The sequence below is a fragment of the Talpa europaea genome (genome assembly GCF_964194135.1).
Source record: "Talpa europaea genome assembly, chromosome: 1".
In the NCBI taxonomy this organism is placed as follows: Eukaryota; Metazoa; Chordata; class Mammalia; order Eulipotyphla; family Talpidae; genus Talpa; species Talpa europaea.
In genome coordinates this window covers 33,668,636-34,203,333 of record NC_140073.1, presented here as the reverse complement: position 1 = coordinate 34,203,333, position 534,698 = coordinate 33,668,636, and the positions used below count along the sequence as shown (strand labels likewise).

The 534,698-nt window shown below is 39.0% G+C and overlaps 4 protein-coding genes and 2 pseudogenes across 13 annotated transcripts; 2 read left to right on the top strand and 4 right to left on the bottom strand.

Moving 5' to 3' along the window:
• Nucleotides 1–105,678: 105,678 nt before the first annotated feature.
• On the bottom strand, nucleotides 105,679–106,596 carry ADM (adrenomedullin; the record flags this gene model as incomplete). The annotated part of the gene is made up of 3 exons (XM_084239237.1): nucleotides 105,679–105,997; nucleotides 106,208–106,357; nucleotides 106,499–106,596. The coding sequence occupies 3 exons, from the start codon at nucleotides 106,594–106,596 to the stop codon at nucleotides 105,679–105,681; spliced, it is 567 nt and encodes a 188-aa protein (XP_084095363.1).
• A 15,467-nt stretch (nucleotides 106,597–122,063) lies between these two features.
• Nucleotides 122,064–438,691, top strand: SBF2 (SET binding factor 2; the record flags this gene model as incomplete). Of its 7 annotated transcripts, none has more annotated exons than XM_084251928.1 (42): nucleotides 122,064–122,118; nucleotides 162,248–162,333; nucleotides 243,083–243,220; nucleotides 262,609–262,731; nucleotides 265,461–265,571; nucleotides 267,115–267,220; nucleotides 277,714–277,846; nucleotides 279,225–279,333; nucleotides 281,793–281,906; nucleotides 284,056–284,133; nucleotides 285,102–285,215; nucleotides 286,241–286,369; nucleotides 288,997–289,095; nucleotides 297,378–297,582; nucleotides 298,840–298,949; nucleotides 300,285–300,434; nucleotides 331,445–331,513; nucleotides 369,606–369,776; nucleotides 371,889–372,151; nucleotides 376,939–377,111; nucleotides 377,942–378,015; nucleotides 379,835–380,030; nucleotides 384,019–384,146; nucleotides 385,413–385,588; nucleotides 387,377–387,522; nucleotides 391,596–391,794; nucleotides 393,583–393,779; nucleotides 394,926–395,066; nucleotides 395,899–395,994; nucleotides 399,919–399,993; nucleotides 401,209–401,393; nucleotides 404,250–404,426; nucleotides 406,315–406,416; nucleotides 406,954–407,139; nucleotides 426,707–426,833; nucleotides 429,696–429,823; nucleotides 430,940–431,173; nucleotides 432,135–432,239; nucleotides 433,199–433,392; nucleotides 434,030–434,117; nucleotides 437,478–437,609; nucleotides 438,593–438,691. In XM_084251928.1, 42 exons carry the CDS (start codon nucleotides 122,064–122,066, stop codon nucleotides 438,689–438,691), a joined length of 5,721 nt encoding a protein of 1,906 aa, XP_084108054.1. The 7 variants fall into 7 exon arrangements, with proteins under 7 accessions (XP_084108054.1, XP_084108053.1, XP_084108056.1 ...); XM_084251927.1 differs by having other exon boundaries at nucleotides 369,606–369,877; nucleotides 371,906–372,151; XM_084251930.1 differs by lacking the exon at nucleotides 395,899–395,994 and having other exon boundaries at nucleotides 371,895–372,151.
• LOC311180068 (THAP domain-containing protein 5-like) lies at nucleotides 145,603–148,460 on the bottom strand (annotated as a pseudogene). Its single transcript has 2 exons — nucleotides 148,323–148,460; nucleotides 145,603–146,519 (listed from the first exon to the last, which is right to left on the bottom strand). The product of its transcript is annotated as a THAP domain-containing protein 5-like (transcript).
• LOC311182844 (large ribosomal subunit protein uL6-like) lies at nucleotides 347,803–348,365 on the top strand (annotated as a pseudogene). Its single transcript has one exon. The product of its transcript is annotated as a large ribosomal subunit protein uL6-like (transcript).
• On the bottom strand, nucleotides 373,495–376,914 carry LOC311180057 (iron-sulfur cluster assembly 1 homolog, mitochondrial-like; the record flags this gene model as incomplete). Its single annotated transcript, XM_084247730.1, is given in 4 exon segments — nucleotides 373,495–373,635; nucleotides 373,639–373,663; nucleotides 373,665–373,852; nucleotides 376,837–376,914. Coding segments are annotated over 4 exon segments (396 nt in total). The 3' UTR covers nucleotides 373,495–373,530.
• A 25,498-nt stretch (nucleotides 438,692–464,189) lies between the features above and the next one.
• On the bottom strand, nucleotides 464,190–534,263 carry SWAP70 (switching B cell complex subunit SWAP70; the record flags this gene model as incomplete). Of its 2 annotated transcripts, XM_084236322.1 has the most annotated exons (12): nucleotides 464,190–464,296; nucleotides 464,609–464,705; nucleotides 466,892–467,090; nucleotides 472,662–472,828; nucleotides 474,377–474,484; nucleotides 481,501–481,682; nucleotides 483,865–483,973; nucleotides 485,018–485,164; nucleotides 486,992–487,219; nucleotides 496,499–496,672; nucleotides 510,631–510,771; nucleotides 534,165–534,263. In XM_084236322.1, the coding sequence occupies 12 exons, from the start codon at nucleotides 534,261–534,263 to the stop codon at nucleotides 464,190–464,192; spliced, it is 1,758 nt and encodes a 585-aa protein (XP_084092448.1). The 2 variants fall into 2 exon arrangements, with proteins under 2 accessions (XP_084092448.1, XP_084092449.1); XM_084236323.1 differs by lacking the exon at nucleotides 496,499–496,672.
• Nucleotides 534,264–534,698: the final 435 nt, after the last annotated feature.

The following is a 534,698-nucleotide window of genomic DNA, read 5'->3' as shown; positions in this document are numbered from 1 at the left end:
ACTTATCTTACATTGAAGACCTGTGAATTGAAAAGACTAGTTGTATACCTCACACCCACACCATAGACAAACATACAATGATGGAACCAGGATAAGATAACTCAAAAAGCATTCTCGCTCAAAAAAAGGAAAGACTGAGAGATCCACAGAAATCACTGTTCTAGGGCCTCTCCTGGTGGCGCAGCGGTTGAGTGCTGGGCTGTGAAGCTGCCCGCAGCCTCTGCAGCGCCAATTCGATTCCCGGCCACCGGGCGAGGGTCCCACATGGCGCGACAGACCTCTCCTGCAGCCCGCTGCTCCCCTCAGCAGTGTACTTCGGTCCTTCTGCCTGCTCTGCTCCCCGCTCTGGCTCAGGTGAATTCTCTCACCCTCCCGCGCTTCTGACTGTACCCAGTGCTTGTATAAATAAATAAATAAATCTAAAAAAAAAACAAAAAAATACAGAAATCACTCTTCTACAGTAAATTGGTATTACAATGCTGAAATACCAGTGGGCAATTATTATAAAGGTTGCCTGGCTTGGAACAGGAGCGCTCTCATCTATCTTTCTTTGTGATCCTCACCACCACCCTCTGAGGGGCTTTGTCTTAGACGGTTGTTCTCTTAGGCCACATCTAAAAAGGGAGTTGGGGAAAATGCTCTCCTTAGGGGATGTGCAACTTCCTGCCAGAGGTTGTTTTAAGACTTAACTAACGATCTTTTTTTCCACAGACTTGTGGTTTCTTTGACAATAGTTTCCTCAAAAAAATTGGTAAACTTCTTATCTGCTTGCATCCATATCATTCCATTTACCTATATCTACATTCAATACTCCTTTTACAAAACAAATTTTGCTTTATTATTTTGCCCTCTTGCCCCATGCTCTTTAATGAGATACTGATTTCCTTGAAACTAGCTGGGACAAAGGAACACACTTTTAGTAAGACATTTTCATGATTTACTTTAATCAGCTGAGACATTTTCTTGGCCCTTTGTCATACAAAGTCTTTTAAAATCCCATCTCTTGCTAGTTAGGAACTAGACAGTTACCTTTTCTAATTCTGAAGACCTCAATATTCTGTTTTTGTCTGTTACATTTATTGTAATTTCTGCTGCAATATAGCCAAATCTATTCTTTTTTATTTTAAATTGATATATAATTTGAATACTAGAACATTTGCCCTTTTAAGATACATGTCAGTAGTTTTTAGTATATTCACAAAGTTGTACAATACCACTATCTAATTTCAGAACATTTTCATAAGTCCCCAAAAATCTTTGTAATATTAGCAGCCTCCTAAGTTCCCATTCTTTCTGCCCCCTACTTGTTCCATCCATTATTGAAAGAGGGATATGGAAGTTTTCAATTGTAGTAGAATTGTCTATTTCTCTCTTCTGCTTATTTTTGCTTCATATATTTGGTGCTCTATTATTGGATACATATGTATTTATGATTTCATATCTTCTTCATGGATTCTTTTATAACAGTAAAAAGTTACAAATGCTCCTTGTCTCTAAAATATATTTTTGTCTGATATTAATACAGTCATTCCAGCTTCTTTTGTTACTTTTGCATCATATATCTTTTCCCTACCTTTTACTTTCAACCTATGTCTGTCTTTGAATCTAATATGTGTTTCTTGTAGACAGCATATAGTTGAACTACGAATTTTGTTTTTTACCTATTCTGCCAGTCTCTGGCCAGTTCTATTCTGGACTCATCTTTCCCTTGTAATATCTTGACAAAGCATCCAATAGCCAACATGTATACTACTAATGTCCTGTTTTTCAATCTCTTCTCCTAAAGGTGTCATATGAGTAAACACAGGTTCTGCCTTCCAAGTCAGATCAGCTGATAACATGCCATCACCATGTAACATGTCATCACCATGTAACATGTGGTGAGATAATTCAATCTCTAACATTAGTTTTCCTCTCAACATGTCATTAAGCTATTATAGTAGTGCCCTACATCAAGATACCAGTATCTGCACTATCACAGTGGTTAGAATATAAGCTATATTGCGGTCTAACCCAACAAAGTTTCATTTCTCACTCATGTCATCATCGAATATAAGTCAGATAACTCTCCTGTATGGCTCGCTCCAAACAATAAAAGGCTCCTTACTATGATAATTTGGCCATCTTAGAGTTCTTCACTTCTGGAATCAAAGACAGTAGAGAGATGAAGTGACCAATAATGCAAGAAACTTAGTGCCAGCCTCAAAAATTGCACATATCACTTTTGCCCACACCTAATGGGCCAGACAGTGTCACGTGACCTCAGCTCAATAGCATTGAATATGGAATTTTACCAGAACAATGATATGGCAGTCACCAGTACTCTCCACCATATCCCTTCCCTAAATATATCAATATTTTATCTTTGAAAAGAAAGAATCCAATGTTTTATCAATAAATGCTGTCCAGAATAAGAGAAGGCATAATGATTAAATGGTATGGGTGCTGGAATCAGGCTAAGTTCAAGTCTCAACCTACTATTTAATAATTAGATCATCTAAGGCATGATAATTAATCCCCACAAAGCTTCAGTTTTCTCATATGTACAGTGGGGTTTAGTACCTATCTTTAGATTGATTTTTAAGATGAAATGAGACAGTTCATGTAAGAATAAGGCAATGTCTAAACACATGGTGAGTGTGCAATAATAGATATCACTTATTATTAAAGAGCTGGAAAATAGTGGGGCAATAAAACCATATACTGAATGTTATTGTTGTTAATGATACTTCCCTCTGCTTGCCTGGTTGGGAATGTTTCTGAGTCTCCAAGCAATGACAGGAAAAGGCATGGGCAGACAGATGAGGTGCTAATGGACCAATTTTATGAGATGAACAGGCATCTGATAATGGTACTTGCTCTCACAAGTATGTGAGCCAATCCTAAGAATGCCCCCCTGAGATTAGAGAGGAGAGGCTTAATTGGAATTCAGTTTAAATCTTGATCACAACCCTACCCACAGGAAAGTAGAGCTGCCAACATGGTGGCAAAAAGTTTGGATTCCAGTGTAACTGCCTGATATTCCAAAACAAATGGTTCAGAATATGTACTAGAAAGAAACCAGCAAATGTGAGCAGATCAGCACCACTCTGGAGAACCGGACTACATGCCCTTACTGCTGCTGCAGTTAAGTGATGGTGTTTCAAGGGGACCAGAAAGATAAAGTACTCATCTGAGCTGTGTGTGGTCAACCAGTATGTGAATTCAGGGTCTTCACCTAAGACCTAACAGAGCATAGTGGTTAAAAGTGCAGGTTCTGCTGTCAGAGTGATTGAGTTCAAAAGCCAATTCCGACTGTGAATTACCTGTGTGAATCTAATCCAATCATTAATTCCTCCAAACCTAAAAGCCTCACCTATAAGCCAGGATTATTGTGTTGGCTGCTCTCCACTTGCCTCTCTAAAACCACCCTCCAACCTTCTCTACTTTGACCTGTCTCCTCAGAGACTGACCTGCATGAACCATATCAAGGGATTATGTTGTTCTCTGGCTTCCATTTGTGTCCAAGAAATAGGTAGAGGGGAGTAAAATGAAGTCTTAGTATTTATTTCCCTGGATACCACACTGCTGGGTTGCTGAGGGTTGGTTGTGATCCTCTCCCAAAGACCACAAGTACTTTTTCAGACAGCCTTCTCTTTACAAGTTTCTCCATAGATCCATTACCTCCTCCTTCTTCTTCATCTCGCATATGGTAGCAGCTCCCTGCTATCACTAGCCTTAAGGTACTGTAATATTCCTTGATTCTTTCCCTAAATGCTTCCCACTAAATCTCCTTCTTAAATGCTCTCCAATTGCCTACTTTTTAGTGTACCAGGAGCCTGACTGATACAACCATGTGCTTGCAGTAGTTACCCATTTAGGTGGACACTCAGTTCATGGTGATTCCCTTTTTCTCTGAGAATAACCTATGCATAGTAGGACCCCAGTGGCCATGCCCATACTCTATACCCCTTTAATCTGATTATTTCAGGAATAGATACCTGACCCAAGGTGGATCAATCAGATGCTCCCTCCAAAGAATATATTTGGAACAAATAGGTCATAGGAACTAAGAGCCACTAGAACTGCACCAGGTTTATCCCAAAGTTCACCTTCTGTGGAGTCTACAATAGCAGGCAAGAGAAGAAGGGGTTCCAATCCCTCCAAGTTTTGATAGTTCATCTATTCAGCCTATCCCATGAGATAATCTACTATCTTTCAGAACATTTCTTTCAATACTTGGAAGCACCAAGATATCCTTCAGCAGGTAAATGAATAAATAAACTGTGGTACCTCCAGATAATGGAATATTATCTAGCACTAAAAAAAAATGAGCTTCAAGCCATGAGAAGACATGGAGAAAATGAATGCATGTGTTTTATTCAAAAGTATATTACAAGTTGAAAGATGCCAATCTGAAAAGTTTACATGCTATATGATTCCAACTATGACATTCTGAAAAAAGGCAAAACTATAGACTTTAAAAGATTAGTGGCTGCCAGGCGTTGGAAGGAGGGAGGGGTGAGTAACCAGATAGAGATTTGTAGGGCAGTGAAATTATTCTGCATGCTACTACAATGATGGATACATGTCATTATGCATTTGTCAAAACACCAAGAATATGCACCAAGAGTGAACCCTAATGTAAATTATGGACTTTGGGTCATTATAATCTGTTAATATGAGTTTCATTGTAACAAATGTACTACTGTGGTGTGGGAAGTTGATGGATGGGGGAGGGGTAGTGCATATTAGGGTAGAAATTCTCTGTAATTTCCACTCAATTTGGCTGTGAACCTAAAATTACAACTGTAATAGTCCTACATATTATACAAATCTTCCTTCCAAAAAGTTTAGACATATTCAGAGTTTTCTTTTTTTGTCAATAAAAGCCCTGGAATAAGTAGGTGCTGAAATTTTTTCCCCAGTTTACACAGGAAGTCATTGTTGATGCCAAATTTAAAGCACACATCATGCTATACATTCATTATGATTTTTGTGAGTTCCAGACACTTTTGCCTTCATGAAATCCTTCCTCCATAAAATATTTTAAAATTCATTTTGTGGACTTATTGGTATGAAGACAAATATAATCTAGGCTGCATTCGTTGCTATATATTAATTAGTTTTATTTCATGGGCCATTGGCCTATGAAAGAACCTAGTGGGTAATTTGACACTGAGTTTTGTTTGCAAAAGGAAGTAGAAAGAAGTATGAAAATGAGATGATGTACATTAATATGCTGAAGTGCTCTGTTCACCATAAGTCATCGAACAAATATAAGGACTATTCGTTACTAAAAGGGTGTTCTCAGGAGGCCAATGTAAAGGTGTGGCCTACTTTTGTGGTCATGAAATTGTTAAACACTAAAACCCCAAGTGACTACAGATGGGGGATGCTTAATGGTAGATCAGAGGGTGAGGAGCCAATGACTCTTGGCAGTGAGAAGCCTTTCACGAGTCAGCATCCACCTCTGAGAACCTGAGAACCCACCTGCGCCCATGACCAGGGCATGAGGCTGGGGAGAAACCAACTAGGGCACAAATGAAGGTTAGCAGAGATAGGTGTGTCTCATGGACTTCAACTAGAGAAACTTTTTTCTGTTTTACAATTTTTTTTTTAGAAGAGCTGGGGGTATAGGCCAGAGGTGTGTGGGGGTGAGAAGATTCACCAGAGACAGAGCGGGGAGCAGAACAGAAGGATTTACTGAAATACACTGCTGAGGGGAGCAGTGGGCAAGACAGGAGAGGTCTGCTGCGCCATGCGGGTCACCTCCCTGGGCTGGCCGGGCATCAGACTCAGGCCATAGTGGTGATAGTGCTGAGACTTAACCCCTCGGCCACCAGAGAGGCCCTGGAAAGTGTTGGCAGAAGCCACAGAGGGGCATCTGGGTCAGGGAGGAGCTGGGGAGCGAGGCTGAAAAGAGTGCATCCACCCAAGTGGCCGAGGGCAGAGCAGCACCAGCAGTGTGAAGCAGATGTTTCAGAAGCAAAAGGCAAAGTGCAACCAAACATGAAAGATCTCATTTCAGGAGTAGATGGGAACAGGAATGTCCCAGAATACAGTGTGTGGAGTTGAGAATATTAGGGACCCATTTTAATGTCCTGTTGACTCTGTGGCCTGAGGCAGCCCCTGATATCTCTAGAAGTCCACGCAGAGGCAGGGGTACTTATGAAAATAAACTTGCTCAAAAACATAACCACTGAAGATGTGCACCTTTACTATGAACTTTGAGCAACTGCTGATGGGGAAACTGATATTAAATCCCATTTTAAGAAAGTAAATCATGTCAGCGTAGACCTTGTGGTATACAGACACCTTGAGACATAGAATAAGATTAAGAAATAAAACCAGGCTAAGACAGTAAAAGAGAATGCTTGCTGACAAAATCAGGACAGAAATTATTTCCTCACTGTAGTTATCATAGTCACCTAGTAAAGAGGGATTAGCATCAAGAACTGAATAACACTCCATCTTCTTTGTGGTTACTTGTGTATATACATTTGCTTAAGTCCATTTATGTAGTTCTCATCCCCTAGTGCTTGCTCAGTCATTCTAGACTAATCTTTGTATTGTCATTATCTCTCGAGAGAAAGCCCCTCTCTGGATATGGTAATAAGAGACACTGTTATTATAGAACGATGGCTTAGCCAGGTGGGTTCTAACAGGCATTCATTGACTGCTTACTTAGATCCTGGTGCCCAGATTGAGCAGAGCAGATAACCACACCCCCTCCTCCCACCTCTTTAGAACAAACTAACCTTAGAGACAGAGGCCTGAGCAGGCCACACAACTATGCCACATATTGTGTTACATAAGCATATGGATTAATAATGAAGTAAGGCCTGGACCAAGAACTGGGTCAGACATGAAGGGGCCCAAGAGACAACATGGTCTCAGAGTGCTAAGAACCTGACATGGGTACTTAGCAGCCAGCTGTACTGTTACATCAATAGAATGTGTTGCTGGGAGATGCCCAACTTCTGCAAGATGACTGAGCATGTTTCTCATCCCTGAGTCACTAGAGGACTGGTGATCACAGCTCCAGAATGGCAGCCATATTGGGAGGGAGGTGCTAGGGCCAAGTTCCCCCAGGGCCTGCTGGCTGGCACTGTCCACAGATAGCTGTCATGCATTCAGTTCACCTTTGGCTGGAGCCCTGGGGTATGAACAGTGGAGAAGAAAGTAGAGGTTTCAAAAGCTTAACTTAACCTAGCTTGCTAGCTAGTCTTCCTTCCTTGTAAAAAATTCTGTAGGCGCTATTACCACTATAGAGCCTCAAGCCACTTATAAATGTTATGTGTTCAGGTACCGAGCTTCTCTCTTTGCCCTGGTCAGGAAGATTTCTCTCTCTCTCTCTCTCTCTCTCTCTCTCTCTCTCTTGCTCTCGCTCTCGCTCTCGCTCTCGCTCTCTCTCTCTGTTGGTATTTTTATTTTTGTTTTTCCGCAAAACCAAAAACTTCAATAACCTCAGAAGAAGGAAACTGATAGTTATTTCTCAGGCTACAGCCCAAACACCTGGGAAATATTTGTGTCTTAGCATCTGCTCTCAAGTACACATCACAGGTTTCAGTTTGGAAGCAAAATGGGCTTCTTTTAATAAAAAAACTTCCTGTGTGTCAGGCTCCTGGACAAAGGAGAGTTGGGAGTCAGTACAGGGGGCAAAGTACATACCATGTCCTCTATCTGATGGTTTCAGGGCTCTCCCAGTCATTCTCTGAGTTGCACTCTACCTGGGTGCCCTTGATGGAGCTGACTGACCACATGGAAAATAACCAAAAAAACAAAAACAAAAATAAAAAACTGTGAAAGAAGCTTGCATGGAAAGTTACAGAATGTCACAATGGAAAACTGCTGCTTGAGCAGAGAAACAGAGCAAAAGTTTTGCAGAGCTGTGCCACTAAACTGTCCCCATCTCTGTCCTCACCTTTACCCTTCAATATCTGCACAATGACCCTTCATAAACTTGCAAACTTCATGGAATAGTCTGGCCTAGAGTGAGGAAAAGGAAGCAGAAGTTCAAGAGACATCTTCCAGGGTGCCTACTTAGTCCATACCCCCTTCTCTGGGAACTGTCCCTGCTTCTTATCCCTTTAGCTTAACTGGTCATTCATTCATTCATTGCTCAGGTATTTATTGAGCACCTAATGTTTCTCAAAGACTATAGTAGGTAGAAATACAAAAAAAGAAAAACTAACAAGACAGACAAGAGAGGTAATTTTAATGAGGACAGTTGGATGATATACAAATAAACAAATGAACAAGATAATTTTGGATAATGATACTTAGTCCAGGAAGTATCATAACAGTCCAGGAAAACCTCTCTGAAGAAAAATATAGGAGCTGACACATGAATGACAAAGACTTGTGACTGCAATGAACATTCTGGGCAAAAGGAAGAGCAAGTGTAAATGTCCCAGGATAGAAATGTGAGGCAATGGAAAGGCCAATGTGGCTAAAGGCTGTAAAATTAGGGAGGTGGTAAGAGGAATGTGCAGAAGAGCAAAGGCCTTGGTAGACAGTTGGGTTTTATTTTAAAGGCAACAGGAAATCCTCAGAAAATCTTAAACAAGGGAGTGATATAATCTGAGCTATATAAGGTACATATTAGTACAAACTCATGTTTTATTTGCTAATATAAAACTAATTTCTAAATTAAGAACATTCAGACAAGAAAGATAAGGAAGCCACTCACTCTGATTCATTAGTAAGTCTATTTTTTTTTTAAGATTTATTTCTTTATACAAGCACTGGGTACAGTCAGAAGCGCGGGAGGGTGAGAGGATTCACCAGAGCCAGAGCAGGGAACAGAACAGGCAGACCGATGAAATACACTGCTGAGGGGAACAGCAGGTGGCAGGAGAGGTCTGCGCTCCATGTGGGACCCTCACCTGTGGCCGGGGATCAAACCAGCGCTGCAGAGGCTGTGGACAGCTTTGCAGCCCAGCGCTCTACCACTGCGCCACTAGGGGAGGCCCAGTAAGTCTATTTTTAACTAAACTCAAATAAATTTATAATTAGTTTATCTTAGATTTTAGATTTCATATGAGAAGAATCTGTTTTCTATTTTTGTTTAGAATTGTGGTAGATTTAGCCCAATCAAAATATCCAGAGTTTCTCCCAGTGAGATAAGTACTTTGAAGTATTCTTTAATTCTCACAAGGAAAATACAGGCTGACTATATACTCCCACCACCAAATTTTAAATGACCAAAATATGGATTACATTCATGATTAGGTCATTAAACTTTTTCTGCAAACATTCAAATAGTAAATATTTTGTGACCATCTGATCTTTGTCACATGTCATGAGCCCATTTAGCCTCAGCCATTGTAGAGCAAAAGCAGCCATAGGCAAACAAGTGTAGCTATCTTCCATTATGGCTTAATTTATAAATGCTAAAATTTGAATTTCATATAATTTTTATGCAGCATGAAATATTCTTTTGATTTTTTTCAGGATATAAAAGTTATTCTTGGTTCATAATTAATAGAAAAACAGGTAACAGGGTTAATTTAATTAACTATATGTTGTTTCCTGACTCCTGGTTTAGGTAAGCTAGGGCTTAACAGACATTTTTAATTAATTATTTTGGCTACCTTGTTTCCACAGGAGATAATGCAGGTTAGTCAATGGACCCAGGGAAAGCAGGGAGATCCATCAGAAAGTAATTGATGTAGTCCAAGAAAGGAGGCACATTCTGGAGGCACTGACAGGACTTGCTGACACAGTAAATGAGAGAGAGAAGGAAAGAGCAGAGGAAGAAACAGGTTTGGGGGCAGGGGGTGAAGAGTTATGGTATACCCAAGTTAAGTTTGAGATACCCATTAGGTAACCAAGTAGAGATGTGCAGTAAGCCTTTAGAATTAAAGGAAAATATCAGGGCAGGAGACAAATATGTGGGGGTTGTTGGCATATGAAAGATATTTAAAGTCCCAGAACTAGATCAGATCAACTAGAGAAAGTATGTAGATGGAGAAGAGATGAGGACAAAAAAAGAATCCCAGGAGGGGAAGAACTAGCAAAAAAGAGTGAAGTAACCAGTGGATGATGCAGACAAGTTAGAAAAATGGATGATCATGAAGGTCAAAAGAAGCAGTTTTCAAAAGAAGGGAGTGGTCTCCTTTTAATGTCTTTTGCAAAGGAAAGAACATTTGGTACATTGCTGAAAGACAGTATTGTGAGGACAGTGACATGGTCATTAGATTTGGCAGCATGAAAATAATGTGTTTCCTTGACAAGAAGAATTTCAAAAGACTAATGAAGACAAAAGAATGCATTGACCAGTGACTTCCAGTTAAGTATTATGTACTTAAGTTTAAAGTACACCTTTAAACAGAGGAATATTCCCAGACCCTCTTGATACCCACTAAAGTATGTGATGCAAGAAAAAAGCATAAACCCACAATAACAAAGAGAATGACATAAAGGTGAAAGAGGACAAGGTAAATCCTCGAAAAAGTAAGAGATTGGATAATGGTAACTAACTTAGCAAAGCAGAGAAAGTTGAAGCCAAAATGCCTGCAAAGGGGAAATGCCATTAAGAAGCAAGCAAATTTCTAACCACTAACCCCCAAAAGACTTATGAATTTGAGTCTACATGAGAAGTGGTGCTGGAAACAGGAGGATGGGGCAACAGGAAGCGTTGAAGCCTTCCTGACACTGCACTGCCAGGCAACTATCCTGGTGGGAAGCAGATGACTTAGTCTTTGGAGAAATTTATCCAACTTCTCCAGGATATTGGATAAGAGATACTTGGTTCACAATATAGGTGAGCACTATATTGAAAGCAGGGGTAAAACACTTTACATACTGGGGTATGTAATAGAAAATTTACATTGAATTTACATTGAATTGAATGATGAGATGCCAGTCACCCTCCCCAGCTCAGCAGCCAGTCTAGCTAAAAGCACTTTCTTTGTGCAGCAGGCTGAGGAGCTGTGGGTTACACCCATGCTGGGCTTGTAGCCAGATTGGCTGTGTGCATGCAGAGGAAGCCAGGTGAGGCAAGAAGAAAAAGAAAGCAACAGAGATACCCCTGGGAAATGGGGGTAGCTTTGGGTGCCAGCCGCAGACCAAGACCAGACAGTTCTTCTAAACCCAGTCTGTGAGATTGTCCCTGTGTCCTCACAACAAACATCCTCAGACTTAAGCAGCTTGAGTGACTTTGGCCTTGACCTCTCCAGATGATCCCCAACAAAGGTGCAAAGCATCCTGTAGAATGCTGATTGTCCAGACCCTGCCCGAGTGCCATATGCAGTCTTCCTTGACAACTGTCACACAAAGGTGGCCAGCTGCCCCTTCCTCAGAGACTATCTAGTATGGTCAGGAAGAGCTTGATGCCGGTCTGGTGGTTCTGGAAAAGCAAGTAATGTCTCCTTTGTAGAAAGGCAGATTGTTAGACAGTGTCTTTTTACAGATAAGGAGGTAAGGTCCAGGTGATATAGGCAATTGGCCTAAAGGTGCAGAGTTTTATAACTGAAAGAACTGCTAGGGGATAAAATACAGTGTCTTGACTTGTAATCCCTAATTCTTTCCACTGCCCCACATTCCCTCCATAGTGTTCAGACTAGTTTGGCAGGTGGAGTGTGGTTATTTCCAAGGCACTACTGAAGTCGAAGTACTACAAGATGAAACTAGCTTCACCATGGTATGGTAGATAATATGGTGAATGCAGTTCAGGAATGTGGGTTCTAGTCCCACCCCCACCTCTTATTTTGTGGTATCACTTAGGCAAGTCTTTGACCTGCCTTTCTGGACCTCATTTTCCTCATTTGTAAAGTGTGGAGAGTGACAGTGCCTAGAGCAGAGTAATGAATGCAAATCCTAAGGGGCTGAATATACCTCAGAAGTCCAAGTTTTCTATCAGGGTCCCTATTTACTTAAATATTTATGCGTTCTATTTCAGTGTGTAGGTTTGTTTTAATAAAAAATCAGTGGGGGTAGTGTTCCCCACAAACAATTTACATTAAAATGATGCTCTAGGAAGCTATTCTTTAAGCTACCTTTGCTTATCCTTAGTATAGCATTGCATATCCCAATTTGGTTTTTTTTTTTTTTAAGATTTTATTTATTTATTTATTTATACAAGAACCAGGAGGTTCTTGACCACAGGTCAGATGTGCGGGAGGGTGAGAGGATTCACCAGAGACAAAGCGGGGAACAGAACAGGCAGACTGGTGAATTACACTGCTGAGGGGAGCAGCAGGTGCGACAGGAGAGGTCTGCAGCGCCATGTGGGACCCTCACTGGCCAGCCGGGATCAAACAGGCGCTGCAGAAGCTGTGGACAGCTTCAAAGCGTGGCACTCAACCACCTGCGCCACCAGGGGAGGCCCGCATATCCCAATTTGAAAGAGGCAAGAGAATCATGAGCTCTCAACATCTTTAGAATGTCTCAAACTTCAGCAAGCTCAATCTCCATTCTGCCAAAATGGGAACCAATATCCCCAACCAGTTTGTTCTTGGAATAGGCCAAATCTTGATGCTATTTAGCAACTCCAATATCTAAACTGGGATCAGGAATCACCGGTGTTATAGTGTTGTCTTAGAAACTGTGAGACCAGAATGGACAGGCGTTAGGTGGGAGCCAGTCTGCACATTCCTTCCGGTGGTCCACACCCACCAGACCTTCGGAACCTAACCCCTATGGCAGCCATTACCATGCTGCCACTCCCAAGAGCTTGTTCTGAGCCTCTCTCATACACCAGGGTTTTCTCGAGGGGCTGCAGTTGGGCAGAGGAGAGGTAGAGGTAAGGTGGGCGAGTGTAGAGCCCCGCAGTCTGGTAAGGTCACATGCATACCAAGGGCATGATCTTGATATCTTTTCTCCTTAGTCCCAGCTTCCTAGGACCTGCTTCAGAACCACTTTCCCATGGCCCCCTGCCAGAAGGTGCCTTAAACTTGTGGCAAGTTTTCAGACCTCAGCGACTATGCTTCAGGCCAACCCTATTTGGCTGGACATTCACCTACATGAGAACAGGTAATTTGGGGCCTTTTGTTAGGACACATACCTTTTTTCTCTTCCCTCTCTATGCACACTAATTTTATTAAAGTTCTTTCATACTAAGTGCTTTACCTTTGTGCACACAGCCAGCCAGAATATGCCTTTAGAGTGTGCAAGTTTGGGGGGGTCCCTTGTTACCCCTTATTTGTATGATAACATGACGACCAGCACTCTCCTCTCCTAGAGACTTTAGTGGGAGCTAATAGTATGTTGTCCTTTCAGGCCCCCTTCCCAATGCTGCATACACCACATGGTTGGTCCCTGGGAAGTTCTTAAACAGAGGTGTGTGTGTGTGTGTGTGTGTGTTCTCAAGCCGGTGTCAAAGTTTTCTGACTACCTTAAAGGATGGATGAGAGCGCACTCTCTCCCTCTCTCTCTCACCTCCATGCCTTTGTAAATGCTGTTCCTTCTGCTTGGAATTACTTTCTTCCTGCCTCCCTACCCACCATCTGCAGAAGTGTCATTTGCTCTGGAAAGGTGTCCTCAAAAACCTCAGCCCCAGAAGGAGTCAGCCCTCCTGAACCCCTCTGTATCATTTTTGTATAGTTTTCTATTAAAGAATCTGTCACCTGACAAGTCATCTGCTTTCTCACCCATCTCAGCTCCATGCAGGAGGCCCTGAGCAGCCTACTGGTGCCTGACACAGTGTGATGCTAGGTGTCCTCTCACCACCCTTTGTGTTGAAGATGAAAGCAGCAGAGACAACTCAGGTCAGTGCCACAGAGGACTGATCTGTGTGGTCCCACCCACCAATTTTCTAAGGCGTCAATCCACAAAATACTGGTCCCCAGGGAAATCCCTCCTGCCAGTCAAATTCACCCTTTCCCACAGCAGTTATCCTCTGTTGTCCTCGGAAGAGGAAACCTGACAGTTGAAACTCCCACCCAGGGAAGTGAGAGCCTGGGTCTCCACACCTCCACAACTGGATCTCAAGTTGTAGAAGGAACTCTCACACACCTTCCGTGACACCTAGTTGTCCCTAGGAGACAGCAGCTGGCTTCTGATAAATAAAAGAAAAGAGAAAACGAGCATGGAGCCATCCTGAGTCTGGGTAACAAGTACAGGGAGCCAGGAAGCTGTTGAAAGTCAGGTCCCAGGCACTTCCAGGCACCCAGGCTTCTTGGGAAGTGCACAGAGGAAATGAAAGCAAGAAGCCAAGAAGAAAAGAAATCACACTGCAAGTTAACACCCAGGATTTAAATTCAACAAATCACAGACTTTCTGCCAAATGGAACTGCACTGACTGAAAATCTCATTTGCATAAAGCAGGCCTAGCCCCACCCTTTTTGCCTACAGTAGCATGGTCCCTCATTCAACACAAGGAACTCTTTAGGTTTGTATTTCCCCCGGAACTGCTGTCCTGAAACCCTGAATAAATGTGCTGTAATATGAATGCAGTAGCCCAAGAGACAGTCCTCTCCTTCCTCATTGAGAGGGCAGTGGCCCAGTTGGAAACTTGGACCAGGGTTGGGGCACAGACCTCACTCCCCCTGCACTCTGCTTGCTTCTCTGTGCCTCTCCCCCAAATCAGTGTTCCTGACAAAGCCCCTTTTTGTCACCCTGATCATGTCCCTGTCCTCATCTCTGCCCCTCTCAGCCTTGGTTTGCCTCTGTCCCACCTGCCCCTGGGTGCAGTTCTTGAGGACATGGCAGCAGGGACTGGCCAAAGTTCCCAGACTCTAGTCAGGCCTGGGTAGATCTCACTAATGCACTACTGAGTCAATTCCAGCCAACAAACATAATCAATCAAGGCCCACTCTGAGCCCAGCCCTGTTCTATGTCCTGCTGGAACACCCGTAACCTGGCCAGCCCCTGAGGGGAGGCAGAGCTGAGAACCCACAATAGCAGTCTGTTGATTACACAGAAAAGACACCTAATGAATAGGTAAGGGGTGTGGGGAAGAAGAGAAGAAATCAAGGCAGCCAGCCCTGCTACGCCACACTACATCAGAAGCAGGACTCTGCGAGCAAGTGACAACGGGAGGGGCGGGGGTCTTATCCAGCAAGCTATTCCAGAGTCAAAGCCATTTTCCCTCATTCGATTCACAAGCAAAGAGAATCCGCAAGTGACGGGACAAAGGTCCAAGAGCTGTGCAACAGCGCCACCCTGAGGTACCAAGTCCTGATTTCAGCAAACCCCCCAGAGCAAAACCAAAAAGCCCCTGTACATTGTGACAAGGGAGGAGAAGGGGATATGGAGAAAAGGATTGAGGGGTGCAGAATCAAAGCAAGTTTTCTAGGAAGCAGAACTGACTGTGGATATCTGTGTCTGATATCTAAAGTTGTGCCCAGTAACAGACCCTATTCCGGCCCTTCCCACAGGGGGTGCTACTTACTCAGCCTGCCTGTTCTAAGCACAAGGAGGAATGATAGCAATATAGTCTTGTTCCAGTGTTGAAGTAGCTCCCTACAATGGCACCTGAAGGGACTCAAATCCTGGGCTTTATGCAGGTGCTCACTTCACACTCACCTTTTTATAGACCTCAAAAATATAAAATTTGATTACTTATAACCTTTAGTTCCTAGCACATTTGTCACCTTATGGTTCTTTTGCTATTTTCTTATGTCATGATGTCATGCCAAATGATATCTGAAAACTTATTTGAGAGTCAAATAATGCAATTGTATATTATGAATATACAATTCATAATGAATGGGGATTGTCCTCTGAAAGTTAAAACAGATTGGCTCCTTCAGAGGCTGAGAGAACTTCTGGGTTCCATGCAAAACAATCAGGAACTGAGAATATCCCAGTAAAGCCAGAACTTGTTGCTTCTTTTTTTAAAAAAAATATTTATTTATTTATGCTTACAAAAACTGGGGTACAGGCCAGAGGTGCAGGGGGTGAGAGGATTCACCAGAGAGAGAATGGAGAACAGAACAGGCAGACTGACTGAAATACACTGCTGAGGGGAGCAAAGGACGAGACAGGAGAGGTCTTCTGTGCCATGTGGGATGCTCCCTGGCCAGCCAGGGATCAAACTCATGCTGCAGTGGCTGAGGACAGCTTCATAGTTTGCGTCTTAACCCCTTGCACCATGTGGGAGGTCCCCGCTTATTCCTTCTTTAACTATGTTGAACCCAAAAATCCAAGAGTCATCCCTGTCCAGAAACCCTAGGCCAGTTCAGGAGCAACACACCATCATCAGCTCACTCCTAGGTGGCTCCTGTGACAGGCCTTTAATGCCATGCTGAGGGCATGAGACTTTATCCAGAGGGGATGGAGAGTAGCCATAAGATTTGCTGGATGGATGAATAAACAAGTGAACAAACAAGTAATCTGAGCCCAGAGATGGAAAGTGACTTGCTCTATATCACCTAGCAAGTTAATAGGTGCAATAGGACCAAACTTCAGCCTCCTCTGCCCATCCTCGGGTCCAGAATGCCTTCATCTCAGCAGAACTGCCTGGGAACCCTGGAGATAATCAGCCAACGCTTCATTTCTCAGGGGCTCTAGACCTGGGCTCCTGAGCTCTAAGCAAAGGCAGGGATTTGGGGATTGGAAACTTGGACACAATCAGAGAGAACCAGTGACTGGGAATTTTCAGGAAGGCTCAACCTGGCGCCTCAAGTTGAGGCTGAGGAATTAAAGTGAGACTGAATTATCTGAAAGGATAAGGAGGGAGCCAACCCCAAGCTCAGCTAAACCTGACCTGAATAAGGCCCTTGCCTGACAAAGTACAGAGCTTGCCACTCCTTAGAGAGGTGAAACACTTGAGGAAGGTTAGGGAGAATCAGGAGGGAGGAAACAGTTTGCCTCTGGCCTCCAAAGACCTTGGCATTGTTCCTGCTAAGCCTGGCATTTTACCCTAGGCACAGAGCTCTTCCACAGCTGTCATTATCAAAGGGCAGGGACTGGGAATAAGGGTCGAAAGGAAGAGAGTGGTCCCTGGTTAAGGAGATCATGAAACTAATCTAGGGTAAATTAGGAATTCAGAAGTAAAAAAAAAGTCCAGAATTTCTATGAGAACATGAGCTTTGCTATCTGGCTCACCACTGTACCCTCTGGTACCTGCAACAAAACCAGATACATAATAGGTGTTCAACAAATATTTGTTGAATAAATAATTGACTTTTGATAGGACTAGGAGGGAGTGCCTTCATTCCTTTTTGCTGCCCACAATCTCCTCTCTACCACACTCCCACCATGTCATAAAACATCCAGGCAGAGTCAAGTCACTGGCATTTCCAGCCGTTGTTTGAGAACTTAACTGTGCTCAGAGTGTGGCCCACTCCAACAGGATCTTCTCCCCTTTAGCCATGTCAGATGTGTCTGATAGATGCAAAAAGTTAGACTGGAAATCAGGAAATATAAGTCCTGGAGACTGCCCAGCTTCTATCAGGACTATGTAAAAAAAAAAATCTTTTCATCACAATTTCACATTTAATTATCTTCTTATATTCCCTATCTCATACAAGTGAAAACTAGGATTGCACCTGGCACTTAATCACACAGCCCAGGAGTGGCAGGTCAAGCCCTCAGGTATCTGTTCTGAGTCCCAGGAACTCTCTTTGCGACATCAACACCTTTGCCCTCTCTGGGTCTGTTTCTCCATCTGAGATATTGAGCTCTCTGACCAGTCCTGGATCTCCTGGGGTGGAGGGCTTGAGGCCCATGGTCCACACCTGGGAGACAGTCGCCCCCTGTTGTTCCTCCACTGGCCTCGAGAAGCTCCGCAGCCCGCCACCTGGATGAACCTCAGTCCCACCTGCTGCAGACTAGGGTGAGCTCCAACGTGCTGCTGTGCTGTGCCTCTGAGGTTGCCTGGGCCCTTGCATCTGAGGCCACCATCTCCTGTAGATCTATCATCTTTCCTTAGAACAGAGTGGAAGAGCCTGAAGGGACTTTTCAGTGAAGGTGAAGAGTTAGGAAGGCAGGAAAAAAGGAAGAGGAAAAGCAAGAATGAAGGACAGGAGACCCCCCACCCAACCTCCCACCGCTCGTCCTCCCCTTACTTTTGGGCGGTGCTCCATTTCAGGACATGGTTATTCAATACCTGCAGGGGACTGCAACTAGCTGTGCCAGGCTCAGAGCTTGGCAGATGAGCAAGACACAAACCTGTCTTCCAAGATATCACACGCTCATGGTGGGGGCATGGGGAATGGGAGTAGAATCCCCTTGCCTTCAGTGTAGCCTGAGAAGTGCTACAGGGAGGCAAGCCCAGGCACCCAGGGGCACAGCAGAGGAGGAGGTGAAGCAGAGGGAAGCAGAGCCTTTTAAGCTGCCTCTGAAAGATGTGTGGAGGCAGCGGTGTCCTGGCCCAGGAAAGAGAATAGGCAGAGGCACCACCTGCCACTTCCAAGGGCTCTGGATCCACCCCCAACCACGAGCCCTCCTGCCCCCACCCATGAGAACACAGCCACCAGTCCAACCTCCTATTTCCCTGCTTCTTCTTGGCCTACCTTGAGCCTTTGGGGACCAGTAGGTCTGGACCTCTCTCTCCCCGTCCTCCCAGTGCAGGTTAGCCATGCATGCACCTTTGGCTTTCTTGACTTCCACACCCGTTCTTGCTCATCCCCAATCCCTTTGCCAGTGACAACTGCAGGAGGGTCATTTACAAGCAGTTTTGCCCCATTGCAGAGTCACACTCTCCCATCTACCATCTAGAACTTCCTCCAGACCCTCATCCAGCCCACTCTCTGACCATCTATCCTTGCGTTTTCCTCCAAGCCCCCAAACCTCCTTTGCCCACCTCTGTGTTTTCAAAATAGCCTCTCCATCTGTTCTACTGAGGTGATGATCATGTAGCTTGTTCGCTCAATTTTCATTCCTTCAAATCTGCCCCTCTCTCATCTCCCATTCATACTCCTAACCTACTCGCCCTCTCCAGTCTTGCCCTTCTCCAGTCTACACTCTGCACTCCATCCAGTCTTCTAGTACCTCTCTAAATATGATATAGATAGAGATTTATAGATTCATGAGCACACACGTGTATGGGGAGTGGGGGTGTCCTATCAGTTCTGCTGCTTTGGAGAGCCTTGACTAATCTGCCTCTTCCCTCTTTATCCACAGAGAGGAACGCAACCTTGGGTGTCCTTCCAGGGGAAATCAAGTAAGTGGGTGATCACTGTAGAAGTTCCAGAAATGCCCTAATCCTCTTCTCTGGCATCAGGGACCCAGGGCACTAGCTCGAGTATCACTCTGCTGACCTGGCCTTTTTCTAGCAGTCCTTCCAGGAATAGCCTGACTCGTAGCCCAACATGGAGGAGGGCCCTTGCACTGATGAAAGAAGATGATCAGAAAATGGACTGAATTTAGAGACAGTGTTGATAAACATAACAAATATTCACTCTGTAGAGTACATATCAATGCAAAAGAATCATCAAAACCTCTACTCTCATCAGATTTAGTCATTCATTCACTCACTCCACAAATATTTATTGAATTCGTACATGCGCCAGACACTGTTTTAGGCTTTAGGAATGCAGTAGTGAACAAACTGTTACATTCAACAGGGGAAAGACAAGAAACAAACAGATAATTAGTATGTTATGTGGTGATGAACCGCTGGGAAGAAAACTTGAGCAAAGGAGGGAGGTATCTAATTCATGTAGGATGCTCAGAGAAAGCTTCTTTGTTAAGGGAACATTTGAGCAAAGGCCTGAAGGCAGTGAGTGGGTGAGTGGGTAAGTCTGTTAGAGAAGAGCTTTCCAAGCAGAGGAACAGCAAATGCAAAGACCCTGGGATGTTATGTGCTGGCTTATTCCAGGAACAGCAAAGAGGTCACTGTGCCTGGTATAGAGTGAAAAAGGGCAAGAGTGGTAGAGTGGTAGGAGGCCAACTCATTTAGGATCTTTAGTCTGTGATAAGAACTTTGAAAAAGCTGAGAAGTCATTGGAGTCTTTGTCCAGGGTTGGTTTATAACTCCATAAAACTGATAAGAAGTGGAGAAAAAGGAGGGAAGGGGTGATTTTACTACCCAGAACTTCAGTGTGAGTCTCTCCTGCACCATACCCTGCCTCTCCCCAGGCCCCAGTGACTGTATTTTCAGCAGCTGTTGCATTGTCTCCCAATTACATTGTCATCCCCAGAGATAGCGCAGGTAATAACTTCCTTAGGGGGAAACCCCTGTGGTGAGGGAGAAGGACCACCAGGCGGCCACACTCTGACTACCTTGTCTACAAGTGTAGGCTTGTGCTTCAACATTGCTCACCTAATTTATTTTCACTATAGTCTTTACCATGTCATGTCAACAGACACTGTCTTGAAGGTCACCTTCTAGCAAATGTGCCCGTGGAGATAGCTACTGTTGTTTTTGGAGTCTGTGGGTTTGGAGTGTGGGGTCCTTGGGTTCACTCTGGGAAAGTTTCACCAGAGCTTCCCGTTCAGCGGCACGTGACAAGTTTTTCAGGGGAGTTTCTCCACAAGACAGAGACGTTAGTTATATTTAAAGGGCAGGTTTATTAGGGAAAGGGACAAAAGAGTGAAAGACACTTGCATAGACACAAGCGGGCAGGAAGAGATGCCCCAGAAGGAACAAGTTTGCTGAGAGAGGCTAGCGTGGTCACAGGCAGGCAGGAAGCTGCTGCCCTGCAGAGGGAGAGAGTTGGTGAAAAGAGGCACCTGCATAGTCACAGGTGGGCAGTGGGATTGCTGCCCCTAGCCAGTGCAGAGACTGCACTGATACAGTCCTCTTCTGTTTGGGAGGGGCTCACTCCTTGTGAGTCATCAGTTGGTTGCTAATATTGGTTTTTTGTTAAAAGATTTATTTATTTACGCATATAAGAACTGGGGTACAGGCCAGAGGCATGGGGGGGTGAAAGGATTCACCAGAGACAGAGTGGGGAACAGAACAGGCAGACTGAAAAACACTCCTGAGGGGAGCAGCAGGCAAGACGGGGAGGTCTGCTTCACCATGTGAGTCACTTCCCTGGCCAGGGAATCGAACTGGTTGCTAATTTTATATGACTATGTGGAATTTGAAAGGGATCTGAGATTCTACAATGGGCTCAATCTCCATATGTTTACCCTTGGGCCTGTGCTCTAGACATCAGTCTGATACCTGCTTGGATATTATGCTTTGTAATCTAGGCATACACACCTCAGGATGCTAGTGCCATCAGCGCCTCGGGATACTACTTTCCAGCAACTGTGTTGATGGTTATGCTAATCTCTTCTGCCCCCCACCCCCACCTCCTTGTGTGAGCCAGGTTTCTGGTCTTGTGGCACCTCCTTTTTTAGTTTGTTTTCTATTTTTGTCCTCCATCAGCTACTCTTCTTCTCCTTGCCCACCAGTGTTCATCTCTACCCTCTGCCTCCTCTTGACTACAGAGTTTCTCTGCTTCGTGACCTGAAGAAGTGCCTTCTGGAGTCAGTATGCCAGAAGTGTCTCTGCTCTTTCCTCACTTTCTGAATCCACCCTCCGCATTCTGCTGCTATGGCCAACACTCTCACCCCCTCCCCATTACCTCATTCCATTGTGAAGGGGGAGTCAGGAAATAAAGATATGAGAAAGGACAAGAGGGGGTGGAACAAATCAAAGGAATGAGGAGTAGAAGCAGGAAGGAGGAATTAAGGCATTTCATTCCTGAAGAAGTTGCTCAGGAATGTCTGCATGTGGAGAGCAGGAAAAGGACTCTGCTTCCTCGAATGTGTCCTCCACAGTTAAGAATAGTGACAGCAGCAATGGCTGCTGGAGACTCCCTGGGGTCAGGTCAGTCTTGCAACCCTGAGAGCTCAGCTAGAGACAGTGCAGAGCCCCAGACAGGACATTCCTTCTGGAAACCAGACAAGTGCACATTGTTCTCCTGGCACTCAGAGATGACATTTTCTCCTCCTTTTCCAATTTCTCCCTTCTTTCCTTAAACATCAGATATATCCAAAAGCCCCCCCTCCACATCATCCTCTCTCCACACAACATGAAGTTATACATGGGTTTCTCAGGAGTGAAAGATCGCAATGACTCAGCCCAGCCACCTGCATCCATTTTCCAACTCTTTTGCCTGTGGTGCATCTTCTACAACACAGAGTGAAATGTGCCATCTCTGCCTTTGATGAATCCAAATTCAAGAATTTTTCCATGATTTGTCACTCTTTAAGAGGGTTTACATAAAGAGTAGTTCTTTCCAGGATAAAGCAAGAAATAATCAATGAAATTTAGAACAATCCTAGGAAGGCTGGTCCCAGTGAAGAAGAGAAAGTTCTGCCCCATGTGAATCACTACTTGTGCACAGTCTTGGTCCTGCGGGAACATCAGAACATTCACCCCTATTAGAAAGGTATCCCAGGGTGACCAGCTCTCACCCCTTTCCTCAAGATGAGCAAAAGATCTTAACTTTGGTACAAAGCTCCCAGGAAAGAGATAAGAGGGTATCTCTCCCATCTATCTATTCTCTGTGTGCTGACAGCTCGTATTTCTGTGACTAAAGCCTAAACCTCTTTTTTGTAGTTTTATTTATATATAGTTTTATTTATATATAGTTTTATTTATATATGCATTAATATATCTCCTTCCTACTTCCGTGGTCTCATTTCATGCCACTCACTCATCCCCTGTACTGCAGTAACACTGCTTTTCCACTCCTACAATACAGTTTCTTTCCCACCGTAGGGTCTTGACACTTTTTTTTTAAGATTTATTTATTTATTTTTACAAGCACTGGGTACAGTCAGAAGCGCAGGAGGGTAAGAGAATTCACCAGAGCCAGAGCGGGGAACAGAACAGGCAGACTGACGAAGTACACTGCTGAGTGGAGCAGCGGGTGTAGCAGGAGAGGTCTGCGTGCCATGTGGGACCCTCGCTGGTGGCCAGGGATCAAACCAGCACTGTAGAGGCTGCGGGCAGCTTCGCAGCCCAGCGCTCAACCGCTGCAGGGAGGCCCAGGGTCTTGACACTTTTTATTTCCTGTTCCTTATACATTTTTGTCCCTCCACCATATCCTTCAGATCTTGGCTTAAAGGTCACTTCCTCAGAAAGCCTAGTCTTAACACCCTTCCTAAATAGGTTCCCTCTTTGATACCTTATTATTCTTTGCTGTACATTTATTTCCTATATAACGTTTAGTCAATTAGCAGCGAATTCTTTGTATGTTGTTGTCAGTCTCTTCCTTTTACCTATCACCTTTGTCATTCTCATACAAATGAGTCTAGAGGGGAAGAAATCAGTGAGCCTAGCAGGATGTGCTTAGGAAAAGGCAGAACACAAGTCCTGTCTGAGTTGTTTATTACTGTTCTCGTTGCTCAGTACAGAACTTGGCAAAAGCATTTGTTGAATGACTGGATAGATGATTAATGGATGGGTGAGTGGATGAATGGATGGAGGATGGATGAAGGAATTTCAGCCATGGGCAAAAAGGCAATAGAAACCTTGTCCATGGAAGGGAAGGTGATTAAGTAGAACAGACACTGCACCTTCAGAACCCACATTAAGAGATGCACACAATGCCATTTAGTACCTGAACTGAGAAAGAGATTAGGAAATGTCAGCTTAGAATATGCACATGCCTTTAACATGGAAGGGAGAATTACAATCAAGTAAGTGAGGAATATAGTCTTTTTGCTTTCTTCACCTTGGGCAGAGCTGCTAAGATTCAGAATGAGCTGATGTAGTATAATCACTGACTTTGACTCTAAAATGTCTGCATCCCTCATTGGTACCTAGAAGATTTATTCCCTAAGGAAACAATTGCTTTCCATGGACTCCCACAAAACTTTGCAACCTACAAAACAGAGTCAAATGGAAAGGAAAAAAGCCTCCAGTGCAGCCCATACCAGGTGTCATCAGAATGGGCACACAGGAGAGGTGTGCAGGGCCAGGAGAGGAGCAAGAGAGAATTGAGACAGTCACCTAGTTAACCCTGATCCAGGGTTCCATACAGCTGCAAAATGGGCAGGTGGACTGTTAGGAGGGCATTTCTGGTTGACAATTGTATTAGACAGCCAGGCCAATAGACCAAGATGGAAGGTGTCACAGAATCCGGTGAGTGAAGTGGCGCATGGTCCCCAAGGTTCCCTTCATCAGTGTCTGGAAGAATGTTGAGGGGAGTATTACCAAGGGGCCAACCTGGGAGCTCAGTTGTATAGATAAACCAACACAGCAAGGCGGGAAGAGCCCAACCGGGAGCCCGACTTGTGCTAGCTAATTGTGCTCCTCATGCTAGTTCTCCCAGAACCTGCATGTGACCATTCTCCCAGGGGAAATGATTACAAACCCCATGGCTCCCATTCAGCTGTTGGATCAGCTGAAGCCCTGAAATAGGCTCAGACCTGAAAGTGGGAACATGAGTTGCTGCAGTGGTCAGGTACTAGAGACACAGAAGCAGGAGGGGCAAGGTGTGCACAGAACCGACAGTATCCCGGCAGACATTAGCATCACTTCCCACAGCATGATGATGGAGTGAAAGAAAAATGTCATTGCCAAGAGGTTTGCGGGATGATTAAGAGATGCCAAATTTCCTTCCTAAAAACTAGCTCTTTGACCTGCATTGGGACTCTCCTCTCTAGCCTTGGGGAAATGTCTCTTCACCAAAGGCCATTTTATGAATCTTTTCTCTAGTTTGAGCAGAGACCCCTGGGAGAGGTCACCCTGAGCGGAACTCATGACATGCACCTCTGAGAGCTTCCCAGGATTGTGAGTAGTCTCCCCGCTGGTGTGTGGCTCCAAGCTCTCTCTAAGGCCTGTCAACAAAATTCTCTCTAATCAACACCGCTTGCTCTGCGGCTGCTCCAAGGGGAAGCTGCCTAGGCAGAGGCTATTTCACAATTGTTGGCCTCACATCAGGACCAAAGGAACAGGGTGTAGTGGAAAGAGCACCAGGCTGGGATTTAGGAGCCCTGGGTGCAGCCCTGCTCGGACACTAACAGGCTGCCCTGTTTCTCTCACTGAGTCCGGGTCAAAGGAGATGCTGTCTGTGATTTGTGTTTCACTATTTACATGAACAAGAGCCTCAGAGGAGGGGAGCTCAGCCGCATTTACAAATATCACTCACATGACAAGTCATTGCTGATTTTACCAAGACTGAATTTGTCAACCACCAGGGCCAATTAATACCTTTGCCCAAGGAACTTAGAATTGGGGGAGGAAGAGAGAGCAAGAAAAGAAAAGGGGTTCATGTGAACTGGGAACTGTGGGACAGTTGTGTTTTCTTGCTTGTTCTGCAAGAGCAAGAACCAAGAACCCCTGAAAAAGGGGAAATGCAACAAGACTGACAGACATGAAGGAGCATGCGAGCCTGTGGGCTCTGAGTTCTTGGTTCCAGGTCTCCCTGAAACCCAGCTTTATCATTTTTTAGGTTAGCCTTTAAAAATGGATCCCTCTCTGATCCCAAGTATTCCAACAGCTTCAAAGTGGTGAGCACCGACAGGCTGCCATGGGGTCTACTCAGGACATAGTCCTGCTCAGTTGATGTCTCTGGTCAGACCTCGCCCCAGCTGCTCTGCACTGGGGCAGGCTAAGGCTAGGCAGGCCCTGCTTCACAGCTGTGTCACACCCTAAACCTATACGACCCAGCCCAGAGCTCTGACCACCATAGGTATCCTTATCTATCAGGTGAAGACAGATAGAGTCCAAAGATACCCATTCCTCTGTGAGGCATGGCCCTCAGAGCCAGGCCTTGCAGCTGTTGCTCCCTGTGCAAGTTGTCTGTGGTGCTGGCCTCATGGCCAGTCCACAATGAATCCATGACCTGCCCAAGCCCTTCCGGCCCTACAATCCATGACCCTGCATGAGCCCAGGACTCAACCTCTGGTGCAGCCAGCCCATAACTTCCCAAGTTTTATTTTCATTAACCCAACTGGAAAATTGGACTTCATTCAGGATTGTGCTGGAAACCAGATGCTGGAGCTGGGCTCTGGTTTCCTAGATAAACATATTGCAATAATATGCATCTACCCATGAAATGCTCTCTGTGGCGGCACGTGGCAGTTCTCCAGAAGAAAGAAAAACAGTGTCAAAGCTACATTTGAGGCTTCTCACTCCCCTTCCTGGCCAGAGGCTGGTGAAAATAGCCAAGTTTTCTGTTGGCTTCTCTGCAGGCCAGCTCCCTCTCTGTTGGCTCCCCTAGCCCTCTCCTCATCCCTGGCCAGGAACTTAGCAGCTTCTAGAAAGAACTTCAAACTTTCCCTAATTCCACTGTCTGGATGGAGACCCCTCCTGTGAGACCCCCACCATGCCCTGTGCACCGCAGGTGTAGCAGCGAGAATGTTTGACTTGCCTGGTTCCTCCAGAACAACCCAGAGGATCCTTAAGGTGAGGAGCGGAACCTTGTTCTCTCTGGCCCAGAGCTGGTGAGAACAGTTGTTAATGTCACTGAATGAATGAATAAAGAGGAGCCACACGAGTCACATGTGGAGAAGGCAAGGGATTTCAGAATGTTGTTGAAGTCTGCCTTTCTGTGGCCTGAGTGCTTTTACTTACTGACTTATCCACTGTTCACTGAACTTGTACTTGGCTGCAGACCCCATGCTTGGTGTGGAACAAGGAGGGAGTGTGGTACATCCCAGTCCTTGGTAGAGCAGACACACCCCAGAGCTATGGTAGCAGCGTGACGTTTCCTTTCCCCCTCACCCACTTCCTTCCTACACATAAGCCCACCATCTCTTGTGGGGGAGACTTGTCTCTAGTCATAATAGAATGATAGAAATTATGTACCAAAAGTCCAGGCTATGGAAGGCATCAGTATTAGAAAGAGGATGACGCATCTGATGGATGCTTCTCTCCCAGGGAAAGATACTGTAAAACTCACGATGTGATGCCACCACTCTAAAGTGGAGCTGGGACCCTAGGGGAGGCCAAGGAGTAGAAAAGAGAAACAGGATTATAAGGGAGATGAAGAGAGCAAAGGGTCACATTTGCCTATCAAAAGCTGCTTCTGTATAGACTAATGAATAATTGGATGAGAAAATTGAATAAAAGCTTTGCTGCATCCTCTGGAGTCTATAGGTGGACACAAACCCCTGGTCTTGAGAGGTGTTTCTGGTGGTGTACTGTACCCACCCGCACCCCACTCAGGGTTGCAAGAATGGCCTGAGAGTTACAGAGATATTCTCCATCCTGGCATCATTGGGAACTGTCCAGGGGCCTCTGGGAGCACAGGGTAAGGGAGGGCTTTTCAGGGGAGTCGAGCCTTCATTCAGGAACATGTGCAGTCTGACATTTGGATTCAAGTCCTGCTGTTGTCCTCCTTGCTCATATCTTGGCCTCTCTGGACCTCAACTGCTCAAGTGGGCAGGAAACATCCTACCACATTGCGCATGGGAGAGGAGTGGAGGAGGAGGAGCAGGATTCCCAGAGCTGCTGGGGAATCACAATTACAACCCCAGCTGTTGTTGGCAGAGACATTTCCCTCTTACCAAGTCACATTACTGCAGTTCTCCTCCAGTCCACATGGTGTTTCTGTGACCGGAGGACAGGAAGATTCCAGAGAGCATGCAACTGCTGCCCCTCTCACAGCTCTGGGGTACTGGTGGGCGTGTCAGTCAGGTGGCCAGCCAGGGCCAGCCTCCTTCCAGGAAAATAGGGAGGGCAGAGCAGAGTCTCCGTAGCCTCACACACTGACCAAAAAAGGTTTGATTTAGAACATAGAATGTAAACCATATAAATGCAAATTAGGTCATTCACTTGTCTTATGAGGAAAGAGGAATAAATGTTTAAATTTTAAAAGATGAAGTTACCCTGAAGAAATGGACACACCAACCACTATGGAGAGCTGTGTGGAGATTTCTGGACCTACTAAACATAGAGCTTCCATAGGATCCAGCAATTCCACTCCTAGGTATTTACCCAAAGGACACAGAAACATCAATTCCAAAGAACACCTGCACCCCTATGTTTATAGCAGCACTATTTACAATAGCTAAGCTTTGGAAACAGCCCAAATGCCCAAAAATAGATGACTGGATCAAGAAGATGTGGTACATATATACCATGGAATATTACTCAGCATTCAAAAAAGATAAACACATGCAATTTGCAGCAACATGGATGGCGCTGGAAGGGATCATGCTCAGCGAAATAAGCCAGAAAGAAAAAGAAAAATACCAGATGGTCTCACTCATAGCAGGAATCTAGAAAACTTAAATAAGGGAGGGGGGCGGAGCAACATGGCGGCGAGGAGACGCTGCGAGTAAGATCTCCCATTAAAAAAAGTTAATAGGGAGGAAAAGCGGCAGGTCCCAGTGAGAACTGGGACAGGGAAGATAAACGGACGACTCCAGCAAACTACCCGAAGAAGAAAGTTGCCATAAAAGAGGACTAGAAGGGAGGGAAGCACAGAACCCTGCTCCCCTCCCCCACCCATAGTGGCACTCTCCGACCGGCAGAGAGGAGGAAAACAACAAACCAAAACGGCCAACAAGAACAAACTACGCATCAAGCGGGACTGTGAGTGGAAAGGAACTATTGCAGCCACCACACCCTGTGAACGGGAGCTGTGGAGAACCCTGCAGGATTCGCCGCGGCGGTGAGCGAACGGCTCTGGGCGCCATTAGAGAAGAACAAAGACCCCGGGAGACCCGCACACAGCCCGGGCTGCCGGTAAGCTTGCGCAGAAAAGCGGTGCGCTTGGCGCCTTGAAAAGCAAATGCAGATCGGGATCGCGGCTCCCCAGGTACCCGCGCCTGCGACCTAGGCTTGCGGGGAGACGCGCGGAGGCCCTCCTCACTGAGGTGAAAGTCCCTCACTGAGTAAGCAGGAACCAGGCGCCCAGGCACGTGAGCGGGTGCAAAAGGCGCCATTCCCTCGCCACTGAACTGGGCTACAGCCCGCGTCCTGGAACTGAGGGCTTTGGAACTGAGACCCGGGGCACGAAATTCTGGGCGTGGGTTCTCCACGACGGTGGGGCACAAGGCAGACACAGCACCCCAAAGCCGTTGAGGTTTACCCTACCATTCTCGCTCTGCTCCCTGTCCCACGGGGGGGGGGGGTCGAAAAACAGCCCCCCAAGGACATTAGGAGAGATCTCTGGCGCCACCTAGCGACCAGAAAAAAAAAGTCACTAACACCCCATAGAACAGGGAAACTTCTTAAGAAAAGACTTCTTGAAAAGGGCAGAAGGCTTCTGGAGGACCCAGTGGCCAGCTGGGAAGTTAGCCCACGCCAGGCCCCTTCCGAACAGCAGTCTGAGCCCACAGAGAGAGCAGGCACCCACGTCCGGGGCAGACCGGGTGCGCAGAAGAGTGTGCCTGAAACCAGAGGCGCAGGGACTGCATCCCGCTTTGCCATTTTAGAACAGGGACATTTCTTCAGTAAAGACTGCCTAAAACCAGCAGAAAGCGCCCTCAGAAGCCAGAGATGGCTCCTGGAGGAGCCAGAGGGGAGCGGAGAAGTTCACCCAAGATGCCAGCCAGTCCGAGCAACACAGTGTCCCAATGCATATGACAAATTAGAAAACAGACAGTAGGGAGTAGAAGAACCACACGCAACCTAACAACTCCTCAGGAAAGACGCACACCACAAAAAGAAAACCACTCCCTGTGGAAAGCTGTGTGGAGATTTCTGGACCTACTAAACATAGAGCTTCCATATGACCCAGCAATTCCACTCCTAGGTATTTACCCAAAGGACACAGAAACATCAATTCCAAAGAACACCTGCACCCCTATGTTTATAGCAGCACTGTTCACAATAGCTAAGCTTTGGAAACAACCCAAATGCCCAAAAATAGATGACTGGATCAAGAAGATGTGGTACATATATACCATGGAATATTACTCAGCATTCAAAAAAGATAAACACATGCAATTTGCTGCAACATGGATGGCGCTGGAAGGGATCATGCTCAGCGAAATAAGCCAAAAAGAAAAAGAAAAATACCGGATGGTCTCACTCATAGCAGGAATCTAGAAAACTTAAATAAGGGACCAGGAAAATGAATAACTATAAGAAAGTGAAAATCAAAATCAACAAAAAACTATGAACCAGAGACACTTTTAGGGGGGCGGGGGCGGGAGGGGAGGGATTGGGGTCAGAATGGGGGGCTGCAATTGTATGGGGAATATAACAATAAAATTTATAAAAAAAATAAATAAATAAATAAATAAATCTTTTTAAAAAAAAAAAAAAAAAAAGAAAACCACTCCCCAGATTGCAACGACAGCAACTTGGAAGAACTTCTGAGCCTTCCAGAAAGAGAATTTAAAATTGCCATGATTAAAAAAGTGATAGAAGTCATAAAGGAAAACAATGATCAGAAGAAAGAAATTGAGTCCCTAAAGAGGAAAAACAATGGTCAGAAGAATGAAATTGAGTCCCTAAAGAGGGAAGTAAAAGAAATGCAGGAGATCAAAGAATTAATGGAGGAACTAAAGAATTCTGGGAAAAGCAATGAAAGCAGAATAGATGAAATGGAAGAACGAATAAGTACTCTTGAAGACACAGAAATAAAAAGAACCAAAACAGAAAAGGAAAGAGAAGTATGAAGGAAAAAGAATGAAGAAAGACTTCGGGAACTATCTGACTCCATGAGGAAAGGAAATATGAGTTATAGGAATTCTAGAAGGAGAGGAGAGAGATGTAGGAACAGAGAAAATATTCCAGGAGATAATTGAAGAGAACTTCCCAAATGTGAAGAAGGAGCTGAAAATTGATATACAAGAAGCAAGAAGAACACCAAACTTCCACGACAAAAGGAAAAATACAGCAAGACACATAATAGTAAAGCTCCCAAGAATCCAGGACAAGGAAAAAATAATGAAGCTGACAAGAGGGAAGAAACAGATAACATTCAAAGGAAAACCAATCAGGCTGACATCAGACTTCTCTGAAGAAACACTACGGGCAAGGAGAGAGTGGAGGGACATAGTCAACAGACTCCAAGAAAACAGATGCCAACCAAGAATACTCTATCCCGCAAAGCTCTCCTTCCTCTATGAAGAAAGAATATGGACCTTCCCAGACAAAGAGAAACTCCGGAATTTCATTACGACTAAACCCCCACTCCAAAAAATACTACAAGGAATCCTAAAGCCAGAACCTCAGAGGGACGAATAACAATGAAAGAAGACCAAAAAAAAAAAAAAGTTATTAAAAGAATAAATAAATAAAATCAAAGGAAAGACAAACACAATGGCAAATACAGATGCTAACATATCAATATTAACTCTAAATGTAAATGGACTAAACTCTTCAATTAAAAGACACAGAGTTGCAGCCTGGATTAAAAAACAAAACCCAACCTTTTGCTGTCTCCAGGAAACACATTTAGCTACAAAAGATAAAAATAGGCTCAAAGTTAAAGGATGGAAAACAATCCTACAAGCAAATGGACCAAAAAAGAAAGCAGGAACAGCTATACTTATATCGGATAAAACAGACTTCAAACTCAAAAAAATAAAAAGAGACCCCAATGGTCACTACATTATGATCAAGGGGACAATACTTCAAGAAGAAATAACACTCATTAACATATACTCACCAAACGAAGGAGCACCAAAATATATCAGACAACTGTTGTCCTCTCTGAAAACAGACATCAGAGAAAACACATACGTAGTGGGAGACTTCAACACACCACTATCAACAATGGATAGATCAACAAGACAAAAAATAAGTAAAGAAACTAAAGCTCTAAATAAGGACCTAGAGCATTTGGGCTTAACAGACATCTATAGAACACTAAACCCCAAAAAAACGGAGTACACATTTTTCTCAAGCACACACGGATCATTCTCCAGGATCGATCTCATACTGGGGCACAAGACAAACATCAACAGATACACCAAGATTGAAATCATACCAACCATCTTTTCTGACCATGAAGGCATCAAACTAGAAATAAACCATAAAAAGAAGGCAAGGAACTATCCTACCTCATGGAGATTAAAAACCACACTACTGGAAGACCACTGGACTAACGAGGAGATCAAAGAAGAAATTAAAAAATTCTTTGAATTGAATGACAAGGAGGACACCAATATCCTAAATGTATGGGATGCAGCAAAAGCAGTAATAAGAGGAAAATATATAGCAATAGAAGCTCACATCAAAAAACAAGAAAGAACTCAAAGAAACAACCTAATCTCAAAGCTCAAAGATCTAGAAAAAGAACAACAAAAAAACCCCAAAACCAGTAGAAGAAAAGAAATAATAAAAACCAAAGCAGAAATAAATGAAATTGAAACTAAAAAAACAATCCAAAATATCAATGAAACCAAGAGCTGGTTCTTTGAAAAAATAAATAAAATAGACAAACCCCTAGCCAGGCTCACAAAGGAAAAAAGGGAGCAAGCACAAATAAACAGGATCATAAATGAAAGAGGAGAAATCACACCGGACACAGCAGAAATCAAAAGAATAATCAGTAACTACTATGAACAGTTATATGGAAACAAGTTCAACAATCTAGAGGAGATGGACAAATTCCTACAACTCTACAATCACCCAAAGCTAGATAAAGAAGAAATAGAACACCTAAACAGACCAATTACAAGCAGCGAAATTGAAATGGTAATCAAAAACCTCCCCAAAAACAAAAGCCCCGGACCTGATGGATTTACAAATGAATTCTACCAAACATTCAGAGACGAATTAGTGCCTATCCTTCACAAACTCTTCCAAAAAATTGAGAAGGAAGGGACAATACCAAACACGTTCTATGAAGCCAACATTACACTAATACCAAAACCAAACAAGGACAACACAAAAAAGGAAAAGTACAGGCCAATCTCCCTAATGAACACTGATGCAAAAATCCTCAATAAAATTTTAGCTATCAGAATCCAACAATGTATCCATAAGATAATTCACCACGACCAAGTTGGATTCATTCCAGGGACACAAGGATGGTTTAACATCTGAAAATCAATCAACGTTATCCAACACATCAACAAAAAGAAATATAAAAACCATATGATAATATCAATAGATGCTGAGAAAGCTTTCGACAAAGTGCAACACCCATTCATGATAAAAGCCCTTGAAATTCTTGGGATACAAGGAACATACCTCAACATCATAAAGGCCATCTATGACAAGCCAACAGCCAGTATCATTCTCAATGGTGAAAAGCTGAGAGCAATTCCATTAAGATCTGGAACAAGACAAGGATGTCCACTCTCACCACTGCTTTTCAATATAATACTGGAAGTCCTAGCCAGAGCAATAAGACAAGAGAAAGACATCCAAGGAATCCAAATAGGAAAAGAAGAAGTCAAACTATCACTATTTGCAGATGATATGATAATATACATAGAGAACCCCAAAATCTCCACAGAAAAACTAATTCAACTCATCAATCAATTCAGTAAAGTGGCAGGATACAAAATCAACACGCAAAAGTCAGTAGCCTTCCTATACACAAACAATAAATCTGAAGAAGAAGAAATCAAAAAAAAATCCCTTTTATTATCGAAACAAAAAAAATCAAATATTTGGGAATAAATCTAACAAAAGAGGTAAAGGACCTATACAAAGAAAACTATAAAACACTGTTAAAAGAAATAGAAGATGACACAAAGAAATGGAAAGACATCCCCTGCTCATGGATTGGAAGAATAAACATTATTAAAATGGCCATCCTACCAAAAGCAATATACAGATTCAGTGCTATTCCAATCAAAATTTCAATGTCATTCTTCAAAGAAATAGAACAATTATTGATGAAATTCATATGGAATCACCAAAAACCCCGAATAGCCAAAGCTCTACTGAAAAAAAAAGAAGGAAATGGAGGCATCACACTCCCAGACTTCAAACTATACTACAAAGCCATAATCATCAAAACTGCATGGTATTGGAACAAGAACAGACATACAGATCAATGGAATCGAATAGAAAATCCAGAAATAAACCCACAGATTTATGGTCAACTAATCTTTGACCATTGGAGCAAAGAAAGTTTGTTCAATAAATGGTGCTGGGAAAACTGGGTCGCTACATGCAAAAGAATGAAACTTGACCACTACCTCACACCATACACAAAAATCAACTCAAAATGGATTAAAGAAGTAGACATAAGACCTGAAACCATAAAATACATAGAAGGAAATATAGGCGAAACACTACAGGATTTGCACATCAAAGACATCTTTACAGACACATCACCCAAAGCAGTGATAGTGAAGGCAAAGATAAACAGCTGGGACTACATCAAATTAAAGAGCTTCTGCACAGCAAAAGAGACAATAACAAAAACAAAGAGAAACCCCACCGACTGGGAGAGCACTTTTGCACACAACACTAATGATAAAGGACTGATCACAAAAATCTGCAAAGAGCTGATGAGACTCAACAACAACAAAGAAAATAATCCAGTCAAAAAATGGGCAGAAGAGCTAAAAAGAAACTTCTCTGAAGAGGAAATGTAAATGGCCAACAGACATATGAAAAAATGTTCAACATCACTTCTAATCAGGGAAATGCAAATCAAAACTACCATGAGATACCATCTTACACCAGTGAGAATGGCACATATTAAAAAAAACTAGCAACAACAAATGTTGGCGAGGTTGTGGAGAAAAAGGAACTCTTCTGCACTGTTGGTGGGAGTGCAAACTGGTCCAACCACTGTGGAGAGCTGTGTGGAGATTTCTGGACCTACTAAACATAGAGCTTCCATATGATCCAGCAATTCCACTCCTAGGTATTTACACAAAGGACACAGAAACATCAATTCCAAAGAGCACCTGCACCCCTATGTTTATAGCAGCACTGTTTACAATAGCTAAGCTTTGGAAACAGCCCAAATGCCCAAAAATAGATGACTGGATCAAGAAGATGTGGTACATATACACCATGGAATATTACTCAGCATTCAAAAAAGAGAAACACATGCAATTTGCAGCAACATGGATGACGTTGGAAGGGATCATGCTCAGCTAAATAAGCCAAAAAGAAAAAGAAAAATACCGGATGGTCTCACTCATAGCAGGAATCTAGAAAACTTAAATAAGGGACCAGGAAAATGAATATAAGAAAGTGAAAATCAAAATCAACAAAAAACTATGAACCAGAGACACTTTTTGGGGGATGGGGGGTGGGAGGGGAGGGATTGGGGTCAGAATGGGGCATTTGCAATTGTATGGGGGAAAATAAAAATAAAATTTATTATTTTAAAAAAAAAAACTTAAATAAGGGACCAGGAAAATGAATAACTATAAGAAAGTGAAAATCAAAATCAACAAAAATCTATGAACCAGAGACACTTTTGTGGGGGTGGGTGGAGGGAGGGGAGGGATTGGGGTCAAAATGGAGGGGTTGAAATTGTATGGGGAATATAAAAATAAAATTTATTGTAAAAAAAAAAAGAAATGGACACAATTATTGTGAAGGCAGCCATGAAGACCATTTTTATTTATAAATGACAATGATGCCATTTTCAGTGTATTTCAGACTCGTGTATGACTGCGCTTCTAGGAATGGCAGGCTTTCTTTTTGTTCTAAATAAATGACAGTTCCTGTAAGCCACTGCTCATCGACATCGTAGGATCACCTACGTATGGCTTCCATCCAGGCCGCTAATAGCACTTTTGCCTTTGTTAGATTTAATGATAGATAGATAGATAGATAGATAGATAGATAGATAGATAGATAGATAGATATTATGAATATTGATATTTTGTTATATGTAGGCTGAAAATCCCCACCCCTCCCCCACTCTGCTTTTTTTTTTTTTTTTTCCTTATTGCCTCTTCAGTTTATGTGTTAGTTCACTGTAAGTCTGTCTGGAATCTGTGTGCTTTTCTCAAGAAGACAGACTCTGAAATAAACTCAGAGAGAAGGACAGGGATGCGACGGGAAGGAAAATACCTAAAGAGGAAGAATCTGAGTTTCCAAAAAGGAGAAGCAGAGACTTAGAAGTGAGTCAAGACTCAGAGAGAGAGAGGCAGGGGCTGCAAAGAAAAAAGACATATATAGGGACAGGGACTAAAGAGAGAGAGACAGAGATTCCGAGGGTGTCTTCTGTGTCCATAACTTCTGTAGGGTATCTCCACTTGCACAACAGTTTTTAATATTGTGTAGTCAATCTGCCAGCTTCTTCCCCAGCAAGGTTTGTAAGTGTTTATATTACTTAGAATGGTCTTTCCCATCCCAAATTAAAAAAAAAAATTCTCATAATTGTGTGCTAAGATATTTTAGTTTTCTTCTTTAGTATTACTTCCACATTTGAATTTTATTTTTTTATATGTGTGGGATAGGAATCCAACTTAATTCTTTTCCAAATTGGTATCTAATAACACAACTTTTTGTACAATTTATTATTATCTTCCCTTTATCCTCTAATTTAAAATACCATATTTGTTATGTACTCAACTCTCATATGTAGAAGAGTCTGTTTCTGGACTCTATTTTGTTACATTGAATTATTTATCTATTCCTGTGCCAAAGCCCCAATGTTTTAATCACTATAGTTTTATAGTATATTTTGATATTTGATAGGGCAAATTCTTCACCATTGTTCTTTTTCAAAATGTTCTTGGCTAGGTTTGTGCCTTTTCTCTTCCAGATGAACTCAACAATTAGCGGTCAAGTTTCATAAAAAGTTCGTAGGATATCCAATACTCTGTTTCTGAATGTTCCTCCTTTTCTAGTTACTGCTGTTTCTCCTCTTCCTCACCCCCACTTAGAGCAAGCAGCTACATGTGTACATCAACAAGGCACTCCCAGATTTTTAAGAAATTAAACTATTAAAAGCCCCACCTTCCAAATAAAACTAGAAACATGTAAAAAGCAACAGTCATCAACTATTTCTGGGGTCAGAGCAGAGAGATCAAAATCTAATTGATTAGGTTCAACAAGATTATTTTTTAAATAATTTCTCATTATTTTAAAAAAAATGAACCAATCATAAAAGGTATTGGTCAGTGATACAAGCGCAGTCAAAAAGGATGTGCCTGGACATCACCCAAAGCAGTGATAGTGAAGGCAAAGATAAACAGCTGGGACTACATCAAATTAAAGAGCTTCTGCACAGCAAAAGAGACAATAACAAAAACAAAGAGAAACCCCACCGACTGGGAGAGCACTTTTGCACACAACACTAATGATAAAGGACTGATCACAAAAATCTGCAAAGAGCTGATGAGACTCAACAACAACAAAGAAAATAATCCAGTCAAAAAATGGGCAGAAGAGCTAAAAAGAAACTTCTCTGAAAAGGAAATGCAAATGGCCAACAGGCATATGAAAAAAGGTTCAACATCACTTGTAATCAGGGAAATGCAAATCAAAACTACCATGAGATACCATCTTACACCAGTGAGAATGGCACATATTAAAAAAACTAGCAACAACAAATGTTGGCGAGGTTGTGGAGAAAAAGGAACTCTCCTGCACTGTTGGTAGGAGTGCAAACTAGTCCAACCACTATGGAGAGCTGTGTGGAGATTTCTGGACCTACTAAACATAGAGCTTCCATAGGATCCAGCAATTCCACTCCTAGGTATTTACCCAAAGGACACAGAAACATCAATTCCAAAGAGCACCTGCACCCCTATGTTTATAGCAGCACTGTTTACAATAGCTAAGCTTTGGAAACAACCCAAATGCCCAAAAATAGATGACTGGATCAAGAAGATGTGGTACATATACACCATGGAATATTACTCAGCATTCAAAAAAGATAAACGCATGCAATTTGCAGCAACATGGATGGCACTGGAAGGGATCATGCTCAGCGAAATAAGACAAAAAGAAAAAGAAAAATACCGGGAAAAATTCACTCATAGCAGGAATCTAGAAAACTTAAATAAGGGACCAGGAAAAAGACTAACTATAAGAAAGAAAATATCAAAATCAACAAACAGCTATGAACCAGAGACACACTATGGGGGTTGGGGGGCAGGGAAAGGAGGGATTGGGGTCAAAATAAGGGGGTTGTAATTGTATGGGGAATATAAAAATAAAATTTAAATTAAAAAAATAAAAATAAAATGAAAGATAAAAAAAAAGGATGTGCCTGGAAAGAAGCAGAGATAATACCCATTTCAGACTGCTCACAATATAGGGATAGAGTAACACATGGTACCTATGACCCCACTTATATCTCCTTAGCACTATCCATTTTGGTGGCCACCAGCCTGATTTCTAACTGCCATATTTGTGTCTCTTTCCCTTTTTCTAGTTGCGATATAACATTATATTAGTTTCAGGTGTGCAACATAGTTGTTAGATTTTTGTATATCTCACCTGTGTCTTTTTTTAAATTTTATTTATTCATAGAAGAACTGGGATACAGGCCAGAGGTGTGGGGGTGTGTGTGAGAGGATTCACCAGAGACAGAGTGGGGAACAGAACAGGCAGACTGACCAAAGTACACTGCTGAGGGGAGCAGTGGGCGAGTCAGGAGAGATCTGCTGCCCCAAATGGGTTGCTCCCTGTCCAGCCAGGGGAGCAAACTGGTGCTGCAGTGGCTGCAGATAGCTTTATAGGTTGCGTCTTAACCCATTGCGCCTCCAGGGAGGCCCTCACCTGTGTCTCTTGACCTGAGGACTTTCCTGGTCATCAGAGCTCATGCTGTCCATACATGCAATAAGCTGGATATGTCAGTAAATTAACCTACCCTTCCCCCCGATCAGAAGCATCACTCAATGGATGACTTTAATGAGTTGGTGGATAAAGATCCCAGGTCTCTTGCCCCTACAGTGGGTTAGTACTGAGATGCACAGTGTACACTGTCCCTCAGCATCCCCAGTGACATAAAGCTGCAGTTGCCCGTGGTGTAACCTGTTCATTAACATATTTCTTTCCCTTACATTCCATTTCGCCTCTCTGCTACTTCTGTTTCTTGGTTCTACCTCCCAAATCAACTACTTGAATGCAAACCCTTGTTTTGGGGAGGAAGCCAAACAAAGATGGTCAGTTCCTTGGCCCAAGGCCTTGAATTATTCGCCTTCAGTGGCAGGACTTACCCCTATGTTGAACATGAGGGGAACGGCTAATCATAAGCTGTTGCCATCAACCCCATCATCATAAAACTGTCTCATTTTATTCTGATTCCAGGCTCACCAAGTAACCTTCTGATTACAACCTTGCTTTGCAGATAGTTTTCCTATAGAAAAGGAAGGTACATAGTTTTCCTATAAAAAAAGACGGTCCATTCCCTAAGGAGTTCTATTTTCCCATTGCCAATGAACACCCAGCAAGCAGTTTAAATAACAAGCTCTTACAATCTTGGACAGTGAAGCTGTTCTGAGTAAGATGGAGCCATTCTCAGTATTGAAAAAATTATTTCCAAGCCTGACAGACTGAGAACCACATCCTGGACCAAGAAGACTTTCTGAGATAAAGGCTATTTTATAAGGAACCTGATAGAAGTCAACCAGCCTCTCTTGCCAGCACCTAACCTGGTCACACACCTTACAGACTTCAGTGGCAGTGTTCCACTTCTATTAAGTGAAGCAATGGAGGGAGTCATACTTCTTCAAAGCTTCCTGCTCATTCTTAGTAGAAAAATGCCGGCATCCTCAAATATTTCAGTCCCCACGCTGTTCACCTCCACTTCCAGTTAGGCTCCTCTGTTTACCTGAGTCATTCTAGACTGCTGATTATAGACATGATCATCACAATTCTGGATTTTCTGGAATGATCCATATTTATTCTGAACTTTAGCCTAAAAACATTAAAATAGTCTTGAAATTCTAAGATTTCACTGTCCAACTAACCTCTCCCATATTGCATTAACACTGGGAAGTAATCCAAAACAATTTTTGTAAGATGATGTGTCCTTGATTTTGGTTTGGATCTGGAAATCTGTTATAGATTCCTGAGCTATGACATGCACATCCCTGATTGTTGCTAACTCAATCATTCAGGCTCTTATATTTAGCCAAAGAAGTTCTTTGTTTAGAACAATTTAATATACCTTTTTCTATATTGCCTTGTGTATCTTAGAGAATAAAACCTCTTGAATTGAAACCTCCTTATAACAGTGATTGTAGGAAGGAAAGTAGAAGGAAGAAAGGAAGGAAGGAAGGGAGAGAGGAAGGAAGGAAGGAAGGAAGGACGGAAGGAAGGAATGAAGGAAGGAAGGGCAAATAACAAGAGAAAGCAAACCATCAATCATAGAATATCAGTGGCCCAATGGCCCAGTTGAACTTGGGGAGAAGATTCTGGTGGAGGTTGTGGAGCTGTCCGCCAAGGAGGTGCTGACAATATACTGGAGTTAAACAGGGGCTATCCTCCTAGGAATAGTGAAAGAGCCCCTTCCACACTCCTGTTACCACCTCATCCCCAAAGAAATGTAAAATGCTGTGAAATTCTAGGGAGAGATAGACCATGTCCCTCAGTTGGGGTGGGGAAAACAAGTTGATTGTCAGAGCCTTCTGAATCTTCTCCATGTCACTCAAACCCAGACACAATACCTACCCACGACTCCTTTTCCTAATTCTAAACATTCAGTGCAGTAGATACTATAAATGCCCCCTTACTACTGATCTTAATTCTGATCTTAATTCTGGCAGGTTTAATAGGAAAACGGGACTAGCTGCTGGAAAGGGAGAATTGGTCTTACTATTTTACAGAGTGTGTATCTCTTACATACTCTGATGTTCCCCTTCCATCTTCTTTTCCCACACCAAGAATAAGGGCCCAGAGCCTTAAGCCCTCATAGGACTTAGACAGAAATATAAGTTGCCTTTGAAGGAGTAATTGACGCCCTTAGATCTGTGTGACGAACTGACTAACTCTGACAAGTCACTCTTTTTCTATGGGTGTATTATCCTCATATGTAAGAAGAGGAAATGCCAGGAACTCAGAGTCCTTTTCCTATATCCTTATCTTCTGGCTATCTTCCCTTAGTCACATGCTTCCCTGCCAGGCTATTCAAAGCTGTGAAAAGAGTTCTGCCACTCAAGTTCTCCAGCACTAAGAACCCTTGATGTAAGCTCTGGGAATAGGGACCTGGGACTGCAGCTCCATGGTTACCAGAGCATGAAAACCTTAGTTCTGGTATATATGGGGCATGGGATAGTAACAGGAGCAAGGAAACCCCAAATGTTGTGGGGAGACCACAGAAGCATTGTCTCCCTCTATTTTTTTAAATGATGCTGCTTTATTTTTATAAAAATGATATATGTTTATTATGAAGAATTCAAACAATAATGAAGAGCAGAAAGAAAATATTTTTAAAATCTTCAAAATCCTACCACTTCATAAATAACTATGGTCAACACAAGTGTACATCATGGCAGACATTTCTCCTTATATACACAGACAGCAGGATGGGTAGGCAGGTAACAGGAGAAAGAGTGGGTGGATGAATAGATGGATCGATATTAAATAGTTGATTAAAAGGGGATCCTGAGCCTCCCTGGTGGTGCAAGGGATTAAGTCTCAGCACTGTGAAGCAATCTGCAGCCACTGCAGCATGAGTGTGATCCCCAGGTAGAGACCTAACCCACATGGTACAGGAGACCTCTCCTGTCTGGCCCACTGCTCCCTCTGCCATGTATTTCAGTCAGTCTGCCTGTTCTGCTCCCCACTCTGTCTCTGGTGAATCCTCTCACCTCCCCCCCACTGCACCTCTGGCCTCTTCCCCAGCTCTTGTATGCATAAATAAATAATTTTTTTAAAAGGGGGGGAATCCTACCTTATATATTACTTTTTTCAAATTATAAAATTTAATTTTCCTTGAATTTAACAAAAGACAAAACACCAAAGTAAACCTAATGGGATTGTTCAACTTTATTTTTTCTCCACACTATGTATTATTCCCCAAATATACCTCTAAGGTTAAGAAAATATATTATGAAAAATATTAAGAGACTGGAATAATTTTGTTGGATTTTTTTTTAACATGTTTTAATTTTAGACAGTATGAATTGACTGGCTGCTATGAAAGATAAGGAAATTAGTATCCTTATGCTTCCTCCCATTTTCCCTTACCCACTTCCCGAATATTATGAGTAATACTGTTTTTTTTCTATTTTTGTCTCTTAATGTGAGTCATTGTCAGTGCACATGATCAGAATTAAATGGTGCATGCAGTGGAGAAATGTGATGACATGGATGTCAATTATAGACACCAATGAATAACCAAAAAAGAAAAAACTAAAAATTTCATTTGACTACATCCATGCAATAAGATTTTCAACCATTTATGTCAGCCATGGACCTTAGGTGTCTAATAACTATGCATCATGAGGTAATTACATATGATTATCTTCAAATGTCAGGTTTTTTAAATAGTAAAATTAAATGAATGGACAAACTGAATTATATCTAAGGCTTTTTCAGCACTATGACTCTTGCCTAGAAGGAGCTCCATCTGAGCTCGAGGAGACCTATCTGTCACAGCCCAGAGCCAGATTTGATTATAATAATTTCTAAAGTTACTCAGCACTTGCTGATTGCCAAGCACGTGGTTATATTCCTTACATATAGCGGCTCACTTAATCTCCCAACATTGCAATGAGGAACATGCCACAGTCTTAATTTTAAAGGGAGGAAACCGAGGCAGAGTGGTTAAGTAATGCTCAAGATCCCATAACTGTGAGTAGGTGACACAAGATCCAAAAGATCTGCACAGTAAACAGCAGAGCTGGAACTGGAACACTGTTTCCCTGATCTCAGTAACTCACTAGCTCTATGGCCTCAGGCTAATCACTCATCCTGTCTGGGACAGAGTGTCTTCTATAAAGTAGGAACTAATAAGGACTTCCCTGCATGTCACGCAGGCCTTCACAGGGGATCATGTGAGTGCAGTGCCTGGAAAAGAGTTTTATAAAACAGCATTACCACCTTCTTCCCTCCAGGACTCAGCACGGCATGGAGCCAGTGGCCTTGGTCAGGATTCAGGCAGGAATCAGTCTCTGCTGATGAGAAAAACGTTACCACAAGGCCACAAAAACAAAACAGTTCTCCTGCCAGAAGACAGTTAGATAGGATAGGTGGGGAGTTTCAATGGCTGTGAATACTTCACCAAGTTCATGTTCAGGGTGAATTCCAGCAAGACACTATTGGTTCACTGGGTTCATTGTCAAACTATCTGAAAGTAGAAGTCATTGAAAAGAGAGAATGTCAAGTGGGTCATTGGCTGTTGTCTCCATTCCCTTGGACGGGCTGTTTTCTCTAGGACCCTGAAAACTGTCCTCTCCTGGAGGAGACACTCTTGGCCTGGCCAAGCTATCGACTTACCTCTCCAAACATGATACCTGAAATGTGGGGGCCAGAGAAGGATCTTTTTAAAACCTCAGACAGCATGAAGGAGGCCACCTGGGCAGCATTCTGAGTCCTGAAGGCCTTGGGAGGCAGGAGAGCTCACTCTTGGCCCTGACTCAAAACCATGACCTTGGGCAAGTCCCATCTTCCCTCAGAGGTTTTGTTTTCTCAGCGATAATACAAGAGCTTCCTGGATGTTCTCCCAGGATCCTTCTAATTCTGCCCCTAAAGTGGCTGTTCTGGGAAAAGGTGTAGATATGACTGGCTGTGATTTATCTGCAAGATTTCCAGGGAGAGAGGAACCAAGTAAGAATCTGGATACCACAGACTAAGTTAAAGTCTCTGATGATAGTGTGAAGTTATAAGACCACAGCAATTGGTTTCCAGTGCAAAGAGACCAATAGCAGTGCCAAGAGGAACATCTGGAAACAGGACTGTTAACAAACAGCCATTGGGATCCTCTATTATATATTCTATGCAAGTCGCGTGGAGGGACAGGCCAACAGAAGCTACAGAAACTCCTAAGGTGAATAAAACACAGTTTCTGTCCTCATAGGAATTATAAACTGGGATAAGAAATGGCTGTGGACTAAATCAAGAGAGAAATGGAGGGTGCATGGAGTCACCTTAAAGCCTACGCTAAATGCAGCATAGTCAAGGTCGAGGATACTGCTGGTCTGGGGAGAGGAAAGCTTGGACATTCTTAAATATAGAAAGCTCAAAAGTTCTAGAAATCAGATTTCACTCCAGCTTCACACCTCTCAATCATGACCAGCTTCTCTAAAGACCTTTTCATTTCTCAGTGAACAAAAAACAAAACAAAACAACTTAACTGCCCCACCTTACACCCAAGATTCCTAAGCCCATTCCCAGACTGATCACTTCTCTCATCACCAACAGGGCTTCTCTCTGAGAGCAGGGTCAGGGTCCCCCCTCCCAGGGAACATCTGTGATCGGAGCTCATATTTTTGCAGAAAGATGCCATCTTGACTTTGCCACGGTTGTCTCCAGGTCATTTGCTAAGAACGAGTTCTTCATACTTCAGTGGACTGTCCTGCTCATGAACCAACCAGACACAGACATGAACACCTATGCCTTCTGGAGGCCCAAAGCCCACATAATCAGAGAGGACTGTGCCACGCTGATATTATTGCCTTTCATGTTGGCCACCAGAAAATTGTGTCCTTCCCTATTTTAGGCTCCTTCCTGCTGGGAGCATCCAGATCTCCAAGACCAAGATGTAGAGTTTACCTGAATCATGGCCATTCCATGCAATACTGATGGGCCAGTTCCTAACCTGGGTGAGCGTCAGCACTTTTCCCAGCTTATAGATTTCCACCCCAGCATATTTGACCTGCAGTGGATGCTGCACCCTCTAGTCCATTTCCTTTGACCTCAAGAGCCCAGACCACTTACTAAAGTCCACTGGCATCAAGAGGCTGAGCAGTGTGAACAGCCAAGAAAGCAGAAAGAAGTCTAAGTCCAGGCCAGCAACACCAACTCAGCAGACCACACACTGGTTAGAGGTAGTCTGATTTCAGTTTTCTGCTCCCCTTAATAACCTACACCCTAACTCCATTGAAAGTGTCCCACAGGGATAAAGAATACTGCTCCAGGCCTCTGGGGCTTTGTCTGTCTCTTCCCAGACAACTGCTCATAGACCCTTAAACTGCAAGACTCTAATTTCACACCCAGCACCACCACAGATGTGCTGGACTCCTGCTCTCTCTGTGTGCCTACAAAGGTGTCCTACAGGAATATGGCTGATGCTCCAATGCTTCGCAAAATGACTGCATTTACTTAAAACTCCCTGTTCACAAGACAGACATGTGTGTCCCTTAGAACTGGATCAAGAGACATTTCTAAGGGAGAGATACTGAGCTATGCTCATATTTCCTGTCCCCACCTCCCCTGGGTTGAGTTCTGACCTGAGAAGCACCTCTGCCACCCTGCACAGTGACATCTGGCAGCCAAATGTGCACCAGAGCACAATACAATCTAGGCTAAGCAGAGCTCTGTCATCATGATCATTAACAATCCCCCTAGCACCTGCCGGGTACCAGTTATTTACTGCTGCAATGATGAGTTATTCCAAACTCAGTAGACAAAAATACCAAATATTTATTGTGGGGTCAGGAATGGCAAATTGGCTTGGCAAGGTGGCTCCAGCTCAGAGTCTAATGAAGTTGCAATCATTGGTCAACCAGGGCTGCAGTCATCTGTGACTTGATTGTGTTTGAGGAATCCACCGCCAATCTCCTTCAGGGCTACCAGCAGGTTTTAGTTCCTAGCCACATAGACTTCCATATAGCATCTCATGACAGGACTCCCCCCTCCCCTGCGTGGATTATCAAGAGAGAGAGTAACCACAACAGAAACTAGAGACTTTTTGTTTTGCATAGAATTGGGGTGTAGGCCAGAGGTGTGGGGGCTGAGAGGATTCACCAGAGACAGAGTGGGGAGCAGAACAGGCACATCTACTGAAATCACTGCTGAGGGGAGCAGTGGGTAAGACAGGAGAGGTCTGCTGTGCCATGTGGGTAGCTCCCTGGCCGGGGATCGAACTCAGGCTGCAGTGGCTGGTGATAGCTTGATAACGCTGAGACTTAACCCCTGTGCCACCAGGGAGACCCAGTCTCTACAGTCTTGTCTGAGGGAAGCTCAACTTTCTTCTTGGTCAAAGAGGGGACTTCGAGGGCCCAACGATGGAACTGAGAAGTATGTGTGTGAAGGGTAAATCCATGAAAAGAAAGAATAGGACAGGGGAGGAGAAAAGTACATCAGAAAGTACAGGATCTTGAGGGTGAGGGTGGGGGTGGAAGAGAAGCAGACCTTCCAATATTATGGGGAAGTTAAATATGGGAAGAGACAGAGGAGACCTGCATCCTCAGTGAAGTAAGCCTGACAGAAATAAGTGGTTGAGGGCCTCCCTGGTGGTTCAGGGGTTAAAGACAGTGCTGTCAGGCTGTCACCAGCCACTACAGTGCGGTTTGATCTTGGTGGCCTGGGAGCTACCCACATGACACAGCAGACCTCTTCTGCATTGCCCGCTGCTCCCCTTAGCCGTGTATTTCAGCAGATCTGCCTGTTCTGCTCCCCACTCTCTCTGGTGAATCCTCTCACCCCCTACACCTCTGGCTTTCACCCCAGTTCTTGTATACATGAATAAATAAATCTTTAAAAAAAAACTGTAGTATAAAGCTGTAGCAATCAAAATAGTGTGATATTGGACTAAAAATAAACATGAAGATCAATAGAATAGAACTGAGAGTCCAGAAATAAACCCACATTTACATGGACAGTTAATCTGTGACAAAGAAGATAAGAGTATGTAATGGAGAAAGGGAAGTCTCTTCAACAAATGGTGTAGGGAAATTGCAGTCATATGTGAAAGAATGAAACCTTCCACTATCTCACACCATATACAAAAATTAGCTGAAATGGATTGAAGACTTAAATGTGAGACCTAACCATAAAGTACATAGAAGAAAATATAGGCAAAGCACTCCCTGATGTTGGCTTCAGTAACGTCTTTAGGGACTTGACTACATCAACAAGGAGGAAACAAAAGCAAAAATAATCAAATGGGACTACATCAAACTAAAAAAAAAGCTTCTGCACAACAAAAGAAACAGTCAGTAAAACAAAGACACCCTAGGGGGTGGGACAAGATATTTGGATACCATATAATTGACAAGGGGCTAATATCCAAGATATAAAAAAAAACTCATATAACTCAACAAGAAAATGAATAATCCAATCAAAAAAAATCGTCAGAGGAGCTAAACAGACACTTCTCCAAAGAAAACATACAGATGGCCAACAGGCACAATGAAAAATGTTCATCATAATTTATCATCAGGGAAATACAAATATAAACCACAATGGGATACCACCCAGCAAGAGTGGCCCACATCAAGAAGACCAGAAGTGACAAGTGTTGACGAGGATGTGGAGAAAAAGGAACACTTTGACATTGTTGATTGGAGAGTAGACTTGTCCAGCCCCTATGGAAAACAGTATGGAGGCTTCTAAAACACTAAAAATAGATCTACCATATAATTCAGCAATTCCACTTCTAGGTATATATCCAAGGAATGCAAAAACACTGATTGGAATTACATATGCATTATTACATTCATTGCAGCACTATTTACAATAGCCAAGTTATGGAAACAACCTAAATGCCCAACAACAGATTAGTGGATAAAGAATATGTGACACACACAATGAAACACTAGTTAGCTATTTAAAAGATAAACAGTTGCCTTTTTTTATATATAAACAAATGAACTCTTGCCATTTGTGACAAGAGTTCTTGCCATGGATGGAACAAGAGGAAATTATGTTAAGCCAAATAAATCAGAAGGTACAAGACAATGCCAGATTATTTCCTTCATATGTAGAATATAAAGAAATCAAAGGAACAGACAAAACTAAACCAAAACAAATCCTAGAAATCTGATTGCAGAATTGAGGTTCCCATAGAGGTAAGGTCAGAGGTGGAGAGCAAAAAGGAGAAAGGATGCAATGGACTATGTCTGATGGAAGATTACAGGTACTTTGACAGGGGACATGGTATGGTAATACACACTGAAAAGGTGTGACCCCATACCCATAAATCATATACAGTACTGTAAACCAACATTACCTCAACAAAAAAATAATTTAAAATATTAAAAAGAAGGCCTCCCCTGTTGGCGCAGTGGTTGAGCGCTGGGCTGCGAGGCTGCCTGCAGCCTCTGCAGCACTGGTTCAATCCCCGGCGGCCGGCAGGGTCCCACATGGCATGACAGGCCTCTCCTGTAGTGCCCGCTTCTCCCCTCAGCAGTGTTTTTCAGTCAGTCTGCCTGTTCTGTTCCCCGCTCTGGCTCTGGTGAATTCTCTCACCCTCCCACGCTTCTGACTGTACCCAGTGCTTGTATAAATAAGTGAATGAATCTTTAAAAAAATAAAATAAAATATTGAAAAGAACACCTACCCCCCCCCCGAAATAAAAAGAAAACTGACCATAGAGAAACTTGAATGTCAGCTACAGAGTAACCTTGATTCTCAGCAGAAATTCAATAATAATCAAGGTAAAGAAGAATCTTAACTAACATCTATAGAATATTCATTATGTCAGGAATTAAAACCAAATGCTTTATATGCATTATTACCTCACAACAGCCTAACAAATATATCTATTTTATTTGTCCCTATTGTTTTTGTTCTTTGGTGTTGTTTTGTTTTGTTTTGAATTGTCCTTTTTTTAAAGATGAGGAATGTTGCCTCACTGAAGTCAACTTACTTGTCCAAGGTCACACAGCTAATGACATACCCAGGATTCAAACCCAAATCCGCATGGCTATAGAAGCTATCCTCTTAACCACCAGGTAAGATTAAACAGTGACAAACAACACATTTACAAAAGTGCCTCTCATGGCCTTGGCCTAAGCTGGCCTCAGGGGAGATGGCAAGGAAAGTGTTAGCTTGAGTCAGACAATTCACTGCATAGCTCAGGCCTCACCACCTGGTGTCATTCACAGCTGACAGCTGAGCATGTGATTTACATTTCCCCCAGTAAAGTCAGAGTCCAGACTTCAGGTCTATTCTGGTGCTCCCTTTCTTCAGAGGCAGCCAGAACAATCCATTGGCTCACTGCACCACCCTCTTCAAACAGTTGCTCTGGAGAACTCCCAGGGATATCAAGACATCCATGTACACAGAACCTGTAGAAGTGAGTCACATTCTCTTTGCCTCTTGTTGCAGGAAGCCAGGATAGGGATGGCCGTGGTGACAGAGGGCAGGCGAGGGCAGCAGAGAGCTGGAGGCAGAAGCCAGGAGAGAGCTAATAACTGCAGCTGTGAGAGCTCCTGGAGGAAGTGGGAGGAGTACATGGAGAACCTCCATCTGCCAAGGAAATCCCCTCCCCTGGGTTCACAAAGAGGCTAGCTCAGGTTGAGACTTAGATGCTAGGGGAGCACGATGGGAAGTCAGACCAAAGCAGGAGCATAGAGAAGCCAGAGACAACACCGCTGAGCATGAAGCAGAGAGCCGAGAACGCGCTAGAGGTCACCAGGGATCCTGGAGTAGCTCTGAACATGGGCCAGCCCGGTCCTTCCCAGGCCAGGAGAAACAAGAGGAATTTAGGCAAAAAAGCAAAGAAGAAAAATGGCTCAGTTCACTTTGTGAGGTCATAGTAACCCTGATAGCAAAATCTGTCAGAATAGCACATGCACAGGGAGAAATGACAGTCTCACTTTTGCATGAGGACAGAAAAATTTTGAAAAAAACAAACTGGATTAAATCATGTTAAAAAGTCATCCCTGATTGCCAAGCAGGGTTTATTCTAGTAATGTAAGGATGGTTTGACATTGGAAAATATATTAATATTATATAGCTCATCAGTAAGAAAAATAAATCTACCTAACCTAGCTGCTGAAAAGCATTTACTAAAATTCCACATCCATTTCTGATTTTTTTTTTACTTTTAAATTTCTAAAAAAAGTAGAATAATCTCTTAAAATAATGAAGAGAAGCAATATCTTAAAATTGAAAAACTATAAACTGTTCCTTTAAAATCAGTAACCTAAAAGTATGCTAAGTTTCATTATTATTTATTATTGTTCTAGAAGTTAAAGTCAATGCAGAAAAGGAAGAAGTAGAACAGAAACAAGAGGTGCTAAGTCAAAATAATCACTAGTTGTCAACATTATAATATTAAACCTTAGTTTTCAAAACTACACATTAAAATTCCAAGATAACTTCCAGAATAAAATAATAGTCAGGAAGAACTAAAAAAAAAAGTTTTAATAAAAGAAAAGGGAATTAAAATGATAGGCAATATAATATTTTTTACCCCCTATAATGCTAACACTCAAAATATTTGAAAACATGTCATCAATAAGAACAATTTGGCAATATTTAAAAATTTTAAGTCCACACTCCTTTGGATTCAGAAATTTTTAGGAATATATTCTATAGATGTTCTTGGAACTATATAAAAAAATTCATGTATGATGTTATTCTTTTTAAATTTATTATTATTCTATAAGAAAATGGAAGCTCAAATATGCATCAATATTATTTTTCACTTATCAATTATTATTCAATTATTAAATTAAACTTGTTTTATAAATTGTAGTATCCACTTAATGGTATACTATGCAATTGTAAAATAAAATGAAGGTCTTTATGAGCTGAAATGGAATGAAATATAAGTTAAAATGTTAAATGAAAAACAAAATACATACACACCTTTTTTATTTTTTTAAAGATTTATTTATTTATGCATACAAGAACTGGGGTACAGGCCAGAGGTTTGAGGGGTGAGAGGATTCACCAGAGACAGAGTGGGGAACAGAACAGGTAGATCGACTGAAATACACTGCTGAGGGGAGAAGCGGGCAAGTCAGGAGAGGTCTGCTGAGCCATGTAGCTTTCTGGCCGGGGATCAAACTTAAGCTGTGGCTGCAGATAGCTTCATAGGTTGCGCCACCAGGGAGGCCCCACACATACCTTTTTTATTACATCTTGTTTTATTGCATCTCACAGATATTCACTTTTTCCAAATTGTGGCAACTCTGAGTTGAGCAAGTTTATCAGCATCATTTTTCCAATAGCATGTGTAACATTGTTTACTAAAGTATTTTTTAATTAAGGTATATACATTATTTTTTAGACATAATGCTATTACACACTTAATAGACTACAGTATAGTATAAACATAAGTTTAATATCCACTGGAAAAACAAAATACTCCTGTAACCCACTTTATTGAGATACTCATTTTATTGTGATATTTACTTTATTGTGGTAATCCAGAACCATGCCAGCATTACATCCAAGGTGTGTGTGCACATGACACAGTGTATAGTCTGCCACCATTTATTTTTTTAAAAAAGGAAAAATCATATTTACAGATTTACCAGTTTATACATAAAGTATTTATGGATGAATACACAAGAAATTAGTATTATTCACTGGAAAACGTTGAGATTTGAGTTTTAAGATAGTAAGTATATTGCTTACTAATAAATACACATAATTTTTTAAAAGATTTATTTATGCATACAAGAGCTGGGTACAGGCCAAAGATGCTGGGGGTGAGAGGATTCACCAGAGACAGAGTGGAGAACAGAACAGGCAGATTGACTGAAGTACACTACTGAAGGGAGCAGAGGTTGAGTCAGGAGAGGTCTGCTGCGCCATGTGGGTTTCTCCCTGGCCGGCTGGGGATCGAACTCATGCTGCAGAGGCTGCAGATTGTTTCATAGTGCAGTGCTTAATCCCTTGCACCACCAGGGAGGCCCCAGTACACATAATTTTAAGAAAGAAGGACTGGGGAAATGTTTATATGTAGAGTGTTGAAGATCCTTTGCTTTGTCAGATATAAAATGTACTTATAAATTACTATTATTAAGAATCATAAAATAATAATGCTGCCAAAAAGTACTGCAAACATGAAAATTAGTAACATAAGGCATGATAAAGCAAAGATCAGAAATTAATGGGGAAATGTCAAATTATTCAACAAATGGTTTTGGGAAAAATAACTCCTTACCAAAAGTCATACCTTCACCTGGTACCATACACCCCAATAAATTCCAGGTTATTTAAAATTTTAAATAACACTTTTATTGTATAGATGACAGTCACAAATTCTCTCAGCTTTGATTTATCTGAAAAAAAGTCTTTATTTTTTCCTAAATATAGAATTCTGGGCTGGCAGATTTTTCTTTTAGTACTTTAAAATGTTGTTAGAAATGATGACTTGTTTTTAACAGTCATTCTTGTATTTGTTCCCCTGCATGTAATGTATGTCTTTCTTAGTTTCTCTGGTTGAGCTTAAGGTTTCTTTCCTTATCGTTGACTTTCAACAATGTAATTATGTTTGCTTTTCCTGTCTGGGGTTTATTGTACTTCTTAGATCTATAGATTTATAGTTTTTATTAAATACAAAAACTTTTCCTGCATATTCTCTTGTCTCTCCCCTCCGTTTATGATTATAGTTGTACACAGATTATACTACTTGTCATTGTCCTATCGGTTATAGCACTTCTGGTCATCCTTTTTAGACTTTATTTTTCTCCTCTGTATTACAGTTTGGGTTGTTTCTATTGCTCTGTCTTCAAGTTCACTGATATCCAATCTCCAAAACCCAGTAAATTTTTCATTTTATGTACCATCTTTATCTATTCTGGTATTTCTCTGACATTATGTTCTCTATGTATTGTTTTATTCTGCATTACATCCATGTTATTCTTTTTTTTTAATATTTATTTTATTTATACAAGAACCGGGGTACAGGCCCGATGCACAGGAGGGTGAGAGGATTCACCAGAGACAGACCGGGGAACAGAACAGACAGACTGACGAAATACATTGCTGAGGGGAGCAGCAGGTGAGACAGGAGAGGTCTGCTTGCCATGTGGGTTGCTCCAAGGCCGGCGGGGATCAAACCAGCGCTACAGAGGCTGGGGACAGCTTCACAGCGCTGCGCTCAATCGCCTGCACCACCAGGGAGGCCCACATCCATGTTATTCTTCTTAAATACTTGACCAATTTTGAAAATTCCATTATTTCTTTACTATCTACATAGATCTCTATTAACTGTTTCTCCTACTTATTATCACACTTTCTTGATTCTCATAATTTCTTGCTTCTGATAATTTTGGGATTCTGGACATTGCAAGTATTATAATCTCTATATATTTTTTTCCAAAGTAAGTAAATTCGGATCCTGGAACAGAAAAAAGACATTAGTGGGCCTCCCTGGTGGCGCAAGCGGTTCAGCGCTGCACCATGAAGCTGTCCGCAGCCTCTGTAGCATGGGTTCTATCCCAGCCGGCCTGTGAGAATCCCACATGGCGTGGCAGACCTCTCCTGTCTCACCCACTGCTCACCTCAGCAGTGTATTTCGTCAGTCTGCCTGTTCTGCTCCCTGCTCTGTCTCTGGTGAATCCTCTTACCCTCCCGTGCATCTGGCCTGTACCCTAGATCTTGCATAAATAAAGAAATCTTTTTTTTTAAAAAAAAAAAGACATTAGTGAAAAACCTGGTGAAACCCTAATAAACTCCATAGTTTTGTTCATAATATCATATCAATAGTAGCATCTTAGTTTTGGCAAACATACCATAGTTATGTTAACATTAGAATAAACTGGGCAAAAGTACATACAGGAATTCTCTATTCTATCTTTGCTACTCTCCTATAAATCTAAAATTATTTCCCCAAAAAAATTTGTTTTTAATTCTTCCTTTTCCCTTCCATTTATCAAAAGATAATTTTTGTTTTCCCCTTGCATTTTCTTCTACTTGAGTCTTCATTCCTAAAATAATTTGTGTTTTCTAATTCTTTCTTTCGTCCTGTAATCTTGGTTCTAAGTTTTTCTAATTCTGATTCATGTTGTTCTTTAATCTCTTGTTTTGAAATAGAATGTTATATTTTGATTTCCACTTTAGCCATGTCTCTCGGACATACTTTCATTATCTGTAGGTATGTTATGATGTTGCTTTTTCCTTTTCCTCATAGCAGTTTTGACCTTGTACTTTTCTGTTGGTCATGTTGATGTGTTTAACTTTCCTGAATTTTGTGCAAATAGCTTTTCTAACTTCATAGATCTCCCTCTTCTATTTTGCTCATGTAGTATCAGAAAGTGGTTGTCTGTACTCTAAATGAAATATTTATTTTTTTAAATAATTTATCTTCCTTATATTTCCTGGTTCTTTTCTCTTCCCCAATTTTATCTCAATCTTCCCCTTCTTTAGTTGTGTGTGAATGTGTGTGTGTGTGTGTGTGTGTGTGTGTGTGGGTGGGTGTGTGGGTGTGAGTCTGTCTTATCAATTTTATTCCTCTCCTAAAAGTTTCCCTTAGAGTGAGACCCTGAGCTTAAACAGCACATGTGCTACTTATTTTCAAGAGTTCGTGTTCAAAAAAGATAGAGTACCCCGAGACCTTTTTGGTCTTACCACATAACTTTTGTTCCATTACTCAAGTGGACAAACTCCTTACAGTTTTAGCTGCTACTTTCAAACTGACCTTCTGTGTTTTTCATCATGCCCAATGCTTTCTCATAATTTCTCAAGTGCTTCAGATACTCTGTTGCTTCCTTCTGCTTTCTTCCATAGAGATGCCCATAACACATCATGGTTGTTGGTGCTTTGTCCCCTAGTTCATTTATATATGTTGACCCTGGTTCTTTAATTTTGTTAACTATGTCTATTTCTTATATGGTGATCTAAGATTGAAAACTATGCTGCCCTGGGGCCTCCCTGGTGGCACAAAGGTTTAAGTCACAACACTTTGACACTATCTACAGCCTCTGGAGCTCCATCCTGGCCAGTGGGCCAAGGAGCTGACCCACATGGTGCAGCAGACCTCTCTTGTCTCACCCACTGCTCCCTTCAGCAGTGTATGTCAGTCAATCTGCCTGCTCTACTCCTCACTCTGTCTCTGGTGAATTCTCTCACCCCCCTTACACCTCTGGCCTGCACCCCAGCCCTGGTATGCATAAATAAATTTTTTTTAAAAAAACCTATGCTGCCCTGCTCCTACCATCTTCCCAGAATTCCAATATATATTATTTTTTAAATCGGAGCAAATGTGGGGAACATTAGATAGCCCTTTTGGATACATTCCTTTTGGAATTTAGCCACAGTGATAGGAACTTGGACAAACTTAATTAACTGAGATAAGGAAAAGCACCCAGCACAATAATAAATGAAGATTTTTATATACTCTTTTAATGAAATTATTTGTTATGTGTCTTTTGTGTTTGCTACATAATCTTTGTGGTAATCTTTATAATGGTTTCAGACTATTCCCTTGAGTAGAGGTACCAAAAACTACTCATTCTGTTCCTTATTGTTCCACATCAACTGTTTCCATTTTTCTTCTGCCTCAGATGATGCTGTCATAAATATTTTTGTGCTCTTAGCTTTTGATTTTATTGAATTATTTCCTTATGATAGAATCCCAAGAGTAGGATTACTGGGTCAAGGGTAGGAACAGCTCCATAACTCTGGCAATCTATAATCTGAAAATGTGTTTCAAGATTTATTTTTCTTATTATAGGAGAAAGGTTATGACTCAGTTGTTGATGGTAAGGATCACATGAGAGAAATCGGACTATTTCCCAGGATTACTGCTTTTCTAGCCTTTCTCCAATCCCTCTGCTATTATTTTATTCGGCTTTCGTTTCTCACTCACTTAACCAAGAAATATTGAGGGCCTTTGTATCAGATGCTATAATTTCTCTCCCCCACACTCGAGTGAACCAACAAGTATGTGTGATGTTCTGCTCAAGGACTAATTCAATACACATGATATAAAAAGATTCAATCCAAACGTACTCTGACCTTTACTCTGATAAGCATGAAGGATATTGTGGGTTTCCTCAACTGACCCCTCCTGACATGTCTGGGACTATTCAGGGAGCCCTAGGGTCTTTGGCCTGGAGAGATCTGGTATCAGCAATCCATCCTCCCCCATAAGCAGATTTAGTCTTGTTCTTAAGTACAAAAGGCAAGGCCTATGCAATTTCAACTGTATTAACTGATATAATTGCCCCAAAATAAACTGTTGCTTTTATAAAAAAAAAAATGGTAAGTTAGAAACTCTCACGGTCTCTTTGTCACAACATACCACGACATTGATTCAGTTCATACACCTGACTTTCAGCTTCAACTTCCCTGACCATCTTTCCATTGTCCCCTAAAACTGAGTCTTGCCCTGAACTCAAGTCCTCTTGGCTTGGGTCTGGCTGTGGTTCTAAGTCCCTGCCTATCCTGGTCAATATGTTCCAATAGGGTGCTGGACCCTACTGCACAAACCCAGCCATGCGTTGAGTTGTGTGACCAGTGACCTGAGTATTGAAAACCAAGATTTGATGTCTCTACTTTATGTTCCATGGATGGAGTCCTGCAATTATAAACCCTGCCCCACATGACTAGAATTCACTGCATCTTTATAGCCCCTGTCAGAACCAGTTGACTCCTGGGACCATCCCATCCAGTTCATATTGCTAAGGAACCTGCATAACTCATGTCCAGGCTTGCCAAGTTAATAATCACCTAACCAACCACAATGTTTTACAGGTGAGCAAACAAGAGTCAGAGAGTAAAAGTGACTTTGCAAAAGTCAAATAGCAAATTTATGTCAGATCTAAGCTTTCAGTCCAAAGTTCCTCACTCTTAAGAGGAAATGAGTAGGTAGAATATCAAAAAAAAATTTTTTAGTATATTCCAAAGCATAAGTTTAGTCACAAGTCCCGAGGCTCCTTGGATATGAAAGGAGGAAGATCCAGGGATTTAAGAATAAGATAGACTCCAATTTGCAAGACAGAGGCATGAAGTCAAAAAAATATGACAACAAAGTTGACTGGATCTACATCAAATCTTGGTTTTCAATACTCAGGTCACTGGTCACACAACTCAACACATGGCTGGGTTTGTGCAGTAGGGTCCAGCACCCTATTGGAACATATTGACTAGGATAGGCAGGGACTTAGAACCACAGCCAGACCCAAGCTAAAACTGGATCTACCTAAACATCTCCTATATCTCTAGAATGTTCCAGTGACCTAGAGCAAGACTGGGCTTGTGTATGCAGGTAAAGGAGTCATACATATAGGCCAAGGGAAAATAAAGGGTGGAAAACTGAGTAAGGACACAGGCACCAGGAACCAGACTGGACCTGATACATGCAGATGCTCAGGTAGCCCATATGTATCTGAAACATCTCTGCATCATGAGAGTTTGACAACATTTGCTCAAAATGCACATTGAGATGGCCTATGAAAGCCCAAAGTTTTTTGTAGGAGTTCTTTAAATATCCATAACACAAATATTCTCATGTCCTGATCTCTCATGGATAATATTCTTTGAGTATAGTTTTTGTTCAGCACCATATCAATCCAGGCATAAAATTTAGCCCTTTCATGGAAAATAATTTTTATATATACCATATATGAGTTGACTTTGCTGAAAATGGCAGGGGCCACAGGGTGGGAGTCTCATCACATCTAGGTTATACAGCAAACAACCTAGAAACCCCCACTGTACATTCATGCTCTCCTTGGTTTTGTTACACCCCCTTACAATGAGTTGCTCTGTAGACCTCATACCTTCCAAACCAAATCATACCACACACACTCAAAGAGCCAGTTGCTGAGCCACAAGATTGTTTCTGCAAAGGAAATGTTTTATTAGCAAATGGAGCTATATCAGGACAGCAGATTCAATACTCAGAAAAGATTACCTCCCTGAGTGGCAAGTGAAGAAAGGAAAGAAAGGAATGTAAGAACACATAGAAGTAGGGAGAATTTCTCCACCTCCATGTATGTGGGCACCAGGCAACCTAGGGGTAGTAGATCACAAGACTACAGATAATATTTCAGGAGAAATTGCTCTCTTCTATTATCTGTTAAAACAATCCTCAGTAGTCATCAAGCACTGCTGTTATCAACTTCCTTGGAAGGAACAGAATTATTAAGCACTAAGCACCCATCATCATGGCCCTAAGGATTGTATCAATAGTACAGTGGCTTCTACCACAGGGGTCATACTCCTGATTCAGGACCGATCTCAGACCACATATTACACTTAGTCTCACTGTCGTCGCCTTCACATACTCCCCTGGTTCCTCTATCTTCCTTCTCCTTTCTCTGTCCTCTGTTCTTTCTTCTCCCCATCATCTTTCCGAAGTCAGAAATAAGTTCCTTGTCTCATGTAGAGAGATTAGGGGAAAGGCACATTAGGGGGAAGCTAAAGAAACGGGCCCACTATAAAGAAACAGGCCTACTGTTTCTTTACCAAACTATATTTTTCAAACAAAAACACTTCCTTCCCAGAAATGAATTCTATGATCAGATATTAAGGTAATTCAAAAGTGTTTCCATCTTGTAAACAAAATGTATGCAGAATTATCCAGATGCATAGTTCATGCATGACCAAGCACTATGGTTGTCCCATTCAAATGGACGGATAAGAAAGTTTAAAACATTCTGTCTGATTCAGAAGTGCTTCCTTGGCCATGAAAGCTTAGCTGAATCCCAGAATGGCACCTGGGAAACTCAGTTTATCTATACCCTTGGAGGCATTTTTATAAATTGCTGCTATAGGACAGATCCCCAAAGTGGCATGCTACTTTTATTAAGATGAGCCAAAAATAAACAGTACCTATGGCAACTAGAAAGTTTCTCATTTTTCAAACCTCTGTTGCCTCTTATAGTTACATACTTTGGGTTGAAATGTACAACCATTCTAATTGCAAAGATTGTGCAATGGGTATTTCATTTGGTCAAACCAAAGGCCCAGGTGATCAATGAAGCTTCAAGATATATGATATGTCCTAGCTACTATCTAGTGGGTGAAAAAAAATGCAGTTTATTATTCTCAAGGATTTTAAGGGTCAGGAATTTGGAAAGGGCATAGCTAGGACACTTTGTACCTGCTCCACAATGTCTGGAACCCCAGCTGGGAATTCTGCAAGACTAGGGTTTAGTCAATGGCTGAAAGCGCTTTAACTCATGTATTTGATGCTAGAACATCTACATGTGACCTCTCCATCTGGACTTTCTCATAGCACGATAGATAGGTTCTGTGGAATCTTTCCACAGAAAGGATGGCCGCTAGTGACCCCTACCAGCTGGTATTCACATTCTTGTGTAATCCCACCCCCTTGAGTAACTTGTTCTAACCAGTAACATATGGTAACATTGAGAGGATATTTCTTCCATGACTAGTTTACAAAACATTGTGACTTCTGTCTTGTTAGCAGAAGCTTTCTCTCTTGATGCCTTTGATGAAACTGGCTACCCTATGAAAGGGACCCAACTACAACATTGGTGTGTGTGGAGGCTTTCCCACATTTCTCAGAAACCATGGATATCTAAGAATTCTACTTAATTCAGCTCAATTCTAACACTATCTACCCAGAGGTAGTATCAGATTTCAAAGGAAAAAGGTTCAGTCTTCCCAAGACCACCCTCCTCTTCAGATGTCAGTTGCAAGCCCAGGATGTTACCTGTGCCTCTGACCAATCAGCTATAGAGTGGAGGTTTTATGAGTCCCTCTCCTTAGACTATAGTTACCAGTCACCTATCCAGGTTACTACCTGTGCCTCTAAACATCTGGCTATAAACCAGAGGTTCCCATTACCCCCCACCAGCTTTATCAGTTATCTATAAATGTTCACAGAACTCAAGAAATCCATAAATGCATAAATGATTTATTTAAAAGGATATAATTCAGGAATAACAGAATGAAAGAGATATATAAGGCAAGGTAAGGGAAAAGGGCATAGAGTTTACATGCCCTCTCCTGATGTACCACTCTTCCAGAACCCCCACATATTTATCAACCCAGAAGCTCTTCAAACCCTCTCCTCTTGGAGTTTTATGGAGGCTTCATTACTTAGATATAATTGATTAAATCATTGACCATAGACAATATGACTTGCTCTCCAACCTCTTTCTCCTCACCAAAGATCTAAAGGTGAGACTGAACTTTCCAGCCCTCTAATCACATGGTTGAGCGTCAAGCAACCAGCATCCATCCATAGATGCTTCCAGACATCTACAAAAGACATTTTCATGATTCTCAACACTTAGAATATTCAAAGAGGTTTTGTTGCTGTGAATCAGGAACTGTGGACAAAGATCAAATGTATATGAGAAATACCTTTTCTGTCATCTGAATATCCAAATATATATATATTTTTATTAAACACAATATGACAACCTGCCAGCAACCAGTAAGGGACCAAGGGCTTCAGTTCAACAATCCTCAAAGAATTGAATCCTGCCAACAACAGCATACCTATCTTGGGAAGTGGAAACTCCCATTTGCACTTTCAGCTGAGACCCCAGGTCTGATCAAAAGCTTACCTGTAGCCTTGTGAGAGATACTGCAGCAGAATGGCAAGTCATTGTGATATTCCTCCCTCAAAGAAGTTGTGAGGTAGTTAATAAATGTCTATTTTCTTATACTAATGAGTTTTGGGGTGATTTATTACATAACAATGGATATCGAATACAAGTTCCAAGATCCATGCAGGTATAATAGCACTTTCTATGACCTTGACTCAGTCACATAGCATTACTTCCCCCAGACTTGGAAAGATGGAACATAGATCTCATCTCTCAAATGGAGGAATGTCAAAGTATCATCACAGGAACAGCACATAGGAAAAGAGATGGTGTGGCTGTCTTTGGAAAATACAGTCTGCCACTTGGTTCTTGGTCCTGATTGCTCATCTGTAAATTTTAAGAAATATTTATGCTTTGCTATTTAAAATTTGAGATTTTGTTTGTAATCCTCCTGAATTGTCTGCCTGCATTTTTAAAATGCTCGAACAATTTCTTTGCATGTCACAAGATAAATGGGAGTTGGACTTTCTGCAACATAGGAGACCTCAAAACCATAATTTCCAAGAATGTGACCCTCTATCTAAGTACAAGCTTCTGTCCTCTTAAGAATGACTCCTAGTGAATTGCAACGTTATACTGGGTACATACTCTGAAACATTCCAGAATTGCCCCACACTCCATGCCAGTTAAGTGGAAACAGGAAAGAGAGAAAAGAGGATATGGTGGGGATGCTCAGTGGACACTCAGACCAGGCTGACTCCAGTGGTGCTTCCAGTCCCATAACTCATAGAACTCCTCAGTTGGAGAAGGCATCTCAGAGACAAATCAGATCAAATTACATTAGTAAAGATAAAAGCTACATTTAGAAAAATCTTAACTGTTGTGGCCTACTCTTAACAGCTAAATGAATGGATACTATTGATTGTATCTTGATGTAACTCCAATATGTCCAACTTCACCAGTTTGTAAACTCATGCTTCCACTTAATACCCCAGTCACTGTAGCTTTAGTCCCATCCACTTGTCATCAAGAAATACAAGTTTTAGGGGCCTCTCCGGTGGCATAGGGGTTAAGTCTCAGTGCTATCACCATTACAGCCTGAGTTCAAGCCCCAGCCAGGGAGCTAACCCACATGGCACAGCAGACCTCTCCTGTCATGTTCACTGCTCCCCTTAGCAGTGCATTTCAGTGAATTTGCCTGTTCTGCTCCCCACTGTCTCTGGTGAATCCCCTCACCCATTGCACTTCTGACCCTAGTTCTTCAATGCAAAAAAAAAAAAAAAAATCAGGTTTTTACCAAAGTTTTCCTGGAAAGTACCTACACAGCCCATCTATTTCTTCTGTGTCTGAACATTTGCTTCCCTCAGGGTATGACTTTTCTAAACCCACAGCTCTGCCCAGCATGAGCCAGGCAGACCCCTCCCTCATTTGCCATTGTGATAACCCAGACCTAGGGAGAAGAGAAGAGAATTAAAACAGAGAGAAACTTAAAAACCCAATACTTTTGCTCATATTTTTCAGGCCTCAGGTTTGACTTCTTAACTCTCTCTGTTGCTGCCACGGGACAAGGGCCAGCCTGTCTCTCACCATGGGAATCCTGTCAATTCCTCATAGCCTTGAGGTCCTGATAAAAAAGGTAGCTATGTCTCCCCTCTCCCCACTACAATCCAAGGCCCATCTCTTGTGTCTATTTCCTGCTTTGGGGCTGCTGCTGCTTGAAGAGGCTAAACAAATAAAGTTTCCATTGCAGGGAAAACCCGACTTCTAAATGTTATAGAACAAGCATTCCTATCATAGGACATCATGGGTGTGATACCACCTGCAAAGACTGAGCCCCATAAAGCCCAGTTAAGTTCTTTTTACATTCTCTCCCTGGCATGAGTTTATGACCATGGTGATGCAGTCTTCCAGTCTGCCTCTGCTGCTCCCCTTAGCAATCTTCCAGTCATCTTCAATGTCTCAATTCTTAAGTTTTTATGATTAACTAGTTGAAAAATGGTTCATTCATTTCCTACAAGCATTAATAAACAGACAGTCTAATGACACACTTAGGAAATAAACACTGCTCCAAAAGAAACAATTTGGAGAGATTAACTCTGCCTAATATGACAACATTTTACGCAGTTTCACCTACCAGTTCAGTTTCTTGGAGCCACAGAATACTAGACCCTCCTGTTCCAAAGTAAACTCGTTGCTCTGCATTTGCATAAGGATCATAGGAAGCATTTTTCTAAACATTTCCTCTCAGGAGGCATCATACTACTTGCAAATTTCAAATGACAGTTATTTTTCACTCTTTATTTGCCAAGAAATTAAAAAACCTCTGGGTCTGAAGAGAGGGGTCAACACAGGGCAGGGAAGAGCACAAGGAACTATGGAGATGGTCACAGGTGCCGCAGTGGTGGGAGAACTATGGGGACTATTCTCAAGGGGAGAAATCAAATAGTGTACAAAAAGGAACAACAATGTAAGAAAATATTTTTAAAAAAGAAAAGAGCAGTCTTATTATACTGACAAAAGTGACTGTCAAAATTTTAAAAAAATTTAAAAGCCGAAGAAAAATCTTTGGGTCCAACTTCAGTCAACTTCACTTTGTTGTACCCACTTTATGAGAGGAAACTGAGGTTCCTTGAAATCCAATAACTTGCCTGAATTACAGTTAGGAAATTGGAAAGGTGAAATTTAGAACACTAGCTGCACTAGGTTGCTCTAGTTCTCGCCACTATACCAGGCCACACTTGGCCTGAAGGGAAATGTTACTTATCACAAAAACATGCTGTGTAAAGACCAGCCAAGCATGCAACAAATCAGTCCTGTTCAGTTTGGGATTACAAGCAGGACAAACAATGGAGCAGCCTTCAGAATGAACTTCCGTTTCCAGGATGAGAAGGAAACATAGGGACATAAGCTCTTAGGAGACACCTGCAGTGAGCAGGGATCCATGCCAAAGAAAGGCCCCAAAGAGCTTGAAAAGAGAGGATTCAGAGTGGCACATCATTCTTCCATGCCACAAGTCTTCATCAAATGATCCTTTGTGCCTGACTTTGAACTAAGTCACAAGCTCATGGTGCTGAACAAGTTATAGTTCCTATCCTAGGCATATGTCACAATCTGGTACAAGCATCAAGCAAATAAATATAGAACTTGTATTCCTCTGATTCAAATAAAAAGGACATCCTGGTTAAAATTTCTATGGCAACTCTAAGAGCATTTGTGCCCAAGGACAGTAGCGGGCCTGAACTGGTTGTCTCCCAAGTCTGTTACAGCTAGACTCGCATCTCTGGGACCATCCCTGGCTAGGCACCCTATATGATCCTTCCAGGCTTCCGGAGCAGTTCACCCCCTTCATGATCATTTTACTCTGGAATGTTTTGGCCTCTGAGGTACAATATGTGACTATGACCATTGTCAACAGGCAATGACACAAAGCAACAGTCGTCTTTGGCAAAGGACAGCTGAGCAAATGCTTAAGTCAGAAGCCTGTTATAGTTTTTGTGAAAACAAATGACATCAGTGCTTACCAGGAGTCTCCCAACCAGGTGAAAGAGTGTTTTCTTTTTAGTGTATGTCAGCTGTGCCCCAATTTCACTGGGCACACGGGAACTCTGCGCAGAGTGAAGTGGCACAAAAGTCCCCATAGCTCAGCACTTTGTCGGCTATCAAGCAGAGCTCTGGGAAAAACTGTTTGGCAGGGAGGCAGACTTTCTGAGAAGTCTCTACAAGTCAAGTCAAGTCTCTACAAGTCAAGTCCTGTGCTGTGGTTGGAGAGCTGCAGGATGTCAGCCAAGGTAATGGACTCCTGGGGAAAAAGGCATTTACTGAGCCACTTCCATGGGCCAGGTGGTGGACTAGAAATTTCATCTACTTCATCTCCTGTGATTGTGCCCTGTCTGTGCTCAGCCACATTCCATCTCCCTGAAGCCAGCCACCTCAAAACCAGCACCTGATAAGTCCACCTCTAAAGCAATAGTGAGTAATACAGATTTTACCACAGATTCCATACACAGAAGGGGCATTTGCTTTGCAAACCACTAGTAAATATTAATCCAACACCTCCATTTGTCTTCCTACTGTCCTTTCCCAGTCCCTGTATTCCTGAGGCAAATTTCTTCCTCTCTCTTCTCTCCTCCTCTCTCCTTCTTGGTATTCTCGGGTGAAAATCAGGAATCCCAACTGCTAGGCCATGTGGAAAATGACCCTCCCAGTAGTCTTAAAGATCTCCTCCACATTTCTCCCCATCACTTGCTCAACTCTCACACAAAGCCTAATACTTAGCCGAGAGGCAAGAATATCCTATTATTCCTCAAACCTGACACTTGTGAATCTTACTTTGTCTCATTCATTCATTTAACAAATAGTTGTCATGTTTCCAGTGTAGGATAGTAACAGTGAACAAAATAGACAAAAATATCTGCCCTTGTGTAGGTTCCATAATCTTTATAGTAACCCATAGAGTCGGGTTCACGGAGCTAGGGACAAAATCCAGCCCAGAACAACACAGCTGGCAGAACCAATGCAGGATTTCAAGGGTCCAGCCAGCATCCTGGGGTTTGTGGTGAGACTAAGTGCCTAGAGCTAGGAGAACTGTGTGGGTGTCATGCTCGCAAGACAACCCCTGGAAACAAGTAAGTCCGGGTCCAAGTTCCAGTTCATATACTTAATTTTCCTTCAGTCTCACTTTCTCATTTTTAAAACAAAAATGCATCATGACTTTTCTGACTACCCAATATACATATATATGTATATATTATCTACTTCATAAGAAGTCGATGTTGTGCTATGTATTGTATATAAGCTCTATAAATGTGAGTTGTTTATTTACCTACTTTTATCATTATTATTATTCTTAGGCTAAAAAAAAAATTAGACTACTTAGCAGTAGACTCTCATAACTTGTCAGCCAACATCGTTCTTCTACAAACAGACTTCCTCACATTCACCTTCCCATCCATTTCCAAACTCCTGACCAACCAACTACCTATGAGGTTTATAATAGACACCACCATGTAGTAAAATATGGCCCCTCTTCCAAACATGTAGTAAAATATGGCCCCTCTTCCAAACATAGAACCTAGCTAGACTAATCAGAATTCTTCCCTAGGAAGTTTGTATCTGGAATAGGAAAGAGTAATCAGTATCTTTCTCCAGGTAGTTAAAACTGTCACTACTAGCAGCCATGTTGTCAGCCACACAAACTGAGGAGTAAAGAAGATAGGTCAGCAATAAGAATAAAGAGTGAAATTGATGTGCAGAGAGTAGAAATAGGATCTGGTGAGCTGTGCCATCACTTGAGAGCCTTGTACCTCTTCCTACCTGAGGGCCAAAGGCATTCCTATCCTTGAGTTCCAGGATACCATTCCATAAGTAAGTTCCTTGTTTTTCTCAAGCTTTGATTTGGTATTCTATTCCTCATAATTAATAAGAGTCTTAACTAAATCTGATTCTAATCCAACAGACTTGGTCTGGATATATGGGTCATATAGCCTCTAATGGCTCCTATCTCAGGAAAATCCAATTTCCTCTTAAAGTCATGATCAACTATCTGCAGCCAGGTCAGTAACTCCCTTCTTTTCCTGTTGATTCATTTGGGCATGAGGAGCCCAGTTTACTTCCAGTTTAATAATACCTTCAAGGTATTCCCTAGTGGAAAACTTCCTCCCTTGGGAAATAAGACTTCTAGATGAGCAGATGAGCAGAACTAGATGAGCAGAGCCAAAAAAAAAAAAAAATGGTAGCGATAGGAAGTAAACATCTTGGTAGTGGACCACTGAATATAATAAGAGGAACCACTCCCATTTCTACCACCTGGTTCTTGGACCCATAAAAACTGACTATAGGAGAAACTTCAACCTCCATTGGTCACTAATTTAGAGCATATAATACATCCTGGAAGACATTGTTCTAGCACTACAAGGTGCTTCCACTTATCTGGCACTGTGACTAAGTCTTCAAAAGTCATAGCACCACTTTATCAGGCCAGCTACTTCAAGGTGATGGGCAATATCACAAGACCAGTAAATTCCATGAACATGAGTCCATTACCACACTTCATTTATACTGAGCTCCCCAGTCTGTGAAATTTCATTCTGTAAATCCCTGTTAGTTATTTTAGTAGAAGCATTGTGACTAAGGAAGACAAGTTTGAATCCAGAGTGCTTATTTCATTGAGAAGGGACAAAGTTCTGTCCCTTCCAGGAGAGAAATTATCTTTTGTAATCTACTAGGTAGCTGACTGGTGCTCCCAGAGAATGTTGCTATATTAAACTTTCAGTGTTGGTCTCTGCATTGGCAAGTTAGACATTAAGCACTAGTGACTGAAAGTCCATGTTGCTGAACCCACGAGTAACCTCCATGGACCACTTTGTCTGATTTCCACTGGACTAAGGCAAGGGTGGCAGAGGAAATAGGCTACCAGAAGTGAACAGACACCTCATCTCATGCATTTGCTTATCAACATCCTGTTCTTCACGTGTACATATGGAAGAACAAAAATGTAACCCCCAAAATTAAAAAATAATAATCTGATTTTTAAAACACATGTGAAAGAAAATGATCCTCTTCTGGCAAAATTGCTGTTTGGTAAACATTCACATGGAAAACAACATTTAGCACTCTTCAAATTCAGAGTGTTCTACCCATACCCATCTTTCTCAGATCTTCTTATCACCAATTACCCAATCATGATCCTTTTAAGTCTTGACAAGCCAACCCAATCCAGTCCCTGAATCAATATAGATCCCTGCTTCCGCCCACTGGAAGGATTTTCCTTTCTTCCTTCTTTCAAAACCTCCCATATAGTTTAGCTGCAGCTACAACCATCCACTTTTGAGTAGCTCCAGCATATTGTACAGACCCTTATTTAAACCAGCTGTGAAATTTCTTTTCCTCAACCAATTTATCATAGGAAACACCACAAGAGGCCACAGATTCAGGTTGAGAGGGCAGAGGCAACATAGTTGGAGCATGGGCTGTAGACATCTGTGCCATTTGCTTATGCAACAGCTTATGCAACTTGTCTGTTACTGTTACCACTTGGGCTGAGTAATGCAGCACATCCGGATAGGGACACTGTTACTTTAGGACTTGCTTGAGACTGACTTCATATATACTACTTCCATTTAATGATGGGATATTGATATGAATGCACATTTCTATGGCTTGGAATGTTAGACAATATTCAGCTCTTGATGGACAACTTAGATTCTACAGTGACTTGGTGAATCATTCAGTCTCTACTAAGGCACAGTTACAACCTAGAAACTATTTCTCCAAAGAATAGTTGTCTTCAGGGCACAATAAAATTTTGCCCCCAAATCCCAAGAATCTAGGCCTATAATTCACCCGCTAAAGGCTCCATACAGTATCCCTATCTGGATGTGCTGCATTACACAACCCAAGTGGTAAGGTGGTTTCCATGGCAACCTGACCCTAGTGCAGCAGCTCCCTTGTTTGGCTCTTTTCAGATGCAAAAACCCTTAGTATTTTCAATTTTTTGTATAAATTACAGAGATTTGCATGTTCACATGATTTATGTATTCCCTCCAAAGCCTAAATTGATATTGTGTCCAATAGATGTTGTACTTCTTTGTGGTGGGAGGGGCTAGATGCCACAACTGTTCCTTCACCTTGGAAAAGCTATCTTACAATGCCCCTGGATGACTGCACCTCCAGAAATTTTACCAAAATTGCAAACTCCTGAATTTGGGGGAAAATTGCATGTACTTTCTTTCCATTGTATCTAAAGTAGTTGCTACTCTCTGCTTAGCAGCAAGTGTGATAGTGTCAGTATGACACCATCAACTTAATGAAGCAGGGTGATTCAGAATGTAAAGGAAATCATTTGCAACAAGATCATGACTGAGTTGGTAAGTTAATACACCCTGAGATATGATACTGAAGATACATTGTTGACCCTGCAAAGTGAAAGCAAACTAAAAAGAATGAACAGTAAGTCCTAACTTAACATCATGGGTAGGCTCATGGAAATTATGACTCTGAAGCACGAAAACATATCATGAAACCATTTTTACTCTAAGCTACTGATACAAACAATAGTTAAGCTCCTATCGCATGTTTCTGGTCACAAAAACATCACCAAGCATTTAAATAAAGATTAAAAACACTCTAATATTAAGCAATATTCATTCATTTTCCAACCCCCTTATTCCAGGTCAGGGCCACAAGTGGCCAGAACCTAGCCTGGCAGTTCAGAACACAAAGTAAGAACCAACCCTAGACAGGACAACCCTACACAGTATCACTTGATCAGAAGGTGTGCATGTACATGCACGCGCACACGCACACACACTCAGACTAGGACAATTTAGATACACCAATTAGCCTAGCATGCACGTATGTGGGATACAGCCATCTCTGGGAAACTGGAATACCTAGAGAAAACCCACATAAATATGGGGAGAATAAACTCCACACAGAGAGTTACAATTTATTTTTCTCATTTTTTTTTCTCATCTATGTTTTAATGAGATAACATTGAATGAAACATCATTATTCAAGGACCTGCTGTCTGGCGGGGGGAAAGCATTCAGATGAACAGTTGCATATGTGTGTGTTGAATTGTTCCAATAATGAAAATACATCTGTAATCATCCCCTGACTAGATTTACAGTAACTGTCATTCTTCTGTCATGAGGTAGGTATTATCATACACATTTTCAAATAAAAAGATAAAACCACAAAAATGTTCACAAACTATTAAGAGAGAGAGCTGGAATTTTTTTTAAGATTTATTTATTTATGCATGCAAGAGCTAGGGTGCAGGCCAGAGATGTGGGGGGTAAAAGAATTCACCAGAAACAGAATGGGGAGCAGAACAGGCAGATTCACTGATATACACTGCTGAGGGGAGCAGTGGATAAGACAGAAGAAGTCTGCTGCGCCATATGAGTCAGCTCCCTGGCTGGGGATCAAATTCTTGCTGCAGTGGCTGCAGACAGCTTCACAGTACTGCGTCTTAACCCCTTGCACCACCAGGGAGGCCCAAAGAGCTAGAGTTTGAATCCAGCATCCATTTTGCTTTATCATTAGTCTACCACAGTTTGTAAGCCATAATTGCTTCCATTTGGGTCCACTGTTAATCTAAATCAGGTAAATGCATACCAAACTCTCTAGAAACTACAAGAGAATTAATTATCAGAAAAGGTATTCTGATTAAAATTAAGGAAGTTCCTATTATGGGAGGACTCTGTAACATTGTTTGGCAGGATTGAATAATGATAGCATCGTGCAAGAGGTCTTACAAGTTCTTAGTAGGTTTTTTTTTAAGATTTATTTTATTTATTTATGGATACAAGAGCTTGGGTGTAGGCCAGAGGTGCAGGGGCTGAGAGGATTCACCAGAGACAAAGTTGGGAGCCCAACAGGAAGATCTACTGAATATACTGCTGAGGGGAGCAGTGGGCGAGACAGGAGAGGTCTGCTGTGCCATGTGGGTCAACTCCCTGGCTGGATATCAAACTTATGCCTGTGGATAGCTTCACAGTGCTGATACTTAACCCCTTGCACCATCAAGGAGGCCCCAAGTTCTTTGTGTTAAAGCAGTTTTACTGTCAATTGGGATTAAAAATTAGATTGTGCTGTTTTTCCTCCACTACCTCCTTCACAGTTATCTTCTAAAAGTTAATTCTTCCCACTCACCCTCCTTAAAATTTCTCTCTATAAACTTCTTTATACACTCATTTGTTTCCCAGGATTGATTTATTTATTGCCCTTTTGTAAATGATTCCCAAATATAACTCCTTCTTCCACTAGATCTAGAGTCATAATTTTAAAAAAACTCTACCTCATTATTCAAATTCAATATGTCAGAATACTTGGTAGTTTGTTTTGTTAATGGTCATTATGTTGTAGTTGGAATTTGAAAGTTTACACCCCTTTCTTCTTAATCATAAAATCTATAATTCTGTCTCTGAAACATTCATAGTATCCAACTTCCACTGTATCTTCACGTTTACTACTCTAATTTAGAGTTTTACTCCTCATCTGGATTATAATTATTTATGTCTTAACCTGTAAATAATACCAATTCATATTAAGTTATATTTTAATACAATTTGAATTTTTAAGAAAATAAAAAATACAACTACTTCCATTCCCAAAAAGAAAGGAAAGAGGCATTGGTTGTACACACTTTCCAAAAAGAAAAAAAGGAAAGAAAGGGGGAAAAAATGTATGCTGTTCCCAGAAGGTGTTGAGGAAGTGCTTGATAGAGGAATAGGTGTTGACTATACAAATCTTGTCTTTATCAATTTTATCTCTCTCCCTTAGCAAATTATTCAGATAAATAAATATGTGAATGTAATATAGTGTGGATGAGTGCAATGATAAGAATCAGTCCTGTAGAACATACAGGAGGTGCCCTTACCCATGTGTAGGAGTCAAGGGAACTTCCCTGAGAGGAGTGATACTTAAACCAAGATGTGATGATCAACAGGAGTTATGCAGGCAAAGTGAAACAGGCCAAGGGGTGGGGGCAAGGAAATGAAGCCAGGAGAGGAAACAGCAAATGCAAGGTCCTCGAAGGCAGATAGTACATTGGAGTCATTTGGTACTTCTGGACCTCAGAGTATAAAGCAGGACAAAAGATGAGTCTGGAAGAATAAATATTGATCAGATCGTGAAAGAAATTATCTTGGTTAAGGAGGTTGTATTTTATACTAACGACAGCAGGGAATCTTTGAAGAATTTTAAGTAGAGTATAGCATGACAGTTTTACATTTTAGAAATCTTACTAAAGTGACAGAGTTAAAGGCTAGAGAATGAGAAGCTACTGCATTAGTTGAGAGAAAGGACAACGGCCTAAATTAGGTTTGTAGCAAAGGGAATGAGAGAAATGGATGGACGGAGAGCTGATTGAGATACTGTTGCACAGATGTGAAAGGGAGGAGTCAAGGACTGCACCCAAATATTGGGCGATTGTCTATGAATTAGAATGCCATTCTCTGCAATGTGGAATACCAATTTAGAGGCATAACCGTTATGAAACATCCAAATGGTGATATTTGAAAGGTCATAGGAGTCTGAAACATACACTAAAAAGATTTAGACTGAGTTTCAGATATTTGAACCATCAGCATATAATGATAACTAGAGCTCAGGAAGAGTGAGAAGAGAAAAACAAGAAAATGGTGAAATCCAAGTAAGGAATTGATTGACATTGTGGGGTAGGGGCAGGAATGTCAATTGAAGTTTTGTGGGGGTAGCCACAAAAGGTGAATTCAGGGCCTCCCTGGTGGCACAGGGGTTAAAGTCTCAGCACTATCAGGCCTCCCTGGTGGGCAAGGGGTTGAGCACAGTGCTGTGAAGCTGTCACAGGGCTATCAAGCTGTCACCACTCACAGCAGCATGAGTTTAATTCCCAGCCAGGGAGCTATCCACATGGCACAGCAGACCTCTTCTATCTCACCTGCTGTTCCCCTCAGCAGTGTATTTCAGTCATTCCACCTGTTCTGCTCCCCACTCTGTCTCTGGTGAATCCTTTTATTCTCTGCACATCTGGCCTGTACCCCAGCTCTTGTATAAATAAATAAATCTTTAAAAAAAAAGTGAATTCACTTTGAGCATAAGTATTCAGGATTATGTGTCCAAACTAATATAGATAATCATAACAGCAAGTGTTTATTATACACGTAGCATGTAGTGGGCACATTGCTCAGTGCTTTAACATTATTTCCTCATCACACTACTATCCCTACTTTTAAAATGACAAAAGTAAAGTATAAAGATTTAGTCACATGCTACAAGTCACATAGTCGTTGGGACCAAGCTGGGACTTGAAACTATTCCTTCTCATGCTAGAACTTATGCAATGCTGCCTCCCACAAAAAACAAATTAGAATGTATTTTACAAGTTAAACTGGAAAGTCACAAAATTAATACTTTGTTGCTACAGAGGAATATTTCTATGTACGGTTTTTAGATATAGTATCTAGTATCAGGACTGCTGAAAATATTATCAGGTGCCTGTTTCAATCTCTCTGAGATCTCAAAGTGATATGCAATTTAACATAAAACAAAAACATGAACCAAAAAAGATTATACTTATTCCAAAAAAACTTGGCCTCTCCTCAAACAATTGAAACTTGAGGCGGGAACCCAAAGAAGATCTGACTACACAAAAATTAAGGGTTACCCTGCTTTCAAGCCCAGTACATCATTTCAGCATCTTTTGCTTCTCATAATTAAATATTTCATCATTCACCAAAAAAGTTGTATGCCATTTTTAAGACATGTGATTTAGAAGATTAGACTGCATCAATGAAATTTTATTTTCTGCTATTTCAGAAAGCAAAAGGCAGGCTGGGAGAAGTAGTTTAGATGCTCAAGTATTACATTTCCCAGTCCTCTGATGGTTTCTGGAGATAGACAATATGACCTTAACTTTGTCCTGATTTTTACAGGCTATGTGTCAATGTCACTTCTCAGGCCCCACACAAATAGCCAGTAGAAGGATTTTTCAAGTAGAAAACTAGTGTACATTTGTATATGAGATAAGAAGTTTTGTTTTGTTTTTTAAGATTTTTTTATATATATACAAGAACTGGGGTACAGGCCAGATGCGTGGGAGGGTAAGAGGACACCAGAGACAGAGTGGGGAACACAACAGGCAGACTGAGGAAATACACTACTGAGGGGAGCAGCCAGCGGGCGAGACAGGAGAGTTTTGCTTCACCATGTGGGATTCTCACCCGGCCCGCTGGGATCGAACCTGCGCTGCAGAGGCTGCGGTCAGCTTCACAGTGCACCACCAGGGAGGCCCGAGATAAGAAGTTTTGAAAAAGGCACAGCACTCTGAGAATTATGGTTCTTTTAGGGATGGTAGTAGAGAGAACTGATCGGATATGGGAAGATTTATGTACTTCTATGGTTTAAATATAGTTTCAACACATGGGTTGTAACAATAGTGTCCAGCTGGGAATAATAATGACAAGACAAAACCAAAAAAAGGAAAAGAACGGTGGTTTAAATCACTGGTTCTCAAAAGTGGCCACACATTTAGTATGATCGGGAGAGCTTTAAAAATGACTGAGCTGGGCCTCCCCGGTGGCGGTGGCTCAGCGGTTGGGCACTGGGCTGCAGGGCTGCCTGCAGCCTCTGCAGCTCCGGTTGGATCCCTGGCCGCCCGGCGAGGGTCCCGCGTGGCGCGCAGACCTCTCCTGCCGCCCGCTGCTGCCCCCCTCAGCAGTGTCCTCCGTCTGTCTGCCTGCCCTGCTCCCCTCTCTGACTCTGGTGGGCTCTCTCGCTCTCCCGCGCTTCTGACTGTGCCCAGTGCTTGTATAGATAAATTTTTAAAAAGAAAATAAAAAGACCGAGCGTAGGTCCCATCACCAGAAATTTCTATTCAGCTGGTGGTATACTGGGTGATTTAAACACTGGGAATGGCAAACCTGCACAGGTGATTCTTACAGGCAGTTACTTTCGAGAGCCAGCTCACAGGTGTAAAGAAGCTTAAGTTTTTTCCCACATAACATAAAATCCAGAAGTTAATAGATAAAGGATATCATTAAGGAATCCGGCTCCTTTATACTTCTCAATTCTTGCTTGCAGCTTTCATTTTCTTGGTAACAAGGTGGCCACTGTCTCCAGGCACTGGATCTAAGTTCCACGCTGAATTCCTCACAAACCCTTGCCTTTCTACTTAGAAATGGAAGCCCATCTCAAGGACTTCTGGGAACTACTCATTATCCAAACTAAATGTCACGGTCACCTTAGGTTGTAATAAAGTCTGGGAATTTCTATAGCTTGCTTTCCAGGCTTTACAGAAAATGACAAAGGAGAAGATGGTTGAGAATGATTATTGAGCGAACCCACCTATATACTATTGAAACTTCTAATATAAAAATAGTGATATAAAGATCTAGAAGCAATTTCATCACAACCTGGTCTGTCCACTACTCTATTTTCCACTTATAAAATTCAGTCTAAACTCTAAATCTTTCTGCTGCTTTTTTTCTGAGGCTATATTATGAAATTAATACAGCAGTCTTTGTGAATCCCAAACTTTCTTTCCAGTAGAAAATACGCAATCATTACCTTGAACCTAAAAAGTGGAATGAGCACAAAATGCTCACAAAGTCCTGGTCTCCTTTTGCTTGATAGTCTCCAAAATAAATTTAATTCCTCTGTTGACCTGAAGTTCACATTAAACTCTTTATTGCCAAGGGTTTGAATTACTGCAAATATGTCCCTTGGGTTTATCCCAGTTAAATTAATACTCAGAACTCCTACCAGTCTCTTATTTGGCAGTTACTCTTATTCCACCTCCCCCTTGAACTTAAAACTCATGATTTCCAACTGCCTGCTGGACAAAAACATCTCGATGACCCACAAGCAAATCAAACTTGGTACATTGTCATGATCTCATGATGTTTCCCTCCAAACGGCTGCATTTCCCATCTCAGGGAATGGTCTCAGGGAATGTGATCAAGTTGTTCAAACTACAAATCTCAGAACTATGCTCAACTCCTCTTTATTTCATATATCCAATCAGTCAAGATCATATCATATATACCACATGTGTGGTATCTCACCTGATGCACCTTCTCTAAGTCAGGCCCAATTCATCTTCTACGTGGATTACCCAGTAAAATTCACTCAAATGTCATGAAGATAGCAAACTCACATTTTCAAGAAAAGGAAACAAAAGCCAGTGGGTTTGAAGCAATAAGAGCAAGGAAAGTGTCAGAGATGAGTTCTGAAAGGCAGGCTGGGTCCAGATCCAGCAGGGCTGGATAAGCCATATTAAAGAGTAAGTTTTTTTTATATATAATTGTGACTGTAAGCCAGTGCAGGACTTGCTAATGAAAGGGTACCAATTTGGGCCTCCCTGGTGGTGCAAGGGGTTAAGCACCGCACTATAAAGCAATCCACAGCCTCTGCAGCATGAGTTTGATCCCCAGCTGGCCAGGGAGAAACCCACATGGCGCAGCAGACCTCTCCTGTCTCGCCTGCTGCTCCCCTCAGCAGTGTATTTCAGTCAATCTGCCTGTTCTGTTCCCCATTCTGTCTCTGGTGGATCCTCCCAGCACCCCCCATCTCTGGCCTGTACCCCAGCTCTTGTATGCATAAATAAATAAATCTTAAAAAAAAAGGGTACCAATTTAATATGCTCCATCTCATTCACCTTTCGCACAGGCCCCCAAATCACTTTCATGAAAAAAGATGAAATATCATCCAGAAACCCATAGTATCCACAACCCAAGCAACTCATGAACAAAACAACAGACAAATTCCAGGGAAATGGAAATGAGATTGGGAGTGGCGATGGGAATGTACCTGACCAGTACCCCTCAAAACAGTTGCAGTTATTAAAAAGAGGAGCCTCCCTGGTGACTCAGGGCTTAAAGTCTCAGTGCTATCAAGCTATCAGCAGCCACTGCAGTATGAGTTTGATCCCTGGCCAGGGGGTAGACCTCTCCTGTCTTGACGCTGGCCTACACCCCAGTTCTTATATGCATAAATAAATAAAATAAATCTTTAAATAAATGAATAAAATAAAAAAGGAAAATCTGAGAAACTGTCACAACCAAGGGGAGCCTGAGGAAACATGACAGTGAAATGTAATGTGGCATTGTGAATGGGATCCTGGAACAGAACCCCACCCCTTAGTTAAATAAAAAAAACTAAGGAAATCTGAATAAACTATGAATTTTAGTTTAAAATAATGTATCAGGCCTCCCCGGTGGTGCAGCGGGTTGAACGCCATGCTGTGAAGCTGTCCACAGCCTCTGCAATGTGGGTTCAATTCCTGGCCAGCCAGGGAGATACCTACATGGTGTGGAAGACCTTTCCTGCCTCGCCTGCTGCCCCCCTCAGGAGTGTCTTCGGTCCTTCTGCCTGTTCTGCTTCCTGCTCTGACTCTGGTAAATCCTTTCACCCTCCCGCTCCTCTGGCCTGTACCCCAGCTCTTATACAAAAATAAATAAATCTAAAAAAATAAATAAAATAAAATAACGTGTCAATACAGACCCATTAATTATAACAAAAGTCATGCTAATGTATGAAGTCAGTAATAGGTGAAACTGACTTGGAAGTCTGCCTGTCACCATTGACTTCTATTTTCTTGGATTTTTCCTCTTCCTCCCTCTGCTAGTGCCTGTCGGATAACCACGTATATAGGGAAGGGGCTCTCATCCCCAGCAGGTACCTCTTTTAGCGCCCACTGTTCATGCAGATACCTCTTTTAGCACCCACTTTCCTCTGTCTGAGGACAGAGCCAATCAGTTTTAGTTTCCTAGGTCTAAGAGGGACAGAAGAATGCAGGCTGTGACAAAAGCCTCAGCTGTCTGAATATCTCTTGGTTGCTGCTCCAGGAGCTTCCCAGAAAGAGTTACTATTCTTTGTATTTAAGCAAGGATCCAGAGCACATGGGCCAGAGCTCTGCAGCAGCCCTTACACAGAATAGTTTTATGCTTATTTTATGACCCCAACCAAATTCCAAGTCTCTGAAAGACCAGGACCTTGTCCAACTTTTCATTTTAGCTCCTTACTATTTGAACCAAGATCTGGCAAATCTGGCATAATATGCTTTAGGAATAATGTATTAACTCCACAATTTAAAGACAAGTAACTGTGATGTTAGAACCAAAGGAATTTAAATAATTTGTTAAAAACTTAGAAAAGAACAAGACTCATACAACCAACTTCTACTCAGTATGGAAATGTGGCCAACACAGATTAAATGAAAAATGACATTTCACATATTTAATTTTTTAAAGATTTATTTATTTATGCATACAAGAACTGGGGTGTAAGCCAGAGGTGTGGGGGTAAGAGGATTACCAGAGACAGAATGGGGAGCAGAATAGGTGGATGGACTGAAATGCACTGCTGAGGGGAGCAGCGGGCAAGTCAGTCAGGGTTTGATCCCCTGGCCCCCTGGGGATCAAACTCATGCTACAGAAGCTGTGGATAGCTTCACGGTACTGTGCTTAACCCCTTGGGCCACTAGGAAGGCCCTGAGAATTCAATTTAATTCAACAAATATTTATAGAGCAGGGCCTCCCTGGTGGCACAGGGGTTAAAGTCTCAGGCTATCAAGATATCGCCAGCCACTGTGGCATGAGTTCGATCCCCAGCCAGGGAGCTGACCAATATGGTACAGACCTCTCCTGTCTCACCCGCTGCTCCCCTCAGCAATGTATTTCAGTAGACTTGCTCTGCTTCCCATTCTGTCTCTGATGAACCTCTCACCCCCTGAACCTCTGGCCTACACCCCAGTTCTTGTATGCATAAATTAATAAAAAATGAATCTTTAAGTATTTATAGAGCGCCCACTACTTGCAAGGTATTGAATCAATAACAGGCTGCCAGGGGTCAAAATGCCAAAGGCAGTGTAACTTGTAACTTGACTTTGAGTAAAGCATTAGACAAAGCATCCCATGATCCAGCGATGTATAAGGTAGGTGGATGACATAAAAGAATTGTGACATCATTTTGCAACTGACTGGATAGCCATACACACAGAAGGCTGGTAAATAACTGGGTGTCCATCAGCAGGAAGTTTCCCATGCAGAGCCATGGGCAGTCTCCTATACCCTCCCCTAGACAACATTTTTATATGTGACATGAATGAAGTAGACTAAGCACAAGGTTTAGGGTAATAGCTCCCAGATGAAAGAAGCAAGATGCAAAATAATCTGAACTGCATGAAATTCAGCAAAACTGCTGTTAAGTTCTGTATTTAGTTTCAAAAAATCAACAGTACAGATTCATGGGGATTCCTGACTTGGCAGCAGTTCATGAAAAAAAAAAAAAAAAACTGGGTTTTTTATTGACCGTGGTATTAATGGAATGTGACTGATAAAAACAAAGACTGGGGCAATTCTTGACCATAGTCATAAATCTAGTGTCCAGATAAGAGGCTGGCAGTTCAATCCTGTTCTAGTCAGTTCACACTATTAGAGTTATATATCCACTTCTAGGCATCCATTTCACTGTCAGAAAATGGCACCCTTAACCCACCTTTGTGAAGAAATGTTCTCTTACTCTCCTTCTCCTTCTTGTGTCCTAGCATACTGTCAAAAGCAGTATGTCATTTCTTAGCAAGATTGCAAAGCAGTAATGTTGCATGAAGCAGCTTCCTCACCGAAGTCTGGATGATGGCCAGTTTTGTGTTAACTTACGCTTTTATTGCAGTTGCTTCTCCCTATACTTGGGCTTCAATCTGGGGGTGATAAAATGCCCAGAATCTGACTTATAGCCACTACGTGTTCTCCAAATGACTCCTCCCTCCTACCCCAGTCACAACACAACCCTTTGTTCTTAAGTCAGGCTGACTTAAGACCATTGATTATTATCTTCATGCAGACTCTAAGACACAGCCTTACCAACCTCTTGTAGGAATCTAAATCCACTGTTTAGCCTGAAAACTGAGATCCCCACTACACTTAACAAAACAGTCATCAGAGTTAGTAGAAGTTCTCTTTTCCTCCCTCCAGTAAATACTTTCCTTCCTTTATCAGGGATCCATCCCAACTTTGACTTCCTTTCTTCCCCAGATCTAGTAATGATTGAGAAAGAAGAAATAGGTAAGAAGAGAGCAGGAAAAGGAGGAAAGGAAAAAGAAAGGAGGAGATTAACCTGATCATAAATTAGGTCTTTTTGTTTTTGCACCAACAAATCATGGTTGCCTTTTTTCTTCCCTTCAATATCCTTCCCTTCTCAGGGTCTAGGGGAACCCTAAGGGCTCACAAGGTCCACTCCCTTCAAAGGAGTTGATCCTAAAACTAGAACTAGTCCAACAAGGCCACCTTGAATGTAAGATGCCCCAACCCCAAAACAAGTGAAGGTCTTAGTTGGTGTTCAATGAGCCAGGGAAGACCCACTTCTTCCCTAACCTTCAACAAACACCTGGAAAAATATGAATGCACTGGGCTGGCAGGGGGATGTCATGTATATAAGTCAGGCTCCATGCAAAATATTATGAATGCTTTATCTCAATTAATACCCATGGTAAATCCTGTGCTGTGACATATAAATTAACATGTCTTCCATTGCAAGAACAGAAAGCTCAACTCAAAAATGGCATAAAGTGATGGGGATTATTTGTTCCATACTTGGAACAACGTAACTGGAACAAACTTCAGGATGAGTCAATTTAGGAGTCCAGTAACTTTATCACATCCTCTGTCTTCCAACTCTCACTAGTCTACCACCCACAGTGAGAGCTTCCCCTCGGGCTATCCCTTGTTATAGTCAGAGTGACTTTCCATTGCTGCTGGAACCTTATGTATCCTCCATTCTTATCAAGCAGGAGAGGGACTGTTTTTGTTTTGTTTTGTTTTGTTTTGTTTTGTTTTGTTTTGTTTTGTTTTGTTTTGTTTTGTTTTGTTTGCTGGAAGTAACTAGTAAATTTCTTCAAGCTCATTGCCTGAATTAGGCCAGTACCTACCTCTGGGTCTACAACTATGGTCTGGAAATGGAATTTTACTAGACATGAGGCTCCAAGAATGAAGTGCTCTGATGGTGAAAGATGTGAATACCCTTAAAAAGTTATAGTAATTACCAAGAGAAGAACAGATGTTGGGGAGGTGACCCTAAGTCTCTCTTAGGTATATATTATCCCAATTTTGCTGAGGAGACACTGCAGCTCAGAGAGGCTATGTTACTGTGTAGGCAGTAAAGCAGGATTCTCAGCCAGACACCAGGATACCTAAGGAATCAAACTAAAGAAAAATTGGGATAGTCATCCCTCCATCCTCCGTCTAAAGCGAGTAGGAGGGAAAGGGAAGCAGGAATTTCATGAGACAGGGGAGATCTCAGTCATTTTGTTGGCTCCCAGGAGCCACTAGTTTAACTCACCCCACAAAGTGAAGGTAGCTTTGAATTCCCACATCAACTTGTACCATGGTTATCTCAACAAATGTCTATAAACTAAAGAGAGGAGACTATAAATCTATTGCCCATGATGACAAGTTCTAGAGCACTGCTTTCCAAGTCCATTCTGGATTAAATCAATACCCAGACTACCCTGGACTAACATTGCTCCTCCTAAGGAATATCTTCCAAGTTCCAAAGGACAGATTTGCCAACAGACTTTGGGAGCACAGCCCCATGCCCTGCTGGGAACTGCCTTTGTTTGACTTGCTTATTCATAAAAACTATTCTGGACTTTCACCCATAGGCTGCCTGGAAAGAGGTTACCTGGCTTTGGCCAACAGAGGGTGGGGCCAGCAACAGGGTAAAGCGGAGAGCTACTGCTCAGTGCTAACTGAGCACCAAGCTACGCCCTGGGGAAGGAGAAGGGCAGAGCATTCAGAGGCCATAGTATAGCTGATCTCTGAGAAGGGACTTCCATTGAAGGAGCTCAAGTTTCCCCTTTTTGCCCCACAAGCTTTGCATGCACTCGTATGACTTAAAAGGTTTTTGCAATTTTTGAGGGTCAGTCAGTTTTTCTTTGAGCAGCTGCTGTTTCTCATTCCTGTTGAGGCCTCTCATGAGGCAGTATCCTGTCTGAACATCACAGCCCACCCCAGCCTGCTCTGGCCTAAAGAGTTCTGTGGTCTGTTTTGGCGAATTTGTCCGCTTTCTGACAATATTTAGAGGCTGATGTAAGTGTGAAATAGATAATGACCTTTAAAGCATTGCCATGACATTCTGTTTAAAGCTTTAGTTTCTTCCTGAGAGCAACTGCAATGTCCTCTTTCCCCTTTGTATGGCCTCTTGGAGGTGACCCCAAGTTTCTGTCTGATTTTCGGAGCAGGGGTGGTGAATGATGGGGAGAACCTTCATGTGTCTTGAGCAGTGAAGAACATCTGAATCTGGAGAGACCATTCCTTTTGTTTCTGAAGTTCTTACAGCCTATTTTGAGATACCTAACACTGACAGACTCATCTGAGGCCTGCCCCCGCCCCATCTCTCTCTCTGGACATTTTAGGATCTTCCTCAAAACATATGACAGAGCAATATCACCAGCTTCCCCCAATGCGTAGTTACTAGAACTTGGCTAACATTTCAAGCTTGACATGACTAAAACAATACCATATCTGCAGCTTAACTTTAGGTGACTCACCAGGAGAGTTATTTTAAACAGAATTTGTAGCAACTAAGATTACATTTGTTCTAGGAAAAACAGACTGAAGGGACAAAAGGCTAATGCAATATTTTGAAATGCTCTTTTTAAGCTCATAGATGCTCTGCTGTATTTTCTTGACAGCATCCTAGTTACCAAGCACAACAGGAGGGCCGAGAACTGGTATCTAAAACATTCAAACAACCATGTCCTGACTCCATCCAGCAGGAGAGTGTGATCCTCAGAGGACAGGTTTGCAGAAAAAAATGATAGTCTTATTCATCTAGTCATCAGGGAGCCTCATAAATAAATAACCTTGCAAAATAACATTTGTCTCAATAGCAATCTGATCGCCTCAGCAGGGACAGAGTTTACCAATCATCTGTCCTACTCTATGACCATCTTCAGCTCTTTTGGCAATGTCTACACTCTTGTCCCCACTTCTGAGTGCAGACTCAAACCACGGTCTCTAGCTCTGCTATTTGGAGTGGGACAAATAGTTTCCCTTCCTGGGATCATGCTCAGCGAAATAAGCCAAAAAGAAAAAGAAAAATACCGGATGGTCTCACTCATAGCAGGAATCTAGAAAACTTAAATAAGGGACCAGGAAAATGAATATAAGAAAGTGAAAATCAAAATCAACAAAAAACTATGAACCAGAGACACTTTTTGGGGGGTGGGGGCCGGGAGGGGAAGGATTGGGGTCAGAATGGGGCGTTTGCAATTGTATGGGGGAATATAAAAATAAAATTTAATATTAAAAAAAAAATAGTTTCCCTTCCTGAAAAACATCTAGACCGTTTGAGATTTGAGCACTATCGAGAGAATCTCCAGAAGACAAATATTATATAATATGTGGACTCTAAAATTTTTTTTGAACTCAAAGAAACAAAAATAGAATAGTGGTGGCCAGGGGATGGGCATGGGGAAGGGAATGGAAGGGGTTGGTCAATGGTTATAAGATGATTCTGTTATAAGATGAATCTGTTCTGGGCGTCTAATGTACAGCTTGATGACTATAATTAATAATACCATAATGCATATTGTATACTTGAAATTTGCTAAGAGTAAACCCTAAGCTTTCTCAAAACACACACAAACACTCACATGCACACACACACACACAGGGTTAACTATGTGAGATGTTGGATTGTGTTAATTAACTTAATTGTGGCAATCATTTCACCGTGTAGACAATATCAAATCATCACACCGAACACTTTAAATATACACAACTGTGTCAATTACAATTGTGTCACCGATGGGGTTGGCAGGGAAGAAAACACAAACAACCAGAAGAGAATCTTTAGGAGGGGAGGGGAACAGAAACCTGTGTCCCAACCCAGGTGTCTTGAGTTTTCCTTCCTGCTCAGCGCCTCCCAAGTCACCTCCCATTGCCATCACTACATTAGCCCCAAGAGAAATACTGATATTTCTGTGGTAGTATACACACCCTTTCTCTGGGACTCTGGTGGTGTAGGGGTTAAGTTTCAGCAGTATCACTGTGATGGCCTGAGTTCTAACCCTGGCCAGAGTACTAACCCACATAGCACAGTAGACCTCTCCTGTCTTGCCCACTGCTCCCCTCAGCAGTGTATTTCAGTAGATCTGTCTGTTCTGCTCCCCACTCTGTCTCTGGTGAATCATCTCACCCCCTCGCACCTCTGGCCTACACCCCAGTTCTTCTACACAAAAATAAATAATTTTTTCTTATTTATGCATACAAGAGCTGGGGTACAGGCCAGAGGTGTAGGGGGGATGAGAGGACTCACCAGAGACAGAGTGGGGAACAGAACAGGCAGATTGACTGAAGTACGCTGCTGAGAGGAGGCAGCAGGTGAGTCAGGAGAGGTCTGCTGCACCATGTGGGTTACTCCCTAGCCGGGGATCGAACTCGTGCTGCAGAGGCTGCGGATAGCTTCATAGGTTGCATCTTTACCCCTTGTGCCACCAGGGGGGCCCTAAATAAATATTTTTTAAAAACTTTCTTTGAACTCTTTGTGGCTGAGACAAAGTGGAATTTTTCCAAAGCCTTTACAAATTTCTAAGGGAAAATAACAGGACATAAACAAGAAAATACAGGAACATAAACATTGTCAAACTTGTGCAAGATGCTAACAACAGTGACGTTTAAGGGATGAAACATGGAGTATCTCATTATTTGACTTTTTCCCAAAACTTATAATTATTTATTAACAATACACATATATTTTGAAGCTTACATGGCATTAGTTTTGGTCTTACCATAGCACGCTAGCCTCTATGAGTCAATCCACCCATAAGATTGGCACTTTATTAACTCTTAGGCTCTTCCTGGCTTCAGCTCCTTTCTAACCCTTCACATTCCTCCCCAGCAGGTCTCACAAACTTTCTGGGGAGAACAATGCATGATAAATTTGATCATTCATTCAACAAATAGTTGCCTCCTATGTGCCAACCGTCACGTCAGACACTCACAGGCCAACATACCTTCACTACATATCAGGACCACTCAGATGTATTTATCTTTTTTTTTTTCTAAAGATTTATTTATTTATGCACACAAGAACTGGGGTAGACCAGAGATGTGGGGAGGTGAGAAGATTCACCAAAGACAGAGTGGAGAGAAGAACAGGCCGACCTACTGACATACACCACTATGCCATGTGGGTCACCGCCCTGGCTGGGGATGGAATTCATGTCTCCTGTTGCAGTAGCTGGAGATGTTTGGTGGTATTGTATCTTAACCCCTGTGCCACCAGGGAGGCCCCAGATGCATTTATCTTTAATAGGAGAAAGATCAAGTGTAATTTTCTCAAAATTTCATTCTGTGTCCATGTACACAGTCCCAGATTTTTTTTTTTTTTTAAGATTTATTTATTTATTTATACAAGCACTGGGTACAGTCAGAAGTGTGGGAGGGTGAGAGAATTCACCAGAGCCAGAGCGGGGAATGGAACAGGCAGACTGACGAAGTACACTGCTGAGGGGAGCAGCGGGCAGCAGGAGAGGTCTGCGCACCATGTGGGACCCTCGCAGGCAGCCAGGAATCAAACCGGCGCTGCAGAGGCTGCAGGCAGCTTCGCAGTCCAGCGCTCAACCACTGTGCCACCAGGGCAGGCCCATACAGTCCCAGATTTAAAAAAAGGAAGAATAGATAAAAATTAAAAAAGAGGAAGAATAAAATTAAAATTAAATAAAAATTTTAATGAAATTAAAAAAGAGGACTAATAGATACTCAGGATTACATAAAAACAAACTTCATAGATTTATTAATCGCTGTCAATAAAAAGATTTTGATTGGAAGAATTCTCAAAAGACAATGAACAGGAACTCATTTGCAAACTCATTTGCATACAAATGGATCTTCCTGGAACCAGCACAAAAGAAACTCCCACTTTCTGGCTACTAATATAATCAAGACTTGGAGGGCTCTGTCCTCTGAGTGCCTCCAGTAAGATTACCTAAGGGCCCTAGTAGTCCATCTAAGCTTATGACTCTCCCCAGGCTCTTGCCTGTACTGCGAGGAGATATTATTTCTCTCCTTCTTATCAAGTAACTTGAGCTCAAGTATCTCCACCTAAGAATGATTCAAATTGGCCTGGCCTTCATTTTCCTGGAAACTCCTCTTAATCTGTATTAGTTTCCTCAAAGAAAATAATGTTTTACAGCTCTTCCAAGGAACACTACCCGCTGACACACAGAACAGTTCTGTACTTGAGAAAAGTGTCGCTTTGCCTTACATGACATCACTGGCTCAAGAGGAAATGACATCCAAACCCAAGACTTACTGTCTGTACCTTTGTGTGAAGCTGTTATGGAAGTTTGCTGGGCTCAGGAAGTCTGCTCCTCCCTTCAGTAAGCTTATACCAAGGGACAGAGCAGAAAGGACTAAATGGCCAGAAAGAAGGAAGCCACCCAGTGGCTGGGCAATCCATTCTAGGAAATGACAGGCCAGCTGGTATCCAATTATACAAATATATATGATGAAATCCCTCAAGTTCTTCAAGGCACTTTGCTGAAATAAACGACCATGCTTGAATCATTTCAAGAATTTATTTCTAAGAAAACAGCAGGTGGCAGCAAAGTGTTACATTCTTTACCCTTTGGACTGGAATGAAAACAAAGTGTCATGGAATAATCTCCTCATCTCTGAGTCAACCAGCTAACCCAGAAACCAGCACATTGCCATCTTGTAATGTGGAGAATATAGGGTCTCCTCAAATGGGCAATGTATGTTTTGACAAGAGAACAAAAAAAAAAAAAAAAAGACTCCCCACCCCTAAGGCAGAATTCACTTGGTTCTACAATCAGGCAGTAAAGTGATTACCCAAAGTGATCTCCTCCCCCTTTGGCCTCCCTGGTGGCGGAAGGGATTAAGATGCAACCTATGAAGGCACTGCAGCCACTGCAGTACGAATTCGATCCCTGGCCAGGGAGCTACCCACATGGCACAGCAGACCTCTCCTGTCTCGCCCGCTGCTCCCCTCAGCAGTGTATTTTGGTCAACCTGCCTGTTCTGTTCCCCATTCTGTCTCTGGTGAATCCTCTCATCCCCCCACACCTCTGGCCTGTACCCCGGTTCTTGTATGCATAAATAAATAAATCTTTAATAAAAAAAGGTGACCTCCTCACAGAGGTAGTCTGTGATTCCCTTATGTTCTTCTGGTGAATGTCAGTGAGCTGCTTGTGCAAAATGGGAGGCCCTCAAAGAAACCCAAGGATGATTAGGTGGAAGTGTGCCTAAGAATTGTATCTATGGTCCTCCCTGGTGGCACAGGGGTTAAAGTCTCAGAGCTATCAAGCTATGGCCAGCCACTGTGGCATGTTCAATCCCCAGCCAGGGAGCTAAACACATGGTGCAGCAGACCTCTCCTGTCTTACCTGCTGCTCCCCTCAGCAGTGTATTTCAGTAAATCTGCCTGTTCTGCTCCCCACTCTGTCTCTGGTGTATTCTCTCACCCCATGTACCTCTGGCCTACACCCCACTTCTTTTTTTTTTTCAATAGAAGCATGTTTTATTTATTTATTTATTTGTTTTATTTTTTTGTTTGTGTTTGTTTATACAAGCACTGGGTACAGTCAGAAGCGCGGAAGGGTGAGAGAATTCACCAGAGCCAGAGCGGGGAGCATAGCAGGCAGAAGGACCGAAGTACACTGCTGAGGGGAGCAGCGGGCGGCAGGAGAGGTCTGCGTACCATGTGGGACCCTCCTCTGGTGGCCGGGGAGCAGCCGGGGATCGAACCGACGCCTCAGAGACCGCGGGCAGCTTCGCAACCCAGCGCTCAACCGCTGCACCACCTGGGAGGCCCCACCCCACTTCTTATATGCAAAAATAAATTTTACAAAAATCTAAAAAGAAAAATTGCATCTATACCTCTATCTATAATGATGTAACCATCTATAATGATGTAACTCGTGGGGAAAAATGTGGATGCAGGGAAAGATGGAGGAGAGAAGAGAAATTTTAAAATCTGGTTTCTGGTGCACCTAGAAATTGGAGGCCTGCAAAGGCTACATCACCACCCCACAGCTGCTGTAGCACTGGGCTCAGGAGCAGGCTATGCCAAAACCACTGTCTGGTTTGGCCTGAAATGTCTTCCTTTCCTTAGTATTGTGCTTGGCTCCCAAGTTCAAGCTGTGACTGGAAAGTTTCCATTGCCACAGCACAGCACTGGTGTTTAGAGCCCTAGTTTGTGCTGAGTTGTTTTGCAGAGCAAATCTTGTTTTGCCTTTAAGAAGTTATTGATCAGTTTATTTCAGCCCTAAATGCTGCTTCAGATCCACATTTTTTTTCCCTCAGAGCAACTTGAGATGGAGCTGCTTAATGTCCATTCGGGTGGAAAGTATTAATAAAAATAGGGATGGAGGCAAGTGGAGATAGGGATGGAGGATTTTGCCTAGCTATTATTGTTAAAGATATAAAACTCATTATGGAAGGGGGGAAAAAAGACAAAGTTGAAGAGTTTGTTTCCAAGATCCTGAACAGATTTTACAAACAGATGTATTTCTGGGTTTTCTTTTTGGAAGTGGAGTTGACAGAAAAGTGAGTAGTTTTGGCTTTTTTTACATTATATAACTACATCTGCAGCATTACCAGTTCCTGGTGATCACAGAGAACATTCCTGAAAGGTGCAGTGGAGGTAGGAGTTCATTTATTTACACAAAACAGGGCTTCAATTCAAACACATGATTTTTTTCATTCCTGCAGAAAATGTGATCTTATAAGGACTTAAGGACAAACTTCACAGCTCTCTGCACCAAAAAGCTCCTCTAAAGTTGTCTACTAAGGAAAACATTCTATAATTCCTTTGAATGTAATAAACAGTATCTTTGGGGGCAACTTGCAGAAAGTGTTCCAGAATATGTATCAACATTTAATTCCCTCTCTGCATGTATGTTCTTCTACACTCCCCAAATATGATGTTAAATCATTCAATGCAGAGAATTGACAGCACCAGGAAAATATTTGGATAACTGTCTAGAGTTGCCATTATTGGCTTTAATTATGACCTACTGGCTCTTGGGTCCTGAAGCAGCCAGAAAATGAGATATGTGTGCCAAAATATTCATTAGAATTCCCTTCTCAGTCATTGTTCAGAAATAAAAAGTTTCTTTCTGGCTCCCCTCTTTAGTACTTTAAGTGGAATCATTAATATGCCAGATTTTTAGTCAGAAAACAAGATTATGTGCATACCTTGTATTTTGCATTAAAAAAAATCTTGAAAAGGTCAAATGTCCTTTTGCTTTCATTCTATTACCCTGAAGAGAGAACTGTTTTTACAGCGTTGAAGTTAACTGGTGCTCTCCAGCCAGACCTCCTCCAAGCCCTGCTCTCTTGAAAAGACATAATCCTATAAGCTTTGGAACTGGAAGTACTAGTGAAGCACAGTTTGATTCTCCAGAAAAAATGGCCAGAAAAGATGGTTTAATTTCTTCTTGCTCTTCAATGATCATTTCTTCCTGAACGTAAAATTTTAGGATTTTAAACTAGAGAGGAGGACCCGTAGAGATCATTGATCACATCTCCTCATTTTGAAGACGATAACCTAAAGTGAAATAGATCTCCAACTGTTTTAGCTTTGGGTTCTGGCATGAGGAAAGAGTAAGTGGGGTTCTTTGTTTTGTTCTGTTTTGTTTTAATCAGGAAATCCTTAGATGTTACTATTAAAAAGAGTTACAATTTAATGAGCATTTACTACACTGCCAGACACAGGTTTGATGCTTTCATACATCCGCACAACAAGCTTATAAGGTAAATGTTATTATCTCTATTTTATAGCTCATGAAACTGAAACTCAGGTTAAATGATTTGCCCACAATTACAGGGCTAGGAGGAGGAAGACTCCCTGTGCCAACTCAAGGTTGCTTGACTTCAAAACCTGTGTCTTTCACTATTCCCCATGCTGCCTGCCAAATGAAACAAGGCCAGAGTGCACATCCATTGGGATATCTGGGGGTCTCACATTCATTTAGCTTTTCAAATAATGGGGCAAGGAAAGAGTCCTCCCCAGTGATAAAATAGAGAAGGATGTCTGTGTCCAGGCAGTCCCCAGCTACCAGAATTTGCAAGGAGAGCAACAGGGACCATCCAAATGCAACGATTTCCCATGTTCTACTTATCATGTTTAACAGGACAGTTTACTCTGAAAGCTTTTGAGAGACTTCCCAGTTTTTAATAAGAGCTGGCGAATTCAGTGTTGACAGTTTGTCTTGCATTTAAAAGAAAATTGGTGGGGGAAATTTGGGGTGGATGCTTATTTTGGGAAGAAATCATTTGAAGAATTTTTTTAATGTTCAAGGTCACAGAGGGCTGAGAGAACAGATGTGGTATGAATTAGGGAAGTTTATCTGATGGTTATCTACAGTGGCACAGATGCCTGGAAATACTTGAGTTTTCCGTTTAAACATGGTTTAGGGGAGAAACTTTGACGTTTTAGAAAAACTAACAAAGTTAAGATAAAGTTGGAATGTTACATGTTAGGACATGAGATGGTGACAGTCAGGTGAAACACTCCTCCATGCCAGAGAAAATGTGTATACTGAAACTTTGCTTTCTCCAAAAGAGAAAAATCATAGACTTGGATTGGTTATGAACAACTGGACTGGCCCCTGTTTCTTCTCTGAAAACAAAGTCACAGACTGTCATATTGGGTTGTTTCAGTGCCAAGTCACCTTGTCCACTGCCATCCTCCTTATCCAAGCCAGTCATCTGCACCAGTGCAACAGCACTATAGCCACTGCTTAGGATGGACCCAACAGAGTAGGCGCTTAATAAAATATTGTTGCTGCCTGGTGGCACAAGGGATTAAGTCTCAGCACTATGAAGATATCCGCAGCCACTGAAACACAAATTTGATACCCAGCCAGCGAGCTGACCCACATGGTGCAGCAGTCTCCTGTCTTGCCTGCTTCTCCCCTCAGCAGTGTATTTCAGTGGATCTGCCTGTTCTCCTCCCCACTCTGTCTCTGGTGAATCCTCTCACCCCTCTGCACCTCTGGCCTACACCCCAGCTCTTGTATACATAAATAAATAAATCTTTAAAAAATAAATAAAATAAATAAATAAAATATTGTTGCTTAGCTCTATAAATGAATGAATGAGATCCTGTTTGTCCTGAACCAGTGACTCAGTCCTGGTTTCCTGACCCTTTTTGTGCCCCTGGTGCTGAGGCCAAGCCATGATACCCTACCCTTAGGACTACAGCCCTACTCTGTTCTCACCAATCTCTCTGGCAGCAGTGTATTAGTCAGCAAGGACTGTCAAAATGAAATATCACATTGGGGTGGTTTAAACAACAATTTTTTCCTCAGCGTTCTGGAGGCTACTAGTCCAAGGTCAAGGTGGAGCCAGTTGTTTTTTTTTCCAAGGCCTTTCTCTTTTTTTTAAAGACTTATATATTTATTTATACAAGCACTGGGTACAGTCAGAAGCGCGAGAGGGTGAGAGAATTCACCAGAGCCAGAGCAGAGAGTAGAACAGGCAGACTGACAAAACACACTGCTGAGGGGAGCAGTGGGCGGCAGGAGAGGTCTGCGCGCCATGTGGGACCCTTACCCAGTGGCCGGGGATCGAAGCGGCACTGCAGAGGCTGCGGGCAGCTTTGCAACCCAGCGCTCAACCGCTGTGCCACCGGGGAGGCCCTCCAAGGCCTTTCTCTTGACTAACAGTTGGCCTCCTTCTCTGCTTCCTTCCATGGTTGTTCCTCAGTCCACATCTTGTTTCTGTCTCCTAATATCCTCTTCTTTTTTTTAATATTTATTTTATTTATTTATGCATACAAGAGTTGTGGTGTAGACCAGAAGTGAGTTGGGGGCGGAGGTGTGGTTATAGGATTCACCAGAGACAGAGTGGGGAGCAGAACAGGTGGATCTACTGAAATGCACTACTGAGGGGAGCAGTGGGTGAGACAGGAAAGGTCTGCTGAGCCATATGGGTAACTCCCTGGCCAGGGATTGAACTCATGCTGCAGTGGATACCAATACCTTCATAGTGCTGAGACTTAACCCCTTGCACCACCAGGGAGGCCCTAATCTCCTCTTATGACAACATGTTAGGACCTACACATGATACCTCATTTTACTTCTTTACATCTTTAATTTTTTTAAGATTTATTTATTTATGCATACAAGAGCTGGGGTGTAGGCCAGAGGTGCGGGAGTTAAGAGGATTCACCAGAGACAGAGTAGGGAGCAGAACAGGTGGATCTACTGAAATACACTGCTGAGGGGAACAGTAGGAGAGACAGGAAAGGTCTGCTGCATCATGTGGTAGCTCCCTGGCCAGCCAGGAATTGAACTCATGCTGCAGAGGCTGTGGAGAGCTTCACAGTGCTGTGCTTAATCCCTTGCACCACCAGGGAGACCCTCTTTATGTCTTTAGAGGCCTTACCTCCAAATATAGTCATGTTCTGAGATCCTGGGAGGTAGTACTTCAACATAAAATTGGGAAAAAGAGAAACGAGTTAGCCCATTATAAGTTGCCATAAACAGGATCCTCTCTCTGTTCTTGAGCTGGACTCCCCTGGGACCTGCCTAGGGTTTGCTCCTAGAATGGCCACTGCTGCGCTCTCTGCCACACTTGTTACTCCTACTGGTCCTCCTGGATGCCAGCTCTTTACAGCATAACCACCTGTTGTCTGATATCTCACCCTGGACTGGCCTTCTTCCCATCACCTGCAGCTGGCCTTCGCTCCAAACACCTGCCCCTGTCAGCTGCAGTTAACCCTTCTATTTCTGATTGTGTTACTGGATATAACCCTACGTCTATAAATAAGAAACAAACTCTTGCTCTCAGTCTTTTATGATTGCTGGGGTACATGTTTTTAAACAGCCTAAGAGTAGAAACATCTGGGCTGAACAAAGGTGAGCAGCCTCACAAAAATAATATTTTACCCACAATCAAACCATTACATTGTGCCCCACCCACAGAGAACATAGTTCAAGTTGGGGATGTTTTATTTGTTAAAATCTCCCCCAAGTGATTTTAACAGCAGAAGAAGTTAAGGATCCCTGTTCTGACTGGTGAACACACTCATCAAGTTGAGACAAAAACTAGGCTTAAACAGGGGTCTCCCTGGTAGCACAGGGGTTTAGTCTCAGTGCTATCCCTATAGGGCAGGGGTCTCCTCTCCAGTTCTTCTCCTTCCTGTTCCACCCTCCTTTGGGTGAGCTATCATGCTATCACTGCGTGGCCTGAGTTCGATCCCCAGCCAGGGGAAAGACCCACATGGCACAGCAGACCTCTCCTGTCCCTCCCGCTGCTCCCCTCAGCAATGTATTTCAGTCAGTCTGCCTGTTCTGCTCCCCACTCTGTCTCTGGTGAATCCTCTCACCTCCCATATCTCTGGCCTATACCCCAGTTCTTGTATGCATAAATCTTAAAAAAAAAAAAATACTAGACTTGAACACAGAAGCAAAAGTAGGCTAGGAGATCCTGTCCCAAATGTGACTTCTGAATGTTAGTACAGTGAGGTGCCCCCAGTGTCCGGTCACATCCAAATACAGAGGTGAACGACTTTCCCTTCGGTTTTGCCATCTCTTGGGTCATTGCATCTAAGAAGTGGCCACATGAAGCAGTGACTCAACAATGAATCCTGGTCACAGTCAAGTGTCTCTCTGTTGAGCTATCTATGCATGACCTGCAGACTGCTGAGGCTACAAGACACCCCCAATCGGCCCCCAAAACCCACTCCCACACCATCCTGACAGTGGTAAAATGAACAGCCAACCTGGCTCTTCACCTTAGCCACAGTGGGACTCATTCAAGTGATCGGAGATGAGCTCCAGGCATTTAATCTACCTCCAGAGGTTTCCCAAAGCTGATCTCCATTTCTCTCCTCAACCTCCTGGCTGGATGGAACTCTTTTCCCCAGACCTCCTGCCAACTTCCTAGGTCCCTGCTCGCTACAATCCAGAGGGGGCTGGGGTGAAGGGACTTAGGCTGGCTCTTCCTCTAGTCTCTTTCCAATATGTTCTTAGGGCAAAGCCCAATCCCTCATGTTTCCGGGCCTTCCCTTTTGATTCTCAAGGGCCTTTTCTTCTCCCAACAAAACCTGGTTCTCTGCTAATAAAAGGCTTTGGCTTTCAAAACTATTGTTTTTGATGTGGGCTTCAAGAGGTTATTTTAAAAGTCAGAAAACTGAACATTGACTGTTTTATTCTGTTTTTTTCTTTTTGCATTCCGCTTGTACCAATCCTAATTCTCCTCGAGGCAATGCCGCTGATTTACTAGGGGAAAGGTCAAGTGGAAAAAGTGTAGCAAAGAAAAGCACAAGAATTAACATTTCAAGATACTCTCTCTGTGTAAGAAATATGGCCTCACTGACCACTCCAGTCCCTCTCCTGGCCCCCAAACCCTGACAAGTGAGCAGGCCAGGATGTTCTGGCTGAGTCTATACAGACAGAGTGAAGTGGAGAATCCAGATTAATCTTGATAATAAAAGTTCTAAATCACAATTATTAAAACAGTGTTTTCTTCAAGAAGTCAACAGCATAAAAACAGAAGGGAGGCAGGTTGCTCTAGCTTAAAAGAAACATTAGAGATATTACAGTCTTGTTTGGGGTGTGTTTTGAACAAACCACCTTCAAAAGACATTTTGGAGACAATAAAGAAAGTTTGATTTTGGACTAAATATGAGATGGTACCACAAAATTAGTTTTAACATTAAATGTGACAATGTTAGGAGAGGTGTCGTGTTCCCCACCCCCACTCGCGTGCAGCCACCTTGGACTAGCTCCCGGGAACCAGGAGCAGAGCTGAGCAGCCTGGTGAATCTATATAACAAGGAAGGCAACGGACTAAGAAGGAGCTCCCTTGCTTCTGCAGCCAAACTTGGACCCCAGTATTTCTGGAAGGAGACATGCAGAGACACTTGGAAGAGACACATGCGAGATCTTTTTTTGCCCCATACCTGCCTGGCCCCTTTTGCACCCTTGCTGATGTTTCCCTGATAGACGGTACCTTAGACTTGTAGCAAGATTTTGGGCCTCAGTGGCCCCATTTCAGGCAGACCCTGTTTGGCTAGGCATTTGCCCACAGGGAAGAACAATTTTGGGTATATTTTTGGGAAAAATAGCTTCTCTTCCTTCTCTATGCACAGTAATTCTGTTAAAGATCAATCACACTCAGAGCCTGCTTTGCCTTTGTGTCATCCCTTTATTTATTTATTCATACAATAACTGGGGTACAGGCCAGAAGTGCAGGGAGGTGAGAGGATTTACCAGAGACAGAGTGGGGAGCAGAACAGGCGGATCTACTGAAATACACTATGAGGGGAGCAGTAGGCGAGACAGGAGAGGTCTGCTGCACCATGTGGGCATCTCCCTGGCCGGCTGGGGATAGAACTTGTGCTGCAGAGGCTACAGATATCTTCATAACCCCTTGCACCACCAGGGAGTTGTGAAGTTTGGGGGTCCCTAGATACCCTCTGGTTGTGTGCTAACAATAGCATTTGGTTATAAGAAAACGTTATTTTTTAACATATACATACTGAAATGTGTGAGGGTGAAATGATATGACTTGGGAAAGAAAAAAAGAAGGGAAGGGAGAAGGAAAGAAAAAAGAAATAAAGGAGGGAGGGCAAAAGAAAACCCAGTAGTTTGGCAAGAAACATAATAAATAGAAAAGAAAGGGGTTAGATGAATTAAGTGTGGCAAAAATCTTGGTTAATTGTTGGATTTTAATGACAAGTATGTGGGAGATCATTATGTTGTTATCTCTATCTTTTGTGTATGTTTGGAAAGTTTCGTGATAAATTTTTATTTATTTTTTTTATTTTATAACATTTTTTTTAATAGAGGCATGTTTTATTTATTTGTTTGTTTGTTTGTTTGTTTGGTTTGTTTATACATGCACTGGCTACAGTCAGAAGCGTGGGAGGATGAGAGAATTCACCAGAGCCAGAGCGGGGAGCAGAGCAGGCAGAAGGACCGAAGTACACTGCTGAGGGGAGCAGCGGGCGGCAGGAGAGGTCTGCGTGCCATGTGGGACCCTCCTCCTGTGGCCGGGGAGCAGCCGGGGATCGAACCTGTGCCACAGAGGCCACAGGCAGCTTCGCAACCCAGTGCTCAACCGCTGCGCCACCGGGGAGACCCTCGTGATAAATTTTTAGATTGTTTAACTGGTGCAGACCCTCGTGATAAATTTTTAGATTGTTTAACTGGTGCAGGAACAAACTGAACAATGGGAGACAATATGGGAAGCCAAACAGATTCAAATGTTACTATTTAAGAATTCATTATATTACTGATTTGCAAGCTGATGAACTCTTTCTTCAAATAAAAGTTGACATGGAACCTCAACATTTAAAACCAAAAGAAAAGGCCTCCCTGGTGGCGCAAGAGGTTAAGCACAGCACTGTGAAGCAATCCCCAGCCTCTGCAGCATGAGTTCAATCCCTGGCCTGCCAGGGAGCAAACCACATGGCAAGCAGACCTCTCCTGCCTCACCTGCTGCTCCCCTCAGCATTGTATTTCAGTCAGTCTGCCTGTTCTGTTCCCCACTCTGTCTCTGGTGAATCCTCTCACCCCCTCACACCTCTGGCCTACATCCCAGTTCTTGTATGCATAAATAAAAAAATAAAGAAATCTTAAAAAAAAAAAAAGGAAAAGAAAACCTCTATAGTATATTATGAAAGAATCCTCTCTAAAAATTGTATTACTTAATGTAGGTTTTAGACAACTAGCTAACAACTTGAGAGTATTACATCATACACCAAAATAAATTCCGGGTGCATTAAAATGTTTAAAGTACAAAATGAAAGTATAAAAGAAAAATAGGTGAATATTCTAAAATACTAAGACAGGGGCCTCCCTGGTGGCACAAGGGGTTAAGACACAACCTATGAAGCTATCTGCAGCCACTGCAGCATGAGTTCGATCCCCGGCCAGGGAGCTACCCACATGGCATAGCAGACCTCTCCTGCCTCACCCGCTGTTCCCCTCAGCAGTGTATTTCAGTAGATTTGTCTGTTCTGTTCCCCGCTCTGTCTCTGGTGACTCCTCTCACCCTCATGCCTCTGACCTGTACCCCAGCTCATTCATGCATGAATAAATAAATCTTTAAAAAAAATACTAAGATAAAGAAGGACTTTCTAAGCAAGTAAGCAAAGGTATGAATTATTTTTATAAAGAAATTATAAGGAGAGGGCCTCCCCTGGTGGTGCAGCGGTTGAGCGCTGGTTGCGAGGCTGCCCGCAGCCTCTGCAGCGCCAGTTCCATCCCTGACCGCCAGCAAGGGTCCCACATGATGCGCAGACCTCTCCTGCCCCGCCCACTGCTACCCTCAGCAGTGTACTTCGGTACCTCTGCCTGTTCTGCTTCCCGCTCTGACTCTGGTGAATTATCTCACCCTCCCACACTTCTGACTGTACCCAGTGCTTGTATAAATAAATAAATAAATAAATAAATAAATAAATAAATAAATAAATAAATAAATAAATAAAACTTGAGGGGGGGGAAAGAAATTATAAGGAGAAAGATTGGTATGGTTGACTATATAAATATCTGTTAGTTTTATATGTCTAAAAGTAAATCACACTCAACAAAAAGGGAAAAAAAGAAAAGGTATCTGTATGTCAGAAAACTTTAATATATTCTTTATCAACAAGTAGTATTTCAAATCAATAGGAAAAGGACTAGCCCTTCAACAGAATAAAAGGATCAAGAACTAAAAATAAACACAATATTTAAGAGGAAATTAAATTATTCTAAAGACATGAAAAATAATTAATATCACTAGTGAGCAAAGAAATACTTTAAGTTAAAATACTAATAAGAATAGTTAATGCTGACTCTTTTCTGGTGAAACAGCAGACTAGAAAAGCTGAAAATTCTACCCCTATTAAACATCTAGAAATTCTACATAAAGAAATTTTACAATACTTTTAAATGCATACCTGAACTCTTGTGAAAATACAATAAATGCACAGAAGATGAAATCAAGTTAACTAATGACCAGAATGCTTGATCTGAAAGGTAGTTAGTTGCTGGACATAGGGGAAAAAAGGTTTCTTCTCTTTGACAACAAAGATATTTGCTTAAGGACAGAAGACTAGGAATGGAGATATTTAAGTCCAGAATCCTCAAAAAGCTACACCCCACATCTCTAACTCAGATGAGCATGCACATGGTTAGGTATACCAAATTATGAAATTAATATGAAAAAAATGTTGTCAGCCTCGTAATAACCCTGGGGTAATAAGAAGCAGCAAACATAAGACTCTCTCAAAGGGATTTACCTCAAACCAAGTCATACATAATCACCATAGATAAAGTTTTAATGAATGAGTTCAGAACACAAAATTATAGAAAATAAGAGGAAACAAATCGCTGTGAACAAGAGTCATAAAGGCTGATAAAGATAACAGCCTTATTAGAATGAAACTATAAACTAAATATATTTAAAAATATTAAGCTATAAAATGCAGCCTCAATTACATAGTAAAAGAATAAAGTTTTTAAAAAGTCATCTTTTTTTAAAAGATTTATTTTTTATTTATGCTATAGCTGGGGTACAGGCCAGAGTTGTGGGAGGGTGAGAGGATTCACCAGAGACAGAGTGGGAAGCGGAAAAGGCAGACAGACTGAAAGCACTGCTGAGGGAAGCAGCAGGCGAGACAGGAGAGGTCTGCTGTGCCATGTGGGAATCTCCCTGGCAGGGATAGAACTTCTGCTGCAGTGGCTGTGGATAGCTTCATAGGGCTGAGACTTAACCCCTTGTGCCACTAGGGAGGCCCTGTATCAAATGATTTAACAACAAAAAGTACATACCCACTGATCCACTAATTTCATTTGTAAGGATTTATCCTTAAAACAATTCATAAAATGATCTGAAGATGACTGCACTGAGTTGTTTATTGGGGCATTTTCATGGTAAAAATTTAGGGGAAAACCTTAATGTCCAACAGCAGAGATGTAGTTTAAAAAATTATGATGTTTTGGGGCCTCCCTGGTGGCACAAGGGGTTAAGATGCAACCTGCAAAGCTGTCTGCAGCCACTGCAGCATGAGTTTGATCCCGGTCCATGGAGCTGACTCACATGGTGCAGCAGACATCTCCTGTCTTGCCTGCTGCTTCCCTCAGCAGTTTCAGTAGATCTGCCTGTTCAGTTCCCCACTCTGTCTCTGGTGAATTCTCAAACCCCCACACCTCTGGCCTGTACCCCAGTTCTTGTATGCATAAATAAATAAATCTTTAAAAAATATATGTTTTCATATGATGAAATGTTGTGTAAGTAATAAAAATGATGTTGTGTAGATATATTTATTGACATAAAATTATGCCCCCAATACAGTGATGAGTGGGGGGAAAATCCTAGTTCTAGACCAGTGTGATCCCACTTTTTTTTTTTAACTTTTTTTTAAAGATTCATTTAATTACACATACAAGAGATGGGGTACAGGCCAGAGTTGCGGGGGGTGAGAGGATTCACCAGAGACAAGAGTGGGGAACAGAATAAGCAGATTGACTGAAATACACTGCTGAGGGGAGCGGCGGGCAAGATAGGAAAAGTCTGCCTCATCATGTGTGTTGCTCCCTGGCCATCCGGGGATCTAACTCGTGCTGCAGAGGCTGTGGATTGCTTCATAGTGTGGTGTTTAACCCCTTGCGCCACCAAGGAGGCCCTGTGATCCCACTTTTTAAAAATTGTGTGGTCCAGGGGCCTCCCCATAACACAGCGGGTTGTGCGCTGCGCTGTGAAGCTGTCCGCAGCCTCTGCAGCACAGGTTCGATTCCCAGCCAGCCAGGGAGATGCCCACATGGTGTGGCAGACCTCTCTCGCACACTGCTCCCCTCAGCAGTGCTTTCAGTCCGTCTGCCTGTTCTGCTCCCCACTCTGTCTCTGGTGAATCCTCTTACTCTCTCGTGCCACTGGCCTATACCCCAGATCTTGCATAAATACATTTTAAAAATATATTTTTAAAAAATTGTGTGGTCCATTAGGGGAAGCTCAATGACAAATAAATAACTGAAAATGTGCTAGTTTCCCTATTACTTTATACCCATCAGGATGGCAAACCTAGGAAAGAGATCCACACAGAGGCTGGAATTGGGGATGTGGGAACCCTCATGTAGTGCTGGTGGAGTTAGCTAGCAGGGTGAGGGGCAGCCCAGGACACCTAAACCTGCACGCTCTAAATGGGTTCTGCCCTCAGGTACATAAAGACAAACATTGTCTTAGTGAGTAAGACCTTTAGTAAGAAATAACTTCAATATAATCAGTGTGCAATAGAGAGAAGAGAAGCAAAAGAATACAGTTAAAAGTTTCCCCATGAAACACCCAAAGTAAATGCCCAGTCAAATAGGGTTGGCCCAAAGAAAGGCCACTGAGGCCCAAAAGCTTGCCACATCTTCTGGCGGTGACCCACGGGAAAGGGGCAGAAGGGACCAGGCAAATCTGGAAGGAACTAAGCAACATCAAAATCAAGATAAAGGCTGCCGCCATTGTTAGCCTCCCCATGGGTCTCTCACTTACATCTCTATATCTTTTTTTTTTTAAAGATTTATTTATTTATACAAGAACTGAGGTACAGGTCAGAGGCGCAGGAGGGTGAGAGGATTCACCAGAGACAGAGCGAGGAGCAGAACAGGCAGGCTGACTGAAATACACTGCTGAGGGGAGCAGCGGGTGAGTCAGGAGAGGTCTGCTGCGCCATGTGGGTAGCTCCCTGGCCGGCCAGGCATTGAACCCACGATGCAGAGGCTGAGGACAGCTTCACAGCGCAGCACTCAACCCGCTGCGCCACCGGGGAGGCCCTACATCCCTATTATCTCTCTCCAAGTCCCCCAAGTCCCTCAAACAAGTCCAAGGCTAAGATGCAAGCACAGCTTCTTCCTCACATGTCTCCTGCTCCATGTACCTCCTGCAGGTCTTCTTGATTCTCCTTCCTTCCTTCTCCCAGTCTTTTCTCCATAATTCCCCCTGCCCACCTCCACCCTTTCTTAGGGTGGGGCAGGGAACCTGGAACCTCCCCTTTTCCTGGGAACTACCCTGTTACAGTAGGAATACAAACTGGTACAGGAATTCTGGAAATTAATCTCACATATTTTATCATAGCCTTGATCAAGTGATGTCTTTTCTAGATAAATAACCCCAAGAAATTCTCATTCAGATGGGGTCTCCCTGGTGGCACAAGGGGTTAAGTCAAAGCACTATCAAGCTATGGGCAGCCACTGCAGCTCTTACATCCCCCAAAGGTGCAGCAGAACTCTCCTGTCTTGTCTGCTGCTCCTCTGAACAGTGTATTTCAGTAGATCTGCCTGTTCTGTTCCCCACTCTGTCTCCAGTGAATCCTGTTACCCACCCCCCCACACACACAACTCTTGTATGCATAAATACACCCAGCTCTTGTATGCATAAATAAATAAAATAAATCTTAAAAAAAAGTCTTATTCAGAGCCATAAGAGGACATGAAATAAGAAATGTGTCTATAGATAAATTAGTTGCAGCAGAGGAGACAAGAAAAGTAAAATGTGATAGATGTATATGATGGTGTAATATGCAGTAGTGAAAAGCAATGTACTAGGATAATTTTTTTTAACATTCAATTATTTATGCATACAAAAACTGGGATGTAAGCCAAAGATACAGGGAGCAAAAGGATTCACCAGCAACAGAGTAGGGAGGAGTAAAAGCAGATCGACCTTAATAGACTACTGAGGGGAGCAGTGGGTGAGACAGGAAAGGTCTGCTGTGCCATGTGGGTCACCTCCCTGGCAGGGAATTGAACTCGTGCTGCAGTGGCTGCGGATAGCTTCATAGTGCTGTGTCTTATTCCCTTGTGCCACCAGGGAGACCCCGCTACTGGGATAATTTTTAAGTGAGAAAAGTAGGAAAAATTTTGACACAAGATATTTTTATGATAGGGGCCTCCCTGGTGGCGCAAGGGGTTAAGCACTGCACTATGAAGCAATCTGCAGCCTCTGCAGCACAAGTTTGATCCCCGGCCAGCGAGGGAACAACCCACATGGCGCAGCAGACCTCTCCTGACTTGCCTGCTGCTCCCATCAGCAGTGTATTTCAGTCAATCTGCCTGTTCTGTTCCCCACTCTGCCTCTGGTGAATCCTCTCACCCCCTGCATCTCTGGCCTGTACCCCCGTCTTGTATGCATAAATAAATAAATCTTTAAAAAAAAGATATTTTTATGATAAAAGCACATCAGATGTGATAACACATCAGATTTTATGAGATTATAAACCTATAGTAAATACAGATATCAGACATGTTAAAGGGAATTCCTGTGAAAGAGATGTAAAGGGGTGTGGGAATGAAAGGGTAAAAATAATTAAAGCAAGAGAGGAGACTTGCACAGACTGGTAATGACAATTTGCCTTCAATTGAGAAGTATGTTTCATTCAGGTCTCTACACTGAAGTTCAATTTTTAAGTGTGAATAGGCATAATATACTAAAATGTCCAAGAGGGTGTATTTTTTTATTTTTTTATTTTTTTAAAAAGATTTATTTATTTATTTATTGTTTATTTATACAAGCACTGGGTACAGTCAGAAGCGCGGGAGGGTGAGAGAATTCACCAGAGCCAGAGCAGGGAGCAGAGCAGGCACAAGGACCGAAGTACACTGCTGAGGGGAGCAGCGGGCAGCAGGAGAGGTCTGCGCGCCATGTGGGACCCTCCTCCAGTGGCCGGGGAGCAGCCAGGGATCGAACCAGCGCTGCACAGGCCGCTTGCAGCTTCGCAGCCCAGCGCTCAACCGCTGCGCCACTGGGGAGGCCCGGGTGTATTTTTTTAGTAATACTGAAATGTTAATAGTGGTTATCTCTGGGAGTGGTATGAAAGGTAAATCTTTTTTGCTACACTGAATAAATATTGTTTAATGAGTAAAATAATTTTTTATATCTCAAAAATTCATCTTAATCTCAGAGCTACTTTCTTGCAGCTGGATAAATGTGCAATAACCTAATAAATTCAACTGCTTGTGTGGTCACAGTCATTTTATTTTTTTCCAGAAAGTTCCAAAATAGCTCTGAAACAAGCCTCACCCTTCTTCTCATGCAAATGAAGACCGACCAAGCCTCCAATCAGTCTTTGGCAGAACCTCTGTGGACCCAGGATAACAAGGCCCTCTCCTTCCTGGCCAGGGAAAGAAGAGGCAGCATTCATACCTCTCTCAAAGTCAGCTTACAACACCCTTTGAAAAGCTGCCTTGGGCGGTAGTTGCCAAAGACAAAAGGTTCCACCTCAAGGGTGGAAGCTGTATTTGCAGCTTTGTAGACACAGGTGTTCTTCCAGGCGACTCAAGAACAGTGTGGCACTGTGTTTGGTCAGGAATAGCTCAAAAGGCCTTTCCTTTGGAAGTCAGCTCTTGATGCCTTCAGTGTATATTCTAACTATATTTGACAACACAAACCAATGAGGTCAGTGGCTTAGCTGGGGGTGGAAGTGGAGAGAGACTCTTCCTGAAGTGTAATTTCTGCTTCAAACCATAATTTCAAAACTCACCTCATTTATTTAGTATGTACTCACTGAGCATTCTGCTGAAGGAATTCTCCTTCCTAGTCCTACCAGCCTCATGTAAACGTTTCGGAACCACAGGTGTAAATCACCTACCCTAGCCATTCCTGTAATAGAGGATATTTGAGGACATCTGGCTTGAGAATCCAAAAGTTAAAATTATCCTGCTTTACCCTCTGTGTCTTCATAACATCAAAATAGCCTTTAGCACTTGGGTGCAAATCCAGGCTCCAGCACTTTTTACTCACTGTGTGACCTTGGTTAAGTTAATTTATGTCTCTGAGGTTCAGTTTCTTTATCAACAGAGATAATAACACCTACTTCACAAGGCTGCTGTAAGGAATTAAATGAGATAAGGTGTATAAAGTGGGTAGGAGAATGTCTGATACAAAACAGTTGCTAAAAAAAGAATCTGTTTCCATAACGCTCCATCACTCCCTTCCACCCTTAGCTGTTTAGTGAAGGTGTTAGCTTTTCAAGAAATCGCCTGGTGCCCTGTGTTTGATTACAACAGTAGCTAAAGATAAAAATTGTGACAACTCTTTAGCTGCAAACAGGTCGAATCAGCTCACAAATGACTCATCACTGTTGATAAACGATGTGTTGCAGCCATCAGAAGGCTTATCCTGACAGACTTCAACACCTTGTGAAAAGAATCCAAGAGGTAGATTGAATGGCTCACAGAGAAGGTCCCCAGGGTTTGATAGTGACCTTCAATCAATCCAGACCAGTATTAGGAAGGTCTTGGTCTCCTCAGACATGTCGTCGATCACAGGATTTTCAGCTGGGAAGAACTCCAGCTGAGCAGCTGCCTCTTTCATCTCAGAGTTGATCTGTCTCCTTCACTGGTCTTGGATTCCCTGAGAGGAGTCATAAGTCTCCCCAGGCAGAAAGCTAGAAGGCTGATCCCTGTTCGGAACAACCTTAAGCTAGTGCCCAACCTGCCCTTGGCAGATTTGTCTGCTGGGTAAAGCTCTGCCAGGGTGAGGTTTGGCTGGATATTTCTGTGGCTATGGGACAAACCTTGGCTCAAGGAAAAGGGTAAGTGTTTATTTAATTGCCAACCACTGTCTGCGATGCTGGAGTATTCTCTACCCTCTGCGGTTTCTGTAGCCCCTTCAGACCACCCAGAACCATCACTGGCACAGAAATCCCATTTCATTGGATTTTTAGTTACTCATTCATACATACCCTGTACCTTTTTGCAGTACCTTGCACAGAACTCTCTTTAAGTATATATTTACTAAAAGTTGCTTAAGGACAAGGACCATCTGTTGCTGCATTAGTTACCACCTCAGTTCTGATGAAACTTGGAAAATTAAGATGAAATAGGACAAGAGTCAGGTGCTTAAAACTGAGGTCTTGTCTGGTCTTAAGGAAATCCCATGAACTAGAGCCTATTTTTTTCTCAACCGAAACAGCTTCAGGGCCTCCCTGGTGGCGCAAGGGGTTAAGAGGCAACCGATGAAGCTGTGCGCCATCACTGCAGCACAAGTTCAATCCCCAGCCAGGGAGGTACCCACATGCCACAGCAGACCTCTTCTGACTCACCCGCTGCTCCCCTCAGTGTGTATATCAGTCCATACGCCTGTTCTGATCCCCATTCTGTCTCTGGTGAACCCTCTCACCCCCCACACCTCTGACCTATACCCCAGTTCTTGCATGCATAATAAAATCTTTTTTAAAAATAAAAAATAAACTGAAACAGCTTCAGAAGTAGGTTTTCCCTGGACCCCAGACCTAGGATCAATTTATTTCAGTGTATGCAGTATATGCAGGCATCTTCTGGAAGCGACTAGGCCCTCAGAATTTTTATTAAGCCATTTAGGCAAAAGACCCAGGAGAAGTCAGGTTGCCCTAGAAACATTTCCATTCTCCAAAATCATCCTCAGACTTACTTCACCAAGAAGGTTTCTAAGATCACTTATAACCACTGGCATTTTCAGTGTTTATAAGTGACCTTCGATGAAACAGGATATTGCAGAGAACTCAAAATCAGGGTGTCCCTCGCACCCGCCCCTTTCTGTTCTAATTGTTCCCATGTTCTCTGCCCTTCTTCACCAAATGGGGCTAAGACACAAGCTTCCATCACGGGAACTGGGGTCAACCTCCTAAGGCGATAAAGTATAAAGAAAGCAAGGAGGAAGGAAGGAAGAGAAAGGAAAACTGGAGAGAAGTGGAGAAAATATTTTAAAAGCTTGGGAAGGAGGAAGGAAGAGGAGAGGGGCTAGGGGAGGGGAACAATGAAGGTCTCAGGCCGTCAGAGGCGCACGGTTCCGGCAGCACGTCCGTCCCGCCGCCTCCGGCCAGCAGCTGCGCGCTGCACAGCGTGTGGGCGCTGAGTCACAGCCCCAGAACTGGGAGCCGCCGTGCAGGTCTGGGGTGGGGGGGCGGCCCCGGCTGGCATCTGCAAACTGTTTTTTTCTTTCCTCTTTCATTAAGGCTGTGTGCCGACTCCCACGTAGGAGGACTTATTAAACCGCACGTACTGCCTGACGGCGCTGGGGCGGTCCGAGGTGGCCGGCAGGGGGCGCCGCAGCCTCGCGGATGCGTCCTCGCTTCTCTGTGCCTTCGGGAGAGCCCAGCCCGGGGGTGGGTGCTGGCCCCGCAGGCGGTCTCCCCAAGGGGTCCCAAGGTTTTGCTGGCGTAGCTTCTGACTTGAATAGCGCCGCAGCCCTGGGACACGCTTCAGTTTGAGGACCTTGGAGGCCACCCCAAGGTGCCTCTCCGAGGCGCGTTTTTGCGCAGGGTGCCTTGAGCCAACTCCTGAAGTCTGGGACTCTTGCGCAACCCCGAGAATCCAGGCTCGCTCCCCACTGGGGCTCACCCTACCCCGCCCGACCCGGCTGCCACGCGAGGCCGTGACCTCGGGCGTCTCCGCGAAGCCTTGGCGGGCTCCTAGGACACGCGCCTCGCGCACCCCACAAGGAGAGTAGGGCTCGTGACTGCGCAAGCAGTGCGGAGAGGAATCAGCAAGCACCCTCGCAGCTGTCCCACCTTCCCATGCCTGCCTGCGGCACCCCCAGCTTCCCTGGCGCCCCGACACCGGGGCGCCCCCCCCTTCCAAGACGCGTGAGCCGGAAAATGAATCAGCATTGAGACAGTTTATTGTTTTGCTGTTTCGCAGATCACCCATTTTTATGTAAATAGATTATACAGAGACACGGTGTTTCCTTTTTTCCACAAGAGGTAATCAAGCTCACGCACACTCACACACAACACGCAGCACGACGTTACGCCTCGACGAGACATTCACATATTAAAATAAAGGGGAACAATACAATTTCTTTAAAATGCCCTTAATATAATATAGATAGTACAAAAATATCTCTATATTTGAAGTTACAAAAAAAATCTCGACAGCAACAAACTTAAATATTGATAGTTACCTCTGAATATACAACACGCATTGCACTTTTCCTCTATAGGTTTTGGAAAGTTCAAGTAATAGTGAGGCTTGCACCCCGGGGGGTGACACTCCGTGAAAATTCAGTTTGTGGACGGGCACGGCAGCGGCTCAGACCCCTGTCCTGGGGGTCTCCACATTTAATTCTCAGTTTCTCTTCTCTGTGGGCCTGGCGGACACTCCCTCAGATTCCTCTGCCACCCGGGCGGCATCTGGGCCCGATTAGGACCGAGGGAACGCGGTCTCGAGGAGGAGGGGCCCCGCAAAGCCCAGGCTCGCCGCCGGACGGTGCCTCCGGGTCTCTGCAAGGGCTGTCTCAGCCCGGTCCTTTTGGACTGGGAGCTCGGCTCATGGAATCCCTCGGCCCAGGGAGGCGCCAACTGGATGCTCGCGCGGCTGTTCGCAGCTGGCACGGACGCCTAAATGCTAAAGAAGGTGGAGAGCACTTGATGCGCCCCGGAGGCCCGCGGCCCGCGCGCCGGTGGCTCCCGGGACAGCAGAGTCCGGCCCCGGCCCGCCTCGGGCAGCGAGCGCCGGCGCCGGCGCCCATAGCCCTGGGGGCTGATCTTGCTCCTGGGGGCCACGCCATCCTTGTCCTTGTCTGTGAACTGATATATCTGGTGCGCCAGCTTCTGCACCGTGCACGTCCCGAAGCGACAGCCAAAGCTCCGCAGGCCCTGGAAGTTGTTCATACTCTGGCGGTAGCGCTTGACTCGTATGCGGGCGGCGTCGGGACTGCTGGAGAGGGCAGGAGAGGCAACATGAGACCCCCACCGAGCAGGACTTTGGCCCTCGCCGCCAGGAAAGGGAGCCGTTCGAGGGCCAAAAGGGGCTGGAAACTGCTACCGTCGTCTGAACCGCCATTCAACCCTGACAACACCGAGGGCCGGAGTGCTGGAGAAGGGGCGCGCTCCCCGCCCACCCCGCCGCGACGCCGGCTGTGGTTACCTGTCCTGGGCGCCTCCGGAGGCTCCTTTCACGTCCTGGGGCCGAATGAGAGTCTGGGCAGGCCCGGCTTTCACATCAGGGAGCCCGGCGGGGTAGCTGCTGGGCGCTCGGAGTTCCCGCTTCCCACGACTTAGAGCCCACTTGTTCCATCTGGAAAACACAAACAGAATATTCGCAGGCGTCCAGGCGACGCGCCGGCCCATCCTGCTGGGGTTCACTTCTAACTCTCTTGGCACCAGCGGCTAGTTTCCCTTGTCCTCTAGACCCGGGAAGGCGCAACCCGCCACTCACTTCTTTCGAAACTCCGACGCCACGTCGAGCCGTGCGGCGTCCGCGCCCAGGAAGGCCAGCGAGCCCAGGTACATCAGGGCGAACGGAACCAGCTTCATCTCCGTGGCGATGCGCAGACCCTGAGGAAGGAGAGCACGGTCGAGCGTGAGCACCCTGGCCTGCAGCACCCCGGGAGGGGCCCCGGGGCGGGCGGGCTTACCCCGCGCTCTGCCAGGCGCAGACACGCATCTCCCCCCGGCGCAGAGAGGCGCCAGCCGCATCTGCACCCGCCCAAGGGGGGACAGGCCCCGCTGGGGAGGCCGCTCGCTGCCCAGCGCCAGGCTCAGAGGTTCCCTGATCAACTCCGGGAATTTGGCTGACGGAGCAGAGTGCACTGGGTCTCTGGAATTCCGGTTATATGCACGAGCTGGGCTCAGCATGTGGGGCCCACCCTGCAGGGGACCCGCCGACAAGGTGGGCCGTACCCCTCACCCAGCGTCCCCAGGCTCCGGCCTGGGCCAGGCCCCCCTCTTTAACCCGACCCGCCTGCGACGCCCACCTGCTGGGGGGCTGGCTCTGTCAAGTCTGGGAGGAGAAGGTCCAAGACGTCGCTCTGGCAGTGGTAAAACCCCAACGTCCAAGCTGCGGTGGGGAACCAGAGGTGGCAAGGCTCGAGCTGGTCTGCCTAGTGTCACCAAGAAACCACTGACTGGCCGGCTGTGGCTCCTCCGCTTTTATAGCGCGCAGGGGCGGGGCCTGTGCTGCCCCGGCGCCCCCCCTTTCTTGCCTCGGGCGCGCGCGTTCCTGCGCCCGGGGCGCGTGCTTCTCTGGTCTGTGGGAGGGTGGGGTTTGGGATGGGGGTCCTTCCTGCCGGGTTGGCTCGAGCATGAGTTCTAGGAGATTGCTGCTGGAAATGCCATAGCCCTGACTCTGGGCATTGCTTGCAGACCGTAGACCAGGCGAAGTAGGGCCGGTAGAACCCCTTGGGGTCCTTATCTAGGATCTATGCAGCCCCGGCCTCCTGGCTTGAAACTGCAAGAGCCGGCGCTGGGTAGGAGGTACCACCCCAATGACCTGAACCCCTGACCTCCGGAGTTGCAGCCTTGGGTGGACAGCGCCCCCTGCCGGCTGGGCGCCTGACCTGGCCGCGACCCGGAACCCCAGGCCCCCAGGACCCTCAGGGTACAGGGCACCCCTGAGACCAGGGGGACTCGACAGGCCCCACCCCCATCCCAGAGCGACCGTGACTCCGGAGTTTTGGGATAGGCTAATAAGATTTCGCAATAGGGACAAGACTCGAAACACTGATTTGAGAATTGGGATTTGGAAGGGGGGCTGGGTATCTGAAATTTCAGAATGTTCTCACCTATTTGGAAATAAGGGAATAACCAAAATTAGGTCGAAAGATACTAGTCCTCCACCCCCAACCCCTTGTAATCCAATTATGCCTTATAAGGTTACAACCTGAGAGTTTGCCTGGCAGCCTTTGGAGCCGTCACTCACCCATTGTAAACGTGAGGATTTACTGCCAGGGAGCACACTAATGCTTCGTGTATGTTAATCGCTCTACAATTTACAAAGCACAGCCACATCCTGGTCTCCTTTGATCCTCACACCTACCCTTAAGTTAGGTGGGAAAGGTAACGAAATTCAGAGAAGGCAAGTATTTGCCCAACATGACACCAAAGGCAGAAAGCCATAGAGTCCTAACTAGGCCCCCCACATACAAGAATGTCCAACTCGTACCTGGCAGGGAATTTTCTAGAACGCAGTCATCATCATCTTGTCAAAGGGGTAGAGGAGAGTCCTAGCCCCTGCCCAAGAATTTATGCGTCTTCATGATGACTCACCTCAAGCATGTTTGTCACCCATTGTGCTCTTCCATCACTGTTTCTTATCTTCACTTTCATACCTCCCTTCTGGTGGCCAAACTGGGGAGGGAACTGAGTCTGAGAGATTCCCTACTTCTTCCATGGGGGGGGACAGGGGTATCTGGTGTTCTTATCCCTCACTAGCCCAGTCTCAGATCTTGAAGCCCCGGGTCTAGACTGAGTGGCGAGGGTGTGGGACTCCTGGCGCTGTGTGGTGTAGCTAATAGTCCTCACCCAGTGGTAATTCACTGTGTGCACCTGGACAAGTTGAGTCCCTCCTCTAGTTTCCCAGTCTATAAAGTGCCCTCAGCAGATCTCTAAGCTTCCTGCCTGCGCTGCCATATTGGTCCTGAGACCCAGTACTCAGGGGGCAAGGGGCTGAGTGGGAGACCTTGCCTGATTTGGGCCGCTCGCCACTTGCTCAGATGCCTTTTCCAGCTGTGAGGACTGAACCATGGACATTGCACCTGGGAAAGGAAGGAATGGCCTTGCTGCAGTTATCTATTCTGAGGACACTTCCCCAGAGGAATCACCCCAGCGGACCTGAGTTTCCAGCTGAGGGCAGGGGGTCAGAATCCAGGCTCTGCTCTGGAAAGAGCTCAGGACGCCGGGGGCAGGACGCCGGGGGTCAGAGGAGTGCAGCGCAGCAGACTGCTGGGTTCTGTTCGCTTGACTGACCACAACACACCCGGTCAAGTGGCTAGGGTGTCCGCATTTCAGGAGGCAGATACCTCCCCCAGCCTAACTATTTTGTTTTTCTCTTGTTCATCACCCATTTCCCATCTCTTCCTTTCAATTGATCCCTGCGTGTCAGGCTCTTGGCGTTGACCCTGTCCAATACAGGCTGTCAGTCATTGTCTGAGGATGCGATCTACTTGTTGCCAGCTTCCAGCTGGGTCTGTGCCTAGACAGGTTTTACTTTCATTTCCCAATAGCTGGGGAGACCAAGGACAGCTGGGCGCCGGTCCACAGCCAGGGAATGTCCCGTGGTCTGGACCGGATCCTTCCAGTTGCCACCAGCCCTGGAGGGTTCTTTCTGCAGAGGACTGCGGCTGTACTCTACCTCCTTTCTGTGCCCATTAGGAAAGGCCCTAATTTAGGGGTTGGAAGGGTTGGGGGGTTACTTATGTCTGGTTCTGGCTGCAGGATCCGGAAGTGTGCTCTTGGGGCAAACCTCGCTGTGACCTGCGAGTGGCCTCAACAAGCTAAGCAAACCCAGTAGTGGAGACCTGGGCTCTGCTCCATCCAGCTGCAGTATCTGCGCCAGCGGCATAGCCCGATGCCAGGAATTCCAACCTGAAAACCTTGGCATGTTTCTTACCAACCCAGGTGTGCCTCTAGTTCCCGCACGTAAGAAACTGATCTGACGCTTAAGAACCCTGCCCATACTTTAAGTGCTGGATTGACATCTTGGGATTTTGCTGGAACACGTGTATCTTCGAAAGTGTGAGTGAATAAAGGAGGGGGTGCCTGTTTGCCTGGGCGATGGGGGTCAGAGTGTTCCCCAAATTGTCTTGGAGTATAAATTGAAAAAAGATAAAATTAGCCAAATCTTGGCATCTATTTTTTTCCTCATGGAACCTCGAGTTTGCTTACTTTATCATCGTTAGCTGGAATGCTTCGGATGTAAAAGGAAACGTCACAGCGGGAGTTCTGCTTCTGGCAATTTGCTACCGCGTAGTTTCATCCCTCCAAGTTGCAGTGATTATAGAGTCTCACTGAGTACAAGGAAGGAAGGAAGTGGAGGAAGAAACATCTTAAAAGTCTCAGTAGCAAGAAAAGAGAAAGGAAAAAAAAAAAAAAAACTCCTGGTCAATAAAGAGCCACATTTTTTTGTCCAGGAATTTTTAGAGTCAACTTGTAAATAAACTTTCAATGCACAGTAATAAATATTTGTATCTTAATACCATAAACAGACATACAAATATGGTAAACGCTTGGTATATGATTTTTCAATTTCTTCTTCACATTCCAATTGAATTATTTTTATGTGCTAAATCCAAGTGTTATTCTTAGTAATGTTTGGAATTAAAAAAAAATTATGGTGGTGGGGCCTCCCTGTTGGCGCAAGGGGTTAAGCACAGCCCTGTGAAGATAGCCACAGCCTCTGCAGCACAAGTTCGATCCCCAGCTGGCCAGGAAGCGACCCACATGGCACAGCTGACCTCGCCTGTCTTTTTTTTATGTTTTCCTGTGTTTTTTATTATTAGGAAAAAATTACTTGGTTCGGAATAATTTTTTTTTATTTTTATATTCTCCATACAATTGCACCCCCCTTATTTTGGCCCCAATCCCTCTTTTCCCTGACCCCCCCCCCATAGTGTGTCTCTGGTTTATAGTTGTTTGTTGATTTTGATTTTTTCTTTCTTATAGTTATTCTTTTTCCTGGTACCTTATTTAGGTTTTGTAAATTCCTGCTATGAGTGAGACCATCCGGTATTTTTCTTTTTCTTTCTGGCTTATCTCGCTAAGCATGATCCCTTCCAGCTCCATCCCTGTTGCTGCAAATTGCATGAGTTTGTCTTTGACCTCTCCTGTCTTGCCTTCTGCTCCCCTCAGCAGTGTATTTCAGTCAGTCTGCCTGTTTTGCGCCCCACTCTGTCTCTGGTGAATCCTCTCACCCCCTCATACCTCTGGCCTGTACCTCAGTTCTTGTATGCATAAATAAAGAAATTTTAAAAAATAATAACATTAAAATTAAAAAATTATGGTGGTAATTTTGCAGTTAATATTGTGGACAGTCCCTAAAGACTGTGACCATTCTAAGGTCTTGCCGAAAAGTAATGCAAAACAATACAAAATAGGAATTCTATGAGTAAGAATAAATAAAAGTCAGCAAAGTCAGAACAATAAAAATAAATATTGGATATTCATATATCAGATAATTTAGCAATGTTAAAATACTCAAAAACTAGTGGACATCCATAAACACCCTGAGGGCTCTGAGGTTAAGAGGGAAAGAGACAAGGGAGAACAATGGATGATAGGGGGGCATGGTGGGATAAACAAAGTATAACAGTGAGTAGCTACATGCATTGCATAATTATCTCAGGTGCCTCTTTTTTCTAACAGGAAATTTTATAATGCATTTATTATTTATATGATTCAAAATGCCTCTGCTAAATTGGGGGCTTGTTTACAAAATTCATCTGAAAATAGGTTCAAGAAGCATCCTGGAGTCATGGCAAAATGTGGCTTAGAGAAAGAAGACATCAGCTTGTGGACTTGGTCACTCACAGGGAGAAGCAAAGCAGGATGCAAAGCTCAAGGTTTGATTTTTTTTTCCTTTCTTTTTTGTTTTTTTAGATCTCTGCCTTCTCTGGAAAGCTAATAAAATATAGAAACTTTCCCAAAAACACATCCTTGTACATAATCCAATTCAAGTATAAAAACAGGCATACAATTTCAATAGGTTTGTGAAGTTAACATAGAATAAGACATGTTGTTTCCATAGTGTTAATTTCTGTCTTGGAGTGGTGGAGGTCAGAAGGGCAGTTAATCTCTCTCTTTAGTGCTTAATGTTTTCCAGAGCATCAGCATAAATAAAAGCTGTTTTTCTTTTGCTTCATAAATAGATGGAGAGAAGCAAGCAGTCCCTGATAAAGCCAGAAACTTAATGTAAATTTCTATAGGGCAGAGATGATACCAAACACACAAAAGCTTGTTTTACTAACAACTGTAACAGAGCAAGGTGAAATGACCTCAAGAGAAATTTGGTAGTGATGACATAATGAATGGCATTCCTAAGTTTATTATGAAAGGTTTGATTAGACCATTTGGTGTCAATGAGAACAATCATCATGCAACCTGCTTCCATGTGGAGATCCTGTATTATAGGATTAGAACCAATGGAATGAGGCAATTCTTATTTATTGATCTGCATAATTTGAAAGTTCATTTATTCCTTAAACAAAAATTTACTGAGCATGTATTATGTGCCTAGCACTGTGCTAAGTGCTGGGCATACAGTAATCACTGATGCAAACATGGTTCTTGTACCCAATGAACTTACAGCATGGTGGGTAGCCCAGCATAAACAAATCATCATAGAAATAAATACATGATTACACTGTGGTAAGTGTTCTGAAGGAAAAGCAAGGCGAGGAAGACCTAATGTTCCAAATGCAGGAAAAAGCATGTATAGAGGCTTAGAGATGCGAAAGAACAGAACATTAGAGGAAATGAAAGAAGGCCAGAGTGATTGGAATGTACTTGTGTGAGGGAGAGGAGTGGCATGAAATAGGATTAAAGATGTCCTTAGAGTTAGAGTAACTAGGACTCTTTGGGACACTTAAGATTTTGCAATTTATTCATGGTGATATGGAAGTTGTCGACAGATGTGAAGACGGGAGAGACATGATATAATATACATTTATTTAAAAGATCATCTTGAGGGCCTCCCCGGTGGCGCAGCGGTAGAGCGCTGGGTTGCGAAGCTGCCTGCGGCCTCTGCGGCGCCGGTTCAATCCCCGGCTGCTCCCCGGCCATTGGAGGAGGGTCCCACATGGCGCGCAGACCTCTCCTGCCGCCCGCTGCTCCCCTCAGCAGTGTACTTCGGTCCTTCTGCCTGCTCTGCTCCCCGCTCTGGCTCTGGTGAATTCTCTCACCCTCCTGCGCTTTTGACTGTACCCAGTGCATGTATAAACAAAACAAACAAACAAGCAAACAAATAAAGAAAAACATGCCTCTATTAAAAAAAAAATCAAAAAAAAAAAAGATCATCTTGACATCCTCTTTTTTAAAATTTAATTTTTGCATTGAAGAACTGGGGTGTTGGGAGGGGGGATTCATCAGAGATAGAGTGGGTAGCAGAACAGGAGGATTTTACTGAAGTACACTGCTAAGGGGAACATGGGGCAAGACAGGAGCAGTCTGCTGTGGGTTAGCTCCCTGGCTGGGGATTGAACTAACGCCACAGAGGTAAAATAGTGCTGAGACTTAACCGCTAGGCCACCAGGAAATTCTCCTCATGACATCTTTTTTTTTTTTTTAAAGATTTATTTATTTATGCATACAAGAACTGGGATACAGGCCAGAGGTGTGGGGTGGGTGAGAAGATTCACCAGAGACAGAGTGGGGAACAGAACAGGCAGATTGACTGACATACACTGCTGAGGGGAACATGGGGCAAGACAGGAGAGGTCTGCTGTGCCCTGTGGGTAGCTCCCTGGCTGGGGATCAAACATGGTGCTGCAGAGGCTGCAGATAGCTTCACAGTGCTGTGCTTAACCTCTTGGGCCACAAGGGAGGCCCTTTCGAAATTCTTAATAATTTTTGAACAGAGTCCTACAATTTCATTTTACCTGGGCTGCACAAATTATGTAGCCAGTCCTACTCACCAAGTAAACACAGAGTTCACAGCAAACTCTTATAGTGCTTCTTGATACAGTAGCTGCTAATGTCAGGGGTTCCTTAAATAATCACAAATGTGAAAGCAACTGTAGGACAATTTCCAAGAGCTACCTGAACTCTCCTTCCCACATCCCAAACATATATACCCAAGGTCTACCCAGTGTGTTTGCCATACAGATTCAATTTGAAGGCAGGTTTCATAGTCCACTTCTGTCCTTAAGTTTTCCCTATATGAACAGTCTGGAAGCACCAACAAAGCAAGGAAACCAGTTAGGGAGCCATTGTAGTAGTCAAGTACTAGTGGCTCAGACTCACGGAGTGGTAGTGTAAGTGGAGAGAAGTGGATATATTTGGGAAGTAGAATCAATAGGACTGAGAGGTGAGTGTGAGACTGACAGTGAGACAATTGTCAGGGGTAACTACTAATAACTTTCTTCCTTAGACGACTGAGGGGTTTGAAATGTAGCAATGGACAGGGAATTTTCTACTAGAACCCATAGTCTCCTTTGGCACTTGTTGGTAGAAACATTTTTTTTTAAAGATATATTTATGCATACAAGAACTGGGGTACAGGCCAAAGGTACGAGGAGAGGGTGAGAGGATTCACCAGAGACAGAGTGTGGAGCAGAACAGGCAGATTGACTGAAATACACTGCTGAGGGGAGCAGCAGGCAAGGCAGGAGAGGTCTGCTGCGCCATGTGGGTAGCTCCCTGGCCAGGGATTGAACTCGTGCTGCAGTGGCTGCAGTTAGCTTCATAGGTTGTGTCTTAACCCCTTGTGCCACCAGGGAGGCCCTGGTGGAAACTTTTTGAAGATGCCCAAGCCCTGCGTGTAGAGAGTTGGTCAAGTCTAACTTTTTTTTTTTTTAAGATTTATTTATTTATACAAGAACTGGGGTACAGGCCAGAGGTGCAGGAGGGTGAGAGGATTCACCAGAGACAGAGGACCGAAATACACTGCTGAGGATGTAACAGGGTGGTCCCCAGGAAAGGGGGAGGTTCCAGGTTTCCTGCCCCACCCAAAAGGAGGGTGGAACTGAGCAGGGAAAGAAATAGCTGCAGAGGAGAGAGACGAAGAAAGGAAGCAGGATGGAGAGCCAGAAGGAGCCCTGGAGGAGGCACTTGGCGCCGAGAGACATGTGAAGAAACTGCACTTGCCTTTTGGTCGTGGACTGGGTGACACAGATGTGGGTGAGAGACGCATGGGGAAGTGACAATGGTGGTTTTTGTCTTGATTTTGATTTTGCTCTTTTCCTTCCAGACTTGTCTGGTCGTTTCTGATCCTTTTCTGTGGGTCCCCACTGGCAGATGCTTTAGACTTGTGGCAGGCTTTGGGGCCTTGCTCTGGGCCAATCCCGCTTGGGTGGACTTTTACCCACGAGGGGATGGGTAACTTTGGGTGCTTTATTTAGAAACTATATTCTTTGCCTTTCCTGTGTTGTTTACTAATTGTATTGAAGTTCTTTTTCATGAAAATCTCATATGTTTTGTGTTGATGTGGCGAATGGCAGAACCTATTTAAAGCAGGCAGGTTTGCAGGGTCTAGGGTGCCCTTCTCCCTGCCCTGTAACATGGGGGCAGCGGGCGAGGCGGGAGAGGTCTGCTATGTCATGTTGTTATCTCCCTGACCAGCCGGGAATTGATCCCATGCTGTAAAGTCTGCGGACAGCTTCACAGCGCTGCGCTCAACTTGTTGTGGGGAGGCCCAAATCTAACTTTCAAACTGCTTGTTTGAACTGTAGTGGCTAACCACAGGAAGCACTTGTAATGAAATGACTGTGCAGATTAACCACTCAGTGACAGTCAACTGTAGGAGCAAAAGGCTGATAATTCTTACAATTAATTGGCTCCTTTCTGTCTTCCAAAGCATAAAGAAAAGCATCTGTTGTGTGCATATCATCTTTGCATTGTATAGTGTTCCTCTCTTCCCGCTCCTGCCAGCCTTCAGGAAAACAAATCTGGGTTTGCTTCATTCCCTCACCCTTTGGTGAAAGGTGATGGTGGTTATCTCAGGAGATGGTCTGGACTTCAGCCAACCTTAGTAATCAGGCTGCCTTGTTAGGGTTTATCAGTTTTAGTAGACTGGCAGTTGTTTGGTGAGAAGCAAAACACAGCTCCAATGCATGCTATATATGTTCATGTATATACATAAATACTTTGTGCCTTTATATATAAATCTGAGATATGTCAAAATCCCATTTGTAAATGGATTGGCACCCTACCTATGACCTAACAAGGGAATATGCATAAAAGCACACAGCATTTGGTTTTAGCCTTGAAAACAGCTAAACTTTGATTTAAAACAAGTGAAAATAATTTAAACTAACACTTGTGGATGAAATAAAAACCAAGACATTAAAAAAAAATCTCATGCCCTATACAAAAGCTAAGTGAAAATGGATTAATAACCTAAATACAAGAGCTAAAACAACAAAACTCTTAGAAGAAAACACAGGAGTAAATCTATATGATAGATTACATATCTATATGATAGATTGGCCTTGCATTTGATAATGGATTCTCAGATATTGATGAGATTTTTGGAGTTAGTGCGGGGTCCTTGGGTTCACTCTGGGAAAGGTTTCACCAGAGCTCCCCTTTCAGTGGCACGCAGCGGATTTCCCAGGCGAATTTCTCCACAAGACAGAGGCGTGAGTTATATTTAAAGGGTAGATTTATTAGGTGTAAGGGCAGGACTGGGCACAGTGCAGGTTTTCTGATCCCATGCAGACCGGGTAAAGGAGGAGTCAGAGTCCTCAGTAGTTTTGCAGGTTTTTTATTTGGGGTTCACCAGGCATATGGCAGGCAGGGGTGCTGGCTGGGGGGCTGGGAGGTTGGCAGGCCTCCCAGCCCCCAGCAAGTCTTCACTCTATCTGGACTCTCTGGCGTTCGTTCTGCTGCTTCTCGGCTTCTGCTTCGGCTTCTACTGCTGCTACTGCGGCTGCTGCTACTGGTGCTGCTGGCGTCCCCCCGTGACGCTGCCCTTAAAAGCACAGTCTTAACTCAGCTGAATCCCATCTACCTATGCCCACACCCTATTCCAGGTGCCCGCCATCAGGCATGCATTCAGGACAAGGATCCATCATCTATCCTGATGGTGGAAGGGCAGAAAAGCCTGATATTTTCTTTACCCTACAGTCCACCCCCTCAGGGTTTTCTGCCATACAGTCTATACATATACATATATATATATACAATTTTCTAAGCAAACAAACAATGCAGCCATGGCCCACAAAAGCAAATACATCAAATAACAAAATACAATATAACAAAATACAACAGAACACAAATAAGTCCAGGCAGGGCACCAACCAAGTGCAAAAGACAATTATTGGTACCAGCAGATGAGCCACCAAATCTGCTGCCGAAGGCACTGCTCATACGAGGGAGGGGGAATCACACACGGCATCTGCTATAACACACCAGGAGCCGTCAGGCTTCCTGGCCTTCTCTGGCTGTAGTCTCGGCTACAAGGCACACACAGCATCCACCCCCAGGATGCACTAGCTCTGGGATTGGCAATTTTATTCTGTTGGGGGTAATCGCCAACCCTCAGGGTTTCTGTCTGCAGTCGCTCCAACACTCGGCCTTCATGGCCACCCATGCGACTCACAGACCCCTGCTCTCAAGCCAACCCACTGCACAAGCACATGGGTTGGGGATCCAAACTTTGCATTCGGCTTGGGCTCCACCCCAAGCCACATTCCCCACCCGTCCCCCAAGGACAGGTTCCTCAGTTCCTCACCCTCACTCAAGAATAAGCAGGGCATCACCCACAGGTGATTTTACGAGACTCACAGTTCTTCAGCATACTCAGGCTGCTTAACAGCCACTCAGGGCTTCTCAACTTAGCATCAGTATCAGCTTTTGCCTTCTTAGTTGGCTTTTCTCCTCCACCTGGCTGCTGGGCATGCACAGGCTGCTTTTGGCCATCAAGGCCCACTGGCCACCCCCAGATTCTCAAAAAAAAACATAACCTGCCAAGGTCCTCCGCCTTTTGGCGGGATTGTCAGTCCAAGATCATCAGTTCATCAGTCTATCAGTCCAAGTCCATTGGCCTCTCCCTGCTTCAGCAACGGCCTGCTGCCTCAGGGGTCATTGGCTGGTCCTTTCCAGTGTCGTTGGCTGGTCCTATCCGGTGTCGTTGGCTGGTCCTATCCGGTGTCGTTGGCTGGTCCTTTCGGGCATCTCCTTCACGCCAGGTCTCATCCTGTAGCTCGTGGGCGTTGCCCACCTTCTGTGCCGCCATGGCGCCTCCAGCGTCATCACAGGCAAACAGTCTGTTCTCCTTAGTCCCTCCAGGTCTTCGGAGGGCTCCAATACCCGTCTGCATGGATCCTGCCGACTACGCCAATTGTAAGGGCAGGACCTGGCCACAGTGCAGGTTCTCTGATCCCATGCAGACCGGGTAAAGGAGGAGTCTGAGTCCTCAGTGAATTTGCAGGTCTTTTATTGGGGTTCACCAGGCATATGGCAGGCAGGGGTGCTTGCTGGGGGGCTGGGAGGCCTGCCAGCCTCCCAGCCCCCCAGCAAGTCTTCACTCTATCTGGGCTTTCTAGCGTTCGTTCTGCTGCTTCTCGGCTTCTCTTTCGGCTTCGGCTTCTGCTTCCACTGCTGCTACTGGTGCTGCTGCTGCTGCTTCTGGCGTCCCCCCGTGACGCCGCCCTTAAAAGCACAGTCTTAGCTCAGCTGAATCCCATCTACCTATGCCCACACCCTATTCCAGGTGCCCGCCATCAGGCATGCATTCAGGACAAGGATCCATCATCTATCCTGATGGCAGAAGGGCAGAAAAGCCTGACATTTTCCTTACCCTACATTAGGGAAGGGATAAAACAGTAAAAGACACGTGTATAGACACAAGCAGGCAGGAAGAGCTGCCCCAGAAGGGACAGGTTTTCTGAGAGGCCTGCTTGGTTGCAGGTGGACGGTCTTGACAGGTCATGGGCAGGCAGAAAGGCTGCTGCCCTGCAGAGGGAGAGAGTTGGTGAAAAGAGGCACCTGCATAGTCACAGGTGGGCAGTGGGATTGCTGCCCGAGCCTGTGCAGAAACTGCACTGATATAGTCCTCTTCTGTTGGGAGGGGCTCACTCCTCCGTGGAGTGACCTGTTTGTTGCTGATTTTGGATAACTAGGCAAAACCAGGAAGGGACCAGAGATTTCAGGGTGGACCCAATCTCCATATCTTCACCCTCAGGCCTGTGCTCCACTCCCTATAGCAGTCTGATCCTGCTTGGGTCTTATGCCTTGTGATAAGGCACTGGTGCCTAAGGGTCACGACCTCTACAGCAAGGTTAAGGGTCATGTTATTTCCCTCTACCCCCACCTCCTTGTGAGTCAGGTTCTGGTCTTAAGGCACCTCCTTTCCAGTCTTTCTATTCTTGTCCTCCATCAATATGACACCAAAACAGGAAACAAAAGAAAAATAAATTGTATTTCATATGGTATATGCCTACAAGAGAATATTATTCAGTCACAAAAAAGGGAGTATCAATATGTGCTGCAATGCAGGTGAATCTTGAAAACAGTCAACTAAATGAAAGAACACAAACACAAGAAATCACCTACTATATGATTGCCTTTGTAGCAAATATCCGTAATAGATTAATTGATAGAGACAAAATTTTGGGATATGGGAGTTACTGATTAAAGGATGTGGGGTTTTCTTTTGGATGATAAAAATATTAAATTAGACAGAGATGGTAGTTGTACAACATTATGAATACACTAAATACCACTGAATTGTACATTTTAAAATGGTTAAATTTATATGTGAATTTCACCTTAATCAAAAAAAAAAAAGTAAAATGGAAAAGGAACAATGAATGACAGCCTAAAAATCTGCATGGCTATCAAGGATTTTATTTTTTCTGGGTAGTTTTGTTAGGGAGAAATGATGTCCTGAGCTAATCCCATACAGGCTTTGTGGACTCCACTCCCAGTCCAGACTAAAGCCATCAAGACATTGGGAAAGACAAATCCCATCACCACCAAAGGGAAGGTGGCTGGGACCTGAGGGTGGAGTTAAGCAGCCAGGTTGGGTATAAAAACCAAACACGTGGGCCTTGGGGGGCTGGCTGTCGCTCCCTCCTGGCTTCTCTGCTCCTGGCTTGCAGCCAGCTCTCAGAGCGCCATTTGGGATTCCTGATCGGCGGATCGTGTAGGACTTATTTAAAACTTTGTCTCTCACTTTTCTCCCTGAGCTGTACATTTCCTCATTTCCCCTTCCCTTGTAAATAAACCTTTTTTATTAACCTTTCGCGTGTGCCTGCAGTAGAGCATTGATAAGTCCTTTTAAGCACGCGGGTGAGGACCCACAGTCAGGCACCCCGTTTTGTATCGGGGTTGCTCTACAACAGTTTTAGAAAGCAAAATCAGGGCCTCCCCGGTGGCGCAGCGGTTGAGCGCTGGGTTGCGAAGCTGCCTGTAGCCTCTGCAGCCGGTTCGATCCCCGGCTGCTCCCCGGCCACCGGAGGAGGGTCCCACGTGGCGCGCAGACCTCTCCTGCCGGTTCGATCCCCGGCTGCTCCCCGGCCACCGGAGGAGGGTCCCACGTGGCGCGCAGACCTCTCCTGCCGCCCGCTGCTCCCCTCAGCAGTGTACTTCGGTCCTTCTGCCTGCTCTGCTCCCCGCTCTGGCTCTGGTGAATTCTCTCACCCTCCCGCGCTTCTGACTGTACCCAGTGCATGTATAAAACAAACAAACAAACAAATAATAAATAAGTAAATAAGACATGCCTCTAGAAAATTAAAAAAAAAATAGAAAGCAAAATCAGGGGAAGTTATAAGACAACTCTGACATGGTAAGGAAGATATTTCTAATAACAGGATGTTGAATAATGGAATGCATGTCTCCAAGGTAGTAGGATTACTCTTCACTGAAAGTGATCAAGTTGGATGATACCCTGTCAGGGAAGTTACAGAGAGATTTCTTGCATCAGGTGTGACTGAAACGTTTACATTGTTACACTGTTTTTGTTTAAAGCTGTTTGTTTAATTATTTTCAAGATAATCTGCTTTCCTTCCACTCCTGCAAATACACTGTTTCAGCTCGAGTAAAAGCACTTTGCAAATTACCTTGTAGAGTTTAAGTGCAGCCCAACCTTCTCAATCAGCATATTAAGAAAGTCTGGCAAGTGATGGAGGCGATTAATTAGCGTTAACTTTCAGGGGCTGAGACACCAACTCTCTGAACTTCGACACCAAGTGCCAAGCCATCATAGCTTCCTGCGGTTATTTGGAGGACCTTTAAGAATTTGTTAAGCACCTACTAGACACTTTGCTAAGAATTCTTATAAATAATTTTGCAAAGCACATTTGCTAACCAAAATCAAAGCTGAAAGTCAAATTTTTGTTTTCCTGCTACTAAGACTTCGTGAGATCCTAACAAATGACAAAGCAAGCTGACCTGCGTGTCTCACCAAATTGGAAATGATTGATAAGAGCAGCAAAAAAAAAAAAAAAAAAAAGGATGAGACCCACTACTTCATTTCTTGTGTGCTTGAACAGGGAAGATGGAGCCTTAAGGCCGCAGCAGCGGGAGAAAGCCTAGGTGGGAGGGGCTCCCTGGGGAGAGACAAGCCTCCTTTCTCCAACTCTGTTGGACTTTCAGGAGGATCCCGGGGATGCCGCATTCTTTGGTGGAATTCTGCCCTCCCTGGCGCTCCGGGGGAAACCCACCCAGCTCTGAAGCTGGAGGCGCCTCCGAGCATTGCGCAAAAGCCTCTCCCTCCCCCGCCTGTTTGGTGGCATGTTCTTAAAATTCCCATCCGCACAACATAAACAGGAAACGTGCAGCAAAACCCCTAGCGGTGCAAATTCCATGCTTCCAGCCGAGGGCGGGAGAATCTCCTATGGGTGGTTGGGGGGGGGGGAAGGGCAGGGGAAGCAGCAAACTTTGCAAGCGACCCCTCCACCGACCACCCATTTCTTCTTCCCAGACCCACCAAGGCCAGAGGCGGAGGGACCCCCCTACATTAGCAAAAACAGGGCAGGGGACGGTGCAGGTGGGCCAAGAAGCGCGAGCCGGGCCTCGAACCCCAGCCCCGCGAGCGCGGGCGGCGGCAGCGCGCGGACGGCAGCGGCGGGTCGCCCACCCGCGCGCACGGCCGGCCCGGCCCCCGCGGAGGGCGGGGTGGGCTCGACGCGCGGCTCCGCGGCCGGAGGGCGCGGGTGGGGGCGGGGGAGGAGCGGCGCTCGCCGCCGCGCAGGCGCAGAGCGCGCCTCGGTTGTCAAACATGGCTGAAGCGCCGCTGCCGCCGCGACTGCCGCTGCGGGGAAAATGCTGAGCCCGCCTGGGCCCGGCGGGCGGCGGCGGCGAGGGCGGCGAGGGGCACCCGCTTCCCGGGCGCGGCGGCGGCGGCCATGGCCCGGCTCGCCGACTACTTCATCGTGGTCGGCTACGACCACGAGAAGCCAGGTAAGGGCGTGGGGCGGGCGCCGCCCCCAGGCCCGCCGCCCCCGCCCCCCGGCCGCCGTCCAGTGGGCTCCGCGGGGCTGGGCGTCCCGGCGGGAGGCGGGGAAGGCCGCGGCGGGGCGGCCGGTCGGCGTCCGGCCTCCGCGGGCCCGGCCGAGCCTCGCGGTGGGCGTGGGGCGCCGGCGGGGGGAGGGGCGGAGGCCGCGTCCGCCGGGGCCGCCCCGCGGGGCCAGCTGGGGGCGGTCGGGGCGCCGCGACCCGGGCGCTGGCCGGGCCCGGGCGCGCCCCGACGGCGGGTTGGGAGCGCGGGAGCCGACTGTGCTGCGCTCCTGGGGATACGCTTGTGCCCGGCGTCCTGAGGGAGTAACGAGTGACGCAGGGGGCTGGCCTCTCCCGGAGGAAGTGCTGGGAGGCCCGGGCTGCCTCCCCCTGCGGGGCTGGTGGCCTTTCTGGTCATCACCCCGTGGGACTCGAGGGGAGGGGAGGGGAGGGGAGGGGAGGGCAGGGCTGGGCTGCTCCCTTTACTCGCTCCTGGGAAGTGCTGTCTGTTCTGCTCGGGGTAATTGTGACCATTTCTGAGCACGTCTGAATGCTCATCTCCTGGGGAAGGACGTCAGGCAGACCCGTGGAAGTGATCCCGTCTCACTTTAATAGGCACATTGTTACATTCTTGACCACACTTTCTTCGTAAGGAGCTATTTGGAAAATGCATTGCGTTTTCATGTAATGGAGGGACTCGCGCAGTTTGAGAGCATTCAGGGTACAGGAACTTTTGATTCTGTAGTTGTATTCCTTTGTGTTGCTGCAGGGCTAAGCGTGAGCTGTGAAGCACGTCTATTTCGGGGTAATTCTGGTGGTCCATTTGCAAGGAATTTGAGGTATCCGCTAGACAGCCCCTTCACTTTGCAGAGAGATGCTGAGATTGTGTTTTGCTGATGTGACAGCCATTCGTAGCGTGAGAATACCGTTATTGTTCTACCCACTCTTAGTTGACTTCTCCTTTCACTATTCCTCTTCCAGTAACTTCTTTTAGCGGGAACCTTTTATTGTCTAATCTACTAATGGTTTTTTGAGGTCAAGTATTAGCGAAGGAGTTGGGCTGTGTTTAAAATATCTTCTGGCTCCTAAATTTTATTTATTTTTCCTAGTAATTTTCGCAGTCTGTTGTGTCTTTCCAACCAAGATTAATGGTATGAAAAATCCAGTTTTTTTTTTTTAACATTTTAAAAGGACAGGTTTATTAGGAAAAGGAGTAAAAGAGAGGCACCTGTTTAGTCGGGTGGGCGGGAGAGCTGTCCCTGCTGCTTTGCAAAGGGGAAAGGGTTGTGAAAAGAAACACTTGCATAGTCACAGGCACACAGGACAGCTGCCTGAAAAAAGCCAGGTTTTAACATTTCATTTTCTGCCACGTTGATTTTCCCACTTAAATTTTTTTTTGAAGCAATGACAAGCTTGCAGAAAACTTGTAAGTATGGTACAAAGAGGGCCTCCCTGGTGGCGCAGCCCTTGAGCGCTGGGTTGCGAAGCTGCCTGCAGCCTCTGCAGCACCTGTTCGATCCCTGACCACCAGGTGAGGGTCCCACATGGCGCGCAGACCTCTCCCGCCGCCCGCTGCTGCCCTCAGCAGTGTACTTCGGTCCTTCTGCCTGCTCTGCTCCCCGCTCTGGTGAATTCTCTCACCCTCCCACGCTTCTGACTGTACCCAGTACTTGTATAAATAAATAAATAAATAAATAAATCTTTAAAAAAAAAAAAGTATGGTACAAAGAACTATTCCACCTCAGCCCTCACCATGAGAAAGCGGCTTACCTGATGCCGTGTTACTGGGAAGTATTTTGGTGTGCAATTCCTTTTTTTTTTTTTTTTTTAAAGACTTATTTATTTCATGCATGCAAGAACTGGGGAATAGATCAGAGGTGAGAGGACTCACCAGAGAGAGTGGGGAGCAGAACAGGCAGATCTACTGAAATACACTGCTGAGGGGAGCAGCGGGTGAGACAGGAGAGGTCTGCTGTGCTATGTGGGTTGCTCCCTGGCTGGCTGGGATGGAACTTAGTGCCACAGTGGCTGACCATAGCTTGCTAGCACTGTGTCTTTAACCCCTGTGCCACCAGGGTGGTCCCTTAGTGTGGGTTTTCTGCAAAGATATTCACCTACATATAATCTCTCAAAATTATAATCATCAAAATCAGGAAATTATCACTGACACATATTCCATCTAGATGTCAGATTGGTTTAGTTATTTTGTGGTATGCCCCTTACTGTGGTATTGTCTGTTTTTTAAGGTTAGATATGTATAGATTAGGGTAGGAATATCATAGATATGATGCTTGTTGCATCTTATCAGGTGGTGCACAATTTCAATTTGTCCCATTATAGGTCTTCACTTTGGTTACTTGATGAGTAATGTCTATGAGGTTCTTTACATAAAGTTAATATTTAATAGTAATAGTTTTGTCAGTACTTTGAAACTATGTAAATATCTTGTTCTTCACCAAACTTTTAATGTATTCCATTTTCTAGCTATATGGATTCATGGTTTTTTGTTTTTTTAAGTGGATTATATTCTGTTACTGTTTATTTCGTTGTTCAAATTGTTCCTCATTTGGCAAGTGAGAACCTGTTCAGGCTGGTTTCTGTGCTAGCATCGTTTTTGAACATGCCTTTACATTTTGGTGCTAAAAGATGTTCTGGGCTTGTACTTTCCTTTAGTCCTGGGATCCAATCTCTAGGGATCCTTGGATTCTTTTAGTGGGGAATAGCATTTAGAAGCTAATATCTCAGAGCCAGTGCTATTGTGTTTATTGCTATTGTGTTTGCAGTATTGTGATTTATGAGAAATACATATTTTGGTAATTAATACATATTTTGGTTAGGTGACATTATTTGGTCTTCATCCAGTTTCTGGTTCACACTTCCCCAAAAACTTTGCAGGCAATTTCCTAGTTTTTGAGAGTAGTAGAGGTGTTTCTTGTTATGTTAATGAAGATAACTTTTGAAGAGCACCTGTGGATGGGGGCTAGTGGTGGTAGTGGGGAAACTACTGCAGGAATGGAGGATTAGAACTTCCATTTCTACCCGCAGACCTCTGGGAGGGGTGAGAGGCTCTGGAGCATGAATCAGTAACCAGTGGTCAATGAGTTAATTATGCTTATGTAGTAAAGCCTCCATAAAGACCAAAGAGGGGGGCCTCCCCTAGTGGCGCAGCCGCCAGTGAGGGTCCCACCAAAAAATAAATAAATAAATACCGAAGAGGGGCGCAGTGGGTTGAGCACAATGCTGTGAAACTGTCTGCAGCCTCTGCAGCGCGGGTTTGATTCCTGGCCTGCCAGGGAGAATTCCACATGGCGCGGGAGACCTCTCCTGCCTCACCCGCTGCTCCTCTCAGCAGTGTGTAGGGTCAGGAATGGCCATGGAGCAGGTTTTCTATGATCCAGCAGACCGGGTAAAGGAGGAGTCAGAGCCCTCAGTGGCTTTTTGCAGGCTTTTATTGGGGTTTACCAGTACACAGCAGGCAAGGGTGCCTCCCAGCCCCCAGCAAGTCTTCACTCTATCTGGGCTCTACAGCCTTCTCTCTCTCCCTCCCTTGGCTTCTGCTGCTGCTTCTCTTGGCTTCTCTTTCGGCTTCTCCTGGCGTCCCCGTGACGCTGCCCTTAAAAGCACAGTCTTAGCCCAGGTGAATCCCATCTACCTATGCCCACACCCTACCTATGCCCACACCTATGCCCACTACCTATGCCCACACCTATGCCATCAGGCATGCATTCAGGACCGCAAGGATCCGTCATCTATCCTGATGACCGGAGAGCAGAAAAGCCTGATACTTTTTACCTTACCCTACAAGTGTCTTAAGTCCGTCTGCCTGTTCTGCTCCCGTCTGTCTCTGGTGAATTCTCTCACCCTCCCGCGCCTCTGACTGTACCCCAGTTCTTGTATAAATAAATCTTAAAAAAAAAAAGACTAAGGAGGGAGCTTCAGAGGACTTTAGGTTTGGTGAGCATATGGAGATTTGGGTAGAGTGATGAACTGGAGAGGGTATGGAAGCTCTTAGCCTTTTCCCCATACCTTATCCTGTGCATCTCTTCCATCTGGCTTCCTGAGTTCTATATCCTTTTAATAAATCAGTGACGTAATTGAGTAAATGGGTTTCCTGAGTTCTGTGCCATTCTAGCAAATTAATTGAACCCGACGACGGTGTCCTGGGTACTTCTGATTTGTAGATAGTTGGTCAGAAGCACGTGTAATAATCCAGGCTTGTGCACACTTGAAGTGTGAATGAATGGGAACCTCTAGTCTGTAGCCAGGTGACACTACAGGTGGCAGCATGGACTTCTGGCTGGCTTCTGAAGTAGAGGAGACTAAGCCCTTAACCTGTGGAAACTGATGCTGTGTGTCGATAGTGTCAGAATTGAGTTGAATTCTTGGATATTAGAAGGATATCCTTCTGGTGTCTTAAGAATTGCTTGTTTGTGTGGGGAAGTGTAGTGCAAGCAGGCACAGGGCAGGTTCTCTATCGATTAGGGCAGAGGGGCCAAGGAGAGTCCTGGAATCCTCAGTGGCTTTTTCAGGCCTTAATGATATTTCTACACCAGTTGTTGTGGGGCAAGCCCTCAGGCTGGCAAGGCAGGAAGGCTGGGGTGTCAGGAGACTGGCAGGCCTCCCAGTTCCCAGCGAATCTTTACTCTTTCTCTTTGGGTTCTCTGGCATTATCTAGTGGTCTCTTCCTCTCGTAGATGTGGCTGGTCTTCTTGTAGATGTTTTTGTAGTCTGGCGCTTCCCTTATAGCCTCAGTCTCAGGTGTGCCCACTTATGCATCATGCCCACACCATACTCCAGGTGTCCACCATCAGGCACGCATGCAAGACTACAGGTGCCAATCATAGATGCTAATGGCAGGAGGGAGGAAAAAGCCTGATAACTTCCATTTACCTGGCAGGAAGCTTTCATACACCCTTGTTGCAGTTGAGCCTCAGGATACCAAACATGGGTTTGTACCTTTTCTAAGTTCTCTTGGAACTGGGGAATATATATATATATGTACACGCCTCACCACCTACCCCTTTATTGTTTATATATTGAAAACGGAATCCACCCTAATTAACCTCTGTATTTAGTCCAACACTCCAGAGTTCATTTTAGTTTTTTTCACTTTTCATAGTTTGTATTTCTTCTTTGACACTGAGAAATCTTGCTTCCGTTATCCTTAATGTATTTACTTATTTGTTCGTTCTCCTTGTATTTAACCAATCTCTCATGCTCTTCCTTCACTCCTGGATGACTTTGCTGGATAGAATTCTTAAATTCTTCATTCTGGTTCTGTCCTGTATCGCCATTCCCCCCTCCCCCACCCTTCTGCACCCTGTCAGGAGTTACATACCAGGATGCCCCAATTTAGGGGCACCCTCTTGGACCTGATCTGGCTGACACTCCCTGGCAGCTTTTGCACTCTTTATGGATATTCTTCTCACCACACTTATGCTCTCACACCCTTCATTGGCCTGCTTCCATCCAAAGATGTCCTTCTAACTCTGTACTTCATGTCATGTTGCCCCTTTGTGTTGACAACCTCCTTGTAGTATTTGGGTTCTGACTGAATACATTTGGTTATTCCTCCCACTTCAGCTCCTTTTGTGGTTTACTTGGGCTCTGACAAATGCTACCTCACTTCAGAGCTATAATGGACTACTCCCCCATCCCACAGCAGGGAAACCGAAAGATTATTTTTAAAGATTTATTTTTATTTATGCACAGAATAACTGGGGTGTAGGCCAGAGGTGTGGGAGGTGAGAGGATTCACCAGAGACAGTGGGGAGTCATTTTAATTTTACTTCTTACAGAGAAGTTCATAGTACCTGTTCATTTATACAGTTTGTGTTTTTAAACTTAACTGTGTGTTTTTGGCATCTTTCCATATTCTAAATATATATGTAGCACTAATTTTTATTGGCTAAAGTGTTTTATCATTTTAATATATAATTTGACATACATATAATTCTGCCAATTAATCCCTTAAGATTAGACATTTTGGGACTTCCCCTGGTGGCACAGGTGGTTGAGCGCAGCGCTGTGAAGCTGTCTGCAGCCTCTGCGGCGCTGGTTTGATCCTGGCCGCCCGGCAAGGGTCCCACATGGTGAAGCAGACCTCTCCTGTTGCGCCTGATGCTCCCCTCAGCAGTGTATTTTGTCAGTCTGCCTGTTCTCCCTGCTCTGTCTCTGGTGAATCCTCTCACCCTCCCACAAATCTGGCCTGTTTCCTGGTTCTTGTATGAATAAATAAATTAAAAAAAAAATAGACATTTTGGGGGCCTCCCTGGTGGCGCAAGGGGTTAAGCACAGCACTATGAAGCTATTGATAGCCTTAGCAGCATGAGTTCGATCCCTGTCCTCTGATCCCTGGCTGGCCAGAGAGCTACCCCCATGGCTCAGCAAACCTCTCTTGTCTCCCCTGTTCTGTTCCCCACTCTGTCTCTGGTGAATCCTTTCACCCACCCCACACCTCTGGCCTGTACCCCAGTTCTTGTATGCATAGATAAATCTTTAAAAAAAAAAAAAGGCATCCTTGGGTATTTTCTTTTGGAAGGAACAAGAAAGTGTTTTTCTAGTAGAATGACTAGGTGGGGTCCCTTTGACTATGTTGGGGCTGCCAATATATACTTTCCTATTGTGTTTAGAGAGACCGAATATTGAACAGAGGAAAGGATACCAAAAAAATGGAGAGAAAAATCTTTTTTTTTTTTAAGATTTATTTATTTATGCATATAAGACTGGGGTATAGGCCAGAGGTGTGGGGGGTGAGAGTATTCACCAGACACAGAGTGAGCAACAGAACAGGCAGATCTACTGAAATGCACTGTTGAGGGGAGCAGCGGGTGAGTCAGGAGAGGTCTGCTGTGCCATGTGGGTATCTCCCTGGCCAGGGATCGAACTTGTGATAGCTTCATAGTTGCATCTTAACTCCTTGAGCCATCAGAGAGGCCCAGGAGAGACAAATCTTTGACAACATCATTTAAATGTCTGTTCTTGCCATCCCTGAAAGCCAAAAGAACATTTAAAATAGTTTTGAGATATATTGCTTTATTGCCTTCCAGAAAGATTGTGTGAGTTTATATTCAACTCACATTTCCTTTAGGGATATTTTAAATTGGGGAAAAAAAAATCACTTAACCAATTATTGCTCAAGCAACAACAGAGGAAAGTGCATACCTTCATGAAGGTGAGAATGCTAAGGGACTAGATCAGAGAGATCAGACCTTACACCCAATTCAAATTATGTCACAGAAACATTACCAGCAACTTGTTTTTTGGCCTTTATTGTGTCCAAGAATTTGAATTCAGAAAATGTTAAGGTTTTCCTTTTTGTGTTTAATTTATTAGACTTGAAAGAATTCCTTGAGGGCATGGTCCAAGTAAATCCCAGAGTAGAGAATCTTTGAAACTGGAAAAACAAATCCTTTCAACAGAGATACTACTATTATTTTAGTAGATAAGTTTACATAATGGATAGTGAGCTGTACTTAGTACATGTCTGCTGGACAGATTTGTAGAGCTTTTCAGTGAATTCTGTGATTGACTGAGGTAAGAGAAAGCATTTGTATATTTTGTGGAAAGGCCCACCTTCACTGATGAAACCGTTCTGTAGTTGTCTTTTCCCTTGATCCATTATTATTTTTTGTACTTTATGAATTTACGAGTATCATGAATTGAAGAAAGCAATAACTTATTTGAAAACTTGATATCTCAAGTTATTTTCTCCTTCAAGCAAGTGTTCTATTTTACTTAAAACTTAAGTTTTAACACTGGAAATAGACAGTTCTTGTTTAAAGAAAATAACTAGTTTGTTGGTAAGTTTTTAAGTGAAAGAAATCTGTTTATAGTTAATGATATCTGCTTATAGGTGAAAATATGGCCTTTGTTTTTCCCAGCTTTAGCTAAGTCTAGCTATACTTAGAAAAATCAATTGTCAGAACAAACTTGGAAAATAATAGTATGAAAATTAGTTCCAATGGAAAATAGCAATTTGGACTGGAGGGAATTTTACAAATGCTTTATGTGATTGTCCTACGCAGTCCTATGGAATTCAAAAAGAATGTTACTTGGTTTTCTCTTGAGACAGATGTTTTACCAAATAACTTCAGTCTGAGTAAACTAAAATCCACACAGGCTTAGATTAATAAAACTATTTATTTAAAAAAAAGATTTATGCATACAAGAACTGGGGTACAGGAAGAGATGTGGGGGGTTGGTAAGAGGATTCACCAGAGACAGAGTGGGGAACAGAACAGGCGGATTGACTGAAATACACTGCTGCTGAGGGGAGCAGCAGGTGAGACAGGAAAGGTCTGCTGCCATCCTGTGTGGGTAGCTACCTGGCTGGGGATGGAACTCGTGCTGCATTGGCTGCAGATAGCTTCATAGTGCTGCATAGTGCTGTGTCTTAACCCCTTGTACCACCTGGAAGGCCCTCCCTCAATGATACTTTTACCTATAGACCTTAAGTGTCATAGAGTCGATTATTTTTGCATAAATGCATTCAGTAGTTGAATTTGGTAGGCATAGGATATTTCATTAATAATCAAGGATTCAAAAAAACCAAAAGGTACTTTGTTAAAAATTATGGTTTTTATTTTAATTTTCAGTATGTGTGTGTGTATTGTGTATTCACATACATTTATTTAGTTGCCTGACAGGTTCTTTTGGAAATTATGGGTTATAAAAAATTTGTATGTATTAGAAAGCAGGATCCTTGCAGTTTTTCTATCTCCACTATCAGGAAGTGGCCTCCAAGAAGTTTATTGCCTATTTTATAAATACAAGACAGTGTGTGAAAATATAGTTAAAAATTGCCAGATGAGTTCTGTAGTCAGTAAGATTAGTGTTTGGGAGGCTGAAGGTGATGGAAAATGCTCATGAAAGTAGTTATTTTCAGTTCAACCTGAAGGATTGGCTATCTTTTTTTCTTACAACTTTTTTTTTTTAAAGATTTATTTATGCATATAAGAGCTGGAGTTTAGGCCAGAGATGCAGGGGGCTGAGAGGATTCACCAGAGACAGAGTGGGGAGCAGAGCAAGCAGGTCTACTTAAATACACTGCTGTGGGGAGCAGCAGGTGAGGCAGAAGAGGTCTGCTGAGCCATGTGGGTAGCTCCCTGCCTGGTTGGGGATTGAACTTGTGCTACAGTGACAGTGGATAGCTTCATAGTGCTGAGACTTAACACCTTGCGGCACCTGGGATGCCCCTCGTTACAACTTTTGATTATGAAAATTTCCAAAGCTTCAGTAAAGTTGAAAGAATTTTATAGTGGCTACCATGTGCCTACTAGCTACGTGGTACAATTGACATTTTACTCTATTTTACCAAATTTTAATCTGTTCATTAGTCTATAATTCATTAATTCCTTTTTTTTCTTGATGCATTTCAAAGTAAATTGTTATTAGCATACTCCCCCCTAAGGTTTGACATGCATGTAATGAAAACTTTTTTACCTTTTCTTTTTTGATGCAAAATTAATTTTTTTAAAAAAGGCTTACTTATGCACGCAAAAGCTGGGGTGCAGGCCAGAGGTTCCTGGGGTGAGAAGATTTACCAGAGACAGGGAACAGAACAGGCAGATTGACTGAACTGCACTGCTGAGGGGAGCAGCGGGCGAGACAGGAGAGGTCTGCTGTGCCATGTGGGTCACCTCCCTGGCCAGAGATCAAACTTGTGCTGCAGTTGCTACAGATAGCTTCATAGTGCTGACTCTTAACCAGGGGAGCCCCTTTAGATATAAAATTTTAATATGATGAGATATAAAAACCTCAAGTTTATATTCCTGGAAATTTTTCAATAATACAGTCTCATTATCCCAATATTTTGCCTTAAGCCTGTTGCCAGTCAGTTCCTGCTCCTACCCTCCCAGAAGCAATTACTATTACTATTTTAATTTTTTTTCACCATAGGTTAATTTTGACAGTTCTAGAACTTTAAAAAAATGAAATCACAGAGCATATATGCCTTTATATAAGGCTTATTCAATCATCATTTTTTTGAGATGCATCACATTGGACTGTCTATCAGAAAGAAATTTTTTTTTTTGGCTGGGTAATCCGTTGTGTGAATATTTGACATATTATTCATTTTATTGATAGATAGCTGGACTGTTTCCAGTTTTGGCTATAGTGAATAAAACTTCTGTGAATATTCCTATCAGTCTTGTGCAAGTATATTTTGATTTCTCTTGAATAATTAGTTGAATTTTTGAAGTATAGGTGGATATATGCTTAACAAGAAAGTCCCACATTTTTTCTTTAAAAAATCTTTTTTTAAAGATTTATTTTATTTGTGCATATAAGAACTGGAGTGCAAGCCAGAGGTGTGGGAGATGAGAGGATTCACCAGAGAGAGAGGGGAGCAGGACAGGCAGGTCTACTGAAATACACTGCTGAGGGGAGCAGCAGATGAGACAGGAGAGGTCTACTGAGACATGTGGGTACCTCCCTGCCTGGTGGGGGATTGAACTTGTGCAGCTGTGGCTGGTGATAGCTTGATAGCTCTGAGACTTAACCCTTGCGCCACCACCGGTTTTTCTAAGTAGTTACACTGTTTCATATTCCCATCAACAGGGGAGGTGAGTTGCAGTTACTCTATAATCTCATAAAGTTTTAATGGCACTGTTTTAAATTGTAGTCATTCTTGGATGTAGTAGAATCTCATTGTGGTCTTAATTTCTAGATTTCTCTGATGATTGATGATGCTAATCGTTTTTCTTGCGCTTATTGGTGAAGTATCTGTTCAAATAATTTGTGGATGTTAAAATTGGATTTTTGTCGTTTTAATATTCAGTTGTTGCTGTATATGTAGTAGTGCTCAAATATTAGATCTTTTCTCTTATACTGAATTGCACCTGCATTGGACACAAATTCAGTTATTTGTGAAAGATAATTTTAATTTTATTGAAATAAAATAATGTAGATTTGACTTTATTAACAAATTGTGGGTGTTAAGTTAATAAAATATTGCGGACTTAAAATTTTTTATATAATTTCTAAAGTTTATTGAATTCCTTTGTTATCAAACAACCCAAACTGTCTGAATCAGAGGAGAATGCTGTAGGTAATTACTAAAATAATTAGGAATTATTCCTAGGAAATAAATAATTATATGAATATGTGAAGTGAATCATATGATCCAGGCATTAGTAGGGTTAAAAAAAAGTAATGAGATCACCGTCTTTGAGTTTGAAATTGTTTGTTATTCAAAGGCCTAATATAAACTACTATGTATTTTGTTCCCTTTGTGTTTCTTATTGTGATAGCTGGTCTGCATATTGATTCTGATGTGATAATCAGAATAAAAGAAATAATTTGTTATTTTATAAAATAGGTTTGTTATGTTCTTTAAAAGTTATGTTTTGGAACCTTTAAAAATGTTGATGCTTTAGATAAGGTATATCTGGTATTGATGTAACATCTTTATCCTACTGTGGAAAAAACATTTCATTGAGATCAAAGATATTTTCAGAGTTTGATTTTAGTTCTGCAAAATGCATGAAAGGCAAGATTGCCTAGTATCTTCATACCGTGGTTATAGTGGACTAATAAATTAAAAAAAATTAACTTTGCTATATATTTTTACATCTAGAAATAAGATTTTTTTTTCTCTTATGGTCTAAGGACAATTTTACATTGAGTGAGAGAAAAGGCGTGCATACAATTTATGTAGTATTAGCTGACGTTTATTCAGCGCTTTCTATGTACAAAGCACCTTACAAACATCTCATTTATGTCTTTATAACCTTACTGAGGTGGAGATTCTCTCATTATTTCAGAGATGGGTATTGGAGGCTCTAGGTAATTTTCCCAAACTTTTGCATCTTGAGTAAAATAAAGGATCTGGAATTCAGTCACAAACATTCTAACACCTAAGCTGTACTGCTTCACTTTAGTGAAATGAAATAAACTTTGCTTTTTTGAATTTAAATAAAATTGGTTGCAAGTGAACAAGAACTACCCAAGTTAGCTCAGCCAAGCATACAACAGAGACTTTCTCATAGAAATTCAAGAACGTCTTTCATAGGACTTACAACTAGCCACAATGTGCACAGTCTCTCTTATTTCAGGAAGCCTTCTCTGATCTGTTCTCCATTTTTCCCATTCCTCAATTCCATTCCTCCCTAGTAGTTGACTGTAGCAGTTCCTTTGTAATTTCCGCTAACTGTCCTACTGCTGATGTGTGACTTCCCTGCCCCCTCTGCTTTGTTATTTCCCATTTTGGGGGATAAATTTTATTGGCTCAGATCACCTTTTTTGAGGTGGACTGCATTAAGAGAATGGCGTTACTGATTCTGACTTGCGGCAGTGAGCATTTTGTGATTTTATAGCAGTGATACTTTCAGAGTAATAAATAGAAGAAACAAAATCAGAGGTCATTTCATTTGCTTTTTATTTTCTTCAGTATGTAATCACAGATTTACTGATTATTTTTTTCCCACATTATAAGTACTAGTAACTTTCATTTAGAGCTGTTTTTTTTTGTTTGCATTTTAATTTTTTTTTCCTTTTTTTTGTGTAGAAGAACTGGGATGAGGTGCAAGGCCTGGGGGTGAGAGACAGAGTTGGGAGCATAACAGGCGGATCTACTGAAATACACTGCTAAGGGGAGCAGCAGGCAAGGCAGGAGAGTTCTGCTGCGCCATGTGGGTTAGCTCCTTGGCCAGTGATCTAACTCCGACCACAGTGGTGAGAGCATGTGCTGAGACTTAGCCCATAGGCCGCCAGGGAGGCCCATTGGTTTATATTTTAGCTAAAGTAATAAGTTCCCTTACCTGCCTACCCTCAGTCCTATTTCTGTAAAGTAAGACATTTTTTCAGTTTGTTTTGTTGGTGAATATTTAATAAAGGAGTGAATATATTGAACAAATTTAGATAAGCTCCATTGACTTGCCTGTATGAATATATGGGGAATTTAGTAAACCTGTCTTCTTTCCACTACTTCCTGATATTGTTTGCAATGGTAATATTGACAGTCTAGGGAATTCCTTTTTTTTTTTTTTTTTTTTTTAAGGATTTATTTATGCATACAAGAACTGGGGTGTAGGCCAGAGGGTGGGGGGTGGGGGTTGAGCGGATTCACCAAATACAGAGTAGGGAGCAAAACAGGTAGATCTACTGAAATACACTGCTGAGGGGAGCGATGGCGAGTCTGGAGAGGTCTGCTGCGCCGTGTGGGTTAGCTCTCTGGCCGGGGATGGAGCTCAGGCTGCAGTGGCTGTGGACAGCTTCACAGTGCAGACACTTTACTCCTTGTGCCACTAGGGAGGCCCCTAGGGAATTCTTTATTACTTTAAATAATATTTTTAAACTTATGTTTCCTGAATTACTTAAATGCATATAACTTATTATGAAAGACAAGCAAATTAGTATACTTTTTACCTATAGTTAGCTCCTGTATTACCTGTTGTGACTTGGCAGACAAGCCATTTAGACATAAATTAACACCTTTAAATGTTTACATTTTCCTGAGATAAATTGTATCTTTTTAAAATACCTTAGTTTTCTGCTTTTTTACCTTTTCAGTTCTTACTTTGAGCTAATTCTTCCCCATTCCTTATTTTGTTTAATTCTAATTGGACACTATACAATAAAGATTAGAGCAGTATTATGGGAAAATTTTTCAGTTCTCTTAGAGGAAATAGGAGAGGAGGATGGGAGAATCATGATTATAGTCTTCAAATAGCTGAAAATCTGTCATGTTAAAGAGGGAATAGGCAAGTTCTTTGTTATTCCAGCTGTTGACCTAAAAAAAAAAAAAAACCAGCCAAATTATGTTACTCGAAAACTGGGCTTATTTGGGGATAGCAGAGGAATTGCAATTTAGAACAAATAAGTTGTAGCAAAAGCTGTAGACTAGTTTAGCAAATAGAGAAGAATGTTATTTTATAGAGAAAAAGTAGGAAATTGGGACGGGTTGTTTTGAACAAAAGCACTTTGGTGGTAAACAGTGGAAAGCTGGAGTTCAGGGTGGTGAAGACCTCTTCTTATTGGCTGAGTTGATGGGAAAGAAGAAATCTTCCTGTTCTAGTTTCAAATTTCTCTTTCTGTGGGGTCTGTAAAGATCCTTCCTAACTGATGGAGTGGGTAATGCATAAGCACTCCTTCTTTTGGCCTCGTATTTTATTTTTTCAAGAATTACTACTTTATTGTAGGATTTCTATTTTATTTATTTTGTGTAGAAGAACTGGGGTGAAGGCCAGAGGTACAGGGGTGAAAGGATTCACCAGAGAGCGTGGGAAGCAGAACAGGCGGATCTACTGAAATACCCTGCTGAGGGGGGACAGGAGATGTCTGCTGTACCATGTGGGTTTCTCTTTGGGGATCAGACTCAGTCTCTTTGGGGATCAGATTCAGTCGATCCATTGTGGTGGGCCCTATTGGTGCGAGCACTGAGATTTAACTCTTAGGTCTCTAGGGAGGCCGTCCTGACTATTTATTTTAAAGATTTTTTTTTTTTAAATTTATGCATACAAGAGCCGGGGTGCAGGCCAGGAGCTTGGTGGTGGTGCAGATAGCTTCATAGTGCGACTTAGCCCCTTGCGCCACCAGGGAGGCCCCTATTTTATTTTTATTTTTAAGATTTATCTATTTAGGCCTCCCTGGTGGCACAAGGTGTTAAGCACTGCACTATGAAGCAGTCCACAGCTTCTGCAGCATGAGTTCGATCCCTGGCCAGCCAGGGAGAAACCCACATGGTGAGGCAGACCTCTCCTGTCTCGCCCGCTGCTCCCCTCTGTAGTGTATTTCAGTCAGTCTACCTGTTCTGTTCCCCACTCTGTCTCTGGGGGGTAGGACAGATGGATCTACTGAAATAGACTGCTGAGGAGAACAGTGGGCAAGACAGGAGAGGTCTGCTGTGCCATGTGGATATCTCCCTGGCTGGGTGGGGATAGTTCATAGTGCTGTGATCAACCCCTTGTGCCACCAGGGAGGCCCTATTTTATTTTTTTTAAAGATTTATTTATGCATACAAGAGCTGGGGTGCAGGCCAGAAATGCAGGGGTGAGAGGATTCACCAGAGACAGAGTGAGTAGCAGAACAGGCAGATCCACTGAAATACACTGCTGAGGGGAGCAGTGGGTGAGACAGGAGAGGTCTGCTGTGCCATGTGGGTCACCTCCCTAGCCTGGGATCGAACTTGTGCTGCAGTTGCTGCAGATAGCTTCATAGTGCTGCTAGCTTCATAGTGCTGTGTCTTAACCCATTGAGCCACCAGGGAGCCCCCCCTCCCACTACTATTTTATTATTTTTTTTAAAGATTTATTTATTTATAAAAACACTGGGTACAGTCAGAAGCACGGGAGGGTGAGAGAATTCTCCAGAGCCAGAGCAGGGAGCAGAGCAGGCAGAAGGACCGAAGTACACTGCTGAGGGGAGCAGCGGGTGGCAGGAGAGGTCCGCGCGCCATGTGGGACCCTCGCCCGGCGGCTGGGGATCGAACCGATGCTGCAGAGGCTGCGGGCAGCTTCGCAACCCAGCGCTCAACCGCAGCACCACTAGGGAGGCCCTCACTCGCTGCTATTTCCTTTATTCTGTTACCGTCATTGATTGGTGAGACTACTTTAAAGATTTTAACCCACTGTAAAAATCAAAGTTTTAAAACAATTTAGATTTTTAAAAAACAGAATGAAACAATCTCTTAGTCCCTCATAGCATCTCTGCCCTCCCCCCGCCCATTTCTCTAGTTAGAATCCCATAGCTATTCACTTCAATTGTAGTCTAATTTACCTTCAGCTTTTTTGTCCTCTTGATTGTCTCAGTCACTTAATCCCAGAATTGGATGAGCCTGACAATTCATTTTTTCTTTCATATTTTAGAGCTACTGAGACCTACTGGAGAAAATTATATAAAGTTTTGAATTCCCCCCTCCTAAAGATTTGGAATAAGATATTGCAGAAGCATAGGAAAGAAACACTTTAAGACTTAGGACTGTAGATGTCAGGAAACATTTCTAAAAGAAAGATGACATTTGAACTTAATCTTACAAAATGTGTAAGATTTAACCTGGTGATGGGAGAAAAGAGGATGGGATTAAAGAGGAGAGTTTCTGGCAGAAGGGACATTTTACTCAATTGATGAGTTTGAATCGGCTTGACTTGTTGGGGGAGCTATAAACAGATTGTTGGAACTATAATACTCATAAAGATATGGATGAGAGTAAGGTAAGGTTCACATGTAGTTTCTGCTCCTATAGAATACAAAAGTGGTAGTGTAACAGGGTGGTCCCCAGGAAAGGGGGAGGTTCCAGGTTTCCTGCCCCACCCAAGGGAGGGTGGAGCTGAGCAGGGAGCGAAGAAGCTGCAGAGGATACTGAGGAAGGAAGCAGGATGGAGCCAGAAGGAGCCCTGGAGGAGGCACATGGAGCCTAGAGACACGTGAAGAAACTGCGTTTGTCTTTTGGAGGTGGACGGGGTGACACAGATGTGGGTGAGACCCGTGGGGAGGTGACAGTGGCAGCTTTTATCTTGATGTTGATTTTGCTCTTTTCCTTCCGGGCTTGTCTGGTTGTTTCTGACCCTTTTCTGTGGGTCCCCACTGGAAGATGTTTTAGACTTGTGGCAGGCTTTGGGGCCTTACTCTGGGCCAATCCCACTTGGATGGACTTTTACCCACGAGGGGACGGGTAACTTTGAGTGCTTCATTTAGAAACTAGATTCTTTGCCTTTCCTGTATTGTTTCCTAATTGTATTAAAGTTCCTTCCCATTAAAGTCTCATGTTTTGTGTTAATGCGGGGGATGGCAGAACCCTATATAGACATAGGCAGGTTTGCAGGGTTTGGGCTTCCCCTCTTGTATCAAAAGTGTCACAGGCAAGACAGATCTATAAGGAATATGGTAATCCATCTGTGGCATCTAGTAGTGGAAGTTAGTTTAAATTTTCACCTGTGGCCACTTGTTGAAGGCAGAGTTTTGGTGGACTGAGTGGTGATGTAATTTAGGAGACAAGGAATATAAAGATTATGGGAGAATTGATTTTTTGTACACCAATGCATAGTTTAGACCAGTGTTTCTCAACTTGGGGTGATTTTGCCCTCCAGAGGCTATCTGATAATGTGTGCACACATTTTTGGTTTTCCTAACTGGGGGAAGATGATGTTACTTTTATCTAGTGGGTAGGAACCAGGATTCTGTTGTATAGGATTGCCTATGCCTTAACATAACAACAAAATTATGTGGCTCAATACCATTGAGTATGAGAAACCCTGATTTATTTATTTTTAAAAGATTTATTTATTCATGCATACAAGAGCTGGGGTGTAGGCCAGAGGTGCGGGGTGGGTGGGGTGTGAAGATTTACCAGAGACAGAGTGGGGAGCAGAACAGGCACATCTACTGAAATACACTGCTGAGGGGAGCAGCTGGTGAGACAGGAGAGGTCTGCTGTGCCATGTGGTTCACCTCCCTAGCCAGCAGGGGAATCAAACTCATGCTGCAGTGTCTGGTGACAGTGTGATAGCACTGTCTATAACCCCGTTCCACCAGGAAGGCCCCAGAAATCCTGATTTAAAGAAAACGACAGGGTTCATGTTTTAAAGTCTTGGCTGAAGTTTTGGTTGAAGAGCTAAGGGCTTTTGTGGTTGACTTAAAATGATCTTTTATGTCCTATAACTTCAGAGCCAAAATCAGGTGCAGAGTTTGAGCAAAGAAGTGGTTAAGCTACAAGATAAGTTGAACCCATAGCTTAATAAGGTCTCTTAGGTGTGAGTGGGGACACTGACTGGGAAACAGTGAGATTTGAAGAGTTCGATGTGTGACACAGTATTTGGATGATTTCAGGTATTTTTTTTTTATTTAAAGATTTATTTATGCAGTGGCTGTTGATAGCTTGATAGTGCTGAGACTTAACCCCTTGTGCCAGCAAGGAGGCCCCCATTAGCTATAAAAGCAAGCCAGTAGTCTTTTTCAAAATTAGAATGTTTGCTCACCAAAGAGGATGAAGCTTAGCTCCAAAGTCAAAGGGACCTCACTGTGACTTTCCAGTAAAGGCCTGTAACAAGCTCCATATGGCAACTTGAAAGATTACTCAGTGAAGAGATTGAAAGAGTATACTGAAATGTAGTATATTCTAATCCAAACCCAAAGAACTGCACCAGTTATTGCACTTCCTTTTGGTAGCAGAGGATGTAAGATGCAATAGCACATCTTCTACTTCAGAAGAGACATCTCAAACATCCAAAACACTAAACCTCAGAAACTTCAATAATCACTTATCAGATCTTTAAAATTTTTATGGCCTTCATGTATTATCTCAGCTGGGTCTTTACAAAGGATCCAGGTCTGTGCTAGTTCTCTAGTACAAAGTCTTGTCAGCATGATGTCATCACTGTAGGAGACAGAGTAGTGTGAGATAGTTTGGGACGGTAAGATAAACAAAATTTCTATAGGCTAAATTATGGCATAGAGCTAAAAGGGTGCCCTAAGCATGAAGACAACAACATGGTGATAGTGTACTATATTGCTGTCTATTTCTGAAATTTTCTGTTAAATAAACATATTTTAATAAGCATTTGATAGCTCAAGTTTATCACCAGGTGTCAGAGTATGTTTTTAGTGAAACAACTACATAGGAATAACAGATACAACTAAAAAGAGTGGTTGGAAAGCTTATAATAACACACCATCATTCTTTCAGCTGTCAAACACATTTACTGCAAATGCACTAAGAAACGAGATAGAGCCACAACATGAATTCAAATACCCCTACCCCTACCAGGTCCAGTGTGAAATAGCTTCGAACCAAAGCTCCATTCCAGATGTGATTTCCATAAGTTACCATTCTGTCTGGTGGGACACAGTGGTATCCTGAGTCAGTAGCATAAATACGAAGTTGGATTTTGAAGGTGCTAGACCATAAAAGGAGAAATTTAAATTTAGTTTAGGCTGCATTTATTAATCTAGGCTCATTTCAGATTGCAATAATCTCTACAAGATTTGAGTATTTTTCCCTTTCCTGATGCACAATTACACTTTTTTTTTCCAAAGGATTTCTTTATGCATACAAGAACTGGGGTATAGGCCAGAGGTGTGGGGTGTGAGAGGATTCACCAGAGACAGAGCAGGGAACAGAACAGGCAGACTGACTGAAATACACTGCTGAGGGTAGAGGCTGGTGAGGCAGGAGAGGTCTGCTGTGCCATGTGGGTAGCTCCCTTGCCAGCCCAGGATCGCAATTGAACTCCTGCTGCAGAGGCTGCAGATAGCGTCACAGTGTTGTGCTTAACGCCTTGCGCCACCAGCGAGGCCCCCATAGTTACATTTACAAATGACCGAAGCTTCCTTTCTTTGGGAAGGTTATGAAGAAAACTGTACCTATTTATGATGTTATCACAAAGGTCAAGCCTCACAGCAAAGTACCTTGCTTCCTTTTTATTCAAGGAGTTTTAGATTTGTGAAATGATAAAGGTGTAGGGATTAGGTGATTCCATTATAGTGACCTGTGTCATCATAGCCCTTCACAATCCCGTGTTAATCAAACCTCAAGTGTTTTGTTCGGTTTAGTTGTTTTGGTCTTTTTTTTTTTTTTTTTAAATGTTTGAGTACCCAAATCAACTAAGAGCTTTGTGAACCAACCCTCCATGTCAGTCAAGAACCCCTTAATTCGGGTTGCCCTCGTGGCACAAGGGGTTAAGATGCAACCTGTGAAACTTTCTGCAGCCTCTGCAGTACGAGTTCGAAACCCGGCCTGGCACAGAGCTGACCCACGCAATGCAGCAGACCTCTCCTGTCTCGCCTGCTGCTCTCCTTAGCACTGTATTTCAGTAGATGTACCTGTTCTGCTCCCCACTCTGTCTCTTGGTGTATCCTCTCACCCCCTCCACCTCTGGCCTGAACCCCAGTTCTTGTATGTATAAATAAATATTCATTTTTAAAGATTTATTTATGCACACAAGAACTGGGGCACAGGCCAGAGGTGTGGGGGGTGAGAAGACCCACCAGAGACAGAGTGGGGAACAGAACAGGCAGACCAGCTGAAACTCACTGCTGAGGGGAGCAGCGGGCGAGCCAGGAGAGGTCTGCCTTGCCATGTGGGTTACTCCCTGGCCAGCTGGGGATCGAACTTGTGCTGCAGAGGCTGTGGATAGCTTCACAGGATTGTGCTTAACCCCTTGTGCCACTATGGAGGCCCAATAAATAAATCTTTTTTTTTTTTTTTAAAGGTAACCAGTTCACAAAGAGGCCTACATCATGTAAAATTAATAGTGTTCAGGCAGTTGCTTAGAGTTCTTTTCCAGCAGGTAAGTTATTGAGACTGAGCCTAAATTCATAATTTGAATGGGTATAGTTTTCCTAACAAGTTAATCAATCAGCTATCTGGATAATAATTTTGCCTGAGCATAGGTTTTTTTGCCCTCTAGTGGTAGATGCATGCATTTTACATTTTTTGGTGTTAATATACCATAAGGTCACTTTGTAGGTGAGGGACTGAGAAACTTAGAGAAGGTAGAGGATTTGCTTAGTTTCTAGTTGGAGAAAGAACTAAGACAATCTTGAGGTCTCCTGGTCATCAATATGGTGTTATTTTCAAAACAAGACTCGGGTATATATGTATATCTCTGAGTATTTTCTTAGATTGCTTTGAAGATACTGTGCGAGTTATATTTTGGGCTACTCATAATTACTGTTGATATCTTTGATATAGTGGTCCTCTGAGAAATAAAGAGGTCCTTGAACTTGGAAGAGAGGCCAAGATAGGAAGGGAAATGGAAATCATATTTGAGAATATGCAGTAGTTGTCTTTAAATAGTTGAAGGATGACTTGTAGGAGAGGGGTAAACTTATTTTCAGATTGTTGCTTTGAGAACAGCAAATACTAATTATTTGTGAACTTGTCCTGGGATGGTCTAGTTTCTTTTAGTAGGATAGGAAGAATAAGAAAGAGGCCCCTAAAACTGGACTTACTAAAGTCATCCCCAGATTGTTTGTTGAAAAATGAGTTAATTCTGGTAATTCCTACCCATCTGACAATAGAACACCAGCCTCTGGTGTTCTCATGCAGTCCCATGCATCCCAAACACTCTGCTCTTTATATTTTACTTTATTTTCTTTCTTTCTTTTTAAAAAAATTTATTTATACAAGCACTGGGTATAGTCAGAAGTGTGGGAGGGTGAGAGAATTCACCAGAGCGGGGAACAGAACAGGCAGACCGATGAAGTACACTGCTGAGGGGAGCAGCGGGTGGCAGAAGAGGTCTGTGTGCCAAGTGGGACCCTTGCCTGGCGGCCTGGGGTCCAACCGGCACTGCAGAGGCTGTGGGCAGCTTCGCAACCCAGTGCTCAACTGCTGCGCCACTGGGGAGGCCCACTTTATTTTCTTTTAACTGTTCAGATTGGACAAGTTTAGTGGTCTGCCCTAAATTTCCCTAACTCTGTCCTATTCCTTTCTGTTCTACTGTTGAACCCATCAAGTGAAATTTTTATTTTGGTCATTTTTTAGTTGTATCATTTGAATTTGATATATAATTATTTCTTTGTTGATATTCTTTTTTATTTGTTCCAAAGGAGTTTATGATTGTTAGTGAATTTTATGAAAAATGTTTTAAAATCCCTGTTAGATAATCTAACTACTGATTCATGCCAGCTGATTGTCTTTTCTCATTCAGGTTTTAATTTTTCTGACCACCTGGCATGATTGGGTGACTTTCTGAAAATTTATATGATGGGCATTTTGTCTGTTAAGATAGCTATTCTGTTTAGACTTAGCATATAAACCATGGTCTGATTTTTGTGAGCTGCAATTCAGTGGTATTTTAATTTTCAGGGCCTTTGTTTTTCTAATTTTATTTGGTGGGCCTATGGCAGCATTTAGTTTAGGGCTATTTATTTTCTCACTACTGAGACAGTACCCATCTGAATTCTCTGCCTGAAGCCAATAGAATTATGGAAGTTTGTTTTTTTTTTCCTCCTCTTTTCCGTTGGGAACAAAAAGTATTCATGGCCTTTTATGAGCCCTGGGAATCGTTTTCTCTGTTTCTTTCATGTGGTTTCTTCCCTGATCTCAGTTGGTTTTCTCACACTCAAGTACTAATCAGTACTCAGCTGAAGATTGAAGGAGACCTTCTGCTGATTTCTGGTCTTCTTTTTTCTTTTGACTCTTTCTTCTCTTTGGTATTCTGCCTCATAAACTCTAACCTCATTGGCTTTTCTGGACTCTTAACTATATTGCTTCAGCTCAGGGAGACTGTTGGACTCCACTTGGATTCCCCCTTCCTGTCCTGCACTCTGGAAACTCACCAGGGAGTAATCTGGGGCAATTGTATGTCTCACTTGATTTGCTTATTTACTCAGAGTTCACTGTCCTTTACTGGCTGATGTCAGTGTTTGAAAGTGATTGTTTCATGTATTATTTATTTATTTAATTTTTAGTTGCAGGTTGGAGGGTAAATTCAATCCTCCTTACTCCCATCTTTGATGAGGGGGAATCCCCAAAGCAATTTTGGACTGTTTTATTATATTAGGTAGCCAGTGGAGAACCTTTGAATGATTTTGATCTGGAGTGTTAACATGATGAACTTTGACTTTGCAGAGCTTATTTCTTAATTGTCAGAAGCTTGAAAATGGAGTGAAGAGAAACAGGAAGTAGGGAGATGATGTGGCTGCTGCTGTCATTCATGTGAAAGATGATAAGAGTTAGAGCTATTAGAATGATTGTAGATGATCCTGGGGTGTGGGTGGGGTGTGCATTCAGTAGATAATTTGGAAATACTGACTTGATAAAAGTTTTCACAGCACTGTATACTGCTAACAGTTCTTTCTTCATTGCTATTAGACATTTTTGTTCAGTAAAAAGATGCAACCTATAGTACTTTATCAAATGCTAAATAATATATTTAATTTTAATTTTCATTCTTTTCTACTTGTCTTAATTTTGACATTCTCTAAATCACTGAATTTATGCATTATCAATGCATTATAGGTTTAATAGAAATTGTATAGATGTTGATTATTTTTGCAGTCAAACTAATATAACTAGAATAATATTTTCTTAAGGGCTGGGTTATTTCAATTATTTTAGTTCAATTAGAATAAAATCATAAAAGGTATTTTCCTTTATATTACAGATAACTATAGCTAAAAGGTCAAGCAACATAGAATTCAGTAAATATTGAGGACAATCCAATAGTTAATAGTATCAAAATCTAGGCAACACTCTAGTATTGTATAAGTATAGATTATCTTACAGAAAAATCATTTTATTGAAAGTATTTTACTACAAAGAGAAGGAACTATAAAGAAACAAACTACATTAGAGATATAGTAAACTCAATTTTTCACATGGCCCTAGAGAGCCCAACTTCTATTCTGGGCTCTTTTTAATCTGTGTACTCCAATTTTATGACTTAATCATATTATTCGTTATATTTTAATTTAAGTTTGGAAAAATTTCGAGTAATGAAATGTTTTCTCTACATCCCAACAAAAAACTTACATAATGTCATAGCTGTAAAACACTTGATATCAAGTAAACCTAATATGTTGTGAAAATTTTTTTTTAATTTTGACATTTTCTTCAGTACTAGATTTCCTGTTTTAGCTGCCTTAGAAGAGCTTCTAAAAGACTTGTCTTCTAAGAGTTTGTTACTTTTGTAGCTCAAGAAGAGTTATCTTTCATGTACTTTTCAGACTTCTGCTAAAGATGTTCCTTATTTATGTCATCTGCAGTAAGAAAGTTTAATTTGTAAAAATTCCATCACATAGTCTACATCCTTATAGAAGGAGTGTTCATTGTCTGTGTCTTCCATTTCTGCAGTTACTTTTTAAGCAGGAAGAAAATAACTGTGTTCTGGAACTTTCTATAGGTGCAAAAATGGCAATAACAGATTCTATATTTGTGTTTATTTTTTCAACTGTTTGAGCAGTTTGCTGAATAAGAATGAATTTTCCTGGGCCTGATTAATTTCCATGGAATTTTTTGTAAAGTTTGGATTAGCAAAATGATTGGTAGTGTTTTCAAGTACTCTTGGGTTTCCAAAGAGTGTTGCATACCTTCTGAATCTGAAGTTGTCAAAGTGATAGCTGTAGAATTTGAAATCTCAAGAGAAGTGTGAAAACTGCCTTTACATGTTTTGGTTAACTGATGTTTCCAAGGTAGATTCTGGTTTTCTAGTAATCTTGTTTAGCTAGGTTAAGAGTTAATGTTATTTTTCATACTTCCTTTTTTTGGAGCTGATGGCTTCACCAAGGAAGATGAATCAAGTAATTCTGCATGCTCAGGGAGGACATCTGTGATAATTGTATTTTTCCTTGACTCATTTGATACAAATAATTCTTCTGACTTGGCATTTAAGCACACTTGTTTTTCCATTTTCTAATTTCTTCCTTGGAGATTTTTTTTTTTGGAAGGATCTTCTTCCTGAAAATACTATTTTCAAATTCTGAAAAAGATGTCCTTACTGGGCTTATTTTCTTACTAGTTAGTGATGACTATTTAGTTACAACTTTGAGCAGTATATTGGACAAGTAAACTTATTAAGTTAAAAAAAAGTTGTAAGTATATAACTCATATAAAGTATTTTTCAAAAAGCATCATCTTATTCCTTATATAATGGAAACATTTCACATCATTCAAAGACCAGCAAAAAGTCCTAAATCATTAATTTATGTTAATAACCTAATCATTTATGTATGTGTTATCTTTTGCTCTCATAAGCTGTGCTTACAATGTTGAAATCTTTAAAATGATCACACTTTTAAAAGTACAAATTAGCCTCACTTTTCCTGGTATGTCAGTTTTCCCAGCAAAAAAAACTGGCGTTGCAGTTTGGTTCAGATGTCAAATACCCACTCTGATGTCAAGAGAAACAGAAGTAAAATGGTCACTACATAGGAACTGGTATTTACTGGGAACCCATGAATCTCATTTCATGTTCTTTAACCATTTTTTAGGTCTTTTTTTGTCATGTAGAGGAAAGGAGTAAAAACTCAGCTCTGGGGCCTCCCGGGTGGCGCAGCGGTTGAGCGCTGGGTTGCGAAGCTCCCCGCGGCCTCTGCAGCGCCGGTTCGATCCCCGGCTGCTCCCCGACCACCGGAGGAGGGTCCCACATGGCACGCAGACCTCTCCTGCCGCCCGCTCCTCCCCTCAGCAGTGTACTTCGGTCCTTCTGCCTATTCTGCTCCCCGCTCTGGCTCTGGTGAATTCTCTCACCCTCCGCGCTTCTGACTGTACCCAGTGCATGTATAAACAAACAAACAAATAAAAATAAACAAATAAATAAAAATACATGCCTCTTTAAAAACAAAAACAAAAACAAAAACTCAGCTCTGGTCCTTATTGTTTTCTCCCTGGTGTTCTTATAGCAAATTGGTGTGCAGTGGTGGAGCATCTCTCCAGTACAGCCCCTGGAGATCCCAGTGGGCTAGGGGCACTGATGAATTATTTTCATTAGTGTACCTTCTCTATCTTTTCTGTTAATTTTAAAATACATTCTTTTTCATTTCTATAAAAACTTGTGGGCACTTTGCTAAGTTAAACTTCAGAACAAAATAGTTTGTGTGTCCCAAGTAAACCTTTTAAATAGTGGGACATTATATTGGAAAATCGGATAATCACATTGCATTCCTACCAGAATTTTTAAATAACCACAAAAAAGACTTGCTTCAGTTGAAATAAACAGATTTCTTTCATTAAATGCTAAATAAACATGAAAGCTTTCTATGTGAACAAGAAAACAACAATTAAAAAAGTTATCATTTGCTAAAAAACTTTTTTAAAAAAAGATTATTTATGCATACAAGCTGGGGTACAGGCCAGAGTTGTGGGGGGTGAGAAGATTCACCAGAGACAGAATGGAGAAAAGAACAGGCAGACTGACCCAAGTACACTGCTGAGGGGATCAGTGGGCAAGACAGGAGATGTCTGCCTTGCCATGTGGGAATCTCCCTCACTGACGGGGGATGGAACTCCTGCAGCAGAGGCCGAGGATTGCTTCATAGGACAGTGGTAAACCCCTTGCCCCACGAGATAGGCCCTAAAAAACATTTTGTAAAACAGAAATCTACCTAAAGATACAAATGTTACGGGTGGAGTCTGTGAGATCATGGCTCTAGGGTGGCTGTAACAGCAGACTAGAAGATGAAAATCAAAGTATTGGCAAGGTTGGTTCTTTCTGGCAGATTCTGAGGACCAGTCTGTTCCTGGTCCTTCTCCTGCCTTTTTGTGGTTGCTTATAATCCTTTACATTCTTTGATGTTCGTTGATTTGCAGCTGCAACACTCCAGTCTTGATCTTCACATGGTGTTTTTCTTGTGTGTCTGTATATCTGTTTTTCTCTTGTTATCAGAATACCAGTCACTGGATAGGGCCCATCCTCATCCATTATGACCTCATCTTAACTGTATGTTCTAAGACTATTTTCCTAAATGAAGTTTCATTGAGAGGTTCCAGGTAGATTGAATCTTTGGGGTATACCTAGTGTACCTTGTAACTAAATACATTTTGTATCTTCTGGGCCTTCAGAAGAGTTTAAAATTATTCGTAGTCATCCAAAGATATGTAACTATTTAATGATTAAAATTTATTTATTTATTTATTTATTTTTAAATAATAAATTTTATTTTTATATTCCCCATACAATTGCAACCCCCCCATTCTGACCCCAATTTTTAAATTAATTTATTCTAGTGACTTTAAAAAAAAATTCTTAGAATTTCTTGCAGAATGTTTACAAGTGAAGATAATATATGTGGTTAGGACTTCCAGTATGATGTTGAATAGAAATCATGACTGTGGACATCCTTTTTCTGAGTCTTGGAAAGCATTCAGTCTTTTGTCATTAACTATGTTGTTAAGCAGACTTTTTATAATTGCTTTTTACCATATTGAGGAGGTACTTTATGTTTGTAATTTGCCCAGCGTTTAATCATAAGTAGGTATTAAATTTTGTAAAATGCTTTTTCTGTGTTAAGATATTCTTATTTTTTAAATTGTCAGTTAATATGATTCCATTTATTGATCCTAATGGCATTTTATCATTGTCTTGATCTCTAGCTATATCTGAAATCTTTAGGTTAGGTAGTATAAATTCTTTTCTGTTAAATTTTGCATCTACTCCCTGTAGTTTCTCTAGTATGGGAGATTTGAGTACTCCATTTTAGTTCTTGTCCTTCCTGTTTCAGCTGCTGCTTGCAAATTGACCATTCTGTTTTCCAGTGAATGTTCATTGGCTCTTTTGTCCTTCTCCTGCTCTCATGTCTCCTGTTTTCAGTCTATCGTGTTGCTTCCATCTTACTTCTGTCTAGATGTTGACACTTCACAGGTCTTATGGATCCAACAGTCTTTTGAGGATACCTTTTAACCTAGCTTTGTTGCGTATTTAGTTGTGCTATCTTTTATTTGTATATATGTCTGCAGAGTTCATCCATTTGTAATATATGACAAGATTTCCTTTTTAAAGGCTGAATAATATTCCATTGTGCATATCTATATATCTATATATCTCTATCTCTATCTCTATATATCTCTATCTTTATCTATCTCTATCTCTATCTATCTATCTATGAAGGCATGGTGCCAGAGGACAGGATTCAATGCTACAGTTCATCACACACATGTATATAAAGAAAATGTTGTGTGTGTGTGTGTGTGTGTATATATATATATATATATACACACACACACACACACACACACACCCATTTGTCCATTAATAGATGTTTTGATTACATCTGAAGCAGGGCCCCCAAATTGTTAAACCCAGTCCTGAGACAGGGCATCAGGTGCAGTTTGCCTCCTGCCCCATTGAGACTGGCTCCAGTTGTGGTTCCTTGGCGCCCTCCAGCCCAAGATCCTACCCTGAATATTGGAAAATAGGCTTAAGAATAGACCAACTAGTGTTGTTATGCAAATATAGGATTGTAAATGGACCAGTCCTATTGGAACTCAATGCCAGTCAATCCCCCCTTTGGTTCCTAGTGTTCAGTTATAAAGTACAAATGGTGCAGCCCTCCCCCAACCCCCCCCACACCCACACACCCCTTTTGACAGTTATGCAAATGTAGGATTGTAAACCTCCCAATGTGATTGGAACTCTCATGGGTGCCAGTCTACTAAAAAGACCAATCAGGTTTGAAAGACAGGCCTTTGGAGAATAAGCTAGGCTCCAACCAGTTTAATATGTGTGTGTGTGTGTGTGTGTGTGTGTGTGTGTGTGGGTGGGAGAGTCCTTGGGAGAGGACTTAAAGAGGCAGTTGGACAGGCAGTCAGATTCATCCAGAAGACCTTCAATGAACTGTAGCGCTGAACCCTGTCCTCTGGCACCATGCCTTCACAGATCTGACCTCCAGCTTTGCTTGCTGAATGACAACATTGGCCCTATGCTAGGTGTCTCTTAAAGAGCTGATTGCTATTGGTTTTATGCTTAGCATAGCTATAACACTGGTCCTTACCCGTGTTACATCTGGCACCAACCCCTGGTGCTTTTGCCTTTAGTACCATCCAGTCCAGTGTTCAGTGCTGCCTGGCCCAGTGTTGGAATTGCTGTTGCTGACTGCTATGGTGCTACCTCTGATGAGATCTTTGAGACCTTCATGACTTGAGAACTTCGAGATCTTTGACTTTGCTATTGTTTCTGGCCCTGCCTCTAACACTTTCCTTTCTCCTAACTTCTCTATCTCTCTTTCCCCTTTGTAAATAAACCTTATTATTGTTGAATCCTGAAGCTGAGTTGTGTCCCGACAACTGCAGTTGTAGATGCATGGGTGAGACCCACCAACCAGTAGACTTAAGTGTGCAAATATCTCTATGAGAGCCTTTGTTCAGTTCTTTTGAATATATACCCAGAAGTAGAATTGCTACATTATATTAAAATCTGTTTTTACTTTTTTGAGAAGGCTTCATACTTTTTCCATAGTGTCTATCCCATTTTACATTCCAGCTAACAAGGGTTGCATTTATACTGCATCTTCACTAACACCTGTTATTTTCTGGGCTTTCAATAGTGACCATCTTGTGTGAAGTGAGATCTCATTGTGGGTTATTTATTTATTTATTTATTTTTTTATTATACAGGTTTTTTTTTTTTAAGATTTATTTATTTATTTAAACAAGCACTGGGTACAGTCAGAAGCGTGAGAGGGTGAGAGAATTCACCAGAGCCAGAGCAGGGAGCAGAGCAGGCAGAAGGACCGAAGTACACTCCTGAGGGAGCAGTGGGCGGCAGGAGAGGTCTGCGCGCCATGTGGTACCTTCCTCTGGTGGCTGGGGAGCAGCTGGGGATCGAACCAGCGTGGCCAGGGAGAAGCTGGGGATCGAACCGGTGCTGCAGAGGCTGCGGGCACCTTCGCAACCCAGTGCTCAACCGCTGCGCCACCGGGGAGGCCCTGTGGTTTTTTTTTTTTTTTTTAAAGATTTATTTATGCATACAAGAACTGGGGTATAGGCCAGAGGTGGGGGGTGAGAGGACTCACCAGAGACAGAGTGGGGAACAGAACAGGCAGATTGACTGAAATACACTGCTGAAGGGAGCAGTGGGAGAGACAGGAGAGGTCTGCTGTGCCATGTGGGTAGCTCCCTGGATGGGGATTGAACTTGTGCTGCAGTGGCTGCGGATAGCTTCATAGGCTGCATCTTAACCCCTTGCACCACCAGGGAGGCCCCCATTGTGGTTTTGATTTACATTTCCCTATTGATAGTAATATTGAGCATCTTTTGATGTGTTTGTGTATTTTTATAAAAATGTCTTTAAATCCTTTTCTTATGTTTTCTTTCTTTGTAGGACAGAGGTCTCTTGTTTTTTTTTTTTCTACCTCTATTATGCAATCAATTCATAGGAATTGGGTTTCAGTGGCTCAGGCTCCTTTCCATTGGTTCTCAGAAAGTGTGCTGCTCTGGATGGAGCAGACTGGTGCTTCGTTGAACCCAGCTGACTTTTTTTTCCTGATCATTTCTTTCACACATCTCAGGAAGATACCTCAACTCTTACAGTGCTTAATTAATATGCTCAATATGGACATTATTTTATTTTGTAAGAATCTTGCCCTTATTTGTTTACAAGCCACCTGCATGCTAAGTAGGTAGATTCTTCCAGTTTTGCCATGGTAACATTTGTGGGGCATTCCTTTTTAAACAGTGCCCATCCCCTTGTCTCCGTTATCATCTTTCTTGTAGGTTTGGCTGTATGGCCAAAGGAACAACTCCATGTTTTCTAAAAGGTGTGAGGAACATATAGAAGGCGCTGCTTCTGTTTCCCTTTGTGTTGGTCATTTTGGTGACTTAATGGAAGATGGTGATTCTGGCTGAAAGGACCTTTGCTTATGTTTTAATTGGCTTATTTGTTGAATTGTAGTTCTTTATGTATTTCGGGTATATGGTTTGCAAATATTTTTTTCTCATTCCACAGGTTGCCTTTCAACTGTCTTGATAGTTTCCTTTGCTGTGCAGAAGTTTTTGAAGTTGGACCAGTCTTGTTTTTGCTTTTATTGCTTGTGCTTTTGGTGTCATATCTGAGAAATCATTGCTAAATCCTATGCCATGAAGATTTTCCTCTTTGTTTTCATTTGGGAGTTTTATAGTGTGAGAGTTAAAGTTTGTAAATGGTAAAATGTAAGGGTCCAGATTTATTCTTTTGTCTGTGAATATGCACTTTTTCTAGCACCATTTGTTGAAAAGACTATCATTTCCCCACTGTTTAGACTTAGCACTCTTGTTAAAATGAAGATAATTTGATCATATATTTGAAGGTTTATTTCTGGGTTCTCTACTCTGTTCTAGTGTTCTTATGTTTGTCTGTAAGCCAGTTGTGTTGTCTTGATGCTCAATTTTTTTATATGAGAATTCAGAAAGATTGGCAAGCTGTGTTCTAACACCACTATCTCTATCTTCTCGCAAATTTTTACTCTTTTACAGATTTGTAAAGAATGTCTTTTGTTTGCAAGCATGTAATTTAAGAAAGTATTGGTCAGGATAGAATAAAAAGAGATCACTAAAACTACCTCAGACTCATCTTGATTTCTTAATACATTTTGGGTAATTCACTTACTTAAAGAAGATGATGTTAATAGTGGGAGCATCTTTAAATTATATTCTTTATTTTGTTTTATTTTTTAAAAGATTGATTGTTTTATGCATACAAGAACTGGTGTGTAAGCCAGAGATGCAGGGGGCGAGAGGATTCAGCAGAGAGAGTGGGAAGCAACACATCCAATCTACTGAAATACACTGCTGAGGGGAGCAGGGGTGAGACAGGAGAGGTCTGCTGTGCCATGTGGGTAGCTCCCTGGCCGGTCCAGGGATTGAATTAATGTTGCAGTGGCTGGTTATAGCTTGATAGCGCTGTCTTTAACCCCTGCACCACCAGGGAGGCCCTAAACTGTATTCTTTAAATAAAAAAGTCTTAAGTTGATCTGGTTTTTCCTCATCTCTGGCTTATTTTTTGTGACACTGTGCTGTTAGGGATGGGATCTTAACCTTATAACCTGTGTGGTGGGAATTACAGTAACTATATTTTGAGATTGAGAAAACTGAGATTCAGAGAGATTAAATGAATTTTCCAAACTCACAAGACTATGAAATAGCAGACTCTGTATTTGAACCCAACTTTGACTAATCTCCAAATATGGCTTCTTTCCATAAAGTTAAGCAGAGGTCATATACACAGTAGCTACTTGTTTCTTTATCAGGACTCTTCCCCTTCCTTCCTAAGGACAAATCTATGTCCATTCAGTTCTTATGCTTCTTGGGAGAGAAGAGAATGGGATAGGAACCAAAGGATAGGCAAAGAGAGTTTGGAAATCTTTAAAAATAGGAAGACACGGTCTCCCTGGTGGCGCAAGGGGTTAAGCACTGCACTATGAAGCAATCTGCAGCCTCTGCAGCATGAGTTTGATCCCTGGCTGGCCAGGGAGAAACCCACATGGCGCAGCAGACCTCTCCTGTCTCACCTGCTGCTCCCCTCAGCAGTGTAGTCTAGTCAGTCTGCCTGTTCTGTTCCCCACTCTGTCTCTGGTGAATAGTGGGAGCATCTTTAAATTATATTCTTTAAATTATTTTCTCTGTCTCACCCCCCTCACCTCTGGCCTGTACCCCAGCTCTTGTATGCATGAATAAATAAATCTTTGAAAAACAAACAAATAAACAAACAAACAAAAAATCTGCAGGATGCCGTAAAACGACAAATGGATGAAAAAGTTCTTAGCATGACAGGCATACTTATGTTCAAGTACTGTCAGTTTCTCCCATATTATTGGAGAGGAGGAAAACAGAAAGAGGTAAAAAGGTAGAAACATTCGAAGATAAGAGGAATAAAGTCAGGCCCTCCCAGGTGGCATAAGGGTTTAAGTCTCAGCACTGTGAAACTCTCGACAGCCACTGCAACAAGAGTTTGATCCCCAGCCAAGGAGCTAACCCACATGGCACAGCAGACCTCTCCTGTCTCACCTGCTACTCCCCTCAGCAGTGTATTTCAGTACATCTGCTGCTTCTGCTCTCTACTCTGTCCCTGGTGAGTCCTCTCACCCCCCCCCCCCACCTCTGGCCTACACCTCAGTTCTTGTATGCATAAATAAACAAACCAAAAAAAGAGATGAATGAGTCTGAGGATCTCATGTGAAAATGGTGATGGTAGTTGATAATGTAAGTGACCAGACTGAGTCTTTTGCAGAACGCCAAACTCTGGACCACAAAAATGTCTTTGCACAGAGTAGTTTATTAAATGAAATGGGCACCAAGGGAATCAGCAGTCAGGTTAGCACACTAATGAAGCTGGTCCCAGAATGGCAGGAGGGCTGTGATTCTATAAGGGGGGAAGGAATGCAAGGAGGTGTGGGTTGTGAAGGGAGTCCATGGGAGGGGTTGATGCTGGGCAGTCTAGGTGACAAGAGTCAGATGCTTGACTTTCCCAGTACCTTTGGTTTTTTTAAATTTATTTTTTTCCCTTACATCATTGTAGTCCCCATAGTTCTCCCGCCACCATATCACCCATGAACCATCCCCATATTCCTTTGTGTTCGTTCCTTCCTTGTTTTGTCTCAGCCCTCTCCTTTGCTGTATGCCTCAGTTCTATGGTCAGCTGCTAGTTTGGACTTTGTCTTAACCTTTTGTTTCATTTCTCTGTATTCCCTATATAAGTGAGACCATCTGGAGCTATCTTTTTCCTTCTGACTAATTTCAGCTAGCCTAATTCCTTCCAGCTCCATCCATGTTGCCAATGAAATACATGGGTGAGACAGGAGAGGTCTGTTGAGCCATGTGGATCACCTCCCTGGCCAGGGATCAAACTCGTGCTGCAGTGGCTGTGGATAGCTTCATTGTGCTAGTTTTCAGCCCCTTGCGCCACCAGGGAGATCCCTGAATTTTTTTTAAATCATGAGAGAATATCTACTTTTATTCTCTTTTTTGGATGTTCTATTGTTTATTTGGAGTCTCACAACATACTTCTTCTCACTGGATCTAAATGATACTATTATTATTATTATTTTTTAAAGATATATTTATTTATTTATACAAGCACTGGGTACAATCAGAAGTGCGGGAGGGTGAGAGAATTTACCAGAGCCAGAGCAGGGAGCAGAGCAGGCAGAAGGACCGAAGTACACTGCTGAGGGGAGCAGCGGACGGCAGGAGAGGTCTGCGCGCCATGTGGGACCCTCCTCCAGTGGCCGGGGAGCAGCTGGGAATCGAACTGGCACTGCAGAGGCTGTGGGCAGCTTCGCAACCCAGCGCTCAAACGCTGCGCCACCGGGGAGGCCCTGATACTACTATTATTTCAAAATAGAAATAAGAAATTTTTTTTTAAAGATTTATTTATTTATTTATACAAGCACTGGGTACAGTCAGAAGCATGGGAGGGTGAGAGAATTCACCAGAGCCAGAGTGGGGAACAGAACAGGCAGATGGATGAAATACACTGCTGAGGGGAGCAGCAGGCACAGCAGGAGAGGTCTGCGCGCCATGTGGGACCCTCTCATACGGCCGGGGATCGAACTGGCGCTGCAGAGGCTGCGGGCAGCTTCGCAGCCCAGTGCTCAACCGCTGCGCCACCAGGGGAGGCCCAAAATAAGAAATATTTCTGTTCCAATTTTGGAATTTAATTTTTTTTCTATTTCTGATTTCATTACTCAGTATGACCTGGTTTCTAAAGAATATAGTTTGCTTCCCTAATACTTTGTTGTTATACTGTGCCTGCATCTGCCCTTTTATTTGCATTTCAGAAACCTCAAATCAAGTCCTAACTATTCTTATAGCAAGTTTTATCCTTTTCTCCTTAGCATCTTTTTTTTTTCCAATCCTCTTTTTTTTTTTGTGGGACCCTCACGGGTAGCCGGGGATGGAACTGGTGCTGCAGAGACTGCAGGCAGCCTCGCAACCCAGCGCTCAACCGCTTGCGCCACCAGGGGAGACCCCTCCTTAGCATCTTAACACAGAGCTGGCACAGTGTGATTTTAAAAAATATATTACTTGTAGTCGTCTATTTGTCAGATTATTTGGATTCATTTTCAGTACTTGTTTCCTTGGTTTTTCATTCTGTGAAAACTGGTAGCTTGTACTAAAACTCCGGTTATGATCATTGCTTTCTGTGACAATTTATCTTGTTTCTTTATAGTTGTCATTCTTAGATGGTTCTTCTTTATATTGACTCAAAAATATCTCCTCTGAATTTTATCTTTTGACTGTAGTCTTCTCCACTGTTACTCCATCTAATAGCTCTTCAGATATTTGGAGAAACTTTTCATGATTTTACTTTTCAAGTTTTCTGACTAAATCTAATATCATTGTTTTCAGAACCATTTTAAATTTTTTTTTAAGATTGATTTATTTATGCATAGAAGAACTGGGTTGTAGGTCAGAGGTGTGTGGGGGGTGAGAAGATTCACCAGAGACAGAGTGGGGAGCAGAACAGGTGGATCTACTGAAATACACTGCTTAGGGAGGCAGTGGGCAAGACAGGAGAGATCTGCTGTGTCATATGGGGGTAAGCTCCCTGCCTGGGGATCGAACTTAGACCTTAGTTGGTGATAGCACTGAAACATAATCCCTATGCCACCAGGGAGGCCTCCCATTTCCAGTTTGAAAGAACTTAATTTATCCGGTGCCTCTTACTGTGTTTTCTAGTTTGGACTCTTCATTGTCAAGAAATACAGACCTAATCTAGCTTAAGAGGGAGGAATATCATAATAGCTCATAAATTTGATGACAGATGCTACAATGCTGCTAGTTTAGTGGAAGTAGAACTTAGCTACACGACCTTTGTCTTGTGGCATTTCTGCTTCTTTTTTACATGTTTGTGTTGGCAAGTTTCTGCTGTTTATAACTTTGGTTTTACATATCATCCACTATGTTTGCCTGAGCTTTCTCTACATCATAACAAGTCTTGATACCTCTTTTTGATTGCTTTATTCTCTCATTTTTTCTATAAAATTGCCTAGCAGAGGAATCTGTCACTCTGGTCAAAAGTTGCTTGCAAGTCTATAGATGCCCTTGTCTACTCTGTTCATTTTTTCAACAAATATTTTCATCAAGTACCTAATGTATGCCAAGAACTGGTCTTAATGCCGGGAGTACATCAATAAATAAAGCAGGCCAAAATGATTGTTTTCAATCTAGTGAGGTAAGACAGACAAGTGACAATAAATGTAATAGCTAAATAAATGACTTAGTGATTTCTTTTTGGCTGGTGAAAGGACCTGTAGATTGGTATGCTCCTGAATTTGACTGCTACCCTTGATTGAACTGTGGGTGGTACTACTTTTGATAAAAGAGGAAGTGAATAAACACTATTAAACAAGTCTATTGTAGTTAACCATTAAAACAGTTGTTTAGGTGAACATGAAATAGAAAAAGATTATGGAATTAGTTTTTGGAGTAGCATTTTTCAAAGTTCAGTCTATGTTAAATCAAGCAGTATATATTTTGTGCATCATCTCTTTGTTTATACTAAATACATGAAAGGCACTCAAATACTTTTTGTCAATTGGTATAGTCAAGAAATATCAAGCATCCCGCCTTCTGTAGATCAGAGTATTTACACTTCTCCAGCTGGTTAACTCCTGCTCATTCTTCAGTCCTTTTATAGATGTATTTCCTCATAGCTACTGACAACTCCACACCTTTTGCATTAGTTAGCAACTCTGGAGAATATTGTTTGATTCCCCTGGGATCGTTTGCCAAGACTAGAACAGTGACTTTGCCAGGGAGTGATGGATGATTGGTTCATTCTTGGTCACTTCCTACTTCATCTGGCTGGGTTGAGTAGCCAGCCAACAACTCTACGAGGACCCAAGGGAAGTGGGTTACCAAACGTTAGAAGGGATAAGTATGCCTGACCATGCCAATATTTCCTCACCCTTCTTATTTGCCTTGGGCAGTTTGTCTAGCATATATACTTTTTTCAAAGGAAGCAATTTCCAGATGTGCTGATGGCCTGCCAAGGGTCCCCGTTTTTATATGTAAACTCCATTTAGTTTTATTTTAAAATTTTATGGTGGAGTGGGAGAGTAGGAACTGGAAAGAAAAACACGAAGGCCCTGATTGACAAGTCCCACCCCCTTTCCAGTTAAGCTGCATACAATTGGACCATCACAATTTTGTTTGCTTAGTACTTCTCCTTTCTTGGAAATAGTCCTCTTTCTTTTGAGAAATTTCCCTCTCTCCTTTTCCACTCACCTAGCCCATTTAATATTTAGTGCAGATATAAGCTGCTTACCACTCTGATTGACATGACCTCTCTTCATAAGGCCAGCCCAAATGAGATATCTGACTCTAGAAAAGTCTTTCCTCAGGGTGACTTGCTCTTCAATGTAAATATCATTTTCTTGGCATTCATAAATATAACCAGTACTCCCTATAAGAATAGTTATCAATAAAATATATAAACTTGGGAAATACATTTATTTAAACATTCAGACCAACATTTAAAAATAAGCAAGAATCAGAAAATATTTTAGTTTTTTTTTTAAAAAAAGATTTATTTATACAAGAACCGGGTATAGGCCAGATGTGCGGGAGGGTGAGCGGATTCACCGGAGACAGAGCAGGTTGCAGAACAGGCAGACTGATGAAATACACTGCTGAGGGGAGCAGTGGGTGAGGCAGGAGAGGTCTGCTGTGCCATGTGGGATTCTCGCCGGCCGAGGGATCAAACCCGCGCTGCAGAGACTGTGGACAGCTTCACAGTGTGGTGCTCAACCTCCTGCACCACCAGGGAGGCCCACATTTTAGTTTTTATAAAGTACTTTAAGTTTCTCAAAAGTTGCTAGCTGCAGCAGTTTACATATTTGATATTTGTAAACCAAGTTATCACCTTTCCCACATTTCATTTGTAGTGAAGTAGTTTACCATTTTTATTCTTGCCTTTTTCTAACCTAATTACCATTTTCACATAACATCATCATATAACTGAAAGTCTTATGAATAATTTTTTGTGTGCATTTATTAATCTTATGTCAGCATTTTCAAGTAAATCTAACACTACATATCACAATGAAATCAATTTCTACCTCAATAAAAACAATACAGTTAAATTAAAATATATGAATAAAAATATATATTTTTTCTAGAGAACTTTCGAAAGTTATGCTCCTGCAAAGAAAGAGGAAACATTTCATTTCTGAAATTGGCAGTAAGCAAAATTTTAAAATAAGTTATTGGTAAAGATGTAATAAAAATGTCATTCTTATACACAGTATATAAAATTCTTATATGTAGTTAATCTCTACTGGGTCCTTTGGCTTTGTGAATCTTTAAAATATTCATAATCTTTGAGACTATAGTTGTATATCTGAGGATTTTTCTGAGGAAAAGTGAGATGAAGATAAAGTTTTATAAAGAATGATGCTTTTTCTTGTATTATTATAGTGAGAAACTAGAAAATATACAATAGCATCAAAAGCTCATTTAATATATTAAGTAATCAATATGTAAAGCTAAGTTTAATATGATTTCAATTATGTAGAAAAAATACATGTGTGTGATTAGTAGTGATCGCCTCCTGGTGTGGGATTATTGGTGGTTTTGTAAGTCTTTGGCTTCAGCCCCCGTTATAATTTCTTATATTTTTAGGTATTTAAAAAATATATAGTTAACATTTATTGTTTTTATAATTAGTAAAAAATGATAAAATATCTGACTGTAAATTACATTAAATACAATTTTTAGAATGGAATAAATGGTATAGGGTATCTAGTTAAATATGACATAATAATATGCATTTATGTGTTTTAAAAGAGGTAGATGTAAGCTTAAAACAATTTGTCATTATTAGTGAGTTTATTAAAACAAACATTTAACTCAGTATGAACTAGTTGTCAGGTGTTCAGTATTCAATGCTGGGGTCTTCTCTGCTATGCTGGGTTATTTCTCCTTTTATCATTGTACTATACATGTTGAATGATCAGTTCATTTGTCTGTTTCTCCTCACAGATCATGAGTTCCCTACGGAGCTAATGTCTTTTTTTGTTTGTATTTGTCCAGAACTAGCAGTTTGTTGAATTAGGTCTGCTTGGGATGTCAGAAGTTGTGATGCTTTTGGTAGATTTTGAAAAATGATTGCCTGTGATACTAGTTAGTTTTCTCTTTATGAAATCCTTCCCTCCCCAATATTGATGGATAGACGAAGAGTTACTGTACTATAGTAGTTATTAATTTGGAATGTTTTTACTTAAAAAAAGATTTAAGTTGGGCCTCCCTGGTGGCACAGGCAGTTGAGCGCAGCACCGTGAGGCAGTCCGCAGCATCTGCAGTGCTGGTTCGATCTGTGCCGTTTCAGTCTCTGCCGGCTGTGGAGATGCCCACATGGCGAGGCAGACCTCTCCTGTCTCACCCGCTGCTCCCCTCAGCAGTGTATTTTGTCAGTCTGCCTGTTCTGTTCCCCACTCTGTCTCTGGTGAATCCTCTCACCCTCCTGCACATCTGGCCTGTATCCCGGCTCTTGTATAAATAAATAAATCTTTGGAAAAAAAAAAAAGACTTAAGTTTTAGAACACAGGTCCGAGTTGATTAGTAAAGTGAATTTAACTTAATATTTATGTTTTAAAAGTAAACATTTAGGCATAAAGTGATTGAACTTTATGTGAGGGACAAGGAGGAATTTAAATTTAGAGGGAAGAGGGTGAGAAAATGATAGTGGGTGATTAAAAACATATACCTCTCTCTCTCTCTCTTTATATATATATATATAATTTGTGTATCTGTATCTCTCTATATATGTAAAAATTAAATGTTAAGGCTTCCTGAGTTAAATGTAGAAATAATCAGAATGTTGTTGTTTTCACTTCAAAGTGAGCTGGAACAACATGTAGAATACACAAACGCATGGAACTCTTCAACAAGTAAAATAAAAATCCATTTAGATTTAATATGTACTTTTTAGCCCCAAGTTACTCACAAACTATATCCTTATAGTTTAGCTATGAGTTGATCTATTTTTTATTGTCACAGGATATTTTTGTAGCAATGCTATAGACCAGTGTTTTTCAAACAAGGGCAGTTTTAACCCTAGAGGATATTTGGCAATGTCTCGAGACATTAGTTGCATTAGATAATTGGTGGAGTTGGGAAGGTGCTATTAGCATCTAGAAGGTTCATGCTGGGGGAGTTGCTAAGCCACTAAAGTGTGTAGGACAGCCAACTGCCCCTCCCTGCTAAAACATAGCAGAGTTATCCACCCTCAGATGTCAGTAGTGGTAATGTTGAGAAATCCTGCCTAGAGATTGATAAGTTCCTAGGTTACTCTAAAAATCTTTATTTTGCCCATAACTGTTTATAACCCATTATTGAAGCTTAGTTCTAATAGTACTATCTCACTTATCACTTAAAATTGCTTTGTCTCCATAGAAAAACTTTTAAGTTTCAACTTGAGACACTGAAAAGATTGATTTCCTTACTGGGAGCAAAGGGCAGTTACTCCATAGTGTAGAAATTTTAGGTTTCAGTACCTCTGTTTTTTTTAGTTTTTCATCTATGTCACTTTTCTGAGATTCAGTAGCATAAAGATTATCATTTTAGTATTACGTTTAGAAGGTAAATAATTTTATGCCCTTTAAAACTTGAAAATGTTTTAAGCAGTGCATCAATTTATTCAACAAATATTCATGTATAACTAAATATTAATATAATGACTGTTCAGACTTTGTAAAGAACCCTATAACTAATTCACTTTGATTTTATTAATAGGATCAGGAGCAGGTCTGGGAAAAATAATCCAGAGATTTCCACAGAAGGACTGGGATGATACACCTTTTCCACAGGGAATTGAATTGGTAAGTTGATGTTGTATTATTGTACTTTTATAATGATACTTAATATGTTACATTTTTAGATTACATTTAATGTTACATTTACTGATAATGTGATTAACTGTAACATATTGCTAGAATAATTTACCCTAGTTTCCAAGTACAGTATTGATTCTGTAATGTTTGTTTGCCATTTAAACTTCTCTTGAATATTAAAGATAAAAATGATGATGTTTTTGTATTAGGAAGCAGCAAAGTTCCTGTTAAAAATCCCATTAGTTAAAAAGCTTATTTTCTAGGTAGCTTCAGTGATAGTGTGTTACTAAGCAATTAATTATTACATTTTTAATGAGAAATTTTCAGTTATTTATGTGAAAATTAAACAAAACATGGAAAAATAAGAAACCAGAGGTTGGTTTAGTGGTGGATCAGTCATGGTGTAAGTTTGGCTTGAAATCCAAATTCTTTCTAGCTACAGGATCTTTAGTTGCTTTATAATAATGCAATTCTACTAGTTTATTTTTGTCAGCCATTTTAAAGGGATTTAAAGGTTGGGCATAACTTGTGATTACCAGCATATTTTATCTGACTGTGGATCCATGGTGGTATAATGAGGGATTGGAAAGATGATCACTAAAGTATTTTGCAATATGACTATAAAGTACAGCTCTCAAACATACAGGTATATGTGTACATGTGTGTATTTATTATATTGTGTCTTTTACACACACACACACACACACACGAACACACAGTGTTCTTCAAAATAGTTCTTGTTGAGACAGCATTGGTATATTATAATAGTGAAGAGTGTGAGCTCTGGAGGAGACTGGGTTGAAATCCCAGCTGCGTGGTATGACTTAACAACAGATCATTTAACTACTTTGTGTGGCAGAGTCCTCATTTATAATGCAAGGTAATGACAATGTTAATCTCATATGGATGTTATGAAGATTTAAAAAATTGGGAAATATGTACAAAAATGCTTATAGCATTGTCTTCCATAAAATGCTTAATAAATGAGGTCACTGGTTGATATTTATTATTGTCATTGCTGTTGGCGGTATTGCTCTTTTTTTTAAAAAAAAAAGATTATTTATTTATTTATGCAAGCACTGGGTACAGTCAGAAGCATGGGAGGGTGAGAGAATTCACCAGAGCCAGATTGGGGAATAGAACAGGCAGAAGGACCAAAGTACACTGCTGAGGGGAGCAGTGGGCGCGGCAGGAGAGGTCTGCGCACCATGTGGGAGGTGGCCAGGGATCAAATCCGCGCTGCAGAGGCTGTGGGCAGCTCAACCGCTGCGCCACCAGGGGAGACCCGGTATTGCTCTTTGTTGATATCTCAGATCACCTCCTCAGAGGAAGAATTTTTCATTTTGTTGTTAGCATGGATTAGAAATATCTCTCTTGGAAAATTGTAAATTTTCTCACCCTAGCTAATGAATAGCCTCTTCTGCTTTACTAAGGATAACAGATACATTGTTGAATGCTTAATTTTGATTGTTATAACTGATGTGTGTAAAGAAAACTGTGGGTTCTATAGCCCCACAGAGAGAGTAAATCTTGAATTTTGGTAGTGAAAGTAGGGGGGGAGCGATGTGAGGATCTGTGAGATAATAGAAAGTATTATATGTTTTGGTTTTAATGATTTCATTATGTTTAAAATAGGCTTTGATAGATGTTAAAGTTATTTTGTACTTAACAAAGCACAAAACACCAGTTCCTGGTTTCAGAGCTTGTGAAACCCTTATCATTTGTTAAGTATTGTTAAGAGCACTAGGAAAATCTTGTTTTCAAATTTGATCTATCTGGGTTTTTCACAGTAGGATTCCTGAAACTCTGTAGTTTCTTGGGCGATAGGGTTGTCAAATTTTGTTCTAATGAGGTTACTTTAGATCGCCTCCTAGATGGCTTCTTAGTTGAAGACTGATTATCAGAAAGACCACCCCATTATTAAAAACTTGGGATTTTTAGCCCCAATCCCCATTCTCTTGAGAAAGGAGAAGCAGTGAAAATGGAGTTAATTCTTGATCATGTCTATGAGATAAAGCCTCCATAAAAATCTCCAAAGCATGTATTGAAAGAGTGATGTACCCCAGCTCCACAGGGACAGAAGTTCCTGCAACCTTGCACTATGTATCTCTTTTTTTTTTGGGCTATTATTCTGTATCTGTTATTATATCCTTTAATATACTGGTATAGGTTAAGTAAATATTTCCCTGAGTTCTATGCTAATTGATTTCAGTGGGGAGGAGATCACAGGAATCTCTGATTTTTATTCAAGTTGGATGACTTACAGGGGAAACAATCTTATCCTTTCCAAGGTAGTGAAACAACTTAGCATATAATATTAATGCTAACAGTTGTATGGAATTAATAGACTATGGCAAACTGACGTAAATTAGATTATTGGTGGTACTCTATCTAATTTATAGAACAGTAAATGAAATTAGGAAGTTTAAACAACATCAGCAAGGTTTAACAGCTATACGCAGCAGAATTAGGATTCAAACCCAGGTCTTTTAACTCCTAGCCAAGATCTGAAATATTCTTAGAATTGACACTTTAATGCAGGATCTAAAAAAAATGGTCTATCCTTTGGAAGAACTATTAAAAGAATGCTGCTTTTAATGGCTGGAAGGCAATTTTAGATATTTATTTTATCTGAAGAAAAATCAGAGCATAATATATTGAAATTATTTTCTGTTGCCACCCCTCCCCAAATGGCGTATTTTGATGTATTTAAATTCTTAACAAAAGAGAATTGTTTTCAGCATAATGATTAAACTTTGACTTGTGGGAAGGGATTTTAGGCTTCATTCAGATTACAGTTTACTTCAGAGGGTGCTGAATTTAGTCTTTATATGTAAAGAAGTTGACTTTTTCTTCTGTTGAGAAATGGCAAACTTTAATTTGGATGGATTGTAAAAATAAAAATATGAAAATAAGCTAAACCAAACATAATGACTGCTTTTCCAATTCTGGGATATTTTTATCTTTTTCTTGTGCTTTTAAGGCATACGTGGAAACCACAAACAGTCATATAAATAAAGTTTCAGTTAATTTTAGTTATATTTTACTTAATATGAGTATTTCAAAGAAAATTAAAGAATTGTTTTGTAGACACATTCTGTGACTAACAATCTATTTCTGATTATGGAACAAATGTTTTTATTGGCTGGATTTTGAATATCAACAACAAAGTATTGTTTTGACACTAGCTCTTTTTAAAGATTCCTGTCTCAATGCCTGAACTGAGGCATTTATAGGTAGAACTGTTGTTTTTAGAAGACTAAAGTGAGGTGATAAAAAACCCAAAATACAACTTTTTGGTTTGAGTAAAAAAGGAGTAAACATTCAGTTAGAAAATATGAATTTGTGATTCTTAGTAAATTATATCAGCTATTATAGACTATGATTTGATTATATTCAATATGAATTCAGTTTTCTGTAATTGTAAGTATAGTTTGGGGAGGAGTGGGGGGAAATCTTGTATTAAGCATTCTGCACTTGTAACATAGAAGTGCTTCAGTAGGGGATGCTGTTTGAGGACAGAGAAATAAGTATAACCATCTTACAATGCTTTTTAGGATGTGTTGAGCACAATAGGGGATAACCATTGTCCATCTGACCTAGATATAAACTGAGCATAGAAATATGGAAGAGAATTTTCTCTTTTTGTGGAGGAATAAGCCTGAAAGAAGAATGAGAATGTTAGTGAACACATTGGATGATAGAATCGATGTTCACAAAAAATTAAAAGGACTGGCATTATGGGCCCTTTGTCTAAGAAGAGGATATGTCTATGAGATAGAAATATAATAGGTAAAAATGTAAGTTCCCTGAATGTGAGTATAAAATGCCACCTGTAAAAGTAATTGTTTAAAATAAAGATAGGCAGAATAATTTGCTAGCCAGAGTTTTAAGGGAAAAAAAGGCAGCTAAGCATGATCAATATATAATAATAAAAGATACCTATGAAAGATATGATAGGTAGCATCTAAAGCCTCTTGCTGATGATGATGTGTGATGAATTCTGTTTTAAATTTAGATGGTCCACAGTTTGGTTGACTTTGGTTTGTGGGAGCTATGCTGGGTAGCTACCACAGAGTTGAATTAAATAATCAGACACTCAGTATTAGGGAAAACCATCATTTTATGTGAGAGAAAATATAGTATCAATCATGCTATTTTTCTCTTACTTTTAGCTTTAGTTACTTCTCTTGTTTGCTGTTTTTATTTGTACACTCCTTATTATAGATTTTCTGGTCTCTCTCTCTCTCTGTCTCTCTCTCTCTCTTTTGGTTTGTACCTGATTCTTAGTCTGACTTTGATTATCCCTTTCTGTAATTCCTGCAACTTAATTGTAATGCCTGCACATCTTAGGCAAGCTAATCCATTTTTGAGTATCCTTTTTTGAAAAACAGGTTTCCAATGTGGGGTGAATTCTTGTATAAACATCTTAGAAGGTTTAACCAAAGGTAGTTCTTGCCTAATTTACTTCTAGCAATTTGTGCTATAGCAAAACTGATAATGGGATACATGGAGGAAGCCAGTGTGTATCCTCACTCTGCTGCTGTCCTACCTTAGAATCTTTTAATGTTTTTTTTTTTTAAAGATTTATTTATGCATACAAGAACTGGGTACAGACCAGAAATGGGGGGGGGGTAATAGGGTTCACCAGAGACAGAGTGGGGAACAGAACAGGCAGACTGACTGAAATACACTGCTGAGGGAGTAGCAGGTGAGCCAGGAGAGGTCTGCTGCGCCATGTGGGCTGCTCCCTGGCTGTCTGGGGGATTGAACTTTTGCAGCAGAGGTTGCAGATCACCTCAGAGTGCTGTGCTCAACCCCTTGTGCCACCAGGGAAGCCCAGAATCTGTCAAAGTTTTGAAAGAAAGTTTGAGAACATCTTTGTGACCTTTCAACAAGGATTTTTTAATACAGCACATCAGAAGCATGACTGAGTAAAATGTCTCTGGAGTCTTTTGAAAAATAGTATATCATCACACAAAAAAGCTGGCTAGTCAGTCAGCAAAAATTCCCGTTGTGTTTCATAGATTTTGTTTGGATCTACAAGAATCTCTGGATGCTACTTTGGTTTATATTTTGCTATTTATTTTTAGTGAGGAGAAAGACACTGGAAGAAATGAAGTAATATGGAAACAAGACTCTAGTTGCATTTCACTTAGGGTCTTACAACAGAATTTTCTTGGGTGTTCTCTGTTCTGCTGAGCCAAGTTTTCTTCGTACCAGAATTTTGTGTATATTCAAATCTGTGGGGCAACTTTGACAACAGAACTTCTTTTCTAAGAATTTTAATTATTGTATGTGGTGGCAAACTTTAGAAATGAAACATTATTTGTGAAAGACTTGGTAATATGGAGGAAAGAACATGGAACTTTGGGGTTTTATTTATCCATATCAGTATATACCTTTGTATAGTCATATAATTTGATTATAAAAGGCAATAGCTGTTTAGAGAGAGCATCAGTTCTAGGTTCATATAATTACTTTCAAAGCTATGTCGGGAATGCTATTTTGATACTATATTCAGCCCCCTTACCCCCTGATTTTTTTCTGGGGTAGTTCAAACATCCTTTTTACTGTTTGAATATTTTCGGATCTTTTTACTTGAGTTTGTGTTGTACTTTGAGGATTATGTGGAACTCCCAATTATGGATATTACTCTGTGTTGTCATCTCCTTATAACTTACAAATGTGTCAGTTTTTAAAAGTGAGGTATTTTGGTGGCCTCTAGTGGTATTTATGTGTCCATAAAAAGTTACTGGTATTACCAATATGCAAACTTTTAGGGGGAGACAGAACTAAGGTGATAAGTCACAAATATGTTTATATATTGAAAAAGGTTTTTTAATCTTTGAGAACTAGAAGTTTACTAATCAAGTATAAATCTATCAGTAATGTGGCTGTGTATACAATTATAGCAAATTTTATCATAATTGGACTTTTAGAAATGCCTTTAATTATAAACATATAAACAAAAATCTTAATTGGAGGTATTTCTAAGTAGCTTGTACTTAAATTCAGCAATACTTGACTGTTGTTTTGAAATGTGCCCATGAAGGAGCAGTGATTAGAATTTCTGATATCTCAAACGTAATAAAAGCTAAAAATAGGGTCATTGTTTCCTGAGCTACTCATAATTAATATTTAGTAAAGTTTATTTCCTTATATATGTCTGGCTAGTTTAAAGTTATTTTAAATTAGTTCAGAGTTATTCAGAATCTGAAATATATATGACAGCTTTTACTTCTTTAAAGATAGACCATATTTACAAGAAACATCTATTATATATAAATTCAGAAATACCTGACAGTCACAGTGTTCTAATGGAAGCATTAGATTCTACTATTGGATTCATAACTGACTGAAAGATTTTATTAAGGGCAGTAAGAACTTTGGTAATTTTCTCCAATTTAGTATTATATACTTACTTTGGAAAGACAAAAAATAAAATTTATGTGAGCGGTGTTGTTTGTGAATTAACTTGGTTTCCAGTGTTTGCGGTTCATTAGGCTCTTTGCCTAGGCAGTGACTGTTTCGTTGAGATTTGAGTACTGAAAAATAAGATGAGATAGGACTCTGGATTCTGCTTCTAAATTTTAGTTTTACTTTCTAACAGGCCAGAGAAGTAAAGGAAGAGACATGTTATTTGAAAGAGGCACAGAAACCCCTCACTCTCCCCCCCCCCCTTGGTCAGCTAGAGATTATGTGGTCTCTCTAAAATTTCTGGAAGGAAATTTTAAATTAATTAAATTTTAAATTAAATATCTCATGGATATTTACTTGTATTATTATTGTTCTACTTAGGTAATGTCTAGAATTTTATCTCACAGAATAATAGCCTGTTGCCTATTGGTGACCGTGACAACTTAAGTAGAGTAATGTGATGTGCATATTACTAAAAGTGAAGAATTGTTTGCTAAACATGAACTAGGGGGAGGACTGGAGTTGAGAAATTAATAACTTATAGATGACTGGTGATTTTTTTTTAAATATCATTAAAGAACTGGCTTGTGAGTACTTAGGAAAAATATAATTTTGGGGTATAAGTTTGCTCATTTGTTCAGAATCCAAATTGCTTTAAAATTTATAGCCATTTGAAAATTTATCTATGCTTTAATGACAGTTCATTCATTTGACAAATAATTTATTGCATGTTTACTATGTGCTAAGCCTTGAGAAGTATGTGAAGATATGGTAGTGAACCAGACACAATCCTTATTGTCTTAGAACTTAGGTTTCTGATGGAGAGAAACTGGAGCTAACCAGTTAATGAATAAGGCAATTATACAGTACATGAGGAGTGTTAAGTCTTATTAAAAAATAATAAAGCAGTGACAGAAACAGTGGTAGCCCATTACTTTGTAATTGCCTTGTAACCAAGGCAATCAGTTGCTTGTTGGTACTTGCCAAATAATCTAAGGAAAACAAATGAGCTAGGCTAAATGGTTTTTAGAATTTTGCATATTTTTTATATTATCTAGCAAATTATAACTATATAATTTCAACTTTATCAAATTACTAAAGTAATATGAAGTAGTGATGGACTTAGTTTCTTGCATTAAATTAGCCAATAATTATTCAGACATGAGTTGTATATGACCATGATATAATTTCCTGTAGTCAGACAGCTTTCACATTTAATGTAAAACCTATTTGTATATGATATAATATTTTCACAAATATTTGTGGTCAATGTAAGGACAAATGGATAGACTTTGAGTCATATATTTGTAGTTTATCATTAAAGCAAGCTAAGTACAAGTATAAAATTCATCTCTGTATTTCTAAATTAACTCATACTAAGCAGTTGTTTAACTGATACAGAACTTTTCAGTTTGGGGCTTCTAAAGGAAAAGATGATTCTATGTACCCTTTTTTTTTTTTTTTTTGGTGGGACCCTTGCTGGTGGCCGGGGATTGAACTGGCGCTGCAGAGGCTGCAGGCAGCCTCGCAACCCAGCGCTCAACTGCTGTGCCACCAGGGGAGGCCCTCTATGTACTTTTGATATAGTGGATTTTTTTCCCTAAATATTTGATGGTATACCCAATACAGCATTTTAGGATTTGTTCTTTTAATACAATTTATAGACTTGATCATCTTTTAAGATTAAAATAACTGCTTAGTTCCTAAATGTGGAAATATGTAAATAAGATCAATTTGTCATTTAAATTCCCTTATGTTTAATGATTCTCTTTAATTCTTTTTTCCTTTCTTTTTTTATACTTGACAAATATTGATAAAAAGACTGGCTCTGGTATGTTATGATACAGACTCTACTTATTGCTAGATATTTCTTTGAATGTCCTTCTTATAATAAATTGTGACCCTAATTTAAAATCTTCATTGGGGTAATGATGAAAATGTTATAGATTCTTAGTGTTTGGAGGGGGTCATAAAAGTTTCCTGCTCAAATTCCAACTCTCCTTTGATGTTTGTATACAATACTCTTGCCAAGTGGTCTTGTAGCTTTTATTCTATATGAAATACTTCTAGTGACTAATCTTCTTGTATTTTGTTAATGCCTGTTGTGGCTAGGACAGTGTGTTAGATTCTGGGAATACAATGATAGACAGATGTGACCTGTGCCTGCATATTCAATGGAGTAGCATTTTTATCATGGTGGTGAACTTCCTCTTGGATATGTGTTCACATTCAAATGTTATACATACCATCTTCAAGGGTCTTCTTTTCCACAAATTTATGAGAACATTAACTAGATCTATTTAGTTTAATATTTCAGTAGTTGCTACTGTACTTGGAAATACTACGTTTTTTTCCCTTTTCAAAAACTTGTTTGCTAAATGTGTGTGTGTATAATTATTTTTTTCTTCTCCAAATTCCCTTTACCAAAATTTGGAGATGTTAAAATGTTTGGATGTGTCACTAAATTACAAACATAGAAAAAAAAATAAATTACAAACATAGGACCTTTAACCTAATAAAATTGGATTCTCTAGAACATATTCAGGGCAGAATGTTGAATTATGTTATAATAAGAAAGATTTCAGACTCTTATATAATCTAATTGAAGTGACTAAGTTGAGGATCTGGTTCCATGTAACACTGGATGTTATGTCATAATATATTTAGAATCTTAATTAAGTTGCCTTCTGCTTTTCAAAAAGAAATTGCAATTCTGGCAACTCTTTGGATATTATTTTTTGGCTAACATTGCAGGAGCTCATATTGGAGACTGACTAGTGCCAGCTATTGCTAGTGTAGCATGGGTTCTTTTTTTTTTAAGATTTATTTATTTATGCATACAAGAACTGGGGTTCATGCCAGAGGTGTGGGGGGAGAGAGGATTCACCAGAGACAGAGCGGGGAGCAGAATAGGCAGATTGACTGAAAAACTGCTGAGGGGAGTAGCGGGTGAGACAGGAGAGGTCTGCTGCACAATGTGTTGCTCCCTGGCTGGAGGTCAAATTCATGCTGCTGTGGTTGCGGATAGCTTCATAGGTTGCGTCTTAACCGCTTGTGCCATCATGGGTTCTTACTACTGCTCTTGCAGTCATTTTCAGAGGTGGTAGTTGCAGTGTTGCAAGGGTGTGAAAACATTACAAGGCAGGGATAATGTGAAGGTAATCTAATCCATGTCACACTGGATTATATCTGAGACAAGTTTCAAATACTCATAATGATACATTTTGTAATCACAGATCACCATAGCCTTTTGGTTCAGATAACTTCTTATATGTGTGAAAAATGAGAACTCACTGAGACTGTCATTCTTATTGTCACTTACCAAGCAGCTTGAAGAGGCATTTCTTTGAGATTTAAACAAAAATAAAATGGGAGGGTCCAAGATATAGGTCAGGATTAGCTATTATTTCTGCCTCTCAAGAGGAAGAGTAGAAAATAGCGCTTTCCACATCTTTGCACAAAGGAACTTCTAAGAAGCAAGGAATCTATGTGAGGGGTCTTCAGAGTTGCTCTAGGGCTTTGGATAACTCTCTGGTTTGAAATAGATTAGACTTGCTAGAATGCTAAGAACAAACTGTGATAGCTGATTCTAGAACTTGCCAGATGATGCCCTGTATCATCTGGCTAGGTCATTAGCATGCTGAGGTATCAAGACCATCGGTTATGAGCAGTCTTGTGATTTACCGTTGTGTGCTGTTTAAAGAACATCTCTGTTGCAGAAAGTGAAAAAGGTTGGAAAATACTGTAATATATTGTATGTTGCAGACTGTTTTTAAGCTTCTTTGTCTCTCTATTTGGTTCTCCCTGTTTGAAGACTTTCTGTTCAGACTGATTCATTGGAACCAAAATGCATTAAAAGAAGTAACTGTGCTTCCTTGAGGATCATAAAAGTTATGGTTATGGTAATTGAATTGGGAGCACTATCCCCAGGTATAATTTATTGGTTAAAATGTCACTTGATCCAGCTAACCTCCTCCTCATGGATTTTATTTCCAGTATTAAAACTTTAAAGACTGTTTCATTTGAATGGGGACTGTGATTGATATATTATTAGTTTAAAGTTTTGCTTATCCAGTTTGTGTTTGGCATATATTTAGAAAGGAAAGTTAATACATAGACTAGAAAGATGGATGACTATACTTAATAAGGAGAACTTTTATGGGGGAAAGCAGAATATTTTATTGTAATTATGTCTATAAGACTGATAGAGACCTGACATTCATGTGAAAAAAAATTTTATTAGGTTGGCATAAGCTATTGATTTCTTGAAAAACTGATTAAGTTTAGGCATATGGAATCACCAGGATGATTACTGAAGCAGAAAAAATGGAGTATTTGGTGACAATGTTTGGTTGGGTGACTGACTATGGAACACACTGAGGAACCAAAAGTTATCACACTTATTCAAATTTGGGTGCTTGGGATAGTGAGAAAGTTGAAATAATTCTAGTTGAAATAATTCTGTGTTCAGTTTGACTCTCCAAATGAATTTAAGGTGTAACATCTAGAAAGACATTTTATAAAGTGGTTAAGAACGTAGACCCTAATCCAGACTACTAGAGTTTTAATTCTGGCTTCTGCATTTAGTATCTCTGTGACTTTGGACAAATTATGCAAACACTCTGTGCCTATGTTCTTCCATCTAATAAAAATAAAAATATTAACTACTTAGTAGGGTCATTATGAGGATCAAATGAATTAATATATAAAGTGCTTAGAATAGTGCTTTCAATGTAGTAATCATGTGTTAACTGTTGTTATTATTGTCATTATTAGGCTATGTTTTCAAAAACATAACTGATTTTAGAATGAAACTTTGTGAATCAAAAAGTATTTCTTTCACTTAGAGCAGATCAGAAAACTTCATTCCCTTTTCTTTACTGCCCTCTTACATACCCTCATTTTGTATAGTCAAAGTGTGGGAAATTAGTTGTGTGGTTTTAATCCTTAAATGATGTGAGCCCTATTGTGTTTTTTAGAGAAGCTGAAGATTAAAGAAGTCTTTGAAAGTTTCTTTTTGATTTTTAAAAAAATGCCATGTTTAATGTTTCTTTCTCTTTTGTCCTCATTTGGATACTGTGTTTTAATTCAAATGCTAAACTCTGATTTCAGATTTCATTTTTTTTATTAGCTCTCACTCCATGACATTAGCTTTGGATTTTAGTGAATTGAGCTGGTCCTACGGGCTATCCTCACAGGTTTTGTTCACCCCTACTTCAGTGTTATCATGAACCCTATAAGATACAGTTTGCTTTGTCAGAGGAACTGAAACTAGCCTAAAGATTCATCTGGAAATGTTGTTTAGAAATTAGATTAAACGGACAGTATGAAGAAAGGTATCAGACTGGAGGAAGCCCCACACATAAACAGAATTGACCTTAATTATTTTTTCTCTGTGAAAATCATATAGTCTTGGATACACCTTCTCTGTGATTTCTCTCTGCCATTTCTGTTTAAGCAATGCATAGTCATTTCTGTCCATTCTTGTACACGTTTAATGAATCCATTTTCTGTATCATTGATTTCCAGTCTCCATTATTTTCCTGCTTCTGCTTGCTGTGGATTTAATTTGCTATACTTTTTTGATTTCTTGTGGTAGAATCTGAAGTCTTTTGAGATGTACTGTTTTCTTTTTAAAAGATTTATTATACATACAAGAACTGGGGTACAGGCCAGAGTTGTGGGGTGGTGGTGAGAGGATTCACCAGAGACAGAGTGGGAAACAGAACAGGCAGCTTGCTGAGGGGAGCAGCGGGTGAGTCAGGAGAGGTCTGCTGTGCCATGTGGGTAGCTCCCTTGCTAGGGATAGAACTTGTGCTGCAGTGGCTGTGAACAGCTTCATAGGTTGCATCTTAACCCCTTGCGCCACCAGGGAGGCCCTAATCCAAGGGCAAGGTGAGCAAAGAAATGCCAAGGGACTTTGTGGTCAGGGTTCTAGAATCTCTTTAGCAATGGATTACCAGGATTATAATAGGGGCATTTTTAGAAGTACACAAGGTATATGTATACATTGCTGTTGTAGACATTTTCAAATGTCATTTAATCTTTGAAGATTAGCGATCATGTATATATCAGAGTATCAGTTTTGATGATAACAATGTGTTCTCCAAGTGAGGTGAGTCAACCTTTAACATAGAAAGTTGGAAGGAAACATAGTTACTTTTCTAGAAGTCCTATGAGAAATGCTGACTGATAGTTCTGTAATGGTTTCACCCCAATTCCAGAAGGTTTAAGTCATGTGTGACTGTGAATTTAATACATTAGGTAATTGCTCTAGTGCTGCCTTTTATCTTTACTGGGTATTTATCCTCCCATTTCATGTCTGTTCCTGTTTTTACTTAGCAGTTGACCTTTTTATACAGACTTGAGAAAAAAATTCAACAGCTATATGCCTTTATTTCATACCTGCCATATTTATAAATGTTTTTCATCAAAGTGTTTGTTAAATTTGAACTGTTTTATCCAGTTGCAAAATAAGGGATATTTGTTTTAATATATAGATTTAAAACAGATGATCAGTTATTTCCAAGGTGAAGCGTTCCAGTTGATCTGCTTTAAAAACAGCTTTTCAGACCATAGGTCTGAGACACTCAGGAGGGAAGGGAGAAGGAGAGAGTAGAGAAGGGCAAAGAGGAGAACCTGGTGGAGGGTGGTGGAGGACTATGGCAACCATACCTGAGGAGAGAAATCTTATACTGTGAAAAAATAAGCAAGGATGTTTAAAAAATTTTTTTAAAATAGCTTTTTTTTTTAGTTTGGATAGTTTCGTTCAACAAAATATTTAATTATTTAAATTATTTAAACGAGACGGTTAAAACCTTGTTGAAACTGATTTTAAACCATTTTGATTAACTTATATTTACATGTTAAATTATTAGATTTCAATTAAATACCCCCCCTTTCAGTCAGTAATCCTATTCTTGAAATAACTAATCTTAATCTGTTATTTTATTTTTAAAAAAGATTTATTTATTTATGCATACAGGAGCTGGGATATAGGCCACAAATGTGGGGGGTGAGAGGATTCACCAGAGACAGAGTGGGGAACAGAACAGGCAGATTGACCAAAGTACACTGCTGAAGGGAGCAGTGGGCGAGACAGGAGAGGTCTGCTGCGCCAAGTGGGTTGCTCCCTGGCCAGCCGGGAAATGATCTTGTGCTGCAGAGGCTGCGGATTGCTTCATAGTGTGGTGCTTAATCCCTTAACACCACCAGGGAGGCTGAAAGTATTTTTAAGGTAACAGTAAACCTAGACATTATTACAGGAAAAAATGGTATTTGAAAAGTATTATTTGCTATATCATAAAACAAGTCTGGTGGTATTAGTAATTTTTCATAACAAGGGTAATAGCTAGTGTTACTTGCTTTCATTGCATATTGTTTCACATGGAATTCTGTGATGGGGTAAGCAGATTTATTTCTTCTGCTATGCCTTTTTTACTTTCTTTTTATTTTTTATTTTATTTTTTTATATATAGAGGCATGCTTTATTTATTTATTTTATTTATTTTGTTTTGTTTGTTTTGTTTATACATGCACTGGGTACAGTCAGAAGCGCGGGAGGGTGAGAGAATTCACCAGAGCCAGAGCGGGGAGCAGAGCAGGCAGAAGGACTGAAGTACACTGCTGAGGGGAGCAGCGGGCGGCAGGAGAGGTCTGCGCGCCATGTGGGACCCTCCTCCGGAGGCCGGGGAGCAGCCGGGGATCGAACCGGCACCGCAGAGGTTGCGGGCAGCTTCGCAACCGAGCGCTCAACCGCTGCGCCACCGGGGAGGCCCTTACTTTCTTTTTAAATGTAAAAATTCATGTAATTGTTGAAAGACTATAATGCCTAATTAATAGGTAGAGTAAGGATTGGGGCTTAATCAACATTTAATGAAGTAACCAAAGATTGTGTGGTATTTAAGAAGAGGTTTTTTTCTGAGAGACTGTTGGCTTTGTACCAAACAGAATATTTCAAGTCTTGATAGATATTTGTGGTCTACTTTATAGTATCTACCCTTATCCATTAAATCTGAGTTTTACGGAATGACACAAAAGTCATTTATCATTTCATTGCAAAGGTGATACTTCAGACCACTTCTTTCTTTGGAGATATCTCAACTTATGAACAGTTCTTCATCAAAATAAATTTTGAATACAAATAACTTCCTCAACTCTGGCTAGTGAATTAGTTGTATTCATTGATTAAAGCCAGTCTACAAGTTTAATGTGGTTGGTAGAAGTGCTAGGTAGTCATTGGCTTTATAGAATTCTGGTTGATTACATTCACGTATCAGAAGAGGTCATTTTTATGGTGACCTTATGCTCTTTTGTTTTAGAAATAGCATATAATAACTTTGAAATTTGGCCAGGTTGATGAAAAATGTTTTGATCCACTGTAACTAGTCTTGAGAAGAAAGGTTGTTATTCTTAGAAATTGCCACTTTGTATGATGTACAAAGCTTTCTATTATAATCCTAATTTTAAAAATAGATGTGAGTCATACCTTGTAATAACTTCATATTACAGAAGAACTTGACTACATGGTACCCTAAATACTAAAAAATACAAATTCAAATTGCATCCCTAGGACTCTAGCATGATGAGAAGCTAGAGAAACCTTTGTTCAGTATTTCAGGTCATAGACTATCCTAATATTCATTGCTAAGAGAAAAGGAGAAATGTTTAAAATGTTCGGAAATGTGATTCATACCTGTGACACATTTAACTTCTTTGCTAATGACGATGACTTCAATATGTGTTTTTCTTTTTTTCAAGATTTATTTATTTATGCATACAAGAACTGGGGTACACGCCAGAGGTGCAGGGGTTGAGAGGATTCACCAGAGACAGAGTGAACAAAACAGGCGGAAATACACTGCTGAGGGGAGCAGCGGGGGAGTCAGGAGAGGTCTGCTGTGCTATGTGGGTCACCTCCCTGGCTGGGGATTGAACTCGTGCTGCAGTAGCTACAGACAGCTTCACAGTGCTGTCTTTTTTTCCCTTTTTTTAAAGGTTTTTATTTATGCATACAAGAACTGGGGTACAGGCCAGAGGTTATGAGGGGTGAGTGTATTCACCAGAGACAAAGTGGGGAACAGAACAGATAGATTGACTGAAATACACTGCTGAGGGGAGCAGTGGGCAAGTCAGGAGAGGTCTGCTGCGCCATGTGGGTCACTTCCCTCTCGGGGGGATTGAACTTATGCTGCAGTGGCTGTGAATAGCTTCATAGTGCTGTCTCTTAATGTCTTGAGTAGCTTCATAGTGCTGTGTCTTAATGTCTTACAGGTAGCACCAGCAGGGAGGCCCCAACAGTGCTCTGTCTTAACCCCTTGCGCCACCAGCAGAGGCCCCCTCGATGTGTTTCCTTCTCAGATTTTCAGTATTAGCAATGAGAGAAATTTGGGCAGAATTTTTCGGGGGGGGGGGTGATTTTTATATGTAATGATGTTTCCTAAGGAAAGTGCAGAATTGGAAGGCTTAAGAGTTAACGAGGATGGATAACTTTTGCTTCTGTTTTTATAAACCTAAACGTCACTGCAAATCCTGCAAGTCAGATTTGAGTACTTTTTAGGCCTGGGAACTTTATAGCATAGATTCTTGGTAAGTACAAGTCTTGTATGAGGTTCATGGTGACCTTTAAGGTTATTTTTGAGCGGATAAAGCCACGAGTCTTGTTGGAGAAATGGATAGTTGCATTTCTATAATTTGTATTATGATGGAATTTCTAGTCCTATACTTAATTGATATTTGTGATGAGAGTTATGAAAATATGATACTTTATCTCAGGACAAAAGTATGTCTGGTATTTTATTAAACAGTAGTTCCTCATTAAAACTTTGAGGTAAGTTACACTTTTGATGATTTGGTTTTATGGATACCAACAGAATTTTAATGTTTTGAAAGAGATAATTTCTAGAGTTATTCCATATTAGCGTACTTGTTGATTTAGCTAAGATAACCAAACTTCTTGTTCTAAAATCATTAGATAATTGTCATGCTTCCAAATAGAGGAGTGTGTAGTAGAGAGGAGAGAAGGAGGACAAACCCAGTAAGCAGAAGAAAAACATTGTTTGAAACTGAAAAGGATGGTATATTGCCACCTCATTTAAGCTGATTTAAAAACAACAACAACAAATCTATTTAGAACAGAGTTAAAAACAATAGTATACTGTGTGACTTATAATAACCTCACTTTCTATTCTTTCCTGGGTACCAGGAAACATTAGAGTAAGTCTTTCTTGACCACACATATTTTTTTTTTCTAAGTCCATATTTTTTTTTCTTATAAGATTTATTTATACAAGAGCCGGGGGTACAGTTCAGATGTATGGGAGGGTGAGAGGATTCACCAGAGACAGAGCAGGGAACAGAACAGGCAGACTGGCGAAATACACTGCTGAGGGGAGCAGCGGGAGAGACAGGAGAGGTCTGCTCGCCATGTAGGTTACTCTGAGGCCAGTGGGGATAGAACGGCACTGCAGAGGCTGCGGACAGCTTCACAGCACTGCGCTTAACCTCCTGTGCCACCAGGGAGGCCCTAAGTCCATATTTGTTTAAAGGAAAATAAATGTTTATGTTTACACATCACCAAATTGATTTTTAAAAAACGTATCATAAAATTTTATGAAATACAAGTTTAACATCCTGTACTTATGTGTTAAAAGGCAATTGTGCGAGAGGAGCCACAACTAAGAATTTTCCTTCTGAATCTCCTGGGTAACATACACTTTGTAGTTGACTTGTACTTCTGCTAATCTAGACCCTTGAGGTAGGAACCATGTCATCTACCCAATAGATAGTAAATAGGGTAGGTGGATGGAAGCCATGTAGAATGCTGATATTTTCTGTTGATTCTTCCTTGATAGAGAATGCAGTGATACATCAGTTTTCCTGAATAAAATTAGTAATATTTTTGGAGTCAAAGCAGAAAGAATATAAAATATATATACTTGTTTCACTTATATATATTTTATAACTGCCCTTTTTATTAAACAAAATTAAATGATGCAAATAACAAAGACCAGAGAGGTGCCTATGAATAATAGCAATTTTTAACCATATGATAGAAAATATAAAAGTACAATCTGAAGCATTATGTAATCTATCTTAAGCAGGTACATATTTTAAAGATTACATACTTACTTAGTTTGCCTGATCTGACACTCTAATATAGTAGCCACCAGCCATGATTATATAAATCAAAATTATTAAAAACAAATAGTTAACTCAGTCCCTCTATTGCAATAGCCACATTTCAAGCACTCATGTATCTAGTGGCTACCATCATTGACAATAGAGATGTAGAATAGTTTCATAATCACAGAAAGTACTATCAGATGGCAGTGTTACAATTCAAGAGAAAAACTGCTGGAGGGTCTTCACTATGTTTGCTGTATTATAGTTTTATTTATTTATTTTTATTAAATTGAGGAAATACTGTTTTTTTTTCAGTGTTAATTCTTTTTTTCCTCTGATTTATTTATTTATTATTCTAATTTTATTTTTATATTCCCTTTACAACCCCTTATTTTGACCCCAAACCCTCCTTTCCCCGTCCTCCACCACCCATAGAGTGTCTCTGGTTCATAGTTGTTTGTTGATTTTGATATTTTCTTTCTTATAGTTATTCTTTTTCCTGGTCCCTTATTTAAGTTTTCTAGATTCCTGCTATGAGTGAGACCATCCGGTATTTTTCTTTTTCTTTTTGGCTTATTTCGCTGAGCATGATCCCTTCCAGCGCCATCCATGTTGCTGCAAATTGCATGTGTTTATCTTTTTTGAATGCTGAGTAATATTCCATGGTGTATATGTACCACATCTTCTTGATCCAGTCATCTATTTTTGGGCATTTGGGTTGTTTCCAAAGCTTAGCTATTGTAAACAGTGCTGCTATAAACATAGGGGTGCAGGTGTTCTTTGGAATTGATGTTTCTGTGTCCTTTGGGTAAATACCTAGGAGTGGAATTGCTGGATCCTATGGAAGCTCTATGTTTAGTAGGTCAAGAAATCTCCACACAGCTCTCCATAGTGGTTGGACTAGTTTGCACTCCCACCAACAGTGCAGGAGAGCTCCTTTTTCTCCACAACCTCGCCAACATTTGTTGTTGCTAGTTTTTTTAATATGTGCCATTCTCACTGGTGTAAGATGGTATCTCATGGTAGTTTTGATTTGCATTTCCCTGATTACAAGTGATGTTGAACATTTTTTCATATGCCTGTTGGCCATTTGCATTTCCTCTTCAGAGAAGTTTCTTTTTAGCTCTTCTGCCCATTTTTGACTGGATTATTTTCTTTGTTTTTGTTGAGTCTCATCAGCTCTTTGTAGATTTTTGTGATCAGTCCTTTATCATTAGTGTTGTGTGCAAAAATGTTCTCCCAGTCGGTGGGGTTTCTTTGTTTTTGTTATTGTCTCTTTTGCTGTGCAGAAGCTCTTTAATTTGATGTAGTCCCAGCTGTTTATCTTTGCCTTCACTATCACTGCTTTGGGTGATGTCCAGGCACATCCTTTTTGACTGCGCTTGTATCACTGACCAATACCTTTTATGCATTGGTTCATTTTTTTAAAATAATGAGTAATTATTTAAAAAATAATCTTGTTGAACCTAATCAATTAGATTTTGATCTCTCTGCTCTGACCCCAGAAATAGTTGATGGCTGTTGCTTTTTACATGTTTCTAGTTTTATTTGGAAGGTGGGGCTTTTAATAGTTTAATTTCTTAAAAATCTGGGAGTGCCTTGTTGATGTACACATGTAGCTGCTTGCTCTAAGTAGGGGTGAGGAAGAGGAGAAACAGCAGTAACTAGAAAAGGAGGAACATTCAGAAACAGAGTATTGGATATCCTACGAACTTTTTATGAAACTTGACCGCTAATTGTTGAGTTCATCTGGAAGAGAAAAGGCACAAACCTAGCCAAGAACATTTTGAAAAAGAACAATGGTGAAGAATTTGCCCTATCAAATATCAAAATATACTATAAAACTATAGTGATTAAAACATTGGGGCTTTGGCACAGGAATAGATAAATAATTCAATGTAACAAAATAGAGTCCAGAAACAGACTCTTCTACATATGAGAGTTGAGTACATAACAAATATGGTATTTTAAATTAGAGGATAAAGGGAAGATAATAAAATAAATTGTACAAAAAGTTGTGTTATTAGATACCAATTTGGAAAAGAATTAAGTTGGATTCCTATCCCACACATATAAAAAAATAAAATTCAAATGTGGAAGTAATACTAAAGAAGAAAACTAAAATATCTTAGCACACAATTATGAGACTTTTTTTTTTTAATTTGGGATGGGAAAGACCATTCTAAGTAATATAAACACTTACAAACCTTGCTGGGGAAGAAGCTGGCAGATTGACTACACAATATTAAAAACTGTTGTGCAAGTGGAGATACCCTACAGAAGTTATGGACACAGAAGACACCCTCGGAATCTCTGTCCCTCTCTCTTTAGTCCCTGTCCCTATATATGTCTTTTTTCTTTGCAGCCCCTGCCTCTCTCTCTCTGAGTCTTGACTCACTTCTAAGTCTCTGCTTCTCCTTTTTGGAAACTCAGATTCTTCCTCTTTAGGTATTTTCCCTCCCATCGCATCCCTGTCCTTCTCTCTGAGTTTATTTCAGAGTCTGTCTTCTTGAGAAAAGCACACAGATTCCAGACAGACTTACAGTGAACTAACACATAAACTGAAGAGGCAATAAGGGGAAAAAAAAAAAAAAAAAAAAAAGCAGAGTGGGGGAGGGGTGGGGATTTTCAGCCTACATATAACAAAATATCAATATTCATAATATCTATCTATCTATCTATCTATCTATCTATCTATCTATCTATCTATCTATCATTAAATCTAACAAAGGCAAAAGTGCTATTAGCGGCCTGGATGGAAGCCATACGTAGGTGATCCTACGATGTCGATGAGCAGTGGCTTACAGGAACTGTCATTTATTTAGAACAAAAAGAAAGCCTGCCATTCCTAGAAGCGCAGTCATACACGAGTCTGAAATACACTGAAAATGGCATCATTGTCATTTATAAATAAAAATGGTCTTCATGGCTGCCTTCACAATAATTGTGTCCATTTCTTTTTTTTTATACAATAAATTTTATTTTTATATTCCCCATACAATTTCAACCCCCCCATTTTGACCCCAGTCCCTACCCTCCCTCCACCCACCCCCCCCAAAAGTGTCTCTGGTTCATAGATTTTTGTTGATTTTGATTTTCACTTTCTTATAGTTATTCATTTTCCTGGTCCCTTATTTAAGTTTTCTAGATTCCTGCTATGAGTGAGACCATCCGGTATTTTTCTTTTTCTTTCTGGCTTATTTCTCTGAGCATGATCCCTTCCAGCGCCATCCATGTTGCTGCAAATTGCATGTGTTTATCTTTTTTGAATGCTGAGTAATATTCCATGGTATATATGTACCACACCTTCTTGATCCAGTCATCTATTTTTGGGCATTTGGGCTGTTTCCAAAGCTTAGCTATTGTAAACAGTGCTGCTATAAACATAGGGGTGCAGGTGTTCTTTGGAATTGATGTTTCTGTGTCCTTTGGGTAAATACCTAGTAGTGGAATTGCTGGATCATATGGAAGATCTATGTTTAGTAAGTCAGGAAACCTTCACACAGCTCTCCATAGTGGTTGGACCAGTTTGCACTCCCACCAACAGTGAGGAAGAGTTCCTTTTTCTCCACAACCTCGCCAACATTTGTTGTTGCTTGTTTTTTTAATATGTGCCATTCTCACTGGTGTACGATGGTCTCTCATTGTAATTTTGATTTGCATTTCCTTGATTACAAGTGATGTTGAACATTTTTTCATATGCCTGTTGGCCATTTGCAGAGGAAATACTGGTTTTAACACTGTATGTGATTCACAGGCATAGGATCACTCCTCTCAGATGCATGTTACCATACCCACACACTTACCACCAGGGCACCCTAATCCTCCCATTGTCCCCTGGGGTCCCTCCTCACTTTATTCTCCCCCCCACCCTCATGCAGCCTCAATTTCACATTCAGATTATTGTTATTGGTTTGCTTTGTTTCTCTTTATTTCACATATATATGTCATTTTCCTTTAGACTTGTTTCACTTAGTATTATCACCTCCTGTTCCATCCACATTGCAAATGGCAAGAGTTCATAATTTTTATAGCTGAGTAGTATTCCATTGGATGTGTATACCATATCTTACAATCCACTCACCTCTCCTTGGGTTGTTTCCATAATTGACTATTGTAAATGGTGCTACAATGAACACAGAAGTGCTTGTATCCCATGAAATTAATGTTTTTTCTTTTTTTAAAAAAAGATTTATTTATACATGTAAGTACTGGGGTATAGGCCAGAGGTGTGGAGTGTGAGAGGACTCACCAGAGACAGAGTGGGGATCAGAACAAGCAGATTGACTGAAATACACTGCTGAGGGGAGCAGTGGGCCAGTCAGCAAAGGTCTGCTGCACCATGTGGGTAGCTTCCTGGCTGGGGATCGAACTCGTGCTGCAGTGGCTGCTGATAGCTTCATAGGTTGTGTCTTAACCCCTTGCACCACCAGGGAGGCCTGAAATTAGTGTTTTTTTTTATTCTTTGACTGGATACTTAGGAATGGAGTTGGTAGATCACGTGACAAATCTATTTTTAATATTTTGAGAATTCTTCATACTGTTTTCCATAGGGACTAGACCGGTCTACATTCCTTTTTTCCTACATTCTTGCCAACTCTTGTTTCTTGACTTTTGAGTATAGACCATTCTCACAGGTGTGAGATGGTATCTCATTGTGATTTTGATTGGCATTTCCCTGATGATAAATAATGATGAGCATATTTTCATGTGCCTGTTTGGCCATATGTATGTCTTTTTTGGAGAAGTGTCAATTTAGATCTTTTGCCCAACTTTTGTTTGGGTTATTTGTTTTATTTTTGTTGGGTTGTATGAGTTCTTTATATATCTTGGATATCAGCCCTTTGTCAGATGTATGATGCAAATATTTTCAGTGGTGTGTCTTTTTGTTTGACTCTTGTTCAATGTTTATTTCACTATACAAAAGCTTTTTAGTTTAATGTACTCCCATTTGTTTATATTCACTTTTCTTTCTCATCATTGGAGACAGACTCACAAACACACCCCTGAAGCCAGTATTGTGGAGTGTTTTGCCTATGTTTTCTTCAATGTGTTTTATGGTTTTGAGTCTTAAATCCCTGTCTCCAGTTCTTTTTGAGTTAATATTTATGTTAGATGTGAGATGCTGATCTAGTTTTATTCTTTTGCATGTGGCTTTTTTCAGTTTCCCAGCTGTTAGTAGTTTTAGATTCCCTAGAGGGTCTGGTTCTATCACAGTGCTCTGTATATGATAGGGTGCTTAGTAAATATTTGTTAACAGGATGAATACATGGACATTTTATCATTTTTTCAAATGTAATTAGTTTTTAATACTCATATTTAAAAAACTGTAATTATTGGATATATTACATGTCATTGAACAGTAACAGTATAGTCTCCTCCATCAACACTGTTTTATTATATGGGTTAATTAAATTAGTTCCTCACATGATTTTCCAGGGTCTCAACGTAAGTCTAGTTCAGGGATAAATTAGCAGTCTTATACTGGAGTACCTGAAGATTTTACAAAAAGCAACTCAGACATGGGTACTTTTACAGGAATCAATTTTTAGTTTATCAACTTTGGTTTTTCTCCTAAATCCATCATCCTAAGATCACATGTAGCCAGCAGTCCGATTCCCTTTTCCACCTCCCATTTCTCAATAATCCTTTTTCTTCCTTTACAAAAGACAAAAATTTTTTTTTTATTTATCCTGATATGTACTAAGATGTGTTGCCTTAGGGTCCCAAATACAAATTCTTTTAAAACTTTAATCTTTTCTGTCCCTGGACTGTTGTTAAAGAATGCATCTTTCTGGGCCACCCCTGTGGCACAGCGGTTGAGCACTGGGTTGCAAAGCTCCCCACAGCCTCTGCAGTGTGGATTTCGATCCCCGGCCACTGGGCGAGGGTCACACATGGCATGCAGACCTCTCCTGCCGCCCGCTGCTCCCCTCAGCAGTGTATTTCATCGGTCTGCCTGTTCTGTTCCCCGCTCTGGCTCTGGTGAATTCTCTCACCCTCCCGCGCTTCTGACTGTACCCAGTGCTTGTATAAATAAACAAACAAACAAACAAATAAATCTTAAAAAAAAAGTGTTCTATCTTTAAAAAAATAAAAAGAATGCATCTTTCCAAAGATTTCTGTAAGAACAAAATAGAGCTTGGTGAAGAAATAAGTGAAGGTGGAGATACCCACATTCCAGGCAACAAATTTCCTTAGCACTCTGTTGTTTCTGTTATTCTGGTCTTTTTCCATCCTGTTCTCCTCAGCCTTTCCTCAGAATTATTGAAGAGGTGATTTTCATGGAGACAAATGTTAACTCGACCTTTTCTGTTAGGGAATAAATTTATTTTATTTTAAAAATATATTTATTGCATCATCCTTCATTTTTGTACAATGTATGATTTCCCCATGAAATTCCCACCACCAGTTCACCCATGCACCATCACCGTAGTCCCTTGTGCTCTTTCCAACCCTGTCCTGATCCCTCTCACTCCTCCTCCCTACGGAATGTCTCTGGTCTGTGGTTGCCTGTTGATTTTGATTTTTAATTTATGATAGTTATTTTTTTTTCCTGATCCCTTATTTGGTTCCTCTACATTCCTCCTATAAGTGAAACTATCCAATATTTTTGTTTTTCTTTCTGGCTTATTTTGCTAAGCATAATCCCTTCCTGCTCCATCCATGCTGCTGCGAATGGTATGAGTTTATCTTTTTTGATTGCTGAGTAATATTCCATTGTGTATATGTATCACATCTTCTTGATCCAGTCATCTGTTTTGGGGCATTTGGATTGTTTCCATATCTTATCTATTGTAAATAGTGCTGTAATAAACATAGGGTTGCAGGTATCCTTTTGAATTAATGTTTTTGTGTCCTTTGAGTAGATTGCTATGAGTGGAATTGCTGGAATTGCTCCATTTTTAGTAGTTTGAGGAACCTTCACACAGCTTTCCGTAGTGGTTGGACCAGTTTGCATTCCCACCAGCATTGTGGGAGAGTTACTTTTTCTCCACAGCCTCGCCAACATTTGTTGCTGCTAGTTTTTTTGATATGGGCCATTCTTATTGGTGTAAGATGGTATCTAATTGTGGTTCTTATTTACATTTCTGTTAGGGAGTAAATTTAATTGAAAATTATATGGTACTTGTTTTTCATAAATGAGCTGAATTTATAGCTTGAAGTTTTTTTTTTTTTAAAGAGTTATTTATTTGTTTGTTTTTTAAAGATTTATTATGTTTATACAAGAACTGGGGTACAGGCCAGATGCATGGGAGGGTGAGAGGATTCACCAGAGACAGAGTGGGGAACAGAACAGGCAGATTGACTGAAGTACACTGCTGAGGGGAGCAGTGGGCGAGGCAGGAGAGGTCTGCTGCACCCTGTGGGTTGCTCTGCGGCCGGCAGGGATTGAACTGGCGCTGCAGTGGCTGCGGATAGCTTCACAGCGCTGCGCTCACCGCCTGTGCCACCAGGGAGGTAAAGTGTGGTTGTATATTTAATAGCTATTGAGGAGAGAAATTGCAAGTAACAACAAAACCATTTTCTCACGTCTTTTTGCCACCAAGGAAATAATAGCAAAGAAGCAAGAAATATTATTCCAATGGAGGCATGACTCTTTGAGCCTTTGGTAACTTGTTTGAATACTATCTACATTTGTCCTGGTGAGGAGGAATTCCTGTTTTGATAGCTGAATTAAACTAGATAAGAAAACAAGTAGAAAAACAAACATTCATACAAAATGATTAGAAAATATACTTTGAAAGAAAATACAGCTATTTCCTCTGTCTGTTTTCAGCTGGTGAAAGGTTTATAACTACAAATTCACTACTTTTATTTGTTGAGCATATTTTTTTTCCTTTTAGCTAGAATAATTAAGAAAGGAAGAAAGAAGACTCAAATAAATGTAAGAAATGCAAGTGGGGACATTACTACTGACTACAGAAATAGGAAGAATTATACCTCATTTTACTGTGCTTTGCAGATGTTGCATTTTTTATATATTGCAGATATGTGTGAAAGATTATCACTTTGCTAAAGGCTCAGATGATGGTTAGCATGTTTTAGCAATAAAGTATTTTTAAATTAAGGTATGTACATTGTGTTTTACAGACATACTGCTATTGTACATTTAGTAGACTACTGTATAGTTTTATTTATTTATTTTTTAATTTTTTTTTTGAGGCATGTTTTATTTGTTTGTTTGTTTGTTTTGTTTATACATGCACTGGGTACAGTCAGAAGCACGGGAGGGTGAGAGAATTCACCAGAGCAGGGAGCAGAGCAGGCAGAAGGACCGAAGTACACTGCTGAGGGGAGCAGCGGGCGGCAGGAGAGGTCTGCGCGCCATGTGGGACCCTCCTCCGGTGGCCGGGGAGCAGCCGGGGATCGAACCGGCACTGCAGAGGCCGCGGACAGCTTCGCAACCCAGCGCTCAACCGCTGCGCCACCGGGGAGGCCCTGTTTAGTTTTAACATAACTATGCACTGGGACCAAAAAAATTTGTGGCTTATTGCTTTATTGCAACATTAGCTTTATTCTGTTGTTCTAGAACCAAACCTGCAGTTTATGGAAGCTATGCCTATATAAGAGAGTACTGTGAACAATGTATGCAAGTAACCTAGATGACATGGACAAATTTCTAGAAACAAAACTTACTCAAATGAAATAACAAAGAAATAGAAAATTTGAATTAGAATGATGATTGGCAAGGAGATGAATCCGTAGTAACACATCTCAACCAAAAGAAAAACCTAGAATCGGATGGCTTCCCTGTTAAGTTATACTAAACATTTAGAAAAGAACTAAAACCAGTTTTTCCCAAACTTTTACAAAATTGAAGAGGAGGGAGCTCTTCCTAACTCTTAAACAAGTCTAGCATTACCCTAATACCAAAGGTAGACAAAAACACTGCAAGAAAACTATAAACTAATATTCCTTGTGAACAGTGAAGTAAAAACCCTCAAAATAGTAGCATATCTTATTCAGTGGCATATTAAAAAGATAAGGCACCATGACCAGGTAGTGTTTACTCCTGAAATACAAGGGTAGTTCAGCATATAAAAATCAATGTTACACACATTATTTTAACAGAATAAAGTAAGAAAAAAAAGATCATCTCAACTGATGGAGAAAAACCCTTTGACAAAATCTTACAGCTTTTTATGATAAAAGCACTCAAGAAATTGGGAATAGAAAACCATTTATGAAAACCTAAAGCAAACATCATGCTCATATAGTATTGATAGAAGACTGAAATCTTTTCCTTTAATATCAGTAAGAAGGCAAAGATGCCTGCTGAGGTTGCCACTTATGTTGGTACTAGGCAGAGCAATTAGAAAAGAAAAAGAAATACAAGCATCCAAATTGGGAAGCAAGAAGTAAAATTATCTGTATTTGAAGATGATATGATCTTTTATGTACAAAACCCTAAAGTTCCATGAAAACTTTGTTAGGACTAACAAATGATTTCACCCAAGTAGCAGAATACGCAATTAGGTGTCAAAAATCAGTTGCATTTCTATATATTAAAGATGAACGATCTGCCAAAGACATTATGAAGACATTTCTGTTTACAATGGCATCAAAAAGCATATAATGCTTAGGAATTAATTTAACCAAGAAAGTGAAAAATTTATACAATAAAGACTATAAAACACTGATGAAATAAATTAAAGAAGACATAAAACACATTCTGTATTCATGAATTGGTTTCTTAATATTTTTAGATGTCTGTATTACCCAAAGTAGTGTACAGATTCACTACAGTATTTACCATAATTCTAATGACCTTTTTTGCATAAAATGAAATACCATTCTTAATTTCATAGGTAATTTCAAGGGACCCCATGTGCCCAAAATCTTAGAAGAACAAAATTAGAGGACTTACACTTCCTTATTTCAAAATTTAATGCACAGCAAAATAATCAAAACAGCGTAGTAATGGCATAAAGACAGATACAGACCAATGAGGAGAATATAGAACTCAGAAATAATCCTTGAATATCTGGTGGACAATCTTTTTAACAAATGGAACTGGAAAAGACATCTCATATACCAAGAATGAAGTTACTTTTCCTAATCATATGCAAAAATTAGCTCGCAATGGCTCAAGACCTAAATATAAGACACAAAGCTATAAAATTCTTAGGGGAAAGCTTTACATCACTAGATTTGGCAATGATTTCTTGCGTATCACTCCAAAGGAACAGGTAAAATAGAAAGAATAGACAAATAGGATTTAATGGGGAAAAATTTTTTTAAAAGATTTATTTATGCATAGACAAATGGTATAGGTTAGATGTGAGGAGGGTGGTGGTAAGAGGATTCATCAGAGACAGAGTGGGGAGCAGAACAGGTGGATTTCACGGAAACAGTGCCAAGGAGAGCAACAGGCAAGATGGGAGAGGTCTGCTGAGCCATATGTGGGTTAGCTCTCTGGTGGGAGGTCGAACTCAGGCATGATGCTGATAGCACAGACAGTGCTAAGAATTAACACCTGGGCAACCAGGGAGGCCCAATTTAATGAAAAATTAGAAAATTTATACACCAAAAGACAATATCGGGCCTCCCCGGTGGTGCAGCGGTTGAGCGCTGGGTTGCGAAGCTGCCCGCAGCCTCTGCAGAGCCGGTTCGATCCCCGGCTGCTCCCCGGCCACCGGAGGAGGGTCCCGCATGGCGCGCAGACCTCTCCTGCCTCCCGCTGCTCCCCTCAGCAGTGTACCTCGGTCTTCTGCCTGCTCTGCTCCCCGCTCTGGCTCTGGTAAATTCTCTCACCCTCCCGCGCTTCTGACTGTACCCAGTGCTTGTATAAAAATAAATAAATAAATAAACAAACAAAAAAAAAAGATCATATTCATGCAACATCATTTAAAAAAAAAAAAAAGACATTATCAACAGAGTAAAAACCAGCAATCCACAGGGTGAGAGAAAAATATTTGCAAATCATATATCTGCTATGGAATTGCTGTCCAGAATATACAGAGAATGTATAAGCTACTACAAAAAAAATCAGCCAACATGATTCAAAAATGGGTAGACTTGAATAGACATTTCTTTAAAGATATACAAATGGTTTATAAGCACACGAAAGTATGCTCAACATCACTAATCATTTGGAAAATGTAAGCCAAAAGTGTAATGAAATACTACCTCATACCCATAAGGGTTCTACTATAAAAAACAAACAAAACAACAATAGAAAATAAATGTGGACAGAATGTGAATAAATTGGAACCTTCATGCATTATTGATCAGAATGTAAAGTGGTATATCCATGGAAAATAGTATGGTGATTCTTAAACAATTGGAGATGGAATTACTATCCTGGGTATATACCCAAAAGAATAAAAAACACATCTTGAAATGATTTTGTACGCCAGTATTTATGGCATCATTATTCACATAGGTAGGAAACTTGACACGTTACAACAGGGTGAACCTTACAAAAAATGCAAATATTGGGCCTCCTCGGTGGCGCAGCGGTTGAGCCTGGGTTGCGAAGCTGCCCACAGCCTCTGCGGTGCCGGTTCGATCCCTGGCTGCTCCCTGGCCACAGGAGGAGGGTCCCACATGGCGTGCAGACCTCTCCTGCCGCCCGCTGCTCCTCTCAGCAGTGTAGTTCGGTCCTTCTGCCTGCTCTGCTCCCCACTCTGACTCTGGTGAATTCTCTCACCCTCCCGCGCTTCTGACCTTACCCAGTGCTTATATGTATGTAAGTATGTATGTATGTATAAATCAATAAATCAATCAATAAATAAATCTTAAAAAAAAACATATGCTATGATTCCACTGATATGAGATACATAAAGTAGATACATAAAGTAGAACGTTGTTTGCCAGGAAATTGGGGAGGAGAGAATGGGGCATTATCATTTAATGATGGGGGAGTGTTCAATTTTGTAGAATGAAAAGGATTATGTAGATAAATGGTGGTGATTATACAACATTATCAATGTTTTTAATACCACTGAATGAGACATTTAAAAATGACTAAGATTATAAAATGCTAGATAGGGCCTCACTGGTGGTGCAGCAGTTAAAGGCAGCACTATGAAGCTATCACCAGCCACTGCAGTACGAGTTCGATCCCCAGTCAGGGAGCAACCCACATGGTGCAGCAGACCTCTCCTATCTCGGCAGCTGCTCCCCTCAGCAGTGTATTTCAGTAGCTCTGCCTGTTCTGCTTCCCACTCTCTGGGTGAATCCTCTCACCCCTGTACCTCTGGCTTACACCCCAGTTCTTGTATGCATAAATAAATCTTAAAAAAAAAATGCCTGATATATTTTCCCCCGATTTTTTATGGCGGCAAAATACACATAACATAAATTTACCATGTTACTATTTTTTAAGTGTATCAGTATCATTCAGTGGAACAAAGTGTATGCATATTGTGGTGTGATGATCACTATTGTTTATCTCCAGAACTTTCTTTAAAAAAAAAAATTTATTTATGCATACCAGAGCTGGGGTACAGGCCAAAGATGGGGGGGTGTGGCGGTGAGAGGATTCACCATAGACAGAGTGGGGAGCAGAACAGGCAGATTGACTGAAATACACTGCTGAGGGGAGCGGCGGGGAGACAGAAGAGGTCTGCTGTGCCATGTGGGTCAGCTCCCTGCCCTGGCATGGAACTCATGCTGCAGTGGCTGTATATAGCTTCATAGTGCTGAGAGGAGCACTATGTGCCACCAAGGAGGCCCTCCGTAACTTTATCATCCCCCTTAAACATTAACTTCCCATTACCATTTCCCCTCAGTCCCTGATAACTTCTATTCTCCTTTCTGTTTCTGTAAGCTTGCTTATTTTAGGTATTTCATATAGCTGAAATCATACAATAGTTGACATTTTATATCTGGCCTATTTCACTTAGCATAATAACTTTAGGGTTTATGCACTGTGTAACAAGTAAAGAATTTGCTTTTTTCAAATGTATATACCGTGTTTTGTTTATCCATTCACCCAACAGTGCATATTTGGATTGTTTCCACCATTGGTTATTGTGAATAATATGGCGATATATATGTGTGTGCAAATATCTCTTAGGATCTTGCTTTCAGTTCTTTTGGAAAAATACCCAGAAGTGAGATTGCTGGGTCATAGGAAATTTTATGTTTATTTTTTTGAGATCTATTTATTAAGTATAATATTCTATTCTAAACTATTCAATATTTGCTTACATCTTTGAGCTAGGTTAGATTAAAGCCCCATATTTTCCTGTCCTCTTTTGCTTTTATTCTCTTTGTCTTCCCTTTACTTTTGATCTGTCATTACCCTATTTGTCAAGATGTAAATACTGCTTCTTTGAACAAATTATTGAATTAAAAGGTAAGCTGGAAAAACAAAAATGTAATTGATAATAAAACTCAAAAGATGTTCACAATAGGCAACCCCCAAAAAATCTAAAAAAAAAAAAAAAGAATACAATGATATACAGCATTGGAATTAAGAAAGGCAATACAACTGCAGAATTAGAGGACAAGGGCAATAGCGTATAAGGGATTTTCTGCAGTTTTAAACACACATTTTAAAAATTCTAGAGGAATTTTTTTTTAAGTAAAATATAAATTGTCGGAATGAAACTCAAGAAGTAGAAAACCTAAACTGATAAAGTGGATGAAGTAAAAAGAAACAAGAAACCTGTTAACCAAGTGATCAATATTACCATCACCAGTAACAAATCAAGTTGATAGAGTGAATCACCTGAATGATGCAATGAGAAGAGTACTTAACTTTTGTGACATTCTTCTCCCCACCCATAGTGACAATCTAAGCATGAGAACACATCAGGTATTACCAAATTGTATGACATTTGTAACCAGTACTTTACAAAGTACTTATAAAAAATTAAAAAGATTAAGAAACCATCATAAAGAAGAGGGAACTGTCAGATATTGACACTAAACACAGACAATGTGGTGTCCTGGAATAGAAAAAGGACATTAGTGGAAAAATGGGAATCTAAGTTTATTTTTAGTTTTTAGTATTATACTACTGTTTGTTTGTAAATTTGGACAAATATACCATGGTTATGTAAGATGTTAACATTAGAGGAGCCTGGGTGAAGTATATCAGGAGTTCTGTATTTACCACTTAGTGGTATATCTAAAATTATTCTAAGATATGAAGTTCATTTAAATAAGAAAAGAGTTGTTAAAGATCCATCATTAAAAAGAACAGCAGGTGGATGTAGTTTTTTGGCCTACTACTCTTTCTAATATAGTTCATAAATGAGCAACTAATAATTCTTACATTATTAATACAATTCTAAAACATTGAAAATGTAGAAAATATTCCTCTTGATTATATGAAACATCATTACATTAACACAGAAAACCTAATGTAGATATCAAAAGGGAACAATATAGATTAAGAAAAATCCTAAACAAAGTATTAGATAATTGAGTCACTTAGCATTTTTTGAGAGTAATATATTATGTGGTATTTGTTTGGAAATATGGCATGTGATTTAATATAATGAAATGTATCAATATATAATTTATTACATATCAAAAAAGCAAAACTACATGATTATAGTATGATAAATTCTAAGTAAATTTTTAAAAAATCTATGGAAGTATTTTTTTAATTTGGAAAATATAACAAATGTACATTTTTGTTTTTATAATGCAAAGCTGGAAGTAGCCTTCTTCAGTGTAAGAGTAAACCCAGAACTTTACTGGAAAAAAATATTCATTTATTTACAAATAATGTTTTTGTCGAATTTTCAAACTTTAGAAGCATACTCTCATATAGAGTGAACTTGTGTCAAAACTCATTTAACCTTTCGTAAAACAATAGTAAGAACATTTGAAGAACAGACTTACACATAGTTCTTATTTTTGAAAGACAGTTTCCAATAGATGCCATAAGAATAAGACTGATAAGATAAAAAAAAAACCCTAGTTAATTTCTATAGGCATATAAAACCATAACCTTTGGATTTATGTTTACAGAAATGTACAACTTACACAGAACTTCACAGTGTCTGGACTCCAAGCAGATAGTAAATTACAATATTCACCATAGGTATGTTTTCCTCAAAAACAGTAAATAATCCTTTGGTGACTTGTTAAAATAGTATCTTAATTTGACATTAAAAAAATGTGCGGGCCTCCCTGGTGGTGCAGCAGGTGAGTATAGCGCTGTGAAGCTGTCCGCAGCCTCTGCAGCGCGGGTTTGATCCCGGCCAGCCAGTGAGAATCCCACATGGCACAGCAGACCTCTCCTGTCTCGCCCACTGCTCCCCTCAGCAGTGAATTTCAGTCTGTCTGCCCAAAAGTGTCATGAGGCCTCCCTGGTAGCACAGTGGTTAAAGTCTCAGCACTGTCAAGTTATAGGCAAACACTGTGGCATGAGTTTGATCCCGGCGCCAGGCCAGTGAGCTAACCCCCATGGTACACCAGACCTCTCCTGCCTCGCCCGCTACTCCCCTCAGCAGTGTCTTTCAATTAGATCTGCCTGTTCTGCTCCCCACTCTGGTGAATCCTTGCATCTCCCACACCTCTGGCCTACACCCTAGTTCTTGTATGCATAAATAAAGTAAATCTTAAAAAAAGATTTATATCATACTTTCTCTTCCTTCTAAGTTTTTGATACTTTTCCTGTTACTTACTAGATTACTGGTTTATTACTGGTTTATTACTGATGATAAAGGAATAACCAGATGAATACATGAATAGGACAAGATGTGGAGAGGTCCAGAACAGAGGACTTTCTGTCCCAGTGGAGTTTAGTATGGGTGATTTTTTTTTGACAACCTGATGCATTTTCTTAATTCTTTGTATTTTCAAAAAAGATTTATTTATTTATACATACAAGAACTGGAATATAGGCCATAGGTGTGGGGGTGTGGGTGGGAGGGTGAGAGGATTCACCAGAGACAGAGTAGGGAACAGAACAGGCAGACTGACTGAAATATACTGCTGAGGAGAGCAGCTCGCGAGACAGGAGAAGTCTGCTGCGCCATGTGGGTTAGCTCACTGGCTGGACATTGAACCCATGCCTCAGTGGCTGGCCATAGCTTGATAGCACTGAGATTTTAACCCTTGTGCCACCAGGGAGGCCCAACACTTTGTATTGTGATATATCATGAAGAATACAAAGTCAGTTCCATGTACAAGAAATTCACATTATCAGTAACAATGAGCATCCAATAGGCATATTTTTAAAAGGCGAATTAAAACAACAGTGAATGAAGACTGGTAATTAGATTGGCCAAACTATAAAAGGTCTATAGATAAGTTTTGGCATATTCACATATTAATGATGCAATTTCTATTTGTACGACAAGAATATTATTTTGCATTTCTTGTGATAGCGAAAACACTGAAAACTTCCAACAGCTTTGTAAGAAAAGAAGTAGAATATCTGGAACGCTCTGTGATACTGTTGAGTATCATTGCTTTTTGGAAAAGGGGTGACTATCTGGAAAGCTCTCATTGATACTGTTAAGTGAGGAAAGGAGGAGGTGGGCAGATACTTTTTTTAATTTAAGCTATTGCATTTTTACAACTAGTCTGAAAAATATAGGAAAATATGTTTACTATAATGGCATTTGGAAGGGTTGTACCTTTTTTTCCAAGTAGGGATAGATGATTTAAATTACATATTTTTAAAGATTATTTTCTCCATGTAAATACTAAAACTTGGATATCACCTTCTTTGGGAGATTGCCTATTGTGGAGTTTTATAAAACTGCCCAGAAAAAAGAGCAACTCTTCAGTTTTTCCTATTGATGTTAGAGAGGGAGAAGGCACAACAAATAACAATAGTATGTAATGTCCTCAAGTATGTCATAAGTAAACTAGTAAGAGAGCAGATAATTTTACTTAAGAAAATGACAATTATTTGGTCCCTCTGTCTCACTTCATACTCCCATTTTTTTTTTTCCTCAAGACTCCTCCTTCCTGCTTTTCTCTTTTTTTTTAATTAAAAAATTTTTTTAAGATTTATTTATTTATGTATACAAGAGCTGGGGTACAGGTCAGAGGAGGGGAGGGTGAGAGGCTTCACCAGAGACAGAGTGGGGAACAGAGCAGGCAGACTGACTGAAATCCACTGCTGAGGGGAGCAGCAGGGAGACAGGTCTGCTGCACCATGTGGTAGCTCCCTGGCCGGGGATTGAACTTGTGCTGCAGTGGCTGCGGATAGCTTCATAGGTTGCGTCTTAACCCCTTGTGCCACCAGGGAGGCCCTGCTTTTCTCTTTTAAAGGTGAGCATTCATGGATTCAGTTTTGTATTTTGTGATTCTCTGCTCCTGATGGTCTTCACTTTCTGTAGGGAAAATGGGGAGGGTTGAGTTAGGTGGTTGGGGTGGTGAGACTAAGTAGGGAGTGGTGAGACCAGGTAGGGAGTGGTGAAAACAAAGCATTGAGCTTATTATGTGGGATTCACAATATAGTTAAAATTTGAGTAGCTACTGTAATCAAACAGAAGCACATGCATTTGTACACTTGCAAGTGCATTATAGCTGTGAAGATACACATACCTGACAAGTGACATACTTTCTAATAGTGCATACTGATATAATTTAACTTTTGTTTAATGAGTAAGGCTACTCAATATGGGTATTAATTTTCATTAATTTTCATATGTAATAATTGATGCTTGCAAGTAAAATACAGTGTTACTGTAGAGGGGCCAACCCAGATAACTATGCTTGTTGAGACTTCTGTGTCTCCATCTTCATCTCCAATGTAAATGCATTTGTTATAAATTGGAAAAATCATATAATTAAATTTGCTAAAATTGTATGTAAACATAATATTTAATGATAGCCAAGTTCTCCTAGGAGGAAAATCCAGGACTCTTTAACATGTAGTTTTTATATATAATTTTGGTCCTTAACTATTTGGTTATTTTACCTACTTTTTGGATCTTGGCTGATTTTTGCATAAATGAGGATGGAAAATTCTTATTACTCAAATATAAAGCAGATTTTTCAGGACCTGCTATGAGTTCAAAGTATTCTAAAATACATAAAAAGTAATAGTTTATTGTATAGGCCTCCATATAAATGTATGGTGTGTATATTCTTTTGTCAACATTGATTCGTTTTGTTTTTGAAAATGGTCTGCTTAATTAATTAGCTAGTTAACTGATTTACCATGAGCATCAAATAAGAAAGTGGATTAGCATGAGGTGAAATGTGTGACCAGCTACCAGTCATCTTTAAAATGGCTTGTGAGAGTACCAGCCATGAGTAACTCTGTCTTGTAGCAGAGTTAAAGCTTCTTTTTACCATGTGAAAAAAATCTTTCCTTTTCTAATAAACAGTGTTAAACCTTTATGTGGGAATGTCCAGGGAGAGTCAAATCTGAGACAGCCCCAAATTCACATTAAATCTTTTTTTTTAAAGATTTATTTATGCATGTAAGATCTGGGGTACAGGCCAGAGGTATGGGGGAGGAGAGTGAGAGGATTCACCAGAGGCAGAATGGGGAGCAGAACAGGTGGATCTACTGAAATACACTGCTGAGGGGTGCATCGGGTGAGTCATGAGAGGTCTGCTGTGCCATGTGGGTAGCTCCCTGCCCAGAGATCGAACTCAGGCTGCAGTGGCTGTGGATAGCTTCATAGGTTGTGTTTTTAACCTCTTGTGCCACCAGGGAGGCCCGAAATCTTTTCTTAAAAAACACAATTGGATTGATAAAATACACTATAGAAAAACGAGAAACCAGGGAAGTTCAAGAAAGGAAGCAGTCTGAGTGGGATAGGAGAAGCAAATCAGTCTTACGTGAAAGGTTTTATTTACTCTTATGTAAGTGTATTTCAACCATTATCTCTCTGTGTATGATTATTTTCTCTTCTCTATGTCACTTTCATATTTCTGGCTGGAGATTGTTCCTTTAGTGTTGCTATGTGTCACTAGTTAGAGAAATGTAGTCAAAACTACAATGAGAAACCACTTTACACCCATTGGGGTGACTGCTGTCACAAATGTTAACTAGGATGGGGAGAAAAGGGAACCTTTGTGCTCTGTTGGTATGAATGTAAAATGGTGTAGCTGTTGTGGAAAGCAGTATGAAGTTTACTTAAGAATTTAAAAATAAAATTACCATGTGATCCAGCAATTCTGCTTCTGTATTTTCAAGAGAATTAAAAGCAAGATCTTAAAGAGATACTTGCACACACATATTTTTGTAGCATCATTTACAATAGCTAAGAGCTGGTAGCAACCCAGATACCTAGTAACTGATGAATGGATAAAGAAAACATATACATACAACAAACACTATTTGGCCTTAAAGGAAATCCACTTAAAATATACAACATGGGAGAACCTTGTGTTCACTGTATGATTTCACTTATGTGAGTTATCTAAAGTAGTCAAACTCTTAGAAAGTAGAATGGTGTTTGCCAGGAGCTGAGAACAGGGGAAATACAGATTTAAATTTATTTTATTTTATTTTTTAATTTATATATATTTTATATCATTATTCATTTTTAAACAGTATTTGCTCTTCTCCCCACCCTCACCCAGATGTAGGTCCCCAGAGAATTTCCTTCACCAGTTCACCCATGCACCATTAGTCCCCTGTGCTCCTTCCTCCCTCCCTCTGATCCCTTTCCTCCTCCTCCCCTGCAGAATGTCTCCGGTTTATAATACAGACTTAAAAATTTTTTGACTTTACAGTGGTATGAGAAAGATGTATTCAGTAGAAACCATAGTTAGAATTTTGAAAATTTTGAATTTTTACCTAGGCTACAATGTGGTGTATAGTACCTTTTGTGATGCTGGCTAGGTAGAGGCAGCAAGTGACAGCTCCCATCAACCACACCATCATGAGTGTAAACAACAAATAGTCTACAGTGTCATTTGTTGCCTTCATTTTTGACTTAACACTATTCAATACAGATGGGTCTATCAGGTTACCCTATTGTATGTAAGCTGAGGAAGATCAGCAATGAGGTGTTCAGTGGGTATAGAATTTCAGTGATGCAAGATGATACATTTCCAGAGATTTGTTGCACAACATGAATATAGTTAACACTATTGAGTTGTGCATTCAATAGTTAAGATACTACGTTTTACATTTTGTGTTTTTACCACAATTAAAAATTGAAAAATATTGATAGTGAAGCCTAACTGCCATGATAACTGATTTATATGATTTGATGTTGTTTCCTGGCATTGAACATGTTCATATACTGTTAAACTGTAATTTGCTAACCAAATATTTATTAATTGAGCCATTAGAATTGAAATCAGAGAACTCTTTTGGCAGTAAATTGAAGAAATTTGTGAAAGCAAATGTATCAGCATCTCTTGTGAATGGTTTTTACTAATGTCCACAAAATAATAGTTTCATTTGGTTAAGAATTTTAACAATCTATATTTAGTTTTGTGGTGGTATACATAAAGTTAAATAGTATTAATTTGACCTAAGTATTTGCTTTATTTGAAAAAAAAAAAAAGATAAAAGTACAGTTCAACTAGAATTGTGCATATTGTTTCTAGCCATTCAACATTTTTATATTATATCCACATTCTCACTTTCTGGATTTTTCTGAGTGAAATTTCTCTCATACTAATACTTATAACACATGAGAATCATAAATGGTAAACATATTTGACTCAAAAGACAAGGGAAAGGGGGAGTACTAGGCCAGTTTTTGTTACAAGGTTTTCGAAAATATGGTGCAAATTGGAGTCTCAGACAGAGTTGGCAGACTTATTCAGTAAGGTATATTAAATAATAATACAACTACCATTTTAATTTTATGAGTTTTGAATTTTTGCCTTAATTATATGAGAATATGAAACCATTCCTTTAAAAACATTCTCAGCCCTGACTATTGCAAAATATCTACTGGCAGAATATTAACTTGGAACAGTGGTCTGTTCTTTTTTTAGTAACCTTTTTCCTGCAGATGTGTCTTTAACAGAGGAAGATGCGTTTTGTTTTTTTCGTTCTTTAGAAGGTAGTCAGCAGTAGAAGGAAAGATAGTAGTCATTTGTCAAATGAACTCAGATCAATTTTGATACAGAATGTATATACTTTAAATGTTTTTGGTTTCTCTTGTCATAAAATTATTCTAATTTTAGAAATAATTTCTGGCTACTTCAATCATATCTCTGATTTTGATAGGGAGAAGACATATTTAGTAATGTTCTAAAGTGGAAATGAAAAATTGATGGTAATGTTTCTTATATTTGATTATCATGTGGTTTTAGAAAAACAGGATGTATGGTATAGTAAAATACCATTTATTACAGTATTTAAAAAATGTTTATAAATACTTTCCCCATACAGATGTTTATACTTTCTGATCACATTTAAAACTTGAAACTAAGGGAGAATTAAGTTTCTTTAGGTTAAATAAGTAATAGTTCTAGAAAATATTTTCTAAAGATTAATATCTTATCAAACAGGAACTTGAGCCAGACTTACCTACATTTATATTTATGTGTCTAATTATTGTGTGACACTTGACTTTTTGAATTTTTCCTTTGTTGTACTTTTGCAATCTGGAATGCAAAATGGAACTTCCGGGACGGACATAGTATTATTTTAAAAAATGAACAAATAGGAATAGTCATCAGTCAGTGACTAAGGATAACTGAATTCAATTTTGCTGATGTTTAAATTGTTTAATGTCCTGTCTTTCAGTGACACCAACATTTGGCATTCAATGTCTGGGACTGTGGGTGAGGTGAAAGGAAAGGTGAATTCTAATAATGAATCAAGGCAGGAACTGAGGGAGGATTTGTTTGTTTCTCTAACTTGTTTTGTAATAAGATCAGTTGTTTCATCGAATAACCAAGTTGTAGTGACATGAAGAATTGCACGTTGCTTGTGAGATGCAGAATGACATAGGAACTGCCAAAATTCTTTTCATTTATCATGAATTCCAGAAAGAGAACTTTTGACCAGAAGTATCACATTCCTTTTTTTTTTTTCTTAACTAAACATTATTTATTCTTTAGGGAATACAACATTCCAGTTTTACTCGAAATCCCAAATGGAATCATATTGCATGTCGTAATAAAAAAATAGATGTGTAAATAGCACCCAGGAGAGACTTTTAAAGGCAGTTTTACAAAAATTAAATATAACTTTGTATCTCCAAGTAAGTCCATAAGGCATCCTCTTCTTTGCCTCCTTTCCTCTCCAAATAATCATACCTAATTTATGTTGGAACTTAATTCAAAGTTCATAAACTTCCAGTCTAATTGGAAAAGAGAAATATCAGTAGATTAATATGCAAGAAAGAGAAGTATATAGTGGGCCCTGTTTGTGATTTTATTTTTAGTGTTAAGCTAAAAGGCAAAATAGACCCTGGGTTTGATATATCTATCACCTTTTTTGTTTAAACTCCTTATTTCATATGTCAATACTATGTTGAAGGATAGATCACTAAGCTGAGTTTCTGACTAGGTTGAATTATTTAACTCTTTGATCTGGGCATTTAATTTAATTTCTTGTCTTGAAAACTTCCTTCCTAATAGAACTTCTTTCCTCTAGTGAGGAAGAGAAAAAATTGTTGGTATTTTCATATTCCAGGTTTCTTAAGATCTAAATTGGGAGGAAAATAGTGATGAAATAAATAAATAAATAAACAAATACCATCATCAGGTTACATAATAGTACCTAACTACAACATGTGCTCAGTATAGAGTAGATTAAGATTTGAATTGCCATGGATAGATTGGTAGGGTTTTATTTTCTTTAAGAAGAGGCTGTGGGGGAATGAAGCAATCAAGGCAGGATTGTAAGAAAGATGGAAACTTCCTATAAGACACTAACCTGACTGAAGTAGAGACTCAGGAGATAAAAATGGAAGAAAAGTAGAATTAAAATTCCATAAATTCATATGAAGCCAGGTAATGGGATGGCCTTGAAAGTTGTGTAGAAGCACGTAGCTAAATTAGGAGGCAATAAGAAGTCATTACAGATTCCTGAACTGGAAGAGTAACTGGACAAAAGTGATATTTTAGAAAATTAATCTGTCAATGCTTAACTGGAAAGTTTGGAAGATAATACCTGAATTTCCCTTATATATAAATTCTGTCCTGGCACTGGGATTCAGCAGTTTTTAAAGATTTCACAATTCCCACTGTATTTAATTATTTTTCCTGGTGTGTGACAAGTTAACTTTATATGTGTAATGTTATTTTCTGTTTCAGAGCATTCTCACAATGTAATCTTTAAAAATTAACATAGCTAGAGGTTCAAGTTTGAAATAAAACTTAATCCCATTTGGTGCTACAAATACAAGTACTTTAACCAAAGTGATAATCAGATGAACACATAGATGTTTTATGTGCACAATTGTGTTTGTAGTATTGTGCATAATCACCAGTAGCTATAAATTACGTTTTGACATTAGTTTGAAGACCCATCCTGATTGTGGAAACACTGAAGTTTGAAAGATGTCTTAGAATTGAGGTTATATATCTTCAGAGTTTCTTTCTTTCTTTCTTTTAAAATTTATTTATTTATACAAGCACTGGGTACAGTCAGAAGCGCAGGAGAGTGAGAGAATTCACCAGAGCCAGAGCGGGGAGCAGAGCAGGCAGACTGACGAAGTACACTGCTGAGGGGAGCAGCCGGTGGCAGGAAAGGTCTGCGTACCATGTGGGACCCTCACCCAATGGCCGGGGATTGAACCTGCGCTGTGGGCAGCCTCGCAACCCAGCGCTCAACCGCTGCGCCACCGGGGAGGCCCTATATATCTTCATAATGCCTATAGTGGTGTTTCTTTTTAGTAGATTAGGACTCTCAATTAGAAATATATACTAATAATTAAAGCAGCAAATTAGGTGGGGAGAGTTTCAGGATTTAATATCCAGAACAAGCAGGAAGCAAAAGAGAATAATTACCAGCCAGAGAAAATCAAATATGTGCTACTAATGAATAGTGAAATACAATCTTTATGTATGTGCATGCAAGACAGTAGTTTTGGATCACAGATCTTTATGTCCAAAATGGATAGTATATCCGTCCCTATCTTCTTCAGAGTGGCTGGGAGGAACAAATGAAAGACACTGTGTTTTAAATTTACTTTAAGGATTATGTAAACTCAAACATACTATCCAAATTCATTTATCATCATCATTAGTACCATTACTTCCAAAAATTCACAGCAGTGTATTGCAATTTTTTGTTTAGCTGATTTATAGAAAAGATTAGAACTGCCAGTACTTGGGATAGGAATGTATATTTCTGGTAAGATTTGAATATATTATCCCTGCAGGGAAAATATCTAAAAGAATGTTATATATATTTGTTCACTGCAGCCAGGAATGCCTATGGTAATGGTCAAGTCATTCATATTTTAATTAAAAGAATAATATAACTTCTTTCCATCACCTTGAAAAAATATGGCTGTTCTTTAGGTATATTTTTATAGCATAGGACATACCAGGCTCTCATAGAATAAAGCAGTTTCTGTTGATGGTTATAGAAATGATCAACCATAGACAGAAGCAAGCTACAATGAAGAGAATGAGTAGGCAGAACAAGTAAGAAAAAAAATACAATTAAGAACAGGAGATAATAGAAAACTTATAGCAGATTATAAAACAAGTGTGTCTAAAATGATTAGAGATTAAAAATGGAATAAGAACCATATTAGAAAATTTGTTCACAATGAAAAAGAAACAGGAAGATATGAAATATACCAAACAAATGTGTAGAATTGAAAACATTTAGTAGCTGAAAGCAGTGGTTTACATTCAACAAACTTTTGTGTTCTTTATGTGCTATAACATCTTACTATAGTATTTTTTTTGTTTTTTTAAATATTTTATATAATTCTTACATCATTTTACATTTTTGCACAATGTATGCATTTTCATTTTGGCTATATTCCCCATATAATTGCACCCCCCCTTATTTTGACCCTAATCCTTCTCCCCGCCGTAGTGTGTCTCTAGTTTATAGTTGCTTGTTCATTTTGATTTTTTTTTTTTTTATAGAGGCATGCTTTATTTATTTGTTTGCTGGTTTGTTTGTTTGTTTTGTTTATACATGCACTGGGTACAGTCAGAAGCGCGGGAGGGTGAGAGAATTCACCAGAGCCAGAGCGGGGAGCAGAGCAGGCAGAAGGACTGAAGTACACTGCTGAGGGGAGCAGCGGGCGGCAGGAGAGGTCTGCGCGCCATGTGGGACCCTCCTCTGGTGGCCGGGAGCAGCCGGGGATCGAACCGGCGCCGCAGAGGCCACGCGCAGCTTCGCAACCCAGCGCTCAACCGCTGCGCCACCGGGAGGCCCTCATTTTGATTTTTACTTTGTATTAATTAGTCTTTTTCCTGGTCCCTTATTTAGGTTTTCTATAAGTGAGACCATCCGGTATTTTTCTTTTTCTTTCTGACTTATTTTGCTGAGCATGATCCCTTCTAGCTCCATCCATGTTGCTGCAAACTGCATGTGTTTATCTTTTTTGATTGCTGAGTAATATTCCATTGTGTATATGTACCACATCTTCTTGATCCAGTCATCTATTTTTGGGCATTTGGGTTGTTTCCATAGCTTAGCTATTGTAAATAGTGCTGCTATAAACATAGGGGTAATTCCCTTTGGAATTGATGTTTCTGTGTCATTTGGGTAAATACCTAGTAGTGGAATTGCTGGATCATATGGAAGCTCTATCTTTAGTAGGTTGAGGAATCTCCACACAGCTCTCCACAGTGGTTGGACCAGTTTGCACTCCCACCAGCAGTGCAGGAGAGTTCCTTTTTCTCTACAACCTCGCCAACATTTGTTGTTGCTAGTTTTTTTAATATGTGCCATTCTCTTCTCACTGGTGTAAGATGGTCTCTCATTGTAGTTTTGATTTGCATTTCCTTGATTACAAGTGATGTTGAACATTTTTTCATATGCCTGTTGGCCATTTGCATTTCCTCTTTGGAGAAGTTTCTTTTTAGCTCTTCTGCCCATTTTTTGATTGTATTATTTACTTTGTTTTTGTTGAGTTTCATCAGCTCTTTGTAGATTTTTGTGATCACTCCTTTATCATTAGTGTTGTGTGCAAAAATTTTCTCCTAGTTAGCGGGGTGTCTCTTTGTTTTGGTTACTGTCTCTTTTGCTGTGCAGAAGCTCTTTAATTTGATATAGTCCCAGCTGTTTATCTTTGCCTTTACTGTCACTGCTTTGGGTGATGTGTCTTTAAAGATGTTACTGAGGTGTATATCATGGTAGGATGGCCTTTTTTAAAAAGATTTATTTATTATACAATAAATTATTATTTATTTAAATAAATAATAAATTAAAATTCAAACAAATTATTTATTAATTATATATTTATTATATAAGATTTATTTATTATGCAAGAACCGGGGTATAGGCCAGATGTGCGGGAGGGTGAGAGGATTCACCAGAGACAGAGCAGGGAGCAGAACAGGCAGACTGACGAAATACACTGCTGAGGGGAGCAGTGGGCGCGACAGGAGAGGTATGCGGCGCCATGTGGGACCCTCGCTGGCCAGCCAGGAATCGAACCCGGTGCTGCAGAGGCTGCGGACAGCTTCACAGCGCTGCGCTCAACCGCCTGCGCCACCAGAGGAGGCCCTGGCCATTTTTGATAATGTTAATTCTTCCAACCCATGAACAGGGGATGGCTTTCCATTTCTTGGTGTTATTTTTCAAATCTTAAAAAATTTTAGAAATCTTTTATATGTAATTTTCCTTATTTAATGTATCATAATTTATGTAGAGAAATACTAGATGAAACAACTTGTTTATATATAATATTTTGATTTATTTCCTACAAATATTTTATTAGATTTTAATAAAAATGCATACAATTTCTAAAATATGCCATTTTAGATGTGTTTATTACCTGGGAGTATAGGGGAGTCCTATCACTTAAGTATATGTATATCAAATCATCACATTGTACACTTTAAATATCTTATAATTTTGTCAAATATACCTCAGTAAATCTAGGGGCAAGGCAGCACATCATTTTAAACATGTATACAAATATTAGAGAATGATCTATGTCAGGTGTAATAGTTTTTTGATACTTAAAAAGTAATTAAACCCTATACCATGGCATAGTCTATGTGGTTACATGATTACTCCCAGGTGCTGACTGTAGCAAGGTTCTCCAGTACTTCCCAAGTGAGGTCAAATTCTATGGTTAGGGAGCTGCCATACCACAAATCCAGCTGGCCACAAGTTGGGGTGACCTTGGGCACTTCAGCCTCTGTGATTCTGTCTCATCAAACAACAAAATGAAGATGTTGCTGGTGAGGATGTGGTCAAAAAGGAATCCTTTTACACTGCTAGTGAGAATGCAAACTTGTCCAGCCAGTATGGAAAGCTGTGTGGAGGTTCCCCAAAACATTAAAAATGGACCTACCATATGACCCAGTGATTGCAGTCCTAGGAATCTAGCCAGAGGACACAAAAACATCATTTCAAAGGAAACCTGCATGCCTGTGTTTAATCAGCACTATTTACAATTACCAAAATATGGAAACAAATACCCCCAAACAGATGACTGGATCAAGAAGATGTGATATATATATACACAATGGAATATTACTTAGGGATCAAAAAAGATAAACTCATGTCATTTATGGCAACATGGATGGCACTAGAAGGGATTATGCTAACTGAAATTAAGCTAGAAGGGAAAAGGTAAATATTGGATGTTTTTACTTACAAGTGGACTATAGAGAAACTGAACAAAGAATCAGGGGAAAAACAAAACAAAACTTGTAAACAGAGCATAGATCTGAGGCAGACAGCAGGGGAGGGGATGGGAGAGGAGTGAACACAGGAGAGGGAAGAGCATAAGGGACTCTGGTGATGGGTGCTATGGTTGTGGGAGAACAACAGGAACTATACTTGAGGGGAGAAATCAAATGCTGTCCAAAAATTTACATGATATAAGAAAATACATTTTTAAAAATATGAAAATGTTTCTTTTTTTTTGGGGGGGTGGCATATTGTAGGCTTTCTTTCTTGGTCTTATTTTGATGAGAATTTTTTGCCTGCTTTTTGAAAATTTTATTTTTTTAGATTAAGTACCATTGATTTACATCCTTGTTAATTTTTTAATGGCATGGGATTTCTCCCCTCAGGAATGGTCTCCTTAGCTCTCCCACCACCAAAGCACCCAGAGTCTTCCACCATAATCCATTAGGCTCTCTTTCCATCCTTCCCTCACTTTCCCCACTTTCTCCCTCTTCTCCTGGATGATGGTGTTTTAGAGTATAAAAGAAAGAATGGATTGGAATAAACTTTTAGAATGCTAATATGGTATGTTTCATAGGAGAGCAGTTCCTCTGGATTCCCCAATCTGTTTAGGATTGTCAGTGTGAGAGAATAGATTATATGACGTGAATATATGTCAAGCATTTGTGTTTTACATCATTACATGAGAAAATAAAATACTCCTATGTTCTTCAGGCAAAAATAATTGGGTGGAAGAAAAGATTACAAAAATTTTACCTGTTCTCCATCATAAGTAGACAAATACTCTTTTCCCTATTCTTCATGTTGTCAACATACTTAGTCTTTGTTTAGTTGGAACAGTCTCATATTTTTTCCTCTCATGAATTTCATTATTTAAAGAGCTATGCTTTTCCTTATTTTCTCTCTTTCGGTTATTCCTTTTGCTTGTGTTCTGTTTTTTTGCACCCCACAAATTTTATTTTCTTCAAAGATGTGTTTGTTAACTGACTTTTGAAAGGTTGCAGTTATCTTTATCTTATGCTAAGTGCCAAATTGACTCTCAGGTTTTTTTCTTTCTTTCTGAGTTTAAATAAGAAAAGCCAGATGTATTTTAGTAATCAAGGGTTCAGTTTTACCATGTATGGAATGTGACATTTTAGTTCATGGCAAGTGTCATTCATATTTTGTTCCTTAAAGTGAGAGACTTTTCATCTTTCTGCAATTCATAGTAACCTTTATTCAAATTCAAATATGTAGTTTAAATGAAACTTATTTATAAACCAGTTTGTTCTTAAATGAATAGGAGTTTTACCCCTTGGTAGATTTTTTTTTTTGTATTAAAGAAAAAATTTATAACAGAGTACTTAAGTTAGATTTTTGTACTTAGTTTGTATTTAAAATCCAACCACAGTTACTTACAGAGAGGAATTCTTAAGAAGCTAAAGGTTACTGACACAATCCTAAAATTGTGTATTAAATATGTGTGAGTGTAAAATGATCGATTTCTGGTACTTTATAGTATTGGGAAGAAAAACTCTTTCTCTTGAGTTGTTGCTCAGTTTTACCAAAGCCCCTAGCATGTATTCTTATATATTACTTCACATGTATTTCTGATGCATATATAACAAATCATGCCAATTCTTAGTTAAAAAGTGTTTATATAATACTTTCTAATTGGAAGAGTTTCAGTTTAGAATTTAAGTTCTTGGAATAACTGTATGCTATTTCTGTGAAACCACCTAAAATTATATTTTTATTTAAGTTGAAGCGGACTACTAAATCTAAAGTATCCATTTTATGCCAGGATATCATAATTTTAATATTTTCATGTCATTGAAAACAGGAGGACAAAAATTAAGTCAGTAATGTGCTTGTGTGTTTATGTATTTATGCTTCTGTAGTTTGTGTTAATGCATGGTTGACTGCATTAGTGTATTAAGCAATTTTCATATAATTATTAAGTTATACCTGCTTACATCTGCCATAACTAATTAGTATGTGTGCACATACTTTTGTTGATTAAAGTTAAACATTTCAACAAGATCACCCATTTTCTGAATTTGATTTAAAAAAAATTGTAATAGGAGATTTTAAGTATTTAAAGGGTTGCTGGTAGAGGGTAAAGGAAATGTGTGTGCCAGGGGAATCCTTTGTTTTTTATGATACCGAATTTCTTAATTTTTGAACTTGTGTCATTGGTATAATAAAATGATTTAAAACTCTGAGTCTGTGCAGTTAAATTCAAATGTATCAATTTTGTTTATTTTGCTACTATTTGTTTATTTCTATGTAGACATTTTCTTAGATGTTGAAGTTACGACATTTTAATTATAAAGTTGTAAGTGTATTTTACCCTTTAATTTCCAGAAACTGTCAAAACCAAAATTGTTTGTTATACTTAATATGACTTCTAAACACTGAGAAAAATGATGTTATTGTAAATAGTAAATTGACTCTGAATTACCAGTTATTTTAATGTTCATTAATAATGAGGGATTTTAAATGTAGTTTGGTTAGTTTATTAATAATTCAAAATAATTTAATAAATGACCACTTTAGAGTAGTGGAAGACTCAAAATTTTTAGGATTTCATTTTTGCTTCTATCTTAGTGTATTTTAAGGTGGTTTCAAATAAAGGCATTTTTATGAAGAAATGAAGAAATCTTTGTTTTTCCTCATACTTAAGAGATACATCTGGAAGAATAAATTCACATCTGGTTCATGGATTTCCTCCATGGATATGATCCAAATTCAGTGTCAAGATTAGAGTTTGTACTCATGGGTTTGCAGAGTCTTGTGTGGAATTTGAAATATTTTGTTTGGAAGAAGTTGGGGAAACAATTGATTCAGATGTTTGTGTTAAGTTCTAATTTTGGATATTTCTCTCATTAAAAATAATGGTTTTTGCTTCATAATATAATCAAAGTACATGTAAACATTGTTTACATTTAACAAGATGATTTGTGGAAACACTGTTTCATGGAAGAGAGATCAGTTATGTCCAATTTATCAGATCATGATCATTGGTTACTCTAACCATTAGTAGAAATGTACTTCTCATACATACTATTACATAATCTGATTTTTACTATCATACTTCATTGACTCTATTTAGAAGTAACAGCAGTCATTTTAAAATTGTTTCATTCTAAATGTCTACTCAATGGGATTTATTAAGTTTAGATTCTTAGAATAGAATGGTGTAATGTACTAAGTTTCTCTTTTAGCCTCATAATGACTAACAAAATTATTTATGTCTGAATGGAGTCCCTAGAGTAGCATAAAGTAGAAGCATTTATGGGCTCAATCCAAAAGGCATGTGAACTAAAAATAATGTCAAACTTTTATGAATTATTTGTTTTATGCCTTAAAACTGCCAAACCAATCTCCTATTCATGTGAATTAAACTTGATACACTGAAACAAATGGGTGTTGCTTAGTAAGTATCTCTCACTAGAGAGGATGTTTGATTTCTTTCATGGATTGTTTTTTTGGATCCTTAACATATATTTTCCATAAAATAATAAATTTTATTTATAGCTATATCTAGAGCTATTTGCTTTTTTATGTTTTTTAACTTTGAACTTTCCATGGAATAGGAAAAAATGTATTTTGCATATGTGTCTGATTTAGTGGTTTCTAAACAATATGGCAAGAATTTTTGTGTTTCAGCAGTTTCCAATAGATCATTAAATTGTAGGTAGTAGAAGTCTTTGAAGATGGTTGCTACTTCTTTCTTTTTTTAATTCTTGCTTTTTCCCTTTCAGTAATTAGCATACAAAATTGTGTTCTTAATAAGTGAGAATTAAGATGGTCATATCTGTACTAGCTAGAAAATCTGGTTTGTTGTACTGTACATCCAGACAGCATAAATAATGACCTATTACCTTTGTAGCATTCTTTGTTCTGTTGCTCTCAACCTTTTGTTCCATGTGCCTATAAATACCACCTTAAAGTTACTACAGGGAACTCTAAATGAATGCTACATTGGTACATTTATTCTTTTTCTATGTCTGTATGCACATTTAACTTTTAAAAGTATTTCTTGAGGACCTATGTAGCAGACATTGCTCAGTATACTAATTTTTAGTGCTTGATTGACCTTTCTTCCCATTCAGTAGTGGAACTTACTTCATTAGCCTCTGTTATTCATTAAATTTATAGTTCAGTTCTGTTCTTTCTCAATTCCATGTCTTTCCCTAACATTTTCCCCTTCATCTTGCCTTGATTCTGTGAACACTTTTCTTTAGTTAGTACCAATTGATGGTTGTATTTTGCAATTCAGACATGAGAAATGGTTTACTAATTGCAAATGCTATGCTCAGTAAGGTTTAATTTACGTATATATTCACAAAGCCATAACCACAAGATAAAGCACGTGTCCTTTGAATTCTTTTTTTCTCATCTCTTTCCACCCCCCATCAACCACTTTCTGTCATTGTACATTTGTAGTGGGTTATATGGTGACCTCCCAAGAGATAATATCTCCTTGGAACCTGTAATTGTGACCTTATTTAAAAGATGTAGGTTTGTTAAGGAGCTAAAGAAAAGATCATCCTGTACTAGGTTGGCCTCCAAACTCAATGACAAGTCTCCTTCTAAGAGAAGGAGAGAAGACAAAGAGAGAAGAAGGGGATGTAGTAGATGTAAAATTCAGAGAGATACATCTATAAGCCAAGGATTGCCAAGTGTTGCTAGTAGCTACCAGACGCTGGGCTAATGGCATAGAGTAGATTCTTCTTAGAGCCTTCTGAAGGAACTAACCCTAAACCCATCTTTCAGAACTGTGGTAGAATAAATTTTTATTGTTTTAAATCACCAAGTTTGTGGTAATTTGTTACAACAGCCCAATGAAACAGATACATGATTGGTTTTCATTTTAGAATTTTATGAGTCATCACTGTGTGTGTATGTGTGTGTGTGTGTGTTTTGGTATGGATTCATTCACTCAGCATACTTATTTTGAGATCCATCATTATTGTTGCATGTACCAATAATTCAGTTTATTGTTACATAGTGTTCCATTGTATGTATACGCCACAGTTTGTTTATCCATTGCATGTATATGCCATAGTTTGTTTATCCATTCACTTGTTGATGAGCTTTTGGTTTCTAATATTTGTATGGACATGTGATTTCATTTCTCCTGGATAAATCCCTCAAACTGAATGACTAGGTTATTTAAATAACTTTTTAAAGAAACCATCGAAGTGTTTTTAAAAATGTACTAATTTTATCCTTAAGTAGTATATGAAAGTTCATTGCCTGCACATCTTAACCAACTTTTGGTAAGGTTAGGATTTTTAATTTTAGCCATTGGACGGGTATATAGTGACATTAGTTTTCATTTCCTTAATGGCTTACAATATTAAGAAATTTTTCATGTGTTCATTTGCTGTATCTTATTTGGTAAAGTCTGTGTTCAGAACTTCAACCTTTTAAAAAATGGGTCTTATTTGTGAATTCAGAGATTTAAAAAAGTTATCTGAATAAATCTTTCATCAAGGATATGATTTGTAAATATTTTCTCTCAGTCCGTGGCTTGTCTTTTCATTACTTTAAAAGTAGCTTAAAGATCAGCAATTTTTAATTTTAATGAAGTCCAATTTTATTAATTTTTAATTAGCTTTTCCTTTTTTTAATGTATCTCAGATCATTGAACCCATATGAAAGGTTTTATCCTATATTTTTCTTTGATTTTTTATGTTACTATTGTGGTATAATTTACATATAATAAACTACACATATTTGAAAGTTTTGACATGCATATACCCATGAGATTACTATAGTAGAGGTAATGGACAGATTTATCACCCCTAATAATTTCCTATTGCTCTTTTGTAATCGCTCCCTTCCCATCTACCTCCCTCTGCTAAGCATTCACTTACTTGTTTTCTGTCAGTATGGATTAGATTGCTGTTTCTAGAGTATTATATAAATTGGAACCATATACTGTGTACACTTTTGTCTGACTTATTTCAGTTTGCATAAGTATTTTGAGATTTATCCATATTGTACCATATATCAGTAGTTCATTTTTTCCTCCTGAGTAGTGTTACATTATATAGATATGCTATAATGTATATATTCATTTAGCTATTAGTGGATCTTTGAATTGTTTCCAGCTTTCCACTGTTACAAATAAGTAAGTATGTACATTTCTATATTCTTTAAAGTCAGGCTTTCTTTTCTCTTGGGTAGAAATCCTGTAGTAGATTGGCTTGTATAGACAATTGGTATATACTTAACTTTCTAAAGAAATGTTTTAAACCATTTTTTTTTACATGTTCACTTCTGTTTATGTGACCTATAATTCCTTCATATCTTCACCAATTGTTGTTGTGGTCAGTCTTTTAAATTTTAGCCATCTTAATAAATCCTGTGATTTTAATATGCATTTCCTTAATGACTAATGATGTTAAACATTTTTCATGTTGTTATTTGCCAGCTGGATATCTGTTTTGGTGAAGTGTCTATTCAAACCTTCCCCTAAAATTTTTAATTGGATTATTTTTCTCTTTTTGAGTTTTGAGTAGTCTTTAGATATGGGTACAAGTGATTTATTAGATACATGCTTTGCAAAGGTTTTTCAAGGCTGTGATTTATTTCATTATCATAACAGTATTTTTAAAAGAGTTTTATATTTTAGTAATGTCCATTTTATGAATTTTTTTTTCCTTTTACAGATTGTGATTTTGTTGTCACTGCTAATCCAAAGTGGTCATCAATATTTTTTCTCATGTTTTCTTCTATATTTTATTTTCAGATTTTTTTTGTTGTTGAGATTTTATTTTCACTTGATTTTTACCCGATGGTTGTAACGTATGAATCAAAGTTCAGTTTTTGCCTATGGAAATATAGTTCAAAATGTTTGTTAAAAAGAGTCTCCTTGGGCTTCCTCTGGTGGCGCAGGTGATTGAACACAGCGCTGTGAAGCTGTCCGCAGCCTTTGCAGCTCTGGTTCGATTCCTGGCCGGCGAAGGTCCCACATGGCGTGGCAGACCGCTCTTGTCTCGCCCGCTGCTACTCTCAGAAGTGTATTTTGTCAGTCTGCTTGTTCTTTTCCCCACTCTGTCACTGGTAAATCCTCTCACCCTCCCTTATATCTGGCCTGTACCCCAGTTCTTGTATAAATAAATGAATATCTCTAAAAAAAAAAGTCTCCTTGCACCAGTGAATTTTCTTTTGCACTTTTGTCAAAAATTAGATTTTTTTTATGTGCTTTTAGTTATTTCTTCATCCTGCTATCCTAAAACTATCTCTCTTAGGTCAAGCGCAAATCCTGGCACCCATATTAATTCTGACACAATGTTTTCTTTCTTTCTTTTTTTTTTTTGAATGTCTACAACTTTTCCTTATTTCTAATCATTCATAGAGTCTTTCAGTAAAATAGAAGAAGAAGAAGTTACTATCAATTTATTACTGAGGCCAGCATTTTCATCATCTTAAAACCAGGTCAAGATGTTAAAGGAAAAGAAATAGTCTACTCTAATGAAGATAGCTAGAAGTATCCTTAACAAAGTATTAACAGTTTTAAAATTTATCATGTACTATAAACAAGTTAGCTTTATCCCAGGAATACAAGGATTGTTTTAACATCTAATAGTGATAGAAAATATATATAGTTGGAAATGACATCGAAATACTGCCATGAGATTCTTCTCATTAAAACTATTATAACTGGTGAAAATCAAAATAGTGTCTATGTAAGTAAATGTTTGAAAAAATATACAGAATGTTTCATGAAAACCCCCTTTATTGTTGAATCATTGTGATATTATTTCTTTGTGCTTGCTAGATGTTTGTACATTCTGTTACTCGTGACTCATTATACTTTTGAAATTGTTCACTTATGTAGCATGGACTTTTGGATTTTGGTCTGGCATATAAAAAACTTGAAAGTTGCTAGTAATTCTAACACCATAAAAAGTTGAACACACTGAAAAAAAAAATCCACTACTTTTCTTAGATCCATAAGAGAAGTCCCAAGTCGAATCACTGCTCCCATATTAGAGATACTGAAAAGTAAATACAGAAAATCACAGTTTACCAGAGCAGTAACCTCCGGAGGAACCAGTGCCAGGGCAGGGAAATATCAACTGTAATAGATGAGTGGCTGGAGGGTCAGTGTGCACAAAGTAGAGAGCTGAAACTCTAGGGGACTTAGTCATCAGGACAACCTCCCTCCACCCCCCACAGACTTCTCTGAATTTTACCTACTGGATTGTTAATGCTTTCTTATCTTACAGTGAATATCAGAGAAAAACTCCCTGTATTCTGATAGAGGCAGGGGGAAAGGAACGATTTTGAAGTATACTAGAGCATTATTTTCTTCTTAACAACGTCTGTCCAGGGAGAATTTATTTATTTATTTATTTGATTTATTTATACAAGAACCGGGATACAGGCCAGATGTGTGGGAGGGTGAGAGGATTCACCAGAGACAGAGTAGGGAACAGAATAGGCAAATTGACTGAAATACACTGCTGAGGAGAGCAGTGGGTGAATCAGGAGAGGTCTACCGTACCATGTGGGTATCTCCCTGGCTGGCCGGGATTGAACTGGCACTGCAGAGGCTGTGGACAGCTTCACAGCGCTGTGCTTAACCGCCTGCACCACCAGGGAAGTCTGAGAAATTATTTAAATAGCATTTAAACTGCTGGGGTTTTAGGATAACCTAACTATTCTGGGGGAAGGGAAATACCCAATTGCAGCCATCTTGTCCCTTAATGTAAGGATTAGGGGAAGACAGAAATACTTGTGAAGTTCAGTCTGGAGACACAGACTCATTAATAGACCAAGACCTAATCATAGGACTGTGGAATGCTTCTCCTCCCCTACAACTTACCACCACGTTGCTAAAGGTCTATTTACAGAAATTCCTTTTGCCTGGTACATTGTGCCTGCCTATCAAAAAAAAAAAAAAAGCAAACATAATGAGAGGTAAAAAGCACAGTTGAAAGAGACATAGCAAGTCAGAGTTAAACTGAGATATGGCAAGAATATTGGAATTGTCAGACTGGGAAATTAAAATAACATTTTAAAGGCTCTATTGGATAAAGTAGACAACATGCAAGAACAGAAGGGCTATGTAAACAGAGAAATGAAATATTTAAGAAAATAAAGCTAGAGATAAACATTGTAACTGGAATGAAGAATTCCTTTGATGGGTTTACTGGCAGACTTAACATGGCTGAGGATATCTCTGAGCTTGCCAGTATCTCAATAGACACCTTTGCAAGTGAAAAGCAAAGAGGGGGGAAAAAAAAAAAACTAGATCAAAAAGTCCAAAGACGTGAGACAACTACAAAAGATGACTAGAATAATAGAGATGATAGAAGAAATATTTGGAACAATATTTGCCTAAAATTAATGTTGGACATAAAACTACATATCCAGGAAGTTCTGAGAACACCAAGCTAAATAAATGATCTAAACCCCAAAATTGTACCTAGTCATCCTATTTTCACACTTAAAAATCCTGAAAGATTCCAGAGGGAAAAAAATTACCATACCTACACAGGAGCGAAAATAAGAATTACGTCTGGCTTCTCAGATAATCATGCAGAGTTGAGTGAAACCATCAAGAGTGTTTAATGAAATGTTGTAGACTGTTGAAAGAGGAAAGACCCACCAGTGTAGAATTTTATAGCCTGCATACTTATTCTTCAAATGTGAACTAGAAATAAACACTTTCAGACAACAAAAAATTGAAGGAATTTTTTACACGTAGACCAGCCTCCAAGAAATGTTAAAAGAAGTTCTTTAGAAAGAAGGAAAATGATGTAGGTCAGAAATTCATATCTAAATAAAATAGAGCAGTGGAGAGGGAATAAGTAAAAGCAAAATAAAAACATTTTTCATATTTTTAATTGATCTAACATATACTACTTTGCTCAAAATAATAACAGCATTGTATTTGACTATGTATGAGTATATGTACATACATACAAGCTTATGTGTACTTATATAAAAGCAAAATGAATAACAGCAATGACAAAAGTGACAGAAGGGAAGAATTATACTTGTACTACTTTTGAAACAATGTAGTGTCATTTGAAAGTGGACTTGGATTTGTTGTAAATGTCTACTACGAAGTCTAGGACAACCACTAAAAAACCCAAAAGAAATATAATTGATATGCTAAGAAAGAGAAAATAAAATAATTCAATATGCTCAATTAAAACCACAGAATGGCAGAAAAAAGTAGAAGACAAAAATAGAAAATACAAAAAGGACAACACATAGAAAACAGTAACAAATATGGTGGATAATAAACTAATCTTTATCAACAGTTGCTTTGAACAGCAGTGGTCCAAGTAAGAGCGATTGTCAGAATGGAACAAAAAGCAATACCCAATGATATGTTGTCTGTAAGAACCCCCCTTTAATTTTAGAGACATATACAGATTAAAAGTAAATGGCTGGAGAAAGATCATGCTACTACCAGTCAATAGAAGGCAGGAGTAGGTGTGTTAATTTTAAACAGGTAAGACACCAGAGTAAGGAAACTTACTAGGAATAAAGAGAGGTATTACATTATGATAAAGGGATCAGTTCTTCAAAAAAGTTATGCATTTTAAAGACAGAATATAAACATGTAGGCACTTTAAAGATAATACAAAAATACGAGGCAAAAAAGAGTTATAGAACTACAAAGAGAAATAGGTGTATTGACCATTATAGTTAAAGACTTCACCACTCCTTTATCAGAAATGAACTGAACCAGTAGACAGAAAAGCACTAAGGACATAGTTGAATTCAGTGACATCCCACCCTGGATATAATGGACATGTTATAGACTACCTCAGCCAGCATCAGAAGAATATATGTATCAAATTCACATGCAGCATTCACAAATATAGATCACATTCTGGGCCATAAAACACACCTTAAAACATTTAAAGGAATGGAAATTATAACATGTCTGTTCTCAAGCCATAATAGAATTAAAGTAGAAATCAGTAATAGGAAGATTGTTGGAAAAATTCCAGTACACTTACAGATTAAACAACACATTTCTAAGGAGGATGTGTCAAAGAAGAAATTTATCCTGTAAATTATGCCTTAAATACTTGAATTATACACAGTACAAGGATTTTTCCCCCCAAAAAGTCATTCCTGAATTGAGGCTAACTATGTAGAAAACAGGTTTTCCTTTCTTATCTTATTCTAGAGTATGATTACACTGAGTGTTATATTAGGTAGAATTGCCCACACTTCGTTCATGGGGCATTTTTTTCTGCCTGTCTTTTTCTCACCCCACCTCCACTCGTATTCTTTGGTGTTGACCAAACTCATTTAATTTAATTCCTGACTTTAAGTGTTTATGTATGTGCCACTCTCTTATTCTTATCTTTAATGGTTGTTACTTGCTTCTAATTCATACCCTCTTTCTTTTTTTTTTTTTAAAGATTTATTTATGCATACAAGAGCTGGGGTACAGGCCAGAGATGCTGGGGTGGGGGATGAGAGGGCTCCCCAGGGACAGAGTGGGGAACAGAACAGACAGACTGACCAAAATACACTGCTGAGGGGAGCAACAGGCGAGACAGGAGAGGTCTGCCTCACCATGTGGGAATCTCCCTGGCCTGCTGGGGATTAAACTCGTGCTACAGAGGCTGCAGATTGCTTCATATTGCAGTGCTCAACCCCTTGCGCCACCAGGGAAGCCCCATAATTTTTACCCTCTTTCATCCCTGTCACAGAAATAGTGGTTTCAAGGAGGATAGCAAGTTGACTTAAGTTGTCAGAATTAGTTTTCTTGTTCCAGGGCATTTGGAGAAAGTGAATCTGTGCCAAATAATCATAATAATAATTGTATTAGTAGTATGAGTTGTATTTCATGGTAGCACTGGAAATAACTTATACCTCTCTCATGTTTGTGTAAGTTAGGTTCTAATTTAGGGTAGGTTCAGACCTTTCATTTATAACTTCATATTTCAGCTGATTGCAAAAATGGCAACTCACAGATCTCTATGTTTTAAAGTAAGGTGTTTTAAAATGGGCCTCCCCGCGGGCGCGGTCGTTGAGCGCTGGGTTGCGAAGCTGCCTGCAGCCTCTGCAGTGCCGGTTTGATCACTGGCTGCTCCCGGAGGAGTGTCCCACATGGCGCGCAGACCTCTCCTGCCACCCGCTGCTCCCCTCAGCAGTGTACTTCGGTCCTTCTGCCTGCTCTGCTCCCTGCTCTGGCTCTGGTAAATTCTCTCATCCTCCCGCGCTTCTGACTGTACCCAGTGCTTGTATGTATGTATGTATGTATGTATGCATGTATAAATAAATAAATAAATAAATAAATCTATCTTTTAAAAAAAGATGTTTTAAAACTAAAAATAAATGTTTAAAAACTAAAAAAAGATTACCATTTTCTGGGAAGAAATAAAATCACTTAGAATGTATTATTGCTAAGAGGAAAAATGAGGAATTAAAATCTGGGTGCCAGATTATGGGTTTTTTAGGATCCTAGACCGTCACTGTTCTCTTGGGATTTATTATTTTAATTTCTGTTTTTCACAGTAACTTTGCTTTTATATATAATTTGAAAAGTTATTTTCTTTAAATATTTCCTTCAGCTCATGCTTGACCTAACTTTTCCTTTTACAGTAGACTTTCATTGTGTTTGGTAGTCTTGATGTTTTTCTTTTTAAATTTCTTGCAAATTAGCTCAAGGTGGTTAAATATTCCATACAAATAAATGGATTTAAACTTTATTTAAAGTATTTCAAATTGGGCTAATACCCTCTGGACCTCTTCCAAGTGAGAGATATGTGGAAGCAAAATCCAAAAACTCCCTAAAAATCTACCGGGAATTTAAACTTCATCATAATCAACAATTTCCTTGGCTTTAGATCTTTTTATGCTTCATTAAATATATCTCCTTCTGCAGCAAACCACAAAAATGTACACTGGTTCACCTGGAAAATATAAAATTATCTTGAGATAAAAGCAATTGCTGAATGTCTCCTATGTCCATAGAGCTAGTACTTTTTGAAAGGAGAAAAAATATGAGCTATAGGCCCTCCTCTTTCTTCCCTTTCCATTTGTAGTATTATCTGTCTTGGGACATAAAATATTTGTTTATATTATGTACACTGGGCATTATTCCTGAATGCTTAATTTGTTTGGAAATATTCATTTCAGCTCATTGAGTATTTTTTTTTTTAAGATTTATTCATTTATGCATACAAGAACTGTGGTACAGGCCAGAGGTGTGGATGGTGAGAGGATTCGCCAGAGACAGAGTGGGGAATAGAACAGGCAGGTTGACTGAAATATGCTGTTGAGGGGAGCAGCAGGCAAGTCAGGAGAGGTCTGTTGTGCCAGGTGGGCTGCTCCCTGGCTGGCCCGGGGATTGAACTTGTGCTGTAGTGACTGCGGATTGCTTCATAGGTTGTGTCTTAACCTCTTGTGCCACCAGGGAGGCCCCTCATTGAGTATTTTATGGATCACTTTATTACATAATTATGTTAAGCAATTTAGATATATTCTGTTAATGCATAGTTGGTAATAACTCTGATTATAAGAAATTGAACATAGAATATGGCACAATGATGTGTAGATGTTAGAATAACTAGGGCAACTCATATGGAGGAGAATAGTTACTATGTAAAGGATAAACACTGCTTGAAAACTTTTGACAACTTTATAAGAAAGTTTGTGTTATATCTCATCTGGAGATTTCTTCCTTCTCTTAGCTTGTTTAGAATTTTTGTAAGTTACTTTGGATTGTGTTTACCCTTTAGTGCTTACCTCGTCATAAACTGATTGTATTCCTACAAGGTGAAGATAGTGTTAGACTTCATTATACTTAAGTTGTAGCATAATATCTTGCATATAGAGGTAGTGGGTGATGCATCATAGATATATTGTCTCTAGGAAATATGTTGATGAATTTCCGAAAATTATTTCTCAATTAATTTCCTTGAAGTTTTCCTAGTTGAGAAATTAATTAGTAGAATCTCCTTTTTCATAACTTCTTTAGCTGGAAATTCAAGAGGGGTGGGGGGAAAATGTGTATTACATTTAGTGTACCTTCCTGACCCTGTGGACTTTGGAGTCTTTAGATTGCTTAGATTACTAGGTTCTGATAGCTTAATGTGTTCATTTTTCATAATGAACTTGTAGTTATTAGATGGAAATGTCCCTTCTAATTGGGTCATTGTTTGAGCGAGACCTGCCAATTTTTCTTTTACTGTATATTATATATCTAATTGTGATAAAATGTATATAACATAAAATTTGTCATTTTAATCATTTTAAGTATAGTGTAGTATTTCCTACATTAAAATTTTCCCCAAAACAAAGAACAGAAAAACCAAAACAAAGCCTAGAAATATGACAGTAGAATTGAGGCTATCAGAGGTGGAGGATGGGCATTGAGAAGTAGAGGGGGAGATGGCCCAGTGGACTATGATAGAGCTTTATGGGTGTAGTAGTGGGGCCTGTGATGTGATAACATACACCTGAAGAAGTCTGAGCCTATAATCCTCAAATCATTTACAGTGTTATAGATCATTGTTACCACAGTAAAAATAATATAGTGAAAAAAGAAAAAGACCCTTTTCCTCTTTCTTGGTTCAAAGTACATTAACATCATTTACTTTTCAATTGTTTATCTTGTCTTTTCTAAACGGTAAACTCTTAAAAAGATCTTTTTTGAACCCTTTATAGTATGTAGCACAGGCCTTATACTCAGTGCTTATTATGAATTTGACTTGTTACTTGGGTTTGCTTGAAATTGATGGAAGAGGCATATAATGGAGAAGAACAAAACCACCATCTGACTGTACTTCCCTTGCTCAGCAAGTGAGTTTTCTCTGGAGCTCTAGAATTCTGTATGCACTCCCCTCTGATAGCTATAGCCCTTACAACTGGATTGCAAGAAGTATGCCTCTGTCAGCTGACCTACTAGTCCATTTAGCTTTAGGTTTTATAAGAATTTGTAATTTGATAGCCTGGTAGTATGTTGAGATGAGCAGATATCTGTGGGCAATCTGCAGATTTAGAAACAATCTAAAAACTCATGATGTATAATGTTCTGTTTCACTATTAATTGAAGATTAATTTTTTTCATTTGTTCTCAAAACTTTTCAGCAACTGTTATCTCTTGGCTGCTTCTTTCAGTTATTTTTTTTTTGTTAATATATTACATGAATATTGAAGTCTCTCAATTTGTATTTTTTTGAAGTATACTATTAGTTTCAGTTGTACAAAGATTTAATCTTTATCTATATTACTAAATGATCTCCACAATACATCTAGTTGAAGTATATCACATACATAGTTAAAAACTTTTTTCTTGTAATAAAGATTTTTAAGATGTACCATTGAAGCACATCTCAAATATGCATTACAATATTGATTGTAGTCACCATGCTGTACATTAAATTCTCATGACTGACTTGTTTCCTAACTAGATATTTGTGTTGTTTGACCCTCAACCTATTTTCTTTCCTCTCACTCTTCTACTTCTGGCAACCATTAATCTGTTCTCTGTGACTATGATCTTGGTTTTTATTTTATTTTGGCTTTGGGTGGGTTCCACATGTAAGTGATATCACATAGTCTGACTTATATTCATGTTGTTACAAACAGCAAAATTTCATTTTTAAAAATCAGTTTACCTTATATTTCTTTTAATTGTGATTTCAATTTTTTTTTCTAACTGCTAAGATTTTGGTGAATGTATAAGTGCTGTCTTATAATTAAAAATTCCATCTATGCGAATAATACTTTGTTTCATCTTCTGATTTTTTTATTTCGATGACTATATTTTTTTCAGTTTCAAATCTAGCTCTCTTCATACCTGCTTTTCTCTTCCTGCCTTTGTTTTTATCTTTATTTTCACTAGTTTTGTCTTCATTTATTTCTTTGAGCATTATATATAATTAGAAAGTTTTTATTTTTATAAAATTAATTTTATATTAAGTAAATTAATACTTTGATAGTGATTTTTCTGGCTGTAATTTTTAGCATTATTTTTCTATATGATTTTTGAAAATTGTTTTGTAGCTCATTTTGAATAGGAGTTATATTTTTGCATATTGTTTTTTTTCTTGCCTTCCTCCTATTCCATTCCAGTCTGTCTCTGGCTATTCAGCAAACTTTTTCTTTAATCCTCTTATCTCCAGTTCAGAACCAAGTCTTATTCCACAATTTTCAGTGATTTTTATCACAAGTTATATGAGACATGACAGAGACATTCCGTACTTTGGTTTAGTTTCTTGTAATAGGTTATGCAGGCATTTTTTCTAAAAACCGTTGGTGAATTTGACTGCTACATGTGTGTGTTCTGTCCTCTTTTTTTTTTTCTTTTTTTAAGATTTATTTATTTGTGCAAGCACTGGATACAGTCAGAAGCATGGGAGGGTGAAAGATTTCACCAGAGCGGGGAGCAGAGCAGCGGGCGGCAGGAGAGGTCTGCGCGCCATGTGGGACCCTCCTCCGGTGGCCGGGGAGCAGCCGGGGATCGAACCAGTGCTGCAGAGGGTGCCGGCAGCTTTGCAACCCAGCACTCAACCGCTGCGCCACCGGGGAGGCCCTGTCCTCTTTTCTTGAACCATAATTTCCTGGAGACAAGGGCTACTGAATTCTGTTATTCCTGTTTAAGATCTTTGATCAACAGGCCTGTGTTTTTAGCCAAGTTTACCTTTAAAAAAAAAATAATTTCTGTTTTATTACTCACCATTGGAGATATTTATCTTGTTTTTAAACCTGGCTATGTCCATTTTGTTGTCCTTTCGTATATTTTATCTGTCCTAGCCATATTTTTGTGTATAGTTAGTGATTGAAGATTCCTCATTATGCTCTCCTGATTTGAAGACACATTCCTAAGTTTAGTAGATTTCAGAATGAATATACCTGTCTTAACACCTCCTTATTCTAAGTAGATAAGGAAAGGCAAGGCAATCTCAGGTTTATAAATCAAATGCTATTCTTTTACTGGTCCTCTACAATAAATAGATAAGTGGGTTTTTATTAGAGTATTGCTAACTTTAAAAAAGTTATTGAAGTTTCATTGGTTTATAACATTTTTTAGGTTTTAGGTATACAGCATCATACTTCAATGTCTATTCATACTACATTATTATCACCACCCAGACTAATTTCCATCCTCTACCATACAGTTGACCCTTTTGCTTGATTTACTCACCTCCATTACCCCTTCCATTTTGATAAACCACCATTTTGTTCTTATAGTCTATGAGTTTTTGTTTTGTTCATTTATCTTCAACATCTGCTTGAAATCATATGGTCTTTTTCTTTCTTTTCTTTTTTTTTAGAACTACAACTGTATCTTTTAAGCCAGGTTCTTTTTTTTAATTTTTTTAATTTTTATTTATTTATTTATACAAGCACTGGGTACAGTCAGAAGCACGGAAGGGTGAGAGAATTCACCAGAGCCAGAGCGGGGAGCAGAGCAGGCAGAAGGACCGAAGTACACTGCTGAGGGGAGCAGCGGGCGGCAGGAGAGGTCCACGAGCCATGTGGGACCCTCCTCCGGTGGCTGGGGAGCAGCCGGGGATCGAACCGGCACTGCAGAGGCTGCGGGCAGCTTTGCAACCCAGCGCTCAACCACTGTGCCACTGGGGAGGCCCGTGGTGTTTTTCTTTTTATGGTATTGATAGCTTGTAATTGCTAAGTTTCATTCTAAATTCTACAAGTTAAAACTACATTCTGTATCAATTTCTGCTTCCCGAGTCTTCTAAAGCTTTGCTGAACAAAGGGACATTATTAGCTTAGGAGTCTGAGGTCCTGAAACCTAGGTGGGTGAATCTGGGCTCATTATTTAATTTTACGTATTTCAGTTTCTTCCTTTATAAGACAGGTATAATATCTGCTTTTATTATCTCATGATAGAGTTGTGAACATTGTAGAAGATGATGGAGTCAAATTCAACAACGTTTTACTTAGTACCTCTTTGGAGAGATGGATATTGCGAAGTTCTAGGGAAAACGATTGGGTAAAGCAGAGCTCTTTGGTTCTTCATAGAACCAGGCAGCAGAACAGTTTAATGACCAGTTATGATACAGGTAGTATGTGAAGCAGGCATGGGAAAATGTTAGGCATAGAAAGAACATATATTTAGCACTATTAAAGCATTGGGGCTTGGAACAGGCAGCAGAACAGTTTAATGACCAGTTATGATACAAGTAGTATGTGATAAATATTCGAATGCAGATACTAAGCGACTAATTTAGAGGACCCCCCCCCCAAAAAAAAAGAGGAATGTAGACCTGAAGAACTGAGCAAAAACTTCACTGAGGTGCCAGTCTTTGATCTAAAGCCCCAATGCTTTAATAGTGCTAAATACAATATGTGTTCTTTATATGCCTGACATTTTCCCATGAACTAAAACTAAAATGACTGGACTTCCCCCCCCCCCCCCATGTTGTTGTATAGGTCTGAGCTTGCTACTAAATCTTCATTCTTATTGGTTGATCCTCTAAACTAGTACACACTTTCACTGCTCTGTGAATGACTATTTGAGATGTTGCCTGGGAAGGGAAAAGTTTCTCTTTGTATGTTTTGTTTTTTTATAATGTAATTATTGAAAAGACTTTCCCCTTCAGGCTCTTTTTGGAGGCGATGGTTACCTCTGAAGTTCCAAGGAAACACCCATTTTGCTATTATCCAGATACATTTGAACTGAGCTTTTGCTGTAGAACATTTTGTTCTATTTGCTGCAATTTTTTTTCCGAGGGACAAAGATAAACAGCTTAAGCAGATAACCATCTCTGGTTGCTGCTTTTAACAATAATATTTAGCAGCCAGTGAATAGTCTGCAAGTGCCTTTCTCAGAAAGGCTGTATTAAGTAAACAAGCAGTAAATATTCTGGGTGATGGGTAGATGTGAATTTCAACTTAGCCAACTGCCCATATCAGAGTAAAACATTATTTTTCTGTTTTGGTAAATAATACTCATCTTGTTTAGACAGGTCTTATCAAAAACAGTGTTAGTGTTTCATACCAAACATTTTTATAAAGCCCATGAGAGATAAAACTAACAAATTTTGAACTGTTTGAGTCATATTTCATTAGTTTCTTTAGATGTATATTTTGATTTATGTCTAAAACATGTTATACTGTATCCTGTGTTTTCAAGAGTGATAGCTTTTGTGCAGTGTTTTAATCAGTCACAATTTACAGTGATAATTGCATTGTTTTGTCACTGAAACCTCAGTCATGAATTGAACCCTGTACTAGGAAACACACTTTAATTTGATGCTTGGTTGCCAAAAGATTTCATTATAGGTGTTTTATGAGGTTTATGTACTTAATACTTGGTGATTTCTGTATCAGGTACCATTGTAATTTGCAATGTCACTCTTTTTGAAACTTTATGGTACCAGTTGTCTAAGGGATGTAGCAATTTTCAGCACCCTTGCCTGGTCAGGTTGAGCTCTTTTCTTGAATTACTTTGTATTTAAATAACTACAGTGCATAATCAGAATCACCAGAAATGCTGCAAGTAAACCCCCACAAGGCAGAGATTTTATCATATAATATTTTCAGTGCTTGACCCATAGTAGTAGTTGTAAATAGTTGAATTCATTACCATGAGCCCCACGGTCACCATCATTGCTCCCATTGATTATGGAAATTCTGACATGTAGGATCTGTATCCTGTCCTCAACAAGACCAACTCTTCCCTTCACTGTGCCACCATTTACATCTCAAGCCAAGAGGTTTCCGCTGTTCCATTCATCAACTGCCTACTATTACCTTATCAATAACAGTAATAGAAGTAGCAATGAGGGTGATAGTTGATTGCTTGTATAGCTGAGTTACCAGTCTTGTGACAGACTAAAGTCTCTAAAATAGTGTGTGTTAGTCACTTACCACACCCAAGTACTATGCTAAACAATTTGCATGCATTATATCATTTAATCTTTTTGGCAAAATATGAAGCATTTCATTTTCAAGAAAAACTGAAGTTTAGAGAAATTAGACAACTTCACCAAAAGCATAAGTTAAATTACGATCAGATTCAAGACTTAATTCTTCTCTGCTGACAGTGACCATGAAGATTATCAGGTTCAGCCTTCTTTGTGGATCTCTTTTTCAGTATATCTGATAATATGTTGAGTAAGGGGTTCATATTTTCTAGGAGATAGTTATTTCTGTTGTTTGACAGCTATAATTATTAAAAGTTCTTCACATTATTAAGGAAATGTTGATATATTTTTCTGTAATTTTTAAATGTTATTTCTTTTTTTAAAAAAAAAAAGAGTTATGCATACAAGAACTGAGGTACAGGCCAAAGGTGCAGGGGGTGAGAGATTCACCAGAGACAGAGTGTGAACAGAACAGGTAGACTGACTGAAATACACTGCTGAGGAGAGACAGAAGAGGTCTGCTGTGCCAGGTGGGTAGTTCCCTGGCCAGCTGGGGATGGAACTTGTGCTGCAGAGGCTGTGGACAGCTTCACAGTGCTGTGCTCAACTCCTTGCGCCACCAGGAAGGCCCCTAAACTGTTATTTCTTAATAATCTCTTCCCAGAAATATCTAAGAATGAATATATCCTTACTAACATTGGCTATCTTTAGCAAATTTTATTAAATAATATTATATGTATAACATTTGCCTGATTATATGCAAGAAATATCTTTTAAATGGGGTTAAGATTATGTGTGTGGTGTTTAAAAAAAGACTAGAATGCTTAATGTCCTTTAAAAAATTTTCTGTGCTCTTTCATCTGTACATCTATCTATATCTAGAAAACAGAATTTGGAACAAATATTTTTTAATCAATCTAAGTGTAATTTAAAGTATTGATTAAAGGGTGTGAAAGATTGTAGTGCAAGGAATATACAGCTATCATAAACTTTTTGAGAGAAATCTGCAGAATGAAGTCAGTCATATGAAGTCATGTGAGCGTCATAAAATTTAAATGACTTTTTTTTTCTCTTCCTTTTTTAGTCTAACTCATTTCTTTTGATTTGAGTTCTCCTCTAGTCCATATGGTTAGTTGTGTTTTTGTTGATCCATCATTTCTCATAAGTGGGCTTTCCTAAGAATAATAATGACTTTAGATATCATTTCAATATATAAACTTCAGTTATTTTCTACATATCATACAGAGCCAATAAGCATGGGTGAGCACAGTTACATAAGGTAGGATTCTCTCCTCCATTCTATTCAGTAAAAAAATAAAAATTAAAACATCAAAGTAGAGTACAGTGGACTCTCATGCACTCATTATCCAACTACAACAATCATTAGCTCTGAGTTTTTATTTTTATCAGTACCTTCCATTTCTATGTACTTGTGCTAATGCCTGACTGCTAGTACTTATGATTTCTATCAGGAGGGCTTTCTTTTTTCCTATCCACTCACTAGCACTACACCTCCCAGACGGATTATTTTGAAATGAATCTCAGGTATTTTAATTGGACCATATGAAATTGTTTATATTCATCTATTTTGATTTATAAAATGATAATTCCATATGTTTCAACTTAATATTTATGTCATTCATAAATATTTCAGTATGTATGTCTAAAAGATAAGGCCTCTTTGTTTTTGAAACTAATCAGAACGTCATTATCATACTTAAATTAAAATAATGGCTTGATAACACCAACTAGTCAACAGTCTTAATATTTCTTCATTTGTGTGTGTGTGTGTCTGTATTGTATTACTCTTTCACTATGTTTTCCCAGTTGATGCTCGAATCAGCATGCTAACAAGGTTCACATGCTACTTTTAGTTGCTCTCTTAATTCTTTTTTTTTTTTTTAAAGATTTATTTATTTATTTATACAAGCATTGGGTACAGTCAGAAGCGCGGGAGGGTGAGAGAATAAACCAGAGCCAGAGCGGGGAGCAGAGCAGGCAGAAGGACCGAGGTATACTGCTGAGGGGAGCAGCGGGCTGCAGGAGAGGTCTGCACACCATGTGGGACCCTCCTCCAGTGGCCCGGGAGTAGCCGGGGATCGAACCAGCGCTGCAGAGGCTGCGGGCAGCTTCGCAACCCAGCGCTCAACCGCTGTGCCACCGAGGAGGCCCTGCTCTCTTAATTCTTTTCCTGATTTTCATTGTTAAAGAATTTGGTGTTTCTTAAGCTCAATTTAGTAAGAAGTTGAGTAATTTGAAAATTAACTATAATTATTTAGATTTCATGAGGAATATAGGAGATACATTCAGTATAATTCAGCATTATAAAAACCTACTTTTTTATATTGTCTTTATCAAGTATTTTTTATACATGCTAGGCATTGTTCTAAGCACTTCCATATTTACAACAACCCTATGAAGAGAGTGCTATTATTGATCCCATTTTATAGTACTCAAAGTTGATAAGATCTCAGAAAACTAAATCTCATTATGAGTTCTCCTCTTTCTCTCCCATACCCACTAATATCACCTTCAAAGTAATGAATTTTGTCCATTCAGACACTATTAGCATAGTCCCAGCTGCTATCATTTTCTTTGCTGGATGGTTGCAGTAGCTTTAAAAATATAATATTTGCTTGTGGTAAAAAAATAAATTTAAAAAGAATAAAAAGTAAAATGTTCTATTATAATTTTTCAGAAACAGTTTTTTGGGTTTTGTTTCCTGTCTACCTGCTCTTTAACCTATCCAGAGCAAATACTACCAATGCCCTGTTCATTTTTCCTCATGCCCTGCAAATTAAAAAAAAAAAAAATCCAATTTTACATTTCTTGTCCCTGCGAGCACCTATGATTTTTCGCTTGAGATCTTTCTTTGTCCTGTGGAACTTGCTCTTCCCCTCTGCTCATTGACAGGCCAGAAGTAGACTAGTAGTTTTATGCCTGTCTGTGCTATGATTCTGTGCTTCACTTGCTGTCTTAGAGAAACTGGGAAAATCTTGCACTCTCATGCCCCTGGAGTGGGATGTCTAATGCATGACCTACACTCTCTTTATAATTTTTCAGTGTGGTTGAACTCCAGTTGCCAACAGCTTTAGCCTGCTCATTAATGTTCACCATAGCTGCCTTCTGTTCCCTGCTCCTTTACCACAGTTGCCTGAGATTATCTCCCAAAATAAATTACTTGTACTGAAACCCTGACTTCAGAGTCTGCTTCCAGGGAAACCATAACATAAACTGTGACGCCACACCATCTTCCGTTTGTTCTCTAAGTAATCTTTATGAGACCCTTGGAAAAAAGTCCTATTTATTTGGCTTTAAATACTTCAGTTTGACTATGTTTATTTTATTTTACTCTCAAAAGATGGTAATGAGATTAAAAGAATTTTCTTGATTATTCTTTAAAACATTTTTATTGTTTAAATTATTATACAGTGAAATTGATCTTTTTGTTTCACACACAGCTCTGTGAATTTCAAAGTATTTATATCTGTGTTACTGCTACTATCATTAAGACACAGAACAATACATCACTCCAATAAACACATTCACACTATCCCTTTATTGTTACATCTTCTACTCCTCAACCCTGGGAACCATTTGTTCATTATTGTAGTTTTTATCTTTTATGAAAAGGTTGTATAAAATGGAATCATGTATCAAATAATCTCTAGGTCTTGCTTTCTTCGGTTAGAATGTATTTGATATTCATCCAAGTTGTTGCATGCATCAACTCTCTGTTCCTTATTACTTAGTATTCCATTGTGTGAATGTGACAAACTTTGTTTATTCATTCACTTATTGGCGGGCATTTGGGTGGTGTAAATTTCTGGCATATGAAGTGTGTACTATGAAATTCATTCACAAGTTTTGTTTGGACATGTTATTATTTCTCTTGGGCATTTACTTAGGGTTGGAATTACTGGGTTATATGATAACTAACTTGTGCTGAACTGCTGTACTGTCATTTTCTACAACAGTGTATGAGGGTTCCTTTTTCCTATACCCTTACCAACACTTTTATCAGTCTTTTTGATTATATATTAAATACACATAATATATAGCTATATAAGATATATATCTCCTATATATGTAGGATGTTAAATGCTATCTTATAATGTATTTTATTTGCATTAATGACTAATGACGTTGAGCGTCTTTTCATGTATTTTAGCCATTTGTATATCTTCTTGGGAGAAACTCCTATCTCAGTCTTTACCCATTTTCTAATGCTCCCCACCTTTTACTGTTTGAGATTTCTTTATATATATCCTGAAAATTTGGCTTTTCATTTTCTTAACTGTCTTTCTTAGAGACAGAAAATTTCAGTTTGATGAAATCCAATTATAAATTTTTACTGGATCCTGGTTTTGGTGTTATTCCTCAAGAATGCTTTGTCTGACACCTGGTCATAAAGATTTATTTCAAAAAATTTATGGCTTTATGTTTTATATTTCAATCTGTGATCCATTTGGAGTTAACATAATTGAAGTTAATAAGATATAAGCTTTAACTGAGATTGTTTTTCTTTTTTGCATCCATTTATATGACCTGTTTTTCCAGCACTGTTTGTTATAAAAAAGAGTCTTCTTTCTCAATTTAACTGCTTTTGAAATTTTGTCAGAGATCAGCTGTGTCTATGTGTTATATGTGTCTATTTTTAGACTGTTCTGTTCTTTTCTTTCTTTTTTTTTTAAAGATTTATTTATTTATTTATACGAGCACTGGGTACAGTCAGAAGCGCGGGAGGGTGAGAGAATTCACCAGAGCCAGAACAGGGAGCAGAGCAGGCAGAAGGACCGAAGTACACTGCTGAGGGGAGCAGCAGGCGGCAGGAGAGGTCTGCGCGCCATGTGGGACCCTCCTCCAGTAGCCGGGGATCGAACCAGCGCTGCAGAGGCTGCGGGCAGCTTTGCAACCCAGCACTCAACTGCCGCGCCACCGGGGAGGCCCTGTTCTGTTCTTTTCAACTCTATTTCTTGATCAATATAAAATTCTATTACTGTAGCTTTATATTATGTCATAAAAAATAGTAGTATGAGTCCTTCAACTTAATTTTCCTACGTGAAATTCTTTCAACTATTCTAGTACTTTTGTCTTACCATATAATGTTTAAGAATCAGCTCATCAGTATCTTTTTAAAAAATACCCTGCTTGACCTCTCTTGACTCACCTGCTGCTCCTCTCAGCAGTGTATTTCAGTCAATCTGACTGTTCTGTTTCCTGCTCTGTCTCTGGTGAATCTTCTCAGCCCTCCTCCCCCACCACACCTCTGGCCTGTACTCCAGTTCTTGTATGCATAAATAAATCTTAAAAAAAAATACCCTGTTGTCAAACTATAAATCAGAGACATTCAGCAGGAGAGGGAGAGGGATCAAAATGGGAGGGAAGAGCACAAGAATCTACGGTGATGGTTCACAGGTGTCTTGGTTGTGGTAATTTTATGGGGACTACACCTGAGAGGAGAAATCAAACATTGTACAAAAATGAACAATAATGTAAAAATATATAAATAAAAAAATGCCCTGCGTGGATTTTGATTGGTATTGCTTTTTTTTTTTAAAAAAAAGATTTATTTATTTATGCATACAAAAACTGGGGTACAGGCCAGAGGTGTGGGGAGTGAGAGAATTCACCAGAAACAGAGTGGGGAGCAGAACAGGCTGATGGATTGAAATACATTGCTGAGGGGAGCAGCGGGCGAGACAGGAGAGATCTGCTGTGTCATGTGGGTCAGCTCCCTGGCCAGGATCGAACTCTTGCTGCAGTGGCTGCAGATAGCTTCATAGTTCTTCGTCTTAACCCCTTGTGCCACCAGGGAGGCCCCTGGTATTGCTTTAAATCGAAGAGTTATTTTGGTGAAAATTGACAACTTTAATATGTTGAGTCTTCTAACACACTTTTTTTTCTTACATGGGGGAACTGGAGAGTATAATGCTAATCAAAATTATCAGAAGTCAAATACTGGATGGTCTCACTTATAAGTGGAATTTAGAGAAACATAATAAAGCATCTGTCAAAATTGAGCCAGTAATAAACTTTTATTATCTGACTTTAAAACAGGCACCCAGAGAGGGAGGGTGATGGGGTGGAAGTAAGAAAGGGAAGGGAACTAAAGGTAGATGGTGGAGGATTATAGGGGCACTAGAGGTGGGCAGGATGTGAAAATATATATTTGTAGAGATTTGAACTTAAAACTCTAAAGCAGATACAAAGATGTAAGCCTACTTTACTTCAATAAACATAACTTAGGGAAAAAGGATATTTTGGTGTTCTTTATGCTTTGAATAATCATATTTACTCCTTTCCTTAGGTTTGAGAAGTTCAGCTGTTATTTTTTGAACAGGGTCTCTGGTCCTTTCTTGTCTCTCTCCACCTCCTGGTATATACATTATCCTTGTATTTCCTCTTCTAATGGAATCTGGTATTTCTTGCAGAGTTTCTTCATTTTTCCTAAATCTTATTTCTCCTCTTCACTTGGGTAATTTGTACAGTTATTTTTTCTATTTCTGCAATTCTCTCTTCTGCCACCTTAAATCTATTTAATAAGCTTTCCATATTTGTTCTCATTTCATTCAGCATCTCTTTTTCTGTTCTCCTAATATCTTCAGTCTGTTTAGTGAGGAACTTTGTGTTCCTGGATCTCTTTTCTGAGAACCTGCATCTGCCCTAGAGTGTTTAACTGTCCTTCCAGTATATCAGTTATTATTTAAAAAATTATTATTCTGAAGTATTTGTTAGGTTCTTTAATTCTGTGTACTGTATGTCTGTGGGCTTCTTTATTTTTTCCATCTTATATTCAGATATTCTTTGTTTCCTAGCATTTATGTTGCCCTATTGCTTTTTTGCTGGTTAGGACACTGTGGCTTTAGTTTTATTGCTTTTCTTTGTTTAACTTGGTGGCAAGTATAGAAGAAAGAGGGTGCTGGGCCTAGAGACTTGGTGTCAGTCCTGTTTGGGAGTGAGGGTTGCTACACATAGCAAAGTCAGCTCTGCCCCCTTTTCTCTTTTCTCAGAGCATTCCCCATTCACTGCTTTAGGGATCAAAACTTCCCAGATCCACTTACTTGCTCTCTTCGAACTGTGGGGGTACATTCTTTGGGGCTTAGGCCCTCAGCAGAGGATGCTGGTTTAGTGCTCCAGGCAATGGCCACCCTGCAAGGAACATAGACTGCTGTGCTCTTCTCTATGAGCTCCCTGCTGGGAAGGGTTAGGGGACCTGTGCTGTCAGCTATCAGACTCTCAGGGACCATCCCACAGGCCCCTGCCTGTGTGTGCAATTGACTGCACTACCCTTTCAAGTCTCACTGGAAAGATTTCACTATGCCCTGTGTGTACTCTGTGCTTTCCATGGCATGCCCCTAGCCTATTTCACTGACTTGAATGGTGCCCCTGACCTTGATATAACTCCCCTTAATTGCCTGCACTCATTCCCTAGAGCAAAATGCTGACTTTAAAGTAAAATTTCCATGGGAATGTTCCCCGTTTTTGGAAATGAACTTTTGAAATTTCCCGGGAGCAGATTTTAGTTTTTTGTTTGTTTCTTTTTGTTTTTGCTTAGGGGAGAGGATCATCTAAATATCTCTATCCCACCATGTTGTGGCTAGAGTCCAGACAAGTTTGAGTTCTTTTTGTTTGTTTTGTTTCTTCGTTATTTGTTCACATCCATATTTACCTGTTACTTCTCATTCCTTATCTCTTCCAGAAATTTGTAGTGTAAACCAGTTTTCCAGTGTCAAAATCTTGTTAACATTTTAAACCTGTTGTTAACTCCTTTCACCTTACTTTAATAATTGTAGTTTTTGTTGTTGGAATTTTAAAGAGCATGCAGGAGGTCTTGGAAATATACACATTTGTTATATTTGAATACTTAACTGGAGACCATTGATAACTTTGTTTTTGTGCTCTATCTTGGAATTGCTTAAATTTTTTTGTCTTAACCTCTTGCGCCGCCAGAGAGGCCCCTGTTTTATTTTATTTTATTTTTTTTTTTAGGCCCTCTTTTTCTTTTTTTCTTTTTTTGTATTTTATCTTTCAGCTTTTATTTTTTTTTTTTATAAATTTTATTGTTATATTCCCCATACAATTGCAGCCCCCCATTCTGACCCCAATCCCTCCCCTCCCGCCCCCGCCCCCCTAAAAGTGTCTCTGGTTCATAGTTTTTTGTTGATTTTGATTTTCACTTTCTTATAGTTATTCATTTTCCTGGTCCCTTATTTAAGTTTTCTAGATTCCTGCTATGAGTGAGACCATCCGGTATTTTTCTTTTTCTTTTTGGCTTATTTCGCTGAGCATGATCCCTTCCAGCGCCATCCATGTTGCAGCAAATTGCATGTGTTTATATTTTTTGAATGCTGAGTAATATTCCATGGTATATATGTACCACATCTTCTTGATCCAGTCATCTATTTTTGGGCATTTGGGTTGTTTCCAAAGCTTAGCTATTGTAAACAGTGCTGCTATAAACATAGGGGTGCAGGTGTTCTGTGGAATTGATCTTCTGCACTGTTGGTGGGAGTGCAAACTGGTCCAACCACTGTGGAAAGCTGTGTGGAGATTTCTGGACCTACTAAACATAGAGCTTCCATATGATCCAGCAATTCCACTCCGAGGCCCCTGTTTTAAATTTTTAAATCATGTGAACTTGTATTTTTTAAAACTAGAATGTTCAAAAGCTATTCCAAATGTTCGTATTTCTCTTTGGTGTTTGCTTCTTGAACATTTTAAAGCTTTATATGTAGGGCTGTTCATGAGATTGATATGCCAAAATTTTTAAAACTTAAGAGACTCAGTTAACTCATTCTGTGTATTTTGAGAACATGTTAACATTATGAATAGGGGGACCTCCCTGATGGCTCAGGGTATTGAGACGCAACCTATGAAGCTGTCCACAGCCACTGCAGCATGAGTTCGATGCCCAGTTGGCCAGGGAGCAACCCACATGGCACAGCAGACCTCTCCTGTCTCGCCTCCTGCTCCCCTCAGCAGTGTATTTCAGTCATTCTGTCTGTTCTGTTCCCCACTCTGTCCCTGTGAATCCTCTCATCCCCATGCCTCTGGCCTGTACCCCAGTTCTTGTATGCATAAATAAATAAATCCTTTAAAAAATTTTAAAAAAAAGGTTACGAATAGGACCTTTAAAAAATTTTACTGCTGGTATCAGAGAAAACTGCTGATTTTTACACATTCTTATGTTTGCTTACATAACTAAACTTTAAGCAGTGTTCAGCCAATTTGCTTAGATTCTCTGGGCAGACTCGTATATTAACTTACACGTTATAGCAGTTTTATTGTACTAAAAAGGACAATGAATTGTGTAAAAATAATAAAGTATTTGAATGTAAAAGCAGTATTGGTGAACTACTTAGGTTTCATTTAAGGCACATTGCTTTGGATAACCTTTCTAAAGTATACTCCATCAAGAGTCACCCACTAGAATTAGGTACATAATTGTGAATCACATTATTTAATGATAATGAAACTTTTGAGAATTTTTCTAAATCTTCTCTTACAAAGTCCTATGACTATATTGTGTTTTATCTGAAATTTAAAAAAATCTCTCTGAAATATAGTGACATACCTAACATTGTTAGGCCTGACTTGGCAACAGAATTTAGTCTCCTAAATTTTGTTATTTTTCATTTCACAAATCAGTTCTTCTTTGTTCTGTATAGTGTTTGTAACAGTTCTTTGTTAGCACTCCTGTTCTTTTTGGAATAGAAATCCAAATAATTTTTGGTTTGCCTAACCTTTAAAAAGGAATTCAAGAGTAATTAAACATTTTTTTGCTTATTTTAGTGGTACTCTACAAAACTAGTTCTTCCCTAAGAAAATAATGAGACATGCCTGGAAAGATGTATATAATACCACTCATCCCAGCACTGGTTATTTTAAAAAGTTGTAAAAACTGTAAACAATCAACAATAAGGGATTCATGAAGTTGTAGTATTTATGTATACCTATATGATGCTATAATGTTCAGTTATTTAAAATAATTTAAAAAATTATGTAACTACATAGGTAAATATACATATGGAGAAAATAGCACTTGTGACTGTATACATAATATGTCCTTTTTACATAAGAAATACCTGTATCAGAAATAAATGATTACAAGGAAAAGTTGAATCTTAAGGAATTTTTTTATTTTCAGTCTTTTCTAATTTTTCTACTGTGAATATATATTAACAAAATGATGTCCCTAGGTGATATGTGAAGACATTCATAAGTGAAAGGACATAGTTCCTAGAGATACAAAGACTTTAAGTCCTACCTTTGTCACATACTATTAATAGCTGCATGACATTAACATCTCATAACCTTGGTTTCACCATTTGTGAAATGAGTCTTGTGAGCTACATTGTGTTTAAAATGTTTCACAAATGTGAGAGATTATTGGCACTTACCTTTTGTTTGCAAATGGCTAGCCTAATGTAAATGATCTCCTTCATACATTGAGGCAATCAAAGAAACAAGCAAGTAAAGTTGGTATTTGTAATGCATGAATGTGTGTAGTCTTGCACTGTCAGTTTTAATTTTGCAACCTGTATCATTCCTCTCTAAGTTATGCCAAGGCCTCAAAGAAAAGTGGAGGTGAACAAAGACAGATATGATCCTGAGAAGGATTCCCCATATTTACTTTTCTACATTTTCATGAGCATGGTCTGTGTGAAATAGCAAGGGTCAGGTGGAAAGGAGTATTAAAAAACATAAGTTGTTGATATCCACTGATGTATAGCTTACGTGGCATGATCATTGATAATAGCACTCCAGATAGGCATGTTTGCTGGGCAACTTGAAAAAGACCTGCAAAATGTAGCCAATCAGTTATGACAGTCAATAAAATAGTTTAGGGTTTACACCTGTGATAGCATTTTTTTTTCCTGTTTGCCAATAATGACAGTGGGGAGAGCAAAATCTTGATTTTTATCCTGTTTGTTTAATGGTTATTCTGCTTACTATCTCTCAGAGACTACTCTTGTTTCCAGCTGTCTAAACATTCCTTCACATTCCTTTCAGAAATGTGACATGAGCTCAGGTTCAGGAATTGTATTGTTCACTCACTCATTGTTTATTATTTCCTCAACAAAGATTTGAAATGATTGAATCAGATGGCATTGTTATATTTTACATCTAAATTCTTTGAGGAGTACTTTTTATAAAACAGTGAAATCATCTCCTGATATCCCAAAATCTTTTACTACTTAATCTTATGATACACTGATCTTGAAAACTAGACATTTAATTGGAAGTTAGGGTAATTTCTTTTCATCCTTTCAAAAATTTTTTTTGAAATTTCATTATGTATTTATGAATATATTAGTATATTTCATTTGAGAATATAACATCAAAATGTAGTCACATTAAATTTAAATTTGAAGAAGTACTTAATAAATCCAAAAAATAATTCTTGGAATTTCCCAAAAGTTTTACTGTGAATACTTTATTAAAATTAAAATATAATAGAATTCCTATTATAATAGAAATTTAGGGGAATGAGGTCATTTCAGGGAAAAGGAGGTCTTACTACTTAAACTCAAATGTTCTCCTTATGGATATTATATATTCATTACTTTCTGTTAGAAGAAGTAATTTTCTTATAGGCTTTTTAAAAAAGGGAAACCTTTATTTTTAAGTTCAGTAAAATGTATGTCAGTGAGCTGTTTATGTATAAATATGGCTGGAGATCTTTGAAAATATTGAGAGTGACTTAGTCAAAGAAATTTGTATAATACTCAACTCTGAGAAATAATTCAAAAGATTCATAATACTGAATCAGGGTTTTTGAGGGGCAGGCTCTGAGTCCAAGCCCAGGCGGGCTCTTCCTTGATTCTTGTCTTTCACGAGGAAAGAATTCAACGTGGAGACCAGAGTTACTGAAAAGCAAGAGATTTATTGATACATAGGAAGGACAGAAAATTCTCCCAGTGGAAAGGGGTCCTGAGAGGGTAGCCATTGAAGCAGTGAGAACCAGGTGCTTATATGGGTGCAGTGGGCTCGAAGTGGGGGTTTGACTGTTGGGTGTCTCCTTATTGTGTCTCTTGCTGATTGGCTGGGCCTGAGGGTGGCTCCTAGGCTACTGAGACTCACTGAGTTTTCCCACTTTACTTTTCCAAAAACAGCTTCAGTTGGTGTTCCACTAAATTTAATTTAGTGGGGGGTGGGGTAGGGAACAGCCTCCTGGTCTGCAATTGCTTTTCAATCAGGGTAATAAATGGACTTATTACTTGGGGCACCCTGTTCCCAACTGACTGCCTATACCCATTTCCTGACTTCCTCCTGTACATTTTTGTTGTTCTCTTATAATTTTATAGCGTGTATATGCATTATATCTGTGTGCATAAAACCTTTGAGATTGTAGGCACATGTTCTTTTTTTGAGTTTTAAGCAGCAAAATATCTACTTGCTCATTTAAGTAATCTACTTGATTATAAAAGTTATTTTGTTGAAGGATACCTTTCATTTCAGAAGTTAGTATATTGGGTTTTTCTTAAATTTTTATTTTTTAATGATGTAATATACATCTTCTCATATATGTTACCATACTATGCTTATCACCAAAGCACCCATAATCTTCTACCATAACCATAATCTACCTCCACCCATTGCTCCCTCAGTTCTAAAGTTAGATTTTTCTTTCTTTCTTTTTTTTTTTTTTTGTAATTGAGGTAGCATTGGTTTACATCACTCTCTGTGATTCAGAGGTATAGGATTACATCTCTTCAGAGAGGTATGTTACCACACCACACCCACCACTGAGGCCTTTCTAAACCGTTATTCTTATGTTACCTTTCCTGAGGTTGTCAAACAGTTCTCAAGTGTTTTTGCATTTATTTTTCTTTGTATTTATCTTTTTTCTACCCCCTGGATCCTTTGTGCATTATTATCTTTGGGGTCACTGATTCCATTCTCCATTTAGTCTCTTCTGCTTCCATAGCTTTCTCCAGAATTTTTAATCTCTCCTGATTTTATTTTTACATCCTGTAATTATCATTTTCTTATTTAAAGCTTTAATATCTGCTCTTTAATTTTATTTCTCATATCATTCACTTATTTTTCTGAATTTTGTTATATCTCTTTAATTAGCTTTTCAGAATTCTGTTACCACTTTGACTTTTCTCAGTTTTTCATTTCTTTGAGTTTTTGTTATGGAAAATATGTTTATTGTATGCAGGATAGTAGATGACCTCACTGTGACTTTATGATTGAATTCTGGGTAGTTGTTCTCTCCTTGTGTTACATTTCCTTAAGGACCCAGGGTCCCATGTAGTGTATATTTTTGGTCTGCCCATTTTACTGCTTTATTTATATTTGTCAGTTGTTTATATGTCTGTATAAGAACAATTCTTCATTGTTGGGACATAGGATAGCAGTTGATTTTTGTATATTAACCTCATACCCTTGAATCTTGCTATAATTACATATTATCCAGAAGCTTATTGTTAATCCTTTCATCTTTTCTACAAAGATAGCCGTGTCACCCATGAACAAGAGAATTGTATTTCTGCCTTCCCAATCGCTGTACATTTTTTTTCTCATTTTTTTTCCATCTAATTGCATGGTAGAAATTCCAGCACAGTTTTGAAAAGTTGTGGTGAGATATTCTTGTCTTATTCCTGATCTTAGCAAGGGAACTTCTAGTCAGTTTTACTATTAAGCATGAGCTTAGTTACAGGGGTTTTTGATAAATGTTCTCTATCAAGTTAAAGAACTTGCCCTATTCTTAATTTACTATTGTATTATCTCATATGCTTTTTTATTCCATCTGTTGATGTGATCACATAATTTTTCTTGTTTAGCTTCTTAGTGTAATTAATTGCTTTCTCAGGGTTGAGCCCTCTTTAAAACATACCTGAAATATGTTCATGAAAGATATTGGTCTGTAATTTTCTTGGGATTTCTTTTTTGGTGTTAAGACAATGCTGGCTTTATATAATGAATCAAGGAAATATTTCCTATGCTTCCTTCTTTTGGTAGGGATTGTATGTATGGAATGGTAATGTTTCTTACTTAAATGCTTAGTAGAATTCACCAGTGAGCTCATTTTAGCCTGATGCTTTCTGTTTTGAAAGGTTATTAATTTTTGACCTAATTTATTTTCAAAGATATATTTCCAGATTATCTCTTTTTTTTTTTTTTAAGATTTATGCATTTAAGAACTGGGGTGTAAGCCAAAGTTGTGGGGGCTGAGAGGAGTCACCAGAGACAAGAGTGGGGAGCAGAACAGGCAGATCTACTGACATGCACTGCTGAGGGGCGCCGCCAGCAAGACAGGAGAGGTCTGCTGAGAGAATTCACCAGAGACAGAGTGGGGGACAGAGCAGACAGATCTACTGAAATACACTGCTGAGGGGAGCAACAGGCGAGTTAGGAGAGGTCTTCTGTGCCATGTGGGTAGCTCCCTGGCAGGGGATCAAACTCGTGCTCAGTGGGTGCTGATAGCTTCATAGGTTGCGTCTTAACCCTTTGTGCCACCAGGGAGGCCCTGATTTGTATTCTTTTTTTTTTTTTTAAAGATTTATTTTTATTTATTTATACAAGCACTGGGTACAGTCAGAAGCGCGGGAGGGTGAGAGAATTTACCAGAGCCAGAGCGGGGAGCAGAGCAGGCAGAAGGACCGAAGTACACTGCTGAGGGGAGCAGCGGGCAGCATGAGAGGTCTGCAAGCCATGTGGGACCCTCCTCTGGTGGCCGGGGAGCAGCTAGGGATCGAACCAGCGCTGCAGAGGCTGCGGGCAGCTTCACAACCCAGCGCTCAACCGCTATGCCACCAGGGAGGACCTGATTTGTATTCTTTTTAAAGAATGTCTAATAGCTCAAAATGTGGTCAATCTTGATGAATAAGGTATCTTTTTCATTGGACTGAACTGGAGATTTTAGGTTAATGAAGAAACTTTAACAATTTCTATTTTTCATTAGTGATATGTACGTATTTAATTATTTGTTCTAATGTTAAGACCCTTTATTTTTGTGCTATGTACCTGCATATGCATGTGTCTCAAAATGACTGACATTTGTGGAAAACCTTGTTTTTTCTCATAAAATATGCATGCACATTAGTGAACATGTTCTTCATTATGAGTCTGTACCTGATATTTTTTTTTATTTTAATTTTATTTTTATATTCCCCATACAATTGCAACCCCCTTATTTTGACCCCAATCCTCCTTTCCCCGCCCCCCACCCCCTATAGAGTGTCTCTGGTTCATAGTTGTTTGTTGATTTTGATTTTTACTTTCTTATAGTTATTCTTTTTCCTGGTCCCTTATTTAAGTTTTCTAGATTCCTGCTGTGAGTGAGACCATCCGGTATTTTTCTTTTTCATTCTGGCTTATTTTGCTGAGCATGATCCCTTCCAGCGCCATCCATGTTGCTGCAAATTGCATGTATTTATCTTTTTTGAATGCTGAGTAATATTCCATGGTGTTTATGTACCACATCTTCTTGATCCAGTCATCTATTTTTGGGCATTTGGGTTGTTTCCAAAGCCTAGCTATTGTAAATAGTGCTGCTATCAACATAGGGGTGCAGGTGCTCTTTGGAATTGATGTTTCTGTGTCCTTTGGATAAATACCTAGGAGTGGAATTGTACCTGATATTTTTAAAAAAAACAGTACCGAGGTTACATATCAACTAAAGTTTTTTAAAAGTAGGAAATATTTAATATTTTTCATAGACTTGTGAGTGGTAACTTTTCATTGTATATTTAAAATGTGACAGATTTTTTTCTTTCTCATTTAGTTTTGTCAGCCTGGTGGGTGGCAACTGTCCAGAGAGAGGAAGCAGCCAACATTTTTTGTGGTGGTCCTGACAGATATTGACTCCGATCGGCATTACTGCTCATGCCTAACTTTCTATGAGGCAGAGATCAATCTTCAGGTACAGCAATTTTTTGAACTAATGTGCAGTCACAATGACAACATTTATGAATTTTCTTCTATGTCATATTTGTTTTTGTTAAACTAGGTTTGAATAGTATGTATTAATTTCAATAGACAGATGTACTATATATTGGGGAAGAGAACAAGAAGGTAAAGTTACTGTCCCAATTAAATTATTCTTTAAAAAAATTTGATTATAATCTGAATGTTTCTAAGAATACCATATCCATAAATTGGTTTACTAAAAATGTTTGTATCCTGTAATAGTGAACCTGTGATTTTTCTTGCCATTTTTTTCTTCTGAAAGGTCTTTCATAGATTGTAGATCATTTAATGTTTGGTAAATAACTTAAAACAATGCTTAATATTTTTCAGGCACTCACATAATGTTAACTCATTTTTTTAGTGGTGGTAGCATCAACATGATTGAACTTAAATTCACAGAACTACAGAAGTTAACATGGCTGTTAAGTATTAGTAGGTTCTTAATTTTAGACAACTAGAAATACCTTTTCTGATTTATGTAGAAAAGGATTTATGACACCATATTCTGGACTACTTATGTAATTTCTTAAGTGAGAGAAGAGTAGGAGGCCAGTTGCAGATAATATGAAATGTTATCACAAAGGAGCTTTTTTTTGCTTTGGTTACTTTAACTCTTAAGATCTAAATTTTCTGTACATAGACATTTGCTTTTTCTGCATGAGGAGACAAGTCGCTCTTTTTTTTTTTAAGATTTATTTATTTATTTATTTATTTATTTATTTATTTATTTATTTATTTGTACATACAAGCACTGGGTACAGTCAGAAGTAAGAGAATTCACCAGAGCCAGAGCTGGGAACAGAACAGGCAGACTGACGAAATACACTGCTGAGGGGAGCAGCATGTGCAGCAGGAGAGGTCTGCGCGCCATGTGGGACACTAGCCGGTGGCCGGGGATCAAACTGGCGCTGCAGAGGCTGCGGGCAGCTTTGCAGCCCAGTGCTCAACTACTGTGCCACTGGGGAGGCCCGAGACAAGTCACTTTTTAAGGCACATTCTGATTATCCAAATTTATTAGACTGCTGTATTAAAACTAGCATGCTAATATTTTTAGTGATTTTAAAAGGTTACATAGAATAAAATATGCATTATCTGTGTTATCAACACATTCTTTTCTCTTGTCAAATCTTTGTGGGAAACTGTATCAAAAGTCAGAAGACTTTCGGTTATGGAATCAAACTAAAGAATGTTTGATGTCAAATATTTAACACCTGCCAGACTATTATAACCCATTGTTTCTATTTGAAAGTGGGGATTATGTTGTAAATGGGGATAGAAAACTTAGCTTAAGAAACTAATGGAAATTCAAGCAGACCAGTATTCATTTGGGATCTCAGACAGAGATCCCAAAATAGAAGGGAGAAAGAGAAAGGGGCAGAAACCTATTTGAAGAAATAAGGAATAAAAAATGAAGAAATCAGGAATAAAAATTTTTCTGTCCTTGGGAAAAGAAACAGACATCCAGATTAAGGAAGCCTAGTGAACAGCAATTAATATCAATCTATGGAGAACTATGCTGAATCACATTATTGTCAAGATTATCTTAAAAGCAGCAAGAGAAAAACTTTTTGGACAGGGTAACCCCTATACAACTATGAGTAGATTTTTCAGTAATGTTGTAGATAAGAAAGAGTGACATGATATATTCAATCTGATAAAAGTAAAAAACCTGCCAATCAAGAATACCCCCACCTGTTAAAGTTGTCCTTTAGAATTGAATAAAAGATAGCATTTTCTAGAGAAGTAAAGTGTACTGGAGTTCTTCACCATGTATGAACCAGCATTATAAGAACTTTTTTTTTTTCTGCATAGATGAACTGGGGTATAGGTCAGAGGTGCAGGGGTGAGAGTGAGAGGATTCACTAGAGACAGAGTGGGGAGCAAGACAGGCAGATGTACTGAAATACACTGTTAAGGGGAGCTATGGGTGATACAGGAGAGGCCTGCTGTGCCATATGTGGGTCAGCTACCTGGCTGGGGATCAAACTCAACAGTGATAGTGCTGAAACAACTCCTCAGCCACCAGGGAGCCCCAAGAAAGGTTAACTGAACTTCTTTAAGCTGAAATGAAAGGGTGCTTATTTGTAACAGAAAAATATGACAGCATAAATCTCATTAGTACAGGTAAATATAAGACAAAGCTCAGAATAATTTAATCTAAAAGTGGTGATTTAATTGCATAAAGTTGGTATGAATATGAAAAGACAAATTTCATGAAAATAACTATGATAGTAATTTGTTAATAGATACACAGATCAAAGGGATGTGAATTGCTACATCAGTTGTTTCAGGTAATGAAAGCGGGGGAGGGGGATAAAAAAGCTTTAGAATGTGTTCAAACTTAAGTTGTTATCAACTCAAATAGACTGTTATATATATAAATTATTTTATGTAAGCCTCACAGTAGCCTGAAAACAAAAGATGAGAAGATTGGAATCAAAGCATAACACTACAGAAAATTAGCAAATCACAAAGGAAATGAGCAAGAGAGAACAAAAGAACAAAGGAAGTACAAAATAGCCAGAAGACAAATAATAAAATGGTAATAGTAAGTCAATATCAATCCATTTCTTTAATTACATATAAGTGGTCTATAAATTCTACCATTAAAAGAAATGGAATAGCTGAAGGGATTAAATAAATAACAAGACCCAACTCTATGCTACCTGCAAGACAATAACTTGAGATTTAGGAGCACATATACACTAAAAGTGATGAGCTAGAAATAGATAGTCCTTGCAAATGGAAATCAGTGAAGCAAGAATAGCTGTATTATATCAGACAAAATAGTTCTTAAGCCAAATGTGTAAGAGGCAAAGATCATACAATAATAATGAGGTCAGTTAGAAGGCTATAACAACTATTTTTACACAAATGTCAGAACATCTAAAGTACAAGGCAAATGTTAATAGATCTGAAGGGAAAAGTAGCAACAAAATGGCAGAGGACTTTAGTACCCTACTAAATAAATTCAATAATGAATAGATCATCCATACAGAGAATCAATAAAGAAAATCAATATTGGACTTAAGTATTATGTTAGATATGGACCTGAAAGACATGTATAGAATGTTCTGTCCAAGTGGAACAGAATTCTTTACAAGCAGTCTTGGTACATTTGTCATCATAGTTCATGTGTTAGGTCACACAAGTCTTTTTTTTTTTTTATAATTTATTTTTTTTTAATTTATTTTATTATTATTTTTTTTAATAGAGGCATGCTTTGTTTATTTGTTTGCTGGTTTGTTTGTTTGTTTTGTTTATACATGCACCGGGTACAGTCAGAAGCACGGAGGGTGAGAGAATTCACCAGAGCCAGAACAGGGAGCAGAGCAGGCAGAAGGACCAAAGTACACTGCTGAGGGGAGCAGCGGGCGGCAGGAGAGGTCTGCGCGCCATGTGGGACCCTCCTCCGGGGGCCGGGGAGCAGCCGGGGATCGAACCGGACTCGCAGAGGCCGCGGGCAGTTTCGCAACCCAGCGCTCAACCGCTGCGCCACCGGGGAGGCCCCGGTCACACAAGTCTTAAGAAGACTGAAATCATATCAGGCATCCTTCCTGACCACAGTGGTATAAAACTATAATCAGTCACGAGAAGGAAACTGGAAAATTCACAAGTATGTGGGGACTAAACAACATGCTACTGAATAAGCATAATGTCAAACAAGAAACCAAAGGAAGAATTGAAAAATCTTGAAATAAATGAAAACAAATATACAACATACCAGAATTAATGGGATGAAGCATAAGCATGTCTCAGCAGGAAGTTTATAGAGAGAAATACCTACATTATGAAATAAAAATCTCAAGTAAACAATCTAAGTTTACCCTTTGATAATTACAAAGAGAATAAACTAAACCCAGTGTTAGTATAGGAAGGAAATAACATGGTTAGAATGGAAATAACTGAAATAGAGAATAAAAGACAATAGAAAATATAAATGAAACTAAGTAGTTTTTTTAAGATAAGGGAACTGACATTTAGTCAGCTTTGCCACAAAAGCAGAGGGGACTCAAATAAATAAAAGTGGAAATGAAAAAGAAGATATTAGAACTGGTACTACACAAATAGAAAGAATCATAAAAGATTGCTGTGAAAAATTACACACCACTAACTGGAAAACCTAGAAGAAATGGATACATTTCTAGAAATACAGCCTATGAAGATTGAATAGAGAAGAAATGAAGACTAAGAGTATCCATTTTCTAGTAAAGATATTGAGTAGTTAATAATCTCTTACAAAAGATGAGTTCAGGACAAGATGACTCCGTGGAGAATTCTGCCAAATGCTTAAAGAAGAATTGACATCAGTGGTTTTTAAACTATCACAAAATACAAGGTAACACTTCCAGACTCAAGATCATTACTCTGGTAACAAATCAAATAATGAAACCAGGAGAAAAGAAAATTATGTCAATATGCCTGATGAATATAGATGTGAGAATCCTCAAAAAGTATTAGCAAACTGAATTTAATAGTGCATTAAAAGATTAAAAGATCGGGCCTCCCCGGTGGCGCAGCAGTTGGGCGCTGGGTTGCGAAGCTGCCCGCAGCCTCTGCAGCGCCGGTTCGATCCCCGGCTGCTCCCCGGCCATCGGAGGAGGGTCCCACATGGCGCGCAAACCTCTCCTGCTGCCCGCTGCTCCCCTCAGCAGTGTACTTCGGGCCTTCTGCCTGGTCTGCTCCCTGCTCTGGCTCTGGTGAATTCTCTCACCCTCCCGCGCTTCTGACTGTACCCAGTGCATGTATAAACAAACAAAGAAACAAATAAATAATTAATTAAAAAAAAGATTAAAAGATCATGGCATTATATGCCATGATCGAGTGGAATTTATTCCAAGGATGCAAACATTATTCATTATCCAAAAATCATTATGACGTGCCAAAATAGCAAAATGCAGGGTAAAAATCATACGATGTTACTAGAGACAGAAAAAAGCATGTCACAAAATTCAACATCCATTTACAATAAAAGTCTCAAAAAGTGTGTCTAGAGTAAATATAGCTCAACACGATGACCATATATGAGAAGCCCATGACTAACATAATCAATGGTGAAAAAATGAAAACTTAATCTCTAAGCTCCAGTAAAAATGAAAGATGCGGGCCTCCCCGGTGGCGCAGCGGTTGAGCTCTGGGTTGTGAAGCTGCCCGCAGCCTCTGTAGCGCCGGTTCAATCCCCGGCTGCTCCCCGGCCACAGGAGGAGGGTCCCACATGGCACGCAGACCTCTCTGCCACCTGCTGCTCCCCTCAGCAGTGTACTTCGGTCCTTCTGCCTGCTCTGCTCCCTGCTCTGGCTCTGGTGAATTCTCTCACCCTCCCGCGCTTCTGACTGTACCCAGTGCTTGTATAAATAAATAAATAAATAAATAAATATTAAAAAAAAAATAAAATCTTTAAAAAAAATGAAAGATGCTCACTTTTCCTACATTTATGCAAAGTAGGACTGGAATTCCTACCTGAAGAGAATTTAGAAATTCAAGGTATCTAAATAAGAAAAGAAGTAAAACTCTGTTTGAAAGAATTCAACTCTACAAAAAAGCTGTTAGAATGATTAAACAAATATAAAGTTGTAGGATCGAGAAGAAACAAAATCAGTTGTGATTCTACACTAATAATACACTGTTAGAAAGCAATGTAGATATTATTCCATTTATAATTGCACAAAAAGAATAAAATTCCTAGAAATAAGTTTGCCAAAAAGGTAAAGGATTTCTATTCTGAAAAATATGGCACTGATGAAAAACATTGACGAAGAAGCAAATGAATGGAAAGACATCCCATGTTCATGAATTAGAAAGATTAATATTGATTCCCTCAAAAGGAGTTTTGTTGAATGATAATCTACCTCACTAAAGTAGAAATTTATGAATAGAGAAGTATGGGAACTGTGCATGTTGCTAATGTAATCAACATTGTACTTGATAGTTTTTGAGATACTAATTCTTAAATCTTATTTAGCAAAGAGAGAGTAGTGAAAGATAAAAATTCAAACAGATAAAAAATTGGGAGACTTCTATATCCTGAGTTTGTTCGATCATTGTATTCTCCTTACTGTATGAATGATGGTTATGCTTTTTATTAAAGGGTTCTGTCTCTGCCCTTGCCCCTCTTTAAAAATGAGAATTGTCTAACAGATGGAATGTGAATTTTAAAAGTCCCCTTGACGTTCCTCACATGTATTTTTTTATAGGGAAAATTTTCATTTGATTAGCTGTTGATTAATATTATTTCTTTGCTATGGAATATTCAAACAATAGGAGAAAATTTGAGAACAAGTTCCCGATATTCTTTAACGTTAAATACCTTTTCATAAATTTTGATGTCTCACTAAAAAGGGAGTCAGTGAGAACTATGTATTGTCATATACTTCAAGACCAAAAGAAAGACTGAACATCTTTTCAGACTTACAATTTGTCTTTTCATATGTCATCACTTCGAAAAGATTTCTTTGAACTAATACCTATTTCTTGTAAAGATTATATATGAGTTTAGAAGGTAGAAAGAGAAGTAGCTTGAAGTTAGATTTGACTTGTTAGTCCCCATTACACCTTTAATAAGCTGTATGACATTGGCAAGTCCATTTATCTCTCTGGGCATGAGATTGCTAGTTTGTAAAATGAAATATGTGCCTTCTGGTATTATATTTTATTATTCTGTCATATTAGTATCTGATTTTATGGCTATATTTTAATTTTGCTGAGTATATTTTGAGTTTCCACCCAAATTATAATCCATAGACTTATTCCTAGTCATGGGAATAAGGCATACTTTTTTAAAAAAAGATTTATTTATGCATGGGGTACAGGACAGAGGTGGGGGTGGTGAGAGGATTCACAAGAGACAGAGTGGGAAACAGAACAGGCAGATTTGACTGAAATACACTGCTGAGAGGAGTAGTGGGCAAGTCAGGAGAGATCTGCTGTGCCATGTGGATAGCTCCCTGGCAGGCTGGGGATTGAACTCATGCTGCAGCAGCTGCAGATAACTTCATAGGTTGCGTCTTAACCCCTTGCACCACCAGGGGTTAAGATTTTAGATGACTATGCATTGCTAGAATTTATTGCTTGCTATTTGTTTATAACTAAATATTTCTTTATGGAATGTTGAGTATGCCATGTTATGTGATCATTAAACAGGATTTTGACATTTATTCTTTGAGAAAATAAAGTTAAAATCTTGATCTTTGTGTCTAATATATAAATTCCTCCATTAGGAATTTCAGGGAACCATATTTACTTAAATTATGAATTGGTAAATTTAACGTCTATGTTCTTATAATTAACCAAATAATATTAATGGACTTGTTTAGTCTAAAAATGATTTGTGTTATCCTTTATATATATAAAACATAAATATTATGTAAGTATATATATATTTTACCAATATTAAACAGCAAATGGAAAGGAATATTCAAAAGAGAGTTCATTGACTATATGGCTTACAGAATAATGTTCTTAAACTTATGTGAACCTAATTTTTAGTATTTTGAGATATGCTCCAAAAATCATTGTCCAGTTTCTCACCATGATGATGAAGCATGGTTACTTTGACAAATTTGAAATCATTAATGATCACAGAGATGATGAGAGAATTGTTGTGAACCCCATAGGCAGATTAAGCAAATGTGGAGTGTAAATAAAATGTCTCCATCGATCCCATCCCCACAATATTAGTCCAGAGCAGTGATTCTAAGAGCATGGTTTCTGGACCAGTAATATTAGTATCACTTAGGAACTTGTTAGAAGTGTATGTTTTTGTGAAACTGTTTTACACCTAGAGACTTTGGAGGTGAGACACAGATCTGTTTTTACAAGACCTGCATGAATTTAATGCACACTTGAGTTTGAGATTCATGGGTCAAGAGTAGAAATTCCTAACTTGTGAGAATAAACCATAGGTATACTGAATATTTTCTAAGGGCTATGTAGCACCGCTGGCTTCTAGCAGCCTTGTCCATTTCTAATCTTTATGAAATATGAACATGAATGAATTAGTTGGTTATCAACTAGAATAAACCATTTATGAAATAAGAGTTATATTTACCTTACCTTTAAGGATATACTATATTTGAACATACATATATCAAATTCACATTTTGAGCCCTAAAATAGATTACCACAGCCTTTCCCATAGAACACTAGGTCTTCTAGAAATTCTGTAATAAACAGGACTCATTAGTCTAATATGTTTGAGAATCACTTTATAATGTCTCCCATTCACTTGGCATTGAACAAGCAATATTTGCTCATCAAAGTCTGAGAAATTCTGCAGTAAGTAAACCTTTTAAACTTGGCTTTAAATTATTGCTTCCAAAATTATTTGATTGGGACTTTTTTTCCCCTGAATCTTATCTGCTATCTTCCAGCAGGAAATACTTTGGAAGATGTTGCCTTAAGAGTATATTTTTTAAAAAAAAATTACGAACTATGTGACACTTAAAAATAAGAAACTTTCTGGGTGAATATATAGCAACGCTAAAATGGAATTTGTCCTACTTTTGGAATATTGTAGCGTCCAGTAGATATTGAATGAGAAAATAGGTGGGATTTTTTTTTTTTTTTTTTTTTGGTTAAAGGTAAACTCAATTCCATACTGAAAACTAGTGGCCTGATTTGTCTGAAGTATTGTTATCCTAAGATACATACTTCTCATATAGTTTTTTTTTTTTTTAAAGATTGATTTATTTATTTATACAAGCACTGGGTACAGTCAGAAGCACGGGAGGGTGAGAGAATTCATCAGAGCCAGAGCAGGGAGCAGAGCAGGCAGAAGGACCAAAGTACACTGCTGAGGGGAGCAGCGGGTGGCAGGAGAGGTCTGCGGGACCCTCCTCCTGTGGCCAGGGAGCAGCTGGGAATCGAACTGGCGCTGCAGAGGCTGCGGGCAGCTTCGCAACCCAGCATTCAACTGCTGTGCCACCGGGGAGGCCCTCATTCAGTTTTTCCAGACCAATGCAAGGATAAACTAGGTTTTATTATGTGGCTATGTCAATATGATTAATAGATTACTTGACAAGAAATGGTTCTTTTTAGGGAGAATTGTAGACCTTACAGAATTCTGCAACTACTTTATTTCCAATATTGGGAAATTTTAAAGTCCTTAAATTACTTAACTGAGAGAACTCTAAATAATGATACCCTGTATGAAAGAACTTAAATTTCAAAAAAGGAAATGTAGAACTGGAATTTTTTTACTTGCATAATTCCTTTTTTAACTGAGAGTTTAAAAGAAATTTTGTAAGAAAAGTTTGAGTGTGAAACAATTTCTTTTTTAACTGAGAGTTTAAAAGAAATTTTGTAAGAAAAGTTTGAGTGTGAAACAATTTTATTGGAAATGAACTGAGCACAGTATTTGCTGTATCAAGTTTTTTTCAGGGTAGAAGGTACTAGACTCAAGCATCAGGAGTACAACAAAGATGAGATAAAAGTGTTCAACATAAGTGTTAGAATAAACTTCCTAAAAGTTATGCCTGTCTGCTACATGGTGTTATTGCATAAAATTAATAATTTAGTAATTTTTAGCATTTGTGTCTCAGGATATGTTTGAAGGGCAATATATTCTGGGGCAGAATGATTTTGTGAGTACTAATTTATCCCATATTTTTCAGGCACAGAGATTATAAGCTACACTGACAGTAGGCTACATAGATGCTGATTATCCCACTAAAAGATGTAGTCCATAATAGTCCATAGTAATAATAGAAAAAAATCAATAAATCAGTAAGTTGGGGCATGTGTTTATGACGTGCATGAGAGTTAAGGTGACCTTGCAAGTCAATTTGCGACAATTAAGTAAACAACATTTATGGGAAATTTGTATCATTAGTGGGACCTTTTAGAACCATGGAATAGTCTTATGTTAGAGGGCTTGCACATGTTGTTTAGTGAGATAAAAATATGTGAAAATGTATTATAAAATATTAAATTTCAAAGAATTACTATGGTATAACATCTTGCATCATAACTGATATTTTTAATTTTCTGCTTATTTTTTAATCTCACACTTTTTCAATATGTGAGACTGTCATAAAACACAAACCAAATAAAGCTAATATCATTACATAACTATTGCACAAAAGATATTCTGCAGCTACAGAGAAGAGAGTCCCTTACATGACAAATTATTTATAGAAAATTCTGATCAAAAACATGATTTACTGCCATTTGGAAAGAAACCCTATTTTACCTAACAGCTTGGGAATTTAAAAGTCTTCTTTATCATAGTAGCACATTTTGCTTTGAGTAAAGTAATATGAATTTTCTTAAACTTGGTACATGGTATTCTTATGGGAGAACTTTTGGAAGTAAGAACATCTTATGATTTATAGCACATTTTCAAAATAAAAGTCACTTTTCTGTAATAAAAAGTGATTTAAAATGATTTTTACTTAAAACTGATTTATATTATAATGGATCTTTTTCTTATTAATAACTTTAATTTGATGAATGTTTAATTAAAGAATAGCTCACAAATGAACAAATGCATTCTGTTTTGTGTTTTTGTTAAAATAGGTTAATGGCCATTTATTTGAAATGATTATTTACTCAAGCTGACTTCTAATAGTACTCTAGGGCATTTATCACAATCTCATAAGAATGTGGATAACTTTGTCTCTTTCAGGAATTTTAGTCATTCTTTTGTCATTTCAAATTTGTTAGTAATCCATGAAGAACATAATTCATTAAGTGTGGAAATCTTTGGTAAATTCATATTCATCACATTTTTATTATTTCTAAGGATTCCAGAAACCACCCAATCTAATTTTAGCTTTTGCTTTGTAACATAATGAAAAATTTTCAAGAGCATATGGACTTTATCACACATATAAAAAATAGATAGTTCCCTTTAGATATGTACATTCCATGGACACCTAACACTTGGTTATTATTTCACTGTACTGAAAGCTAAACAGCCGCCAAAGGACATAGAAAATACAATTCTTTGCCTCTGTGAATAAGGGAAAAAGACTTCCCTTGGTAAAATACTCAGAAAACTGTTCCAAGAATATTTATTTCTGCATGCATGCACTAAACAAATACTTAAGTATCAACTATGTGCCAAACTCTTGTTTTAGGGACTGAGAAATTACCAGTGAATAAAACAGATAGAAGTCCTGTTCTTCGTGTATAAGTAAAATGAGTATGTTGCATGGTAACAGATACCACAGAGAGAAAATTAAAGCAAGGAAAGTTGATAGGGAGTGTTAGGGCATTGCAATTTTAAGTAGTATGTTAGAAAAGATTTAACAGAGAAGTTACTGTTACGGAGACCTAATGGATATGAGGGTATTAGTCATTAAGATATCTGTAGGAAGACTATGCAGGCCAAGAAATGACAAATGTTTAAAATCTTTACCTGGGAAGGTGCCCAACATTTTTATGGATCAGCAAACAAGCAAAGTGGGGCAAAAGAAAAGAGGAGACTTGGAGGGAGGCCTTTGAAATATCCAGATAAGCAATGCTGGGTGCTGATAGTATTATGGTAGCAGTGGAGGTGGTGAGAAATCAGCATTTGCTGATCGTTTGGATATGGGCTACGGAATAGAGGAGTCAGGATTTTTGACTTGCAAAGTGTAAAGACAGAATTTCCATTAACTGAGATAGGATGTGGTGTGGAGTTTGGGGAGAAAGATTAGACTTACTTTTTGGATATTTTTAAGATACTTGTTATTCATTAAATGGAGATGTCAAGCAGGATATTGGATATGACATTTCATGGAGAGGTTTGGCAGAGAGATAGTGAAGCATGGTAACCTAAGTAGCCTGGCAGTCTTAGTAGCAGCCTTTTGCTCAGTTCCTGGTATGCAACTTAGTCCCTGGTATGAATCTTGCTTCATGTTAGACCATGTACCACCATGAGGCAGAATGGACGGGGGGGGGGGGGGGCTCATGACTACTGACCTTTTACTCATTCCTTGGTATGCAACTGTACGACTCACCTCTTGGTATGTAGCCACGTCATATCTGACCACGTGCAGCTGCCAGTTCAAACCCGGATCCTTGTAGAAACTGAAAGTGTATATATAAGCCCCGACTTCCTGCAGACTGGGTTCAGCCTTTGGATAAGAATCCGTTGAGTCAGCACTGGTGCAATAAACCTGCTTCTTGTTAGCCATGGTGTCTAAATTTCCTTTGTGCCAAATAACATTTCTGTAAGCAATTGTGATATATTTGTGAATCATTCTTGGAGTTAAGAATAAGAGAAAAATCAGTAAAGGAAAGACTTTAGAGAGAAAGATCAATTTTAAGCTGGATCTTTGATTAACAGAAAAGAAACAATAGGGGATTCTAGTTAGGGAAGATATCCCAGAAATTTAGAATATCATCTGGAAATAAATCTGAATGCTTTACTATTTTTGTCCTTTTTTAAAATTTTTATTTTTTTTAAAGATTTATTTATGTGTATAAGAACTGGGGTACAGGCCAGAGGTGTGGAGGGTGAGAGGATTCACCAGAGAAAGAGAGGGGGACAGAACAGGCAGATTGACTGAAGTACACTGCTGAGGGGAGCAGCAGGTGAGTCAGGAGAAGTCTGCTGCGCCATGTGGGTAGCTCCCTGGCTGGGGATCGAACTCTTGTGACTGCAGAGAGCTTCATAGGTTACGTCTTAACCCCTTGTGCCACCAGGGAGGCGCTGCCCTTTTTTTAAATTGAAAACTTCTGTAGTGCATCATATATAGTGTTTTGAAAAAGGTGTACAGGAAATATTTATTGACTTCTATTGTATGAATATGTTTTTCAAAGTTTACTTCATTAATCAATATTAGTCACTGAAATTTACAAGTTTCTTAATTCTAGATTTTTTATTTTGCTAAAATATACATGACTTGTGATTTGCCATTTTAACCAAGTGTGCAGTTCGTGGCATAAAGTACATTTTGAAACTTAGTTTTGTGTGTGTAAAATACTGTCTCCAAAATGTCAACATTGCTGCTTATGAACAAAAGGAATTTAGAGTAGGTTGGATTTTTATTCTTTTTTTTTAAAGATTTATTTATTTATACAAGAACCAGGGTACAGGCCAGATTCACAGGAGAGTGAGAGGATTCACCAGAGACAGAGCAGGGAACAGGACAGGCAGACTGACGAAATACACTGCTGAGGGGAGCAGCAGGCACGACAGGAGAGATCTGCCTCGCCATGTGGGACCCTCGCCAGCTGGCCGGGATTGAACTGGCATTGCAGAGACTGCGGACAGCTTTATAGCACGGCGCTCAACCACCTGCACCACCAGGGGAGACCTGGATTTTTATTCTAAGAACATTTTAGAATCATAAAGAATTTTCACTTTTGTTTGAAAGATTAGGGCAAGCAGTAAACAAAAATGATAATTAGTGCCTTCTAAAACAGAATTTTTTCTTCTCTTGAAAATTGAGTTTCCATTTGAGATATCATTTTTAATTATTTAGGTAATTATTTAAAATAGCTGTTTACCTTTGGTTTACTTTTGATTATCTTTAATTGCCATACACAGAAACTAAATATTCAAATCAGGTTGTGGTACATGTAGCTTAAGGAAGGAGTTTTTATTTTATTTTTAATTTTTTATTTATTTATTTTTTAATTAAGAATTTTATTTTTTTATATTTTTTTAATTAATAAATTTTATTTTTATATTCCCCATACAATTGCAATCCCCCCATTCTGACCCCAATCCCTCCCCTCCCGCCCCCCACCCCCCCAAAAGTGTCTCTGGTTCATAGTTTTTGTTGATTTTGATTTTCACTTTCTTATAGTTATTCATTTTCCTGGTCCCTTATTTAAGTATTCTAGATTCCTGCTATGAGTGAGACCATCCGGTATTTTTCTTTTTCTTTTTGGCTTATTTCACTGAGCATGATCCCTTCCAGCGCCATCCATGTTGCTGCAAATTGCATGTGTTTATCTTTTTTGAATGCTGAGTAATATTCCATGGTATATATGTACCACATCTTCTTGATCCAGTCATCTATTTTTGGGCATTTGGGCTGTTTCCAAAGCTTAGCTATTGTAAATAGTGCTGCTATAAACATAGGGGTGCAGGTGTTCTTTGGAATTGATGTTTCTGTGTCCTTTGGGTAAATACCTAGGAGTGGAATTGCTGGATCCTGTGGAAGCTCTATGTTTAGTAGGTCCAGAAATCTCCACACAGCTCTCCATAGTGGTTGGACCAGTTTGCACTCCCACCAACAGTGCAGAAGAGTTCCTTTTTCTCCAGAACCTCGCCAACATTTGTTGTTGCTAGTTTTTTTAATATGTGCCATTCTCACTGGTGTAAGATGGTATCTCATGGTAGTTTTGATTTGCATTTCCCTGATTGCAAGTGATGTTGAACATTTTTTCATATGCCTGTTGGCCATTCGCATTTCCTCTTCAGAGAAGTTTCTTTATAGCTCTTCTGCCCATTTTTTGACTGGATTATTTTCTTTGTTGTTGTTGAGTCTCATCAGCTCTTTGCAGATTTTTGTGATCAGTCCTTTGTCACTAGTGTTGTGTGCAAAAATGTTCTCCCAGTTGGTGGGGCTTCTCTTTGTTTTTGTTATTGTCTCTTTTGCTGTGCAGAAGCTCTTTAATTTGATGTAGTCCCAGCTGTTGATCTTTGCCTTCACTATCACTGCTTTGGGTGATGTGTCTGTAAAGATGTCTTTGATATGCAAATCACGTAGTGTTTCGCCTATATTTCCTTCTATGTATTTTATGGTTTCAGGTCTTATGTCTAGTTCTTTAATCCATTTTGAGTTGATTTTTGTATATGGTGTGAGGTAGTGGTCAAGCTTCATTCTTTTGCATGTAGCGACCCAGTTTTCCCAGCACTATTTATTGAACAAACTTTCTTTGCTCCAATGCATAGTCTTTGCTCCTTTGTCAAATATTAGTTGACCATAAATCTGTGGGTTTATTTCTGGATTTTCTATTCGATTCCATTGGTCTGTATGTCTGTTCTTGTTCCAATACCATGCAGTTTTGATGATTATGGCTTTGTAGTAGAGTTTGAAGTCTGGGAGTGTGATGCCTCCATTCCCTTCTTTTTTTTTCAGGAGAGCTTTGGCTATTCGGGGTTTTTTGTGATTCCATATGAATTTCATCAATAATTGTTCTATTTCTTTGAAGAATGACATTGAAATTTTGATTGGAATAGCATTGAATCTGTATATTGCTTTTGGTAGGATGGCCATTTTAATAATGTTTATTCTCCCAATCCATGAGCAGGGGATGTTTTTCCATTTCTTTGTGTCTTCTTCTATTTCTTTTAACAGTGTTTTATAGTTTTCTTTGTATAGGTCCTTTACCTCTTTTGTTAGATTTATTCCCAAATATTTGATTTTTTTTTGTTTCGATAATAAAAGGGATGGTTTTTTGATTTCTTCTTCTTCAGATTTATTGTTTGTATATAGGAAGGCTACTGACTTTTGCGTGTTGATTTTGTATCCTGCCACTTTACTGAACTGATTGATGTGTTGAATTAGTTTTTCTGTGGAGTTTTTGGGGTTCTCTATGTATATTATCATATCATCTGCAAATAGTGATAGTTTGACTTCTTCTTTTCCTATTTGGATTCCTTGGATGTCTTTCTCTTGTCTTATTGCTCTGGCTAGGACTTCCAGTATTATATTGAAAAGCAGTGGTGAAAGTGGACATCCTTGTCTTGTTCCAGATCTTAATGGAATTGCTTTCAGCTTTTCACCATTGAGAATGATACTGGTTGTTGGCTTGTCATATATGGCCTTTATGATGTTGAGGTTCGTTCCTTGTATCCCAAGAATTTCAAGGGCTTTTATCATGAATGGGTGTTGCACTTTGTCGAAAGCTTTTTCAGCATCTATTGATATTATCATATGGTTTTTATATTTCTTTTTGTTGATGTGTTGGATAACGTTGATTGATTTTCGGATGTTAAACCATCCTTGTGTCCCTGGAATGAATCCTACTTGGTCGTGGTGAATTACCTTATGGATACACTGTTGGATTCTGATAGCTAAAATTTTATTGAGGATTTTTGCATCAGTGTTCATTAGGGAGATTGGCCCATAGTTTTCTTTTTTTATGTTGTCCTTGTTCGGTTTTGGTATTAGTGTAATGTTGGCTTCATAGAACGTGTTAGGTATTATACCTTCCTTCTCAATTTTTTGGAAGAGTTTGTGAAGGATAGGCACCAGTTTGTCTCTGAGTGTTTGGTAGAATTCATTTGTAAATCCATCAGGTCCTGGGCTTTTGTTTTTGGGGAGGTTTTTGATTACCATTTCAATTTCGCTAATTGTAATTGGTCTGTTTAGGTGTTCTATTTCTTCTTTATCTAGCTTTGGGTGATTGTAGAGTTGTAGGAATTTGTCCATCTCCTCTAGATTGTTGAACTTGTTTCCATATAACTGTTCATAGTAGTTATTAATTATTCTTTTGATTTCTGCTGTGTCCGTTGTGATTTCTCCTCTTTCATTTATTATCCTATTTATTTGTGCTTTCTCCCTTTTTGCCCTTGTGAGCCTGGGTAGGGGTTTATCTATTTTATATATTTTTTCGAAGAACCAGCTCTTGGTTTCATTGATCTTTTGGATTGTTTTTTTAGTTTCGATTTCATTTATTTCTGCTTTGGTTTTTATGATTTCTTTTCTTCTACTGGTTTTGGGGTTTTTTTGTTGTTCTTTTTCTAGATCTTTGAGCTTCGAGATTAGGTTGTTTCTTTGAGTTCTTTCTTGTTTCTTGATGTGAGCATCTATTGCTATATATTTTCCTCTTATTACTGCTTTTGCTGCATCCCATACATTTAGGAAATTGGTGTCCTCCTTGTCATTCAATTCAAAGAATTTTTTAATTTCTTCTTTTATCTCCTCGTTAGTCCAGTGGACTTCCAGTCATGTGGGTTTCAATCTCCACGAGGTAGCAGAGTACCTTGCCTTCTTTTTATGGTTTATTTCTAGTTTGATGCCTTCATGGTCAGAAAAGATGGTTGGTATGATTTCAATCTTGGTGTATCTGTTGATGTTTGTCTTGTGCCCCAGTATATGATTGATCCTAGAGAATGATCCGTGTGTGCTTGAGAAAAATGTATACTCAGATTTTTTTGGGTTTAGTGTTCTATATATGTCTGTTAAGCCCAAGCACTCTAGATCCTTATTTAGAGCTTTAGTGTCTTTACTTATTTTTTGTCTCGTTGATCTATCCATTGTTGATAGTGGTGTGTTGAAGTCTCCCACTACGTATGTGTTTTCTCTGATGTCTGTTTTCAGAGATGCCAATAGTTGTCTGATATATTTTGGTGCTCCTTCGTTTGGTGAATATATGTTAATGAGGGTTATTTCTTCTTGAAGTATTGTCCCCTTGATCATAATGTAATGACCACTGGGGTCTCTTTTTATCTTTTTAAGTTTGAAATCTGTTTTATCTGATATGAGTATAGCTGTTCCTGCCTTCTTTTTTGGTCCATTTGCTTGTAGAATTGTTTTCCATCCTTTAACTTTGAGTCTATTTTTATCTTTTGCAGCTAAATGTGTTTCCTGGAGACAGCAAAAGGTTGGGTTTTGTTTCTTAATCCAGCCTGCAACTCTGTGTCTTTTTATTGGAGAGTTTAGTCCATTTACATTTAGAGTTAGTATTGATATGTTAGCATCTGTATTTGCCATTGTGTTTGTCTTTCCTTTGATTTTATTTATTTATTCTTTTAATAACTTTCTTTGGCCTTCTTTTGTTGTTATTCGTCCCTCTGAGGTTCTGGCTTTAGGACTCCTTGTAGTATTTTTTGGAGTGGGGGTTTAGTTGTAATGAAATTCCGGAGTTTCTGTTTGTCTGGGAAGGTCCATATTCTTTCTTCAAAGAGGAAGGAGAGCTTTGCGGGATAGAGTATTCTTGGTTGGCATCTGTTTTCTTGGAGTCTGTTGACTATGTCCCTCCACTCTCTCCTTGCCCGTAGTGTTTCTTCAGAGAAGTCTGATGTCAGTCTGATTGGTTTCCCTTTGAATGTTATCTGTTTCTTCCCTCTTGTTAGTTTCATTATTTTTTCCTTGTCTTGGATTCTTGGGAGCTTTACTATTATGTGTCTTGCTGTATTTTTCCTTTTGTCATGGAAGTTTGGTGTTCTTCTTGCTTCTTGTATATCAATTTTCAGATCCTTCTTCGCATTTGGGAAGTTCTCTTCAATTATATCCATGAATATTTTCTCTGTTCCTACATCTCTCTCCTCTCCTTCTGGGATTCCTATAACTCTTATATTTCCTTTCCTCATGGAGTCAGATAGTTCCCGAAGTCTTTCTTCGGTCTTTTTCCTTCGTACTTCTCCTTCCTTTTCTGTTTTAGTTCTTTTTATTTCTGTGTCTTCAAGAGTACTTATTCGTTCTTCCATTTCATCTATTCTGCTTTCATTGCTTTTCCCAGAATTCTTTAGTTCCTCCATTAATTCTTTGATCTCCTGCATTTCTTTTACTTCCCTCTTTAGGGACTCAATTTCATTCTTCTGGTCATTATTTTCCCCTTATCATTGTTTTCCTTTATGACTTCTGTCAGTTTTTTAATCACAGCAATTTTAAATTCTCTATCTGGAAGGCTCAGAAGTTCTTCCAAGTTACTGTCGTTGCAATCTGGTAGATGGTTTTCTTTTTGCGGTGTGCTTTTTTGCTGAGGAGTTGCTGGTTGCATGTGGGTTTTCTACTCCCTACTGCCTGTTTTCTAATTTGCCGTATTCCTTGTGACACTGTGTTGCTGGTACTGGCCGGCATCTTGGGCGACCTTCCCAGTTCACCACTGGCTCCTCTGGGGAACTTCTGCTGGGTTCACAAGTCTCCAGCAAAGAAAGGTCCCTGCTCTGTCTCCTCGGTGAGTCTTCTGCTGGGTTCACACAGTCTCCAGCAAGAAAGGTCCCTGCTGCAAAATGCCGGTGCCGGGGACGCGCTTCCCTGCACGCCCGGTCTGCCCCAGAGGAGGGTGCTGCTCCCCTCTGGGCTGGAACTGCAGGCTAGAAGGTGCCCAGCATGGGCAAGCCTCCCAGCTTACCTCTGTCTCCTCGGTGAGCCTTCTGCTGGGTTCACACATTCTCCAGCAAGAAAGGTCCCTGCTGCAAAATGGCGATGTGGGAACGCGCTCCCCTGCACCAAGGAAGGAGTTTTTAAAAAATGAAATAAGTATGCTGTGATTCATAATTTCTTTGTTTATTTACTTCTTAGACTCCTCTGAAAGTATGTTCCTTTATTTTTTAATTATAAATTATATTTAAAATTATATTATCTAATTAATTTTGGATGCCAAATTATATGAACAAATATATTCATATATATGTGTGTAAAAATTTCATGATATTTTCTTCATGTTTGTCTCTTGTGAGTTATAAACGTAGAAAATTCAGTCTGTTGATTATACTTTCTCTTTTTCTAGGGCACAAAGAAGGAAGAGTTTGAAAGTGAAGTGGAAGTGTCTGGTTTAATTCAGCCCGCAGAAGTGTTTGCTCCCAAAAGCCTGGTTTTGGTATCCAGATTAGATTATCCAGAAATTTTTAGGGTAAAGAACTCATTGTTGATTATTATTGATTTGAATTATTATTTAAATCTCTTGGGTGAACCATGGTTCACTGTATTTAAAATATCTTTAAGTGGATTTAGGAATTCACCAATGAAATTAAATTACTGGAAACAGAAGAAATGTATTGATGTTGGATGATATAAGTTCCTTGTTATGTGACTATTTTGTTTGCAGAGTCAAAACTTTTATATTTGAGTTTATTCTGTAATGTTAAAAGAATAAACTCTGAAAGCTGAATATTAAAACAAAAAAAATTACAGGTTGTGAGCATATTGTTTATAGTCTTCACTCATTCACTACTGCATATAAAATGCCAGAAATGAGTGTTATTCACTTGCCTTATTTAGAGGTCTGACACTCAACAACCCTCTCACGAAGATGTATCATCCTCCTTTCAATTTTTTCATTGTAATGGTGTTGTATTGCCTTTCCTGACTTGGGTCAAAGTCCACCAGTTCCCATCAGTCTCTTCTGATTTCTTCCTCTCAGGTAGGAGTTTTTCTAGCAAAGAGAGCTTTTCAGAAAAGAGAAAGGCATTTTCAGAAAAGTTTACCTTAAATTCAGTGGTCAGACAACCATTTTCAAGCAGTCTACAATAAATTGGCATCACTTCATTTAGCACAAGCTTCACATCTCCATGCTTGACAGTCAGTCCTGAATGAGAGGTGATTGCTGTGATTTGGTTGTCATGAATACTGACCATACAGTGCTTTAGCCAGTTGTATGTCTATGTACATGAAGGTCTTCTTCCTGCCTAGTAAAAAAAGCATAGTCCTGATCTAAAACAATGATAATATGGCTCAAATCCTGGCTCTTGGTCTTCTTCATCATGGAATGTAATTTTCTGGCCATCTTTTCATGCCTATGTCCATTGTAGCTTTTACATCTATCTGTAGAATTGATCTGCTTCCCTTGGCCCCAGAATTCCTATACACATACAGAATTTACTGAACCTTTCCAGGTTCTCTCTAATGAATACTTGCTTGCATTTCAGTACCTCAGCAATTGGGATAGCATTCTGCTGCTCTTTTCCTACCATATCAACCTTTACTTTGCCATAAATCACATTTTTTCAGAACTAGCTTTCTTGTTGCACCATTAAAGAAATCTTCTAGTGTTCCTGAGTTGATGCACAATGTTTTTACCTCTTTGTTTTTCCTGCATCCTTCCTTCTCCTCTAAAAACCATATCAGAGATGTCCAAATAGGGAGCCAGAATTGCCACCTGCCTCATCTTCCATAATTACCTGTTATCCTTTGTCATATAATTCCTTTTTCTTTGCCCAAGAGACTACTTCATAAGCTTGAGAAATCTGTTTAGATTTCTCTCCTTCATTTGGAATCTTATAAGGGTAGTACTTGAAGCCAGTTTCTTTAAGTCGTCATCAAATCTTCCTGGGTGGTATTGGGTTTGATCAGCCTCTAAAATATCATAGTAAATGGTTTTGTGCACTGTGATCTACAACTTGACAAACAACTGGTAAATGGACTTGAGCTGGTGTCAGGGAACTGGAAGATGCTGGTTGCTGTGTACAGGTCTGGCAGCTGGCACTCCTCCATCTCTACTGAGCATTCTGGAGAGTTCTCTAATATGACTGTTTAACTTCAAAGGATGTATTGTTTTAAAATAGGTTTTATGTTTACTGATTCTAAAATTTATGAATCCTAAAGAAAACATTTGGTTACTTACAGAAAAATTTAAATACATTAGTAATGTAGTGACTTTGTCCATGTTTATTCACCTTAATTTGAGGAGTCCAGTTAAAGTAAATAGGGTGGATATTTGAGATTTTAAGTAATTCTGACAACATAGCTTTAACATATTGACTTCATGATATTTTCTTTTTTTTTAGATATTCAGTATTTTCAAATGTAAAGGAAAAATTTAATTTTGTTATAAATATATTTCGGCATTGAAAGAATAGGGCTTATTTTTCTTATTCCAGTTGTTAACTTTAGTAATAGTGATGTGCCCCACCATCCAAAATCATGGTTCTTCTTTGGGAAGAATAAACTATACCTTAAAATTTCTCAAATATATGGGAATTTAATACATAATTTATGGGGAAAATTTCCATATGCTATTCTAGAAAAATGAGATAATAAATATTCTAGAAAAATTGATTCAATGTCAAGATTTTTAATGAATGAATAACTTCTAGCATACTAGTTTTTCATTGTCACAAATTTCAGTAAACTGACTCATAAAGATTGTATTTTGTACTCCATTTTACCACCTACCTTCTTCTGAACTTAAATGTTAGTTGTATCTATCTTTTGCTATTCTTTGTAATTCATGTTAAATTTTTCCTTAGAATAAAAGCCTAAGTTTATAAGAACCTCTAAACAAGGTAAAATAGCTAACTTTTCATCTTAAAATTCGTAGTTTTCTAAAGTAAATTGAGACAAAAATAATTTTAAGCCCTACAGATTTTCTAGTGCGGTTATATAAGTGCAAACACCTGTTTCACAAATTACAGATTTATGCTTTTTATAAATTCATCTCAAAAGCTCATTTGGAGCTTCTGGTTCCAGAGGAAAATTTAATAAACTTAATAACATTTGCTGCTTAAAATTTATTCCATGGTCACTGTAGAATATACTTTACTTGGTTCAAAGAGAAATTTTCCTAGCAGCAGATGTCATAGCAATTTATTTATAGTGCTTACTTTTTCCATAAAATAACTACATGCATCTTTCTCTTTGCAGGCTTGCCTTGGTTTGATCTATACTGTATATGTGGATAGTCTGAATGTTTCCTTAGAAAGTCTCATTGCAAACTTGTGTGCATGCCTAGTCCCAGCCGCTGGAGGATCTCAGGTAAACAGAACAAAAAAGGAACTAGAGAGGTTCTGTTCCTCTTCTCTTTTCCAGTTAATTTAGAAAAGGGAAAAAAGAATTCTTTAAATATTTTCATTTTAAAATGGAACTAGCTTGCTTAAGCATTGTCCCTATGGTCTGCTTTCCAGAGACTCAAAATTCCATTCTTTGTTTAGGTCATGAGGTTAATTTTAACATAGGGTTCACCTTTCACATAGCATGATTAGAAGTCATATTTTGTGTAACTTGAACTCCAGTTTACATTTTTAAGTTGAACTTTTAAGATGTGTACTTTCTATGTTTCTTGCTTCTCTATAGAGTTACAGTTCATTTTATTAAATTAAATCAAAAAGTTTTTGAATGATAAAAATTAGGAGATAACATTAAGAAAACTCAGCACAATTCTTTGTAACATTATAACTACTTATTAATAGATTCATTTATTTATTCATTTCCCTGGATAATAGCTCATATAATGTCCCTAAAGCCATTTTATGTAGTTTGTTAAACTTCAGTAGAATAGGAGACTTTAAACTTTGAAAAAAGGCTTATTTTCCTTATTTCAGTTTGCTATTTTTAGTAATAATAATGTTGACTATTGTCTTCTTTGCAAAGTATAAACTTTCCCAAAGATTTGTCATAGTTTGAGCCTCAGATGAAGACATTAAATGCCTTCACTGAAATAAAACTTACTCAGAGTGATCACACATTTGTTTATCTTACATATGCCATGAGATTTTCACATTTGTTTCTGAATTAGAAAATAAAAATCTGTGACCTAATATTTCTAGGGTACCATACTGTGAAGGGAAAAAAAAGATTCTTTATGCCCTAAAATAGATCACTTATTTTGCTTTATTCTTAAATAATATTGGGGAAAATGCCAGCCCTATTTGCATTTCTTATCTTCAGTTTGACAAAAATGTTACTTACAGTGGAGTTGGCATTCTTATTCCTTGCCCTTGGCCACCTTTTTTTTTTTTTTTTTTTTTTAGTTACTCGTTAAATCTGACTTGTTTTCATCATGTTGGCTCCACTCCTTTTGCCCTATACTCCAAGAGCAGAATAGAAAATGCAAGCTAGGTCACAGTTAGATCTAAACTTTAAAGCAGTGGTTTTATGGAGCCTTTGTTATAATGGAATTTTTGTTGACTTTATCTTATTTATTGACTTACTATATTTTAAACTTTTTTATTGTGACTCCTAGAAATTTTAAAATTACGCGTGTGGCTCAAATTACATTTTATCCCATATTTTAGTGATGTATAATTGGCATAGAAATACTGATTTTATTGTTTTTTAGTTAAGTATCTTGTCAGTGATTTTTGTATCATTACTAAATTTTCTCAATTACTGAATTTTCTTTTGTCATATTTAGTTGGACACAAGTTACCTGAATATTTGGACTACTTTGCATTTGTTCATTTGCTCTTAGGTGGTCATCATCTGCTCTAAATTTGAAGTTCAAAGGGATTTTTTTTTTTAATCAAAAGAAAATGTCTGAGAAGAAATCATTTGTGTGTTTGTTTTTCCCTATCTGCAGAAACTGTTTTCCTTGGGTGCGGGAGATAGACAGCTTATCCAGACTCCTTTGCATGACAGTCTTCCTGTCACAGGCACTAGTGTGGCTCTCCTGTTCCAGCAGTTGGGTATGTTCTTTATCATTTTCAAAGTCCTTTTGTGGAAGCCTACCAAAAATATTATTTTAAGCCCACTTCATTTGACACGAATCACGAAAATATAAAGCAAACCATTAAATATCTGACCTGTAGAATATGTAGTTATGTGTGTCCCAGTCTTAATAACTAACGTTCATTTCTTTCTTTCTTTTTTTTTTTTTTTAACTTTTAACCTAGACCTTGGACTTATTTAGGCCTTTAGAAAGTAGGCATATTTTCTTTATGGTTTAAAAGATGAATAAATAGTATATTTTTCCTTTTCCTTAGATGTATTGCTTTTGTAGAAATTTTATCTGATGGAAGCTCAAATTCCTTTTCTTCTCATTCTGCTCTCTGTCAGGACTTTATCACCAATTTTCTAGCAGTGACTAGAATGAATTAAGGGAGTATACTTGAAAGTGCCTTTTGCACTTTAACTTGTACTTCATTTAAGGAGTAATATAACTAAAAGTGAGGATGTTGCAGTACATGGTTGATTTCCTATTTATTTTGTGTCTTATTAATGCAAGCCTGCTTCTAAGTGTCCCACTCTCCTTGATTCAGTCTTTGTCATTGTTCTCCATTGTGTTTGTCTTTATCTTTTTTCTGGTTCCATGGAGGCTTTTCTTTCCCTTCTTTGGGGTTTATATTCTGCATCTCTATGAAATTCTTTGTTCCTTGCACAAAATTCTACCTTCTATCCCTCCTATCTCATGCTGAATTTTGCACTTTGCTCAGCTCTGTAATTTATCACCCTTTTTTAATTAGTGGCCATCCTTATCTTTCTGCTATGACTTCAATCAGTTAAATATAGAGAACCTTAAAAGAGATTAAAGTAAATATTAGTAGAATTTTCTAGTATCCTAATAAAGATTAATGGTGATACCAAAACCACAGTAGTAGTTCTGCCCCATTAGATCTGTCTCCTCTTGGGAGTTAAAACTAAATATTTACATGTTACTTCTTCTCTTTCCTCTTGAAAGTTTGTGCTTACTGTGTCATCTCACAATTAAATCCTAATTTAATTAAGATTATTTTCTTTAATGTGTAGAAATCTCTCCCTGGTGGCACTTCTCCAAAGGACATCTTGTTAATTAAATTCTCCCTTCACAGAAGTTTAAAAATAATTTTAGGGGGTTCATGTACTACCTGGAGCCTGTTCATGATCCCTATTAACCATGATTTAATTTATTTTAGCCAAGCACAACCTGACTTTTTTACTTTTAGAATGTTTTGTATACCTCTAAAGGGTCAATTGAACCACAGGTTTACCATGAAGAAGAAGAATACAAGGATATGATACAAATAAATTATTTTGCATACCCAAATGCTATCATTTATCTTACAGTATGAGTGCTCTATAAACCTATCATGCTGTTGAGTTTTCACAACAAGTGGAGGAGGAGGAGGGAAGAAATTGTTACTACAGCTAGTGTTCTAGACTAGGAATATTAAACATCTTAAATGCATGACTTATATGCTTCAGAGTAACTTTTTCCTCAAATACCAGTAGCACTTCCACTGAGAAAAACTGCTATAAATAAGGTTTAAGCTTATAAAACCTGAACCTCTTTAGTGATGGTGCATCATGTAGTTCAGATTGACCTTCCTAACCAAGACAAAGGCTCTATAAATGTCCATATAAGCAACATCTGCTTGAGAGCAATAGAGGCAGTAAAGAATTATCAAGCCATAGTCCAAAAGAATAAGAAAAGTGAAACAGACATTTAGGACCAGTTTTTCCCAGAGGATATGTTGATTTTGGAAAAAGTAACAGAACAAAAATGATGTATCATGCTCCTTTTCTTTATACAACAAAGCAGTAGGAATCAAAGCAGTATGGTACTAGACTAAAAATAGACACAGATACCAGTGAAACAGAATTAACAGCTCAGAAACAAAACCACACACATATGGCTAACTAATTTATAGCAAAGGAGTCGAGAGCATACAATAAAGCAAGCAAACGTTCTTCAATAAATGGTGTTGGAAAAACTGAACAACCACATGCAAAAGAATGATACTACATTGCTATTTAACACTATACACAAAATTAATTAAAAGTGGATTAAACTTGAATGTAAAACCTGAAACCAGAAAATACACAGAAGAAAACATAGGTGATATGGTCCTTGACATTGATCTTAGAGATGTCTTGGGAGACTTGACTCCAACAGCAAAAAAACAGTAAAAATAAACAAATGGGGCTACATCAAACTAAAAAGTTCTGCAGAGTGAAAGAAATTATCAAAATTGAGAGACATGCTATTGAATGGGAGAAGTTATTTTATAAATCATGCATCTGATGAGCAATTAGTATACAAAATACACAAAAACATAACATTCAGTTACAACAAACTCAGTTAAAATGGAATATTTGATTAGAAAAATACATAGAGATAGCCAACAGCCACATGAAAATATGTTCATCATCTGTTTTGTTAAGGAAATGCAAATCATTACCACAGTGAGACATCACCTCATACATGTGAACTATGGATAGTAATCATTATCCAAATGAGAAGAAACAAAAAGTGCTGAAGAGAATGTAGAGAGAAGAGAATCCTTGTACACTGTTGGAGGAAATATAAATTGGTATAGTCATCGTGAAAAACAATATGGAGATTCCTCAAGAACTTTTAAAAATTTTCATATAATCAAGTTACCCCACTTCTGGGATTAGCAGATGTACCCATTAGCAGATGATTGGATGAAGAAGATGTAGTATAATACACACAGTAGACTGCTATTCAGTTATTTACACACACACACACACACACACATTTATGAAGAGCCCGCCTTTACAACTTTGATGGATGTGCAAGGTATAATGCTTAATGGAGTAAGTCAGCTCGAGAAAGTCCAAATACCATATGATTTCATGCATATGTAGTGCATAAAGAAACAAAACAAATGATGTACTAAATAAAATTGTACACCGTAAGACTAAGTAAATTTTTACCAGTTGGGAAGTGAGTATAGTGGATGAAAGGTGTCAACTGTATGGTGAAGGAAAGAAGTAGACTTTTTTTTTAAGATTTATTTTTATTTATTCAAGAACTGGGGCACAGATCAGAGGCACGGGAGGGAGAGAGAATTCACCAGAGACAGAGTGGGGAGCAGAATAGGCAGATGGACCGAGGATACCACTGAGGGGAGCAGGCCCACACCATGTGGGCCTCTCCCTGGCCAGCCGGGAATCGAACTGGTGCTGCAGAGGCTGCGGACAGCCCCACAGCACGGCCCTCAACCTGCTGCGCCACCGGGGAGGCCCAGAAGTAGACTTTTAGTAGGGATTTTAATGAAATATATACAGATGTTGATTTATAATGATATATACCTGAAACCTATATAATGTTATAAAGCAATGCTACTTCAATTTTAAAAATCTTTAAATCATGAAAAAATCATTGGTTGAAACTCAGTAAAATTTTTTAAATCCATAAAAAATAATATTGAAATTGTAACCTTAGAAATGATAGGAAATCATTTTGTTAACTTAAAAACATCAATAAAAGGAATCAGGCATTGATTCTGCCTTACCTATCTGAATTTACAGTACTGGGATTTGTCTCTTTAAATGTATTCTATCAATAAATGAAGAAGAAATATAGAAAGGGAACATTATTTTTATAATCTTCTATGAATGAAGAGGTAAGCATATACAACTGTTTTCACAGGAAGAAAAACAAGCAGGTATTATGTGCCTAACCTTTCCAAATACTACCTGTAGTTTTGCCAGAGGGATTAAATCTTAATCTGATTGCAGGAAATACAGAAGTTATGGGAACTGATTGAACTGCTCCAAGAAAGTACAAATGTCAAAATCTAGACTCTAAGAAGCTCTATTGAGCAAACATTCCAGAATTTATTCTTTAACAAATAAATTATAAGGAAAGGAAAAGAATGGAAGAACCTCTAGATTAAAAGAGATTTAAAAGACTTCTCATTCTAATAGGGTGATAATAAACTGTTGTATCTTGGAAGTGGATATTTGGGTGGTAAAATTGCCAATAGAAGAAATCAGGAAAATGGTTAATAGAAAAGTCAAAATAATGGTTACTTGAAGCAGTAGAGAGTTGGTTGTGATTGGGGTCACATAGAAGGGACTTCTAAGAATAGCAGCAAGATTCTCTTTCTTGTCTAGGCGGCGTTTTTAAGGTAATTCATTCAGTTGTGCATTTGATTTGTGTGATTTTCTGTATTTGTGTCTTATCTTACAATTAAAGTAGTTCTCAAAACTTGTAAAACTATTTAACTCTATGCATGCATTATTATTATTTTTTAATACAGAACTGGAAAAAGTTAGACTTTATCCTTCTCATATAACAAAAAAATGTAGAGTTAGGCAACTCAAGATTGATACATTGATTTCTCAGATGTCTTCAGGGATGGTATGGTAATTCTGCCCTCTTGCTTTTTCTGTGTTTTTTTTTTGTTTTTTTTGTTTGTTTTTTTAATAATAGGGAGTGTTCCCTTACTAGACGGAGGTTCAAGAACTGCCTTGTCTTAATTCTCTGTCCTCTGCATCTGGCACTGTGCCTTCAGCACAAAAGGTGTCAGGGTTTGTTGACTAAATCAAAGAATGTACTAGCCATGAAGAAAATGCCAGTCATATCTCATTAGATCTTCTGTGTGTAGATGAAGTATGCCAGAACACCTGATGACTACTCATTTGAAGATCAGATTTCATTATTTTATTCTGTAGTATTCTGAGCTTTAATTACTTCATGGTTATATATTAAAATTTGCTTTTCCAGGGAAAGAATAAGGAAAAGAAAGGAAAGAGAAAGAAAGATGCTTCTAAAACATTGCTGGATTGTGGGTGATTTAGTGGTGGGTACCCTACAGCGGTGATTTCTGATGGAGAGAATCCTAATGTTACCACAATTTTAAATAAATAAACAAGTAATCTACCCTGCCTATAAAATAAATGAAAGAACTAAGTGGAAAACCAGGAGAACATAATTTAATGTAAACAAACATACAATTGTAGTTGGAATCCTAATGAAAAATAATAATAAAATAAATTACACAGTGCTGGGTGCATAATTGGTTTTTCCAGACAGTAGAGTGCTGATAATTCTATCTAAAAGCCTGTTCTTTCAACCAGTCATTTGGGTCGGACTGTTGTTAAAGGCCAATATTAAACCATTATCTATAATCAGAGTTCGCTAACTGGGTTGGGGGTAGGGTAGTGCTATTGAATTTTAAATGCATGGACAGGAAGCAGGTAAGACTACAAGGTTCTTTTGTAGCATTGACTAGTTTTCCTGTGAGAGGTCAAAATGTAATGATAGTATTTCCTTGGTTCTTCTCTCCAAGGATTTTTATGATAATGAGTTTGTTTTTCAGTTTGAGAGTTATCTGTTTGCCTGAAATAATTAGTGGACTTCTGCTAACTCCCACTTCATTTCCCGTAATTTCTTGTTAATCATCTGTATCTCTTGCATCTTTTTTGTTTATTTCTTTTTGCAGCTATTTTGAAACATCTTTTTTTGCCTGAAGATTTCTATTTTAAGTGCATAAAACTGTATTCTTATTTTTTATGTTAATAAGATTGTATTCACAGGAACTGGTTTTTATAGTCCCTGTGATATTTTCCTCTAACTCAGTGCTTTTTGATTTGGGTGCCCCACCTTCATCAACTAATTTTGTGAAATTCTCAGGGAATCTTTTGTCATATTTGTTTACCTATAATTTGGAATATAACTGTAAACATACTAGTTCTAGAGTACTTATTCCCCAGGTTGTACAATGTACTCTATTATGTATTTTAAAAGTCATAGACTAAAATGATCTTGGACCTTCGGCTATCATTACTCCATTTCCCTAGTTAACTTTACTGTTGTCTCATCTGTTTTTATACTCTCCTTCCCCAGTTTTATGGGATGTTATTTAGATGTCACATATATAAGTTTAATATTTACACCACAATTTGCTGCATATATATTGTAAAATGACTATAAACTTAGTTAAACCCTCCAACCTGTCATACTGGAATAGACAGAGACACACAGACCAATGAATTGAGATCCCAGAAATAACCCACACATACATGGACAGCTAACCTATGACAAAGGAGCAAAGAATATACACTAGAACAGGAAAGCCTCTTCAATAAATGGTGTTGAGAAAATTGGGCTGCTGCATGAGAAGAATGAAATTAGGCAACTACCTCATAACACACATGAAAGTCAACTCAAAATGAGTAAAAGACTTGTAGGTAACACTTGAAACCATAAATACATAGAAGAAAGCATAGACTAAATATTCCATGACATAAGCTGTAGAGAGATCTTTGTGGATTCATCCCCAACAGCAAGGGAAGCAGAATATAAACACTTGGGACTACATCAAACTACAAAGCTTCTGCACAGTGAAAGAAACCATAACTAATATCAAGAGACACCCTACTGAATGGGAAAAAATATTTGCACACCATATACCTGACAAGGGACTGATATAAAAGAGCTACAAAGAACTCATACAACTCAGCAAACAGAAAACAACTCAATCCAAAAAATGGTCAGAGGAGCTAAATAGACACTTCTTCAAAGGCATAAAGGTGGCCAACAGGCATGTGAAAAAACAGTTAACACTTATCAATTCTGATCATAGAATGAATCCTTTCTGTAGGGAAAATTCTCTAATGAATATCATTGGATCAACTGACAGAATTGGAATACATGTGTAAGGTTAGACTTGAAATAGTGTAACAATGTTAAATTTGCTTATGATCCTAACTATACTGAGGTATGTAACAAATTATTCTTAAAAAACATACTGAAGTATTTAGTGGTAAATGCCATAAGGTGCAGTGTACATAAGTACACTTTGTCACTCAGAAAAAGTTAAGTGAGTATGCACTAACACATGAGTACAAATGTTAAAGCAGATGGAGTAAAATTTTAACAATAGGTAAATCATGGTAAAGACTGTATGGGTGCCCTATTCACTATTATTCATATAACTTTTCTGTGAGTTTTAAATTATTTCCAAGGGAATATTTAAAAATCCATGTAACCACAATCCAACTTAATAAATACAATAATGTTGAAATTTCTTACATATGTCTACTCGTCCCAGAAGTAAAGTCTTCTGAATTTTATTAGTTCCAAACATGTCTTCATACCTTTGACTGTATGTTCATAAATTTATAAATATAATACATATTTATATATATTCTGTAGTGGTGTTTTATATGATTTTACACAATACATGCTATCATTCTACATAATCATTATGTAGAATTATATTTGTATTTGTTATATAGTAGTATATTTCGAGCACTATTAATCTATATTAAATTCATAAGTATAAATACTATAGATTAACCCCCAATCCATGCCACTTGAAAATTGTATTTCAATTTCTTTAATAATCATTTAGTTATATAAATTTTGAAAAATTTTTACTTTTAATTTTTTAGTGTGATTTTATCACAACTTCTTCATTCTTTTTCATATTTAGGATGTCTCCACTTTTTTGGTTAAGTACTGTTACAATGTACTACTTGGGTACAAAAGAGAGAGTGTCCAGCTATAACGAGAAGAAATCTTGCCATTTTTGACAACTGGAGGGGATTGTGTTAAGTCAGAAGTAGAAAGGCAATACCAGATGATTTCACTCACATGTGGAGTAAAAACCATGGCAAAGGAATAGACAATAATAAGTCCAAACAAACCATAGGAATTTGATTACAGAATTGAGTCTACTAGAAGGGATGGATGTGGGTAGGATCTTATGGCCTTATAGTATTCTGATGATGGACATGGTACGGTAACATACATCTGAGAGTTGTGAACCTTTACTCCTAAACCATATTCAGTGCTGTAAACCAACTTTCCCGGAATAAAAAATTTAATTTTTAAAGTGTCTATGATAAATAACTTAGAATTGCTGTAATAATTAGGACATAAGTATGTGAATCTTTATTTGTATTCACAGCAGCAGGTCTGATAGCTCCTTTTCATACTTCTTATAAAAACTTAGAACTCTCAAGTTTTAAGTTTTAGCTATTGTGATGGGTTTTAAATCATATTTCATAATCATATTCATAATCACAATCATAATCATATTTCATAAATATATTAGGTTGACTTTTCTTGTTCTAGATGTTGGAGCATCTTCAAATTAGTGTTCTGGATTCAACTGTAGGTTATAAATTCATAGTCTCTTAAGTTGCTTTCTTCCTATTGATTTTAGTGGGGGATCATTAGTGGGAACCATTAAAAATATGTTTTAGACTCTTATCCTTTTACATTTATATTGCTTTCTTGATAATTTCTCTAGTGTGAGACTTGTCTTATTTAATATTTTTTGATGGAGACATTTTCAACTTAAGTACCTGAATTTATTTTTTTCATTTATAATTTGTGTATTTTAAACTTTTACTGCTGAATTTATAAAGATATTCTTCAACATCTTTTAATGAAAGTTTTAACATCTTTTAGTAGTGACTCATGTCACCATTCAGAGAGCTTCTCACTTCAGTTAAACATTCTTAATGAGTACGTGCTGTGTAGAGGTGCTGGGCTAGGCAGGATGGATATTGTGGTGTATAAGTCCTACTGTTAGCTTTGAGGAACTCACATTTTAGTGAAGGGAACATCAGGCAGGAAGAACATAGGAAAAGAAACTAGGATATCAAGCTCAAAGAAGTGTTCTGAGAGCTTTATTTGTTCAATATTGATCACACAGGTATGGAAGGTGGCAGCTGGGTTGGAAGGATGGGAGTGTGCCTGTGAAGGCATTTTGGCATGGAGTTGTGACTATAGGTGTTTTCAAACATTTTTAGCCTCAGAATCCTAACTTCAAAGGAAATTAATGATGACAACTATTACAATAATACTATAATATCTTGATTATTTACAATGGTACTGTGCTAAGAATTCTTTGCATTCTTTATCTCATTTTTTAATTACAACTCCTAAGATATGTTTTAATATTATCCTTACTTTACAGCTAAGACTCAGCGAGATTAAGAAAATGTTGAATTAAAGTTTGACTTACTGAATTGCTGCTTTTGAGCAGAAAAATCACTGAAAAAGGATGAGATCCTACAATGTTTGATACATAATAGTGACTTTTAGATTTGTGTTTTATGTCTATCATGCTCGAAACTCTCTGGAAGATAGATTTGAAGTCAGTAAAGGACTGGATTAGGGGAGCCAGTTATGAAACTCTTACCTTAGTCCAAATGAGAAAAGATTAAAAATTTAAACTGTATATTCAGGTGTATCTTATGGAATAAATTTGCATATATCATGTGAAGGGTAAGGAGAGATATAAAAAAAAGTGCCTTCATAAAGCTGAAGGGAACTCTTGATTTAGTGTGCTCATGTAATAAATTTGAACTGATACATAGAAAGATGATTCAGTAAAGAAAATGTGTATATATATATATATATATATACACAACGGAATACCTTTAAGCGATGACAAAAAATGAATTGTTGCCATTTACAGCAATATAGAAGGAATTCAAGGGGATTTTTGCAAAGCAAAATTGGCTAGAAAGATAGTGACAAATATTGAATGATTTTACCTATATGTGCAATATAAAGAAGCGATATAAATGGACAAATAAAATAAGCTAGACGACATTGATAATCCAAATGGGTTACCATAGGTAAAGAGGGTGATGGGTAAGAGTAAGGGTGAGGGGCATATAATAGATGGGTGGGCGGGTGTTTTTTTTTTTTTTTTTAAAAAGGATTCAGTAATAAAAAGGAGGAAGTAGGATATCATGTCTTATTTAGCTTCAATTTGAGAGATATATATGCTGAACTTCCAGAGTTTCCAATAAAAAAAATTGAAACAAAATACAAATTCCATATTAGAGGGCATAAAAGATATGACAGGGTAATTAGAAATCATAAAAGGGAAGAATGAGACAACAGAAAGTATAAAATAATCTTTATAAATGTATGTAGGAATTATTAACAGTAAGTATAAGTTGATGAAGTGATCTAGTTAAAAGATAAAGGTTGTCAGACTAGATTTTTTAAAATGTCAACTATATGCAATTTAAAAGAAATAGAGAAAGGTCCAAGTAAAAAAGATGGAAAAAAGTACACCAGAAAAATTTCAACAACAAAGCTGATACAGTTATATTAACATCTGATTAATATCAGATCCACTGATGTGATTTGAATGATTTTAAAGGGGAAAAAAGTAATTAAAACAGTGCTAGCATTTAAAATATGAACTTAAGTATAGATCTGGGGGGTGAAGTTGAGAAGGTAATAGTGTGTTATATATTTTTTTTTTCAATGCATGTTATATTGAGTGAAGAAAGACAAAAAGTTGGGAAAGACAAATACCCATAGATTATATGGAATTTATAGTTTAACTGAATTGTTTTCTTCAGGGATTTAAAAAATAATTGACTCTTTTATTCCATATCATTCTGAGTCTGTTTGTTAGCAATACATATAAAATTAAATTTATTTTGTAAGCATTTGTTCTTGTGTTTTCAGGAATTCAAAATGTCCTCAGCCTCTTTTGTGCAGTTCTTACAGAAAATAAGGTTCTCTTCCATTCTGCAAGTTTTCAGCGACTTAGTGATGCTTGTAGAGCCCTGGAATCTTTAATGTTTCCTCTTAAATATAGGTGAGATATTTTTACATAATGCTCTTATTTCTAATTTATGCATTACTTAAAATTAGTCAAAACATTGTAGGACACTAATTTTGAATCCCAAGGGCATATTTTACAAAGTTATGCTGTTATAAGAGTCATGATCTGATAGAAATCTAGCCTAGAATTTGGAACTTCTCCAAGTTATCCATTACTGACTGTTGATTAATTTCCTAAAAAATAGTGTTGTCAGCAACACTTAATTCTCTTTGGATACAGTTGGTAATAGAAGTCTTCAGTTAGTGCTGTTTGATTATTAGATATTTAGAAATTGTTGGTCCTGGGAGTTATAATGGTATTATGGTTCTATTTATCAAAAGGGACCCTTTTTTAGATGCCTACTATATATATGTGATATGATGTCTGGGATTTGCTTCATACAGTATAAGGAAGAGTATAAAAATGGATAGAAATATGTATGTAATCATGCATTGATCATTGTCAGAGATGAATACATGGGACTTCATTCTCTTTTTTTTTTTTTCCCCCCGTTCTGATTTTTTTGGGGAGGTGGGGAGAGTTTGAATCATCCTAAATAGCAATGCCTGCAAGTGTTCTAACTCTAGTATATTCTAATATGTTTATTACCAATTTGATAATCAGCATTTAGGAAATTTAAGTTCATGCAAACTAGAAAGTAATTTAGACTGTCTCTAGGTTTTCTTTAAAAAAACATTTTATAGGCAACTATAATTTAGAGACATTCTGCAGGGAAGGATGAGGGAGTAGAATCAAAATGGGTGGGAAGAGCAAAAGGGACGATAGTGATGGTGCATGGGTGACTGAGTGATGGGAATTTCATGGGGACTACAGCTGAGAGGAGAAAGCATACTTTGTACAAAAATGAGGAATGATCTAAAAAATATATAAAATAATAAAAAAATGCTGTTTTATATATGCGATTTCTTAACCCCTATTTAAGGTAGGACATTTTAGGCATTAATTTTTATACTTTGCCATACTTAATGCAAAAATCAAATATAAAAAATGGTATTTGAGTGATTGTTTCATATAGGCAAATCACCAAATATTGAAGGGTAGGGTCCATCAAGGAGTCGGTGTCACCATCTGATGGTCTCATTTCTACATAAGAAAAAAACCCATAAGGGACTGCTTGCCAAGGTGGGATAGGGATAAAGACACTGTCCCCGGTACCATTTACTTATATGTTGTTATATCTGACCATGAAGTTTTTTTTAATCTTTTAATAATTTAATATTGACAATCAAGAAATTATTAATGATAATTTTTAAACACAGGTCATCTAAAATTTATACAACATAAAAATGAAAGAAAAATATTATATTATGGAAAAACAAATATATCTGACATATATTTTTATTTTTCCCAGTTACCCCTACATTCCCATTCTGCCAGCTCAGCTACTGGAAGTTCTAAGTTCCCCAACACCTTTCATTATTGGAGTACATTCTATTTTTAAAACTGATATCCACGAACTTGTAAGTATTTATCTTTAAATTGTCAATTATTGAGGCCAGAGGTCTCAATGGAGTCCTGTAACATTTCAGCTAGTTACTATTTTTAAATCTGTTGCATTCCCAATAGAAAAGATTGACTGGAAGAAAAGCATCATTGAAAAAAATCTAAACATTAATTTTACTCTATAGCAAGTCTGGGAAGATAGACAAAATTAATTCATTAATATTTTAAAATAAGTTACTTTTTACATGCTAAGTTATCTTTCTGAGTCTTCATTTTATAGATAAGAAAGGAGGATAGTATGTTAATTAGTATTCTATTTATATTTTGTTATTAGTGCTTTAATTCATAGTTTGAAATGAGACTTATGTTAATACTGAATGATGACTAAAAAGAATGTGGGGTTTTAGTGGGAGACAGCTTTAGTGTGAGCCTCACTAAATTATTGTATTCTTAATGCCACATAACTAGAAATACCAGAGGAAAAGTAATACTCAACATTCAAGCCAGTTCTGAAATAATACGTTTATTTCTCCGTACTATACTTTAAGAGGGACTATGGCTAAATAAAGTGCTCCAGAGTTTAGAAATTATGTCCTAGGAGCCTCTAAGGAAATTTTCTAAGTTAATAACCTGATATTATTTTATAACTAAAGGTAACTATTTAAATGGTGGTTGTAGGAAAGAAGGGTAAGATTCTTTTTCCCCCCTTTCGTAGCTCTCAAAGGCAGCAATAGAACAGTGAATATGGAAACAAATTTCTACTCAGCATGAGTTTTCAACTATTGATGTTAGAAATGCCCAAAGATGATGAATGGGTTTCCTTACGTGAGGCCTCTATTCTCACTTACTTTAAGTAGAAGACAAGGAATAAATTGCATGATACTTTACAGGGTGGAAGGTGGAAGTTGGGTAGGACAGTGCATGCAAACCAAGTGACTCAGTGAAGGGAGTGCTTAGAGATGGAGGCCTTTCTGCTTGTGTTTGCATGCGGATGGACTCAGATATCATGCAGCGGGAGCAGAGAAAGGCAAATAATAAGGAAAGAGGAACCCAAGTAGCTCTGTGTGATGTATGCTCCTGTCTCCTGTAGTGCGCACAGGTCCCAGCACTTAATGGCATTCTCTTTACCCTGCCTGAATCTGCAAAGGGATGCTTTTTGTGCTTCCTTCCTTCAGGTAGTTTCTCTTTCCTTGGGCCATTCCTAGTGGTAAGGGGATTACCCCCTTCCCAGTATTTTTCACTCCTGTGGGGTTCATCTCAAAATGTTTAAAAGTAGTTCTGTTATTCAAAAGAAAAAAGTTCTATATTAAAAGGTTAGGTTAAGAAGTTAGGCTGTATAATATTTGTGATCCACAGATCATTAAGATTTTGTATGTCTACCTTTGTCTTAGTTTTAAATGACAGCAAAGAAGTAAGCTCTGTTGGTACTTACAATGTAACTGCAATTGTGATCAAACCATAGGTGTCATTTAAATTGACAAATAACTACTCAATTGTAATTATCAACAGGATCTTCATTCATATATTAATCATTCTTCCTAACCTTATCTGTTGATATCTAGTTCTTATTTAACTTTGATATCACAATAAGCCCATGTAAATCAATAAATGTATTCAACAAGATGTAGTTTGCATTAATTAGAAGCATAGCTGTCTGATTTGTAGGTAACTTTTTCCCACTAAATATAAATCATCTCTAGAGGTAGGACAAGCCAAGGTTTGCCAAAAGTAAATTTTTATTGACTAAATTAGAATGAATTTTAGTCATTATCAACATAAAAACCTCAACGATCTTGGCTAGGTTCTTTGTTACATTTTTATCTAAGTTATTTTAAAATAGATTTATAAAAAAACATTAAAAATCACTTTCTTAAGCACCTAAACAGTACCATTTTGATATCTATTAATTACTTTGCTTATTGTAATGATTGTAATTACTTTGCTTATTGTAATGATTGCAATGTAATTTAGGATGTGACTAAACTTCTGTAATAAAGTATCCAAATGCAATGACTCAAGCAAAATGGAATTTTATTTAATACTAATTCAGCAGTCCATAGAGGTATTCCAATATGGCAGACCAGAACCTATGAGAGCAATCTTATTTCCTTTTTTGTCTCTGCCAGAATCCCCTCATCAGATGAATGTCATCATCAGTGTTCAAGGTTGGGTTGCTGCCCACCCTTACATGAGAAGGAGAAAGAGAATATAGGAGAATTTTACCTCCCCTCTATTTTGAAAGCCTGGATCATACATATTATTCATACATTCCATTGGCAGAAGCTGAGTCACAAGCCACATTTAATTTTTCAAGGGAAACTGGGAAATAGAAGCTATGTACCCAGCAATTTGTTATTGTGTGTGCAGATAAGAGTTTCTTCCATACTGCCTCTTCTCATTGTGATTTAGTAAAGCCCAAACTAATTTACCTACAGATACTTTTTTTAATATAGATTAACTCTTTTGTCTCTTTTAGTTAGATGTTATCATAGCAGATTTGGATGGTGGCACTATTAAAATTCCTGAATGCATTCATCTCTCTTCCCTCCCGGAACCACTCCTACATCAGACTCAAGCAGCTCTTTCTTTGGTATGACATTTTTTAAAAGTAATTTTCTCAATTTAAATATAAAGTAGTTGCAGTTAGATATCATTTATAATTATTTAAAAAGGTATATGTTCTTAAAACATGAATATATATATTCTCATGGCTTTATTTCAATAGAAGTAACATTGGTTTATAATAATATATAGATTTTGGATATACTGACTTATATATCATCCTTTTTATTTACTATATTTTGCTAGTCACCAAAAGTCTAAGAGTTGGAAACAACCTAAGTGCCTATCAATGGATGGGTGGATAAAAAAGATGTAATATATATACACAATGGAATAACTATTATGTATTTAGAGTAAAATTCTTTTGATATACCCTAAAGACTATAGTTTGAATTCTAACCAAATATTTGTCATACTTTCATTTAGTGTATTTATTTAGAATTTACTATGTACTGAATACTGAAGTACCTAAAATATCAGTGAAATAAAATGTTTTTTTCTTTTTAAAACTTATTATTGTGCTACCTAATGTATGATAAGACATAAAAGCATAGTATATTGTCAAATGAGGATCAAAAAGAATCACATTTGATGGACTGCAGGGGAGTTTTGACACATGAGTACCTGAGCTTCATTTGATTAGAAAATAATTTTTTTTAAAGATTTATTTATTTGTGCATACAAGAACTGGAGTACAGGCCAGAGGTGTGGGGGGTGAGAGGACTCACCAGAGACAGAGTGGGGAACAGAACAGGCAGACCAACTGAAATACACTACAGAGGGGAGCAGCGGGCAAGACAGGAGAGGTCTGCTGCACCATGTGGGTTTCTTCCTCGCTGGCTGGAGATTGAACATGTGCTGCAGAGGCTGCAGATTGCTTCATAGTGTGGTGCTTAACCCTTTGTGCCACCAGGGAGGCCCTGATTAGAAAATAATTATAAGCAAATGGCAACATAGTACTTTAATATATAATCACCACAGATGATTTTATAGTCATGAAGACATTATTATGTGGTAATAATGATTGAATGATTGGGTTATAAGAATGAATGATCTTCTATGGTTATTTTACAGTACTATTTTGTGTCATTGGGTCTATTTTAAGTATGTTACCAAAATCTGAGGATTTGAAAATGAATCTGCAAAGATAAAACTTTATTGAATACTGATGCAATTCCATCTTTTCTCTGTGTAAGTCCTGCATGGACCTTTCTTTCCTATTTCTTCTCTATTTTTAAGCTTTCCTTGGGTTGAATTAATTCCATTTTTTATTTCATATATTACTCTCTATATATTTATACTACTTGTCCTATTGGATTTTATTCTTCCTGGATTGTGAAGTTCATACATTTATTTCCTCTTTGGTATTTCAGTTAATTAATTAGCTAATTAATTTTTGTTACACTAAGAAACATAAAAACAAGTGCTTCTTTAAATATTTCAGCTATGGGCCTCCCTGGTGGCACAGGTTTTTAAGTCTCAGTGCTATCAAGCTGTTGCCAGCCACTGTGGCATGAGTTCGATGAGTTTGATCCCTAGCCCGGGAGCTGATCCACATGGCACAGCAGACCTCCCCTGTCTTACCCGCTGCTCCTTTCTGCAATGTATTTCAGTAGATCTGCCTGTTCTGCTCACTACTCTGCCTCTGGTGAATTCTCTCACTCCCTACACCTCTGGCTTGTACCCCAGTTCTTGTATGCATAAATGAATGAATGAATGAATAAAAAAATTTATAATTTCAGCTATGTAGACAAATAATTCTGCCCTAGACATTCCCTTTTCAGAGGTAACTATTTTATAGTTATCTTGTATATCCTTTCAAAGTTTATATTTTCAATTTTTTTTATATATATATATATACACACACACACACACACCTACCTATCAGTGCATGTACATATGCAAATTTAAGGTTTAATTAGTTTTATTTTCAAATAAATGAGACCATATTGTGTGTGTTCATCTAGAACATTTTTTCATTAGAAAATTTTTCTTGGAGATCTTTTCATAATACTGTATATACAGGACTGCCTCATCTAAATGCATTATATTTCATGGAGGGAATATATCATAATTTATGTACTGATACTTTTTAATCTATTAATAATCCCGATAGATTAAATAATAGGTTTTATTGACATTAAGCTCTTTCACATAACAAAACTTCTTCACTTTAGATTCTGCACCCAGATTTGGAAGTAGCAGATCATGCTTTCCCCCCTCCACGAACAGCTTTATCCCATTCAAAAATGCTGGTAAGAAGTTTAATATTTAAATTTCAAAACTTTTAAAAAGAGTTGTCCTTTCATTTGTATGATTGTTAAAGAAGCTGAGCATAATTAAGGTTATATGGACAACTTAGTAAAAAAATGTACCAAGGTAGAACTTAAGAGAATTGCCACTGATTGAGCGATCTTGTAACCTGCTAAGGGAGGAGCCACAGAACAGCACACTAACCAGGAGTGTAACAGGTCTAAGACTGGTCCTTGAGGAGTAATGAGTAAATATAGGACAAAAATCAAAATACAGGTCATAGCCTAGAAAACTGTGCCAAACTTTGAATTAAGCAAAGTTAAAATAAAGAAGCTTACAAAAAATGGAAACAGATTGTTGACAACAGGAGAGAATCAGTGTGACAACGGGAGAGAATCAGTAAGGGATTTACTGAAGCTTTAAATTTCCTTACAATTCAAAATTCTTTAATTTTATATAGCTTAAAATCCTTTTTTTTTTTAACCTGTAACTTAGTAATTTAAGAATAGATTTTTATAAATCATATATACTTTGGAAGAATTATATAAGCTTTTGGAATCTTGAGGGTTTTTTTTTCCTCTCTTGTATTTGTTTTTGTTTTTGTTTTTTTTTTCTCTCTTGTATTTGTGACTAATCATTTTGATGAATGTAAAAATCAAATGACTTGACAAATATGTTCTAACATGGTGTAAGTGCAGACTCAGTGAATTATTCTATGATGAAAATTGCATAAACAGAGGCAAGATTCATTTGTTTTAAATGTAAGAAGTAACTATTTAATAGCCTAGATTGTCCCAACAGTGGAATAGACTAGGTACCCATTTTCAGGGCTACTACAAATGAGACTTTGTGTGTAGGAAACACAGATTTACTAAATAATCTCTCAGGTTATTTCCAACTTTTTGACTTTGTGATATTTCATTTGTTTTTAAAGAAATTCACTTTCTTAAGATATTTCTTATATTTTCAGGATAAAGAAGTGCGTGCCATTTTTCTTAGGTTATTTGCACAACTTTTCCAAGGATATAGATCATGTCTACAGCTGATAAGGATTCACTCTGAACCAGTAATACATTTTCACAAGGTAAAATACAATACTGTATTGTATATGTACAAAATATAAATTCTAATTTAATGAAGCAACTTGGTCATCTTTTCCTAGCCATGTATTTTTTACCTTAATTTATCGACAGTGTTTAAAATCTCTGCTTTGTGTGGTTAGATGATAATTTAAAATAATTCTTTGGAATTGGAATGTTTTCCTTTAGAATATATTAAATGTAAATCAGGTTTTTTTTTTTTTTAAAGATTTTTCTTTTTCTTTTTTTTTTAAACATTTATTTATTTATTTATACAAGCACTGGGTACAGTCAGAAGCACGGGAGGGTGAGAGAATTCACCAGAGCCAGAGCGGGGAGCATAGCAGGCAGAAGGACCGAAGTACACTGCTGAGGGGAGCAGCGGGCGGCAGGAGAGGTCTGCGCACCATGTGGGACCCTCCTCAGGTGGCCAGGGAGCAGCCGGGGATTGAACCGGCACTGCAGAGGCTGCAGGCAGCTTCGCAACCCAGCGCCCAACCACTGCGCCACTGGGGAGGCCAAATCAGGTTTTTTTTTAAAGATTGAGTGTTACACATTTTTCCTCCTGCTTTATAGAAAATTCATTTTTATTCTTCCCAATACATGTAATCATTCAAGCCTTCAAAACTTTTTTTTTTTTAAATGTATTTCATGGGCCTGCCCTGGTGGCGCAGCGGTTGAGCGCTGGTCTGTGAAGCTGCAGCACCGGTTTGATCCCTGGCCGCTGGCGAGGGTCCCACATGGCGCGCAGACCTCTCATGCTGCACCCGCTACCCCCCTCAGTAGTATATTTTGTCAGTCTGCCTGCCTGTTCTGTTCCCAGCTCTGGCTCTGGTGAATTATCTCACCCTCCCGTGCTTCTGACTGTACCCAGTGCTTATATAAATGAAGAAATAAATCTTTAAAAATAAATAAAACTACATTTCATAATAACACATTTATTCAGGCTTTGGTCTTTCTGTATTTCTGTTTTGACCATTCACATACCACTAAATGATAAATTATTCATCTCAAATTTTCTTTATTACAGACAGCTTTCTTAGGACAGCGTGGTTTGGTTGAGAATGATTTTCTCACTAAAGTTCTCAATGGAATGGCATTTGCAGGTTTTGTTTCAGAAAGAGGCCCTCCCTATAGATCCTGTGATCTCTTCGATGAGGTATAGTTCTTATCAAATAAATGCACTATTTATAGAAAAAGCTAGTTAAAAGTAGAGTAATATTTAAAAAACTAAAAGTTATAAATACATTATAAATTATGTATCAAATAATCCAAATATTTATTTACTATCATGCTTACCAGATCTTGGTATTTAAAGTGTAGTTTAGAAAATTAGGGGAAAAAGTAAATTATATGATGTCTCAGAAGTGTATAAAAAATCTCAAGCAACTGAATTTTAAATAGTTGATTAAAATCTTTTTGAAAAATTGGGAGCAAATATATATAGAACTCTAATTTTTGAAAACAATAATACCTTGGTTCCTTTATCAGTTTCATGGAAAGGTTCAGTTTAATGTTATTTCAAACTACAGTTACATTTAGTCTTATCTGTGTCCTGGAAAGATGATTTAACCTGTGGTATTTTGACTGACCAATAATCAACATTTGTTTAGCCTCTTTGGGAGATATTAAATATATACACAACAGATTTTACTCTCTAAGGAATTGTCCTTTAAAGAGAGAATTAGGGCCAATGTGACTGAAAGTAAAGGTGCTGACTTGTGTTAGTTGTGATTTATTTTAAACCATGTTCCCCTTTATCATTTAACTATGTTCCAATAGCACACTTTAGTGGATTGATCAATGATTGTTATTTACATTTTAATTTCTGAAGGATCATCATATTGACACCAATAAATCTAACAGTTTCTTTAAGTCTATTAAAGAAAAAACATGCCTAGCACTCAAGATAGTGGAGAATAGTAACAGTGATCATCTCTTTTTATATAGAGATGATAGGAATCATGGTCTTAACGAATCTTGGTTCAGTGAAGGATGTTTTTTTCTCTGTAAAGATAGTTAGGTATTCACAGATAAGAATGAAAGAAGAGTGCATGTTTTAGTTCTGAGCATGGAGACCTGCACCAAATGCTTTAATGAATAACAACACAAAATATATAAAGAGATTAATCTCAGGAGAGATTATCTTGAGGTATACAACCTTTTTCTGAATAGTAATTGATCACTGATTCTCCCATATCAGCATTTAATGTGATTGATCATTTGTCATCTAGTACTAATATATATCAATCTTTAGATCCTGACCTAAATAACTGTTAATATGTTTTATATGATTAAATTAGGTTCTCTCAAAGTCCTTTTCAGTTCCTACATTTTATTAGACTGAAGTATTTTGAAGTAACGTTGGTTTATGTATCTATTTTTTTTCTATCTGAATTTTCTTAGTGACTTCCTCTGTCAGCTTCATTACAACTAATAAGTCAGAAAAATTTTAAGTCCTTCTCCTGCCTGGAGTGCCCTCCCTTTACCTTTCAGTCTAACCATGATTTTCCATTCTTTATACTCTGCTCTTACCTTGCCATCTTCTAGTATACTAGAGAGCAACTAATTTTCATTAAGTTTTATTTTACACTTCTGACTTTATATCACATTATATATGTGTGCATGTGTGTGTATGTACACATGGACACACATACACTATTTAGATTGGAAACAATTATAAAGAAAGAACTTTATCCAAAGTTGCTGTTGAGTCTCCCTTTAGAGTTCATCCAGTTCTGTATTCTGCCTATAGTGATGATTTTTGGTGTTTTATTGTTACTTGAAAGCTACTTTTTGTATTTATGTTTCAACCAAGGACCTAAAAGGAATGAGACACCAGACCTAAGTAATTTCTCCTTCTACCTGATTTGGTCATTTTATTGATTTCCATAAGAATGTTCTTTTGTAGGAAAATAATGTTTGCTTCTGGAGAAAAAAGATCTTCCTTTTCATTTAGCCTGTGGCAGCTTACCACACATACAGATGTCTGAGAAACAGCTTGCATTATGTGTTGTCTTATCTCCATGCTCCTACCAAATAAGCCTCTTGTCTTTGTTGATAGTCTTTCTTAATCCTGACCTAAAATAAGTGAGGCCATAGTTTCAAATTCTATCTGCTTCAGTGAATCTGTTTGTTCCTAGAAGGAAGAATCTTTATAATACCCTTCTTTAAAAATCTTTTCTTACTCTGCTCCTTCCCCCCACTCAGTTTTTTTGTCTATACTTTTTTCTCTACTCCAAGTGTATATACTCAAACAGTTCTTCCAGTAAATTAATTTTTAAGGAAATGAACTAGAGTTTATATAATTTGAGGACTAGATAGAATCTAAAGGTTATTTTATTCTTCCATCTTACTTTGACAATAAAAAAACTGAAGCTTAGTAGTGACTCCAGATCACATTGTCAACAGAGGTAGGACTAGAGCCTGAGCAAACTGACTTGAACATTTGGTTCATGTTTTTTGAGTTAGGGAAATGTATGGAGAATTTCTGACCTTCTGGACTCTGAGTGAGGCCTGGAGAATAAGAGGAGGTATCTCTGAGTTCCAGAAATGACTTTTCCCAAGAAGAAATAGGGCCCCAAATCATCAGGGAGAGACCAGGAGATCATGTAAGGACTCAGTTGACTTTGTAACTCTAGAGGTGAAACCCAGTAAAAAATCTATTTTGTTTTAAATAATGATATATTTTCAATGCTTTTTAGATTATAACTTGTGTGAAATTATCAGTTTTCTAATTCAGCATATTTTGGAGTTAACATTTTGCCATTTGATTCTTTTTCCAAGTTGGTAGCTTTTGAAGTAGAGCGAATTAAAGTTGAAGAAAATAACCCACTGAAGATGATAAAACATGTTAGAGAACTCGCCGAGCAACTATTCAAAAATGTAAGCTAAGTATATTTATTTTGCTAATACTCTAAAAAGTAGTAATAAAATATTTTGGTTGAAACACTAAAAAACTTCCTCTTTTGTGTGATCATCTTTTTTTATCTGACTTAAAACCAATTGGACTGTGTTACAAAATATTGCAAGTCATACTTTGCATCAAAATAGACCTCATTTTTCAATGTGATTTTCTGGTTAATCACCATAGTATGAGAACATCTTAGTCACAATTTTCCATTTTGTCGTTGTAGTTTTCATTTAGGCTTCCATCTTCCTAAGAACATTTTGAGCATTTTAAGACATAAAGATTTAACTCATTAAAGACAAGTACTACCTTGGACAGAAATGAGCAATGCTTTTAACTTAGCACCATAATTGTGAATTTAGTCAGTAAAATTGATTTAGTTGTATTTTTTTGAATAGGCAAGCAGTGGAAAGATGAAAGCCAATTGGCAAGTGACCATACAAACTGAAAGGTGAAAATATTACTTGTATAAAGGAAATGCATTAAGTTTGAGATTTGGTAATATGTAAAATAATCATTCAGACACCAGGAAAGAAGAGGACTTAAGATGAGTGGGACATCACTCTATGTAGAAAAATGGGTTGTAGCTAGTGACTACTAGTTATTTCTCCTGCTTTTGAAGCTTTTCAGTTAAATTATTTTACTAAGATAAGGAAAGTAAGTGGAAAGTATGGTCTTCTAGGGGAAAGTTGAGGGTACATGTAATTTTAAGGAAATATAGTTTAGGATTTGGGCTCAGTATCCTGGTATTGTTTGGCTCAATTATTTGAATAGGTGAACCTTTTTGGGCATTAGGGTATTAGTCACTGCTTCACTGCTTTGACACATGTATTTGAAATCTAAGAACCAAAGGCAGAAATACTGAAATGTATTTATTTTATATTCGGTTATTTTAAAATTTGATTTCTGAAGTTATTTTAAATTTTATCTTGAACTGATACACTACACTCCACATATTACTATGTTTAATATAACAAGTCTATTTCTTGAATAGTAAATGAAAATTTGAAAAAAAAAAGGAGATCTATCCAAAGGAAAATTTGTGTTCTATGTTGATGTCATTTATAATGGCTGTGTAAAACTAATGTAAAGCATAACCACATGAAATATTTCTGTTGGTCTATTTTGATAATAATAAATATTGAGTTTGTTTAGCAGGACATACCAGGCATGGAATTAAGCATTTATATATAATTTCTAATCCTTATAACAACAGCATAAGATGGGTATCAGCCCCCCATTTTGCTGGGGATACTTGGCTTAGGATTGTATAGCTATTAAGTGATTGAATCCAGAACTTTAAGAGTCAGGCATTCTCATCTACCCAATTCTACAGTGTTGTTCTTTCACTCTGTTAGGTTGATGACCAATCACAAATATAGTGATGTTTCCAATGACTGAGTTTACTCTCTTCTTTGTAAAGAGAGTATTTGATCTTGAAATAACCCTATGAGATAGACAGAATAGAGGAATGTTGAGATAGAGGGAAAAAAGGATTTTTTTCCTTGCCCACTATGATTAAGTGAGGGGTGTCAATGTAGAGTAAAATATCAAATGGAAATTAGTTTGAGATTCTGTACTGATCCCTTTAATAGATGAGTGATTATTTCTTCGGTCTTCACAAGACTATTCCAGAACTGCAAAATTTTATAGCCAGTAAGTGACCAGAAATAGGGTTCTGAAACAGGTTTACATGACTGAGTACCAATTTATGTAGGGAATGTGCCAAGTCACTTCAGTGGAAAACAAAGTAAATTTCTTTGTCATTCTAGAACTTAAATTTTATGGTATGTAGGGCCTCCCCGGTGGCGCAGCGGTTGAGCGCTGGGTTGGGAAGCTGCCCACAGCCTCTGCAGCGCCGGTTCAATCCCCGGCTGCTCCCCGGCCACCGGAGGAGGGTCCCACATGGCGCGCAGACCTCTCCTGCCGCCCGCTGCTCCCCTCAGCAGTGTACCTCGGTCCTTCTGCCTGCTCTGCTCCCCGCTCTGGCTCTGGTGAATTCTCTCACCCTCTCGCGCTTCTGTCTGTACCCAGTGCTTGTATAAATAAATAAATAAAAATAAATCTTAAAAAAAAAAAAAAAAATATAAAAAAAATAAAAAAAAAATTTTATGGTATGTAACTTAACACTAACCCAAAGTGAAACTAAAAGCTGCAATAAAAAATCTAGAATTATGTATTCTTTTTTTGTTTTGTTCTTTTTTTATTAATTTTTAAAATTTTTTTTACATCATTGTTCATTTTTAAACAATGTTTGCTTCCCCCAGCCCCCTCAGGTAGGTGTAGTCCCCATAGAATTTAAATTATGTATTCTTAAAGTTAATATAAAATAAACACAGCTCTTATTCCTCATAAACACCACTTTTCTTGTAAAAAGAAAAAATGAGTACCAGGAGGGATTGTATTACACAGTAAGAGAGAAATCACCTTTCAGATGTATTCTAAATTTTTTGAGACTTTTTCAACATTTTCCTTCCACAATATCATTCTATCCTGTTTTATTAATTCTATTCATTTATTATGTATTTGTTAGACACCTACTAGTGCCAGGCATTTTCTAGGCATGTTAGTTCCCTTGTATCCTTGAGAAGAGGATGCACTTAGACGTTGAATGGGAGTATTTGAGAATCCCCAGTGAATTGTCATCAGACTTTCTGGGATTCTAAGATTTCTCTAGTTCTAAGATTTTAAAGTTCATTATGGTCCTAACATTCCTGATGTGAATGCTTTACAAAGTTAAAAGTGGGGAATGATGGCAGAGTTACTTTCTTGGGTCATGCAGGAAGTTGAGGGGAGGGGAAAGGATGGTCTCAATGCAAGGGAAATAATCCAGATGGTTCTATTTTTAACTAGTCTTTTTTTTTTTTAATCACATTTCTAAAATTCCCTTTTGGTAAGCAAGAACCAACCATATAATTTGACTGTTTCCTTATTATTGGGTTAGAATTGAGATCTGGTTATTCTATTCAGATGTTTGTAAAGACTTTATTGCACTGAGGTCTGGTATGTGTATCTAGTCTCTCCTTCACTTCCTTTTGAAGTCCTTCAAAGACAAACCTAAATTTTCCAGTTTCTTCAAACCACTCCTTTAGGTTGCTTTTTAGTGAGTAAAGATGAATTGTAGGAATATGACTAGATGAAAGTACAACGAACTATAATTGAGGTTAGCTGCTCTTTTAACTTTCTGGAGTTTCCTGAATAATTAGGACAAGTATTTGGTGACTTTGGTGGAGGAGGGGTGTGGGAAACTGGAGTGAAATAGAAGGAAAATAATAAACCATTAGAGACGAATTAAGTGTTGGCTAGATTTATATACCATGAAGATTATTGGCTAGGCAGCTATTCTTACCATGCCCAGTCACTATTACTATTTCTCCTTATTTTGACTTTTAGAATCTTCACTGTCTATGTGAATCAGACAGTAATTTAATTGAGTGGTCATTGAAAAGCCTATAAATATGAAAATTTGAGAATGTTTTATTCCATTACTCTTATGTTCACGGTCAGACAACTTGAAAAAGTTCAGATTCATTTTGTCATTATTTAACAATTTCTGTTAAGCAGTGTTTCGGTTTGGCTGTATTTGAAAGTATTCATGTAGCTTGCTATCGCACATCGCTCAAAGTATAATTGGTACATATTAAGTAATTATTAAATTCCTGAATTAATATAGGAAGCTTGGTAACCTCTAACAAGTTCACACTGATTTGTCATTGCTGCAACCAGTGTGTAGGAAGAAAAATTTTTTCCCCAATGTGCCTGTTGCCTACGTTGAATTTAAGTAGGGTTGGGTTTTTTGTTTTATTTTGTTTTGCTGTACTTTGCTTTGCTTTTACTTGAAGTGTATCCTCAGTCTTGTTTTCTTTAAGCATTAGTATATATTGTCATTTAGCCTGCCAAAAAAATAAAGAAGACAGAGAAATCTATATTTTCAACACAGATGGTGTATGCCATTTTTTCAAGTCTGAGAAAATGCCTATGCTCCCACAAATATAGTATATTCTTAAAACAGGATTGCTTTCTTGGAAATCATTATCCAGTAGTGCATTTTGCCAGCTTTCTTGGACGGTTCATCTTGGTTGCCTTGGACAAACTTGTTACCATGTTGAATGTGTTAAGTTTTCTAAGTACTTGATAATTACATTTATATTTTCTTAATCAAAGATGAATATTTGATTGCTTCTTTGTTCCATTGCAAAATTATGAATTTCCTACTTTAAGAAAATTTAACAACAAAATTGGGCTGCAGTTTTTAATTAACTCAGTGATCTTTAAAGGATTGATCAAGATGCATTTGGAGTTGTAAAACCAGATGTTCTAAGAATTTGTGGCGTTCCTCTCATTTCTGCTCTCTTCTCAAGTGTGACCAAGTTGGGTGGTAAGGTGGTGAATGTGTCCTTTATATTTACCTTGCTGCCGTTAGAGGGCAGCAGTATACAGACATAGCAGCCAGAAAACCAAATACTGGATTTTTTGGATTTGAACTTAACTTGAATCTTCTAAGCACAATTGAATTTAAGTTAGTCATTTCACCCATAGCCTGATGGATTCAATCTTCAGTGTTGAATATTTCTACAGCTACAGGATAGCCTTAACTTTGAACTCCTTTAAAATGATTTTTAAAAAGCTTATTATTTTAAATTATATATGGATTTGGTTTATAATCTTCCAAATTGTTTACAAGAGTAAAACACTCAATGACAAATAGCTGTAACTTTAAAAGTGATTTGCATGTAAACCCTTATTGAGTACTATTATTGTGTTTGTTATTATCATTAAAATAAAAGTAACTGATGATATGTTGGGAATCTTGGGAGAAAGATGGTCTTAGTTTCATAGGCATGGTGTCATGCCATTGAATATGCTATGAATAACAATTTTTCATATGAATCTACCCTAGACTTTTGGGAAACAACTTTCAGATTTTTTCTGGGGAATTGTGTGTGTGTCTGTGTGTTCCAGAAACTCCTAAAATAACTCATCCTCACAAGAACCTTATGAAGTAGGTACTATATTATTATCTTTATAGCAGATCAGGAACTAAAACACAAGTGGTAAGTGTATTGTTATTGTACCAGGTCACACCACTAGTAAGTGACTAAACTGGGTTTTGACCCAGGTGGTCTAACATCAGAGACCATCAACTAAAAATGCTCCATTATACTATTTTTCTCATTGAAGTTTCTAACCTTTCCTCCTAAATGAATTGTCACTTCACCTGTCTCTTGTCACATTTTCACAGATAGTTCTGTTTCTGAGTTCTCTATTCCATTAACCCTTTTAACCTTTCACTGATACCAGTTGCCATTCTTTATTATTAAGTTTATGTAAGTTTTGATATTCAGAAACTTGACTTCCCCACTTATTCTTGTTCAGGATTACCTGGACTGTTTTGAGATGTTTGATCTTCCTAATAAAGCTTAGAATAAACTTGTCACATTATAGAATTCTGATTAGAAGCAACATGTATGTCCTTATTTTTCAAACAACCTTAAGTCATTTTTGGAACAATATAGAAAAATATATAATAACAGAGATAGATAAAATATAGCTAGAAAAGATATGGGCATCACTGAGGTTTCTAATTTTCTGTGTTTATATAATGAAAAATATATTTAAAGTTTTCATTTTTATTGTAAAGAAAATAAGTAAAAACCTAAGTTGGGCCTCCCCAGTGGCGCAGCAGTTGAGCCCTGGGTTGCGAAGCTGCCTGCAGCCTCTGCAGCACCGGTTCGATCCCTGGCCACCGGGCAAGGGTCCCACATGGCGCGCAGACCTCTCCTGCGGCCTGCTGCTTCCCTCAGCAGTGTACTTCGTCAGTCTGCCTGCTCTGTTCTCCCCTCTGGCTCTGGTGAATTCTCTCACCCTCCCGTGCTTCTGACTGTCCCCAGTGCTTGTATAAATAAATAAATCTTAAAAAATAAAACCAAAAACCTAGTAGACTATACCTTAAATGATTTTGATTTAGACCTAAAAATCCATATGAATTACCAGTCCAGCCTGAAGAAAATATTAATGAGCTTTAGAAAATTGATATTTATAATTTTTGAATTGACAAGGCATTGTACTTGAAGAGTAAACTTAGTACTTTTAGAAAATTACAGTTTCAGCATCTGCAGACCAGTGACATTTGTCTGTTGTTAATCTAGTCATAATTTTAGAACATGGAAAGTGGTGATCATGAAGACTTGACATAGAAGTTTACTTATTTTTCCCTCCTTTTACTAATGATATGAGGAAAAACTACATAGTGTGAATGAGGGGTACTTTGGCAAAAACACATTTTATATCAGATTTCACCTTCTCTGGAACTTTGTAAGAGAAGCTTAACTATACACTTTCTTAGCATATACAATGGGAAAACTTATTTATCCAGCACCATATAACAAATATAGCCAAAACTAGAGCCTACTTTTTTTGATACTCAAAGGAGTTTAATTTTCATCGTGTTGTTGAGGTATACAGATGGTTAGGACCCAGTTTCTTCTTTATCTAGATCTGGTCCAAATAAACTAAAAAGAATTGTGAGGAGTAGCTCTAGTAGATGATAGCTGGCCATTTAATGTAGAGAATGTATGGAATAGTTTTGGGTTTAATCTACAATATGAATAACATAGGTTTGAGGGGTAAGTGGAGGATAGAATTTTCTGGTTGCAAAGGATAAATGCTAGAATTATTCTGAGAATGTTGATAAAGCAGCCTTCTATAGAGAACTTTATAAAATGGGTATATTTCACTCTGTAGTATTTGAAATATAATCCTACTTAATCAACTGACTGGATAAAAGTCATTCATCCCTAAATGTCTATGAAGATATTAGCTGACAAGTTAATAATTGCAGTCCTAACATGTGTTGGATATTATTTCCAACTCATTTGGTAACAGTAAGAAGTAATTTAGGGTACCTGCTATTTTCCAGACAGTTTCTAGGTGCAGTAGGTACATAGAGTAGAAAAAATATTTTTTGACTGCCTGAAGTGTCTGTCATTGTGGAGCTTCATTTTAGTAAGAAAAGACAGATAGTTAGCAAGTTAAACAAAATTTATGGTATGTGAGAGGATGATAGTGCTAAAAAAAAAAGAAAATATACTAATAAGGGTAAGGAGTATGCTTGGCGTAATTTTAGATAGAGTAGTAAATAAAGATGGTATTTAAGCAAACAAGACAGCAAGGATGGGGAGGGGCATTCTATACAGGGAACAATTAAATGCAAAGCCTTTGAGGTAGAAACAAGAAGGCCTGTGTGGCTAGAGCAGAATGAATAATGAAAAAAGCTGTATGACATGGTCTTATAGAAAGGCTAGATCTCATGAAGTCTTCTAAATTATTTTAGAACTTTGGACTTTACTCTGAATGAGATGGAAAGCTATTTGAATGAACAGAGTATTTAGATTATAATCTTACGTTTTTAACTTGACTATGCAATGTTAAGTATAGGGTGAGGGTGAGGGAAGGGGCAAGAGTAGAAAAAGCAGGGACCAGTTAGGAGATGACAGTACTGTAAAGTGAGAGATGCTGACTTGAACTTGAGTAATGTGAGAGATGCTGACTTGAACCACAAGGGAATGTTGAAAAGTGCTCAAGTGATAACCATTTTAAAGGTAAACGCTAAAAAGTTTTCAGGGGAATGGATAATTGGGTATTAGAGAAAGGCAGTAAAGATGACTCTAAACTTTTCATAGGAGTGATTGGAAAAATAATATGCCATTTACTGAAGTAGGGAACACAGTAGAAAACAGATTTGGAAGAGGTAAAGATTACTCCATTTTTGAATATATGTAAGATGTTATTTTAAATCCAAGTAGAAATACTATGTCTACACATTGTAGAAACCTCAATTTGAGATAAAAATTTGTGAATCATTGGTGTTTTATTTTTTAAAGAGATGAGATAGGAAGTGATCACCAAGGAAGTGGGTAAAAATAGATAAGAGGCCCAAATAGTTATGGATCCCTGGGGTGTCCTTATAATTAAGAGATTAGAGAGATGAAAATAGACAAAAGATGTAATAATAGAAACCAAGTGAAGAAAGTGCTCTTGGAAGAGTAAGAATAGTGATCAGCTATATTAGATGCTGCTGATCATGTAAGAAACAAGATTCTGGTACTTTATATTTCATGGCATATTTTTGAATTTATGTGCAGTCTCCCATCTGTCTGATTTTAGTTTGTCTCCCTCTTAGCTCCTACTCCCTTCCTGACAATTTGCCATTGTTACTTTAACTTTGGAATAATTTCACCTATATTTGATGTTGCAGGAGAATCCAAATCCTCATATGGCATTCCAGAAAGTTCCACGTCCAACAGAAGGATCCCACTTGCGTGTTCATATTCTTCCTTTCCCAAAGATTAATGAAACCCGGGTACAGGAATTAATACAGGAAAACCTTGCTAAGAACCAAAATGCACCTCCTGCTTCTCGAGTGGAAAAGAGATGTGTTGTGCCAGCAGGTCCACCTGTTGGTATGTATTTGTCTATTTGTTCAGAATTGTGCAACCATTTTCACTATCTGATTTCAGAACATTTCATTTCCCCAAATAGAAATACCCATTAGCAGTCATTCCCCAAAACTACTCCTTTCCTAGCTTTAGGCATTAATCTATTTTCTGTTTTTATAGATTTACCATTTCTGGATTTTTAAAATAAAGATATAATACATGATCCTTTGCTTCTTTCTTTAACAAAGTATTTTCAGTGTTCATTCATGTAGCATGTATCAGTACTTCATTGTTTTTTATAGCTGAATAATATCCCATTGTATGGATATATACCACATTTTATTATCCATTATTCATTTAGTGGATATTTGGGTTGTTTCTCCTTTGGAGCTACTATGAAAAATGCTGCTGTGAGTATTCATGTGTGTGTTTTTATGTGGACATGTTTTTAGATCTCTCAGGTATATACCGAGGTATAAAATTGCTAGGTCATATGATAAATCTCTGATGTTTAGAGAAGTGTCAGGTTGCAAACAGCTGTACCATATGGATGTTCTGATTTCTCCACATCCACTAAAGATGTAGAACTTCTCCTCCTCTGCCCCACCACTTACTCCTTTGACCCTTTTCCCATTCATTCCCACTTCATCTCAAAAACCTCACTTTGATTATTGTTTGATTTATTACTTGATCTGCTTTGAATCCTTATTTTACTCATATATGTAAAATTGTCTAATATTTGTCTTTATCTTTCTGACTTTATTACACATAATTCCCTCAAGCTCCTTATAGCGTCTTACATTGTGTCCTTATATTTTGTTGCAAATGGTAATATTTCATCTTTCCTTGCACCCGATCTTAGAGAAAAGGCTTTTGCTTTTTCACCATTGTATGATATTTACTGTGGGTTTGTCATGTATGGTATTATGAGTCTCTTGATTTAAGAATTAAAGTTAAAAATAGATGTTTACCTTTGCTTAATATAATTTTACTTTGCAATATGAATTACATGAGTAAAGAGTAGCAATGGCATTTATGCTGTGAATTATCCTCAATATACTATAGATTAACGTGACACTTCAAAACCGAAAATGTCATCAAGTAATGAAATGGAATATCTTCAATGCCATGCAACAAAGGGGGGGAGGAGGGGGAAATGAATTTGAAGTGTTGGTCGTAGAAATAGTTATAATCATGTAAACTATAAGCAGTAATCTTCCTTTGCTTTTGTAAATGCCAAAAGTTACATTTATTTGTGTTTTCTTTGTATTCCTTTATTAGTTTCGATAATGGATAAGGTGACAACAGTTTTCAATAGTGCACAGAGATTGGAAGTTGTTAGAAACTGCATCTCATTCATATTTGAAAATAAAACATTGGAGACTGAAAAGGTAATAAAATGCCATCTTTCCCAAGCAAACATTCATCATTACCCTTTCAGATGTAGATGTTTAGTTGGTCAGCTGCCTTCTAATTCACCAATTCCTTTCCTTCAGTGCCCTTGCCTTGTTTTGATCATGTTCAGTGAACAGTGTCTAAGATCTAAAATCTTAGCCAAATCATTTATGACTACCAGAGAAATATTAATAGTCACTCTTTTTTTCTTCAAACTTTGGAACATTGTTTATTAAATCCTATTTGGGCCTACTTTTTTTTAGAAGCTTAGCATTTTAAATGTAATTTTATTTATTACTAAGAATCTAGTTAGTATCAGCTACAAATAATAGAAACTTTAGCATTGATGTAAACGTGCCTCATTAATGTACATTTTCCTACCTTCTTTAATATAACATGTTTCCAACACAATGTAACCTTTCTCAGAGGTTTACCACAGTTGAATGTCTACTACCCCAGACTAGTAAAGAATGTAAAGAGTCAAGTTTTTACCGTTACACTAAATGAGCGCTAGCCTCTTTATGTTTTGAGGTTTTTTTTGGTTTCCATTTTTTCTTATGTCTTATTTTTTTCTTATGTTTATGAAGTTTTACACTTTCTTTTGTTTCTCTTACTTTCCTCTTTCACATCCTATTTGTTGTTATACCTGCCTGTAAAAACATTATACCTCCTACTCTCAGCTTTTGAACAAAGAGCAAATTTGGTTTTCAAAGTTAAGTAAACCTGTTACTTTATGTAAAGTCGATTGACTAGACATTCAATAATGAACTGAAACAGGCATTTATATGGGAATGAAGTTAAATAGTTTTAATATGTGAACCCAGATATTTCTTGTTTTGAATCCTTTTATTTCTTTTGCTTTTAAACTGAGGAGAAGAGATTGTAGAATTTTCCAGTTATATATTAAACCTGACAATGATTAAATAGCTGACCAGTTTAAAAGTATTGAATCACTTGTTTTTCTTTGTCATTTTAAATTTTCCTTTTATTCTAGCCATGGAAACATGGCCATTTATTGAAAGAAGGTTGTCCGTGGTCTTAACAATTACTTTGGTGACCATAGTTTTGATGAGTTGTTTTTTTTTGTCTTTTTTTTTTTGTGAAGGTTAATGGTTTTAAATGTATTCCATTACTTATTTTTTACTGTGACTTATAAGTAAAAAGAATTATAAATCCATCTAGTTTATATTTTTATTAACAGTCAACTCTGTTCTGGGAGCTTAATTCTACTTACAACTGTTAAATGGTTTATATACTCAGTTTTTAATGTGATTGAAAATTATTTTTTCCAGCTGTACCCTCTCATTTACTTCTGTCTCACTTGTCTTCAGACCCTTCCTGCTGCACTGAGAGCCCTTAAAGGAAAGGCAGCAAGACAGTGTCTCACTGATGAATTGGGTTTGCATGTCCAGCAAAACCGGGCAATATTAGACCATCAGCAGTTTGATTACATAATAAGGATGATGAACTGTACGCTACAGGTAATTTTTTTGTTTTGTTTTTTATTAATGAAGTACCACTGGTTTACATCTTCATTAATATTTTGACAATATGGGATATCTCCCCTTAGTTGTGGTCATCATAGCTTTTCTACCAAAGCACCCATACTCCTCCACAATAGTCCATTGTGTTCTTCCCCCCACCCTCTGCCCCTGTTCTCATCCTCCCTCTTGCCTCCTCCCCCTTGGATGCCTCAGATCTATGGTCACTTTTTTAAGGATTGGTTTTACAGTCTGTCTTTGTTTGACCCTTTGTTTGGTTTCTCTAGATTCCATGTATAAGTGACACCATCCACTATTTATCTTTCTCTTCTTTGTTTATATTTCACTTAGCATAATCTCTTCCAGCTCCATCCATTATTGTTGAAAATGGCATGAGTTTATCTTTTTTGATCACTGAGCAGTATTCCATTGTGTATATATACCACGTCCTCTTAGTCCACTCATCTGTTTTTGGGCATTTAGGTTTTTTTCCATATCTTGGCTATTGTAAATAGGGCTGTAATAAACATAAGAGTGCAGTTCAAATTAGTTTTCTTTGTGTGTTCTTTGGGTAGATGCTTAGAAATGGAATTTTTTGATCCTATGGCAGATCCATTTTCAGTCTTTCGAGGAACCTCCACATTGCCTTTTATAGGGCCTGGACCAGTCTACATTCCCAACAACGGTGTGGAAGGTTCCTTTTTCTCCACAGCCTCACCAGCACTTGTTGTTTCTGTGTTGTTGTTGTTTTTTTTGTTGTTGTTTTTAATGTGGGCCATTTTCACAAGTGTAAGTTGGTAACTCATTGTAGTTTTGATTTGCGTTTTCTTGATGATAAGTGATAAACACTTTTTCATGTACCTGTGGACCATCTCTACAGGTAATTTTTAATTCTTTCACATTATCCCTTTTATTTGAGAATCTTATTTTTCCAGGAGATTAAATAATTACTGGTATGTCACCAGTTCTTAAATCATCTAGAGCTAATAGGATAGACAGTCAATAACCATACCATTTCTGTCAGAAACATGTATCACTTGGCATAAATATTAAGAGTTTTCACTCATAAAATATTAGATTATCTTACTAGTTTTTTAAGTTACCTTTCTGAGAATAAGTCATTGTTAAAAATTAAGTTATATATTACTGTCTGTATTCATGCTAGTGCTTTTCAGCCAGTTTTCAGTTATACTTTTAAGACAGGACAATAAATGATAGATAATCCACTTGATAAATGAATTTGCTCTGTTCAGTATTTACTAATCACTTTTTGTATCTGTAAAATACAAAAAAAAAAAAAACCTTTCTATTTGGCTTCAAAATATTTATATCATCTTATAAGATAAATTTTTCTCACAAAATAATGAAGACAAATTAGGTGATTTCCCGATTCCTTGTAATTGGTATAACTATAAAAACTGTTTTAGGAGTTTTGTTTTTCAAGAACTAAAGGCTTTCTCTACAGTTAATTTTAGCATATACTAATTAGTAAATCGCAGCGTACTAGTGAGCATTTCCCATGTTCATTCGAATAATATTTCTGGGGGAAAAAGGAGTATGCATAGTTTTTTTGCTGCTTTCAGATATACCTGGACTGATAAGCACTCAATATTTTATAATTCATTTTTTTATAAATACATAGATTCTGTTTTCATTCCAGCACATGCTGTTCCTTAACATTAGAGATTCTTCTCACTTATCACTAGTGTTATTTTATTAAGTCAGTATTCTTATTTTAATGAGTTATTTATTACCGACATGGGGTTTATATGTATTTATATTCTTCTTATAACACCATCACTTGTGGATTTAACATGACATTCTTAATTTTTACAAAAGCATAGAGTTTCAAGGCATAGAAGCCAAACATCTGTGTTGGTGTTTTAAGAAAGAAATATTAATTAAATGAACTAATTTTTAGGTAGTGATTCAAAAACTTTAGTCATTTGGTTTTCATAGTCTTGAAGTTATTTTGTCTTTCCTTCCTCAAGGGAAAATTAAATGGAACATGAGTACTGCCAAGGGGCTATTTTGTTTGTCAGGTTCTTTCAGCCAGGATGAGTTTTCAAAGGACTGATTTATAAAGCTTATAGACTATTCCTATATACCACCTCATTTTAAGTAACATCATATTTCAGTATTTATTATGAGATGCTATAAATCCCAAAATATCATGGCCTTAAGTTTTTCTATTTTTAGTAGGTTTATGATTAAAACTTTTTCAGTGTCAAGATCTTAGCTGAGATCTTTTAACAATAAATTATAATTTATTTTTTTTTAATTTTTTTTAATAGAGGCATGTTTTATTTATTTATTTGTTTGTTTGTTTTGTTTATACATGCACTGGGTACAGTCAGAAGCACGGGAGGGTAAGAGAATTCACCAGAGCCAGAGCGGGGAGCAGAGCAGGCAGAAGGACCGAGGTACACTGCTGAGGGGAGCAGCGGGCAGCAGGAGAGGTCTGCGCGCTATATGGGACCCTCCTCCGGTGGCCGGGGAGCAGCCGGGGATCGAACCGCCGGGGATCGAACCGCCGGGGATCGAACCGGCGTCGCAGAGGCCGCGGGCAGCTTCGCAACCCAGCGCTCAACCGCTGCGCCACCGGGGAGGCCCACAATAAATTATAATTTAAAAGCCTACTGTAGTCATCCATTTGCAGCATTACAATTAACTGTATGCTATAAAGGCCCCTTTCACTGAAACAGAAATGATCTCAGAAAATTGTAACAAAGAAAAAAATTCATAATTTTGATAGACTTTTTCCAAAAAGAAAATGAAATCTCTAAATAGGTCTATCCCTCTACAAACTGAGCAATCAGCAGTTGGAAAACCAGATTTGTAAGCTCAATTAAGCCTTGGTTTCTATAAAGAGAGGCTGTTAAAACCTGGCAGTTTTGCATCAAGCTAGGACACTGACACTGGAAGAGGAATACAATTATCCCTATTCAGTAGCATGCCCCCTTACTCTTGCCTCCAGAAGAAGCTATTATAAATATATTCCAGAATAAGAAAGCCCAAGGTAGACAGTCAGGATTTCCACATGTTAAATTCAATGAAATATGAACTCAGAATTTAAAGGGAATGAACTGGTATGAATTAATGTCAACAGAAACAAACAACAGATTTACATGTCCAAAGACTTTGCATATTGGGATTTTCCAATTTGAATATGTTATTTGAATATGACAAGTAAATGAAATGTTGAGTTAAAAAAAAAAAAGACAATAAGGAATTAAGGAAAATAACCAGATACATTTAAATCATTAAAAGTATGTGGAAGACTGGGCTTCCCCTGTGGCGTAGCGGTTGAGCGCTGGGCTGCAAAGCTGCCCGCATCCTCTGCAGCAATGGTTCAATTCCCGGCCACCAGCGAGGGTCCCACATGGCACGCAGACCTCTCCTGCCGCCCGCTGCTCCCCCAAGCAGTGTATTTCATCAGTCTGCCTGTTCTGTTCCCTCTTCTGGCTCTGGTGAATTCTCTCACCCTCCCGTGCTTCTGACTGTACCCAGTGCTTGTATAAATAAATTAATTAATTAAAAAAACAAAACAAAACAAAACAAAACCCTAAACTCAGCTCATTCCACATTTAAAAAAAAAAAAAGTATGTGGAAGACTTTATAGATAACCATTTCTCTGCAAATTGACTTATAGATTGAATGCAATCTCAATAAAAATTTCAATAGACTTTTTTTCTAGAAATTGACAGGCTGATTTTGAAATTCTATAGAAATGCAGAGGATTTTGAATGGCCAACATGATCTTGAAAAAGAACAATATTGGAGAATTCAGGTTACCTGTTTTCAAGATTTACTATACACAATTATCGAGATAGTGTATTACTAACATCACAATAAATTAGTGGAAAAAATCAGACAAAGGGTGCCAAAATAATACAATACATAGAATAATTTTTTTTTTGGTCACAGATAGTGTTGGAATAATTGAATATACACATGGAAAAAAAAGTAAACTTTGACCCTTATCTCATATCAAACACAAGAGTTAATTTAAGAAAGACCACCTATGTTTATCGCAGCACTATTTACAATAGGTAAAACCTGGAAACAACCCAAATGCCCAAAAATAGATGACTGGATCAGGAAGATGTGGTACATATACACCATGGAATATTACTCCACAATCGAAAAAGATAAACTCATGCCATTCACAGCAACGTGGATGGAGCTAGAAGGAATTATGCTCAGTGAAATAAGCCAGAAGAAAAAAGAAAAATATCAGATGGTTTCACTTATAGCAGGAATATAGGGGAACCAAACAAGACATCAGTGTAAAGAAATTGTAACAGTACAAAACACAACAAAGCAAAAACGGACAATTATAAATCAGATATCCTGCAGGGAAGGCGGAGGGAGAGGGATCAGAGGGAGAGAGGGAGGAGTACAAGGGACTGAGGTGATGGTGCACGGGTGAAGGAAACTCTATGGGGACTACACCTGGGGTATTGGGGGGAAGCAAATATTGTTTAAAACTGAGCAATGATGTAAAAAAATTTGAAAATAAAATTTAAGCTAGAGCACAGACCTAAACTTAAAATATAAAACCATGAAGCTTTTTGGGGGGAAAACATGGAATTTTCTTGACTTAGGAATGGGCACCTACGTCTTAGGTCACAGAAAGCAGTAACCAAGAAAGAAAAAATGATCATTATACTTCATCAGCATTAGAATTTATGCTCGTCAACCACCTGAGAAGAGAAAGCATGCATTGTACGAAAAGGAAGAATGATGTAAAGTATATATAAAATAAAATAATTTATGCTTATTAAAAGACACCATTAAAAAAATGAGTAGGGGGCCAGAGCGGGGAGCAGAGCAGGCAGAAGGACCGAAGTACACTGCTGAGGGGAGCAGCGGGTGGCAGGAGAGGTCTGCTTGCCATGTGGGACCCTCCTCCAGTGGCCGGGGAGCAGCCAGGGATCGAAGCGGCGCTGCAGAGGCTGCGGGCAGCTTCGCAACCCAGCGCTCAACCGCTGCGCCACCGGGGAGGCCCAACTCTACACTTTTTGAATTAGTCTGGCAAAAATTAGAAAGTAAAGTAATACAAACTGTAGGTAAGGATGTGGCACTGTTGGTGAAAGTGTTATAGGGCAGCCCCGATACAAAATGGGGTGCCTGACTGTGGGTCCTCACCCGGGCGCTTAAAAGGACTTAATCAATACTCTACTGCAGGCACACGCAAAAGGTTAATAAAAGGTTAATTTACAAGGGAAGGGGAAATGAGGAAATGTACAGCTTAGGGAGAAAAGTGGGAGACAAAGTTTTAAATGCGTCCTACCCGATCCGCCAAACAGGAATCCCAAATTGCACTCTGAGAGCTGGCTGCAAGCCAGGAGGCGAGCGACAGAGCGAGAGACTCCAAGGCCCAAGTGTTTGGTTTTTATACCCAACCTGGCTGCTTAACTCCACCCTCAGGTCCCAGCCACCTTCCCTTTGGTAGTGACGGGATTTGTCTTTCCAATGTCTTGATGACTTTGGTCTGGAGTGGGGGTGGGGTCCACATAGCCTGTTTGGGATTAGCTCAGAACATCCTTTCCCCCTAACAAAAGCAGTGATAGGTGCAGTCATTTTGGAGAGCAATCAGATGGTATTTAATCAAAAGCAGAGTGTACATACCCTAAGGCCCAGTAGTTCTGGGTAGATTATAAAGAGGAAGAGAAGAGTGGGAAATCAATTCTAGAGCTGTATATTACAGGGTACTATTCAGCAGTTTTTAAATATGTGCTAGATGTATATGTAGCAGCATGTATGGATATTAAAAGAATTACTTGTAATCCCATATAATGAAGTACAATATTCAAGTTTACCCTTTAGTAAATGAATTAAAATATAGGATTTATTTATACATCTGTAATTAGTGATGTTTGTAGATGGTCCATTTATTTTCTTGTTTTTAGGAAGGGGGGGTACGGGGGACAGCAAGGAGAAATTGCAGCCTCTGTGTATCTCTAATTGCCTTTAAGCCTTCAACTTTAATGATGCAAGTGGGTTGCAGAAAAAGTTAATTCCCTTTCACCACAGAGCTGCATTTACTCTAGCTCAGATTTCCAAGAAGCTGAAAGAGGAAATTCTGCAGGAACTAGAGGAACTGCAGGCCTGACTTGATGAGATAAGCCAGCAAATCAGTGAAAGTATGTGCATGCATGCAGCACCTAACCTTGTACTGACCTCTGAACATAAGCATGCTGATGCTTCACTCCTACCTTATATATCTAAGACTTCTCTAACTCTGAATACACAGAAAGGAATTCTGGGGGATGTAGTTCCACTTAGCTAAATTGACTCAGTACAAAGTAAAAATCTCTTCTTCCCTGCGATTATGCTAATTTAATGTGAGATCTTGCGAGATTGTAAACTCAGTTTGTATTGTGATTTAGTCATCCACAGGATTTGACTTTGCTGTGGTATTTATACACTTCAACCATGCATCAGCAGGATCTCACATGATTTATCTTTTAGAGAAGTCAGAGCAACTTTCAAGTTAATGGCACTGAGTTTATAATCTTAGAAATTCTCTAGCAAACTTCAAAACAATGGAATAACCTCATAATTCCTCATATTTGAACTTAAATATATATGGCAACAATTAACTTGGTTATCTATAGGCACTTTATTATTGTCTATAGTAATAATCTAAGTCATTGTTTTGCCATTGAGTGCCATAGACTACCAGTTTCTCATAAAATATTCACAAAATATGTATTAATGCCTTTTGTTCTTAATAATTATTTTTATTAATCTGTTCATTTTTAGAACAGTTTTAAGTTCACAGCAAAACTGAAGGGAAGGTACAGAGATTTCCTTTATATCCTTGCCCCCACATATGGATAGCCTCCCAGATAACCAACATTCCTCATCAGAGTGTGGTACATTTGTTGCAGTGAACCTCTATTGACACATCATACTGCCTTAAAGTTCACAGTTTATATTATAGTTCACTCTTGGTATTGTACCGTCGCTGTGTTTGAACAAATGAATAATGAGATTTATCCATCATTATGGTATTACATAGAATTTTTTACTATCATAAAAATCCTCTGTGCTTTCCCTCTTCATCCTCCACCCCCCCAAAAAAATAATATTTATGCTTTTGAATCTAGTCAGATCAAGGAAACAATTCCAGACTTACATCTTTAATTTCCTTTTTTCCTGAAACAACTTCTGATTCAGGTCAGAAAACTCCTTAAGTAGTACTCTTCATTTTATGCAAGTTTGTTGTATTATCTCACTTATGTCTATTTAAATGTTTGGAAAAGCCCAACAATATTTTTTAAATATTCTGGGCAATGAAATAATTACTATTGCAAGTGGAATTTAAAATATCTTACCTAGTTCACTATCTACTCTTTCTCTCCCTGAGAACCACCAAATTTGATGTTAATCATTCTCTGGCTTCTTCTTATGGTTTTTACCTCATAGGTTTGTATTCTTAAAATATAATTCAGTTTACTTTTCCCAGTTTTAACCTTTTTGTTATTGGAACCATCCTGTTTATTCCGTTGATTAAATAAGTATTTATTGAGCAACTTCTCATAGTGCTCATCTATGTTGATGCATGGATCAACAACTATGGCTTATTTATAACCACTGCCTGTATAAGTTTATTCTACTGTTGAAGGATATTTGGACTGTTGCAACAAAAACCAGTGTTGTAATGACCATTCTTAAAAACTGAAGCACTTGTGCTAGGATTTCTCTTAAATAAACACATAGAAATAGAATTTCTTTGCAACTGCATTAGGTTATCAAAAATTATTTTCTATAATAGTTTCACAAATTATACTCATGCAACAATGTATGAAAGTTTCTGTTCACATCCTTACCAATTTTTAACAAGTTTATTGATTGTAAGTGGATGTATCATTATAGTTATAATTTGCATTTCCCTCATAATTAAATGGAATATTCTGCATGTTTATTGACTCTGCATGTTTTTTATCTGCTTGTGGTAGGATCACTTGTCGAAAACACTATTATTTCCCTATTGAATCAGTTTTTTTTCACTTTTGGAAAAAGACAGTTGCTCATATACGTTTGGGTCTATTTCTAAAGTCTATACTGTTTAATGTTTTTCTCTTGTATTTATGTCAGTATTACACCGGTTTTAATTACTGTAGCTTTATAAAATATCTTGATATGTTATTATTGCTCTCCCAACTTTGTTATTTTTTCAGAGTTGTTTTGGGCTTCTAAACTATTTGCATCTCCACATGAATTTTAAAATGAGTTTTTCATTTGTACAAAGAAAGCCTGCTGAGATTCTGACTTGAAATTGTATTGAGTAGTTACACCAATTTAAGGAGAATTGACATTTTAACATAAATTATTATATCCTTTATTAGTTCCATTATCACATGTATGACATAAACAAGGACAATATTGAATTGTCCCATGAATTCAGCATACCTGTCTATTTAATGAGATCTTCTTCATTATCTTTCAACACTATTTTGTACTTTCTTTCACTTCTCTTATCAGATTTATCCCTGGGTATTTCATATTATTCTTATAAATGGTATTTTTAATTTTATTTGCTAGTTATTTGTTGATATTTCTAAAACTATATTCTCTAAATTTACTTTTGACACATTCAGAATTTCATGACCATAATAATCAGTTGCCATTAAATTCCTGTACACTAAGAACTATGTTTGGATTGAAGTATTCTAACCATGTTTTCAGAGAGTTTCATCTCCCCTGAAAGTCTATTTCTACCAAAAATTTTTCTACTTGATTTAAATCTTTTTGGGTCTGCATTGTAGCATTCAATTTTGGCTTTACCTTTGTCTTTGTTGTTATTTTAAATTATGTTTTAGAGCACGTTTTGCTTTTTCAGGAGTGACTTTTTTGTCAATAATGCATGAGAAGGTTGTTTAGCCAAAGTTTCGACTACTACCATGGTCTCGTGAGACACATCTCTTTAGAAATGAAGTAATGTAATTTTAAGACACTCTTTCCTAATGTGGCCTGTCATGAGCACATTTCCAGCCTAACATTGTGTTCTGTAAACTTCATACGACTAGCTTCTGGCATTTATTCTTGTAGCCAAAATTTGCCAAGGTTATTTGCCTATAAATTCATAAAAAGAGGCATTCTCTTTCCTTTTTTTCTTTTCTCTTTATTTTAATTTTCTTATTTTTTACATCATTGTTCATTTTTATTTTTTTTGCTTTTTTTATTTTTTAATTTTATTTTTATATTCCCCATACAATTGCAATCCCCTTATTTTGACCCCATCCCTCCTTTCCCCGCCTCCCACTCCCCATAGAGTGTCTCTGGTTCATAGTTGTTTGTTGATTTTGATATTTTCTTTCTTATAGTTATTCTTTTTCCTGGTCCCTTATTTAAGTTTTCTAGATTTCTGCTATGAGTGAGACCATCCGGTATTTTTCTTTTTCTTTTTCTTTCTGGCTTATTTCGCTGAGCATGATCCCTTCCAGCGCCATCCATGTTGCTGCAAATTGCATGTGTTTATCTTTTTTGAATGCTGAGTAATATTCCATGGTGTATATGTACCACATCTTCTTGATCTAGTCATCTATTTTTTGAGCATTTGGGTTGTTTCCAAAGCTTAGCTATTGTAAACAGTGCTGCTATAAACATAGGGGTGCAGGTGCTCTTTGGAATTGATGTTTCTGTGTCCTTTGGGTAAATACCTAGGAGTTGAATTGCTGGATCATATGGAAGCTCTATGTTTAGTAGGTCAAGAAATCTCCACACAGCTCTCCATAGTGGTTGGACCAGTTTGCATTCCCACCAGCAGTGCAGGAGCGTTCCTTTTTCTCCACAACCTTGCCAACATTTGTTGTTGCTAGTTTTTTTTAATATGTGCCATTCTCACTGGTATAAGATGGTATCTCATTGTAGTTTTGATTTGCATTTCCCTGATTGCAAGTGATGTTAAACATTTTTTTATATGCCTGTTGGCCATTCGCATTTCCTCTTCGGAGAAGTTTCTTTTTAGCTCCTCTGCCCATTTTTTGACTGGATTATTTTCTTTGGTTTTGTTGAGTCTCATCAGCTCTTTGTAGATTTTTATGATCAGTCCTTTATCATTAATGTTGTGTGCAAAAATGTTCTCCCAGTCGGTGAGGTTTCTCTTTGTTTTTGTTATTGTCTCTTTTGCTATGCAGAAGCTCTTTAATTTGATGTAGTCCCAGCTGTTTATCTTTGCCTTCACTATCACTGCTTTGGGTGATGTGTCTGTAAAGATGTCTTTGATATGCAAATCATGTAGTGTTTCGCCTATATTTCCTTCTATGTATTTTATGGTTTCAGGTCTTATGTCTAGTTCTTTAATCCATTTTGAGTTGGTTTTTGTGCATGGTGTTAGGTAGTAGTCAAGCTTCATTCTTTTGCATGTAGTGACCCAGTTTTCCCAGCACCATTTATTGAATAAACTTTCTTTGCTCCGATGCATATTTTTTGCTCCTTTGTCAAATATTAGTTGACCATAAATCTGTGGGTTTATTTCTGGATTTTCTGTTCGATTCCATTGGTCTGTGTGTCTGTTCTTGTTCCAATACCATGCAGTTTCGATGATTATGGCTTTGTAGTATAGTTTGAAGTCTGGGAGTGTGATGCCTCCATTCCCTTCTTTTTTTTTCAGGGGAGCTTTGGCTATTCGGAGTTTTTGGTGATTCCATATGAATTTCATCAATAATTGTTCTATTTCTTTGAGGAATGACATTGAAATTTTTATTGGAATAGAATTGAATCTGTATATTGCTTTTGGTAGGATGGCCATTTTAATAATGTTTATTCTTCTAATTCATGAGCAGGGGATGTCTTTCCATTTCTTTGTGTCTTCTTCTATTTCTTTTAACAGTGTTTTATAGTTTTCTTTGTATAGGTCCTTTACCTCTTTTGTTAGCTTTATTACCAAGTATTTGATTTTTTTTGTTTCAATAATAAAAGGGATGGTTTTTTTGATTTCTTGTTCTTCAGATTTATTGTTTGTGTATAGGAAGGCTACTGACTTTTGCATGTTGATTTTGTATCTTGCCATTTTACTGAACTGATTGATGAGTTTAATTAGTTTTTCTGTGGAGTTTTTAGGGTTCTCTATGTATATTATCATATCATCTGCAAATAGTGATAGTTTGACTTCTTCTTTTCCTATTTGGATTCCTTATATGTCTTTCTCTTGTCTTATTGCTCTGGCTAGGACTTCCAGTATCATATTGAAAAGCAGTGGTGAGAGTGGACATCCTTGTCTTCTTCCAGATCTTTTTTTTTTTTTAAGAATTATTTATTTATTTATACAAGCGGTGGGTACATTCAGAAGCGCGGGAGGGTGAGAGAATTCACCAGAGCCAGAGTGGGGAGCAGAGCAGGCAGAAGGACCAAAGTACACTGCTGAGGGGAGCAGCGGGCGGCAGGAGAGGTTTGCACGCCATGTGGGACCCTCCTCCGGTGGCCGGGGAGCAGCCAGGGATCGAACCGGCGTTGCAGAGGCTGCGGGCAGCTTTGCAACCCAGCGCTCAACCACTGCGCCACTGGGGAGGCCCATTGTTCCAGATCTTAATGGAAATGCTTTCAGCTTTTCACCTTTGAGAATGATACTGGCTATTGGCTTGTCATATATGGCCTTTATGATGTTAAGGTATGTTCCTTGTATCCCAAGAATTTCAAGGGCTTTTATCATGAATGGGTGTTGCACTTTGTCGAAAGCTTTCTCGGCATCTACTGATATTATCATATGGTTTTTGTATTTCTTTTTGTTGATGTGTTGGATAACGTTGATTGATATTTTGGATGTTGAACCATCCTTGTGTCCCTGGAATGAATCCTACTTGGTCGTGGTGAATTATCTTATGGATACATTGTTGGATTCTGATAGCTAAAATTTTATTGAGGATTTTTGCATCAGTGTTCATTAGCGAGATTGGCCTGTAGTTTTCTTTTTTTGGGTTGTCCTTGTTAGGTTTTGGTATTAGTGTAATGTTGGCTTTATAGAACGTGTTTGGTATTATCCCTTCCTTCTCAATTTTTTGGAAGAGTTTGTGAAGGATAGGCACTAATTCATTTCTGAACGTTTGGTGGAATTCATTTGTAAATCCATTAGGTCCTGGGCTTTTGTTTTTTGGGGGGGGGGGTTTGATTACCATTTCTATTTCGCTGCTTGTAATTGGTCTGTTTAGGTGTTCTATTTCTTCTTTATCTAGCTTTGGGTGATTGTAGAGTTGTAGGAATTTTTCCATCTCCTCTAGATTGTTGAACTTGTTTCCATATAACTGTTCAAAGTAGTTTCTGATTATTCTTTTGATTTCTGCTGTGTCCATTGTGATTTCTCCTCTTTCATTTATGATCCTGTTTATTTGTGCTTTCTCCCTTTTTTCCTTTGTGAGTCTGGCTAGGGGTTTGTCTATTTTATTGATTTTTTTTTTTTTTTTTTTTTTGAAGAACCAGCTCTTGGTTTTATTGATCTTTTGGATTGTATTTTTAGTTTCGATTTCGTTTATTTCTGCTTTGGTTTTTATTATTTGTTTTCTTCTACTGGTTGTGGGGTTTTTTTGTTGTTCTTTTTCTAGTTCTTTGAGCTTTGAGATTAGGTTGTTTCTTTGAGTTCTTTCTTGTTTCTTGATGTGAGCCTCTATTGCTATATATTTTCCTCTTATTACTGCTTTTGCTGCATCCCATACATTTAGGAAATTGGTGTCCTCCTTGTCATTCAATTCAAAGAATTTTTTAATTTCTTCTTTGATCTCCTCATTAGTCCAGTGGTCTTCCAGTAGAGTGAGTTTCAATCTCCATGAGGTAGGAGAGTTCCTTGCCTTCTTTTTATGGTTTATTTCTAGTTTGATGCCTTCATGGTCAGAAAAGATGGTTGGTATGATTTCAATCTTGGTGTATCTGTTGATGTTTGTCTTTTGTCCCAGTATGTGATCATTGTTCATTTTTAAACAATATTTGCTTCCCCCCACCCCCTCAGGTGTAGTCCCCATAGAGTTTCCTTCACCAGTGCACCATCACCTAAGTCCCCTGTGCTCCTCCTACCCTCCCTCCAGTCCCTCTCCCTCCTCCTCCCCTGCAGCATGTCTCTGATTTATAATTGTCTATTTTTGCTTTGTCATGATCAGTAATCAACCAACTGAAATCGTAAATGGAATTCAGAAGGGCTTAGACCAAAAAAAAAAAAAAAAAACCTGAAAATAAAGGTCATTGGAGATCAGTTAATCCAAACTCTTTTTAAGTGAAGAAACTATGGTCCAGAGAGGTGAAATGATGCAAAATAATGGCCATTATCTAATGGCATATAAGAGTAAAAATTTAGAGACGTGAATTCATATTACCTATTCATCTTCTAGTCCAACTCTAATGCCACTCATTCATAATACCTTTTCTGATTGCTGTGCTGAAATTAATCCCTCTTCTATGCTCCCATAACATCCTTTTTTGCTTCTAGTGTAGTTGTTAAATACATTGATTTGCATTAACTCTGCTCTGGCTAGGCCTGCCAGTCTGTTAGTTCTACTTGATATCCCTTTGAAAACAGAGTAACCCCAATAACAGAAACATATGCAAGTTTTCAATTTTTAGGCCCATATTTATTGCTTGAGGGAAAAAAATATGAAAACATAAAAGTATAAATATGGTAAAAAAAATTTTTTTAAACACTTAGAATTCACTCTAAAGAATTTGGTGCCATATAAGGTAATTTGAATAACTAAAATATTTCACAGTTTCACCTGAATCTAACATCATATCGGAGATAATTCTGTTTTCTAGATTGGTTCAAGGTTATATCAGAAAGGATAATATTGGTCAGTGTAGACCAAAGAGTCTCAAGTTTATCATGTGTTAGAACAATTGAAGACCTGTTAAGACATGAATTGCTTGTCTCCATACCCAAATTTCTGATTCAGTAAGTCTGGAGTGGATCCTGATAATTTGCATATTTTATAAATTCTTAGCTCATTATCATGCTGCTGGTCCAGTGACCACATGTTACTATTGTAGGCAAATAGACCAAGAGGAGAAAGGAGGTAGAGAAAGGAGGAAGTAAAAGCAATGAGCATATTGAGTGGGAATATTAAGGGTAGAAGCAATTGCAGAGCACTAAAATCATTAGAATAACATCGCCTCTCTACACTTATTTCCATGCTTAGGGTGTCACTGTCTTGATCCCAGACATTCAGTAATAAAGGTACTGCACCAAACCCAGATTTACTTTACCGGCTAATCACTTTTATTTCAAAAATGGATCTCTTCCACCTAGTCTTTTAAAAACCAGTGCCTTGTCTTTCTATGTAGCACTAGTCTTATGGAGAAAAATTTAAATCTGTAAGAACTCTTAGATAATATCTCTTTACATGTGAAATAAAACTATCATTAGAGTAAGGAAGAGTCTAATCACCTGCAGCCTGATTATAAAATTCCTTTACTTGTATGCTGTGAAATATAGACTTAAAGGTTTTAGGACTTTTTAAAAGATATAATATACATATACAACATTATATTTGTTTCAATGATCAGTTTGTTTCAATTCATTTGTTTGATCACCACACTAAATCGGAGTAACATCTATCACCACACAGTTTTCTTTTCTTGTGATGAGAACTTTTAATATATTCAACAACTTTCAAGTATATGATACTATATTATCAGCTACAGTTAACATGCTGTGTATCACATCCCATGATATATTTATTTTATAGCTGGAAGTTTGTACCTTTTCACTTCCTTCACCCATTTCATTCAACATCCCACCCCTACTCCCACCATCCCTTATGGAAACCGCCAATCTGTTCTCTCTATCTATTAGTTTGGGGGTAAGGAGGTATTTTAGATTCCACATATGATATTTGTGGATATGATTTCATGTAGTATTTTTTTTTCTCTGCCTAACTTACTTCACTTTGTGTAGTACTGGTCCATCTGTGTTGTGACAAGCAGTAAGATTTCCTTTTTTGTGGCTGAATACTATTCCATTGTACATAGATGGTATATTTTCATTATCCACATTCATCCTTCATAGCACTTACTTTGCTTCTATGTCTTGGCTGTTGAATAATGCTGCAATAAATATGGGAGTACAGGTACTCAGTCTGGATTGTGTCCTCTGGGTATATACTGATCATATAGTAGTTCTAATTTAATTTTTGAGGAATCTCCATGCTTTTTTCCTTACTAGTTTTCAATCCCACCAAGCTGTATAAAGTTTCCCTTTGCTCCATGTTCTTATAAGCACTTGTTATTTTTTTGTCATTCATTCTAACCACCTCATTGTGGTTTTGATTTGCATTTTCCTCATGATTAATGATGTTGAACATGTTTTCATGTATCTCTTTACCATTGGTACGTCTGTTTGGGAAAATGTATATTAATATCCTCTGTCCATGAAGTGTGTGTGTGTATAGAATATTGAATTGTACACATTCTTCAAATATTTTGAAATTAATGACTTAATGGAATTATGATTTGCAAATATTTTTTCTCCCACTTGGTAGGATGCTATTTTATTTTGTTGATGGGTTTTTGTTTTTGTTTTTTTGCTATATGGAAGCTTTTTCATTTGATGTAATCCCACTTGTTCATTTTAGCTTTTGTTGCTGTTGCTTTTGGTGTCAAATCTAAAAATCATCTCCAAGACCAATATCAAGTACTTTGCCATTTATATTTTCTTCAAGGAGTTTTATGGTTTCAGGTCCTACATTCCTTTATCTATTTCGAGTTAAATTTTGTGAATGGCAGAAGATAGTGTGGTCCATTTTTATTCTTTTATATAGGTTCTCTCCCATTTTCCAAGCACCACTTGTTAAAAAGACATACTGCCAGACATGTGTGGTTTATTTCTGGGCGTCCAATTCTGTTCCATCAATCGGTGTTATCTTTTTTTATTTTAATGTTATACTTTTTTGATTACTACAGCTTTGTGGTATAGTTTGAATTTGGGGAGCATGTTGCCTTCATTTTTGTTCTTTTTATTGCCCCATTGCTTTGTCTATTCAGGGTCTTTCCATACACATTTTAATAGTTGTATTTCTGAGAAAAATCCCATCAGAATTTTGAGAAAGATTGCATTGAATCTGTAGATTGCTTTAAGTAAGGTGGGCATTTTAATAATGTTAATTCTTCAAATCCATGTCTGTGGAATATCTTTCCATTTATTTATGTCTTCTTTAATTTCTTGCATCAGTGTATTATAGCTTTCGGTGTATAATCTTTTACCTTCTTGGCTAAATTTGTTTCTAAGTATTTTATTCTTTTTGATGCAATTGTAAATGTAATATAAATGAATGTAAGCTCATTATTAGTTCAGAAATGCAACAATTTTTTTGTATCAATTTTGTGTCCTGGAACTAAACTGAATTCATTTATTCTAATTTTGGTGGAATCTTTAAGATTTTTCTATGTATTGTTACATATATCTGCAAATAGTGACACTTTTATTTATTTCTAATTTGGATGCCTTTTATTTTGTTGTTTTTGTTGTTACCTAATTGCTCTGGGTAGGACTTCCTTTGCTGCATTGAATAAAAGTGTAAGAGTGGGAATCATTGTCTTATTGTTTTTAGAGAAAAAGCTTTCAACTTCTCACCACTGAATATGATGTTAGCTGTGGACTGTCATATATAGCCATTATTATGTTGATATATGTTCCTTCTTACCTACATTGCTGAAAGTTTTTATCATGAATGGGTATTGGAAGTTATCGAATGCTTATTCTTCATCTATCGAGATGATCATATGATTTTATCCTTAATTTTGTTGATGTGATGCATCATATCTGTTGATTTGCCAGTGTTGAATCATCTGTGCATCCCTGGAATAAATCCTACTTGATCATGGTGTGTGATACTTTTAAGGTATTATTGAGGTCAGATTGATAGTATTTTGTAGAAAATTTTTGTATCCGTGTTCACCAGGGATATTGCCTTGTAATTTTCTTGTAGTATCATCAGGTATTGATTTCCTATTCCCTTAGTTCTTTCTATTTTATACACTTGTGTTATTTAGGAAAGTTACACTCAGAAAGGGAAAAATTCCAATTTTGAAAGAATTCTACTGAAGTGTGATTTGTTTTTTCCTAAAATGTGACTTTTTATAAATGTGACTTTTATAAATGTGACTTTATAAATGAGTTTGAAAGTGTCCTCTCCTATTTTTGGAGTGAATTTGAGAAGGGTTGGTATTAATTCTTTAAACATTTGGTAGAATTTATCAGAATTTACTATTGCTAGTCCTGGAATTTTATTTATTAGAAGATTTTTAATTACTGAGTCGATCTGCTAACTGGTAAATCCATTCAGATTTTCTCTTTGTTCATGATTCAGTTTTGGTATGTTGACATTTCTAGAAATTTATTTCTTAGGTTGTGAAAGACAGTTTATATTTCATAAAAATATATACTAGGGCATATATATATTTATATTTAATATTTATATTTATATTCTGTTCATACTGGTGCCCAGAGTATCCATATTAGATCTTATAGGCTACTCTCAAAACTGATAGCTTCTTTTTATTATGAGATTAGCCTAGCTCTTGACTTCCTCTCCTATACCTTCCTCCCTGTTGAAAGCTTAGTCACCCAACTTAGAATAAACCATTCCTCCATACCAGTCCTACTTGTCTTTTCTTTCTTTTTTCCCCCTACTTGTCTTATCATGCAAAAAAAAAAAAAAAATCCAATCCTTCTTCTTCAACAGGAATTTCTTTTTTGCAATAACATTGCCATTTCTTCTTGTGTCCAGTACCTTCACAGTCCCTATTGCTCTTAGTGCCCTTTCTTTAACAGTCAAAGCAATTTAAATTTTTCTTTTAAAATTGATTTGGTGCTAGTCTGTAACTTCACAGTTCCATATATGCCTCACTCTCCCTCCATCAACTCTCCAATGCCACAGTCCTATCACTTTGCCTTCCCTATTTCCTTAGTTCTTTCTGTTTTATACACCTGTGTTATTTAGGAAAGTTACACTCAGAAAGGGAAAAATTCTAATTTTGAAAGAATTCTACTGAATAGTGTGATTTGTTTTTTCCTAAGAATACAGTATGAATTAAATATCTCAATGATTATTCATTTTCTAGCTAAGCTTTCATATCCTTTCCAAAATACCATGACTCTGTGTGTGTTTATTTCAAAAGTTTTGTGCAAGAACCATACCAAGTTCTTTAAAATGTTTAATTAAGAGCAGAAGAGAATCTGAAAATCTAACCCAGTTTCCACCTAAGATATATGGTCCAAGGTGTATGTCATTAATATTTGAACAATATTGAGCATTGTAATTATTAACCATTAATCATAATTATTATTAATCATATACACAATTGCTACACTCTCCTAATATGCCTACATAATTATTGAATATTCTATTTCCTCAGTTACTGCATGGCCTTATAATACACTAATAAGGTTTTTTTTCTTCCTATATTTTCCTTTTTTTAAAATTAACATTGATTTATAACTTTTTGATTCAGAGGCATAGGATAAATCACATCTCATATATACATTGATATGTCACCATACCAAATCTACCACCAAGACACCCTCAGCCCTCCACCATATGCCCTCTCCTCTCTGCCTTTTCTTCCACTCCCTACTTGTCTATAGCTTCAATTCCACAGACAGATTTCCAGGGTTTGGTTTTATCTGAGTCTTTGTTTTGTTTCTCTATATTCCACGTACAAATGAAACAATCCAGTATTTGTCTTTTTCCTTCTGACTTTGTTTAGCATTGTCCCCTCCAATTCTATTCATGTTGTTGCAAATGGCAAGATTTCATCATTTTTTATAACTGAATATTCAATTGTGTATATATACTACATTTTTCTAATTCACTTCTCTGTCCTTGGGCACTTAGGTTGTTTTCCATAACTTGACTTTTGTAAATAGGGCTGCAATAAACATAAGTATACATATATCCCTTTGAACTAGAAAACATTAATAAAATCTTTTTAAAGGAACAAAGGAGAGATCTTCAACTTTTATTGGAAAATCATGTAGCTACAAATGTGAGGAAAAGATATTAAAGTATTAAAAAATGGTGGCATAGAAAAACTAGAAATGATAAACCCTTGGGAGTTTGTCCTGATTAACTAACTGACATTCATATAATGCTAGTTACATGAAAATCTCGTGCAAAAAAATTACTTACTGGTAAAGCTTTGCTCAGTCTTTATGAGACACGAAGAAGATACTGTAGACATTAATTACACCAGGGTACTTCTTCCACTGCAATTTTTTAAATGCATTTATATGTTTATAAAGCCTTGGAAAAAAATTGATGGTGTTGGTTTCTTTATAAAAGCTGGACTGAGAAAAAAGAAAAGAAAAATGATAAACTTTTGAATTACTTAGTTCTGGGCTCCTAATCATTAATCTCCACATATTTATTTCGTTTCCTCCAAAAAGTCAGCTAAAAATGGTATTAGAGGAATTTTTTTTAAGAAGATAAACATAAATCCACAAGGACCAAAAAAAATGAATAAATAAGTAAAACAAATCCCAGCTAAAGAACTGTTAGCAACAGAAATTTAAAAGCCAAAAAGTAAATGAACAAGTAGTAACTGACTTAGCAGACATGAGAAAGCTGAAATTAGGATAATGGGGGAAAACAGAGAAACAATCTGACTTACACTGCAAAATTTCCCAAGGAAATGGTATAGAGAAGTTATCGCCATGTTGAAAATTCAAAGCAAAAGTAGTAGGTAAGAAGCGGTGATAGAAAACTGGCAGAATTAGCAGAATTGCTTAAGCTTCAAGAGGGCAATGATATACAGCTATTTAATTTGCAATCCCCAGTACAATGCACTTAGTTCAATTAAAGATATTTATTGGATGGATAGATAAAAAAAGAGTGTCGCACTGGGAGAATCACCTTGTTGTGTTACTGAATGTGAGGGTATGATGTGATAGGAAGGTTTCTGACTAGGTGACTAAATAGATTGTGGTCCTTTTTTCCAAGATAGTATGGGAAAATGTCAGGCTTGAAGGTGGTAGAGGGTTGTGGATAAGTCAGTTTAAGATATATTGAGTTTGGTGTCTTTATAAAATATATCACATTGGAGATGTTCAATCAGCTGGAGATGAGTATGGACTAGGTTGGAAATACAGATGTAGATTCCCGTGACACTTTATACCATGGAAATGGTTGAATCAGCCTAAAGAAAGTGGGTACTATGAAAGAGAAGATGTTAGAATGGAGAAAAAAAATACTAAGAAATACTGAAATTTTAGGGGCAAGAATAATAATAAAAACCTATAAAGAATTTTGAGACAAAAAGGGCATAGAGGTAAGAAGATATCTAGGAGAAAGTGGGGCCCGTGGAGTACAAGAAAAGATACCCGTTTAAGAATAAAGTTAACTATATAAAAAATGAAGTATATGAATAAATACATAATTTGTGATTAGGAAGAATATAAAGACAGCAAAATGTTATTACATTGATTCTTTAAAGGTCATGGGATTTATCACAAGATGATTTTTTTTCTTACCTGTAACTCCTAGATATTTTATAATAAAATGGAAGGTTGTGAGTTTCTTGAAGAAAAGTAGTTTTCAAAAGAAAAAGCAGGATGTGTTTAATCCTAACAAGTGGTACAGAGGTTAAATAAATGTTTAAATATAATCCATTTGGTTGGCAAGTAAGAAGTCATTGATGATGATCCCTGTCAGAGAAAACAGGGGGTTGGGGTGTACAAAAGCTAAAACCAGTATACTGGAGGTTTGTTTTTCTGGCCACTGTCTAGTTTCATGTTGTTGTGAAGAGGTAAGTTCAGAATTTGCATATTGTTTTTTTAGGATTCCCAAGGCTGCTTTCATGTAACTGTTGTGATCTTAGATAGCACTTCACATTTTACTGAATGTCTTATCTAATACAGGATTGATAATTCCTTGTCTTTTTATCTTTAAGCAAATGTGGTTAATTGAGTCTCACGTCTATATATTTCATTCATTGCATGGAACCTGATTTTGACTTTCAAAACGATGTTCATAAATAGTGCTGCTGAGCAGTTATAGTCTTAGAATTTAAATTTTTTCAGTCAATATCTTTTTTTTTTTTTACCATTTACAACATTTCATAATATTGTTCCTGAAATTTAGAGCTAGTTAAGTTTTTCTCTGGTCTTATGTTATCATTATCTTTACAGTATAACTCATGAAGAAATTGTATCTAGTTATTTGTGATGATTGGTTCTATTTGATTATATTTATATTTTGTTATAAAGGCAGCATAATGATTTTAAAATGCTAATCTCCCTTATATACACAAATACTTTTCTAGTGCAGAATGCTTTTCTTTGGGTTATTTATTAGCCCTTCTAAATATAGCAGATTAAAAATTTGCTTTCTTTTTTCTTGATAGGAACTTACAGTATAGTCTTTCTTTGGGGGTAAGTGGTTCAAAACAAAGTAAATAAAAAATACCATATAAATGGAAAGCTGTGAGTTATCCTTGACACCTTATTTATCCCCCAATCCCCACATCCAGAGCTGGAATTGTCCCACATTATGCCAAAATGACTGAGTATTTATACCACACTTTGATTAGTCGTTGATTATTGACTGCTCTGGAAAGGGGTATATGATAAGACTCCCATCCATTAGGGCAGCAAATCCTTCCTTGAAGGAATATTCTGGATAAGGCAGAACGATAGTCTGGATAAGGCAGTTAGCTTGGTTGCCATGTTAACCCTTGTGCTGCTTGGCTCTACTTCATTTGTATTCAGGAGCCATTCCTCTAGAATTCTAGTGTGCTTCTTGCTGGGGGAATCTTAGAAGAGGGTATCTGGAGTAAATTTTAGCCCTTACTGCTATAGTTAATTGAAGGTTTGCAGATGACACTTACCTCCCTTTTCTAATTTCATCATTACATGATGGCTTGCTTTATGTTTGGCTTTTACAGCACTATCCTAAAAATTTAATTTTTATATATATTTATTACATCATCCTTCATTTTTGTACAGTGTATGATTTCCCGTGAAATTCCCACCACCAGTTCACCTGTGCACCATCACCATAGTCACTTGTGCTCTTCCCACCCCTTTCCTGATCCTTCTCCCTCCTCCTTACCTACACAATGTCTCTGGTCTATGGTTGCCTGTTGATTTTACTTTATTGTAGCTTTTTTTCCCCCGATCCCTTATTTGGTTCCTCTACATTCCTCCTATAAGTGAAGTCATCCAATATTTTTTGTATTCTTTCTGGCTTATTTCACTGAACATAATCCCTTCCAGCTCCATCCATGTTGCTGCGAATGGCATGCACTTATCCTTTTTGATTGGTGAGTAATATTCCATACACACACACAAAGGGATATATATATACACACACACACCACATCTTCCTGATTATCTATTTTTGGGCAATTGGGTTGTTTCCATAGCTTACCTATTGTAAATAGTGCTGCAGTAAACATAGGGGTGCAGGTGTATTTTGAATTAATGTTTTTGTGTCCTTTGGGTAGATACCCAGGAATGAAATTGCTGGATCATATGGAAGCTTCATTTTTAGTAGTTTGAGGAACCTCCACACAGCTTTCCATAGTGGTTGGACCAGTTTGCATTCCCACCAGCAGTAGGAGAGTTCCTTTTACTTCACATCCTTGCCAACATTTGTTGTTGCTAGTATTTTTGATATGTGCCATTCTCACTGGTGTAAGATGGTTTCTCATTGTGGTTTTGATTTGCATTTCCCTGATTATAAGGGATGTTAAACATTTTTTCATATGCCTTTTGGCCACTTGCATGTTCTCTTTGGAAAAATGTCTTTTTTGCTCTTCTCCCCATTTTTTGACTGTGTTGTTTACTCTGTTTTTGTTGACTTTCATCAGTTCTTTGTAGATCTTTGTGATCAGTCCCTTATGATTAGTATTATGTGCAAAAATTTTCTCCTTATCAGTGGTCTCTCTCTCTGTTTTGGTTAAGGTCTCTTTTGCTGTACAGAAGCTCTTTAATTTGATGTAGTCCTAGTTGTTTATCCTTTACTTCACTATCTTTGCTTTGGATGATGTATTTTTAAAGATGATATTGAGGTGTATGAGATGTATGTCATGTAGTGTTTCACCTATTTTTTCTTCTATATATTTTATGGTTTCAGGTCTTATGTCTAATTCTTTAAACCATTTTGAGTTGTTTTTTGTGCATAGTGTGAGGTAGTAGTCTAGCTTCATTCTTTTGCATGTAGCGGTCCAGTTTTCCCATACCATTTATTGAACAAACTGTCTTTGTTCTGTTGCATATTCTTTGCTCCTTTGTCAAAGATTAGCTGTCCATAAGACTGTGGGTTTCTTTCTGGGTTTTCTATTCAATTCCATTGGTCTGTTTGTCTGGGTTTTTTTGTTTGTTTGTTTGTTTGTTTGTTTGTTTTTAATAGAGGCATGCTTTATTTATTTATTTGTTTGTTTGTTTGTTTATACATGCACTGGGTACAGTCAGAAGTGGGGGAGGGTGAGAGAATTCACCAGAGCCAGAAGCAGAGCAGGCAGAAGGACCGAAGTACACTGCTGAGGGGAGCAGCGGGCGGCAGGAGAGGTCTGCGAGCCATGTGGGACCCTCCTCAGGTGGCCGGGGAGCAGCCGGGGATCGAACTGGCGCAGCGGAGGCTGCAGGCAGCTTCGCAACCCAGCGCTCAACCGCTGCACTACCGGGGAGGCTCTGTGTGTCTGTTTTTGTTCCAGTACCATGTGGTTTTAATTATTGTGGCTTTGTAGTATAGTTTGAAGTCTGGGAGTGTGAAACCTCCATTCCCCTTCTTTTTAGCCAGGAGAATTTAGGCTATTCAAGGTTTTTTTGGGCTCCATATAAATTTCATCAATACTTGTTATATTTCTTTGAAAAATGTCAATGACATTTTTGGAATAGCATTGAATCTGTAATTGTTTTTGGTAGGGTGGCCATTTTGATAATGTTAATTCTTCCAGTCCATGAGCAGGGGATGTCTTTCCATTTTATTGTGTCTTCTTCTATTTCTTTTAACAATGTTTTATAATTTTCTTGGTATAGGTCCTTCACCTCTTTCGTTAGGTTTATTCCCAAGTATTTGATTTTCTTTTTTGTTTCAGTTATAAAAGAGATGGTTTTCTTGATTTCCTCTTCTTTTTTTTTTAAAGTTTTTTTTTTTTTTAAGATTATTTATTTATTTATTTGTTTATATAAGCACTGGGTACAGTCAGAAGCGCGGGAGGGTGAGAGAATTCACCAGAGCCAGAGCGGGGAACAGAACAGGCAGACTGACGAAGTACACTGCTGAGGGGAGCAGTAGGCGCGGCAGGAGAGGTCTGCGCGCCATGTGAGACCCTCGCCTGTGGCAGGGCATCGAACTGGCACTGCAGAGGCTGTGGACAGCTTCGCAGCCCAGCGCTCAACTGCAGTACCACCCAGGAGGCCCTCTTGATTTCTTCTTCAGATTGATTGTTTGCATATAGGAAGGCTACTGATTTTTGTGTATTGATTTTGTATCCTGCTACTTTTCTAAACCAGTTGATTATTTTGATTAGTTTTTCTGTGGAGTTTTTGGGGTTCTCTATGTGTATTATCATATCATCTCATATAGCTTTACTTACATTACTTACTTTACATCATATCATATAGCTTTACCTCTTCTTTCCTTATTTGGAGTCCTTGTATGTCTTTCTCTTGTCTTATTGCTCTGGCTAGGACTTCCAGAATTTTGTTGAAAAGCAGTGGTGAGAGTGGACATCCTTGTCTTGTTCCAGATCTTAAAGGAAAGGCTTTCAGCTTTTCACCATTGAGAATGATGTTGGCGATGGGCTTGTAATATATGACCTTTATTATGTTAAGGTATGTTCCTTCTATCCCAAGAATTTAAAGGGCCTTTATCATAAATAGATGTTGTACTTTGTTGAATGCTTTCTCCACATCTATTGATATGATCATATGGTTTTTATTTTTCTTTTTGTTGATGTGCTGGAGTACATTGATTGATTTTCAGATGCTGAACCATCCTTGTGTCCCTGGAATAAATCCTCCTTGGTCATGGTGTATTATCTTTTTCAATGCCTTGTTGAATTCTGTTGGCTAGGACTTAATTGAGGATTTTTACATCAGTGTTCATTAGAGATATTGATCTGTAGTTTTCTTTTTTTGTGTTGTCCTTGTTCAATTTTAGTATTAAAGTAATGTTGGCTTCATAAAACCTATTTGGTTGTATCCCTTCCTTCTCAATTTTTTGAAAGAGTTTGTGTAGGATAGGCACTAGTTTGTTTCTGAATGTTTGGTAGAATTCATTTGTGAATTGGTCTTGTCCTGGACTTTTGTTTTTGGGCAGGGTGTTGTTACTGTTTCAATTTTGCTGCTTGTAATTGGTCTGTTTAAGTGTTCCATCTCTTCTTTATCGAGCTTTGGATGGTTGGAAAGTTGTAGAAATTTTTCCATCTCTTCTAGATTGTTGAACTTGCTAAACATCATTTTTGCAAAAATATTTAAAGCCTTCATTATTTTTCCTAAGGACTCCCTTAATCCTTTGAGATTGAGTCATTTTCTGTTAAAACACTTGCAGTATTATCCTACTGATATCTCTGTTTTACTTGATCTAACTTTGTTGGATTCTCCTTTGTCAGAATGTTTGATTTAAGCAGTACTTTGACATCACTATGGTAGACATCATGAAATATTGTATTGTACTGACTCATGTTTACCTTGATGTCATCTGATGGGATAAAGAAAGATAGAGGCCAATGTTAATCAGGAAGGCATTTTTACTAATTTGATGATGAAGATATCAGTGGTGTATTCTTTTTTTCTTGATTCTTTGGATCAAAATTGTGTTTGAAAGGTTTGTTCATAATGTTGGAAGTAACTATACTTTATTTTCACTTTATTTAGTATTCCTCTGCATCAGTATACCACATTTTATTCATTCTAACAACTATATTTTTAATTCATCCTACTTGACACTCACTGAACTCTTTACATCTAAAGACTACATTTATTTTTTCTTTCACTTTCTCCTACCTACTTTCTCTGTTCTCTGTTTCCGGAACTCCTGTTAGGCATGTTTTAGAAGCTTTGACTCTATATTTCTTAATTTTTCTAAATTCCTGGGTATAAAGACAAAATAAAAGGATACTATAAAAAAATTACAGCCTTTTCCCTTGCATTTTAATTTTAGCAATCACATTTTAAAATTTCAATTGCGGGCCTCCCCGGTGGCGCAGCGGTTGAGCGCTGGGTTGCGAAGCTGCCCGCGCCGGTTCGATCCCCAGCTGCTCCCCGGCCACCGGAGGAGGGTCCCACATGGCGCGCAGACCTCTCCTGCCGCCCACTGCTCCCCTCAGCAGTGTACTTTGGTCCTTCTGCCTGCTCTGCTCCCCGCTCTGGCTCTAGTGAATTCTCTCACCCTCCCGTGCTTCTGACTGTACCCAGTGCATGTATAAACAAAAACAAACAAACAAATACATAAATAAAAAAAAAACATGCCTCTATTTAAAAAAAAAAAAAATAAAATAAAATTTCAATTGCTTTTTCATAGATATGGCATACTTCCTTGAGGATATTATTGTAAATACTGGAAGAATCTTTTGCCTGACTTATGTGTTTCCACAGATTGCTTTTTAAGATCTGTTCCATAACTTTCTGCAATTGAGAGATAAGAGAACATAGAAATTTAAAGCACAAATTTAAAATTGAGACTATCTGGCTTTTATTTCTGACTCTACTGTTTGTGATCACGTATTCTCAGGCAGTTATTTAACCTTTGAGAGATTCAGTTCCTTATTAACAAAATAAACTTGTTCTCTACCTCATAAAGATGCTGTAAAGATTCAGTGGAATTATTTGTGTAAATTCATACTTAAAACATGTCTAATACTTAGTAATCACACAGTAAATGTTAGTGATTATAACTATATGTAAAGTGCAGTGTTCTAGATTCCAGGCACATAAGATTGATGCTGATTTGGGGGCCATTCACTAAAAAACTTAAAACAAAGCTTGATATTATTTATTAAGCCCAGCATTCACTTTCTATCTCAGTGGAAGTTATGGTACATATTAAAATACCACAGTGTTCAAAATTGTGGTTATATAAATTGATTTAATATTAAAATATAACCTGAAACTGAAGTCCTAGTAAGAATTCTTTTGCTTATTTTGTGCTTGGCTTTGCTTTTTTTTTGTACTTGAAAGGGGTGGGGAAATATGAGGCCATGCCTGTGGAGGTGCCAAGGTGGGAGCAAGTGTAAATGAAAAAGTCAGGCATGGACAGTGTTCGACAATATTCATAGGGATGTTAGATGTGTTAGGAATAACTATATTGTGGAATAAAAGATGATAAATAGAGCAGATCAACTGGAACTGCAATTTGTAGCAGAAGAGCCAAGTGGGTGTAGAAATGGATCCACAGCATGGGGGCTTACAAGCAGGGCAGAAGAGTTTGGTTATTATCCTGTTATGTCAGAACAGATCCGAGATTTTTGAGCAAGAGGGTAATATGATATAAATAGATATATTTTTTTTTGCTAGTTTTAATTTTTGTTCCAATGTAGAGGATGCAAATATTCTCAATGTTTTGGATAATTTTTAGAGAAAAATTTTCTGAGCTATGTCTAAACTTTAAAGTTAGTTCTGTAAGACATTGTGCCTTTTGATCTAGTTTTTTTTTTTTATATATATGTTGAAATACCACTTTTGAGAGATTCTGAAGTTTTATGAAATGGGAATGCTGACCGTAACATTTCAAAGGTACATAGATTAAAAGTATTAAGTAAGGATAATGGGAAATTAAGGTTGCAGGTCTCACTCTTCAGTTATAGTAGGAAAATTAAAGACATACTACATAGCAAAGTTCAGAATAAAACATGTACATATTCAGGGTATGCAAGTTTATAAATTGCCTGGTTTATCTGTGACTACATTGCTATTGTATGGCCAAAGCATGGGAGAACTTTAGGATGTATATTTATAGACTGATTCTACAAGAGATAACTGCACTATTTCGGAATGCTATTGCTCTGTCATTTGTTGTGACTTATTGTTTTTAAATTTTTCCATTTTTCAACCTAATTGACTTAGAATGTCTCTAACGTGATTTGCAAAGAATTTTATATTTATATTTTGCAATAACCATTTGACTGACGCTCAGGTTTGAGACATGGCACTAAAAAGTATAAACATTTTGTAAGATAATAACTAACTCCTAAATATTTTATGATTGCCTGTTCCCTGCTAATTGGTCATGGACTGAAATTCCCCATTGTTTAATTTTTTTTAATTTGTGGGAAATTTTTATAAATGAGTATGTGGGACTTCATATCACAGCTGTTGTTATTTAAAGTTTGGACAGCATCATTACAAATGAAGCCCTGCTGTGAAATCAAAGTCAAAAGGCATCTTGGCATTCCAACCATTTCCTTAGGAGAAGATTACAGCTCAGTCTGTTGAACTTTATTGCCTTGGGCCTCATGACACTCTTCAGAAACATGCAAGGCATTTCTGTTAAAGAAACTCAGATGTGCTAGGACACAGGGACAATACATTCTTTTGCATAGCAGTGTCCTAAGCAAGGGAGTGAGGAATAAGTCAGGAAGAAAAAGGAAATTCATATTTTTTGCTGTTTTGGAATTATTTTCTAAATCCATAGAGATGATAGAGAACATACAGTGATATATAAGAAAAATGTGTGGTTTTCCCTAATGATTAATGATGTTGAACACATTTTCATGTACCTATCGGTCATTTGTATGTCTTTGGAAAGATGTCTGTTCAGGCCCTTTACCTTTTTAATTGTTTTTTTTTTTCCTATTGTATGAGTTTTTTGAATATTTTGGATATTAACCCCTTATTGGATATGTGGTTTTTAATTTTTTTTTTTTTTTGGCCATTCAGTAGGTTGCCTTTCATGGTACTGATGGTTCCCTTTGCTGTTCCCTTTTAGTTTGGTTTAATAGACTCACTTGTTTGTTTTTGCTTTTGTTATCAAATCCAGAAAAATCACTGCCAAGACCGATTCAAGGAGCATATCACCTATATTTTCTTCTAGGAGTTTAGCAGTTTCAGGCCTTACCTTAAGATCTTTAGTCCAGTTTGGGTTGATTTTTTTGTATATGATATATGGGGGTTCAGTTTTAGTTTTTGAGGAAATACGAAACTGTTCTCCTAGAAGCTACATCATTTCACACTCCACTGATATTATCTGACTATTCTGTTCCCCAACATTACATCCAGTGAGTTTTGGCATCAATATTTCTTGCCTGATCAATAGCAAACTACCCTTGATAAGTACCATGAAGAGAGAAAATAATATTCTATTCAATTATAAGATGTAGCCTAGTCTCAGAGAAATTACTTTTTTTAAAATGTATATCCACTAAAACCCTCTCCAAATATTTTTTTATAAATGACACACTTTTAACAATTGTTTTAAAGCAGGAAAGCAAGAGTAACTACTCACAACAGTGTATGAAAAAATACCTTTCTCAGTAAAGGAAAAGATAAACAGCTGGGATTACATCAAATTAAAAAGCTTCTATACAGCAAAAGGAACATTAACCAAAACGAAGAGATACCCTACTGATCAAGAGAAAATTTTTTACTCCATACAACTGATAAGAGACAGATCACAAAGATCTACAAAGAACTCACATGACTCAGCATAAACAAAGTAAATAATATAGTTTCAAAAAAATGGGTAGAAGGGCCTCCCCAGTGGCGCAGCGGTTGAGCGCTGGGTTGTGAAGCTGCCTGCAGCCTCTGCAGCGCTGGTTCGATCCCCGGCTGCTCTCCAGCCACCGGAGGAGGGTCCCACATGGCGCACAGACCTCTCCTGCCACCCGCTGCTCCCCTCAGCAGTGTACTTCCGTCCTTCTGCCTGCTCTGCTCCCTGCTCTGGCTCTGGTGAATTCTCTTACCCTCCCGTGCTTCTGACTGTACCCAGTGCTTGTATGAATGAATGAATGAATGAATGAGTGAATGAATGAATGAATGAATAAATCTTTAAAAAAAAATGGGCAGAAGAGCTAAAAAGACACATAAGAGGAAATTCAAATGGCCAACAGTTATACGAAAAAATATTCAACATCACTTACAGTCAAGGAAATGCAAATCAAAACCATAATGAGATACTACCTTATTATGCCAGTGAGAATGGCACATATTAAAAAAACTAGCAACAACAAATGTTGGTGAGGATGTGGAGAAAAAAGAACTCTCCTACACTGCTGGTGAGGATGCAGACTGGTCCAACCACTATGGAAAGCTATGTGGAGGTTCCTCAAACTACTAATAATGGAGCTTCCATATGACCCAGCAATTCTACTCCTAGGATTCAACCCAAAGAATACAAAAACATGAATTCAAAAGGATACTTGCACCCCTGTGTTTATTGCAGCACTATTTATAATAGGTAAGATATGTAAACAACTCTAATGCCCCAAAATAGATGACTGGATCAAGAAGATGTGGTATACACAATGGAATATTATTCAGCAATCAAAAAGATAAACTCATGCCATTCGCAGCAACGTGGATGGAGCTAGAAGGAATTATGCTCAGTGAAATAAGCTGGATGGTTTCACTTATAGCAGGAATTTAGGGGAACCAAATAAGGGATCAGGGGGAAAAAAAGCAATAAATAAAAAAAACAAAATTAACAAGGAACTGTAAGTCAGAGGTATTTTGCAGGAGAGGGTGAGAGAGAGGAATTAAAACAGGGGAGGGAAGAACACAAGGGTTCTTGGTAATAGTGCATGGGTCAATTGGTGGTGGGAATTTCATGGGGACTACACCCAAGAGGAGAAAGCAAACTTACAAAAATGAACAATGATGTAAAATATACATAAATAAATTATATTAAAACCCCTTTATAAAAAGGAGAAGAAAATCTTTCTCAAATGTATTTTTATTTCATTTCTGAAAGAATGTGCTTCAGGGATAGCTTTTTTTTTTTTTTTTTTTTCCCCTCAAACTTACCTATGAATGTGTTACTAACAGTTTGGAAAAAAAAAATGAAAAACCACAGTAAAGTAAACAATGTGTCCTAGATTTGTGATTTCTGTTAAATATCATATTTCTCTTTGTTTTGTTTAAGGATTGTTCAAGTTTAGAAGAATATAACATTGCTGCAGCATTACTCCCTTTGACCAGTGCTTTCTATAGGGTAAGTTTCACTGGTCTTTATATAAGCTTATTATGATTTATATAAATGTATTCAGTTTGATTTATCATGGACTGCATGAATTCTGTGCCCTTACTATATCTAAGAGATATCTGTGGCTATATTTATTTACAACATTTATTGCATACTATGTGTAGAAAATTTAATAGATACTGTGCAATCATTCCCTAAGATAGAACCATATCCATTCCATCAGTTTTTTTTAAAATCACTTTATAATATCTAAAATTGTATTATGTATTGATTTGTTTACATTTGACTGTTTCTAACACCATAGAAAGTAAATTACATAAGACTGGGACACTATCAGTCTTATTTGCTACTATACCCAAATGTCATTCAGTAATTATTTGTCGAATGAATAAACAGATGAGCAAACTAAATAAATCAATAGGGAAAGAAAATAGAGTTTGATTTCACTGGTAATTTCTGTGAGCCTTTTGAGAATTTTTTTGCAATTTTCAGTGATTTTCTTCATTCTGTCATTTATAACAGTCCTCCTATACATACCTTTTAGGGCAAACAAATCGAGCAAATTCATTTTCTTTCCCTCTAGGGGCTTGTAAGGAATTAAGATGACCACATTCTGAACAGCACATTTAGTATATGTTTTAGGAATCAGTAAACCTGTGGCAACCAGGCTGCCTCAATATTTAACCACAGACAGTTTAGGGGACCAAGGAATTTAGGAAGGCAAATTGGAAGCACTTCTACCATAGGCAACTATTTGTTTCATGGGCACTAAGAAGAGAACTTATTAAATATCCACAGATCGGTTTTAGTAGAGAAATACCAAATGCTGTGCCTCCAGTAGAGTCCCAGCCTTGTAATAATCATTCCCATAGATGCTGGCGTATTCTCTTAGTCTTTGTTCTGACCATATGTAAATATATATTATATTTATATATATGATATATATATATCTGTGTAATAAATAATATATAACATTACTATATATTACATATAATATATAACAAATATATATATAATAGATATATATGTGATATATATATAGATATAGATAATAATAGATTTATCTATATTTTGACTATTCTTATAAGAGCAAAATAATTCAATAACCCAGATAAATGTGATGTTTATCTTTTTGAGCTTTCCTTACTGTAAAGTATACAGAATTTTCCACTTGTAACATTATCTATCTTAGATCCTTGGAAATTTGTTAGGACAGGGCCACCAGAAATTTAGGTGTTTTTTTTCCTGTATGGTTCCTTTGCACTTGTCTCTAATTTTAGTAGTTGTATGTAAGTCATGCTTCTTTTTCTTTTTTTTTTTTTAAGATTTTTTTTTTTTTTTAATACAAGAGTGGGGGCACAGGCCAGAGGCTCGAGAGGGTGAGAGGATTCACCAGAGACAGAGTAGGGAGCAGAACAGGCAGAAGGATAGAAATACACTGCTAAGGGGAGCAGCTGGTGTGACAGGAGAGGTCTGCCGCGTCGTGTGGGAATCTCCCTGGCCAGCCGGGAATTGAACCTGCACTGCAGAGGCTGCAGACAGTTTCATAGTGCATCGCTCAACCTGCTGCGCCACAGGGGAGGCCCTTCTTTTTCTTTTTTAATTGAATTGGCTTATAACTTTTTGTATGATTGAGAGGTATACAGGATCACCCCCATCAAGTATTGTTATCATACCACATCCACCACCAAGATATCCATAGTCTTCCAACATAGTTCATTGCATGGCCTCCCAACCTTGGTCCCACCACCAACCCCTCTGATAATCTCAAGTATTCGTAGGGTTTGTTACTAGTTTGGCTTTACTGACCCTTTGTTTTGTTTCTCTGTATTCCACATATAAGTGACACTATCTGGTATTAGTCTTTCTCTTTCTGACCTGTTTTACTTAGTATAATCCCTTCCAGTTCCATCCATGTTGCCACAAATAGTGAAAGGTTCACCTTTTTTTCAAAGCTGAGTAGTATTCCATTGAGTTTATATATCACGTCTTTCTAATCCACTCATCTGTTCTTAGGCACTTAGGTTGTTTCCAAACTTGGCTATTGTAAATAGTGCTGCAGTGAGCATTGGAGTGTGTATATCCCTGTGTTTCTGCATTCTTTAGGTAGATATATAGGAGTGGAATTGCTGGTTCATCAGGGGGTCCATTTTTAATATTCTAATAGACCTCCATACTCTTTTCCATAAGGGCTAGATCATTTACATTCCCACCAACAGTGTAAGAGGTTTCCTTTTTCTTCTCATCCTCTACAATACTTACTGTTTCTGGTCTTTTTGAGAGGGGCCATTCTCACAGGTGTGAGGTAGTATCTTATTGTGGTTTTGATTTGTATTTCAACAAGTGACAATGAGCATACTTTCATGTGCTGTTGACCATTGTGTTGTATTTGTATGTATTCTTTGAAGAAGTACATATTTAGCACTCTGCCCACTTTTTGATTGGTTTAATTCCTCTCTCTTTTTCTTTCCTTTCAATTTTTTTTAAAGTTTTATTTATTTATGCATATAAGACTGGGATACCAGCCAGAGGTGTGGGGTAAGAGGATTCACCAGAAACAGAGTGGGGAGCAGAACAGGCAGACTGACTGAAATACACTGCTGAGGGGAGCAGCGGCGAGACAGGAGACGTCTGCTATGCCATGTGGGTAGCTCCCTGGCTGGCCAGGGATCGAACTCATGCTGCAGAGGCAGTGGATACTTCATAATGCTGTTCTTAACCCCTTGCATCACCATGGAGGCCCTATTTCCTCTCTTTTGGTTGAGTTCTCTGAGTTCTTTTTGTAGATCTTGGATATCAGTCCCTTGTCAAATGTATGGTGTGCAGATATTTTCTCCCATCCAGTAGGATGTCTTTTTGTTTCAGAGATAGTTTAATATAGTCCCAATTGTTACATTATCTTTTGTTTTTTCTTGCTATTAGAGTTAAATTCACAAAGACATCACACAAACCTATGTCTTGTAGTGTTTTGCCTATGTTTTCTACTATGTATTTTATTTTTTTTAAAGATTCATTAATTTATGTGTACAAGAACTGGGGTACAGGCCAGAGGTACAGGGGGTGAGAGGATTCACCAGAGACAGTGGGGAACAGAACAGGCAGATTGACTAAAATACACTGTTGAGGGCAGTAGCGGGCAAGACAGGAGAGGTCTGCTGCACCATATGGGTAGCTCCCTGGCTGGTCAGGGATTGAACTCGTGATGCAGATGGTGCGAATAGCTTCACAGTGCTGTGCTCAACCCCTTGTGCCACCAGGGAGGCCCTTCTTCTATGTGTTTTATGTTCCCGGGTTTACATTCAAGTCTTTTATCCATTTTGAGTTAATTTTTGTTATGATGTGAGATAGTGGTCTAGTTTTATTTTTTTGCATATGGTTGTCCAGTTTTCCCAACCGTTTATTGAAGAGGCTCTCCTTTCTCCAATGTAAATTCTTGGCTCCTTTGTCTTCAACTAACTTTATATAGGTGTGGGTTTATTTCTGGCCTCACAATTCTATTAAATTGGCCTATGTTTCTTTTTTCTACCAGTACCATATTGTTTTGATTGTTATCACTTTGTAGTATCGTTTGAAGTCTGGGAATGTGTTATCACCATTATTCCTCTTTTTTGTAAAGATTGCTTTGGCTATTTGGGGTCTTTTATTGTTCCATATGAATTTCAGTAATGTCCTTTCTGTTTTAAGAATGCCATTGAGACTTTGACAGGGATCACATTGAATCTGTATATTGCTTTGGGCAAGATGGTTGTTTTAACAATGTTAGTCCTTCTGGTGCATGAGCAGGGCTTATCTTTCCATTTCTTTGTGTCTTCTAGTTTAAAAATGCATTGTAGTTTTCTTTGTATAAGCCCTTTACTTCCTTTGATAAGTTTACTCCAAGGTATTTAATTATTTTTGATGTAATTATAGTAGGAATATTTTCTTGATTAATTCCTCTCTATCTCAGTTTGCTTAAAATCAGGCAACTGATTTTAGTGTATTGATTTTGTAGGCTACCACTTAGCTGAACTGATTTATTGTTCCAATTAGTTTTTTTAGTGAAATCTTTAGGGTTTTCTACATATATTATCATGTCATCTACACATAATGAGTTGTAATTCTTTCCTTCTCTTGCCTAATTGTTTTAGCTTGGACTTCCAATACTATGTTGAATAGTACTAGTGAAAGTATACATCCTTGTGTTATACCAGATCTTAGTGGATAAACTTTCAGATTTTCACCATTGAGGATGATGTTAGCTGTGTGTTTGCCTTTTATGGACTTTATTATGTTGAGGTATATGCTATCCCAATTTTTTGAGGGTTTTTTAAATCTAAATGGATATTGAATCTTATCAAATGCTTTCTTGGCATCTACTGATATGATTATATGATTTTTATCTTTCATTTTGTTCATGTGGTGCATTACATTGATTGATTTTCTCATCTTGAACCATCCTTGTGTCCCTGGTATATTTCCACTGGTTATGTTATATAATCCTTTTAAAACATTGTTGAATTCAGTTTGCTAATATTTTGTTGAGGATTTTTGCATCTATTTCTTCAAGGAAATTGATCTGTAGTTTTCCTTTTTTGTGGTGTCTTTGGTTTTGATATCAAGGTAGTGTTGGTCTTGTAAAATGTGCTCAGAAATATTTAATCTTTCTCAATTTTTTTGAAGAATTTGAGGATAGGTATTTGTTCCTCATTGAAGGTTTGTTAGAACTTAGTGAAACCATCTGGTCCTGGACTTTTCTTTTTTGGGGGGACTGTTGATTCCTATTTCACTTTCTTTTCTAGTAATTGGTCTGTTCAGTTTTGCTGTTTCTTCCTGTCAGTCTCATACAGTTGTATATTTCTAAGAATTTGCCCATCTCTTCTAGGTTATTCAGCTTACTGGCATGTAAATGTTCATAGTATTCTCCTATGGTCCTCTGAATTTCTGAGGTGCCATAACTTCTCTTTTGGTCTGTGTTTATTTATTTGAGTTTTCTCTCTTTTTGTCTTTGTGAGTATAGCTAGAGGCTTGTCTTTTGATGTTGTTGTTCCCAAAGAACCAGCTTTTGATCTTTTTATTTCTATTTCATTTATTTCTTCTCTAATTTTTATTACTTTCTTATTTCTACTGGCTTTTGGTATTGTTTTATTCTTCTTTTTCTATTTCCTTAAAGTGTAAGGTTAGATTTTTTTTTTACTAGCTGCTTGATGTGGACCCATATTGCTATAGGCTGCCCACTTAGTACTGCTTTTACTGTGTCCCAGAGGTTCTGGTAGGGTGTGGTGTCATTTTCATTTGTCTCAGTATTTTTTAACTGCTTCAATTTCCTCATTAACCCAATAGTCATTCAATGTGTTATTCAGTCTCTACATACTAAATATATTTCCTGCTTTCTTTTTGTGTTTAAGATCTTTCTAATCAGAGAATATATTTGGTATGATTTCAATCTTCATGAATTTATTGATACTTGTCTTGTGACCCATTATGTAATCTATCCTAGAGAAGGTCCATGTACTCTTGAGAAGAATATATATCCACCTTTTTGGGGATGTAGTGCCATATACATATCTACTAAGCCCATGTGATCTAAATTCTTTTAAGATAATTGTTTCCTTGTTTATTTTCTGTCTGGTTGTTCTGTCCACTGGTGAAAGTGTGTGATAAAGTCCCCAGCCACTAGTATGTTGCTCCTAATGTCTATTCAGATTTAGTAATCACATTATATATTTTGATGCTCTTTGGTTTGGCAAATGTATATTATATATATTGATGAGTGTTATGTTTTCCTGATATATTGTTACCTTAATCATTATACCTTAAACAGATATTATCAGTATCTGTTCTTATCTCTTTTTACCATTTTTTCAGCTGGATGTTTATTTTATCTGGCATAAGTATGGGTGTCCCTGCCTTCCTTGTAGGATTGTTTTCCATCTCTTTAGTGTATGCCTATATTTATCTTTGCAGCTCAGGTGCCTTTTGTGGAGACAGCAGAAAGTTGTATTCTATACTTCTTTAACTTATAAAGCCTTTCTTGAAGATAGGGCCTTAACATCCAGATTTAAATTGTTAAGATTACTTTTATAGTAAAAAATAATGTAATCTTAATTAAAAATAATGTAATCTTTTACAAATTTATTGTTTTACAAGTTTATTGTTTATGCAGTGCTTTCATTCTCAATTCAGCTAACGTTTATTAGATCTATCATATCCTGTGCTTATGTTTGTTGCAGAGTTGCAGAGGAATGACATATGGTCCTTACCCTCCAATAACATACTGTCTAATGGCCTTTCATATTCATTACTTAGCTATCAACAGTAGAGCAATCATTTCATAGTTAATGGATTACATAGTTCTATTTTGTTTACTTAGGTCATGTTTGTTAAGTAAACCAAAATATATACACAAAAGTTTAAAGCAAAAGTTCTTATCTAAATATTACTTTTTGGGAAGAAAAATAATTAAAGTATAATAAAAAACCAACAGAGCAGAAATAGAACCAAAATAGGATATCACTGTAATATTCTTCTCAGCGGACAACAATGAAAAAACCTTGGACACTTCAACATGAGTCGTTATTCAGTGCTTTTCCTTTCATGACCCATGTTCCTTAGTGTCACTTTGTCATAGTTCTTAATAACCTAGTAATCTAAAGAATGTCTTGGAATCCATCAAAATGTGGCAAATCCATTACTTCTTTAAGGCATATCTTTTGGCTAATGATACTCAAATAACTTCCAAGAGTACTGACACTTCCTCCTTTGCTAGCCATTCTAGTTCATGTTTACTGGGAAGAAAACTACCCTACTTATTCAAATTTAAGTACCCTGAAGTGACACCTTCCCAAATTCCCAAAGATCTCCCATATAGAAATGGTATTTTATTGGTCAAGATAAGCCTTAATTCAACAAAAGAGCATTCAACAAAAGAGCATTCAAAAGGAAAAAGATTTCCTTTTGAACATTCTCATTTCATTCAGTATATAAAAATGTCTTTTCTAGTATCCAGATACTTAGAAGATTTGTTTTTATTAATGGGCTTATTGATTTTTATATTATAATATATACATAAAATTTATGTAGTCACTCATTTGTAGTGTACAGTTCAGAGGATTTTTAGTAAATGGACTCATATAACTATCACTATAGTCTAATTTTAGAACATTTGCATCACCCAAAAAGAAATTTCATGCTTATTTACAGTCAATCCCCATTCCTAAGTAATCACTAATACACTTTTTATCTCTATACGTTTGCCTTTTCTGGGCTCTTCACATAAATGGAATCATATAACGTATGTTCTTTTATGTCAGACTTCATGAACTGAACATAATGTAATTGAAGTTCATCCAGGTTGTTAGAAGATTTCTTTAGTGTTATTAATTATCAATTAAGAATTTTACCTTACCCAGAGTGCCTGGGGTCACCTTCTGTACTGTTTCAAATGGTAGCTAATTAAAATGCAACATATAACTAATTCTCTTTTAATAAACACTTTAGGAAAAATGTGAGGTATAAAGCATAGTTCTCAGTTTGAAATACAAATTTTCCTTTTCTGGTTACATGATTTTACAGTTCTTTGATTTTTCTGTTGCTAAATTTTAATCTTTGCATATTCATTCTAAATGAATGTTCACTAACTTACATGATTATAAGTGAAATTTGCGAACTAGATGTTATTTCTTTTTCAAATTTTAAAATTTCAAGGCAAATATATTCATATTGGAATTAAGAAAATCTCTTGCTACTTGTGTAAACTTTGCCTACCTAGTCAGAGAAGCAGAAAACGAACATTAATAACATGAAGAATTTCCTGAGCATAGCTTTCCTGCCACCAGATCCTCACCTTCATTCTACCCAGTCCTACCTTACAAAATAAGTAAACTAAAATCTACTATTTGTAGTCTTTCATCTTGATATTTCTTGTGAAAGCCTATATACCTTGGTGGTAAAGACTAGAAGTCCAGAGGAAGGTGATAGAAATAAATATGATAGCTAATATTTATTGAATTCTTATATGGACTAGAGAGTACATTTCAATTGCAGTACCTAATCCAACTCAATGAAATATTATTCCCCTTTTTAGGTGAAGGAAATATGGCTTTGGGAGAATCTATATTACATAGCTAGTGGTAGAGCCATGACTCAAACTCAGTTCAGTTTGACTTCAAAGTTCATATTCTTTAATTATAATATGATTCCCCAAGTGAGTCCCAATTTATATAGCATACTTCTGGGAGCACTTTTATGTTTTTGCTTAGAGATACTTATCCTCTAATTTTTCCAAACACAGTCATCCATATTTTCAGCAAGGATACTTCAATAAAGTTTAGCTTAGAGGGGACGAAAAAGAAAATACTAATAATAGTCATGTATCATTATTTATAATCCTCTAAATTCCACATATTTCAAATAGGAAACATGCTGAATAGTCAGAACCATACTAGGTGCACTTTAGTATTTCTCAAATGATTTAAAAGTTACTTAACTAACTGGCTTTGCCTCTTAGTCATTAATATGGACCCTACATGTCCTACTACACATCTGACAGTTGATGGAAACCAAATGAAGTCACTTTTATGATATTAATGTTGCAGCTAGAAGAAAAATCATATAATAATATAAAAATTAGTTCATACATCCATTGCATTCCTAAAGGTAAATGACAAGAAAATTACTTTAAAAACTATAGAATATGAAATAATTCTGTTGTTCTTAACCTTTATGATCTGAATACATCACATTTCCTACAACAGGCCTCAAAAGATGACATTTTGGCAAAAAAAAAAAAATGGAAAGCATGGTGAAGAGTCTCTGTAAATCATTTTTTCTGCTGTAAAATCAAATATTAATCTTAAAAATAAGTTTAGTCAACATGAAGGCACTTGATGGTAAAGGCAGACTTCAGTCAACACTGGGTTGGATCCAAATTTGGCCCAGAAGATATGAATGTGTTTACTATAGCAGGTGCCTCCAGGACAGCAAAGTTTTAGAATGAACAGAAAAATAGTGTCTTACTTTCATTTCTTCTCTTCATTTTCTTGTTCTTTACACAATCTAGCATTCCTTCCGCCTCCTCTCTTTCAATACAATCTTTTCTTCTCTCACTTTCTCTTCCCAATTTTAAATGGCTGCTCCTTTTCTCTAGTCATCCTAGAATGTTTCTTCTGCCTCTAAGAAACTGTGAATTATAATTAATTTGGAATTACTGTTCTTTATTAACATTAGTATATATTCATGATTTAAACTAGTGATATATGACAACTATAGAGTAATTTACTCAGAAGCTCTACAACAGATAGTAATCATTATTATCTTTTCCAGTGAATAATTAACAAGTATTTGTGAAGTATTTTCTGGACTTTTCAACTTTGTTCATGTTATAATCACAGATTTGGGACCCATTTGTTCATTCTTCAGAAAATATGGCAACTTACTAGGACTCTGGTTCTTTGGTTCTTTCTTTTTTCTGAAGGAAATTTATTGCAATTCAGTTCAATAATCATTGAACTACTACTGTGTCCAAAGTATTAGGAATTCAGAAGTGAACAAGTCAAGTTTATCTTTACTTTTAAAGATTTACAAATTTATCGTTAGATAAAAGATATGTTAAAATAGCATAATTATTCCAAAACAGATATAATCTAAGTACTCTAAGTATATTAAATCCTGACAACAAAGAACACTACAAGGAAATTTTCACATTTGTGCTTTGAAAGATAAATGGGCATTTTTCTTACAGATGGGATTGAGGTAAGGAATGGATGGGCAGGGAAGACTTGAATATTACAGGCAGAGAAAATGGCATGAATACTTACTGAGAATTGTGATTGGACATGGAAGCAGAATTGTGATTGGACATAGAAGCAGGCCTTGTGTATCACTTTAAGGAATTTGAATGTTGTTACTTAAATAATTTTTTTGTTTTTAATTCTCCTAACTTAAAAAAATAAAGGTTTAAGTAAACTAATAGCAAAAACAGAGTTTGAAGGAGCATGGTTCCTTTGTAAATGTAAAGTTAATTTAACCACATTGGTTAAAAAAAAATTTAAGATTTATTTTTATTTATGTATGCATGCAAGAACTACAATGTAGGTCAGAGGTATTGAGGGGGCTGCGGTGAGAGGATGCACTAGAGACAGAGTGGGGGGCAGAACAGGGAGATGTACTGAAATATACTGCTGAGGGGAGGAGTGGCCAGACAGGAGAGGTGCACCTCGCCATGTGGGTTAGCTTCCTGGCCAGGGATCGAACTCATGCTGCAGTGCCTAGTTATAGCTTGATAGTGCTGAGATTTAACCCCTTGCAACACCAGGGAGGCACTGGTAGAAAATTTTATTTCAACAAAATGTCTAAGTGTCTCCTTTGTGTAAAATTCTATACTTGGAATGAATGAATGAATGAATGAATGAATGAATGAATGAATGAATAAATAAATAACTCTTTAAAAAAAGAAAGAAACAACATTATATGGTATGCAATTACTTATTGTAACCAACTTAGTTTCTCACTAATTGTGGTTGATTTATTTTTTCCATTTTGGTTCACATTAGAATGAAGGTTGCATATAATCTTTGTATGTGATTTGGACTGATTACAGAAATAATTTTCTGTGTATTTTCCTGAAGTCATTAGACCCAAGTAAATATTAGGAACAAATTAGTAATGATGACACCAATAATATCTGATCTACAAACTTTCATGCTTATATGACAATCACTAATGCATAAATGTTATTTTAACATAAATATTATGGCTGTTACCTATAGAAATAAATGAAAGACTAAAATAATAATCAAAGTTACTTTTGTTGAATGCTTCTCACATACCAGGAACTATGCTAAATACTTTATATGCATGGGATAGTAACTTGTTATTTCCATTTTATATACTCATGTACATATAATTATATAGATATAATCATATTTTTTTATCCCCTCTAAAGATACGATCTGACTTCTTGTCATTTAATTTTAGACTATCTAAAACTCAGGTATCTGGGTTTTAGAAAGCAAGGCACAAACTCATGGGAAAAATTTTTCCCTCATGGGTTTTCTAATAGTTGGGAGTTATGATCTCTATACTGAATTCTCTATGAAATATTAAAAAATTACCCACACTGGTAACAGAGTGAAAAAAGAAAGTCATATTTAAAGTCATTTTAACTTGTTAAATATCAGAAAACACTTTTAATAATATCTTAATATTATTTATTATATAATACATGTGATATATAATATGCTGATGTTATATTATTAGCATGTGCTAGACTGATCTCTTTAGCCAATATGCAGCTACCATATATTCAACAAGGACTGTGACCTGATTTCAAGAGAGGAATTGAGTTAGCTATTGAGTTAACTGAGTAATCCATTGTTTTATGCCAGTTTCCCCTTATGATTAGTGCAGGTTGTAAAATAAAATTTTCATATGGAAAGCATACCTCTCTTAATGAAATTAAATCCTCAGGTTCTTCTCTACAACTACTTGCATTGCCATTCTTGACTGTATGATTTACAATTTAAGAAACACTAATTTATACATTGTGTGGGAAAGTTTTAACTATATTCACTCTAAAATGGAAGTCAGTCTCATTTTTCTTTGATACTATCTTCTTTCTGTGGCTGACAAGTCTAATAGTTTCATGTAAAGGAAGCCCTTTGCTTCCTCTGGCGACTCTAGCAAGCATCCACCCACTGCCACCATGTCAACAGAAGACCTCCTGAGGAAACACTGCTGGGAAGAAGGAAAAAAAGCTAGTGTTTTAGTGGGACTCACAGGTTACAGAGGCGAGATCATCTGCATTCACGGACTGTTCTTGGGCATGAAATTATCAGGTCTGACATTTGGTTAGTTACCTCCCCCTTCTGGTCATGGGGTAGTGGGAGGTGGCAATAAATACAGCCTGATTGTTTAACTAAAGACATTTAATGAATCACAGCTAATTAAGTACAGCCTCTATTCATTTTTTTAAAGGGAGTGGGTTACAAGAGTTCTCCTTGTTAACATTTTTATGTAATTGGCTCTGGTCATGATAATACACTCAGAGACAAGCAAGCTACACATTTTCCTCTGAGCACACTGCCATTTGCAACTCATTTTTTATAGATCACTTCAGCAATCTTTTGTTGAATATCTATTATTTATAAGATGCTGCAAGATCATGATGATGATTGAGATAGTTAACATGTCTTAAACATTTCCTATGTGTCAAGCATTGTGACTAAGCTCTTCATGTACTTAGATCATAATCTTCACAGCAACCCTATGATCTAGTATTATTGTCTTCATTTTACATTCAAGGAAACTGAGTTTAGATCATTTGACATAACTTGCCAAGGGTCATACAACTAATAAATAGAAAAAGGTGAAATTCAAACCTAGGGACTTCATTCTGTCAGTTATAGCATACTAGGTAATCTGAAATAACTTCCCCTCCAAATGCCATCACCAATAGCAATAAAACACTAAAAGTGTAGATAAAATGAAAATATGTTATTTAATATATAACTAAGACCAAGAAAGTAAGGGAAATGTTCAAGGGTGAAAAATGAAAAAAAGGCAGAAATATAAGGTGATATTCTGTTGCTAGCTAAAGTAGCAGCTAACCTGAAAACATCTAGCAATCCCTGGAACTGACTTTACTGTCAAGTTGGGAGACTGATATTTGTAAGTATACCTGTACTTGTACTTACAAATTGGAGATATAATTTCTAAGGCATGGTAATCTCTTATCTAGATTATTACCTTATTATTGGATCCCTTCTTTCACTTTTGCCCAGCATTCTATTGTCAGTACAGTTACTCTTTTAAAACATAAATTATGTACTACTCTGTGCAAAACCGTCCAATTGATTCTTGCCTTACTCAGAGGCACTTTTAAAATAAACTCCATGACTCTGTCCTCTTGTTCACTTATGTCTTTTAAGTCATGTTCTCAATCAAACCTGTTTTATTAGCTGTATTTGAAATTTTACCCATCCGTCTCCAGCACTCCTGTTGCCCCTTCCCTGTCTTTTGTGTGTATGAGTGCATCACACATAATTTATTATATTTGTTTATTGTCTTTTGCCACTGGAATGTAGACCCCATACAGGCTGAAGTTTTGTGTGTTCACTGGTATATCCTGATCTCTTAGATTGTCCTTGGTACATAATCTGTGCTAATAATAATGAATGGAGTAGATTAATGAAGTGAGGAAACAGATAAATCACAGAAGATCACTAAAATTGTTTTTGTACGGTTAACAACTGCATACTCCAATTTTGTCTGATTTCAGAACTCATTCCTTTATTTCAAAGAAAAGTGCCGCTTCCTTCAGCCTTCACAAAGCTTAGAATAGTAAGTGGACACTGGAGTCAGGCTTATTGGGATTTAATAGCTCTGTGACCTTGGCATCTTCTCTGGCCCATGGGGTGTTGTTAAGTATAAATAAGGATTATAGTATCTACATTATAGGACTATTTAAGAATTAAATGCAATAGCACATGTGATATGCCTACTGTGCAACCTGTAGATGTTAAGTTCAATCGATGATATTGAATGCAGCCAGGTTTTTTATTATGGTTTTTACACTTTGTCCTCTTTTCCCTTGTGAAGTTTATACCTCAGTTCGCCCAAGAGGTGTGCTATTAATGTGGTGGAAGTCAGTAACAAAATCTATGGGTAGAAATACTGGTTATCTAACAGAAGAATCAACACTCAACCAGTGTCCAATTAACTCTTACTGGTACTGTGCTGAGTGAAGTTCAAGGACAAAAACAGATCAATAATCTGGGGGAGAAGGGAGTTGTAGAAGAATGGAGCATATGGTTTGTGTATTTCTTTCAGGTTAAGAGAACTTTAAGATAACCCTTCCAGGGCTTTATAAGAATAATTGCCCCCTACACATACACACACTACTTATCAGGTATACATTCCATAATAAAAGATCATATACTAATTACTTGAACTAAAATGAAATATCTAATTCCTCAATAGTATCATAGTGTATATATATATATATATATATATATATGTTTAGAACTAAACTAGTCACTAAACAGTTGACACTTTGGGGTAGAAAGAATCTAAAAGATCTAATCAGTCCTTCTGTCTAGCCTTTCTATCCTCTTTGACAAGATTGCAAACTCAAATGCTTTAAATAAACCTGATAATTAATGTAAATTATTGAAGTAGAAATGTACAGAACTGGAAAGTGTCTGCTCCATGTTAAAGGAGCATCTATGTAGTTCCAGTCATTTGTTGTCAGGCAAAAATGTCAGCAGTAATGCCAGCTTCAAGTTTGAAATCCACACTTCAGTGTTGTTCTGGGTAGAAAATAATGAGAATTGCAAAACTTTAACTTGAAAGATAGGTTGACTACAGACATCAATTTGAGAAGCTTATAAAAAGAGATGATTACTAAGCCCTATTGGAATGAAAAAGAAGAAAAGCCAAACAATGAGGTAGCACAAAGAGAATCACATGTAGGAGATCAAGAGAAGTTGCAAAATTCCTACTTTAGAAGAAAGTTACTAATCTGAGCAGTCTTTGTAGGTTATGTAGTTCCATTAACAATCAACTAAACATTTTTTTGCAGGAAAACAATGAGAAAAGAAATATAATTATGAACTGAAGCCAGACTCTTAATTTATTCTACAGTAGCATGGAATTTGATGTATTCTTTTGTCCTCTCCAAATACATTTTCCTTAAAAACAAAAATGCACTGAAGAGAGGAGGCATCCCATCTGCTGATACGTCATGCAGGCAGATAAGGGCAAAGGTGCTCCTTTATTGAGTCTCATTGTGATTCTCAGTCAACCCTAATATGCCTGCATGCTGGATCCTATTACAGAATACCAAGGCAAATCATTCTTGATATACAGATGTAAAAATTAAATTTTTATGACAGAATAAGCTTATTTTTTACTTTTTATTTTAATATTTTTTATTTTATGTATTTTTATATCATACTTCATTTTTGTACAATGCATGCTTTCTCATCTCAGTATAACAGAATAAGTTTAAATGTGAAATCTGTTTGAATGTTTTCATCCTCTAGAGAAAATGAACTCCCAAAAGTCTTTTCTTAACTTTACTATACATGTGCAGAATATAGTAAAAAATGCTTATGTCCCTCAAACTGAAAAAGAAACTAGCCAGCCTAGAGTCCACCGTAGTTTACTTAGAACCGGTAAGATAACTGCCATTTCTCCCATTGTCCCACCTGTTGTAAAACTTGGGAGAAGTGGGGAGGGCAGGCAGGTAAGATGATTGTGAATTATATAGGCCTATACACACAGGGCAACAAGGATTGGAAGAAAATATTAGACCACAGATTTTAAAGTATTCAATGAATATTTCAAAAAATTTTAATAATGCAGTTAAAGTAGGTGAACTACTTGGGAGTATTGACATTATGTGTAATAATGGGAAGTAATGACACCATTTATATATCTAGGTCCTAAAAAGCTTTGGTTTATTGATTTACTGCCTTAGTGTGTCTATAAAACATTTGGAATGTATGTACATGATTAAATACATAATTTATTTTGTTGAGTTTTCTTTTAATATTCCTGTGTATAATTGCCAGAAGATGGCTAATTCTTGATGCAGCTCAAAAGACACATGGGAGAGTCTGAGGGGAGGGGAGTCAGAAAGTTAGCACAGATTGCAGTACCCCCCAAAGGGTTTGAACAGATAGGGACCCTCCTGTGTCAGGTACTTGTGAGTACAAGTATTTTGTGCACCCACAGCTCTGCCACAGACACTTGTCTTCATTTCAGTTGTGTTCCACAAAAAGTGAACTCACATCCTTGATATAAGGAGCAAATATGCCACCAAAAACTTTAGAGAAGGAAAATGCAGGATCTGAGTCAACTTTCTATTGGGGTCAGTAGGGAGACTAATGCAGTATAACAGAAATCCTAACTGCAACCCATTTCCCTTTTGTTTCTTTTATATATGTTGAACTTACCAATAAGATTTCATTTAAAGAAAGTCTAAAACTACATTTTAAGAAAAACCTGCTAGTTTGAAGTCTCTGCTGCAAGACTTTTTTTTGTGGTTCTGTGTAGAAAGCAATGAGAATTGCAGAATTTAAATGGTCCAGAGCATGTCCCAAATATGTTTATTGAACTGATTATCCAGTTTTCAATACAAGAGACCAAGTCCCCTGATCCCAGCTCATTAATTGCTCTATACAATCTCTAATTAATTGGTCTGAATCCATGATACTCAACCCTGTTGCACATTTGAATCACCTAGAATGCTTTTAAAGACACTGGGTGTCTTTAAATACAAGGCCATTTTTAGTCAAAATAATAAGTAATCTCTTTTTGCCGCATCTACTGCGAGAATGAAGACCATTCTCAGCAATCAGACTGTCGACATTCCAGAAAATGTTGACATATCAGAGGCACCCTGCGGAGGGACTTCAATCACATCAATGTCGAACTCAGTTTGCTTGGGAAGAAAAAGAAGAGGCTCCCGGTTGACAAATGGTGGGGAAATAGAAAGGAACTGGCTACTGTTCACACTATCTGTAGTCATGTACAGAACATGATCAAGGGTGTTACACTGGGCTTCCGTTATAAGATGAGGTCTGTGTATGCTCACTTCCCTATCAACGTTGTTATTCAGGAGAATGGGTCTCTTGTTGAAATTCGAAATTTCTTGGGTGAAAAATACATTCGCAGGGTTCGGATGAGACAAGGTGTTGCTTGTTCAGTATCTCAAGCGCAGAAAGATGAGTTGATTCTTGAAGGAAACGACATTGAACTTTTATCAAATTCAGCTGCTTTGATTCAGCAAGCCACGACAGTTAAAAACAAGGATATCAGGAAATTTTTGGATGGTATCTATGTTTCTGAAAAGGGAACAGTTCAACAAGCTGATGAGTAAGATTTAAGTTGTCCAGCTACAGAGCAGCAAAATAATGGATGATTTCTTAGACCTATTTGTGATACATCTTTAAGATGCAATAATAAAAGTCGTCATTGAAAAAAAAATAATAAGTAATGTCATTATTTACAGGGTTAGTTAACATTGCTGTTATCGTTATGTGGATGTTTGATGCCAAGTTCTGACATCCAGATAAGGATTATTATAAAAGGAATTATTATAAGTGCTTGCGTGAGGGCATCAACATAAACAGTATTATATTAACTTTGCAGTGCAGTGTGGTTTAAAAGAAACATTGGCCATTGCAAAAGAAGATATCTTCAAGACTGCTAAAAGTTTCACAATATAAATCGATGGTCCATGCTAAATTACTTATATTACAAACATTTGCTGAAGCTTTGTGGTTATATGTCTTCTGTGGTTCAGGATTTTGTGTCACCATTAACAATTCTTATTATTCCTCATAGTTACAATAAAAATTTTACTGACTTCATCCTGATACCTATGAATTTTGTAGGACATTTTCTATAAAATGAAAGTATGAATTCATAATTCTCAGATGTTCATAAATAATGGTGAGGTTTGTTTTTGCTCCAGCAAGCCCTAGAATTCTCTTTGTGAAATGCTCTCTGGCTGCCATTTGTATTTTTGCTGTCTCTCAAATTAGGGAGAAATTTGTATTAGACTGAGATTTTTGTTAACTAAGTAATACATTTCCCAATTGCATGTTTTATGTCTTGACTCATTAGGTTATAAAGATCTATGGTGTTAACAAAGAAAGCTATGGAAAAACACATTTCACTTTCCTGTTTTTTTACAAAACAGTTTCATTTGTTTAATTGGGAGGGAGGGTACAGTGACTTATACTTGGCCAAAGCTAAAATCTGTTATCTTTTCCATCCAAGAAAGTTAACTAAAGCTGACATGACTTCTGGGAAGTGCATTGCAGCTGACATCTGGGTATGCCCCATGCCAAAGTGTTAGGTTGAGAAATTGGTCCACTAGGAATGGAATTTGATTTCTCTAGAAGGATTGAATAAAAAATATTTTTAAAAAGTCTAAACTATAACATCTTTTTTAAAATTAACCACTTTTAAATGCTTATGGTATAATTCTGCTATGGAATGCTGTGTCACAAATGACAGTTACGTATGCTTCCTAATACAACTATATGCTATTTCAGTAGCTCCATCCCTGCATTTTTTTTTTTATCCCAGATCTTACTGGCATCAAATAGCCTTCATTTTTTTAGAATTAATTTATTTTATTATATCACTGTTAGTTTTGGACAGTATTTAATTTCTCCCTTCAGGTGTGGTCCCTGTAGTTCTCCCACCACCACAATACCTGTGGTCTGTCTCCCCATCCTTTATGTTCTTTCCTCCCCTGTTTTGTGGTAACATTGTTACCACATTATTGTCTTAATTTTTTTTTAAATCCCCTTCCCTGCTGTATGTCTATGATCTACGGTCAGCTTGTAAATTTTCTCTTTTTCTTAATCCTTTGTTTGGTTTTTCTATGTTCCACATGTAAGTGAAAGAAATCATTCAATATTTATCTTTTTCCTTCTGACTTATTTTGCTTAGAATAAGCTCTTCCAGTTTCATTCATGTTGCTGAAAATGGCATGAGTTTATCTTTTTTGATTGCTGAGCAGTATTCCATCATGTACATATACCATATCTTCTTGATCCATTCATCTGTTATGGGGCATTTAGTTTGTTTCCATATCTTAGCTATTGTAAATAGTGCTGCAATCAAGGTAGGAGTGTAGGGTTCCTTTCGAATTAGTGTTTTTGTGCTCTTCAGGTAGATTACTAGGAGAGGAATCACTGGATCATATAGTAGAGCCATTTTCAGTGTTTGAGGACCCTCCACACTTCCTTCCCCAGGGGCTGGACCAGTTTACATTTCTGCTAGCACCAACAGGATAAGAAGTTTCTTTTTCACCACATCCCCATCAGCATTTGTTGTTTCTGGGGTTTTTTGGGGTTTTTTTTGTTTGTTTGTTTTGTTTTTTTAATATGGGCCATTCTCATGTGTGTGAGGTGGTATCTCATTATGGTTTTGATTTGTGTTTCCGTGATAATAAGTGATATGGAGTATTTTTTCATATGCCTGTTGTCCATTTGCATTTCTTCTTTGGAGAAGTGTCTTTTTAGCTTTTCCGTCCCATTTTTTGAGTGGATTTGTTTGCTTTGTTTTTGTTAAGTTGTGTAAACTTTTTTAGATCTTTGATATTAGTTGTATAGTGTGCAAATATTTTCTTCCTTTCAGTAGGGTGTCTCTTCGTTTTGTTTGCTATTTCTTTTGCTGTACAGAAACCTTACAGGTTGATGTGTCCCATATGTTTTCTTCTGCTTTGTTTTCCTTGCGTCTGGGAATTCATCCCAGTGTTTTAAACTTTGTGACAATACATTGAGATTACTTTTTTTAGAAAGATTTATTTATTTATGCATACAAGAGCTAGGGTGCAGGTCAGAGGTGCCGGGTGGGGGGCAGGGGGAGAGGATCCACCAGAGACAGAGTGGGGAGCAGAATGGGCAGATCTACTGAAATACACTGCTGAGGGGAGCAGCAGGTGAGACAGGAGAAGTCTGCTGCGCCATGTGGGTCACCTCCCTGGCTGGGGATCGGACTCATGCTGTAGTGGCTGCTAATAGCTTCATAGTGCTGACCCTTAACCACTTTTGCCACCATGGAGGCCTCTACATTTAGAATTACTATTCCAACCACCAGCACATCTTTGGTACTCTGAAAAATGTTAATGGTTATAGTATAATTTATCCCTAGGTGCCAGTGCTATACATTCTCCTATCCAAATGCAAATCTTACTTTATTTAATCATTGCTTCAGTTCATGTATAGCTTTAATCTATCAGCCTGTTTTTCTTCTTTGCCTTGAAAATTTGTTTCCTTTTTTTTAAAGATTTATTTATGCATACAAGAACTAGGGTACAGGCCAGATGTGCAGGGGGTGAGAGGATTCACCAGAGGCAGAGTGGGGAACAGAACAGGCAGACTGACTGAAATACACTGCTGAGGGGAGCAGTGGGCGAGTCAGGAGAGGTCTGCTGCGCCATGTGGATAGCTCCCTGGCTGGCCGGGATCGAACTCATGCTGCAGAGGCTGCGGATAGCTTCATAGTGCTGTGCTTAACCACTGGCACCACTAGGGAGGCCCAAAAATTTTAGTTTCTATATTCGAAAATGCTTTAAGAATTTTTCCTGTGCTAGGAAAGGTAAAGGAGTATTAGTACCCTTAAGTTTATGATTGACATTTGTATAATCTTTTTTTTTAAAACATTTTTTTTAATTTTTATTTTTTATAGAGGCATGTTTTTATTTATTTATTTGTTTGTTTGTTTTGTTTATACATGCACTGGGTACAGTCAGAAGCACAGGAGGGTGAGAGAATTCACCAGAGCCAGAGCAGGGAGCAGAGCAGGCAGAAGGACCGAAGCACACTGCTGAGGAGAGCAGCGGGCGGCAGGAGAGGTCTGCGCGCCATGTGGGACCCTCCTCTGGTGGCCGGGGAGCAGCCGGGGATTGAACCGGCGGTGCAGAGGCCGCGGGCAGCTTCACAACCCAGCGCTCAACCGCTGCACCACCGGGGAGGCCCGACATTTGTATAATCTTAAAACACCATTGACCCCACATCATTTTTTTTTATGTAGAGCACTTGCCAAAGTCAGTTAAAAGATTAACACATCTAAAAAAAAGATTAACATATCTGAGATGAAAGTAAATAAATCATAACTATTTCCTATTACTTTATCTAAATTTGAAAATCATACTTATTGTTATCTAAGTCATTGATAATCGTGTTAGAAAGGGCAGCCCATTTCACACTTCCTTTTAGAATAGTATCTTCTTAGCCTTTAAGTATGGAAAATATGATGGAAAAGGTAATTTGGAATCAAATCACAAAATACCTGAAGGTCATTAAAGAGCTTACACTAATATTATTCTCTAGTCACTGAGAAGGATGCAATCGCATGCTCTTAAGCAGGATAATGATATGATTGTGCTTCAGAAATGTACAGCAGTGTATTTAGGAAGGTTGAGTATTTGTAGAAACAAAAGCCACTTAGTAGACTAGTATAGCTAGCTAGGTAAGTGTTTGACTAGAGTCCTTAGGGGAGGGATCCACATGAAAGTTATCTATAGCATGGTTTGCTTTTAGCAAGGGTTACAAGCCGAATACCTCCAAATAATGCAAATGAGTTAAGCAGACCAAAGTAAGAGTCCATCGAAGGAGGGGAGCTCCTTAGATGTGCAGGAGTACAGGAACGTTGTTAACACATCTCAATTTTTCTTTTTTTTTTTTTTTTTTTTTTTTTTTTTTTTTTTTACTGTGTAGAACTGGGTGTAGGCCAGAGGTGCCGGCTGGTGAGAGGTTTCACCAGAGATAGAGTGGGGAGCAGAACAGGCAGATGTACTGAAACACACTGCTAAGGGGAGTCTCTGGCAAAATGGGAGAGGTCTGCTGTGCCATATGTGGGTTAGCTCCTCGGCTGGGGACTGAACTGAGGCCATAGTGGTGATAGTGCTGAGACTTAATTCCTAGGCCACCAGGGAGGACCCACATCTCAATTTTCAGAAGAAGTTGGAAATTAGGTTCTATGTAGAATCTCTTCATTTTAAAGTATCGGCTTAATTTTTTTTCAATCCCTAGACAACCAAAACGAAACACATCTACAACCAGATGCAACTGATAGTGAGCTCTTATTGTGTGTGTCATAGGGAAATGGCCTAAGGATGGGAATTGGAAACCATTTGGTAAGGTATATAGCCTAATAACATAACTGAGAAAAGAATGGGGAATGTATGACTCCCTGTGGGTAGCAAAAGCAAAAGATTTTGGGCCTCCCTGGTGGCGCAGCGGTTGAGCGCCAGGTTGCGAAGCTGCCCGCAGCCTCTGCAGCGCCGGTTCGATTCCCAGCTGCTCCCCGGCCACCGGAGGAGGGTCCCACATGGCGCGCAGACCTCTCCTGCCGCCCGCCGCTCCCCTCAACAGTGTACTTCGGTCCTTCTGCCTGCTCTGCTCCCCGCTCTGGCTCTGGTGAATTCTCTCACCCTCCCGCGCTTCTGACTGTACCCAGTGCTTGTATAAATAAATAAATAAATCTTTAAAAAAAAAAGGGCAAAAGATTTTATTAACATCTTTTCCTAAAGAGCAATTTATAAATAGATTTCTCTTCCAGTTCAGTTTTGCTTAGGTTGCACTACTTCCTTCTTATTAGTCAGCATTGTTAGCATTTTTGAGAAATTGTAGATTCAGTGGAGACTTGTAGAGGAGCTGCTGAATTACAAAAGTTATTACAGCAGAAAATAAATTATGTGGTGCTATAAATACTTGACTCAGTGACTCAGCAAATTCTTTTTATGTCCAAAGGGAAACATTTTGTACCTAACTCATAAAGTCTGTTTTTAATTTCTGCAACTTTGCAGTTGTCCCTGTTTGTCACTGATGAATTTTTACATGATGTAAGAGACATAAGGTGAAGAAAGACCACTTGCAGAGGGATGTTTATTCACCAGAGTGAACAAGCATTGATGGATTCAATATTGATGGCAGGAGATTACCAGCTAAAAGTCAAAGAACCATCTGGAATGACTGAGAAATTAGATAGCTTTCTTATACTCTTGGGTGACATATATAGCTAAAAAAATAGAATAAAAATTGTAATTTTAAAAGAAAAACCCTGGAAAATAGGTAACTAACCTTTGTAGTATTTTACATTCAGCCTATCCCCAGTACCGATATTTAAGATATTTTAAACAGACATTTGAACTGATGCCAAGCTATGCCAGAGATGGTGGCTGCTTTCAAAGGCTATTAGGAAAGAGTTTTTGTATACAGAATTCTTAAATTATGTTTAATTGATTAAATTTACAGTTATTAAATTTAGTGCTTAATTTTTTTACCTAAGTTTTGACCTTTTAGTAAATATTTGCTGTAATCACTTGATGAGTGTACAAAAACAAGAACAATATAGGAACTGATTTTATTCATTTTCTTATTAAGCAGTAGGATATTACTGCTTTCTTTAAACCCTCTGTGCTTGAAAGATTTCTGTTGTACATAATAATACAAATATTTATTGTACATTTCACCACATTTGCAGCTAAAATCTGTCAGACTGTTCTACTTAATTGTGAGAGATTATAACATGACATTATAGCACATTATTGAGCAAAAATAGTTATAAATGTTAAAATAGAACTAAATAATTGTTAGAGAAGTATAAACAAAGTTCTGTATAAGGTAGTGTCTTAGTCTGCACAGGCTGCTGTAAAAAAATATCATGAACTGAGTGACTTAAATAAAAGAAATTTGTTTTCTTACAGATCTGGTGGCTAGAAATCCAGTTTGGTTTCTCTGGCTTGCAGCCACCTGTTTTAATAAGTCCTCACTTGGCTTTTCCTTGTATATACATGAGGGGCTGAGTTAGGGGAGAGGTGCTCTGGTATCTCTTATTTTAAGGACACTATTCCTTTTTGATTTGGGCCCCACACTTATGACTTCATTTAACCTTAATTACTTTCTTAAATTACTCTGAGGTTAGGGTTTCAACAAATGAATGGGGTGGAGGTGGGAGAGGCAAGGCATTTCGGAAGATGTAGAATTTGAATAAGCCCGTGTGAGTATGAGCACGATTGGAGCCATTATATGTTGGAAGGAGGAATTCATCATTTTCTGATTTCAGCTCTGGACTACCTAGCTGTGTGGTCTTGGTGATGTCACTTTACTTCTGTCTTATCATCTTTATCTGTCAGTGGAAGAAATTAAAGTGTTTCTGAGGTTTCTCCTAAAATTAACACCACTATACCTTAAAACTAGTGATATAAGTTTAGCATGTGTTACGTGTTTGTGTATGCCTGTATACTTTCACAGCTGTGCTTTTATGCTAATAGATGTGCACACTTCTGCAAGTGTTGGGTGATAGGCAGTAAAGTCCACTTATGTAGATTGACTTGAACACTTCCTACTGCTTTGTGAATTGGGAACCTTTTTCAATGTATTCCAAAGACCCACAGTGGACCTCCCATGTGGTGGAGTTGACCAGGCAAAATGGGGAAAATGCCTGGTTTCCCCAACTTTGTTCATGTCCTTTTCCAATTTCATTTACCCTCTTCTTTTCTCCTGTTTCAGACTTCTAATTTCTCATTGACTACTTTTTCTGCTCCGTGATAGAAACTTAATTTCAAAACTGCCTTTCATATTCAGTGTTAGACCCCTGGATTAAAAGATATTTCCAATCCTGCAGAATTGTTGGCTTTTTACATATACTTGGCTATTGGACCACTGCAAGTTGGGGGTTAGAAAGTGAATTTTGTAATCTCCTAAAAATCTTAAAAGTAGGAAATGAGCCCCTGGCGCTCGAAAATGATCTCCAGCACTAGAATAGTTTAATGGCTTTGCATATATTTATTCTTATCCCAGAACCTGTCTTAGCATTTTTCCCCCTTGTTTTTGTGTCTTGGTAATTTTTAGTCAGATACTTACTGCTAAAACTTACTTATTTTCTAGAGCTCTAGGTATAGTTGTGGCCTTACCCATGCAAACACTTGTATAACTTTGGCCCAGTCTATTTAATTCAATAAATAGTTCTTTCTGGGAAATTACTATTAGGTCAACAGTTTGTTCCTCATTCTGAAGACTCCGTTTTAATGAATTTTTTTCAAAATAAATAAGGAGCAGCAGAACTGAAGTTGAAGAAGAACTATTTTCATCAGAAACAGGGACATATTTCTTCTCAAGAAGTACTTTTTTCTTCCTCCATTATATATAGTCAGCTAATATACTGAGTTTTTCTTCTCAAAAATAGGTTAGTCTGCCATTTTCAGGTACATATCCAAGTCAAGAAGGTATTATTTTCATAGTGAATTTAATCTAGGAACTTAGGTAACTCACCTGAGAATATCCTATTCTGTCAAGAACTTTTCAAGATGCAACCCAAGAATTTACTGCTCTGTGGCCTCACTTTGCACAGATACCACCTTAGTGAATCACAGTTGCTGTTCATCCCTCATTCTCTGAAGACCACAGTTTCAAAATAAAACTCTTAGAAAATGTAGTCTCTGAAGTAACAGTTGCACTTATTTCTCCCACGGATTACTGTACCATGAATGCAACCTACAATTTGAGTCTTTGTTTGATCATTGCCAGAGTCTTAAGTTGTTAGGTGAAAACATCAGTGAAATTTAGAAATTTAGTCCCCAAGATGTTGATTTTGTTGTATATAGGAAATGCTTTCAGGGTTTATTTGCTTTTCATAATCCTAATGCTTTTTTTTCGTCTTTGGAAAGTTGAATGAAAAGCAATAACCAAAAAAAGGAAAAATGATCATTATACTTCATCAACATTAGAATTTATGCTCATCAAAAGATACCATTAAGAAAATGAATAGGGTCCTTCCTGGTGGCGCAAGGGGTTTAGCACTGTGAAGCTATTCGCAGCCACTGCAGCATGATTTCAATCCCCATGGTGCAGCAGACCTCTCCTGACTCGCCCACTGCTCCCCTCAGCAGTGTATTTCAGTCAGTCTGCCTGTTCTGTTCCTCACTCTATTTGTGGTGAATCCTCTCACCCCCTGCAACTCTGGCCTGTACTCCAATTCTTGTATGCATAAGTAAATAAATCTTTTTTTTTTTTAATAGAGGCATGGTTATTTATTTATTTGTTTGTTTGTTTTTGTTTATACATGCACTGGGTACAGTCAGAAGCGCGGGAGGGTGAGAGAATTCACCAGAGTCAGAGCGGGGAGCAGAGCAGGCAGAAGGACCAAAGTACACTGCTGAGGGGAGCAGCGGGCAGCAGGAGAGGTCTGCGCGCCATGTGGGACCCTCCTCCGGTGGCCGGGGAGCAGCCAGGGATCGAACCGGTGCCCCAGAGGCCACGGGCAGCTTCGCAACCCAGCGCTCAACCGCTGCGCCACCGGGGAGGCCCGCATAAGTAAATAAATCTTAAGGAAAAAGAAAATGAATAGGGAACGTCCCTGGTGGCCTAGGGGTTAATTCTCAGTGCTATCATGCTATCAGCACTGTGGCCTGTTCGATCCTCGGCCAGGGAGCTAACCCACACATAGCCCAGCAGACCTCTCCTGTGTTGCCCGCTACTACCGTTAGCAGTGTATTTCAGTAGATCCGCCTGTTCTGCTCCCTATTTTGTCTCTGGTGAACACACACACACACGTACACACTCCCTCTCTCTCTCTCTCTCTCTCTCTCTCTCTCTCTCTCTCTCTCTCTCTCTCTCTCTCTCTCTCTCTCTCTATGTTCTACACAAAAATAAATACATGATTTTTTTTAAAAAAGTATACCATAATCTTAGCATTGCTTTCATAATGTACCTTCTGCACTATCAGACTGTGGTGAATGACTTCAACTACCATTCATAACTGAGTTAATTTTTATTCTTTTTCTTTCCCCTTTTGAAAATTGTGCTAAAATACACATAACATCAAAGTTACCATTTTAACCATTTTTAAGTGTACAGTTCAGTTTACATTCACATTGTTTGCAGCCATCACTGCTACCCATCTCCATAACTCTTTTCATCTTGTAAAACTAAGACTCTATACCTATTAAACAATAATTTCCTATTTTCCTCTCCCCACAGTCCCTGACAGTCTTCATTATACTTCTATCTTTATAAATTAAGACCCTCAGATAAGTGGAATCCTATTGTATTTGTCTTTCTGTGACTGGCTTCACTTAGCATAATGTCCTCAGTATTCATCCATGTTGTAACATGTCAATTTTCTAAGACTCAATATAACTCCACTAGATGTATATACCACATTTTATTTATCCATTCATCAGCCAGTGGACACTTGAATTGCTATTTTGAATAATGCTGCTATGAATATGGATGTCCAAATATCTGTTTTAGAGTCTGCTTTTAATTCTTTTGAAGTAGCATTTCTGGATCATTTGGTAGTTCTACTTTTAATTTTTTGAGGAACCACCATAAGCTTTTCTACAGCAGCTACACATTTTACATTCCCACTAACAGTACACATCTTTTCCTCCACATCCTTGTCAATGCATCTTTTTTCCTGGGTTTTGTTTTTATACTTGTCATCCTAATCAGTATGCTGTTGTATCTCATTGTAGTTCCAATTTGTGTTACCCATAGTTTGATAATGAGCATCTTTTCATGTGCTCATTGGTTGTTGGTATACCTTCTTTGAAGAAATGTTTATTCAAGTCCTTTGCCCATTTTTTAAGCAGGTGGTTTCCCGTTGTTGTTGAGTTTTCGAAGTTCTCTATATAGTATGGATATTAATCCCTTATGATTAGCAAATATTTTCATCCATTCCGTTGCTTATCATTTTACTCTGAATAGTCTTTAGATATACAAAATTTTTAAATTTTCATGAAATCTTATATGTCTATTTTTTCTTTTTTTTTTAAAAGATTTATTTATTTCTACAAGAACTGAGGTACAGGGCCTCCCCGATGGCGCAGCGGTTGAGTGGTGGGCTGTGAAGCTGCCCGCAGCCTCTGCAGCGCCGGTTCGATCCCCAGCTGCTCCCTGGCCTCCGGAGGAGGGTCCCACATGGCGTGCAAGACCTCTCCTGCCGCCCGCTGCTCCCCTCAGCAGTGTACTTCGGTCCTTCTGCCTGTTCTGCTCCCTGCTCTGGCTCTGGTGAATTCTCTCACCCTCCCACGCTTCTGACTGTACCCAGTGCTCGTATAAATAAATAAATAAATCTTTAAAAAAAAGAAAAAAGAACTGGGGTACAGGTCAGAGGTGTGGGAGGGCGAGAGAATTCACTAGAGAGAGCGGGAAGCAAAACAGGCAGACGGACCAAAGACACTGCTGAGGGGAGTAGCAGGCGAGGCAGGAGAGGTCTGCCATGCCATGTGGGTTTCTCCCTGGCTGGCCGAGAATCGAACCTGCACTGCAGAGGCTGTGGACAGCTTCACAGCGTAGCGCTCAACCCACTGTGCCACCGGGGAGGCCCTATTTTTTTCTTTTGTTAACTCTGCCTTTTATGTCATATCCAAGAAATCATTGCCAAATCCAGTGTTGTAGTATTTTTATGTTTTACTAATTCATATTTCTCTGTATCTTTATGGCACACTGCAAAAATCACTTTTTATTACCTCTTCAGCTCACTGAACAGACTCCTCAAGTTCGGAAAGGCAAATTTCCCTTCATAGCTGATAAAATGGAATCCAAGAGTTATTACTATCACCTAAGTCATTTTTAGAGTGACCTATTTTTTTCCTAGGAAAATACTAATTCCATCACCTCATGCTCCATTGTAATTTTCCATCCCATCTGACCTCCACCCCAACCCTCAGGAAATTACTGATTTACTTTATGTCATTACAGAGTCTGCATATAGTTTGCATATGCTGTAGTTACATATAAATAAAGTTGTAGATTATGTGAGCTTTTTAGTCTGACTTTATCATTCTTTATCATTATTTTGAGATTTATCTATGCTGTTGCATGTACAAATAGTGTATGCCTTTTTATTGCTAAGTAATATTCCATTGTGTAGTATTAGTCCTATATCATTTAGTGGAGGGCATATGTTCTAAGAAATATATATTAATAGTTAAGCAATTTCACCCTTGAATAAACATTATAGAGTATAACTACATAGACCTAGGTAGCATAGCCTACTACACAACTATGTGATGTAGCCTATTGGAAACCTCATTAAGCAAAATATCTGCATAATTGTAGCAGAATTTGTCAGCCCATTAATCTGTTAGTGGACATTTGAGTTGTTTTGAGATTTGCTCCATTACAAATAAAACTACTATGAATAGTCGTGTACAAGTCCTTGTATGGATACATTCATTTTTTTTTTTCCTGAGTACATAGGAATGGAGTCACTGGATCATGTAGGTATATGTTTAATCTTTCAAGAAATGACAAGGCTTCTTCTAAAATGCTACCATGTTAAATGCCTTCCAATAATGTCTGAGTGCTAGATCCTTCAATATAATAATTACAGTGTTTTTAGTCATTCTAAAAAATATGTGGTGGTAACACATGACTTTACTTTGCATTTCCCTTATGACTAATAATGTTGAGCATTTTATGGGCTTATTTCTACGTCTATATCATCTTTGGCAAAATATTTGTTCAGATATTTTGCCCATCTTTTTAAATCTTGGTTGTTTTGTTTTTGTTGGGTTTTTAGTGTTCGTTACATGTTCTGTATTTAAGCCCTTAAGTAGATATGGGATGTGCAAAGACTTGACTTGTCTTTTTATTCTCTTAACAGTGGCTTTTAAAAACCAAAAATTTTTATTCTGAAAAAGTCTTATCCATCAGTTTCTTTTTTTATGGGTATACTTTTGGTGTCCAATCTAAGAAATCTTAGCCTAACCAAAGGTCACAATGATTTTTTTTTTTTCTTGGCTATCAACTAGAAGTTTTATAGTACTAGGTTTTACATCTAGGTCTGTGTTTCCTTTTTAGTTAATATTTTAATATGCTATTCTGTATGATCAAAAGTCCAATTGTTCTGTTACTGTTTATTGCAAAAAAATTTATTATTTCTCTACTTAATTGCCTTTGCACTGTTGTCAAAAAACAGTTGTCCATATACCTGGAGAGCTATTTCTGGATTCTATTTTGGTTCAATTAATCTACATATCTTAGTATCAGTCTTAAGTATTATATCATAATTAACCCTAAAATGACTTGAAGAACTTGAAATCCTAATTCTTTAGTTTTTTTCTTCTTTTTCAGAATTGTTTTGACTATTCTAGGACTTTTGAACTTCCACAGGAATTTTGGTGGTTCCATATGAATTTCAGTAATCTTTGTTCTGTCTGTGTGAAGTGTGCAGTTGGGATTAGGGTTAGGGAGTTTTTATTTGGGAGTGCATTGAATATACATTTCTTTGGGTAGGATGACCATTGAATGCTGTTTTGCATTTAATTGAGATAGTCATTTGGTTTTTCTTCCTTAATTTGTTAATGATGACTTTGAATGTTAAGTCTAGGCCTGCACTCTAGGATGACCCTCACTTGATTATAATACAGTATCCTTTATATATATATTAGAATTTATTTGCTAAAGATTTATCAATTTTACTTCTATATTCATGAAACATTTTCTAATTTTTATATTATCTTCTGGTTTTGTTATGTGTAACAGTAGCCTCATAGAATTAGTTAAGCATGTCCTCATCTTTGATTATTTGAAGAGTTTGTGTTGAATTGGTATTAGTTGTCTTTTAAATGTTTGGAAAAATTCCTAGTGAAACCACTGTGTCAGTAGTTTTCTTTATGTGAAGAAATATATATATTATGAGAATTCAGTTTCTCTAATAAATTTTCTCTAATAAATATGAGCTTATTTGTTTCCTCTTGAATGAAGTTTGGTAGTTTGTATATTTCTTTATGATCATTTTAATATCTATAAAATCTTTAATATTATTACCTTTCATTCCTGCTATTGGTAATTTTGGGGTTTTTTTTCCTACTCAGTCTGACTAGAGCTATATCAACTTTATAAATTTTCTTAAAGAATTAGCTTTTGTTTTCTCTGATATTTCTCTATTTTTTTCATTGTTTTCTATGTCATTGATGACTATTTTAATCTTTTTAAATTCCTCCTTCTTGCTTTGACTTTAATTTCTTTACTTTTCCTAAAAGTCATTGACTTAAGACTATTGTTTTTTAATACAGGCATCTACTGTGATAAATCTTCCCAAAGTATTGCTTTAGTGGCATCTTATAAATTTTGTTTTCATTTTCACTTAGTACAAAGTACCTTCAATTTCCCCCTTTATTTCGTCTTTGTTCCATGAGTTACTGGATTTTTCCAGATAACTTTCTATTGTTGATTCCTAGTTTAATCCCATTTTGGTCAGAGAATATATACTTTTTACAATTTTAATCCATATAAATATATTGACTTATTTTATCACCTATAATGAAACACCCGTTATTTCAGTTGATGAAAAGTTTTGTTTGTATGCACTTGGAAGTCTGGATATTTTGCTGTTGTGCTATCAGTGTCAATCAGGTTAAGTTACTCAAGTGTTGTTGATGTCTGTTACATCTTTGCTGATTTTCTGCTTCTGTTACATCTATTAATTACGTAGAAATTGAAATTGCCAACAACAGTATGTTCTTATTTCTCCTTTCATTTCTACCAGATTTCATTCTTGTATTTTGAAGTTCTCTTATTTGGTATATAAACACTTTGAGTTTTATCTCTTCTTGATTAATTGACCCTTTACCATTGTGAAATGACCTTCTTTATCTGTGGTAATATTCTTAGTTTTGAAATCTAAATCATCATCTGTTATAGCCACTTCAATTTTCTTTTGATTAAACTAAACTTTTATTTAGAGTATTTGACATTTACCAAAAGTTACAAAAAATAGTACAGATAGTTTCCACATGTCCTCACACAGTTTTTCCCATCAGTATTAAATTTTATTGACATATAATTCAGATGCCATGCAGTTCACCCTTTTAAAGCATACAATTCAGTGGTTTTTAGTATATTTTCTCCCACCACAATTTTAAAACACTTATTACCCCAAATGAAACACACTGCATTAGCTGTCACTGCACATTTTCCCATATCTCCCTCCTAGACCACTGCTAATTTTTTTTATAATAAATTTTATTTTTATATTCCCCATACAATTGCAACCCCCCATTCTGACCCCAATCCCTCCCCTCCCGCCCCCCACCCCCCAAAAAGTGTCTCTGGTTCATAGTTTTTTGTTGATTTTGATTTTCACTTTCTTATAGTTATTCATTTTCCTGGTCCCTTATTTAAGTTTTCTAGATTCCTGCTATGAGTGAGACCATCCGGTATTTTTCTTTTTCTTTTTGGCTTATTTCACTGAGCATGATCCCTTCCAGTGCCATCCATGTTGCTGCAAATTGCATGTGTTTATCTTTTTTGAATGCTGAGTAATATTCCATGGTATATATGTACCACATCTTCTTGATCCAGTCATCTATTTTTGGGCATTTGGGCTGTTTCCAAAGCTTAGCAATTGTAAACAGTGCTGCTATAAACATAGGTGTGCAGGTGCTCTTTGGAATTGATGTTTCTGTGTCCTTTGGGTAAATACCTAGGAGTGGAATTGCTGGATCATATGGAAGCTCTATGTTTAGTATAGACCACAGCTAATTTACTTTCTATCAGTATGTTCTTGCCTATTCTGGACATTTTGTATAAATGGGATTAAGCAATATGTGGTCCTTTGTGACAAACTTATTTCACTTAGCATAATGTTTTCACTGTTCATCCATAATATAGCATGTATCAGTACCTCATTTTTTAAATTGCCACATAATATTACATTGTACATTTATACTACATTTTGTTCTTCAGTTGATGAACATGTGGGTTATGTCCACTTTTTTTAATTGAGATACAAATTCATACACATAAATGTTACTCTTTTAAAGTATGAGAAGGGATTTTCCCTTTCTAAATATTAATAGTTTGAATGTTCAGCTCTATCGAAACTCAAAATTTGTTACAACTTACAAAATGCGTTTGTTAAGACTGATACAATTTTATTAACATTGCTGATCTAGTGTTGTCTCCTCATTCTCTTTCTTGTATGTCTTTGACATTTTTTTCCTTTCATATCATTCTACTAAGGTTCAGGGAACAAAACAATATTCATATTTATTAAAACATACCTTCAATTATTTTTGAAGAAGGAAAAGAAATTGTCCAAAATTCTATTATATCCTCACTTCATTTCCATTTTGCCTTTTTTCTCTCAGTCTTCATATGCATGTGGATATAATCATAGCATTTTTGACTTGTTTTGTGAAATGTAGCATCAGCTCTTCATTCAAAAGCACATAATCAGGTTAACAATATTAGTGGCAACATAACATTTTTCATTTTTCATTTTCATAACCATTTTCTTCTCTACAGTTAAACATTAAAATTGTTAATTTTGGACTATGAACCAGAGACACTTTTAGGGGGGCGGGGGTGGGAGGGGAGGGATTGGGGTCAGAATGGGGGGGCTGCAATTGTATGGGGACTATAACAATAAAATTTATAAAAAAATAAAAAAAATTGTTAATTTTGGAGAGATTATAGTTACTAAAGATAATGCCACAAGAAATACTTTTGATGAACTTTTGGGCCATTTGCAGGTATTTATCATCAGAGTTAAGCCTCACTAAATTCCTTCATTTCCTGTGCCAGGATCCACTGATAACTTTCTTTTATTTCTCCTTTTACACTTATTCCTCAGAGAGACCACCTTGTTATGTATCAACTACTCTTTTTGCTGATTATGTTCTCCTAATCATTCTCTTTATCCTCTCAGTTCATAGTGCTATTATTAAGAACATTTTTAACTTCATCAATCATCACATGTGGTGATCATCTCTCCCCATATAGATTATACATATTTTGTAGACAGGAATCCCATGGTACTTTTTACTGAGTTAATGAAAAACACAAGATTCCAGTAAACACATTGTTTTAATAGCTTTTAAGCAGTCTTAAGAATAACTAAATCAAATATGATTAAAAATCCGTAAGTTCATAAAAATATGAATAAAAAAGAAAAATTGTTCATCTGTGATGGATGTAGAAAAGAATTCATTGTTTTTATAACCAATAATGAAGGGGTAAAATCATGTGTTTATGCTGCTTGTTAATACAAGCTATGTTTATAGGTCACCAAACAGTTGATATGGGAAAGCATCTCTTTATGAAATATTCCAGTTAATATGAGGAAGTATATTAGAATAAGTATATCACTGTTTTATCACTTCTCATGATTAATGAATCGAGGCATTGGACCACAACCTATAACCTCACATAAGGAGAGTAATAGCCATGAAAAATTCTTGCCAAACAAACAAGCCTATATTTGACCAAGCCACTAGATCCAACTCTACCTGCAGGAAATACAGAGGACAAAAGAATATATCACGCGGTGCTACTGAGATGCAGTTGGCAACCATCAGACTGGCAGTAACTCTGTTGTATCAATGATCTAGTTTTTTCCACAAGTAGATTGCCAATGGGGATGAAGAAGTGGGGGTGGGTAGAAGAGCAGGAGAGGAGAGGAACATAGAGATTTAAACTGAATTCAGATAGATAATCTAGCAGTTACATGTAGACTTCATTTAGATCCTTCCTATGTCTAAACTGGTTATAAAAGTAAGCCAAAAACAAGAGAGGAAAAAAAGTGTTTTAATCATGAGATAATTAAAATTTTAAACACAGATTAGATAATTTATATTAAAAACGTATTGCTAACTTAAAAAAAATTACTGGTACAGATAACAGTGGGAATTATCTTATTTCTTAGGCCCCTCTCAAGTACTTCTAGATACTGCTAATGGGCAGTTAAACAGTAATCAAAGCTGAGAGTTGACATATGTGATAATATTCATACACATTGTTTATAGTAGGAAAAATTTGGAAACCACACAAATGCCCATTAAGAGGAACAAGGAAATGCTATATACAGTGGAATTTCATACAGTAGTTCAATTGTACAGTGATTAAGAAACTAGATTCTTTAGTTAAACTACCAACTCTGGTTCCATCACTTTCTGGCAGTATTCTCTTGGGCAAGTTACTTAAATTCTCTGTGCCACAATTTCTTGCTCTTTAAAACATGGATAATAGGGTCTCCCTGGTGGCGCAGGGGTTAAGGACCATCTATCAAACTACTGCCAGTGACTGAAGCACGAATTCAATCCCCAGCTGGCCAGGGAGCAGCCCACATGGTGCAGCAGACTTCACCTGCCTCGCCCGCTGCTCCCCTCAGCGGTGTATTTCAGTCAGTATGCCTGTTCTGTTCCCCACTCTGTGGTGAATGCTCTCACCCCCTGCACCTCTGGCCTGTACCCCAGTCCTTTTATGCATAAATAATCTTTCCAAAAAAAATAGGGACAATAATAGTATTTATCTCAGTGGTTCATAAGGTTTCTCTGAGAACTAAGTTGACAAGTTTACTTAGAGCTCAGTACCAGATATGATTTATTCTTATTGACTGATTAAGTCTAGAAACATAAATAAAATAAGACATAATAAAGTAACATTTATATAAAGTTTTAAAACTTGCCAAAAAAAGAAAAGTGCCAAATCCAGAAAAAGGATGTGACAAGCTTTAATTTCTACTAATTTTTGAAATACAAAGAAATTGATTTATTCTCTGATCTCTCAATATTTACTAAACAGCTTGATATAGAGAATCATTAAAAAGATAAGTGGTTTAAGTATTAAACCCTGTCATCCCAACTATTAAAATTGCACATCAAATGAATACTGGACAGTACTGTTGAATAAATATAATTCTCTTGCAGAATTGATGTACCTGAATCTTCTGAGCAATCCAGAAGAGATTTAGACCATTATGAATTTGAGGTATAATGCACTGTTCAATCAGAGCATCAGATAGTAGAATAGGAAAAACTATAGTCTCTCACAGTCACTTCCATTTAGCTAATTGGGTTGCTCACCATTCTGTAAATCCCACCAACTAATGAATATAGTATCCTAAATATTCATTGCTTATAGCCCCCTTTCTTACTGCCCATTCTGAGTCATATGTTGTGTTCAGTCCCAATTAACTAATTTAGTTAAATATTACATAAATCAATGAAATATAAGCTGTATACTTTGAAAAAATCTTAAAAGATAAATCTACAGTGTAAGCCTGTACATTCTTTATAGTTATATACAGGTATGAAAATATTTACTTCAGGATCATTGTTACTTCCAGGGTTGGGGGAAAGTGAGATCAAGAGAGGTACACAGTGAGCTTCAACCAAATCTATAATATTTTGTGCTCTTTGTTTTTAAAAAAATGTACAAAACAAATTTAAGATTTGGTTGAGATTAAGACAGGTTTTAAATACATATTTTCTCTATTCCTGTCTTCCCTTTGTTTCTCTCTCAAGACTAAACATTTCCAAAGTTCGTTAGGAAACCATCTAAAATTAATTCTTAAAGTGACTCTATACCTAGACTTGATCAGGCCAATGTAGAATCATAAAAGACTAGCTGGCACCATCCCTGAGACTGCAATAAAGTATACTTGTATTGCAGAGTCCAGAACTGCATAGAAATACTCAGCAATTTAAACAGTGAATCTTTGTATTCTGCATTATTCTTTAAGGCCAGTACATATTTATGGAATCAGTCCTGCCAACTCATTTTCTTTCCTGAAGTCTGGTTTCCCTCTAAGGTCCCTAATTGGAGCCTTGGGCCTGGAGAGCAAACATGTCTAGACAAACAGGCCTTAGACAAGCTCTTCATACTGACATCTTAACCTTTCATTTGACCAACTCACCTCTGAGATGATTTGTGTCCATTTATTTGGATTTAAATTTGGCCTGCTGGTTGGTGAGCCCTGTAAGTTTATTTTCCATATCCTGTTCCATATTGGGTTTCTTTTGAGTTCTTTGTTGAAAATGAATGACATTGCTTAATCTAGTACCTTCAGGGCTATTTTTTCTAGATAAGGAAGGAAGTCAACATTTTCTCAAAAATCTCATAAAATTGCATGGCAAAATATCACTTGTTTCTTTAGGACAGAGTCATAAGAATTATTGTGAAATGTAAATATCATTGCCAGAATTGAAAGTCAGAAAAGATGTCATTTAGCAATAGCATTCCGTACCACCATCATCATCCTCACGGTCTCATCTTTGTGCAAAATAAAACATGAAACTAGCATACATAGACCAGTTTGAGAAATCCTATTGAGAAAGCTTTTTCTTTCAAACCAAAGTAGGATTTAGAATCAAGAGATGGTGTTATCCACAAGTACTTATTTTCTTTATTTACTAAAACTACTGCTACTGTCACAGGATGTACTGAACCTGAAACCCTAAACATCCCTTTACATCTTTCTCTGCATAATTATAGTTTTGTTTTGTGGGATATCTTAAATTTTATATCTTACAGAAACAAAGTAGAACATTGGAAAACCTTATTTCTTTTATCTTCTTTTCTACCATTCTTACCATGTGACCTTGGTCAAATCTGTTTTCTTTATATGGTCTCTCAAATGTACAGCAAGGACCACAGTATTCACCTCACCGCCACCTTCTAGCTCTGCCATATTGCAAATCTCCATTTTTGCTGTTCCTACCTCAAACTTTGATAGAATTAGGGCGCATAAGATGCTACTGCCCTCTACTGGTCCTGAACACACCTGCCCATCAGTGCAGTAGCCCTGCCCATCCTAACCAAAGGACACTGCTCCTTGCTTGCAGCTGAGAAGACAGAGCAGAAAAACACAAAGAAAGGAGGCAAATTTTGTGTTTGGAAAGTTAATGATATTTGAAGTATTTGAGAATGAAAGATTTCTTATGCATTTGTCATATGCCATGGCCACTTGTGACTGTGTTGGTACCAAAAAGTGTTTATTCTATCATTCTTCAATTAATTCTATCATTCTTCAGTTATGAACTGGTATAATTTTCAGTTCATAAACAAGTTATGGGATCTGACCCTCTATCACTCTGTTTTACATGATTTTTCTGCTTTGGAATGTTACATAGTTCACTTTCATTCAAAAGATTTAAGGAGTTTTTGCATAGTCACTTTTAGTTTGTCATCCCTCAGGAAGATAATTATTGATAGGAAAGTGAATAAGCTGCATCAGTTAAGAAAACACTAACACAGAAAGCCAGAACTTCATTATACTCTCAGATTCCTATACAGCTCTGTGAAGTTGTAATAAGCCTTGGTGGGGAGAGGGGAGAGGGCTAGAGGTAATCAGTAGGGAGGGTACAAGTCCTACTGAGTTTCAAACACATAATATGCCCTAATTTGTGTATAAGACCAAGCTCTAGACTCACACACATTTTAATTAATGGTCCTCAAAATGTACTGTAAAGCCAAGAAAAAGAAACTTTAAATTATCTGGAGTTTATGTGTAGATTGTGATGGATTTTATCATATGTTGCAATTAGAGCTACTGACTGTATAATAATCTGTGTACATGGTGCAGTGCTAGGTACTTTCCATACATTCTCTAATTTAGGTAATTACTTTGATTTCTAGCTAATGCTAAAATGCCAGTTTTAATACACAAAGTGACAAGGATTTGATAGCAAGCCCAAAGTTGTCAGTCAAAAGTGTTTAAATAAAAATCCTTTGACTTTGTAAGCTCACATGCACACTCACACACACACACACAAATAGTTGGTTACTACAACCTCTCTAACTTTCTGAACTTGTGTAACTGTGTCAACCACTATGGTGATATATCTTGTGTGCTCCCACAGAAACTGGCTCCTGGAGTCAGCCAGTTTGCTTACACCTGTGTCCAGGACCACCCCATTTGGACGAATCAGCAATTTTGGGAGACAACCTTTTACAATGCAGTGCAGGAACAGGTTCGCTCCTTGTATCTCTCAGCCAAGGAAGACAATCATGCCCTATACATGAAACAGAAGGTAAGAGAAAAATGTTACTTATGTGGATCTGGGATCCTGGCCTCAAAGAAAGCTTATATAGGTATTCCCAGGGAAAGAAGAAGTCTAGCCACTTCCTATCAGTATATTTGGGGTATACTTTAGGGGTCCAATTGTCAACATCTTTCTTGTGTTGACTTCTGACATTTTTTCACAGTAACTTCTTGATAATAATTTTTCGCACAAGAATTGTATCATATTTTAATAAATAAGAATTTCTTGGAAACAATTGCTGGAAGTTGAACAGAAAGAACAAACCTAAAATTCCTAGGCAGTAAAGTGCATTGAAGAGTGCCTTATATACAGTACATAATAAGTGTTAGAAATAATCATCCTTATTAATTGAACTTAAAGCAACATTAAAGACTAATTATCATTGTTAATTCACTTTAAGAGTAATTTTTAATTCTACCTGGTATGTATTGCTGTTTTGATCTTTTCCATTGTTGTCCATTTTATTATTTATTTTTTAAATAAGATTGCTAATTTTTTTAAGATTGATTTACTTATTTATGCATACAAGAACTGGGGTATAGGCCAGAGGTATGGGGGTGAGAGGATTCACCAGAGACAGATTAGGGAACAGAACAGGCAGATTGACTGAAATACATTGCTTAGGTGAGCAACGGGCGAGTCAGGAGAGGTCTACTGCACCATGTGGGTCATCTCCCTGGCCAGGGATCAAAATCTGTTGCAGTGACTACCTATAGCTTCATAGTGCTGCATCTTAACCCCTTGCACCACCAGGGAGGCCCTATCCTCCATTTTAAATTGTCCATATGTTACATGAAATAAATGAAACTATGTATCTAACAAGCTGCACAGTAGTATTCAAATATTTCTATGCATCATGTAATTTTAAACATATTATGGGCTATTGTTGAATATGATAATAACAGAAATTTCACTAACAAATATGGCTATCTGACATCTACCTGTTATTCTAAATTATTATCTTGTATTGTTAGTGTGAATTTTTATTTAATTTACTTTAAAACTCTTATTTTTCTTTCTAAATAACAAATGCACTTGGCTAAAGGATAACTTGTAGTAGATGCAAAGATCATTACTTTGAAATCATGTTCCAGAAATAATTGCATTGGTGGATGCTTTTGATAGTTTGTGGTTTTTTGTGTTTGTTTTTGGTTGGCTTTTTTTTTTTTTTTTTTTGCATGGAAGAACTGGGATGTAGGCCAGAGGTGCGGTGCAGGGTGTGTCTATTCACTATAGACAGAGTGGGGAGCAGAACAGGCAGATCTACTAAAATACACTATTGAGGGCAGCAGTGGGCAAGACAGGAGAAGTCTGCTGCGCCATATGTGGGTTAGCTCCCTGGCCGTAGCTGGATAGTGTTGAGACTTAACCCCTAGGTCACCAGGGAGACCCAGGTGCTTTTGATCATTTTTCAAAGCAATTACAATGCTAACATTGGTATATCTCAAAAGTATTTGTAGAGCAATATATATCATTGCTTCTGTCTTCTGTTATAAAAAAGTATATTTGATCTGTAGCTACTATGGATATATTAGCTCTTCATAAGCCATAAAGTGCTTTGCAGATGTGAGTTATTGTCCCTTCTTAAAAATTCCATGTTCACCTACATGCTCACATGGATGATGTTTGATTCCCACATTTACAGAGAAATCTATTTTGGGTGACTTTCGTCATTCCATCTTCTGCCAAAGAGTAGAAGTAAAGAAACGTATCAGACTACTAGCAAATGCTACTGGAGCATTCATACCTGAGAATTTATAGGAACTTCAGGTCAATAATTTTTTTATAATTTTTTTATAATGAGAAAGGAATGGAAATAGAAATAAATCAGGTTAGTGAAATGTTAGCAATGAGAGATATATGCATCTCTGCTTTACTGCTGCTTCCTTCCATTTGTCACATGGTTCCATGCAAGACTTGCTGGATCTGGGGAACAAAGATGAGGAGGTTTTTATTTTCTTGTTGTTCTTATGTTTGTTTATATGTGCTCATGATTGCTGATAGGAATTTAGTAGCAAAGTTATTAAAACATTTTTTGAACATAAGAAAAAATGTTTTGAATCTTATATGAAGCTTTGGATTGAGTTGTTTTGTTTTTAGGCTAAGCTTCCTGATAGTCAATATCAGGAGAAAACAGCAATGGACCTTGCAGCTGAGCAGCTACGCCTTTGGCCTACTCTGAGCAAATCAACTCAGCAGGAGCTGGTGCAACGTGAGGAAAGCACTGTCTTCAGTCAGGCCATTCATTTTGCTAACCTCATGGTCAACCTGCTAGTTCCACTTGACACAAGTAAAAACAAGCTTCTACGAACAGTAGCTCCAGGAGACTGGGAGAGTGGGAGCAACAGCATTGTCACAAACAGGTACAGAAATGTGGACATACAAAGACCCTCCTATTCTTGGGGCAAGTTGGGCTTACCAGAGCATATAAAGTATTTTGTGTAAAAAAATGCTACAGTAGTCAAAAATTTAACCAAATTTTCCACCTCAGACTTAGTCAACTTTTCTCTATAAAAAGAACCTTCACTTCATCCTACTGTTCTTAATCTCATATACTCTCTTCTCTTTTCTACCTAGTTTTTCAAATGTTTCAGCCACTACTAATCTATCCTTCAGTTACTTTCTGCCATAGTGATTTATAGAAGGTGCTCTCTGGAAAATTAACTGTTGAATTCTTTCTTTCCAAAGTTGCCTTCCTTTAATCCAACTTATCTGTTGCATTTGTGTTCTCAGCCATGCTTGCCTCTACATCCTCCAATGATTTCCCTTGCTACTGAGAATAAATTCATGGATTAAAAGGCCTAACATCTCTGCCTCCTGCACTGAATTTATTTCCTTCTACTCTTCTGTGAACCAAACTGGTCTTCTTGCTAATACTCATCTTCAAACACTCAAAGCATAATATTGCCTCTAGGCCTACATGTCACCCACAAGGAAGGGGAGATACCGTTGGTCTGAGCTCTGCCCCTACCCAAGCCTGCAGTGCGAGGGTGGATAAAAACCCTTCAGCTTTCCTGGGGTTTTGGTTCCGCAGGTATAAAATTAAGGGGGTGGGCTAGATGGCTTTAACAGACCTTCCAATGAAAAGCATCCAAGTCAGTTTAAGATCTCATCTCTGAGTGGACTTGTAGGATAGCAAAAGAAATGGATTAAGTAACAGGTAGGTGAAGTATTTACCTTTTGATCCCTTCACTCAGCACTATTATACACTATATTTCAAAGAAATTTTTGTACTGTACTGTCATCTAATGGTTGTACTCCTAAAGGCTAAGCAAATGAGGCACCTGACAATGAAATTTTGGATAAAAAACATGGCATGGCCTTTCTATGTCTGGGTAAAAAGACCATGTGCCACCTTGTTGCACGAGCAGTCTTCCAGCCTCGGAATTCTATTAATTTGGTTGAGAGGTGCACATTCAAGCCATTCAGAGCCATTAAGTGTATACCTAATAAGAACACATTTCCTAAAATTCATCCAGGAAAGCAACTTTCACAAAACTGGCTCTCACAGGAAGAAAGTCAGAGAGTTAAGGGTAGAATAAGAAAAATGACCCCTAAGAGCAATGGTATCTCATTTTCTGTCCTTCAGAACAAGTGCAAATACCACTTTTTCTGGAATCTAACACACTGGCTTCATTTTCAAAATGCATCACTTTATTTTCCTCAGAAGGCAGCCATACATTATAAACTTTAAGCATGTGACACCACATGAATTCTTCATTACACGTAGAACAGTCAGGGGTCAAATATTAAAGCTTTCTCCACAGCCACATGTTCCTTTGATGTTTGGGTTATTGAACCCAAACTCACTGGATAATTTGTCTTCAACATAGTTCATTTCTGTTCCTTAAAGTGTTAGCTGTGCTTTCTTCTCATTGTATTCCAGAACAGCCCCTGGTTCGTACACCAACATTTACACCTACGTTTTCAGGCTTATCTTTAAGAAGTTGTTTTATCTTGTTTACTGCTGAAGGTGTCTGAGTGAGGGCAGCCCGGGTGGGCTGCAGCTTCCTCTTACTCACTGCCCAGACAGTGGCCCGAAGGAAGCCAACATCCTCGCTGTCCTAGAGCCCCAGGGCCTCAGGCCAGAGCTTGGCCTCTTGAGCCCCTCTCCATGGACACGGCAAGTGCTTTGACGCCACAAGCTCCGGCGCACAGTGCCCATTTGTGGTGGTTGTTCCCTCAATCTATAAGACTCTCCATGAAATAGTCACAAGAATCACCTCCCTGTTTCATTTAAGTCTTTACTCAGATGTACCTACCCAGAGAGAGATGCCTTCCTGGCTCCCTATCTTAAGTAATACATGTATCACTTTTTCTACTAGCATTATTTTTCTTTCATGACATTTTCGACAACCAAATTTATTTTCATGTTTCCTTTGCTTATTGTCTCATTCATTGTTATATCCCTAGATCTTTGTACATAGTAGATGCTCAGTAAATATTTGGTTGACCAAATGATTAAATGAATAAACTGTTCATTTCAACAGTAGTGAAAATCAGGCCTCCCCTGGCGGTGCAGGCGGTTGAGTGCCACACTGTGAAGCTGTCTGCAGCCTCTGCAGCACTGGTTCGATCCCAGCCGGCTGGCGAGGGTCCCACATGGCGCTGCAGACCTCTCCTGTCGCATCTGCTGCTCCTCTCAGCAGTGTATTTCGTCAGTCTGCCTGTTCTGCTCCCCACTCTGTCTCTGGTGAATCCTCTCACCCTCCCGCGCATCTGGCCTGTACCCCAGCTCTTGTATGTATGTATGTATGTATGTATAAATAAATAAATAAATAAATAAATAAATAAATAAATAAATAAGTAAATAAATAAATAAGTAAATAAATAAATAAGTAAATAAATAAATCTTTAAAAAGAGAGAGAGAAAATTTTGGGGAAAAAAAAAAAACAGCGAAAGTCTATCCTTTAGTCTTCATTGTTCCTACAGTGTTCTGATAATTTTTCAATCTCTAATAAATTCTTCTCAGGCTCTTTCAGGCAGTTCCTTTTTTTCCCGTTTTCATTCCCTCTGCAAGGCTCTTCATATTTTCTTGGAACGCTGATACACAAGCCTACATCTCTTGCCACAGTCTTTCAATTCCCCTATCCCAGATATTTAGTTATTGTTGAAAACTTCTGGTCTTCTAGCCAGACCACTTGAAGTTAGATTTTGCACTGTACAGTCAACTGTGCAGATCCCCTATTTCTTTCTATAGTTATTTTATGTGAACAACATAGTCTAGACCTTCATCACTTCACACTGTAACTATTATAATAATAATCTAGTTGTTTTGTTTTCATTCCTCTCTCTCTAGTTTCATTTTGTGTCCCACTGCCAAAAGAATGTTCCTGAATTGATATTTAATCACATTCCTTTAATGCTTGTAATCCCTTTCAGCAATTCTAGACTCACTTGCTTGATTTTTAAGATCTTCCTTAATCCATCCCCTCATTTATCTCCTGTTGTCAATCAAGCTGCTCTTTGTTTTTGTTTTTTTTTTCTTTTATGTATTTTTTACATCATTTTTCATTTTTGCACAATGTATGCATTTTCATCTTGGTTATAGTCCCCATACAATTCATTTTCTGTCCTTCAAAACAAGTGCAAATAACACTTTTTCTGGAATCTAACACACTGGCTTCATTTTCAAAATGCATCACTTTATTTTCCTCAAAAGGCAGCCATACATTATAAACTTTAAGCATGTGACACCACATGAATTCTTCATTACATGTGGAACAGTCAGGGAGTCAAATATTAAAGCTTTCTCCACAGCCCCCCCCCCCCCACCATAGTGTCTCTCCGGTTTATAGTTGCTTGTTGATTTTGAATTTTACTTTATTATAATTAGTCTTTTTCCTGGTCCCTTATTTTGGTTTTCTAAATTCCTGCTATAAATGAGACCATCCGGTATTTTTCTTTTTCTTTCTGCCTTATTTCGCTGAGCATGATCCCTTCCAAGCTGCTCTTTGTTAATCATCACCAGGGACTGTATCTTTCTTTTATAGCGTAATTATCAATGACTATGCTTTTTCAGAATCTACATAGTGAGCTTCTAAGGCACCATGCCGTTTTACTGTTCTGGGATGATGTGATGGCTATATTGACTGCTTAGTTTTACTTTAATTCTAATTCAGTTCATGTGGTTGGATTTGAAGGAAAGAGAATTGAGTAGATTAGAATAGAAAAATGGGTCTTTTCTATTATCAGCTGTCAAAAATAAAGCTCACAAGACAGGAGAATTTGTTGAATATTGGGAACTGAATAAGCAATAAGGGCAGGTTTTTGGCTTTTACATCTCCTCCAGTCCAAATTTATTTCCTTCTATTATGTGATTTTTGTAACCTACAGAAGAATGATGACTTTAAAGTAGCCAAAAGGGTTAAGGTTCACTCAAAGAGAAATATTGGTAAAAGAAGGAGGTTTATTCTTAGGAAACTTTGTTTCTCCATTCAGAAGAATATGCTTTTCACTGAAAAATTTTTTTCCTTACCAGATAATATGTCCCCCAGTTGCCAAAGGCCAAAGGTAACCATGTTACTTTGTCAGATTCCGGTATTTTACTTGGTAGGATAAGATTTTTTTTAAAAAAAGATTTATTTATACAAGAACCAGGGTACAGGCCAGATGTGCGGAAGGGCGAGAGGATTCACCAGATACAGAGCAGGGAGCAGAACAGGCAGATGGGCTGAAATACACTGCTGAGGGAAGCAGCGGGCAGGACAGGAGAGGTCTGCCTCGCCATGTGGGATTCTCGCAGGCCGGCTGGGATCGAACCCGCACTGCAGAGGCTGCAGACAGCTTCACAGTGTGGCGCTCAACCATCTGCACCACCAGGGAGGCACAGGATAAGATTTTTTGAGAGGGACTCTTGCTTTATTTTCTGTAGTTCCTGAGTTGCTTTTGGGAGACTAGCACAAGATATTCGTATGAAAACAAATATGTGTGCAAGGGACAGGGACTGACAGTACCTTACAAATGTAGGCAAATAGAATATAATGTCTCACCAAAATCACTTATAAAGGAATCATACAGTTAAATGAGCTTCCTACTTAAGTATACACCTTTGAGCAGATTTAAATTGCTAGGGACATTGATCACGTCATAGCAGTCATTTGTTACATTTGAATACAAACCCATGATTTTTTTCCTTGACATTTTTAGTATTGCAGGAAGTGTAGCTGAGAGCTATGATACAGAAAGTGGATTTGAAGATTCGGAAAATAACGATATTGCCAATTCTGTAGTGCGTTTCATTACCAGATTTATTGACAAGGTTTGTACAGAGAGTGGAGTTACTCAGGATCACATCAAGAGCCTTCACTGCATGATACCAGGTAATCAGATAATAGAGAATCAGAATATGGAAAATAATCGAGTAAAAACTGTTCTTATAGCTGTAGTTTTTGTAGCATAAGATCTGTAATACTTGTCTTTATGTACCTTAGCCATGTTACTTGTTTCTGTTCTAATTAATTTTTTTCCAATAAAATTTTATTACCTTTGGTTATGATAATAGGTTTTAAGAGTACAACTTAATGCTTTGGTGTGTCTGTGTGCTGCTCTAGTCATTTTTAATTCAGTGGAATTAATTACATTCACAGTATTGTACAGTCATCACCACTGTCTATTACCAAAAAGTTTTATTACCCAAACAGACACTCCGTATTCATTAATATGCCCCCATTTTCTGCCTCTTAGCCTGTGGTAATTTCTCTCTCTCTGAATTTACCTATTCCAGATATTGCATGCAAGTGAAATCATGTAATATTTATTCTCTTGTATCTGACTTATTTTAGTATAACGTTTTCAGGGTTCATTCATGTTGTAGCAGGTATCAGAACTTCACTCCTTTTTATGACTGTATCATATTTCTCTATGTGGCTATACTATGTTTTGTTGTTCTTTATTCATCTGTTGATAGACACGTGGGTTGTTCATTCTTCTGGCCATTGTGAATAGTATTACTATGAATGTTCACATACAAGTATCAATGTTTGAATCCTTATTTTCAGTTATTTTGGATATGTACCTAGGAGTGGAATTCATATGGTAATTCTAGTTTAACTTTTTGAGAAACTGCCAAACTATGATTAGTTTATAATTTTAAAATATTCATAACTTGGTTTTTTTGTACTTTCATTTTGAATACTCTAACTCATTCCAGGAATTGTAGCTATGCACATTGAGACCCTAGAAGCAGTGCACCGAGAGAGTAGAAGACTTCCACCTATACAGAAGGTAATTATCTTGGACTACATGCCTTAGGATATAACATCTCTACTAAAAACAGCAACGGCAGACTGTTGTACCCCAGAAAATACCTTCTTCTACCTTTTTATAAAGACTAGCTGCAGTTTTAATGGTACATTAAACTTTCAGAGGAGTTTATCATATAGCTCCTTGTAAAAAGAATATTAAAGTAGGGATAGTGGATAGATCCCTGGCGGTGCAAGGAGTTAAATCTCAGCACTATGAAGCTATCGGCAGCCACTGCAGCACGAGTTTGATCCCCAGACAGGGAGCTAACTAACTCCTGTCTCACCCGCTGCTCCCCTCAGCAGTGTATTTCAGTCAGTCTGCCTGTTCTCCCCACTCTGTCCTTGGTGAGCCCTTTCACCCCTCCCCACCCCTACACACACACCTCTGGCCTATACCCCAGCTCTTGTATGCATAAAATTAAAAAAATTAAACAAAAAACAAAAGTAGGGATAGTGGATTCAACAAAGGAGCAGTAGTAAATAAATTCTGAGCATTGTAACTTTTAAGCCCAAATCAAGATTTAATTAAATCAAGATTTAATGCCCTGTTTGCTTCCAAAAAAAGGACTTAGGACAATTATCATAAAATCAACAGGCTCCTAAATCTGTATACATTTCAAGTATATACAATAAGAATCTGGGATGTCTATTAAAAATTCAGAGTCTCAATCCTATACTAGCCTCCTGAACTGTAGTACCCTAGGACTTGGCCTGGGAGTTTGTATTTTAACAAGGCTCCTGGGTGATTATTTTGCATCTTGTCTGCAGACTAGGATTCAGAATCCTCTTACTTTTATAACAGAACTATTAAAAGTAAATTCAAAGGAGAAAACAGAACTATTAAAAGTAAATTCAAAGAACTATTAAAAGTAAATTCAAAGTAAATTCCTGTCCATTGGATAGGAAAGGCAATTCTATTAGGCTTCTGAAACACAGTAATCACACTTAGGCTTTTCATTTAGCTCTGAGCTTTCTAGGGTCATAAAAAAGGATAGTGCTGATTTATATAGTATTTATGCCTTGATTAAAAAAATAAGCGAGTTAGATTTTCGGGAGTGTTGGATTTCTTTTTCTAGCACTGAACCACTGCACTGAACTCTGCAGTGGAGTGTATCATGTGGTTCCTTATTTCCCAAGATGTATAGATATTTGTTATTTAGCCATTTATTGTGTTAATCTTCAATAATGGCCAGGATGGTCTTTTTAAATACATATCTTTTTTTTTAAGTACAATATTTTTCAATATTCAAAAGTAACAGCGTTCTTTACATAAAATTGAAACATTAAAGAAATAACATTTTGCAAAGGGAAAATTCCCCGTGGTTCTCTCTGCTCCCACCCCTACCTTTACTCTTAACTATGATAGTTCCACCTTTAATTTTAATGCCTGGTTCAAATTCTTACAATTCTTTTATTTTTCCAAAAATTGGGTCATAATATATCTACTGGTTTGCAATTTGCTTTTCTACTTAGCAGGGTATTGTGGCTATCTTTCTATGTTAATGCCTATAGATACAATGGCATATTTTTATTGGTTGCAAACTGTTTCACTGAATAAATATTTCAAACATAATTTCCAATGATTTTACTGTTAACATGCAATGCTACAAAGAATCTTTCACATTTGGACACAGAAACTTCATTTCTGTGAAGTTCACATATCAATTTTCACTTATCAATTTTCTCATTTTGGCTACCTGGGAAGTCTGGCTCAAGTTAGGTCTGCAACTGAAAAGATAATCTTGATCTAAATGTTGGAAACCCCACAATAATGTTTATAATACTTTTTCTATTTTTAGCCCAAGATTCTTAGGCCTACTCTCCTGCCAGGAGAAGAAATTGTTTGTGAAGGTCTTCGAGTCCTGCTGGATCCTGATGGAAGAGAAGAAGCCACTGGAGGCCTTCTTGGAGGCCCTCAGCTCTTGCCAGCAGAAGGAGCTTTATTCCTCACTACGTACAGAATTCTGTTCAGAGGGACTCCCCATGATCAGCTAGGTATGGTCCATCGTGTGCTCAGAACATGAACATCTGTGTGCTTCATGGGATTTTTGAGTCCCTCTGTGCACAATATTTGCAGATCATTTCAAATTCAAAGTAAACCTATTGCCACATAGGTATTTTTAGAATATGCTTGTCTGTCAAAGTTAGTGATAATTTGGATCATAGATTCTTACTTGAAAAACTAAGAGTGCTTCTAAGTACTAAATCAAGAGTTCATTCACTGAAACAATCATATTATGAGGCACAGTTGTGACTTCTACGTATTCACAGCATCAAGCTACTAACAATGTCCCCTGCTGATTTGCCCAACCTTTCTGAATCCTAGAGTTAACTCTAAGGTGTAGGTCTTCCAGACACATGATGCCTTTCTTAGGAAGATTTGCTCAGCATCACAGGTTGTACAGCACTAACTAGCCCTACTTCCTTACTTTCCGTTTTTTTTTAATTGTGTTATTTTTTATTGAGGTAACAACACTATAAGATTTGGAGGTATAGTTTCACACCTCTTCAGATGTATGTTACCATGCCACACCCACCACCAAGCACCTATAGTCCTCCACTATAGTTCATTGAGCCCTCTCCCCCATCTTTTACTCCCTACCCTCATCTTTCCTTTCTGGTAGCCTCAATTTTGCAGTCAGATTTCTAGGGTTTGTTTTGGTTTCGTTTTGTCTGCTCCTTTGTTTCTTTATATTCCACATGAGTGAAATCATCCAGTATTGTCTTTCATCCCATTTCTGTTAACCCCATTTCTCTCTTAGCAGATAGCTTCTTGTCTACTTACCAAATTCCCTCAACTTCTATTTTTACTTTCTACAACTTAATTTTCTATATTAGAAAGGAATAGCATTCCCTATCAAGAACTAATCTGATTATCTTTCTTTAAAAAATCATTCTAATCTCTATATAAAATACTGTGGTAGGTGGGAAAAGTATTTAAGACCTCAGGTAAAGCTGTTGGACTCTAAATTAGAAAGCTCAGATAAAGATTAGTGTTGACCAATCTTGGTATCTTAAGTAAGTGTCCTAACTTCTCTGGGCTTCAGTTTCCCCTTTTATAATATTAGAAAATTGGAATTGGTGGTTTTCAAACTTGACTCATATTTGGAAGTTTTTTTAAAAAATGCCAATTTCTGTGCTCAACCCTCAAACAATTAAATAAGAATCTGGAACAGGATTCTGGTCATGGACAGACCCAGGCATCTGCATTTTTAAGCCTCAGAAGTGATTGTTGGATATACTAAGGATTGAGAATCGTTGAGATAAATGGTCATTAAAATTCCTTCCTTGCCTGATACTATTAATTGAGTAGTATTTGATGAATATATACTATGTGCAGTGCTTTTTTTTTTAGACAGTGGATTCAGATGTATAAATTACCTTTCACATCTCACAGTTGTATAAGTCATCGGTTGGATACAATCAAGATGGTTTTTTTATCTTTGTCAGAAAAGATGGTTTACCACATACTAGAAAAAAAGCTCAAAATTCAATAAGCAAAATAAACCTGTGGAAGTAGTTATACTCAGTGAAAAGGGGAGACAGAATGCAGAGCAGAATGGGTGGATCTACTGAAATACACTGCTGAGGGAAGCAGTAGGTGAGACAGGAGAGGTCTGCTGCACCATGTGAGTTAGCTCCCTGGCTGGGGATCGAAGTTGTCATAGTACTGAGACTTAACTCCTTGCATCACCAAGGAGGCCCATATAAGCATACTCTTAGACGAAACCATACAGTGCTTGTAATTGTTTTGTGCTATGACTTTGTGAGGTCATTTGTCATAAACATACATTTGGGACATATAGATAGGAGATACATGGTTATTTAAATTGCTCTAATTTATTTCTTTTAAAGAAATCAAAGCTATAGTTCATATGAAATCATATATTGTTTTGTTAATTTGGGGGTTAATTTCACATTTTACGAGAGTTACAGAGAAAATCTTTTTGCTTTCTTTTTCTTTTAAATTTTTTTTTTAAAGATTTATTTATTTTTATACAAGAGCTGGGGTACAGGCCAGAGGCATGGGAGGGTGAGAGGATTCACCAGAGAGCCAGGAACAGAACAGGCAGATGACCGAAATACACTGTTGAGGGGAGCAGCGGGCACGACAGGAAGGGTCTGCCACAATGTGTGGGATTCTCCCTGGCCGGCCAGCATTGATCCCACACTGCAGAGGCTATAGACAGCTTCACAATGCTGCACTCAACCTGCTGCGCCACCAGGGAGGCCCTCTTTTAAATTTTTAATTTAAAATTTCTCCTTTAGAATTCTTCTACACTGTTGGTGGGAGTGCAAACTGGTCCAACCACTATGGAGAGCTGTGTGGAGATTTCTGGACCTACTAAACATAGAGCTTCCATATGATCCAGCAATTCCACTCCTAGGTATTTACCCAAAGGACACAGAAACATCAATTCCAAAGAGCACCTGCACCCCTATGTTTATAGCAGCACTATTTACAATAGCTAAGCTTTATACTCTGGTTTCTCTTCAGATCGTATAAATCTTTCGCCTTTTTACAATAGCTAAGCTTTGGAAACAGCCCAAATGCCCAAAAATAGATGACTGGATCAAGAAGATGTGGTACATATATACCGTGGAATATTACTCAGCATTCAAAAAAGATAAACACATGCAATTTGCAGCACCATGGATGGCGCTGGAAGGGATCATGCTCAGCGAAATAAGCCAGAAAGAAAAAGGAAAATACCGGATGGTCTCACTCATAGCAGGAATCTAGAAAACTTAAATAAGGGACCAGGAAAATGAATAACTATAAGAAAGTGAAAATCAAAATCAACAAAAAACTATGAACCAGAGACACTTTTTGGGGGGTGGGGGGCGGGAGGGGAGGGATTGGGGTCAGAATGGGGGGTTTGCAATTGTATGGGGGAATATAAAAATAAAATTTATTATTTAAAAAAAAATAAAATTTCTCCTTTAGTGGTATATCAAAATTTGATAATTTTACAGTGTTATACAGGCATTGGTTGTTTTAAACATCCTAGTTTTGTGTAGCTTCTGGGTATGAACTTGAGATAAAAAGATAGAATTTTCTGGGTTAAATACAGATCCAGGGAATAAGAATTTCTGATGATAACAAGTAGATAAATATGTGAGTTCTTAAATCAGATAATGCTAGTCCACATCTTACCCCTTTAGTTCCTAACTCTTAGGCCTTGCCATTGTTGTTCCTGTTCTGGTCCTCATACTAGTGCCTGGAATGCCTTCCCTCTTCCTTGCTGCAAATCCTATACTCCCTTCAAAGCTCATCTTCCTTCTCACTTCTTCCAGGAATTATTTTCTAGTTATCTATAAAGAAATCTCCCTTTCTGAAATATTCAAAGCCTTGTTCCTTCAAACTAAGGAGCTAATTACATGTTGTTTTATTTTCATATGACTCCTGTCTCATGGTAAACTGTAAGCTCTTCAAGGGAGGCTGCCACTTTTGTTTGCTGCTACTTTTCTAGACTCATCTTTGTAATCTCAGCTATAAGCAGTATTATATTTTTCTTTTCTTCCTTTAATATTTAAACTTCTAAAAATCTTGGCAAAAATCTGTATCTTTCAAACATGCATATACATAATAATGGCCCTTTTTTACTACAAGTGGAAACATACTTTAAAAGCCTTTACTCTTTGTCTTTACTCTTGTATCATGGATATCTTGTCAATATTGGAAGATACTACTTTTTCTGTATAAAACCTACCCTTCCTATGAGATTACTTTATACCAGTTGAGCTTGTTTTGGCACACAATACATTGGGGAAATAGAACAAAGGCAGACATACTGTGACAGTTTCTTCACTCTGAGAGAGGATTGAGTCTCGGAAGTGAATTGCCGTGAAATAAAATTAATAAATGCTATTCTAGAATCATGTCACTTTTGCTCCAGTCAAGGCTGATGAAATGAGCAGCAGCGACTCTGACAATGAGCTATAAAGTACCGTTGCTGAGTCTCTGTCCTGTCTTCTTTAGTTGGTGAGCAAACAGTTGTGCGGAGTTTTCCAATTGCCTCCATCACCAAAGAGAAGAAGATCACAATACAGAACCAGCTACAGCAGAACATGCAGGAAGGACTGCAGATCACATCAGCATCTTTTCAGGTATTCAGAAAGGAAGTCATTCTTTTACTGATAAAGAGGTTCCTGCAAATGATTTTGTGTTCCCTCAAACTTTGGAGGTAGTTACATGGTGTTATATTTTGCATTTATCTCCTCTTCTGTGACCATGTTCTGTGGTCATTTGATCAAAAGTTAGTGGATGGGGATGAGGAGAATCAGAGGTTCTGAGAGGGTAATCTCCAACTAAGTGGACTCATGAAAGTGTTGGATTATAGCTCTCATTTCCTGAGTACTTTGGCCAACTCGAGTACCAACAGATTATGTGTCAATATTTAATAATCTCAGAAATTCAGACACATACAATTGGCTCCTGTTCTCTGCCAAGTTATACCTCAATTTGTGTTTGAGAAAGGCTTTAAGTAGAGAGCCGTTCTCTTGGCTTCTGTTTGAGTAGGAGATGCTCTATGGCTCTTCTGTGAAAGAAGGAAAACTGAGAACTTATAGCTAGGGCTAAAGTACTATTGTTAATAACTAAATAACCACTGATAAAGCAAAAGTTTTTCCAAGGGCTCTGAGCATAACAGAATTTGTGTAATTACTGTTGGGAACCAGACACTAAAATAGTGACCTTTTCTTAGTTTTTCCTTTTTACAGCTCTCACTCTATGTTTTGCTCTTTCTATTCGTAATACCTTGTCTCTGACTTCTTAGGTTTCTAAGAGTTCCAATTGCTGCCCCATAATTTCTAAGTAAGAAGCCCTCCCTAGTAACTTCATATGTTAATTGTGTGAAGTTGGAGACTGCTGATATTCTCCCATTGTCTAAGAGCAGAGACCTCCTAGGGATTTCTTCACTGTTCCAATTGCCAAAAAAATAAAATAAAATATTGCCTGGCTATTATAGTCAAACTGAATTTTTTCTTCCTAGGTTTATAGCATTCAAGGTAGGAGGAGACTTTATTAGGCCAAATTTCCTAGGTAAAACCAACATTTGAGAAATGAAAAGGACAGTGATTTATATGTCAGCCACTATAATTTCCCTGTACCATTATAGAAAAGATAGTCTTAAAGAATCCCAAATTCAAGATTCTTGATTTTTCTTGACAAATAACCAGTCATGGCAGGTAAACTTTTCTGATCCTCAGTTTTTTATTCTTAAAATGAAGAAATTGTATTGCATGGTATTCAAGGTTCCCTCAACCTCCAAATTCTCGTCATTTAGTATTGTTATTTTCTGTTATTTCAGTAATTTAGGGAGATGTTAACTGGAAATGCTTGTTTCTGATGTCTTGAATCTCTTTTGTCTTTAGCTGATTAAAGTAGCATTTGATGAAGAAGTGAGTCCAGAAATAGTAGAGATCTTTAAGAAGCAGCTGACGAAGTTTCGTTATCCTCAGTCTATTTTCACCACCTTTGCTTTTGCTGCTGGACAAACTACCCCACAAATAATTTTACCCAAGCAGAAGGAAAAAAACACTTCTTTTCGGTAAGAAAAAAAAGTCCGGTTTCTTAAGTTTAGCCCTCCAGTATTGTCAGGGGATATGACCTATTCTTTGGTTCAGTGTATAAGTGATTGCTCTTTTAATCTGCCATTCTGTCAAGTCCATTCCACCAGGTTCAGAAGCTATGGAAAACAATATTGATATTTGTAACAAATATCCAAAACTAAAAATTATGCAAGAGACTTTAACTATCATGTTCACTGTTCACAGTGCATTTTTAAAATGGGAAATTCTATTTTCCCTCCCCCATATTGATTACTTTCTTGCAGCCTTTGATCAATCCCTTCAGCTTTCATTAATATCCCAGCCTTTATTTTTTTTTCTTTTTTGTATCATTTTTATTTTGATAATATTTCAAACTTAGAGAAAAGTTACAATAGCACAAAGAACTATTATATATCCTTCACTCAGATTTACCAGTGTTTTACTCCATTTTCTTTATAATTCTCCCTTGGTTTTGTTTTTTTCCTGAACCATTTATGATAGACACATAACACCCCTTTATCCTTAAATACATCAATCAGTATATATTACCTAAGAACAAAGACATTATATAACCACAGTATGGTAATATAATCTAGGAAATTTAATTGATACAAAACTTTTGTCTAACCTAGTTCATATTCAAATTTTGCTGATGATTTTTTAATAGCTGCTTTTTTCCCTGTAGTACGATCTGATCCAGGATCACACATTGCATTTTATTGTCATATTTCTTTAATAGGAACCCTTATTTTCTGACAGTAGTTTTTAGTAATTTATATTGAAACTTTTAAATTTCACTTTCTACAAAATAATAGTTTTAAAATTCTCATTCAACTAGTGATAAACATAGGGGCTTAAATTTCAGTTTATGTATCATTAATCACCTGGAATTTGGGCATTTGTGAGCACAAATTACATATTAGGGAGTATTTTGGAGTGAAGGACATGGGTAGGTTGGAGATATGGAATATTCGAGCTTCCCTAGTTTATCATTTCTCAATTGCGTAGCTAGCCACCTGCACCACTGTTACCAAGTAAGTAACGGAGGCTATGCATACCATTCATTTGCTGAAGTATGAACAGCCTCCCAGGTATTTACAATCATGAACCAAGCATCTTATCTTAGTACTGTGGGTCACAGCAGAGTCTGTGTTACTCATTATTGGAGCCCTTAATGGAAGAAACAAATCTTTGTATGGTTCTTATATTTAAAAAATGCCAGAGAGGAAAAGAAATGTATTTTTTAATGTATTATATACCCAGGCTCATTATACCTATCTATAATGAGTGTATTCTATCCAACTGCAACGGAGACAGACATAACAATTTAAAATTTAAAACAGAGTTTGAATCAGAGAAGGGGATAGGCTAATTTTCCATGCAGGAGGATTTCCACAAGCATAGTTTGTGAAAACTGTGAGGCAGTGGCATGGATAACCAGAGTGGGTTAGGGGTATATATTAAACCAAAAAGCAAGAGGAGTATAGATTTGGAATTTAGATTTGGGATAGTAAGTAGTTTGTATCTTACTGTAGGTTTTTGTACTTTTAGCCTAAAGCAGGGTCCTGATAACAAGTATTTTATAGGAAATTGCCATATAAAAAGTGATCTAAAGGAGAGGCTTAATGAAGGTCTGGCTGTGATATTGAAGAAGTAACAAGTTGAACTATGTAGGTATCAAAAATATTTAAGCAAGGAGAATATAAAAATAAAATTTATTATTTAAAAAAAATTTAAGCAATATCTTCTTATTAAGTTGCCATTCTCTTTGATTTTATGACTCGTAGCACCTTTTCAAAGACAATTGTGAAAGGTGCCAAAAGGGCAGGAAAAATGACAATTGGGCGGCAGTATTTATTGAAGAGGAGGACAGGTACGATTGTGGAAGAGAGAGTGAATCGTCCTGGATGGAATGAAGAAGATGACATATCTGGTATGTCCAAATCATTTTTTCCTTCATGAACCATTTTTATACTTCTTATTTAAGTAAGAGACTAAGGTATATTTGTGCTTAATCCTTGACTCACAAAAACCAAGATTTCATAAGATTGGAAGCACTTATCAGCTTCTCAGAACTGGGAAAAAAAATTACTTCCCCAATATTCCATTTTCAGATAAGATCTTGTTAAAGCATACTTCTCTTTTACTAAACCCAAGACCTGTCTTACTATTTTTTATGTCAGTCTCATTTAAAGGTGAAAGAAAGAAATCCCACTACTAGGAAATTTAAATATAAAGTAGTCCTCTGTACCTTGCTATGGAATAAGAGTAAGGAAATAAGAACATTGTTCAGCAATCAACAAAGATAAACTCATGCCATTTACAGCACCCTGGCTGGAGCTAGAAGGGTTTAAGCTCAGTGAAATAAGTCAGAAGGAAAAAGAAAAATATCAGATGGTTTCACTTATAGGAGGAATATAGGGAAACCAAATAAGGGGCCAGGGGAAAAATAATAACAATTAAAAAAACAAAATTAACAGGCAACTATAAATCAGAGACATTCTGCAGGTGAGGAGGAGGGAGAGGGATCAAAAGAGGGGAGGGAAGAGCACAAGTGATTATGGTGATGGTGCACAGGTGAATTGGTGGTGGGAATTCTGTGGAGACTACACCTGAGAGGAAAAAGCATACATTGTACAAAAATGAACAATGGGGCCTCCCTGGCGGTGCAGCGGGTTGAGCGCCGTGCTGTGAAGCTGTCCGCAGCCTCTGCAGCATTGGTTCGATTCCCAGCCAGCTAGGCAGAAACCCACATGGCGCGGCAGACCTCTCCTGTCTTGCCTGCTGCTCCCCTCAGCAGTGTCTTTGGTCCATCTGCCTCTTCTGTTCCCCGCGGGGTTCATGGTGAATTCTCTCACCCTCCCGCACCTCTGACCTGTACCCTTATATTAATGAATAAATAATTATTATAAGTTCTTGTATAAATAAATAAATCTTTTTTAAAAATGAACAATCAGGTCTCTCCTGATGGCGCAGCTGTTGAGCGCTGGGCCGCGAACCTGGCCACAGGCGAGGGTCCCACATGGCGCGCAGACCTCTCCTGCCGCCCACTGCTCCCCTCAGCAGTGTACTTCGGTCTTTCTGCCTGTTCTGTTCCCCGCTCTGGCTGTGGTGAATTCTCTCACCCTCCCGCACTTCTGACTACCCAGTGCTTGTATAAATAAATAAATCTTTAAAAAAAAAAAAAAGATGTAAAATATATATTAAAAAAAAACATTGAATATTCTTCAAAGTTGAAGATTTGGGTTTTGGTAGGAACATGTGCATGCTGGTTTTTTTTTTTTTCCACAGTTGTATACACTTTATTTTTTTTAATTTTTAAAATGTTTTATGAATTATTTTATATAATTCTTACATCATTTTGCATAATATATGCCTTTTCATTTTGGTTATATTCCCCATACAATTTCCACCCCCTTTTTCTGACCCTAATCCTTCTTCTCCTCCCCCCGCCCCCCACTGTAGTGTGTCTCTGGTCTATAGTTGCTTGTTGATTTTGATTTTTACTTTATTGCAATTAGTCTTTTTCCTGGTCCCTTATTTAGGTTTTCTAAATTCCTGCTATGAGTGAGACCATCCGGTATTTTTCTTTCTGGCTTATTTCGCTGAGCATGATCCCTTCCAACTCCATCCATGTTGCTGCAAATTGCATGGATTTATCTTTTTTGATTGCTGAGTAATATTCCATTGTGTATATATACCCATGAGCGTGCTGTTAATCAAAATGGGGGACCTTAGATGAAGGGGTCCTTAGATGATAAGAAAGAAAACACCTGCAAAATATTTAAAAGAACAGAATTTGGAAAGCAGATACACCACCCAGTAGGGGGAAAGTCAATAGCAAAATGTCTTATTAATTGTCCTATTCTTAACCCAATATCAAGTGTGCTTATGGAATTAACACTAGCGAGAATCTAATGGAAGACAGGGTGCCATTACACCCATTTCCTTTTCAGGATTTTAGATTCTCTCACCAGTATTATTAAGATTTATACTACCAGTAGTAGTAATAATGTTTTAAAGAATGAAAGCTCTTTTTTTTTTTTTTTTAAGATTTACTTTATTTATGCATACAAGAGCTGGGATGTAGGCCAGAGGTGTGGGGGAGTGGGGTGGTGGTGGTGAGAGGATTCACCAGAATCAGAGTGGGGAGCAGAACAGGCAGATCTGTTGAAATACACTGCTAAGGGGAGCAGCAGGTGAGACAGGAGAGGTCTGCTGGGCCATATGTGGATTAGCTCCCTGGCCAGCTGGCAATAGCTTTATAGTGCTGAAACTTTAACCCTTGCGCCACCAGGGAAGCCCCAAAAAAGCTCATCTTTAAAGCGGTCACTAGCTACTCCATTTTAGTATGTATACATAAAAACTTGCCTCTGGGCATGCATTACATTACTGAAATGATCATTTGTTGGAACCCTAGCCTGGTCACAGTCATATGGAAAACCAAAAAAAATTACCAGTACCCCTCACTATTAGCTCTTCTGATTGCTTCATAGAACAAAAATTGTTAGTCTATGATAGTTATTCCACCAAAAGATTACATAATGCTCTTTGCTCCTCTGAAAATAAAAGGCTAACACAAGCCTGATATCTCATAATAGATGTGCAATGTGAGGTTCACAAACTAAGACAGTGTTATTCATAGGAATGAGCTGGTTTTTTCTTTTTTTTTTCTTTTTTTTTTTATTTATGCATACAAGAACTAGGGTGTAGGCCAGAGATGCAAGAGGTGAGGGGATTCACCAGAGAGAGAGTGGAGAGTAGAACAGGTGCATCCACTGAGATACAATGCTGAGGGAAGCAGGTGGCAAGACAGGAGAGTTCTGCTGCACCATATGTGGGTTAGCTCTCTGACGAGGGATCAAACTCAGGCCGTGGGGGTGATAGCACTGAGATTTAACCCATGGGCCACGAGGGAAACCCCTCTGGTTTTCTCTTTCAATGGAAGAGAGCCATATTGCACTTCCAAAAACTTTGAAAACTTAATTTGACTTCTCTCACTGTAATAATAACTAAGTAAATTAGGATAGTTTTTACCATGGAATTTTAAGTTAAAACATGCTGTGCCAATTAGGAATGTTGAGGTTTCTTTAGTCCTCCCTAAAATACTTGATTATTTGGTAAATTCATCCATATTTAAAAACTTTAAAGAATTCTTTAAGATTTGATTGCAAACTGTGAGGGAGTTTCCTATGTATACCACATGCACAAAAAGTGTAACTTCATTTTCTAAGAAATGAAAAGGTCTTTTCCCACTAGTGAACTTAATATAGAAATTTCTCCCGGAAGTTTATGCTCTAAAAAATTACCTGATACCTAGGTAAGTATGTGTGATGATCAAGGTAAAGATAAATTTTACTAACAGGTTAGCCTCTAACAAAGTTTTAGTGTTTATTTTATAGAGTCGTAAATGGAAGCCATTATAATTTGATATTAATAATTATTCCAATATTATATTGTTGTTAGATATTTAAAATGGAGTAATTCCCCTGACATCTTGAATTAATTGGGCGCCTGATATTTTATTTCCTATCTATCACTGTTTTGTTTAATCGTCACTGTAATGATTCATCATAGAAGTTACATGTTGGTGATATACATAGTACCTATAACCCCATTATAAACCTCCCTTGGTTTAAGAATCCTCTTCAGGGGCCTCCCTGGTGGTGTAAGGCTTAAGTCTCAGCCCTCTCATGCTATCACCCACCACTGAGATCACTGAGGCCTGAGTTCAATCTCTGGCCAGGGAGCTACCAACATGATGCAGCAGACCTCTCCTGTTCCCTCCGCTGCTCCCCTCAGCAGGATATTTCGGTTTCGGCAGAACCCCTGTTCTGCTCCCTACTCTGTCTCTGGTGAATCCTCTCTCCCCCACCCCTGGCCTACACCCCAGTTCTTGTATGCATAAATAAAAAAAATTTTAAAGAAAAAAATCCTCTTAAGAAGGGATGTTTTTCCCTTTATTTTGAGCTATATCATTCTTCAAAATCTTTTTCACCTTCACAGTTTCAGATGATAGCGAGCTCCCGGCAAATACCACCCTCAAGGCCTCAGAGAAGTCTACAATGGAACAGTTAGTAGAAAAAGCTTGTTTCAGAGACTACCAACGTTTAGGTTTGGGAACCATAAGTGGCAGCTCTTCTCGCCCAAGGCCAGAGTATTTTCGAATCACTGCCTCCAACAGGATGTATTCACTCTGTCGGAGGTAAGTCTGTTAGTGGGCCCCAAAAAGAGACCGTCTTTCCATTTGAGTCTTGAATGGGCTATCTGTGTCCAGAAAATAGGAACAATGTCCCCAGGGGTATGTGTATGTAAGGTACAGCTTTCATGCAGCATGAGGAACCATCTCACGGGCATTCTCCAAGGTATAATTACATCACTGAATAGTATCTTTATTAAATCAGAAGGTGATATTTATTTTTATAAGGGATGATACTTAGCACATTTTCTCTTCTATATTCTTGTTATCTCTCACTGTTTTTCATATGTATTAAAACCTATTTCATATACTTTATTATATGTATTTTTTTAAACTACGCTTGCACAAATTTAAGCATTTTCATCTCCAGTAAGTTGTTTTCTTTGTTTTTATATATTTTGGTTTAATTAAATAGAATAATGAGAGCACTTTGTAAATATTAAGACTTGCAATGTTTTAGAAAGTTGTCTTAATGTTGCTATTACTTTCAACCCCACTGTCTTGAAGAACGATAGTTTTTTTTTAAATGACAGTTTAAATTTACAAATACCAATGTGAAACTTGAGAAGCAAATTGGGAATACAGTTTGAGATTTGGGCCGAATAAAAATGTTTTATTAAGTACTGAAAAATTGAGATTTTACTGAATATGTACTAGTTTTTGTGGGATTCTCTGTCCAAAATTCTCTTTGTAGATAAATATGTGTGTGTGAATACCACATATTCTTTATCCATTTATCTGCTTCTGGGTATTTAGGCTGTTTCCATATCTTGGCTATTATAAACAGGGCTGCAGTGAAGATGAGCATGCAAGTTTCCTTCTGAATTAGTGTTTTTGTGTTATTTGGATAGACACCTAGGAGTGGAATTGCTAGGTCATATGGCAGAGCCATTTGTAGACTTTTGAGCTCTATCCTGTTTTGATATTGCACAATATTATGAAAGAACTTAATGTCATTGATTTGTATACTTAAAAATGGTTAACATGATAAGTTTTACATTAGGTATCTTACCACCACCAAAAAAAATCACACACACACAAAAATAATGGGATTAAAGGTTGGTAGGTTATAAATATGAAATCTCTTTCATGTCATAGTTCTAAATAAACAAAAGAAATGACTGAAACCTGCCTATCTATTAAAAACAAGGTACGCTTGTCTATTTTTATTTTTCCAACATCATATCCTGTAACTCTATGAGTTAGTATTTTTAAATATCAACATGTAATATTAAAATATTTACACTCATTTTGACATACTGTTCTCATAACAGAAATTATTTGGTTTTGATTTTCAATCCTTTTACCTTTTTAGTCAATCTAATTATTAGTGTACTTTGTCTCTGTTGTCATTTTAGCGATGTAATGATTTGACAATTTGACCTGTCATTCTTTATTTCAAGTTGATGAAAAGTAATATAGAAGGCAAGGGAAAACACCAGTTTAATGGAGCCCTTTTTAAAAATTCTATATAACATTTTATTTTCTAAGCTTAGTTTATTCAGCAAAAGTCTTCAGTATTACTGAAGGTTTATTTCAAAAAAGGCTACACAGATTAGTGGGTGAGTTAGCTGTTTTCACCGTGATGACTTTTTCTACTCAACCCCTGGAGAACTGAGCTAAACCTATGTTTGAAAAGATGTCTTACCCCTCAACCAATATGTTTTAAGTCTTAGAAAATTATGATATTAATATTCTTCTCTCATTCTCTCCCCATTTATTTTCCTGTCTTTTTGGTCTACCCTTTCTGTCCCCTCCCAAATCATACTCTTTCTCTTTTCCATGTCCCTGAAGCTACCCTGGCCTTTTAGTTGTACCTCAATCTGTACAGGACAGTAGTTTACCAAGAGTAGCCCGCTGCTATCGACACAATCGCCTACCTGTTGTTTGTTGGAAGAACTCAAGAAGCAGTACCCTGCTCCTCCGATCTGGAGGTTTCCATGGGAAGGGAGTAGTTGGTCTTTTCAAATCTCAGAACTCCCCTCAGTCAGGTAAGCATCTCTCTATAGCAAGGTTATGATTCTTTCACTTCAGAGTATTCCTAAAAATAAAGGAAGTAATTGGGCCCTTTTATCAAGCCGTCTCTTGAAACACAGACTTTTTCCATTGTGCTGTGTACAACATGCATAACTTAAAATATGCTTGAAAATATGGGAACCCACCTTGAATTTGACATTTTACTTACCATGCCTGTTTATATATGGATTTTGATAAAAATTAACATATTAAATTTTGTGGTTCAGCTGATTTCATTTCAGCAAACCAGAGTATTCAGAGAGTGAAAGTAGATCATACTAGTCCTATTCTTTTCTTCTGGAAAGAATCCAAATATATTTAACAGCATTTTTTCATTCTTAGTACATAAAATAATGGTACATCTTCTATTGATGACATCTTAGACTTTATAAAACTATAAGAATGGCATCTTAAAGTTGCTAAAATAATACAATAATGCTCATTACCTGTCTACTGTTCACATGGTAAGAAAATCTGTTACTATTTGATGTCCTTCTAGTGAGTCCCTCTTGCTGCCTCTGTAAAGAGTCTGGGCTAGTTGCAGTGAGTCTCTGTCATGCCACACAAAGTAGTCTCACATTATCTCCAACCCAGAATTACTCTCACAGTTGTTTCAATCTAAGCATACTGTTTGACCCCCTTTTAGAGGGACCAACAGCAACTGCTCATATCTTCCCCCACTCTACTTGGAGTAACCCCTACAAGTTCATGTACCCTGTGTAGGCCTATGTGACAGAATTGGAATACAACATGTATTGGGAAAAATCTTACTTCTGCCCATTCTTGAATGTCAAAAGAACTCTCTCTACCCTCTACTCCCCAAAATTAGCATGGGAAGATCATCAAGGAAATGTATTTTATAAATCTTCATTTTGAATTACTTGGTTAATGAGAAGCACCTGTCATGGAAGGACAGCCCTATATTGCTTTTGCAGACCTGCACTCTTTCTGGGAGTATGATGTAGTAATTGGTGTGGTGAAATCAATCAGAAAGGAGGATTAGCCACTTAACAGATTAGAGCTTTAAATGGGACTGGTTTCTATATTTGGGTAACTCGAAGATTACATACTGAAAGCATAAATACATACCTGTTTTACTCAATATTTTTTTCCTTTTATAGCTCCTACCTCCTCTCTAGAATCCTCCAGTAGCATAGAACAAGAAAAGTACTTGCAAGCCTTGCTGAGTGCAGTTTCTGTCCATCAAAAACTCAATGGCAATAACACCCTTACTGTCAGGCCAGCATTTGCTCTGTCTCCAGGTAAGATTCGACAATAGTTTCCTTCTTGACAACAATGAAAGGTCAGATTTGTTCTTAGGGTTAGTTACTTGCTCTGTTCCTTTCAAGATGATGCTCCTTTTATTTAAAACTCAGAGCACCACTATTACTTTCTAATAAATAGTAACAAATTAGAAATATAATTACTTTCTTTTGAAAAGAGCAGGAGAGGAGGTGGGAACATAAAGCCATCTGGTTTTGTTTTTTTCTCCTAGAATTTGTTTTACAATAACTTTAAAATATTATAAAATATTATAAAGTTGAATGTTTATTAAATGTACATTTGTTAAGATTGTAAGTTTGAAATTCCCAAAATTTCCACAGCATTTTATAATTTGCAGTACAGTTTGTTTTCACTAGATTTGGATAAAGCAATTAAGACTTGTACTAATATTCTGTTTCAGTTATCATGTGATGGAACCCCAAAGGGTTCATGTAGAGGTAACCCTAATGTGTCAGACACAGGAGCATGTGACTTGAAAAGTTGGTCTCCTTGGCTTAATCAGCTATTTGAATTATCTCAACATAAGCAGAAAGTGGCTTTTCTTGGAAAGTAACACCATGCATGCCTTGCTTCATTTACCATTAAATTCTCTGATTGCACTTGCCAAACCTAACTCTATAATCTTGCAAACGTGTGTATCTCTGAGGAAATAGTAACAGTGCTTTGTTATTTCTGTTAAAGCTTCGGGTACTTAAAAAGTACAATGTTTGGCAGCAATTAGACATGCTACACATGAAGATAACTTTTTGTCATTTGAGTAATGTTAACCCAAACGACATGGTTTTTGTTCTTCTTTTTGGCTGACTTTAGGGACTGAAAGGAGGACTTCAAGAATGTCCACTGTGCTTAAGCAGGTAGTGCCAGGACATTTGGATGTAAACCCATCCAATAGCTTTGCTCGAGGAGGTTAGTAAGACTGATTTTATAACTGAGCACTGATTCAACTTTAAAAACAGATAACTTTTTCTAGATAGTAATATCTTAAATCAACTATTTATGGTTCAAATTGTTCGTGATTATCCTTTTCTAAATGAATGATCAAATTTATTGCTAGTATGGTAACATACATTTGGCCTCATTGTACAAGAGGTATATAATCATTGCTGAAATCATACATACTAATGAGACTGGGAGGTGGAAGGGAGCATGTTTAAATGGTGAGTCAGCCCCGGGAGTACTCCATGATGCTCCAGGTTTGTAGTGCAGAAAGATTGATCACAGAAGCATAAACAGTTAGCGAGAAGTGATCCTAGACTCATGGGCTATGCTTCCAATACCTGTCAAAACTGTTCTCTGAAATGGTAGTATGAAAAAACAATAGAGAATTATATCCACATTACTTTTTTTCTCTTCTGGAGTAGCTGCTGGTACAAGGAAATACAGGCTTCGTGTTGGCTCTTTTTGCTCCCAAGAATGATCTGCTTTGATCACTGGAGATTTATATATGATTCCTTTACTTTTCAAAATGAAATTCCAGACGAGGTATCTTGATTGTAAAGTTCTAGTGCTTCACAGTGAAGTCAGAGAATCTTAGACTCTCCTCGCACTCCCATGCACTACTGAATCCCCTTGAAAACACACCAAGTGAATGATTGTGATTCTGTTTGAACATCATCAGTAATAGGAAACTCCTTTCTTCCCAAAAGTAGTCTCTTGTATTTACAGCAACTTTGTTAGAAAACCTTTTTTCTAGGGAAGGGACCATTTCTGTTCTTTATTCTGCATTCCACACTTATACCTAAAGTTCATGAAAAAAGAAAAACCTAGTAAATAGTTACCTGGTTTAAAAGAAAATTCTTTCTTATATTGATCTAAAAATATACTACCATATAAATTTTATTTATTGGCCCTAGCTTAGCCCTCTAAAGTTAAAAAATAATTCTAATCTCCATACTACTACAACCCTTTAAATTTAAAAATTGTACTATATAATAGCTAAGAGTTAACTCTTAATTTTTCATCCTTCACATTTCCATAGTGTTTAGAGTTCATCTACATTTGTTATTTTATCCTTGAAATAACCTCCAGAACAGGTATCTTAACGGCTTTTAAGAGATGAAGTGACATGGCCAAGGTCACTTAGCAAATAGAAGCATAACTGATACTAGGATTAGTCACTGAACCTAACTTGTACCTCATGCACTATGCTAAACAAAGTCACATGGATAAAATAGTTACCCCATCTCTACATGCAACCCATGCATCTCTACCTTCTCTTCTTTCTTTGATCTGAACAATGTGGAGTGAATACTACCAGCGCTTAGGAAACACTCATGCTCTCAACTACAATGCGTTCCCCTGGTGAGAATTTACTTCATTACTTCTTCCCTGAGGCAGTCCCCTTAGCCAGTTTCTGCTGGATGGACCATTGGTTGCTTGGGTGACAAAACACTGAGAATTTGGTTCCATTACATTCAAATTCAAACCACAACCCTACCCCTTAGTGTGTGATAGTAAGCAAGTTAGGAAACCTTTTATTTCTCAGGGTCTTTATTTATAAAATTGAGACAAGTAAATGAAATAATAAACTGGCTCATAATAGGAGTTTTATAAGTCTTAGTTCCATTTTGTTATTGTGATAAACAATTCTGATGCCTAATACTCTGCTAAAATAAAGAATTCTACATTTGAAGTTGCCGGAAACTAGTTTGCCCCTCCCTGGCCAAAGACAAGAAGCTAGAGGACATATGCTCTAGGCCAGTAACTTTCCAAATTTTTTGATCATGGCTCAGAGTAAGAAATTTATCTGTATGTATACATACATACTCACATTACCACTCAGGAGCGTTATAATACTCATCTATACCACATGCAGTGCATGTAGTATTTTTAATTCTAATCTGCTTTACCTTATTTTAATAATGATGTAACCTACTAAAATGATTTCACAGACCACTAAGAAGGACCCTGCAGTTTGGAAAACACAACTCCAGATCAATGTTAACACGCTCAGAGCTAATATTCAACACCTAAGAATCATTCAGGAAGATTAGTAGACATCGCTGCCACTGATGCAGTAAAGCATTTAGTTAACATGACTGCCACATAGGATTACAGCTCTCAAAGCCCTCTGCTGGTCCCATATCAGTACAGGCCATTTTCTCATTGCTGATTTTCTGCTACCTGATACTTGGCATTTTCTCACTGCTGAGCCTCTGTTTGAAGAAGTACTTAATTTTTTTTTAATTTAATATCCTCCTTTTTATCCTTTCTGAGAAAATAATTGAAGATGCAGTAGAGGACCACAACAACTCACAATCTATTTTCAAAAAGAAAACAATCAGCAAATGTTTTGAGTACCTATACCTCAGACTTTACACGGACACAAGAATAAATATAATTAGGGCCCTGCCCTTTAGAGCACACAATCTGGTAAAAAAAAAAAATGTGGAAATAATCACAGTGCAGTGTGATCAGAGTTCAAATAGAGATCTCTACCACTCTGGGGACAGTCAGGAATGCTTTTCAGAGGAGTTCACATTGTTCTGGAATCTTAAGGAATAAATAGGAGTTTGTTGGGTGAAGAAAGATAGGAGAAATCATTCCAGGAAGAAGGACTAGCATAAAAATGTGTGATATATTTAGGAAACAGTATCTCAGAATTAGGAACCAACCCTCTTAAGCTTAACTGTAACTATTTTAGTGTGCCATATTCCAATAGGAAAATTCAAAACCTTGGCAGGAAGAGGAGCAGTCAGCTAGCACAGAAGAGGCCTTGTGTCTTTGCCATGTCTTTCTTTCCAGGTCTTTGTTCTGTCTTGCTAGTTTTTGCATTCTTTGTGCATTCAGCCAGTGCTGTGCAACCCCTTGCTTTCTGGCTTACCTTGATCTCTAAAGTCATCAATGTCCTTCATTTCCTGCTTCCAAAGGAGTAAGGCAAATCATGTCATATTTTATGTAATTTTGGAATGTATAGCTTACTAATACCACCTTCAAAGTTTTAATCCTGATATGGAATCATTTTCCTTAATTGACAAGAGCAATTCCTTTGCTCAGAAAATAAGCTGACTAACTTTCTGCTCACCATTTTGTTATTACCAGGTAAATTTGCCATATTCATGAAGCAATTTCTTTCTGTTGGGGAAAAAAATCAATATTACTCAAATTACAAAAATATCATCTCTAATACTGCCGATCATTTTGGTGCAAGTAGGAATTTTAGAAGAAATCATCACTTCAATCATCACAAGCTATATTTTTAATGGCATTGGGTATTGTCACAGGGTCATGAATTTTTGCTGCTTGTTACTATGTAATTATATATAATAAATGTAATTTTTAAGGAAAAAGGAAAATAGTGTGGCAATGCTTAATGCTCTACTGCAAAAACTGCCCTTAGTTATTCCAAATGGTTGCTAGAGCTTCATTGTTTCCTGGTGTGATGGCTGAACAAGTGTGTTGTATAATACGTAGCATTTACCAACCAATCTGCCTCCTTAACTACTAGGGCCAGTGTATTCCTAACATTAACCCTCCCCAATTTCTTAATTTTATTATATAAATTTGCTTCTCATCAAATGATAATCTATAAAAGCTTAGTCCATTTGGTATAATTTTTTAGTGGCACTCTGCTGTGCTGTCCATTTCATTGTGCTTGTAATATTTATAAACTGGTGCTGAAATTTCATTTAACAGGCACTCAGTTCATCTTTTTGTGTGTGACTGTGTAGCATTTTTGTTAAATTGTTTACTTTTATTACATTTACATTTTCCCCTATGCTAACTTAATTTACAAAATGATATAACCTATTCTTCTGTTCCACAATTTACTCTGATGTTTGCTGCTATATACATTTCATCCCTCCTTCTGTCTTTAATCTTACCAACCAGTGCATGGGTACAGAGATAAATGTTTTACTCAGTCAAATTCCAAATCTTCAACTAAGGGAAGAGTCCATAATGAAGGTACTGTATTATCTGTCCTGATATGTCACTCTTTTTAACCATTTTCATATGTGATACAGGTGACTTTTTTCACATTTGTCAAATTCTTTTATTTTCATCTACATTCTGAATTTTCTGATTCCATTTACAAAAAATAAAACACCATAATATTTAAGAAAAGTTCATGTGTTATATAGAAAGATTCATCCATGTTAAGCAGATATCACCTACAAACCTTTTCTAGGGAACTGGTCTCTTGACCCTATAAGTGCTTATAGAGAGAGAGAAGCAAATGTGACATTATGGTGATTTCTAGTCACCTAGAAACATGGCTTCATTTAACATTTAGCAAACATTAAAATTTTTCAAAGACCCTTTCCAAATGTGGAGAAGAAAACCCTCTTTAGGGAAGCAGTTGGCAAAGTGTGAACCCTGTTCACTGGGATGAGCACTACAACCTACAGGCTCTTTATAAGAGGCTCTGTTTTGAGTGTGCTGTGGGACTTGTCAAATTCAAGACTTATTAAATATCCAGACATAAAGATATATACTATTTAAGTTTCATTTACATATAAAAATCTATTTTTCTAATTAATATAATTAAGGTAAATTTATAACATGAGATTCTTATTTTGGCCTTTCCCTTAGAAAACATTTGCTTTTGACTATAAATTTTAAATAAAACTTCCTAAGATGCAATGAAATATGCATTGTTAACATAATTTCTCTCTATTTTTCATGGATATGGGGGGGGAAACTATAATAGACTCGAGTTCAAAATTACATCATTTTGGCCTACACTTTAATTCTTAATCCAACCTCAGATTTTAGTAGGTTTAGTACATTTCTAGTTTATTTCTTGGGAAATTATTGAATTAAGTGAATAAAGCCCTGAGAAATTGAGTTACTGCTGCTATTCCCCTCTCTACCACTGTCAGTGAACTCTATAGGATTTCTTATTTACTAATAAAAACTGAATTTACATCAATACAAAAATAGAAGTGACATGGGTGACTTCTTAGGTACCTCTGAGCCTAACATGATGTGATTTTGAAATTCATTATTGAAAAATGCTTTTAATATTGCAAAAGTAAATATCAAGTGAGCGGTATGATCAATTACTTTAACTAACTTGCTAGTACCTCTAAAACTATCTAAGGAGCATGCATCTTTTTCCCTACTCACTGGTCTTTCCAAATCAGATTATCTCACTCAGTTATTTTGACTTTTGTAAAGGTGTCTGGGCAAGTCTACGCTCCAGCACTCGCTTAATCAGCTCTCCAACATCCTTCATTGATGTTGGTGCCCGGCTGGCAGGCAAGGATCACTCAGCCTCCATTAGTAACAACGCCTATCTGCAAAACCAGCTCTTGAAACGCCAAGCCACCCTTTATATATTTGGTGAAAAGTCACAAATTAGGGTAAGATTTCTTTTTCTTACTTAGAAACTTTGTGGATACACAGAGGCAATTTATAAAACTTGTCTCATAAACTAGTTTTCCTAGAAATATTTTTTTGCAGCCTGGATTCCTAACCTTGAGTTAATAATCCAAAAAAAATTTTAACTTATATGTATATGTTTGCTGCATATATTTATATGTACATATACATATATGCATATTAGCCATGAATATAAGAACTTAATCATAATGGTTAAAAAAATCAGCATAAACATCACGAGTATTAAGACTTGTACATACAAAAAAGAAATAAAGTTTATTCAGGCTATGTTTTCCACTGTTCTAGTTCAGCTTCTCTATGAATCTGTGCTCTTGACAACAGATGGTTCTGTTACTATAAATCTACTGTGGTACTACATGTAAAGGCAAGGGAAGGCCAAGGCTATGTTTTCTAAGTTACATTTTTTAAAACTTTGTTAAGACTGTATATGAATGTGGTAATACCTGTCAGAAAATTCAAAATATTAGATGCTGATCAACTTTATCCTTAATTATAAGTAATTATGCCAAAGAACTTCACTATGCTGAAATCCCATAGTCTCTTTGTCCAAAATCATCATTGTTTTTGCAACTCGCACATTCCAAAATACCAATGTTTCATTACTACTGATAGGTGTGTAAGAAATAAAAGTATTTAACTCAGAAAGCTCCACAAGGTTTAGTCCATTGATCCAGTCAGCACTGGACAATCTAGACCTTCAGCTGAACTGTGGAGTTCAAGGCCGTGAACAGGATCCCACATGCTTGGCCCTGAAGAGGCCAGTGAATGAGCCAACTCTCTATGGCATACTGGTTTTGCTAGCTCTGCATAGCAAACACTGCCGCAGTCACTTAGTCACCAACATTTAGGGCAAAGGGCATGAAACTGCTAGGCAGTGCTTATTTCTTTAATATGCACACTTGTCTTCTGATAGAGCAAATAATTTTATATAAAGAAAATAGGAACACTTTGCAATAGCAACCCAGGGATGCCTACACAGCTGCCTTAGCACCAGTGTCTTTTCCAGAACACAGACTTTCCACATTTCAGCATACCACTTATTTGTGATCTGAATCACTCCCTGAGATTTATCGCCTGAATATTCATCTTGCCATTCCTTTCACACCTAAGCCTTCAGATTAGCTCTTTGATCATGTATAGAGGAGTAAGAAAGACAGACCACTTTGGGACACACCCCTCCCTTTCTTTCATCCAATAAAGTATTAGCTACATTATAAAAGTGTGCTATATTATAGCTAGCACAGTATTCTTTAATTGCAACTCTACTGCTTTTATCCCAGTAGGAATGCAAGTAATTAACTTATTCTAAGTAATCTTGAATTAGCCTTTTTTTAATCTATACTCTTGAATACTTATACTGAATAACAAATTCCTATGACCTAACATTGTGTCTCAACACTGATTGCTGACTGCTGACTCCTGGTTTTATAAGATAGTCACACCAGCTCATGTATAGCTGGGAAATGGAAGGGAACCTAGTTTTCCTGAAACACACATCTTTTATGTGTTATGAGTTTAAAAAAAAGAAAGAACTTATATATTCTCCTAAGTTCTTTGTCTCATAACCACATTTTTCCATGTGTAGAATAGTCTTCATAATTACTTTAATACATAATGATTACCTTTTATCAGTATTATACAGAAGATAAAACTACAGTCACATTTTCAAGCATATAGTTTTATTATTTTTTTATTGAGATACAACTCTCTAGGTTTTTTCCCCCTACATTTTAGATTACTACTTTAGGTTAGCTTCCTACAAGTAGAATTACTAAGAAAAACTTCTTTTCTTGATACTTATAATTTTTTTTAAAAACTTGAGTTTTCACACATTCTTTTGAAACTTTAGTAGACCTTTTTTAAAAATACTCTAAAATAACCACTATAAAACATGAAACAGACCTGACATATAAGTCCAGTCCTTGGTAGGTTGGTTTTATTGTGCTAAAACAAATCTCATAACATCTTAACATGTACAGGTCAGTAGTGTTACGTGCATTCACATTATTTTGCAAATAATCTCCAGGAAACAGTTTTATTAGAAAAGTGTACGATGCAATAATTTGGGAAGAGTGAGAAGAAAGTGGTAAGAAGATGAGAAAATTCATTTTTTGGCAGGAGAAGTTACAGAACTTCAGGCATCCAGATTTTCAAAATGCATTGTTTAATTACAAATGTAACCTCAATATAGAAAAAAATGCATATGGATTAAAGATATAATGCTAAAAGTATTAAGTATACGTGTCATATTGCATGAAAAAAATACTGTCTCAAAGCTAGAATTTACTTAAAAGAGTTACTATAGTGTTAGTACTGTGAAATATTGATTTTTATTTCCTTCCCAGTGGTTATCTCTTTTTCTTCATTTTTATAACGAATGATTTACTTAAATAATAAATATTTGTGTATCAAAAAATTTTACTTAAAATGTGCATCTTAGGGAGACTTTAGTCTAGAAAGCATGATTAATACATGATATATTATGTATCAGTGTATTTTATTATATTTTAATCATGCTTTCTAGACTTCCAGGTTTATGGCCTATCATTATATAAATCCCATCAGTTCCCAGCCTACCTGTACTCCCTTAAAGTTTTATCAGAGTAGCAGCTAGCCAAGTCAAACTACTACACCTATTGCCTGACTTTTTCCAGCAATACTGACACATTTACCACACAAGATTGACCTTCATATCCACTGGGAGCCTCTACAATTATTTGGTTTCAAATAATTATATATCACTAAATATATTGCCCTGTTGAAAATAATGTTCTGTAGCTCTTCATCTACCTGATTCTCTGCATTTTCACCCATAGAACTTCAAGTTAGAGTTTGCTTTAAATTGTGAATTTGTTCCTGTTGAATTTCATGACATCCGACAAGTGAAAGCCAGTTTTAAAAAGCTAATGAGGGCTTGTGTCCCAAGTACCATCCCTACTGATTCAGAAGTGACCTTCCTGAAAGCCCTGGGAGACTCTGAGTGGTTCCCACAGGTAATGTCTGGAGGAATTTGTCTTATAATTCAAGGAAAGAGAAGCCCAACTGGATACACAGAATTGATATTTGAGATAAAAATGTGTTTCCCCTATTACCTGGTTCTTCCCTTTATTGTGTGCCCTCTTTGAAGGCCTTTCAGTTCCAAGAAATTGTACGATACAAGAGATGAGATGGTAGAATTTCTAATCCCTGGATTTTTATCTTTCTGTAATTGAAAGGTTGGTCTTTACAGGATGCTACAGAGGAGATATTTTTAGATGGAACCTTTTAGAAATATATGGTCTCTGCTCTGTTGTCAGCAAAGTAAGGATCTAGAACAGAATGTGATTTTTAGATGACCCCAAGTCTTTCCCTTACTTTCTCACGTATTTGTTTTGCCTAGAATGTCTGAATATCTTAAAAGTTATCCAAATTCAGGAAAAACCATAGTCATCATCTTTCAGCTAAGTCAAGCTTGGGATGTTTTTAATTGGACTTCTAATGAAAAATTAAGGGGAAATGGATATGCCAGCAACACACACATTTCTTACAAACCACAGAAAGAAAAATATGATATGCATGTTTCAGAATTTGACGAAGAACACTTTGGTAGTATATCCCCGTCTTTAGGCCACTCATGCTATATCCATTATTCCTTCTCCCCCTGTAGAACCTCCCACCTCCTTTAGCCCCTGCCCCTATGTACCTCCAAGTCTTCGGCCTCTCTTGAGGAAAAGGGGTTGTTTTCCACAAGAGTAAAAGGCGCTAAAACAAACAGAAAATTATATGACTACCCAGGGCAATGACTTGTCTCAAGGTACTTAAACTATGGAAAAACACAGCCACATATACAATTAACTGTAAGTCTGTATCAGGGTAAGTTAATTACCACTAAAAGGAATTTAGGACACTTTACTCATGGAAGGAGCTGATCAATACCTTCTTCTGTCCCTAAGTTGTGGATGAGCTCCAACCCCAGACTATCCCCACCACCCATCCTATGTGTTTTTCGTATATTCTGTGCTCTACTCTTTCTCCAAAGTAGTAGACCCATATCACAAGTTAGGGACCAAAAATAGTTGAAAATATTGCTCCACTTGGGCTATTGGCATTTTAAAAGTTAATTCTTAGAGCAAATGCTGAGCCCAGGGGAATTAAGATCTGAAAATACTGTGCTATAGAAACAACAGGAGATCCCCATTGCTGGAGAGGACCTCTGCTTTGTTCCTGTGTGTAAAATAGCCTAGCTCTGCTTAAAATATGAGAGGGAGGAATAGTTTTCAGTTCAGAAATAAATCTGTTCTACAGATTATGTCATATGATACTTAATACTAGAACAATACACACTTAGTTTGTAAGTTTATATGCTTTGCTTACACCCTAATTGTTCAATGGGGACTTGAGTTCATTTACTTGACTTTAAAAGTTCAGCACAAATACAAGTTTTCTTCCTATTTAATAAAATCTCTAAAATTTTTTCTTTTTAAAAAGTGTAATTCAGTGGTTTCTAGTATATTCACAAAGTTGTGCAACCAGCCATACTATCTAATTCCAGATAATATATCTGAAATAGAACTTAATACATTATAGAAAAACAATTTTTAAGCCAAATAACCATGTTTGGAGACCACTTAGAATCTGTCTTTTCCATTCTATGGAGTTACAACTCTTCTACTTTGGGGACAGTTATATAAGGTCTATTTCATTGTGTCACATGAACACTTAAAATGGGCATTGGTCTAATTTTGACAAAGAACTTCTAAGTACTTTAAAACATTATGTGGTCATTTTTGCCAGAATACTCTATTCCTAACTTGTTTAATTCTCTAAGGTTGATAGCAAGTCTCTGTTCTTGATGCTCAGAGAGCACTTGGCCTAATTGTGACCTCCTTTCATTTTTCTTAGCTTCACAGGATAATGCAGCTGGCTTTGGTTGTGTCAGAAGTGCTTGAAAATGGTTCCTCAGCTTTGGTCTGTTTGGAAGAAGGCTGGGACATCACTGCACAAGTAAACTGTTACACATATTTTCACATTTAGCTTTATATTTGTATTTCAATTTAGTTAAGATTTGCAGGTACAATTTTTTATATAACAATAAATGTATTGACAGACAGTCCTATGTTAAACATAGGACTTCTTTTGTCCTTTGTCACTTCTTTCCCTGGCTCTATATAAGCCCCTCTTTTATTCCAGTGTGAAAAGAAAAATGTGTGTATAAAGTACAGTAAGGCCTACTGAAGAAAAGACGTAGGTTTGAACTGATCCTCTCGGCCTCATTAATTAGACTAGAAGGCCACAGTCATCAAACTGGCAAGGTAAAGATTAAAATCTTAATTCCCTGAAAGAAACACATGTTTTTGTGGCCGAAATGAATTTGAGATTAAATTTTACTGGATAGTGTGAAGAATTTGATTGGCTGAGCAAATTTGCTGCTCTGGTAACTTGCTTGTAAATTAGCTATTATCAAAAGGAAGTGTTTTGTCTTAGCAATGGGATTTTTTTCAGGACAAAAAGTAAGAAGATTCCATTCTGTTTGTGCCCTAGGTGACATCCCTGGTTCAGTTACTTAGTGATCCCTTTTATAGGACCATTGAAGGCTTCCAGATGTTGGTTGAAAAAGAGTGGCTCTCTTTTGGTCATAAATTCAGTCAGCGGAGCAGTTTGACCCTCAGCTGTCAGGGTAGCGGTTTTGCTCCAGTTTTCCTACAATTCTTAGACTGTGTACACCAGGTAAGTAGAGCAACTTAAACTGACTTGATAAGAATTTAAATTGACTTGATATGAATGAATGAAACTAGCTTTATTGTCATATTGTATCTTCCTGTCATAATTCTGATGGACTCATCTGAAAGACTTGCTGAAATCATAGCAGTAGATTGCTAGGAATAGAGAAGAAAAAGATCTTGTTGGCTTCAGAAACTAGGACAGATGAACTGCTACTGGACTGGCCCCCATGTGAAGTGCCAACTCTCTAAATTGCCAACAAGAAGTATTGACCTAGGATAGAGAAAATCCCTACATATTAGGAGTGCCTGAAATCCAGCACATGATCTTCCCAGTTTGAGAGAACCCTAGCTTGTGCTTAGGAATACAGGAGGTAGAGTTTAACCCCTGGAGAAAGAATAAGGGTCTAACCAGGCAAGTTAATGTGGTTGAAAACACTGACTTAGTTCAACTGGATGACCTAGTCAGGGCTAATCAAGAGACCAAACAGAAACCTAGTATAAATCTAGTCAAACCTAATAGGGGATAGGGTGTGGAGATGTGAGTACTCTAGACTTATTCCTACCTTCATCTCAGGCATCAAACATTTACTTCCTCGTAGGGCCTTGGGCTTGAGAATTGGATGGCCTGGGTATGCAAATTGAAGGTATTGGTTCCAGTGACTAAATTGGCCTAGGAAAAGGAGGATTGATAATTCCATCTGTTTCATCTGTACCACAACAATGAATGGGTTCTGATGGGGGCTGATGTAACAAACATATTTGTGGGAACAGTGAGCCTCTGAAATACATGGCCCCCCCGATAACTGTTGGAAGAAAAGATGGAAAATGTTTTCAAGAGCTAGAATTGGAACTAGGTCTGCTGGCAAGTTGGTATATGGTTATATTGTTTGTTAATCACTTGATCTCTGTGTTTAAAGTATGTGATTCAATAGTTTTTATTATATTTAGCTGTGCAGTTACCACTATCAATTTAAAACATTTTATCACTCAAAAAAACCACTCCATACCTATTAGCAAAGACTACACATACATCCCAATAGTTATGTTTTTGATTGCACCAAATAGCTTCTTAAAGAAAAGACCCATTGATTAACCTCAGTTGATCCTCTCTGAGCAGCATGTGGAGAAGATAGGCACAAGGTTGATCTTACACTTTTAAACTCTTGGCAGCAAGTAATCTTATTTGTTTCCTCTTAGAATATTAAGGGAGAAGCTTAGAGACCATGGTCTCAGAAAAAGAAAGCTTAACTGAGAACAAAAAAGGGAAACAAGCATCTTTTCTCACTTCTAGATAGGTGAAAGCATAAGTTCTTCATGAAAGCACTTACTGTCTGGCTTACTGTTGTTGTATTATGCTGACCAACTGCACTAGGCCATTTCCTGCCTCCATGCTTATATATATATATATACACCACAACAGAACAATCATTACCAATATTTATTGTCTCCGTATGGACCAGGAACTATTCTTAGAATTATTAAATAGAATATACTGTGCTAAGTAACCTTTTTCTGACCCTGTTACTTATATTTATAATGAGAAACAAACTAAATGATCAAATTTTGGTATAGCCATACAATTGAATACTAAACAAGCAAAAGGAATGATTAAGGGCCTCCCCGGTGGCGCAGCGGTTGAGCGCTGGGTTGCGAAGCTGCCCGCGGCCTCTGCGGCGCCGGTTCGATCCCCGGCTGCTTCCCGGCCACCAGAAGAGGATCCCACATGGCGCGCAGACCTCTCCTGCCGCCCGCTGCTCCCCTCAGCAGTGTACTTCGGTCCTTCTGCCTGCTCTGCTCCCCGCTCTGGCTCTGGTGAATTCTCTCACCCTCCCGTGCTTCTGACTGTACCCAGTGCATGTATAAACAAAACAAACAAACAAATAAAATAAAAAACATGCCTCTATAAAAAATAAAAAAAAAATGATTAATATACACAACACCGCAGATGAATCTTATGATCATTGTGATCAGTGAAGAAAATAGATAAAAAGACTACATACTATATAATTTCATTTACATGTATTTTACAAAAAGCAAAACTACAGTGACAAAACAAATTAGTGGTTGCCTAGAATGAGTGGTCAGGGAAAGGACATGAGCAAATGTTTTAGGGTGAGAGAACTGTTCTGAATCCTGACTGTGGTGGTGGCTACACAACTATATACAATGACCAAATCTAGTCAATTTATATGCTTAAAATACTAAGGCTCAGTAAATTGGAGTTTCAGAAAAAAGAGAACAGCAGCTATCTCATTTTCCAGAGAAGAATTTGTTAGTCAGGTGCCCAGAAAGTACTTAATAGCCTGGCTCCCTACTTTCTGGAAGAAGGACAAGCAATGGTTCCAGGGAATAGTTAAAAATGTGGAGATTATCTTTTTCTATTGCTGTTTTCAGTCTCGAGCCTCATAAGTCACACAGTTGTGTTGATGTTAGAAGAATAGCTAGCTAATAAGTAATCACTAGCTTCAAAAAGTTACTGAATTTTCTTGGCTTGCTACTGTTTCCCCTTCTATTCCCCCGACCTCCTTTTGTGTTTTCTTTTGTTGTTGTTTCTTACCTTTTAAACGTTTCTTTAATTGGGGCAGAGTAGCAAGGACTGAGTCTAGTTGGATAAATTTAGCTTCAGTGAAATGCTCTGTTAAATATGTTAAGTACCTGTGTTCATCATACAGATTTATATACAACAAAAGAATCCACTCACAATCAGCAAGGGTAGAAGATTCTCATATAAATCATACTGTCCTTACCAATGGGAATATAGTATATACGTTCAGCAGTGTGTCCCAAGTACAAATAATAATTACTTGGAATGTAATACTTTTATTTTATTGGGTGGGTGGGATGAGGTGTGTGGGAGAGTGAGTAGTTTAAAATGTTGGAAAGTAACCTGTATTCTGTGAGTACCTCTTAAGTGGTATGAACAAAGAAGCAGTTAAATGTAAATGAAGTATAAATTACATTCCTGTTATCTTTAGAATACATTATCATAGATGGTAAAACAATGTAAAATATATATATGAAAAGCAATTTTGAGTTTCTTTAATTTCTTGTTTATCTCCTTATTTAAAATAAATTTCAAATGTTCTGTGTAAACAGTTCTGAAATTGAAAGCTTACCCTTTAATGAAAGATCAGTTATTTGAGATGAATACCTCACAAACTCTAGAAAATATTTTTCAGTGTCTAAAGATCTGTTTGTGGTTTCAAATCTAGTTGTACCACATCAACATTTTTTAATTAAAATATAAAATTTTAATATTTACTATATATTATGTTAACCTTCTTTGACTTAGCACCTCATCTATAATAACCTGAGTGCAGGCAAGCCAGGGCAAAACAAGCTGATGATAACCTTAATTGAAATATTTAAGGATACTTGACTATGTATGATAGGTATCAGCTTTGGTGAAGCAAATTATTTCGTGCTAAAGAGTGATGATTGTTCATTCAAAAACAAGACCACAGTTGAATCGTGTTTCTCACTCTTATGACTTAATTATAAAAGGTAGAGTTTCCTCATCTCCTGCATACTGGTTTTAGGCATCAGAAAATCCCTTCCTTGAATACTTTAAGTTGAACAGTGGTGCTTTTGTGAAGCAATTCGAATTAGTGCTATCCTCAGTCTCTCAGGAGCACAGAAGACAGCCAGACCCAACAACGTTAAAAATAAGAAAAGTGCTAAATTGCACAGCAGCAATCAAAATTTTCTTTGGTGGACTGTGTTCACTCCTTATTAACTGTTTCAAACATGCTGAACGCCGAAAAGCAGTCCATGAACTATGCCTAGACTTGTCTAGTAGTACTAATAGAGTTACAAAGAAAACAGATGAAGCACTGAACTTAAATTAGAACTGCCTCATGATATAAAAAGTCATTGTTTATGCCAGTGTATCCAGGTGTCAGATGAATTATAAATGCTAGCTCAGTTTCATAATAGCAACATCTGGCAGATTTTTTTGTTGCTTCTAAAAGAAATTGGCTTAGCTCAAATGATATCATTAGAGGATATTTCCTTTTCTTAAAATAGTTGAACCAAATTCAAAAGGATAATCCATCCAAAATGCAAAGATGAAACCTTTACCTAAAATTTCTTTTGGGGGAAAAATGCATGCAATATGACTGAAAACATGAAGTATACGAAAGCACCTCCTTTATTTCAGCATTAGAGCGAATTTTTTTAGGACATTCTAGAACTTTTTCATTATTCCCTACTTTGAGATAAATATTATTTTACCTTTAAAGTTTACTCATATTGTATATTGACACTCAGTCTGATCTAGCTTTGTCATGAGTCTCCTCACAGTTGCCATAGGCCAGCATTATGCTTGGTCCTGTTCCAAAGGAAAAAACAGCCATCTACCTTTTGAAGATATGAGCACATGTAAGGAGCTAAGCTACCCACATACAACTTGGTTTCTCTAAAATTTATCCATGAATATTGGCAAAACAGTTGCAGTTAATGGAATCACAGTATAGCCAGGAGTTTATGGTCTCTGCCTGCTTTCCGTTTAGCTGAAAACTGACAAAATATGACATAATCGCAGCTCTTTTATAACAAATATGTGTTGCATTAAAGCTTTTAATATTTAAGCCCATAAAATAAATCTCAATTTGCATAGCAGTCTTATTTTTGATCTTTAACAAAGTGCTTCTGTGTGGGTCCACTTATGTGTGGATTGTTTTCAATCCACATTAACGACAGTTGACCCTCCATACCCGCAGGTTCACATACATGAATTCTACCAGCCACAGCTATTGGTCTTAAACCCATTCCCCAACAGATTCCAAGGGATAACTGTAGTTAATTTCTGGGGAGGAAATCAGAAGTTATACACATATTTCCAAATGCATGGGAGGGCACCAGTGGTGTTCAAGGGTCACTGTATATGTGTAATCTCAGAGAAATTTATTTTGTCTAAAGTGACTAGCACAGTACAAGGTGCACAATTGTTTATTAAATCAGTCTGTAAAATAATAAAAACTAAGCTGCTTATTTTTCAAGGATGTGTTTATAACCTATGATTGTAATTCCTGAAAACAAAATCCAATTTTAATTTGTTACATTTTATTCCCAAAATGTTGCTCTTCCCTGAGATTTGAGTCATAGCTTACTTTTATAGGCCTTTAAATTTTACAAAGTACTTAATGGCATATGGGCAAAAAATAAGATCCTATAAATTCATGTTTCTCTAAATTCCATTTCAGATTGTCTTCTTGTAAATAAATGAAATTGGCAAGTTTCACTCCATAAAGGAAAATAAAACTAAAATGCCTCATACAACTTAGTTTTTTAAAATCTGTATACTCTTGGTCTTCATCAGAGAAATACAGAACAGAATCCAGATGATGTGTGAGAGCTCTAAAACTCTAGTCATCAGCCAATTTCAGGAAATTCTCATAGACTTAATTTATTGCCTGAGATGCCTGTCACTCTGAGACTTTGCCTTATTATGTAAAACTATTTGAAGCAGACTTGCCTTTAGACTCCCAAATTCTTGTGGCCATCAGCAACAAAAATAATGACCCCAAAAGCTGTACTTTGAGAAGACCAGTAAGATTAATAAACCTGCAACCAAACTGATTAACAAAAGAAGGCACAAATTATCAATACTAAAAATGAGAAAGGGTGACATCAGCATTATGGCAGCATGAGATGCTCCCTTTGTCGCTCCAATTCAACCTACAAATACACATCTCTAGCTCATCTAAGGTTCCTCTGCTCAACATACAAGGATGACCGAGAGCTCCACACACTTGTACATCTGAAGGTAGGTGGATTGAAACATACAGAGGCAGCAGAAACCAGGGAACAGTGAGGGTAGTGTTCATGACCCCAACCTCCCAGCCTCAGCCATCCTGCAGCTCCAGTGAGCCCACTAACAGAAACAGTAGGACTTGCAACTGCAGACTGTGGCCCCAGAGGAAAAAAAATACAGCATTGGCACCCAGAACTACCTCTCTGCCACCTGACCTGTCACAGAGCCCTTGGCCCTAATAAAGTAACCAGCAGTGGCAGTAGGACTTGTAATTCCAAAACCCTCACCATAGCTGCAGTGGTGCGTGTGCTCCAGCTGTGGCAGAAGGGTGCTTGATCATAGCCCACATCCTCAACATAAAAGGCAGCAGCAGAGACAGTGCCTATAACTCCAACCACCCCCCTCACCTTACCACAGCAACTATAGCAGCAGCAGCAAGTCACCAGCAACCCTGGAGGTAGGTCAGAAACAGTGCCAATGAGCTCACTGATGACACCTCTGGCAGAGGCATTAAACAGTGAAAAGTCCAAGTCATATACCCAGAAGCAGCTCAGATAAAACAAAATTTGCATTATACTGTCATTTACTAAAAAAAGAAAGGCCTCTAATTATCAACCTATTGAACAGTTAGAGTCAAAGGAAATAAAGCTTTACCTTAGTAAGAATGGTTCTTGCTACTTCATATGTACCTGCAGAGGAACCACCCATCAAACAACATGAAAAATCATGGTTAACCGGAGAGCACAAAAAGAAACTAACACACAGAGAAATCAATCTATAAATTCAGAAATCAGTATATAAAGTCAGAAAAGATGTAAATAATAGAGAATTCAAAATAGCTGTTAGGAAGAAATTCAGTATGCTACAAAAAAACTCAAAAACAATTCAAGCAACTCAGGGATAAAATTAGCGAACAGAAATACTATACTGAAGAGATTAAACTGTAAAAACAACCAGTTGTGGAGCTAAAGCATTCAATAAGAAAGATGCATAATGTATTAGAAACCACTGAAAATAGAGTGGACCATATGAAACAGAAAATTAGTGAGATTGAAGAAAAAAAAACTAAGATTTATTCATGTAGGAGAGAAGTTTTTTTTTTTTTAAATAAACCCTATTAAGAACCCATTAGGAGGGCCTCCCCGGTGGCGCAGCGGTTGAGCGCTGGGTTGCGAAGCTGCCCGCGGCCTCTGCAGCGCCGGTTCGATCCCCGGCTGCTCCCCGGCCACCGGAGGAGGGTCCCACATGGCGCGCAGACCTCTCCTGCCGCCCGCTGCTCCCCTCAGCAGTGTACTTCGGTCCTTCTGCCTGCTCTGCTCCCTGCTCTGGCTCTGGTGAATTCTCTCACTCCCCGCGCTTCTGACTGTACCCACTGCTTGTATGAATAAATAAATCTTTAAAAAAAAAAAAATAGCTAAGCTGCACTCAAGTCAAATGTTAAAAAAAAAAAAAAAAGAACTCATTAGGAAAGACATAAGGATAATGGACATCCGAACGGGAGAATGGAGCATCGAACTTATAGAAATAATAGCTCTCAGGTGTTCCCAAACTTGAGTAAGAAAGTTTATATGCAAATTCATAAATCTAATATAACATCTAAATTATCTAATTGCAAAAATACCTTCTCCAAAACATTGTATCAAAACTGTCAAGAGTCAATGATAAAGACTATAAAAGGTAAGGGGTGGAGGGAGGAGGAAGATAGTAACCTACAAAAGTCCCCTCATTGCTGTTAGCAAATGTCTCAGCTAAAACTCTACAGTCCAAGAAAGAATGCAATGATATATTCAAAATAGCGAAAGAGAAAAACTGTCTGCTAACCGTACTCTATCCAGTAAAGTTATCTTTGAGATATGGATGAGAAATGAAGGCAAAAAAGTACATAAAACTTTGAGTGAGGTGATTGATAGGCAAACAGAATTAGTGAATTGCAACTATTTCAGAATAGAGCACTAAGCAGTTATACCATAAAAGTTAAATAAACATTAAAAACAGTAGCTACTGGGCCTCCCTGGTGGTGCAGGTGGTTGAGCGCCACACTGTGAAGCTGTCCGCAGTCTCTGCAGTGTGGGTTCGATCCCAGTGGGCCGGCGAGGGTCCCACGTGGCGCAGCAGACCTTTCCTGTCTCTTCCACTGCTCCCCTCAGCAGTGTGTTTCTGCCTCTTCTGTTCCCCGCTCTGTCTCTGGTGAATCCTCTCACCCTCCCGCGCATCTGGCCTGTACCCCAGTTTTTGCATAAATAAATCTTAAAAAAAAAATAGCTACTTCAATTTGTAACAGACTCACAGCATTAAAAGGGATAATTTGCATGACAACAAAACATAAAAGGGGAGGAGGAGAAGGGCAGAAGATAGATAAATGAAAAGATGTCATCAACAGAAAAAGGACTGTTTTCTATGAGATAGTTTTAATAAATCTCATGGTAACCATGAAACAAAAATCTAGAGAGGACATGAAATAAAAAAGGGGATACTGAGAAAAGCATAGAAAATCATCAATGTAAAATATCAGAGACATGAGGAAAAAGGAGCAATGGTGATATAGAGCAACCAGAAAACTAAAGAAAATGGCAGTATTTAAGTCCTCCTATATCAGTAATCACCGTAAGTGTAAATGAAAGAGTGGCTGAATGAATCAAAAAATAACACCCAACTATATGTTGCCTTCAGGAGACTCATTTTCAAGCCAAACGTAGGCTCAAAGTGAAAAGGTACAATATGATACTTAAAGCAAGTGGTAGCCAAAAGAAATCAGGTATAGCTATACTTATATCAAACAAAATAGACTTCCAGTCAACCTAGATAATGAGACAAAGGTGAACATTATATAGTGATCAAAGGAAAATCCATCAAGCACGCTTACCTCTTAACTATTATATATATGTACCCAACATAGAAACACGAAAATATATAAAGCAGATATCAACAGACCTAAAGGGGAAAATTGATAATAGAGGAATTTGATGTTCTGCTTGTATCAATGAATAAATAATCCAGACACGTCAACAAGGAAACACTGGCTTTAAATGACACATTAGATCAGATAGACTTAATAGACGCATGTACAGAACATTCATTCTTAAGTGCACATGGAATGTTCTCCAGGATCAGTTATATATGGGGACACAAACTAATTCTCAACAATTTAAAGATTAAATGTCAAGCATTTTTATCCAACCACAAAGGCATGAAACTAGAAGTTAACTATAAGAACAAAGCTAGAAATTTAACAAATAAGATTAAACATGCTGCTGAACAGCTGTTGGATCAAAGAAATCAACAGAGAAAATAAAAAATACTTGAAGATATGAAAACACAACATACATAAGTCTATGGGATGCCAGAAAGATAGTACGCAGAGGGAAGTTTCTAGCAATACAGGCCTACTTCAAAACAAGATAAATTTCAAACTAATCCAACACCTAAAGGAACTAAAAAAAGAACAAATTAAACCTAAAATGAGTAGAAAGAAGGAAATAGTGGAAATGAATGTATTTCAGAATTAAAACCTCTTAGATCAATGAAACTAAAAGCAAATTCATTGAACCAGTAAATATTTAGCTAGACTTAGCAAGAAAAAGAGAAGGCTCAAGTATATAAATTAAGAAACCAAAGAGGAGAATTTACAGTGAATGCCATAGAAATACAAAGGATTGTGAGAAAGTAGCCTGAATATCTATATAGAGCAAAGTGGACAACCTAGAAGAATTGTATAAATTTATAGACGTATACAACCTTCCAAGACTGAATCAGGAAGAAATAGAAAATCTGAATAGACTGATTATTAAGAAGATCGAAACAGCAATCAAAAACCTCACAAAAAAATCAAATATCCAGGATCAGATGACTTCACTGGTATATTTGTTCAAAACCAAACATGTCACTACCAAACATTTGCTGATTTAACATCTATTCTAAACAATTCACAAAACATGAAGAGGAACGATTGCTTTCTAACTCATTTTACAAGGCCAACATTATCCTGATATCTAATTACAAAAGGACATCAGAAGGAGTAAAAGTTATAGGCCAATATCCCTGAGGAACTTAGCTGCAAAAAAATTCTCAGAAATATTAGCAAATTTAATTCAATATATTAAAAGAATGGAATTTCTTCTTGCAGGTGGTTCAGCATCTGAAAGTCAGTGTAATAAACAGCATTAACAAAATAAAGGATAGGGCCTCCCTAGTGTTGCAGGGGTTAAAGTGTCAGCACTATCAAGCTATAGCCAGTCACTGTAGCATGGGTTAAATCCCCTTTTACGGAGCTGGCCCACATGGTGCAGCACACCTCTACTGTCTCACCTGCTGCTCCACTCAACAGTGTATTTCAGTAGATCTGCCTGTTCTGCTCCCCACTCTGTCTCTGGTATATCCTTTCACCCCCCACACCTCAGGCTTATACCCCAGTTCTTGTGTGCATAAATAATAAATCTTAAAAAAAAAAAAAGGCTAAATGTCATTTCACTAGATACAGAAAAAAAAATTGACAAAATACAAACAATAAAATGAGCCTATCATATAAACACAATAAAATCTTCTAAAAGAGGAACAAGTATGGCAAGACAAGGAAGACAGATTTTATTCTAGAACGTATTGGAAGTCCTGGCCAGAGCAATTAGGAAAGAAAAAGATAAAAGGGATCCTGTTGGAAAGTAACTAAAATTGTTAACTACTTGTGGATGACACGATTTTATATATATATAAAGCCTAAAGAATACACATATACACACACACAAACACCTATGCAAAACAATAAATGAATACAGTAAATTTCTGTACCTATAGAAAAGGTTCAAAATCATTATACAAAAACCAGTTGCTCTCCTATACGTTAACAATAAATGTGCAGAAAGAAAGAAACAGTGCCATTTACAATTGCATCAATATGAATGAAATATCAATATGAATTAGAATAAGTATAACCAAGGAGGTAAGAGAGCTATACATTGAAAACTACAGGCACTGTTGAAAGAAATTGAAAAAGACAAATGGAAAGATAGTCCGTGCTCATGAATTGGAAGAATTAATAGTTTGTTTCATTTACCAGTAGCATTCCTTCCCACCTATGTCTATGCAGGCATCTCTTTCTTACACCTAACTTCCAAACACAGCTCTCCTGGCCGTATGTGACTATGCAGGTGCTTCCATTCACCAGTCTTCTGCCTTTGCAAAGCAGCAGAGGCAGCTCTCCTCCCAATCCTGCCTGCCTATGACTATACGCAGGCCTCTCTTCACAAACCTGGCCCCTTAAGAGATAGCTCTTTTGCCTGCTTGTGTGTCTTTCTTTTCCTTTGCCTAGTCTTATTTTTTATATCCAAAAGGGCAGGTTTATTATAAAAGTAAATTTTATTTACTTAAAACATTCTTCTTTTTTTTTTTTTTGTGGGACTCTTGCCAGCTGCCGGGGATCAAACCAGTGCTGTAGAGGCTGCGGGCAGCCTTGCAACCCAGCGCTCAACCACTGAGCCACCAGGGGAGGCCCTTATTTACTTAAAACATTCTACAGATTTAATGTAATCCCTACCAAACTTCCTTTTTTTTCACAGAAGTAGAACAAAAAAACCCAATATTTATGTAGACCCCAAAGAATCAAACAATCCTGAGAAAAAAAGAACCAAAAAAAAAAAATCAAAACAACCTGATTTCAAACTATATTGTAAATCTATAGCTTACTGTAATCAAAACAGAATGGTACTGACAGAAAAACAGAATCGGGAGTCCAGAAACTAAACCCATACATATATAGAAAATTAATTTACAAAAAGAAGCCAACAACATACAAGGGAAAAGGAAAATCTCTTCAGTAAATCATGTTGGAAAAGGAAAGTCCCTTCAGTAAATTATGTTGGGAAAACACATACACAAGAAACTAGACCACTGCCTTATAGGATGTACAAAAACTCAAAATGGATTTAAAGGTATGAATATAAGGCCTGAAACCATAAAATAGAAGAAAACATAAGTGGTAACTTCCTTTCCATTGGTGTTGGTGATGTTTTGTAAATTTGACTCTACCAGTAAAGGAAACAAAACCAAAAATAAACAAATGTGACTAAAAAAGCTTCTGCACACTGAAGGAAACACATCAAAATGAAAAGACAACCTACTAAATGGGAACAGATATTTGTAAATCCTACATCTGATAAGGGATTAGTATCCAAAATATGTAAGTATTCCTACAACTCAAAAAAAATTTATTCAATTTTAAAAATTGACCAAGGATCTATATAGACATTTCTGCAAGGAATATCTAGCCAACAGGCACATGAAAGATGTTCAACATCACTTATTATTAGGGAAATGAACCTCTTTAAGTGGCTATTTAAAAGAAAAAAGACAAGAAATAAGTGTTGGAGAGGATATAGAGAAAAGGGCACCCTCATATACTCTTGATGGAATATAAATTGGTGCAGCTACCATGGAAAATGGTATAGAGATTCCTTTAAATTTTTGAGAATAGAATTGTCCTATCATCTGGCTATTCAGCTCCGGAATATTTATCCAGAGAATAAAAAACATCCTATAAGTTCCCAATAGTTGTTGCAGCATTATTTATATGGTCAAGATACAGAAACAATCTAAATGTCTATTTATGGATAAATGGACAAAAATGTGGCATAAACCCTTTTTTACAAAGATCGTGCCAAAAGCAAAGAAAACTCCTACCCCTACCAAAACCAAATCAAAAGCTTTGATTGCCAAGAAAACAATGCTAAAAGGTGCCCACAGCCACAAAAGAATGTCTACATGTCACCCACCCTCCAACAGCCCAAAACACTGCTGCTCCAAAGGCACCCCAAATATCTCATAGTGCGCCCCCGGGAGAAACAAGCTTGACCTATACAATCCCATCATTGGTTTCCCCCAACCACTGAGTCAGCCATGAAAAAGATAGAATAACTTACTTATTTTCATTGTGGATGTCAAGACCAATAAACACTGTGAAAAAGTTCTATGACATTGATGTGGTCAAAGTCAGCACCCTGATCAGACCTGATGGCTAGAAGGCTTATGTTCAACTGACGTCTAACTATGATGCTTTGGATGTTGCCACCAAAATTGGCATTGTCTGAGCTGAGTTTTGCTGGTTAATTTTAAATATAAATTTTTCCCATGAAAAATGATGATACATATTGTGTGTACAGGCACAGAGGAATACAACTCAGTCATAAAAAAATATATTTTGCCATTTGCAACATAGATGGTCCTAGAAGATATTAAGTCAGATAAAGATAAATATCATATGCTTTCACTTGTGGAATTCTTTAAGTGAACAAATACAACAAAGCAAAAGCAAAGCAACCTTATAGATACAGAGGACAGATTGTTGGTTACCACAGGGAAGGGAGAATGGGGCGTAAGTGAAATGGGTAAATGTTGCCAATTGTATGGTAATGGATAGAAACTAGACTTTTGGTGGTGATCATGTAGTTTAGCCAGATGTCAAGATTACAGTGTTGTATACTTGAAACTCAAAATGTTATAAATCAGTGTTACTTCAACTTTTTTAAAAAGTTAATGTACCATGGTCAAGTGGGGTTCAGCCCAGTAATGCACTATTCAAAATCAACCAGCGTAATTGCCATATTAACAAACTAAAAAAGAACCATATAGTCATCTCAATAGATGCAGTATTTGACAAAATATAACATCCATTCCTTATAATCATGAAACAAGGAATGGAAGAAAACTTCCTCAAACTATGCATCTATAGCTAACATCATACTTATTGAAAGACTGAATGGAATGATTCCTCCCTTAGGTCAGGAATAAATGTGAATGTCTGATTCACAATTTCTAGTCAACTGAAGGCTCCAGCCATGCAACAAGGCAAGAAAATAATAAGGACCCCCCACATTAGAAAAATAGTAAAACTATCTTCATTCACAGACAACATGATTATCAATGGAATCTACCCAAAAAATTAGAATGAGTTTAACAAGCTGAAGATTACATATCAGTAATCTATAGAAATTAATTGTACTTCCACATAATAGCAATGAATATGTGAAAAACTGAAGTTTAAAATATTTATTTACAATAGTATCAAAAGACATGAAGGAAATCTAAAATTATGTTGAAGACCTTGACACTGAAACTTTCATTCTTCAAAAATCACTGTTAAGAAAATGAAAAGGTAAATCAAAAGTGGGAGAAAATATTTGCAAATCATATCTGCTGAAGGACTTGTAGCCAGAATGTGTAAAGAATTCTCAGAACTCAGAAGAACTTAAAAGACATTTCTCCAAAGAGGAAATGCAAATGGCCAACAGGCATATGAAAAAATGTTCAAAATCCCTTATAATCAGGGAAATGCAAGTCAAAACCACATGGAGATACCACCTTACACCAGTAAGAATGGCACATATCAAAGAAACTAGCAACAACAAATGTTGGTGAGGATGTGGTGAAAAAGGAACTCTCCTACATTGCTGGTGGGAGTGCAAATTGGTCCAACCACTATGGAAAGCTGTCTGGAGGTCCCTCAGTCTACTAAAAATGGAGCTACCATATGACCTGGCAATTCCACTCCTAGGGAGCTACCCAAGGGACACAAAAACATTGATTCAAAAGAGCACCTGTACCCCTATGGTTATTGCAGCACTAGTTACAATAGGTAAAACCTGGAAACAACCCAAATGCCCAGAAATAGATGACTGTATCAAGAAGATGTGGTATATATACACCATGGAATAATTATTCAGCAATCAAAAAAGATAAACTCATGCCATTCGCAGCAACGTGAATAGAGCTAGAAGGAATTATGCTCAGTGAAATAAGTCAGACAGAAAAAAAAAAATCAAATGGTTTCACTTATAGGAGGAATATAGGGGAACCAAATAAGACATCAGTGTAAAGAAAAATGGTAACAATACAAAACACAACAAAGCAAAAACAGAAAATTATAAATCAGAGACATCCTGCAGAGGAAGAGGGGAGAGAGGAATGGGAGGGAGGAGCACAGGGGACTGAGGTGATGGTGCACGGGTGCATTGGTGAAGGAAATTCTGTGTGGACTACACCTGGGTGGGGGTGGGGGGAGGAGCAAATATTGTTTAAAAATGAACAATGATGTAAAAAAAATTTTTTTAATTTTAAAAGAAAAACAGAACTCAGTTATAAGAAAACAGCCAACTTTTTGGAGACCTCTCTGGTGTGGTATGACAGAGAATCTAGGGGTCCCATTAAAAGGGGGGCCAATGAATTGGACAAACTGAGTCCCTGGGATGTTGTGCTAAATGGAGACAATGTAATTATTCTTTCTTCCTAGAAATCTTTGCACCAGATTTTGTCTTGTGAACGCAAGTATTCATTTCTCATTAAAATAGACATTTCAGAAAACTCCTTGTGTTTCTTAATGTCAGATTCCAAGCATGGTATCTAGGTTGTTTGGGTCAATCTGATTTGTTTTTCCATTGAAGAAATTTTCACATGTTCTTTGCTTAAACTGTTCTTGAAATGTGAAAAACAAATTGCTCAGTATCTTCTCTTATACTTCCAACAGAATTACTAATTAACCCCAGTTTAGGAGCAGATTGTTCTTTAACCCCAAGCAGTGGGCAACTGCAGGTGCCATTGTGTTACCCAGATGCAAACACACACTTGTACCCCCCCCAAGCCCTCATACCCTGATGCTCTCTAAGCATCAATTCCAGTTCAAGCAGGTAAGTGCCAGACACCTTGAGAAGAGCCTGACCTTTCTAACATAATTGTATAGTGCAAGGTTTGTGGTGAGGCTCGTCACTCAGTACAGTGGACTACGAAAGCATTTTTCCACTTGTAAAGGAATTTTGCTTCTCGTCCTAGCATATGATTGCCCTGAAATGCCTGTAAGTTCAACTTAAGGTCACAATATCATTTTTACTCAGAAGTGGGTCTTCAAAACTGTATTCCTAAGAATATTAAGTAACAGAATCATCAAGGAAAGATACAAATATATATGAGGCAGGTGGTTTTTATGGAGAATAGTCATTGAGAGAAATGTATTATTCTGGTTATTTGTTTAAAGTTTTCATTTTATTTTTTTTAATTCCCTATTTTTTTTTTAAGATTTATTTATTTTATTTATACAAGCACTGGGTACAGTCAGGAGCGCGGGAGGGTGAGAGAATTCACCAGAGCCAGAGTGGGGAACAGAACAGGCAGACTGACGAAATACACTGCTGAGGGGAGCAGCAGGTGTGGCAGGAGAGGTCTGCGCGCCATGTGGGACCCTCACCAGAGGTCAGGGATCGAACCAGCGCTGCAGAGGCTGCGGGCAGCTTCACAACCCAGCGCTCAATCGCTGCGCCACCAGGGGAGGCCCTAATTAAAGTTTTTATACTTTATTTTTAATAGAGGCATGTTATTTATTTGTTTGTTTTTGTTTATACAAGCACTGGGTACAGTCAGAAGCGCGGGAGGGTGAGAGAATTCACCAGAGCCAGAGCGGGGAGCAGAGCAGGCAGAAGGACCGAAGTACACTACCGAGGGGAGCAGCGGGCGGCAGGAGAGGTCTGCTCGCCATGCGGGACCCTCCTCCGGTGGCCGGGGAGCAGCCGGGGATCGAACCGGGGCCACAGAGGCACGGGCAGCTTCGCAACCCAGCGCTCAACTGCTGCGCCACCAGGGAGGCCCCCTAATTAAAGTTTTTAAAAGAGTTTTTAGAACCTAATGAGGACTGGATCAGTGGAAATAGCCCAGAACACTTCTACGCCTTTTCCCTAGAACAGTGAGCCAGGGGGGCATAGGGGGCACTGACCTCTGACTACTGAGGTTTATTCCAAGGACTCCTACAGCATGGCTGTTGTTGGAGTTTACCCTGCCCGAGCACACTTGCAGACTCTCCTCCCCGAGACTCACAGATGGTAGGGAGCCAAGTTCCATCCTCATGGGCTTGTCTCCTCTGCCCTATCACCCACGATCTGAGTCCCCTCAACCCCCATCATATACACAATTCCCCTGGGGTAGTATTGATCCCAAACCAGCAACTCAAACTGGAGAGCTTTGTGGCCTAAAAGGATAAGTCGTGAGGGAAAACACAGGAAACATTAGGTATGAACAATGCTAAAGAAAGGAACCAGGAACACCAGAAAATCAGGTCTAATAGAGTCAAACCCAGTGCCTATGTCCTCTGGTGTGTTTATGTATCAATAGGGGCAAGTTCTTGAAAAGATTGCTAAGCTGGCAGACATAGTTGATGAATGAGACAAAGACAGGGCTAACAAAACAAGGAAAGAAAAACTAATTATAATAACCACTTCCATCAACTTATGCTCATGCCTGGTTATAATGCCACAAAATAATAACTGCTGATCATTAAGTGTGTGTCAGATTGACTTAAGTTTTATTTAATTATAACTGTAAACCCTTCAGGTATGCTGTGTAATTAGTTGCTCATGTAGAGTAATCACAGGAAATCCATATTGTGTAATCCCTTCATTTTCACTGATAAGAAAATTCACAATATATATGGTTATAGGTCTAAAAACCTGGAACATGGCACATGCCCTAGTTATCCAGAGCCATGTCACAGTTCACCCGTGGAAAGCCTCCTGTCCTGTGGAGCCCAACACAAGGACAGTGGCCTGGGCCAGGGAAGCAGCTCTATTGCACGAGTAAAACGCTTTTAAAATGTCTTCCTAAAATTATTCTTATTTTGTATTACTTACAAGCTAAAAAAATTAGTCCACTTAAAAAGCCAGAAAGATGCTGCATATAGAAAAACCTTTCGTAGTCACAGAAAACTAGGTTCTAATCACATGATAAATTGATAAATTAGTGGTATCCAGGTCATGACTTTAAATTCCCATGTATCTATCGGACAGTCAGCATATTACACACATGGCTCTTCACGTTGGCTGACCAAGTGTAAGTCCATATGAACAAAACACAGAAAAACTGATTTTTAGACAACCTGCCTGCGGTATTCACTTGAAGCGACTTTTTAAAGCGAGGAGTTATGTGTGGAACTTGCCTCAACCAAACGAATCTCCCTAGTTGGTTATGAGAGATTAATTGAGCAATTTGGGGGTGTGTGCTAGGTGAATTGGCAAGTGTTCCAAGTCATCAGCCCAACTTCTACCAATGTAAGATTACTCCGCACAGCCTGCATTCAGCTTGCGAAAGTATTGCTGCCGCTCAGTTACCATTCAGTCTCTGCCTTGCTCCCTCCTTCCCAAATCATTTCCTCATCCATATTCATTTGTTCAGTGGCCTTGTTGTTTATTTTACTAATGAAAAATTAAGGTTAATGGTAAACTTCCCCTTGGCACTTGAACTTATCTTTTTAACCTGCTCTTCTATCCCTTCTCATTTTCCAAGGCTGTTCCCAGTCTCTGCACCCTTTTACCCTCATTCATGCGTGCTTTCTTGGGCCTTACTTAGTTATCAGTTTTCCACAATTTGTTCCCTCTGTATTGGCTCCTTCTGCATTGCCTTCAGACAGGCACACATTTCTTTTGTCCAGAAAACATGTTTTATTATCCCCCTAAACAACCACCTTCTCAGTACTGCCAGATTTCTTTAAGTACAATTAGAGCATTACATATTATTACACCACAAGTGCCTGGAATGCAAGAACAATAACTTATGCTAATTTATATTTGTCAGGTACCTGGAACAGTGTAAGATAGTGAAAGGGGCACAGAGACCTAGGAGCCTAATCTCGCTCATCCTGTTTGTAAAATGGGGATAGTAACGCCTGTCTTGAGGATGTGAATAGATATTTTTTCCCAAAAAACACACGGGTTCCCACTAAGTATATAAAAATGTGCCCAATGTCACTAATTCCCAGGGGACATAAATCAAAGCCACAATGAGATATCATCTTAGTGTTAAAGTGGTTATTATAAAAGTGTTGGCAAGGATGTGTACACTGATAGTGGGAATGATAAATTGGTATAATTACGGAAAATAGCATTAAAGTTCCTCAAAAAAAAAAAAAAACCAAAAACAGAATTGCCTCATCATTCAGCAATCCCTCTTCCGGATATCTATTCAAGGGAATGAAATCATTATCTCAAAGAGCTATCCAAATTCCCATATTCAATGCAACATTATTCACAATAACCAAGACATGGAAACAACTGTATGTGCCCTACCATTTAATAGATTGTTTTAATGTTTAAATATATATAATACCAACTGAATATTATTCAGTCATTTAAAAAAAAAAACATGCCATCTGCAACATCATAGATGGACGTTAAGGGCTTTATACCAAGCGAAATAAATCAAAGGAAGATAAATACTGTTTAGTCTCACTTAAACAGAGAATCTAAAAAAGTCAAACTCAGATTATTTTGGCTGGTGGTAGAAGGAATGAGGATATTGGTCAGGAGGGACAGTCTTCCTGTTATAAGAGGAATAAATCCTGGGATCCAATGTAGAGCATGGTGTGGATAACAACATTATGTAATATACTTGAAATTTGCTGAGAGTAGATCTTAAATGTTCTTACCACACACACACAAAGCAATTAGTGAGGTGATACAGGTGTTAACCTTTTTGTGGCAATCTTTTTGTAATGGGATGTTTTTCAAAGCATCACGTTGTTCATCTTAAACTTTAACAATGTACTATGTCAGTTACATCTCAAAAAACTGGGGAAAATATGCCTGTGCTATGTTATTGTTGTGGAAATTAAATAAGATTATGTTTAGAAAAACTAGTGTGGCTCATCAAGACTCCTTCCCTTCCCTCCTCCACTCAGCAATAGGGATTCAATTGAATGAGCTACCCATAATCTCCTGCATATTTCAAGTCAACATTTTGTGCCTTCTGCTTTTTGTTCACTTGATTCTTACTCTTTTCTTTGCCTTGTGTATTTCAGGTTCACAACCAGTACCCAACTGAGTTTGAATTCAATCTCTATTACTTAAAGTTTTTGGCTTTCCACTATGTATCTAATCGATTTAAAACGTTTCTCTTGGATTCAGACTATGAAAGACTAGAGCATGGTATGTATTTGCCTGTCCTTGTACCATCTTTTTATTTAGTTTTGCATGGACATACATACTGGAATATTACTCAGCAATCAAAAAAGATAAACTCATGCCATTCACAGCAACATGGATGGAGCTGGAAGGGATCATGCTTAGCAAAATAAGCGAGAAAGAAAAAGAAAAATACCGAATTATCTCACTCATAGCAGGAATTCAGGAAAAAGACTAATTATAATAAAGTAAAAATCACAATCAACAGGCAACTATAAACCAGAGACACACAGAGGGGGGAGGGAGTAGGATCAAAACAAGGGTGGGGTGGGGATTTTACAGGGACGATAACCAAGATGAAAATGCATACATTGTACAAAAATGAAAAATGATGTAAAAAAATATATTTTAAAATATTAAAAAAAAAACTCCAGTAGCATAGATATCCCCAAGTGTGGCCAGGACACTTTAGGGTTTGACTTTGCACTACAAAAGTAGAATGGAGATGAATGAGTACCCAGATTCTGAGATTATATGCTATGTTAATTCTTAGGGACCAAAAGTGGTCACCCCTTTCGCACCTTTGAGCAGTTAGATCAGCTACTGTTTTAATGCCTCAAAGTGAGGAGAAATGTCTGACTCAGAATTTTTCCATCCCTGCTACACTATAGTAGGAAAGGTGCCTGCCCTTGTAGGCAATTTGAATAGCAGTAAAGGTCATGGATTTTGGAGCAAATAGCCCGGTATTAAATGCTAACACTTCCCAGTTACCCACATAAGTACACTGTGCCAGTTAGATACCTCTCAATCTCAGTAGTCTCTTCTTTACACTGAGGACAATAGCAGCATCCACCCTCTGGGGCCATGATTAGAAATATTAGCACAGTTGCTGACACATAGTAAGTACTCAATAAGTTTTAGACATCACCATCATTGTTTTAATTTTTAAATAGCAGTAATAATTGTAAGGGGTAGCCTGCCCATGTGAAAACCTCTTCCAAGGAGATTTACATTCTTTTGTTGTTAAAGAGAAAGGGGAGGGGAAGTTATATATGGTTGTTAGATATTTTTTTAATTGGCTATTTTCAGTATATATACCTAAATATTTAAAGAGAACTCTTTCAGTAGCAAGAAAATATTGACTGATGTTCCCAGTTTAAAATACAAAATCCGAAAAATAACTGTTTTCCGTGCTTGCTATTAAAATTGTCTAGTATGATATTTTATACTTTTGATAAGGGAGTTGGCTCTGATGAGACCATTTCCCATCCTGTTTACACTTCTAGACCTTTGTTGATTCTTAGAATTGTCATTCCACACATCATAATCAGGAACCTTAATTTCTTTTTTTTTTTTAAGATTTATTTATTTATGCATACAAGAACTGGGGTATAGGCCAGAGGTGTGGGGGGGTTGAGAGGACCCACTAGTGACAGAGTGGGGAACAGAACAGGCAGACTGACAGAAATGCACTGCTCAAGGGTGCAGCGGTGAGACAGGAGAGGTCTGCCGCTGTGCCATATGGGCAGCTGCCTGGCCGGGGATCGAACTCATGCTGCAGTGGCTGTAAACAGCTTCCTAGGTTGTGTCTCAACCCAGGAAGGTTGAGGCCCAGGAACCTTAATTTCCTAAGCACTTATGTGTTGGGAAGCCATTAAGTAGAATTAGTTACATTTGAGTCACTTGGAAGACTTTTACATTTACTGCCTGGGGCCCTGCCTCAGAGATTCTGATTTAAATTATTCTGGGTGAGGCCTCAGCATCAGGATCTTTTTTGAACTTTGGTTTTTCTATTGTATGGCCAAGGTTGAGAACTGTTGTACTGCATTCTTGCAGTTAAAAGATAGAGAAAACATATTGTTGTGTTTTTGTGCAGTACTGGACTTGAGACGTTTCGTTTCTGATAAATGCTTGTTGACTTTCACTGAATCATTTCATTCAAGGCAAGTTATAGACACACTGTATTAAAGAAATACCTTCTACCTCAACCCAGCACATCTTCCTATTAAAAAAAAACGGACTCATGTGATGGATTGACTATTTGAAAGGTACAAAGATAGTATTAAAAAATCCCTGAATTCTCTAAGTACTACTTTAAAGTCACCCAAGGGGGCCTCCCTGGTGGCGCAAGGGGTTAAGACGCAACCTATGAAGCTATCCGCAGCCACTGCAGCACGAGTTCAACCCGCAGGCCCGCCAGGGAGCAACCCATATGGCACAGCAGACCTCTCCTGACTCGCCCTCACCCACTGCTCCCCTCAGCAGTGTATTTCGGTCAGTCTGCCTATTCTGTTTCCCACTCTGTCTCTGGTGAATCCTCTCACCCCCGACACCTCTAGCCTATACCCCAGCTCTTGTATGCATAAATAAATAAATCTAAAAAATAAAAAATTAAAGTCACCCAAGAACACAGAGCTCACCCCCTGTCTTCCAAAGGCTCCCCAAGCATAATTTGTGGTGTATGTAAACTACTTAACAAGAAAACATTTTAAATGGCTTCATAATAGCCAGTGACTAAAAAAGAAATATAAAATTATGTTTGTAACTGAGTTCCATCAAATCAGCACTAAATTCTTCTACTTTCTCTTGAAAAATGTGTGGAATGTCTAATGACATGGACCTATGTGAATCTAATTACAAATGTAGAATGTAGATTGGAAGAGAGTCATGATATACTACTGCTAAATGCTTGGGAGAAACCTTACCTGATGTTTTCTATATAGCTGTGAAGTTCATTCCTGTCTTTAGCTTTGCGGTTATTATCTAAAGTTTCTGCACATACAGTGCTATTTCTAAAGCCCTAAGAAATTTTCCACTTTCTGTTCACTACATGCATATTGGTTTACTTGACTTTGGTTTTACTGGATTTTTTTTTTTTATTTACAGGAACTTTATTTGAGGATAAAGGAGACAAACATGCCAAAAAAGGAATTTGTATTTGGGAGTGTATTGATAGAATGCACAAAAGGAGTCCTATTTTCTTTAATTATTTATATTCTCCAGTGGAAATAGAGGTACAATAAGAAAGCATTTTCTGAACAATTTGTGTTAAATTTTCTTTACTTCTAGTGTTTATAAGCTTGTTGAAGCTTTTTATAAATATTTGCTAGGTATACTGTTGATTTATGTCATGATGGAATAAACTGTTCTCCAAAATCGTGACACAAAAATTAGGAGCTTACAAGGGATAACCTCATGAAAATAAAAGCAGGCAGTTTTGCCCAGGGAGAAAGAACTAACAAAACTTGAAACTTCAACACAACATCTAAGCTAAAAAAATCAAAAATACTGTAGGTTTCCATAAGTCCATTTGTAACCAAAGCCGTGAAAGTAAGGCTTTGGTTACAAGAAGGAGTGTTTGGAACCCAGCCAAAGAATGACATCTCAGGAGCAGCCAGGCTCCGCCATGCACATCTGTATGAAATAGGCACTGGGATAGGAGAAACGGGGTTTGATAGTGTCCACCTTAATCAGGAGCCAGAAGGCCTGTCTGCCCTGGGGCACCGTGCGCTAGTACCCTATTCTTGCCTTTCCCCACTGCACCATCTTCCTGAGGTAAGGATTTAGAGAAAGCAAGGGTACATGCCTAGATCCCCATCTTTCATCTAAATCATCCTCTAATACCTCCAAATTCCTTGCCCAAATTCAAGTTAATCACCAGGACACTTCTCCATGTGTATCTCTGATGCAAGTGCCCAAAGGATGGCTAAGTAGTAGTAGTTTGATAGGGAGTAGATAGAATACCTGTGAGGGCTGTGGTATACACACACATTCACAAAGGCCCCAGGATATAGGACAGAGCCAGATTGGGTGGAGATGGGGATGCAGGGTTAGGCCAAGTAGCCTCCCTGGTGCTACTGCTTTCTGGTGTAGAATTCCAAGGAGTCCAAGAGTTTTCTATTTGAGTTTAGACTTGTAGGTCATTAGGAAGTTATATTTGTCAAGGTAGGAAGATAGAACATATTTTTATTTACTAGTTTATCTTATAACATTTAGATAGCATTATGGTATACAAACCTCTGTTCATACTCCTGCCCTGAACCCTGTAAATGTTAGGGGCTGGGCTGCCATTAAGTTTGCGTTACTTTGGGGTTAAGATTAAACTATATTTCAGAATTTTCTTTAAACAGGCCTTGAAGCCCAATGTTAATGTCTCCAACCTCAAGAAGTGGGATTACTACACAGAGGAGACACTGTCTACAGGGCCTTCATATGATTGGATGATGCTGACCCCCAAGCACCTACCCTCTGAGGACTCTGAACTAGCCGGAGGAGCTGGGCCCCAAAGTGGGAGGAAGACAGTGTGGCCTTGCTATGATGATGTCAGCTGTACTCAGCCTGATGCACTCACCAACCTTTTCCGTGTAAGTCAGCCACAACCTAGGGCACCACGGGCCCTGGAGGCATAGCCTAAAGAACTAAGCTAAGACTCATTCACAAATGCCCAAATATGTTTCTCCTCACTCAACAGTACACTAGGTAGCACTCTAAAGAGTACAAGGAAACCAAATTTGCCCTCCAGCATCAGTGGGGAACCAGACTCAGCTCCTGGAAAAGTCTCAATAAAGTGAGTTTTGTGGCATTATGAGGAAGCAGTCAAGCAAATGGAGCAATTTGCAACTTCTCAGCTATTTCAGCTGCCCGGGCAGCCTGAGTGAGGCGTAGGTTATGGCTTTTGTGGGTCAGTAGTATGGGTAGCTAATGGCCTGATGGGAGTACTACCAGCCATTTACTGCAAGGAATATACTGAAGTGAAAGCATCCTGATAAGAACAGCAGCCCTGAGCCAGACAGTTCCTGAAGTTTTCTTCATCCAGTTTTATAGCCCGAAGGAACATGCGTCAGTGAGAGCACTGTCAGGGGCAACGTTCTGATCTCTGGCTTCCCTATCAGAAGGAACCTCCATTCCTTGGACTTCCCTTGGTTCAGTCTTTCCACGTCTGGTTTGAATTATCAGAGTTTATGGGTTCCTCCGCAAGAACAGACTTCTCATCTATCTCAGCTGTTAGTGCTCAGCCCAGTGCTCGACCTTTTACTGGGGCCATCAGATTCCTGCAGGTTAAGGGTGAAGGTGTTTGAGATACGTATTTCATCTCTTACAACTTCCATACAAAATGGCCAGGTTACAGTTGCTAATAACCATCTTTGCCACAGTGCATTATATACTAGGGTTCCCAGCACTATTCCTACTTTAGGAATTTATCACTTTCTCCAGCTGCCCTCTGGCCATGCTATTTATCTGGCCCAGTACAAAGGAGATGTGGCTTTGGACACATCGTGATTTCTATGAAACACTGATTTGTGGAAAACTCCTTTTAATTTACAGGAAATTGAAAGATTGGAGCATAAATTAAACCAAACCCCTGAGAAGTGGCACCAACTATGGGAAAGGGTAACTATGGACATTAAAGAAGAATCCAGAGCAGATCAGGTGAGTTTATAAGACCTTCGAGGAACTACTTCTGAGCTGTTTGAGGTTGCTAAGTCAAATCGGGCACAAAGTCGCAGGTAACCCAAGCGGAATTACGGGCAAAAGGAAGAGTGAACAAGAAGGGTCATGTTCTGGGGCTCCAGGGCAAAAAGTTCCCAGTGACTGAATACTTCCTGAGTGTCTCACTTTACCACAGTGACATAATACTTATGTTTCGGGGCCCATATCCAGGGAAATTACTGGGTTCTTTTCTATCTCTGTGTCTCTGTGGTTTCAGCTGATCTCCACATGCGGGGGGAGGGGAACTCCAAGACCATGCTTGCTCTAGAGAACTAATCAGAGGGAAAAAAAAAAATATTTTAAAACAACAAACTATGCTACTTTTTGTTGCTCACTCCTTTTTCTGGGTTAACATTTATCAAGCACGCTTATTAACACACTAGCATCCTTTTTAGCACACGGTTAGGGGGTGTCTCATTTCCTATGTGAAATCACACAACTAGTTGTTGGTGCAGCCACCAGTCAAACCCACATCAGTTTGCCTCCAATTGCACCAGAAGAGAAGTTATAACAGATGAGTGTTCTGAAGAGCATTTCAGGAAGGAGAAGTCAGTAGGGTCAGATGTCACAAGAGGGTTGAGGACAATGGGATGAAGAAGCCTCTCGTCCTAAGAAGGATGATCCTTCAGGCACTGTCTCTTGCCATGAAATAACAATTCAGGAGCTGTTATCACACCAGCCACAGGTGGAGATTTATTCTTTTTAGCCAGTGCCCTATTGATATTTAGGTTGTTTCCATTTTTTTACTGTTCTAAACAACTCCAGGATAAACATGTTTGTAACATATTTTATTTATTGGCCAGGTTTTTTCCTTGGGAGAAATTTTTTAAATGAAATTTTCAGATCAGTTGCCTAAAATCCTTATAAAACTTTCCTAGCTCCAGTTCTATCTTTTTCAGCCCCAGAGACACCCTGCAGGCTCTCCAGGAATTGTGTCTACCAACCTGCCTTCCTATCAGAAGAGGCCTCTGCTGCATCTCCCAGATAGCAGCGTGGGGGAGGAGCAGAATGCCAGCACCTCCCCATCCAATGGCGTGGACCGAAGAGCAGCCACCCTGTACAGCCAGTACACATCCAAGAACGAGGAAAACAGGTGGACCTGCTGAGCCCCTGGGAGTGCAGGAAAGGCTTTCCCACTCTGCCTAAGGCCGCACCACAGGCCTGTGTAGTACAGCCTTCTGTAAACTTGAAATGGGTCTGCTGTAATTCTTGATTTTTGTTTTAAATGCATTAGGTAGTTCTTTAAAGAGGAAGGATCAAAAATACTGCCAAGAGGTTGTAGTTATTTGTGGTTGAGTCCTGACTGTTATTATCTCATGTCTGCCAGATATTTTGAGGGAATGTGTGTTCGTCAACACTTATTCAGTGACAGACAACACAGATCCAGCTCATGCTCGGTCAAGCAAAAAAGGGTTTTACTCAAACTGTGCCAGTTTCTCACACGGTATCTCTGGGTTGCTGCTTTCGCCTTTGGGTTGCATTTGTCTCAGCAGGTCACAGACATGGCTCTTCATGAGGTTTGAGAGTGCCAAACCTCACAAGCTTGATATCCCAGCACAAAGAGGCAGTCTTTCCCTGAAAGTCTAGTAGAAAATTTCCTGGGAGAATTCTGATTGGCCTGGCATTACCTGAGGTGAAGAGGGACTTGACAAAAGCAGCATACATCCCCTTTACAGCACTTTTTAAGTAGAAATTCAAAATTAACGACCACATTAATTAATTTCCTCTAGGTCCTTTGAAGGAACGTTGTACAAAAGAGGAGCTTTACTGAAAGGTTGGAAGCCTCGTTGGTTCGTTTTGGATGTAACAAAACATCAGGTAATACTCTAAAGCCTTTAAAAATGCTCTATTTACAATAGCCAATTTATAGAAACAACCGAAGTACCCAAGGACAAATGAGTGGATCAGAAAGATGTGGTATATATACATAATGGAATGCTACTCAGCTTTTTTTTTTAAAAAAAAAAAAGCATGTACTTTTGCCATTTATGGCAACATGAATAGAACTGGAAGGAATTATGCTAAGCGAAGTAACTCAGAAGGAGAGAGACATATACCAGATTCACTTATATATGGAATATAGAGAAAGAGTCCAATAAAGCCAAACCAGTTAACAAACCCTACAGATCTGATTACAGAATTGAGGCTACCAAAGAAGAATGGGAGTGGGGAGAGCTGGGTGTGGCGGGGGCCCAGTGGACTATGTAGAGGACTATGGGTGACTTGGTGGTGTGTGTGGTGTGGTAACATACATCTGAAGAGGTGTGATGATCATATACCTCTGAATGATACAGAGTTGTAAACCACTGTTAACACAATAAAAAGAGAGAGAAAGAAATCATTTCTTTCTATGCTTGTCTCAGTCCCTAACAGTTGTGTAACTGTTGGCAAAAAGATACCTTTCACATACAGACTGCTTTCCTAAGGCCTCTCAGATATTGCCTGGGGGCTCCTCTGGGGACCTGTGTGTCCCTGAGTGAGGTCAGAAGCTTTCTGAGGAAAGTTCTAAAGTAGCTCTGCCTGCTGTATACAGGCATAGGCAGTGACCCCTGAGTCCAGACCGTTAAGAGCAGTAGAGGGCCCTCCTGGTAGCCTAGGGGTTAAGTCTCAGTGCTATCACTGCCATCGCCTGAGTTTGATCCCCAGCCAGGGAGCTAACCCACATGGCACAGCACACCTCTCCTTTCTCGCCTGCTGCTCCCCTTAGCAAATCTGCCTGTTCTGCTCGCCACTCTGTATCTGGTTAATCCTATCCCCACCTCGCACCTCTGGCCTACACCCCTGTTCTTGCATACATAAATAAAAATAAATCTTTAAAAAAGAGCAATAGAACTCTGCTTTTTAATGTTCATATATCTCCTCCTGCCTGCTCTTAAAACCCAGGCCAGGAGAGGACCATTTTAAACGGCCTTTTTGCCTACCACACAATACATAAAGCCTGTGCTTGTGAACACGCCCCAGAGTACAGATCACCTTCATCCTTACAGCATAAGGATTCAAAACAGAGTATTCATTTATTTGACATTTATTGGACATCTTCTCTGTCCCCACCACTTAACTGGTTACCGAAAGTGATATTATTATCCCTCAAAGATGGCAGCAACAGAGGGAAGGGGCCCCGAAACAGGCAAAGGGGATGTTCTCATCTAAGCCTGGAACTCAGGTTGTGCATGCACGAGACTAAACCTTGCTGAGCATGTCCGGAAGTCTTTTGCCCATTATTTAGGTCCTTAGCTTTTGCTGTGACCCCTGCAATCCTTAGTGTGATAATCCTTGCTCCAGGGACCCCAAGGGAGAAGGACCTGACCCAAACCTGGCTCCTTTCAACCCTTCGCTTGTGAGACTTGCCGGCCCTCCTGTGTTCTCACTACAGGCCTCGCTAACCATGGGACTGACCGGCCAGCATTGAGGCTGAGGGGTATACATTTTGATTCTCAGTGAGTTCATCTCTGAAATGCAGTACTGGTCTGTTAGCCCTACACAAAGCTCTGGTTGAACCTGCATCTAGAAAACTTCCAAATGAAGACTCATATGGGGAGCACCTTTTCCTCTGTTCAGGGGGTTTCAAAAGTTTACAAAGTCTTTGTGAAAGGATAGAGATTTTCAAATATGCAATAGAAGGTCTGTCTTGGGGCTATACTTTAAAATAACAGTGTCTCTAAAATCATAGCTACTGCAGTATATAGCAGTGTCTCATCAAACCACTGTAACATACGAAATGTCATAATTTTTCTGTAATATATAGTTACATCAAATTATGCTTGCATGCTTAGCATTCTTTTGGATGTCTTCAACATGAAAGAAATAGTTTTTCTCTTTGCCCTATCTATACCATGCTTAAAGGTAGAGACAGAGAAAAGTCTGAGGCCAGAACTACAATACAGAAGCCCCAGACACATTCCTGCCACATTAGTGAAACCCAGACTACAGATCACTAAGGCTTTTTTACCAGCAGTCTCTTTTATCTTTAGAATATTGTCCTTTCTTCCTATTTTTCAAAAGAAATATACCAATTCAAACATCTCATGAAGGTGGAAAAGTTCCCTGTGCCCCCAGCTCCCAGAGATAACTAGAAGTTGCATTTCTCTAAATTTTCCTATTTTTTATGTATATATTATTACATGTGCTATATAATATATATAGTTTGAGTTGTCAGGAGGGTTCAATGAGTTATGTAAAACAATCAGAATAGTACTGACACATAGTAACCACTCAAATGTTGAGCAGTTTATTATGTTTTTCAAAAATCATTTTATATCTACATGCTATTTGGCAATGTGCTTTTTTAATATACTGTATCTTGATCATATTTTTCTACCAGTTTCTGTAGCTATTTATCATTTTTGAAAATCTCTATGGTATTCCATATTATTGATATACTGTCATTTAGTTAGGAATACCCTATTGAAAGACAAATACAGCTTTTCAAATTTTAGATGCTAGAAGTGATGCTGAAGGAAACTTCTTGATACATGTTTCTTTGAATGTTCGTGGGAGTGTTCCTGCAGTACAGATGTCTAGGGGTGGAGAAGGTATATGTGTAGACATAAACATCTTAAATTTTAGTTGATCTTGCCGAATTGTTCTACAAAAAGTTTCTAACAAATTATATTCCCACTAACAGTGTTTAAGAATACCAAGTGCCTAACCTGGGCATTATCAGCCATTTTTAGTATTTTTTAAATCTAAGTGAAAAGTGAAATCTCACTGATTTTTCTTTCTGCTCATCCTTTCAAATGTTTAAAGGTCACTGTGTTTCTTCTGCAACATGCCTACTGACATCTTTTTCTATTTTTTTTGATTATCTTTTTCTTTTTTTAATTTTATTTATATATATTTATATCATTGTTCATTTTTAAACAATGTTGACTTTTTCTTAACCAACTTCTAAAATTCTGTATATATTCTAAACCCATTTCTTATATTACATAGATTGTTAGTTGACATTATTTTTAATATTGCATATTTGTAATATGTAATATATTTGTTCAAATTTCTAAAAATACCTTTCTCGTTTCTCCCAGCCACAGTTCTCCTTCCTAAGGCAACCAGTGTGTTTAATTTCTCATCTGTACTTCCAGGCATAGTTTAGAAAGAGAAAATATTCACATACAGTGTGAAAAGTCATTTTTCCTTTCTGTGTCTCTCATGTCCCCATCTGTTTCCTTTCTGTTCCAGTTGCGATACTATGACTCAGGAGAGGACACAAGCTGTAAAGGCCACATTGATCTGGCTGAAGTAGAAATGGTCATTCCTGCTGGCCCCAGTATGGGAGCCCCAAAACACACAAGTGACAAGGCCTTCTTTGATGTAAGTTGCTCTTGCTTGGCTTTTCCTGGCTCTGTCTTTACTTGATTTGCCTCCAAGAATTGTGAGACCTCAGACAATTACTGGTGACTACAGATAGGTCACAGACTGCCTGGCTTTGGGAATTGCTCCACCACTTGAACTCAGCACTCTAGATGTCCAAACCTGACATCTCCCAGCTGTCCATTCACCTCAAAAAGGCTATACATTGTTTTGCAAAAAGGACTCCTTCAAACGGTGTCCAACCACATTTGGAAGCAGATAACCGCCTTGTTAAATATTGTTAGTTATTTCAGTCACCACCTGTTGCCAAGAATAGATGCTGCTTCCCTTCCTATCCAGTGGATGTCATGCTTGACCATCCACAAAGGGCTGTTTTCAGTGACATATGATGACTTCTGCCCTTACATCTTCAGAAGCCCTTAGTTTTCTTAGGGAGCTTTTTGGATCGTAATAGGGATTTTATCTATTCCCTGGAGCCAAGGCTTCATAACAAGCAGGGGTCATACTCAAGAGCCCTGCTCAGGCCCTAGGCTATTTCCCTGACTTTGGACTAGAGGAGGGTATGGGAAAAAGGCCAACTTCATCATGGCATGGATGAATTGCAGGCTTCTCTTAGAAGCACAAATAGCGTCCTCAGCATCTTCACTGTATTGGTGTAGTGTGTGCAAGAAGCCAAAACCTTTAGCCATTCTTGACTCTCTTTAGCCAAGGAAGTCTCCAGAAAGATACAAAGTAGGCTATCGTGGTGTCTCTCCTTTTTCTGCTAGTACCCTTCTATTAACATTCTCTATTGCTTTGACTAGAAAAGTAAAGTGACTATCAAAGCAATGACATATGATAGTGGAAAGAAGAGGACATACAGAGTTTCGAGGGCAGTACAGAAAGGGAAGTACGCAGGGATTGATTCGCATACTTGCCCAAAGCCATAAAACAGCCCTTCCCTTCTTCCCTTCATTTCTCATTCTCTTCATTTGGTTTTATAGCTCAAGACCAGCAAACGTGTGTATAATTTCTGCGCACAGGATGGGCAGAGTGCCCAGCAGTGGATGGACAGGATCCAGAGCTGTATCTCTGATGCCTGAGCCCATGGTCAACCCAAGCGGAAGAGAGACTCATGCTGCCAGATAGAAAAGTGCATGAAACCTTGAGGAGCTGATAATGTCCCAGAGCCTGAGGTTCTGCTGCTCAGTCCTACTCAGTCTGCTCATTCAGCAGTTCGTATGTCTGCCTAGCTTGAGTGGATGTGTTACCCAAGCTTGGTCAAGAGTTCCAGGCACCCCCCTCTGCATCTTACAAATTGTTATAACAGAGTCTTAGTGGTTAGGGATCAGAAGAATGCTACTGAGCCAACTGTCCTCCATCCCCTTGACAAATGGCTACCATCTACTGGGGCTCTTCAAGAAAACTAGGTTCTTCCTGTTCTGCAAGGTCATAATTTCCTTGGAGAGTTTCCTGATAAGCCGAAATCAAAACCCTCCAAGAATGTCTCATTTTCTTCTAGAATGGGTTCCTATCACAGGAACTCTCACTCCCTGACCTCAGAGATGTTTAGTTTTCTGGTGCTCCAAAAGGTGCTTCCACAGTCCCTGCTTGGTCATTAGGGTCCAGAGCAAAAACATCAGTGCTTAGTGGTGAGCACAGAGGAGCACACAGGATTATCCTGATGGACAAAAAGGTTGTCCAAGAAGTGATGAAACAATGACCAGGCCAATGCAGGAAAATAACTGCTTCCCAAATACTGAATTCTCTAGGACAGAGGTCCTCTGAGGATCCAAGACCCTGTTTTCCTATGTATTCTTCCGCTCCCTGGCAGCTTACATAAAATAACATGCAAAAAGCTGAATGCACTAACACTTGGAACAAACACTTGCACTGAACTCCTAATGAAGAGAAGGTGTTGGAAAGACAGGCGCCAGGTGTTCGTGACACAAACCTGTGGCGAAAAGCCGTGTCGACAGTGCTTGGTGCCCAGACAACACTTTTGCACGTAAGAACTACTTTTTAGATTTGCTTTTCTTTTGATAACCTCGTGTTTGTTCAGCTTAAGATCCAGGGATGCTCGCTAGTCACGGTAAACAGAACAGCATCTCTGCTACAGCCACTGCAGCCAATCAAGTCCTAGGTAACCAATCATCGCATTTGTTTTGAAATGTTAATATGTTAAATACCAAACTAATATTTCAAAATATGTATATATGATTTCTATATCCTTGTTTTTCAAGAAGTCTGCTTATAATTTAATATAAAATTAACTGACTCAGTCATGAGTTTCAATAATGAAGTGATTCCCTTTTTAAAAAATAAGAAACCACTTTGTAGATTAAAAATCAGATTTTCAAATTTAAAATTACACAGTAGGAAATAGAACTGTTAATATATAAGAAATTGGGGCAGAAGAAGAAGAATGAAGGATTTTATATCATTTTCATTTTATAAATTGACACCTGTGAAAAATGGTTTTTGCACATTGTTTGTATTTTTTTCTTTGTATATGAAATAATTTTTGTACTTTGTAAAATATGGAGCCCATTGTACGTTCAGCTATTTGAGACTGTACACAGTGCTTCTTTTGTAACTGGATTCTTTTAACTTTCATGAAGGCATCACATGCCTTACATTCACTAACCACCTTGAATTAAATTTATTTCTTAAGAAAATGCACCCCTTGTTTACTGTGAAATAAAGTTCATTCTGCAGAGCACAGCACTCAGGAGGCAACATTCAGGACTCACAGGGAACTAATAGTTCAAGGCTAAAAACACAGCACTACCCATTTTATGTCTTGATTCTGTTACTGTCCTCACTGTTCAAGAAGTAGCCAGAGAGACTCGACATGCTGGCTTAAGACTGTAGATGAAACGGGGTAAGCCTTTTATCTATTCTGGGTCACATTTTCACCATCAGTGGTGAGGGTATTCTGTGAGAGTTTTAGGCAGAAAAAATTGAACTCTAGTTAGACGCTTTTTTGTTTCAAGAAATTGTTCAACAGCACAAATGAAAGATCAATGAATTCTGTTCTGAACATTTCCTCTAGTTAACTGGGGTTTACTGTGGGGACCTTGGCCACATCTGGACATGTAGCCATTTGAATTCAGATTCTCATCTGAGGGCCGAATCGCTAAGTCTTTCGATACCAGACGCTCTCAGCCAGGTGTAAAGGGCCACAAGGCTGAAGGTGAGGCGGTGACCACCCCTCAGTCTCAAGGGCTCCTGTGATCCAGGCAAGAACCCTCGACCTCGTTGGTCCCAGCCATCTTTAATAATTGGCCCTGGAAACTGCCATTCTATCCCTGCTGTGCCCCTAAAATTCAATTAGGAAGGCAGCAACTAGAATTGGGGTTTGAGTACAAGAATATCTGAATGTTCTTTTTTCCTCGTGGCTTAGCTGTGGTGGGGCAAAAACACTGGGTTCCGAGGAAGAAAGACTAGGATAAGAAACTCAACAGCCCCTCCCCTGTGGCTCTGTGACTAGGCCTTTCTATGGGTGGGCTCTCGAAAGAGCCAGACCCAACAGCTACCAAGCCCCACCCCCTTCAGCCCAAGCCCTTAGCCCTCCATGCTCCAGTCGCTACTCCAGACCTAGAGCTGAAACTTAAGAGTGGCTTTGCTTCTCAATGCAAATTGACGTTTCTAGATATTTCACAGTTCTTTTAGGACTTAACCCAACCATCCCACAAAGAATTTCTGAAAGATCTCAAGCCGATAACCGGGAATTGCCGTCAGCAGCCAGGTGAGGTAAGCAGAGTATTAAGAAAGCAGTGTTGCAGGGACAGGGCTCAGAGCGACAGTGCCAAATACATCAGTGGCTCCCATTCTTTTTTTTTAAACGGTAAAAAGAAACGAGCTAATTTTAGTAATAGTTTATCTTATTTGTAATATATTTTAGTTAACCCAGTATGTCAGACTATTGTTTCAACATGTGATACTAAATATTCTTAATGCTGCATTTTATATTCCTTGTTCATACTGTCCTCAAAACCCAGTGTGTATTTTACAGTATTCAGTTTAGAGCACCATGTTAGCTTTTTTTCTGTCACCACTTTTCATGGCAAATACATGTCATTTTTCCACAAACCAAGAGGGTGTCCAACGATTCCATTCAAGTCTAACACTAACTCCCAGAGTTAGCACAGACTCCACACACGGTTAAGGACTCAGTCCCACAACACTGCCCTCGTTTTATTTATTTATTTTAAAAAAGATTTATTTTTATACAAGAGCTGGGGTACAGGCCAAAGGTGCAGGAGGGTGAGAGGATTCACCAGAGACAGAGCAGGGAGAAAAACAGGCAGACCGACCAAAATACACTGCTGAGGGGAGCAGCGGGCATGACAGGAGAGGTCTGCCTCGCCATGTGGGAATCTCCCTGGCTGGCTGGGAATCGAACCCGCGCTGCAGAGGCTGCGGACAGCTTCACAGCACTGCGCTTAACCCACTGTGCCACTGGAGAGGCCCTGCCCTGTATTTAAGATGCCAGTTCTAAGTCCTAGGGGCACCCATACTTCTGATAGACTGGCTATAAATTTGGATTTTCCCATAACCCCTTCCTCGGGTTCAAGAATTTTCTAAAACAACTCACAGAACTCAGGACAACACTTTTATTTACCAATTTACCATGAAGATAGAACTCAACGACAACCAACTGGAAGAGACACATGAAGACGGGTGTGGCACAGCACTCCTTGCCCACCCTGGGCGTGCCACCACCCCACCCTACCCCCTCAGCACCTCAGTGTGGTCACCAGCGTGAAAGCTCCCCTTTGTGTTTGAATGGCTGGATCTAGTCTTTGAATAGTTTTTATAACCCATTCTCCATCCTCCTTCCACTTAAAGTTCCCACCCTCTATTCACAAATTTGGACTTTCGGGAGACCAGCCCTCATTCTAAAGTAATCCAGGGACCCCACCCCATTACTTAATTTGAATAAACACAGGTGTAGTCAATGGCGCTCATTATGAATAATAGAAGGCACTCCCATCAGGAATTTTTAAAGGTTACAGAAATACTAGGCCAAGAACCCAGGATAAAGCCCCAATTTTTTAAAATTATACTGCAAAACGCAACTAACCAGATTCCCAGTTCTACCACATACTAGGCAGTACAGATTAAGAGCAAGTAGCCAGTTCACAGCAGAGCCTGCAGTGGGAAGAGCTGGGAGCCTGGAGACCTAGGGTGTGGCTCCTATTCTAATTCACTGTATGACCTTGACCATTCCCTTCACTTTACTGGGCTTTTACCTACAAGATGCAGGACCCAAATAATCTGTGATTTTGTGGCTGCAACTGGTTACTTTTTCAAGGACAATTACCAGAATTAAAGGGTTTGCTGAAAAAGACCCAAATCATCTAACACCAGTGCTCACATTGACAGGCACATGTGAATCACCTTGTTAAAATGATTCTGAGGGCCTCCCCGGTGGCGCAGCGGTTGAGCGCTGGGTTGCGAAGCTGCCTGCGGCCTCTGCGGAGCCGGTTCGATCCCCGGCTGCTCCCCGGCCACCGGAGGAGGATCCCACATGGTGCGCAGACCTCTCCTGCCACCCGCTGCTCCCCTCAGCAGTGTACTTCAGTCCCTCTGCCTGCTCTGCTCCCCACTCTGGCTCTGGTGAATTCTCTCACCCTCCCGCGCTTCTGACTGTACCCAGCGCATGTATAAACAAAACAAACAAACAAATATAATAAATAAATAAAAACATGCCTCTATAAAAAAAAAAAAAAAGTTTTAAAAAAAAAAAAAATAAAAAAAAAAAAAATAAAATGATTCTGATTCAGCAGGTCTGGGGTGGGGCTTGACATTCTGTGTCTAATGAGCTCCCAGGTTGTGCTGAGACGGCTGGTCCAAGGACCACACTTGGGAGAACAAAGATGGGTTCGTCCCAGTCCTCTGAGAAGCAGACACCAAATGGGAAGAAAAGCAGAGAGTGGGGAAGGCAGCGGAGACTGGAAGTGCCAAGAACCCGCGATGCAGGTGTGACCGTCGTGAAGGGGAACAGGAAGGAAAGTTGGCTGGGGAGAAGAGGCTTAGACCTCAGTGCAAATCCTCAAGCCATCGAGAATCATCAGAGGAATCCCATAGCTCCCCAGAACGGGCCTGCCCAGGATCCCCGTCACGCTTGGTCATTGGCCAACAGCTGCCCTTGGGGAAGCATGACCCTAGACAAGCACAGTCACAGATTCCAGAATACAGCAGCTGAGCCGAGCCATCACCCCTGCAGTCAGAGACGTGACAGAAGCATTCATGGTTCTCATGATCCACCCCTTGCCACACAAATCTGCTTCTCCAGGCTCAGAGAGCAGCACCTCAGTTTCCCCTGGGCCTCTCTTCCTGAGGGAAACTCTGAAGTGGGGGCAGGGAGGACATCAGATTAACTGCAGCCCCTGTCAATGCAGTTAAATTTTATCCTCTGCCTCCTCCACGCTCCTTCCTGAATTCCCCTTACCTTCAACAACCTCGGCCCATGCTGATGGCTTGCCTGTTGGTTTGACCCAAACTTTCATTCCAGGGAGGAAAGCAGAATCTAAATCCTTGGAAATCAACCCATCTCCGGTGGGGATACTGCACCTGTCCGTTCACAATTGCAGTGGATCCCCCGAGTTCCGCACACATGGTTCTCGTCGGGGAGAAGCACCTCTGCATTCTCCTGCTGTCAGGATCAAGTGGCCCTGCAGGCTCCTGGACCAAGGGATCCAGAGTGCCCTGGTGACAGCCATAGACTGGAGTTCAGTGGGACCCAGTCAAAAGCTATGCTTGTGGGATTCCAGGTCTTTCTCTCAGTCCCTCGGCAGGAGTGCTGACTGAGGTGCTATAGTCAATAATTGCTTGGTTCCTACTGATGCCGTGTGGAGGACTGAAGAGGGACAGTGGGCCACTGACAAGCAGTCACCGGGTTAGTGTGGAGACCTTCTGAGGGGTTGTACCAGAAAACTTTTGAAACTACTGTTCCTCCATGTTTTTCAAATGCTTGAATTATCACACCTGCCACAGCATTCCTCTCCTCAAGGGCATTTTCCCGGTCATCACCAGTGAAATATTCCGCATTTGAGCTGCTTTCTTACTCCAGGGGCGACCTGTGCCCCCCTGTGAACCACGATGGCATCCTCGTCCTCAGCCTCTGGGGTTGGGTCACAAATCCCCTTCCCACCTCTGGCTCCTCAGACCTCTGTGTTTCTTCTGAACCTTAAAGATATACACAGACAAGCTTCCATGTACAAGATGTTTGCAGGGGAAATTCCTGTGAGGGAAGATGAGCAGGAAGTGGGGGCGGGATCTGGGCACAACAGCAGACTGTGGAGCAGGTCAGACCCCTGGAAGGAGAGCAGGAAGGGTGGCACGTGAGTGGAATACTTCCGGGCTCTGGGTCAGAGAGTGGCAGGGCCAGTGGGGTGTTCTTGTGCCAGAATAGCGGGTCAGGGGACTCCTGCATCTGCCAAGAAGGGTGTTGCCTGACCGTGGCTGGAGCAGCCAGAGGCCTCAACACAAAGCAGGGGAGTTGGGAGCACAGCAGGGGGCAAGTCTGGGACCCAGTGGTGCATTTTTATGGCCACCACCAAAGGTCCAGAAGCTGCTCTCTTTCGGAGTCCTAGACCCAAAATAATGAATGCGTCAGCATTTTCTATCTGGGGGTCTGTGGGCACCAAAGCTCTCTAGCCTTAGATGGGTCCTGACCTTTCTGGGCCTCATTTTTTTCACCTATAAAAAGGGAATAAGGGACTCTCTGGTGGCACAGGGGTTAAAGACAGCACTATCAAGCTATCACCAGCCACTGAGGCATGAGTTCGATCCCCGACCAAGGAGCTGACCCACATGGCACAGCAGACCTCTCCTGTCTTACCTGCTGCTCCCCTCAGCAGTGTATTTTAGGCAATCTGCCTGTTTTGCTCCCCACTCTGCCTTTGGTGAATCCTCTCACCCCCTCACCTCTGGCCTACACTCCAGTTCTTACATGCACAAGTAAATCTTTAAAAAACAACAACAATAAACCTGTTATAAAGTACCCAGCAAAAAATGAATTCCCAATAAATTGCTGGTTATATCAGATTTATACAACAAATATGGAATAAACACCTATTTCAGGCTGAGGGATGCTCTGCTGTGGGGAATCCCTGGCTAAGACTGAGCACAGACCCAGAGAGCTCACCCCCAAAAGGAGGGGCTGCCTGTCTGTGGGGCCCAGGATGAGGCTCCCAGAGATGCCCACATTCTAATTCCCAGAACTGGTGAACATGCCACCTGCTGTGGCGATGCAGAATGGAGGCTGCAGATGGTGTGAAGGCTTCAAATCCACTGGCCGGGAGATGACCCCAGGTGGGCCAGTGTTGTGACGAGGGGTCCTACCAGTGAGAGGGGGGCAACGTGAGCATCAGAGTGATGAGCTCCGAGAAAGACTCAATCACTGCTGGCTTTGAAGACAGGAGGTGCAGAGGGGCCCCTGCAGAGGGCGCAGCCACTGGAAGCTGGGAAAGGCAAGAAAACAGATTCTGCCCTGCAGCCTCCTGCTAACACCTTGCTGCAAGCCTAGGGAATCCATTTGGGATTTCTTATAATTTCGTTTCACAATTGTAAGACATTAAATCTGCATTGCCTCTAAGTTTGTAATGAGGCCAGTAGCAGCAGTTTCTTACAGCAGCAACAGGAACTGGTGCAGCAACGCACAGATGGACTACAGTGATGCCTGTAAAGGGAGGTGTGCAGGGCCGCAGAGCCCAGGATGGGACACTGGGTAGGGGATGGCCTAGGAGAGGAGGGAGGCAGAGGGTAGAGGTTCTATGAAGAGTGTAGGCTTGGGAGTCTGGGCTGGGCCATCTTGAAAGGCCCCAAGAGGGGGCGCTCGCACATGCCCACTGACAATGTCAAGGGCATAGGGCATGCATGTTTGCACACGTATACACCCGAGGGACAGAAGCACGTATACGTGCAGACACTGCTGGTCACAGGCCCACCCATTGCCTGGTTCTGCCTGTTTGGGGTGGCCTCTTTCAACATCTACCTTTCCTGGGGGCACCTGGATTTAGCAGGTGGAGCTGGGCATGCCTGCTATGGCCCCATCGGTTGAACCCAACAAGCAGGAGGCCCCTGCAAGTCATTTCTCTGCCCAAGGCCTGCATGTGAGATGCCAGGTAGACTAAGCCGCCTACCCCTCAGCCTCTTCTCCATTTACTGATGCTGCTGAGGCCTGTTCTGACTACTTGGGACCTCAAGTAAAACAAGCCATTTTCCATACCTGCAAGATATGAAATCTCATGTAACCAGAGCTGTGACAGGCCCAGGACCGCTAGGGGCCTACAGACAGGAAGAGATCCTAGACCGACCGCCCTGGAGCTCAGTCTTCCCTAAGTCAATGATATTTATGCTGAGTCATGACAAGGCACCAAATGGGCCAAGGTAAAGTGGAGGAGGGCAAGGAAAAGAGTTACGCCAGGTAGTGAGTAATTAGAAAGGTGTCCCTGGTGAAGGATGCACAGGAGAGACAGGAGGGAGGGTGGCGCAGGACTATTGCATTTGTTCAGACTTGAGAAGGGCGCAGGGCTGGACAGACCCAGGGTATAACAGATATGCGTCAGGCAGCACCTGGAAGTGGGGTGGGGTGAGGACTGTCAGGTGGATGCTGGGACACCCGAAGCACCCCAGCCCCAGAGTCAAGTGTGGGGCATGGAGATGGGGGATGGCCAGGCAGAGATCAGAGGCCCTGGCCCTGACTCCACAAGGAAGCCACAGGCATCTTCATCCTTGGGGTGCTGGTGGGGAGAGGCGGGCAGCACTTCCAGGCTCGGGGCGGATTGTATACCCCGGCAACAGGCAGAGCCCTGCCCAAGTCAGACCCATGCACAACTTGATGACACGAAAGAAATGGAGTGGCCCTTCCCCTCTTGAGTTCATGGTTTAGAGGTTAAATGCCCGGTCCAGGGTCACACAGTCGTGGCCAGTGGAGCTGGGTGTGAACCCAGGTTTGAGTGACTCGCAGGCCTCAGTCATCACACTTCAACCAGGCCAGTCTTGGCAGCAGAGAATCAAAAGCACAAGGGAAGCCTTGATGTCAGCCTCTCACCCAGTCTCGCCAAGAGCCTACCTACCTCATGGCCTCAGTCTCCTGGGTCTGCACCAGACCAAAGTTTTCTCTGTGGGTGAATGAATGTGGACCCTCTAGAGAGAAAACACAGGCCCAGCCCGACTTGGAGCCCATACACCTGCCCACGGGCTGCCCACGTGAGAGGTGAGGCTTCCTGCCTCCCTTGCCCGCCTGGCCTGTCCCCCAGTTCAGCAAGGCCAGGCCTTCCAGGAAATGCAGGCTGACCAGAGGAAAGAGCATGCAGGGCCCGGAGTCAGGTGCACGGTTACCCCGTGAGAGCCCATGCTGCCGGGGCCTCTGCTTCCTCATCAGTGAAACACGAGGTTGGACTCACTGCTCCCAAAGCCCCAGCAGCTGCGAGGGTCTCGCTGCATCTGCTCTACATCCCTGGCCCCATCCCAGCCTAAGAGCTGGACAGCAGATGCCTGGTCCCTGCAGAGAATCCCCAATTCTGGCCTCAGCAGATCCACCTCCTCACTCCCCACAGGTCCCCCGAGGCTCAGTACAGCCCCAGCCAGAGGAATGTGAGCCATTCCCGGCATCTCCTCCCCTGTGGCCAACCCGGAGAGGAGCTGGAGCCCCTGGGCCATTCTGACAGGAAATTAGCTGGGCCTGGCCTTCCCCACTACCAGCTGCTCTGCTGACCCTGACCCTGTGTTTTCCGAAATCTGATACTGCAAATTTCAGAGCATCTTCTCCAATCCCGAGGAGGCCTGGCTGAGTCTGTGTCTACTGGGCCTCCAGCCTACACACAGGGCTGCCTCCCGCCCCGGAACGGGGACGCCTGAATTCCAGCCCCCGACTGACCCCAAGCAGGCCCAACCTCTGGGCGAGCAATCTCCCCTTCTCTGAGCCTTGGGGAAAAACCTGTGTGGAGAAGTGGCTATAGCATGAAAAATGGGTTGGAGGGACACACGAGTGACACAGACCATGTATGAGGCCATTGAGATGGGCCAGAGAAGAATGGTTGGGCTTAAGAAGGCACAGTGACCATGTGAAGAGCTGTGCGGAGATCAAAGCTAGCAAGGAACCAAGATGAGAGACACTGGTGTGGTTGGGCCATGGAAGCTGGGGGAGAAGGGCCCCTGGGTTTCTAAGCTGCCCAGCTGGGTAATGGCAGTACCTGTCACCGTGATGGTGCAGACAAGGCAGACCAGGGCCGGTGGGGCTGGGACAGGCTCCTGATGTTGGCCTTAGACACAGGCTGAGGAGCCTTTCAGAAACCCTAGAGAAGAGTCCGGATGGCAGATATTCAGAGGAAGGAACGGGAAATGCACACCAGGGAGGCAGAAAGGCAGACGCGGGAATCCCAGCGGAGACGAGGACAGAGATGCCAAGGCAAGAGCTCGGAATGAGAACAGGAAGCCATCTGTGCCCTGAGGACACCAGCGCTTACAGGCCGTCAGACCTGGTGGGAGGGAGGGAGGAGCAGCAGCCAGAGATGTAGAAAGAGCTAGAATGCTGTGGCCTGTGAGGAATGGAGAAGAGCTTTTCAAGGAGGCAGGAATTCAGAGAGCTGGACAAGCAAGAGAGGACTGAAGAGCGGACTGAGGATCTAAAGGTCGCAAGTGACGTAGGGGTGCCCTGGGGGTTGGGGAGTGGGTGGGGAGTAGGGGGTTGTGAGGAAACAGATGTGGATAAGCAACTTTGTGGAGGAATTTACTGAGAACGAGAGGGAGCTGGGCCAGCAGCTGGAGAGGGAGGTGGAGCCAAGGAGAGGATTTTTATTTTTTTCGCCCCAATGCAAGTGAGACTTGAGCATGTCTAACTGAGGAAGATCCTGTTGAGACTAGATGTTGACAACATCTGAGGAAGAAGGGATGAGGACGGAATATATTGTGAGGGCCGCTGCGCAGGCTGAGGACTGAGCTAGAGGGAGCAGGCACTCCATGGTCCCCCCACCCAATGGCAGCTGCATCTCCTGCTCTGCCACACGGCCTCCCAGGAGCGCAGGGAGAGCCTGAGAGTCACCCCGCCTGGCCTGGCCTGAGAGGAAACTCTCTGGCTGCTGCAGAGAGAGCGGCTTCCAGGAGTCCAGAGGGCAGTTTCTGAGGTACGGCAGGCACTAGGGGCTCAGAGGAAAGGTCTTTGACCTGGAGCACTGGGCTGGCCCGGGCACTGCCCAGGACTACTCCATGTGCCCCACAGGAAGGTCAAGCACCCTGGGGGGCCAACCACACACACTTATGGACCTGACTTACACCTAGTTCTGAAAGGTAGGGATTGGTGAGACAGAAGTGGGTCATGATGTCCTAAATAAGGGTGCTCCATCTCCAGGAGACGAGCTATGGGCTTCAAGGCCTATGGAGGACATAGACCCCATGGCCAGTGGCCAGAGGCCTGGAGACCTGTGGAGGGCATCTGTGGTCCCTCCACCCAGCCGTGCATTACCACTTGGACTCTGCTGGGGTCAGACAGTCCCAAGCCAAGCATAGGGCAGTGGTTCTCAGAGGGTGGTCCCTGAACAAGGAGCATCATCTGAAAACTTCAGAAATGTATATTCCAGGCCCACCAGAGAGGAGTGAATCCAAAACTCTGCAGTCTGGCTGTTCCCAGCAGTGAGTGTTTAATAACATTTCCTGATGACTCTGAGGCACCATTGCCTTAAGGGAACAAACCATCTCTCCCTCCTTTCGCTGTCCATCCATTAATGTAAAATTCACACAGGCATCCATCTAGAGAGTCATCCAACTGACCAGTGCACCAATTTAACCTTCCAGCTACCGTACCAACTGCCCATTTGAACGTTCTGTCCAGCCATATGACCTGAAGCGCATCAGTTTAAATATTCTTCTCTTCACATGGCATATGTACCTAGTACTCTACTCTTCTCTCAACCTGTTTATACCAGAAAAGAGCAATTCAATCTCCAGTGCTCATCACACCCATTTTCCCTCTCTGAGGAGAATGGACCTAAGTATTTCTTTCTGTAGAAAGTCTCAGGCTTATATGTATTCCCTGAAACCAGGTCTACTTCCCTGGATAACTCTCACTCAACCACAGCCTGATACTCAACTTGTTTCTGCATGTTACATATACCTGTGTGGGTTATACTTGCGTAAACACAGACACACACATAGCACAGACACACACACACACACACACACACAACTAGCTTGGCAGAAGCCTCTGCCCACAGAGATTGTCTATATAAGAGCAACAGACTTAGCAAATCGCACACATCCTGTTCCTCAGAAGTATGAATATTGGGTACTAGTGAGTTGTCAAGTCACTTCAAACTCCACATTCCATCCTGAGTGGCGGTAAGCTATTGTTCCATTAAGCTTCTCATCTGTTTTGAAAAGATTGGGATCCAGAGTGGCTCAGGAGACTGGGACACAGTGGGGACCCCCGTGTCCTTATGTTAAGCCACCTCTGCTGACAGGTGGAGCTGCATGGCCACCTTGAACCCCAGGGCCTCCCTGCCCACCGTTCTGAGCAGGGTTTCCTTATCACAGGGAGCACTGTGAGGGAGAGCTAATGAACTCTAGAATGTCTTCTAGAAACCATTCACTTTCCCCTACTAGAGTATCAACAGATTTGACAGCTTTCATGCCCTCTGCCTTCATTTTCTTCGTTCCACTGTCTCTCGGTTTCCTCCAGCCTCCCTGGCCACAGCTCTGTCATGGCAATCCTCCCAAGCCTCTGCCTCTCAGGCCTACTCCCTCTCTGTCCACACTTACTCCTGCATGAGCTCATCTGGCAGGGCTGGAAATGCCATCTTGCCGGAGATGAGTCCCCCATCAGGACTCCTGCTTCGATCCTTTTCCTGAACCCCAAACTACATTTTTAAAAAAATTATATAGATTTTATGTCATTGTTCATTTTTAAACAACCGAAACTACCTCTTAACATCTCCACTTGAGTGTCAACCAGCAGGTATCACAACCTGAACACGATGAAACTGAAATCCTTCTCCCTGTACCCCCACCCCTGTACCCCCATCCCGCCATAAAAGAAAACTTGCTTCTCTTCTTCAGAAGCAGGCCTCCGTCTTTACCGCTGCCCTACCAAAAATCTAAGTCATCCTTTCATTCAATTTCCTCTCTCCTCTTACCCATAACCATCCATCAGCAAACCCTGAGACCTCTCGACCTTCAAAATATGCCCTAAACTACAACACCTCCACCACTGTCCCCCCAGCCACCCTGGATTTCTGCAGGAGCCTTAACTGGTGACCATCCCCACCTGTCCCCTTCAGCCTGTTCTCAACTCAGCAGCCAGAGCAGCCTTTGTGAAACGAAGATCACATCACTTCTCTGCTGAGCGCCCTCCAGTACCCGGCCTCCCGGTCATCAAGACAGTCCCCTGGGCCTGCTACAAATCTAGCAGTCCCCTGGGCCCTTCACCCCTAGAAGTTTTCCTCCAGCGAGGGCCTGCCCAGCAGCACGGGAGCACTGCCCCTCCAGACAGCAGCCTCTCAAAACATACGGCATGGCGAGTCACATGATGAGGGGCCTCAAGCACCAGGCCAACTTTACTGCTACACGCAGGGAGGCGCGGAAGGAGTCTGAGGAGAAAAGTGACATCCTTAGATCTGTAGTTTGGAAAAACCATGCTGGCAGCGGTGAGCAAGAGGAACTAGTGAGGGAGGTCGAAGGCAGGAAGGCCAGGGGGGCAACACTGCGGGAGTCCAGGCGGGGTGTAGGCCAGAGGCACGTGGTAGAGAAAGGAAGTTCCCAGGGGCAGCCCTGGGCATGGCCATAGCCAGACTGGGGAGGGCGAGATGGGGGCCTCCGCGGGCAGCCCCCGCCCCCCAGGCCCAGGCGGTGTTCGCACCAGTGCTCAAGCGGGGCTGTGCCTCCTGCATGTTCAGCCCTCGACATCCAGGACAAGGAGTTCCCAGGAGGCCCAACCCAGAACCAGTCTTACCACTCAAGTCCCTGACCTGTGCTATTTCCAGAGCACACAGCTACCCCCCGATTCCAGTCTCACAGCACAGCCTGGGCTGCGGACAACTGGGGCCTCTTCTGTTTCTCCAGCTCCTCAGAGCCTGGGCCCTGGGCCCAGTGAAGTCACAGTCTGGGAGGCAACCCTGGCTCCCGCCCACAGAGGCTATATTTGGAGCAAGACGACTCCCTTCTCCCTCCAGACACAGACCTGGGACCCACCCTGCAGCGCCGCCCCACCCGGCTTCACCAAGTCCCCTGGCAGTGTGCTGTCACTCACACTTCGTTTGTTTACTCATTCATTTCTTCACGCATTTGTTGGTTGCACAAATATTTATGGATCCCCTAGTACAGAGTGACGGGCACCGGGAAGCCCGGTGGACATCTGGGCAGATGGGAACCTACGCAGGTGTCTGTGTCTAAACACGGTGCCCTCCCTCAGGGCTCGGTGACTGCAGGTGACTCAGAATCAGGTGTCTCGGGCATCTGTGGCACCGGGGTGCATGTGCATGCAGACACGTGCTCTGAAGATGAGGCTGTGACTCAGATGTGCACGCATCTGTATGTGCCTGTGTGGCTGTGCCTGTGTGTGCAGGCTCCTGCCCCCAGGGCATGGGGCAAGTGGCTGGGACTGACTGAGTGGCATGTGGTGACTTCATAGCTTTGCACACTTGCCAAGTTAAACAGGCAGTGTTGGTGCAAATATTTTATCACAGAGTATGCAGAGAAGTCCTAAAACAGGGGCCTCCCTGGAGGCACATGGGGTTAAGACACAACCTATAAAGCTGTCCGCAGCCTCTACAGCACGAGTTCGATCCCCGGCCAGGGAGCCTCCCACATGGCACAGCAGACCTCTCCTGACTTGCCCGCTGCTCCCCTTGTCAGTCTGCCTGTTCCGTTCCCCACTCTGTCTCTGGTGAATCCTCTTACCCTCTCCCCACACCTCTAGCCTGTACCCCAGTTCTTGTATGCATAAATAAATCTTTAAAAAAAAAACAGTCCTAAAACAGGGCCTCTGGTAAGCAGGAGAAACTTAGCAGGCAGGACCCAGTTGCTTTGTCCCTGGGCACCCCTGCAGGTCTAGGGCTTCCCCGTCTCAACCTCTCTGGCCTGGCCTACTCTCTGGCCTGGAGGCCCTAAGGTCATGCTCCACCTACCAGTTCCCAGGTTGACAAACATCAGAAACCAAGAATAGAGAAGCAAATTTCCAGCCCAATCCATTTTCCTACCACACACACAGAAAAAAAAAAACTTCCATTTCAACCCTTAGGATGGCATCTTTGGCCCACATCTGCGCCTAGGTGTAGCCTTAGCAGGCACCATTCAGGGGCCATTTCTGGTCTCTGGGACCAGGATCACTGCCCTGGCCCTCCCCATCTTGTCCCCCTGGTCCTGGCCCCACTGCCCCTGGCTGGCTCTGTGCTTATCTGTGCTGGAGACGACCCTGTCTCTTCCCCAGGCAGGCTGTCTGCAGCGCAGGCTTCACAAGAGTCGAGGTGCCGACAGGGTGGGGGTGTGAGGAGGACACTGTGTGTCCCTTCTTGAGTCTTATCGGGAAAACTTGAAGTTACTGCTCAGGGCTCAGGCTGGAATTTCCCCCTGGATGACCTTGTTCTGTTTGCTGGGGCCTCCACGGGGACAGCCAGGGTCAGACCAGTCAGGAAACAGGCCCCTGCTTGTTGGCTGCTCCTCGTCCACCTCACCCAGTCTCATTCCCACAGGCCTGCCGCCAGACAAGCCCTCCACACGCAGGCAGGGCTGCACTTTTCTGGGCACTCACAGAAGCAGGCCCAGGCTGCGTCGGTGCTGGGGGCAGCGGGCTGTGGTGCCTCATGACCCACATGTCTCAGGGTGCGAAACAGGGCCCTCCTCACTCAGGCCTCCAAGAAGAGTCTCTGGGGCCGAGGAAGAGGCTCCTCGCACTTTGACCTCTCACTGCCCCCAGGCAGGCTGGCACTTGCTGGCATCTGGTCCAATGCATGGCTGGAGAGGCCCTGGAGTCAGATCCCTGGGCTCTGTCCCAGACCCCTCATTGCCTGCGTGCCTGGGGCAGCTTGTCCACCTCAGCCTCACTGTCCCCATCCGTAGAATAGGAAGACAGCGCAGCTTGCAGGCTTGCTGAGATGACAGCAGCGCAGCTCCTGGTAAGCCTGGGCGCCTGTGGGTTTCCTCGCTCCTAGGCAGGACTGCAGCTCGACCCACTGCTCCCTCGGGGGCCCCGGAGAGGCGGGCTCCCGCCCGTGGGCCCCCAGGACCTCGCCCTGGCAGAGCCGCGCCCCCGAGCCGGGTCGTCGGTGGGACCGCGGCGCGCGCCTGCCACCTAGTGGCCCCCGCGGGCCTCGCCGCCTCCCGCGCAGCGCCGGCCGGGCGGGCCCAGGGCACGAGGCCACTTCCCTGCCCGCTGGGCTATTTCAGGACCTGCCCCCGAGGCTCTGGGCGGTGGGATTGGCCCTTCTGGGGGCGGCGCAGGTCAGGAGCTCAGAGAGGACTGCGTGTTCCACATTAAACCCAAATGTAGGCCTGGAGCGCTGCGCAGGAAATCCCAGATTATCTCTGGAGGGTAGGATTATAGTGAAGTATTTTGTTTTTGCCTGCCTGTTTTTTGTTTCCCCCCACACACACAATTTCCACACTGGGTATGAGTTATGTTGTAGTAAGATAAGTAATTACCCACATAACTTTTTTTAATGACAAGAGCAGGAGAGAAGGGGCCTAAGGCCTCTCCATCAAGGAAATGCCAGTTTTTGAACGTCTGTGTCTACCTCTGCAGTGTTGTGTCTGTGGAACTAACGTCTCCAGTGGTTCCCTGGGGGAAATGAAGACCAGAACTTGAGGATTCAGGGTTGATAGTGCATCCTTCACATGTTCTGGGATTGACTCTCTTTAAGAAGAAATGAAATATTACTCAGCAATCAAAAAAGATAAACACATGCAATTTGCAGCAACATGGATGGAGCTAGAAGGGATCATGCTCAGTGAAATAAGCCAGAAAGAAAAAGAAAAATACCGGATGGTCTCACTCATAGCAGGAATCTAGAAAACCTAAATAAATGACCAGGAAAAAGAATAACTATAAGAAAGAAAAAATCAAAATCAACAAACAGCTATGAACCACAGACACACTATGGGGGGGGGGGCGGCGAGGGGAGGGATTGGGGTCAAAATAAGGGGGTTGCAATTGTATGGGGAATATAAAAATAAAATTAAAAAAATAATAAAAGAAATTAATTTGTCCCCAACCTTAGGGATGGGGCAAGGTAGGTGCTGCAAAAGACCTGGAAACTCTCGAGAGGGGAGATGCCTGACAGTCATTGTTGTCCCCTGCAAGCGCTGATCAGGCTCAGGGGGGCTGCACCTGGGATGTATTTGAGGACAAGTATTTATTTCAAAAAGGGGCCATAAAAAAGCTGGCATATCCCAAAGACCTTGCTGCCATGTGCTGGCAACACAGTCGTGAGGAGGCTCCCTCCCTCCCCTTGGAAAATTTCATCAGAGCTTGACTGCTGGGGGCCGCGGGGGTCACCCAAATAGTGTTGAAGCAGAATCAGCATGAACATCAAAAGTGGCTGTGGGGGCAGCAGCTGCCAGTGGGTAAACAGCTCTGCTCACCACAGAAAAGCCTTAATGGCCACCAAAGAAGGCACAGGAGCCCGAAGGGGGAAGCAAGATCAGGGTCCTCAAGGATCTCGTAGGAAGCAGTAGTCACAGGCCCTTCCAAGAAGTTACACCTGTTACAAATATGCAAAGAGAAACCCGTGGCTACTCGGCCTTGCATGACTGACCTTCAGTTACCCTTGAGATTTTCTCAGAACTTGCCAGAGCATCAGCAAGAACAGGTTACATGATCTGGCCCAACCAAGATGGAAAGTCCCCTTGCCACATGACTTCCTAAAGAAAATGCACCAAGAAACACTTTGGGGAAGAAAGTATATTCTGCAATACGGAGAAACCTGAGCTGGTTGTGTGTTCCCTCGCCAGTGAGGTACAGATGGACAGTGTCTCTGGATGTGACACCCTGAGCACACATTATCTGTGTAGTGTTCCCTCCAAGTACACTGACCCTGACTGTCAAGGTGATGCAGTAAGGTAGAACCCAGGTCTGTGTCCCTCAGTCAGCCTTCTTGCCACCGCAGAGCTTTTGAAGGTCAACCATTGATTATTTAGAAGCTCAGCCGCTCCAGAGAGAAGTCACTCTCTTTTTATTCACAACTGTGCTATGAGTAGAAGGCCTTGGGAACTTCTACCTTTGGATAACCTGTTTGTTCCTTGTAAATAAATATTTTGAGCTCAAATTCCCTCAGAGCAGGAACAGAGGCCCACTTGGGCTGCGTTGGACTGCTCTCTCTTCCCTCACGGAGGCGAGGGTTGGGATCTCACAGACCCATCGTGAGCTGCCTGTCAGAGCAGCCAGTGTGGTGGAATGAGGAGGGTGAAAGAGACAGGAAATGAGCCTTCAGATGAGGGGGGGGCAGGCTGCTGGGCCTTAAACCAAACGGGGGTTGCTAGACAGCTATCCTGCCCGGACTCCTCACGACCTACTGGCCCTGGTCTGGGCATGGGACTGCTGCTGAGGAGTGGACGGAACAGGGAGGACGGTCCGCATTCCTGCGGATGCACAGCCCTAAGCAGCAGCAGGCTTCCTCTGAGCAGCAGGGACAGGAAAGGAATCTGAGGTTAGGCCTGGGTGGAACTGACCTACTAGCCAGGGCCAGAGTCAGCAACCTCAGAAAGCAACCTCGGCCTCCACGGAGGCTGAGCAGAGGATGGGAAGGGGTCGGCCCACGCGCGCCCTCCCCCATGGACTGCAACTAGCCGGGTGATGGGGGATAGACCCACTGAGATGAAATGTTTAGCACCGAAATGTCTTGAAAGGACCCAAGAGGAAGCAGGTGGGGTAATGAGCCACATCCTAGACAAGGGTCGGGGGGCTCCAGTGTGGGTTTCGTGTATTTCCTTCCTGGTCCTTTTCTGCAAAGTAAGGGGTTGGAGCAGCTGACCTCCAGCTGCCAGTCAGTGCTCACATTCTAGAGGCGGGACAGTCACGGACAATAAGCCGCACACATCTTGGGTGTAAAAGTGATACATTCACACTTAAGTAACCACTGCCCGTTTCCAGAATCCCAGAAGGCTCTCTTTTCCAGTCAGCCGCCACCCTTCCCACAGGTTACCACAATTCTGACTTGCCAGTTAGGTTTGCCGGTGCTAGAAATTAATGTAAATGGAATGAGGAAGTTCTGCGCGCAGCATCCTCTCTGTGAAGTTCACGCAGCTGCTGCCTCTCAGTGACACATGGTACCTTTTGTCTGAATAAACCACTTCTCTACACGGGCTGTTTCTGGTTTGGGCCCATCCGAAACATAGAGAGTCTTTTGGGGGACACATACCTTATTTCTCCTGGGAATGGAATTGCAGGCCTCTAGGGCAGGTGGTATCTTTAGCTTTAGTAGATATTAGCAAATAATCTCCCAAAGTTCAGGGGTGATTTCTACAGGTCTCAAAATGAATATAAAGTGGAGAAGGGAGAGGAAAGGAGTAAACAAATATTCCTTAAACTATTCCCAAGACAATTTTTTTTTTTAAATAAACCTTGACCTCCTACTATGAATTGGTGACACCAGCACTTTTAGGAGCTCCTCCAGGAGGCTGTGTCCTGCCCGAAGGAGCCAGGAAGATTTTGCAGAGTCCCACAGTCCCAGTCTCCCTGTCAGGCACATCACCTGTGGTCAGAATCTCTGAATGGTCCTGACAGACCCTCCCCTCCCATGTTTAGTCCTTTCTGGAAGATACCAAGGCCACAGCAGCTTTTACACTTCACACCTCAGCAACCTGCATCACAGAAAGAACTTTCAGACACATCCAAAGCAGCTCCCTTTGGGTGCATGTTGAAAAGGTGCCCACAGAGCATTCTGAAGCTCAAGGCCCACAAGGTTCATGGAAGCGTGCACCTTTTTCTCTCTGCCAGCTGGCACCTCATTGACACCAAAGAGGTCAATTCCTGGGACTGTTTAAAGGGAAACCATGACTTCAGAGTCTTCTGTGTGCGCGACGATAGGACTCACCTGCTCTGTAAAACAGGTTTGCTCAATCTCGGCATTATCTGCATCTTCGGTCAGCTCAGTCTTTGTTACAGGCACCGTCCTGGAACTGCAGGCTGTTTGGCAGCAACTCTAGCATCTACTCACCAGATGCCAGTAATACTCCCAGTTGAGACACCAAAAATGTCTCCAGACCTTACCAAATGTCCCCTGGGGAATAAAATTGTCCCTGATTGAGAACCACTGCAGTAAAGAACAGTTTTCAAAACACCAACCAGTGTGTTGTCTCCCTCTAGAAAGGAAAGATCAGCTTTTCAAGACACACAACCTGGACAGAGTAGGCCTGCCTAGTCCACAATAGACATTTTAATTTTGGCAACCATGTAAAACCCAACAAAAAATAACCCACACTGTTTACTCTGGCAAAACGGAAAAAAAAACTGAGAGGCATGAACAGAAAATTCGGGAAAGCAGAGGTAAGAGGACTTGGAGGTAACAATAACAGAGAAATCATCTTTGTAAGTTCCCGTTCGTGAGCTGACACATCGGCCACACCAGTGACTCAAACATAAGACCATGGCTAGCTGCGTGGCAGCGTTGGTTTTGAGGGTCCAAACTTCAACCCACTGTTTTTAGAAGTGCCCCTAAAACCCAAGTCCATCTCTTATGAAAATATGCACATATACACACAACCACAACCTACTGCTAAGTCACTTTAAAATATACACCGTTCGGGCCTCCCCAGTGGCGCAAGGGGTGAAGCACCGCACTGTGAAGCAATCCGCAGCCTCTGCAACATGAGTTCAATACCCGGCCGGCCAAGGATCACCCCATATGGCACAGCAGACCTCTCCTGTCTCACCCTCTGCTCCCCTCAGCAGTGTATTTCAGTCAGTCTGCCTGTTCTGGTCCCAGCTCTGTCTCACGCCCCATCTCTGGCCTGCACCCCAGCTCTTGTATGCATAAATAAATCAATCTTTAAAAATAAATATACACTGTTCTTCTGAAAGACCCTGAACACATCTTCTCCCAAGGACACCGAGTCCACAGCTCCCCATGGAACACTTTCCTCAGAAAACCCCAAAGGCTGGCGGAGGGTCAGTCACACATTAGGCAAATGAGGAGAAAACACATGGAAGTAAGTAGCAGAGGCCAGGACGCAACCCCCAAGCGCCATTCCAGGCCCCAGTCCCACAACCCGGATGTACTCAAAACTTCTCCCCGAGGCGCAAAGGGTTGGAACCCCACATCAGGCATCTTAGTTTTTAAGACATACCACCTGAGAGATGAAAATCTAATGGGGTTCACTTCCCGAGACCCACTATTCTAGCATTCTGGAAACCCCAATTTCAGTCTTACCCGCCAAAGGCGCAACTCAGAGGCAGCCCACCACGTCCAAACTCGAAGAGGCGGCGGCTCACCAGCTTTTATGGAAGCGGCAGCCCGAGGGCCGGGCCTCTAATTGAACGCACCTGGGCAGCCCCCGCGCTGGAGCGGCGCGCGCCGGTCTCGCTCTCCCTCTACCACACTGCAGACCACCCATGTCTCCTGGAAGGGAGCTTTTATGTGTGTCTGGTGCCCCATTTTTGCCCATCTCTTTGTGTGGCGCTCTGAATTTCTGCCATTGCTGCCGGGGTACACGTCTCCAGGCCTGGCTTTGGTGGTCAGAGGGGCTTACGCTCTGCTAGAGGACCCGAGTTGGTCAGTTTTTCACCGTTAAGCCATAGCACCCAGGTGCTCCCTCTTTCTGCAAACAAGGCCTATTAGTGAACCAGCAGGACTAAGTCTGAGGGGCTGGATTCTAATTAAACATACCTCTACACTGACTGCATACACTCCCAGAGGCCTCAGGGACTAATGCCATCTTTCGTCATTAGCTCTCAGCCAGTGTCTTTTGAAGGGGTGCCCTACACGTGTGGTACCCTGTTTTTTATGCGTGGTGGCACAGTTCTTGTGGCTATTGCCCTGGAGACGTCTCTTAATTGCCTGACTCTGATGCAAGGTGGGGAAGATCTGTGTTTCTGGATCCTATGAGTATGTGGCAATGAGAGACATTTCTCTGGCACTGGACAGTGGACTGAAGCATACTCCCTGAGCTTTCTGTGAAGGGATACTTTAAATATTCATCGTCCCATGCTTAATCATTAACCGTGATGGATGGAATTTATTCAGGGGGTGTGGGGAAGGTTCAATGTTGGCAATTCAGTGAATGTGATACAAAATTAACAAAGGATAAAAATCATATGATCATCTCAATATATGCAGAAAAAGCATCTGACAAAATTCAGTGTCTATTTATAATAAAAACTCGGGCCTCCCCTGGTGGCACAGTGGTTGAGCGCTGGGCTGTGAGGCTGCCAGCAGCCTCTGCAGCGCCGGTTCATTCCCCGGCAGCCATTGAGGGTCCCACAAAAAAAAAAAAAAAAAAAAAAAAAACCAACAACAAAAACTCTCTCAACAAAGCAGGTATAGAGGGAACAGAGGGAACATACCTCCACATTATAAAGGCCATCTACGACAAATCCACAACTAGTAACATACTCAACAGAGAAAAGCTTTTCCTTTAAGATCAGTAACAAGACAAGAATGCCCACACTCATGATTTTTATTCAACAACACAGTACCGGAAGACCTCGTATGAGCAATTAGGCAAAAAAAGAGATAAATGGTGTACAAATCAGAAAGGAAGGAGTAAAACTATCGGCATTTGCAGGTGACATGTTGTATGCAGAAAATCCGAAAGCCTCCATCAAAAAACTTGGAATAAATGAATTAAGCAAGATATAGAATCCAAATACAGAACCTGATGTGTTTCTATACACTAATAATGAATTATCTGAAAGAGAAATTAAGAAAACAATTATATTTACAATTGCATCAAAAAAAGAATGAAAAACCTAGGAATAAATTTAACAAAGGCAGTAAAAGATCTGTATCTTAAAAATTATAACATTAATGAAAGAAACTGAAGACACAAATAAATGGAAAGAGATTTGGAGTACAGAATCTCTTTATATAATGTTATATGTGCATCCTATTCAAAGCAACCTGTTGATTCAATATGATCCCTATAGATTTCTTGCAAAAATAGAACATCCTAAAATTTTATGGAACCATGAAAGACCCTGAATAGTCAAAGAAATTTTGAGAAAGAAGAGCAAAGTTGGAATATCACACATAAAACTATATTATAAAGCACAGTACTGACATAAAAACACATAGATCAATGGGACATACTAGAAAGTCCTGAAATAAACACACACTCGTATGTCAATTAACTTATGACAATGGAGCCAAAAAGATACAATGGGAAAAAAAAATCTCTTCAATAAATGGTGTTGGGAAAATTGGACAGACATATGCAAAAGAATGAAGCTGGACCCTTCTCTTATACTATACACAAAAGTTAACATGGATTAAGATTTGAGTATGAGACCTGAAATTATAAAACAACTAAAAGAAAACATAGGCAATAAGCTCCTTAACTTAGTGATGATTTTTAAAGAACAAAAAGTAAAAGCAACAAAAGCAAAATTAAATAGTGGAACTATCAATACATCCAATAAAAACTTCTACACAGCAAGGGAGACCACGAAATGTCAACGTAGTGAATGGGAGAAAATCTTTGCAAATTATAGATTTGAGAAGAGGCTATTTATCCAAATTATATGAGCTCATACAACTCAATAACAACAACAAAAAATCCCATTTTTTAATGGGCAGAAGATGTGACTATACATTTTTCCAAAGAAGGCACACAGATATAGATGGCCAACAGAACATGTAAAGATGTTCTACATCATAAATCATTATGGAAATGCAAATCAAAACCATAGTGAAATATTACTTCATACCTGTTAGAATGGTTATTATTCAAAAAACAGAAAAAACAAGTGATGAGGATGCAGAGAAAAGGGAATCTTTGTGCACTGCTGGTAGGAATGTAAAATGGTGCAGCCACTAAGCAAAGCAGTATGAAGATTCCTAAAAAAATTAAAATAGAACTACCACATGATCCAGAAATTCCATGTCTGAGTATCCTGGGCTAGGAAAACACTAATTCAAAGAGATAAATACACCACTGTGTTCAAAGCAGCATCATGTATACTAGCCAAGATATGGAAACCACCTAAGTGTTGATTAATGAATGAATGGATAAACACACACACACACACACAAAGACTATTATTCAGCCATTAAAAATGAAACCTTGCCACTTGCTAAATGTAGATAAATGTTGAGATGTTTCCTTGAGCTCCATCCATTTGGTAGATATGCTAAGTGAAGTAAGTCAGACAGAGAGAGAAAAATACCATATAATCTCTCTTATTTGTGGGATCTAAAAATATATACACATGAAAAAAAGTTCAGAACAGATTGGTTGCCAGAGGTGGTGGGGTGGGAACTGGGAGAAATGAATGAACTGTTTCTGTTCCTCTCTCTCTTTTTTTTTTTTTTAGTGTAAGTAAATTGGGAAAAAATATCAATTAAGTTAAAAATAAACAAAATACAAGTTCTTGGTATTTTTTACTTTCTTACTGAATCCGTTTTACTAAAAAAAGAAACATACAAAACACTTTAATGTATCTTAGAAAATCAGAAAAAAATTAAGTTGAGCATATTACATTGTAAAATATTTAGATAAGGATGTTTGAAAATTATAAATATTTTGTTCCCTCTGAATACAGCACATCACAAAAATACATTTTAAAACTTTTTTCATGAGTGATTGCTATAAATGATCATATCCCTATCTTGAGGAAAAGGCCTGATTATGATAAGCATTCATACATTCCTGAAATTTTCTGTACAGTAACTACAAAAGGAAAACCAAGAGGTCCATGAGCACTTTGACAGTTGAAACCATTTTAAATATTAGAAGTTCAGTTAGTATCAAAATATCATTCCAAATGGGATTTACTAAATTTACTTCTGTGTTCTGATTCACAAGTATATTAGCTAAAACAATTTATTGAAAGGATTTTTGTCTCCTACACAGTGCCACTGAAGCAAGCACGCAAATCAGTAATGCTGTGTGTTAAACAGAAATCTTCTGCACAACCAACCACATGAACTGGAACCATTCAGAGTGGAGGTAAGGTCCATCCGCTGCTAGGAACTTCTCTATCAGAGCATCAAAGGTCAAAGGTGTGCCAGGTCAACCGGCATGGAATGGCAAGTAGGCTGACCAATCTGGTCTAGAAACATGGTCTTGGGGAAAGAAGCAGAGGCTCTGATTATCTCATGATCGGGAGCACCTCTTGCTCCCTTCCAAACACTGCAGATGATGGCACAGACGGCACGTGTGTACCCTGCCTCATCCCACAGGAATCTGAGAAAGCTAAAAAGGAATTTTCAGTAGCTGAAGTTTTCAAAGAAAGCGTACATAAAGAGCTTGATAATGTCACTTTTTTTCTTTTCAGGTAAACGCTGATTTGCAAGAAGATAAATAAGAAGGTTTCCTCAGAATATTGACCCGATGGCAGGCACTGAAGAAAGAGAAGCAGCAAAGCCAGTTTGTTTTGTCTTTAGCATAAAGCTCTCTGGCTACACGTGGAATCTACAACTGATGCTGCTCCTGCTGGCTCTGTTACTCTGTCGTCTTTTTTCCTTTCCAGTTCTTCTCTCTCTCTTCAAGTTCTGCTTCTGTGAAAGCTGCAGGGCCCCAGTTAGTGATCAGGTGAGGATTTTTTGAACCTAAAAGACAAACATATTTTAAACATAGGAATTATTATTATATTCTTCAATTTATATGATTTCTTTTTCACAGACAACACAGTAATTTTTCTACTTAATTTCCTCGCTGTGAGCATCCACAAACTACCAGAAGATGGGGGAGATTAAGTGGGCCTTCTTATCTATTTGAGGCAATTTATTTAAGAGAAATTTACCCTGAACAGTTTTGTTTCTGTATACATGGATTTTAAAAGTTTTTATTAAATTCAAACATACAAATAAAACCAGAAAAATAATTTGAATAAAAATACGATTGCTCAAAGAGTACGTTACCTGGTTCTATCAATCGAATTAATCCTTCATGCTGGGCCACTTTATCCTTCCAGCTCTTGGTCTTATTAGTTGCCATCTCCAACTTCTTTTTAACTCCCTGGAACAAAAGTAGATTTTATACTGTGCAAACATACCAGTAGGTTAAGAGCTAAGTAACAGTAACTGGGCACTTACTATCTACTTGCAGTTTATCTCACTAGAACTTCAATAGCTCTAAGAAGCAGGAAGCACTATTACTTCCATTTTACTAATGTGGAAACGAGGATTCAGGGATGTAAAGTAACCTATCGGAGATATCACACAGACAACCTGATGCACACTGATGATCGCTAAATGGACAAGGTATCTTTGTGTGCAGTAAGCCTCCAGGCTCCAAATCTACTCTTCACTGGCCTGCTCATGACACTAGGATAATTTTCCCTCCCTAGCTGGCACCACTTAAGCATCCTCAGTTGAGGGGGCTGAAGGGACACTGGAGGAAGAAAGAGCTTTGCCTCGAGGGTCCACTCTGCTCTTCTTAGTGGTTCCTGCGGCACACAGAATAGCCATGGTGCTCACCCAATGAGTTTTAGGGCACCTAACTTGTGGGCAACTTCCACCAGCCCCAGAAGGCAGCATTCCAGTGAGTTCAGTTGGCACAGCAACTTGCTGAGCTTTTCTGCAGTGCCTTCAGCCACAGTCATGCCCTCTCCAAGGAGAGGATCATGGCACTAGGGTTATAGGCAAGGGACACTAGGATCCTCTTGTATCTGTGTTCCTTCCCTGGGTGCCCTGCCTTAGTACGGGGGGGCAGTGGCTACTTCCTGTATCTGCCATTCCTTGTTCTTAGTTATTTTTACCACTTAGTAGGTAATCCCCTGTTACAGTTAATAATTGTTTAAACTTTCCCCACTCAAATTACTGTGTGATATTTGTCTTCTGCTTGACCCCTGACTGATATGCTTGATCACTTATAAAATCCTTCTTTCTTCTTACTCTTACTTCTTACTCTTACTTCTTAGCTCTTAGAGCTAAGTGAATTCTTACTATAGCTTCTTATAACAAAGCAAATATTCTATTATTTAAAACTATTTGTTTTTAAAATTTTAAATGCACATTTGCAGGGATAAGTTTACCTCATATGGGAAGAATGATGGCATCACACTTCCAGACTTCAAATTATGCTATAAAGTTATAATAATTAAAACAGCATTTTCTAGGCCAAAAACAGACACGGACTGATGGAACCCAACCAGAAATAAACCTAAACTTATATGGACAGTAAATATATGATAAAGAAGCCAAGAATATACACCAGAGCAAGGATATCTTCAATAAATGGTATTGTGTTGTGAGGACTGGAGAGCTGCATGCAAAAAAAATGAATCTAGACCATTGTCTCACATCACACACCAAAATCAACTCAAAATGGATAAAATGCTTTGATGTAAGACCTGAAATTATAAAACACCTAAAAAAAACCCACTTCACGACATAAGCTTCAGTGATGTTTTTGCAGATTCATCTCTAACAGCAAGGAAAACAAAAAAGAATATAAACAATTGGGACTATATCAAACTGAAAATCTTCTGCACAGTGAAAGAAATTGTAACTAAAATGAAGACACCCTACTGAATGGGAGAAAATATTGACACACAATACATTTGACAAGATCTACAAATAACTCACACTACTCAATAAAAAGAAAAAAAAATTTAAAAATGGGGGGGAAGAGCTAAATAGGCACATCTCCAAATAAGACATACAGATGGCCAAATGGCACACAAAAAAATGTTCACCACTTATCATCAAGGAGATACCACTTCAGGTGCTGTGGTGGTGGGTGCACTATGGCAACAACACCTGAAGGAGGCTCCTAGACTTCCAAAATACAAACAACAATGTAAATCAATGTTACTGCAATGAAAAAAAAAAACCCAAAATTTTTTTTTTAAAGAATAGTATTTAATTGACAAAGGAAATATTAGGGAAGGCAATCAAAAGAACATGACCATTGAATCAATCTTCAAACTGGACAATCTGCGGTTTCACATCCCTCTTCCTAAGGGACATGTATTCCCAGAAATTATTCTAAGGGTATGGCTTTCAGAGGGAGTGTTATGGTGTATGGTGTGTTGTTGAGGAGATCTAGATTGCAACTGTGACTGACTAGTTAAAGACTTTATAAAACTCTAACATTTGGTGAAGGATGGTGCAGAAAACCACTTGTCTTACGGACACCTAAGACAAAGTCTTGCAAGTTTCCCTGTTCATTAAAACTATCACCTATCAAAAAATAATTACCTCATACTGCTCAAGCGCTTGTTTCCGTTCTAACTCGAGCTGCTCCAGCTGTCGCATGGCCTCCTGAAGGGCCTGCTCTTTCATTACACGCTGATTCTCCAGCTCCTGCTTTTCTGCCTCTGTTGTCTGAATGGCCTGCTGCTGCTCCAAATGCCACTTTTCCAGTTCAGCCCTCTTGCAAGACTCTTCTTCTAATAGCCTGCAAAAGTAGAAAGCTCAGGATCACATCTGTCTGGGTCACTACATCTGCCTCAGCAGATGACAGAGCACTTTTCAGACAGGAGGGTGTGTGAGGTCATCCCCATACTCCTCTCTTTCTCTACACCAGGAGGAAACCAGGAACCAGAGAGGCCCATATTCACAGGGCTGCCAAGGGGACCCACATATCCTGCTCCAAGCTTTGCTTTATCTTTTTCTGGGGGAAAAAAAAATAACATTTACAGAGCTTACTGTGCTGTGAAGTAAGTTAAGAATATTTTCTCAATAAATCCTCAAAGTAAACTCAGATACTATTATTATACATATTTTAGGGAAGTGAAGCACAAAGGTGAAGTGACCTGTAGGGGGTCATTTACTCGCAGCTGGAGGACCAAGTCTTGAAATTTCCTGGTTGCTATACCATTAAACATGCTTTCATTTAGTAAGAATCTATACTAAGGAAAAAGCTAATAATTAGACTAATGGAGAGAAGGAGCTAACAAAAGGTAGAATGATTATAGCTACCATTTACTAAACAATTCTAACATGCCATTTACTAAACATTTACTAAACATTTACATTTACTAAACAATTTACTAAACAATTCTAAACAATTCTAACAATAACTTTAGTATTAACAATTCTTCAAAGCATTACTATCCCTACATTACCGACAAAACAACAGAAAACCAAAGGACTTCAAGGCATGTTGCATAGGTAGCAGTGAATTTCCACCCAGGTCTGTGTGACTCCAAATGTAATTTTTTTAATAATAAGCTATTTATCTGAGAATATCCAGCTATGTGGGTATTTAAATAAATAAACTAACATACAGCCCCAAGTATGAACAATGTGGTTAGATGTCAGCTCAGAATAGGACACACTGCATCCTGGGGCTGGCTTATCAATATTACAGTAAAAAGTCACTACCTAGTAGGATTTGCTCTTCCAGAACCAACAACAAAGGAAGTAACAGACTGTACAGTCCTTGTAGGATGAACCCCGTATCTCAAGCCCTCTGTCCCCAAACCCCACCTGCACCACTGGTAGGGTTCCTGCTACAACATCCTGCACAGTGTCAATCCAACTCCGTTCAAATACTGTGTCATTCACCACTTCAGAGATCAGGCCATTATATTTATGGGCAACCTCAATCCTTAGAAAGTTCTTCTTCATGTTAAGATGAACTCTCCCATCTACTATGCCTAGTTCCTTAGATGTCTCTTGGAGTGTGATGTCCCCAACTAAACACAATCCTACAAATGTGGTCTAATCAATATAGAGTTTATCCATTCACTTAACTTGTATATATTATGTGCCTTCTATGTGATTTTCGAGGCCTTGGGTATGTAACAGTGAAAAAGACCAGAAGTGCACCTGTTTCTTTCATCCTAGAAAATTACAGAGGGGAGGAACGGACATTTTCAAGTGTTTTCTGTTCTTTCATGTGTCTAGGGAATCAGCCACAGGAGGCGTCTTGATGGAGAATAGGGCCCATCGCCCACTACAGAAGTCACAGGTCCTCCCTGCCCCTGACAGCCAGGGCATGGTGGAAGTCTGAGCTGGGCTTGGCTAAGCAGCTGGAACTCTATGAAGCATGTGACACAAAGGCAAAGGAATTTACCTTGCTGGTGGCAACAATACCCAGTGTCATGTGACAGAAGGGCAATGGTTGAACTACTTACAAACTTGGCAAGAAATTCTTTTTTTGCTATAGCTAACAGAAGTTGAATTCTGTGGTTTAAAAACAAGACCCTTGACCAAAGACTAACCACTCTGAACCTCTGTATTCCCACCTATAAAAAAAAAAAAAGGAACAGAAACTGCACCTAACACACAAGATTTGCTGATGCATTAGATGCAATAATGCATGTGAGGTACTTAGAACAATGCCTATCACATACTAAGTACTGAATAAAATTATTACTTTGAGACTATGACCTCATTTGCTCTGGATACTTCACATCCATTAAGCTGCCTGAGAGCATATGAGGGTTCTGGATATCATTTCGGAGAGAAGTAAAACTGAATCTTTTCAAAGGAATTGCTATTAAGCCAAATCTTCTAGATCCTGTACTTACTCTATTGCTATATTAAATTGTCTTCTTGGTCTGTCATTCCAGCCTACCAATATTGTTTATGAATGCTTATTTTGACATTCTACATATCACATGTCTTTCTTATCTGCAAGTAAGATAGAGGAACAGAAACCAAGTGACTGAGTGACTACCCAAAGTCAGACATTACACTAAGCCATTTGCATGCATAAATCTCATTTAATCCCCACAGCAACCCTCAAAGGTTAACAAGCATCCTTATCTTATTGGTAAGGAACTGAAGGCTCAAAGTAGTAAATTGTCTAAAATTACACAGTTAGAAAGTAGCAGAGATGTCTCAGATGTCCTCACAGTTCAGTTCCTTACTGCCTTCAAACACATCAAAAAGTATTATGGGAAAGAAATTGCTATTCCACAGTGGCTCCAATAAGTAGAGCCTGGATCCATGCATTCATTCAAAAAATACCCTTTGGAGGTTAACGGTGTCAGGCACTGCATGAGTTGTTGGGCATACAGGCATGTATGCCCCCAGATATTACAGATCCAAAAAATTAGCAGGTGGAAGTTTATTTTTTTTAATATTTATTTATTTATGCATAGAAGAAATTAAGTGTAGACCAGAAGTGCAGGGCATAAGAGGATCCACCAAAGACAGAGTGGGGATCAGAACAAGCGGGTTCACTCACATACACTGCTAAGGGGAACAGTGGGAGAGACAGGAGGGGTCTGTTGCGCCTTATGTGGGTTAGTTCCCCGGCAAGGGATTGAACTCAGGCCTTATAGTGGCACTTATAGTAGTGAGACTAATCCCTATGCCACCAAGGTGGCCCCTAGCAGGTGGAAGTTAAAATGGGATCTAGTATGGCTCAGCTTCAAAAGCTTCAATAATTGAGCTGTCTAACTGATAAGTGAACAGTTTTTTTTTGTGATTCCCAATCAGGAAAGGCTAGATAACTTTCAGAACTACATATCAAAAAAAAAAAAAAAAAAAAAAACAGAACAGAACAAAAACAACTTCAGTTTTAATTAAGGAAAAAAAAAAAAAAAGACAAGCTCCAGGTGGTGGCTCAGGTCAAAGTTCTTGTATTTAAACAATTTGCTATAAAAAGTACCTCTAGAAAACCTTAAGGTACTGACAGAGAGAGGACCATCACTGGAAGGACATGACATGCCAAATATTCCATGGATGACTTGCTATCACTTATACAAAGAACAGGGAAATTAAAAAGTCCTCTGCACACTCCCTGGGCTACAGACTATGTTTGATTTCATTAGTGCCAGACTTAAATGTTTTACCCTAACCTAATGACATCTTTTCTTGATTTTATACCCAGAAAGGCCTACTGTGAGGAGTGAAAGCTAATTGAACGTCGCCTTAGTCAATCTGACAAAATCATTATTTTGGAAGGGATGAACTCCCCTTACCTCAAAATGACCACTAGAGGGGGCAAATAGGTCCATTTCTAGTTCTAAAAACTAAACTGAAAGAAAAATAATTAAGACTAGTAAAACAGAGATGGGGAAGGGAGAGGCCCAGTGGTGGAGATTGTTGGGGCACTAACTGGTGGTGGGCAGGGTGTGACAGCAAACATTTTCATAGTTCTGAAGCTATAAACCCCAAAGCAGATATAAAAATATAAACCTACTTTACCACAATAAACAAAAATTGGAAAAAATAATAATAGTAAAATAATATCCATAAAGGGTCTTTGCACACCAAGAAAAAGTTAAACTTAGCAGCAATTTTTAAGCTTACTGGAACAGAGCCCGAGGTAATATATTTGCATCAAAAGGCTGAAACCTACTTACTTAAATCAGTGTACAAAATAATTAGCCAGTGCTTTTTAAATAACATTACTTATGCCTGGCTCCTATCCATAGATATTCTGATTTAGTATATGTGAGACAGGCTCTATATGTTCATTTTTATAAAGCTTTAGAGGTGATTCTGATGTATACCTCTAATTAAAAATTTTAAGTTTCATTGTCCAAAATTGTCTCTTATTCAAAACACCTCTCCTTCTTAAGTACAAAATAAATAATACTTTAACAAATTGCTGGTTAGTTGAATCCCTATGACCTAATCTCTGCTGTGTTATAATCAACCTCCTTAAAACCACAGGAAAGTAATACATAGAGCAAGCTCATCTGTGAATTCTCTGTACAATCTATAAACTCACAACATATGACAGATGATAAAAAAAACTCAACAACCATCCAGTGTATCTTAGAATGCCTCTCTCTAGAAGATACCTGATTCTGTATTAACATCACTGCCCAGAGATGGCTGTCCCGAGAACTTAGCTAACATCACAGCTCAGTGATATACTGTGGGATCTATAGATGCCGGGAATATGCTAAGCATTTCATTTTCTATTTAGAAGATTTTTTTTTAACAGAATTAAAGTTTTGAAAACCTAATTAACTTGTTTTTGAGGTCATTTTGGTAAAGTACACAACAAAGAAACCTTTGGTATTTCTTCCTAAATAAAGGTTAAACAAACACCTTTTGCTGTTCCACATGTGGAAAGGCAAGCACTGCACAGAAAGCACTGCAAGCTCACCTCACAAATGGGTCCATAAACTAGGTCAGACCTTAAGGTATGCCTGCACTGACCCACTGCTGCTACACGGCAAATACCACTTAGTGTTGTGGCCCCTGACAAGTCATCTTAAAGAAAGTAAGTGGAGAAGCAAGTTAGAAATGGAAGAAAATAGCTCAAATTTTCCTTTGGGCTCTTGAGTCTACTTTGTTCTCCCTATTACAACAAAAGTCAAAAATGGAGAGTTCTCATCTGAGAACAAGACTACCATAGACAGTACACCTGACTTTAAAAGTTCTAAGGGAAAAAAAATCGAGAACTTTTAAAAACTAAGATTTTCAGTAAGGATTTTTTAAGTAGGCAGCTCTCCTGCCTGCTTGTGAGTATATATAGGTGTTTTGTTTTGTTTTTTTCAGACCTTTCCCTTTGCAAAGCAGCAGTGGCAACTCTCCTGCCCACCTGTGACTGAGCAGGTACCTCTCTTTTTCTTTCTCCTTTTCCTAATAAACCTGTCCTTTTAAAATGTTTAAAAAAAAAAAAAAGGATTATTTAAGTAGTGTCACCAATCCCTGAATCACCAGATGGAAACTGCTTATTTCCTCCTTATCCTCAGAGCAGTTGCAACTATGGCCTAAAGGAGACCTCTTCTTCCACATAAGAGCCCTTTCTGGTCTGGAACATGTTGAAGAAACCAGATCTGATCCTGGGTCCACAGACATTCTAGAACATGACTAAGGGTACCACATCAAACACACCCACCAGATTGTCCTAAAATAGATATATGGCCAGTCCCCAGCCCCAGAAACTAGGGTCTTCACTGCCCCAGACTGACAATAAGTAACCAGCCATCCAAGCCTCCCTCCAATCTGACAGGGACATAGCTCCCTTTCCACCAGAGTGTTGATCGTTCACAGGAAGTATTTTAGCCCAAGCGAAGAACATAAAGACACAGTGTACAAACTGATTGGGCACCTGGCCTGAAGCTTCCGCACCGTCTCTTCATCTTGCCGGGCCTGTCTCTCATCCTCAAGTGCTTCCTGCAGCTTTAGGTACATGTCTTCCAGCTCTCGTACTCGCTGCAAATACTGTTCCAGTTCAGAGGACTTCTGGGCAACCTGTTCTTCCATCTGCTGTCTGATCTGGTGGTATAAAAGGGTCATGTTTAAAGACAGGTTGACTTTGCCCTCAGGAAAAGCCTCCCGCTCTACCACCATCCTGAGGGATTGCTCAGCCCACAGAGGCAGCCCTTCAGGATCACAGGTCTTGTCCCTCACACTTTGAATCTGGGATGGAGGAAGCAAGAGCACCACACCCAATACCAATTAAGACCACACCCAAGCACTGCAGGAACCAAACTATAACCCAAATGCTGTTTCCCTGCCCTGGTATATTTCCATCCCTTCCACTTCATACTTTCAGGCTCAGGTCAAGAAAAAAAAAGTTTCCCTGCATAATTTCTCTTTAAATTTCTTTCTGTCTTAAAATTATAACCTTTTTACCAACTAAGTCTTCTCTAAAAGTAATAAACCAGTCACATAGGAACAGACAAAGGTTAGAATTAAAGCAGAAAGGAATGATTGCTCTGCAGTGACTCTTTCTGCATGCATCTGGCTGCCTTACCTTCCTTATCCCCTCCCTAGGGCACTTCCCATCCTGGGGGAACTCAAACGGTTTAGTGTCCTAATAAGTCCTATGATTTCTCCCTTCTGGATTAAAAAGTTTTGAATCTCTGACTTAAAAAGTAAAAGACATGGACATCTTAAATGCACTGTCATACACACTAGCATAAGTCTCTGCAGTTTACAAAATCTTTTCATTTGTATTAGCTCACTTCATCCTCCCAAGAATCACAAGAAATCACATGATAGCCGTCCTAATTTAATTAAGAGAAAACTAATGCCCATCAGAAAGAGCTAAGAAGAAACATACTCGGATCTCTTGGATGAGTACAGAACTCCTTCAATTACAACTGCCTTCATCTATGTGCTTTTCTCTCATACCACAACCACATTCATTTCATCTCTAAGAAAAAAAAGTTGCTGAAGGAAATGCCACGAGTATCTATTTAACAGGTACTGGACTCAGCACTCTCCCACACATGACAACTCAATGTGAGAAGACCTGTATTCCAATTAACCAGCAAACTCCCTAAAGCAGCCTGCCCTCTAGGTCTCTTGAAGATGGGAATCTCTGAGATGAATCAGAGCTTCCAGGAGCAGCAGACTAGAATTCATATGTTCTCATGATTTCAGAAAACCCAACTTTGCTCATTACTGAGGAGCAATGTCATGGAAACTGTGCTTACTTTTTCCATAGCTATTTATTTTCCGAGACAGCGCTCTGAGAAGGAAAAGGGATACTATTAATAATTATACCAGATTGGCAGAGACTAAGCCAGACAAACCAGGACAAACAGGCGCCCTAATCACAGAACTTATCACCGCATCTCACAAATTTCTACTTTGGGATCTTGAAAGCAAAGTCTATGGCTTTTACCTTTACATCCCTGGTCTTGTTCCTGGCATACAGAATGTGCTCAATAAACTGATAATGGATGCATAAACACATAACTTCCCCAACAGCCCAGCAGCAGAACCAAGCTTACAAAAGGTAGCTTCACTTTAGTCCCCCAAGTCTTCACACCTCCACAGACCCAAGCAGGAGTTCCTCAGTCACATGGTACTCACAAGTTTCTCTCGTTCCAACTCTGTGCTGAACCTGGCCTGTAGTTCCACTTGAGTCTGAAGGCGTTTCTTTTCTTCTTCTGCTGCGCGAGATGCTGCTTCTTCCAGTTTCTAACCAACCAAGAACACATTCACAGAAAAGCACGAATTACTACAGTGGATATACACTTACAGCGAAATGACAAGAGATCTGTTTTTGAGTTCTTTCTGTTCAATTCTGCCATCTTACAGAACTGAACAGAAAGCCTTGATAGAGCCTGACTTCAGTCAGGATGGCACAGGAGCTCCAAGGACCGTTTCACCAGCAAAACCACTGTAATTGGTGAAAATTATTTTAAAACAACCTGGGAGTTATCCTAAGGGCATATAACAAATGGGGAACATTTATCCAAGAAAATCACTAACTCTCTGTAAGAACAGTGCCACAGCAAGCCACAGCAAGCCCCCTTCCACCAGAAGAACTAAGGAGAGATAGCAAAGAAGAACCCTCCAGTAGTAAGAATAAGTCTCAAACTTTGGTGTCAAAGACATTATGGGGTCTGAATTTAAGTATCAGACTGGGGGAATTTAGGTCCCAGGGCATCGTGGAAAACAACAGATCAGCTGGAAAATTAGTGAGATCTAGCAGCTGGGTAAGACACCAATAGAGGAAGACAGTTTAATGGAGATCAGAGATAGACACTGAGAGCCGAGCTAATCACCTAGTTATCCTGGATACAGTGGACTTGCCCAGGGCTGTGTGTCTGAGGAGCCTGCGAGAAGCTTTACACCATAAGAAGAGCAGACACTACAATAGCCCAGCCAACTCACTAAGTAAACAGACAACAAGAAGCCACTGGGTAAGAGGAGGAAGTCCTATCCAGAGTTACTACATGTAAATGTTCAATTTCCAACAAAAATTATGAAACATGAAAGAAAAAAGAAAGTGTGATTCATACACAGGGGGAAAACAGGCAACAGAAATTGCCTCTGAAGGAGCCCAGGTGGTGGATTTAGCACTGACTTAGAAAAAAGTTATTAAATGTCCAAATAACTAAAAGACAGCATGCCTAAGGAAGTAACAGAAGACATGATGCTATCCATAAGACAGACTAGCAATAAAAAAAAATTATAAAAAGAATCAAATGGAAATTATGGATTTGAAAATGATGATAACTGAAATGAAACATTCACTGGAGGGCCTCACAGGTGTATTTGGGCTGCAAGAAGAATGTACCAAAGGTAGAGTAATAGAAATTATGCAATGTATGACACCTTTAAGTGCACCAGCATTCACATAATGGGGGCATTAGAAGGAGTAGAAAGTGAAAAAGGAGTACAAAAAATATTTGAAGAAAAAATGGTTGATGACATACCTTGTTTGAAGGAAAACATTACAAAGTTATGCAGCACATACTGGTACATACTGACATTTTGGTCAGTGATGGACCACTTATTTGATGTAGTCCCCAGATTCCTACTGCCTCCTGACACTACAGGAGCAATACGAGGTCAGGGATGACCCAGCTCCTCTTCCAAAATGGAGCAATGTTTAGAGAATAACATATATTCTATGATGTTTGCACAACTGTGAAATCACCTAATGGGGTATTTCTCAAATTATCAACAAGAAGAAATTATAAATTATCAGATTTATAATTTATAATTTATAATTATCAAATTACAAATTATCAGATTATCAACAAGAAGAAATTATAAAAAGTACTATAACCAAGGCTAAATAGTTAAATTGCTTTCAGGTCTTAGAGAACAAAAGAAAAAAAAATTACTTAACTTTCTCTTTGAGGATTGTATTTAGAGTAGTTTATCTACGCCTGAGTAAGCAGAAGTGACTAACTTGAAGTGAGTTCCAAGCCTGGCTAGAGCCAGAGCCAGAAGACCACAAATGCAGGAGGGTGGGGGGAGGAAGAGGACTACCCAGAGGCCGAGGGCACACCAACAGAAACTCAAAACCCCGCTTATTGGAAGAAAAACCTCTTCATCCTTATCCATGCATGAACTGCCTTATAACTAGTCAATGGATTTCAGTCAAGTACACACTTCTTTGTCTCTAACCTGATTTTCAGCCAATATAATTTAACTCCTTTGTTTTCAACCCTAGCCTCCAATATCTGTATTACCTCACTCCCTTTCTTAACCGGAGAGGTAGATTTGAATTTGTGTTTTCTGTCTCCTTGTCAATCAATTCATAACAAAACTTCTTTCTTTTCTCAGAACCCTGGTGTCATAATAATCTGGTTTCTATGCACAACAGGTACCCAGCCCAATGCTGGGTAACAGAACTATCCCTGTTGTTAATCAATGCATGATTGCAATCTATATATCCAACAAGTTCAATGAACTCTAGGAGAAACGGAGACCCATTCCCACACATCACAGTAAAATGTGAAACACAAAGACAAAAAGAAAATCTTGAAAGCAACAAGAGAAAATGTATTCATCACACACAAGGAAACTGCAGTTTGACAGCTGACTTCTTATGAGAAACATGTGACTAGTTAGAGCCAAAAAAGTGAAGTGTGAGACTTTCCGGCTGGGGTACTTAATTGTCAAACCCTAGAACACCTTTCCTCAACACAGTGAATACCAAAACCTAAAAGGGTGGCTGACCTATGAGCCTGGATTTCATAATTATAGATGTAAACTCCAATCCAGCAATCCCACCTGTGAGAATTTAAAAATACGTACATATGCATTTGTATAAAATTACCAGGTACAAGGTAATTCTGTGTACCATTATCTATTAAAACACCCAAGTGTTCATCTATAGGAGATGTGGTTAAAGAAGTAAAGATACAACCATCTAATACAGTATTATATAGCTATTATAAATGAGGATTAATAAAGAAAATTTTCAAAAAATATATAAATTTAGTGGAATAAACTAGACACAGAACAGTGAGGATGAATATGTATTTTTGGCGTTTTATAAATGGGAAAACAAGAATAGATTCTTATTTTCATATATATGTATATTTAAAAACTCTAGAAGGATACACAGAAATGAAATATAATGGTATTCTTTCTAGGTAAGACTGGAAACTATGATTGTATTATCTATTCAAATTATTACATTTTTTAAAAGAAACAAAAGTATAAATAAAAATTATTTGGTGGGGGGGTTAAAGAGGTCAAGCACAGAGGATTTTTAGGTCAGTGAATATACTCTAGATGATATTGCAATGGTTGATACATGTTATTACACATTTGTTTGAACCCATAAAATACAGAATACCAATACTGAACCCTAAAGTACATTATAAACTTTGGCTGATTATGAGTGTCAGTGTAGCATCATCAACTGTACTAAACGTCCTGCTCTAGGTGGGGATGATGGAGAAGGAAAGATGTCCCCCAAAGTGGAGAGGCTGACACCGGGACAGGCAATGCATCTGCAGGGATAGGGAGAATATGGGAAATCTCTGTACTTTAATTTTATTATTAGAACCTAAAATTGCTCTAAAAAAGTAAAGCCTTTTTAAAAATTATTTGGGGGCCTCCCTGGTGGCACAAGGGGTTGAGATGCAACCCATGAAGTTCTCGGCAGCCACTGCAGCACAAGTTCAATCCCCGGCCAGGGAGCAACCCACATGGCACAGCAGACCTCTCCTGACTCACCTGCTGCTCCCCTCAGCAGTGTATTTCAGTCTGCCTGTTCTGTTCCCCACTCTGTCTCTGGTGAATCCTCTCACCCCCCCACACCTCTAGCCTGTACCCCAGTTCTTATATGCATAAATAAATAAATCTTAAACAAAATAAAAAATGAAACTATTTGGGTAAACCCTTTAAAGCAATCTGTTAATTTATAAAAAGGATATGATTTCTTATTCATTCTGAATTAAAAGAGGTCTATTAAATGTTACAAATTCCACTATTATGTAGCCTAATTTTAGGTGATTAAAATACTTATTTTTTTTTAAATTTTTTTTTAATAGAGGCATGTTTTATTTATTTATTTATTTGTTTGTTTGTTTGTTTGTTTATACATGCACTGGGTACAGTCAGAAGCACGGGAGGGTGAGAGAATTCACCAGAGCCAGAGCGGGGAGCAGAGCAGGCAGAAGGACCGAAGTACACTGCTGAGGGGAGCAGCGGGCGGCAGGAGAGGTCTGCGCGCCATGTGGGACCCTCCTCCGGTGGCCGGGGAGCAGCCGGGGATCGAACTGGCGCTGCAGAGGCCGCGGGCAGCTTCGCAACCCAGCGCTCAACCGCTGCGCCACCGGGGAAGCCCCTAAAATACTTATTGAAGCAGTTTTTTAGAAACATACTTCAATGAAAAACTGAATAATTCTATCTCTTGACAGAAAAGTAAATTAAATATTATTAAAGGATCTATAATAGTTTTCTAACATTTATCCATCAAACCTGAAATCAACTGCTTAAATAATTCTGTAAAGCTAGGTAGTGGGAAAGCTAGGTAAGACTAGGCCTTCTTAACTCCAGGGCATACATTCACATAACAGCGCAGGCCACCTACATTCTCCTGGGAGGCAAAGTTTAAAAGACTCTAAGAGGTTAAAAGGATGCCAGGTGGATGAGTCTCAAATGCATGATACTAAGTGAAAAAAAATCTTGAAAACATACATACTGTATGATTCCATTTATATGACATTTTGGAAAAAAACAAAAACAAATAAAACCAAATCAGAGAACAGATCAGAGGTTTCCAAGGGTGAAGGGTGAGGGGTGGGTCTCAATGCAAGCAGCTACAGGAAAAGACCTCTTTGAGTGTTTGTAGGGTAGGTAAAAGGTATCAGGCTTTTCTGACCTGCCGCCATTAGATAGATGAGGGAACCCTGTGGTCCTGAATGCATGCCTGATGGCGGGCACCTGAAGTGGGTACACCAGGGCTGAGAGACAGGGCTTTTAAAGGCGGCGTCACGGGGACACCAACAGAAGCCAAGAACAAATAGAAGCCGGAGAGGAGCAGAGAAGCCGAGAGAAGAAGAGAGAACACGAGAGAAGGCCGGAGAGCCCAGATAGAGTGAAGACTTGCTGGGGTCTGGGAGGCCTGCCAGCCTTCTGGCCCCCCAGCACCCTTGCCTGCTCTGTACCAGGTAAATCCCAATAAAATCCTGCAAAAGCCACTGAGGACTCTGACTCCTTCTTTACCCGGTCTGCTGGATCATAGAAAACCTGCACTGTGTCCATTCCTGACCCTACAGTGTTGAAATTGTCCTGTATTCCGTATGTGGTAGTTACAAAAATCTAGGCATGTGTAAAGACTCATGAAACTATATCTAAAACTGGGCTTCCTTGGTGGCACAGGAGTTAAAGTCTCAGCGCTATCAAGCTATCACCAGCCACTGTGGCATGAGCTTGATCCCTGGCCAGGGAGCTACTCAAAAGGCTCAGCAGGCCTCTCCTGTCTCACCTGCTGCTCCCTTCAGCAGTGTATTTCAGTAGATCCACCTGTTTTGCTCCCCATTCTGTCTGTGGTCAATCATTGCACCTCTGACCTATACCCCAGTTCTTCTATGCATAAATAAATAAAAAATAAATCTTTAAAGAAAAAAGCCATATATAAACCACAAATCTTACCTATATATCTTGTCAATAATTTTTTAATTAAAAAGGAAGGAAAAAAGAACAACAAACTTTTAAATAACAAGCAATATTCCACCTTAACTCAGGTAATCATTTCATGAGTATTCACTTTATGATGATTTGTATACACATATTTCATGCTCTCTTCTGTATGTGTGACCTATTTCATAACTTAAAAGATTATTAAAAAGAACACTAAGCCCCAGACCCCTGCCCCACTCTTATGAACTCCATTTCTGCTGTGTACACAGAGGATGGAGGAAACAATGATCACATCAAAAGCAGGCGCCCACCCTAGCCTATGAAGGGAGTGCTAAAAGAAATTGTATTAAGCAGAAAGAGGCAAAATGCAAGAATGATTCAGGGGGAAGAGCAGCAAGACCTGAGGAGCTGCTTTTAGAAAATAGGTGTGCTGGATAAGAAGAACTATATCTAAGATTGTATGCCCACTTGGTTCCTAAAATTATAAAAGTGTTTAAAAAATACTTTGTTAGTCTACTCAGAGAAATTCAGCAGAGTGTGGCATTTCCATGGGCTGCTAAGAGAGAACCCCATGTGGGATCTTATACTATGAGCAACTTCCCATATCCCAGGACAAAGGTGCTGCACAGGACACAGAAGGGTCTTTGTTGCTAGAGGGTACTCATTGACTCAAGGAAGACAGACTCAACCCACAAATGCCCCCAAATAAGGCCATGGCCACACACTGGTAGGATTCACCACCGCCACCAGAATTGTGTTATAACAAAGGAAAAAGTTCTCCCAGTGAACCTCTGCTATCCTTGCACAGCCTCTGGTACTTGAACTTTTGGCTCTGAAATGAAGTTCTCCTTCTGATCCAGAAAGTATCTTTTACTCCAAATAGTAAGAAAAACCCACAGTGCTATGCTAAGGGTCTTACAAGGCATTCATGAGAGAAAGTGGGGACCAAGAGGGAAAAATTTCAAAAGCAACATGTCCTATCCAGGTCACCAAAAATTCCCCTGGGCCTCCCTGGTGGCGCAAGGGGTTAAGACACAACCTACGAAGCTGTCTGCAGCCACTTCAGCACAAGTTTGATTCCCTGGCCAGCCAGGGAGCAACCCACATGGTGCAGCAGACCCCTCCTAACTCACCCACTGCTCCCCTCAGCAGTGTACTTCAGTCAATCTGCCTGTTCTGTTCCCCACTCTTTCTCTGGTGAATCCTCTCACCCCCCATACCTTTGGCCTGTACCCCAGCTCTTGTATGCATAAATAAATAAATCTTAAAAAAAAAATTCCCTTAGCATCCTCAGAGGAATTAAAATTTCTCATCTTTCTCTGATAAAATTTAATTGTGCTCATTGTTCTAATAAATATGCTTAGTTCTGGTCAATAAACATCCTTAATATGCTGAGACCCTCATACTTTCAGAGCTGAGAAAAACAGGGTGTCTCACTCAACAGTCTAGCTACACTTCCTAAGAACACAGTTCACTAAAAAACCTCCCCCAGTTTCATGAACCTGATCTTTGTACAACCAAAGCTTATTAGTAAAGACATTGGTTTCTGCAATGAAGGAGAGTGCCATGCCCGCCCCCAGCCCAGAGTCCACTCCCACCTTCCTGACGGTCTCCAGCTCCTGTTGTTTGTTTTCATTGGCAGCCTGCAGCTCCTTCATCTGTCGCTCCAGTTCCTCCTGCTCAGCCAGCAGCTTCTTCCGGAGTTCTTTCCGACGCTGGCGGGCTTCTTTGTGTGGTGGGGGGCTGCCCAGCTTCAACAGATGAATGGTAGTATGAATGGCTGTAAAAAAGATGTAGGAGGGAAAAAAAGGGAAATGCCCTTTATTCATTGTAAGCCTGACAGGTAAATGACACAGTGGGAAGACAATGGACGGAGACCCAGTGTAGATTGTGATTGAGTAGAGGTGTGACTCAGACAAGCCACATAACCTTTTAGAGCATCAGTTTCCTCATCTCTAAAACAGATGCTTTCTAAAATCCCATCCAGCTCAAAATTCCACAACTGTATTATCTGTTTTCAAATAGATACCAGACTCAGGATTATTGTATATATTTGAAAATTTTATATTTTCAACTCCCTTCTCCATACTTTTCAAAGGGCTAAATAAGAATAAGACAAAGGAAGGGCTAAGATCAAAATTCCTGATATGATTTGCTACCTGCCTTGTTTAATCTGCCCTTCATTTATGTCTTATCTCCCTAAACACTCCCTTCCTGATATATCAGAGACCACCAATTACTGAATATTTGCTATTATGCACATTATCTAATTTTAATATGAAATCTGATTTCTTTGCGTATTACTTTAATCATTTAAATTTAATTTTCCCAATGTTTAATACGTTTATACTGGTCAAATTCAATAGCATGAAAGTCTCCCTCCCACTCCTATCCCCAAATACTAGCTTCTCCTCATCAGCAAATAATGCTAATAGTAACTTGTGCATTTTTCCTGAACTATTTTAAAGCCTATAGAAAAAAAAATGTCTATTTGATCTCTATCTTCTTTTGAGAAAATGGTGGTGTAACATGTACTTCTGAATGCTGGTTTGTTCACTTAAGCTTTCTTGGAGTGCTTCCCATCCATAAAACACAGCACAGCACTCCACTCTGTGGCTGCGCAGCAACTTAATCAGCCATTTCCCCATTAACAGCCTGTTAGCAATCCATCACAAACATTTCTGCAATGATGTGCCATTTTAAAATATGTGCAAGAATATCTTCATTATCTAAGTATGAACTCTCAGAAAAACACTGAGCTAGGTGCCACTACTACTTTTCCACAGAAAAGAAAAGCAGCTACTCAATATGCAAGTGACCCAGGAAAGATAATTCAAACCAGGTGCAATTTCCTCTAACTTTTTTTTTTCTTTTTTCTTTTTTCTCAGCATTAGTTCCTATTGAACCTTCTACCCAACTTGTCAGTATGAGCAACTATCAGAAATAATGTATCAATAGAAATACCAGGTTTTACATGCACAAAGCCAAGAAAACAAAGGATGCCAGATACTGACTTGCTATTGCACTGGCCTTTGAACCCCCAGCAGGAAGGCACTGCTGAGTGCAGATACCAAGCAGTGCAGTCCTCAAACTCTTAACATAAAAAATGACCACAATTTTACCTATGTCCAAGAACATAACATTCTAAATTTTCTTCAGTGATTTTTTAAAAATCTCATATATTGTGTTTTCATTTTTTACTGATTTTAGAATAATTAGCATAAAAGAATAATTAGTATAAAAATTATTAACTCAAAAGTTCATGTTTCTTGAGATAATTATTCTCGTGAAAGTAAAAGATCCTGAAAATTAGTTTAAGTATTCAAAATCTATTGCATAATTCCTCTTCTGTTTTTCATGCTACTAAAAACTCAAGATATCCACTTAAAAATTTTTCATAGTCCTTTCTAAAAGGGAAATTTCAGAGTCTTTAAATAGTAAGAGAAGGGGCCTCCCTGGTGGTGCCAAGGGGTTAAATTGCAGCACTGTGGAGCTATCAGCAGCCACTGCAGCACTCCCTCGCCAGGGAGCTGACCCACATGGCACAGCAGACCTCTCCTGTCTCACACACTGCTCCCCTCAGCAGTGTATTTCAGTCAATCTACCTGTTCTGTTCCCCATTCTGCCTCTGGTGAATCTTCTCATACCCACCCCCACACCTGTGGCCTGCACCCCAGTTCTTGTATGTATAAATAAATCTTAAAATAAATGAATCAATTAAAAGTAAGAGTAAATAAAACTTGTCTGTCCAGTTTACAATTTTACCCAAGTTCATGAGGCAAATGAAATTGATAAAATACTTGAAAAGTCCTCTTAATTTCTTCCCTTTCAGCTACTATATCACAGGCAGAAATAACTATAGAGAATGAGGAAACACTGCCTTAGTCTCGTCAATGAAACTCAAGAATAGAAAGTCAGAGCTCTCAAGTTATATTCTGACAAATAATAAAAATTACCCTTACCCTGAATCCACTCCTGCTTCTTCTTCTTATCTGAAGCACTGATTTCAAAGGTCTTATCAAAACATTTTATGAGAAATAGACATTTCTTTCCATCTTTGTCAGGCAAGGACTAAAACAGTAAGCAAAATAAGTATTCAATCTTAATTATTTAGGCAAATCTAGGTAAGACTCAAGGTCAATGAAAAATATCTATAAATGCAATTACTGATTTATTAAACCTGTTTCCTAGGCAACATTAATTATGGTAACAGTGACCCCTGAACAGTATACTATATCTGAACCAGAAGAATCAACATTTGATGGGGTGCCATGCTTTTCCTGAGCAGGCATTCATTACTGGAACCCTGGAAGGTATTATCCAGAAACTGTTATAACTAGATATAGACTCCTATGGGCTAGAGGCCTCTAAGCCAGGTTAATTCCCAGAACCATTTTATGTAGCATTCCTCTCCATGCACCAAATATGGTGTTGACAAGTTGTGGTTCCTGCGTTATATCCTTGCAAGGAGACAGGTACGGCCTAATCTTCTGAGTCTCCACGTTCAGTTGATTCTAAGAAGACCCCTTGGTGGGTGTTGCACAACCTAAGGAATTAATACATACCCATTTCATCCATCATAATATAAATGAGATCTTGGGTATTTTATATGTGCTTCAACAATATAGATAAAAGTTCAGATATAAATTAAAAATTCAAAACTTTATGTTCTTGAGGACTTCTTTAAAGAATTAAAAGGCATGAATAAAGTGTCCTGAAAGGTACCCAAAGTATTCAAAAGGTAACACTCATATCTTCTTTTGTCTTATCTATTGTTTTCAAAATGGCCCAGGTTTTCCGATATATTCATGATGTTAAACACTGCCTTAATGAACATTGGTTTTATTTTCTTTTTATGACTCCGTTTTATTCCAAAGTTATTACTTCAATGTATAAGCGAGATTTTATCCCTACATTTTGTTTACAAGCATAAAACATAAAAGAAATTTACTTAGAAAAAAATGTCAGTTATCTTAACTTTTGGTACAGAAAGTATGGCAAAGAAATTCAGGGCTTGTTTAAAGGCTCTAGAGTCTAGAGGAAGATGAGAAACTGCTTGAGCAGCAGGGGGCAGCACCAGGTAAACCATGCAAAGAGGTAACAAAAGACTCCTACCTCCACACAGCAGTTTTCATCCAAGAGAATGTCTCCTTTCTTATCTTTCAGATCCTCACTCACATAATAAGAAATTATACTGGGTTTTAGTACAAACCAGCGTTCTGTCCAGTTTTTCCGTTTATGGCCTTTTTTCATCATGTAACCCTATGAGAAATTAAATTTGGTATAAATGCCTATCCTTTCATTTTAGAAGAGCTGATGTCTCTTCCTTAATATTTTTGCCTACTCCATTGCCTGATATAATATCCTGAATACAAGAATAGCAGTGATTCTACCCCTTTGTGGACCATGAACCCTTTCAGGATCTATGAAGGCCAGGCTCATGATACCCAGTCAAGTTCATACAAGCACATGCAGAAAAAGTTTGCATAGAATTTTAGACAGAGAGATAACTTCCCCCCAACAGTTATATACAGATAACAGACTTAGAACACCACAATGTTAACAGCGTGGTGGTTTTTATAGATAAAATGTAATAGTTGAGGTTTGTTTCAAGATAATACCAGAGAGTCAAAAATAGGATTAACTATGTATTGATGGTTACTGGGATAGGTACTGGGTATATTGAAGTTCAGTATACTATTCTATTATGTTAAACACACACACACACAAGTGATTCTTAGTAAATTAAAACCTCAATCAATAAAAATGCTAAAAGGTATCAACTTAACCAAGTATATCTTCTCAACCAGTCACTTTCTGCATTTTCACCTAACCTGTTACTACTCTGGAAAATGAACTCTACTACAATGAGCAGAAAAAGAACTGGCCCAGTTGTTAAGATACTGGTTTCTACAAGTGTCTTCCATGCTCACAATCACAATCACTGTGCTTCTTTACCATATGTCAGCCTCAAAGATGTACAGTTCAAATTTTTACTTCAGCAAAACTACACATTATTTTAGGCCAAAGTGCTGCAGGTTCAGGTTTAAGAATTTTAAATGTTAACTCTATTAGGTACTGAGAGACTATAGTAGATTATATATATATCATTAAATATTCTAGCTCTGCTGTAAAAATCATTTGATTATTCTATTTCTAATTCATGGACATTTAAGAAAAAGCTTAAATACTGAAATTCATCTGTAGTACTATATCCATCCTATTGAATCTAGAAGTTCTCTTTGGATAGGAATCATGTCCCACACTTCCTGATAGCACCAAAATGCTATACCTATACAACTAACCCTCAATTAAAATTTACTGGTAAAGGAACAAAACAAACCACTTAATAAGCAAACAAAGAGAAATTTGAAATTGAAATTATTCAATATAATAATGTAAGAAGTTTGAAAGATTACTAAAAATATATAAACATAATATATAAACATACATATAAGTATATATAAATTCTTTTTAATAGTCATTAAGCTTGCTATATGTATAGCAGATGTATGCAGGTGCTAAGAAAATAATCTAATAAGAGAAATGTCATTTTGCTATATTAAAGGTTTCTTTTTTCTAAAATTAAGAGTACTTTTCTGATTTTATTAAAATAATACAGAATAATACAGAATCAAAGTTAATAAGTCCAATAATATGAAAGGAGTAATGAAAATTTACAAAAAACCCAGAATACAGAAACAATTACTTTTTAACATTTTGGTGAGCATCCTTCAGACAACTCTACATCTACATACACATCACATTCCATGAACAGGATTACAAGATATCTGCTGGGCAACAACCTGGTCTTTTCACTGAGCAATCTGCCATGGGGGTCTTCTTGGTTAGATGTGAGTGTGAATGTACATAGGACATGAAAACATTTTTAAGACGGTTTAAATAATTTTAGTAACAATTCTTTCAAACGGTAACTTCTGAATGCTCAACTGTACTTCAAAATTGTGCCAGTAAATCTTTAAAATGAAGCTTTAAAACAGTAAAAACGAAAAAAGTATATGTTCAGTGTATTTCATTTCAAAAATCAAATTAAAGAGGGAAGGAGAAACACAGTAATACAGGACTCACCTGTTTCAACACATCTAATATAAGTTCATTAAAGACTTCATTAATTGCCATGGAGACTGTCTGCCGATCCATGCCTTTGCTAAACTGTCCATTTCCAATAAGCTCAATAAGTTCCCATGCAGAAAGGCCATCCTTATTGTCATCAAAGTTGATTTTATAATGTTCAAATTGTTCTTGCTGCCAACCTCCTCCCATCGCTTCTGTAAGTTTCTTAAGCAGGTATTCAATCTATACGAAAATTTAAAAATTATTATTTTTTAGTTAAAAAACTTTTTAATGTATATATGTATCCATGTTACATTGATGCAGTCAATTTAGAAAATATTCTTTTATAGTTCAAGTTTAAAAAGTACAAGTTTAGGGCCTCCCTGGTGGTGCAAGGGGCTAAGACACAACCTATGAAGCTATCTGTAGCCACTGCAGCATGAGTTTGATCCCTGGCCAGGGAGGTGACCCAAGTGGCACAGCAGACCTCTCCTGACTCGCCTACTGGCTCCTCAGCAGTTCACTCAATCTGCCTGTTCTGTTCCCACTCAGTCTCTGGTGAATCCTCTCACCACCCCACCCCCAACACACCTCTGGCCTATACCCCAGTTCTTATATGCATAAATAAATAAATCTTTTTTCTAAAAAAAAAAAAAAGTACAGGGGCCTCCCCGGTGGTGCAACGGGTTGAACGCCGCGCTATGAAGCTGTGTGCAGCCTCCGCTGCGCATGTTCGATTCCTGGCCTGCCAGGGAGAAACCCACATGGCACGGCAAACCTCTCCTGCCTCGCCCGCTGCTCCCCTCAGCAGTGTCTTCGGTCCATCTGCCTGTTCTGCTCCCCACTCTGTCTCTGGTAAATTCTCTCACACTCCCATGCCTCTGACTGTGCCCCAGTTCTTGTATAAATAAATAAATCTTTAAAAAAAAAAAAAAAGCACAAGTTTAAAAAAATCACAATACTATCAGGGAGAAGGTATTTCCAATATGCACATTAAAGTTTGAGAAGCACTATTCTAGCGAACCTATGACCAATCCTGACCCAGGTCAGGTTTTCCTCTTCTATGTCATTACATTTAGCACACTGTTTGAAATTGTCTGTTTAGTCATTTACTTCCCCACCGTTTTCTGAATTCCTTATAACAGGAGTTAATATGTTTCACTCATCTTTGAATTTTTAGAACTCACCATGGTACCTAGAATTTAGTAGGATCAGTTGATGTTTGCTAAGTTTAAACAGACTAAGTGCCAATTTTCTCATGTATGAAGGGGCATAATAACACTCATCATATATTATGTCATCTACCTTCGGTACTGAGTGAACTATCATTCAATACTTAAAATTATACTGAAAAAGTATTCATGAAACAAAAAGCAAAGAAGAAACTGAAACTAAATTTATCTAAGAGTTCTACTGCATAAAGATCATGTAAATATTTCGACAAATGCTAAAGAAAAACAGAAATAGTAAGTATAATTTGTTAGTACTGTGAATTGATTTTTTCCTTTCTCTTCCTTTTACTTCCATCAACTTGACTATTGTTTGTGAAAAAGAAAGCCAGGAAAAACATGTTTGCAAAGAAATGTACATTCACACATTATCACCAAGTCAAAAAATATCAAGTACTTTTGATTTAATTTGATGGTACTATAACTGCTCTACTATGGAGATTATCTTTTTTTTTTTTTTTTTTAAGAATAGTTACTTTATTTATTTATTTTTAATTTTTTTTATAGAGGCATGTTTTTATTTGTTTGTTTGTTTGTTTGTTTGCTTGTTTGTTTATACATGCACTGGGTACAGTCAGAAGCGCGGGAGGGTGAGAGAATTCACCAGAGCCAGAGTGGGGAGCAGAGCAGGCAGAAGGACCGAAGTAACACTGCTGAGGGGAGCAGTGGGCGGCAGGAGAGGTCTGCGCGCCATGTGGGACCCTCCTCAGGTGGCCGGGGAGCAGCCGGGGATCGAACCGGCCCCGCAGAGGCTGCGGGCAGCTTCGCAACCCAGCGCTCAAACGCTGCGCCACCGGGGAGGCCCTATGGAGATTATCTTATCCCCTATATCTAGCATGTGGAAGGTGTTCAACAAATGTTTACTTGCTGGAGAAAAATACATTTAGATCTTTCCTTTCTCTTGTTGAAGATATATCATCTATTGTTAAGTTTATCAATTATTATTATCATCTTGCCCCTTACCAAGTATGGAAGGATAGTCGGTGAAAGAGAAAAAAAGGAAATGACTAAGGAAAGAAAGGCAAGAGGAAACTAGAGAATGGATAGAAAAGCAAGGAGGGGGACAATGTCAAGAAGAGACTAAAGAAAGATGAGAAAGGGAAAAAAATTTAAAAGGGTGTAAAGATAAAATATTGCCCAAGCTATAATATTGTAGAGCCATTAATATGTACAGAAGTTCAATAGCCAGAAGGCAGCAGAAAGAACCCAGGCTAATGATAATTTGGGGTAATAATAGTATAGGCCCAATGAGCAGTTTTCATAGTCAGGCCAATGGAGGCATATGCACAAGGCATGTGCAGGATGATGAAAAGTGGGCATGAAAAGACAGTGCAGTGCTTGACCACTCCACTACAAGTTAGGAAACAGCCATAATTCTTCCTCACCACTATGAACAAACCCAAGCTCTCACACTCTGAGCTTCAGAGCCTTTTGTATATGGGATGGTCTTTCGTGTTTCTAACTCATGGTAGCAAGCTATTGGTTAGCTTGCTGGAGGCAGCTGCTCATCCTGAATTTTCCTAAAGGTGCTCTTCCAAATCCTTCTGAGTTTATCTGCAGTACCTAGCATCTGCTCAGCATTCCCAGTGATTGTGCCAACAAACTAATCTAGATTCATTTCCTGTTAACTTTCAACACAATTATATACTTATCATAATAAAATAAGGACAACTTAATTCATTATATTGGACCAAAGAGAGTCAAACATTGCCATTCTCTTCTATTCAATTGTACTAAATAATAAATCACGTGCTGCCCTGTTAGTCTCAAGTGGCCTGCCTCAATTCTAAGAGCTCATTCAGTTTCAGGAAGCAGCTTACTTCCTCCTTCCAACTAAGTTTCACCAAAAATAACAAAGAATAAACTTTCAAGTTGCATGTGATTTTTGAGGCCTTTGGCTCCACAATTTATTTTGTTAAAAGTTTCTTTCCCTGTCATCATTTAAAGGGGCCTTTATTGGTTTAATAACAATTCAGGTTTTATTTCATTGAGTCTTCTTAAAACTATTTCAGGTTTGATATTTAATTGCATAAAAGCAGTTCTACCAAATAAGCCCACAACAGACACATCCTGTTTTGTTCTTGACTCTGTGGAAAATGAATACTAATGTGAAAACTATAATTTACAGACACATATTTCCAGGAATATCATTTGAAAAGTTATAAAACCATCCCAAAGGGGAACATAATATTTTTTAACTTTTGTGTAGAAAACAGAATCAAAAGCAGACTTATTTATACCACTTATGCTATTCAGATAACTACCACTGATATATTTCTTATATTGTATTAATTGAAGCTAGAGAATAAAAATCTTACTTTAAAAACACCCTGGATTTAAACAAAATGTAAGTGATCATTATCGTAGATGGAATAATGAAAACATAAATTTAAGCAATTACTTCAAATTTATTAAGCCTAAAAGCCATTGGTAAGATTATAAATTAAACTTATGTATACACTCATGAAAAATTAGAAATAACTTCAAATGCATGTTTTCACATTTAACTTTGTTAGATCCATTAAGTCTAAAATGAGGTCAAAGTAGTTTTTAAATGTTATTACACTATTTAGGAAGAAAGCAAATTAACAGAGAATGGCCACCTTAAGAAATATTATGACTCTAGTGTTTTCCACAAAATAATATGACCTTGAGTTTGCAGTGCTTAGTCAAAGGCCAGGAGATGTGCTAAGAGCTCAATAAATACAAGGCTGTTATTTTAAACCTCAGGGGACGGGTTCAGCAGCTTGACAAAGCAATTCCACATAAATCTGTGGCAATGATCCTTTCTTTCCCCCAGTCAAGTACTCCTGGTCACAGGGGAATAATATGTAAAACTAACTCTAATTCTACTTCTAAACATAAGAATGTTGAAGGAGTTAAGGACATCAAAATCCATAATCTGAAGGGTAACCTGACGAGATATGCTGCCTGGCTGTTCTAACAAGTCAAAGAGGCTGTTCTCTTCTCAAATGAATGCCGCTTGTTTGGAAACACTCCTGCCAGCCTGCAAAGATGAAGGTAAGCATGTTGCAAGGTATTGGCTGTGCTCTGGAGCACAGTAAAGAACAGTCACAGACACACCAGGCTCATGAGGGTCCCTGTTCTTTGTACCAACTGGAGCAGAAATCTTTCGAGCTTCTTTAGTAAAGCAAACAGGAAGCTGATACTGACTGACTCCTTCCACAGCCTGAGGCTTCAGTGATGACTGAAAGTCAGTGACAGTCCTTCACATCCAGTAAGTGCTACCTGGAGGAATAAGTCTCCTTACTCATTAATTTCTATTTCAGAAATAAGGACAAGGTCCCTTTCAAGTACACCATGATGGAAAGAACCAAAACATCATGGGTTAGAGACCCACCCCACCTCATATTTCCAAAGAAAATACAAATGATTTTGGAACACTGAGTGTAACTACAAAATGTCTTAAAAGACAATACTGGAGATTTTATCAGCAGTTAGGTTGGAATATTGGTATATTTTTTCCTATATCTAACAATATTCCATTCTCTTCTATATATCTCTATACTAAGTAGGATCAAAAATTTCATGAACAAAAATTTCACAGCACATTTTTTATTTCTCCTTAACATACATGTAAAATTTCTTGTTATTAAGCACTAAGAAACTATTTCCACCACTACAATGACACTGCTTTTTCCTTGATTACCAATGACTATACCTCATTGTTAAATCCAAGGGCAACTTCTCACTCATCACCCTCTAATTTTACTCTAACATCTAAAACCAGTAACTACTTTTTTCCTTTTTAGAACTTTTTCTTTCTTTGACACCTATGACTCAACATCTTCCCAGTTCTCCTACCTCAGACTGTTCAATTCAGCTTCCTTCACCAAATCTACTTCCTCTTCCTGCTACAGAAACAAGTCCCAAGGTTCTGTCCTTAGCACTTACTTCTCTCATTACAGCCTCTTCCTCTCTGACCTAACCTGCTCCTTCTCCCGCCCTGGCCTCTTACAAGCTTAAGATGTGCACTTCAGTTGAATATGGATAGCTCCACAAGGATGCTCAACCTAAAAAGCCAAATGAACCAAACCCATCATCATACACCACTTCCCCAATTAGTTGATTATCATATTATTCATTCACACACACACACAGCCATTTAGTGAGCAGTCCTATGTTAAATGCTTCATATATACCAACTATTTTAGTCCTCACAAGAACCTAGTGGAAAAAGTAGTCATTCCCATCCCCCATAGTTGAGGAAAACAAATATAGTAATCAAGTAATAAGTTCAAGGACACAGTTAAAAAATGGTAGAGTCAGGATTTAAACCAGGTAGTCTGATTTCAAAGGTCGTGCTTTAAACAACTACACTATATTACCTCCTGATTTCCCAGGCCTGAAACTTGTCTATAGTTTCCCACCAGCAGGCACTAAGAGCTTGATCCTGTGACATCTACATCCTTCCCATCTGGCCATCTTCTCAACTCTCACTGACACTATTAATACTTTAGTCCTCAATGCCACTGACCTTCTCTAACTTCCCATCTTTCACACCTTCATATTTCACCATAAATATACCTGTCACTCAAAAAAAATAACAACAATAATAATAATAATTAGCAGGCAACTATAAATCAGAGCCATTCTGCAAGGGATAGGGAGGCAGAGGGATCAAATCAGCAGAGGGAAGAGCACAAGGGACTATGGTGATGGTTCACAGGTGAACTGGTGGTAGAAAATTTACAGGCACTACACCTGAGAGGAGAAAGTATACATTGTACAAAAATGAACAATGATGTAAAAAAAATATATATATATATAATTTTTTAAAAAATGAACAATGAGGACCTCCCTGGTGGCACAGTGGGTTGAGTGCAGTGCTGTGAAGCTGTCTGCAGCCACTGCAGTATGGATTCGATCCCAGCCAGCTGGTGAGAATCCCACATGGCGTGGCAGATCTCCTGTAGCACCCACTGCTCCCCTCAGCAGTGTATTTCCGTCGTCTGCCTGTTCTGCTCCCTACTCTGTCTCTGGTGAATCCTCTCACCTTCCCGCACCTCTGGCCTATACCCCAGCTCTTGTATAAAAATAAATAAATCTTTAAAAAAAAGAACAATGATGTAAAATATGTATACTTGTCACTCTTCTACTCAAAAATCATTAATGGCTCAGAGCTCCCCACAACCTTCAGGGTAAAGTCAGAACTCCTTCCAGCTTCATGTACCACCATCTTCTTTACAGTTATCATGTTCCAGTTAGAAAGGGTCATTCCTTTTGGCTGCCAAGTATATAACTCCCTTCTTATACCTATATTGGGAGTTCTTTACCTCCCAATATAGAAGCAAAATGTGCAAATGTACCCTTTCCAAACCTCTTCTGCAACTAGCTTATAGAGCCAGATCAAAGCCATACCAATTACATGACTCATCACCTGACTGTGAAATGGGATATGGTTAGTGGACACTGTAGAGAACTCTCCCTGGCAGCAAGAATAGATGCAGAAAGATCTGAGTTCCCAGGAGGCACCCAGTGTGCAAGGCTGGAGGTATGCCATGGCACCAGTGAGACACCATGAGGGTCATGACAGCAGCATTTTCCTCATGGTTCTTCGCTGGAATCACCAGCTACCTTTCCTCCCTCCACATTCAGCTTTTTAGTCATCAAGGTGATTCTGTAAGGTACCCAACATCCTTTTAAAAAATTCCTTTTTGGCTTTAGTCAGTCAGTCCATTTCCCAATAAGCATCCTGACAGGCAATTCAGTCAAGCTGCACAAATCCCTCATCTTTTACTTTCTTGTTTCATATAACCTTGCCTTTTACTTTCTTGCTTCAGGTAACCTTGCCCACTATTTCCTCCACCCAGAATTCTCATCTGCCTTCTTCTCCATTAGTCAAAATTCTTCTTGACTACTAAGACCCAGCACAAATGCTACTTTCCCCACAAATACTCAGTGAGTGTTTTCTAAGGGTCAGGCATTCTTCTCATTTGATCTTTACAAGAAGGGCAGAGGTAGATACTTGCATTATTTAGTTGAGGAAACTGGAGCAAAAATAAATTAGGTAACTTGCCCAAAGTCACGTAGTTAGTGAACAATGAGTCAGAATTCAAATTCAGGAAATGTGGCTCCAGACCCCTGCTCTTAACCAGGTAATAGAAATTAAGGCCCACAACTCAAATAGCACAGAGGCCAAATCTGACCCACAGCATGTTTTTATACATCCATGATCTAAGGACAGCTTTTACACTTTTAAGCGACTAGGTGCGGGGGAAGAAGAATCAAAAGAATAATATTTTTAACCCATGAAAAGTAAATAAAAGTAAACTGAAATGTCAACATTCATTTCACTGAAGCACAGAAACATATGTGGCTGCTTTCATGCTCAAACAGCAGCTGAGTAGTTGCAACAGAGGCAATATGGGCCCACAAAGCCCACAAAGCCTCAAATATTTACCATCTGGCCCTTTACTGAAAATGTTTAAGACCCTGCTTTTAATAACTATATTATATTGACTCTCTTAAAAAGCATTCCCTCAGAGACATACTGCAGGGGAGGAGGAGGGAGAGAGATCAGAAAGAAGAGCACGGGACGGTGGTGATGGTGCCTTGGAGAAGGAAATTCTATGGGGACTCAATCTGAGGGGTGGGGGAAGCAAATATTGTCAAAAAATTTTTAAATAAAAAAAAAAAAAGCATTCCGTGATGCCTTTCTTCCAACCAAGCTGGAATAAATCTTTATCGTCTGTATTTACATCTATCGCTCTTAAAACAGGTAGTCTCTTTTGCTTTGAATTACATTGACTTGTTTTTCCCCTTTCAGCAAACTGTAAATTCCTTAAAGATAGGGATAACCTTTTGAAAACATGCTATTTTAGTATCATAGCTTCAGCTTTAAACAGATACCCCTAACATGAACACTATCAGAGAAATCATAGAGTAGGCTTCACATTGGTAGGATGGCTAATAATGGGCACCCTCAACTACTACTGGTAGCTGTATAAATTAGTACAGTCTAAAGGGCAGTTCTGCCTTGTTGATCTAATACTTTGAACTGTGCATTTCTTAGTACAGAAATTCCACTGCTGGAATTTTATCCTAAGGAAATGAGCAGATTAGAGTGCAAAATGTATGCAATAATAGTAGTCTTAAGAGTTAACCTATTTATTGAGCTAAGTCCTTTAAATGCAGAACTGAGCTAAGCACTGAGCTAAGTCCTTTAAATGCAGAACTACACACTCTGAGGGTAAACAATGTTATAAGGATTTTTTCCCTATATTTTATAGATGAGAAAATTAAAACTCAAAATGGCAAATAATTTGTCCAAGATTAAGGAATTACAGATAGCTTTTTTAAAGGGAGTGACAACAGTTGATTTTAAGTTTACATATTATTAGCCCTTTCTAAATTTACTATTGTAATAAGTGTGTATTACATTTATAATAGAACAGTAAGAAAGCACAGAAACCTTACTCTTGTATTTGCCCTCTACCCCACCTCCCCCCCCCCTCCGCCCCCAACCGCTTTGGGAGCTCAGGGAAAATAGAACAAAAACAGTTTTTTCATTTTTTTGGAAAGATGGTAAAAAAGTCACCATCCTGGACTCTGAAATAAAAATAGGATTTCCTCACAGATCAGCCTTGGAAACAGCATTTTGGATTCTATATGTTTCCCATATAGCGGCACTAAGCCAGCTTTTCTGATTTTTCCAATATGCAAGTAGAGAGAAAATTATGTTGTGCCTTATACTGAATAAAGAATCTTTTTTTTTTTAAACGATTTTTATTTATTTATTTATTTATTTATACAAGCACTGGGTACAGTCAGAAGCGCGGGAGGGTGAGAGAATTCACCAGAGCCAGAGCGGGGAGCAGAACAGGCAGAAGGACCGAAGTACACTGCTGAGGGGAGCAGCGGGCGGCAGGAGAGGTCTGTGCGCCATGTGGGACCCTCCTCCAGTGGCCGGGGAGCAGCTGGGGATCGAACCAGTCCTGCAGAGGCCGCGGCAGCTTCGCAACCCAGCGCTCAACCACTGCACCACTGGGGAGGCCCAGAATAAAGAATCTTTTGACATGAGGATGAATATTTATAATTACAGCAATTTAGAAAGGAAGAGCCCCACCCTATCTGCAAATCTCCAGGGGTATCACATGATCCCAAATCACTAAGTTTTAGACTTTTCTGAATTCCAGCTGTTTTGCGTCTGATTAAAAAAATAGCAGTCCAGGACCTCCTATATCTATACTCAGTTAATATAAATATTTCTGAGCTAGGTCTATTAAATGTTGAGATGGTCATTTTAAAACTTCTGAGAGCCACACCTTACCTCTTCTGGAACAATAATTAATGGATACTTGTCCTCTGATAAAAAGTTGAAAATAACCCATACTTTAAATGCATCTTCTTCTGTAATGAGCAGGGGACTTTTTGTGAGGTTTTTTTTGACACAGAGGGTCCAACACATTCTATTAAATTCAATCTTGTCAAAGTTACCTTGAACCTAAAAAGGAATGAGAAAAAACTCCTAAGAACCAGTCCAAAATAAGTGATATGTAAGCCAAGTAAAACAGAAAGACAGAGCTACAGATTTCCATGTATAATCAATTCACTTGCCCAATAACTATTTCCAAAGTATTTGCTTAGGTACCACATTTTTAATGGCTCAATTAAGAATGTTATATTTAGTCTGATACGGAAATATCTGTCCATAACACTCACTCAGCACACAAAATACTGGCTTCTTGAATCATTGTATCTCCTAAATAGACTACCAATCCTCACACACAGAAGAAGCTGAGGATGCCAATACTCAATATGAGCCACATGCACATATTTATCATCTTTACCTAGATAGTCAGATACATTCTTTTTGGAAAAACTGCTAAAATGAAATTTTAAAAAGACAGCCCTGCCACTCAGTTAATTATACATTCAGCACCCCCTCAGTATCTACTGTGAGCAAAGTACTATGCTACCAATTAAGGATATAAGATGAAGAACTTGGTATCTGCTCTTAGAATATTCAGTTTAATAGTGAAAAGAGATTCAAATAAATTTTCATGTAACACCATGTATAATGCAGCAGATTTTCAGTCATTCAGCAGTAAAATATTTGGACAGTAATAATCATCTGCAAGGGACAATGTACAGATATTTAATATAAAACTAGTCCACGTCTCCAAAGAATGTAAAGATAATTACAATATAGTAATACGTACTGTAACAGAAGAGCAGAGGGTTTTGTGAGAACATTGAGGAGCTAACCCAATCTTAGAATTCGGGGAAGACTTGCAAAAAGAGTGACAAAAGAACTGAATTCTAGAGGAGCATCTAGAGTCAAACACACCAAGAACAGAGTAAAATATTCCAGGTAGAACAGAACGTGAAGACCAGAAGCAGAGACAACCATGGAGTCAGTTTGGAAGAACTATAGGAAGTTTAATGTGAATGGGGCACTTGGTGCTGGAGGTGGTGTACGTCAAGGCTCTTCATAAGTGCAAATAACAGAAACCACTTTGGATTTCTTTAAACAGAAAAGAAATTTAATAGAAAAAACAATGGGTAACTTCACAGTTCCAACACAAGCACTGAAAAATCTAGGATCTGAAACTACGCTGTTACCAAACTAGGCTAGGCAGTCAGACCCACAGCTGAAAATCTGGGAACAGCATGGTGGAGACACCACCATCAGTGCAATATGACCCTGTTGCTACTGACTCAGTCCTAGATCCTCTGTGTCACTCACTGAAGATTCAAATCCCATTTACTGAGCCTATTCCTATGCCCAGCTATCCTATGCTTCAGCTGTCAGGAGCAAGGAAACTGAGTATTTGAACATTTCCATCTCTGAGATATGAGACCTGTCACCCCTCAAGATGCTGTGCAATTTTCCAAACATGAGAAAAGATTTCAAATGCTGGACAGTCAACAATGACAAATGGGCACTGTGTGTGATCCGGTGAAAGAAGACCAGATCACAAAGACTCTTATTTATATTTCATGTTAAGAAGTCAAAATTTATCTGTACTTAAAGAGTGGAATGGACTAACACACAATCAGCATTTTCTGCAGTGTGGAGCCAAATTCTGGGACAATATGGTAGATGTACTGGAGTAAGCAGAATGGGTGACAGGACAATATAAGCAAAGCATTTCTTTTTTTCTTTTTTTAAAAGATTTATTTATTTATTAGATGACTGGATCAAGAAGATGTGGTACAGATACACCATGGAATATTACTCAGCGTTCAAAAAAGATAAGCACATGCAATTTGCAGCAACATGGATGGCGCTGGAAGGGATCATGCTCAGCGAAAAAAGCCAGAAAGAAAAAGGAAAAATACCGATAGTCTCACTCGTAGCAGGAATCTAGAAAACTTAAATAAGGGACCAGGAAAATGAATAACTATAAGAAAGAAAATATCAAAATCAACAAACAACTATGAACCAGAGACATTCTAAGGGGGGGTGGGGGACGGGGAAAGGAGGGGTTGGGGTCAAAATAAGGGGGTTATAATTGTATGGGGAATATAAAAATAAAATTTAAATAAATTTTAAAAAATTATTTACTTATTTATTTATTTATTTATTTATTTATTTATGCACGCACTGGGTACAGTCAGAAGCACGGGAGGGTGAGAGAATTCACCATTGACAGAGCAGGGAGCAGAACAGGCAGAAGGACCAAAGTACACTGCTGAGGGGAGCAATGGACATGGCAGGAGACGTCTGCGTGCCATGTGGGACCCTAGCCGGCGGCCAAGGATCTAAAGGGCACTGTAGAGGCTGCGGGCAGCTTTGCAGCCCAGCGCTCAACCGCTGCGCCACTGGGGAGGCCCACAAAGCATTTCTTTTTAGACAGACAGGAACGAAGTGTTGTGAGTAATATAAGGAAGAAGTCACTTGATTCTTCCTTGCAGAGAGAAGTATTTCTTGATTTCTCACTAGAATTTGTGGTTAGGAAACCAGTTTCTGTGGGATCAGAAGAAATGCTTTGCACGCTCCCTCTAGCACCAGAGCTCAGCCTGTCACCATTTCTCATGTCCCTAGTGCAAATAATTGATCCCATGAAGAGAAAGCTGTGCTGCTGTTTCTTTTTCTTTTTTTTCCCCCTTTTAACACCATTTATTGAGGACTTAGATGTTCCTGGCATTTATATGCAATTTCTCACTTAAACTTCAGATTAGCCCATGCAAAGTTAAATATTGTTCCTATTTTACAGGTCAAGAATCAAAAAAATCAAGTACCAAATTTACATAATTAGTAAATATCAAAACCAGAGCTTAACTCAAAGCTCAAATGCTGGCTCTTTTCATTATAGCAAACTACTTGCAGAATTCAGTAGATGTGGCACTTTTACATGATGGAAGAAAACTGCAGAACTAGTTCCAGAGGCCGCCACCATTAACTCTATCCACCAAAACCCCTAAAAAGCAGTAAGTGGAAGCTAGGCCACACAGGGGAAATGACATGAGCACAAAAGGATACTGCCTTGCTCTGAGGAACAAGAAGTGATTCCATGTGGATTCTGTGGTAGATAACAGGGTGCCTGAGGGGGAATAGAGGATTTGTGACTGGGAAAGCAAACTCAGATCAAATTCCAAAGAGCTTTATAATTTTAAGAAATAGGCTGTAGGAGAACCCCCAACTGAAAGGTTTTAGAGGAGGGGGCCTCCCTGGTGGCCTAGGGGTTAAGTCTCAGCACAATCACCAAAGCAGCCTGAGTTTGAACCCCAGATCAAGGAGCTAACCCACACACGATGCAGCAGACCTCTCCTGTCTCGCCCACTGCTCCCCTTAAGTAGTGTATTTCAGTAAATTTGCCTGTCTGCTCCCCACTTTGTCTCTGGTGAATCCTCTCACCTTCTGCACCTCTGGCCTGTACTCCAGTTAGTCTACACATAAATAAATAAATCTTTTTTTTTTTAAAAAGGTTTTAGAGAAAAGAATACACAGGTTACATTCAGCCCAGATTAGCACTTTGCAGAAAAGCAGATATTTAAGGCATACTTATTGTATATTGATTGAAGACTGCAAAGAAAAGTTTTCCGAAAGACAGGAAAGGAAATTGCATGAGCAAAACCATGGCAGGATAAGCCCACATTTTGTAGAACAAGCATATTCCACCATGTTTAGAGAATAATAACAGGATGCAAAGGACAAAAACATAGGAAGAGGAGAGATGAAGTGCTCAGTCACAGGCATCTTCACCTTGAAGTGCTGGTAAGACGTTTGGATAGAGGAGCCCAAAAACTATCAAACAAATGGAACTATAAGCTAAAAAAAGGAAGAGGCATAGATGTGTGAACTGTCTGTAGCCATGATGGTCAATGAGATGATTGAGACAATGTAAAGTACGAAAAGAGCTGAAATTGGGCCTCCTCGGTGGCGCAGTGGTTGAGCGCTGGGTTGCGAAGCTGCCCGCAGCCTCTGCAGCACTGGTTCAATCCCCGGTCACTGGGCAAGGGTCCCACATGGCGAGCTGACCTCCCCTGCTGCCCGCTGCTCCCCTCAGCAGTGTACTTTGTCAGCCTGCCTGTTCTGTTCCCCGCCCTGGCTTTGGTGAATTCTCTCACCCTCCCGCGCTTCTGACTGTACCCAATGCTTGTATAAATAAATCTTTTTAAGAAAGAAAAGAGCTGAAATCAAAAACAGAAGTTCAGGGACTACACACATTCACAAAGTGACAGGAGAAAGAGGAATTATGATGACTGAACGAGCAGTCAAAGTGGTAGAAGAACCACAAAGACATGAAAACTGAGTGAAGAAACAATTAAGAAGGTTGATCAACAGTGCCAGTGCAATGAGATTATGTATCCCTGAAACCCACAGTGTTATTGTTACCTCAATTTTTTAAAAGCATATTTAATTTCTCATAAGTTTAGACATCATTTTTAAAACGGTGCTAAATGCCACAGAGAGATTAAGGAGAAGAAATTTAAGAAAAGACCACTAGTTCTGCAGTTCAGTGGTCACTAGTAACCTTGAAGAGAGCCAAATAGGGCCTCCTGGGTGGTGCAGCGGTTGAGCGCTGGGCTGTGAAGCTGCCCGTGGCCTCTGCAGCGCCAGTTCAATCCCCGGCCACCAGCGAGGGTCCCACATGGCGAGCAGACCCCTCCTGCTGCACCCGCTGCTCCCCTCAGCAATGTATTTCGTCAGTCTGCCTGTTCTGTTCCCCGCTCTGGCTCTGGTGAATTCTCTCACCCTCCCACGCTTCTGACTGTGCCCAGTGCTTGTATAAATAAATAAATAAATCTTTAAAAAAAAAAAGAGAGAGAGAGAGCCAAATACTTTGAGTAAAAGCAGATTGCAATGGGATCAGAAAACAAACAAATTCTCCATAAGCTAATTTATCCAAGAAATATGCAGTGTTTTTTAGGTCCAAGTTCACTGTATCTTTCTTAATTGTATTAAGTTATCTGTTTGGCTCATTCTTCTAAATGTAATTTATTATTTCATTTAATCATATTCAAAGGTAGAAAGCATGTTGAATGACAGCATTTACTTTTTTTTTTTTTTTTTAAGTACAAAGTCAGATCATATACAAAAAAATCTAACTAGGGCCTCCCTGGTGGTGCAAGGGTTAAGTCTCAGCACTATGAAGCAATCCGCTGTAGCACAAGTTCAATTCCCCACTAGGGAGATAACCCACATGGCGCAGCAGGCCTCTCCTGTCTTGCCCGCTACTCCCCTCAGCAGTTTATTTCAGTGAATCCACTTATTCTGCCCCCCACTCTGTCTCTGGTGAATCCTCTCACCCCCTGCATAAATAATTTTTTTTTAAAGGATTTTTTTTTTTAAGGAGAACTCTTTTTGTTTTGTTTTGTTTATTTATTTATTTACTTTTTTATTTATTTATACATGCACTGGGTACAGTCAAGCACGAGAGGGTGAGAGAATTCACCAGAGCCAGAGCGGGGAGCAGAGCAGGCAGAAAGACCGAAGTACACTGCTGAGGGGAGCAGCAGGCGGCAGGAGAGGTCTGCGTGCCATGTGAGACGCTCCTCCAGTGGCCCAGGAGCAGCCGGGGATCGAACCAGTGCTACAGAGGCTGCGGACAGCTTCGCAACCCAGCACTCAAAACCGCTGCGCCACCAGGGAGGCCCCATAAATAATTTTTTTTAAAAATCTAACTAATATATTCAATGGTTAAAAGCTTTTGCTCTTAGATGAGTAACAAAATACCCATTCTTATCACTTCTATTCAACACAGTACTGAAAGTCCTAACCAGGGCAATTAGGCCCCCCAAAAAATTATTTATATATATATATATATGGCATCCAAATCAGAAAGGAAAATTTTTAATTGTCTTTGTTTAAAGATTACTTGCTCTTATATGAAGAAAACCCTAAAGATTTCTCTCTCTCTCTCTCTCTCTCTCTCTCTCACACACACACACACACACACACACACACACACACACACAGAGCTATTAGAACTAATAAATTCAGTGAAGTTGCAGGATACAAAATCAACACTCAAAAATTCAGTTGTGTTTCTATATACTAACAATGAACAATCTGAAAAGGAAATCCTGAAAACAATCCTATGCACAATAGCACCAAAAAGAATAAAATATTTTTAAATAAACTCACCCAAGAAGGCAAAGACTTAAATCTTAAAAACTATAAAACACTGCTGAAATAAATTTAAAAAGGTATAAATAAATATAAAGACATTCTGTTTTTGTGAATTGGAAGACTTCATATTGTTAAAATGTCCATATACCCAAAACAATTTACAGATTTTATGCAATTTCTACAAAAATTCCAATGGCATTTTTTTTCTTTTTGCAGAAACAGAAAACACCCTAAAATTTATAAGGAATCTGAAAGGACCATGAATAGTCAAAACAATCTCGAGAAGAAGAAAGCTGGAGGTTTTGCACTGATTTCCAAACATATCACAAAACTACAGTAATCAAAACAGCATGGTACTGACATAAAGATCAAATGAAAGGAAAGCCCAGAAAGAAATCCACAGATATGGCCAAATAATCTTCAACAAAGGTTCCAAGATACCAGAATGAGAAAAGGATAGTATTTAAGTATAGAGATAAGAGAGATTACTGATGGAAATTAAGGGAAAACATAATTTATTAAGAAAATATGTATCTTACCATTTAGAGTATATCTCTATTAACATTTTGATCTATTTGCTTTCAATCTGTGTTTTTAAAATATGTTTATTTTTCAAGTTTAGATCACAGTGAGCATTACATTACTATTGCCTTTCCGGGTCATTAAATTTTTTTGTAAATGTGAGTATTCAAATAAATATATTAAATGTGTATAAAAAAAACACCAACATTTATTTAGAACCTTTGTTGTACTGCCACTATGTTAAATGTTTTAACAAGTGTTCTAATTAGGTCTTTGTATCAAATTTGTGGATTTGGTACCATGATTACCACCATTGTAAAGCTGAAAAGATTGCGTCTTGAGTTAAATTGCTTGCTTAAGGTCATCCAGCTAATAAGTAGTATTCTAATAATATATAATAGTTTATACAATACTTTGTAAGTATTCTCTTTTGGGTGGAATTTTCATTTTTTATACTCTTAAAATAATAGTGACTCTCCAGGTAAATCTTTACCTGACTCGGATTCGCTTTTTAAGATAGAATCTTTGAAGTAGAATTATCAACCAGAACATGAAATTTTTCTGAGAAAATTAATTCTGTAATTTCTAAAGCATCAAATTGGTCACTTTACTCATGCAGAGAACTGTCTCTCTGTACTGGAATTAGATGAAAATTCTAATTTAGAGAACATGTGAGTTTAGTTAGTTCAGTTCTGTAAATATTCTGACAGTGAGTCAGAACTGTGGTCAACAGTATTATCTTCTTCACATGTATGGATTTTGGTGAAAAGCAAAAATGTTAAAAATAGAAACAATTATATGTATTTCTTTCTAAGAAATTATCTTCCATTTGGATGCCTTGAACTAACTGGCAGTTGTCTTAGTTTTTTGAAAGATATGGACTATTGACTTAAAATGTGAGATATCAACTAGAATTTTGGAGCATTGTTTGTATCTTAGATGAGATGGAGTATGGAATCACAGACTTCTAAACCTTCTAGAGTTACATGGGACATAGAGCTCATCTCAATTCATAGTTTTATTTTAACTCAGAAAGTGTTAAATATAGAATCCATACTCTTCAGTAACTTGCTATGCTATTGCTTTTAGGTGAAAGTCGAACATTCTTACCATGGCCTCAGGGTCACATTTGATTTAATGCCTATCAGCCTCTCTAGCCTTCTCTTCTACTCTCCCCTTCTTGAGTACTCTAGTGCAGTCACACTGAGCTCACTGTTCCTCAAATTAGTAAGACCATTCCTGCCACTGCATTTTCACACAGGTTTCTTCCTCCACCCATTACATGTAGCCAGTTCCTACTCATCCTTTAGGTCTCAGCTTGATTATTACTTTCTAAGAGATGTTTCTCCAGGTCTTGCCAGAACTAACCAACTCTCCCCTATATTGTATTGTCACAGCATTCTGTGCTTTTCCTTCATAATACTTACCAGTTTTCATCATAGAGGTGGTTGTATTTTTGCTGTATTAGAAGTAATCAGATTTCCTCTAATGTAATTTCTGTTATAGCAAGAAATTATGCACTTTAAATAGCTAAACTGTGTGGTATAGAAATCATATCCGAATAAATTTATTTTAAAAAGTAAAATTTCTTTAAATTATCTCATTCTTAAATTACATTGTTAGCCAAAGTGCTCAACATAGTTATCCATAGCCCTCAGCATGAACTTCTTTATTCACTCAGAAGTTTGTAATCCTGTACACTTCACAAATATGATGGAAATGTACAGTGATCAACTTGGCCACTGGGCCAAATCAATATTATATGACTTTCTAGCAACAATAAAATAATAAAAAATAATATAGGCTAAAGGAACCATGCAAAAGCAAGGTTTAGGGATATTTAAGAGCAGTACCACTTCCCATCAAATGACCGTTGCTAGGGACATACCAGAAGACATTATGAGTGTTCAAGGCATATTTATCAACTACAGAAGAAATTTGAAACCTCATTTTATGGAAGAATATAATTGACTTAAAAACAGCAAGCATCAGGTAAGAGAGTATACCAAGGAGAAAAACATGAATGTCAGCTAGGAAAACAGAATGCAGAGACTGCTAGTCTCTAGAAGGGAAATTATTTGAACTGATATATTTCTTTTTAAAAAAAAAAGATTTATTTATTTATGCATACAAGAACTGGGGTACAGGCCAGAGGTGTAGGGGTGAGAGGATTCACCAGAGACAGAGTGGGGAACAGAACAGGCAGAATGACTGAATTACACTGCTGAGGGGAGCAGCAGGTGAGTCAGGAGAGGTCTGCTGCTCCATGTGGGTTTGCTCCCTGGCTGGGGATTGACCTCATGCAGCAGTGGTAGCAAATAGCTTCATAGGCTGCATTTGAACCCCTTGCACCACCAGGGAGGTCTCTGAACTGACATAGTTCTTAGTGTGTTTTTCCTTCATTTGTGCATGTGTTTCCAAGAAACAAACAAACAAACAAAAAAAAAGGGTTATGTTAGAAAGCAGTAGATTCCCCAATTAGGAGTTGGTATATTACCAATGGATTATTGTTTTTAAGCATATAGCCCAAACCAACTTTTAACATACAGAATCAGGGGAAAGAATTGACAATGTTTGAGACCAAAAAGGCTAAATGGCTATTAAAGAAATCTCATGGGCCTCCTTGGTGGTGCAAGGGTTAAAGTCTCAGCTCTATCAAGCTATCACCAGCCACTGCAGCATGAGTTCAATCCCTGGCCAGGGAGTTAACCCACATGGTGCAGCAGACCTCACCTGTCTTCCGCTGCACCCCTCAGCAATGTATTTCAGTCAATCCACCTGTTCTGCTTCCCACTCTGATGAATCTTCTCATCCCCCACACCTCTGCCCTGAACCCCAGTTCTTACATGCATAAATAAATCTTTTAAAAAAATCACATGAAAGAATTAGATTGCTCCATAAACATGTTTTGATATAATCTATTGGGACTCAGTACTAAAAATATAAGAACTATAGGACTTTCTTCAATTATTCACTGTTAGATAATTGGTATAGTGTTTCTTTGCCTCCCCCATAAAAAAATGCCCCATAAACATGTTTTTGATATAGTCAATTGGGACTCAGTAGTAAAAAGGTAAGAACGATATCACTTTCTTCAATTATTCACTTAGATAATCAAGTATAGTGTCTCTCTGACTCCCCTTCCCCCCCAAAAAAGTTCACAAAAAATACTTCCCAGATGTTAACAGAATTATATCCTTTAGTAAAGAAAGAATTTAATAAATAAGAAAAAATAATAGATAACGGCATTCTGGGAAGGCAAAATATTTAGTATAAGAACAGACATGTTAATCATCCGAAATTACAGAAAAGCTGAAAGTAAATTCTATCAATGTGAAGAATAGGAATGATTGTGAAGAAGCAAACAGAAAAATACATGGAATTATTTTTTGAAGTTGAGTTTCAATAAAATTTCTTTCTTGGTCCCAATCCCTTCAGAATAACCTCTGAAGGCAAAACCTCTAAACCAACATAGGGGAAACCAATCAAATGAATATTAAGGCACTTATTAAGATGCTTGTTAAGAAAAAAGAATCATCTTAAAATATTTGTAAAAGAACCTAAGAGAACTGGATGGAGACTGAAACAGTTTGAGATTATCAGAAAGACTTTTAAACTGCTCCACTTCTGCCCTAATCACTCCACCTCTGTCCCTATATATCCAAATCACTGGAAAATATAATAATTCTGGGACAGTTAATCTCTCAACAGTATGATCAAAGAAAGCTGATCAAAAAGGTAAATACTTAGGTTTAAAATCTACCCATTCTTAAGCTAGGTTCTGTTTTTTCCTGATTTAAATGGAGATATAATTCCAATTATGCATCACAGGATTAACATGAGGATCAAGTGAAGCAACACATAGCTAGATATGTCTGTGTGTGTATCTGAAAATGTTTAGTCATTGCATCTTACTTTCCTTGTATAACTAATATCAATCTCTAAATTTTATGCTAACATTCAACAGTTTACTATTGGCATTTTTTCCAACCAACTTTCAAAACAAGGCAGTAATCCTTTGCTCAGAATAAACCCACACCATGGAAACTTTGGCTGCTTTATTTGGATTGAAGGTCTGGCAAAATTTCACTCCAGGTGGCTAACCAGTAATAAACAAGGACTCACTGTTTCATCACATCTTCACTGACTCTGTGTATAAGTTTTTCTCCAAATTTAGTGACTTTTTAAATGCTGCTATATTTATCCCAGTTAAGAAACTATAAAATACCTAAATACTAAAACAAAGAACATTTTAAAAATTAAAATTCAAGATACCTGAAGAAAGCTACACTAAGGAGAACAAAATGCAGTATTAGGGTACATCAGTGCAAGACATTAAATCATGCTTCTCTATCCACTGGCCTAGTTCATACAAATTCTAGCTCTGAGGATGCAACGTCCAGACTTCTAAGAATTTCCCAGTATTCTATAATATTTTAATAAGATATACTTCTGGGGCCTCCCCTGGTGGCGCAGCAGTTGAGCGCTGGGCTGCGAAGGTTCCTGCGGCCTCTGCAGCGCCGGTTCGATCCCCGGCTGCTCCCCGGCCACCGGAGGAGGATCCCACATGGCACGCAGACCTCTCCTGCCGCCCGCTGCTCCCCTCAGCAGTGTACTTCCGTCCTTCTGCCTGCTCTGCTCCCCTTTCTGGCTCTGGTGAATTCTCTCACCCTCCCGCACTTCTGACTGTACCCAGTGCTTGTATAAATAAATAAATAAATCTTAAAAAAAAAAAAAAGATATACTTTGCCTATTGTCTGCACTTTCTAAGATTAAACATACACACAGACAGTCATCAAATATTTGCTGAATAAAGACATATTTACTTATAACTATACTAGACAAATAAGCTACCTGATCAATGAACAGAAGTTGAAAATAAAAACTCCAGGAAATAATACATCATCATAGTGTGAAGGTTGAAACTTCACACATCAGTTTATGTTCAATTTGATTAAATCTTTCTATCAAGCTATAACATATACTATAACCCTTAAACTGTAAAATTCAGTAATTTTTAGAATAGTGACAAGGTTTTGCATCTATCCAATAACAGAGCATTTCCCCCAAAAGAAACTGTACACCCATTAATAGTCATTCACCATTCACCAATTCCCCTCAGCTTCTGGCAACCACCAATCAATCTCCTTTGTAGTCTATGTTTGCCTATTTTAGAAATTTCATTAAAATTATACAATATGTGGCTTTTGTGAGTCTAACTGAATCCGACATTTTATTATGATATGGTTTCTCTCTTTTTTTTTAATCACAATATGATCAAGGCAACACACATCTCTATAGGGGAAATAATTTTTTTTTAAAAAACTCATAAAAAATAAACATATACACAGAGAAAGAGAATAGAAAATTGTATTGTGAGACCAATATAGAATAACACACATACTATATAAAAATATATATGAATACAACATTTTGACATGTTCACATTTTCCAAACTTAAATTATTATTACAAATGTGTTTACATGTACATTTAAAGAGAACACAAAAATATTCACCTGTTAGTAATAGTTAATCCTAGAAAATCAGACTAGAAAGGGTAAAGGAACACTACATTCATTTTTTATTTAGTTTATTTTTATATATCAATTGCCTATTTAACAATAAGGATGTGCTACCTTTTGTAATATTTTAATCACCCATTGTTTAGTCATTTATGTATCATCAGTTCAGATTATTTTCTTCTGATAGGAAATAAAAAAACATTAAACGCAACACATTCATGTGTTAGTTTTTATTTATGCAAACTAAAGAGAAACTGAACGTGGCAGCAAATGCCAACAGGTTATATTTGGCTTGCAAACACATGTTAGATTTGTGAAGCATCTTTTCTCCAGAGGAACCATCCAAGTGGTATCATGAAAAGGCTAGGATGAAAAGTTTGCTGTATAATAGCTAAATAGTAAAGATAATTGACATCACCTTTAGTATTTACATTTTACTGCATTATACCCAAACTAACAATCATTGTCACTCCCTGTGGAGTCCCTGTATTAAGGAACTGAGGGCAATCCCCATCCAACAGCCAGTGAGGAATTGAATCCTGTCAGGATGACTGAGTGAGCTTGGAAGCACATCCTTCTCCAGTTGAGCTTTCAGATGATCACAGCCCTGGCTAATACTTTGTATCTGGGAAAGAGACCCTGAGGCAGTGGCCCCCTAAACTACTGTCTGCCTTCTGACCTACAGCAACTGAGACAATAAACACGACATTTTGGGGTAAGGTTTAACACAGCAACAAAAAAACTAATATACATACAGTTTCCTCAAAGGAAACACACACACACACACACACACACACACACTGACAGTACACATAGAACAAGGACTCTAAGAGAAGAAAAGTATTGTGCCCCGGGGTTAAAGACAGCACTATCAAGGTAACAAGCTATTGCCAGCCACTGCAGCATGAGTTCAATCCCTGGCCGTCCACCCCAGGGAGCTACCCACATGACACTGTGGACCTCTCCTGTCTTGCCCGCTGCTCCCCTCAGCAGTGTATTTCAGTAGATCTGCCTGTTCTGCTCTCCACTCTCTCTGGTGAATCCTCTTACCCCCCACACCTCTGGCCTACACTCCAGTTCTTGATAAATAAATAAATAAATCTTTAAAATAAAATAAAAAAGAAAGGTACTATGAAAACAAAGATTTTTTTTTAATTTATTTTTTATTTATACAATAGCTGGGGTATAGGTCAGAGGCTCGGGAGGGTGAGAAGATTCACCAGAGACAGAGTGGGGCGCTGAACAGGCAGACGGACCAAAAGCACTGCTGAGGGGAGCAGCGGGCACGACAGGAGAGGTCTGCTATGCCATGTGGGAATCTCCCTGGCTGGCCAGGATTGAACCCACTGCGCTGCAGAGGCTGCGGACAACTTCACAGCGCTGTGCTCAACCTGCTGCGCCACCGGAAAGACCCAAAGATTTTTTTAACTTAAAAAAAGGGGGGGGCAAGGGGTTAAGACGCAACCTATGAAGTTATCTGTAGCCAGAGTTCTGTAGCATGAGTTCAATCCCTGGCCTGGGAGCTACCCACATGGCGCAGCAGACCTCTCCTGATTTGCCTGCTGCTCCCCTCAGCAGTGTATTTCAGTAGATCTGCCTGTTCTGTTCCCCACTCTGTCTCTAGTCGTCTCACCTCCCACACCTCTGGCCTGTACCCCAGTTCTTATATGCATAAATAAATAAATCTTAAAAAAAAAAAAGACTGGAAAAATATCAAACCAAGTTTGCAATGCTCACACCTGAACTCCTTAGTGTACTCCCCAACAGGGGCTCTGCAGCCCACATGAAATATGCAAATCCAACAATGCTGTAAGCAGGAAAGGTTAGAATCATACCTTTTCCAAAATGAATTTGTTTAAATATGGCATGTAGCCCTGATTGGAGACGGGCCCCTCATCATCATCCCTGAAGTGCTCTTCAAGGGCTACAGGGTCATGCGGGACCTTCAGCACCGTGCACAGATTATGGGAAAGGACCTAAGGGAAAAAGAGAATAGATTAAAAGATATCCACTAACCAGACTTGGCACCTTCACTGTCTGAACACAGCTGGCTGCTACCTGCTACCTGGAGAAAGATGGAGAGTACTGCTCAGCTGCCTGCTCCCCACTTGTCACCCATAATTCACCCATAATCCTCTCTCAGTTTTGGTTCACTTCAAACAAGTCTCTCACACATGGGCACAAAGAGCCAGGTGCTAAGCAATAGCTGTGAATTTAATAATACTTGTAGCTTTTTAATTGGCCCACATTAGAAAGAAAATGGTGTAAAAAGCAAAATGACATGTTCAGAATTAAGCTTCTCCCCAAATAGAGCAGTGTCAGTCAATTAGAAAGTAAGAGAAAAAACACCTGCAGCCAGGTGTTCTGGACAAAGTGGCTAACCGGGGCAGTCAGCCTTTCTGCATATTAGTTTTCTAATTTGTTCAATACTAAGGGTCATATTAATGCAAATAAAACAAATGTTAAATAGTAATCTCTAAGTGCCTAAACATCTCTAAAATTCCATGATGCTAGCCTAAATTTTCAATGTGAGCATAAAAGAGTACAAATATAAAAGAGAAAGAAATTGAGGGCCTGGTTTAGAAATATAATAAAATGAAGACCAAAAACAACTCAGAAGTCACCAAAATGGTTAAAAATGTTTTGCAGAAAATATGCTTTCCATATATAAAAGGTTACAAGACTTGCAGATAACCTAAGCATATTTTAACATTGGTCTTTGAATTAGCAAGCTCAATACCAATCCTGTTTCACATTAAATAAAGAATATAAGTCGCTCCCATTTCACTTGTGCATTCTAGACAGGTCATATTACATAGCTAAGGCTGTACTTTCTTCAGCAGAGAATCTTCTTAGATACTAAATCCTAGTTTAAAATTCTCCTTATTTTCCTCAGCCCTACCCATTTAACGATTTAGTTGAGCCAAATTCATCTCAACGAACACTTTCAGTTCCACTAAGCAAGTCACTTTTTCTGCACATACATATTTCTGTCAGGATTTTTTAAGACTGAAATTTTTTTCTATAAAAAGAACATTTGCATATCTTCTTTCTGCATTTGTTTTGTTTCTCAAAGCTTCATTTATGTGAAGATCCTTTTCAACATGCTCTACTGATTTTAAGGAAGTAAGTAAGTAAAGGAAGTAAACTCACAAATGGTTATAAATGAAGTAATGAAGACTTTTATCAGCCCCTACAAAGCAGGCTGTGTTTCTCAAGCAAAACCCCTATTTGCCAGTTGTAGAGTACATGAAAAGAGCAGGGTTGGAGCTTTTATTGAAGAATCTTGTACCACAGTCAGCAAAATCCAAGATAATTTCTCTTTCTATTTACGTAGTAAAACCAATAGAAAAATCTACCTCCAAAGGCATTTTGTAAGGATCAACTTCAAGAATGTAAAGAGCTTAAAAAGTTGCAAGATACTACAGAAATATAAGGAGCATATTTGTCAGACAAGACTAAAAGGTCATTCAAAATTTGAAATCATTTGGGACTTTACCAAAGTAAAAATTCCCAGTCGCTGGTTAAATTATGGTACATCCATAAAATGTTAAAAACAACACAGAAGTCACTGTGTAGCGTGATATGAAAGTATCTCCAAGATAAATGAAGTGAAAAAAATACAGACCTAAGACCATATATAGTATACCACCTCTTACAAAAAAGGAAAAAAAAATAAGAAACAACAGTGGCGGAAAGCCTAGTTTGATGACAGATGAGACGCAAATGAAGACTTTTCTCTGAACATCCCATGTTTTTATAATGTTTTGGGGAAAAAAAGTACCTATTCAAAAATGTACTACCCATTTTTAAAAACAAATGTAGTATTTTTAAAAAGCGATGAGCCAATGATCACATAAATAAATCTAATTATCTTTAATGTCTTTTTCTTCCACATTAACACACTCCCTAGTTATATGGTATAAAAGGAGACATGTTCCACAGCAATGTACCACAATGAATGGACTAGTGAGTTTGAGGGCAATAATTATTGAGTCCAGAATGGAGAAACTGGGTGTTGCAGTGACTTCATAGAGGAAGTGAAATGCACCCAAAGTCTTAAAATAAGGATAGCTTTTGCACAGGAAAAAGAGCAATTGGAAGGCTTTCTAAACTGGGGAATAACATGAGAAAATAAATTGATTAATGAAAGTCCTCATGGGGGAAAAAAAGACACAAACCTCTCCCACTCCCATACCTTTTTGCTGTCTTTGGGCGTCACTAAAGTTCTGGCAGAGACCTTATATAATTAAGCAGTACTTTTGTTAAATATAGGGAGAGCTAAATTTAGTGATAACTTTCTTAACCACCTTTATGTAGTTAAGCAAACTGTGAGGTAGCACAGTACAGTAACAAGGACCCTAGAGGAGGAGGCCTGAGCACCAGGCCTGCTTGTGTGGTCTGTTCCTGCTCAGTGGTTTGTCACTTAACCTTTTTTAACTTTTCATATTTTGCTACTTACTTAGCTCAGGATCCTCAATGTAAAATGAGGAGCTGGATTTGTCTCTAAAATTAAAACAAACAAAAAAACCCTTAAAACTCAATCCTTAGTAGATAGCTGAAAAGGTTTTGTTATTAAAAGAGAAAAAGTGAGCTTTTTAAAAAAAAATTACCAGCAGTTTTTTTAAAAGCCTAGAGAGTATTTCAATTTTTTTAAATAAAAAACAAAATGTATAAAGAAACCAATATCTTAAAGGCCTAATATATACTAGTAAAAACGAAAAGTTCCATAAGCTTCACACAGCATTTTATGCTTTTTAAGAGAGATTTTTATCTCCCATTAGTCCATTTTAGCCTCAACCCTGGGAAGAGATGTAACTGCTAGTTTACACAGAAAGAGGGTGAGTCAGAAAAGAGGAGATGAGCACCAAATCACAGTTTTATGTGTAGTGAAACCGGTACTAGAACGCAAGCCTTAGGTTCCAGTAACAACTTTTCATACTGGGCCACCTTCTCTCTTTCTGGAAAAACAGATAGACCTGGGCCTACCTGGTGGCGCAAGGGGTTAACACACAACCTATGAAGCTATCCGCAGCCACTGCACCACAAGTTCGATCCCAGGCCAGGGGACCTCTCCTGTCTTGCCCGCTGTTCCCCTCAGCAGTGTACTTTGGTCAATCTGCCTGTTCTGTTCCCCACTCTGTCTCTGATGAATCCTCTCACCTCCCCACATTCTGGCTTGTACCCCAGCTCTTGTATGCATAAATAAATAAATCTTTCAAAAAAAAAAAAAAAAAACAGCCCTGCCTATACAAAAGTGAACCCATGGCCATGCATGTACTTGCTGCAAAGATGCAGTGATGAACTGGGGTGTCCCCACCCCTATCACAGTTCTCTAGCACCCAACAAGATGGCTGGCATAATTTAGCAGAACCAAGATAAATTCAGTGGCAAAGATCTAGGTATGTCTAGAAATCTGGGGCTACTCTCCAAGAGCTCCTATCATCTACCACCCACCCAACTGTGGGGGAAACTTGTCCAGGAGACACTAGCCCCTTTCCAGATAAGGAGGCTTAAAAGCAGATCAGAACAAAAAGCAATCAGGAAGACAGAGGACTGTGAGTTCTAGATTTGTAAAAAGACTGACCCTGAATCACTCTACTCAGGGTGTTTGCAAGTTTCTTAAAAGAGCTGAACTGATCCCACTTCAAATGTCTGCTCCTCCAAAGGTCATTCTTTTTGCACCCACATAATTGCTAAGCAACTTTGCTCTCATTCCCAATTTGAAGAATTAACTACTGTTACGACAATAAAAAGGTCCACATCCAGGCCAGAAACTCATCTCTCCAGTACCTTCATGGCTGTCTGCTACTGCTTCTGCAGGGCCTCGGCTGATAAGAGATGACTAACTAGCTGTAAGAGTCCTGCTCGTGTGGTCTGTTCTTGTTCAGTGGTTTGCCACTTATCCTTTTTAAGCATTTTGCCCCAACTACAATGAAAATGAAGTCAAGGATGACGAACAATAAACTGGTGTTTTAGCATAAGAGTGTCATGCTCATTCTCCTCCCTCCCAAGATACAGCAATTATAAAGGTTCTCTGAAATGTGCCTCTGTACTCACACACAGCTTCCCTTCACAGGATGTGCGTAATGGGCAAAGTTCAACACAGAAAGAAAGGGAGGTGGGGATTTCTATTCCAACAAGTTTATCTGAACCGACATAATCATAGAATTATGTTCATAAAGGGCAATCTTTTTTTTAAATATGAAAATTCCTGTCTGACTTATAAAATTTCAAGCTAATGGCAAGTTACCAGAAAACTCTTCTTAACAATGAATAAGAATGACCAATTTCCTAACGCGGGTATGCCCCCTCCTGAAGAGCATTGTCTTAAGAGAAGCCCTGCCCCTTACCACATGGAGTCATTTTCCTCCCTTTCCTGAAAATATCCTTTCTTCCTGCTTGTCACTGCTTAAGTCTTACTTGCTCTCTTTTCAATTACCTTTATCGGTATTCTGCCTCAAAATTCTCAATGTCATCACAATGCCCTCTCAGGTTCTGAATGCAATCAATCACTATCCTAGACACTTTTACCAAATTAATCTTCTAGAGCTGCTTTTGTCACATTATAATTCCCTTGTCTAAAAATCATAATAGCCTACGGAAATAAAAAAAAACTCAAGTACCTGAGTTCAGAATTAAAGTCGCTACACAAGCCAGCTCCATTTTACCATTCTAGACTTATTTTTCCCTTCCCTTCTGCACCAAACAAATCCAGCCAAACAAGTTTATTCACTATAAACCAAACACTGTACCAATCCCCTTCCTCCTCCATATCCTTGCTCTAAGCACCCCAACTGGTGGCCTTTTTACCTAACAAATGCCTTCTCTTTCTGAAGCCTCCACCCCTAAAACCAAGACATTTTATTTGGTCTTGAAAATTCTGTTTTCCATGCTCTATTTATTTTATACTACTACATGTGATTTTTCTCTCCCATAACACTGTAAATTCCTGAAAGAAGAGCCCATGTCTTATTCACCTTTGCTTTCCCATAGTATCTAGAGCATGCTGCCCAGAATGCAGAGGGCTTTCATAAATGCCAGATGAATTTTTCTAAAATTCCCATGTAACAGTAGAGCCATAATACTTTAGTAATGGCAATCTTGGCAAATATCCAATTCCCTGTGCTGGAAGGATTCCCTTCTGCCTAGTCACATCCTTCAACACTGGGTCATTCTTCATAAACTCTAGAAAACTGCCCGTAGAACTACTTGGCGTTTAGCTGTATTCCGGTTCATATGCTAGTGATACCTCAAATATTCAACTCCAGCTCAGCGGGGAAGGAAACCCTGCCTGCAGGGATTAGCACAGGACTAAGGACTAAGGGAAGACTTGGTAGGAACATAACATTTACAGATGGATTAAGGTAGGATATCTAACTCAAAACCAGCTGTTGTGATGTCCATAAGACATATGCCGCTAAACGACAGTATGTGTCACTAGTTACATTCTAAATGAACCACCCTTAATAAATTATTTGGATATTTCATTAACTTAGCCCTCTTTCAGAAACTAAACAGAAGATACTGGTAAATTTTACCACATAATTTTTTAAAATTTCCCTTTAAGAAGATACCAAAAATTTAAAAAGGTGAATTGCTCCAATACTCAAATCATTCTTAGAAAATGTTAAGTAAAAGATGAATACCTAATAGAAAAAAGGACAACAGGATATTAATAGAAATTTCACAATAGAAACTATAGGGGAACAAAAATCTGCCACCCCACAATATGTCTTTTTGGCGAAAGCCTGGTTTAATTGTAGTAAAAGGTGTGAAGACAAGGTGGAAGTTGTTAGAAAAGAAAGGAGACCAAGAGTATCAGACAAAAGTGGGCTTTATTGAAAGTCTGTGAGGTGACTCTCTGCAGGCCAAGAGTTGCGTCCCAAAATGGGAGCAAAGGTCTTTATAAGGTCAGGCTACTGTGGGAGTTTTTTGGCCAGCAAGGGCGGAGGGCGGCAGGGACTCTCCTGCACAGAAGGTCTCTGCTGGGATTTACTGCCAGGGGCAGAGGTCTCTCCTGCCAGGAGGGGATGTGCTGGGATATTTATTGCTGTCAGTTAATCTCTAGCTTAGCTTATCTCTGGCATGGGCCGCTGGGAACAGGGGTTTTATAATTGTCCTGTGTGTGCTCTCTTCAGAAGTTACTTTTGAAATTTACAGATAAACTTCCCTGGGTAAGGGTCTTCCTCTGGAAGATTTAATCTCCTTATCTCTTTTCTATGGAGAAGGTTTAAATGGAAAGCTTAATCTTGAATGAAGAGTTTAAATCTGCCTACCTTTGTCTACTGCGCCTCCTCACTTCCCCCATGCTGCAAAACTACCTAACTGATTTTCCCTTTCTTCCCCCAGAGTCTTTCTTTTTTAGTTCAGCTATTTAATATGGCATCTGAAGTTGCGTGCACAAGTTACTCAGTCATGGTGGGTTTCTCCATGTTATATGTGTTAATTGTGAAACTTAATTTTTTTTCTCCTTTCTTTTTTAAGTTTAGTTTGCTTCTCCATCATTCTTATGTAGATTTGAATTTTTAAATTTATTTCATTATACTGTTTCTGGAAATAATTTTTGTTTAGGTGTACTGTCTAATTCAGATCACTTTCAATAAAAAAAGGAGGAATAAATGGTTCCATTAGTTATTTACACCACTAGAATTAGCAGGTATAACTCCTCAGTAAAATAGTTCAGCTACTCAAAATTCAAAAAGAGATTTCTGAGGAAAAAACTCATTAAGAATAAGTGTGTGAGAGAGAACTCTATAGAAAAAAATCAGATAGTTCAGTTTAATACATTCCTCTTTAAGAGAAGATCTAAAACCACATTCATGGGGCTGATAAATATCATGGATCTGAGGTTTGTCTTTGTTGCCCCACTCTGACCACTCTATCCTGTTTATGATGCTAATAATATGGCTTCTATCCTTATCAACCTGTGAAATTGCTTTTTCAACAGTATTCTGTGACAGACACAGATATTCAGTGTACCACTCAGATCTCTCCTCAAGAAAGGAACTGCCGGCCAGCTATAAGAGCTATGGTTACCTGACAGTCTTCAGCTATTAAAACCTTCATGGCTTACATCAGTCAATGACTAAGCAAGTTAGCTCAGTTTGCACCAAGGTCACACTCTTCTCAGGTCAGTCCCCAACCAGTCAATGACTGAGCAAGGCAGAGGCATCCTTTCAGTGTGGGAATCCTCCAGTAGGCCAGTTTTGCTCTAGAGATCTTGGTTGTGTCAAGTCCATATCATGGTTTGACAGCTCCTTTTCCCAATCTTACTTTCCCACCCTTCTCTCTTTTTTTTCTATAGTTGTTTCTCCCCAATAACCCTGTGACTCCAGGCTCTGTCTCAACATCTGCTTCCTAGAGAACCCACCAGGGTGAGATATCTTTTGAACAAGTCACTCTCCCAAGTCTTTGCACTTGGTAGTCTGGATCATCAACTTTTTTTAAAAAAAGATTGATTGATTTATGCATACAAGAACTGGGGTACAGGCCAGAGGTGTGGGGGATGAGAGGATTCATCAGAGACAGAGTGGGGAACAGAACAGGCAGACTGACTGAAATACACTGCTGAGGGGAACAGCGGGAGAGTCAGGAAAGGTCTGCTGTGCCATGTGGGTAGCTCCCTGGCTGGGGATTGAACTGGTGCTGCAGTGGCTCCGGATAGCTTCATAGGTTGCGTCTTAACCACTTGTGCTACCAGGGAGGCCTGGATCATCAACTCTTAAGAGTTTTTTTGGTCCTAAGACATATTAGCGGCATACCTCATTTTACTGCACTTCACAGATACTGCATTATTTACAAGACCCTCCACCAGCAAAAAGATTATGACTTGCTGAAGAACTCAGATTATAATTAGCAGTATTTAGTAATAAAGCATTTTTAAATTAAAGTCCACATTTTCTTTGAAAACATATGCTATTTGACAGTTACTAAGCTACAATATTGTGTAAACATAACTTTTACATGCACTGGGAAACCAAAAAACTCATGTGACTACTTATATTGCAATATTTCCTTTACTGTGGTGGTCTGGAACCAAACCTGCAGTTTGAGGTGTGCTTGCATTTTCTAAGCTCTTCTTCCTCTACAAAGATGCGTTGATAGTATCACTTCCTTCCCCCTCATCCTCCTAATCTAGATATTTCCCGAAATCCAACTTTCAATCCTGAGTTCTTTCTCCTCATTCTCTTCTTAAAAAGTGCTTTTATTCTGACAATTTCAAGTCACCTGTATCCTAAAGACTCTCAGCTCTCTTTCTGGTCTTGATCTCTCATTGTGCTCTAGTTTATATCACTAATACTAAAGATTTCTACTCTAAATTTGTCTCACAAATGACAGATCCAAAGGGGACAAAACAGATTCTGCACGCTGATTCTGACTTTCGAATTACCATTCCCCCAACATCACAAGCATGAAATCTCCTCTACTTCTACCTCTTTTACTTATAGTTTGTTCGATTTCCAGCTCTAATTCAAGTCACGCACACACACACCCCCACCCCTTGCCAACTCCTCTCCACTGAGTGAGCTGCTCTGTTGGCTCAAGGCTAACCAAGCGAACACAAGGCTAGGAAACAAGGGCTCATTGGCCTCAGTAGCAGGTTCCATTCTCCCTTCAGAGACTCTAACAAAGAGCTGTTTCACATCAACCACTCACCAGGATATGACCAAGGTAATACCCATCAAGTTAACGAAGTTAGAAGGCAAAACCTTTAACATCTCCACTACTCCACACTTTACAAAAAAAGAAACTGAAGCCCAGCAAACAAAACTGACTTCCCACGGACACAAGTAACAGGGTAGAGACAGTTTTCTGAGTCCCCAACCTATGCTTGCTCCTGACATATTTTACTGTTCCTCCAACGGTTACTTTCCAAATCTTTCATATAGAGGAATTTCCCACTTTGTGTAAGGTCAATGACCAATGGTTCATCCCTGAGAAGCATTCTTTCACCCAGCTCCTCCAATCCTTGGTGCACTAAAGTATGTTCCCTTACTCCCTGTTGACTAGCATTTCTCTTAAATTTCCTTATATTTTAATAGCCAGTCTTTTTGGTCTACATCACTCACAAGACTTTAATATATCTCTTTTGAGTCCCACTGCCACTATCCTAGCCAGCCAGCCTATCCATGAACTTTTACAGCAGCCCCCCAAATGATCTTCCCATCTCCAGTCTCTCACCTCTAAGTCATCATACTGATATCATCAAAAGAACTTCAAAACTATACCTTGGGCTTCCCTGGTGGCACAAGGGGTTGGGATGCAGCCTATAAAGCTGTCCACAGCCACTGCAGCCTGAGTTCGATCCTCAGCCAGGGAGCTACCCAAATGGAGCCCCAGATCTCTCCTGACTGGCCTGCTGCTCCCCTCAGCAGTGTACTTTGGTCAAGGTGCCTGCTCTGTTCCCTGCACAGTTTCTGGTGAATCCTCTTACCCCCCACACCTCTAACCTGTACCCCAGTTCTTGATCGCATAAATAAATAATTCTTTAAAAAAAAAAAAACCTATATCTTTATCATACATCCACCCAAAAACTTTTAATGATTTTCCCTCTTTATAAGATCAATTTGGATTTGTTCTGACACAGACCATCAGTCAACAAATACATATATTAACCATCCATTCTGTACAGAAACAAAAACACCTAAAATGTTACCTCTTCTCCCTTTAAATCCTAATTTTCCACTATTGCCTCAAAATGAACTTTCTTCTTCACCCAGAATATCTCCTTATTGCTCACAGATACTTCAATTTTCAGTGCTTGCTCTTACGTATAACACTCCCACTATATTTGCCTGCTTTCTGAGACTATACTAGACAACGTCTGCCCCATTCCCTCAGAAAAAGCTGATGCTCCACCTCCTTCACGAAACCTTTCTTATCTATAAAATTGTCAGCATCTTTTCCGCAACTCCCTTTGAAATTCTACAGCAGCTCTGTCCAACAAGAATATAATGCAAAACACACATGGAATTAAAATTGTTTAACAGCTACATTTTTAAAGTAAAAGGAAACAGGTAAAATTAACTTTTAATAATATAACCCAAATATTGTAACTTCAACATTAAATATTTAAAATTAAACAAATTATCTTACTCTTTTAAAAACGGTTTCTGAAATCCACAATGAATTGCTGAAATTTTTAATTTTTTTTTAAGATTTATTTATTTATGCATACAAGAGCTGGGATACAGGCCAGAGATGCGGGGGGTGAGAGGATTCACCAGAGACAGAGTGGGGAACAGAACAGGCAGACTGACTGAGATACACTGCTGAGAGGAGTAGCGGGCGAGTCAGGAGAGGTCTGCTGCGCCATGTGGGTGTCTCCCGGGCTGGCCCAGGGAGTGAACTCATGCTGCAGAGGCTTTGGATTGCTTCATAGTGCGGCGATTAACCCCTTGCACCACCAGGGAGGCCCCTGAAAATTTTAATTTTAAATGGACACAAATTTTTTGAGGAAAAATGAAGGCACCTGAAGATAGAATGAGAAGAAAAAACAGAAAACAGAGAAAAAAAGATAAATTTATGAAAGGAAATCATGGGGAAGATAAAGGAAGCTCAGGCAAAAAGCTACCAAGAGGGACCGATTTTCACTGTGCTAATTATCACTGTGCTAATTATCACTGAGGGGACTATAAAAGCTCTATTGGAAAGGGACAAGAATTTTTTACTCTGACAGCAAACTGAGTAAGTGGAAACAGTCACTCAACACATCTTCCATATCTAGCTTTTAGCTACTATATACCTCTGGGACTATGTTGAGACCTCAAAGGAAATACAAAATGGGGATTGGGAAGGTTAAGAGCTCTGAGTCACAAAATTAGAAATGCACTGGCTATTAAGATGGAGGGCTAGACACACAAAGTGCCTCAGTTTGCAATTATATTCAATGAAGCAAAAGTTGGCATGTACTTCAAACACGAAAAAATTTCCAAGCTATTTGACTGAAAAGTTTCTAGAAAGTAAGGAATGGAGAACAGAAACAATGAGAATCCATTATCACCGTTTTAAGATTCAAAAATTATCTCTGATACATCTTCACTTAGAGAGTTGTCTGTATAGCTTTATTTGGGTGAAAAATAAAATACATTTACAAAGACTTTTATAGATTTGCTTATGACTCTGCTTCTCCTATTTTTTTAAGTTAGAGTTTTAGTTTCTTAGAAACAACTTTTGCTTTCTGTGACTGTAATATTGGAGAGATACTAAGCTATCCAAGCATGTCTGATCTCAACAAAGTGGTTTGATTCTTTCCCACCCCTTCCCCTAAAAGAAACAACTTTTATCCCAGGGGTTAACAGAAACACAACACTAAAGATTTGGAAGGGAATACTATACATGCCAAGTTCACAAGATGTAACCATATCTCTTACATTGTGTTTCATACATACAATAAAAATCCTTTACTGAACTTACTTCCTTTACATTTTCACCTGACCACACTGACATGGCTCAATTGCTTTTGTAGTTAGCAAGATTAAAAATTTTTGAGGCCAAACACCCAGACAGTAAAAGATCACATGATTATTCACACACTATACGAACCAACTGCAAGGAATAAAAAACATTTCGTTGAAAAATCTGCCGATAAGAAAAGAAACTACCCATGCTGTTCCTCAAAAAACTTTTTCATTTAGATACTCATCACAGTTGAAATTATTTTTACATCAAAAGGGCACAATTTATAAAGAAACTAAGCAAAATAAAACAAAAACTGTGTTTCAAAAAACAACAAAAAAAAATGCAGAGCCAGTGAGGTTATTGCAAGACATTTCCAACACTGACATGTAATTCACAAGACAACCATAACTGCAAAGTTGTAATAGAACTTGCAAACGTGTCACTAGATTCTGCTATATTTAAGAGGAAAACACTACTATAACAATGAGAGTATTCATTTTAAAGTACATTTTGATCTCTGAAGACAATATAAATTAGTAATAATGTTTATTACCTTCAGGGCAAGAAACTAGTATGGATCAGGGGTTAGAAGAAACTTACTTTTTGTTAATGTCCTTTTGAACTTTACAAATTTTATACTGTGTATATATGAATGATTCAAAAAGTTTCTTTTTAATATACATTTGTTTAAATAATGGCCTTCTTTTTAAAAAGTATCCTTGGAATTACATGTATTTCTAAGTAATACTAGAGATACAGACTCAGTAAGACAAAAGAAATTATAAATAATTTAACAATTTTTAAATATCAGCAGAGGAAAAAATAAGTATTGCCTCTACTTCAAATAATATGCCCTATACTTATTTCCATTATGACTTCTGCAAATTTTCATCATAACCTAAAAGTAACCATGCCTGTTTCAGGTGGCATATTAGTAAGGTTTCCCAAAATATGGAATCCAAACACAATGTCCCTCATTAGGAAAAAAAATACAGACAAAGGGCACAAATACCAAAACAAATCAAGAAAAAAACTGGTTAAAAAGAATTTTAACATACAACTCAATGATATTTACTCAGCAACCTACAGTACCAAGCACCTTCCTTGTGCAGAATATAAATTTTCCATCTATCTCTCAGTAGTTTTTTTATCTCCCATCAGTTATCATAGAGTATACTAAAACTGGACTCAAAATAACAGTCTTAAAATCTACAATTTGTTCTAAGGAAGGACTTAATGAAAACAAATTTAAAGGCATGCAGAGAATATGTTTCTGAAGAATTTCTTTTCCCACCACTGACCTATTTGCTAGCTATTGTGTTGGAAAAGTCATGACGCAATTTTTGCAACAAAAACATAGAATAAACATGTCATGACTTTTCCAACAACCCAATACTTCAGCAACTGAAAAGTAAATCTCTACACAATTAGAAAAAGCTTAACTTAAACAATAATTTAGTGTCTTTCTGTATCCCAACCTGTAAAACAGAGTAATACCAAGTCAATATGACAATAAAACAACGAGCGGTCTTCTAACAATCTTATTGCAAATTAAACTAATACAGCTGATGATTTCTATATGGGGTACAGGCTGGATGTGGGGGTGAAGACCTAAACAGCTGCAACTCAGGGGTGGAGCCAGGAAGCCACAACTAGAGTCAAAGAGCCAGAGGTTCCGTCCAGAGGGTATATAACTGCATGAATAACCTCAAGGAGATCACAGAGAATGGTGGGAAGAAGAAAGGATCAAAATAAGGAAAGTGCGGCAGAGGTGGCTTCTGGTTTTGTCTGGAGGGGGTTACTTCATGAAGAATCAAGATGATACACCAGCAATGACCTCATAACTAGTTGTTTTACAAGGAAACATCACTTTGACTAGCTAATAACCCAATATCTGCTTCTGTAGTATCTTCTGTAAGTCATAAATGCTTTCTTTAAATTCTGTGTTCTGTATTTTTATTTTATTAACACTCAATGAAGGTCTATTTCTGCAGCAATGAAATATCTTCTTGTGTTAATCACTTTTTCTTTGAGTTTTAAGTTTTAACTTTATTAATTTTTTTTACTCAAAAATATGGTATTAGTTGCAGTGTCTCAAACAGTTACCAAAATAAATACTATACTGCAAAGTAATCTCCTTAAAGTACACACATTTATTCCCAAAATGATGCCAAGAATTGAAATTTTTCACAACTTCTTTATAAAGAAGAAACACATAGTTTATCAGTTATGGCAAAGAAGAATCAATCTCATTACTTTACAAATCTCTAAAATATATGTGTAAACTATTGTGATTATTATAAAGTGACTCAAAGATAAAGAGATGATGTAATGTCTTCCTTGAAAATCTCTTTTCCCTCACTTCTAATGTTACTAAAATGTTCTGATGTCTGATTTCTGGCTTTGAGTCTTCCTCTCATCCTCTCCTCTGACCTCTCCTGGAGGCCATCAATGAATCTCCTTTAACTCCCAGATCCTGTACATTATGGATACTTATTACCAGGGGCAGGTTCTTGGAAACTGACTTTAAGCAAAACAATATATAACTGGGGCCTCCTTGGTGGCACAAGGGGTTAAATGTCAGCACTGTGAAGCTATCCACAGCTACTGCAGCACAGATTTCCATCCCTGGCCAGGGAGGTGACCCACATGGTGCAGCAAACCTCTTGACTCACCTGCTGCTCCCCTCAGCAGTGTATTGCAGTATATTTGCCTGTTCTCCTCCCCATTCTGTCTCTGGTGAATCCTCTCACCCCACTTTAAAAAAGTATATAACAAAACCAATCTTTTTTTTTTTTTTTTTTTAAATAGAGGCATGTTTTATTTATTTATTTATTTGCTTGTTCATTTGTTTTTGTTTATACATGCACTGGGTACAGTCAGAAGCGCGGGAGGGTGAGAGAATTCACCAGAGCCAGAGCGGGGAGCAGAACAGGCAGAAGGACCGAAGTACACTGCTGAGGGGAGCAGCGGGCGGCAGGGAGGTCTGCGCGCCATGTGGGACCCTCCTCCGGTGGCCGGGGAGCAGCCGGGAATCGAACCGGCACTGCAGAGGCTGCGGGCAGCTTTGCAACCCAGCGCTCAACCGCTGCGCCACCATGGAGGCCCAACAAAACCAATCTTATCACAAGCTAACAGATATATATGAGTTAAATTCCTCCAGCAAATTTCTGGTAATGAAAACATCACCAAACTTCTAAAGAAAGGCCAAAATATTTTTAATATTAAAAAATAATTTATATTCACACATTAATTCATTCATTTTCCAACCCAATTCCAGTTCAGGATCCCAGGTGGCTGGAACTTATTTTATCCTAGCAGCTCAGAGGGCAAGGCAGGTACGACACCTGGACAGGCATATTCCATGACACAGTGTATTAATATACATACCTACACTTACAGTGGGGCAATTAAGACATGCCAATCAACTAACACACATCTTTAGGGTATGGAAGGGATCCAGACAACCGAGACATGGAGGACATGGAGAAAATGTGCAAACTGCACACAGTGGCCCTAGCCAGGAAAGATTTTACATTTTCCTTATCAATCTTACAATGAAACAGTTATTAAAGGGCCTGCTATACTGACAGACCACACTTCCCAAGGATATCATCTCCAGCTAATTATCCATCATCAAAAGATACCCATCCATCAAAGACCTCAAAAACAAAACAAAATAAACAAAACTCTACATAGATGTTCAAAACTACCATTTCTTCCCTAAACAGTTTCTTTTCATGACTTTCCTGCTTCTATTAAAAACACTACTATCAATTTGTTCAACTGTAGTGGAAATGTGATGCATTCCTGACTCTGTCCTTTCCATTTCTCCTCATACCCAATCACAGTCAGTCCGAGGACAACAAAGTTCCTCTAACCACCAAACTCTTCTTGTTCATTCTCACCACCTGTAGCCCCCATTCTCCCGACTACTTAACAGTTTCCTAGTTCTGATCTGCCCAGTGCACTCCAGTCCGCTAATTATGCTACCATTGAAGTGATTCCACAGTGCAGTTCTAAAGTGATCATGGCCCTTTATCCCTCAGAAAACTTGGCAGTCCTGTCGCATCTACCAAACTAGCCTTTCACTCAATGTGTACCTGCATTAATCCCATCTATTTCTACAACTTGTATCACCAGCAATAACTCTCATATACATACAAAATACACACTCATATTTTACACTCCAATCTAAATAAGTTACACAGAAATTCCCATAAATGTCTAATTAATTTCTTTCTCCAGCAAAAGTTCACAGGGGTACCTTAGAGCTAATAACAGTCAACAAATACCAATTGAATGAGTGAATGAATGAGTTTCATTTTTCCTCATGTCTACATAATCACATCCTAGCTTCCTTCAGAGTTCATTACAAGAAATTTTTTTATGAAGTAATCACCTCTTCCTCTAAGACCTCATGATTCCTTATCTTCCATCACACTTAAATCTTCTACCCAGTATTTTCATGTCCTATCTCTACCACCAGAATTTACTTTTCTTAAGGATAGGGTAATTAAGTAATATAACATATATAAAGTAATATAATATACATATGGAGGGAAAGAGTGCCTTCTCTAACAGTTGTTTATTGGCAGCCTGGCAAGATGGCAATAGTGTGAAAACACTGAACTCAACTCCTCCACATATTTATAATTAAATTGAAGCAGAACAAAGTCAATATCCCCTGAAAGATTAAATATCGTATAATCAGGAGCAATGGCCTGGTAGAAAGGGGTAAGAAAAACCCTAATTGAACTGTTTGCAGTTGATAATGGGGCAGTACAACTCACAAGAGAGCTGTGGATGTTGCAGGAAGCCCCTCTACAGTTGAGGACTTAGGCATATAGTCACACTGGGGACGCTGGAGATCCCGCACTGTGGTGGATAAAGAGGTACATAGAGTTGGTATGCAGGGAAGTGAGTACACTCCTGAAGAACTGTAAGAATACAGACTGAAAATACTGATTTGAGTCTGAGGTTCCCAATTTAGATTATATGGAGGCTGAACTGGATAGATCACATGTGTCTCCTCATAGAAGATGCTATAATTTGTCACCTGAGACTGTGATACATAAAATACCTGCCTTACTCCCATCCACAGCAAAAACCAAGACAACAACTGAATGCTTTCACTAGCCAGAGTTTAAGTACCTGGATCTTAATAACAGGAGCAAGTGTCCAGAGTAAAACTCCATACTTGAAAAGCAAAGAGAATAACTCCTGGCATGTGGCCCCCTATCTCGATTATAATCCTCACCCAGTACTACGTCTATTATTCAAATACAGCTTGAGGTTTAAGCTGGTAGGAGATTACATAAAACATTTAAGCCCAGAAGTTGACCTGCGGGAGAGGAATACAGTGGCTCTCCACCATACAACTCTGCTACTTGAAGCCTGAATACTTACTTGCTGAGCATATCCTTGCACATCACAAATGACAGTCAAAACAAAACACAAACCCAAGAGAAGCCTCAGCCCAGCAAATGTAATATGCTGAAGAGCTTAAGGTAACAGTTATAACAATGTTTGCTGAACTTAAAAAAATAAGTAGATGATGTAGAACAGGAAAGTATAAATGTGAGACCATTACAATTAAAACTAAATGATCGGGGCCTCCCCGGTGGCGCAGGGGTTGAGCGTTGGGTTGCGAAGCTGCCCGCGGCCTCTGTGGCGCCAGTTCGATCTCCGGCTGCTCCCCTGCCACCAGAGGAGGGTCCCACATGGCGCGCAGACCTCTCCTGCCGCCCGCTGCTCCCCTCAGCAGTGTACTTCGGTCCTTCTGCCTGCTCTGCTCCCCGCTCTGGCTCTGGTGAATTCTCTCACCCTCCCACGCTTCTGACTCTACCCAGTGCATGTATAAACAAAACAAAGAAACAAACAAATAAATAAAAAAATAAACATGCCTCTATAAAAAAATAAAAATAAAAATAAATGATCTAAAAAATATATGACCAAATAAAAATTTTTTTAAAGATTTATTTTTTTCTGCGTAGAAGAACTGGGGTGTAAACCAGAGGTATGCGAGCATGAGAGGATTCACCAGAGAAAGAGTGGAGAGCAGACAGGCAGATTTTACTGAAATACATTGCTGAGGGGAGCAGCGGGCAACAGGAGAGGTCTGCTGTGCCATATGTGGGTTAGTTCTCTGACCAGGGATCGAACTCAGGCCACAGAGGTGATAACACTGAGACTTAACCCCTTATGCCACCAGGGAGGTCTCAAATGAAAAATTTCAATGAAAGACCTCATTGGGAAAAAAATATAAGCAACAGGAAGAATTAGTGAGACTGGAAGCACAATATCAGAGAACATACTAATAGAACAAAGAGGAAAAAGAACTAAGAAAAAACAATAGTGTAACAGCTCTTTGGGATAGACCAAAAAATCCACATCTTGGGGGTCCCTGAAGGAGAAATGAAAGATAAAGGCAAAGAGGGGCCTCCCTGGTGGAGCAAGGGATTAAGATGAAACCTATGAAAATACCCACAGCCACTGCAGCACAAGTTCGATCCCTGGCCAGGGAGAAACCCACATGGTGCAGCAGACCTCCCTTGTCACGCCCGCTGCTCCCCTCAGCAGTGTATTTCGGTCACTCTGCCTGTTCTATCCCCCACTCTGTCTCTGGTGAATTCTCTCAAACCCCCACACACATCTCTGGCCTGTACTCCAGTTCTTGTATGCATAAATAAATCTTTTTTTAAAAGTCTATAAAGTTTAAAAAAAAGATAAAGGCAAAGAGAAAATTTATTCAAAGAAATAATTTCTTTTTTTTAAGATTTTATTTATACAAGAACTGGGGTACAGGCCAGATGTGTGGGAGAGTGAGAGGTTTCACCAGAGACAGAGTGGGGAGCAGAATAGGCAGATTGACTGAAATACACTGCTGAGGGGAGCAGTAGGCAAGACAGGAGAGGTCTGCCGTGCCATGTGGGTATCTCCCAGGCTGGCTGGGATTGAACCCACACTGCAGAGGCCACAGACATCTTCACAGCTCTGCGCTCAACCGCCTGCACTACCAGGGAGGCCCCAAAGAAATAATTTTTAAGAACCATTATCAATCCGGAAAATGAACCAGATGTCCTGATCCAAGAGGGGAAAACGTAACCTATAAAGGAACACCCAATTGGATTGTCCTTGGACATTTTAGTAGAAACCCTACAAGCAAGAAGGGAAAGAAAATATTTAAAGTACTACAAGAAAAATATTTCCAACCTAAAATACTCTATCCTGCAAGATTAACATGCAAGACAGAGGCAAGAGCATTGAGTTTCACTAGAACTCCATGAATTTCAAACTAAAAAAATGTATCAACATCAAACTGATCATGAAAAAGTGTGAAAGGGATTATACAACATAATAAATACAGAGGTAACAAATACCTAATTTGTGCAGCATGGAAGAGAATAACAATGTGGCTCATCAGAAGACTGAGATCAAATCTTCTAACAGGTCACATAAATAATCCATCAAACAGCAGATCCGTCAAATAAAAATCAATTGCAGTAACATACAAGAAAATGGAAATTAAATCTAAAGGTTGCTTGTTCTCTTAAGTTACCTCCCAAAGTTTAGTGGGGGAGGCACCATTAAAATCACATTTATTTATATGGATACACAGGGTGTTTGGGGGGACCCAGGAGATACCTCTCTACCCTCCATGGCCCCAGGAGAAGAAAGAGAAGGACATTTCTCCCCCTGGTTGGCAGAGCTGTCCATGGATGGATGTTGGGAAGGTAGATCTGGGTGCCTCCCCCAGGGCACTGCCTTGCTCCCTAGTCAGCTACTGGTCCTGGAGACATTGGGTAGAGTCTGGAAATTTGGGTTGAGGGACCGGAGAGAAAGGTGGAAAACCAGGTGGGTTTGAGGCTAGGCAGAGCCACTGAGGACAACCTGGGATCCAACTGGCTCCACGGTTCCCTAGCAAGCCCTAAGTAGGGTCATCTTGGGTTCCTCCCAACACAACTTCTACCCAGGTTAGGGAAGAGGGAAAGGTCACATGTTCAAAGAGAAAAATCTGACATCTTATTTGTTTTATTTCACCCACACATTTACTATCATATCACCCTTAGCATGTGGACACAGTATCTAATATATGAAGTGTCCATTACATAGTGAAAGTATCCATTCACTGTGTAAAAAGTTGTGAAAGTAATACAAAAAAAATCAGTATCAAAAATAGTTAAGAATGCCATATAGCTTACCAAAGCAATAAAGTTTAACCTTCATTCTGGACATGACAAATTTAGTCTGCTGTTTGATACATTATTTATATGATAGTTCCTCTAAGGAGATAATAACTCTTAAAAGCATAAAAATAGTTATCTTTTTAATGAAGCCATCATAGTATCTTACCGAGTATACACACAAATAGTTATTGTATAAACAAATGAACAAATTAGGCAAAAATTCTACTCCTAGCCAATGGATCAATGAACACAGAACTTCAGAATCAAAAACACCAAAAAAAGAGAGATGTAAATAGCAATTTTTAAGTATTTTCAATTCCTCTATCCTCAGAATCCTCCGAGCTTCTTTTCCCACTGGATGGGACAGAGTACAAAGAACAGGGATCTACAAGAGGCAACTCTTCTTTGTCTTTTAGGGTAAATGAGCTTAACCTTGTACAAATGGTAAGACCAAAATGCCTGACTTTTAATTTCCATAAAAATATTAGAGATACGGGCCTCCCCGGTGGTGCAGTGGTTGAGCGCTGGGTTGCGAAGCTGCCCGCAGCCTCTGCGGCGCTGGTTCGATCCCCGGCTGCTCCCCGGCCACCAGAGGAGGGTCCCACATGGCGCGCAGACCTCTCCTGTACTCCACTGCTCCCCTCAGTGATGTACTTCAGTCCTTCTGCCTGTTCTGTTCCCCAATCTGGCTCTGGTGAATTCTCTCACCCTCCCGTGCTTCTGACTGTACCCAGTGCATGTATAAACAAAAACAAACAAACAAACAAACAAATAAATAAATTAGAGATACATGTGTATGCATGATATACACGCATATTTCTTTAAAGTTTTGAGCCTTTAAAAAATTTTGAGACTTTGACATGTATATACAAACAATCCATTCCCTCTATTCTGAAGCCTTAGTGAGACACATGAAAAAGCTGTGCTTCGTTCAAAGGTGTTAATCAATTAATAGATTAAATCTTGAAAAAAAATTTTAATTTCAATTCCAGAAATACTGGCAAGATGATCAGAATTGAGTCAATCCCAAAGTCTCTAAGTATAGAAGAGAAAGACAAAATACATTTATTTGCATGGTTGCATTATCAACATCTTATGGCTGAAAGCTACGAACTAGGATTTAATACTGCCTGCCAAGCTTGTAGTCAAGAATCCTCTGGACACTTTTTCTATAAACAGCTACAAAGAAAACTTTGAATGGAGTGCAATAAAAGTAATAGAAAATATTTCATTCATGCATCCGTTGGAAGAAAAAAAAAAAAAACCACTGGCTAGAAAATTTGAAAATTCTGGTTCTAGATTTAGCTATTCCTTACAACTATAACTTTGGACAAGTCCCCAAGCATCTTAGAAGCATCATCTACGTTGTCTGTAAAATTAAGGGTAATATAGGGATATGGAGGGGGAGGCTACTCTTAAGATCTTTAAAATAAAAGTGATAGTTGAGAGCAAAAAATTTTAACACTTTCTGACAGAGTTTTCAATGTGTAACATTAACAAATATAAACTACTACATAAATCAGGGAGGTCAAAAGGTTAAAAGTAATACAGTGAAAATATTAATATTAAGCAGACTGTGAAAAGGTAGGTATGCATATTATAATCCCTAGGGCAGCCATTAAAAAACTATGTGGAAAAAATTGCAAAAACTTCAACATTAAAATGGAATACTATACTCTAGTTTCTCTACAAATCATATAAATCTTTCACCATTTTTTAAACTGGAATACTAAGATATATTTAAAAAATCTAAAAAATAGGAAAAGGAAAGAGAGGAACAAAAAATGAGAAACAAACAGAAACCAAATAATAAAATAGTAGCCCTAAATCTAAACATCAATAATTACATTACATATAAATGGTCAAAACACACCGATTAAAAGCCAGAGATTGTCAGGTTAAAAAACAACACCCAGGGGGAACTACACCTGAGAGAAGAAATCAAATACTGCACAAAAATTAACAAGATATAAGGAAATAAGTTTTAAAAAAACAAGACCTAACATGTAGATAACTATACATGTTATCTACAAGAAACCACTTCATAGTGGCATAGGTGAATAAAAAATAAAAGGAGTAAAAAGCAAAATATTGCTCTATTCATAATCACCCAAAATTGGAAATAGCACAAATGGTCTACAAGTTTGAATGGATAAACCATGGCGCATCTATACAATGGGATATTACTTTGTAATAAAAAGAATTCTGATATGCACAACAAAATGGATAAATCTCTAAGGCATTATGCTAAGTTAAAAAGGTTAGTGTCAAAAAGTTATACTGTACGACACTATTTATAGAACATTGATAAAACTACACCAACTGGGTCTCCCCCGTGGCACAGTGGGTTGAGGGCCACGCCGCCGTGAGGCTGTGCACAATATCTGCAGTGCGGGTTCCATTTAGAATCCCACATGGCGCAGCAGACCTCTCCTGTCTCGCCCGCTGCTCCCCTCAGCAGTGTATTTCTGTCGTCTGCCTGTTCTGCTCCCTGCTCTATCTCTGTTGAATCCTCTCACCCTCCCGTGCCTCTGGCCTGTACCCCAGCTCTTGTATAAAAATAAATAAATCTTTAAAAAAAAAAAAACTATACCAATTAAGAACAGAGCATTGGTTGCCAATAGTTAAGGGAAGGGGAGCAACGTAAAGAAGTTTTTCTGAATGACGGAACACTAATTTTGTTGTAATTATACAAATCTATTTATGTGCGAAAACTCACAAAACAGGACACCAAAAAAAGTCAAATTTACTGTATGTTAATCTAAAAGTAAATAAAGAGTAACTGGATGATCTCCCTGGGCACGTCCAGACTATGATTTTATAAATGAGAAATAGAGGCGGGAGAAAGGGGAATGTTAGGTCCCACAGGCATAAAAGCCACTACCCAAAAGAACCTCTTGATTAGTGCACAAAATATGCACAGAGCAAACCCAATCTTCAGTAATTCATTCCAGAAGAGGTTAAGGAAAACACTCAGGAGCAAAGTGTGTATATTTTAAAGTGCCTATGAATGGTTCTTCTTGTCTGCTTCCATATTTTATACTTTCCAGAAGCTGCCTATTTCTCCTGGCTAAATGCCACTTTTCCTGCTTGGGGTTACTCAACTTACAAGCATTCCTTTATTTATACCTCATATACTCCCCCTTAGTGGTGGGGTCTTTGGCAGTCACAACAAAGACTGCAAAAGCAGGGTGCCAGAAAGATCAGTCCTCCTCACCAGGAACTCAAGGACCCCAAAGAACACAGCACACCCCTCCACCAGTTCCAGATCTGAGGGCCCTGGGCGGGGAGGTCTTCAAAAGTCAGAAAGTGCCCCCAAAGGAGGCCTGGCCCTGGGGCACCGCCTGGGAGCTCAACTCCCCTCTCTGGGTGTGGGGTGTGCGTGGAGAAGGCGCTACCCCAGAGACTCTGGGCAAGTACCTTCCTCTCCCAGAGGGAAGGGGAAACTCTGAGAAGTTATCCGGGGGGGCTTCCCGCTGCCTCCGAAACGTCGGGGTCCCCGGCGCCAACTGGCAACCGGGCTCGCCCCTCACAGACCCCACCCCTGCTTTCCCCCCAGCTCGCGGGGATCCGGGGAGGGGTAACAGCCCGGCCGAGGGCACAGCCAGACCACGAGAGGGAGGCAGACATCGCTAGATCCCGGGCTCTGCCCTCCGCCCGGCCACATTCCGGCCCGGCCCCCCCCTCGCCTGCGGCCACCGCCCGCCCTCCGGGTCCGACTTCCACGCGGCGCAGGGGAGCGCCCGGAGCACCCGGCTGGGGCGGGGGCCGCTCACCTTGAGCTGAGACTTGGAGACCTTGCCGCTGCGGTCCAGGTCGAGCGCGGTGAAGGCGTGCCAGATGGCCTTGAGCAGCTCCTCCTTAAAGCCCCCCATGGCCGCAGCCCCGCTGCACCAACCGCGGATCTACCCTGCCGGCCCCTCCGAGCCTCTGACGCCCCTCGGCCGCGGCCGTCGCCAACCGCGCGTCACCTGACTGACAGGCCCCGCCCCTCTGGGCCCCGCCCCCGCCAGGCCCCGCCCCCGGCCCCGCCCACTTATCCCAAGCTGGGAGCCGCAGGCGCTGCGGCGGGAGAGCCGGGTCTGCGGGTCTGTCCGTGTTGCAGGCGGGAACACCAGGCCCTCTTCCCCAGATGGGAGGGTCGACACCACCCCCTATCCGTCTAGTGCTCCCCAGACCAGTCGGGGCCATTTTCGGTGGTCGCGTGCCCCCTAAATGAGCTGGGGGAAAAAATCTGAGCTTCGGAATGAGCAGCCTGCGGGGCTCCCCGCAAAGAAAGAGGGAGCCCTGATCCTGCCCTGGGAATGGAG